The 409,146-nt window shown below is 49.7% G+C and overlaps 124 protein-coding genes and 1 non-coding gene across 125 annotated transcripts; 63 read left to right on the forward strand and 62 right to left on the reverse strand.

Moving 5' to 3' along the window:
* Positions 1-7,223: 7,223 nt before the first annotated feature.
* On the forward strand, positions 7,224-8,189 carry VFPPC_13414 (prenyltransferase-like domain-containing protein; the record flags this gene model as incomplete). The annotated part of the gene is made up of 1 exon (XM_018291191.1): positions 7,224-8,189. One exon carries the CDS (start codon positions 7,224-7,226, stop codon positions 8,187-8,189), a length of 966 nt encoding a protein of 321 aa, XP_018147308.1.
* Positions 8,190-8,450: 261 nt separating this feature from the next.
* VFPPC_13415 (ribosomal protein L1) lies at positions 8,451-9,332 on the reverse strand (the record flags this gene model as incomplete). The annotated part of the gene is made up of 1 exon (XM_018291192.1): positions 8,451-9,332. The coding sequence occupies one exon, from the start codon at positions 9,330-9,332 to the stop codon at positions 8,451-8,453; it is 882 nt and encodes a 293-aa protein (XP_018147309.1).
* Positions 9,333-9,654: 322 nt separating this feature from the next.
* Positions 9,655-11,427, reverse strand: VFPPC_03185 (dihydroxyacetone kinase; the record flags this gene model as incomplete). Its single annotated transcript, XM_018282715.1, has 1 exon — positions 9,655-11,427. One exon carries the CDS (start codon positions 11,425-11,427, stop codon positions 9,655-9,657), a length of 1,773 nt encoding a protein of 590 aa, XP_018147310.1.
* Positions 11,428-12,187: 760 nt separating this feature from the next.
* VFPPC_03186 (ribose 5-phosphate isomerase) lies at positions 12,188-12,719 on the forward strand (the record flags this gene model as incomplete). Its single annotated transcript, XM_018282716.1, has 2 exons — positions 12,188-12,218; positions 12,298-12,719. The coding sequence occupies 2 exons, from the start codon at positions 12,188-12,190 to the stop codon at positions 12,717-12,719; spliced, it is 453 nt and encodes a 150-aa protein (XP_018147311.1).
* A 623-nt stretch (positions 12,720-13,342) lies between these two features.
* Positions 13,343-14,116, forward strand: VFPPC_03187 (mitochondrial triosephosphate isomerase; the record flags this gene model as incomplete). Its single annotated transcript, XM_018282717.1, has 1 exon — positions 13,343-14,116. The coding sequence occupies one exon, from the start codon at positions 13,343-13,345 to the stop codon at positions 14,114-14,116; it is 774 nt and encodes a 257-aa protein (XP_018147312.1).
* A 1,166-nt stretch (positions 14,117-15,282) lies between these two features.
* On the forward strand, positions 15,283-16,314 carry VFPPC_03188 (thiazole biosynthetic enzyme, mitochondrial precursor; the record flags this gene model as incomplete). Its single annotated transcript, XM_018282718.1, has 2 exons — positions 15,283-16,162; positions 16,220-16,314. The coding sequence occupies 2 exons, from the start codon at positions 15,283-15,285 to the stop codon at positions 16,312-16,314; spliced, it is 975 nt and encodes a 324-aa protein (XP_018147313.1).
* A 2,388-nt stretch (positions 16,315-18,702) lies between these two features.
* VFPPC_03189 (fungal specific transcription factor domain-containing protein) lies at positions 18,703-21,389 on the forward strand (the record flags this gene model as incomplete). The annotated part of the gene is made up of 5 exons (XM_018282719.1): positions 18,703-18,997; positions 19,121-20,495; positions 20,568-20,722; positions 20,779-20,976; positions 21,064-21,389. The coding sequence occupies 5 exons, from the start codon at positions 18,703-18,705 to the stop codon at positions 21,387-21,389; spliced, it is 2,349 nt and encodes a 782-aa protein (XP_018147314.1).
* Positions 21,390-21,680: 291 nt separating this feature from the next.
* VFPPC_13416 (methyltransferase type 11) lies at positions 21,681-22,544 on the reverse strand (the record flags this gene model as incomplete). The annotated part of the gene is made up of 1 exon (XM_018291193.1): positions 21,681-22,544. One exon carries the CDS (start codon positions 22,542-22,544, stop codon positions 21,681-21,683), a length of 864 nt encoding a protein of 287 aa, XP_018147315.1.
* Positions 22,545-24,115: 1,571 nt separating this feature from the next.
* Positions 24,116-25,603, forward strand: VFPPC_03190 (mitochondrial-processing peptidase subunit alpha protein; the record flags this gene model as incomplete). The annotated part of the gene is made up of 4 exons (XM_018282720.1): positions 24,116-24,385; positions 24,485-24,703; positions 24,796-25,378; positions 25,443-25,603. 4 exons carry the CDS (start codon positions 24,116-24,118, stop codon positions 25,601-25,603), a joined length of 1,233 nt encoding a protein of 410 aa, XP_018147316.1.
* A 631-nt stretch (positions 25,604-26,234) lies between these two features.
* VFPPC_03191 (hypothetical protein) lies at positions 26,235-26,591 on the reverse strand (the record flags this gene model as incomplete). Its single annotated transcript, XM_018282721.1, has 1 exon — positions 26,235-26,591. One exon carries the CDS (start codon positions 26,589-26,591, stop codon positions 26,235-26,237), a length of 357 nt encoding a protein of 118 aa, XP_018147317.1.
* Positions 26,592-28,965: 2,374 nt separating this feature from the next.
* Positions 28,966-30,562, reverse strand: VFPPC_13417 (penicillopepsin; the record flags this gene model as incomplete). The annotated part of the gene is made up of 2 exons (XM_018291194.1): positions 28,966-29,093; positions 29,176-30,562. The coding sequence occupies 2 exons, from the start codon at positions 30,560-30,562 to the stop codon at positions 28,966-28,968; spliced, it is 1,515 nt and encodes a 504-aa protein (XP_018147318.1).
* A 2,057-nt stretch (positions 30,563-32,619) lies between these two features.
* Positions 32,620-34,073, reverse strand: VFPPC_03192 (cysteine desulfurylase; the record flags this gene model as incomplete). The annotated part of the gene is made up of 2 exons (XM_018282722.1): positions 32,620-33,869; positions 33,956-34,073. The coding sequence occupies 2 exons, from the start codon at positions 34,071-34,073 to the stop codon at positions 32,620-32,622; spliced, it is 1,368 nt and encodes a 455-aa protein (XP_018147319.1).
* An 844-nt stretch (positions 34,074-34,917) lies between these two features.
* VFPPC_03193 (Sir2 family protein) lies at positions 34,918-37,760 on the reverse strand (the record flags this gene model as incomplete). Its single annotated transcript, XM_018282723.1, has 2 exons — positions 34,918-37,557; positions 37,635-37,760. The coding sequence occupies 2 exons, from the start codon at positions 37,758-37,760 to the stop codon at positions 34,918-34,920; spliced, it is 2,766 nt and encodes a 921-aa protein (XP_018147320.1).
* Positions 37,761-39,109: 1,349 nt separating this feature from the next.
* VFPPC_03194 (alpha-L-fucosidase) lies at positions 39,110-41,449 on the forward strand (the record flags this gene model as incomplete). Its single annotated transcript, XM_018282724.1, has 1 exon — positions 39,110-41,449. One exon carries the CDS (start codon positions 39,110-39,112, stop codon positions 41,447-41,449), a length of 2,340 nt encoding a protein of 779 aa, XP_018147321.1.
* A 174-nt stretch (positions 41,450-41,623) lies between these two features.
* On the reverse strand, positions 41,624-43,511 carry VFPPC_03195 (glucose-methanol-choline (gmc) oxidoreductase; the record flags this gene model as incomplete). The annotated part of the gene is made up of 3 exons (XM_018282725.2): positions 41,624-41,704; positions 41,763-41,926; positions 41,975-43,511. 3 exons carry the CDS (start codon positions 43,509-43,511, stop codon positions 41,624-41,626), a joined length of 1,782 nt encoding a protein of 593 aa, XP_018147322.2.
* A 991-nt stretch (positions 43,512-44,502) lies between these two features.
* On the forward strand, positions 44,503-46,297 carry VFPPC_03196 (catalase; the record flags this gene model as incomplete). Its single annotated transcript, XM_018282726.1, has 7 exons — positions 44,503-44,533; positions 44,587-44,716; positions 44,777-45,014; positions 45,065-45,157; positions 45,206-45,625; positions 45,676-45,760; positions 45,819-46,297. 7 exons carry the CDS (start codon positions 44,503-44,505, stop codon positions 46,295-46,297), a joined length of 1,476 nt encoding a protein of 491 aa, XP_018147323.1.
* Positions 46,298-46,737: 440 nt separating this feature from the next.
* VFPPC_03197 (S8/S53 family peptidase) lies at positions 46,738-48,477 on the reverse strand (the record flags this gene model as incomplete). Its single annotated transcript, XM_018282727.1, has 1 exon — positions 46,738-48,477. The coding sequence occupies one exon, from the start codon at positions 48,475-48,477 to the stop codon at positions 46,738-46,740; it is 1,740 nt and encodes a 579-aa protein (XP_018147324.1).
* A 2,615-nt stretch (positions 48,478-51,092) lies between these two features.
* On the forward strand, positions 51,093-53,124 carry VFPPC_13418 (cysteine synthase B; the record flags this gene model as incomplete). The annotated part of the gene is made up of 7 exons (XM_018291195.1): positions 51,093-51,285; positions 51,345-51,537; positions 51,611-51,734; positions 51,798-51,888; positions 51,984-52,044; positions 52,102-52,462; positions 52,531-53,124. 7 exons carry the CDS (start codon positions 51,093-51,095, stop codon positions 53,122-53,124), a joined length of 1,617 nt encoding a protein of 538 aa, XP_018147326.1.
* Positions 53,125-56,596: 3,472 nt separating this feature from the next.
* VFPPC_13419 (hypothetical protein) lies at positions 56,597-57,442 on the forward strand (the record flags this gene model as incomplete). The annotated part of the gene is made up of 1 exon (XM_018291196.1): positions 56,597-57,442. The coding sequence occupies one exon, from the start codon at positions 56,597-56,599 to the stop codon at positions 57,440-57,442; it is 846 nt and encodes a 281-aa protein (XP_018147327.1).
* Positions 57,443-58,204: 762 nt separating this feature from the next.
* Positions 58,205-59,760, reverse strand: VFPPC_13420 (cyclin-dependent kinase; the record flags this gene model as incomplete). The annotated part of the gene is made up of 2 exons (XM_018291197.1): positions 58,205-59,218; positions 59,284-59,760. The coding sequence occupies 2 exons, from the start codon at positions 59,758-59,760 to the stop codon at positions 58,205-58,207; spliced, it is 1,491 nt and encodes a 496-aa protein (XP_018147328.1).
* A 1,853-nt stretch (positions 59,761-61,613) lies between these two features.
* On the reverse strand, positions 61,614-63,209 carry VFPPC_03199 (C2HC5 finger protein; the record flags this gene model as incomplete). Its single annotated transcript, XM_018282729.1, has 1 exon — positions 61,614-63,209. The coding sequence occupies one exon, from the start codon at positions 63,207-63,209 to the stop codon at positions 61,614-61,616; it is 1,596 nt and encodes a 531-aa protein (XP_018147329.1).
* A 910-nt stretch (positions 63,210-64,119) lies between these two features.
* Positions 64,120-65,358, forward strand: VFPPC_03200 (malate dehydrogenase, mitochondrial precursor; the record flags this gene model as incomplete). The annotated part of the gene is made up of 3 exons (XM_018282730.1): positions 64,120-64,170; positions 64,260-64,377; positions 64,520-65,358. The coding sequence occupies 3 exons, from the start codon at positions 64,120-64,122 to the stop codon at positions 65,356-65,358; spliced, it is 1,008 nt and encodes a 335-aa protein (XP_018147330.1).
* Positions 65,359-65,946: 588 nt separating this feature from the next.
* VFPPC_03201 (cation-transporting ATPase 4) lies at positions 65,947-70,043 on the reverse strand (the record flags this gene model as incomplete). Its single annotated transcript, XM_018282731.1, has 3 exons — positions 65,947-66,484; positions 66,541-69,590; positions 69,687-70,043. The coding sequence occupies 3 exons, from the start codon at positions 70,041-70,043 to the stop codon at positions 65,947-65,949; spliced, it is 3,945 nt and encodes a 1,314-aa protein (XP_018147331.1).
* A 974-nt stretch (positions 70,044-71,017) lies between these two features.
* On the reverse strand, positions 71,018-72,637 carry VFPPC_03202 (bicyclomycin resistance protein; the record flags this gene model as incomplete). Its single annotated transcript, XM_018282732.1, has 1 exon — positions 71,018-72,637. One exon carries the CDS (start codon positions 72,635-72,637, stop codon positions 71,018-71,020), a length of 1,620 nt encoding a protein of 539 aa, XP_018147332.1.
* Positions 72,638-73,121: 484 nt separating this feature from the next.
* Positions 73,122-73,271, forward strand: VFPPC_17528 (hypothetical protein; the record flags this gene model as incomplete). Its single annotated transcript, XM_022429228.1, has 1 exon — positions 73,122-73,271. The coding sequence occupies one exon, from the start codon at positions 73,122-73,124 to the stop codon at positions 73,269-73,271; it is 150 nt and encodes a 49-aa protein (XP_022285745.1).
* A 208-nt stretch (positions 73,272-73,479) lies between these two features.
* VFPPC_13421 (glycoside hydrolase family 79 protein) lies at positions 73,480-75,242 on the reverse strand (the record flags this gene model as incomplete). Its single annotated transcript, XM_018291198.1, has 4 exons — positions 73,480-74,001; positions 74,074-74,362; positions 74,417-75,038; positions 75,086-75,242. The coding sequence occupies 4 exons, from the start codon at positions 75,240-75,242 to the stop codon at positions 73,480-73,482; spliced, it is 1,590 nt and encodes a 529-aa protein (XP_018147334.1).
* An 827-nt stretch (positions 75,243-76,069) lies between these two features.
* VFPPC_03204 (gamma-glutamyltranspeptidase) lies at positions 76,070-77,851 on the reverse strand (the record flags this gene model as incomplete). The annotated part of the gene is made up of 2 exons (XM_018282734.1): positions 76,070-77,387; positions 77,466-77,851. The coding sequence occupies 2 exons, from the start codon at positions 77,849-77,851 to the stop codon at positions 76,070-76,072; spliced, it is 1,704 nt and encodes a 567-aa protein (XP_018147335.1).
* Positions 77,852-79,980: 2,129 nt separating this feature from the next.
* VFPPC_03205 (hypothetical protein) lies at positions 79,981-81,330 on the reverse strand (the record flags this gene model as incomplete). The annotated part of the gene is made up of 1 exon (XM_018282735.1): positions 79,981-81,330. One exon carries the CDS (start codon positions 81,328-81,330, stop codon positions 79,981-79,983), a length of 1,350 nt encoding a protein of 449 aa, XP_018147336.1.
* A 3,783-nt stretch (positions 81,331-85,113) lies between these two features.
* On the forward strand, positions 85,114-86,643 carry VFPPC_03206 (formamidase; the record flags this gene model as incomplete). Its single annotated transcript, XM_018282736.1, has 4 exons — positions 85,114-85,204; positions 85,287-86,017; positions 86,095-86,323; positions 86,453-86,643. The coding sequence occupies 4 exons, from the start codon at positions 85,114-85,116 to the stop codon at positions 86,641-86,643; spliced, it is 1,242 nt and encodes a 413-aa protein (XP_018147337.1).
* Positions 86,644-87,322: 679 nt separating this feature from the next.
* VFPPC_03207 (polysaccharide lyase family 8 protein) lies at positions 87,323-90,172 on the forward strand (the record flags this gene model as incomplete). Its single annotated transcript, XM_018282737.1, has 9 exons — positions 87,323-87,551; positions 87,653-87,848; positions 87,910-87,952; positions 88,015-88,188; positions 88,240-88,338; positions 88,389-88,484; positions 88,548-88,697; positions 88,762-88,962; positions 89,012-90,172. 9 exons carry the CDS (start codon positions 87,323-87,325, stop codon positions 90,170-90,172), a joined length of 2,349 nt encoding a protein of 782 aa, XP_018147338.1.
* Positions 90,173-93,018: 2,846 nt separating this feature from the next.
* Positions 93,019-95,025, forward strand: VFPPC_03209 (MFS multidrug transporter; the record flags this gene model as incomplete). Its single annotated transcript, XM_018282739.1, has 3 exons — positions 93,019-93,761; positions 93,837-94,795; positions 94,859-95,025. The coding sequence occupies 3 exons, from the start codon at positions 93,019-93,021 to the stop codon at positions 95,023-95,025; spliced, it is 1,869 nt and encodes a 622-aa protein (XP_018147340.1).
* Positions 95,026-95,684: 659 nt separating this feature from the next.
* VFPPC_03210 (nucleoside-diphosphate-sugar epimerase) lies at positions 95,685-96,682 on the forward strand (the record flags this gene model as incomplete). Its single annotated transcript, XM_018282740.1, has 2 exons — positions 95,685-96,029; positions 96,137-96,682. The coding sequence occupies 2 exons, from the start codon at positions 95,685-95,687 to the stop codon at positions 96,680-96,682; spliced, it is 891 nt and encodes a 296-aa protein (XP_018147341.1).
* Positions 96,683-97,162: 480 nt separating this feature from the next.
* Positions 97,163-98,211, forward strand: VFPPC_13422 (thioesterase superfamily protein; the record flags this gene model as incomplete). The annotated part of the gene is made up of 5 exons (XM_018291199.1): positions 97,163-97,495; positions 97,568-97,576; positions 97,633-97,651; positions 97,689-97,858; positions 97,909-98,211. The coding sequence occupies 5 exons, from the start codon at positions 97,163-97,165 to the stop codon at positions 98,209-98,211; spliced, it is 834 nt and encodes a 277-aa protein (XP_018147342.1).
* A 335-nt stretch (positions 98,212-98,546) lies between these two features.
* VFPPC_13423 (endo-1,3(4)-beta-glucanase) lies at positions 98,547-99,461 on the reverse strand (the record flags this gene model as incomplete). Its single annotated transcript, XM_018291200.1, has 2 exons — positions 98,547-98,627; positions 98,688-99,461. 2 exons carry the CDS (start codon positions 99,459-99,461, stop codon positions 98,547-98,549), a joined length of 855 nt encoding a protein of 284 aa, XP_018147343.1.
* An 879-nt stretch (positions 99,462-100,340) lies between these two features.
* On the reverse strand, positions 100,341-101,202 carry VFPPC_15622 (hypothetical protein; the record flags this gene model as incomplete). The annotated part of the gene is made up of 3 exons (XM_018293375.1): positions 100,341-100,595; positions 100,679-100,838; positions 100,886-101,202. The coding sequence occupies 3 exons, from the start codon at positions 101,200-101,202 to the stop codon at positions 100,341-100,343; spliced, it is 732 nt and encodes a 243-aa protein (XP_018147344.1).
* Positions 101,203-102,685: 1,483 nt separating this feature from the next.
* On the forward strand, positions 102,686-103,674 carry VFPPC_03212 (short chain dehydrogenase/reductase; the record flags this gene model as incomplete). The annotated part of the gene is made up of 3 exons (XM_018282741.1): positions 102,686-103,027; positions 103,080-103,337; positions 103,423-103,674. The coding sequence occupies 3 exons, from the start codon at positions 102,686-102,688 to the stop codon at positions 103,672-103,674; spliced, it is 852 nt and encodes a 283-aa protein (XP_018147345.1).
* Positions 103,675-103,889: 215 nt separating this feature from the next.
* Positions 103,890-105,755, reverse strand: VFPPC_13424 (siderophore iron transporter; the record flags this gene model as incomplete). The annotated part of the gene is made up of 3 exons (XM_018291201.1): positions 103,890-105,141; positions 105,198-105,485; positions 105,553-105,755. The coding sequence occupies 3 exons, from the start codon at positions 105,753-105,755 to the stop codon at positions 103,890-103,892; spliced, it is 1,743 nt and encodes a 580-aa protein (XP_018147346.1).
* A 553-nt stretch (positions 105,756-106,308) lies between these two features.
* VFPPC_15623 (hypothetical protein) lies at positions 106,309-106,470 on the forward strand (the record flags this gene model as incomplete). Its single annotated transcript, XM_022428975.1, has 1 exon — positions 106,309-106,470. One exon carries the CDS (start codon positions 106,309-106,311, stop codon positions 106,468-106,470), a length of 162 nt encoding a protein of 53 aa, XP_022284599.1.
* A 1,007-nt stretch (positions 106,471-107,477) lies between these two features.
* VFPPC_03213 (glutathione S-transferase II) lies at positions 107,478-108,402 on the reverse strand (the record flags this gene model as incomplete). Its single annotated transcript, XM_018282742.1, has 5 exons — positions 107,478-107,578; positions 107,650-107,817; positions 107,875-107,932; positions 107,997-108,221; positions 108,307-108,402. The coding sequence occupies 5 exons, from the start codon at positions 108,400-108,402 to the stop codon at positions 107,478-107,480; spliced, it is 648 nt and encodes a 215-aa protein (XP_018147348.1).
* Positions 108,403-108,807: 405 nt separating this feature from the next.
* VFPPC_17258 lies at positions 108,808-108,903 on the reverse strand. The gene has a single exon. It is a non-coding gene; the product is annotated as a tRNA-Ala (tRNA).
* Positions 108,904-109,263: 360 nt separating this feature from the next.
* On the forward strand, positions 109,264-112,475 carry VFPPC_17527 (Myb/SANT-like DNA-binding domain-containing protein; the record flags this gene model as incomplete). Its single annotated transcript, XM_022429227.1, has 5 exons — positions 109,264-109,638; positions 109,719-110,510; positions 111,776-111,797; positions 111,860-111,909; positions 112,011-112,475. The coding sequence occupies 5 exons, from the start codon at positions 109,264-109,266 to the stop codon at positions 112,473-112,475; spliced, it is 1,704 nt and encodes a 567-aa protein (XP_022285746.1).
* Positions 112,476-112,918: 443 nt separating this feature from the next.
* VFPPC_03214 (mitochondrial intermembrane space import and assembly protein) lies at positions 112,919-113,945 on the reverse strand (the record flags this gene model as incomplete). Its single annotated transcript, XM_018282743.1, has 3 exons — positions 112,919-113,234; positions 113,298-113,676; positions 113,735-113,945. The coding sequence occupies 3 exons, from the start codon at positions 113,943-113,945 to the stop codon at positions 112,919-112,921; spliced, it is 906 nt and encodes a 301-aa protein (XP_018147349.1).
* Positions 113,946-114,672: 727 nt separating this feature from the next.
* Positions 114,673-115,594, forward strand: VFPPC_13425 (thiamin pyrophosphokinase, eukaryotic; the record flags this gene model as incomplete). Its single annotated transcript, XM_018291202.1, has 3 exons — positions 114,673-114,805; positions 114,891-114,961; positions 115,013-115,594. 3 exons carry the CDS (start codon positions 114,673-114,675, stop codon positions 115,592-115,594), a joined length of 786 nt encoding a protein of 261 aa, XP_018147350.1.
* Positions 115,595-115,777: 183 nt separating this feature from the next.
* Positions 115,778-116,566, reverse strand: VFPPC_03215 (v-SNARE protein; the record flags this gene model as incomplete). Its single annotated transcript, XM_018282744.1, has 2 exons — positions 115,778-116,503; positions 116,564-116,566. 2 exons carry the CDS (start codon positions 116,564-116,566, stop codon positions 115,778-115,780), a joined length of 729 nt encoding a protein of 242 aa, XP_018147351.1.
* Positions 116,567-117,385: 819 nt separating this feature from the next.
* VFPPC_03216 (general substrate transporter) lies at positions 117,386-119,062 on the forward strand (the record flags this gene model as incomplete). Its single annotated transcript, XM_018282745.1, has 1 exon — positions 117,386-119,062. One exon carries the CDS (start codon positions 117,386-117,388, stop codon positions 119,060-119,062), a length of 1,677 nt encoding a protein of 558 aa, XP_018147352.1.
* Positions 119,063-119,934: 872 nt separating this feature from the next.
* On the reverse strand, positions 119,935-121,433 carry VFPPC_03217 (CAMK protein kinase; the record flags this gene model as incomplete). Its single annotated transcript, XM_018282746.1, has 2 exons — positions 119,935-120,925; positions 120,979-121,433. 2 exons carry the CDS (start codon positions 121,431-121,433, stop codon positions 119,935-119,937), a joined length of 1,446 nt encoding a protein of 481 aa, XP_018147353.1.
* Positions 121,434-128,860: 7,427 nt separating this feature from the next.
* VFPPC_03219 (cytochrome P450 family protein) lies at positions 128,861-130,434 on the forward strand (the record flags this gene model as incomplete). Its single annotated transcript, XM_018282748.1, has 4 exons — positions 128,861-128,966; positions 129,027-129,062; positions 129,115-129,599; positions 129,667-130,434. 4 exons carry the CDS (start codon positions 128,861-128,863, stop codon positions 130,432-130,434), a joined length of 1,395 nt encoding a protein of 464 aa, XP_018147355.1.
* Positions 130,435-135,468: 5,034 nt separating this feature from the next.
* VFPPC_03221 (oligopeptide transporter) lies at positions 135,469-137,367 on the forward strand (the record flags this gene model as incomplete). The annotated part of the gene is made up of 2 exons (XM_018282750.1): positions 135,469-135,920; positions 135,999-137,367. The coding sequence occupies 2 exons, from the start codon at positions 135,469-135,471 to the stop codon at positions 137,365-137,367; spliced, it is 1,821 nt and encodes a 606-aa protein (XP_018147357.1).
* Positions 137,368-137,544: 177 nt separating this feature from the next.
* VFPPC_03222 (major facilitator superfamily transporter) lies at positions 137,545-139,553 on the reverse strand (the record flags this gene model as incomplete). The annotated part of the gene is made up of 8 exons (XM_018282751.1): positions 137,545-137,793; positions 137,890-137,994; positions 138,054-138,806; positions 138,873-138,945; positions 139,009-139,164; positions 139,221-139,291; positions 139,352-139,419; positions 139,478-139,553. The coding sequence occupies 8 exons, from the start codon at positions 139,551-139,553 to the stop codon at positions 137,545-137,547; spliced, it is 1,551 nt and encodes a 516-aa protein (XP_018147358.1).
* Positions 139,554-141,037: 1,484 nt separating this feature from the next.
* Positions 141,038-142,660, forward strand: VFPPC_03223 (amidohydrolase family protein; the record flags this gene model as incomplete). The annotated part of the gene is made up of 1 exon (XM_018282752.1): positions 141,038-142,660. The coding sequence occupies one exon, from the start codon at positions 141,038-141,040 to the stop codon at positions 142,658-142,660; it is 1,623 nt and encodes a 540-aa protein (XP_018147359.1).
* Positions 142,661-146,270: 3,610 nt separating this feature from the next.
* VFPPC_13426 (hypothetical protein) lies at positions 146,271-146,791 on the forward strand (the record flags this gene model as incomplete). Its single annotated transcript, XM_018291203.1, has 2 exons — positions 146,271-146,556; positions 146,616-146,791. 2 exons carry the CDS (start codon positions 146,271-146,273, stop codon positions 146,789-146,791), a joined length of 462 nt encoding a protein of 153 aa, XP_018147361.1.
* Positions 146,792-147,135: 344 nt separating this feature from the next.
* VFPPC_13427 (membrane bound o-acyl transferase family domain-containing protein) lies at positions 147,136-148,296 on the forward strand (the record flags this gene model as incomplete). Its single annotated transcript, XM_018291204.1, has 1 exon — positions 147,136-148,296. One exon carries the CDS (start codon positions 147,136-147,138, stop codon positions 148,294-148,296), a length of 1,161 nt encoding a protein of 386 aa, XP_018147362.1.
* A 100-nt stretch (positions 148,297-148,396) lies between these two features.
* Positions 148,397-149,248, reverse strand: VFPPC_03225 (acetyltransferase, gnat family; the record flags this gene model as incomplete). Its single annotated transcript, XM_018282754.1, has 1 exon — positions 148,397-149,248. One exon carries the CDS (start codon positions 149,246-149,248, stop codon positions 148,397-148,399), a length of 852 nt encoding a protein of 283 aa, XP_018147363.1.
* A 719-nt stretch (positions 149,249-149,967) lies between these two features.
* VFPPC_03227 (glutathione S-transferase) lies at positions 149,968-150,636 on the forward strand (the record flags this gene model as incomplete). The annotated part of the gene is made up of 1 exon (XM_018282755.1): positions 149,968-150,636. The coding sequence occupies one exon, from the start codon at positions 149,968-149,970 to the stop codon at positions 150,634-150,636; it is 669 nt and encodes a 222-aa protein (XP_018147364.1).
* Positions 150,637-150,766: 130 nt separating this feature from the next.
* On the reverse strand, positions 150,767-152,106 carry VFPPC_03228 (fumarylacetoacetase; the record flags this gene model as incomplete). The annotated part of the gene is made up of 2 exons (XM_018282756.1): positions 150,767-151,110; positions 151,164-152,106. 2 exons carry the CDS (start codon positions 152,104-152,106, stop codon positions 150,767-150,769), a joined length of 1,287 nt encoding a protein of 428 aa, XP_018147365.1.
* A 679-nt stretch (positions 152,107-152,785) lies between these two features.
* VFPPC_17526 (hypothetical protein) lies at positions 152,786-153,151 on the forward strand (the record flags this gene model as incomplete). Its single annotated transcript, XM_022429226.1, has 2 exons — positions 152,786-152,917; positions 152,963-153,151. 2 exons carry the CDS (start codon positions 152,786-152,788, stop codon positions 153,149-153,151), a joined length of 321 nt encoding a protein of 106 aa, XP_022285747.1.
* Positions 153,152-154,279: 1,128 nt separating this feature from the next.
* On the forward strand, positions 154,280-156,000 carry VFPPC_03229 (cytochrome P450; the record flags this gene model as incomplete). Its single annotated transcript, XM_018282757.1, has 3 exons — positions 154,280-154,384; positions 154,459-155,571; positions 155,650-156,000. The coding sequence occupies 3 exons, from the start codon at positions 154,280-154,282 to the stop codon at positions 155,998-156,000; spliced, it is 1,569 nt and encodes a 522-aa protein (XP_018147367.1).
* A 205-nt stretch (positions 156,001-156,205) lies between these two features.
* Positions 156,206-156,835, reverse strand: VFPPC_13428 (hypothetical protein; the record flags this gene model as incomplete). Its single annotated transcript, XM_018291205.1, has 3 exons — positions 156,206-156,240; positions 156,296-156,442; positions 156,502-156,835. 3 exons carry the CDS (start codon positions 156,833-156,835, stop codon positions 156,206-156,208), a joined length of 516 nt encoding a protein of 171 aa, XP_018147368.1.
* Positions 156,836-158,698: 1,863 nt separating this feature from the next.
* On the forward strand, positions 158,699-160,519 carry VFPPC_03230 (AMP dependent CoA ligase; the record flags this gene model as incomplete). The annotated part of the gene is made up of 2 exons (XM_018282758.1): positions 158,699-160,119; positions 160,174-160,519. 2 exons carry the CDS (start codon positions 158,699-158,701, stop codon positions 160,517-160,519), a joined length of 1,767 nt encoding a protein of 588 aa, XP_018147369.1.
* Positions 160,520-162,265: 1,746 nt separating this feature from the next.
* VFPPC_03231 (hypothetical protein) lies at positions 162,266-163,192 on the forward strand (the record flags this gene model as incomplete). The annotated part of the gene is made up of 3 exons (XM_018282759.2): positions 162,266-162,496; positions 162,552-162,627; positions 162,687-163,192. 3 exons carry the CDS (start codon positions 162,266-162,268, stop codon positions 163,190-163,192), a joined length of 813 nt encoding a protein of 270 aa, XP_018147370.2.
* Positions 163,193-163,453: 261 nt separating this feature from the next.
* VFPPC_03232 (glutathione S-transferase) lies at positions 163,454-164,412 on the reverse strand (the record flags this gene model as incomplete). The annotated part of the gene is made up of 3 exons (XM_018282760.2): positions 163,454-164,012; positions 164,195-164,232; positions 164,284-164,412. 3 exons carry the CDS (start codon positions 164,410-164,412, stop codon positions 163,454-163,456), a joined length of 726 nt encoding a protein of 241 aa, XP_018147371.2.
* Positions 164,413-165,468: 1,056 nt separating this feature from the next.
* Positions 165,469-166,827, forward strand: VFPPC_03233 (aminotransferase; the record flags this gene model as incomplete). Its single annotated transcript, XM_018282761.1, has 1 exon — positions 165,469-166,827. One exon carries the CDS (start codon positions 165,469-165,471, stop codon positions 166,825-166,827), a length of 1,359 nt encoding a protein of 452 aa, XP_018147372.1.
* A 365-nt stretch (positions 166,828-167,192) lies between these two features.
* VFPPC_03234 (PFS domain-containing protein) lies at positions 167,193-168,709 on the reverse strand (the record flags this gene model as incomplete). The annotated part of the gene is made up of 2 exons (XM_018282762.1): positions 167,193-167,243; positions 167,309-168,709. 2 exons carry the CDS (start codon positions 168,707-168,709, stop codon positions 167,193-167,195), a joined length of 1,452 nt encoding a protein of 483 aa, XP_018147373.1.
* A 1,354-nt stretch (positions 168,710-170,063) lies between these two features.
* On the forward strand, positions 170,064-172,078 carry VFPPC_03235 (kinesin motor domain-containing protein; the record flags this gene model as incomplete). Its single annotated transcript, XM_018282763.1, has 4 exons — positions 170,064-170,318; positions 170,374-170,638; positions 170,695-171,362; positions 171,425-172,078. The coding sequence occupies 4 exons, from the start codon at positions 170,064-170,066 to the stop codon at positions 172,076-172,078; spliced, it is 1,842 nt and encodes a 613-aa protein (XP_018147374.1).
* Positions 172,079-172,887: 809 nt separating this feature from the next.
* Positions 172,888-174,684, forward strand: VFPPC_13429 (glycosyl hydrolase family 47 protein; the record flags this gene model as incomplete). The annotated part of the gene is made up of 1 exon (XM_018291206.1): positions 172,888-174,684. The coding sequence occupies one exon, from the start codon at positions 172,888-172,890 to the stop codon at positions 174,682-174,684; it is 1,797 nt and encodes a 598-aa protein (XP_018147375.1).
* Positions 174,685-174,826: 142 nt separating this feature from the next.
* Positions 174,827-177,129, reverse strand: VFPPC_13430 (hypothetical protein; the record flags this gene model as incomplete). Its single annotated transcript, XM_018291207.1, has 2 exons — positions 174,827-176,265; positions 176,322-177,129. 2 exons carry the CDS (start codon positions 177,127-177,129, stop codon positions 174,827-174,829), a joined length of 2,247 nt encoding a protein of 748 aa, XP_018147376.1.
* A 1,100-nt stretch (positions 177,130-178,229) lies between these two features.
* VFPPC_03236 (sulfate permease) lies at positions 178,230-180,845 on the reverse strand (the record flags this gene model as incomplete). The annotated part of the gene is made up of 5 exons (XM_018282764.1): positions 178,230-178,790; positions 178,857-179,722; positions 179,788-180,328; positions 180,392-180,537; positions 180,593-180,845. The coding sequence occupies 5 exons, from the start codon at positions 180,843-180,845 to the stop codon at positions 178,230-178,232; spliced, it is 2,367 nt and encodes a 788-aa protein (XP_018147377.1).
* Positions 180,846-185,703: 4,858 nt separating this feature from the next.
* On the forward strand, positions 185,704-186,915 carry VFPPC_03239 (glucan 1,3-beta-glucosidase; the record flags this gene model as incomplete). The annotated part of the gene is made up of 1 exon (XM_018282765.1): positions 185,704-186,915. One exon carries the CDS (start codon positions 185,704-185,706, stop codon positions 186,913-186,915), a length of 1,212 nt encoding a protein of 403 aa, XP_018147378.1.
* Positions 186,916-187,360: 445 nt separating this feature from the next.
* VFPPC_13431 (glutathione-dependent formaldehyde-activating gfa) lies at positions 187,361-188,356 on the reverse strand (the record flags this gene model as incomplete). Its single annotated transcript, XM_018291208.1, has 4 exons — positions 187,361-187,705; positions 187,753-187,930; positions 187,978-188,090; positions 188,144-188,356. 4 exons carry the CDS (start codon positions 188,354-188,356, stop codon positions 187,361-187,363), a joined length of 849 nt encoding a protein of 282 aa, XP_018147379.1.
* A 1,337-nt stretch (positions 188,357-189,693) lies between these two features.
* Positions 189,694-190,649, forward strand: VFPPC_13432 (N-acetyltransferase family protein; the record flags this gene model as incomplete). Its single annotated transcript, XM_018291209.1, has 2 exons — positions 189,694-190,022; positions 190,076-190,649. The coding sequence occupies 2 exons, from the start codon at positions 189,694-189,696 to the stop codon at positions 190,647-190,649; spliced, it is 903 nt and encodes a 300-aa protein (XP_018147380.1).
* A 36-nt stretch (positions 190,650-190,685) lies between these two features.
* Positions 190,686-191,471, reverse strand: VFPPC_13433 (sodium/nucleoside cotransporter; the record flags this gene model as incomplete). Its single annotated transcript, XM_018291210.1, has 2 exons — positions 190,686-191,224; positions 191,321-191,471. The coding sequence occupies 2 exons, from the start codon at positions 191,469-191,471 to the stop codon at positions 190,686-190,688; spliced, it is 690 nt and encodes a 229-aa protein (XP_018147381.1).
* A 721-nt stretch (positions 191,472-192,192) lies between these two features.
* On the reverse strand, positions 192,193-194,321 carry VFPPC_03240 (H+/nucleoside cotransporter; the record flags this gene model as incomplete). The annotated part of the gene is made up of 2 exons (XM_018282766.1): positions 192,193-192,483; positions 192,609-194,321. The coding sequence occupies 2 exons, from the start codon at positions 194,319-194,321 to the stop codon at positions 192,193-192,195; spliced, it is 2,004 nt and encodes a 667-aa protein (XP_018147382.1).
* Positions 194,322-200,011: 5,690 nt separating this feature from the next.
* Positions 200,012-209,696, reverse strand: VFPPC_03243 (vacuolar protein sorting-associated protein vps13; the record flags this gene model as incomplete). Its single annotated transcript, XM_018282768.1, has 2 exons — positions 200,012-203,162; positions 203,227-209,696. The coding sequence occupies 2 exons, from the start codon at positions 209,694-209,696 to the stop codon at positions 200,012-200,014; spliced, it is 9,621 nt and encodes a 3,206-aa protein (XP_018147384.1).
* Positions 209,697-211,626: 1,930 nt separating this feature from the next.
* On the reverse strand, positions 211,627-214,495 carry VFPPC_03244 (spindle pole body component; the record flags this gene model as incomplete). Its single annotated transcript, XM_018282769.1, has 4 exons — positions 211,627-211,653; positions 211,718-212,091; positions 212,156-214,355; positions 214,436-214,495. The coding sequence occupies 4 exons, from the start codon at positions 214,493-214,495 to the stop codon at positions 211,627-211,629; spliced, it is 2,661 nt and encodes an 886-aa protein (XP_018147385.1).
* Positions 214,496-217,973: 3,478 nt separating this feature from the next.
* VFPPC_03245 (G-patch domain-containing protein) lies at positions 217,974-220,334 on the forward strand (the record flags this gene model as incomplete). The annotated part of the gene is made up of 1 exon (XM_018282770.1): positions 217,974-220,334. One exon carries the CDS (start codon positions 217,974-217,976, stop codon positions 220,332-220,334), a length of 2,361 nt encoding a protein of 786 aa, XP_018147386.1.
* A 2,625-nt stretch (positions 220,335-222,959) lies between these two features.
* VFPPC_03247 (Sit4-associated protein) lies at positions 222,960-226,195 on the forward strand (the record flags this gene model as incomplete). The annotated part of the gene is made up of 3 exons (XM_018282772.1): positions 222,960-223,628; positions 223,726-225,180; positions 225,242-226,195. 3 exons carry the CDS (start codon positions 222,960-222,962, stop codon positions 226,193-226,195), a joined length of 3,078 nt encoding a protein of 1,025 aa, XP_018147388.1.
* A 658-nt stretch (positions 226,196-226,853) lies between these two features.
* VFPPC_15625 (SIT4 phosphatase-associated protein) lies at positions 226,854-227,408 on the forward strand (the record flags this gene model as incomplete). Its single annotated transcript, XM_018293378.1, has 1 exon — positions 226,854-227,408. One exon carries the CDS (start codon positions 226,854-226,856, stop codon positions 227,406-227,408), a length of 555 nt encoding a protein of 184 aa, XP_018147389.1.
* A 3,431-nt stretch (positions 227,409-230,839) lies between these two features.
* VFPPC_03249 (non-ribosomal peptide synthase) lies at positions 230,840-239,160 on the forward strand (the record flags this gene model as incomplete). Its single annotated transcript, XM_022428315.1, has 2 exons — positions 230,840-232,431; positions 232,500-239,160. 2 exons carry the CDS (start codon positions 230,840-230,842, stop codon positions 239,158-239,160), a joined length of 8,253 nt encoding a protein of 2,750 aa, XP_022284600.1.
* Positions 239,161-239,902: 742 nt separating this feature from the next.
* Positions 239,903-242,886, reverse strand: VFPPC_03250 (OPT oligopeptide transporter family; the record flags this gene model as incomplete). The annotated part of the gene is made up of 3 exons (XM_018282774.1): positions 239,903-240,106; positions 240,172-242,505; positions 242,782-242,886. The coding sequence occupies 3 exons, from the start codon at positions 242,884-242,886 to the stop codon at positions 239,903-239,905; spliced, it is 2,643 nt and encodes an 880-aa protein (XP_018147391.1).
* A 6,317-nt stretch (positions 242,887-249,203) lies between these two features.
* Positions 249,204-249,551, forward strand: VFPPC_17525 (hypothetical protein; the record flags this gene model as incomplete). Its single annotated transcript, XM_022429225.1, has 1 exon — positions 249,204-249,551. The coding sequence occupies one exon, from the start codon at positions 249,204-249,206 to the stop codon at positions 249,549-249,551; it is 348 nt and encodes a 115-aa protein (XP_022285748.1).
* A 70-nt stretch (positions 249,552-249,621) lies between these two features.
* Positions 249,622-250,146, forward strand: VFPPC_17524 (hypothetical protein; the record flags this gene model as incomplete). Its single annotated transcript, XM_022429224.1, has 3 exons — positions 249,622-249,897; positions 249,953-249,980; positions 250,064-250,146. 3 exons carry the CDS (start codon positions 249,622-249,624, stop codon positions 250,144-250,146), a joined length of 387 nt encoding a protein of 128 aa, XP_022285749.1.
* Positions 250,147-251,029: 883 nt separating this feature from the next.
* VFPPC_17523 (hypothetical protein) lies at positions 251,030-251,413 on the forward strand (the record flags this gene model as incomplete). Its single annotated transcript, XM_022429223.1, has 1 exon — positions 251,030-251,413. The coding sequence occupies one exon, from the start codon at positions 251,030-251,032 to the stop codon at positions 251,411-251,413; it is 384 nt and encodes a 127-aa protein (XP_022285750.1).
* Positions 251,414-252,788: 1,375 nt separating this feature from the next.
* VFPPC_03251 (hypothetical protein) lies at positions 252,789-254,080 on the reverse strand (the record flags this gene model as incomplete). The annotated part of the gene is made up of 3 exons (XM_022428316.1): positions 252,789-253,087; positions 253,136-253,335; positions 253,575-254,080. 3 exons carry the CDS (start codon positions 254,078-254,080, stop codon positions 252,789-252,791), a joined length of 1,005 nt encoding a protein of 334 aa, XP_022284601.1.
* Positions 254,081-260,638: 6,558 nt separating this feature from the next.
* On the reverse strand, positions 260,639-260,836 carry VFPPC_15627 (hypothetical protein; the record flags this gene model as incomplete). The annotated part of the gene is made up of 1 exon (XM_018293380.1): positions 260,639-260,836. One exon carries the CDS (start codon positions 260,834-260,836, stop codon positions 260,639-260,641), a length of 198 nt encoding a protein of 65 aa, XP_018147396.1.
* An 8,807-nt stretch (positions 260,837-269,643) lies between these two features.
* On the forward strand, positions 269,644-271,695 carry VFPPC_03258 (C2H2 finger domain-containing protein; the record flags this gene model as incomplete). The annotated part of the gene is made up of 2 exons (XM_018282779.1): positions 269,644-271,115; positions 271,227-271,695. 2 exons carry the CDS (start codon positions 269,644-269,646, stop codon positions 271,693-271,695), a joined length of 1,941 nt encoding a protein of 646 aa, XP_018147398.1.
* A 2,893-nt stretch (positions 271,696-274,588) lies between these two features.
* On the forward strand, positions 274,589-276,016 carry VFPPC_03260 (dual specificity phosphatase; the record flags this gene model as incomplete). Its single annotated transcript, XM_018282781.1, has 2 exons — positions 274,589-274,635; positions 274,705-276,016. 2 exons carry the CDS (start codon positions 274,589-274,591, stop codon positions 276,014-276,016), a joined length of 1,359 nt encoding a protein of 452 aa, XP_018147400.1.
* Positions 276,017-281,174: 5,158 nt separating this feature from the next.
* Positions 281,175-281,924, reverse strand: VFPPC_13434 (AAA-ATPase vps4-associated protein 1 domain-containing protein; the record flags this gene model as incomplete). The annotated part of the gene is made up of 4 exons (XM_018291211.1): positions 281,175-281,295; positions 281,344-281,402; positions 281,457-281,729; positions 281,808-281,924. The coding sequence occupies 4 exons, from the start codon at positions 281,922-281,924 to the stop codon at positions 281,175-281,177; spliced, it is 570 nt and encodes a 189-aa protein (XP_018147401.1).
* A 412-nt stretch (positions 281,925-282,336) lies between these two features.
* VFPPC_03261 (negative regulator of DNA transposition) lies at positions 282,337-283,971 on the forward strand (the record flags this gene model as incomplete). Its single annotated transcript, XM_018282782.1, has 3 exons — positions 282,337-282,421; positions 282,485-282,796; positions 282,866-283,971. 3 exons carry the CDS (start codon positions 282,337-282,339, stop codon positions 283,969-283,971), a joined length of 1,503 nt encoding a protein of 500 aa, XP_018147402.1.
* A 1,715-nt stretch (positions 283,972-285,686) lies between these two features.
* On the reverse strand, positions 285,687-289,245 carry VFPPC_13435 (hypothetical protein; the record flags this gene model as incomplete). The annotated part of the gene is made up of 4 exons (XM_018291212.1): positions 285,687-288,550; positions 288,605-288,954; positions 289,028-289,126; positions 289,193-289,245. 4 exons carry the CDS (start codon positions 289,243-289,245, stop codon positions 285,687-285,689), a joined length of 3,366 nt encoding a protein of 1,121 aa, XP_018147403.1.
* Positions 289,246-290,201: 956 nt separating this feature from the next.
* On the forward strand, positions 290,202-290,840 carry VFPPC_13436 (Snf7 protein; the record flags this gene model as incomplete). The annotated part of the gene is made up of 1 exon (XM_018291213.1): positions 290,202-290,840. One exon carries the CDS (start codon positions 290,202-290,204, stop codon positions 290,838-290,840), a length of 639 nt encoding a protein of 212 aa, XP_018147404.1.
* A 562-nt stretch (positions 290,841-291,402) lies between these two features.
* Positions 291,403-294,504, reverse strand: VFPPC_03262 (F-box and WD domain-containing protein; the record flags this gene model as incomplete). Its single annotated transcript, XM_018282783.1, has 2 exons — positions 291,403-294,242; positions 294,333-294,504. The coding sequence occupies 2 exons, from the start codon at positions 294,502-294,504 to the stop codon at positions 291,403-291,405; spliced, it is 3,012 nt and encodes a 1,003-aa protein (XP_018147405.1).
* Positions 294,505-297,010: 2,506 nt separating this feature from the next.
* Positions 297,011-297,190, reverse strand: VFPPC_15628 (hypothetical protein; the record flags this gene model as incomplete). Its single annotated transcript, XM_018293381.1, has 1 exon — positions 297,011-297,190. The coding sequence occupies one exon, from the start codon at positions 297,188-297,190 to the stop codon at positions 297,011-297,013; it is 180 nt and encodes a 59-aa protein (XP_018147406.1).
* A 1,023-nt stretch (positions 297,191-298,213) lies between these two features.
* On the forward strand, positions 298,214-298,396 carry VFPPC_03263 (hypothetical protein; the record flags this gene model as incomplete). The annotated part of the gene is made up of 1 exon (XM_022428317.1): positions 298,214-298,396. One exon carries the CDS (start codon positions 298,214-298,216, stop codon positions 298,394-298,396), a length of 183 nt encoding a protein of 60 aa, XP_022284602.1.
* Positions 298,397-300,593: 2,197 nt separating this feature from the next.
* Positions 300,594-303,748, forward strand: VFPPC_03265 (Rho guanyl nucleotide exchange factor; the record flags this gene model as incomplete). The annotated part of the gene is made up of 3 exons (XM_018282785.1): positions 300,594-301,964; positions 302,038-302,209; positions 302,274-303,748. 3 exons carry the CDS (start codon positions 300,594-300,596, stop codon positions 303,746-303,748), a joined length of 3,018 nt encoding a protein of 1,005 aa, XP_018147408.1.
* A 1,154-nt stretch (positions 303,749-304,902) lies between these two features.
* VFPPC_13437 (ribosomal protein MRP10, mitochondrial) lies at positions 304,903-305,240 on the reverse strand (the record flags this gene model as incomplete). Its single annotated transcript, XM_018291214.1, has 2 exons — positions 304,903-305,069; positions 305,129-305,240. The coding sequence occupies 2 exons, from the start codon at positions 305,238-305,240 to the stop codon at positions 304,903-304,905; spliced, it is 279 nt and encodes a 92-aa protein (XP_018147409.1).
* Positions 305,241-305,788: 548 nt separating this feature from the next.
* On the reverse strand, positions 305,789-306,212 carry VFPPC_13438 (transmembrane alpha-helix domain-containing protein; the record flags this gene model as incomplete). Its single annotated transcript, XM_018291215.1, has 2 exons — positions 305,789-306,139; positions 306,189-306,212. The coding sequence occupies 2 exons, from the start codon at positions 306,210-306,212 to the stop codon at positions 305,789-305,791; spliced, it is 375 nt and encodes a 124-aa protein (XP_018147410.1).
* A 1,172-nt stretch (positions 306,213-307,384) lies between these two features.
* On the reverse strand, positions 307,385-307,816 carry VFPPC_13439 (hypothetical protein; the record flags this gene model as incomplete). The annotated part of the gene is made up of 1 exon (XM_018291216.1): positions 307,385-307,816. The coding sequence occupies one exon, from the start codon at positions 307,814-307,816 to the stop codon at positions 307,385-307,387; it is 432 nt and encodes a 143-aa protein (XP_018147411.1).
* A 4,336-nt stretch (positions 307,817-312,152) lies between these two features.
* On the reverse strand, positions 312,153-312,634 carry VFPPC_17522 (hypothetical protein; the record flags this gene model as incomplete). Its single annotated transcript, XM_022429222.1, has 2 exons — positions 312,153-312,276; positions 312,348-312,634. The coding sequence occupies 2 exons, from the start codon at positions 312,632-312,634 to the stop codon at positions 312,153-312,155; spliced, it is 411 nt and encodes a 136-aa protein (XP_022285751.1).
* A 2,695-nt stretch (positions 312,635-315,329) lies between these two features.
* VFPPC_17521 (hypothetical protein) lies at positions 315,330-315,602 on the forward strand (the record flags this gene model as incomplete). The annotated part of the gene is made up of 1 exon (XM_018282787.2): positions 315,330-315,602. One exon carries the CDS (start codon positions 315,330-315,332, stop codon positions 315,600-315,602), a length of 273 nt encoding a protein of 90 aa, XP_018147413.2.
* Positions 315,603-317,739: 2,137 nt separating this feature from the next.
* VFPPC_03269 (hypothetical protein) lies at positions 317,740-318,078 on the forward strand (the record flags this gene model as incomplete). Its single annotated transcript, XM_018282789.1, has 1 exon — positions 317,740-318,078. The coding sequence occupies one exon, from the start codon at positions 317,740-317,742 to the stop codon at positions 318,076-318,078; it is 339 nt and encodes a 112-aa protein (XP_018147415.1).
* A 1,398-nt stretch (positions 318,079-319,476) lies between these two features.
* On the forward strand, positions 319,477-320,277 carry VFPPC_03270 (v-ATPase proteolipid subunit; the record flags this gene model as incomplete). Its single annotated transcript, XM_018282790.1, has 4 exons — positions 319,477-319,525; positions 319,591-319,717; positions 319,773-320,081; positions 320,166-320,277. The coding sequence occupies 4 exons, from the start codon at positions 319,477-319,479 to the stop codon at positions 320,275-320,277; spliced, it is 597 nt and encodes a 198-aa protein (XP_018147416.1).
* A 1,882-nt stretch (positions 320,278-322,159) lies between these two features.
* On the reverse strand, positions 322,160-324,639 carry VFPPC_03272 (fungal specific transcription factor domain-containing protein; the record flags this gene model as incomplete). The annotated part of the gene is made up of 6 exons (XM_018282792.1): positions 322,160-322,371; positions 322,435-322,635; positions 322,687-322,937; positions 322,985-323,371; positions 323,431-324,423; positions 324,479-324,639. 6 exons carry the CDS (start codon positions 324,637-324,639, stop codon positions 322,160-322,162), a joined length of 2,205 nt encoding a protein of 734 aa, XP_018147418.1.
* Positions 324,640-326,432: 1,793 nt separating this feature from the next.
* VFPPC_03273 (hypothetical protein) lies at positions 326,433-327,839 on the reverse strand (the record flags this gene model as incomplete). The annotated part of the gene is made up of 5 exons (XM_018282793.1): positions 326,433-326,779; positions 326,868-327,044; positions 327,101-327,189; positions 327,258-327,460; positions 327,564-327,839. The coding sequence occupies 5 exons, from the start codon at positions 327,837-327,839 to the stop codon at positions 326,433-326,435; spliced, it is 1,092 nt and encodes a 363-aa protein (XP_018147419.1).
* A 379-nt stretch (positions 327,840-328,218) lies between these two features.
* On the reverse strand, positions 328,219-328,461 carry VFPPC_03274 (hypothetical protein; the record flags this gene model as incomplete). The annotated part of the gene is made up of 1 exon (XM_018282794.2): positions 328,219-328,461. The coding sequence occupies one exon, from the start codon at positions 328,459-328,461 to the stop codon at positions 328,219-328,221; it is 243 nt and encodes an 80-aa protein (XP_018147420.2).
* Positions 328,462-329,684: 1,223 nt separating this feature from the next.
* On the forward strand, positions 329,685-330,923 carry VFPPC_03275 (hypothetical protein; the record flags this gene model as incomplete). The annotated part of the gene is made up of 1 exon (XM_018282795.1): positions 329,685-330,923. One exon carries the CDS (start codon positions 329,685-329,687, stop codon positions 330,921-330,923), a length of 1,239 nt encoding a protein of 412 aa, XP_018147421.1.
* An 856-nt stretch (positions 330,924-331,779) lies between these two features.
* Positions 331,780-332,054, reverse strand: VFPPC_13440 (hypothetical protein; the record flags this gene model as incomplete). The annotated part of the gene is made up of 2 exons (XM_018291217.1): positions 331,780-331,919; positions 331,976-332,054. The coding sequence occupies 2 exons, from the start codon at positions 332,052-332,054 to the stop codon at positions 331,780-331,782; spliced, it is 219 nt and encodes a 72-aa protein (XP_018147422.1).
* Positions 332,055-332,702: 648 nt separating this feature from the next.
* Positions 332,703-333,674, forward strand: VFPPC_03276 (hypothetical protein; the record flags this gene model as incomplete). Its single annotated transcript, XM_018282796.1, has 2 exons — positions 332,703-332,949; positions 333,007-333,674. 2 exons carry the CDS (start codon positions 332,703-332,705, stop codon positions 333,672-333,674), a joined length of 915 nt encoding a protein of 304 aa, XP_018147423.1.
* Positions 333,675-335,907: 2,233 nt separating this feature from the next.
* On the forward strand, positions 335,908-340,965 carry VFPPC_03277 (ABC multidrug transporter; the record flags this gene model as incomplete). Its single annotated transcript, XM_018282797.1, has 12 exons — positions 335,908-336,114; positions 336,185-336,707; positions 336,779-337,005; positions 337,058-337,337; positions 337,393-337,626; positions 337,689-338,431; positions 338,507-338,669; positions 338,718-339,189; positions 339,242-339,429; positions 339,486-340,104; positions 340,161-340,241; positions 340,305-340,965. The coding sequence occupies 12 exons, from the start codon at positions 335,908-335,910 to the stop codon at positions 340,963-340,965; spliced, it is 4,398 nt and encodes a 1,465-aa protein (XP_018147424.1).
* Positions 340,966-351,820: 10,855 nt separating this feature from the next.
* VFPPC_03280 (kinase domain-containing protein) lies at positions 351,821-353,155 on the forward strand (the record flags this gene model as incomplete). The annotated part of the gene is made up of 4 exons (XM_022428318.1): positions 351,821-352,318; positions 352,373-352,693; positions 352,758-352,780; positions 352,840-353,155. The coding sequence occupies 4 exons, from the start codon at positions 351,821-351,823 to the stop codon at positions 353,153-353,155; spliced, it is 1,158 nt and encodes a 385-aa protein (XP_022284603.1).
* A 907-nt stretch (positions 353,156-354,062) lies between these two features.
* VFPPC_03281 (acetyltransferase (GNAT) domain-containing protein) lies at positions 354,063-354,827 on the forward strand (the record flags this gene model as incomplete). Its single annotated transcript, XM_018282800.2, has 2 exons — positions 354,063-354,525; positions 354,583-354,827. The coding sequence occupies 2 exons, from the start codon at positions 354,063-354,065 to the stop codon at positions 354,825-354,827; spliced, it is 708 nt and encodes a 235-aa protein (XP_018147427.2).
* Positions 354,828-355,193: 366 nt separating this feature from the next.
* On the reverse strand, positions 355,194-356,750 carry VFPPC_13441 (hypothetical protein; the record flags this gene model as incomplete). The annotated part of the gene is made up of 2 exons (XM_018291218.1): positions 355,194-355,549; positions 355,664-356,750. 2 exons carry the CDS (start codon positions 356,748-356,750, stop codon positions 355,194-355,196), a joined length of 1,443 nt encoding a protein of 480 aa, XP_018147428.1.
* A 5,910-nt stretch (positions 356,751-362,660) lies between these two features.
* VFPPC_03283 (hypothetical protein) lies at positions 362,661-363,353 on the forward strand (the record flags this gene model as incomplete). Its single annotated transcript, XM_018282802.1, has 1 exon — positions 362,661-363,353. One exon carries the CDS (start codon positions 362,661-362,663, stop codon positions 363,351-363,353), a length of 693 nt encoding a protein of 230 aa, XP_018147430.1.
* Positions 363,354-363,940: 587 nt separating this feature from the next.
* Positions 363,941-365,150, reverse strand: VFPPC_03284 (F-box domain-containing protein; the record flags this gene model as incomplete). The annotated part of the gene is made up of 2 exons (XM_018282803.1): positions 363,941-364,693; positions 364,752-365,150. The coding sequence occupies 2 exons, from the start codon at positions 365,148-365,150 to the stop codon at positions 363,941-363,943; spliced, it is 1,152 nt and encodes a 383-aa protein (XP_018147431.1).
* Positions 365,151-365,762: 612 nt separating this feature from the next.
* On the reverse strand, positions 365,763-366,521 carry VFPPC_03285 (hypothetical protein; the record flags this gene model as incomplete). The annotated part of the gene is made up of 1 exon (XM_018282804.1): positions 365,763-366,521. The coding sequence occupies one exon, from the start codon at positions 366,519-366,521 to the stop codon at positions 365,763-365,765; it is 759 nt and encodes a 252-aa protein (XP_018147432.1).
* A 4,159-nt stretch (positions 366,522-370,680) lies between these two features.
* On the forward strand, positions 370,681-371,477 carry VFPPC_03286 (hypothetical protein; the record flags this gene model as incomplete). The annotated part of the gene is made up of 2 exons (XM_018282805.1): positions 370,681-370,993; positions 371,329-371,477. The coding sequence occupies 2 exons, from the start codon at positions 370,681-370,683 to the stop codon at positions 371,475-371,477; spliced, it is 462 nt and encodes a 153-aa protein (XP_018147433.1).
* A 574-nt stretch (positions 371,478-372,051) lies between these two features.
* On the reverse strand, positions 372,052-372,889 carry VFPPC_03287 (hypothetical protein; the record flags this gene model as incomplete). Its single annotated transcript, XM_018282806.1, has 3 exons — positions 372,052-372,354; positions 372,399-372,614; positions 372,785-372,889. The coding sequence occupies 3 exons, from the start codon at positions 372,887-372,889 to the stop codon at positions 372,052-372,054; spliced, it is 624 nt and encodes a 207-aa protein (XP_018147434.1).
* Positions 372,890-383,229: 10,340 nt separating this feature from the next.
* Positions 383,230-385,014, forward strand: VFPPC_03291 (hypothetical protein; the record flags this gene model as incomplete). Its single annotated transcript, XM_018282809.1, has 2 exons — positions 383,230-383,626; positions 383,690-385,014. 2 exons carry the CDS (start codon positions 383,230-383,232, stop codon positions 385,012-385,014), a joined length of 1,722 nt encoding a protein of 573 aa, XP_018147438.1.
* A 2,416-nt stretch (positions 385,015-387,430) lies between these two features.
* VFPPC_03292 (polysaccharide synthase) lies at positions 387,431-388,793 on the reverse strand (the record flags this gene model as incomplete). The annotated part of the gene is made up of 4 exons (XM_018282810.1): positions 387,431-387,448; positions 387,502-387,658; positions 387,715-388,710; positions 388,762-388,793. 4 exons carry the CDS (start codon positions 388,791-388,793, stop codon positions 387,431-387,433), a joined length of 1,203 nt encoding a protein of 400 aa, XP_018147439.1.
* Positions 388,794-389,168: 375 nt separating this feature from the next.
* VFPPC_03293 (efflux pump antibiotic resistance protein) lies at positions 389,169-390,735 on the reverse strand (the record flags this gene model as incomplete). The annotated part of the gene is made up of 2 exons (XM_018282811.1): positions 389,169-390,076; positions 390,132-390,735. 2 exons carry the CDS (start codon positions 390,733-390,735, stop codon positions 389,169-389,171), a joined length of 1,512 nt encoding a protein of 503 aa, XP_018147440.1.
* Positions 390,736-394,040: 3,305 nt separating this feature from the next.
* Positions 394,041-394,551, forward strand: VFPPC_03295 (hypothetical protein; the record flags this gene model as incomplete). The annotated part of the gene is made up of 2 exons (XM_018282812.1): positions 394,041-394,214; positions 394,285-394,551. 2 exons carry the CDS (start codon positions 394,041-394,043, stop codon positions 394,549-394,551), a joined length of 441 nt encoding a protein of 146 aa, XP_018147441.1.
* Positions 394,552-395,200: 649 nt separating this feature from the next.
* Positions 395,201-395,776, reverse strand: VFPPC_03296 (peptidoglycan-binding domain-containing protein; the record flags this gene model as incomplete). Its single annotated transcript, XM_018282813.1, has 3 exons — positions 395,201-395,245; positions 395,304-395,711; positions 395,771-395,776. 3 exons carry the CDS (start codon positions 395,774-395,776, stop codon positions 395,201-395,203), a joined length of 459 nt encoding a protein of 152 aa, XP_018147442.1.
* A 993-nt stretch (positions 395,777-396,769) lies between these two features.
* Positions 396,770-398,533, reverse strand: VFPPC_03297 (siderophore iron transporter; the record flags this gene model as incomplete). Its single annotated transcript, XM_018282814.1, has 1 exon — positions 396,770-398,533. The coding sequence occupies one exon, from the start codon at positions 398,531-398,533 to the stop codon at positions 396,770-396,772; it is 1,764 nt and encodes a 587-aa protein (XP_018147443.1).
* A 799-nt stretch (positions 398,534-399,332) lies between these two features.
* VFPPC_03298 (lipase) lies at positions 399,333-400,364 on the reverse strand (the record flags this gene model as incomplete). Its single annotated transcript, XM_018282815.1, has 1 exon — positions 399,333-400,364. One exon carries the CDS (start codon positions 400,362-400,364, stop codon positions 399,333-399,335), a length of 1,032 nt encoding a protein of 343 aa, XP_018147444.1.
* A 733-nt stretch (positions 400,365-401,097) lies between these two features.
* On the reverse strand, positions 401,098-402,616 carry VFPPC_13442 (alcohol acetyltransferase; the record flags this gene model as incomplete). Its single annotated transcript, XM_018291219.1, has 2 exons — positions 401,098-402,509; positions 402,577-402,616. The coding sequence occupies 2 exons, from the start codon at positions 402,614-402,616 to the stop codon at positions 401,098-401,100; spliced, it is 1,452 nt and encodes a 483-aa protein (XP_018147445.1).
* Positions 402,617-403,473: 857 nt separating this feature from the next.
* VFPPC_03299 (transferase family protein) lies at positions 403,474-408,695 on the forward strand (the record flags this gene model as incomplete). The annotated part of the gene is made up of 6 exons (XM_022428319.1): positions 403,474-403,894; positions 403,960-404,345; positions 404,401-405,157; positions 405,226-405,278; positions 405,375-405,797; positions 405,867-408,695. The coding sequence occupies 6 exons, from the start codon at positions 403,474-403,476 to the stop codon at positions 408,693-408,695; spliced, it is 4,869 nt and encodes a 1,622-aa protein (XP_022284604.1).
* Positions 408,696-409,146: the final 451 nt, after the last annotated feature.

Here is a 409,146-nt window from a genome sequence, read left to right on the forward strand (position 1 = left end):
CGGTCAAAGATAAGTTCCGTGACAACTGGTCAGTTGTGCAACATCACAAGGAAAGCCTGATTGGCCGAATTCGACATCGCTATGCTTCAAAGATCCTTGACAAGCTTGGAGAAAACAGAATTAAGTCGCTGAGCGGATAACAAGCGAATTTGAGGAGATCGCACCCTTACATGGTGATAGCCATCCCTTAGTTTTGTTGATCTCACAAAGGTAACAGCCAGTGACAGGGTCGTTGAGCTCTCAGACACATCGGGCATGAGATGTTGCTTCACCGCTTGCTAGACTCCGCGTTTGTTGAGGTTAGATGCACGACAGCGGAGAGAATGGAAACCTATGTCTGAAACTAAGCAAGACCTGCTACCGAGCTGTGAGACAAAGCGTCAATTCCTTGTCTATATCTGGGACTTACATCGCAGTATGAGATCCTGTACCTCGGATAAGACGAAGTTGTGGAACGTTAAACGCCTGGAGCTCCTCCGATACATCAATGGCCACAACAGGATCTGAATTGTCTGTTGAACAGCAGCGTTCAGTTTTACGGCTTGGGTGAATTTATCCGCATGATGACGGCACAACGTATCACTCACATATTGGTAGACTGAGCCCTGATCATGAACAGGCTAACAAGCCCGCATCCAGACACGAGGAAGAGACACAGAACAGTCCATCAAAAGTTTCAATTATGCCGCTGTCTATAAGAATTGACGTGGCAGAGCTCGTGGTAAAGTCTCAGACACATCGGGGCAGGGGTGTCAGATCTCCCAACAGACACTCCCTATTCACTACCTAATTCCCAAGAGTTGAATTGCCAATGCATACGTCACACCGAATCGTTTTAGTCGTGCAGCCGAGCTTCAGTTCAATTTGGGATGACTGAGCTTTATTCCAACATCCTAGTCGCCCTGTGCGCCTCCAAATAGCCGCCCTAAGGTCCAACGCAAAGCTCAAACCTCTACTTGCATTCTGCAAATCCCCCTCGCCATTTACATTTATGAAGTTCATTATCTTCGGCACACTAGCAAAATATAATAGTTAGCATTCTTTAACTTTAGAATATATAGTCTCTTATCTATTAACTTACAGGCGAATCTACACTACAACCGATTTCTTTTAGCTTCTTATCCGTATCATAAATAAGACAAGCACCATATGTGTGTGTGCCCCAAGGGCGACGGCATGACTAGCGAAGCACAATTTAGTTAGTTTACTGCTTAGCATTTTGTACTCCCTTCCTTGCCTGCTACGACGAACCCCATTGACGGTTACGGTTACAGGGCCATTTTCACGAAGCCCATTGGCCGGGTGCTTCCTAGACCGAGCGACCGACCCCTTCGGAGAGCCAGGGCTCCCCCCCTTCGCAGCGCCGGCAAACAGGACTGTAATAAGAATTGCGATTAACTTCATTTTTTTTGGTAAGAGAGACAAATATATATATAAGTTAATATTTAGTTCTTTAACTTTAATAGTTGCGTGGAGAACTGGGAGAGATAATAATATAGAAAGAGCAAAAAACTAGTCTATTATAGAGTTTTTAATATAATATTTTTACCTTTATAAATAGCGCTTAAAGCAAGAGTAGGCTATTATTTACATTATCTGCTGCGGCAGAGGTAGTAAGCAGAGCATTGCTTGTATTGTATTTATTGTATTTTTTGGGGTTTGCTTGTATTTTGTATTGTATTTTTTTTTTGTATTGTATTGTGTTTAATACAATACAAAATACAATATATAGAGAATTCTATGTATTATATTTAACAATATAATACAAAATACAATACATAGGGTAGGTAAAAAATACAAATACAATACAAAATACAATACAAAGTACAATCAATGCTCTATCACAGGCGGTGGTGCCAATCACCCAAAGTACCGCACCAAAGGCGGCCTTGAGAAAACAGCCAATATGCCTCTCACCGCCCTCTCCGGTGCATGTGACTTGGATGCATTTAATGCTCAAGTCGCGCTGCGCGTTTATGTGCTGTATTCTTAGACTGTAGAGTGGCTTGGTAAGATACAGTATCAATTGATGGTTTGTAAGTTTGCAGACACGTTCAATTAGGATTACTTGGACGGCGCAGGGAACAATAGCCATTATCAAGTTGGGCAGCACAGGCACTTCCGGAGAGGTGATTACCTACCTAGGTAGGTAGTTATCACAGTGTTTTCAATTTCAAGCTTATATCCAATCATCATGACAGCAACGTCTGGTCTTTCCACGTTAGGCCACCATCTAAGTTACTCCGTATCGTGGCACTTTGACTGATACTGATTTTGACAATCCAGTCATCCAGTCCTGACGCGAGGTAGTGCTCAATGTTCACAAGTCGGCGACTTCGCCGAGCTTACCTTTGCTGACTTGGATGCAATCAAGCCTCACAACATGCACCAAGTACTGTACTGTACTGTACTGTACTTCCGTATGCCAAGTTGAGTCTGTGGAATCATGTGGAGCGGCGCTTGTTCCCAAAGATCTCATCAATTGATCGACCGGGACAGGCCATCAACGCCATCAACCCTGGTAACCTCAATCTAGGCGCCGGTGTGGCTTTTGCCTCCAAGGCAGCAGTGCTTTTTTCGTGTGTGCATTGGCCTAATTGAAATTGAGAGCAGCAAAATACCAAATCTCCAATGCACCTCACCGGAGACACGGCCAGAGGTCCCTGTCCGCCTGAAGTTGAGACCCAAGACCCTCCCACATCTTTCTCAATTCTGTCAGTTTTTCAAGGTGTTTTCATCATGCTGGAAGGCACAAACAACGGAATAGAGGATTTCATCATCGTCCGTCGCCATCAACATCATCATCGTCATCATCGTCATCATCATCATCACACTGCTCTCCCCACATCAAGTTGTGCAGAGTGGTGGCCTCCCTTGCAATGTGACATTTCCGACCTGTCACAAAAGCAAGTTCGGATGCAGATTAGTTCCCCCCTTCAATGTTCCCTTTATCGCCGTTGTGGCGTGCGGGTTTGCTCTCTTCAGCTCCCATCCCATCGCAGCGCTCCATCACCGAATGCAAATGTGAATTTGAATGTGAATGAGCCAGACATGGACACTTTGACCTGGATAAGACGGAACATTGAAGCCCCAAGCACCACACTGCCACACCAGACTTGACCTTTGTCCGCTCCAGGGGCCGATTGCACCAACCCTAAGGCTGTCAGGGATGCATATGTCATGCACGCACGCACATTTGATACGACTTGCTAAGTCAATCCGTCAGTTTTCGGAGTCGGCTGTTGCCAAGTAAGTCAACTGCCGTCTGACCTAGCCCCGTTTGAGAACAGAATAGGAAAGAGAATACCAGATTGACAGAATGGCGATGCCCTCGTATTTTGGAGCCATTTGGCGCCTCGGAGAGAGTGTGTGGATGATATTTGACATGACGCTTTTACACTAGAGGTTATAAATCAATGATGAGCCAGCCCGGACGTTGAACTTGAGAAGAGCTTAACTTATTACCGCACGAAATGCTGGAAACAAACCTGACGAACTAAAGATGATGGGGGGGTTTTGAACGGCATGCGAATGATGGCGAAGGCAGCGTATACCGTGGGCTGTCTAACTGTGTGCTGATGTCTACAAACCAACCTGACCCTTGTCGCTGCTTTCCAAGTCCAACAAGCCCGCGATGCTTATTACATCTATATGTTATCACTCAGATTACTCCGTAGAGACAGCAGACTTGTTCAGTGTGCATCCAGATGTCCTCAGCCACGCTCATCGCCTAGGGTAGCAGCTGTGTGCAACACCAACTTGCACCCAGATTGAGCCGAGGGACCGCAAAACCGTGATCCAAGCATACTATATTGCTTTGTGGTACGGAGTATATCGGACACTGGCAGCATTAGAGCCTGACTTGACAGTCACGTCTAGTTGCAGTACGTGGCTGCTTTCGAGGGGTCCGGTCTGGTCTCTATACTCTACAAGGAATTCACCCGACTCTCAACGCCTATTTTTTCTGGACGAACCCCGACGCAAACCACATCCTGGGATAGTCCTTGATCTAGATGCACGGAGCAGACTGCATGGAGCAAGCATCATTGTGGGTACATCTCGAGAGTTCCTCCGCATCTTCGTGCTACCACCAGACTCTCCATCAAAAGGTGCCAAAAGACTGAACCGCCTGTTGGCTCCTGCTTGAGAAGTGGTCGTTGGAGAAGCCACTGCCCGTAAACAGCTCGAGCCCGTGGTCAAAAGAACCGACATGGAAAGAAATGCACTCCATGTCCCGAAAATGCCAACTGTGATACCCATCCTTTGGTTGGCGGCACACCATGTCCTTTGAAGGGCCTGAGGATATCCCAGCGTCACGCAGGATGACCAGGCTGGGCTGCCAAAAGAGGCTGCTGGTGCAGTCACAACCGGGCTGGACCGCTTCCCAATGTAGACAACATTCGGCGTCTTGGCGGCTGAGAAGTCGCAGCCTTTTGATGCATGGTCCTCCCAAACTGCTCTAGCCTGGGGTAGTACAGAGCAAAGATGACGAGGATTGGCGGCCGGTTGCTGGAACCGACCTTGGTACTTGGTAGTGATAGGACGGAGCGAGATGTCAAAGCAAAAAAAAACATGCACCAAAGTCCTCCTGCTTGACCGCGCCTCTCCGGGCTACCGAGGAAGGTTTATCCCTGTTGGCAGCATTTTGGTTTCGGCCCAGCAGGCTGAGAGCCTTGCACTTTGACAAGTAAATGAATGCCATGCCCTTGTCTCGGCCGAGCAGGATAGTGCTTCTCTGCTGGCGATGCTGGTTGGTTTGGGGCTAGGTTTTCTGTCGTCCGAGACGTAAACTTCGATTGTGGCTTTCGACCCAATACAGCACAGCTTCCTTTTGTAACGTCTTGGCTGTCACTGGTAAACAGGACGTCAGATTTGGGTCTGTCACACACTCGTCTTTCCCTTTTGTGGTTTTGCTTGCTGTCTATCAATACCAATGCCGGCAGACGCCGGTACAAAGGAAACCCGAAATGCCTTGGGTGGCACGTCAGCACTGACGATTGGATGTCAGCCGATGAAAAAGAATGAGGGATTTGTCATTCGGCCGCCCGCCTTGTTGACCTGTGATGATGGGGGGGAATGCAGATCCCGCATTTGGGGCTGGCTGGGCTGGGGTTGCTCCAGTGTCGACAAGGACTTCATGTTGACTCCATGAGCAGAGTCCGGAGTAAATGTCTTGTGGTGTTTGGGAAGAGGAGGCAGTACAGAGTGCAGACCCCAGACCCCGGACCCCAGACGAGTGAGTACCTGTTCATCTATTCCGTTCAAAGAGTCTGATTGATTGCATTGAGAATGATATGTATGATGTTCTCAACGTCACAGATCGGTCCCGTGTGCTTGGCCAAATGTCTGGCTGTCACAACAGGCGGCCCATTGGGACACTTGTTTCTCGGCTGGTTAACCGGTGGAGACGGATTTGATGTTTTGTACTCCGTATTCTTCATCATTTCCCGGCATTGCGGTTACTCCAGCCTCCTCATCTCACTCCTGCAAGGTCGATCCAGACTCGCTCAGTTGGGGCTGTTCGTTCCCACAACTCGTAAGTGGTACGGGGGGTGTAGTGAATGGTTGGACATTGAGAGTTTGAAGTCATGATGGATAGACTAATACGCTCGGGAACACATGCACACCCTTTTGTTTTGCACTTTTCATTCGCCAAGCCTTAGTTGAGCTGGCCTTGTGATTAGTGCCCGCCCGATATCACAATTTTTTTTTTCTGATTGGGAACGAGTCGGGATACTACTTTACACCTTGCTCTCTGGGACAGATGGCATGTATGGGTGGTGCAAGCGTCTGGCCTTTTCAAGATGGCACTTGTTGGTCGGTGACCTTGTCTCTGTCCCAAGCTTTCTGGTCCACCGGAAAGACGACCTCTTCGCGCTTAACCTCCCCAGGTTCCTTTTGCAACGAACATCCCTAAGACACTGTCCCTGCGGTCCCCTCTTTTGGAGAAGTTGAATGGAATGTATTGTCTTAGACAAAAGACCACATCACTCGAGGTTGAAAGGGACAAGGGGACAAAGACCAGTGAGTGGTTCATCCAAGTTTTCGCTAACCTGTCATCCCAAACTTTCCTCCCAGAATGGTCCTGGCACCCAACGGGGCGGACCGTGTAGCTGTCACACAAAGTTCCTCACTCCCCCATTCTGGGACGTCTGAGATGAGATGTGACTAAGACCTACGGGATGGCGTGCGTTGCTTGAATGGGACATTGTTGGTTGGCAAAGTACCCGCCTTCAAACTCTGTTCCCTGTCAGGGTGCCGTGAAAGGGATATTTGCGAGGACTGAAAGCAGAGTTGGGGGCGCAAACAAAAAGGCTTCTCGTGTTCTGTCTCAACAACACGGGGCGGTCAAACCTTTGGGGGCGTTTCCAGCTTTCCAGAAATGCCTTCCAGACCAGGATTCTGTTCACCTCAAGGCGGAGCCTGCTGTCTGTATCTGTCTGTATCTGCAACCAAGGCGACCGGGTCATACTGCCCAGTCAAGACCGGAAATTGAGAAATGAAGTGGCTGGCTGGCAAGACCGCAAAGGGACTCTGCCCGAGCGGTGATGAATGACGCTGCGAGGCTGAGCAGCAGATAATATCGCTAACAACGAAGCTGTGAGGCCGCCAAAGGACATTGACAACGAAATCGGAGACATGTGACCTCGTTGTCGTTCAGGCGTTTCAGCAGGTTTGTAGTGCAGATTGTCGTGAGGAATTACGTGTGACATTGTTGGAGATGAAAGATATCGCGTCCTTTCTATGTGTTTTGCAAGACTGGCAATTGCTCATCCACCAGAAACTTCCAACAAGACGCAGCAGAATATGAATAACAGCCTGGCGACATAGAGACGGGATAGGAGAAAAATTCATCATGATGTTTGAAGCAGTTCGAGCAATGGCAAAGGCAGTCGGAACTCAGCATCTCAAGAAAATAATCACTCGAGGACAACAACAAGCCTTCACTTGAGCCGCCAAAATAGGAAGGCTGTTTAACACACAACTTCAGGTTCGTTTGTAGCTGCCGACTAGCTCTCATTTTTGCATGTCGTCGTGTCGTGATCCTTTACCCCACGAAAGTCAGCCAAACTTCACGGTGGCTTACATGGCGTTCACAAGACGATGATCTTCAGCAACGGCTCTCATCACGATACAAATATAAACAGTGTAGAAGATAAAACTAAATCAGATACTATATGCACAGTAAACACGCTTTTTTTTTGCCTCCCAATCAATCAAACATGACTTCTGAAAACCCAACCATTGCCTGGCTCCTCAAGTCAGATGTCGCGATACAATGGCAAGTAATGCGAGACCTTCTCGATGCGCCTGAAGCAGAATGGTCCCCCGTGAGAAGCAGAGTCGAACACGAAGGATGGGGAAAAGAGCTTCTGTCTCACCAGGACGAAGACGGGCGATGGGCAGGCGGTTGCTTCGTCCCGCCAGATACAACCCGCGAGGAATGGCAGTCCGCGCAACCATGGACAGCGACATACCCATCTCTCAGCCAGCTTAGAGAGTTTGGGCTGGACCCAGAATCCGCGAGAACAAAAAAGACAGTACACTTAATTGGGAAAAGTGCGCAGTGGGATGAGGGCAACCAACCCTTCTGGGAGGGGGAAGTCGAAGAGTGTATCAACGGCCAGACAGTTGCGAATGGCGCATACTTCGGCGTCGATGTATCCGGTATTGTGAATCGTCTGCTGGGAGAGCGTCAAGAAGACGGCGGCTGGAACTGCGAGAGGGCAGAAGGCTCAGTTCGCTCATCCTTCGCAACGACAATCAACGTCCTGGAGGGGTTTCTCGAGTATGAAAGAACGACGGGGAACGCTGAAGTCAGGAAGGCTCGCAAGTCTGCGGAGGAATATCTCCTGAAGCGTCATTTGTTTAAGCGCCTCACGACGGGGGAGCCTGCTGATGAGCAGTTTTTGAAGTTGCTGTATCCGACGCGATGGCGGTATGATGTGCTGCGTGCGTTGGATTACTTCCGGGCTGCGTCTAGGGTTACTGGTGATACGCCTGATGGTCGTTTGAAGGAGGCGGTTGAGGTTGTTCGTTCGAAGAGGCGTGATGATGGAACTTGGGCGGCGGAGTGGGAAGTCAAGGGTAGAGTTTGGTTTAGGGTTGATGAAGGTGTGGGAACGGCGTCGCCTTGGATTACGCTTCGTGCGTTGAGGGTGTTGAAGTGGTGGGATGAGAATAACTAGTTGAGTGTTAGTATATTGCTTATGTTGGGATTGGTACTTTGCATACAATTTGATGTGATCTAGTTTCCCACATCTTCGTTTAGGTTTCGTTTGACAACTTTCAGCAATGTTAGATAACACTGATCCGGTTAACAAGTTACATACCATGATAACACTGATAAGATAACAAGATTCATACCATGATAGCACTAGTCCAGTCAGCAAGAAACATACCATGATCATTGTAAATGAGAAAACCTCCACCATCCTGTCTCGCTAGATCTAACCAGCTTTCTCCCGTATAATCTCCTCCAACAAGCGAGCCGCACCCATGAAATCTACCTTTGGTATATTCACCCTCACCCAATCAACAATCGAATCAATCGCAAAAGTCAGACATCTCCAATGCAAGGCTCTCACCAAAAGCTGGAGTCTGACGTCGTCCGTGCCATACAACTCCACAAGCTCTCTGCCCTGCTTATGCCAGGCCAAACCATCAGCAACCACTATTGCCTCGGCATAAGCAGCCGGCCGCCAGTAGAAGGTCATGTCAATGATACCAGGCAGCCCTCCATGCTCATCGTCAAAGAGAATATTTCCAGTGAGATCCCCGTGAATAGGTTGGCAAGGAATATCGGCGGGTAATGGCTTCGTTAACCTTTTGTACATTTCCAACGCCTCATGAAATATGTCGAGAACCTCGTTGTTAACGTTGGCGACGTCTGAGAGCTGCTTTTCACCCCATATGACTCGATCGGCTTCGGACCACCGATTATTTCGTGTATTCAAGAACGGTGGCTTTGTAAGGTTCAGTTTTGACAAGTCGTGGTGAAAAGCTTGGCTGACACGAAGTGTGTCTTGAAACCGAATAGGTGGTTCGTTTCGTCCTGGGAGTAGGGAAAAGGCGGTCCAACCATCAACAACATATGTAGTTGGATCCTGAATGCTGGGGATTGGCTTAGGGACGCGATATGCTGAAGATGGCTCTAAGTTTGAGAGCGATAATAGAGTGCTTCCAATCCACTGCGATTCTTCATCGTCGTCTGATGGCTTTAGGATACTGGTTCCATCTGAATAGCACACGAAACTTCCTCCAGTTAATGGCGTTAGTTGTGCTTTGATACCAAAGGCGGCAAAGACTTGTTCGGAGGGCGTAGGCGACATGGTAGTACGATTGTGTCCGCGGGATGGAGAGATAAATTCCCAGAGGAGAAATACCTGGATATATATACTATAAGTATGTCCAAGGTAGAATAAAAGTGAGGCGAGTTGCTGTCAGGTAGTTGCTCAACTTGACGGCAAAAGGGCGCAACCCCGCAGATTAGTCGATGTTAGTATTTGGCCACGAATACGACGAAACTGATCTCGAGATTTTACCAGGACATATATGTAAAGTAATAGCAAGGCACGGGAATCGAAAAGCAGGCGCAAAAGTTGAGAAAAGTATTAAGTAAACATGAACGCTAATTATTTATTCACGGGCCTGTCAACCTGAAGCAACCTTTAATCCCCGAATAGCAACCATGGCACCCCAAGCACCAGGATCAGGAGGCAATTCCTGGCCATCATCTGATCCCGCACCTACATACGTTGCTCTTCCCAATCTCGGCTTCATCTTCTTTGTTGCCTCTGCCCCGTCAACAGCAGCCTGAACACCATCATTGAAGCCAGACTTGCCCATAACTTCGGCAAATGGAATCAAAGTGTCCATAACGGTGCGATCACCAATCTTGGCTGGCGTGTATCGTCGAAGACTGGCGAGTGCGGTAGATAACGCCTTTGCCCAAAGAGCAACAGGTCCCTCCTTGCCGGCAATGTCAATGTTATTTTCCACTGCTGACCGCAGAGACACAAAGAAGATGCCCAGGATTCCTCCCAGTGTGCCTCCCATTTTGCTCTCGACAATCTCCTCAAGTTCAAGCAATACTTTCACTACGGATCCAGATTTTGCCAATCCGCTATCCAAGGCAGCAAGCAAGCTCGTAGCCCCCGTCTTGAGTGTTTCGCCACAGTCGCCATCACCCATCACGGTATCCCACTTTGTCAAGTCGGGTTCCGCGTCCACGAGCTGTGTGCATGCATTACGTAGCATATTTTCGAGCACAGCGGGGGCAATCTTCAAGTCGCGCTTTTCGTCAATGGTTTTGGGTGCTTCCATGGGAGCATGGACAAGCTGCTCCTTGCGGCTACGTCGTTTGGCCTGAGATCCAGCCATGGACTCCCAATGAGTGTTGGTTCTGACATCGAAAAAGCTCTTGATGTCTTCCATCGAATACTTGCAGTTCTTTGAAGCAGCAGTGACGTTGATGACGGAAACAGAAAACGCAGGGGCGTTGAGAGAGGTTTCGAGGAAGCCAGCACAGACTCGAGCCGGTTGGATCTTCCAGTCTTGCTCAAGCTGCTCTAGCAACTCGTCGACAAGAGCACCCATCTCCAGATGTGACATGCCTCCAAAGTTGCTGACCAGAAGCATTACCTCATCTCCCGAGGCGAACTTGACGTATCCTCGCTCAGGATCATTCTCGTCAAGACAGTGCGTCAAGACTTGCTTGATGAGCTCGGGAGGCGAAGGAGCCGGCGAAAGCTTCTTGTAGCCAGGCTCGTTGTGAGGGCCAGTTCCAATTTCGACCTCGTTCTCATTGAGCATACCGTGCTCCGTTCGACCGGGGACATGACAATGATCCAGAGTTGCCGCAATGGACACAATCTGCTGTGAAAATGCAACGCCCAAATCGTAAACATCGTCAAGAGAGCCGCCAGCTCCCGCAGCACCGCCCATGACCTTGAGCACGCCAATCTGGCCTGCCAGACCTCTGCGGCCGACCATGCTGCCTTTCTTTCCGACGGAGACATCGTCGCCACAAATAATCATGCGGCAGTTGTGTCCTCGCGCATTGGCTTTCTCGTTGGCCAGCCCAAAGTGCAGACAGTCACCGGTGTAATTGGTAATGACGAGAATCGTACCCTTGTCACTGGGAACAGCTTCCACGGCAGCTAGAATCTGTTTTGTGCTGGGACTGGCGAAGATGTCTCCCTGGACGGAAGCTGTGAGCATGTTGTTTCCCACGTAGCCAGTCCATGCTGGCTCATGGCCAGAGCCACCACCACTGATGATGCTGACTTTGGACTTGTCGTAAGAGGTATCGTACACGACTCGATTGGTTTCATCCAAGTTGAGACTGGGATTGTACGTAATAATACCCTTCAATGCCTTGTTGACAAGACCGTCAGGGGAATTGAAGAGATGACGTTTCGACATTGTTGGTAGCTTCTTTGGTCCAATTGATCACCAACTTCACAGCAAACGTATGTCTGACGAAACAGATTTCAGCAGGAACAAGCAGATTAAAAGTCTAGAGAGCTCTTCCGCTCCTCGGAGCTTGTTTGAATCAGGGCAACGCGACTTCCTGTCTCCTGGTGGCGTTGCCCAGGACGGGCTTCACACCGTTGCATCACAGTGACATGCATTCAGTCCATTACTATCAGTCTCGGATCCTGCAATCGTACAAAGCTCCCGCAAACAATCTTGAACTCCTGGTATGGCTCTACAAAGTCCCCGCATATTCTGCCCCTCATTGATGTTCTCATGACATCAAAACTCCTAGCTCCAGTGTCGAGTCTCCAGCTTTCAGGGCAACTAAAGTCGATCGGATTTCCAGATTCGGAAATCCGCATTCGCCACTCGTTGTCTCGACGGGCGACAGTCCACCACAACCACTGTGGTTTAGAGGGTATCGGGGGTCACTTTATTCACTGGGGCTCGGATTATATTGGTTCTGGCAGGGTCCATTGACGTTGTGGTGATGCCGTTCGAAGGGACGAGAAGCTTGCGAAGCCGGATGGTAGTGGGGAGTGTGTTTCGTGGCGGCCGAGGGACTGGAAGTGAAGGCGCATTTCTTTCCTTTGCCTGTTTAATTCTTGACGAACATTTCTTTTGACGCAAAATAATTGAATTCTCTTCATTTCAACCTCCTTTTGTTGTTACCATCACTTCCATACTAGACACAAACGAAAGCAAGATGTCACCATCATGGAGGATCGTCATGGGGTGCGATGTAAGTCCACCATTTTCACAAAACGCCCCAAATTGCAAAGAAGACACGCTGATGAAGAGGGTTACTACAGGAAGCCGGAGTTTCATACAAGGATGCCATCAAGCGTGATTTCGAGTCCGACAACCGAGTCACAGAAGTCATTGATGTCGGTTCCAAAGAATCCAGCGACAAGACAGCCTACCCGTTACGAGCTGCCGCCGCCGCCAGAATGGTTGCTGAAGGCAAAGCCGATCGTGCACTGCTCATCTGCGGAACTGGACTGGGAGTTGCGATTGCCGCAAACAAGGTCAAGGGAATCCGAGCCGTAACCGCACATGACAGCTTCAGCGTGGAGCGCAGCGTGCTCAGCAACAACGCCCAGGTGTTGTGTATGGGCGAGCGTGTGGTCGGGCTTGAACTAGCCCGAAGGCTGGCAAAGGAGTGGCTCGGGTATGAATTTGACACGAAGAGCGCGAGTGCGAAGAAGGTTGATGAAATTACGAACCTGGAGGCTTAAGGGTGAATGGATGAATGATGGAAGGGGTTTACATGGACATTTGGAGCGAAATTCTTGTCATTGAGTACGAGATGATTATTTCATAGAGAGCAATAATAGTGACCATGATTACGATATTAGTTTGCAACGTGATGCCGAACTTGTCTTTGTCATGGAGGATCAAGGATGGATGATGGATAATGGAGGGGGTCAAGCCAAGCTAGATGGCGACCGGGATGAAGTCCGCGACACACGGGAAGTAGCCGTAAGCGCGAAACAAGAAATGGTAATTTTGGCATTCCCATTCAACCATTCTGCGACTCCAGCGGCCGTTCCAGAATCGTCGGCTTCTTTGGTTTTGTTTTAGGGTCCGGTTGCCGGTTTTCCCAAAAGGGAAACGGAACCTCTGGATCTGTGGATGAAATTCCCCCGGCGCCGGAGCTTTCATTTCGGCCCGCAATGAGATGCGCCCAACTCCGGGGTTCCTCAGTCTCGTGAACAGCAAACTTTCATCATTGCACAAGACAACAGATACGCTTGCAGACGATTGGAATTTGCCTCGACTGCACCTTGCTCGTTTCTCATCTGCATGCCAACTCATTCGTAACGTCAACTCGCACCCAATTCCAAATAACCAAGTCGCAATGGCAACAACACCTCCCGCCCGCCGGCTCATCGGCCTCTCGACAAAAATGTACTTTTCACAATCACACAACCGCGAAGTCACACAAGGCTTCCTCACTCACCTCTCCAGCATCACCGCAGAGTCGCTCTCCGACGTCGACATCTTCATCATCCCCGACTTTGTGTCCCTCACCGAAACCATCAACCTCCTCAAGTCATCCCCCGTCCCGATCTGGCCCGGAGCCCAGGACTGCCACTGGGAAGACAGCGGCGCATTCACAGGCGAAGTGAGTCCCGCTGTGCTGAGCGAAGTTGGCGTCAAGATTGTGGAAGTTGGACACGCCGAGCGACGGAGGCTGTTTGGCGAAGATGACGCAACGGTGGCGAAGAAAGCTGCTGCGGTGAGCAGGAACGGCATGATTCCCCTGGTGTGTATCGGAGAGCAGACACGGGGGGATATTGGCGTTGCTGTTGATGAGTGTCAGACGCAGGTTGAGGCGGTGATGGGGGGTGTGCCGTCGACGGCGGAAGTGGCTTTGGCGTATGAGCCGGTTTGGGCGATTGGAGCGAGTGAACCTGCTGGGGAGGAACATGTCCTGCGGGTGGTTGAAGGGATTAGACGGCTTGATTGTGTGAAGTCGAGACGGGGAGTTACGAGGGTGGTTTACGGTGGGAGTGCGGGACCTGGGCTGTATGAACGGTTGAAGACTGGCCTTGATGGGTTGTTTTTGGGGAGGTTTGGTCATGATCCGGAGAGGTTTGTGAAGACGATTCGGGAAGTTGCAGAGGCTTAATCGAGTTGTGGTTGTAGGAAATTGAAGCGAGTGTTTAGACGGATAGTGCATATTGTGCGAGTTTATTATTGTTGGAACATATCAATATATCCGTCCAAATTCAACTTTTATTCTGTGTCAAGGTCTTGCTGTTCTTGCTGACAATTCATTGACAATAAACTACGAATATTGCTCTCACAATGCCATTTTTATGTTTTGATACACCAACTTAATGGGCTGCATTATCAGAGCTTCTCGATTCCCCACCATTCAGATCCACACCATCGAAAGTCCTCGCATCATCTAATACCACACTGATTCGCTCACTTTCATTCCGTACCCCTCACATGTTTCCGTAGCTGCTTGGCTACCTAGCCGTGAGCTCATTGAACTGTACCTGCAGTATCAATGCCAGCAGACAAGACGAGACCGGAACTGTGCTTTAATTGAAAGTGGAGAGAAGTGCTTCCATTGCGTCAAATTTACAACGTGAATACGGTAAGTACCGGGTAAAGGCGGACAGCCCCGCTTCGAATGGAGCCGGAGGTCGGCTCTTGGCCAACGGCATTGGTGATGATTGACTTTGGTGGTTTCCCACTGGATGTACATGTACGGAGCACATATAGATGAGCAACTTTATTCGACCCCGCCGAGAGGTTGAATCAGGAATGTGAGATATAAAACCCCTCATGCAACCCCTCTCTCGATGTCCAACAGAATCCTGTTTCTCCAACTTCGTATCACTTCGAAATCTATCGATTGTTAACCAACGTCAGATCTACCAGAAAGCACAACTTGTCTGTTGAGAAACATGCCCCATCTAGGAAATAGGTATACAGAACTGGATTCTAACACTTACAGGCGCAGATTTACTCAACCGGTACACCACACCCCGTGATTTAGCAGCAATCATGGCTTCCTTCCGTGGTAGAATATCCAATCATGATCATCCTTCTTCAGGTAATGTCTGTTGCATGAGCCGGTGCCCACTCCTCTGACTTTCCTTTCCAACCTGCCATCACATGCGACATCTCGATTGCATTCGATGAATGGTTGGGATTGGAAACACCCAGCGGAGTGTGGCTGAGAATATACGGCCCTGAACTTGATCTGGATAATACCAGCGAAAGGATCATGCTCCTCCCCCATAACCTCTTTGCAGTATCCCTAACTTGCGTAGCTTCATAATGTCTCCCCCGGCCGCCGTTTCTCCTCCCCAGCAGGTTGCTGAGCTCGTGACTCCAACCTCCAAGCTCGCCGTCAAGCCTGCTGCTGCCGTCAGCACTGGCGCCCAGTCGATTGAAGAGATGATGGGCCAGTGGGACAACTTCAAGTTTGCTCCCATTCGCGAGAGCCAGGTCTCTCGTGCCATGACGAGCCGATACTTCAAGGACCTTGATACCTATGCCGAGTCTGACATTGTTATCATCGGTGCTGGATCCTGCGGACTCAGCGCTGCCTACGTCCTGGGCAAGCAGCGTCCCGATCTGAAGATTGCCATTATTGAGGCTTCCGTCTCTCCTGGTGGTGGTGCCTGGCTTGGTGGACAGCTCTTCTCCGCCATGGTCATGAGAAAGCCAGCCGACGTGTTCCTCCGCGAGATCGGTGTCCCTTACGAAGATGAGGGTAACTACGTGGTTGTCAAGCACGCCGCTTTGTTCACCTCGACCATCATGTCCAAGGTTCTTTCTCTGCCCAACATCAAGATGTTCAACGCGACATGCGTGGAAGACCTCATCACTCGCCCCTCGGAAGAGGGTGTGAGAATCGCTGGTGTCGTCACCAACTGGACGCTGGTCTCCATGCACCACGATGACCAGTCCTGCATGGACCCCAACACCATCAACGCTCCTCTCATCATCTCTACCACCGGCCACGACGGCCCCATGGGTGCTTTCTGCGTCAAGCGTCTCGTCAGCATGCAGCGCATCGAGAAGCTCGGTGGCATGCGTGGTCTCGATATGAACTCGGCCGAAGACGCTATTGTCAAGAACACCCGTGAGATTGTTCCTGGTCTCATTGTTGGTGGTATGGAGCTTTCTGAGGTCGACGGCGCCAACCGCATGGGTAAGTTATGTGCTGATGGCATCTTGTCTTGGACATGGCTAATCTTTGACATTCTAGGCCCTACTTTTGGCGCTATGGCTCTCAGTGGCCTCAAGGCTGCTGAGGAAGCACTCAAGGTCTTTGACCTTCGTGCTAAGCAGAATGCCAACTAAAGGTTGAAAGAATGACTTGAGGAAACAAAAAACAAATGGTTTGCTTGGTTTTTGGAATCAATATGTTGCTGATAACGTCATTCATTTAATACGCCCGTCAGATATGTAGCTGGCATCAAAATTGAATCAAAATTGCCATCTCCTGAATGTCGTAAACTTGTTGACCTTGTGATCACACGTGTAGGATTAGAGTGTTGGTTTAGTTGTTGACGCCTGGGGACTGCCTCAACCAGAGTCTTAGGCACGAGTGCGTCAACAGGTTGATCCTGAGCAGCACTAACGGCCTTGCTTTTTTCATGTACACTTTCGGGCAGCAACATGGCAAAACGCCCTATTGTAATTCTCTTACGTTGTCGGCCAACTTCCAAATTGATGGTGCTGCAGGCGGGCCGTGTTGGCGTTATGCATAGAACTTTGACCCAAGCACGTGGTTTTCAGCTGCGTAAGGCGGCTAGGACGAATTGTAGGATCTCGAGTTGCCTTTTGCTGTCACAGTGCAGTGCAAAGTAGTGGTCATTGTCCAGGATTTTCATTGGCATTTGTTATTGTCGTTGTGCTCGGGCCCAGTGGTTGACTTTGTACCTGCCACCCATGCCATGTGTGCCATGATTCAGAACTGGGTTTCGAAGCAAAGCGCTGGCTCAGCTGCTTTGCCAATTCGATATTCAATACATATGGCAGAAACGATTCTTGACGTCCGATTGAGTGGGCGTATAAGCCCATTGACTTCAGGATGTCTTGTCTGGGATACCTAAATAGACCAACATAGTAGAAATAGATCAGTCAAGCCATACAGGATAAAATACGAGTTTCCCAGATTCAAGAGGGCGACTGGCTCTGGATAGTGCGTGGGCCGTTGCCCTTTGGATGTGATTGGGATGGACAGTAATGGTGACCTATAAGTTGGCCGACACAGTGGGATGTCTCATGGGGTTATGTTGGCGAGTATTGGGACTCACACGGGCCGCGCGCTATTTTGTGCACATAATGAAAGGCGTGCTGGAGTAGTTAGAGTTCCCCGAAGTTCGAGACTTATCTCTGTACCTTATTCAACGTGTCCACATGGCGACCATGCCAGCGGCTAATTGAGCAACGATTTACTCTCTAGAACCTGGCCGTCCCACAGAGAATGGTCTTCTTGTCGACTCGTGGACCACGGTGCCTCCAACCCATGGGAGGTGATGAAGCGCGATGCCCCCAGAAATGTCGCATGCAACACATCCCAGCGACATCGACCTTGGCCATAAGTGAATCAACGAAACTGCACCGGTTGAGCAGCTCCAATTGCCGGCTGGCTGATTGCTTCATTTTGGGCTTTCCTAGGTCCAAGCCAAAGAGCAAAGCTCAGTGACATACCCAGTAATTTATGCTGTACACGAGACCCACCTGGTGACATTTTATGCCTGCGATGCAACTTGATGCCAAGCAAGGAGAATGGCGCAATAATTTCGACGGCATTGGTCCCGACCCGAGAATCTGGAACAGCTTTAGGGAACGCCTTCACGCTGGGGGCATAAACTAGGCTGGATTTCTAACGAACCATATATCGTTACTTGGTTTTATCCGGCAATAAAAGATCGGCTGAGGAGGAAATGTAATGTGGCGTGGTTGCGGTTCTGCCATGGCCAGGTCTAAAGTAGCTTCGGCCAACTTTGTTGAGGGTCAAGTTTGAATTGGTGGTGGTCTGGCAGGGCTGGCCAGTCACATTTTGTCTTTTCATGTTTTGCTGGCCGGGTCGGCCCTTGCACGTGCCAGCTATGGCGTTGGAGGTCCCTGAAGGCGACCTTGGTGATCACTTGGTGATCAATTGAGATCTGACACGTTCAAGTATACGGAAGCTGATGGTGAATCCCGGGCACCGTTGTGTCTGTCAGAATAAAGGGACAGCAGATGCACACATACAAGACCAACAGCAGGTACAGACTCGATTATTGTCCTCGAGTCTTATTGTTTTTCCGACTCCGCGAGTGTTCAAAGGAAGGAACGCGGGAAGCAACAGCTCTGTTTGGCTATAAAGGTTTCTAGTGCTGCTTTTGGGTTCTCCGGGGATCAACCGTGATATTGCTGATTGAGCCCAACAAGGCGCAGGCCGTGGGTTACAAGGATCTAAAGCGGCGCTGCTGCACTTGCCAATCTAGGACGTACAGTGAATGGATGCAACTCAGTAGACCCTGGCCGTCTCCTCCCCGCCTCGCGCCACTCTACCCGCCCAACGGCCCACGGATCAATAGATCGGTCAACTCGTGACCCTCCTATTATTGTTCCCAGTTTTGCCGAGAATGTTCGCCGACACACTTCCAAGTCCACAGATCCAATCGATAGGCCGACGAGACGCCTTTGACGCCAAAGCATTGAACCACCACACGCCGATAGACTCAGGTCACGGCCATGGACGGTGACAGCTCCGGCTCCAGCATTCCGGGCCATGCGCCCGCTCATGCGGCTCATCCTCATTCTCATTCTCACGGCCACAGTCATGGTCATGGTCATGGCCAAGCCCATGGTCATTCCCCGGGAGAGCGGTCCGACGCCATCTCTGACGCGGGAGCCCAAAATCGTCCCCGCAAATTTGTGATACAAAGCACCTTTGGAGTCCCACGAGAGAGGAGGAGTCGCAAGAGTCGTCCATGTGATGCATGTCGCCGCCGGAAGACTGCATGTATCATCACTACGGAGCCCCCATGTAAGTAATACACTACTCCGTACGTCTTGACTCGTTTTTCGGTCAGGCCTGCGTCTTGATCGCATGTCATTGGTGCCCAAAACGGCCAGCCAAGTGTCGTCCCCAATCTAATATCATATCAAGGTGCCTTTTGTAAGAGTAGGGGGATAGTGTGTCAGTCTACATCGACGACGGACGGACCACCTGTGAGGCAACAGTCTGGTTCAGACCATGGTTCAACGCAACCTGCAAGCACAAACCACTCTCTCCAGGATTTCAGCCCCGGTGGCCCAGGAGAACGGGATTCGACAGATAATCTGGCCAGTCCGAACACTACAAAGTCCAGCCCTAGACCTGTCACTTCACCTTCCACTGTCTCAGTCTCAGCAGCCAGCGACTACTCATCCCGCCAAGGCTATGAGACCAATTATGCAGGATACTCGTCATCAACCTACCCTCGGGGTAGGCTGAAGTCCGATACGGACACCAGCACTACAAGCATGGATATTGTGCAACCAACCCTGAACTCCCCAGAGTCGTCGGGTACCAGTGGCTCGGTTCATACCTTGGAAGACAACCCGGGCAGGGCCACGTACTTCCTGGGGCGCACCGCCGAGCAAGATCCTTTCGTTCTTGATGCCTTTAGCTATGGCATTCTGAGCGAAACAGCAACCGTCGACGCCAATGTAGTCCAGCTGCACCGTGGGGGCTCAGATGTAGACGACCTTCCTCTGCATTTTCTGTTCCTATCCATGGGCCACCCCAAGCACACCAATGAAACCCGAGAGCAAGCTTCAGACGCCATCGAAACTAAGGTGTGGCCTCACGCAGACGTCCTCGTCTGGCTGTATTTTAAGCATGTACATCCAGTGCTGCCGATTGTCTCCAAGGTTCGCTTTCTTCGCCGCTACTCAACTAACAGAAAGTCGATACCGGGATGTCTACGAGGCGCGGTGTATGCTTTGGCATCCGTTTTCTGGGCGGAGGACCCAAACACTCGCCGTGGAGACCGGTTCCCATTGGAACAGCATGAGATCGTGGATCAGGCTCACAGGGCACTCCGCAGAGAGATCGAGAATCCCAACTTCTTTGTTTTACAGGCGTGCTTGCTCCTTATCCACATTCAACCTCCTTCTATAGATGCAATGGAAGCACCATCTACATTCACGTTGAGTGCACAGGCCACGGCTTGTGCTCAGTTGATCGGCCTGCACCAAGACCCGGGCGAGTGGAACTTGGAGATTATCGAAAAGAAGCTGAGGAAGAAACTCTGGTGGGCGACGTTTGTGACAGATTGCTGGGCAGCTGTTTCGCATGGCAACCCCCCGCATATCGGCGAGACTTCTTACAACACTACTATGCTGGATATCGATGACCTTCGGTGCGATGAAGATGTACCCGAGGACTTGCGTCATCTTGTGGACAGCACAAACTGGATGTTCGATGTTGCGTCGGGTGCTCGATTTTTGGAAACGATAAAGATTACTCGATCACTTCGTGGAGTCATAGACTCTAGCTTGTAAGTGCCGCCCGCTGTTATCATTCTACTTCCAGACGACATGGCGGTTGTGTGTTAATTCTATTCCAATAGCCAAGTCGACATGAAGTCACCAAACGTGGTTCAACGTCTAGCATCTCGAGACCAACTCGCCGAGATACAGGAGAAATTGAAGGACTGGCCAAGTCTAATTCCGTCATGTCTTGTTGTTCCTCGGAACAGAGACCCAACAGTCTCTTGCTTTAACTGTAAGTTGAGACAGTAAGCTCGCCAGTCATTGGCACTGGCTAACATTGTAAACCAGGCCCGCTTCATCTCACCTTCTATGCATCCAAGGTCCTCCTCTACCGCGCGTTGATGCACCCTGCGACTAAGGCTGCGAAGTCTGATCCCAACTCCAATCTAAGGCAATGGTTTCCCTATGCGATTGCTGACTTTGCCGGGTTCTCCGAATTTTTCGTCAGCATTAAGCCCGGTGATTTGAGAGGCTTCTGGGGTCGTCGTAAGTTACACCATCCATGGTTGCGGGCAAACCGCTCAATGCCGTGTGTCTAAGTTCCAGTTCCTTCTAACACATTTTTCTTGGTAGATGCTCGATGTCAGTTGATTCTCTGTGGAAACTTCTTGGTGTACCTGTTCCTCATGGCAGCGGAGAAGGAGCACATCGAGGCTGCGCACAGGATGCTGGAAAGCTTTCGAGTCAAAGTCAACAAGATAGCCGACACGGATCATATTCCAACGCGAGCCTTGATACGCGCCACGGCAATCCGCACAAATTCCTTCTTTGCACAGGCTGCAGCAGTTATGCGCCACGGTCCTGAAGCATCTATCACGGAACCCATCACGATCTGTGGAGTAGATGGGCCAATTACAGGACAAGTCAATGCGCAGATTCCTCAGAGTTTCACGTCCTGAATCATTGCCGAATGGCAGGCGGTGATAATACGCGGTCTATGCCGCTTTTACGACTTGATGATTAGCGACTATTTTTATTACTTGAGGGCTGGGTAGCCCTTTTGCTCTGGGTCTGGTGGCTTTTTGATCTTGGATACAAATTCTACATGTTGATTGACGCATCAGTAAGTACCAGGCTGAATAGAATCAGAGCACATATCGGTTTGTGTGACATGGCATGAATTGCTCTGCCATGCAAAGTAAATATATACTACCGTCGTTACGGCCCCCTGGGCAATCGTCTATGAGACACTATTTTTGACAAACGGCTACAATGGCCTTCATCCTGATGCCCAAGCCGGGCTCTCCACTTGGCTTGGTATATGGCTCAGCAACTGCTTCGAGACGCTTAGCCATGGCTGCTTTGAACGTTGTCTTTTCCTCGTCAGACCAATTGCTCCACAACTGCGTAAATATAGTGAGCAACATGTCCTGCAACTCAGCCAAGCTTGAAGCTCCATAGTGCGCAACAACTTCCTGAATTTCGACCTTCTTAAACCCGCCGTCCTCCTCCAACACTTTCTTCACATGGCTTGGCTTGAACCAATCTTGTGAAATGGGCAGAACAAACGGCACGTCATTCGGCCTCGCCTCCTTTTGAGCCGGCTGAATGACACCCTTCAAATACCCCAAATCAGACCAAGATGTAACGACAGCAACACTACCAGGCTTGAGCGTGCGATAGATCTCCTTGGCGCCAGCAGCCCCATCCTTGAAGAACAAAATCCCCATATTCGTAACACTATGCGTAAACGAACCATTTGGAAAGTCCAACTTTTCTCCCGGCATAGCCATCACTTTACATGTACCCCCCGCACCAAGCGTGGATATCTTTTGCTGCGCCATGGCAACCATATTTTCAGCCGGATCGACAGCCCGTATTTCAGGGACCGGTCTGCCTGACCTTTTGCATCGCAGGATGATTTCCTCAGCGACTATTGCCGTTCCGCATGCGTTGTCGAGGAGCACGGAGCCGGCGGGGAAGTCCTGCAGGATGGGCAGTTGGAGGAGCGACTTGGCTACGTCTCGGGTGCATGCGCCGGTTGAGTGTTCGTATTTGGCGGCGCCGGAGTCGAAGAATTCGACGGCGGATGTGGGCGTGGCATCTTTAGACATTGTAGATTTGTCGTCTGTTGTATTTGTTTATGGTAGTTGAGCGTGGGAATGTGTGTTTCTATACGTGTTCAATGTTGGAGCGTAAGATGACGTCGGATAGTTGGCCGTGGAACCGACGTTGCGGCATGGCGCTTATGTCGACCGAGCAGGTCGTTGAAGCGTGTCAGAAATTGAGCCGGTTCGTTCGGGAGGCGGTTGTGAACCTGGATAGCTCGTGGATTTTGGGTGCTTCAACCAGGTATGGTGAGTGCTTCGATTGGGCGCCTTTTGGTGTTGGTGTGACTGATGGGGGTCGGTAAGCTTGGCGGGTGGTGCGTCATTTTCGATGTTTTATTGATGGCTCGCGCGGATGTCAAGAAGAAATTGCAGTTGTAATTGTTTGAGTATTGTGTTGATGATTTCTAAAAAGGAGAGCCTCGTAGAGTACCTACCTAGGTAGTTAGTGTACTTGGATTTTGCTCGCGATGGTCACTGATGAGGGGTGGAACGACACATTTGGGGCGCCTGGTGTCTGGTTGCTTGCATGACATGCGGTTTTTAAAGAGTCAAGCTGCAGGAAGCTTAAATGCGCTTCATGCCGCTCATGCCAAGACGGTTGGCCACGTTTCAGGTGGTAGAAGTCGCTAGGAGCTTTAGAATGCAAGAGTCTCGATGTGTCTTGTACTTCTAGGAGAAGAGAGTGAAGTATTGGTTCATCGCATCTATGCTCAAGAGAGCTGAGCTGCATGAGGGTAGATGTTCTCTCCCCTCATTTTCAGCCAGTGACCTCCATGACGATAATATCTGTCATAAGGAGTCACACCCCACAGATCTTTCGTCTCGAATTTATCGTCTGTCACGTCGTTCAAGATGGGCTGTGCGGAGATATCCGTTTGATGATAATGTACTCCGTAGTGATCTAACTTCGTATTTCGGTGCGGAGTACGCAGATAAAATCACAGCCATGGATTTACGCCATATTTCAGAGTCCAGTCCCAGCAAAATCTGCCCAATGCGTGAGCAATTTCACCAAAGACTAGGGATGCGTCGCGTGCTAAAGGGTCTAGACGCCGACATCAGCCCCAGGCAATTTATCATCGCTCCCATATCTCACCTTGTACTCCATGGTCTCGGTCATGTTCCACCAGTCCCTTTGGCTGGTGAAACAGTCGCCGCCAGCATTCCCACTGCTCATTAAGGGCCACTAACCTGTTCAGATTTGGTTCGTCTTCCCTTTATGGCTGCGTGTATATTTATTCCCTCCCTGGTATTTTCGCATCCTCCTCAGCCAGCACGTGCTGCCAATAGGCGACGTCAAAGGTATTATAGCACAGGGATCTGCGGTCTGGTCCAGATTTCGCCCTCGGTGGCAGTGGCAGTGAAAAAAAGGGACGTGGAACATTGGACGAGATTAGATACAAACGACCGTAACCCTGGCTGTGCCGTAAAAGTAAACTCGGTTGCGCCAAGATAGGACTGCAACAAAGGCGCATTGAGATTGTGAGAAAATAAAACCAAATGCGTCCCTACCTTTCCCTCGTGCTCCTTCCTCCCCACGTTCCCCCGTCTGCTTTCTCTGCTTTGCAGGCGAAATGCCGCTCAATTTCCCCCTCGTGAGGCGGTGGCTCGTCGGAGCTGGCATCGTATTTGTGTCGCTCCTTCTTTTTCGAGAGCAATTATTCGATGCGACGGGGCTGCGAGCCCGTCACCACAAACACCTCGACCACGATGGCTTTGCCTCGCATCGCCAGATGTTGTCCGTTGTTCGGGAGTGGCAGAAGAAAGAGGGAATAAGAAAGATTGTTGGACTGGTTTTTTATGAGAAGCGCCAGGAGGCGTCGATACTGGACTGCTACCTCAAGGTGCGTTTCGTGTTTGGAATCGTCGATCTTCCCCAATGCCAAGACGAGCTAATCTCCAGCCATTATCTTTAATCGACACTAATTTGATTTGCCGAACAGCGCAACCTTGCTAAGAACGGCGGCGTCCTCGATGAAGTTATTTGGGTGCATCAAACGAGTGATGCGAAAGATTTGGCATTTTTGGATATATTGATTCAATCCGAGGTGCAGTACTCACGGTCGCCGGAGCGTGACGATGGGGGCGATGGTGGGACGAGCAACAGCGCTTACGATCACATTGAGGACGATTCATTATACATAAAACTCGATTCTGGTATTGTACGTTACAGGGACATGTTTTTCTATGATGCAAATGATGTTGCTCGCTTGGTTGACTGGGAATGAGGCCGGGACGCGCTGACCGTACGCAGGTTTACATTGAAGATGGGACCATCCTGTCCATGGCGCACACTCGAGCCAAGCGATCAGATTTCTACCTCGTTTCCGCGAACGTCGTCAACCAGCCACTCAGTAGCTGGCTTCATTTGAGTCTCGGGGCTGTGAAGCCTTATCTGCCTGACAACGGGACGTATACCATGCCTGAGGGGAAAGTGAACTGGCGCACGTCTCGACTACCTTCGTGGAAGGGGTCTCCTGAATTTGACGTCGACAAATGGATTCTCCCTAAAAATCGGCAACATAGATGGCTACCAGTCACCGGCAAGAAGGACCACATCCTTCACAATACTCCAATTGTCCACACCGTTTATGACGCCTACAAAGACCAGGGAAAGTGGAAATGGATGGCCGCCGCACAACAGCACTACAGTCTGCTGGAAAATTTGGAGAAGGGCGAGCTCTCGAGGTACAAGTTTCACCTGTGGAACTATCAAGAGCTAGGAATGGGCACGCAGTTCATAGCCATGACGGGGAAGGACATCAATGCTGCCAAACCGATTGACGTGGCAGACGACCGGCAATTGGCAGTGGCGATGCCACGAAAAATAGGTCGACGTGAGTTGACAGGCTTCCACTTAGCGTTGCCTTTCAGGATTTGCGAAACTAATGCTTTGTGTAGCTGCGGTGGCTGATGGAAGAGGTGTTGCTGCGTATTACAGCTCTAAAGACCAAACCGAGGGGCTGAAGCAGACGGATATTTTGGAACGGTATCGATCTTTTGCCCAGGAACACATCTGCAAACGGCGAATTTTATGGACTCCGGGTACCGATGATTCCTAGTTGGCAATGACTACGCTTCTGGATATTACACCTTGGCGCATGGAATATTTATCACTTGGGTGGGATAGCGATGTTTTCGTTGGGCATGGACATGGGACTGGCGTTGACCACAGTATATTTTCTCGCCGTTTGCTGCATTTAGGTATTAACCTTGGAGTTGAGGGGTGTCAAATGTGTATACTATACTTAATACCTGATAGTAATGTCATAGCATCCCGTCGAAGGGGGGTCATTGGCTTGGCTTAGTTTCAAGTTGCTTTGCCAAACTTGCAGCCTCAATTCATCACGCATGACAATCAAGCACCATCTCTGTGACCGTCACTGGTCCCATCACGGCCCGAACAGGTGCTGGATATATTGCCCCGTCGTTACACAACATGTGGTGATGGTGATTGAACTCCACAGCACTAATTCGTGAGTACACCATCCCATGCCGCGGTTTAGGCTCCAGCATTTCTCAAACACGAATGACCATTTCGGAAGCCAAGAAGAGACTGTACCAATGAAACACGATAAAATAAACTAGTGGTATCCGGTAAAATAACAAGACCAAAAATAATCCGCTCTCACACGCTCAATATCCCGTCCGTCTGCAACTGCTCCATAAGGGCACTCTCCCTTCATATCCAATCTACTCGTCCACAAGCTTAGGCTTCCCCTCCAGATCCTTTGGCGGAAACTTCATGCCCCGATTCGGGCCCTGAGGCTCAGCACTCGGTCCCCAACCTCCAAATCCTCCTGCGGCAGCTGCTCCTCCCAGGCCGCTGGCGTTGCCGATGGAGATTTTGCCAGCGAGCTGGTTCTTGCCCACGCCGGGCTGGGTGTCTGCCCAGTCGTTGATCTCGGCCCTCGTTTTGCCGGTGTACTTGAGGATGTCTTCGTCGCTGATGGGCTTGGGGCCCTTTTTCTCTTGGTATTTCTGATATAGAGACTTGGACTTGTTGGGCTCCTGGTCGGATTTGGTGGTGGACTGTGAGGAACCCATCATGATGTTGTGATTACTGACGTGTTTATGTTGTAATTGTAGTGTGGCAAGTGAGTAAAGTAAAGTAATGCTTGAGATTGTCCTTTTAACTCGACACAATTGACTAGGACAATCATGACATTTTATACACGGCGATATCTAACAGCAATCCAGACGAGGCGAGCGCATCCATCGAGCGGAATCAGTCCCGCCACTCGACTCAGAATACGCCACCTCGTCAGCGTAAGCATTCGGTTGGCTGTGCCGTCGAATCATGAACCCCACTCATGGCCGGATCGCGGCTATGTTACGCTTTTGTATGTTCTGGGGTGCGGAAAATGCTGTACAGTCGCTATATTGGATTAGGCAGACGTATTTTGCACCTTCAGCTGTTGGTTCGGGCCGGTGTGAGAATGACACCGGTTCCTGATAGGGGCGGTGTCGGTCCTTGTTGGATCATGTTTTTCTTGTTTTAGATGGGCTGGATGTGTTTGAGCGAATGGGGTGATGGGGGAGTGTTCTAGAATGTTGTTGCATTGCGATATCTGAGCTGTCTGTTCTGTCGTGCTAAAGTTGTTTGCCTAAATGCGGAATGCGTGATGCCGATGACTTGCATATTCGCTCTGGAGGGCTTCAATGACACTCAGGGGTGGAAGGTAATTTTGCGAGAATTTACACAGCTGTGGTTGTTAAGTCAATACCTCATGTCACGCCGCAATTTAGACCTTGTGGACATACTTGATGTGATGTGAAGCCGCGTGATCTGGATGGATGTCGGGTGGGTGAGGCGTGGTGTTGTCCCCAGGTGACAGCTTATCATGTCTAAAAGCGCAACTATGTCAGGTTCTCTTCCTATTTAATTAGCCTTGACATTTGGTGTTCTGGACTATTCACCAGATATTTGCCTTCCGTGTACTCTGTAGTCTTCTGCATTCTGTTGATAGCGCGAAAGGGCCATGTTGGATTCGAAGCATGGGACACTTGGCAACCTCCATCTACTCAAGCAATGGAGCTGGAGTCCCAAGACCCGAAAAGACTATCAATTGATGCTTATACCATTAAAATCAACCCGCTTTGGTCGATGTTCGTGTCCAATCACCGGACATCAACAAAAAAAAGCGGTTCTTGGTGTTTTTGCTTCCCTTTCGTTCCTCAATTTGATGTGAGGTCAAGCTTCCTTTGATCGCGGTCATCCTTTGGCATGACCAGTCGCAGTACTACACGACTCTCTGTCTAATGGATGCCAACCTAATTCGGTTCAGTACGCCGATTATCGCCATGCAGATCTTACCTCTTATTTTGTACCTTTGACCTGGGAATGATATTTGCCCGCTTAGCATTCTCCTAGCGCTTTGGACCATGAAACTCAACACTGCTCTCTAAACAAGTTTGATGTCCCATGATGTGTGGTACCCGGGCTGTGCAAGACTCAGGCTCCCAGTCTTGAACCGCGAAGTGGGGCGACCCAGTACGCACCCCATGCGCTTCAAGTGTGTTCATTGGCTCAAATTCCCCCATTGCCCCAGCAGGCGGAGCGCGGCAGGGACTTGGGAGGCACCTTCCCCCTGGCTCTTGTGGGTTGGCTGCATGCACTACCAAAGCCCAAAAGCTTAACTTTGGCGCACATGCACAATTCTAACTTACTCTCAGTCAGTCTCATATAAAACCTTCCCTTCTCTTCTATGTTTCTTTCCTCTTTCCTGTGCTAAAGCCCTGAAAGTCGCAACTGGTATTCATCATTGAGGGTCCTCACCTCAACGTAAAAGAGTGCCGGTAATGAAACATCACTCGTAGCAATGGGACGTCTGAGGCAGGAGACAGGTCAGCAAAGCTGATCGGGCTCTGTCTCCTTTGAGACCAAATTCTTCCTGGGCTAAAGCTCTGAAAGCCGTAACGGTGAATGTGTATTCATCATGGAAGGGTCCTCACATCAAAACCACAGAGTGCTAATGATGACAATCTTATCAGCGGCATCTGCGCTATTGCAGTCAAGATTGCCACAATGCCGCGACAAGTCTGAAGCACTATTTTATCAGGGGCAACGGCTGCGTTCATCTGGACATGGTCTTACATGCATTAATACCTGCAAGTCACGGACGGAGATCAAATAATTTAATCAAAACATCTCCGCTCTTTCGATTGTCTAGCAAACATGAAGAGCTCCGGCATGAATGCATATCCTCCCAAAGGCAGCCATGCAAAATGGTGAATTTCCCGCCTTATAGAATACACCCATTACCGGATATTCATGTCTCTGAAGCTTCTATGCAGTCCCAGTTGGCAATGTCACCGCCATTGTTGCAAGTCATTCCCGTTCTTAATTCTTCTTCTTGTCTCTTGAAAGTTTGAGATACCCGCTCGACAGCAAGTTCTCAAGTCTATTTCTTATATACACTGTTTATTTATGGGGAGCCATTCCCAAACTGTTGTTTCCGCCGTTAAAGGCCACAAACTGAGACTTGAAAAAGATGTCGCCATAGATGCCCAATTGCCCCTGAGGCGTCGCCTGGACGCCACCAAAGCACACTATTCGCCGCCGTGTCAGCATATTGCCACATGGTCATCTGTTCATTCTCATCTTGTTCAAGGAAAAAAGGTCAATACGTACTACCGTTACCAACTTGGGCAAAGTTGATATTGTCACCAGTAACTTTGGCCATGTACACGCCACCCACATCAACGGCCAAGTCAGGCAACTTGGTGTTGCAAGGGAACGTAAATCCGCCCACCTGCTGGTCATTCTTCGCACCCTGTACCTGAGCATAATACGCCGTGACAATCTTTGCATCAGCCAGCATGAGCGAAGTGCCAGTATCAGCAATAGCCTGGCCGCCGGACGTACCAGCCTGGGGCTTACCACCATTAACAGCAAACTTCTCGCTGCTGAATTGCCAGAACCCATTGGTGTTATTGACAGGAACCCATGCCAGCGCGCCCTGGAACTTAGATTGATCAATGGTGCCAAAGGTGTAGGCTCCCGCAGCGCCTTTGCGCAGGTCTGCTGTGAACACTGGCTGTGCAAGCGACGGCTTAATGTTGTCAAAGAAGGTCTGCTGCTTCTGCGGCTTAACGGTATTTATCTTGGAAAAGGCAAGACCCATAAGGCCATCGTTATTCTGGTCCTTGATGAACTCCTGCGAGACGGCTGTGGCCAACTCGACGGGTTGTGCTGGGAATGCCGCGCCTCCGACGTCGACGACATCGGTGCCAACGTTGCCTTTAGCTCCGGAACCGTCACCGTAGGATATTGTGAATTGAGAGCCGGCCATCATTTTAAAGGTTTTGCTTTTGGCAGGGTCGTACACTCGATGACCGTTTGTGACGGAGGCTGCGAGCTGCGTGTTGAATACCCAGAGGTCCGAAGAGCCGGTATCGAAGTCTAGGTTCACAGTCTGGCCACCGATCTTGACTGGGGAAATGTATTCCGCATCGTTCTTCTCAGGCTTGGCGGCAACTGTCCCCGTTTGATTCCGGGCTCCGGTTCCGGGTGCCGGTGCTGTGTTGTTCGCTTTAACGGGTGGAGGAGTAGAACCGTTGCCGTTTTTGTTGCCTTTATTTCCATTTCCATTCCCGTTTCCATTCGCGTTTTGGTTGCCATTGTTACTATTTTGATTCGCATTATTTCCATTCTGGTTCCCGTCCTGCTTGCCGTTCTGCTTCCCTCCACCAAGTCCAAGGTCTCCCAGCAACTCGCCTATCAGTCCCCGTCGATCCGCCTCGCTTCGGTCAAAGTACTGAAATGAGTTGGAGCCTCTTTTCGCCTGCGCCGCCGCCAGCTTCTTGTCCTGTGCCTCCATAGCAGCAACCAGACCCTCTGGCAAGGGCATCAGAAACTTCCTGTGCGCCTTCACCATCGCCCGAGGCCCATTGCGTCCAGTGAACTTTGGGTTCGGCACTCTCTCGACGAGAAATGAACGTTTCTGAATGTCTGCCACGGTAAGGGTTGCACAGGCAAACACCGCACAAAGGTAGACGAAGAAAGACAGGGTATGCATCTTGACAATACTACAACCAGTCAAGACAAAGGGCTGCCGTTTAGAAAAGAAGATTTTCACAGATCGACTATGGAGCACACGCCAGGTGGCCTATGTGAAATATTGTAAATATAAATAAAGAAAAGAATCAGAAAGAAAGAAATCGACGCTGTCGAAGCTTTCACTTGTCGAGAGCTTTGACCTGGAGAACTCTCAAACGACAGAAGAGAAAGGAATGATGAAAAATAATAAAGATAATACAATACAGTGACAGCTATGTAACAAAAAAGATTCGGTAAAACAGGATGTAACAAATCGTGTTCACAACCGGCTTCTTTATGTTTCTGCCGTTTCCATCTTGTTCAGTATCAGACTCGGTTAGACATCTGATGGAGGCCGTTCGGCCCTCTCACCCGATTTCGCTCCAAACATCGGGTGCTCATGGCCGATCAGGGGAAATAGTAAGTTACGTATTGGAGATCAGAGCAATGCGCCGTGCACACGACGGCTAGACCGGCACAAACAACACAGGTGAAGGATGTGACAGACACGACATTCGCAATGGAGTTTCAAACACGGCTCCTGCAGCTTAAAACAACGAAGTGCCCCAAACGGGTGGAGTTTTTAGTATCCGGCAGGGTTGGTTGGCTAAGACGGGCGCTGGTTGAAGATCGTGGCGGGATTGTGCGGATCAATCGGCAGAATGGCTGTGGCGGTTGGTGGCTTTGTTGGTGACCAGATCTTTGTTGCAATAACTAAAGACGGTGATCCGGCACAGCGGGAGCTTTAAAATGGCGCTGAAAGAAAATAGAGCGTGAGTGGACTTGCGCATGCAATCTTCAAACTACGCATGTCACGCTCTGAAGCATAATCCATCTTCAGAACTGGTTACCTGACGCGAATTATTTTGTGTTGACGTAGGCTCTTCTAGTAATGGGGAATTTGTGTCATCCTTGGCCGGAGATAAATGCCGTTTCCTTGGATATAAGTCGGGGAGTATCAACAATTGATCCTTTTTAACCGCGACCTTGCTAATAATAGCATCTTGGCTCAAGATTGTTTCCAGACCACTCGCACTTGTGATGCGGTCGTAATGAGATCGGCACAGTTAGGAGTTTTGGGGGCTAAATGTAGCATTTAAATCCTACTAAAGGCTAGCTTGGGTCTTACCTCTCCCAAACGCACAGAGTTATCGCACCATGGCTTAATTCCTTTGTCCATAACTAAGTTTACACTAACATATAGCGATGCATAATTCTGTATTACGCGTTACGTAGTTTCTATCTCACTCAGTTTGATGCTCTAACCTCAATCCATAGAGAACACAAAGTAACCAGCAGCTGGCTTGCGTGAGACTTGCTGTTGCCAACAACGTTTCACCAAGTCCCGCGCACAAGTCTAGCTAGCGCAACTTCGGTGATTTTGGGACAATAACGGAGGTCTTGCACAGTTGTAGGAGATTTTACTTTCCCCAAACGTCTGAAGACCGTGATTTAGGTGGCTATGACTGGAGGATTTACCACTGTTGCTGAAACTCGCTTGGCGCCACCAAACAAGGGTGAAACTGCACCAGGTTGCAACACTAAGAGCATTCACACAGATGCTATCTCATCTGGAACTAGCGGCTAAATTCTCTCTATTTCAGGCAGTAAAACAGTTGATTACACATTGGGGCGGCCACTCGGATCAATTCGATTTCATGGCGGGATGCATGTGTTGATCGAGTCTTGCGGTGCTTTGGAATCAGTTTGAGTGCAATACGAGGTCAGAGGCATTCCACCAACCAAAGACACTACACACGCTCAAAGATCGTATTTTGTAGTTAGTTGTGGGCAAGTATGTTTATATTTATCTGTGACTCACAGGGCAGTATACAAGAAATAACTTCTCGTCACTGTCAAGTCAGCCCTAAACAGCAATTGACGTTCCAATATCAGTAATAATGGTAGCAACAGCAAGATGCACACTTTAACTACCCAGTATGTGACTGGAAAGTTCTCTAGCAGTTCTATAAACCAACTATTCTTCAAGCACACCAGAGCTCATCATCCAAAGGCATTCACTCCCACATCACAACCTCACGCCTTCAAATACTCACTCTTGCCAATCCTCTCACACAACTCCTTCAAAATCTTACCCGCAGCCTCATAATCCTGCAAATCTAAATAAATCTGCGCACTAATCCGCACCCAAAACCTATCACCAATAAAAAACCTCGACAAAAACGTCTTGTAATCGCTCACCAACGTCTGCGCCATCCACTGAAACACCACGTCCTTATCCTCCCTCGCAACAACAACATCCGTCTCCTTGGCCCCTTCTCCCCGTTCGCCCACCCAAACCGGCAAGGCAACGTTCCCCATCGCGCAGTTCGTCATCGTTCCCTTACTATTATCAAGATACGTCGTACCCAGAGCATCAGCCACGAGCTTTATCCCCTTCTTGTTCAGATCCCACAGATACGAAATAATCTTGTCCTCGCCGCCGCAAACATCTCGTCGCCACGCAATGCTGTCCTTCACACAGAGATACGGCCCGTTGTCCCTCGTGCCCACAAACTCAAAACTATTGACGTAGGCGCTCTTCGCGCTCGGCGGCAACGGCGTAGTCCGCTGCACTAGTTTCGGAATGAAGCCATGGCTGGTGGCGAGCGTGGTGCGCAGAACGTGCTGATTCCTGACGGGCGTGTAGAAGACGGCGCAGCCTCGGGGAACGTGCAACCACTTGTGGCAGTTTGACACGAAGTAGTCTGGGTCGGCGGCCGTGAGATCAAGCGGCAGCATGCCGATTCCTTGTGCTCCGTCCACGAGGCTGGTTACCCCGAGCTCTTTGCACACTTTGATCATCTCGATCCAGGGGAAGACCACGCCGGGTCGGGAGGTGACAACATCGAAGATGCAGACTTTTGCGCGCTTGCCATCGGCTTGGACCTTGCTGACGGCTTTGCGAAACTTGTCGATAATTTCGGAGTCTTCGAGGGGATAGGTGAGCTCGATGCCTCGATGCTCTAGCTTTCCGTTGAAATACTCGACGAGGTAGTCGGCTGCCTTGCCGCATGCTTCGTATACTGTTGAAAAGCTGAGGATGACATCGTTGCCGTCCTCGGCCCAGGTCAGGTTGCGGAGGACGGTGTTGACACCATCTGTGGCGTTGCCGACAAAGACTACAGTGTCGAGGGGAGCATTGATCAGTTTGGCGACTTCTTCACGAGCCGCATCGAGAAGCTTAGGCTGATCGAATAGGATGAACTGATCTGGCCGGGACTCTGCCTGGTCTTGATATGCACGAAGCTTGTCACGGATGTGGTGGGGATATGTGCCGAATGATCCTGCATGTCAGAGTTAGAATGGGGTGCAAGATCCCACATGGAGGCTGAGTAAGTCTGGATGTCTTATGTAAGTGATATTTTCATACCGTGGTTCAAGTTGTGCCATGCTGGATCGAAAAGAAACTCTTTTTTCCATTCAGGTCCAAATGGCTTCGCCTCTCCATTTGTCTTGCCCCTCACTGCGAGTACGTCTTGGTGGCCCATGATGGTGGTGAGTGAGCTGTATGGCCAAGTGTATTGTTGGTGTAGTTGGACAAGTAAAGGGATGTCTTTTGTCCAAAAGACGGGCAATTAAATGAAGAAAAATGTCAATGACTCAATGCGACATGCATATGAATGATCCTAGAAGTGAAGTCAGTGAATACAAATGAAATATGTCGCCTGCAATTGCACAAGTGACTCAGTTGGTGTGAAATCTCCACCATCGGCGAGACAGAGACGGAGAATTAGTTGATCTATCCAAAGCTAGCCATGCGTGTCCAGTCCATTACTCCATCAAACCCCCACACATTCCCAACGCCTAGAACATTATATGGACCGTCAATTGCGCCCTTTCTATTCTCAGACCATGTACAGGATGACTGTCATTGGAGCTGTTATCTTCTTCACGCCGACATTGAAGCTGTCAATGGGGGATCCAATGCCACATCCCCAATGTAGAAACGCCGAGGCTAGCCGCAGTACCGAGCTGAGGTGACTATGTCTACCAGACTGTAGTAGTTCACAAGACAACATGAAATTTGGACGGACGCCGGCATCGGGTCAGAAGGCGGCAGCATGTCACAGGAGGTCTTCGACAATTATGGCAGATGTAATGACTCCGTGATGTCAATCCACTCGCTTCCTCATTGAAAATGAACACTTTGGGTGTTTTCCATATCTAATGGTTAAAATTGCATCTCAACACATTCCCCCTTCAAAGCAATGAGCCTGCCTCTCAGAATACAAACGCCCGCTGTCTGAAATGCATTCATGTCCCGCCACCCTACTCTAACCAATTGAGTGTATATCGTTGTGTACATTTATCGTTCATAACTTCCGCCTCATGTTATTGATTGCAACTCCAAGTAGACCCCCAGTTCTTCAATCGACCGTCCAAGCTTCCGTCTACGTGCTTTCGTGGCATTGACCTTGTCATTACTGGGCTCGTCCTCAGACCGGCTAATGCGAGGGCTGCATTCGCTTCTTCTTTCGTCCCGCTATGGTCCGGGCGCCAATTTTCGTTTTGTGTTGGAAGCCCCCTGCCAGGAAGTGGTGTATTGGGCAGCCCGGCAAGCATATCCTCTATAAAGAATGCATTATGTCTCTGAAAAGCTCGCGCACTTCGCAAGTTGGGTGACAAGGACATGAGAGGGCCGCTTGGCGGACTCTTTGGCTCCAGTGCTCGAGGTTTCCCGTATAGCGGAGTTGTCTGACTTGCCGTCATCTTTCGCAAAGGCGGCAATTTCAAGTCATCCTTCCGCGTTTTTTGTGACAAAGCCCCTCCTCGTCTTCGCCCGACTGCTGGCGATGGAACCTCTTCACCATCAATCATCTTTCTCTTCCTTACCCTGGCGTTTTCCTTGACCGAGCTCAAGATAGAGCTGGTGCTGCCAACCTCCCGAGGGCCGATTGCTTGAGGTGTCGCTGGCTCGACCACATCGCCAGATTCCTGGCCCGTTGAGGAAGCTTCGGTCTTCTTGCGCGACCTGCCGTGGTTGGGATTGAGAGTAGATGACCTCCTCTGCCCTTTTTCTAGAGCCCCAGGAGCCGATTTTCTTGGTCGTTTCTGCCTTGGCTTGGTCGCTTTTTGCTCATGTGTTGCCGCCGTTTGCGGTATAGACAGAGATGCTCGTCGAAGTGGTGGACTTTCAGTTGCTGCATTTGTGATCCGATGTAGCTCGCTGAGGACTTTGAATGTCCAGTAGGCGCCGGTGACCTTTGTGTCACGTAGCGCAACGGGATTCGCAACTGGGGGTTTCTTTTTCTCTTGTTTCGCGCCATCTTCTGAGGTTCCGCTAGATTCCCGTTTCCTTCTAAGTTTTGGAGGCTCGGGCTCTTGCCAGAGTTTTGGTACCCTGACTTGCAAATCGTCAACCCAGGCATCGCAATCCCACTGTACCCAGTAGTCGATGATGTCTCCCCAGATGCTGTCAGGCGGCTTGGTAAAGTTGACAAAGACGACTTTCCCGCCCTTGCTGTGGACTGCTTTTGCAAACTCTCTCACCATAACCTTCAGCCCATGAACCCTGAGGCTTGTACCCAAGATCAGAAGCATGTCAGGATACAAACCCAGGTCATGGGTCACAATTGGGCTGATTAGATGTGAATTGGGATGTTCTTCGCCATAAAGAACAATATCAGGGCGTAGCTTGCCAACACCTAAGGCGCGTTTCCCTCTCTCTTCCCGTGCCACTGTTGCTCCAACACAGTGAGGGCACTCAGGTTGCTGGCCCGAGAGGGTGTCTTGTTCTCGATCATCGTCGTCCCAAGAACAGACTTTGCCACAGAGGAAGCATCGGAGGAGGTCCAATGACCCATGGAGAAACACACATTCCACTCCAGACCGGGGCAATTCCTTCTTCCCAGTTTTCGGTAACGGCTTGGCCTGATCGGCCGAGGGTAGTTCCTTGTCAGTACAGTTCCCATCCGAGGACGAAGATTGTGACTGCTGATTAGACTCCGTAGAAGCACTAGGTTGGCTAGAAGGCTCAGATGGCTGTCTATCAAGGGGAGTTGAATTTGCTTCGTCAACCATTTTATTCAACTGCGACGTGTTTGCGGTGGATCGGCGCGAAAACCGACCACGACTGCCAGGTCCGTCTTGTAACCGCGTTGAAAGTCCAACTTTCTCTTCGATCTGATCAATATTCTGGGTATAGCATCTGACCAATTTTCCACGGTCCCGCAAATGGCTAATGAACCGATGCGACGTCGTTGGCTCGGCATCTTTAATCTTCTGCCGTAATGATGTTGCAAACGTGTAGAAAACTGATGTTCGTATCGGATCTGACCAAATATTGGCGTCGAAAAGATCCTTGCCTTTCATATTTGGTAACGTATTTTTGCCCCCAGTAGAACCTTGAGATGAAGCAAAGTTGTTTGCGGGAGAGTCAGTTTCGTCCACCTCGGATGGCGACGTACTGCTTCGTCTTTCAGAGCTCGCCTCGGATGGGGATATTGGTTCAAAAGGATCGAAAAGCACTGGCGGAGGGGATGAAAGCGGTGATGAGCTTAGTGGAAGAGCCACGTTCGCTATATACCGATGTGTGTGCGATCGAAAAGTTGATGGAGGGATGAGGAAGTCTTCAGCCGGGGGAGACGAGAGTGGCGATGTGTTGAGGTCCATAGCAGAAAACGTTGCCACTTTAGAGCGTGGTGTGGTGAACCTAGTCTCCACGATTATTTGTGTAGCCGTTGATGTTGCTGTAGTGGGAGTCTCCCCAGCGGGCTCTGGTAACTCTGCATTTACAAGCAAAGAAGGCTCTTCCTCACGCAAACCATTGCAGTTTTCCGTTTTGACGATTATAGAGTCAGCGTCCGTCTCTTCATCCACTGAGAGTTTCCTTCTCTTTACGGGACGTGATTCGTCACCATCTCCAATCTGTTCTTCATTGTCGTCTATCGTGTCGTCCTGACGCGCTTGCCGAGAAGCAGCATCAAATTGGGCCTGAATGAGCGAGTACAATCCGTTTTCTGATCGAAAGTCCTGGGAGGCGGTTAGCTACCGTTGCCCATTTTTGCGTTTCTAAGGAGCCGTCAGAGAGGGAGAAGAGGTTTCCATACCGGTATACCAGAGTTCGTGCTTATACCGGCGCCGGTGACAACAACCACTTTCCGGGCCTTCAGTACAGCTGTCGCAACATTCCGTAGATGCTCTTCACTTCCCGGTTCGACGTGCTGGGTTGGCATCGTCGCGGCTTTAGCTGGCTGCAAAACTTGCGCGTCATGTGAGGACTGGCTACCCTCCGTTTGCTGGTTCAACCCAGTACACGCGTTTGAATCGCTTCTGAGCGAGGCGGATTTGTTGCGAAGGACGTCCCAACTTAAACCGCAGACGTAGTAAGCTTGGTTTGGGTAGGAGACTGAGCCAGCATTGTATAGTTTTCGTGGACGACTCGTGTTTTCTGTCAAAACCGTGCAGTGTGGGGAATTTCGAGCTTGAATCCGAAGTGATCAAGAGGTGAAGTGAATCGAGCGCGCCAGGGTTCTGGTGCGGGAGCTTCAGTCCGTTTGGAGAGCCCAGCAGCAACGCGCGCCAACTAAATGAATTCCAACTATCCAAAAATAAAAGTCAAAGAGATATCGCAAATGCACAAAAAACAATTGGACACAGAATCAGTCAATCAGTCATCCAAGACAGCAAATGCTATGTCAGAGCACAGCATATGTCTTGAGTAAGGCTGAACTTGAACCAAACATCCGAAGTCGAGGTTGACGCGCTTTCATGGTGGCTGTTGTTGACGTCCATGGCGCGGCGGTTCTTTCCCTGTCAATCCCTCTAACCTTCTCTATCGGTGAAAATGCCCGTTCCTGCCCCAGTTATGTCCCATTCTGGTTCGACTAAGGACAGCTGTGGCCGGTTATTCGTCAAAGCTTGGCCACTGGTGGGTCTCTGCGGGCGCTAGGGAAGTCAACAACTGGAGGCAGGAACAAACAGAACTTGGAACCTTGTGTCAAAGGCATCGCCAGCTTGACGGCTTTCTCGTTGTTTTTGAAGCACTTCAGTTTTGGCCGTCGGCTAGGACGAAGGGAAAGCAACTAGGTCTCTCACACAAGATGTCCTCATTTATTACCCGATGGAGCTTTCCCACGAGGCGTTTGCCGATCAACGTGGGGAGTGGCTTGCCCAGTTGCACTAATCTGTCCCCCGCTTCAACGACTCCAGTTCAACAGATAACATCATCCCGAGAAGGTCGATGTTCCCCCACGTAAACACAATCTGTTTGAATGCGTCTACCGAAGCCCCCGGTCAGATTGTACTTCCATTGCAGAGCGTATTCGACTTTCGGGCACCTTTGTTCGCGATGGAGAGATATCCGACGGGTTTTTGGATCGACTGCTTCCACCCGGAGTTGCATGATAAGGCATTCCCCCACACTCCGGTAGGCACAACGGCGAGGGAACCTGTACGGTATTGTAGTTGAATGGTCAGATATAAAATGAGGCTGACAGCACCAAACTGTTACAAGACAGCAAGAATCCGCATGTCAATCTCATTCTGAATATCTGGTTGTTACCCAGGACTCGTATTGAACAACATGAGGGCATCAGTCTGGTGGCTTTCCCTGCTCCCGTTGGTCGTGAAGCCTTTGGCCGCCAAATCGGTTCCTATTCCGCTTCACGACTTCTACAATAACAGAGCTTTTGGTTCTTATCCGGGAGAGGCATCACTTGACGTCCTGGGCCAAGCATATCCGGCTGACCAGGTCGGAGAGAATGGAGTTTTTACATCAGCTTCCTCTGGTATCGAATACAACTTCACAGGGTACCAACCACATTCAGCAACAGGAGACAACGTAATTTGTTCTGGACAAACTATCCCAGTCCCACCATCGTCCAAGTACTTTTCGGTCTCCTTTCTCATGGTCTCCGATGTTCGGTCTTCAACTGTATCTGGTAATGTTACCTTATTGTACCACGATAATACAACCTCGACAGCTGAGGTTCGGGCACACGCCTTCTGGTGGTTCCTTGCTATCCGCCGCGGAGAAATCACCTACCCATATTTCTTCACCCACAATAGCACGAACCGCAATGCCTCTCATATATATGAGAGACATGCTTTGATTGAGGCCGACAAGACTCTGAAGGGTATCGTGTTGCCGAACACAACCAACTCCACGTCTGGCCGTCTCCATTTGTTCTCGCTGTCGCTATGGGAGTTGGAGTCCGGTCTTGAAGTGCAATCCGTCCGGCCAACGCAAAATCTAGACCCTCAAGGAAATCAGCTGATCGAAGTCCTCGTTAACCACGCAGGAAAGGACTGTGTTTCTCAGCTGAAAGTGTCAGTGGAGGCCAATGGTGTTCACACCCCACATCCAACTCTTGTCAAGCGACTATGCCCTGGTGACCAAAAGAAGATTCGTGTTGCTGTGATTGGGAGATCCCAGGGTAATGCCACGGTAGTACTAAATTCTAGACGCAATCGGCCTGTGAAAGCACCTTTCAGAAATGTGGCCATTGGCGTTAAGGACTGGAGCCCGGATGCAACAAGCCTTCGCCAGCACGAGGCGCCGTTGTGGTATGATGGAGCGAAGTTTGGTATCTTCATCCATTGGGGGCCCTATTCCGTGCCTTCCTGGGGTAACTCTACGCCATATGAAAGCTACGCTGAATGGTTTTGGTGGTATTCGACTCGCATTGATGAATCTGCCCCAGCGGACCGATCCGGATTCAATGCCTATCGTCTAAAAACATATGGCCCCAAATTAAGCTATGATGATTTCTTCAAGAACTATACAGCGTCCCTATACGATCCTAAGGAATGGGTAGACCTATTTGCCGACGCTGGGGCTCAATACTTTGTATTCACCACAAAGCATCATGATGGATTTGCCAACTTTGACACGGGCAAGACAACACACAGGTCATCGCTTCACTATGGACCTCGGCGCGACCTTCTTGGCGAACTTTTTGAAGCAGCTGCAAAATATCAGCCGCATTTGAAAAGGGGAACGTACTTTTCTCTTCCGGAGTGGTTTAACCCAGATTGGGGCAAATATGGATTCACCCAGTTCGACAAGGTCACTTCTACCTCACAGCCCGGTATCATTGCGCGAAATCCTTATACAAAGAAGAATGAGCCGTACACAGGCAGACTGCCCATCGGAGATTTTATTCAAGACCTCATGGTACCTCAAATGGAGACTTTGGCATACACCTACAAATCTGACATCATGTGGTGCGATGCCGGCGCGTCTAACGGCACTGATAAGTTTGCTGCTAAGTGGTTCAATTGGGCACGAAAAAACAATCGGGAAGTTGTTATAAATGATCGCTGCGGTAGTCCGTGGGCTGCTGATTTTGACACTCCCGAGTATGCGACATTTAGCATGCCTCAAGAACGAAAGTGGGAGAGTAACCAGGGCATGGATCCTTTCAGCTATGGTTTCAACCGTGCTACACAAGATGATGAGTATATGAATGCAACGACATTGGTGCATAACCTCGTGGATATCGCAAGCAAGAACGGAAACCTGCTTCTGAATATTGGGCCCAAGCACGATGGCACCATCCACCCCTCCATGATGAACAACTTACGGGAGGCAGGCACTTGGATCAAGGCACATGGTGAGGCCATGTTCAATACGACGTATTGGTTCATCACCCCAGAGGAAAATAACCTTCGCTTCACCCAGACCAACGACGCATTCTACCTGATTAACCTGGGCACCCCGTCAGTGGGACGGTTGCGGGTGGAAGCGCCAATCCCAGTCCTGCCCAGTGACCATGTGTATGCAGTGACTATGACTGGAGAGCGCAAGATTAATTGGGGCATCCAAAATAACCGGCTCTGGATTGATGTGACAGAGGATATTATTCAAGCGGACAAGTTTGCCTGGGTTTTCAAGATACAATACGGTTGCGCCAAAGGATGATTCATAAAGTCCGTTGGGTCATGTGATTAATTTCATGTCTTCTTTGGGGTCAGCTTACAAACTCTTGGAATAGAACGCACAGAAAAGTTTGCTAAAACATGTTTGCCGAGCAATGCGATGCCAAAAAAAAGTTTATTCATGGTCTATTCTAAGTACTAAAGGCATCAACTTCCTTTAAAGTCTGCTTTGAACAAAGTAGGGGATATGGTTCGCCTCATACAAGTCCTTGTGTGCGGCCTTAATCATATCAGCAGCCTGTAAGCTGTGTCAGTACGAAACAATATGTAAGGAAGCTAAGTTGCAAAGTACTAACCCTCTCGCCAATCATATAGACTGAGTTCTGAATACGACAGTCAGGAATTACCGGGATGACGGAAGCATCAGCGATGCGCAGGTTCTTGACTCCGTGAACACGGAGCTTTGGGTCTACGACGCCCTGATGGATACTCTTCGAAAGACGGGCAGTTCCGCAAGGATCTACTTCGGTCAGCGATTAGGACATCAATGATCACACGAGAGACTTACGGAAACCAGTCTGACTCCTATCCAAAACCGCCCTCTTCATCTCCTCGTCGGAATGCAGAGGCATCTTCCAAGGATATTCTGAAACGACAATATCTTTGAAGCCAGCGCCAGTAGTAAGGAGGTCATACGTCCACCGCACTCCTTCCGCCATAGCCAAGATATCCAAATCGTTGGCGAAGAAGTTGAGATTAATATTTGGCTGCACCAAGGGGCTGGCACTGTTTAAAGTGACCTCACCCTCAGAAAGAGGACGCAAGAGGTCAACAATAACAGTCATATAGCTTCCTTGCTCTGGGACGGGATAGTGCCACTGGAAGGCGGTACTGAACATGCCGACAAAGTCTAGCTCAAAATGAGGCTGACCAGAAGGTCCAAAGGGATCCAGACCGCCATTAGCAGCCTTGGCCTCGCGGTAGCTCTCATACTTGTTTAGTCGTTCGTCAATACGGGGAAATCCGACAAGTTCCAAGAGTCCGGAGCTGATCGGGCCCGTCTTGTCGCGCTTGTATGCTGCCAATGCCTTGTCATTTAGAGGTCCTTTTCGGAGAATGTGGTCGTCTAGGCCGTAGCCGTCCTTAATCTGTAGAACAAAAGGCACAATGGGGTGATCAAGAAGATGTTGACCAACATGAGGGGACTCGACCTTGGTGGTGATGCCATGGCGAGACAACTCTGCTGATGGACCGACGCCACTGAGCATGAGAAGCTTTGGGGTCTCAAATACACCTTGGGATACGATGACTTCTCGGCTGGCGTAGACGCTGAGCTCTGTATCGGTAGCATCGTTGACGATGGTCACTCCGACGCAAGTGTTCGTAGACAGGTCAATGATGAGCTCCTTGGATCGGACACCGTAAACAATGGTGACATTGGGCTTGTCCTTGAGATACAGGAAACTGCCCTGTCGTTGACCATTGTAAATCGTGTCGACACAGTGAGTCAGACCCCTCATCTCACCCTCATAGATGTCTTCAGTCAGACGCTCACCCTTGGAGACCCATGCTGTGGTTAGGGCATCACGGAAAGGCTGCATTTCGGGAACAAGGTCAGCATGGGCAATGTTGACAGGGCCGCCGTTGCCGATTTTCTTCAGCTCGGCTGGGTAGAGCTTCTCGTCATCGTGATAGGTGGCACATTTGCGCAAATAGTCGACACAGTTATCCCAATTCCACTCCTCGCCACCGAACTCCTGCCAATCGTCAAAGGTGGGCTTAGAGCCAGGAATCCAGGTGAAATAGTTGGCGCAGGAGCTTCCACCGAGCACCTTGCCACGGGTGTTGGGCTTTTCGACTCGTTCATAGTCATCTCGCTTGATCATGGTTGACTTATAGGCCCAGTCATGTTTGCTTCCTCGGAGGCCGAATGCTTGTGAGGGAGTGGTGATAGCCTCGACTTGGTCAGGGTTGGGAACACCTGCTTCAACCACCAGGATGCGAACCTTGGGGTTTTCAGCGAGGCGTCCGGCTACCGCATTGCCGGCGGTACCGCCACCGACAATGATAAAGTCGTACTCGTTGCCGTTTGAAACTGTAGCCATGACTTCTATATCAGTCTATGAGAATTTGAATGGGGAAGTGACTAAGACTCAAAGGTCTGATCTGTTGATATGGAGTTGGAGGCTTGAAGTTGTTGCTGGACATTTCAAGGAAAACATCGTAGCATGAAGTTGTATTTATATTGTTTCTTCTCTCAACAACACTTATCGTGTTCCTCAATGATATACCGAAAACCGACGATAGAATCGGCGTAGCCGGATGTCTCCATATGGAGCATTGCATGATGCCGTAACGTGAATCCGTGCTGTTGTTTTGCTAGAATCTGTGGCCGCCTACGTCACAAGCCGAATCGGGCAAGACATCAGATATCCGCAGCCACTGAGGATACATCGGAAACACGAAAACCCTGCGCCATTTAGACCCTGTCGGGAATTATGTTGTGATACAATGCAGTTGAGGCTCATCGAACAAAAACTTGTGGCCTTCGGAGACGGCCATCAGAAATGGAAACCGGTGCTTGCCGCCCTGTGGTTGGTGGAATTGAGGCGCGGACTAGTCTCGGCATCTTGTGCCTGCCTGGAGACCCAATCGAGCCATGCGGAAAGATCGGAGGAAATTTCATTGGTCAATTGGCTGCTGACGGACTCGGCTCGGCATCTCAAAAGTTGCTCAGAACTCTACAATTTTGTATCGAGGCGTGTAGATTGCGGCAGTGTAAGACTTCAAATCTTGTGTTACGGACTCATTTCGGAATGTTGGAGTTGTCGTGTTTCTCGCCTGTGGAGACGAATTGTTATCTCGGTGAGTGAAATGAAAATGATACGGAACTGGTATCACGAACACGACCGGAACGGGGCTTAGCAGTGGACTTGAGAATTTTGATGGAACAGCTCTTTTATTGGCTTGTTTATTTGTATTTGATATATCATGTTGGGTGATGATATAAATTCTGGTGAAGTAGTTCCTATCAACTATCTTTTCTTTCCCATAGTTGCACTGTTTACAACATAAAGCATACTTGCTATTCGAATCATGTCTAAACCAGTATTTACACTGGCCGAAGGTACGTGTAAATTCAATCATAGAACCATCTCAAGCCTCCCTAACAATATCCAGGTCAGCCCCTTTCAGACCCTTCCGTCAGTACGACACTACCCATCTTTGGCGGCGGGAGCTTGACGACCTTGGGCGATACTCTTCTTCTCGAGACTTTGGCTCATTTTAACCGAGAACGAATTCCAGAACGGTTCGTGACACTTTGCCAATGAACCACCAAATTCCATGCTCTAATATCAAATTGTTCAAGTGTTGTCCATGCTAAAGCAACCGGCGCATGGGGTGAATTCGAAGTAACCAACAAGAACATCTCTGCTTTAACCTCAGCCAAATTCCTCAGCCATCCCGGCAAAAAGACAAAGGTCCTCTTTCGCCTCAGCACAGTTGGTGGCGAGAAAGGAAGTGCAGATACAGTCCGTGATGTACGGGGCTTTGCGGTCAAGTTTTTTACCGAGGAAGGCAATTTTGATATTGTTGGCAACGACATTGTAAATCAGCCCCCTTCGAATTTGCACATTGTAGGTCTAACTGAGAGCAGCCTGTATTTTTTGTTCGCGATCCAGTGCGCTTTCCTTCTTTGAATAGGAGTCATAAGAAACATCCTGCTACTAACAGACCAGACTGGACCATGGTAAGTGTCAATATCTTCTCTGCTTATACACTCTTGCTAATTGTCTAGTTTTGGGATTTCCATGTCAACCAGCCGGAGAGTGTCCATGCTCTAATGCACCTCTTCGGTAAGCGTGGAATGCCAGACTCTATCCGTAGAGTCAACGGTTTTGGTGTTCATACATTCAAGATTATCGACGATAAGGGAGATTTTAAATATTGCAAGTTTCACTTCCGTCCTGTTCAAGGCATTGGGCATTTGTCCAACCAAGAAGCAGAGAGAATGGCCGGCGCGGACCCTGATTTTCATACCAAAGATCTGTGGGATGCGATATCACATGGAAAGTTCCCGGTGTGGAAGCTATACATGCAGGTGATGGAACCTAGTCAGTCCGAAAAGCTTGGCCGGATGGTGTTTGACATCACCAAAGTTTGGCCGCATAAGGAGTTTCCTCTGATTGAAGTTGGCCAAATGACACTTAATCAAAATGTAAGGAACATGTTATTCACAAGCACTTGACACCTATTAACTATCCACAGCCAAAGAACTTCTTTGCCGAAATTGAACAGGCTGCGTTCTCACCGTCCAATCTTGTTCCTGGCATTGCACCGACTCCAGACCCGAGTAAGTCGCTCTCTTCCCTGCGTGAAGCAACAGCTACTTACTGACACTCGAATTACAGTGTTCCAGGCTCGTATGTTTGCGTACCCTGATGCCCAGCGTTATCGTCTCGGTGTAAATTACGCACAATTACCCCCGAATCGGCCGATTGCTGCTGTCTACGCACCGTTCGAGCGTGATGGCAGAGCGACGACAACAAACTACGGAGGGGACCCAAACTATGTTCGTAGTACTCTGAGCCCAGGTGTAATTTCGAGATCTTCTACCACGCAAGTACGGCACCTGGAGCGAGTTCATCCTACTGCTACATTGGGATTGAACGAACTGCCAGTGACAGATGAGGACTTTGAACAGCCTAGAGTTTTGTGGCAGAAGGTTTTTGATGAGAAGGAAAGGGCGCTTTGGGTTTCAACTGTTAGTGAGACCTTGGAGAATGTGCCTGCTCCGTTGAGAGAGGCAGTTCGTGCCATGTTTAGCCAGGTAGATCCTGAGATTGGACAGCTTCTGTCCGTCAAAGACAGAGAGAACTCACACCTGTAATAGGGCAAGTAGACATAGTAGATATAGAACGACAAATTCCACTTAATATAATTTACCGATTTGCATAAATGGTTCGATCGCGGAGTAGTGCGTCTATGCACAGGCTAAAGGGAGGTGTAATTCCTCCAGTGCAGGAGGATGAGGAGGATGAGTTTGGACCCGTGAATGAATGAGCTGATTGGCGGACGAGACAGATTATTCTAGGCGAACTTGAACCACAGACAGGAGGTGGAAGAGCCATTACTTGCGTTGTCGTGTTGTTAAAACGTCGGCAGAAATAGAACTGCTTACAACGCTTGGATGATCACGGAGCAGTAAGACTCATATCTTTGGATTTACTGTTTTTGCCGCATTAAACTATTACGGGTTATTAACCGTGTTCCTACACTATCTATACAATGCGTCGAACAATCCAATTCTATCAATGCCTGGAACATCATTTACATGCCCACCAAAACCTCCATAAACTTGTTAAAGTCATTCGGCACACCAACACCAGTAATCGCATCATAGCCCTTCTTAGCAGGCCAACCTCCCGGCGTCTTGCCCTCAGCAAACACACACGACAAGCTCTCGCCCGTCGTGATATCCTGCAAAACGGCGCGAACCTCCTCAGAATACAGTTTCTTGTTCAGCCAGCCCAACACATTTTTGCCTTGACGAACGCGCGCATCATTGATCAGGGCAATCATGGCAGCGAAAACGGGGGTGCTGGCGCTTGTGCCCTGAAGCATGAGAGGACTTCCGTTGATGATGGTGTTGAATTGTGTGCCTATGGCAGATATGTCCGGCGTAGCACGCATCTTGGGGTCGTAATAGCCCTCCAAGTGGCCGTTTAGAGCGGCAACGTACTCTTCCACGGCTGAGTCTTGCCACTCCGGTCGGGAGAAGTAGTTGGAGAATCCGCCGGAGCTGAAGTCCGCGCCCGCTGGTGGTTCCTGGCCGTTGACCGTGGCACCAATGGAAGTTACCCATGGGCACGAGGCCGGGAAGGTCGAGATGGTCATTTCCTTGTTTGTGCCGTCGTTGGTTCGGCAAGTTGCGTTTCTGCCTCCCCTGGCGCCGCCGTCTCCCGAGCCGCTGATGACGGAAACACCACGACCGGAAAGCATACCAATCTCGTTGCAGACTCTCTCGGCGTAGGGTTTGGGCACGGACAGCTCATCGTCCGCGTAGGAGATGGACAGGACGTGCGGGAGGTCTTCATCCCGCTTCTCGGACAGATACTGGAAAAAATCAAGATAGGGCTCATTGTCGTCAAGTTCGCCGGTGATGGGCTTGCCGTCATCGCCAATCTTCTCACCACGACCACCGGTGGAATAGTACACCACGTTGGTAGGGAATCCGACGGCCATGCCAAACTGAATATCTAGGTTGGCTTCTGATCCGGCTTGTCCAGGGCCTTGGGGGTTCTGGCCGCCCTGAACGAGTTCCACGGTGAAATTGTATCCAGCCTTTACCAAGTCTGGCCGCGAGCGCTTAAAGTTTTGTTCCGTATCCGCGTAGCTGGCCCATTGCTCCAGGAATCCAGCAATGCCAAATCGGATAGGAGACTTCCCATCTGGGGTAGTATAGTTGATTCCGTACAGCTTGTTGATGCAGTCCGGGGTTGTCGTGGGCGAGCAGGCGATATCCCGGCGGTTCAAGCTGTGGTCCTTGGAGACTGGTGGTGCAACTGATACCTCGTGTTCCGGGGTCATAAAGTTGGCAATGGGATGTATGAAATCGATAGCATTGGAAAGGTCGTCGGGGATGTTATATTCGGTAGTTCGGAGAATCGGCTTCTTGCCGTCAAATGAGTACCGACGAAGCTGCATACCAAGCAGCTTATCAGCTTCGCCAACCGACGATGAGACATGAATCCAGTCCTGGTAAACTTTGGTGTTGGAAATGCCATTGCTCGCTAGCCATGCCATGACATCGTCGACGTCTTTTTGAGCCGGTGTTCTCAGAGCCTGGATGTCACTCGCACCCAACAAACTATCCCCGAGAATCCTGGAAGCAAGTCCGCTCATCTTAGGTTGTCGCAGAGCAATTGAGAATCGCATTGGCGTCGAAGCATCCGGCACTTCATTAACCATCTGCCATCCATCCGGAATCGTCGTCGTCTTCTCAAGACATATGGCACTGGCACCAAGGCCAGCAAAGGCCCACGCCGTCATTAACAAATTCAACGCCATCTTGAACTGATTTACACTTGCATGCACTCTGTGATGGATGAATGCACAAAGGTCTATGCTCTCGCGAATCTACGTGTATCGCGCCCGGGGCATTCGTACATTTTATTATCGACAGGATTAGCTACTCGTCTCCCTTGAGTAGCCAATAGGCACGGTGTTACCCCTTGTGTAACGGGCGAGGAAATGCGATTGAGACATGCATGGGCTAGATTGAATGGCCGTGCGCCTCAGTTTTCCCATCCATGGCCTAGATGGACCCCTTTCCTGCCAGGAATGACAGGCACTTAGGCCTCGATACGTAGCAGAAGATCACTGGGTCAGATCTACAGTGAACAAAGGGGCTGTGGGATATGGTTTCGCGTGCTCATCAACTCGTCAATGATGATGGCGACAAAGTGCATTTCATCAAGATCTCGTTTGCACGCTGGTCCCTGGACTAGCATCAGCCTCCACCCTATTAGTGGCTAGTCATGGCAAAAGGAAATGGAGAACGGCTTTATTATGGATCTACAGGCTAATAATCTTGATTAGCAGCCAAGGTTCCCCTGTGGCTGCTTGGAAGCCGGCAATTGCCTGCTCTACCTTTTTGTGCCGCTCCTGTATTGGACACCAAAACACGTAAGATGAGGTAGAGTGAGACAATTGTTTGTCTGGAGGTTAGGCAAGTGGTGAATCATAAGTTTGTTCCTCTCACAGGCATTCACAGTCAACAATTACGCCGAAATTCTGGGCCCTCGAGTGGAATAGTTCCCGCTATTCGGTGGAAATGGTGGAACTTGTGGTCATTCGTTCGCACGACGTAATGCTGGGAGGAATTCCAGTTTCAACTTGAGGGATGAGAAGTGCCCATTCCGCATGAAGGTCGGTGTTTTGCCAAGGCAATTTGTTCGCAATTATTCTCTCTGGCAAGATATTCTGCTTCTGAATCCTGGGCACTCTGGCTGAGGGCTGAGAGAAGGGAGGCGGTCGGCGTTGAACACTGACTTGGGGTAAATTCGTATCCAACGCACATAGAATTCCTTGCCTTTGCGATCGAGCATCTTGTAAATGTGGCGACTTAGTTTAGCGGGCGAAATGGTGGCTTCCGGGCGGAATCGTCCGTTGGGTCCAACAAGAAAGCCGAGGAGACAGAGTTAGCCAAGGTATCAACAGCTTTGGGAGGTGGCACTGTTTAATATTAGTACCCTCACTTTTCTGCTCATGTTCAAAATCTATCTTTAGTCCCCTCTCGATCCCTCTTAGCTCATGGCGTCCTCCAGTTTCATCGTTGCATGCAATGTTACGGCGGTGCTCTGGTCCAATGTCCAAGGCGGCTGAACGGCTGACACGGGGCGATCTGGCATTTGGAGGTAATTTATTTTTCCTGCTGTGTCACTCGATGCCTCGCAGCAACAGAGGAGCACCTGAGAAGCAGCCTAGGAGCAAACTCCGGGACCAAAAAAGGGCATCCGGGCGCAAACGAAGCCATGCCCACCAATGCGTATGCGCAAAACATCGTGTCACCGTGTTACTTGCTGGGACAGACACGTTCGAGTCTGATGGATTCTACTCAAATTCAACAAAATTGTGCGCCCTTTTCCCAGCAATAGCTTAATGAGTCTGGTCCCTGGAGTTATGTTCTGGATTCGGGGTTTACTGAGCCCTTAGCCCCGGGTTCACCGCCAAAAAGTAAACCAACCAACCATCCCAAAGGCCCTGGTTCATCGCAGAGAGTCTCGGTTGTAGATCCTTCTTTTGGCTGAAATAAAAATGTGATTCACGTCACCTGTACACGAGTTTCTGCCAGTCTCTCTTCCAATACAGCTCTCGAGTCCCGCTGAGACTCCGCCACAGTCTCCAATTCTGGAATGGCTTCCTTCAAAGATTTCCCCTCTTCCCGGCCGCTGCCCTATCGAAATTCTGAGTTTACTCACGATCTTGTGGTCCCCTCTGCCCTGCCCAACCATGAAACCATGACTTGCAGGCACTTTGCAGGCACTAGAGAGGCCGACTTCCAGCCCCATGGCCGAGGGACCGAAGGAATATCTCTCAAAGGTGGGATTACAGTGGATCTTGGAACTCGACGGCGCCGGGATACGCTTGCCTAACTCCATGTGTGATGCGTCTTTCGTCTTTTCTTCCTTCTCCCTGCCTGCTGGTTCGCCAATCCCATGGCCCATGGCCGGTTCATCGTGGACATCCGGACCCAAACGCATCACCCGTCCCCCGATGTATCCAATGACGACGTAGATGTCCTTTCGTACATGCATGTGGGCAACAGGCACAAGCATCATGATACTAGACAGCGGCTCGTGGCGTAGATTCTTCCTTGTCATGGGCCGAGACCAGTGGAGTATATTTCTTGGAATATGAACTTTCCTATTTGATGAAGGTGACTGACAACGCTGGTTTTCTGGGCGGGGGATGATGAACTAGTCTAGATGCCCCAGACATTTGCCTTCTCCGTTGTGAAGCTCGGACTGTCGGGACTTTTGCTATACCCAATTTCCCTTGGTATATATATACATGTGGTTGTTGCCGTCGTAGAGAGTTTTGCGCCTCCCATCGCGAACCATCCTTACTACGCACAATCCTTTGTTTGTTCAGCAGCGTCTATATTCGCAAAAGAAGTCATTATGACGGGAATCAGTCATCTGAATGTGTACTCGGGGCCGGACTCGGTGCGAAAGTACTTTGATCCAGAGTGCCAACCGCCGTTGCCCTTGGTCGAGATCCCAGAATGCCTTAATCCTTATAGAGCCGACGGGGTGCGTATCTACGCCAAGATGATGTCAATGCATCCCGCGACCAATGTCAAAGTCATGCCAGGTTAGATTTCTTAGTCCCAATTTAACGGTTTACAGGCAGAGGTGCTAAACATGAAATAGCCATGAATCTGTTGGAAAAGGGCATCGAGAAAGGCAAAACCACCACGGTCATGGAGAGCTCCTCAGGATCAACCGTCATCTCAATGGCAATGGTCGCACGAGCTTTCCATGGCATAAACGATGTGCATGCCTTTCTGAGCAACAAGACTAGCGAAACTAAGTTGCGTCTAATGCAATTTTTTGGACTGAACGTGTAAGCCTCAACATCCTGACCTGCCATCCCTTTGATCTGCACCATTCTGATCTCGTGCCAAACCACACAACAGAACGCTTTTTGGCGGACCAGCCCAGCCAACGCCCATTGATGAACGAGGCGGAATCCGTGCGGCTGCTCGCAAGGCAGCGGAGTCAGAATCTGTCTGCAGCCCCAATCAGTACCAGAACGATGACGTGAGTTTCGCGACTCCTGATAGGTGTGAATGAAGCCTGGATGTCGACTAACACACACGACAGAACTGGAAAGCCCATGTCCGCTGGACTGGACCACAGATCCATAGGCAGTTACCCGATATTGATGTTATTGTGGCTTCCATGGGGACATCCGGTAAGACTTTCCTTAACGGTTGACGGCACGACGAGTTTTCCAGCCCGTCCCAGTCACAGATGCAGTTGCAGTTCCAGACTGACCAAGATGGCAAGGTACCATGACTGGACTTGGCACATACTTCAAGGAAGCAAAACCTTCGGTTTACCGACTTGCGTAAGTCTGTCTCATCATCTTGTTGGTCTCCTCGTCTTGTTGACAGCTCTCGGTTAGCGTTTGTACTAATGCCGGAGAGCGAGTTCCCGGTCCCCGCGAGTACTCCTTGATGAACGAAGTCAAGTTCCCCTACAAGGCAGCCATTGACGCTCTAGAGGAAGTTGGGGCAAAGGAATCATACAGTCTTTCATTGGACCTTACCAGGCAGGGCATTGTATGCGGGCCATCCTCTGGCTTCACCCTGCAAGGCCTGTTCCAGCGACTGGAGAAGAAGAAGCAAGAAGGAACTCTTTCGCAATTGGCCGGTCCCAATGGCGAAATCAATTGCGTCTTCATTTGCTCGGACCTCCCGTATCAGTACTTGAACGAGTACTTCCAAAATCTCGGCCCAGAAAAGTTCAGTCCCGTGAAGAACGAGGTAAGACATACATTTGCGCAAATGGATCCCTTGGCGAGCAGTGCTTACCGTATGCTTCGCAACCACAGAGACTTCGAAACGTCGATCTTTACCGATACGATGATGCTTGGGAGAGGAAGGCCGTCGATGCGGTGTCCGACTTCTTCACCATCCAGCCAACAAGTGGCGTCTCTACTGTGCTGTCTCTTGCTGCTGGTGGTTCGGGGGAGCTGGAAAAGTATCTCGTCGCCAGGCAAAATACCCAGATCCTGGATTTCCGTCGTGCTGCCGATTTCGACGCCCTCCACTTGCCTAACTCCGTCAATATTCCTCTTGAAACTTTGAGAAATGGAGCGGCTTGTGGCAGTCCCTTCGCCAACCCTGTTGACGACTGTACGATGCTTGAGGCATTGTGGTTGGAACTCGACGGTCATTTCACCACAAAGGACAAGAATGGACAGAGGAACCCAAGTGCAGAGACATTGATGGCCATTTTGAAGAACAAGAAGGTTCTGACCGTTTGCTACGATGGCGACAGCGCCAGAGTCGCAAACAGCGTGCTTCGTCACAATGGAGTTCAAGCGGAAAGTATTTCGGGAGGTTTCGCGGCTCTGTCCAAAGTTGAGCTACCCAACGCTGGCGCCGCTCAGCAATCAAGTCACGTCGTATCCGTTGAAGCCTAACGGTTCAATGGTCTCATGGGTGCCATGGTTCAGTATTGACATGATCCAGGCTGACCAGAGCTTTGGTGACGATATGAAGTTGCCATTCCTTGCATGTTTTTTTTTCAACATCTATTCTTATTCTCATTTGATTATTCGACCTCGGTCGATGGGAGTTTGTTCAGAAGAGCAGTGGGCTTCTGGAACATTTTCGACTTTTTCAGTCCTTTTTCAGATCATCCAGCACAACTTTCCTTTCACCGGAGTAATCTAGATCGAGGCGAGCAGTGGGTGCCTGCGACTCTAGAAGATTCAAACTCGGCTATCCAGTGCGCGAAATACCGAGATGATAATGTTACGATGATTACTTACAAAGGAGTTTGCTTTGCTTTTTTGGGAACACACAAAATACCGAGGTTGGGGGAGATGGTGCCTGGAAGTGCAGTGGGTTTCCGAGGTTCCTTGAAATTTCAACAATGCAGAGATGCGAGTGGAGGATGATGGAGGTGGACCAATATTTTGGAGTGGCGGTTGGCAAGACTCGGCGTTCGGAGCCGGTTACGAATTCAACATCGCGTCGGGCAGACGAGCGGTGAAAGTCTTGTGTTTCCGAAACTCTGGGACGAGCAGTGGGCGTCTTGCAGAGTTATGAGCTGGGCTATGACGAAGGCGGATGGAGATGGAGACTGGCCCAGCGAAAACCAAACAAACGTTTTCTTCTTGTCATTCTTTCTAAATCTATCGTCAGTATACTAACGGGACGTGGATTAGATTATTGATATGAACGCCTTTTTGCTCAACTGGCAAAAGGGCTCGTTAGCACTTGGCCTGCCCCTTGATGGGTTTGCCTCGACTTAACAAAACTTGGCAGTTTTGGGGTTTTCTGTCTCTTTTGAGCCTTTCCCCCCAAACGAGTAATACTCTGTCCCAGTCCCCTGGTAAATTTGGCGTGGCGTTGCGCAAGCTTTCCGCTTCAAGATGACTCTGGCTTGTGTGGTTGTCGTTCCACATATCCAGATTCTGACATCGGTGTTGTCAATGTCCGTTTTGTGAATAGTCTCGGGCAGAGATTGTCAATACTTCTTCACCATGGTATGGTGGCTGTGGCGCCGGGCACCATTGAAGAAACGCCTCTTGAGGCACTAGATCATCAGCGACGCCAGCCATTATTCCCCTGATATCCGCAACTCATCCAATACCGTGTTTGTCGCGCCCAAAACACGTAATGCCTAATTTCCAGTTCCCATAGAAAAACTTGCATCTATAGGTCCCAGGCCTCAAAATATGGATTGCGGCGCATTGCATTTTCAGCTTGACTCAAAGCCGACCTGGATCGAACGCTAAGTAGAACCATCGAGACGTGATGAGCGGCTCCCACCCAGTCCCAGCTCCATGGTAGACTCAATAGTTGCCCTACGGCTCCAGGGCTATCCATCCATTGATTCATCACTGCCCAGCGACTAGTGTAGTGGCGCCGCTATTTCCGCAGACTACATGAAAGCCACAGTCCCTGTGGCAGCCACTGGCAATGCCTGGTCCCTGTTGCGGCCGTGAGGCGAATGTGTTGTCATTGTTGTAATATTTCATTGTTTCTGTTTCAAGCATTTCAGCTCGGCAGTTCGACTCAGCTGTGCTTGTTGTTTATGCTCACCTCATTATTGCCCGAGTATGGAGTACATTGTGGAGAGTATGGCGTCGACAAGGCTGGAAAGCTGCAATTTTAAATGAATGCAGAAGTCTCACCAATGGATACCACTAATACTCGGCAGCTTTTCACTAAATGAGTTAACTGCACAGCGCCTGTCATGAGAGCATTTTCTCCACGGAGACCCCGTACATGTCACGATGCTGACGACCTAAGCCAAACCATTCCCATCGGGGATCAGCAGCCAGCCTTATACCAACTAGTAACTTGCTGAACATGATGATGGATACAGCCCCAGTTGTAGCAGGCTATCAGCTTCAGCTGTAAGCGAGTTGTAGTAATACTCGACGCTTACAGAGCAGAGGATGTGCGTGGAAAGGATGAACCAGGTTCTGCATCTCCCGTCAGCCTTGTGTCGCCGCATTGTCATCACAGGCCACTTTCCCAGCAGCGTGGTTCCAATTCATGTTCAGGCTGTGGTGAAACACCGGGAACTCAACACGTCGATCCGTTCGAGACTCGATTGATAGCCGCAATAAATGGTGTGTCGCCCACTTCCATCCCGATGAGCCCAGATCGAAAACTAGCGACGGAGATGGGCCAAGGCAACGACCCTCGTCCCTGCTCCCATCGCTTCCCATAAACCTCTGTGCTGCAGTCAACTACCACATGGTAGAAACGGACCCAGAGCCATGGTCGGGACTACCGAGGATGACATGGACAAGGACGCTGGAGGCTCTGAAAGACACCAGACGCCACTGCCCTTGGGGAGAATGTGGCTTGCAACCTGTAAGACAGCCCTGGTCACTACGACCCAGCTGTCACATTTATTGGCCGTGTGTGCCCTTGATGAGAGAAAACAAGCGTAGGAGCAGAGGCTGGACATGCAGGCCTAGTGGGCAGACAAGCCTTTTTTTGGGTCCATGGTGTGTGGCATCGTCGTGCACATCCGCACCACGCTGCTCAATCTGACTCTGATGGCCAGGGCAGGGTAGCGAATGGGGGGAGGCGAACGGCATCGTGTGACGCGGCAAGAACGAGGCAATAAAGGGGACCTAAAAATGAACTTAGTTGGCTGCGGAACAAATGGTGGGCGAGTGGGTGTGGCTGACGAGTGCGAGCAAGTGTCTGATTAGTCTGGTGATGGATGTGATTGACACCTGGGGGGATGTGTGATGGAGGTTGTGCATGGATGGATGGAGATGGAGATGGATGGGCGATGCCCACTTGTGGAAACGGATATCATATTAATTACGAACAACGCCGGAATAGGAACTAGGTGTAAGCAGAAGTGGCCTGCTTTCTTCTCTTTAAAGGAGTCTGATGATCGTTTCTTCTTTTTATTCTTATTAAAGTGCTCTGACACCTTCATTGTTCCTGACGAAGCTGGACGTCTGTCTGGGTTTCGTGTTTTGATTCTTCTTTGCTCGTGCCATCTTCAGCTTGGCTACTTCACAAATTACCGTGTGACAAAAACGCTGCAGAAAGCAAGGCACGCTGCTCTTTTCCTTGGAGTCGGCTTCTGAAACAGGATTTTCTTGTGCCCATCATATCCTGCCGGGTATTTATGCAGTGAGCCTGCGATCCGAACCAAGATACGACAGGAAGAAGGCTGTCGTGGGGGCAATTTACCCTCATTGTCTGCCAACCTCGTCTTCTTTGGACTCGTTTATATCGACACCGAATCCCTTTCTTTCGCCAAACATCGACCCCAAATATCTACTTATTCTCTTTTCTTACCTTTGCTCATTACCAGTCTTGACGAGAAAACAGCCCGTTCTAGACTCGGCACTTGGCATCATGTCCAGATCGTGGAGTCAACGGCATGCGTCTGCAAGCCCAACCACGATGCCTCCAGCTACACCGCAACCACAACCGCATCAACATCAGCATCAGCCGCAGCAGCAACAGTCTGGGCAACTTCGCCGCATGACATCATTCACACAGCGTTTCCGAAGCAGCAAACCCGCGTCCACGGCAGCACACGTCGAGTCCGCGACGCAGGCACAGCAGGACCAAACTCGCCCACGAACATTCTACGTGCCCACCCACGCAGCATCCAGTTTCGCGAGAACCGTCTCCCCGCTGTCAAGGACTCGTATCGACGAGAGGGACGAGCTGGAGCATGCATGTGAGGAACCGAGCAGACCAGCAAGCGGACTCGGCACGCGCTCCACACCCAGGAAGAACCATGCTCATGCTCACGCTCGCACCAACAGCACTCCTTCAACCAACAGCATGAACCCTGTCGCCGTTAGAAATGACAGCTCTGATCCTGTGCCCTTGCAGCGGGCCAGTACCACCCGCAAAAGTGACCTGGATACATCGTCGTCAAACGACTACGCTACCTTTCTCGCACAGGCACAGGCGAATGACCGCGCTTTTCGCACGCGATGGGCTCAAAGGGAGAGGGAGCGCGAGCGCGAATGGGCATCGAGTCATCTGGCTGGACTGCCGCAGAGCTTCAAGGGCACGCAGCGTGACAGTGCATATTACTCGGTTGGATCGTTGTCGCGGAGCAGCATGAGTGGGAGTGGGCCGCAGAAGCAGCAGGTGGTTCATGAGCGCTTTTCTGCACCTATTCACGGTGACAGCACCCCGCGGACGCTGAATCAGAAACCGAGCAGGACGTTGGGGAGACGGATTTCTGAATATTTCAAACCTACTCCCGAGGGGGGTGTGACAGTCGCATGAATCGATTGTTTTTTGTTATTTGTTTGCGTCACAGCGGGCATTGAGGAAAACGCGTATTCTGGCGTATTGATTTCGTCATGTCACAGGGTATGATGGCGGATATACAGGTGGCTTGGGATATAAATTATGGTAATGATGCACGATATCACGAGTATGCGAGGGATACAAATACAGGGCATTGTGTGCAGCCGGGGTTTATATGATATTGAGAGTCAATAGAGTTTCTCGGTGGTTAAACAATTTTCTTCAGACACAATATGGACTTGTAATGTGTAACCCACATGCCTTTGTGGCTTGACTTGCCCAAACATTGATCCTCAGAAATATCCTTTCCATGCCCAATGTGTTCCATACAGATCCAGTAGTAATATCCGCCCGCATAATCTCCCCAACTGTCCAACGGATACAATGCCATATTCTGCACCATCTTCCACCTGGACTAAACCTAGTAAGGGTGCTAGAGTGCCATCCACTCAAAATGTCCAAGATATTAGATAAGAGCCACGGCAAAAGATGGTCAAAAATGGTCCACGTCAAAAAATGCAAAATACACATGCCATATAATATGTCATGAAGTTGAAGCAAAATAAAAAGAGGTATCCCAAGATAAATTAATGCAACCACTTCCCCATGCTGAATGTCGTTAAAATGTCGTTAAATGTCAAGAATGCTCACGATTCAAACATCTCCAAGAAAATCAAGGCATGTGTCCCCTTAGCGGATATCCGCTTGGTGGAATCGAGCCTTTCGCTGCATGTGGAATTAAACGCCCATAGCGCCAGCCAGTCGGTTACGACTCGGCGGCAGCTGAATCTCCTCATCAGAACTGTCCGCCAGCTCCGCCCCTGCATGATCAAGCATACGCTCAATGTCTTCATCTCGCAGAACTTTTCGGGCGGTTCCGTTCCCGAGGCCAAGACCGCTGGGCAATGATAATGTGGTCCTGTGACGGCTTGTCAAGCTCGTAGCCTGTCGTTTTGGAGTGGACCTATTGGGAGTGGTGTAGTGCTGGTGTTGCTGCTGTGGCGAATCCAAATCCATGGGTGAGTGTGGAGGAAGCATGGCCGGTGACTTGTCGAATCCAACCTTCTTGGCGGGAAGGGGTGGACGGTTCGCTGGCAAACCGCGTCTTGGGCCCGACGGGAGAGCATGCCGCTCACCAACACTTCGTGGCGGTGCACTTGAGTGTGGTCCAGGTGATCCTGAGGGCGAGAATGTATGTTTCAAGTTGGTCGAGTTCCCAGGGCTGCTCATAAATAAAAGAGTTTCGATGGCATCCTGCTCCCTGACATTTTTGTGCGGTGAGTACATAGTATGGTCCAGATGGCTTTGAGATCGTGCGAGTCCATTACTTATAGGCGTTGTCTGAGCAGATACGCGTGGAGACGCTGAATGTGAGTGAGAGAGCATGGTAGGCGTATATCGGGGGTTGGAGTTGCGTCGCGGATTCGACCTAGGGGCAGGCATCGATGAAGACGGCTGGATGGAAGCTGGCGGAGCCAAAGCTGGCTTATTGGACATGGCTGTTGGCGGAGAATTCGATTTCCTTCGAAAGTTGACAGGCTCGCGGGCGAACTGGACCTGAGAGGACGGTACACTCAACGTTAACCGTGGACTGGAAGAAGATCCGCTTCTTCGGTGCACGGTAGACGTGCTGGAGGTTGGAGAAGCAGCTTGTGAGGCCAGGCTCTCAACCTCATCCAGGTTTCTCGTCTGCCATCCATTATTCACTTTGACCATGGCGTAGGATAGCCGGGTCCTCAACTCCGCAGAAAGCTGTAATCAGATTAGCCTCGAATCACAAGCAGTGATGAAGTATATTTTGCTAGATTTGCACATACCTCGCCAATCGTGCTGCCAGTCGTCGAGGTGACGCTGACGGCACTTGTATTTCGCGAATGTCCTTTCACCGGACTCACGCTTCCGCCGCGAGCTTTGACCTCGCCGTCCGCCATTCTCTTTCTCGAATAACCGGGCGTCTCCAGTCCCAGTCTATCTTGGACGGCAGCTATGGCAGACAGTTGGTGCAGCTGACTATCCTGGCTGGATGCACCTGGTAATGCTTCTGGTCGAACGTTGGCATATCTGTTTTTCAACATGGCTGTTACCTCCGCGGCTGGAGGGCGTTCCATGCCGCCACTGGCATCACTACCAGGCGGCGTGACGACTTGATCGGTTGCAGAGGTCACATTGGAGGTCTGTGAATTAGTGATGGACTGTGTTTGGCTTTGCGACGAATTGGTGCCGCTATCAAGTCCCGGCTGTGTTGCCTGGCCGTGCCGTTGACCAGGCAGAGAAGGATGGGAATCAATATCCATGGCACTGTTCGCAGCCAGAGGTTGCTGGCTAATTTGCGAGTTCGTAGCCACGGTGAGTGTGAATCCAAGCAAGACTATGGAATCCTCGCGTGGTGATCAAGGTCAATTGTTTCAACAACCAATATCCTCGTGTCTCAAGGCTGCGACAGTCCGACTTCAGAGCGATACGGCGTATTGCATTGCCTGTTTGCAATGCAATACAGCGCGAAGCTCTCAGCACGGGCAGAAGTGATGTCTTGTGCGTCGTCGAGAATATCGCCGGAGCGTGCAAGTCGTGGCGCGAGCAATCGGTCTCTGTCGCCTCTTTATTTTCCCATCGGTGGCGCGACTAAAGTTTCGGTTTACAGCAAGGAAGCGACTCGAAGCAGCAACCTAACAATAATCAAATGAATATCGCGACGATAGATGACGCGGACGGCAGATCAGTCAGTGTTTGTTGGCTCTTACGACGGCGACGACAAGATGCAAAGTGGGAGCCTTCGCCAAGTGAGGGCAGCACCGGTCAGGATCAATCAAGTCGGGCCTGCTGACTCTTCAAGATCAAATGGGCCGCCTCTCTGGTTACGCGGTCCGGTCGCGACGGATGCGGGAGGACGAGGATTCGCTGGGTGGCGCCCGCGTCCGTGGGGTACAAACTCTCAGGGGTCTGAGTACATGGGGCTTTGGGGTTTCGACAGCAAGATTCGAGGTCAATCGTCTAGTACCCGAACGGGGCCAGCGGGGCAATGCGCTAGGACGTCCACTGAAGGCAACTTTCAGGCTGCACTCTACTGTGGTGCCAGCCGCTATTAGGCAGTGCTTAGGGTCAGGCTGCTTCTGAACCCTCCAGTCCACCAGATGTCCCAGCCTGCTTCAGTTAACTCAACTCAACTGTCTTGTGCCGTCAGATTCCATGTCTTGTTGCACCTCCGCCAACGGAGGCTACCAATGTTCCAAAGCTGACTTGATGCGGATTCATGTTCCGCATCGACAGCTAACTTGTGAAGGTCTTGCTAGGCGTGGCATCTCCATACGTCGCCCACCGATGGCGTGCTGTTCAGACCGCAAAGGAAGTGGCAGGAAAATTCAGAAAAGCCTCATTGCTGAGAAAGGTCAAGCCAGTGTAAACTAACCTCTGTTGGCGGCTGTTGGCTCGCTGCCACGCGAGTAATGGGCTTGGATGTTCGTGTTGCTACTGCGTGTTATTTCGTACAAAGAGGCAGCAGCTTTCGTCAAAAGACTTTCGCTTCTCCTACTCTACTGCATTCGCATGTCCCAACTTACTACAGTAGCGCACGCTATGTTGTAGAATGTTCTGAAATCTGAGACCTTTATTGTGTCTTTGTTTTCGCTGCTCCGCAATTCCGCGTGAAAACGCTGATGGTTTATCTTTGTGCTCATGACCCACTCGCCACGCAAACAATTCTCCATGTTCGTGTCAAACATGGCCTCTTCCACTCCACCCGTTGGCGATGAACAAGGTCCAAACCAAAGGTAAAACCCTCCACGCATAGAGAGTTCTTGACGGTGGTCCATTTACAATCAAGTCATTCAGGTATCGTCACCAATGGGGGGCCGCTGGAAGTTTATGCTCACTATGACGCTCGGACCAGGTCGAACTCATCACCAAAACGCGTGATCACGTGTCCGTGGTATTTGTCGTGCTGTGAGAGTGGAACGTGCAAGGGAACCCCTGGTTGTCAAAGCGCAGCATGAGAAACACTCTTGCTGGGTTGTTGGTGAATGTCACACAAGCTCCAGCAACAGTTCATCCCAAATTTGATGGCAGTCGTCATATGGTCACAGAGAATCATGCTAGGTTAATCGTTAATACTTCCCACCATAAGTAGAGGGTTGTTCTATTCATTGAATTCTCAGCCACAGGCTGGCTCATCGCCCCCGTCCCTGTAACCGTACGCACCGCCATCAAGAATAACATCTTCATTATCATCAAGATCGTCTTGTACCCTTCTCCAACCCTTCTTGCGCTCTTCTCGGCTTCTGGCTGCTCCCGAGTCCTTGTCTTTTCCTTTTGCTTCAAAAACAGGCCTCATGAGTGAGCCCAGCAGAGGGTTGCCACTAAAGGCTCCTCCTGCTGCTGTGCGGTTTGACCCTCTTGTATTACCAGATGTCTCTGCCAGTACTCCTTGATCGGGCTCGCTTTCGTCATCTTCATCGGGCGTTACTGGCCTTTCAACTGCCGCCATCTTCCGTACAACTTTACCGCCAACAAGGTCAATGCTGATAACTTGCCGGCGTTTATCGTAATCAGGCTGGGCATTCCATTCCATTTCTCGGAGCAGCTTTTGTTGTCGTTTCAGCTCCTTGGCTCGCTCTTCTGGACTGGCCCACATGCTTCCCGTACCATTCATTGCTCCAGAAACATCAAAATCTGCGGCTTCATCTCGTACCGTCGTTCGTTTTGCATTTTGTGCCTGGAAACCGAGCAGTTTATCACGATGTTCTCGAGCCTTGGCGGCTGCTTCAGCCAGTGAGCTGCCGGCACTGTCGTTGGCGGCTTCGCCGCGCGTCTGTGTGAATGGTGCCGGCTTTTTTGATACCTCAGCTCGTCTATGTGCTGACGCATTGACGGCCATTTTTTCTCGTCCACGCTCATCTTTGAGCTCTCTGACCATGGCTTGAACGTCGTCTGAGCTCAGCAACGGCGTGCCACAGAATGTACATGGCCCCAAACCTTCCCTCATGCAGATCACCTTACCGCAGGACAGACAGTTTGGTGCTGCGCCTTGGAGTGGGTGTCGAGTTGCCACGCAGTTACATTTCTTCCGTTTCCCATTCTCAAGCGTAGGATTCGTCGTGATCTCCAGGGCTCTGATAGCAGCATCCAGGTCTGCGAGGGCGGTAGATTGACCCGCCATGGGTGTGCCACCTGCAATTGATATTTTTGTTGAGTTTCCTGATGTCGGCTTTGGTGTCGATGTCCTTGAGCCGGGGTTAGACTTGGCTTTAGCTTTTGGAGGTCCATCCGATATCAGATACCCTAATGACGAGGCATGCTGCTTGGGTTGAGGTTGAACGGGGGGTGTCGCTGATCTAGACGCATGGTTGCTACTCGGAGCACTAGCGCGTTGAGGTATGTATTCGAAGTCTTGATCTTTTTTGTATGCCTTACTTGCCGGTCCAGCGTACCCATCCACCGTCCTTGCCTCTGGTACATGCAGCGCTGCTTTCTTCTTTTTTTGGAACCGCTTTGCCTTTGGTACTGCGTCTAGGGAGTCTGAGTTGGAGGCGACATTTTCTGACATGGAAGAAGAAGCGTGTATCGAAGATGGGTCCTTTCTATGAGAATTGAATGATGCAATGAAGTCCACGGCCAGAGGTGAATCGCCCAGCAGGTTGTTGAAGTGACTGGCCGCCTCGGATTTGGACAGAGTTGACGCATATTGTAGCACCTGCTGAAGATCTTCCTCAGGAAGAGGTAGTAGCTGCGAGAGCTGCGAGAGAGACATTGCGGAGAGGAGGCAAAATTAACCGCTATGTCGTCGCAATTGTGAGGTTTAATTTTTGAAGTTGAAGCTTGCACTGGTCTCTAAGAGTTCGCCAATGGAGGGGCAATTTGCGTTGTGAGCTTGGAGCTGTAATAGGAAACGTGCCTACCCTAGAGGCGTGAGTCAGACCGAACAGATTGATATCTACCTACCATGAATATTGTGACAACGGATGTTGAGTAGCCTGAAACCCGAAAGGTCGGAGGCTATCTATATTTGAACGTGGAATATTAAATTCGCCTTGTTACTTCTCATGGTATTCCTGTTCCACGTGAGTATCCAGAGGGGGTTTTCGTCAAGTCAGCCGCAAGATTGCCTTTCAAATTGATTTCAAACTGAATGCATGTCAAATGAAGCGGCCCACGTCCCGCAGTACTTGTTATCAGTTCTGTCCGAATCGACCGATTTATATTGACCTAATTTAACTCTTGTGCCACATGGCGATGCCAATTGCATCTCACTGCCGGGGTTGATAGGGTCTGTGTGTGTTCTTTTCCTTACGCCCCTCACTCATCTGCAGACTATGATCTCACTCGTCACATCTCCTTTTATGGCGACTTCTAATATGTAATCTACGACATACAACAAGCATCTTAAATTGTTCAATCTACTCTTTCAATCGTTGCGCAACCTCGTACTTGACACATGCTCGCCTTTCACCCGAAAAACGCCGAGCTATACCCGATTGGGGCCCAGCCACACCCTTGTTCCTGCTCCCGTGGCTCGGAAGGGCCACTTTTTCTCACCTCCGTCCTATTTTTTCCCCCCCGTCGTCGTCCTCGCAACCGAAACCACCTTGTCCACTTTCATCCCCCATTGCCTCTCTTTTTACATCTACACAACCTTCCGTTGATACACAATCCAATTCACCATGTTGGCCTCTAGAATCCAGCGCAGGGCTTTCTCTGCCTCTGCCCGCAACGTAAGTCACTTGCAGTCAATGGAAGCTCCAGTTCGGGGCATTGACTTCCTCAACATTCCGCAACGGCTAACAAGCGTCTTCGGTAATAGCTCTCCAAGGTTGCCGTCCTCGGTGCCGCCGGTGGCATTGGCCAGCCTCTTTCTCTGCTCCTCAAGCAGAACCCCAAGGTCACAGAGCTTGCTCTGTACGATATCCGTGGCGGACCCGGTACGTCTGAATCACCTTTGCCGGACGGAGCTGCCTGTTGCCGGCCGATGATCTCTGTGCGCCAATTTTATGCACCATCAAGCTCCGCTTGCGCCGGCAGTCATTGAAGATGTTCAATTCCACTAATCCATCTGCTTGACAGGTGTCGCTGCTGACCTTTCCCACATCAACACCAAGTCCACCGTCAAGGGCTATGAACCTACTGCTGCCGGCCTCGCTGAGTGCGTCAAGGACTCCGACATCGTTCTCATCCCCGCCGGTGTCCCCCGAAAGCCTGGCATGACCCGTGATGATCTCTTCAACACCAACGCCTCTATCGTTCGCGATCTCGCCAAGGCTGTTGCCGAGTCTGCCCCCAAGGCCAAGCTCCTCGTCATCGCCAACCCCGTCAACTCGACCGTCCCCATCTGCGCCGAAGTTTTCAAGGCCCGTGGTGTCTACAACCCCAAGACTCTCTTCGGTGTCACCACTCTGGACGTTGTCCGTGCCAGCCGCTTCGTCTCCGAGATCAAGGGCACTGACCCCAAGGACGAGAACATCACCGTCATCGGTGGCCACTCCGGTGTGACCATTGTCCCTCTTTTCAGCCAGAGCAACCACCCTGAGCTGAGCACCAACGCTGACCTTGTCAACCGTGTTCAGTTCGGTGGTGATGAGGTTGTCAAGGCCAAGGACGGTGCTGGCTCCGCCACTCTCTCCATGGCCATGGCCGGTGCTCGCATGGCTGACTCTCTCCTCCGCGCTTCCGCTGGCGAGAAGGGTGTCATTGAGCCCACTTTCGTTGACTCTCCTCTCTACAAGGATCAGGGCATCGACTTTTTCTCCAGCAAGGTCGAACTCGGTCCCGATGGTGTCAAGGAGATCCTGCCCGTTGGCAAGATCGATGCCGCTGAGGAGAAGCTCGTCGCTGCCTGCCTGGGTGACCTGAAGAAGAACATCGAGAAGGGTGTTGCTTTCGTTGCCCAGAACCCTGGCAAATAAATGCAGCCCATGAGCCACATGTCTTCTCTTCCATCTCTTTCAGGGTTTAATGATCTTGCCAGGGAAAATGGCCAACTTTGAACATTTCGTGCCAAATCGGACGGGTGGGTTGGATTGGAAGTGTGACAATGTACAAAAGTGATGAAAAGGGGTAATCATGATAGCGTGACTTGCTATTAATGTCTGTCTTGATGCAAGAATTGGCAAAAAATGGGACAATATTTTGCATGTTTCACGACTGCCATAGACTATTTAATTGAGTCTCTGTACCATAGTAACTGCTTGTCAAATGGGACCATTTTGACGCGGGTGACACGGACGTGAATACATGTGTGAAGGTCAATTATGCGAATAGCTATATGCCACCACTAGATTAAACGCCTCGTCATCTCCCACCAAATTTCTATAATGCTCTTGGCTATGGTACACGCCTCCATGTTCCACATCACGACACCGCCCTGTTTTTCACATTCATTCCCTTGCGTCTATTCATATGTCTTGTGTAAAATCCTGTCTAGAGTTCCCCATGACAGCAATACAAAGTGTACACATTGTATTCAGTATTCAACATCCCCCATCCTCAATACATTACTGAGCACGACGCCCGGTCCTCCACTCCTCCAGCTTTTGTCTCCTCTCAGCGACCTGTCTCTCAAACTCGGCCACTTTTTCCATCCTCTTTGCCTCTTCCTCAGCAGCCTTCTTCTCAAATTCAATCTTCTTGCGGGCATTTTCGCGCTCGAGCTGTTCGGGACGACGCTCAGCGATATCACGGGAGTGGTAGTCGCTGAATCCGGCCTTGAGACCCTTCTCGATGACGAAGCAGAGGACGTAGTCGAGAGCCATGACAACAGCCATTTTAATCTTGAATTCCTCGGTGAATTTGACAAGTTTCATCTGTTCGTTGATTTCGGGCATCAATTCGAGGGCGCAGACGAAGGCGAGGCCGGATACGCCCAGGATGCCGTAGAACATGGCTCTGTTCTCGGAGAGGGATTCGCGGAATGGGCGGCCCTGGTAGTTAATGGCAAAGGTTGAGACTTGCTGGATGAGCTGGAGGAGATAGATGGCAGAGTTGAGGAGAGATGGCTCGAATTCAGCTTCGAGATCGACGAGGCCAGAGCGTCTGATGATTTGTTAGTGGCGTTGAAGGACGTGGAAGGGAGCAAAAAGGAAACTTACGGCTCAATCTTTTCGCAGAGACGAGCGATGTAGATGAGAGTCACGATGTGAATGGCGAATTGGCCGAGGATGGAGCCGATGATGTAAATGTTGAAGATGTTGGGCTGAGGTCGCTCTTTGCTCAAGCCTTCGACGACCTTGGCGCGGGAAATGCTGAGGAAGCAGACGGACATGAGCATACCACTGATTGTGTACTGAGTATCGCCAAACTTGATACCCTCAAGGTACAGGACGGAGAGAGAGTAGGCACTAATGAGGCAGTTCAGAGCGAGGATCTTGTACATCTGGATTGTGGCAACGAGCGTGCATCGACCTTGGCGGATAATGTTGGGAATGGCAATAACATCTCGGAGCTTAGAAGTGAAGGGAGCGGCGACGGATGCATCACCGAGCTTCAGAGTTGGGGGTTCGTCGTCACCCAACTCGGCTTCCATCATTCCAGATGCAAGTTTGTCAGCTAGCCCAGCGGCCTTCTTCTGAACCTCGGCTTGGCGAGAATCTTGGGCGTTGACCAAGCTCTGCGCGCCAGGGGACACAATAGTTTCGGTTGGGTGGCCCTGTGCTCTGATGTAATCCTCGGTGGTCATGTTCTTGTTCTTGGCCTCGCGTTCGGCGGCCTTCATGTAGTTGGGGTTGCTGGGTCCAGGGGGGTACAGGTGGGCGATCATGACAGGAACAGGAGGAGTTGGCTGGTTGAAACGTTTCATCAAATCACACTGCTTCTGGTAAACTTCCTTCATCTTGGTGTTTCTCGAGTGTTCAGCGATGCGAGTCAAGTCCTCCTTTGTACCATTGAGCAGGGCAACACCAATGTGTGCCTGTTTGAGAGCGCCGACATCATTGGTGCCATCGCCAGCCATGAGAGTGTAGTAGCCCATATCCTTGAGACCAAGAAGAATGTCCTCCTTTTGCTTGGGCGAGACTCGAGCGTAGACCCAAGTGTGACGAAGCAGGGAGTTCCACCCGGCCTGATCCTTGAACTGCGCCAGAGCATATCCGGTAACGCAGAGGTCCTTTGTCTTGAGAATTTCGGCGTCAATGGGTTTGGTGGCATCAACAGGAATGCTGACCTTGTCGTCAACGCTCCTCCAGATCAGCTTGTTTCCGCTGGCATTGTCTTCAGGTGCATCTAAGATGAGAACGTCTCGATCAACAATTTCGACCTCGCGAGCGACGTGGACGGCAGTCAAGGGATTGTCTCCGGTAATCATGACAACGCGGTGGCTACTCTCATTAAGCATTTGAACAGCCTCCTTTGCGTCCTCCTTCAACGGGCAGTGCAGAACCAAGAAGCCAGCAAAATGGAGATCGGCTTCGACCTTTTCACGCTTCAAGTCATTAATCTTGCCAGAGCCAAGCTCAGAATCAACTGTGAGCTGCTTATAAGCCAGGGCCAAGACACGGGATCCCTTGCGAGTAAAGTACTTGAAAGTCTCCTCGTAATCCGCGGGAACGTCCACCAACATCTTCATGATGGTTTCCGGAGCACCTTTGACACCTACAAAAGTGCCCCTCACCTTCTTGCCAGACTTAGAAATACCGTTAACCATGGCGACTGAGCTCTGGCGCTTGAGAGCCGAAGAGAACTGGAATCGACGCTTGATCTGCACGGTGCCTTGTGTACCACTGTTCTTGTTCCTGCTTGCCAAGATGTCATTGCGGCCTAGAGCCCAGCCAAGGGAAGAAAGAGTAGCCTTCTCCATGGGGTCACCGACGATATCACCTTCGTCTAGTTTGACGAGGGCATGGGCGGTGGCGAGGACGAGTTGTGTTTCAATGCCGGCTTCAGTGACAGATACCATGGTTGAGTGAGCTCCGTCGGCTTCCTTTTTGTCGACGACATCGGAATCTGCCAGGCCAAGCCCGGCAATACCTTCGACAACCAAATCTTCACCAGTAAGAGTGCCCGTCTTGTCGAAGCAGGCAATATCGATACGACCGCCGTAGGGAATTCTGAAGGGCTCGGTGCAGAAAATAGCAAGTTTGGAAAGTGCAGCCAAACTAGTATTGACGGCTAGACTGAGTTCCATGGGGAGTTCTGGTGGAACGACACTGGTGACAATCAAGATGCAGTCAAGCAGAAGCTTGGATCGTTTCCTGTCCTTGCGAACGCCTTCATCCCAAACATACCAAGAAGCGGCGATTGCGAAAATAAGGAGGAACAGAATGAAGAGAAGGGCCTCAAAGTTGTTGGCTGAAACACGTTCGGTAGAGTAAATCATGGTGCGAACCAGGCTACCCTGTGACGTCTCGAATCCAGTCTTGGTCACGATGGCCATGGCACCATTGTCAGGAGGGGTGGGAACACCAGATGCGAGCTTGGGTTTCTCCTGTTCAGGGTTACCGTGCGTAACCTGAAGAACCTTGGTACCGCCCCAAAGGAAGGCATTCTTATCGAGACCTTCAGTATCGAGTACTGCATCGGAGGGACGCAGTTGGATAGAGTCCTTGAGAAGTGGTGTACTTTCTCCAGAAAGCATAGCTTCGTTGACAATTGCAGTTCCTTCAACCAACAGCATGTCACAGGCCACACCACTATCTTCCTTGGTTCGTCCGACGGAGACGAGGTCTCCAGGGAGAAGAGCGTCGGTTTGCACCTCGGTCCATTTTCCAAGACGGAATACCCAGATGTCGTAGGGCTTAATGCTCATGCCACGGAACTCATTCAGAGTGCGCTGACGCTGCCATACGACGGTGCTTTCGAAAGCGACAAGCATGAACAGGGTGAAGAGCGAGTAGTACCAATACTCATCGAGCAACCACAGGCCAACACAGAAAATCTGAAACACAAAGAATGGTGCCACGGCGTGTTCCTTGAAGAGCTCGGTGAAGGTGGGAACGGGAATATCGAAAGTGTTGGTTCCATAGTTCTGCTCGGCTCGGGTAAGATCAGACTGCTTCTCAAGACCCCTAAAGGTTTGGAAGTGACCGATGGCGGGCTTGGGTTCGGAGTCGATTTCGTATCGGATCGTAGAGAAGGACTTTGCCTCGGCATCGTAGATGAAACGGCGTTTCTGGAAGAGGAACGACGTATTGACCTTACCACCAACCTAGACACTGCGTGTTAGAAGAGAAGAGAGTCAAAGAGAACCGATGAATGTTACAATAAGAATGGAGATGGGGACACATAAATGCAAAGAGCGTACCTTTTCGCGCACAAGCTTGCAAATTTCGCCAGAACCAGCGTTGGCAATGGGCAGAACCTTGATCAATTGAGCCTCTTCGACAGTATTGACCTTGGTGGCCTTGAAGCGACCCTCCAGAGCTACGCTCCAGTGTGTGCTAAGCCAGACAAGAGACTGAAGAGTGATGATGGTACCACACCAAACAAACGTCCATTCTGGCGCACCAATGTAGGTCTCGTACAGGTCGGGAGTCAAGTAGTATCGGAGGAAGATGGGCCAGATGATGGCAAAGGGCCAAACATAGGCGTGCAAATGGAATGATAGCGGGCGCAGCAGCTCGGCCTGCTTGATCTGAGGATTGTCGACCAGCGGCGCCATGGTGAAGATGGCGACGTTGATGAATGCGTCGCAATCTCGGACGAGCCGGGGGTGGAGGGGTGAAGACGAGGTTTATCTGGAGTCAACCAGGCCAGATAATCAATGAACGTCCAGAAGGGGGGAAAAAAGAAGAAATGGGAAAATAGTAGCAGTAGCCAAAGGAAGGGTCTGGTGGACAGGCTACGCCGGCGCAAGCATGGGGGAAGGGGAAGAAAGACAAGGAGAGAAGCGATTCGAAGGACCCTCCTGATCTTGGATGGGTGGCGCTACAGAGTTGTTGGCCGATTTGGACCAGACCAGGCTTGACCAAAAAAAAGTCCCAAGTCCATGTCGCGATCTGTACTTTTCGTTTTTGCCCCATCAATTGCTGGGCGTGGCGTGGTGTGGCGTAATCGGGTTGTGCCTGGTCTGGTCTCTGGCTGTACTTGGGTTTAAGCCTGCATACTTTTCAACTGGAGTCAATCTATTTGGAGGATTACACTGGCTACAATGCAAATATGCAGAGTAGAGATTGATATTGCAGTTGCCAACTCCAAGTGATATGTGCGGTGGTCAAGTTGATGTGACATCAACCGAGCCTGGCACTCACTCAGAACATTGAAGTTGAGCCCGTCCTCGCCACAGCCAGACTCTGACCAAACCATTACAGAAGCTCCAGCGGGGAACTTCTGTAGTTGCAGGGCACCAACTACAGCCCGCTCACCAGTCACAGCCAATGAACGGCCCAGAAGCCACTGGCCTCTGGGAAGTGCTATCATTGATATTGATCCATTGATCAAATGAACTTGACTACTGACTCGATTCCAAAGTCCTTGCTTCTCTTAAACTACAACGTCAACATGAATGCATCTGCTGTTGACAAGTTGGCCGCTATCATGAATACTCATACCCTGGCCGACCCAGGTATTTCGATTTATCCCTCAAGAATATTTAGTTGCCGTCTAAAAATACAAGTCTGCATCTGACAACCAAGTCTATGTGCTCGTCTCGTACTTGCTCCGTCTTCTAATTTTCTCGCCAAACACCCAAAAACACCAAGGAATTGGCGCCATCGTGACGGTAATAAAACCCAGCAAACTCGTTGCCCACCCCACACCAAGAGCTTTATACATTTGCAACGCAAACAGAGGAAACGCAGTACTAAGCAGATAACGACTCATCATCATGGCCCCCGACGCAGACGCTGCATACATCGGCCCATAAGCGTCCAGCATGAACATGGTGGCGCTGGCATAAATCAGCAGAGAACTGAGCATCACGCAACCCTGAAAGATGATGGGCACGATCCAATGCACTCTATTCTGGGCTGTCCATGCGGTTATGAACAAACTGGTTGGTAAGAGGAGACTGCCAATCATGGCGCCGATGAGCCGGTGTTCTGAAGGCAGAGGCTCCTCCACACCATCGTCATCTGGGGGATGTGTAGCCCGCCATTGAGCCAATCGCTTCTGATAGTATTTCAGATCGATGAGAACCAGGGGCGTCGAAGCAAGCAGTGTGCCAATCATGAGGCCCAAGAACGACAACGACTCGCCCGTCTTGTCGAATCCATAATATTCGCGGAAGATCCAAGGCACGGCAATGACAAATGTATACAGCAAACCATACAAGAAGCCATTATACAAACTAATTGCCGTGACAATAGGCTCTGTGAAGAGCATGTGCAACGGGCGTTGAATCAGCACCGTGGCAAAATACCGAAACGCGCGACCAGGCGAAGTCCTCTGTGAAGACGTATCCAGACCAAGTCGAATAGCACGTCTTCTCAAGATGACCTTTTTATACGTCTCTGGCGTAAAGCACACGGGTATGTAAAATCCCACAGCCATAAACACCGCCGTCCACTGTGTCCATCGCCAACCACCAGCCTGAACGATAAACCCGCCCATGAGCGGCCCCAAGGCGGCGCCAAACGAGGGCAGTGTATAATAAATGCTCAAACTTACGCCGCGCAATTTCCCAGTGGCAGAATCCATGATTGTAGCGGGAGCATTGTTGATAAGCGACGAGGAGAACATGCCTGCGAAGAAACGGCACGCCGTAAGACTGGCCAGGGAGTTGCTGAACCCCGAACCGGTCATGAAGGCAGCAAAGATGGGCCCGGTGACGAGAAACACGGCTTTCCGGCCGTATGTCTCAGATAATGGAGCGCCGACCATGGGCCCGAATGCAAGGCCTAGGTTGTACATGGACAGAGGGAGAACAGCCAGCTCCGGGCTGCAGTTGAATTTGGCAGATACGTCTTCTTGGGCTGGTGCGTACATGGCTCCAGCGACGGTTGCGACGAAGGCGAGACCCGTGATGGCGATGGTGCTGAATAGGCGGATTGATAATGGGAAATTGCGTGGGTTGTCTGGGTCGTTGGGGCCTGTCCAGTCAAAGGCGGCGTTCATGGTTCGAATGGCGCGACGGACTTGGAAGTTGCCGTAGGGGTCATCTTGATTGTAGTCCGCTTGTGAATGATCTGATTGTTCTGATTCTTGTGCTGGTTGTCGGTCATGATGACGAGCAGTGTTGAATGTCGTCACTTGTGTCATTTCCGGCTCCGAGCGCCGTCGGCTGGAGGACAACGACGCTGGCGCTGAGTCCTCCATGTTTAAATGAGCGCAATGTACTGCCTAATTTTTATAGAAAAGGGCAGATTAAAATCAGAATAGAACATTGAAGCTTCAAGTGAGCATGGCAACTTTGTGAATTTAAGTGTCATGTAAAAGGCGGAGAATCCCAACCGGCACCGGGACAGAGTCGGCCGTGTGTGTCCGAGTTTCAATGGAAAAGGCCCGGATGTGACCCATTGCGGAAACTAAAGTTACACACAAAAGGCGGCCATTCCCCGCATTTCTCGCTTTAAATGGCTGTGCAACCTTGGGTAAGGTGTGTTGGCGGAGAAAGTCGGGACCTTGGCGGCTGTGGTTTGTTAGTTGGACTTGACGACCAATTGCGATTCAAATACAGAGTGAAACCGGTTCTGTTGGTGATGACTCTGCTGCGATATCGCTGGTGGAAGGAAGGATTGTGCTTTACGATGGCAATTGTTGCCGATCGTGTTTGCTTTAGGAGCCGTTTTCTGGCTAAAATATGTCTGGGGTTTCCGATTGCCGAGGGTTGCTGTGTTGGGAACTTGGGATGTGGAATTGGCATGGTGTAAGTCAATATGAACGTAGAAGTTACAGTCTGTACCAAAGTCTACCACTACCTAGAGCCAAATATTCGACTGCACTACAATAGCCAATTGAATGTTATTTGGTGAATAGTACCCTTAGTTAGGTAAATATTAAACCTCCTAGTGTAAACCAAGGCCTAGTAAGACAACACCTAGGTGATGTGGCTGACTTCCCTCTCGCTTGATAACTCTCAATTCCATCCAACGTAATTGCAATAAGTTAACAATTAAACCCTAGTCATAGTTTAATTCAAAATTGCTATCATCATCCACTCATTCTAGATGAAGAAGCGCTGCAGACGAATCAGGAACCTTCACCGTAACCACCCCATCCTTTGCCCTCACAACCTCCCCAACAGTCACATTATGCAACCGAACGGGCTTACCATTATCCAACTCCCAGTTATAGCTCCACCCATCAAATGTGACTCCCGTGATGGCATCACTCCCATTCGCCATAAGACGCTGCACGCGAACGGACACACCTTTCAAACTCTGCGCTACAAACGAAAACTCACGACTCACTCTCCTTGGAGGATTCGGCAACGGATCCGTGCCAGCTCCATCTTTGGTCGTATTATATCCATGCATATTGATGGCCATGAGCCGTTTCAGCTGCCCTTTTTCGTAGATGGCATACGCCGTCTCTTGATCTGACGATGTTGGGATGGAGGAAACGCTGACAGATGACCTGGTTAGATCACCAAGAGCGGCTGCGACGCCAATGTTTCCGTAGTAAGGGGCTTTTGTGCCCTTTGATGTCTTGTTTGTGTCGACGGGCTGGAATGCTTGATACTGTTGATTACGTGTCAGAGACAGGACCTATGTGCCGGAACATTGTGGATTATGTAAAAGGATGTCACTTACGCGATAATCTGTACCCTGGTGCATGTGTACACGTTTAAATCCAGCAGATGCGGAATACAGATTAAAGTCCACGCCCCATAGTGCCGCTCCAAATGAGTTGGATAGCCCAGGTTTACCTTGGAAATATAACGAGTTGGTCTCGCCGAATATTAGTGGTGCGTACCCCTTCTTGGTGGCCATGATTCGTTTATATTCTGCGACCTGCTCGTCTACGTCCCGAATTGTTCGACTGTGGTTCATCAACGTTCCCTGTAATGTGACGCCCGGGGAAGTCGCTCCGTCAATGTAACTAGCACTATGTTAGTCTTTCTATTTGAACCCCGTTCTGATACGAGGGACATACTTGTGAACAGAGTACCACTTGATATTTCGTCGTTTATCGAGTCCATAGCCCCAGACCTGGCTAGCATTCAAGTTACTGACACGGTCGTCGTACGACGGCGCCATGAATGCAGAACCCCTAAGCTTAGGGCAGTGGTCTTCGATTTGCTTGGTTATTTCTCTCGTGCCGTTCAACCATTCATTAGTGTAGTCCTTGGCGCTCCACGTCTTTGGACGTGTAGGGCCTTGCGCAGAAGTGGGAAAGTTGTTTGGCTCATTTCCATATTCCCAGACATCCAGATTATTATGGCTTAGGGCTTTGCAAGCCAAGGGTGCCGTTCGCACGAGCGTCTCCCAGCCTTCTGCACTTACTGCCCCCTTGGCAAGGTTGAATCCATGGGAAAATTTGACGCCCGGCCAGGTATTGTACGATTCAAAAAAGGAGTCCCCGATGTAAATGGTTGTTGGGTAGTCGTTCGACTTTTTCGGATCGTAGGTTCCGTTGATGGCTTCTTGGAGAGATGAGTTGTACAATGCGTAATCTTGTGTATTACCACCTACTCGCACGTAGGGCATGCTTCCCATGAGGTTTCCGAGGTTCTTAAGCAAGTTGTATGAGAAACTGTTTGGGTGGCTTAGGTTTCCTGCGAGTGTTTTAGTTATGGAGCGGTAGACGGGTTGGGCTACATACCGGCATAGTCTACAAACGAAGAGAATTCTATAGAAAAACTGACGAATGACTCCAGAGGACCAGACTCATGATTGGGGTTTGTCTTTATGTGGTATGTAGCTGCGCATGCTTTCCCAATTGGTAGCGCGAGGAGCGCGAGGGACTGGAGATTGACCATTGTAGTGTGTCTGCAGATTGCATGTGACGATATAAATGCTCAAGGAAGTGCCTGATAATGCCAGTAAGATAGTCGAGATAAAGATCCTGTGCGTAGCAGCCTACCATGAGACAGTTGAGAGCAAGACCAAGATGGCTCACCAGTCCATCAATTTATACATATCGAGCATGCCATTTGGACAGCGCACAAGATACCAAAGTCGGCAATTGAAGACATAGCCGATGTAAGAAGCCATAACCAGCAAGGAATATTGTCGCAGTGCATCATGGGATGCTCAATCGGCTTTCGATCTGACATGCGAACCTCATGTTGGATACCCCAGACAATGTCGATCCATCACCCTGCACATCGCAACAAATCGGAACTCCACGAAATGTTTCCCTCACAAACTAAACCACCCGACAGAATGCGGGTCAAAAGCCAGGCTCGTCCTATCGCGCACAGCAAATCGTGCCATTGATGTAAACCGTCGGTTGGGGAAACTACCTGCCCTGATGGGTAAGATCTCTCCGCATTAGGATACAACGTTGCAAACTGAATAGAACTAGATATGTGTAACTCGATAGACTCGGGAAGGCGATCAGTTATGGAAGCAGTATTTCATCCCTTGGTTCATTTTGCGGTACAGTTTTAGCCGTCGGGATATTAATACTAGTTATTTGGTCTAACCAGGCCCAAAAAGTTACGTCATGATAATCGTGCATTTATACAGAACAAAGTCAACCTAGCAGAAGGCAGGATTTAACATCAACCAGAAGGGTCAGTTGCTTTATTTCAATCATTCATATTTACTAATTCGTATATCTTGGCTATAAAATATATCGTCTCTACACCGCGAAACCACCAGAGTTCTTCTGTCTCGGCTCTCCACCAGCTTCAAACGTCCCGTTAGGCAATAACCGCAATCCCTGTGCGGTACTCTGCCCCGGAGCCACCCACGTGGCATTGTAGCCAAGCGACTTCATATACGCCACTGTCCCATTGTTGTACGCATATTCAAAGCTAACCTGGCTGGGCACAAGCTGATCGTGCAGTCTCGGTTGCTTCAGGGCATCTGGCACCGTCATATTACCGTCCAACAAGTGGATAGCGTTCTGGATATTCGCCGTGATGATGCGACTGCCGCCAGCTGAACCAATCGAGAAGAATAGCTTGCCACTTGCCGTCTCAGCGATAATGGGGGATATTGATGACAGAGGCCGCTTGCCGGGTTTGACGTAGTTTGCCTCGCTGGGGATGTATCCAAACGAGTTACTTTCCCCGGGGATACTGAAGTCGTTCATTTCGTTGTTCATAATGACGCCCGTTTCGGGGACCATGAGATTCGATCCGAACAGGAGGTTGACTGTGGTTGTCATGGACACGGACATGCCTTTCGAGTCTGCCGTGACGATATGCGATGTTCCCGGTGTTTCGAGAGACTCAAGGCCATCGGGGTCATAGTACGAGACGTTGAATGTCTTCTTGTCGGAAATCTTGGAGCGAACTTCAGCACCAGTCTTGGAGGAGAGCATATCCTTGGTGTACTGGTTTAAGCCGGAAACGAAGGAAGGGTCGCCAAGCTTGGCACGTTGGCCGTACGCGAACTTCATCGCCTCGTCCATATAATGAGTTGACAGATTGGATCGGCTTGGGTCTTGGAAATTATCGAATCCGCTCAGGATGTTCAGCGCACTGAGTGCCACCACACCACTCGACGGAGCGTTCGTGCTGACAAGTTTGAATCCTTTGTACTTGAGTTCTACTGGTTCTCGAAGAGCAACCGTGTAGTTTTTGAGGTCATCCAAGGTCATGGTTCCGTTGGCGGCCTTCAATGCCCGAATCGTTGCCTTTGCAATGGCACCCGTGTAAAAGGCGTCGGCGCCTTCGTTGGCAATAGTTTCCAAAGTATCCGCATATCGCTTTCGAGTCATCGTTTCACCTAATCCCACTCGATGTCCTCTCGGAGCAAAATCCATCGCCCATGCTGGGTCTTCTGTGAGGAAGGCGTTCGGCTTCGTCGCGTCCATGTACTTCACCAGGTCTTCGGTGACGGGGAACCCGAACCGCGCGAGCTTGATTGCAGGCGCAATAACATCCGCCCATTTTAAAGCGCCGTATTTTTTGTGGACGTATTCCGTGCCTCTCAGCTCGCCTGGTACTCCGCTATTTACATAGAGTCAGAAAAAAAATGAAAATGATCCTCGGCCAATTGAGGCCATTGTGACGCGCAGCTTAACGTACCTTGCGAGACCGCCGTAGATGCTTGCCTCGTCATTCCCCTTGTACATGTTCTCAAATGCCGCTGCTGGCGCGGATTCTCGAAAGTCAACAAACTCATAAGTTCCATTGGGAGCTCTCAGCAAGAGAAAGCCGCCGCCACCGATGCCGCTGTGGTACATGCTCGTCACGCCAACACAAAACACGGTACCGACAAGAGCATCAACGGCATTGCCGCCATCCTCTAGCAATCGCGTTCCAATTCTGCTACAAATGTTATTTTCTGACGCGACGGCACCGAGTTTAGGAGCATCATGGTCGGAAAATTGTGTCTCGGAACTGACGAGCTGTGTTAGACACGATGTCGCCAGAAGTAGTTGTGATATCAATGTGCTGCGTCCCAGAAACATGTCGGCGGTTCTGTCTAGGATTCTGGTCAACGATTGCGGCCGCGCAACTCAATTCCAGAATAGCAGCACCAGCAGAATTGGTTTTCCTGGGGTAGTCTCGCATTTTGAATCACTCAGACTGCTAGTGACTTCCTAATGGCACCGTTTCCCTGCCGGGCCGCACTGACACGATGCTAAAAACCCTCTATCCCCATGCCCAGTTCCCCCCATTCATCTTCACGTTAGCTTGCCTAATTTGGCATATCTGCACAGGAGTTGACTCGCGTTTTACCGGCCGAAGGATTTGAGAGTGCGGGGAAATTGGCTGCATTGTCTACTATCAGTGCCTTTGGTCTTTGGTGTGCAACGCCTCTGACGTAGAGTGGACAAAACATTACGGTGAGTCGGAGTAATCAATGGCAGGGTATCAAAAACAGGAAAATCGAACAGCAGGGATTGCGCCATGTTCCACGAGATTTACGGCAGCTTCAGAGATGCTCTGTCCTTGACCTGCATGTTGAGAGTCATGGTTTAGTAGTGGCTAACGCCAAGGAATACGTATCAGTAGTTGGCCCGTGATAGTGGTTTTTGGACGTTGAGTACTCCTAGTAGAGGAACAATAGATACTACTAGCCCTAAAACAGATTGCGCTTCGGTCTATCTCATAAGTCGCGAACAACCAGTGGGGGGTGTAAGGTATAGATCATATTCCAGAATCCGGTGATATGAGTGGTTCTGTATACGGTCGGCCCCAACAAATCCCCCCAGCTAATGCAAAGAGACATTCGGAAATGGCATTGATGTAACTGTGATAACTCCCGCCTCTGGAGCCGCTCTTCAATATTTGTCGCTCGGGTGGCATTGGCGCAATAACTCATCCTGGTTTTGCAGAGTTGCGAAAAACGGTGGCATGCAATAACATGTGGGTCATTTTGCCTTGACTATCTGTCTTTTCTGCAGCTATATGTGCTTTCTATCCCCGGAAGGGATAAGTTGAAGCCTCAAGTTGGCTTGGAGTCAAATGTTTTGTTTGTAGATCCAAAAATGTCGCCCTCGGGACAACCGTTGCCGATCAAGGTATGGAATTCTGCCATGGACACGGCTTTCACGGCAACTTTATCAACAAGCCTGTCCACAACATCACGCATACATGCAGATCCTAATGCATTTCGCGACAGGGATCATTAGTCAACAGATGGGGGTTTCTTTTCAGGAAGCTCCACGACAGGCGAAATGTACAACTATCAGCTACAGATACGATAGCATACGATAATGCGGACGCACAGCCTTAATTAACCGTGTCACACGCATACGGTCATATCCTATTAAAATGGGTTAAAATATGACAAGTGGTAAATATTCACAGACCTACTCAACGAGTAGTCAACTACTTTGGCCGCTTTCAACGTTTACTGCAGGGTAGGACTTCAAATGAGATTGATTTGTCATGACTGGGTTTCCAAGGGAACAACGGAGCTCTGCTCCTGTTTGTAGAGACAAGGGGTGGTCCAAGTAAGCTACCAATGCTATGTCCACTCGCTACAACCCTGAAGATGTAATTCCATATCGGAAGCCAAAGCATGCCCTCCTCCGCACCATCTTCTAAGAAATTGAGTTTACATACATTAAGCACTCGGCTGTTCCATTGGATGCCAACCAAACCCTCTCCGTGTAAGTGCTTTCCATTGTCTTGGAAAGTGCTCCAGCCCGTCTCAGATCGGAATGTGGATAGATCTTAACTTAGTAAACTTCTCCACCCGCATACTCAATAAAGTTTAATGTATTACGGCCCGGGACTATGTGAGACGAATATATAGTCTTGTCCCTGCAAGGGGCATCTGTTTTTGTGCCCAGAAACGGCTGAATTGGTCTAGAATGAGGTGTTCGGCGTTAAGTGCCAGGATCGGTATGGTACTCCCTGTCACGAGTACCTTTCCGTGAACACGCTGGCGAATGTGAGAAACCACCGCGTTGATTACTGTCACTTGAACACCAGAGGGTCGACAACTGAAGCGATAAAATATTAATAAAGCCAAGATGGGAGGCATGCCAGCCAAGTGTACCAAAACCGTGTCCCGAATGTCTTACAATGAACACATAATGACTCTCGATAGAGCCTGAAAAGAACCCCCCTGAACTATTCCCCAACATTAAAAGAATAGACAAAGGCCGGCAACTGCCGCCAAGTATGAAAGAACGATGGCTGTAGACTTTCTCGACGACGCATCGGCTGTGACTGGCAGACGACTAGACGTAGTGGCATTTCCTGAACCGTGTCCATGATGGCCAGAATGACCACCAGAATAACCTCTTCCAGGACCTTTTCCAGAACCATATCCAGAACCAGTCCCAGAGCTGCTTCCGTCTTCATTGGTCCCTTCGCCATCTCCAATGCCTGCGCCATTGTCGTCCCCGGATCCATTGCCTCCGTAGCCGTTTTCACCGCCAACTCCATCACCAGATCCTGAACCATCGCCAGAGTTGCTAGAGTCTGAACCATTACCGGATAGGTTGTCTTCTCCGTTTCCATTGTTACAGCCTCCCATGCCAGATCCTGAACTTGATCCAGAGTCGTTGGAAGCGGAACCGGACCCAGAGCCGTCCGAACCCGAACCACTGCCAGAGTTGCCTTCCCCGTTTCCATTGTTGTTGCCGCCCCTGTTAGACCCTGAAGCAGATCCAGAGTCCTTGGAGCCTGAACCACTGCCAGATACGTTGTCTCCTCCGTTTCCTTTGCGGGTTTTGCCCCCTCTGCCAGATCCTGAAGCAGACCCGGATCCTGAAGCAGAGTTGGAGTCGCCACCAGGACCATTTCCGTTGTTGGTGTCATTGCCACTCTCTCCATTGCCATTGCCATTGTCTCTGTTGCCATCTCCATCTCCGTTTTTATTTCCATTGCCGGTACCATCTCCGTTGTCTCCGTTGCCGACTCCATTGCCGGCGCCATTTCCATTCCCACTGCCATTTCCATTGGTGGTATCATATCCATCTCCATTGCCCTGGCCGTTTCCATTATCTCCTTTGCCGTTTCCGTTTCCATTGCCAGTGCCATTACCTCCGTTGCCATTGCCATTGCTATTCCCATTTTCATTCCCATTGCCATTTACATTGCCTCCACTGCCATTTCCATTGCCGGTATCATTTCCATTTCCACTGCCACTGCCATTGCTATTGCCAGTGCCATCTCCGTTGCCGGTACCATTTCCATCACCATTTCCGTTACCATTGCCATCACCGTTACCATTGCCATTGCCATCACCGTTGCCATTTCCGTTGCCATTGCCGTTGCCTCCATTGCCATCTCCTCCGGGATTAACTCCCGTGCTACTTGGTTTGGTAATGTCTCCAGTCCAAGTACTCGTAGGAGCAATGGTTATAGAAGTGCTCTCAGGCAAAGTTTTGGTGATTGTTGAAGGGCAGTCGTCATCTTGCGCGTTGACTGAGAGACCTGTACTCAAAATTAGTGGCAAAGCTGCCACAAGAAAATGTGTTTGCCTCATTATGAGAATTAAAAAATGCAGATGCAAAAAAGAGCCACTACTTGGTAGTGGAGGTATATGAAAAAAAGTATATGAAAGAATGGTTAGTCTGGATCCGTGGGTTGTGTGCGAATGTGACATTGAAGGATTGGGTGGGCTTTATACAATCAAATCAATATCCAGTTACTAGGCTGATTTGTTCTTGGCACCTTGATTTGTTTTTTGTTCGTCAAATTACCAAAATAAACGCGATCAGTACAAACCGGCCTATGATGTCACTCCTGGCTGCTCGTTCAAACGTAAGTTGTGTAACTGTTGTTTCAATTCAACTTGGCCTGGATCGCGTCAACGACTATTTGCGGAATTCCATTTTACCGGAAAAACAACGCAAGAAATGTAGCACATGTTGAGTATTAGAACTCTAAAATGAGCTGATAGAGGCGTCAGTTACGCGTTGGATGGAGTAGAATGATAATCTCACTTGACGAGAAACAATAACATCCGCTTTCAGCCGGTAGCCATGAACCTCACATACACATTAAACACTAGTGAAAGATTATACCTGGAATTACGAAGAACAAGTAATAGTATCAAATTTCCCCGATCTCAGCGTGCTTCCGTGCTCCGCGCTCACGGCATATCTTGGAATTTAGACTCCTACTTTGCCAAGAGGTGAGTTCTTTGAATTGAGGCCGCCTCAGTAAGAGAAATAAGACTTGAGGAATGTACGCATAAGTTCTCTGACAATTGGTGAAGCTGAATGAGGTAGTACGTGTGAGGGTGAGCGTTGGGGGATAGGGAGCTGTTGGAATGCTGGCAACAGTATTGGTCTAGAACAAACGAAAGAGAACAGTAATACTTCCTAATCAAGACCACTCGCACAGAACAACTCCGAAACCAACCAAAAAGAAATAGGAATAACAAAAAATACTTCGAAACAAAACAATTTCTGTTAAAATGCATTCGCTAAAGCTAATCATCGAGGGTTGGGCAGTCGAATGGATTGCACAGCTCCGGCGTCCTATCTTCCAACAAATCAGTAGACCGGTTATTTAAACTAACAGAGTTCTCCTTGTGACCGGATATATTTGGAATCAGATTGCTTCCCATGGCAGTTGACAATAACTGTTGATTTATACTTTCTTTTTTGGTGTTGTACCTTGACCCGAGTCGGTGAAGAAAACCATCTATTTGATACTATACGCCAGAGTCTCCGATAAAACCACAATGTTCTACCCCCATTGGATGGCTGCTGCCCTTGCGTTACAGCATGGCACAGCATATGCTAAGCCTATGATGTATCCAGACTACTGTCCCAACGGTGTAGCGACTTTGATCATTCAGCCTATCGAGGTCGTTACCAAGGTACCAGTCTTGGTGTCGAAACACTGTCCGTATAATGGCGACCTTGTGATTGACGATGCACACACCGTTCACTGCACAAGTGCTCCCACGGATATTGATACTGTCATCACGCCCACAAAGACTGGCAGTACTACTTTATCAAGGTATGGAATTTCCACCTAGGACCATTGGGGCACATTTCATCTAACGCTCTATGTCAGTCTTGCAACTGGATTCGCGAGAGAAGCCTCTGAAACCGGAGGACCACTACCAAGCTCGGATTCTACCTCGGCGACCACTGGTCAACCTTCTGGTTCCCCAGGCGAATCCACTATCACCACCTTTGCTGCTCCTTCTTCGTCCGTGGCGGGCAGTTCGCAGCCAGTGGCCTCCAGTGATGTCTCCAACTCAGCACAGACAACATCAGCAGCGGAAAGCACATCTGCTGCCGAGAGCACGTCTTCATCGAAAAGTATATCATCAACAGAGACAACATCAGCGGAGAGCACATCAAGAAGTCAAAGCACATCTACTACGACCTCAGCAGCTACTTCGTCTGCACCACCATCAAGCACTCCCGCATTGACAACCGCGCCCACCAGCACGCAGCCTTCTACTACCTGCACAACAGCTACTCCAACTCCAATCTGTCCTAAACTCCCCAAGGGATGTTTAGACATCGCGAACTTTAATAGTGTATTAATGATTCCCCAAGTTGTAGCTTGTGGTGCGGAACTTGGCCCCTTTGGCTCAACAGGTCCTATTCTTGAGTGTCTTGCCACCAACGGCATCGGCGTGTTTTCAAAAGGTACAGACGTGGTGAAGTGCCTACAAAAAGCAATTGGCAACACCTGTATCACGCAGCTCCCGCAGCCGTGCCTCAATCTCAGCGGTAAGAGTGGGCTGGAGTTGGGAGTCGAAGTGGCTGCCTGCACGATTGCTCTCGGACCATTCGCAATTGATGATGCAGTTAGTTGTCTCACCAAGGGTCTCTTAGAGGGCGACGACATCATCGGCTGCTTGCTCAAATCTCTCGGTTGGTCGAGTAGTACCAGCGGTGGAGGATCTTGTCCGGCACCTACGTCTACCTCTGGCTCCGGCAAGGCATGCGTAACAGCCCTGCCTGATGCTTGTTTGACTCTCGATGATCTGTCCCTGGGGAAGTTAGCTTCAAGGGTTGACATGTGTTCTTCAGCCCTTGGTGCATACGCGGTAGGAGCAGTCAAAGAATGTCTGAACATTCAGGAGATTATAAACAGCGTGTTACCAGGGGGGACGGGGGCCGTAGAATGTCTTCTCGATTCCCTCCGATCCGTTTGTATCAACGTTTTGCCAGCAGCATGCAGCAATCTTGTTAATGTCAGCAATGGCCAACTGACCACGCAGTTGCCACAGTGTATCGCTGCTTTGGGTCCATTCGCTGCTGGAGGAGTGTCTAATTGCCTGGCTAATCCAGTTTCTGGTCAGACTCTTGTTACTTGCATGACTAACATCCTGTTTCCGTCATGATGACTTCCTGAGGCGACGATGAAGATGAGTGTTGGCATAATTTGTTGGTTTACGTTCTTCTGTGGTTCGAGGGTATGCTGGGTCACGGCAAAGAGGCGGAAATTTACTCTTCGCATAACTGCTGTGTCGGAATTTCAGGGCTCAAGTTTGCAAGTCATAATAAGTGTTGGGTAGTAAGGTATATATTCATATCGATTCTTGTTTAATGTTTCCGTGTCGCGTGTGATGTCTATAGTGAGAGCAGGGGATTCCAGAATAAGATTGGCCAAGAAGCTTAATGATACTTATTTGTACCCATCATTGGAAGATGCTTCAGGTAATGTTTGGGAAGATATACGAATCGATTCAGAAGTACTGTGTTGGTCGCAGATAGTTGCCAGCTCTCAGTCTGTTCTTACAACCAAGTATGCACTAACATATCACGGTGTACAGTTGTATGCTTCGCGGTAAGAAATACAAGTTGACTTTTGTCACTGCGTCAAATTGTATGTGCATATCTGATAATTGTTGCTTATTGAATACTCTCGACTCCCACATATATGTCATGTCCGCACGGAACCTACCCGACTTACACATCTGATAACTAAAGCTGTGATGGATTCGTCGTCGTCACTTGAACAGCTACGCCCTCCCCATGCCGCCAAGTGGAAATCACCAATAAGAGAAGCTAAAGGACATCCCGAATACCGACAGTCAGCCCAAACTGGAAACTCAGATTGTAGGTTAATGGAACGCATGTCACTCAGTTTGCGGGGTAAGATGGCTTGGACCCCGCGAGTTCAGTCGCTTTGTGTATGATCTTATATGGTATGGTTCGTAATGTTTGTTAGGTCGACACGGTCGCACTCATAACAATAGAGTCTCGTCTTGTTTCTAAAATCACTTGAATAAACCAGCACTATCTCTGTGTGACCTTTACCCGTACTCATCATCATCCAAATCTTACCCATAATGCCCGGCAAGATCCGAACCGCGCAGACCGTGTCCTTTGATGTCCCTGCCGGAGACCAGCCCGGCTTACACAACCGATGGCACCCTGACAGTAAGGAGCAGCAGCAATAGAACCCCAAGATCTCTTGCATTATGATGGCAGATTAACACAAAGTCGTGTAACAAAAATATAGTCCCCTCCATTGGCACGATAAAACGCGGTGAAACCGTAAAGATTGAGTGTCTAGACTGGACGGGCGGTCAAATCGGAAACAATGACAGCGCCGACGATGTTCGCAACGTCGACCTCACCAAAATCCACTACCTGACTGGTCCATTTGACATTGAAGGCGCCGAGCCAGGCGATCTCCTCGTCGTCAACATCACTGACATCCAGCCATTTGACCACTCACCCTGGGGCTTCACCGGCATCTTTGACCGCAAAAATGGCGGAGGCTTCCTCGACAGACACTATCCTCGCGCGGCAAAGGCCATTTGGGACTTTGACGGGATATACTGCTCGAGTCGCCATATTCCGGGGGTGCGATTCGCGGGACTTATTCACCCCGGAATTCTTGGCTGTGCGCCTTCTGCACAAGTTTTGGCTGAATGGAACAGACGCGAGGCTGAACTGATTTCCGTCTGCGCGCAGTCCATGCCGGATCAGATTGTTGCCCAGCCGCCAAACGAGACGAATGCCCATGCGGGCAAGGCTGAGGAGAGCCTCAAGGCTAAGATTGCCCGGGAGGGAGCCCGGACAATTCCAGGTAGGCCGGAGCATGGCGGCAATGTGGACATTAACAACATCTCTAGAGGATCTACGACGTATCTTCCGGTTCATGTGCCCGGGGCCAAGTTTTCGGTGGGCGACCTTCACTTTAGCCAAGGAGATGGCGAAATTTCCTTTTGTGGTGCCATTGAAATGGTAAGTCTGGTAGATGCATCTTGTTGTTTTCCCCCTCGAGTCTATTACTCTCTTTGACACCCGTGGTTTTGGTCTAGGCGGGCATCATTACCATCAAGTTTGACCTCATCAAGAACGGTGTCAAGGAACGGGCAATCCCAAGTCCGGTGTTTAAGCCGGGCGATGTCCAGCAACTCTTTGGACCGTCTCGATACTTGACCTTTGAGGGCTTTTCAGTAGACGAGTCGGGTAAACAGCATTTTATGGACGCCACGGTTGCGTATCGGCAAGCCTGTCTCCGAGCTATCGACTATCTCAAGCAATTTGGTATGTCAAGACTCTTGGCCACGACGGCTATTGAAGAATTAAGAGAGAAGAGGGAAAGGGAAAGGACCCCCAAGTTTCAAAGTTTTCTTCGGAATGACACTAACAATTCCATGCCATTGTGGCGTCCAGGCTATTCCGGGGAACAGGCATACTTGTTGCTCTCGTGCGCACCAATCAAAGGCTCCATTGCTGGAATTGTAGATGTGCCCAACGCGTGTACAACTCTGGGTCTTCCGATGGATGTTTTTGATTTTGACATTTCTGTTGAGGCGGAGAGGGTGAAGAGGGATTTGGGGGCTTGTGCTGTGTCGACAGAGTAGTTGGCGTTTGTGCATGTATGAGAGTCTTGGGATACCAGACTCATGAATATGATGGATGTCATGATGATAGTTACCAAATTGAGCAAGTGGACGAGTAAATTGACATATGGACGTCGAGCTTGACAGCTTCTCCCTCCGGTTATTGAAGCAATTGCCAGAAAAACAATGGAATAAATTACCCGGCTACTGAATACGTGGCGTCAAGCGGCCACATGGCTCATTGTTAAGCAGGCAAGTTTTTGAATTCAAGTGACATGAAAGCGATGATGAATCAATCATTGAGACTTCAAATGACCCCAATTTCTGGATGCTGCGGCCTTTGGCGCTTGCGGGGAACCCGGTTAGCGGCTTCTTGGTGCCTCTTGGTGCCTCTTGGGCGCTGCATTCGCTAACAGGAACCACTATTGGCAGCTTCCCACCCCTGAGCTGCTGCCGGTCCCGCTGTAAAATTGTCCGCCAATCACTACATCCCGTCGCAGATTGTCCACCAATAGCATCAGACCATTCACAATAAATTAATAAATGCATTGAGATGCTTGACGGGTGTAGCGTTACATCGAGACCTGATAATAAGAGCTATCCCATGGCTCAGTCATAAATACTTCTCTTTTTTTTAGTATGATGCTTCAAGCGCGGGACAAGTTTTGTTGAAGCTTCATTTACGCGTGCCACTTACATGATGCGGACTCTCTTTGGACTCCTGGCCTTGGCTGGCTCCAATGTCTTCTTGACTGGTGTCAATGCCGCCGGCCAAGATGACGAGCTGAGCATCATCTCCAAGAAGCGAATTGCTGACTTGGCTCAGTTTCCTGATCCGACGTGGTTCAATTCCATATCCACGTGGTTGGCTAGCCAGAAGAGCGATGGAACTTGGTCCGATGTCAATTACTTGTCTGGATGTGCAGCTCGTAAGTGACATCCTTCATTGATCTTTCAGCCCCCTTGGTTCAAACTCCATACCACACGTTCCAGTAAACATGTGAACCTTCAACTGACAGAATTAATGTAGAACGCGCCAATTGGCCAATTCAAGTCCATTGGAATAGACTCATCACCTTTGCTGCTGCTTGGTCTGGCGCCAATCCAGCTGTTCCACAGAACTGGACGAAGAGCGATGACTTGATGAAGGCTATTTCCAAGGGATTGGACTACTGGTTTAGCAATGACTATACTCCTGCCGATTGTATGGGCAACGGCGGAATATCGTATGTTCATCCAACGAGGTCCATCGTCTCACCTCATTCATACACTGACCCTTTGTAATAGGACTGGAGGATGTCCATGTGGCACGCCAGGCTTGTGGAATCAGGTACGTGCCTGCTGCTTTATCATGACGCTCTCCGACGATCAATAGTAACTAACAAATTGTAGAACTGGTACGGCCAGGCTATTCTGATTCCGCAGCTATGCTCAACCACTTGCCTGCTCTTGAAGGATGCAAACTTGACCAAGGACCAGAGCGCAGGATGCGAGCGCATTCCTCGCAGGTCATACGACCTCAGAGATGGAGTTTATGGCACCGGCGGTCGCATGACAGGAGCCAATGTAAGATTTTGGATCTAGTCTTTCTCTCGTGAAAGCTAACTTGTGAAAAAGGCTGTCTTGGTCATGCAAAACTCGGCCAGTTTGGCATTGTACACCAACAACGCTACCATGCTCAAGGACGCATATACCCGGGCAATGTCAGTCATGACTGTGAGTTTGCCTCCAAATCGAAATCCATCTTCAGTTACTTACAGGATTAGTACGCCGACGCAACAATGGCAGACGGCATCCACAGAGACGGCACGTTCCTGCAGCACGCTGGCATCTTGTACAACGGAAACTACGGCAAAGACTTGGTATTTTACACTCATGATATAATCTCAACGTACAAGCACGACAACAGCTAACACTTGCATAAGTTCAATGCATTCATCCAACTTAACAGTGAAGCCGCCGGCACCTCATTCGCAGCTGGACCAGCTACGGAAGACGCCATCGCCACGCAAGTCAGGGGCAACGAGTGGATGATCTTTGTCGACGAGCAAACAAAACGGGAGCACTGGGACTTTGTACGCCCCCTTCACATGTCGACACAGAGTAGATCAAACCAGTCGAACTAACATCTCCTACTAGAATGCCATCGGTCGATTCGTCGCATTCCCAAGCCAAGACTTACAAGCCAACTCAGACATCAACTTCAACGTTTCCAAGCTCGCCCGCGCCGTTGCAGACTTCACTGGCGCAAACGACGTCAGCGACACGATCCGAAGATTGAAATCCAACGGCACTGAGAAACTCGTCGGCAACAAAGGCTTCTGGGCCAGCGATTACATGGTACGCTGAGAACCACTACGTGTACTTGCTCAACCTAACAACACCACAGGTCCACCGAACCAAGTCCTTCATCCTTGGTAACAAGATGCTGTCCACACGATCGCGCAACACCGAGGCCGTCAACTCTGCCAACCCATACGGATACCACCTGGGCCAGGGCACTCTCTTCTCCTACGTCGAGGGCAACGAGTACAAGGACATCATGGGCGCATGGGACTGGAATCTCATCCCCGGAACGACGACCCTCCTGAACCACCCGAAGCTGTCAGCTAGTGCGTCTGCAAATCTTGGAAAGAACGACTTTGTCGGTGTTGTCAGCGACGGCAAGGTTGGAACCGCGGTGGAAGATTACGTTGATCCCTTTGACGGCAGCATCTCTTACCGCAAAGCTTGGTTCTACCAGGATGACTTTGTCCTTGTCACCACACAAGACATCAAGAAGAATGTGTCTGATGCGTCTGTCATCACTGTCCTCGACAACCGTGCCTCTGCCCACGGAAATATCTGGGTCGATGGAAGAAACGTCAATGCCGATAAGGGAAAAACAACCAAGGGCAAGACCCTCTTCTACGGCGGGAATGGCTATCTCTCGTACGACAACTCCTTTGATCTCACTCTCTTTGAGGGCAAGCGCACGGGCAATTGGTCCGAGATCTCGACCTCAACCGCTGGCGTCACCACCGTCTCCATCTTCTCAGCGTACAACACCGTCAAGGGCAAGTCTAGCGCCTACGCGGTATTCCCTGCCTCCAGTCGCAACAGACTTGCCAAGGAGCTGGTGAAGCCGTCGTCCTCCCCCATCATCAAGAACGGCATCAGCGGAGCCGTTGGTTCGGATAAATTGAGTCTAGTCTTCTGGCCTGGCGGCAGCAAGAGCATTAAGCTGAGCCTCAAGGAGATCGGCTGGGCTAAATCAGGTTCCGTGACTATCACGTCTGCCCAGCCAGGTGCTTACCTCTTCTCTGGGAAGTGCAAGCGCGGCAAGGGCATGACTCTGTTGGCTACCTTGTCTGATCCAACCCAGAAGGCTACCAAGGCTACCTTTTCTCTCAAGTTTGAGGGTGCCAAGGCTAAATTGGCGGCTGCGGCCGTGGCGGCCAAGGATGGTAGATCTGGCGATGAGGTTGAGGTCAAGTATACTGTCAGTTTGCCGACTGCTGGACTGGCAGGGTCTTCGATATCACGCAAGATGTACTTGGAGTTTAAGTAAGTGGGCTTTTAGAGCTTGCGTCTTATATAATTTAGCCGTGTACTATGCTACTAATATGGAAAACCTGTTCGATGCACTGCGCATTTCGTTTGTTGCGTCTCTAAGTTGAAGCTTTGCAAAGCACCGTACAGATTTTTGTCTATGCGTCGGTATCTAGATATCTCAATTGCTCTAGCAAATTCACGATAGTCACTTACGGTTTCGTCACACCCAATGTTTCAAATAGTGCTAAAATTGGCATTTGTAGCCTGTTGGTCCGAGTAAAGTCACCAATCACCGGATCAGGCATGCAAAACAGAGTGTACGAAGTAACATTGGAATTGAACTTGCACGAGTCTGCTGCTATACGTACCTTACCAAATAAGAATAAACGCCACAGGATTGACGAAGTGTTCCATGGTGCATGCAGCAAGGTATAACAACACCAAGGAGAAAAGTTAGTATCCAATGACGTGGCAAATACATCTTGTGAATAGCTCCTTGCCCTGACTAGGATGTTCTACTTTAGAAAGGCAAACTCTAGACCTACTCGTCACGAAAGCCTGGGAATCCGTAGACAAAGCGTTGCTGACATCTACGATGCGACCCTGCTTCTTTCATAACTGCGTCATCGTGCTTCTTACAATGTGGATACCTCAACCAGCTCACGCGACAAACAGATATGACGCAATGCTCCTACAGGCAAGGACGGAGACTCTCACCTTCGATGAATGGAAGAAACGACGGAGCATTCGGGTAGAATGTATGACAGACCGCTATTAGGGTCTGGGGGCAAGTACAGCTAGGAAGCTGGCCGAGCGCGTCTCTAGCAGAGCCAAGAACTGCCCTCTGTCTTGTTACATGGATTCAAAGAAGGAAATAGCCAAGCAACACGTATTTGCGACTGATGACTGGCAAAGAGGCGCTTGGTAGTTTCATGGGCAATCTACAGTGGCTGAAGCATGCAGCACTTACTGGTCCGGACTAGTTCGGAAGCAAAGCCACTGAAGGTTTTGAAGATGATGCGCAACTGAACAAAGTTGGCCATGATGTTCCTTGAGAGTTCTTTGTAAATTGTTAACTCCGATTCAGTATTCGGTTGTGCGACACCCATCATCAAGTTCTACGCACAACCCCGGCAGCCCAGGAGGTTACAATTCGAAGCAACCGTCTGTACCAAAACCTAGTGCCGATCACGGCGGGATAAAAGACAGGGTAATGTCAATTAGAAAACTTTGTCGCGACACTATGACCGTTGAGATGCAAAGGCTGTAAAGAATCACAAGAACCCACAATAGTATACTCGCCTCGTGAGCGTCTTTGTCTTATTGTACTTTACTGCCCATGGGGAAGTCGAACCTAAACCCAGACAATTTGATACTAGAGATGGACAAAATTTTCACAAAGTTTTTGCTACAAAATCATCTTCATTGGTCGCATTGCGAGAAAGACGGACCAAAAGCTCAGTCAACCCATCCACGACAAGGAGACAATCATGGATGCATGGCTCCATAAGCTCCATAAGTGCGTCATGGAAGGTTCAAATGCTCCATCCACAGCAGGCAGAAGCATTTCCAACGGCTCTAGCAGGGAAACTTCCTTTCAACTACGGGGCTCAATGGATTGTGCTTCCTCAAAGTGGACTCTTGAGCCTTCGGGACTGGTGGAAACAAATGGACAACCAACACAACCAAGCTTTTCAAAGGAGATTTGTACCACGCCATTCAAGCCACTCCGCGAGGGCGAGAGAAAGCCGTGGCCCAGGTGGCGCGGACTTGGCGACCGATCGAAGACCAACCCTGCTAGCGTCCTTGTAAGTGCCGTGAGCCGGACAACGATGTCATAGTTGTTGGTTGTCGATGGCTCAAGGCCCTGGGATGTCTTGAGGCGAAGGAGGCAAAGGAGGCAAAGGATGAGGCTTTACGATCGCCAGGCCAAAGCACTCTACGGTTGATGACCGGACTTGCCGGCTGAGAGATCTCCCCCTCCATCTCGAGAAGTTTGTATTCCCATGTCGGCAAGTCGGTCAGGACGATTCGACCTCTGTTTCTGTGGTGGTCTGGGAGGGATATTGAGGCGCACTACCAACACAAGGGAGCGCAAAGGTTCATACCATTGTCCATCGGCTGAAGTTATCTTGGGCAGAGCAGACGGTCGCAGAATGCCAACCTTGTAAGACACTGACTTACATCCAGGCCGAAGGCGGGCAACATTGGAACAAAATTGCCGTCGTCGGCCAGGAACGCCCCGTCAAGTAGAGCATCGTGGTTAGTTATGTCTCAGACGAGAACAGGTCAACATGGCCGTTGACTTGCTACTCAAGTGTTGCCAGGGGTACTCTGATGCCAGAATTCCTGTCTTTCAAATCGTTTCGGCGTGTCTACGCCTCAATGGGGAAGTACTCAGCGCCGAGTGCGTCTTTGACAGTTTTACAACCCGTGCAACTTGATGCTCTAATTGAAGACGGCTAGACCAAATACAAATCATCTCCAGGTCATCAGCACACCCCCAGGTGAAAATCCTTCCACCACGTCAAACCATGTCATGTCAAAAACCTGGTGCGAACAGGAAACTGGGGCTATTGTGAACCATGCTTGGTGGATCCTCCGCGCTTTCAAGCGGAGAAAAGTAGTTTTTACTAGTTGGCAAGTCATAAGCTTATACAAACCTAGCATGACCAGCGGAAGGAGAGGTTTTGTTTTAAAAGCAACCCATTGCCCACCAAATGGGTGAACTTGACCTTGTTTCGCTTCGTCTCGTCCCTACTTCCTTCCTCTCCCCATCGCATCCCCTCTTTTCTATATTCGTGCCTTGAGTTGGCCAAGCACTTCTCAGTTAGCACCAGGGGCGAAGAAGTAGTCAACAAGATGCCTCAAACACATTTTTCAGAGGATCCTCCTCAGGTTATTAACCAGAAGGACCTCGAACTCGCCAATGAGAGACTCAAGCAGTCAGAGTCGAACAATGGTCTCGCCAACACCGGAGAGGGATCCGGCACCGCTGGCTCAGGCGATGATGCCAGTTCACCCATAGATCCTACTGGTAACGGATCCGGGCTCGAGAAGATGGGCACATACGACAAGTATGAAATTACGGAAGACGACTGCTACGATGAGCTGGGCTACACCTTTTCCAACTGGAAGAAGTGGTACATTTTGACCGTCATCTTCTGGGTCCAGGTGTCCATGAACTTCAACACATCTCTGTACTCGAATGCCATCCCTGGCATCTCCGAGGAGTTTGGCGTGAGCGCCCAGGCTGCTCGGTGTGGTGCCATGATTTTCCTGGTGCTCTACGCTTTTGGTTGTGAGCTGTGGGCGCCGTGGTCTGAGGAGTTTGGTCGGTGGCCTGTTCTTCAGCTCTCTCTGTTCCTGGTCAACATCTGGCAACTGCCCGTGGCGTTGGCTCCCAATTTCGCAACCATCTTGGTTGGTCGTGCCTTGGGTGGTCTGTCGTCTGCTGGTGGCTCGGTTACGCTGGGCATGATTGCGGATATGTGGGAGGCGGATAACCAGCAGTATGCTGTTGCTTATGTTGTCTTTTCATCCGTTGGTGGCTCTGTCTTGGGGCCGATTGTTGGTGGTTTCACCGAGGAGTATCTCGACTGGAGGTAAGTTTGACTCATCAATTTTCACCAAAGACCCCTGGCAAAAGAGATGTTGCTAACTGTGCTTTTCTTTTATAGATGGTCCATCTGGATCCAGCTCATTCTCGGTGGATTTGTCCAGCTCGTCCACTTCTTCACCGTGCCCGAAACCCGAACTACCATCATGATGAACCGAATTGCCAAGCGACGTAGAAAGGAGACTGGTCAGAATGTCTGGGGTCCTGATGAGCTTGTCCCATTCAGCGACCGCTTCTCTGCCAGGGAAATTCTCGTCACCTGGGTCCGACCTTTCCGCATGTTTGTCACGGAGCCCATCGTCCTGGTATTGTCATTGCTCTCAGGTTTCTCGGACGCTCTGATCTTCATGTTCATTCAGTCGTTCGCGCTTGTATATGGCCAGTGGCACTTCTCCACTGTCCAGATCGGCTTGACATTCATTCCCATTGGTATTGGGTATTTGCTCGCCTGGTTTCTTTTCATCCCCGCCATCCGCCGCAACATCAAAGAGCGCAAGGCCAAGCCCAATGACGAACGTGCTCAGTACGAATCGCGTCTTTGGTTCCTTCTTTACACGGCTCCTTGCCTGCCAATCGGTCTTATTGGCTTCGCCTGGACTATTCAAGGCCCTCCCCTTCACTGGATTGGATCTATGGTTTTTGTCGCCATCGTCGGTATCGCCAACTACGCCATTTACATGGCCACGATCGACTACATGATTTGCGCTTATGGACCGTACTCTGCATCTGCCACCGGAGGTAACGGTTGGGCCAGAGATTTCCTGGCAGGTGTGCTTACTCTCCCAGCTGTTCCATTCTTCGAGAACATTGGTGCCTCCAGCGGGAAGAACCTGGAGTACGCCAGTACTATTCTGTTCTGCATTTCTTTTGTCCTTGTTGTTGCTGTCTACATCATTTACTGGAAAGGCCCTGCTCTGCGACATCGCTCTCCCTTCGCTCAGAAGCTGGCGGATGCTCGTCAAATGCAAATCAACGAAGGCCGTCGCGGCAGTGTCCCCTACGATCCGGACGAGCGCCGAGGTAAGCTCTACTCACCCCATTCTACACCTATTGACCCCGTATGCTAATGGTGAATTGTACCAGGCTCTGCTGCTTCTGCCACTGCTCGACCCGGAAACGAACGTCGGTACAGTCAACAGCACCGATTCTTTGGTGAGAGCCGTGTCACCCCAAGAGGTACACCTCGCGGTACACCTTCTGCATCTCGCCGACCAAGTATGGCAAACATTGCCGCGAAGAAACAAGGGTAAATGCGAAGGTTTCTGGAGATGTGGATTTAAGCGTTTCTGCGTATCAGGTGTACAATGGTTTCAAACTATGTAACTTTTAGTTCAAGTTTTCGCAATGCAGAATGATACCACGTTTTGCGATGCTTTGTTAATTTCATTTTGGTTAAAAGCTTGTTATTGCTATGTAACTTAATCCTTTAACCTTTTGACAGTCATCTGACAGCATTTAGCGTCACGACAAAAAGTCAATTTTAAAGTTCAATTTTGCATGCCATTCAACCATTGCACACTACAAGAGACTCGAATGGGAGACTCTGGCCGAATTGGTAGCTGTGACGCAATAAAGACGACTGATGGATAAGATCTGCAGACCATTCAAAAAATCGATCAGGGATGTTATTTCTGGACCTTTAGACTCCTCGATTGGTGGCAGCATAACCAATGCCAAGTTTCCGTGGTTTAGGCGTTTAACTCCCGTTCACGAATTCAGCTTCAAATAAATCGCCACTCGTACTCGACGTGAATACGGTGTGAGGAATCGTAAATATTTAACAGCCGAAACATTGAATCCGAATTCACCAGTTAGTTACACATTCAATCTCACACTGCCGCCTTAGTTCCGTTGCCATAACCACACTGTTGATATATATAGTCTCATTCCAAACATTGCCTCTTTCGTCATGCTTGTCACCGTCGCCCCGGCAAGTACTAGAACAGGAACCGCTGTCATCCGGTCACTGCTAGCCGCTCCAAACTCGGATGTCAAAGTCCAAGGAATTTATCGAGACACGGCAAAGGCTCCCGCCGAATTCACTTCGTTGCCCAATTTTGAAGCCGTCAAGGGAGACATTGCAGATGAATCATCACTAAACTTTAACGGCTCAGATGCCGTGATTGCCATAACACCGCCAGTCTTTGAGAGCGGCGACATGGTGGCCATTACGAAACAGCGCTCCGAACATGTCAAGAATGCGATTGAAAAGTCGGGAACGGTGAAGAAGGTCATTCTTTTAAGCAGCGTAGGCGCCCAATATAGCAGCGGAGTGGTGCGTTTCCCTCCTTCCACGTGGTGTTTTGTTGTGTTGCTCCAGCAGCAAGTCAACTTACATGGCTAACACATATGTGCAAACAGGGTGAAATCAAGACGAATAACATTGCGGAAAGGGTGTTTGCAAAAACCGACGTGCCAGAACTTATTTTCGTCCGCTGTGCATACTTTATGGAGAATTGGACCGTGGCCCTTGACACTCTCCGCGGTCCAGAACCATTCTTCTTTTCAACGGTGACGCCTCTGGAATGGAAGATCCCCATGATTGCTGTGGAAGATATCGGCTCTACTCTTGCGGCTGAGACACTGAAACAGGAGCCGTCGCCTCACAAGCCGTATGTCTTTGAGCTGCATGGGCCGAGGATGTATAACTCGCTGGATGTGCAGTTGGCGTTTTCGGATGCCCTGGGTAAACAGGTGGGTGTTAAGCCTGTGGCCAAGGGAGAGTTGCATGACTTTTATAAGCAGGTGTTTCCGGAGGATATGGTTCCTGAGTGGGTGGAAATGGCTGTCAGTTTCTTGCCGGGGGGAATTATGAAACCTGGTGATGTGGAGGAGGGGACGAGTGTTGTGAATGCGAAGACGGAACTTGGAGATGCTATCAAGGTGGCTGTGGAGTCAATCCTTTAAATTGGGGTGTATACAAGACTTTTTCTTTTGCTGAGCTGAAATATGATGAAGAAAAGGGTGGACTTTTTGGTGTCTCATGATGCGATCACCACAGTAACACGCACTCACAGCCGAGTCAACATCTAAATTAGGTAACAAAACCACGAAATAAAAAACATGAGACTTTGGCGCTGCGAAACAGCCAAAAAAGTAATTCATCTCCATTAATACATTTTATCCATGATGTTTCATGGTAACAAATCCGTCTTATTCCCTTCACCACCTCGGGTATTCCCCTCCGGTTCCCCTCCGAAACACAAATCGTCTGTGACGTAAGCAGCTTCTTTGAACCGAAAAGCCGACCGCAACCGCTTCATCAGTCCTCCATGTCCCATTTAAAGTCAAGTCTATACAATGCATGACAATAACTGACGTCCCAATGCAACGGAACCCCCTTGTCAACCTATACAGCGCATAACCCAAATAGAGTCAATTGCAGACATGCGTGCCGTTCCGCGCATTACAACCCCATACTGCAGTAACGCCGTGCGACAATCACTACTGCTCCAAACTCGCCAGTTTAGCTTGAGCTGTGTCCACAGAAACGACAATGGCAGCAGCACGGCATTGAATCCGAGGTGGTTTGCCGATTTGCGGAGCCGTATCAAGGCTTGTCTTGCTGCCAATCCGCAAGGGGAAGACGGTGCGAAATTGAAGCAGTATCTTGAGTTTGTGGATAGCAATTGGTTGGAGTTGTCTGCTGGGAGGGAGGGATTCCTCACGGCGGAGAGATGGAGAGGATTGAATAAGTTTGCTGTGGCTTGGGGCGATATGGTAAGATTTACTGACTCTTGGACTTGCGATATGATGGCTGATTATTGACTTGTGTGGTTTGCGTGGAAACAGGATAGCATGGTAAGTCCTCCATCCCATCTTTACTGTCCATCTCGATCGCTGACTCTGTGCATTAGGGTACGCTGCCAATGTCTCGTATTATTCACAATGGCGAAGTACTAATAGCATAAAGGTCACGTCAATAACATCATGTATAATCGATACGCCGAGTCCGGCCGCGTAAACTGGATCACTTCGTTCGCAGCATTCGCGCCGCCAGACGAACGCCAGCAGTGGGTGGACATTATGAGCCCTCGGGGTATTGGTCTCATATTAAAGAGTATTAAAACAGATTACAAACTTGTGAGTACCCATACCCAATAAAAAGTCACATTCGGATACTGACCACTCAGCCCGTTGCCTACCCCGACAAAATTACAGTCATCCACAAGCTAGCCCAACGACCGACACACACTTCAGACAGCATCTTTCTCGCCGCAGTGATTTACTCAGAAGCACATAAGCGCGTTGCCGCACGATGTTTCGAAGACATCGCAATATACAATTATAGAGCAGGGAAACGAGCAACATTAAAGGGGTTCATGGTGGACGAATTACAAAAGATATACGACCTACAGGAGAAAAGCAGGCTAGAGGTTGACGAGAAAGTCAACGAGCTAGAGCAAGGTGTCAAGATGATAGAGGAGAAAGCGTGATCGACATCACGTGGATTATGCGACACACGTCAGTACATATAACACTTCATATTGTCCGTAGCCCACCAGATGGCTACAGACAAACACATTCATCACAGCGGTTACTTTTCTCCCAACTGTACTAGGTGCTCACGTTCGAATTAGGAAGCAGAACATGCAATCATGTAGCGAGTGTGTGCAGTTTTGATGTCTAGCGAATGTTATGTTTATGTACGAGTGGCCCAAGGAAGCGACTGATAACTATGTACAGGGAATCAGGTGGCCACACAACGCGACGGGATATAAAAAAGATGCTCATGACAACGTTCAACAGAAAGTTCTACAGACATATATACTTAAGAAGTATAGTGTGCGACGTACGCAATCTCCATCATACTGCCGTAGCCGTCTTGCGTACCACCATTTGGAGCACCGGGCTAGAGGAGGAATGTTAGTACAACAGTCGATATCAGAGAGGCTAAGAGGAGCAGACTTACCCAGTTGCCGCCGACAGCAACATTGAGAAGGAAGAACTGAGGCTTCTGGCAGAGAGCAACCCAGGTGTTGTAGTCATTGATGCGAGCACCGCTGATCTGGTGGAACTGACGGCCATCCAAGAACCATGTGATGGTTTGCGCTCTCCAGTCTCCGTTGCGCCGGTTATACTCGAGGCGCCAGTTGTGCCAGCCATTGTCGGGAATGCCAGTGCTGGCGCCAATACCGTTGGGCTCATTGCAAATACCACCGGATGCTCTATCGCAGTGAACAGTACCATACCCGGTCAAATGGCCGTTGACCTGCTCCATGACATCGAGTTCGCCGCCACCAGGCCACTGGGTTCCATAGCGGATGGACTCACCAAGTAGCCAGAATGCTGGCCAGATACCCTGTTTATTGGAGTTTCCGCCGAATCGAATGGTAGCTTCAACTCTTGTAACCTTGCCGGCCTCAGGGGTGAAGACGTATTTGCTCTCCAGACGACCAGAGGTCCATCCATACATGGCCGAGCCGTCTCGCCATGGGACAAGTTGAAGAGTCTGACCGCCGCTGATTTGGACGTTACGCGTGCTCGATGTGTATACCTCCCACTCGTTGTTGACGTTCAAGTATCCGGTGATGATGTTCCAGTTACCAGTGTTGGGGAGAGTGCCAGAATTTCCAGGGAAGGCATCCTGCCATCGAAGGTTGAAGCCGCTGTATGCTGGAGCTCCCCAGGCTTTGACGGAGCTGGCAAAAGCCGCTACACTGAGGAGGGCTCGGCAGTTGACCATTTTTATGTTAGTAGAAGTAGCTGAAAGAAAGGACAAATATGTACAGTAACAAGCAATATATACAATATGTACGTGGAACGGAGACGTCAAGCCTGTGTTTGGAAATCAAGGCAAACCTCTGCTTTCTTCATCCATCCAAGAGGATCACCACTGAGTGGGACATGCTTAAGTTAATATACTACATAGACAACGAGGGAAAATCACCCAAGGTTCCCATGAACGAGCCAAGAATTGAGGCGAGGGATCATATCAGACCAACAACACCAAGTGACCACAACGGCCCATCCCCGAAGACCCTTTAAGGTAGGTACTTTAACTTGCATGGGATTCATAACCAAACAACAACAGGAGAAACATTCTGCGAAAGAAAGGTTACTATCAAACTTGATTGGCCAGGTGTATACCTCACCTCATGATTTATGGGGTCATGATTATTGTGCTTGTGCTTGATCCGATAGTGCGCCATAGCAGAACTAGGACCCTCCCCCGAGAAGCCCTTGAAGCTTTGATCCTTCCAGCAGTTAATTCAGTTTTAGCCGGGACACTGTGGCAAGTAGTAGAGAGCTCTTAGGTTGAGACTTGAGAAGTCAGGCCCTGGTGGTGGAGTACAATTTATCCATTCTGGTGACAAGAAGTCTGAAGCAATGCAACCCTGCCGCAGGAACTCTGCGCCTCCTGACGAAAGGCCCGACTCAACGACATGGGACACGTGCGATGGCAGATCTAAAACCCTTCTTTTTGTGTTGTTTGTTTGCCTCCCCTAGCCCCTACCCACGCTTTCTGCCGGATCATCTGGGGGCAGAGGAGTAGGGACTAAAACGCATAGTCAGGGGGATTGTTAAGTGTCCGAAGGAATCAGAACCTCCTGCGGCAAAGGGTCTAGCGTACGGGGGTTGCAATGCTTGAGGAGATTTGGAAGACCTTGACTATTGCCTCCGGCTCTGAAAAGACGAGTCTTGATTCGATGTCTTTTCGGCCCGCCTGAATTCGCTTTACTTGAGGTCCCAATAGGTCTGGTGGCGTGCCTTGAGGGCTCCGAGTTGAGAGGCTTGGAAAAGAGGCTGACTTATGCTCAGTTGCGATGGCCAGGTTTGGAACACAAAGGGAAACTTTAACCGTTTTTGGCGCCGTTGGCTAAACCCGGCGACACAGTCACGGTATCACCAAAAGGAGCGACGTTTATCATGGCAGCGTACGTTATGACTTTACAAGTCAGCTAAACTGAGCCGGGTTGCAAGTTGCCGATGTGTAAAATCTTGGTTGCGGCACAGGCAGATGAGTGTGTCTTCTGAGTTAGTCTCCAGAGTTCGTTTGGACGAACTAGTCAAGTGGCATCCGGGTGACCAAGACTGGATGTTTGCTCCGGCGGTGACATGGCTTATCACATTTACCATCTTCATTTTACAAGTGAGATGCCAGTCCGCAGACCGCAATATGGCGACCAAAGATGACCATCAGCCATGTGTGTGTCACGCCCACGCTCGGCGGTTGGGCTAAACGTCAAGCTCTTGGCAAGCAGGCTGAACGAAAGTGACAGGTTAGACATGGTCCATGTCACATTGAATGAATGGCGCGTGAATCCCACCAGCGAGGACCAAGTCACGATCATAGCTGATGATGAAACGTGTGACAAGGTCGACACACCCTTTAGATTTTTAGGCCCAAGACACATCACACACACGTCGATCCGCTCATGTACGTGCGCACATGGCGACCGACGCACTTGTCGCAGGAAGACCATGTCTTTTCGAACCTGCTTTTATTAGAGTTGATTCCGGTCGCATACACAGGCAAGCTCGCAAAAATGTGTATCCAAGTGATGCCAAGACGCGAAGTAGTCGGGACCTGCGCCGTGAAGAGCAGTTTGGTATTTTATTCACATTTTACGTTGTTTCTTTCGCCACGGATGGATACCATTGTTCGAAATGCAGGAACTGTATGGTGCGTCTGTGCTAATGCTGGGCTAACTTGAGCCGTTGGGGAGCTCCATGCTGGCTAAAACAAATGAGACCTGCCATCGAATCCTTACAAACGTCTTACAAAATCGACAATCCGGCCGTTGCCGGGATTAGCGACGGTCGGAGCACAGATGGGTCTTTTTCACTTGATGAAGTACAAGCACAGGGCGAGTGTTCCACGCCTGGAACTGTTGTAGTGTATCACAAGGCGAGCGCCGACATGGAACGGAAATGACCGATATCCGTGAAACCTGAGCTGATATCCGCAACGTTGAAAAGGTCATTAGAGAGAGAAAGACGGGGTTTATTACTGTAGTAAGAACAAAGCTTTGTTCCTTTATTGTGAAACTGGATCTAGAAAATGCCGACTTTGTTCAACAATGTTCTCACAAAGTTTCTCCACAGATTTGGGGGCAATCGAGCTAAAATCGGCCTTCAGCTGAACCCCTGTCCCCTAGACGAGAGCCTATAACACCAAATCTTTAGTTTGCCATACTCAATCTCCCTTCCATCCAATTAGGTGTTGTGCCAAGCTGACGCCTTGAGCTGGAGCCTGATGGTGGTTGACCTATTGGCTCTTAGTCGAGGCCAGGACCTCATGATCCCCTCATGTCGCTGGAAGTAATTTACAATACCGCTAATAGGATACCAGAGTTGAAATACATCTGAGATGCGACGAAACACGGATCCGTTATATATTTCGTCAGGGAGCAATTCAAATTCCTGGGTAAGTCCCTTCAGACGCTTCTGCACGATTCAGCAGACCTTTGGCACTCCCTACAAAAGCAAACACTTGTCGAGCACACATCCCACTCATCAATATCCAATTCTACCAAACCAGAAACACATGCACTATTGCTTAACCTCTATTAATACCGTTGCCAAATGCACTATTAGACAAGATGCAAGCACCATGAGCTTTGCCAAGTAATCAGTATTAGCTTACCGCCTTGCAGCCCATCGAGTGTGGTGCGTTCTAAAGGTCAAATCTTCACATCCCCAGAGTTCCAGGGGGAAGTAGGCGTCGTAGCCTCCATAAAACACCACTAACTACACGCTTAAACAAACCTGGGGATCCAAGGTGTGCTATGTGGACTTGACCAAGACGGCTTCGGATTTAAGAAAGCATCTCCATGCAGACCCCGCCATACGACGTCACGACTGCATCTCCAAAGACTGAGATTCACTTCCACCATATAAATAGTATTATTCTCATTCTATTCCTATATAGTTGATCTATAAGTGCTACATACATTGTAATCCAAAATGCCCGCCGCCGACGTATTTACATCCGGATCCTCCGCCCTCATCACCGGAGGTGCCTCTGGCGTCGGCCTGGCAATTGCAAAGCTATGCCGCAGCAAGGGCATGAAGGTTCTCCTAGTCGATGTTAATACCGATGCCCTTCAAAAAGCGAAAAAGGAGCTTGTTGGAGAAAACTGTGCTGAATCAGATGTTGTCACGACTGTGGTGGATGTCAGCCAGGTTGATGCCTGGGCGAGTTTGAAGAAGACCGCCATTTCTGCATTTGGTAGCATTGAACTTCTCGTTTTGAACGCTGGAATCGGAGCGAGGGGTACATGGGGAGACCAAGACTACTTCACCAAGGTATGCTTTTGATTTGAGACTGCCGTAGAAGTATATCTGACAAGTTGGATAGATCTTCCAAACCAACCTGTTTGGTGTTGTCAATGGAATCAATACGTTCCTACCAGTAGTCCAAGAAGCTGCAAAGTCAAAGCCGACTTCTATCGTCATCACAGGCAGTAAACAGGGCATCACAAATCCACCTGGAAACGCGGCATACAATGCGTCGAAATCTGCGGTGAAAACTCTCGCGGAACATCTTAGTTGGGACTTGAAGAATACCAACACTAGCGTGCATTTACTTGTGCCGGGGTGGACTTTTACCGGAATGGTAGGGCTGCTGCTTTTCTTTGTCTTTTTTCTGTTTTGTTCCTTTCAAATATTGCCAGTTTATGCTGACACATGTTCGCATCCAGACTCGGGGTGGAAATACTGAAAAGCCTGCTGGTGCGTGGGCTCCCGAACAAGTAGCTGACTTTTTATATCACAAGATGCAAAATGACAAGTTCTACATCATCTGCCCTGACAATGATGTTTCGGAGGAAACCGACAAGAAGAGAATGCTCTGGTCAGTGGGGGATATCGTGAAAGAGCGACCGCCCCTGACTCGATGGCGTGAAGAGTGGAAAAAGGAAGCGGAGGAAACAATGGCTCAAACTAAGGTGTAAGTCAAACAATAATAGAATCAATTGGCAGTTAAAAAGATGTTGTGGGACTTGAACGATTTGGCGAGATTGAGTATACCAACAAGAGGACTACTGCCCAAACTTTGTATTGTGTAAGGCTATATGTATAGAACTGCGCAAGTTCGCTGGTTCTCGCAAACCACAATTCAACTATTGCTGACCAAAAGTCACTTCATCCGCGCTCACATACCCTCGACTTAAACAACAGTACCAGAAACCTGCTTAATCTTGCTAAGCTTGATGTCCCTCCACATCCAGGTACATCCCCATCCGACCACGAGAAAGCAGACACTGGTGATGAGCATGTATCGCTGCGTCTGCGAGTAGGCCGCGGAGATTCCGTTCCTCATCTCAGACCCCACAGGATACGCCGTTTGTTCCAAGACCTGGCCGTAGATGGTGTCGATTGGTGACCCGGGAGGCAAATTATTGATCAACTCCTGTCTGAAAGTTCCGGTCCATATGGCCGACGATATGGTGCTGCCAACTGCAGATCCAATACTGCAGAAGAGATTAAGCATTGCCATGATGACAGCCACATGCTGGTGATCAGAAGGTGCCATCATGGCCATCTCACCAGCAACGACCATTGGCCCTCCTGCAAAAGCGATAAAAATCTGGGTCATGATAACATAGCCAATACTCTCTGAGGCCTGGCTGAACTTGATCATAAGGCCTACGCCCAGGATCGTAAGAGGCAGGGCGTAGTAAGTAGAAACCCACTTGAACCTGCCAATCTTGTGTACAAGAAGACCCATAATGACGGACGCAAAGCATGAACCAACGCGATAGATGTTATTGATATATGTTGCTTTTGTGACGCCTGTATCCCAAACAACAAGTAGCATGGAGTAGAAGTACCCTCCCCAGATGGAAGAGCCAGCAAAGATAAAAATAAAGCTCACACCAGCCGAGAATACTGTGCGGTCCAGGAGAAGGTTGTAGGGGATAAAGCTGACGGGTGCAAAGAATTTCTCCCAGAGAACAAAAACGATGAGAAGAACGGCTCCAAAGACGAGCATGCAAATGATCAATGGTGAGCGCCATTGTTCCGCCTGGTAAGACCAGATGCTGAAGGGTAGCAGAAAGAGTGCCATACCGCCTGCAAGCAAGATAATTCCGACCAAATCGACGGTGACGATGTAGTCCCAGACGTCCTTGGGAGTAATCCAGCCTGTGCGCTTTTCAATCAGACCAGCTTTTACAGCCTTTCTGTCATTGTAGAGGAATAGAATGGACAAAGGCAAGATGACCACAGGAGTAATGATGGTCCAGATACCAAAGCCCCATCGCCATCCCGGTCCTGAAAGGACACTCTCAGTGACCGGGCCACCCACCCAGGTCGTGACAATGTATGGGGAGGTAGCGAATGCCAGCATGAGCGGTCGATTCAGGAGAGAAGAGGTGTCGGCGACGAAGATGGTAACACAATAGGAGACGCCCTGTGACCTGTTTCCTTGTCAGTACTCAAGGTACGTCTTTGGTCGACGAGGAAAACCACTTACCCAACAGTATTGAACACTTTGGCAGCAGCAAAGGTTTCTACGTTGTTGCAGGCCGCCATCATGATTAAGCCCAAAACCCAAACAAGGACCATCAGAGCAAGGCCCTGAGGTCGGCCCCAAGTATCCAAAATCTTCGCCAGAGGAATGTAACTAAGGCCTCCGACAATGATGGCTACGACGTCGATGGCAGGAGTAATGGAGTGTTTGTTGAATGCGCTTGTAACGAATGGATCCATGCTGAACACGACGACCTCTTCGATAGACTTGACGAAGTAGAGAAACCAGATCCTATATTGGCCATTAGGTTCCAGTCTAAAACAGTGACACCAACTCGTAAGACTTAGCTAGTACTTACATCGCATAAGCAGTGATAAGATGCCACTTTGACCAAACGGCGGTCGTGGCCTCAATTCGAGCTACACCAGACTGAACTTTTCCATGATTGAGTCGGTTGCCAGTTGCGTCCATTGACGCAGAATCGCGAGAGTCAGACTGTGATTTTTCAGGATTTTCAGACACAGCGATTTCCGCCGGTTGCGCTTTAGAAAAGAAACCCATTTTGAGATGAATGCTGTTGTCACAGGCTCAACCCTCACTTTCAACCTCTGGAAACGGGTGCCCGTGCACCAGAAATGTAGATTTTGCAGCAAGAAACAAACAAGAGGAGAATAAGCTGACACCCTCCATTTAAAGCATGGCCAGGGCTTTATAATAATGAGAATACAACCCTACCGCCATCAATCTGGGCGGGGATTCACGGAATCACCTCGCCTTCAGTCGCGCCATGCAGCATCGGCCGATTTACCACAATCCGACGTGAGACGAACCCATTTTCCGCGGTTACAGTGCGTCCTAGACATGCATGTTGATTTTTCCTTCCGAAGTGGACATTGCCAAGACTGTCGCAGCGGAGACCATCATGGTTTCTCTTTTCCACTTTGCCTTGTTCAAGTTGGGTGGGTGTGGCTTACACCCAATCGAGACGTTATCTGATGATCAGATAAAAACTGGTTGTATCCACGGAACCCCCACAGGACCTTCTCTTCACAGAGGAGGACCCGAAGCAACAAGATTCCAATAGGTCAAATCCCCTGTAGGGTCCAGTCGCTTTATGCGGCAGCGTGCATCTCGACCGGTGATGTGGTGGAGAGGATTAAAAAGAAGCATGGGCATGGATGGCTTGCACGACCAACACGCTGAGCGAATTCTGTCGGGTCATCTGTTCGAATTAGCTGAACCACGCATGAGGAAAAATTTCTGCACTGCTCCCTAGCACGTCGAGGGTGATGATGTCCTTGGCGATGCATGGGTGGCTCTTCATTCGCCGTCCGGATATTATGCCACTTAATAAAAGCCGAGATGCCTTGGTTGAAGAGGGCAGTATGCTGCTCCCTTTACAAAGTGGTTGAATATGAAAATTGAATTGTAGCAGTACTGACGATTTCTGTACCGATGTTCAGAGCTTAAATGAATGGGTTGCACTCGCTAAACTTGTCGGATGATGCGACAGCCGAGTAAGTTACCAACACCAATATTGGATGATGATATTCCCGGTTGGTCTGCTTGCTGCAAGTTGCCTTGTTAGTCGATCAAGACATGAAAAGACACTTCCTTGCTTCTTGCTCCTCGGAGCACATCCTCGGTATTCGAGCAAGACTGCCAAGCCCCGAGACCGGAAAGCCAGCCGCAATACCGCCCCCAAACACAGGGTTCAATTTTGAACTAGTTTGGAAATTGTGTAAAGTAGTGATCAAATATCTAGTCATGCGTCGCATGGCCAACTTTGGAGGGAGACCTAGCTTTGCAAGGGTGCAAATGTGCCGTTACTAGTCTTGAGGACAACATGAGCTTCTTACTGAGCAGTCTTTATGGCTAGCCACAGCTTTGAGACGGTGAGGAGTTATTACCTTGTGATTCTAGGCAGAGGCATTGTGCTTTTTTATATGGCGAATGTGCGGGATAGAGTGTACCGCTCTCAAACATGGATTTGGAACGTTAGAGGAGGCTCTTCATCTTCAGTGAATAAAGCAACATGGAGATGCCAATCGCTTGCGGACTTTACGTGCTTTTCAAGACCACATTAGTAGCCCAAACGGCATGCTCATTGCTTCGGTCAGCGGCCGAAATTAGAAGACTAGACTAATCTGGTTGCAGCATTGCTTTTCTGGACAATTGAATAGGAGGTCTCCCACCCATCAAGCTGAGTTTAAGGAAGAAGTCCGGATACAAAAGTCTTATTCATGAACTGTCTCACAAGACACGAGGTGTTAGTGTTTCACATCACAGGACGTGACGCCCTTTCTCGAAGCCTGGGCGTGCCAGAAGCTTCTTCAGCCATTTGTCTAAGTTGGGGTATTCGTCGAAGGGAACACCGTCCAAGTCTAGAGGCGATTTGGTCCACAATTAGCTAAACAAGGCCGTATTGAGATAGATGGAAAGGGATTCGGCGCACCGTGATTAACAACCCAGCCAAAACAGGCTATATCGGCGACACTAACGCGGTCACCGACGAGAAATCCATGAGGTGACTTTGCTAGATGAGTTTCCATGGTCTGATAGAGCCGATGGGTCTCTTTATCGTAGCGATTGATACCATACTCAATCTTCTCCGCTGCGTATCCTGCAAGATTTCATTCAGCATTTAACCAGTCAAGTGATAGCTTTTGCGGCAACCAACTCCTAAAATGCTCCAGCTGTCCTTGCATAGGTCCCAGTCCGCCAATCTGCCATGAGAGCTAAACCACTGTATTAGTCCTTTTGAGCCCCAGATGTACAGCTTCGGGAGCTTCGTGAACATACCCAACTCTTCACCTCCCAGTATTCACGGGAATCCTTTGGATACGAAAACTTGTTGTCCTTGTCGTAGCGTTCGACGAGATACTCGAGGATAGTTCCGCTTTCAAAGACACGGATCTTCTCTCCATCGGCCCAAGTATCCGTCAGGGCCGGGATTCGGCCATTAGGGTTGATCTCCAGAAACCAAGGCTGTTTCTGCTCGTTCTCTCTCAGCTTGACGGGGTACAACTGCAGAAAAGAAAACACAATTGTAAGCTTCTGGTTCTGTTTCGCTCTCTGTTTCTATATTTCAAGCCATTGTGTCCCGTCGCACCTTATACTCAAGCCCAAGCTCCTCAAGCAGGATCGGAACCTTGATCCCATTTGGGGTTGATGCAGTGTAAAGCGTGATCTCAGTCTTGATACCCATGTTAACCGGTTGGGCTCGTCGCTGGGCAATGGAAAGCGTCCTCCTACTAAGAGTACCGAGAGCAAATCTGCGAGGCACAAATTGTGATTGATGTTGAATGAGGCTACGACTCAATATAGATTGCATTGTCTGCGGGGAATCGACGGGTATCTGAGGGAGAGCCGGAACGTAAGGCTTACGGTGGCGGGGAAGCTCAATGCGAATAATACGCGGGACTTGACGACTTGGTGGATTGCCTGAGGCGTCTGAATAAGAGTCTCACTCGCTCCCAGCACACTGTCAACCCCAGCAGTGAACAAACATACACAAATCCTCGAAGGTATGGCCAGCCGTGACAAAAGCAAAGTTGCAAAAAAAAAAAATGCAAAAAAGAAAGGTATAATGCTGGAATTAAACCAACTACTTTGGACGAACGGGGAATCGAACCCCGGACCACTCCCAGATCAGATCCAACAGGTGGAAACATGCTAAGGGAGTATTATACCACTAAACCATCCGCCCAGTGGATGTTGGCAAATTCCGTCGTAAAATTGTTCAAGAACCTGGTCTCGATGTGCGGTGGCTTTTGCGAATGCAACCCTCACGTTCCTCCAGATGTGGGTCACACACGTGATCGATTATTGCCCCACTATCCCGAATGAGGACCGTATTCGGCAGGTCGTTCATGTCGTCGCTTGATCCAAGGGTCCATTTAACCGTCGTTGCTGGGCTCTCTTGTCCTATTTGCACCAAAAGCTTGCAGGCCGCCGCCCGCGTTGATGCAGCGCTGTGGTTGCTGATCACTGGCGCCGTAGCCTGGACAAATAAGAGACTGGAGGATTGCCGGATCGAGATCCAAGCAATCTCAGACCTTTGCGCACCATGTCTGAGGACGACATCGACATGCTCGGCCCCGACGGGCAGGGATCTTCCAGAGTTGACCGTGACCGCCGCGCGCCGAGGTTCAGTTGGACGCCTGCATACGAGACAACATTCTTTCGCAGCCTTTGCGACAGCGTTCAGTTGGGTTTGCGCGAGAATAGCAGCTTCAAGGCCGAAGCGTGGGAGCGCGCGGCTCAAGCGCTGAAGAAGCTGCATGGCGCGCATCCAGCCAAGAGCCATCTAATCAACAAGAGCGACAATGCGCGGAAAAAATTTCGGTTATGGCGCGGGCTGCGCGAAGATCCCAAGTTCATTTATGATCCCGTCGCCAGGACGGTTACAGCTACTGAGGAGGCTTGGAAGACTCACGTAGAGGTGTGTTTTCTTCGGGGATGCGCCGAGATGCGCCTTCATGTTGGAACAGCGTCAAAGTACCCTACTAACTGGCAAGACAGAAAGAACCACTCTCAAAGGCACTGAGAGGTCGGCCGTTTGAACATGAGGAGTTTATGGAGATATTGTATCCGGATGTTATCGGATCTGGCGGTGCGCCGAAGAGAATCATGAAGCCTCGGCGGCGGACCGATGGACAACCCGGCGACGATTCAGACATGCCGGGAACAGGCGTTTTGAATCTTCAGTCAGAAAATTCGTCCGGGCAAAACTTGCTGGAGAGTCCAGGTCCGGCTCGCTCGTCTTTGAGTCAAACCCCCACAGGTTCAGCTGCTGGGTCGGCGGCGCAGTCAAAACCCAATTCCGCCACGATTCCCCCAAGAACTACACCAACACAGCCGTCCGCCTTGACTCCTCCAGATGAGTCGGCGAGTCACACTAAGAAACGAGTCTTGCCTGCTTCTGAAGCCGAAGGGGCATTTGGCACAACGCCGCCGCCTTCCACCGCAAAGTCCGGCAATGTTCCACTAGATGCGTCGTCGCCGGAGAAGAGACAACGGACTTCGATCCATGGCGACTCCGTCCCTATTGCTACCTCCTCTTTGAGCAACACTCTCCGTCCTCTATCGGCTTCAGACTCGCCAAGCGGTGCACAACTCCCGCCGCCGGTTACGCTGACGACTCCGCGAACATCGGCCACAGACTCTCGCCCAGATGATATATCGAGATGCTCCAGCAGCTCGAAGTGGTGCGAGCAGGCTTTGGATCAGTTCTTCAAAGATTTTGCAGATGAAGATATGGACCTTCAAATACGGATCGCCGAACATGTCTTGGTAAACGAAAGCAAAGCACTGGTATATTGCAAGATGCCATGGAGCGTAAAACAACACTGGATACGGAGGCTCGACGAAAATTTCCGGAAATTGCCATGATACCCCTATTTACGTGGAAATGGAGTTGGTGACAGATTCCATTTTCTGGATGCGGAAAGGATGATATGACGGTAATTAGCGAGGGATTGATACCCCGGGAAACGAGTGGTAGATGATGCCGTGCTTAGATAAGTGATACCCGTTGATGAGGCGTTTGAATTGGGAGTTAGGGTTGAATTCAGCGAGGGTTTTGTCCTCCCAGGTGCATATTTTAATATCTTTTCTTAGCATACATCAGGGGGCGAAAGGTGGTCAGTCGGATTTCGCGATTCGTGAAGATTCGATTATTGGTTCTAGTTTCTTAGTCAGGTTTGACAGGCATGACAGCCTTCGATTTGTGACCAAGACATTAATTCTACCCTGGCTCTTGTCAACCATCTTGTGCAGAAACTGCGGCATGTTTTAGAAGATTCCACCGTCTTTAGGGTAGCTCCACGGACGTGAATGTTGGATTTATTGCCGTTGATGTATTTGCTTGGATCATTATTTAAATGTCCGTGTGTAATAATGCAATCTCATATTGGAAGGAATGGCGTCATTGGGGATATTGCGACCAACGTGATGGAGACATCCTATCCCTGTGAGTCAACAAGATGTTGAGATGGAAACGCTTGGCATGGGTATCGAGTGGAGACAAGGCATCTGGTCATATTGGTCCTTGCGAAGGTGACGCGGGACGATGGGCAATTCGACTTGAGCTTGATCAACAATTGATGCTCGCAAAAGGCGAGTTGATGGCCATTCCGGCTCGAATCGATATTCTGCTTGAAAATGACAAGTTGAGTGATGGAAGCGTTTAGAATCCGACTTTGGTCTCAATGTTGGGACCGACACCTGGTCATTCCATGGCCTGATGCAAGTGCACTGCATGACAGCCGTTGGCGTTATTCGCGGCCAGTTGAACGTGCAAGTGGGCCAGACTAGTGGTGCCACTGCTGTAGCTCCTGAGGTACGTCATACATCGGCACTGAAGCGTCAACTGAAACTGGGCAGCGCTGGCCAAGCAGGCTTGATCCAGTCCAGTCTGGACAAGCACATGGAGCTCCTGACGTGACCAAACTACTTGCATCACATGAAGCCATTGATCTGCCCACCACCCTCCTCCCTTGGTACTTAGTTCCCCAACGAACCCGTCACTGTGACAAACCACCATTCTAATCAATCGCTCTACGAATCCCATCCCACAGCTCTTCCATCCATACACAAACAGTAAGTGCTCACGAACAAGTACATCATCAACACAGCTACAAAAGCTAACTGATCGTTTGCAGTGTCTTACGCCGACGTAGCTGCCAGCGGACCCAAGCAGTCCCCCGAGGACGTAAGTACCGCACTCTAGCATCAAGCTCCAAAACCTATGCGATCTCTCGGAATGGCCGCGACCAAAGAAGTCATTGAAATTCTAACACATCATGTCTGCAGGCTGCTGCCCCTCAACCCCCCGAGGTTGTCACCAATGAGTCTGCCTCCACAGCCTCCCTCATCGACGTCGATGTCCCGAGTGTGCGCACAGTGCCCTCCGACTTCAACGACCAGGAGATCCAGACAGAAACCCAGGCTGAGCGATTAGAACGCGATGCCGAAGCTGCCAAGGCCAAGGCAGACCGGGCCAAGAAGAACGCTGGCAGAAAGGTCCGCGACGCCGACTCGTGGCTCGTCAAGCAGTTCTCGAGCTTGTCTGATGGCAGCGCCGGAGCACTGGCGATCACGAATCTCGCTGCTATCATTGGTGTGAGTTCTTACCTGGGCTATCGTGCTTGGGGACTGTATGAGAAGGGTAATTTGACCTGGAAGAATGCTGGTGTTGGATTTGGAATCCTGGCTGGAGTTGGCGCCGTTGAGGCTGTTTTTGGGAGATATCTATACAAGGGGAAGAAGAACAACTAATATTAATTGGTGGCGGCGGCGATTCTGATGGCACTTGACACTTGTTTTGTGTCTCTTGGCGTTTTGGTTTTGTCGGTACGAAGTCCTAGTCTCTGCTCTAGTTTATCTCACCCCAAACCGTAAATGTTGTGTAACAATAGCACAATAGCATGTTATATTTCATGACTGCACAATATCTGTATCAGGTTCTCCGGCTGTCTGGTGAGAAACGGTTGATTCACGAATGGTGATGCGGTCAGACCCTCCAACAAAATGAAATTCGTATAGAGTGTAGATATGAGGCGTCTATATTCCATTGCCGTTTTATGCATCTCCCTCCTCTCGTACATGATATAATACAGACATGTGTTCATGCCAAATGATACATGGTATGCTGCCTGTAACCGCATACATCTTCTAATTCTTTTATGCCTTTTTCCTTTCCTTTGCCGCCTACGGTATCATTACTCTTTCTTTTCCTCCTCCTTCGCCTCGGTCTTTTCCTCTTCAGCTTTCACTCCGGGCTGGTCAGCCTTGGCATCCTTCTTGTCCGCCGCGGTGGCGTCTTCCCACTTCTTGGGAACACCGCTATCGTCTAGCGTCTTCACACCAGGTAGATTATCAGTCTCGAGACTGCTCTCCTTGGCAGCAACGGGAGCAGATGCCTCCTGTGGCTCCTCACGAGGAAGTTGATGCAAGTCGTCGGTAGCATCTTCGCCGTCATCGGAGAGTTCGGCGCCATAAATTTCCGGGTACTGCTTGAAGCAATCTTGCATTCCCCTGTTGGCGATACGTTAGTTTCATAAACCACTTTAATGACTCAAATCTCTAGAAAGCACATACTGGAATTTTTCGATGCAGTCCATTCCCTTAGGCTCTTCAGTTGAGTAGACAAAACAGCTGAAAGCCGTCTTGAATTCCTCGCCACAAGGGCCATGGGCCATTCCTCCTAGACATGGGCAATCCCAATTGATTTCGCCAGTCTCGGGATTAAATGCGCCCTCCTGGCCAGCTTCGTCCTCGAGAGTCTCTGGTGAATTGACCGCAACCGTGGTATGAGCCTCGGGCTTGGGTTGTGCTTCGGGGATCTGCTGCTTCTGCTCAACTGGCTTTGATTGCTGCTCGGTCTTGGGCTTGAGCTGTTTGCGCTTTTGTTCAATTACTGCGTCTACGGTTGGCACATCGGACTCGGCAAAAGCAGAGGGAGCGGCGGTTGCATGGGCTGGAACACCATTATTAGATCTTGCTTTAATGTGGTTATTGGCATCTTTTCAACGTACCGGTAGATTCATCGGCAAAAACAGAGCTGGTATTGTAGTAGTATACAGCACCGACTGCAAGACCCCATCTCAATGCAGAGCTCTTCCATGTCCGAGCTCCGTATGTGGGAGTCGCTGTCGATGCAAATCGGCGGGGAACAGACCGAAATGTCTGTGTATGAAGGCCGCCGAGAGCCTTTCGCGAGGCCGTTCGCACCGTTGTCCGATACATGATGTCGAATGCTTGCGACACAATTGTGATGCGTTTGATGGGAAAGGTGACGGAATGGATTGGAGGCAAATGTCGAAAAAGATGGCCATACCCTGGCTCGATTGGTCAGCGCTCCTTCCCCAATGAGATGGCCGTGTGGTCTCCGTGGAGCCAATTCTGCCATACGTTTGCACCCGAGTCCCCCGAGCAAACACCACACCAGACCCCGTCTCTGCCAAGAGCCACATGCATCGTTAAGACTGCCCACGCGAGCAGATGCACATGTAGCAAGCTGCCGATGTTTAGCCGCCCGCCTCTGACGACAAGCTGAGCTTCACCTGGCACAGGCAGTTTCCCACAGTATGCAGTAGCCACGTGTTTGGGCTGCAAGATACCGGGTGCCTTTACAGGTGTCAATACCGATATTTCTTTCTTCTTCTTGAAATTTACAGACCGACCTTTCAGTGACTGGATTTTGGTGAAACTACAGTGACATTCACGGACTCACCGCTAGGACAACACCAGCCAGCACATACAGCGGCAACTCAGTTCATACAGCTCCACCGCTACAAACTGGGAACACCAGCTGCCAGGCTTCACGCACCTGACCTGGGTTTCAGCTTCCCGCCACCAACCCGGCTGCCTACGAGAAACCTTCAATTGCATTGAATTCGTTGATGAACGGCTGCTTGGCCCTCTGGATTAAGGAAAGGATTACTATACCAAGCTTTTATCGTTACACTAAAGGATGTCGACTGCCAAGTTCGAATGGCACCCTGCCAAACTCCTAGAGGATCATGACAGTTTCCAAGACTTCGCTCTGTTGGTTCTGAACCAACCGTTGAAGAATGGTGCCATCCTTCGCAGACTATGGAAGAATTGTATGTGCTTCCCACGCTGAAAATCATAATATTTTACTCGGTTTTGACGGGATGATTACTCATTTCGCTGACACAATCATCACAGCAAAGCTCCGAGTCGCCGCAGATGGCGGTGCCAACCGCCTCCATCAGCTTTCATCTTTCCAGGGAAAATTCGTATGTAAATGCATAGCCAAACACGTCCTGCAATTCTTAACATGTTACTAGTCGAATCTGCAAGCTATAATTGGGGATCTCGACTCGTTATCCCCTTCAGTGCGAGACTTCTACTCGTCACAACCTACCCCTGCAGAGGTCATCCATGACACCGACCAGGAATCGGCTGATTTTGGAAAGGCCATCCGTTGGATCAGGAAAACACAACCCAATGCTCTGGACATTGTCACACTAGGTGGTATCGGCGGCCGTGTCGACCAGGGTCTTAGCCAACTTCACCACCTCTACTTGTTTCAGTCGGACCCTGAGTATGCCGCTGGCCGGATATACCTCCTATCTGGATCGAGTTTGACATTTCTGCTGAAATCCGGGACACATAGCATTTACGTTAAGGAAGATGGTGAGGATGTTGTCTTTGGAAAGTATGTTGGAATTATCCCCTTGCAGGAGCCTAGTCGGATTACCACCAAGGGATTGGAGTGGGATGTAACGGATTGGGAAACGAAGATTGGCGGAAACCTCAGCACTAGCAATCATGTACTGCCTCACACTAAGTGTGTCGAGATTGAAACCACGAAAGATGTGTTGTTCACCATATCACTTCGTCCCGTGGACGGGGAGGACGAATCGTAACGGCGCAGTCAAAGGAAAGGCAAAACAAAATGGAAAAGGATTGGTTGGAAACAAAATATTTAACATCAGAAAGTCAAGTCCCGAAAAAAAGACTGTAAATTATTCGCCAACCCAATGATCCCAGGACGCCGTGCTTATGTTCCGCTTTCGTTGCAATGTTCTTCTCTCCGACCGGATGGTACTTCACCGCAGGTAGTGCAACACCAACCAGCAGAACGTAAAGAATACAACGACGCCACCCAGGAATATCCACTTATCTTGCCGAGCCCGTCTTTCCACCATGCGGATGGTGTCACCGCTGATACCCAACGTGTTACCAACGCTGTATAATCGCTTCTGCGTGCTCTTGAGTCTCTCCCTCTGTTGGCCGAGGTCACCCAGGACGGCTTGGCCTCTAGCAATGTACTCGTCCAAGGCTGAGTGAGTCTGCGCAAAGAAGGCTTGTTCTCGGAAAGCATGCGACTCCCGCACTTCGTCTCCAGATCCCGTCGTCAGCGGCCCGGCTGTGTATGGTGTGTTCTGAGCATAGTATGATGAGTTGTTGTCTGTTGATGCGTTTGCGTATGGGTTCTCGGGCGTAGCGTTGTACGGTCGTCGACCTAGAAGCTCTGTTTTGTTGTTTTGGTATTGCGAATCTTCCCTGGCTCTCTTCAGGCCGTCGATTTGGGATCGAAAATCAGAGAGGTCATCGCGAAAGCGTTTCACGCGCTCGAAAGCCTCTTCTTGTTTCTTAGGAAAAATTTCTTGTCGTGCAAGGCGGTTGTATTCGTCGATGGTTTTGGTGAATGACGACACTGACGCTGATACATTGCCAATCTCGCCTGGTGTGGAGGATCCCTTGGAGTTGAGGGTGTCAAGCTCGTGGCGGATCGATTTACTCTGCCGTAGGGCAGAGTTGTATTGCACGTTCTGTAATTAACTAAAGTCAGAAGCGCACTGGAGGGACACACAGAGTGAAATATCGCTTACCATGGTACAATTATTGCAGTGATGTTATGCAATGGACAGCTTGCGCTTTCGCAACATATTTTGACCCTTCACATGGAAACCGTGTTCCTAACATAGAAACAAAGAATTGGCGGATCGGAACATCTAGCGCGCCGTCCGGGGTAGAAGCCACAGCACGGGGCAAGTGCCTGCCACGTTGATGCCCAGTGGCAAAGTCCATGTTAGCCCGAACATGTCTTGCAAACCAGTTTGACCTTCCAATTGAACTACAGCAATCTGCTCCAGTCTACCTTGTCGATGTCATGGTTTGTTTTACAAGAATATGTAACAATTAACTCAAGGACATGCCTGTCAGTACGGTACCGGCCCCAGGTCCCGACTCGGCATGCCGCTGAAGGACGGGACGACAGCCCCAGTCAGCCGGCAGCCACCACGGTGCATCGCAATCCCAAGACTCCAGATGTGAATTACAGTGGTCATCATCATAACAACCAGAGTCTAGGAGTTACCATAGCATGAAAGCGCATCAAAATCGAACAAAACAACTTATTGCTCTTGAATTCAGGCTTAAAAGAACTCATCGTATGCCGATTTAGATCCGCCGCAGCCATATTGCCTTTTGCCGAAGTCGGCACCGACCCGGCACCGACAGCCCCATTGTATTGTTCCGTATACGGCGTTGACAGGTTTTGCCTCACGGAAATCTACCGAGATGGATTTTATTCCCGTAAAAGGCGGCAAATCTTGTAATTCATTTTCTTTACAATTTTTTTTTAATGTATTCATTATATTTTGCAACTGGAACGCAGCCAACTGTGCGCTGCCTCTCATGCCACTTACAACATGAACGAACAAGACACAAGACCTCCAGAAACGTCACAAGAAAAAGAGACAGGGCCTTCTGCAGTTGGTAGTGCCAATGAAGATACGGAAAAACAAGTCCCTGCTGCCCAAGACAATGGTGACAGGCCGTATTCCATTTTCACACCATGGCAGAAACGAGCCATTGTTCTTGGTGCGGCTGGAACAGCATTCTTCTCTCCTCTCACTGCACAAATATATCTGCCGGCACTGACACAGCTTTCAAATGATCTGAATGTGACCAACACGCAGATCAATTTGACCATTACAACCTACATGATCTTTCAAGGCATAACTCCAATGTTTATTGGGTCGTTGGCTGATAGTGGTGGTCGACGGCCAGCGTACATTGTGTGCTTCGTTATTTACGTTGCCGCCAACATTGGCCTGGCTCTGGCGCCGGGATATAGTGCATTGCTAGGACTGAGATGCCTTCAGTCAGCCGGCTCGAGTAGCACCGTGGCCCTCTGTACAGCAGTAGTTGCCGATGTAGTTACGAGCGCCGAAAGAGGACAATATGTTGGGTTCACAGTCATCCCGGCAGTCCTCGCTCCGTCACTGGGTCCGGTAATTGGCGGCCTACTTTCTCAGTACCTTGGATGGAGAGCAATATTCTGGTTCTTGGCCATCTTTTCTGGTGTGGCAATGATTCTCATATTCCTCTTCTTCCCAGAGACCTGCCGTGGGATCGTGGACGACGGCTCCCTTACTCCGCCTCCATTGTACCGGTCCGTCTGGCAATCGATCCAGCTTCGACGGAGAAGAAAGGCACGGCGTCAAAACTCATTATCTAGGGTGACCACAAATGCAAGCAGCGCGAGCAAGGCCGAGAATAAGTTCAAATTTAAACCGCCAAACCTCCTGGGCTCGTTGTTTTTACTATTCGAAAAGGAAACTGGCTTGCTGCTTTGGACAAGTAGTCTTGTGTTTGCTGGTTTCTATTGCATTGCGACAGCAATGCCTAGTTTGTTTTCCAAGCGTTACGGATACAACGAGATACAAGTTGGGCTGATGTATCTTCCTCTGGCGGTTGGCTCAATTGGCGCGGCAACTATAGTTGGCCCGTCTATAAACAGGAATTACAAGCGCCACTGTATAAGGTCCGGCATCCCATATGATCGAAGCCGACAGCCCGACTTGTCCCAGTTTCCTATCGAGAAAGCCCGTCTGGAAATTGGCCTGCCTTTGCTGTGCCTGGGAGGAGCGTGCTTGATAGGATGGGGATGGGCAATGCACGCCGTCACTCACGTCGCTGTACCATGCGTTATCAGCTTCTTTCTGGGAATTGGCATGATTGGATACAATAACACGACAAATATCCTTCTCGTCGACGTCCACCCTGGCCGAGCTGGCACTGCGACGGCTGCTAATAACCTTACACGATGCTTGGTTGGCGCAGGAGCCAGCGCTGCAATTGTCCCCATGATTGATACCATGGGTGTCGGACCTGCTTTCACTCTTGTTGGTGGACTCTATTTCGTCTGCATTATTCCACTATTGCTGATTCTCAAGTTTGGCAAGAAATGGAGAGCGGAGGCAAAGGCAAAGGCGGAGGCGAAGAAGGTGAAGAAGCAGCAGAAACATGAAGAAGATTCGGCAACTGAAGACCTGCAACAAGATAGAGAGGTTGAAAGGTGTGATAAAGAGACGCACACTTAACGATGCATTTGAATTGGAGTATGTCAGGTTTGCATAGCAATGCTGGAGTTAGGTGCATTTTTGGTTCAAGCATAAAGCATACATATACATCCTGCCATCGCATGATGGTATTGTCACAAATACACGCATTTATATTGTCATGGCATTAATTTTTTTGTAATTTTGATTTTTTTTTTTTTTAAAAAAAAAAATGGTAAGCATGTCATCTTAATATTTGTGACCACCACTGGGTTCTACGTTTGTAGATAACCTGTGGCTGAGAACGCACTCGGTTTAGTGTCCTTGCCGCTCTTGCTCATAGTCGGCTCAGTCGCATGGCGATTAGGTTCCCCTGTAGCATAAAGAGCCTGGTTATGTACAGTATCTTGACGCCTACTAAAACAGAAAACGGTGAGAAAACGGTGAGCAGTCCACCAACAATCTGCAACTCCTCTTGTTGTCAGCGGCCAATCCCAAGGTGCTGTCAGAGGCTCTGTTGCAAGCGGGGTTGTGCAGTCAAGTTGACTCTGGTCAATAGGCGCCAGGCCATGTAGGTAGATACTGGGGGAATTGGGCATCAAATCGGCTGATACTGCTGCATCTTATTTGTTCCCTGGCTTCGTGGGCTACCCGGTACCCGCCGTGACAAATTGCTATTGTAAAATCTACTGCTGATTCGTTCAAAATGTTCTATAGACAACTTTTAACAAGAAACTCCTTCTAAGTAGTAAATAAGCTGAATAATCTCCACAAATCCCTTGGAAAATCCACCCGCAACTTTACCCGGCTCTGAGATTTTTTAGGTCACATTGAACCATCTCGTTCCAAGCTAATAGCCCTTCGGCCTTCGAAGTGAGTATTTATCGGCGAGGCTTAATCGAAAAAAATCGCAATCATGTTGACATCAGTGTTTGAAGCGCTTCACACACGTCCTCAGCTCCAATCCTATCCTTAGCAGTCAAATTGAGCATACGCGTCACAAGAACGTAGGCTTGCTTCCACTGCGATTTGTGGCACCGTGGCAAGCAAATCTCACCAAAGCATTTCATGAATGATTCGTACTCTAGAGCGATATTGCAGGACGCACGGCTCTTGGTATCCTGGAAGCTGCTCCACAGCTTTCTCACCGCTGGCGTCCCTCCAGAAGCAACAGCCAGAAGCATGGCAAAACAGCAGCCCAACTGCCAGATGTCAACCTTGAGCGTGCTCTCAAGCTCCTGAATCTGCTCTAGAGACAGAAACTGATATGAACCCTGTTTCGAGAAATCTGTGCTGGACCCGTGAGAGAAGATCTTACTTCGACCAACGTCGGTAAGAAGCGGAGTGACCTGGTCGGTTTCGGCATGTTGCAGTAGTATGTTCTCTGGCTTAATATCTTTGTGTTTGATTGACAGATGGTGTAGGTATGTGACAGCTTGGGCCATCTCGTTCATAACGCGGAATATGATGAGATCAGACTCATGGTTGTCGATATTGAACCACGGGCATTTGTTCCGGCGTGTGTTGTCTTGACCGTGAAGAAATTGTTGCAAGGTGAACGGAGCCCATGGGTACAGTATGATATATATCGCATCCGGTTCCTCTTCAATCTCGAAGGCGTCGATAAACTGGACAATGTTTCGATGGTGACATACTTCAAGTACACCTATTTCTCGCATGATATCGTCCCGCTCGGCCTTGCTAAATATATTCTGAATTGACTTTTCCGCGAACGAAGGATTCAACAATGTGTGCCTAACTTTACGGACTGTTCCAAAGCCACCACGGCTAGCGGGAGCTGTTGCATCGACAACATATGGACAGTGTCTCCGGCTTGTGTAGGAATGAATGTATCGAGGTGAAAAATACGCTCTGATTTGTTCTAACGCGTTCATGGGATCAATCCTGCGGATGTTTTAAGTCAGTCTCTATGTTGTTGGTGATAATTGGGAACTTACAAGCCGACGCTGAGCTGCGCGAGTAAACCAAACTCCCGTACATAGCGATGTACATAATTTGGTTCGGAAGCTGAGGCATTCATGCCTCCCAAGATGTTCTGCTTTGCATAAAGTGCGTCAAGGCTCTCCCAATCACCACCTCTATCAACACGACTAGCAAAACTGAGGAGAGTGAGGGCTTCGGTGATATGACTATGTACCAGTCTTACTGTCTGCGTATGTACAGAAGCTGCCTCGGTTGGGTAACGGTCAGAGCTATTACACTTCTCGTCGTGTATGTAGCGGACAAAGTTACGAACGGCAGCAACGCAACTTGCAACTCGGCCTCGGACAAGCTCGCTTATTGGAGACGAGTCTTGAGACTCCGTCCAAGTTGATAGGCGGGAGCATATTTCAAGGCATGAATGTAAAGTCGCTGCCGGATTGGCTGTCATAAAGCTTGAGTCTTGTCTCATACTGTGACAGCGGCCGGCGAAAGGGGAAGTGCATGGGATGGTGTCGTAAAGAAACTGTTCAGATGAGAGGAACTTGGGTATATTTTATATTCTTCGTTGTCGGCTGTTGGGTTGTAAGAGCGCAATCAAGGCTGGTGAAAGAAATTTTCTTAGCACGGGTCATGGACTGCCAAATATTTCCTTCCAGTCAGTACATGTACAGAATTGCAATTTTACAGTTCTCAAAACCATGGCTTATGCCCACACCGACAGAGGCATCCAGGTGTGGTGGATCAGGCATGGTGTGATGGGCTCTCATGCATGCACGTTTTCGTGGCAGGATCCTGTCACAATCCAATTTCCCGAATTGCCCGCTGCTCCCGAAAGAGCTTAACTTAAGTTTGAATGGATTGAGTCAGCGCCACAGGCCTTCTGCTGGTCGAATGTTGCATGTATGGGTGGCAGTGAAACAGAGTTGTGCAGTGGGATTGTGCAGTGGGTTTCTGTGGTGATGTCTCCGTCGTCGCGCTTACATCCGCATTCGGTCTGGTTTGGTTGCATAAGGCTGTCTGGTGGCTTAATGGCTGAGAGATCAACCTGAGATCCGGGGAAACAGGAACCGTTGACCTGTCAAAGGCCAACCTCCTCTGCTCACACCAGACACAAGGATTGCTCAGGGGCCGGCAGATTTTTACTTTGGGGCTGGGGGGTGCTCCTGATGTTCCCATTGCCATTTTAGGCGGGCATCTCCGCTACCATGCCATATGTCTTGGACTGCGTTGCACCTTGTGGGGAGCTCGCCGCCCCATAGAGCCCCCGGCAATTGACCTGAAAGCCTAGCACTGTACTTGTCTACAAGCAACACACGCACTAAAAAGAAGCATTTTTGCCACTATAATATATGGGTTACCAGTAGATTAGTGCAACAAATATAGTAGTATAGAGCTCTATTATGCTTTGTGAGATTTTCACTTAGCTTAGCTATTAGGTGGCATAGGTCTCTATGTAGTAGTATGTAATGTAGATGTTTGTTTCTCTTAAGATTCTAGTGACATAAATTGCCGCCTAAGATAGTTATGTGTAGATTTAAGTACTAATAATCTCATTGGATTATTACCCTTGACGGCCTGTCTTCACAAGGTGCCACGCAGTCCAAGAGATAGTATTTGATTCACATGCAATGTTGACCAGACATTTTCAGTGCAAATGCATTTGATGGGAGGGAGATTGCTCGGAGTGCTGTAAGTTTTGCTCCATGTCTGGTGCTTTTTACCCCCAGCCACTAAAGCAATGCAAGGTACCTGGCTACCAACCAGACTGCTTGTGCTGAGTCTGGCAGGACCTGACCAGGTGCCAGATTTGATGTCTGGTCTGGTGTTTCAGGATTGCTTTGGGGGGTGGGGGTGGGGAGGGCGGGGGGGGGGCGACTCATTTGTGCTTCGGGCGGCGTTTTGCCCCAGCCACCAACAGCTACTTCCAGATGCCAGACCGTTGACATGTAATCGCTACATGTCAAGCATCCATGAGTTTATCCTTGGAGAGCAATCGCCATGCTCGCTCGGACCAAGCCCCCACTTCCTAGGAAAATTTAGGGACTAACACCCTGTCCTTGCCTGCATGTGCAGTGCTGCAATTACCATTGCCAGTCCGGCAGCGCATCCGCTGTCCTGCTGGGCGAAGGAGACATGGATAGAGTCTATCACTGGTCTGGTTGGTAGCCAGGGACTTGGCACCAGACAGCTCTTCAAAAGGTGGCTGGACGTGGCGCTGGGTAGCTAGTGGGCCAACCCGCCCCCTGTCCATACTGAGCCTGGCCGCCCGGACAATCCTCAGATCAATTATTTACATATCTCGGCTACGCTGAAGATGAGATGTCTGGTTCTGTGGATGCAGGTCGACTGGCCTAAAATGGCAAAGAGGCGTGTATGTGCGTGCATGTGTGGTGGGACGCCTGCACTGCCCCCAAGCAAAAATCGACTGCCCACCAACTCCTTTCCAGCGGGAGCAAACGGCGTCAATGCCGCTTGTCACGCAACTTTCTTGATAAAACACAAACTAGTCCATTTCCAGTTGCGCAACAGTTGCATTTCATCCCAAGGCCGTTTGCTAGTCCCTACATCACTACTGCAGTACACATTTTCTGTGGCGTCTGTGATTAACCCAATGCGTCCTGGTGATAATGTTGGCACATACTTTTGCCGTTGGACAAGTATCCCGCCCGGCGGAAACTACATCCCACAATGAACAAGTATCTTAGAGTTGGCTGTATGTATGTTCCCTTGGGAACATTCGTCAGAATTCTTGTTCTTCTATTAGAAAATTGCTTCAAATAAGATGAATTTGCTGTACTTGGTAATATAATGCACCAAACATCCTATAGGCCTGTCCTAAGGCGGTGACGGATCCGAAAATCCGGTTCCGCCCAAACCAAGCAATATTGAATTGACACAGCAGTCATTCTGCCCAGAAGCAAGTACGAGCTTCCAGCTCCATATGACTATCATTTGAACGTGTGAGTGAGTGGCTTGGCTCAATGTTACCAGACTCTATCCCAATGCTGGTCTATGGTGCATACTTGTCATGCTCATCGGCAACCAATGAACCCACGTGTGCGGTGGATCTTTTGTGCATTCGTGGGCAACCAATAAACCGACATGATGATACGTGCTTTATATAGTAACATTGAACAGATCCACCGCACACGGAGCTTTATTGGTTGTGGCATGAGGACTAGCAATTGCGATATGCATGCAGTCTGGTCGCTTGTTGGTTCTAACTTGACGCTTTGTAGTTTTGATCCTTGTACCCCCAAACTCACAAAAGGACCACAAGCAAAATTTCCAAGGGCTTTCCAGTACAGCTCAACCCTGCCTATGACTGACTGCAGACCTGAAAAAAAGAAAACATTATTTACAGATGAGGCCAGCATCTGTCACCACGCTAAATCAACTTGCGCCATGACCCGTTAGGGGGGGACCATTGATCCTAAGGACGCGTCCAGACAGGACTATTGGTGCCTGATCCGCCCCTGTTACCATGTCCTTTCAAAATGAGCAGATGATCAGAATACCATTGTATCGGGGTTTCCGGTATAGGGACAATTCAATTTTGATAGACTCTCTTGAAAGGTCGTTCGTCGTAAGTAATACGGACAAAAGAGCGCCAAGCAGACATCCCACTAACACGGGTTGAATTGGCTCGGGAGGGGGCCCTTCATTTCATCTAATTTGACGAAAATTGCCAGCGTTTTAGTATTTTATACATTAATGGAACTAAATATTTACTTATCTAGTATTATGTAGCATACAGATTGCATGCCCAGTCCGAAATGCGCAATCTTCACGGAACCCCATGTATTTTATAGTAGTTGCCTTGGTACGGGTTGTTCTCACCAGGCGTACCGCATTACTTCTTTCAAAAAAGAAATGAATGGCTTGTGGTGGATGCCCATTATGCCACCAAACGAGCCCAGATTTTCTTTGGAGAATTCCAATGCCTTACACAAACACTGGGATATGATTGAAGCGAAAGTTTCAGACTGTTCGAGTACGTTCTCTTGCACTACCTCTCTGTGCCTATTGCAGAAAACAGTGCTAACGCTAAACGTGTTCAGGATGTCACTTGTTGACAAGTCTGGCAATACTAGTGAGCTAACACCTTTTGCTATTTGACTCGCTTGAATACTAAAGGATATTTTGGAGTTTCCAGACAAGGTTCAGCCGAAAGTTTGTACTCATGTAGCGATAAATTCGTAAGAAAATTACATAAAAGCAGCAACAATGGTGATGTATAATCCAATAGAAGCCAAATCATGTAAAGCCCCAATGCAGTGGTGTACATTGGTCTGGTTATTCGGCGCAGATGGGGAGTGTCCATGGCAAATATGCACGTCTGGCATTCCACATCTAGTGTCAGACACGGCGCTCTATCTGTGGCTACTTTAGTTGTCAATGCTGTGCTTCCTAAATATGTAATATAATATCACAACTATCCAGGCTGCAGCTAACTACGGGTCCATTGAACAGTGGATCCGTCCTTGTATGGAGATAACTAGCTGCTTCATTGAGGCCTAAGCAAGCTTCTTGCAGCGGCTGATTGAGGCATCCAGTGTTTGATAGCTACCGAGATTTTTTTTATAGCTCCAGCCATTGTATCATAGTTGCTGATATCATCATCGTTGAGAAGAGGCTTCACTGTCCGGGCCAACGCTTCACAAGAAAAATTCTGCTGGCTACAGCGGAGTGCTGACGCGCCCGGCGGACCCCAGAATGCCAAAATGCTACAAGCTCGGGAATATTTGGTAGACTCTCCCGGACGTGGGCTATATGGACTTCCTAGGAAGTCCAGTGGCAGTGGTGAGGGCCAGGCACCCCTTAGACGTCAGGATGGTTTGATGATGCAGCGCAGCCCAGTACCAATTGCGCACTATTTGGGTGATTAGTTTGGGCCCTCGCCTCGTGGGCAGATCATCCAAGTATAGTACTAATGCCTATGCCATATGGCCGAGTTGCTTGGTTCTACGTTTGTAGATAGCCCGTGGCTGAGACCGTACTAGGTTTGGTGGCCTCATGTGCTTCAATGTTGCTTGTTACGATACATTTTAGGGCTTCGGGTGCCTTTGCCACCTGCGCCAAAAGGTCAACTGGTCTAGCCACAACGTTGCACGTGGTTACTTGTGACTCCAGTCTGTAAATAGGTTCTATATACCATATTCTAGCACGTAACACTTAAGGCCGAAAACTTTACGCATACTTCTTCGGAATCCTGCCATATACATGGCTAACTCAGTAGATCTCTGCAGCCTTTGTATGCTTAATGTGGTGTTATATTTCATTGGACCAAAGGGCAGCTGTACTTCAGTTACTATCAATTTTTAAAGCCATTAGTAGAAACATAAAAAGAGGACAAATCTCGAACGCCATCTAAGCTCCGTAGGGCCTGGCACTTGCTTAAGCGTAACACTTGCTTGTGTACTACGTTATGTATTTAACGTCTCACTTCATCATCAGATGCTCAAGGTGACTATCCCATAAGTTCAAGCATTCCAAAAGCGCGGTTGCCATTCGAGGAGAGTCGCCGAACCAGGCACTTGACAACTTCATCCTTCCAGCATATGTCCCAATGTAACTGCTGTGCAATCATGTTACACCGGATGATTAGTTGCCAACAGTAGGTCAGGTACTGGATAAGTTCCTCCTTGTTATCATAGTGCAACGGATTGTCAAGCACATGCCCAAGCCTTCCATAAATGTCAATGTCGGCAAAGCTGAAAATTGCTTGTACTATATCGTCTGGGAGTCCTCTTGAGAGTAAATTGCGATGGATGGAAGAAAGGAGTCCAGAATTGAAGTATTGGTGCTTTTTTTCATCTTTTCTAGTTCTTGAAATGAATTCAGGAAAAGACACGAAGCCCCCAGTAGATGCACCAGTTGACGACGAATGGCTATTGTACCACTCCACCTGTTCGTCAGTCACACGGAAGAACTCTCGGTGTGGCAGCAGCGTTGAGTCAACGACAAATTCGTGCAAGGTACAATCCTGCAGCATGTCTTGGTATAACCGCGTGTTACGATAGTCCTGTACCGGCGTACGACCGGATTTTGTGTCCCATGCCTGTGGAAAGCTGTAGCAGATGTTGAGGCAGATGTATGCATCAATTGCGCGTTCCAATATCTTGGCCCACCCTCCATCGCTAGTTTGCTGAAATAGAGGAGGAAAATCTTAATGTTAGCCATTTGCCGCATTTAGTGAATATCATTATCCCAGACTGACAATCCTCCAACACCCATAGCTTGTAAAGGTAGAAAAGAGAGGGTAACCAAGACTTTCCGTCACCAAGTGAAGTCATATGCACAGACTACCTACCTCAAATATATCAGTAGCTGTCGCCCAGCTTAGTAAATTATTGTCTGGGATAGCACACGCCCGCAAAATGGGCGCCATCTCCCCGCGTAATATTAATACCTTGGCTAATTCCATATTAAAGTAGGCCCAAAAGGCAGGAGTGTCATTATCCAGCCAGTCGAGATACTCAAATGTCTGCGTAAATGCCGACGCTGTTCTTTGTGCTAATGGCATAAGGTTGGCTAGGCAAACAGTACTGGCGTTCAGATCGTGGCGTGCGGCTTGGGATTCACACGGCTCCAGATGGTAGTTGTCGAGGTGCTTACCGTGACCGACACGCTTTGTTTGCAGGCGATGGCGTATACGTGAAATTGTAGAACCAATTTTCCGGATGATTTCGTCACTGAGAAGCAGGTCGTCGGGCTCTGGCTCAGGCTCACCATAACTCTCGGTATACTTCTTGCGCTCAGATCTCGTGTGTTCGGCAACGTTTCTGGCAAATGCTTCGGCAAAGTACGCCAGCTCCTTTGCCTGGCGAGACTTGCCGCGCAGATAAAAGTTGGCTGGTTGCTCCCGTGGGAGATCTGGCGCAATAATAAGCTTGAGATTTGATGCTAGCACGTTCCATGGTATAGCATGCGCCTGATGCGCCATGCCGTTGAGTGTTGAGTGTTTAACTTTGAAATTGCAGGCCTAATGTATGTGTTGCAGTCAGTGAATCCGTGTTCTGATGACATAAGAATCGGTCAAGGCCCTCAGTGCTTGGATGCGCGGAACACTCCAGATGTTTTCAATGTTCCCCCATTTACTCGCCAGGATAGGTGGCAGGTACATGCAGGGACGCTATTACAGTGGGGGGTCAGAAGTATTTGCACAAGGAAAGGTATTGCATATCGCGTTGCGTGCTTAGGCATATTGAGCTGTGTTAGTGTATACTTGGATATGTCCAAACGCCTTTGACCACAGACTGTAAACATTGAAATCAGAAAACCAAATTGAATCCTGCAGAGTAATGTTTAGGCACTAGTTGGTTTAAATCCCGTGCCAACATATTCCAGTCACATTCCTGGTTCTCAAACTGGCAATCAATTTGAAGCCCCACCTCGAAACTACCCTGGACTCATGAAGCCGCTCTGATTTTTTCACCTTCCAACATTCGACTGTTCGGTCCATACCGCCAAAGGACTCGTCACATCAAGACTTGTGAATCACAATAGCAAGCCAATTTGCGTATTCCAAGACGGAATTATCTTATTGGTACTGGGATTGCATACGACACCAACAACTGGCCTGGCTGCAGCAGATAAACTGGCCCCCTTCCTATGGCTTCATAGCCGCAAATGCTGATGGAGAGTTTGGCTACAATGGCTTGAGGGCTCCCGCTGCATCGATTTATCATGGAACGTCAGTGGATAATGGACGGGCTGTCCCTTTCGGCCAGCATGGCCTGGCAAACTATATTGATTGCTTCGTTCGGCTTCATTGTCAGCGCGTTACTAGTAGCTATTTACCGCATCACTTTTCATCCTCTCGCCGGCGTTCCAGGCCCAAAATTGGCTGCCATTTCGAGCATATGGTACGCTCGACACATAGTAAGAGGGAAAATGGCTCAATTATCCCCGGAGTTACACAAGAAGTATGGTGACACCGTTCGTATCGGCCCCAATGAATTGTGGTTTAACACGACGGAAGCATTTGATAAGATCTACAGTATGTTACATAGTATCATATAAGTGCTGTGCACACAAACTGAGGTATTATTGCACACAGGCACCGGTAAAGGCTTCGAGAAATCCGACTTCTACTGTAAGTGTGCTTGCCTGTCGTGTCGCAGTCTGATATTGACTTCTAATCACAGTGGCAACGGCGTTGACCAGGCCGAGCATTGATTGGCGATTCAACGCAAATTTTGAGGATACTCTAGATCTCCTGTCCGAGAGAGAGATGAAGCGATATCGTTTGCAGAGACGCTTGATTGGTCGCGTATACAGCGTCGCAAATGTCGCGAAGTACGAAGACGCTATTGCGGCAACACTTGACAACGTGGTCAAGCGACTAACCGAGCTCGAGGGCCAAGAGCTTGATCTAAAAGAATGGATGCACATCATCACAGTCGAGTGTCTTGGAGCCGCCGTGCTATCATGGTCACCCGGTTTGCTTCGCGATGGTACGGATTGGGGGACACTATCACACAGCTTTCAAGGCTGGCGAAGAAAGTGCTTGTTTGGCGTGTTTCCAACGATGAAGAAGCTGGAACAGTTGTCACCAAACTTGGGCAAAGCATTTGCGTCCCTCTGGGGCGTAGCATACCGGACTCCAGCCAATTTCAAGTCCTTCTTCCCTGTGAGTGTGAAGTCTTATGTGAACATCGATTGCAAAATATGAGGAAGGCTAACAAGCTGATTGTTAGGCCGTTCTCCGGAATGTAGTTCGTCGACTGACAGCCTCTTTGAGGCCAAATCCGCCCAAGGACAAAAGAGTGGACTTGTTAAACGACCTAGTCCAGCTTCATAAGGACAAACCCGAGTTCAGCCAGCTTTACCTTCGGAAAATGGCCGTGACCAACTTCGGAGCAGGCCACGAAACCATGGCATCGACCCTTACAGCATCCGTGGCAATGATTGCCTCTCACATGGATGTTCAAAAACAAATTGCCTTGGAACTACGCACAGCTGAAGGAAAAGGCGCATTCGTATATGCCACGAGTAACCGATTCCCATACACAAAAGCTGCGATTCGCGAAGCCATGCGCCTGTACCCCGTGGTGCCTATGGCGCTTCCCCGCAACACACCACCTACAGGGCTGCATGTTCATGGATTGAGTGTGCCTCCAAATACCACCGTTGGCTGTAGTGCCGCAGCGTTGCACCGCAAGGAGGATATATTTGGCGCCGAACCTGAAGTATATAATCCCGAACGATGGATCTGCGCCGATATGGGTGTGGAGAACGCAGCAACAACGCTCCGCATGATGGAAAAGTATAGCTTAAACTGGGGAGGCGGTTCTCGAAGCTGTCCTGGGCGAAACTTGGCGGAGCTGGTGGTGTTCAAGGTGATTGCCACCCTCTTTGACAGGTTTGAGGTGGAGGTGGCAATCCCCCCAGATGCAGACAAGGAGGCTTACTTTCTTTTCGTCCTGTCGGGAGTCAAAGTGAAATTTAGTCCCAGAAAGGAGTAACCCATGCCATGGCTAAGACGGGAACGGTAGCCGACGGTTTGGAAAGCGGGATGTAATGGCATCAATGCGTTTCTTGCGTTTCTTGGGGCAGACCTGCATTTCTGGGCAGTGGCGTTGGCGCTGTGTCACGACGTCAAGGGTATTTGAGGCTTGGCATTCATATTTGATTATTATTTGATGCAAGAAGGCGTCAACTTTTGGCATTTAGACGTTTGAAATCCACAAGAGTCGGAGAAAAAGCTGGCTTGTATTGTATCGGGTCAAACTTCTTTGGGGAGTGGCAGTAGACCCGGTCGTTTAGGGAGCAAAGGCAATATCATAGGTGATAAGAATGACTACGTAAGAAGCTCAAAATTTGTCTCTGATACGATCTGTATCAGCCAAGTTCAATTCCCCTGTGATGGAAGGTCTCATCCTTGTACCTAAGATGGATTATCAGGCACAAAGAAAACCATTAAACCAGCGGACGCAGTCAACCACAAGAACCGGCCCCAGTGAACCAAACTTAGGTTCGGGAGGGGGACAAAAACGACCTAGTTCATGCCAAATTATTGGAAATGGTATGGACTGGTGTTTCCACTTGTGAGATAAGGCATGGTGGAGGACATTGCTTACTGCGGAGCCCGATACTCTGGGAACGATTTAACTAATAACTGACCAAGCAGTTGTCTTGGCTTTAAAGCAGTAATAAATGTGTCATGAAAACACCAGCCCGTCGAGAGGTAGCCAATATTAGCCAATTTGGCTCCCGTGATGCAATTAAACAAGCCAGCTACTGGAGGATAGTTTGCCGAAAATCTTGCTTTCACCACACATCCCCATGCCACACTGGAACGCAACCATTAGATGAAAAATCCACATGTAGTTATGGCACAGATTATTTTCACTTCGTTGATTTGAGCACTGGTGGCCAAATGCAGACTTTGTGGCAGCAAAATGTTCACTCCTGGCTGTGCCTCCACGCCCTGGTCCAGCCATCTTCGGGACCTTTGAGGAGGCGCCAGCCAGCCAAGCCCTGACGACGTAAACAAGCAAAACAAGTTACGAGGAGCAGAGGACAGAAACTTCCAACATCGTTCCATGCACAATGTGTTGGCTGGCTTCGGAGTGGGACTCGGGCTAAAGCCACAGGCGTCTTGGCAGATCACTCAGACAAGACCGAACCGACGGCACACACTTGATGAGGAAACTAACTTTACCCACCCTTCAAACTAAGTCGAGTCTGGTCAACTGGTCTGTGTGGCCTGGTCAAGTCAGGTAAGCTTGCGGAGAAGCTCATCGTACGCGCCGCCGCTGACACCAGACGGCATTGCCTGTTGAAACGTATGATCTGTAGTGCGTGCCATCTGACTGCTTCTGCGTTTCTTCGCTTGGGCCGACTGGTGGCAACACGAGATGAGCATCATCCGAGGGCAGAGTCGTCAGCATCTTCGCCTTCGTTCTTGACAGATGGCCGCCATATGGCTTGAGCGACCGGCTGGAGGAGAATTTCAGATTAATTGCGAAGCAGAGTCGTGTTGGGTCATGGATACAGAAGGCAAGCCAAGAGGAATAATACCGTGGGCGCAATTCCGTGATGGACTAACCCGCCATCAGCGTTCCCTGGTCGTGCCACGCGTGTCTCGAATTAGAAGCAATCAATTGATATGTTCCGCGTCTGGGCCTGCAGCATTCTTGCAGAATCAGACGGGCATGGCGGTGCCAAGAGCCCCCAACTTTTGACGGGCTGAAGCTGGTCAACTAAACCGGGCCTGGCTACCAGACCTGATGAGTTGATGGTTGGTCAAGGTGATGTATCAACCGCATCATCGTCCCAGCATCTCCCTTGCGAGCCACTCAGCACCATGCTACACCCTCCAACTTTACCACTGGTTTTTACCTGGAACAGGGTAAAAAGTTACAGCTGGCATGGATGATTTATTTCCTTCTTTATCCGATGCTGCCCGCACTTGTTTGGATGATCGTCAACGCCTTCATGGATGTGGCGTCGTGACAGTATCAAGCTTTGTCCACTGGTCAGAATGCTTCATTTTTGGGCAGCAGACTCGTAGAGGCAATTCGGTGATATTAAAAAACAAGTGAATAAACTCACCAGATGTTAACCTGTTGAAATACGGCACGTCTTGGACGCTGTCTAGCACTGCAGTGCATCAACTAGGGACCACGGCACCATGCAAGCAGGCCGCAGGTGATCGCCTCTGCAAGCTCTACTTACTGCTTAGCTTTGCGAAGCTCATGTGGTCCTCTTTGGGACGACAACACCTCCAGGTTTCTGCCCCCTCGCTTTCATTGATCCCCGCGGATCAGCCATGGTTTGGGGAGTTGAAGGCGTTACTATATTCCCCATAACACCTGTATCCCCAGAGCTAACCCCGGACATATCCCGCAAACTTTGACGTAAAAGTTTGAGCAGCACTTTGTCTACATTGTGATGGACAGTGGCCAAGGGGCGAATTTGGGCATATTGGCTTGTGGGTTGGACGCCGGTTGGGGGACTAGTCAGGCTTGGGGAACCCCTGTCCTCCATTTGCCTTTTACCACCCAACTTAGAAGTAATGAAGCAAACTTGAATACTAGTGCCACCAAGTGGTGTCAAGAATGAGCTTTGATGCTTGTTGGTGGATTGAGGAGTCTCCTTGGTGTTTGGCATGGCGCTTGGTGGGTTGGCATGGTATTGCTTGTGAGTCGGACAATGCCTGGTAAAAGAATCAAATGTCATTGACTGACAAGCAACCCACTGTGAGATACCTCGGAGAAGACCATTCACTAATTAGAAGATGAGCCAAGACGCCTGAGCTGTGGTATCATCCCGAAAGGTTACATTCCCTGATGATTCCCCACAGCATTAATATCTCGGATTGCTGAAACCTGTCAAAAACGGCCCAGAATCCGAGCGAGACAGCACGCCTCCATTATGTCAGGCATTGAACGAACTTTAAACGGCACATTGCGCATTCCGAGGCGTCTGTCGCACCAGCAAAAATACCTGGTATCTGGGGAAGTTGTCACGGTGACACCAGCGGTAAATTGAGTTAAGGGATACTCCGTAAAGACGTCCTCGGTCGATACTAACCCGCGCGTGGAACGAGGACTCGCTCCTCGTTCTTGGGCGGCGTTTCCCTCCACGCCCGCCCGTTATCACATCTCGGCGAATCTGGAAATTGTGCAGGGGGCGGTCCAAGCTGCTCGATACCCATGGCCTCCACGACCAGAAATCACAAGGGGCTGAGTGGTTCGTGGACTCCGTTCCCCACAAAGCCTGCAAGCCTCCCACCACCCATGCAAAGGTTGTTGGGTGAGGGAGAGGAGGGAGAGAGAGAGAGGGAATCGGGTTGGCTTGGTGCCATACGGCAGAAGGCTGATGGAAGAACAAGATTCTCTTGTCGGTGGCTGCTGAAGGCAAAACGAGGCGCCGACGACAGCCGGTTACACGATTCCAGGGCGAAAATTTTTTCCCCGTCGGTACAGCCACGAAATCTCAAAGCGTGTATTTTGCCGTTTGGCGCTCGTACTCTCGCAGTTTCATGCTTGGAACAAATCTGTGAGCATGGCGTGCTGGACAATGATGAGATTGCGACCGGTTGACCCGTTGGATCACGTGGGGCTTGTTGTTATCTTTCTGGAGCGCAATGCAATGGGGGCCAGGAAGGAAGAGGGAGCATTGAATCCGCATGTGGACATGGAAGCAGATATGATCCAGCGAACCGTGACAACCTCGACGCCCCCCATGACAGACGGACCAGACACCTCTGTTGGCCCCATTCCATGAGCTATTGTACAGACCCTTCTTTTTAAGCTTGCTTCTTGCATCTGGATCCGGCAAGACATGGGTCACCACACCAGATTGCCCACTGCCTTAGTCGCCGGCCCTAGGCCCAGGTTGTTCTGGCCTCCATGGTGCGCGGTGAGGGCAGCGCTCAGCCTGCCTCGCCACCAGTTCTTCTCAAACAAAGGAGAAATTGAGAAGAAAAAACTTCGCATTTGGGTAAGCTCACCGAGGCACAGAACACGAGTCTGGAATCGCCGGTAGGTGGCGCTGCTCCGCGGGTGCCTTGGCCAAGAGGATTCGGGAGCACCAACCGAGGACAGGCCAAGTTTAGAACAGGGCGGCCCTTGGCTTGTTGAACATCAACCCCCAATCTTGTTGGTTCTGGGCATGTTGTGATGTCAAACTCTCTGGTTGTCAGATTGACCTCGGGTCACCCGCCCACTGGCTGACTGATAGCTAGGCACAGACTCAACGATTCAACACCAATAGCTGGTCACGGCTTGTGGTCGATGCGCTACAGAAGATCCTTTGCAAGCCAGTGTGCATTTCCACAGTCTTGAAGTCTTGGCTGCGTGTTTCGAGGAGCGGCTAGGAACAGGTTCAGGGAGACATACTACCAATCACTTTGTGAGCAACTGAGAGATCCTGTCAGCCACCCATCGACGACAAAGCGACTGGTGGGCGTCCATGCTTTCCTTCGTATGCCTCTCTCTTCTGCAAGCCTTGGCACTCCCTCTACCTTCTGGTTCCAGCCCAAGAGCGCCATCGACTGTCCGGCTTTGGTCTTGAGACCATTGGTTGCATCCTGTTTGTGGAACCACCAAGTCTCGGCCTGTTCCCCACCACTTTGGTAAGGTTACCGGCCCCGGTACTCTTGGCTGGGATCTTTTGAATGCCATGGCCTGCTAGACTGGATCGGGAATCGCTCTCCGGGGTCGTCGAGTCGTGGCTGGTGGCAACTACCACCAGACGTCGGAGAAGCTGATAACGAAAAGAATGAGATTGTTGGTACAAGTCGAGACTCATGGGGTCCCCGGATATCTGTCAAAACGTATGATGGGCGGGTGGATGGATGGAGGGATGGGGTGAAAGTTTTGAAAGCTCCCTCGCTGCATGATATATAATCTCGCTGCACCCCACGACTTTTACCACGTTTTGATTTTCTGGGTGTCCCATCTTACTCGTCTTCGGCAACCAGTCCTTAGACTTGTCTGTTAGTCCTTGTGTCGTCTTGCATTTACAGATCAAGAGACATCACCTTCACAATGACGACCACCATCAACCTTGACAATGATGCCATTGCCCAGTCGGGCTTGGTTGATCCTGAGAACAAAGGTCACCCTTACAACCCGGCCCACGGCTCAATGGACGCACAAGCCCGCAAGGCCTCATTGCAGCACCACGACGTGATGCTTGACGATGAAGACTATGAGGGCAAGCCCACCGATGAGGAGATGCAGACTCTCCGTCGTGTCTCTGGTAAGATCATGTGGAGCATGTGGACGATCGCCTTCGTCGAACTTTGCGAACGTTTCTCTTACTACGGTTCGGCTGTCTTGTACACCAACTTTGTCAACAAGCCTTTGCCTGAAGGCTCAACTACCGGAGCTCCTGCAGGCGGCCATGGCCAGCCTGGTGCTTTGGGCATGGGCACCAAGGCTGCCCAGGGTATCAGTCTTTTCAACCAGTTCTTCGCCTACCTGATGCCTCTTCTTGGGTAAGAATAGCCCTTCCCGTCTTTCTCACCATTTTTCTGTCGTTCCAAGCAGAATTGTAACTAACACAACTTGGATAGTGCCTGGATCGCCGATGCTCGCATGGGTCGTTTCTGGACGTTGCATCTCGCCATCGGTATCTCTACCATTGCTCACGCCATCTTGGTTGCCTCCTCCGCCCCCACCGTCATTGTCAACAACAAGTCCTCCTTTGCCGCTTTCATCATCGGCTTGATCTGCCTCTGCGTTGGTACCGGATTTTTCAAGGCCAACGTTTCTCCTCTGCTTGCTGAGCAGAACGAAGATGTCCGACCCCGAATTGAGGTTCGCAAGGGCGAGCGTGTCATCGTTGACCCCGCTGTCACCAACACCAGAATCTTCCTGTACTTCTACCTCTGCATCAACATTGGCTCTCTTGCCGGCCAAATTGGCATGGTCTATGTTGAGAAGTACGTTGGCTTCTGGCTTGCTTTCCTCATTCCCACTGGCCTGTTCTTGCTTGCTCCTCTCGTCCTCTGGTCGCAGAAGAAGAGCTACAAGCTCAAGCCCCCCACTGGTTCATTGCTCTCCAAGTTCATCAAGATGGCCAATTTTGCCCGCAAGCGCTCTGGCTGGAAGAACTTCACCTGGGAGGTTGCCAAGCCTTCGCGTGTGCCCATTGATGAGCGACCCAGCTGGATGACCTACGATGATGCCTGGGTCGACGAGGTTCGCCGTGGTCTCATGGCTTGCAAGGTCTTCCTCTTCTTGCCCATCTTCTTCCTTTCTTACAACCAGATGACGGCCAACCTTACCACCCAGGCCAGTACCATGGAGCGACACGGTGTTCCCAACGACATTATTCAGAATCTGAACCCAATCTCCATCGTTATCATGATTCCCCTCATTGACCACCTCCTGTACCCTGGTCTCCGCAAGATGGGTTTCGCCTTCACTCCCATCAAGCGTATGACGACTGGTTTCCTCATTGCCGCTTTGTCCATGGTTGCCTCTGCTGTCATGCAGTATTACATCTATGAGAAGAGCCCTTGCGGCTGGCACGCAAACACCGAGGGTTGCGAGCCCGCTCCCATCAACGTTTGGGCCCAGAGTTTGCCTTACATCCTCATTGGTATTGCCGAAATTTTCGCCAATGTCACCTCCTACGAGTATGCCTTCTCCAAGGCCCCCGAGAACATGAAGTCCCTCGTCATGAGCATCAACTTGTTCATGAGCGCCGTGTCTGCCGCCATTGGCCAGGCTTTCGTTCCTCTTTCTGGAGACCCTCTTCTGGTCTGGAACTACACCGTCATTGCTGTCATCGCTGTCGTTGGTGGTGTCGTCTTCTGGTTCTGCTTCCGCCACCTCGACTCCGAGGAAGACAAGTGGAACATGCTCAAGAAGTCCGAGTTCATTGGCAAGCAGCAGCCTGGTGTTGGCAAGGCCCACGAAGCCGGAGAAAATGCTTAGGATGATAATGATGATGGTTTTTAGTAGTTATATGTGTCAAAAGTGTCATGATACCAGCTTAGTGTAGCAAATTATTGATATCCAATACACTGTATATTCAGTCAAATATCTCCTTTTCTTATTGCGAACTGTAATGTGATCATGTCTTGCGTATATAGAGACGCTTAGACCGCTGAACTACCCCAGGTTATTTTCAGATATCTCTTTACAAAGCCGATAGTACCTCGGTGCTAAAGCAATTCGAATCTTCTTTCCCCAAAAGATCATTGGAATTGCGAGACCGTTGAAAAACAAGCCAAGGAATCCACATAAAAGAAACATGTTTGTGATGCCCATTTTATCAAGCCATGGCGTGATGGTGAATGAACCAACAATGCTCAACGCGTTTCTGAAGAATGTAATTGCCACAAACGTTTGGCCCACAAGCTACGAACGAAGTCAGCATACCCAGGCCATAATTATAAGTCCGCTTGGCAAACGCAACAGCTGTGAATGAGCCTGGAAAGGGAAATGGAGACTTACATGCGGAAGAGCATCCAGCACCATTGTAAGTGAAATATCACAAACTGATCCGACACCAAAAGAGAACATTGCGCCACCAATGCTAGGATAGACGTAATGCATGCCCTACACAATCGCAAATCTTAGTCCCGGTACCAGAATCGGAAGACGCCAACACTTCTTACCCTATCAATAGTGACGCCAAAGAGAATCAAGCCGCCTGCCCCAATAAGAGCTGGAACGACCATGGGGTAAAGTCTCATCTCTGGCTCAAAGATTCCGCCATTCCTCCTAGCAAGCCTGACGGTTGCCCAATCGACAAATATACCACCATACAAGAAGCCAAAGACGGCCCCTATTGTTGGCCCTGTGTACATGAACCCAACTTGAGCTGGGTTGAAGTTGTATGGCGGAGCGGAAAGTGCAATTGTCATTATGGAGCTCATGGCAACTAGCCAGGTGAGCCCCGAGGCAAGTTGGAGCCAGCCGAACACGACGTGCGGGATCCACGAGGTATAGACTGGATACATGAAGAGTTTGGTTAGAGATTCGTCTGTGGGGGTTGAGAAGCGCATGCTGTGCCTGTATGTCTGCCATTTGGACATTGAAGGGGGTGGTGGTATGTTGGAAGCGGATGCGGCAAGTTCCAGGTCAATTTGGTCTTTGTTATCAGGGTCGACTTCGTGCTCGAGAATGTCGCGGTCGACGTCTGACGAAGCTTGTGCGGGTGGCACATATTTCGTTTCTTCAAAGGCGAAGACGAAGATAACTGAAATGACAGTCATGAATCCGGCGAGGGTCGTGTATGACATTCGCCAACCTTGCGCCTCGGCTTGGACACCAGCTACCATTGGGGTGAGAAAGCTCCCGGCCATGACGGCACCGAAGTAGACTCCATTTGCCCTGGCTCTTTGATGGACGAAGAATATGTCTTTGATCTAAGCCGGCCGGTTAATCATGCACGGAACGGGGATTGATACAGTAGGGGCTGGTGGTGAACTAACTGTCATTTCCACGGCTACTTCGTTAGTAGCACCTGCAAGTCCGAAGAGCAAATTGGTCAAATACACTTCCACCCTGGTGTTCATGTTGGCTGTCCACCAAGACGCAGCTGCTACTAATGCTGTCGATATAACGTACGTTGAGCGTCGCCCGTACTTTTTAGTGAAGGGAATGACAAAGATACAACTGCATGCTAGGCCGACAAGCTGGATGGCTTGACCATTAGCCAGGTGTTGGTAGGTGACGTTGAGGTCCTCTGTCATGGGGAACCAGAACACTTGTTGAATGGAGAGACTATGTGCAAGCTGTAAGAACCGGAATATTGAGTAGACAAGCAATGATGGACTTACGCTGTGAACACGGCTAGTGTCATGACCGTGAGAAGACCATGATTGAGGAATTTGCGCCATCTTGGCCAGTTCTGGGTACTGATAGTGAGAAAATTGGACTTCGTTGATAGCTAGTAGGCTGTAGGACATACCAATGGGTCGTTGGGGTCATTTGACGGAGTTGGAATCAGAATGATTTCGCTTCCTCCTCCATTATGAGCTGAGGAGTCGAGGTTAGATGGGCATACGAATTCTGGATTGTAGAGGGTGTTTCGTACTGGTGACTAGAGTGACAGTCCCTGGCGGATCTAGCGCCTGCACACCCGCGGACGCGAAGTCTCCGTGGCTACTCATCTGGAGGGTGCAGACTGTAGATGGATTGAGAATTTGGGTTCATTCGCAATAGACTTGAGAAACCGAGAAAGGTGACTCAAGGGCGGGATAGTTGGTCTTGGCAGCTGAAAGACCACTCAATAAAGGCAAATAACGACGTGATATATCACGAGGCAATCGTTGATTAAAAGATGAAAACTCTAAGCACTTTCAAGTTTCTTCACAAAAGAACGCGGGGTGGGCGGCATTTATCGAAGCCATGAAGCAGTGATACTGGAAGGCTTGCTTCTCACCTCCAAGATACGTGTTACACAACCATTCATGACCTAACAGTCTCGACTAGAGTATATTGGCGGCTGAGATTCTCAGGAGACGTACTAGTTCCAGCCACAAAGATAGACAAAACGATGTTACGAGATGATTCGCAACGTTCCATTGGTCATCGGATCAGATTTACATGGGAATAAGGCTTCGGAAGTTGGAAATAATTTAATGGGGAATTTGTGGCTCCGATTTACCCCGGATTCAGCCCTTCGCTTAGATAAAATGTGAGGGGACCCCCTTGTTTCCGATAAGACAAAGATAGTAATACATGAAGGACGGCAATTGTTATTGTTGTGAAGATGGTTTAGTGTCAAAGCTCTTGCGGATATCTTTGCCCTGGCTGACCGGAAGGTTTGTGGGTCAACCCTCCGGAGGCTTATGCACGGCGCTAAGGGCGGGATTTGTTTGGGAGAGTTGTTGATATGAAGATACAGAAAGATAGAGGAATCACAAAGAAAGCGAGGTTTATTTGGGAGAAATGGTGGTTGATGAACTTGTATCTATTGTTCGAGGAGCAACTTGGGGATTGGACATCAGCGAAATTGTTTTCAAGATACAATGAGTGATGGTCAGTAATGAGTCCTGTTTATATCTAAACTATATAGGCGTTTGCTGTATGAAACTATCTTGTGGCCCTTGTCATTGGCAGGACTGAGGCTTACAAGGTGTCTCACCTCCTTGATGGACTATCACTGACTCTGATAACGCTCGAAAAAATGTCGTCATATCCATTGTATCAGCATTTATCCATCGTATGGACAGAGGCGAAGCGACCCCAGATTATTGGGGCAGTGACAAGCGCGCTGGTGGCTGAGATTTAGCTCAACCTTGTTTGTAATGTGTCAATGCCAGTCGCCCAACATGGCTTATTTTAATATATAGCGACCAAGCATTCCAGTGGCCGCGGAATCCGAAAAACACACATAAATGATAACCTTCGCGGAGTCCGAGGCCCCGATTTTGTTCACATGGTAAGGTTGAGTTGGCAATCGGATCACAGGAAGGCCATAACCGGGCACGACAACCGCGAACTGATAGAAAGTTATCAGTTATTTTAATAGCCACTATTCCCTTTGGGCGAATCGATTGCACATGGCGTAGATTATTTGACACCACACCATCTTCACGTCTTACCAACCAATCATATAACACGCATCGAGAACAAGAGCAACATCGCAGCCATGGCCAAGGTCCTTCGCAATGGACGTTTCCTGCGCCCCTCGGGCCACAATCCAAAGGACGCTCAATTCTCAGATTGTCTTGTACTGGAAGAAGCTTCAGGCAACATTCTCCATGTCGGGTCCGACAGCGACGGCGCAGTTCAGAGCGCGATTTCTTCAGGTGCACAGGTTCTCGACATGGAGAACCGAGTAATTATCCCAGGCTTCATCGATAGCCATATGCATCTTCTGTTGACGGGAGAAACTTTAAACAAGTTGGACATCAGTGGGTGCGATACCCTTGAAGAAATTCGGACAGCTATTCGCACCTACGCAAAGGAACACCCTGACCTTGATCGGATCTCGTGCTGCAACTGGTTTCAGACGTCTACCAACGGAGAAGCCTTTGCAAGTCAGCTTGATGATCTTGACCCACGACCTATTTACATTTCAGCGTATGATATGCATTCCAGGTGGTGCAATACGGCGGCGCTGAACGAACTCCAAGTTGCTGACCTGGAAGATCCGCCTGGTGGCACAATTCACAGAGATGGAACTGGAAAACCAAGTGGTCTCCTATCGGAATCTGCTGCCCTGACAATTGTAGATCCGTTTCTGAGTAAACAGCTCTCGTTGACACAAAAGATGGATTTCATTGACGATGCCATCAAGGCGTACATCGCTAGTGGATATACCGGTCTCATTGACATGGCCATGGACGAAGTGACTTGGGGTATCATTCTGGACTACCGCAAGAGGTGCGGCGGACGTCTTCCTGTATGGCTCGCAACACACTGGTTTGTCTTACCTCAGAAGACTCCGGAGGAGAATCTTGCGCTGGTAGACAAGGCAATTGAGATGAAGAAGCAGTACAACGAGACGACTTCACCGGATTGCCGCATCACGGGTATCAAAGTCATGTGTGACGGCGTTGTCGATGCCTGCACAGCAAGCCTTATGGAACCCTACTCTCATAACGGGGGGAATGAACCGGCCGTATGGACTGTGGAGGAGCTTGTTCCAATTTTGAAGAAAGCCGACGATGCTGGCTTACAGATTGCCATACACGCCATTGGCGATGCTGCCATCCGAGTAGCCATTGACTCTCTAGAAAGAGTTGGAAACCCAGCAGGACGACATCGAATCGAACACTTGGAAACCTGTTCGCCAGACGACGTCGCACGCCTAGGAAAGCTCGGCATCACTGCCTCCGTCCAGCCAGTTCACAGTGATCCGTCCATCTTGCAAGCCTGGCCGAAACTACTTGGCCCCAAGAGATGCGAGCACGTCTTCCCCTACAACGGCTTCGCTGAGCACGGAGCCACTGTTGCGATAGGAACTGATGCTCCGACCGCATCACACCTTGTTTTCCCGAATCTCTACACTGCGACGACTCGGCGGTCAGGGAGAAAACCAGAGCTAGAGAAGCAGACGGCTCCCAAGTTTGCACTTAGTCTTGCAGCTGCTATGGCGGCTGCGACACAGGGTGCTGCCTACAGTTGCTTTGCCGATAGTCGCGTGGGTAGATTGGAAGAGGGGAAGGTTGCAAATCTTGCCGTGATTGATATGGTTTGGGATCCTACGAAGTTGTTGGAAGCTAAAGTGGTGGAAACGTGGTATCAAGGACGCAAGATTTTCGGGTGACATTGTTTCTCAAATTGATAACGTGGTATTATGTTTACGAGTTCTAGATATAAGCGAATACAACAGCAAAAGCTATCACGACAGTTGTGCTAACAAGTTGTGGAGTGAGGGCGTGTCCAGCATTATCTCCATCTGCAGTAATTTCTTCCTCGTCCACTCCAGATACGGTGGGGAAGTCTTTCCCAGCCTTCAAGTCGACAATGTTAGATTTCGTTGAGCCAGTGTTTGCTTGTGCGATGGCCACTTGCTTATTAGTCGCGTCGTATACGACGTATGCACTTCGCAGGACGTTGCTTCCCACGATGCCAAAATTGTTGTTTGTGATGTTGCTGGTGGATGTACCCTGAAGCCCGAATATACAAGGCGTTTCCAATTGAAGGCCAAGTAGTTTGAGTAGTTCCGGCTTACCTGTGTCGACGACTAATTCTCGTAGCGGCACATTGATCGTTTTATTAGGAAACGAGACGTCGACTGTGACATTTTCCCCGTCATCACCTGCGTACTTGCAGTCGATGAATGCCCTCTTCTGCGCGAACTCAACGTCGAGATCGCTCCATATAGTTTTTAAATACTCATCAGGCAGAAAAGTCAAGTCTGTTCCAGAGTCCAGAACAGTTGTCACGTTGATGTCTTTGCCATCATTTACGTCTAGGCGGACGCCGTTTCCCTTGTTGAGCCCCAATCCTGACATATGCACTGCATATGCTACGATACCAGATCCAGGCTTGAAGCCAGGGACTAGAGGTAGCGTGGTGAGGTTCCCGATATATTTTTCGGTATCGATACCGCCAAACAGAAGTGTTCCTGTTACATTAGGACCACTTAAGCTGCTGTTCTGTAAACGTATTAGCAACTGGGATGCTGTCAAGACTCGGATTGCTATACCCTTACCAAGTACAGACTGAAAGCCGCCCTTTCAATATGTCCTGCCGATACAAGATTGTCCACCACTGTCGGATACTGTTCAGCTGCCGCAAAGCCTTCACTTAAACCGAGACCGAGCAATCCCGAGCCTGGTGTAGGGTTTCTGGCAAGCCCAAGCATTTGGTTCTTGATTGCCTGGCCATTGATTGTGACAGTCTCGTTGACGAAATCGCCTTGAACATTTCTCTGGTCAAGATACGATGCGTTAAAGTTTCCTTTTCCGATGACTTTGAGTGATGTACTTTTGTTTGGGTTGACTAAATCTCCTGCGATTAGCACCCAGAGCGAACGATGAAGTATCTGGTATAAGGAAAATACAGCAGTAAAGTCACTTACAAAGGTCGTTGCAGCCCACAAACTCTCCGCTGTCACATAGTCCAGTTCCGACAGTATTCACCCAGGTGTCACTACTGCCTGTGTCAAGATACACCTTGACTTTCTGCCCAGGAGTTCCAACTTCAATATCCCCAAAATATTGGCCACCAGGTGCCGCTGGAGCAGTATCAAGGGGGATACTTGATCTTTTCGTTAGACCTTTCGTGTCCCTTAGAGTGTCTTTCTGTAGGTTTATCGTGATGCTGGCTGATACAGCGGTAGATAGTAGTAGTGTCGTCGTTAGTTTCATCCTGTACAGCATGACAATAAACGACTTGGGAACAAATCTAATCTATTAGCAAATGAATGGGTTGGACTAGTACCCTGTCATATGCTTAAAAAATGACAATGTGTTAAAAGAAGGCAAACTATTCTCAGCTTTAGAGATGCAGTCCATGACCCCAGAACACAAATACATCCATCCCCGTGTAAACGACGCAATATTTGCTCATTCCATCTTGCCATGTTTTCTCCTTGGTGCACTACGTATGCCGAGAAACGAGTCTCAGTCTCCTACAACGCAACACCCGCGTGCCAATGCGAAGCTAAGTGGGACGCCCAGGCGACCAAGGCCAAACTTGTCAGCAAACGCGCGGTGACGAGCGCATCCGTCTGCGGAGACTAAACAGAATTGTCCTCGGTATTCCTTCTTATGCCGATCCGGAGGCAGAGGAGCCGTAACGAGATCACGATGCGAGATTCCGGCTTTCCCTGCTTGTCTCCTCTGACACTCATATGCTTGGCAGTCTACTACTAAACACAATAACACTGCATCCTCGCATTAATCTGAGTCAGATATGGTTGGAGAAACTCTTGGCGAGAATGGTAGACAATATCTTCTCGTAGTGCCTTCCTGTAGATCTCGAATTTTTGACTTGATCGACACGATTGCATCGACGGGTTGTGGAGAACCGGCAACAAGCGCCCTTAGGTTGCGGCATGTACGCATATCCGTTCTGTTAGTTAGCTGCCGCTCGGGGAATTCTCCGCCTAGTTTCATAAGATGCGGCCTGTGATACTTGCCAAGTTTGTAGCTCGCCTCGAGGGATCATTGGCCCACCGACTCGGTCCTCTTGGCGAGAGTTTGCATCTGTAGTTTGACGTCATAGAAAGGGAACATTAGAAAACAATAGCTAAGACCTCTAGCAATAGACTATGAAGTTTACGGCTAGTCTTTAAAGGAGGTGGTTCATAATTATCTTTGTTTGTCAGCCTGGGAGACTGTTCACTAATCCCACTTAGTCGAAGCTACCAATCGCTTCCGCCGGACGATGTAGAAATGCGCAGTGAACTTCCGGCTTTGGACGATACTAGGCCGTAAAGTTAATTTTCTCAAGCCAAGAGAAGGATGCTATGAGATAGCCTAGATTTCGCTCATCATCTTGCAACTGTTTAGCCATCACCGCTGTAGTTTGGAGGCATGTAATTCTGCCTCCCAAGTGGTAGTCAAGCAGATACAGCGAAATACAACGTTTGTTTAACTAATAATGTTGCTTAGTAGAGGAGCACAAAAATGGCGCTTGGTTCCAAGCACCGAATAAACTTTGTTGATCTTCAGGCACGAATCTCTTACACCTTACTTGCCGCAAGCCCTCCTGTCGATCCACCGCAACTATAGAACTGTATGCGGACTTTGGAACTATGGAAGCTCGGCGCTTACTGGTAAGTTTTAGTTTCTTATAGTACGGTACATGGTGAATTTCAACAAGACCGGATGTCGACTGTTCGACTGATCTACCGGTCAGACCGGTTTGGAGGCTCTTTCCAACGGTCTTTCACAGTCAGTGGACGTAAATTGACCTTGGATTTATACCACGAGAAACTTTGCTACGGTATCTTGTGGTTAAGAAGCATCAAGATCAAATAACAAAATGCAAGCAGCAAGATGTATATATGTCAGAACGGAAGTCGAAGAAAATAGGCGGCCAAGGGGTAAATGCTACAGCACCTCTCATACACCACTTCTAATGCAAATACAACATCTTATCTAGCACTACTCCACATCACGCATAATGACTAGAGAAAGGGCCAAGCAGGCTTCACGATCCATCCTAGTCTCGTAGTAGGTTGGTTCGAGTTGTGATATCATCTCACAGCAACGATCGAGTGGCAAGTTGTGATGCTCCTATCAATGTCTAATGGGTAAAGTACCTCGAACTGCAAGAGTTTCAAGAGCTCAATCTATCCCCATTCAGCCAGTTGAACAACTATATAAGTCAAGGCATCTTCCATATTTCCCAACCTCATCAGCATCTCAATCACACCATTCAACTCTACACTTCAAATTCATTACACCAACAACGCCGCAACAATGCAAATCAAGAACTTCGGTCTCGCCCTCGGCCTCGCTGCCACCATGGCCCAGCCCGGCCACGCCAACATCGGCAAGGCCGCCGACCTTCTCTGCCAGTTCTTCTGCCAGGGCATCGCCGACCTCTTCGTCAACATCTTCAGCAAGCGCGATATTGATCCCGCCTTCTTTGAGTCTCGTGCCATCATGGGCCGTGCTCCCCCTGGAGTTCCTCAGCAGGAGTTTGACCGCTGCTACGACCAGATGAACGGTGTTACTGTCACTGCTGAGAGCACCGGCCCCGGTGGTGAGAACCCTTTCCAACTTCCGAGATGACAATGCTTCAACTACTTACATTGGACACAGAAATCCGCTTCATGGGCGTTCCCCCTGCTTGCATGAACCTTGCCAACGTGCTGGTTGGCGACCCAGTGAACGGCCCTTATGCCCTTCCCTGCGGCTCTGACTGCCTGCACTACACTGACCTCAGCGAGGCTCAGTTCAATGAACTTACCGACAAGCTTCACGCTGCTGCTTCCTAAGCAGCTTAGAAACGTTTCATGAGTGGCTCTGTACGCTGGATGATAAACTCTTTATAAATACGGACACTGTGTGTTTGTTGGATTCCGCCAGCTGGACATTGTGAAGTTCTTGGGGCGATTATAACCGGCTTGTTGCGTGTGGAGTTGGTACATATCTAGCTCAGGTAGCGCCGCTTGGCTCGGTGACAATGGAACACTGTTGATGTTACTACCCGTAAGCACTTGGCTCCGAACTAGTGACATATACTCTATGTAAGAAAACGTATAAGATTTCATGATGTCCATATTCCATCCTGGAACCAATTTACCACGAGTACTCCAAGCTTCTTTCAATCAGTCTTACAATGTTACGCATTTCAGAAGCCCTCTCCACGCTGGAGCCAATTGCTTGGTTTCTCTCAACGGCCCCCATCTTCATATACACTCTTAAGCAGAATCCAAAGTCGAGATGGTGGTTGCTTCCATTGAACGTCCTACCCTCAATTCAGAGCTACCGCACCGTCAACCAAGTAGCAACTAGATTCCCCGGGCTTGACTGGCTTCTGGCATTCACGAACCTCATATTCATCATCCACGCAACCTCTGCACTCTATCTTGAAGGCTTGGTTGTCCCGACTCCACCAAAAGGAGCACCGCAAAGATGGAACACCATCATTTCCTTCAAAGCGTGGATGAACCCACGAAGGTTACCTCTTAAAAGCACATACGACCCCAATCGTAAGCCTGTGACAACCACACAACGACTCTTTTTCGTCGCCAAGCGTCTCATTACTCTGGCCATCCTAGCAGCTCTATACCTTGGAATCGAGCTAGGCATCCTCTTCTACCTCAAGCCTGGGCCCCGGGACTTTGGAGCTTCTCACCAGAAGTACATACACCTAGAGTGTGACCGCGCGGCCCTCTTTCGCCTGGTTTTCGCATTCCACTGGGCCTGGTTGACGTATCTCATTCTCACGGCAGCCAACTCCGTCCTCGCAGTCGTCTTTGTGGGCTTGCTCCAGATAGATGATCCTGACGAATGGCCGGTTTTGTATGGGAATCCATTCCAGGCATATTCTATCCAGCGCTTCTGGGGCAGTTTCTGGCACCACATCGGAACGCCATCGCAGCTGTGTTACGGCCGACTCATCACACGCAGAGTGCTGCGGGTTGAACCGGGCAGCACTGTTGAGAAGGTATTCCTTGCTCTTTGGGTGTTCACGGTTTCTGGGGTAGTTCATGGGCTAGTCACTTGGAAGACAGATCCGGAAGCAGATCCGTTCAGTGACTTCTGGTTTTTGATGCTCAACTTTCTGGCTGGGTTGGTTGAAATGAGTATCAGACATGTAAGCTTATTTGGGGGGAAGGGCAAATCACCAACAGTTTTGAGTCGGCTGATGGGTTACTTGCTCATATTGGCGTTCTTTTACTGCATCGTGCCGCCATACCAATTTCCTATCCTCTACAGGGCGGCGGTTTGCAGGATGCCTTTCAAAGTCAACATGAAGATGAACCGAAGATCATAGATTAGCAAAAAAGTAGTATCGCAAAATTGTGCGTTCAGTATTTCTCTAAAATGACCTCCATTTGCGCATCAGCACCTCTGTTCCATGCAATGCTTCATAATCACAGTTTAATCTCCAGTTGATACTGCGTAAGATGCGTCTCCTCGAGTCTCAGCTTCGCCGCCAACCCATCCCCATACTCCTTGGGGAAAATCGGCGTGGCCATCCACTTCTTCCCCGGAAACTGTGCCATCATTGCCTTCACAAGCCTCGTCGCCTCCCCCTTCCTCCTCGACTGCGGATCAACAATCAAGCAACTCAGCTTGACGGTATCCTTGTCCTTATCCTCGGGATCAGTCACAACACAATAGGCATCACCTAGTCTAAACGCCTTGTGTGTATCAGGCGATTTGCTGAATCCCCATGCCTGCCAGGGTAAATCCGCTGCACCGTGCGTCTTCACCAACACATCTACCTCGTCAAACGAACAAGTCTTTAATTCTGGGTCTGTTGCAAATTCTCCATCCTTGGGAGTATACTGCCACCCGAAGAGCTCTCGTTTTATGACACATCCGGCGTTGGTGTACAACTTGACCGCAGGAGTGTTCTGCTTTATACACTCAAATCCGACGATTTCCGTCCCGCGCGCCTTTTCGGCGTCGAAAACTATTTTCAGGGCCTTGGCTCCTACGCCTTTGCCCCTGGCAGCCTTGAAGATTCCCATGGCGCCGAGGCGGCTCTCGGTGGGTTTGTCAGGTCTGATGGCTATGATGGCAAATCCGATGGGTTCATTTGGGTTGTCCGAGCTGTAGAACGCATGGCTGTGTGCCAGGGAAAGGTAGTTTTGGGGTATGTACTCTGCCACTGCCTCGGCGGTGAGGTTGACTGGGTTGCCGATGTAGTCCTCGAAGCCCTTGTTGAACAGGTCAGCTATTTGGGCGAATGAAAATCCCGATAAAGATCGAGATTCCATGTTGATAGAGTGTTTCCGTCTGTTTTGGTTCAATTGCTCAAGTTGGACCGTCAAATGTGAAGCAAAGCTAAAAAGATTGAGTGGAAGGTCGATTTGACACTCTCACGGCATTCTCTGGAGGGCATGACGATTCATGGCTCGGTATTTGCCTGATGAATTGGATCGGGTACGGGGACCGAGTGGAGCTCCGGTGACTGACTGGGTTCGTCAGCTCCGGCCGGATCATGCGTCCGTCTGGGGGTAAGCATAATCACACGTGTCAGCTTAAGTCGTGCTGTTTTCGGATGTCAGTGTGCTCTGTCCCAATGTTTCTAATCGCTCGGTGTGATAATGGTTCAAGCCCTCAATGACGTGCATTGCTCTGTGGTGCGAAGACAGCATCACCATGTCTGGCCTGGTCCACTTCCCCAGCACAGCAATTCAGGTCCCAGAGCCGGAACTGTTCCGCCTTTTCCGACTGTCCAATCACAAACGCCCATCCTTGACCCATGTTGAAGCTCAAGGTTAGAATCGGGCGTCTCAGTGAAGCTCCCATACGTTAAGCTACATGTATGAATGCCGCGGGGCAATTTCAGTGAAGGGCGTCAGGTCATAACCACAGAACGACAGTAAAACTTCAACAACTCGTGCTCGAAGTTTCCTATTTTTCATCTCTCAATTCATTCTCGCAAGCCATAGTCAACTCCAACAAACCGGCTGCAGTCCACCAAATTTCCAAAATGACTGACTACATTCTCTACGCCTACTTCCGCTCCTCATGCTCCGCCCGCCTACGCATCATCCTCAACCTCAAAAACATTTCCTACGACCACATCCCCATCAATCTCCTCAAAGACGAACAGCTCTCCGCCGAACACAAAGCCCTCAATCCATCTGCTTCGGTTCCCCTCCTCGTATCCAAACGCTCTCCCGACGAAGGCTTTAAAATCGGACAGTCTGTAGCAGCTCTAGAATATCTGGAAGAAGTACACCCAGAGGTGCCCACTCTCCCAGCAAAGAGCGATGCCAAGAGCCGCGCCACCGTCCGTGTACTATGCGAGATTATTGCGGCAGATACGCAGCCCGTTACGAACTTGAGAATCATGCGCCGAGTCAGAGCGCTGGGTGGGAGTGCAGAGGAATGGAATAAGGAGTTGATGGGTGAAGGGTTGAAGGCGTATGAGGCGGTTGTCAAGGATTCTGCAGGGAAGTACTCTGTTGGTGATACTGTTACCATGGCAGATGCGTGCTTGATGCCGGCTGTTTGGAATGCACAGCGGTTCGGGGTCGATTTGGCCGAGTTTCCGACAATTTCCAAGGTTGTCAAGAATCTGAGTGAGCATCCCGCAGTGTTGAAGGCGGATTACTTTAGCCAGCCTGATTGCCCTGAGGAATTGCGCAAGAAATAAATGGGAAACAACACGATATGATAAAACAACACAAAATGAAGAAACTAGTGTGATCCTTGGCAATTTTGGGTCTATTTTTGAGCATAGGTAACTAAATATTTCACAATTTTTCATAACTTCGTGTCAACAATTAGAACAGCGGCAGAGCTGGCTGGATTGTACCAGACACCTCACCGAACCCAATCAAAGCGCCTTCTTGCCCAGCCCAGCCGCGAATAGTCAAAGTGTCTCCGTCCTGGAGGAACTTGCGCTCCTCTCCACCTTGCAGCTTGATGGGAACCTTGCCACCCTGAGTCTGTTCCAAAATACTGCCTTCGCTGCCGGGTGTGTCACCTGTGATGGTTCCAGAGCCCAACAGATCGCCAGGGCGCAGGTTGCAGCCAGTGATTGTGTGGTGTGCAATCATTTGGGGCCACGTCCACAGGAGGTTCTTGGAGTTGGACTTGGAAATGGTTGTCTTGTTGCCGTTGGCAGCTATCATGGGTTAGCAGCGTGAGTGGTGAGCGGCAAACAAGGCGTTCACTTACTAATGACATCAACTTCCAGCTGAATGTTGAGGCAGTTATCCTTCTTCTTTTCTTGAAGATAGGGCAACAGGGGAGTATCATTGGCAATACCAGCAGTTTTGGAGTCGTTGAGGGCGTCAGCCAAAACAACCCAGGCGCTAATTGTGGTACCCAGGTTCTTGGCAGTGAAAGGACCTAGGGGAACGTATTCCCAAGCTTGGATATCTCTAGCGCTCCAGTCGTTCATCAGTACGTAACCGAAAATGTAGTCCTCAGCCTCATTTACGGGAATGGGGCTTCCGAGCTTGTTCTCGCGGCAGATGAACATGCCCATTTCCAGTTCAAGATCTAGCTTCTCGCAAGGCGTCAGGGTGGGAATCTTGGGCTCAGCCTTGGGGTCCTTGAGAATCTGTCCCCACGGTCGACGGATGGGAGTGCCAGAAACAACGACACTACTGGCGCGTCCGTGGTAGGCAACAGGGAGATGAGTGTAGTTGGGCTGCAGCGCATTGGCAGGACCGCGGAACAGCACGCCAACATTGTACGCGTGGTTCTTGCCGGCGTAGAAATCGGTATAGTCTCCAACGTTGAGGGGAAGATGGTTCTGAACATCAGCACGCTTCAAAAGAGCCGACTTTTTCAGTTCTTCGTTGTCCTTCAGAACCTGGGGGTTCTTGGTGTCTGCGCTGAAAATAGACTGGAGATACTCGCGAACCGCGCGGTGGAATGATCGACCAAGAGCAGCAAAATCGTTCAGAGACTGGGCCGAGAAGACATCTTGGTGCTTCTGAATTTCGGAGGAAGCAGAGAAACCACCAGCGCCGGCAAATGCCTTGAGGTCTAGAGCATAGTCGCCGATGGCAATGGCTGGCCGCTTCGTTGAATCAGCGGACGTGGAGATAATTCCAAAAGGAATATTCGCAATAGAGAAGTGCGAGTCTGGTGAGATGGTGAGCCAAGACATTTTGAGATGTTTGATCGCAATCGCAGGATCGGGCGTAATTCGGTAGAGACGAGTGAGCTGCAATTGAACTGAGATGAATGAGAAAGGGTCGTCTGCTCAATTAGAAGGAGAAAAAAAAATATTTTAGCCAGAGAATTACGTCTTTAGCTGATTCGAGCTTGTCACAGCTCCCGGAAGCTCTTTCCTCTGTTCCGTCTCTTGCCCCGCCATAGTTGCCGCCGCAAGCCGATTTCGATGGCGGGGTTGAGGGGCAAAGCCGGTGTGCGGAAATGTGCCGGTATGGGTCGCGCCTTCTTCCGCTTGAACCCGTCAATCTGCTTTGATCAATGGGAGAGGCAAGTTTTCTGACTGAGCAAAGACCAGATGGAGTTGCTCGCGATAATGAAGCAAGTTCTGTGACGAAGGGACCTATATCACTACCTAGTATCAACTGTCACTCGTGCAGTGGCGGACTTCTTCTTCTTCTTCTTCCTCTTGTATCAATTGACAGCACAACCGTCGTCGTGCTGCTACATATGTCTGCCATGCAGCATTGGCTTTGTCGGCCTGGCGAGTTCCGATTCCGAGGCTGATCAGTTCGAGACGAGAATCCACGAGTCCCGAATAATATTTCAAAAGGGTCCCGACATATTCCATGCTTAGAAAGATTCAAGATTCGCCAAGGCTTTGGCTGGTGTGAATGGCATGTCGATTTATCATCCCAATGCTGTTCATCACCAACATGAATCAGGCCCCCACAACAGAGAGATCTCACTATGGCACATGTGATGTATCGCAGTTACTCACACTCACCAGCGCATTCCCTGTACCAGCGAATTAGAAAACACCCTGGAATTTTGGCGCGTCAACGACTGAGCATGTCGATTTAATTCCAAAATTGGTCTGGCCCGGGTCCGAAGTTCTACTACTTCATGGTTCCAGAGACACGACACCAGAAGCCGAACGCAGCTGGGAGATTTGGCAAACATTTGTCTCAGCATTGATACCACCCTTCTACAACAGCAATGGCGTGATACTGCATGTTACCTCTATGGCACCGTTCTGAGTATTACGTTGTCGTACTTGTCTCTGATCGCCTTGTTTCACGCTTAGGTGAGCCCGTCCTCGGAGTGGCACAATCTAGTACCAAAATTGATGAGGCAGAAATCATCTCTCAACATTCACTTTGTCCATGTAACTGTATATTATATTATATCAACATCAATTGCCATTAGTGCCTTGTAGGTCATCCGTTTTGGCGTGTCATACTCGGAGCCCCCCGACCACGCCAGGGTCAGTCAACGTCATCGGAGCCGAATACCCATATTCTGGGCCGAAACCCCACGGAGTACGGAGTCTGGCCTGTCGATGCTGAATCCGGCGTTTGTGAGCTGTCATTGTGTCACAATACAGCATCGACAATGGGATTTAATGGTACTCCGGCCAACAAAACAGTTCTTGCATGTGCGGCAATGCATAAAATTCTTAGTTCAGCCAATAACTAGGTGGTACATCTACTCCGCCGCAACCTGCCAAGACCTACACCGATTCTCGTGAGAAATGCTGGGGAAAGGGGCAAGTTGGCTTGTCTACGGAGAAATTCCCAATCCTGGACTCCCCGATCCTTGAACTGTCTGAGACAGGCATACCTGCATGGCCAAAGCCACGAAATATCTTTATGTTCTCAGAATGTATCTTGTTGACACCATCACAAGATTGCTTCACGGCCCCTTCTGTGCTCCCAGCTCGCACATATCCAACCTCACGTTGCAGATGGCGCGAGCTATTAAGATTTTGCTACTACGGGTTTCGGCAAAATCATGCTTTCCACTTCCATTCACGGTTGCCTTAGAAATGGCATCCACAAGTTCTCCCGCAACAGATACAGGCGTTGAATCGGGGTATCGGTCTTGCACCAACCGCCGGATGCCACCCTGTGTGTCACATCACCTGCATCGACCGCTTCAAACCCCAGGCTACAGACGCAATGCGGCCAATCTGAAGCCGGACTTTGGTATGAGATGCCATGGACATGATGAGTTGCACCCCATGAGACTGATCAAGTACAGTACGGATGCTGTAGGGCCATTTTGCGAAATATAAATGTAAACTTCTGTAGCCTCAAGCTTAAAAGCTCCGACTTCCCACCAATCTGCAGGGTTCCCCAGACGAACATGAAACTACGCTTCCCAAAATGTCATTGAGGAACGTCTTTACGTTAAGTGGCCACTTGGCTGACCTCCACCTCGAATGGGGAAAAGGCCATTTGGGCTCCCTGCTTGGCCTTGTTGCCTCTTTGGTAGGTCTAATTTACACATAGTTGATTCAAGATTTGCGCCGAGTTCACATCTAACATGTGTATCCTTTTGCTAGTTCATTGCATTCAATGTCGCCAAAGCCACCTATCGTATTTGGTTTCATCCGTTGTCCAAATTTCCGGGTCCCGTACTCTATTCTGTTTTCTATCTCCCATATCTCTATCAGAGCTACATCAAAGGGTCGTGGATCTTTCGTGCCAGAAAATTACACCAGAAGTATGGCCCTGTTGTTCGAGTCGGCCCCAACCATTTGATGGTTGATGGCGAAGTTGGATGGCCACAGATATTCGGGCCCCGGAAAGCAGATCAATCCGAATATGAAAAGCAGCGTCCTGTCCAGGAAGCCAAAGCCTACAGCATTATTTTGGCCACCAGGGACATTCACCGGCGACAACGCAGGCAGTTGAACCACGCCTTTAGCGACTTCTCTCTTACGCAGCAAGAGGATGTTATCCAGGAATACATCACCTTACTCCTTAGTCGCCTCGAGGAGGGAGCCGACAGATCGGAAGCCGCCGTCGATGTGGTCAAGTGGTTAAATTGTATCACTTTTGATATTATCGGCCAACTTGCTTTCTCCGAGTCCTTTTTCAGCCTAGAGAACAACGCTGTACACCCTTGGATCAAAACCATCTTCGACGGCATCCAAACTATGTTATTCCGGCGATTCTTTGCTGAATTTCCCATGTTGAGACTGATTTTGTCAATGTTTAGTACCAAAGTTGGCACAAAGCGGCATCCTGCAAGGGCCCATGCGAGGGACAAGGCGTTCCGGAGAATGGTGCTTGGTGAAGAGTCTCCCAGTGGCCGCAAAGATTTCATGTCCTATATGCTACGTAGAAATAGGGACGGTGAGATTGGTATGACGGAAGACGAAATCCTTGAGACGTCGCCAACTCTAGTTCTCGCAGGTAGTGAGACAACAGCGTCTGCACTTTCTGGCTTCTGGTTCTATCTATATAAACACCCCCGGGTATATGCCCAGCTGACTCAAGAAATCCGAGAGGTATTTGACTCAGAAGACAAAATTACGATGCAGAAGGCTTCAAATATTGAGTATCTGCAAGCATGTGTTAACGAAATTCTTCGCATTTACCCGCCTGCGGCAGAGATACCTGCCCGCGTTTCACCAGGTGACTTTATTGAAGGAGCCTATATTCCCCCGGGTGTAAGTCATTCTTCTAATCTTGTTCCAGCTTGAAGAGCATAAGAGACCTTTCAATGAAGCGTGCTTACGAATCTCCAGACACTGGTTTCCGTCGTTCTATGGGCAACGTTCCGCAACCCTAAACACTTTAGAGATCCCGACTTGTTCATCCCCGAACGATGGCTGTCTCCTTCTCATCCCCTCTACGACGACCGTTTCAAGGACGACAACCACGCGATTTTTAAACCGTTTAGTTACGGATCGAGGGACTGCATCGGCAAAAATCTCGCGTTGAACGAATTGCGAGTCATCATCAGCCGCATGCTGTATCGCTTTGACTACAAGGTGCTCGATGGCCAGGACGATTGGCATTCAAAACAGAGGAATTTTATGATTTGGGATAAAGGTCCGCTGATTGTACAATTCAGTACGCGAGAGGAAGCTGGTTAGGTTGGGGATCATGGGAGTTGAATTGGCATGAGTATGAATGAGTCTTGGGCACCAACATGGGATCAAACAGTCACAATTGGCGTGGTACGGACCGCCGTTCACTCATTATGTTGTGTGAATTGAAGAACATATAATATTTCGTAGCGATAATGACACTCTATATGCTGGAACAAGGTAATTGACCATTTGCAAATCCTCCCCACTCTTAGTTGGAGTTTTTGATCGTCATGGCAGACGTGCCTGCAAATAATGTTAGGAATCTGCACAACTCTTAAACTCTGTACACAATACATACAGTGAATAATGCCAGCAACACTATCAGCAGAGAAAACATCAGGGCAATTCGCAATCTGAACAGGATCAGGGCGAGTACATGTACCAATCGACTTCATGTCGACGTCGTACAGGCCCCATCCGCCATTCTTGTCGTCCTTGTAGAGTGCTATGTCGAATTAGCACACATGTCATTCAGTAACATCACATGTGGTCTGTATAGCTTACTAAAATGAGGTTCACTGCCACCATTGTCAAAAGTGCCGGCTTTACGGTCGTGGACCTCGAAACGCTTCACGTCCCAATCCTGGGGAGCCTTGCTGCCGTCACAGCCGTCACACGCAATACCATCAAAGGAGGCATCGTTGTTGGGGCTGATGGTCCATTGGATGGCCTTGCTTGTGACGTCCTTGCAGCTAGGTGGGTTATTGAAGAAGAGTACGATGGTTGCCTGGGCAGGATCGGGGAACTGGTTCTCTGCGCCGGTAAAGATGAAGAAGTCGGCGAGAGCTGGTCGAATGGCCAGGAGGATGGTGGTGAGGGCAGTGGCTGTGAAGTGCATGTTGGTGTCGTGTAAGTGAGCTTGGTGGAGTGTATTGTTGTTGTTTGGTTACTCAATGGAGGTTACCATGAGCTCTATTTATGTTCTTTTTGAATTTCTTTAAGATCCTTTGCTTCTTCATCATTGAACCGAAAAGCCGAGTCTCTCATGAAGCTAATTGAAGTGTCCTGATTGCTACTACTTCGAGAGAATGGCGGCTTACAGTGGGGTACGACGATCTTGATGATGATCGAATCCTTCTGGAATCTAGCCCGCAATGGAAGGAACATGGAGGTAGCTTCTAATCATCTTCCGGTCGGTAAAGGGCGATCAATTTGGCTTGCTGGTGGATGTGACAATAACTAGGTACAGTTTACAAAAACAACTCGGACATACCATCAAAGCCAATTGAGTCGTGGTGACGCAAAGAGAATGCATGCTGCCTGCACCACGAAACTAAACTGCATTGGACAATGTATTGAAATGTAACAGCCCGATTGAAGACGCCATCAGAGCTGATAAGAGGCGTCTTAAACAAGCTTGAAGTCTCTCGCTGATGGTTCATGAACCATCCCACGATGATGCCTCCAACCCAATTGCAGAGTTGTCAACTAATTCATTTCCTAAGGTATACAGACAGATCTCTTATTAAATAATTGTAGGCAATTTCTGTCATTGCCCCATAGTTCTGTACCTGCAAGGCGTTCTCACCCTCCCATGACGTTTGGTACCCGATCCATGTACGATATACTCTACTCACCAAGAGGTGCAAGTATCTATGAGACACACATCTGCTACTTCTTAGAATCGCATCAACTAGGCTATTATCGTGGCCTTGTGAAATAGCCGCATCTTCACCAATCGGCAGTCGCTTACTCCCGTCTGACCACCACTTCCCGGCAATCCATAACGTCACGTTCTTCTAGAAGGAATCCTGAATGCAGCCGGCGCGTCACAGGAATGGCAATAAATATCCCTAGTCAGTTTGACAATTTCGCTGCCTGCCGATCGCTAATGCTTTGGGGCACTTGTTATGAAGAAGGATTCAAGATCTTGGACCGGTCGATCAGCGTCAAGGATGATTGCATGCGCAAAGAGCAAACTTAGTAATATTTCAACCTAGCAAGTGTAGCATTTCATCGAAGATGCATTACTCGGTCGCAAATAAGCCGATACCAGCTCAGTCCTTCGTGGTGCTCGACATGTTGCCTTGAGGTGACACGACAGATGATTTCTGGGCTCACAAAAATGGCGAAAAAATTGAAAGTAAACCTCGCTAGCAACGAATGCGAACGACAATCAATCAATCACCCCAAGTTGATCAAATTAATCACAGCCGTGTCTCAAATCGCATGTTCCGCTCCAAGTCATCAGAAACATTGCTCACCTTGCTGCGACTCGCCGGCAACCGAGATGAGCGGCAATTCTTGGCACATCCAGACCGTTCCCCGTTCAACACTTGAACAAGTGGATTCCAATTTCAATGTCCGGTCTCAATCGAGTTTCCCCGCAGCCAGCCATTGGTGTAACCATGAGAGGTTTGGTGGATGCATGAAGCCGTAGACCTCGGATATCTTGAACCTTCTCACGCAACGTGCCGAAAACCATAACGAATAGCATTATACCGTCTCAACAAGTGGCTGCATGATTTGTTCCTCCATCTAAATTGCTCGTCTCGCGGCAATATCGAGCCTTGCGGCGCATCAACCCAATTCAACACAACAAGTCAACCAAGCAGTTGAACACGTGAGCGCCACAACGCATCATCGCTTCGAAACACGCGAGCCAAGTCAAACACCCGAGAAACTCAATCTGTTCTATCCTGCTGCGGTCTGCATTGTAGAATCTCATCTTCAACCTCGCTCATCTCACATCGCGCCCACAATGCCTTTCTACCCGCCATCATGGGTCCCTCAGCTCCCTGAGATTCCCGACTCCATCTCCCTGGAGACATTCATGTTTGACGAGAAATATGGCCGGTATCCCATTCACAGCTCGCGGGCGCCATTCACAGACGGTCTTACCGGCAGGACTTACAGTATCTTGGAGGTCAAGCAACGTGTTGACTATCTCTCGCGCGCGCTCTCACAGGAGCTTGGCTTCAAGGCTCAAGAAGGCACTGAATGGGACAAGGTTGTCGCGTGCTTCAGTCTAAACACGATTGACTACCTCACCTTGGCGTGGGCTGTGCACAGACTTGGTGGTATTTTGTCATGCGTCAACGCTTCATACAATGCCAGCGAGCTTGAGTATCAGCTAAAAGACTCGGGGGCCAAGGCCATTTTCACCTGTCTTCCCCTACTTAAAACCACCATGGAAGGCATCAAGAAAGTTGGCATTCCCAAGCAGCGGGTTTTCCTTCACCAGCTGCCTCCGTTGATCACGGCTGGTCTCTCCAACCCTGGCCACAAAACAACAGAAGACTTGATTAAAGCCGGTTCCAGTTTGCCTTCCTTCAAACCTGCTGACTCGTACTGGAAGAAAGGCGATGGCGCAAAGAGGATAGCATTCTTGTGCTATAGTAGTGGAACTTCTGGGCTCCCCAAGGGCGTCATGATTGCGCACCGAAATGTCATTGCCAATACTGTGCAGTTCGTGGCATACGGGCAGCCTAACCGAGATGCGATCAAAAAAGAGCTGGGCGTGACTAACTACACAGAAAACTGCTTGGGTCTCTTGCCAATGTCCCACATTTACGGCCTAATCGTTATATGCCATGTTGGTCCATATCGTGGAGACGGTGTCGTCGTCCTACCGAAATACGACTTCAAGATGCTGCTCCAAGCTATCCAAGATTTCAAGATTGAGATGCTGTACCTCGTTCCGCCAATGATTATTCACCTATCCAAGCAGCCGGACATTGTCAAGCAGTTCGACATCTCGTCGGTTCGTGCTGTCTTCACAGGAGCCGCGCCGTTGAAGGAAGATACCGCAAGGGAACTTCTCAAAGCCCTGCCCAGTGTCGTACTCCTCCAGGGCTACGGACTGACGGAGACATCGACCGTCGTTTGCACCACTGTGCCACAGGATGTCTGGCTAGGAGGATCTGGATCGCTTCTGCCCGGCTTTGTGGCTCGTATTTTCACGCCAGAAGGTAAAGAAGTCAAGGAGTACAACCAGACTGGTGAGCTTTGGGTGCATTCTCCGTCAGTGGTTCCAGGCTATCTGAACAACAAAAAGGCCACTGATGAGACGTTTGTGACTGCTGACGATGGGCTGCGATATATGAGGACCGGGGATGAAGTTCTCATTGCGAAGAGTGAGAAGGGCAACGAGCACATCTTTATTACCGACAGAATCAAGGAGTAAGTGTATCATGCTGTCCGATGATTTGAAGTGACAAGTCTAACGTCTTGTAGGTTGATCAAAGTCAAGGGCCATCAGGTTGCTCCAGCTGAGCTAGAAGGCCACCTTCTCACACACCCGGCGGTGAATGACTGTGTCGTTATCGGAATCCCCGCGGAGCGGGAAGGAGAGGTTCCCAAAGCCTTTGTCGTCAAAACTCCTGGCGTTAAAGTCAGCGATGGTGATATCATTCAGAGTATTCTCAAGCATGTTGCCGACCATAAGAGTGACTACAAGCGCCTTCGGGGTGGCGTGGAGTTTATTGATGTGGTGCCGAAGAATCCAAGCGGCAAGATTTTGAGGCGTTTGATGAGAGATAAAGAGAAGGCTAAGTTGAAGAAGGAGGGTGCGAGGTTATAAGTGCACAAACGAACATCTGGCTTGTATTTACAGAGTAGTATTTGGACAAGCTCATCCAGCCGGGTTGTCGAAAGTATTGCGGCAAGCGAAGGATATTGTGCATCGCGTTGTGTACTAAGGCATATTGAGATGTATTATTGTATACTTGGATGTGGGCAGATACCTTTCTGTATGAACTGTAGTTGCACCTGTGTTGTCTTGTCCAAGCTATCATACGTGATTGACATATCAGTTGTTACGTCTATGCCAAATAGAATGTTGCAAAGTCTCTTCAAGCTCCTTACAGACCGCTTCCCATCGTAATCATCCGTGGTCAATCTATTGTACAGTATTGCAGCAAGTCAACATCCATGCCACATCTGCCAAATTTTGCTCAAGCAGCATGAAGTGACATCTCAAAGGTTTGCACTTTCCGTATCCGTGAACTGGCTCATCGCGAAACCTTTGTTGGCCAGTGTGAACGACCAAGGGTTGTCCCAGCTGCGGCCAAAGACCGATTTGGCTGTTTATTTTAGCATTCGTCTTTCCTGCGGTTAACCACATCATCTCGTTGGTTGATCCAACACGGATGGGGCCAGATTGTGGTGATTGTTCAATTCCGGCTTGTCAATTAAGCGCCTGCTCGCTCCCCTGATGCTGACACTCAACGCTCACTAAATCGCCGTGCTGAAACAGATAAAAGTAGAAAAACCACTTGAGACCAACACGATAAATCTTCCAGCGGCAACATTGCGTTTCAGGCATCAGCTACTCGGCCCTGCCTGTTTGTGTTGTTACATCATTGTTTCCACCACGAAGCATCAACTATCTGATCCCAAAGTCTTCCCATCTTGGTCAAAGTCTCAGTACATTTTATGTTCCTAACATTGCAAATCTAGCTCTTATATTCCCATTAAGCTAACATCTAACAAATTGTTGTTCTTTCTGCTCTTTTCATTGTTGCAGCAACTCTATCCTGTCACGAACATGGCCATCGCGTCCATACTCGGCTATAATAAACACTTCAGGCATTAGTGTAGTCGCCGGTTACATCAAGATGAAGAACTACCACAAATGGTGGGATATTGGCATCATCAGATTTCCTCTTCAACCAGCAAATTACACTGCATGCGCAATTTGCAAATCTCAGCCCGGACCATATCTGCAACCTTGAAATTAGTAGCCAGGCGCAAGGATAAAACCGTTGTTCTTTAGCCATCAAGTCACATCGTGTAAGCGCCGGACTCCGCCTCAGTGGCAGAGGAACGGCCATGCAAACATGAAACAGGCATGTCCAAGACCTTGACGGCAACCAACATGACTTCGACCGTGGTGGTGCAATGATAAATTTAGACAGCGAGACGTCTCACATTTCGTCTCTTCCTTCCGGACGGCACATCGGAACGGCAGTGGTTGCGGATGTAGGTTTATCACGAAGTGAGCAACTCGTGTAACGCTGCATATTCACCTCTGACCAATCTCTCGCTACCACCATTTGATGATCATCCTAATTCGTCTAGTACCTCCAAGACTTCAAGTGCAAGCCCTCTAGTGCTCACATCACCCCATTGCAGTACCATGGACGAGGCAACAGCACAATCCGACGGAAACGGGACACTACAGCCCGCGGAAACGAAACCAAGGTGGTTGTAATATCTCGAAACCGAGCTTTATGCCTATGAAGAGTTTGGAAGTGATATCTCCAGACTGATCCTGGATGTCTTGCGCCCTATGCTTGAATCTCCTCCCAAGGACACTGAAGTGGCCATGAGCGCTGCTGCCAAGATCACCAAGTATTATGTCGGCCCATACCTAGAGTCTCTTCATCCTCCGGGCTTAAAGCCCAACGAGGAGACCCTGATGCCATTCTTAAACGAAGTTGCTCGGCTTTGTTTTGAACTGGCCTTTGAGTTGTCATTTCCGTGCCTAGAGCTGGACAGGCTGGCACAGGTCCTCATCGAGCTCTTCAAACTTGGTCCACCCGCGTTTGGTATCGAAGTAGGTTTTTACATTGCGAAATTTCTAAACTGATAACCTGACTAGCTGATTGCAGGGAAATGACCCGGACTTCAACAGCTTTCACAAGGGTGTCGGCGTCGAAGTTTTTGACCACTGGGTCCATGACAGCGGTAACTTTATAGTTCTCAAATTAGATTGTTCTAATGAAATGTCACTAACTCCAATCCAGTACCGACCCTAGAACTGGGAAACTACAAGGACGACTGCAGAGCAGGTTTTTGCGCCGCCGTCATGTTTGCAAAACTCTACCAAGGTGGCGCATTACCTGAGGATGGGGCGAAATTCGCTGGAGTGGAAATTCCCACTGGGCTAGGGCTACGTAAATCAACCGCTGGGGGTCAATACTCAGAATACACTCTTTCTTTCGCGCAAGAGGTCGCTACGCAGTATATCCTCATCTCGGGGGAGGCCCTTGCGAAGGAGGTGCGGTATCCAACTGAGGGAAAGGACCGCGTTGTCAGTGAGAACGATTGGAAAGCTTGGGCGAATGGCTTCCGAAAACTTGCAGACGAGTCAGATGGTGAGTTGAAAGAACATGCGGAGGGAGCGTTTGCTTCCAGAATTGTTCGACGAGGGGAAGCACGACGCCGGGTGATTCCTTTCATACACAGACTGAAACTGGACTCTTTCAACTTGAATTCTTGCAGAGGTAACATGTTCGCATTATGTTCATAAGTAACTTACAGCCGGGGGATAAAAGTATTTAAACCCGTAAAAGGTATCGCGTATTGCAGCATATATTAACACGTACTGAGATATGTTACTGTATACTTGGATGTAGGCAAATACCTTTTACCGTAGACTGTAGATCATCTATTGAAGCAAATACTTGGAGTGAGCAACAAGTTATACATTTGCGTCATGCTTCCCAAAGATATGACTGAGACGACGGGACGCCCCTACTCTCGCCAACTAACACTCTCCAGCATACTTCAACTAGTAAGAATCCCTCTTCGACCAAGGTTCAACAGCCTCCAGCAACATCTTATAAGCGAGGCCCTCATCTCCACTCACCCTCAGCAACTCGGCAGACACATCCTCTCCCAACCCTTTGAGAAACAACAAAACCCCGGCACAGACAAAGTCTGCATAACTCACAGTCTTTCCCATAAAGAAGGGACCCTCATTTTCCCGTAGCAGTTCCGAAATGTTGGAGAATCCCTTCTCCGCCTTTTCCCACGCAGTCCCTGCACCTTCCTTGTGGAACTGCTCCAATGGCATACCTACATCTCTTGATCTTGCAGCAATGAAGAACGGAATGCTCTCTTCGTTGAGTATGCGGGTGGCAACAAGATAGCCATAGACAGGCTGAAGAGGAATAAGTGCAAGACGTAGATTCTGTATGAGGCGATCGATGTATGGGGAGTCGAGGTGCACTGATGGAGTAGGGTGGTCGGCTTCGAGTCGTGCAGCGATGTTGCGAGAATCCATAACGTAGGTTTCGCTTCCTTTTATGCGAATTGTCGGGATTGTAAATTCCGTCTCTCCTGGAAAGCTACAACGAGTGAGTTTCTAGGTAAATAGACATGTACAATCTCGGGCTTTTGGGTAAAAGTTTGCCCACATCTAAGTATGCACGAACACATCTCAATATGTGCTAGCATACACTGCGAGATGTGATGCCGTTCACGAGCTTAAATACTTTTTGACCCGGGATCATACGGCTGGTAAACTTACTGTTCCTCCAGTTTTGGCTTGATATCGGGATATTCAGTCTGTCTTACGCATCAGTGCTATTCCTACTCCGCTACAAGGATTCCTCTCACCCATTCCGTCACATAGTCAAGGCCCTTGAAATTGAGAAGGAATCGAGTTTTCCAGGCATTCCAAGACCAACAGTGTCTTGGTTCTCGACTCGGGATATCGTATAGAACAATTTGCGAGGCGCCTGACATGATTGTTGTGTTGACTGAATAGCCAGACATTACGTGTTCAATGCTGACAACTCCAAGTTGTCGGCGGGGTGAGGGACTAATTTAATACTCCAGATGTGGACTCATGTCATGCTTATAAGCACGGGTATGCAGGTTGTTGGACGTAGATGTCCAAAATCTGGCTCAAATAATGTTCATTTCAATTGCTTAGTTTACAAGAGTTTCCGATTCAAGTTTGGTCCAACTTGGAAGTCATTCCAGCCTTGCTGGAAATATTGGCCTGTCGGAAGCAGTTTCCCTTGGCGAACCCAGGCGCATTTGACTACGAATATTCATGTGACAAGAGTTCTCATACCCATCTCAATATGAACATGGTCTAGGAAATGCTACACAGAATGGCCATCGTCACTTTGTTGGCAAACAAGCTTAAATCCACAAGCACAGGCAGTATGAGTAGTATATTCTGTAAGTAGCAGGAAGTTTTGTTACGGAACCAAACAGAATTGCATTTGCAATTCCTCTTTCTGCGGCTCTCTACGTCAAAATGAGCAAAGGCTATATACCCAGTGCAGAACTAGCCACCAGTGTTCAGCAGCACACAACCTGAGCAATCATCTTTTGTTCGGTCAGCTTCCCCAGTTTCTACCCCAAACTCTTACCAAATTCCGGCTGACATGGTGACACCCGCTGTTCCACAACATAGTGCGGCCCGACACTAAACAAACAACCTTAAACTACCGTGATTCACCTTCCCATCGCCATATACAACTCCTCGTCATGTCAATCTAATTCTGTTGAATTGTATTGGCTCCTCGGTATCCATTCGGTCCGCATACCCGTCCGGTGTGACACAAATAAACCGATGTCGCAGGTTAGCGCCACGCAATGGCCCTTGGAAGAGGAGAACTGGGGCAGAGGGCGCAACTACATACATCCTTAGTTGCCATCGCTGGTGAAGTCAGCGTCACTATATAGTCGGTTTACCGTAACCTGAGAAGACATCTTGTTTATGGACAACCTCGTCCAAGCTTAGTTTAATATTAATCTGCATCAGAAGGCAAACTACAAGCAACAAACATGACCGCCCAAGCCACAGACTCCAAGATTCTCCATCGTTCCCTCATCACACATCCTGAAACCGTAGAATCCGCATCAGGAAGCTACTACACTCTTTCGAATGGACAAAAAATCCTCGATGGATGCACCGGCGCCGCCGTAGCGGTCATTGGGCACGGAGACCCAGATGTAAAAGCCGCCGTAATGGAACAAATGTCCCAAGTCTCCTACGCCCACACTCTCGCCTTTACGACAAACAGCGCCGAAGAGCTTGCCAGCACCTTACTAGAAGGCAACCCGTTTGGACTATGCAAGGCGTATTTCGTCGGGTCTGGCAGCGAAGCCATGGACGCGGCAATGAAACTCGCCAGACAATACTGGGTTGAAGCAGGGGAGCCGCAAAGAAGACGCTTCGTCGCCAGAAGACAGGCATATCATGGCAATACCATAGGTGCCATGAGCGTTGGGAGTAATGTTGCTAGAAAAGCTCCCTACGAAGGTGTCCTTCTGCTAGACAATGTGAGCTACGTCAGCCCGGCGTATGCATATCGTGTTCAGAAAGAGGGCGAGGCAGAAGAGGCATACTCACAGAGACTAGTGGATGAATTGGATGCCGAGTTTCAAACTGTCGGCCCAGAAACTATCATGGCATTCATAGCCGAGACGGTAGGTGGTGCAACAGCCGCTTGCATCACTCCTCCCAGGGGATACTTTGAAGGTGTTCGACGACTGTGCGACAAGTATGGCATTCTACTCATTCTAGATGAAGTCATGTGTGGTTCAGGCCGGACAGGAACATATTTTGCCTTTGCGCAAGAAGGAGACGTCCGCCCTGATCTCGTAACGCTAGGGAAGGGTCTGGGAGGAGGATATACACCGATTGCAGGCGTTCTCGCTCACCGGAAGGTGATTGACGTTCTTGCCAAGGGATCGGGCGTATTTGTCCACGGACATACATATCAAGCCCATCCGCTTTGCTGCGCCGCCGCTCTCGCCGTACAAAAGGTTCTAGAGAGGGACAACCTGGTGGCTAACTGTGCCGAGAAGGGCAAATGGCTTGAAGAACAGCTCCGTAAGAAGTTGGGGCCACGGAAATACGTGGGCAATATCCGCGGAAGAGGTTTATTCTGGGGCTTGGAATTCGTCAAGGATAAAAAGACCAAGGAGCCGTTTTCGCCGGATGTTCATTTTTCGAGGGAGATGAGGAATGAGGCGCAGAGGCTGGGACTGGCGATTTACCCGGGCACAGGGACAGCAGATGGGTATGTTGGGGATCATGTTATTCTGGCGCCGCCATTGAATGTGAGTCAGGAGGATTTGGATATCTTGATGGATTTGTTGATGAAGACGTATGATGTTGTGGAGAAGCGTGTTTCTTGATGAAGCGGGCTGTGGACAATGATTTGTGTTTGAGATGGATAAATATTACAGCATGGAAATGTCATAGTCACTGCGCAACTAAGAAGGTGTTTGTTATACTTTAACAGAATATTGAGTAAAAGAGCGCGAGACTCTCCTGCCTGATTACTGCCTTTGACCCGAGATTCCAATAAACACCTAATTACACCCAGGGTGCCGCAGATTAATATGAGGATACCGGGCACACCAAAAGAAAATAAAGCTTCTATCATAGTTAAATTGTCATCTCTGGCAAAACATAACCCTGCTCGTATAGCCCAACACAAACGCACACGCAACTCCCTAACCCATAATACGCCAGTCCAGCACTAAACAAGGCCTTGTATTTAGTACCAGTCCATGTTATCTGATATCCTTTCAAGCTCCATGGCTTCTTCCTATTCTGGCAATTAGCACTACTCGTCTCAAATGCCTTCCGTTAGGATCGGACTCATGTACTCACAGGTGAAAGAGATCTATTAATCAAAAAGGACTCCCTCGTCTCTTCATAAGAGTATCCGACCAAGTCGATTGCCTCATGACAAATCCTGAACTCGTCCTTTCGGATCTCAGTCCGACCTTCTTCCGCTCTGGGAGAGGGTCGAAGCTGGTCCCCGCGAGTTCTTATAGGAATAACCTGGCTACCAACTCCCCGGTCAGCTATCGGAACGGCCAATGGAAACCTGCTGCGAGATCTTGACTGGCTAGCACTCGTAGATGCAGTGGCTGGATAGTCGAAAGAGATGGTGGCACCCGAGCTGCCCCTTTGTTGGTAGTTGGATGGACCAGATTGCGCGTACGAGCTGCCGCCAGCTCCGTTAGAGGAAGCATAGTTAGTTCCCCAGTGCGGTTCTATTTCCGGCACATAGTACCCAGGAGAGAAACCCTGAAGCTGAAGACCGTGGCTAGTATTAGTCGTGTGGTTCTCCGGAGCGACATATTCTAATAATTCTTTCACCGACGCCGCGGCGGTTGCAGCCGCATAATGCTGCCAGGCATCATTTTTGTGTGAGTCTGCATAGTCCGAAATGCCGCGGATCACAACACAAGGGAATCCCGTCATCACCCCGGCGGCTTCCATCTCAAAGCAGAGAATATCACCAACCCTCCGAACCAGGCTCTCCTTCACTTGACCACTCTTGATGACACTATCCCCAGAGGCAATAAGACCATAATGTATCCGCGGGGAAGAAGGCGATCGGGGATTTCGCTCTATAGTACGAGATGGATTACACCTTCGACACGAGGACTCTCCATGTTTATGTCGGTAGTCGCTCTCAAATAATTTATCTGACCTCGTTGGGCGTGCGTAGTTTGAAAGGCCCGGGAACTTTCTTATCATCTGTGAGAGGAATCCCTCAATCTTATTTTCGCTGATGGAGTGTGCGGACTTCATCCTAGTAATGGCATTTATCAACAGTGGCGGAGGCGGAGTCAAGTATCCTTTGATCTCGAAGCCATCATCAGTATCCCTGCCAAGGTCATACTGCACCACGCCAGCATGTGCATCCATTGGCATACTGATGACCACATCGCCGAGCCGTATGTCATTCCTCTCCGTTGGAACACCTCCTGCTATCCCCACCATCAATCGCAATTCAATAGAGGGAAACGTACGTGACAGATTGGTGGCGACGATGGCAGCCGCACTTTTTCCCGTCTTGCCAGGAGGACATGCGACAACGACATCGTGATGGCTAAGCTCGCCAAAGTAATATAGAGTCGTATCATTTTTGTTCGTACGCAGTTGTGGATGCTCTCGGTCGAGCATGTAGCGAACTGCATTCAGCTCGAAGTCAAGAGAACAGATGATAGCAATCTTGTAATCATCATGTGTTTTGGAGCTTTGATGACGGTTTTGCATCGCGATTCTTGGCCCACGGTTGGGCTACGGTTAGTTAGAAGATTACCGGCCAGTCGTATGGTCAGACAAGAACAGCATATACAGCCAAACTGGACTGTACGCACCAACTGTTGGAGCCAGTTTGTTGACCAAGTGAGAGCTTGAATGGCTTCAGTTTAACGACCAGCATTGGGCAAGATTCGGGCTGAAATTGACCACTGTTTGCGGCCACGTGAGGACATGCAGCTGGGACATCAACAAGGTAAGGCATCGTAAGCCTTGCGAGCCATGGAGGTGAGGTGCCATCCGCCGATTGGATACATATGTTTCACAAGGCGGAAGCAGCGAACGGTCTGAACAGGGGACTACTCCTTGATATCCCCTCTATGGAGTGAGATATCTAAAGCTAGTTACGGTGGTCCGCAAAGCTTTCCCTAGCCATGGGGCTTGGGCTAGCCCAGCCTTTCGCCAGGTTGAATGTCATGGAGTGGCAGCTATAGATGAATTGAAGAGGGTGCTGGTCCTTGTATTGAGACCGACTAGTGGGTAGATTAGCTGCTGGTTATAGATGGTCCGGATAGACATTAGTTTGTTGAGAGTTGCTGTTGGAGGAATTAGCGCTCAGTCTCATCTGGCATGACAGTTGCCATGAAACTTCATGTATCGTGACACAAGGTAATCTGGCATGAAATATGTCCATTGTAGGCTTGCTTTAGTACATAACTGAACTTGAGTGTGACCAAAACAAATACCAAACTCCAATTAGGTTAGGTCTTAGGTTAGACATGGATTTAATTTATCTAAGTTCATGAAACACATTTGAGCGTATAAGAACACATTTTAATACGCCTCAATACACTATACTATATGCCATACCTCTGAATTGTTCAAATACTTTGACCCCCATTGTATGAGCATTTGTCCAAAGTCGCCTTTTCGGAATTTACCCAAAAAAAACCTTGTTAGACGGGAATTGCAAGGCTAGTTATTTCCTGCTGCCTAGCCTCAATACCAGTTAGGATCAAAACACTTCCCCTGGCAAATCCAGGCACCGAAATAATCCAAATCTAAACCCAACCCTTGCAGTTGGTTTCTCATTTCCAGGCATCAGCATAAGCAAACGTTGCTCAGCAACAATCCACAAACTACCCAATTCCATCTCACAATGCATCTCAAATAGGAAAGTCGCGACTCGATTCCTTGACGCCGGGAGCAATATCTAAGTCATACAAGTGTCATCGCATAGCTTCATGTGAATCAATTGAATAGGCAGCCGTGTTTTTAAATACAAATAGTTCTAATTTCCAACTGTTCAATACATCATCAACACGCTCATTTCTACTCAATTGCACGTCACAACTGCACAACTATAACAATGGAAGAATTCATCAGAAGCAACTTGGATCGCTATCAATGGCTCATTGAACGAGTCAAGCCGGCAGCAAAGCCCAAACAACCACCCAATTCGAGCACATCCATTGATAACATTGTCTGCGCTCGTGTACGGCCCTTGTCTGATGAAGAAACGGCTGAAGGCTTGCCATCATCAATCTTTACGAGGGTGCATGAGCCGGGGACATTTGATGCACACGAATTGAGGCATCCCGTAAGGGGAAAGCCAGTTCTTCGAGTATGCAATAGACACAATGGCACTTGAGGATGAGTTGCTAATTTCGAAAATAAAGTCCTCCAACTACACGGTAGATCGGTCGTATGGCCCCGACGCCTCAACCGAAGCAATATACAACGACTCTGTGAAGCACCTCGTCTCCTGGGTATGGGGCGGCGGCATCGGAACATTATTTGCCTATGGACAAACGGGTTCCGGTAAAACATTCACAGTTAGTGGCATCGAAAAGCTGGTTGTGAAAGACCTCTTGGAAAGCAATCTAGAAGGAGACCGTAAAATTTACATCTCCGTAACAGAATTCGCAGGCAATTCGGCATTCGGTAACCCAAGATCCGTCACAGACTCCCCAATTACAATGACTAATGCTCATCGACAGACCTTCTTAATAGTCGACGGCCCATTTCCGTGCTTGAAGACTCATTCGGCAACACACAACTCGCAGGTGCCCTTGAACACCAAGTACAGAGCACATCCGACGTCCTCGCGCACATTGAATATGCGACCAAGTTCCGTCGCACAGAGGCAACCCAGAAGAACGACACTTCCTCTCGCTCCCACGCGATTTGCCGCATACGCGTAGAAATTCAGGACATTCCCAGTGCGGAAGATGGTATCCTGTACCTTGTTGACCTGGCGGGCTCGGAAGCCGCGCGCGATAGAGAGACTCACAGCGCTGAGCGAATGAAGGAGGCAAAGGAGATTAACATTAGTTTATCAGTGCTGAAGGACTGTATTCGGGGCAAGATTGAAGCAGATGCACCTGTTGGCACGCAGACGAAGAGGAAGCCGTATGTCCCGTTTCGACAGAGTGCGTTGACAAAGGTTCTCAAGCATGTGTTTGATCCGGCGGGGACAAGAAGCTGCAAGAATGTCGTCATGGCTTGTGTGAACCCGTGCCTGTTGGACATCTCGGCGAGTCGAAATACATTGAGGTATGCCGAGATGCTGCGAGTTTTTGTGCCACAAGTCAAGGAGGTTAAATACAGGGAGAGTGTGCCAGCAACGTGGAATAACGAGCAGTTGCGGGAGTGGATTGCAGCAAATGTGAGTGAAGAAGCATCTACCAGTTTTAAGAGTTCTTTACTAAGAAGCTTTCGTTTTGTCAGTCTGGTTCACCAGCGATTGATGCCGCGATATTGGCTCCGATAGAGACTGGCGCACAACTTGTGCGTCTCCCTGCCCCAGAGTTTGAAAGTCGATGCCTCAAGACCCCGGGTGTTATTCACGAGCAAGCTTTTGCATTTCGATCCAAGCTATGGCAACTTCATGTCGATTCTCGTCGCCCCAAGGAGAAAGCCCAAGGCAAGGAGGACGAGGATGATGGCCCGGATTCAGTGCTAGGACACTTCAAGCGCTTCGACAGATCAAGCAGTCGTGACCTCGACGGCTCTGCTGAGTCTACTCCATTCAAAGACCGTATTCGCCCTGGAATGGCCGTTTCCTGGACGCAAAAGAAGAATAGCTACGTCGGCGGTTTCTGGACAGATCTCAATATTGCGTTGATTCTGTGCCCAGCAGCGGCGGTTGGGCCAACGACTCAAGATACGCAGGGCCGCAGAGTGGATGCGCAATTTGAGGGAAACAAGACGGCAGATGGCAAGGCCAAGCGGTATTTGTGCGCCATGGTGTTGCCGGCTGTGTTTCCTGGTGCTTTTGAAGTGAGCGTGTGGCGGTATGTGGTGGTGGATGTGGATGATATGGAAAAAGAGGTGATTTTGGAGTATGATTCTGCGACGAGGTTCTACCACCTGGCTGTATGAGGTGCTGCTGGGTAGGGAGGTTCAATGTTAGATTTTGGTCAATATTTCATGGCGAATAACCGTGGCTTGTATTGGGCCATATTGACACGAGACAATTTTGTCGAGCATGTGTTGGACTATTGGTGACTGTTTTGTGTGCAAGGGAGAGCACTTGAGAGCTCCCATCACAACAACTCTTGTGCAGTTTCACAAGTTGGTGTTGAGGCTCATCAAATACTTGTACTTATACTGCAATAGAAAAATGGTGCCTAGTAGCACAGGTGCTCTGTCGCAGCGCAAAGATAATTCCGAACGCGATGGAGTATCGTAATTGTGTTAAATGAAATGAATAGATTGTCACAATGACGAGATGAATCAATTGAGACTGGTCGAATTGACCTGGACCAACACAGACCAGTTGACCCATTCATTCCTGACGTCAGTTTGGCATGCAGCTGTCAACCCCTGGAGTGAACCCCTGAAGCTTGCAGCCGCGGGCCCATCTTCGCCGCTAATCCACCCCCAGCTCCTCTGAAGCTCATCAGTCCACCTCCAAAATGCAGCACCTGATTGAACTCCGGCATGCAAATGCCGCCAATGTTCCATTCTGGTTCTCTTCTCCCCCAATCATGATCCGTCGCCCAACCACAATGCAGCTCTTAGCCCTTGAAACAATCATATGCCTGGCCGATCGTCATGGCAATGTGTCGTGATCCAGATTTCACCCACTCTGCCCATTTCACTTCTCCTGTATTATTTTCTTCATCTTCATCTTCTTCTTTCGCGTAGTTTATCCATCTCATCTCATGTAACGTCATTCAATAGTCATCATGTTCACCCTCGGCCGGCGGAGGATTCTCTTTGCCTTCCTCGCCGCCTTCATCATCCTCACAGTCTGGCGAGCATGGGAGCTCAGCGCGTCCACCGGCGGCGCAATGCCCGAGAAGCCCATGACGGGATACACCAAATACGAGCCCGATAAGGATTACTTCTGGAGGAACATTAAGCACAACTTTCCCATTGACTCGTTCCGACCTGTGCCGACATCAGCAGCTGCCTCGTTACCACCCGTTCAGGCCACTTTCGCAGCTGAATCGGCAGAGGACAAGAAGATCCGCCTAGGTCGCCAAAACGACATCAAGGAATCGTTTCTCAAAGCATGGAAATCATACAAAAAGTACGCCTGGTTGCGAGATGAGGTAACTCCCGTGTCGGGCAGTTACAAAGATACCTTTGGCGGATGGGGAGCCACGCTCATCGATTCTCTCGACACGCTGTGGATAATGGGGCTCAAGGACGAATTCGACGAGGCAGTATACGATGTCGCTGAGAATGCGCTCTTCCTCTCCACGTCCGACAGAGAAATTAATGTATTTGAAACGACCATCCGGTTTCTCGGTGGGTTGTTGTCCGCGTATGACTTAAGTGGCGATAAGCGGCTACTTACGAAAGCACACAACGTCGGCGACATGCTCTACAAGGCATTCGACACGCCAAACCACCTACCCATTACGCGGTGGAATCTCCACGACGCAGCCTACGGATACAAGCAAGAAGCGCAAAGCACCACTCTCCTCGCTGAAATCGGCTCACTATGCATGGAATTCACGCGCCTCAGCATCATCACCAAGGACCCCAAGTACTACGACGCGGTCCAGAAAATCAGCGAACTCCTCGCGGACTCGCAAACCAAGACCAAACTCCCCGGCATGTGGCCGCACGTAGTCGACGCCCAAAAGGAGTACTTTGACGCCGGCACCACATACACCCTCGGCGGCATGGCCGACAGCACCTACGAATACTTCCCCAAGATGATGGCGCTCCTCGGCCAAAAGGACGGCATATACAACGACATGTACACACGCAGCATGGAAGCCGCCAACACCAACCTCTTCTACCGGCCCATGTCGCCCACCAGCCAAGACATCCTCTTCCCCGGCTTCGTCGACATCAAGGACGACGACCCCTCCCGCAAGAAGGACCTCATGCCCGCGTCCGGCCACCTCACCTGCTTCACGGGCGGGATGCTCGCCCTCGGCGGCAAACTCACCTCCAACAACGACCACCTCTCATGGGGGGAAAAGCTCACCAACGGCTGCGTATGGGCCTACAAGTCCTTCACCACGGGCGTCATGCCCGAAACGTTCTACCTCACTCCCTGCGCGGACAGAGAATCCTGCCCCTGGAACGAGGCAACCTGGCACGCAGACGTCATGAAGGTGCACGAAGCGGGCGGTGGCACCAAAGAAGCCGCCGATATCATCAAAAAGGAGCGTCTGCCAGAAGGCTTCGCCAAGGTCATGGACTCGCGGTACATTCTGCGGCCCGAAGCCATAGAGAGCGTCTTCATCATGTACCGCATCACGGGGGACAAGCAGTGGCAGGAGAAGGCGTGGGAGATGTGGAAGGCCATTGATAACATGACGTCGACGAAGCTGGCCAACAGTGCGGTCGACAGCATGAATCCCCCGGAAGGAGAGGACGTGAAGATGAGTGACTCGATGGAAAGCTTTTGGCTGGGCGAGACGCTCAAGTATTTTTATTTGATATTTGCGGAGCCGGAGTTGGTTAGTTTGGATGAGTGGGTGTTTAATACGGAGGCTCATCCGTTTAGAAGGCTGCGGTAGCGGGAATTCAGGAGTGAAGTCGGGTTTGGAGAGGTTTTCCGTATTTTTGATCACAGGCTGCCGTGCCATGAAATGAATGAAATGAAATGTAATAAAGTTTGAAAATTGATTCCATAAACACCTATATGTGACCTCACACGCCCTATGCAGCCCTCTCACTCGGAACTTCAACCTCAATCTCCTTATCCTTGCGCTTCTCACCATCATCCTCCTTTTCATTATCCCCACTCCCCTTATTAGATCCCTCCCCATTCTCCCTCTCCGCCTCCTTCCCCCTCTTCCTCTCCAACTTCTTAATCGCATCCCCCGTAAGAGCCTGCCTATTCAACAACTCCACCACATCCTTCTTCCTTGTCTTCCTATCCCCAAACATAATCACCAGCCCCGCCGTCAAATTACACGTAATGCTCACGCACAGAATCACCGTCGTAAGGGCAAACGGGCGGTGGTGATAGTCTATGCCCCACGTACACGCGCCCAGCGAGATCTGCAGACAGGAATGACAATCCAGCAGGATGATAATAGCCATGAGGTGGCCCAGCGGGAAGGCGTGGTGCGTAAACGTCTCGTGGGGCTTGTAGAAACTGTGCGACTTGGACAGTTTCTTCTGGTGGTGCTCCAGGGACTTGCGCTGCTTGGGGGTGAGGTAGTCGAATTCGAGGGAGTAGGATTCGGATTTGGCGTCTTCGAGGTCGATTTCCGGGTTGTTGTCGCCGTCGAGGGTGATGGGCGGTATGCCGGTGAAGTCTGAGGTGGGAGTTTGGCGTGGTGATGGAGATTCCTCTACGGTGGGTGGATGATGTGCTTGGGGGGGAGGCGGCGGCGGGTTTGTCTGCTTTTCTTCGGAGGTGTCCGTGTTGGGAACCTCGGGCGTGGAATCGGTTCGTTCGAGTTCCTTGGCAGCTTTCTTCTTTGCTTTCTCAATGATGCGTGAGTAGCGGGCGATGAAAATCATGTGGTAGGTGTCGACGGCGCGGAAAGGGGCGAGACCGTCGCCCATGATGGCAAACAGCGCGACGAGGACACTGTCGATGATGTGAATGGCATAGACTTGCTGGTCGCCGACGTAGATCCATCCGATGAGGAACAGCACCCACGCGAGACCAAATAATGTAATGAGCGTCGCGTAGAGGGTGACGAAGAATCCCAACGGCCGACGAACGTACTGCCCGAATCCCTTCATCTGGCGCTTGAACCTGGACCGTCGCGAATGCAGCATGTGACGGACATGGTCGTCTAGTTCCCACTTCTCGGCTGCTGACCACCCTTCTAGCCTTCTGCCGTGAGGCAGCGCCGCATAGTGCGAGTCTGATAGTCGCGAGGTGATTGTATCCGTGCGTCGGATGTACGGTGTCTGCTCTGGTTCTTCCTCTTCTGGTCGTGGCCCTTCTTCCTGTTCTTCTGGGATAGTTGGTTCCTCGGGAGGCGGAATGGGTTCTCTCGGTGGAACAGGTCGTGCCGGGAGTGCTTCCGGTTGTGATAGCACATATGTTGGTCGTCGATTCACCCAGCTTCCCAGGTCAGGGATAAAGAGCGAGTTTTGAACATTTGTCAGTGTAGAAAGCGTCTGGACCTCGGGATCTACATCATCGTTAGCCACGCTTCAAAAGGTTGAATGCAGATAGTGGAAGACGTACCAATGATATCCAGCCAGTCAACAAGCTCCTCGTTATACTCATCCGTATCTCTAGGGTCAACGGCTTCTACCGGCGGAGCAACAGACGACCTCCTAAAACTCGGGCGAAGTATCCTCCCTACAAAACTCCTCCTATGCTGCTTACTCGCCTCCTCATCAACATCCACCTCACCGGCGCTATGGCTCCTCTCCAGAGCAGGAGCCGGAGCAGGAGGCATCGAGGCACTCGGCGACAAAGGCGACGTCCCTCCCAATCCCAACTCCGCCATAGTCGGCCGTGATCCTTCTTCCGTCAGTCTAGGCAGCGCAATCTGCGGCTGCGCCCGCCGTGAATTCCTCGCTCTCCCAGCACCAGCATCTCCCCCAATAGGCGGCACCGGCCCAGGTTGCGAAACGCTCCGCGGTCGATTTCCCCGAAGTCGTCCTTCATTCCGACCGCCATCGATCTGTTGCTGCTGTTGTGAGGCATCATGCTCTGTGCCGTGTGTAGACTGCCCCGTTAAGCCAACAGAGCTCCTGCGTATCCTAATACTCGGTCGTCGAGGTCGTTCCCCAGGATTTGTATCGGACGCGCCAACACTACCCGGTCGACCATGAGATACCACTGAAAGTCGTGATCTTCTCGAGGCCGCTGAGCTGAGTGGTTCAAAGTACTCGTCGGCCGGTGCATCCGATGCGGCTGGAGTAGCAGGTCCAGGATGGCTGGTCGAGAAGGTCGACAGTGAGGAAGCTCGGTTGCGCTCAGATGGGGCTTGAAGCGAACGCTGGGACCGCGATCGCGACGGACCAGCGTTCGGATCCGAATCCATCAGGATTGATGTGTTTGAAGCAGCGGCACGATACACCAAGAAAGATGCATATGAGAAGAGGAAAAGAAAAAGACAAAATACAGGGGAGGAAATCGAGATAACGGGTTTACGTTTACGTCAGGAACGGGCAGCAGGCGAATGAGTTTACAAATACTGCCGTCACTTCCACCACCAGACATCATGGTTGCATGGCTAGCGCTGTTGCAATTTCATGTCACGGTGGACCCCCGGCATCCAGTCTAGCACCACATGCATGTAATAAATTCATCAATCGTTAAAAAAGTCGAATCAATAAATGTTAGCGCCAGTCCGGCCCAATCTCAGTGTCTCTGGACTGACGGCAATCCGTCATTGCAATCGCCAAGCCAGACGGGTTCGCCGGGGATAAATTGCGCCCTTGTCTGCTCTGCTCTGGTTCAATCAATTGATGTTTGCTCTCGTTTGGCCCAAACTCCCATGTCGTTCTCCACATGGCAGAATCAAGACTCCTCCTTCAACGTCACTCAACCAGTCAATCTGTGCCCACAAGCCAAGCCGGCTTCTTCGGTCAGGTTTCGGCCGCCACCGTTTGACTGTCAACTCAGTTTGTGGAATCTGACAAACTTGAGCCGCGTCTTTGTCATACTGTCAACCGCACCAGCGATGCATACCTAAGTATATTACCAACGCAAGTGTTCCGTAAGTCGGTGAATGATGTAGTAGTACTGGGCACACAGTTAGATAGCGACGGGATTAAACCTCACCCATCCCAGCAATTGATTGCTGCCCACAAACGCAAATCTACGAAGTACTTGTCAACAAAATTGGTACTTCCATACTTCCATATTCAATGCAAATGCACGATTGCGTCACTAGCCACTCAAAATTCACTCCAAATCTGATTGATAACCCCAACAATCCAATGTATATTATCAAGTACAGCATATGGTACTTAGCAAGTTTATACTCGCTGGTATCTTCCTCCAATTCAAATCTCAGCAAATCATGATATATGCTGGCTAAATAAAATGCATGTTTGCGCTCTAACAAATAAACCCAAAAAGTGTAGCTCCAAATGTCAAAAGCAAATCGCCATGTTGACTGCAATGGCTGGGTATGGTTTATCCCTTCTGCTCCGAGTTCGCAATCGCCGACTCTACCGCTTCTTGTAAATCAAAATGGAAATACGGCCTGTTCAGTCCCTGAATTGCCACCAACTGTGCACTACCAGGGTTTCTAGGCACGTCCTTGTCTGACAATCGTGATGAATCCGATCCAGCTTGTTCAATGTCGTACTCTCGCACAGACTTCTTATCCCCAATCTCAGCCGCCTCAGCCGCCTTGGCAGCGCTGTCTGAACCACCAAGATCTGCAATGCTGAAGATGGTCTTCCAATGTCCTGGTCCTTCGCCAGGCCCGGGCTTTGGTGACCGGTATCCGAAACCTGCTGCTGCAAGTGCCCGCTTTGTCCAGCGGTTCTCAATGTTAGCAAAGTGCCAGTCGACAGTGCCGGGTGCAGCATAGCGATCCAGTTGGTTTCGCACGTCGATCAAGGACTGCGCAGCAGTGACATCAATGTTGTTGACCGAGGAAAAGTCGAGGATGATGGCTTTCAACGTCGGCCGGGTGTCAGCCTTCGTAGTGTCCAGGTTTCGTGGCGTCCTGTCATTCCAGGCTCGGTCCTAAGCAGATTATGTTAGCAATGACGTCCAAATACATGATGAGACTTTTGTAAACATGTTACTAACCCCTAGTTTACCCAGAAGACCGGGATCTGTTCGCCTGGTTTCCGCAAAGATAACTTCGGTAAGATGATTGAGGTACCGACTCGCGTTGGGATAGTTGAAGCCTTCCGCAAATCTGTAGATATAGACGCCAGGGTAAGGGCTCTGAACAACCACCCTCGGATTAGATCCGTCCTCATGGTCAAGAGGCAAGAATCCTTTCCGCAGAGACTCGTTGGATTCCTCTGCAACCGTTGAATCACCAGCTTGCTTCTCTCCAAGTTTCTGGTTGGCTCTCGCAGTGCGGATACGAGCCACTCCAAGCATCCTGCCCCTGCTCAAAAACAGGCGCCACACCAGGACAGCAGCAGAGACGCCCATTGTAGTATAAATACCATTTTCAATGGTGCTGAACACCGTCACCAAGACACCCGCCAGAAAAATGGGCACCTCCAACGGCGCGACTCTCCAAAATTGAAAGATGACTTTTGGGGGTGTGATGACATCACCCACAGCGTGGATGATGACAGCAGCCAAAGCAGCGTTAGGGATGTAATAGAACACAGCAGGCAAAGCATACAGAGCCAGCAAAACGACAATCGCAGTAATAACACCGGCGAAAGGAGTTCGAACACCAGCTTTGGACTTGATAGCGGTTCTAGAGAAAGATCCGGTAGCAGGATACGCTCCAAGGAATGGGGCAAGGACATTGGTAACGCCGATGGCGACAAGCTCCTGAGACGGGTCAATGACGTAGTTGTTGATTCGGCCAAAAGACTTGGAGATAGAGATGTGTTCAATGAGCATGACGATGACAGCGGCCGGAATCTCAGAGGCGAAGGCTTTGATGATTGACGTGTTCACTTCCGGAACAGCAGCATGTTGAAAACCTGGAGTAAATGTTAGCGTACATACTTTGCAACAATATCGAACCGATGGCTTGGTGCGCGTATACCTCGAGGCACATCCTTGATAAGACTAAAACTCGGCTTCTTCTTATGGCTGACATTGACACCAGCACTGATCGCGGTGTACAACAGAATAACAAAGACGGTGCGGAGTGTCGAGAGAAAAAAGTATGTCTTTGCACGATGAGGTTGCTTCTTGGACATGAAGGAGCAGAATCCCCGAATGAGGTACAACATGAGAAGGGCAGTCAGGCCAAGAGCCGCGTCCAATTGGGTCTTGGGCAAGGCCTTCAAGGTATTGATAATGACCATATATGGTGCATCACGGGTATTGACGCCACTGATTCCCATCAGTTTAGGCACCTGCCCGGAGATGATGTTGATAGCAGATCCAGTCATGAATGCGCAAATAGCTGGGAGCGAGATGAACTCGACAAGCCAGCCCAGGCGGGCCAGTCCGAGGAACAGAATAATAGCACCGGTGATAATAGCGAGGGCAGATGCCACAACGTGGCCAGGAACGTCGGGCAGTTCATCTTTGGCTTTGAGAACAATGTTTCCTGTAACCTGAGACATAACCGCGACAGGCTGTGATCACTAGTCAGCAATCGAAAGTCCCAATCCATGCGGCTCTGTAAAATGATGACTTACACCAATGGTAATATCCTTGGAAGTAGCAAAGAACCAATAGATCAAAACACCCATGAATGACGTGTACAACCCATATTCGACATCAAGCTGGGCGAGCTGGGCGTATGCCATTCCTTGCGGAACGACAACAGCGCCAACCGTAATACCTAAAGAAGTGTCAAACCAGGATACAACCTCTCCAGGGACAGGAAGCCGTCTCACCTGCAACAAGATCCCCAATCAACCAAGTCAGATTGTACTTGCCGATCCAATGAACAAACGGAAACAGGTTGGCCACATAATTCACAACGCCTTTGAACGTTGGCGTGATTTCGGCAAGGAACTCGCCGACAGTTGGTTCATGCTCGATAAAGAGGTCGGCATTGGAAATTGAAGGAACATCGTCGTCTCGATCGTCCGAGTCGTAGCCGACAGCCTTGGCCAGGCGGTCCTTGATTGTTGGTGTGGGCGTCATCACGGCCCTAGTCGTTGCGTTGGCGCAACGATTTCCAAACGGTGCACAAGAAGGTATCAACGTCCTGGTTCTAGACAAATAAAGGGCTTTGGCCAAGGAATGCCTCTTTCTTGGCAGTGGAAAATATTGTGACTGCCGTAATTTGAAAGATGATGAATTCCTGTATGACTTGAGTGTGTGGTGGACAGGTCTACATCTTATTATGCGAGCTGTATGCAGGCGGATGCGTTGGCTATCTTCTCTCTGCTCTCATCAGACCAACGCCACTAATGTCACCGAGCCCAGAACCAGAATGGGTGGACTTGTCAGCACATTTTTTTTGTGCCCTGGACGAAGGGGTCTCTGCGTTGGTCCGTACCCAAGTCCCCAATACAATACGCCTGCATCGCGTCACCGAAGGCTAATCGATTTCGGACAACGTCGATGGCTTTCTTTTAGCCACGGATTGCGTGCTGGTCTTGGGGCCCATTTTGGGTCTGGTAATATGGAGAAGCTGGAATCGCGTGCTGACAAGGAAGAGTCGATGAGCCAATTATGGGGACAAGCTGGACCACAACTTGTCCACAGATTGCCCACTCTATGAAGCCATAGCTCGATCTGCCAAGCATAGTGTCAGCCACTGCCGCGCATACATCTAACTTTGTCCAGTCTCAAGTCTGGAGCTGCACGTGGAGCTGTTGCAAAGACAGTTGCCTGTGCTGTCTTGTCTTGCATCGTATTGTATTTCTGTCATCTCGTTCCGGAGCTCGATGCATCTCTCCGCATCTCGTCGTAACCCTGTGCCTATGAAGGCATCGGATCATGGTCCGTCGGCTGTCAGGATGAGCGATGAACCGAGAGGTAGTAATACTGGGCCGTTTGTTCCTGACGAGCCTTCGTCGATTAGAAAGATCCGTCGATATTTGGGCGTCTAATTTTTGAATTTTTCCTGCCATGCGCCGTTCCACCGCACCTAGACGTTCTCACATGTCTCAACACAGCATTTTCAGGAACAAGCGTACCGTCAAGCCACTGAAATCCATACCGAGATTGTGGTCCATCGGCCGCCCCATTGTTCCTTAGACAGCATCTCAACTGCTACCCGTAAAGCCACACTGAGTTTTCTGTCTATTGTTTTGACTCTTGCATCTTGCGGGATGGACCTTCCAATAACGTGTAGGTCATTTCATCTCGTCTCAACCCGTCTGAGTGGGTCAGATCCCGTCTTGGGTTTCGACATGTTTGGACGGTGATGACGCCATCTCCCAGCTCACCACAGCGCTCGATATGAATGGCCTGGCTAACGAAGGGGCGCATGTCGTGATTCTATATTCCTCAAGCATCGTGACAGTAGACAGCGCCCGAAAATGCAATCCCGCCCATTCTTCAAGCCTTCCCTGCCCGCCCGGGACTTGCCCAGATGGTTGCTTTGGGCTTGGATTGGGGGGAAGGTACAAGCTGTTTCAGTTGGGCAGACAGGCTTGCCTGTGTTGAGGCTGAGGAAGATCAGCAGTTATTGGCGCATCCCTGATGCTATCTCTTCTGTGTGATCTTAGAGCTGAATTTAATGAGTTCGATAGTTGCTTGAACGCAATTCTTTTTCAAAATCACGCCAGCGCACTTGTTGGTCGTGCTCTGCTTCGAAAGTGTGATTCTACCACGACACAGCCATCAGAGGCATACCTGATTGGTCAAGTTTCTCCATTTCTGCCGCTCTGAGGCTACGAGATGTGATATCTTCTCGTTGACACGTTATTTGCTTTGCTGATGGCTTTTGGGGGCCGGAAATCTTTGTCGTGTGCTCATACCCTGCCAAAGGACGACGACCCGTTCCGAACCATACCGCGGACACTCGCTCCAAAAGAGTATACCGATACTCCGTCGGACCCACGAGAACCCTGATTATGCAGAAGATCCGTGGTGATCATGTACTTTTATTCGTTTGACCTCTTGCCGCGTCTTTGAAGGGAACCAGCGCAACGGCCAAGCAACGAACCTTAGGGCCACAAAGTACCCAAATAGGTACCTAGGTAGATGGGCATACAAGAAGTAGCTTGTTAGACACTGCTAGTGTCGAGCTGGAGAACCAAAGGCTGGGATACACCTTTTTTGATAGACATGAGATCCCGTATGGGCGTATAGTACTGCCAGTGCAGGTGGTTGATCTTGGCGAAACCGAGGCCGGATGAGGCGGGATCTGGTCGTTGAGCAAGTCTCTAGGGGAAAGAAAAGCTGTTGCGTCTGGTGGATATGCACATGCATGCGCTTCAGATCAGGCAAATATGGAAGGTTCGGCCAACGCATCTAGTAACATCAGCTGGATGTGGTTTGCCTCTGTTGGGCACAGAGCAGAGTGCAGTGTGACTTCGTCGGCCTCATGTCTCAAGTCCCTGGTGGCCCGAACACAACACACCAAGGAAATGCGGAGAAATCACAAATATCACTTGCAAGGGAAATCAAATCTGAATAAAAGCAGAGCGGTGGGTTGAGATGCAGGAGGAGGCAGCATTTGCTGACCTTAGATGTGTCGCCAGGGTCGTAATTGCCACCACTCGTATTTGTGCCAGCTGGCAGCAGCTGGCAAGCCGTGGCAGATAATTTTTGGTAACTTTCACTTACCCTGGACTGGTTTCAAATTCATCACGCCTAAATGACATCGCCTATAATATGATCACAACTGTCGCATTCGCACTTTGTACATAAGCAGTAAGTCACACTCTGGTATTGCAGCTCAGTTCATCCTCTCTCTGTTGTTTCCAGGCGGAGATGCCGCACATAGCAATCCAACGAACATGAGGCAGTCGGAACAAAGCTTGAGACAAACCAACCGAATCTCGGAACGGGCCAAAAGCCAGTTGCCAGTTCCGTGCCTAATGACCTGAACCTGGCATTTGTTCGCCGGTTTTCATGAACCACAGCTCACTCTCTCCCCGGAAAAGGCTGTATTTGTTTTGATAGTTTTTACTGCCTTGCGCATGGTCTTGAAGCCGGAGGCACAAGCTGGCAAATGCATGGAACACTAGCGACAGCTGTCGTATCATGCATGGATCCGTGATCTTGGCGGATTCTCAACGTCCTCCCAGCATAGACGTTGTATCACAACGAAACCGGCGGTGATGTGTGAGACATCGCCCTATGAACGAACTGAAATCACAAAACAATCGGTCTGTCACTTTGGCATGCCATCGAGTTTGGTAGGCCCGATTTAGGGTTGGATGAAACGATCCGACCAGGCCATGTCCTTCCATTTGGTGAACATGAGCATCAGCCCTTATGCAATACGAGCAGAAGGGGCTGATGGATGCTGCCCTGGAGATGCAAAACGGCGAGTTCCAGAAGAACGACTCGTTGTTTTACTGATTCGATCAGTTTGCACTCGAATGCGTCATACTCCTGGCTGGTGACGTCCCAGCTTCATCGCGAGATCACGGGTTCCCGGTTGAGTTGTAGAGTGACTCTATTTACCCGGTCCTGAGCAATCAAAGGCTTGATGCTCTGGCGAAGATGATGGGAAGTTTCCTCCTCACATTGATGAATGGTGCGGCAAATGACGCCTGGGCGAGACACTGTTTCTGATGGCTGGGAAAAACAAGGCATTTGTGTCTTGGAAACGGCTGGCCGGGACAGCTAAAGCCTCAAGAAACAAGCAATTTTTAGAAGCTCAAGTCATGGCAATGCCGCTGTGACTGGCCACGACTCGGAATGTTCTCCATCTTTGTTCTCCAGAACTGTGACATCCTCCACATTATGGATTCACGGAGTACTCCATCAATCCATCCTGACTTTGTTTGTCCTTGCAGCAAAGGGCACCGTTGGCACTCGACGGGAAGTACCATTCATTACTCACCATCTATAACCGCGCATTAATCGCCAAATTGGGCCAGACACTAGGTGCTCCGCCAGGTCGCACGTAAATATTCAGACAGTGGTGGTGGTGTGATTTCATTGGAAGGCCTGTCGGGACTTCCGAAGGCTGTCGTGAAATTGTTGCCGTGAAAGTGTACCTTGAACCCAGAATTGCAACAGATAAAGACTCTTCCACGCTACCAATGCGTACCGTACTTCGTACGGCTAATGAGGGCGACGAGGATTTAAATAGAAATTCCAATAAATCTATGTAGCAATTTCGCATACCTCTCAGCCATCGCCACGAAATCTCCTCCCCGAGTGCCACATTGAGCTTCATGTTTCCCAAGTGCCATTGATGAGATTGGAGGATCTGGCCAAATTGTATTTCGGAGCGTCAGGTACCATGCTGGCTGCAGGTCGGCTGCTCGGAAGCAGCCAATGAAGAGCCAAGGACGCCACTCTTCTTGGCCGCCAAGACCCACTTCGGCAGGGGCAGGTGAAGCTCCGTGTTCTCGTATCTCCACATGCCCATGGCACCAGACTGGACTACAGCAGCATTGTTTGTGTGTGTGTCCCTGGAAAACCCCCCAAAACTCACCCACTGCTCAGGGTGTCAGCGCGTCGACACATCAAATCCTCAGCCCGGCCTGGCAATTAGTGGGACGAGGCAGTGCATCTGGCTCATCATAAGAAAACAAGGCACCAGGGGTAATTCACGGGCCTGTGGTCTCCCTATTCATTGCAGATCACTTCACGCGTTCGACCGGACTGCCTTCTCTCTCTTCTTCTCTCTTCATTCATCCTCATCATCAAGAGCTACAGCGCATTTTCTTCTTTGTTGCTGTGAACTCTTTGTTTTTCATCACAATCCTTCGTTCTTTGTTTTTTCTCGGCATTTCACATATTAATTTTTTTTTTTGCTATACACTTTAGACTCGACACTCTCTTGAACAAACTCGATCTGCCGAAACCGCTCATTTAACCTCAATTCTTTCACCCAAAGTCAACACCCGAATCCAAACTACCGAAAATGCACATTTCATCGACTATTCTCGCCAGCGCCCTGGCCATGGGTGTCTCGGCAGAGAACTACCTCGGCTTCAATTCCGGTGCCACCCTCGCCGACCGATCTGCCAAGTTCAAGAAGGACTTTGTTGCTGAGATGAAGACCGCTCAGGGACTTGTTGGCGCTCCTGGAACCTTCAACGCCATCCGTCTGTACACCAACATTCAGGCTTACTCCAAGGACAAGCCTATCGAGGCTTTCGAGGCTGCCATTGAGACCAAGACCAAGGTCCTCTTGGGAATGTGGACCTCGGGCACTGACACCATCCAGAATGAGATTGATGTCTTGGGTGCCGCTGTCAAGCAGTACGGCACCAAGTTCACCGACCTGGTCATTGGTATTTCCATTGGTTCAGAGGATCTCTACAGAGACTCTGTTACCGGTGTGAAGAACAAGGCCGGCGTTGGCAACTCCCCTGACAACATTGTCAAGTTCATCGGGGACTACAAGAAGGCCTTCAAGGACACTCCCCTGGCCAAGGTCCCCATCGGCCACGTCGACACTTGGGATGCCTGGACTAACTCGTCTGTCAAGTCCGTCATTGACGCCGTTGACTGGGTTGGTGTCGACGAATACCCCTTCTATGAGTCTGGCAAGGGCAACAAGATTGACAACGCCGGTACCCTGTTCGACCGCGCCTACGGAGCTACCATTGGTGCTGTTGGCGGAAAGCCCGTGTGGGTGACCGAGACTGGCTGGCCCGTCACCGGAAAGACCTGGGATGAGGCTGTTCCCTCTATCGAGAACGCCAAGACCTACTGGGACGAAGTTGGTTGCCGCCAGCTCTTCAACAAGGTTCCTACGTTCTGGTACACCCTCCGGGACTCCAACCCCGACAACGATGTCAAGTTTGCCATCACCAAGGACCTGTCCACCAAGCCTCTCTTTGACCTCACTTGCCCCAAGACCTTCAAGACCAAGCCTCAGACTTCCAGCGGCTCCTCTAGCCCCACTGCTACCGGCACTGGTGCCTCCAAGCCCACCGGCAGCGGCGGCTCTGGCACCAACGGCGGCAGCGGTGGTTCCAACACCAATGGTGATTCTGGTTCAAGCACCACGACTCCTGCCGGTGCTACCACCACTGCCCCCAAGAACGGTGCTTCTTCCGTCCACAAGGTTTCCGGTGCTGCTTACTTTGCCCTGGCTGTCCTTGCTGGTGCCGCCACCCTGCTGTAAGTGCCGCATCGTGCGGGTACTTACTAAACTCATCGCGCCGGTCTCTTTATTTTTTGCAGTGTCATAGATCAAACTGGGATAAACGGATGGATTAGTTATGGTAGCCATGGCTAGGAAATAATCCAGGTGTTCACTTTCATATATTTTGTTGCGGTGTAGTCCTTGGCTCGTGTGCAGGTTAATACGACAATCACCGGGAAATACAATTTGTACTATAACATCATTATCCTCCGATTGTGCTAGACCCAGTGCTATGCGTGACCGCACGATGCCAAATTCTGTGTCCAAACTTGCCTACCTAGGCACCTAGGTAGGTAGGTAGTTTCAAAGCATGCCACTGAGCAACGTAACCCACGAAAGTGGAGGAAACCTACAAATATACCTGGTTATGTAACTTTATAAACTGCCCCGACTGGTATCCTAGTGCTACGCAATCTTATGGTTCCTATTGTTTATTCATCTCTTCTTCGGGCAGCTCATAATCCTCCTCCCCATAATCAACCTTCTCAATCCTCAAGCTAGAAACATCCAATCCCTCCATACACCGCACATTCAACGGCAACATGCTCATATTCTTATGATACACCGCCATGACACGTTCCTTCCTCTCAGGCGGCACATTGTCAAACACACTCAGCGGCGGGCCCAGCACCGTCGCAAACGTAAATACACCGCACTTACTGCAATGGTGATCGATGCCGTACTTTTTGCCGTATACGTACGACGTGGTGTGTTCTTTGCCGTGGATACGGACCTGGTCTTTGGTGGGGTATACGCCTATGTAGGCCTTCTGTTTATGCTGTTAGTATGTCTTGTTCTGGGGATGGTATTACGTACCCTTATGCAGGAGCTGCAGTTGTCTTGTTTGACGTCTTGTTCGGAGATGGGCGTCAGGAGCTCGAATTGCACTTGGCCGCAGTGGCAGGAGAAGATGTGGTGTGGTTCTGGGGCAGAAGGGAAGAGAGGCGTGAGAGTTCGTTGTGGTTCGTCTACGTGGATGGTGGTTGTGTTTGACCTGCGTGAGTGAGTTTGACGTGCGAATTGGGGCTAGGGATGACGCACTCTAGTTGAAAAGGGTTGATCTCTCGGACGGCAAGTAGATTCACTACCGTTTGACCCGTCATTGGCCCGGTGAGATGTTCACCCGTGATACCGGTTGAGCATTTTGAGCAGAACTGTCTACAAGTCAGTTTGTGTTCTGTTTAAATGGTCATGATTTGGGGCGTACCTTGTGTCTTAGAGAATCAGACTCGTACGTCTCCAATAGACCATCGTCCCGAGTCACTTTGTATGATCCAGCGGGGGGAACAATCCACATATATCCCTTCTTTCGGCACAGGCTGCAATCGCATGCGATGGCCGACTTGATTTCTGGGACGGTCAGATCGAATCGTAGGGCCCCGCAATGGCAGTACCCGTGATACTTTGTTTGAGCCTCCATGGTTTAATGACGCCGTCGGAAGGGCTTCGAGATATGGCGTTGAGATGATGGGATAGTTAAGAAAGGCGGGGTATGTTTGTGATTTCGGGATTCGGATATAACATGAATAAAAGTGTTGGTTTGAAGTGAATCCGTTTGTGAAGGAGACGTGGGAAGGGTTGTGTTAGTGCTTATTGGGTTCTGTACAAGGCAGGTTGTCAGCCACAACTAGACACTGGGTTGCCATTTGAGATGCTGTGTTAGAGTCTTGGTGATGCTGGATTTGGACAACTCTGTGGCAGAGTGGTGTAGTAGAGTCAAGCATGTGTTTGCCCATCATCATGTAAGGCTATTCGTAGACATATGTGGTATTCTTGCTGCGTGTCTTGTCGTGGTACTGGGGCCAATAGAAACGGGAATTATTGCCTTAACTGTAGTTTACACAATATCAGACAATATCAGAATAATACTCGACTGGCATATTTTTCTAACATTGAAGTTTAATTGTTCTGCCGCCGCTGCATATTACCCTATGAGCATGGAGTTGGTTCATTGAGGCGCTCATACCACGCTTCTCAAGAAGTCGACAGGAATAGGTGAGGTGAGCAGGAAGCCAAATACCGACCATGATTCATTTTCATCTAGAACCTGCTATGCCGCATCAATTCCCACGATGACTTACAAACCAACTTTGTCATTGAACAACCACACAAATACCATTCAAATGGCATGCAACTCGAGTTACACCATCCACCCAGAATGCACCAAGCAACCAGCACATGCGATTTGGAAACATGCATCACAACCCATTATACGACACATGCATGTACAAACTCAAATCATCAGTTGCGCTCAAATCCAAATCATCCATTGGCCACCCGCCACGTGCAAGCAACTGCAACCTTTCTACCCGTCCTAAAGCCAATGTATCCAAATAACTTTCAAACCACCGTTCGAGCCGCAGCGCCACACCAAAATACGCCAAATACGGCACAAGTTTCCAAATACCCAGCTGAGTAATTCAACAGCCACCTCCTCCAACCCGATTAGCCTATACGATGTGTCATCCAATATCGCGAACCACACAAAGCAACAAAGGAAAGGAACAAGCCTCGGTCGCCGTTGGAAACCGACCTACCTACCTAGTACCTAGGTATGCAGAAGGCGTCAATTGCAGCTCATCCATCTTCCACATCGTTATGCTGCATCTGGATAATGTAGCAATTCCTGCTTCGAAATCAAGGCACCTGAAAATCGTGGACCACATCTCAAATGACATATAAATCTCCACCCTATCCCACCGTGAATTCCTTACCACAACATCCAATTCCTCAGAAATTTCACCAGAAGCCCTCAAAATGGCATACACGCAAGACCAACTAGACCGGTACCTCCAACACATCAACTACCCTCGCTCCCAACACCCCCACGATGCCCTCCAACGCCTCAAGCAGCTCACAGCCCGCCAAATCTCCGCCGTGCCCTTCGAGTCCTTCGCCCTACACTACTCGCAGCACAAGCTCCTCTCTCTCGACCCCGAGGCCCTGTATGAAAAGATTGTTGTCCACGGCAAGGGCGGCTACTGCATGGAGCTGAATGCCTTTTTTGGAGGCATCCTCCGCGCATTGGGGTATCAACTCGTGAATGCGGGCGGTAGGGTAAAAACACCCGCCGGATGGACAGGATGGTGAGCTTTTCACTCCATTCCTTCTTCTACTTACCATGTGCTAACCACCGTAGGAGCCACATGGTCAACATCGTCACCATAGACAACGTCAAATACAACGTAGACGTCGGCTTCGGCACCTGGGAGCCCATGCAGCCCATCCCCCTACAGGACAACCACACATTCACCCAGATAGCCCCACGGCTCGGCAAGCTCGAATACAGAAGCATATCGCAGCACAGCGACCCCTCGCAGCGAGTGTGGGTGTATTCCACGCAGGAGGACCCCTCTGCGCCGTGGGAAGAGCGCAACATGTTTGTGGAGACGGAGTTCTTCCAGGCCGACTACGAGGCCATGAACCTGAGCACCATGTCTGCGCCGACGAGTTTCTTCGTCCAGAATGTGATTGGCATGAGGGGGATTTTGGACGAGGACGCGGGTACGGTGGATGGGGTGTATACCTTGTTTGGGAATAAGGTCAAGCGGCATATGAGGAATGCGGAGGCGGAGGTTGTTGCTGAGTTGGAGACTGAGGACGAGAGGGTGCGCGCGATTGAGGAGTATTTCGGCGTCAGGTTGAGTGCCTTGGAGAGGCGGGGGATAAGGGGGTTGGCGACTGAGTTGAAGCCCAAGCCTAACATGGGGTAGGTGTATGAGGTGTGACGGTTTATAGACTATGCTATGTCATGCTACTTCGACTACTGTCCATTTCTTGGAGCCTATAGTGACTTCTTCGCCGAGTCTGTATACCCTAGTTAAGGATTCGCCGCATGGTAACTCCTCTGAGCCGATTCTTACGGTTCGCGCGGCACGCGAGTCCTGCCATTCCCACCTCTCCAGGGACATGTTGGAGCTGGTTTTCAAAAAACCCTGACAATATCGTCCCAGTCTTACCGCCATGCCCCTCTCTTTACCATCTTCATACTTGAGCACCGCGCAAACTTGTTCAGAAGTAGTTGGCTGTGGGTCTTCATCATCCCAGATCTCTTCGTAGGGTGTGTCTCGTCCCGTGTCGGGATTCACCATGCTCCCTATTTCAAGGGTACTCCCGTCGGGCTGCGGATACATGTCACCTTCATCGGAGGCCTTGTCAGGCTGATCTGTACGCGAACTGACCCAGTGGTCCCATCGTGAGTGGCATACTTGCTCGCCGTTGATGGTGCGGGTGCTAGAAGAGGATGTTCCTGCGATGGCCCAGTCGAGTCTTGATAGGGGGAGTTGGTCTACAGGGAATCAGTTACTGCTCATTACATATGACATGCTAAGATGGAGACTTGAGAGGACTTTGTGAAGGTTTTCTTGGATTGTAGTTATCGTACCTTGTAAACTTTGGATTGTGTCACCGTCTTTGAGGATTCGTAAATCTACAAACTGACGTTGTGGAGATGTCAACACAATGGTTGATGTAGGTTCGCTTGCATCCCCAGGGAGCCATCGGATGGATCTACGAATGGAAATACTTCCGGCCATTGTAGTAATTGGGGTCTTTTATCCGTCAGAAGTTCAAATGTTGTCTGATGGAGGTTGAAACAAGAGGAAAGAGGATGGCTATCATGTTTAATGATGATGAGCTGCCCCGCTACCCCGCGGACGCCGTATTCATGACTAGGAGGAAGAAGTGGATTGATGGTTTTTATTACTTGGCTGGGCCTTCTCATATGGGATGAGAAATTCCCTTCATTTTAATTTTAAACTCAACGATATGGTCAAGTGTTACTGATAGATGACACAATCTACGGGTGGTCTACGGGTGGACGCGAACTATGAGCATGCACAATGAACATCTTACACGACAGAAAACACAGCACTACCAACAGTCTCATCCACGATACACTGTTGACAGTCTGCAACACACCACATCGACAGTTGTCGCACCGAAACGGCCAAACACAGCCAATAGTGAAACCTCAAAGTCTCGTAACTGCACACAAGTGCCTTGTCTCTTTGTCTTCTCTCGACACAAAAGTCGAGGCAATAGGTGGTTGCCCGCAGACCGACGGCGCAACCAAGGATAGTAGGGTATCTCTCTCGTCATCATATAAAAGACCAAGAATACAACGGCCATAGCATGCTCAAATCAATACTTTGTACAAATATAGCAAATTAATGTTTTTGGCATGAATCTCTTTTTGTTCCACGAAATGCACCTTTGATGCCGCATTTCAGCTTGCAACCAAACATGATCCCCGCTTTAAGTCTGAGGTGCGCTCGAGAAGTTGGTAATCTGGGTGGTGATAACCAGACCGGCAACGGTGGCTGATGTCAAAGTAGCAACAACACCTGAGATGAGAGCCGAGACTGCCAGCTTGGAGACTTCGCCGCCACGAGACGGAGCAAGCTGTCCAAGGATACCAATCTGAATACCCAGGGAACCAATGTTACCAAAGCCGCAAAGCGCGTATGTAGCAATGAGTCGGGAGCGAGGAGAGAGACCAGCGTAGGTCTTGTCGGTGGTGAGATCGTGGAAGCCGTTGTATTCGTTCTATGAATTTCCATTAGCAGCCGCAATAAGAGTATGAAGCCATTTCAACGGGTTATATTGGTCAAGAATCGAAACGACCACAGATAGCGGGTGTAACCATCTGTGCGACGAGGATTACCACTTACGGTGATGACTTTTTGAGCAATCAAGCGGGCAACCAAGAGAATGTCGTTGTTGTCTCGAGGGACACCCAAAAGGAAGGCCACAGGGTACAGTGCATAACCAAGAATTGTCTGCAAGGTCAAGGTGGGATCATTGATGTTGAGGTAACGTCCCCACCAGGTCATGAGAGCGTTGATGAGACCAACAAAGGCAATGATGCACAGAAGTGATGCAATAATGGTACCTCCGATCTTGATACCGAGCCAGGCACCGTTGGCAAAAGCGTGCAGGGCATTCTCAGCCTTGTGCTCATCGTCGTCAGGAATCACGACACGTCCAGCGGTCAGGGTCTCCTCGGTCTCAGGATATCGCATCTTGGAAATGGCCAGTGAGGCAGGAATAGACATGATGCAAGAGGAAACCAGAGCCTCAGGGTTCAAACCCAGCTGAATGTAACCAACCAAAACGGAACCAGAAATGGTAGCAAAACCACAAGTCATGATCTGATGGAGCTCAGCCTTGGTCATGTGAGGTACGAAAGGTCGGACAAGCATGGCAGACTCTCCCTGGCCGATGAAGGGAGTAGCAGCAGCGACAACAGCCTCTGCGCCAGAGACACCAAGAGCCCAGAACACAAAGGTGGCAAACTTCTTGATGAACCACTGGAGGAAGCCAATGTAGTAGAGAACCTGTACCAGGGAGATGAAGAAGATGATGGCAGGAATGACACCGAAGAAGAACCAGGGAGTCTCCGAAGTCTCAGGAGAGGTGAGGAAGGCAACACCTTGACGAGCAAAACCCAAGAGATCGCCGGCACGATCAGCGATGAACTTGAAGATGTCATAACCGACGCCAGTTCGCAGCACGAAAAGACCAATGATATACTGGGATAACATGCCGACAATGACAGTCCTCCAGTTGATGCGGCTGCGGTGCTTGCTGGTGGCCCAGAAGACGAAGATCATGACAATCAAACCAAACAGACTGACAGCTCGGTTGGCACGATTGTTGTCAGCAACTTCCTCCGAGGCGAAACTGCCCACGATGATGACACACAAGGCACCGAAAGCGCCCAGAGGGACACGGAAAGCTGGAGGGATCAACTCATAAACCACCAAGGCAGTGTGACCCCATACCCAACGAAGAGCAGTAGAAACATAGCGACTTGGGACGTAGTAGAACATCAATCGCAGCGATATGGCGAGCCACAACAGGAACGGAACCACCCAATTCTTGTCATCTCTGTGCAGGATGAGAGATGCGATCCACCAGCCGGTAAAGAACAGGAAGTAGATGAGGTGAAAGACGGGACGAAAGCGTCTGTACAAAGCCTTGACTCGGTCTCCAACCCCGCCGTGTTCATGGTCGGTCGAGCCAGAGCCTCGCCCGGTGCTGACCACGCCAGGCTCGGCCTTTTCGTTATCGCTGTACTCGGGAGGGGTCAGAGAACCTTTCTTGTCGACACCGTGAGCGTGGTGGTGGTCGTGGTGGTGCTGTTGAGCAGGGATCGCAGAAGGGTCCACGGTGGTTCCTGAAGTGTAAACAGCATCATCGTGGCCGCCGGCAGCGTCAATACGGGGTGAATGGTGATGATGCGCGTGAGTATGTTGGTTGGCAGGGTTCAGCGCTGGATCGGGATTATAGTCCATGCCGGCAATTGGCGTGTGGTGTTGTCCCTCTTGAGGCGCCGCCACCTTGGTTTCGGTGTTGGCTGGTTTCTGGTCTTCCACAGCCATGATTTCTCAAGTGGAGGGAGAAAAAAAAGTTTCAAGTGATGCTTGCTGTACAGCTGTTGAAGCGCCGTGCAGTAGAATAACAAGCTACTTAGTCCTCGTGACGTTGGCTATGGTTTCGACTTCCTTGCAATTGGAAGTAAAGCAAAAAGAAAGTAGTTCCTGGGGTGCTGAGAACGGAAATTGGGTTGACCAATGTTGTCTCGTGCCTTTTTTTTCTGTCTCTTGCTCCCGAGGCGCCACAAAACGTTTTGCGACACAAAGGTGAGCAGGTACGGCGAGTGCACTCTGGCTCGAGTACTCTCGTGAAGACAAGAGAAAAATAAATAAAAAACAGATCCGGTCTGGAGGACCTAACGTACCTAAGGCAAACACAGATGAAGAAGAAGGAAAAGAGAGAAGCGCATCGCAGGATGGGCGCGACAAGAGGAACTTTTTGTACCCGCACGGCGATCCCGCAAAAGCACACGCTTCATAGAGCCAGAACAACAGCCTGGGCCAAGCCTACAATTCTTTGGTGTGGAGAAGACGAATGGACCCTAACGAAAAGATGCACATCCTCCGGAACTAGCTCTGCATCTGGAGAAGGACCTATTGTCCGGAGAACACGGACAAGGTGTATGGATTGATGGGCGTCTGGCCTGAATCCAGTTACGTCCCGTCGACGGACAATGGGACCAATTGCGCTCACGAGACCACCGCCCTGACAAGCCAACAGCGGAGACGATGTGAGGGGACTTTGGAGCCTTTGGCCTTTGGGGGAGACTAAAAGAGCCACCCAACACCAGGTTTCCTAGCTGCTCTGCTGTCGAACAACAAGTTGGTGGGCCGTCGAAGAAAGGAAGACTCGAAATCTGAGGCAGCATCGACCTCGATGGCCATTCCATTCGTGCAAGGATTGGCTCGAGGCTTGAACCCCGGACGATGCTAATCCATCGACATGCATGACGCCGGGGTTGCCCCAATCCACCAAGCCAAGCTACCCGCGCTTCTGTTTGACTTGACTTGTTCTCGGTGGCCCGATTCAGCCTGCAAGGGTCTGACAACCACAGAACGTCTTGTCACAATGCCCCTGCGGTTAGGCAAAAGTCTTGTGCAACTATCAGGAAGTGAGAGAATGCCCGAAAGATTGGGGACGACTCGCACAGTGTGTCCCGTTTCTTGACCAGCCTGGGGCTTGGGGTTGTCTTTGCTTCGATTTTCTGGTCTTGGAGGCAATGTAATATGCCTGATGTTGGTCATTGATGACAACCAGTTCACATTGTTGTTACTTGATCTGCGCAGCTGGCTTATAAAAAACTCATTCAACGAGCTCGGCCAGTATTACCTCCATACAATTGTGCGGAGTAATTTTGACCAAACAAAGTTGGCACAGCAAAACACAAAGGCAAAGACATGCCTTGATTACCTGGGGACCTAGCCGAACTCAATTTGGCCCCCCAAAAGGGAGGGACAGCCATGAAAAAGTGCCAAAAGATCCCCCGGCTTATCTGGAGGTGGCGCCTTCTGGTGCGGTTCGTCGCTGATCCAGGCATCGAGCAATCTGCATTCGGCACCAAGTGTCTCGGTGGTGGCGGAGGCGTTCGACCTTACTGCCCTGTTGGTCCTACACCCTCTCCCTGTCCTGTCCTGTTCATGTTCTGCTCCGTGTTGCACGCCATCGACAAGAGTTGTGGCCACCTCGGCGTAAGAAATGTATGACACGGTGTCGTCCGCTGTGCCATGGGCCTCAGAGATTCTGCAAGGCGTTGAGGGGCGCTGAATTACCCCTATGCCACTGTCATTTGCGGTCAAACAGTGAAATTGCTGTCACCACCCAAAAACGCCATGTTGTGGTTTTTGCCAGGGCCAAGCCAAAGCAGCTCACGCCACCATTGCGCCCAGACAAGCTTTCTTTGCAAGACATGGCGATCGTCTTTCGGTGGGCGGCTACGTTGCTGCTTCTGGAAGGTTAAAGGCTGAGGCGTTCTGTTTACACCCTCGAGGTTAGCTGCCCTTCAAATATTGTTTCGACTAGTGCCGGCGTTCGCAATTGATAAAATTATTGAGGTGGAAGTTGAAATCGACAGTCGTCAGCTTTGTCAACTGTCAACTGCTGTGATATTCTTATTTTGCTGGCAGGATTGGCAGAGAGGCAGTTTGGCGGTCCGCCATTGGCTTTTTCCATAGGCCAATCTGGACTGCTCCTTCTGACTCGTGCTTATTAGACGGGACAGTGCAGAGAGCACGATGTTTGCTCCTTCCTCAGCTTGAAGATTTTATCTCTGCCAATCTGTACTTGCTCAATGCTGTGAAGCAAAGACTCAGTGATGACCGCTTAGGAAAGTGCAATCGACACTGATAAGCGTATCTGAAAACATTAAACCAACCAGACACTTCACCTCGTCCTCGCTATCGCGGTATCAAAAGAGTCCAAAACCCATGCCAAAAAATCAGGCTCGGGAGATAGCCAATTGCTCCACTCGGTCCACCGATTTTGCCTTCAGTCTGATAAGCAGCAACCATGTGTTGTTACCAGAATGCGCACTGCTATTTGATCAGTGGCGTTTGGTCTGATGCGCGAAGGGCGACTGCCAAGCAACTTGCTGCCTCTCAGCACACAACAGTTCCGCAGTTCAACATCCCAAGCCAACAAGTCAGCAAGCACAGCAATCCACACACCCAAATCGCAGTGACAGTCCTCGAAGTCTTGTCTGTTACTACCCCAACAAGGCTCCTTGTTAGTCAAAGTTGCTGTTGTCCCTCAGCTGTCCAGCCATCACTGCATGCACAACTATCCCGAAATCTCACACCAGGCGGGATTGAGACAAGAGATGAACGAGCTTGAATGTAATACCAGGGTCTGGACTGGACTGGCTCGTTGGACCAAGCGATAGCGTCGGTCGGCTCCGAGCTTATGGCTGCCACTTCTGCAGACTGGTGCTGATCCTGGCATGGGTTGCAGCGAAGCATGTCAGCTCTTGATGACCATTTCGTTCTCATTTGTGGGAAGCAAGTAACAAATTGCCACCTTGGCCCTGGTGTTTCGAAATGACAAGGCAGAGCAACCAACCACACGTCGAGTTTCTTTTATGGGAACCTTTGCTTGGAGGCCAGGGCTGCGGGGTGTATTCTTCGTTCGTGGGCTTGTACTCCGGACTGATTGCTGCCAACGGCAAAGCACGGCTTACTTTATGTTGCTGAGCTGATTGGGTCACAGTTTCGACGAGCTCGAGTCTGTATCATCGAATACCTCAGCCATTTGGCCAGTGGTGGTTCTGTTGCAGCTATCTACCAGGCTGGTATCTTGACAGCAAGCATCGAAATCTACGCGAAGAAGTTGGTTGAAAATTTCAACCTACCTACCTACCTTAGGTAGGTATCTAGGTTACATTCTGTGACAGAGTCAATTGAATACGGACGGGTACCTCAGCATGTGGCCTGTGGAGACAATTGATGCACGCGACCTCCTCAAAGGAAAGTATTCAGGTTGCAGGAAAATTTCTCCACCACCTCGGCCTCCAATACCAATGAGATTTTGGCTGGGACAAGGAATTTTTCTGGATTCGCACAGCAAGCAGAACGAGGCAACTCCTCGAACCATTCACAGCCCGGCGCCTGCAGACACGATCGGGACACCGGCAACAACGTTGGACGCTGGAAGGCCAATATGTATAAACGCCTTGTATGGCAATGCGGAATACATTCCACGTCTACCCTTTTGGTGTTTGGGGCTTTGTTTGTTCACATGCCAGCCCTGTGCACTCCCCGGATTTCTCTTTGTGTGCTCCCATGAGGTTGTGAGGGCTAGACCTGTGGGGTGCAGAAACGGTTCAATGTTTGATACATGGGACAGACTAACTACAGTGTCACGGCTATGGCAGTTTGCACAGTAAGTTTACCATATGAGTTGGTAGCTGAGTCTCATAAAACCGGCGAGTCGCATCTCTTGATATTCTTCACCAAGTGGTTTACAAGAGGACAATCCCCAACCGAAGCTGAATCTCTTGTGGCCAACAACTTCTTCATGGCAGCTGAGCCGGGACAATCTTTCCCTTGTCCTCATCCCCGCAACCGAGCGGCTGTAGTGTGGGTCAACAATGCTTCAAATGTACTCCTCTGCCCAACAGACAGACGCAACACATGAGCCATCGGTCAACTCCGGGCTTTCGTTGAAAGCTTCCCCAGACAACCTCAGAGTCTCTCTCTGTCTGGGAACTAGCTCAAAAGCTCAAGTGACATTCACCTTTGTTGACCAAGTGCAAAGCGACCTGCCCACACCGAAGCCACGAATCAAGTCCCGTTCCTGCTTCCCAGTATATCCTCGATATCACTCCCAAATGACACCAACCTGGCAATGCCTCCATCGCAGACGCAATATTGAGTGCCCTTACTCGCGCCTCGACAAATATGACGGGCGGAGGTGGCCGTCAAGCTTCCCCATACCCCAGACTATTTGCACATGAACGAAACTATATCCGCACGAGCCAACACGTCGTTGTCGTTTGACACTGCAAGGCAAACATTTACGTATTTGGGTCGGCTCCCGCAATATTGGAATGGGCTGATACATGTCTCATGGACGAGGTGGATAATCGACATCCGTTACAAGGATCGATAAGACCATACATCCAAAGCATTTCCAAATGCCACTTGTGCATTGACATCCGAGGATTCCTAGCGCCGATCGCTTGTCTGTCTTGCTTCATCCGATATCCAGAGCCTCCACGCGGCGAACATCATCTCCATCTTGACAAGGCACTAGGCTATTTCCCCTGACATACAAGACATTCATTCACACGATGATCCAAGTCCCCATTATTCTAAAACCGTCTATCCGTCAAGCCATGCATCGTTCCGAGAACTCCATCCCAAAATGGATGTGGTATCCTCAGTATCCCCAGATTTGGTGTCTCTCCATTTCCCCATACCCCCAGCACACATCCCCGCAACCCCAACACAACTTGAAAATATCTAAACAATGATGCAAAGCAACATCATACCATACCATAACCGATTATACCATACAACTTGTCATCTTCATTTCATCAGACCAGCATCCATTCCGCAGCACAAATCAGAACCAATATCCCCAAACCCTGCCACACCAACACCAATACCAACATCTGACATTCTTCCATCTCATTCCCCAGACACCCCTGCAAACGTTCTAACATCCAGAACCGTCCCCCGTAGCCTACATATCCTAATCTGTCTGGTCCATCCCTCCACAAGGTTCCTAGCCGCCCTCGCTACCAGGGTTATCAAATAGCTCCTGCGATCAAATTGCTTGGAGCCAGACTACGCTAGCTATCCCGTCCTGGTCGTTTAACCTTCCCCATGAAAGGGGAGAGCGGGTACAGCTTGCGGGGACGTTCGATAGAAAACTCCTATTGCAATCATATCATGGCGTCACAGAGTATCAATGGCTAGAATCCCAAAACTAGCGAGAATTGTATTTGTTGTGGCTATATTGTCAAAAAGGGATCATCCTTGTTTCGTAATACACATTGTCTTCGGAGACCGGCGTCATCTAGTCTACTCGTCGCAAACATCCGATGCAATCGAAACAAAACTCCATTCATGTTCTTCTTAATGATTACATAGGAAAAGGGAGGACGACATATTTCTACGCCCGAGCATATGTACCTTCATTGCATGTTTTCCTTCCTACCCGCATAAGAATAAGAGATAAACTTCATAGGACATTGGGTTTACTCTCCTCCTCGGAACCTGCGATTGAACTCTTCCACCGCAATACCAATCATCTTGTACAAGAACGCTCTCTCGCTGCCTCCTCCGACCGGAACAAACGGGCCATTTGCTCCCCCTCTCAACACAAGACTCACGCCAGTTCGCTCCTTGGCTATTGTCTGAATATCCTTTAGAGGCACGTCCCACTCACTAGTTAGTCGTTTAGACCTAATAAGCAGTATTCGAGAAAACGTGACCATGACGACCATATCTTCCTTGGGCAGCTCCAGATGTCCAATATATTGCTCGTCAAAGTATCGTCCATTGTCGACTTGCTTCAGCCAGTACTGTCCCATTGCCTCGCGGCTGTTGTATGGTCTCACGATGCCGTCATTGGGGATAAACCGTGGGAATCGTGTGCGGTCAAGCTCCTGACCATCAAAAACTGTGGTAGTATTGCGAATGCCCTCGCTCACATTGCTCGCCATGTCCAAAACACCAACAGCAGGCTTGGTTGCCAGACCAAGTACTCCCTTTCCGACTCCCTTGAAAAAACCGAGCGCTCCTTCTTGTTCTGCGCCTTCAAGAGGCTTTCTCGCTAGACCGCCCACTCCTGACGCAACACTTGTAAACAAAGAATTTGCGCCCGCTGTGACACCAGTAAGTGCATGCTTCGGCCGGTTCCTTGCTTTCGTAATGCGTCTCCGATCCTGGAATTGCTTGTCTAGCGATGCTGCTGCAAGACCTTTGCTCAAACTGCCAGTGAACTTGGAGAAGCTGTCACTGAAGCCAAACACTGTCTTCTTTGCGAATGAAGCAGCACCCTTTGCTATACCAATGCCAAATTCCTCTGGCTTGTCTGAGAGAATAAGGCCTTGGTACGGTTCGTAAAAGATATCAGTGACACCAGAAGAGATGTTGTTGAAAAGTCCCACGGGGTTGCCGAGGAAGTCGGCAGACCCGAGAATCTTGTGAATCTGATACATAACCTCTTGGCTGTAGTGGTTTGAAATGTTTTGTATAAGCACCGGTGTTGAGACTCGTACATTATCCAGCATGAGGGCGTTGAATCGAATTGGCGCATCGTTGACGTTTCCAATGGCCATCGTCATGACGTTGAGGAAGAACATGATGGGATTCCGTGATGACGTCTTGTCTTCCGCATTGATGCGTTCAGTTCGCATGAAGCTCAGGTCAATCTGCATGGGCTGGATGTTGAGCACCTCAAAGTACATGTCTTGTCCACCCTGTTGTTGCGAGGGTTCTGGGATGTCCAAATCCTCGTCGCACAGCTTGCCTTCCTCCTCCACCATTGTCCAGCTAGCGCCAGGCACGTTGGAGAAATCCAGCAGCGCAAATACAAAGTCCTCATCCATTTCTACCGTCATTTGTTGGAGGAGAATGGTGGCATATTTGATATAGGTCACGCCATATGAATCGTCCTTCACGCGGCTGACCATTGCATGTAGTGAGGGATGGGCGTCCACTTCATTTGCCTTCTTCGGCACCACACTGGGGTACAGGACCATAGGGAAGATGCCACCGTACAATTGATTGTCAATCTGCATCCATTTCACAGCAAGCGATACTGTTTGAATTAGTGGCGAATCGCTAAATCGCAATTGAACATCTCTGAACGTGATGTAAGCAAGCTCCTTCAGTTGAGCATTGACCAAGGAAATGCCAATGCCCGACAGCTTGAGCTGGGCTCGGAATGTTGCACCTGTATCTTGGTCCTTGACTTCGAATGCTTCTGGGCCCGTGTTGGTTCTCGAAAGAGCCTTGGGCTTGTACATGCTTCTGCTTTGTCGAAAATTGCTCAGAATCAGTGTCTGGGTCGGCCCATCGGCCGCGACATTGATGTCGATAATTTTCTGCTGGCCAGACGTCGCAATGAACTTCATGGGTATCTGGTTACCAATCTCAGCCAACTTGACATGACGCTCCTTATTGCCTGTCGCGATGACCACTTCGCGGAATTTGGCCGCTGGAAAATCCCACGCATACGGCATGATGCTTCTAGGAGGCAACCTATACCGGATCGGCCGCCAACCGCTTCGGTCCTCAACATCGTCCTCGTCAACATTCGGGTTGGCCTGGTAGAAGGTGAACTCTGTGTCACTTTCATTGCGCATAGAGAACGGCCAGTTCTTGGTTTCCATGCTCAGGTGAAGGAAGATGGTTGAATCCTCTAGGAGAATTTCAACTCGGACCAATCTCTGGCGTTGACCAGTCTTTGCTATTTTGACATGCGTCGTACCAATGTCGGCGATGTTGAACGGAGACGACCAGTGGTTATCTACGCCGGCGTAACAAAGGCAGAGCTGCTTGACTGGCGACTTTTGCATAAAGTGCAAGGGTTGCAACGCACCAGGCTCAAGTGTCATGTAGCCGGATGAACTTGATTCCCGAACCAATATTTCCTCGCCAAGTTTGTTTTCCAGCACGAATCGAGGGGCCAGAGTAACAACCTTTGTCATTTTGTACTTTCCTTCGCCGGATTTGACCGTGATACCAACATGGATTTCCTTGTTTTTGGAGCCGGAGTTTAGGACAACTTCAGACGTGCTTCCAATGGCATCGAAACTTTGAGGTTTGCTCCATTCAGACTCGTCAACCTTGAGTAACGCTCGGTTACGGTTGTCGTCATTTCCATACGAGAACATGAAAGGCAACGCTTTTGGTCGCTCGCGGTCTGAGGTGTCAACAAGTGGGAACTGACCCGCCGCCGGCTTCGCTTGTTGCAAGAAACTCTTCATACGAATTCGCAGGTCGAGTCCGGTCTTGTTGAGAACGACATAAGGACTGTAGACGGTAACCTTGAATGCGCCTCCACTATTGGGGATTTTGAAATAATGCAACGCAAGATTCAAAGGTAGCCCCTGGTCATCTTTCACAACTAGCCGGCTCTCCTTTCGGAAATCCTCCACATTGCCAGAGTTGATGATGGAGAAATCACTCGGTTTGAAGACGGTGTCTTGCATGTCGATGCTCAACAATAGGAGGTGTGACAGTTCCACAACATGTACTGGGCTGACGCCGCCTTTGCGCAGGAAATTCGACCAGTCCTTTTTGGTGTTCTTGTCGTAAATTCTGTACTTGAAGTCATAGGGTAAAAGGTTCTCGAGGGTAACAGGGGCGGATAACTTGATCTTCATATGAGGGTATATCCTGCGACTTTGATTAGACATATTCGCTTCGTGGGGGTTAACCATAAGGTGGTTTTGTTACTCACTTCGTCATGGGATTAGATCTGTCAAACCGGGCATGAACCTGGAAGTAGAATGGGTCGCCATTTTCACCCTGACACACAATCTGCTTGGTCGGTCGCTGCAACAAATCTCTCCACCAGAGCTGATCACGGCTCCATTGGTAACCAAAGCCACCGTCAGGTCGGACCAAAGCACGTTTCTCAAATACGGCACCAACGGGCGCTGGACGAGAGTCGCCTGGCGCAATCTTTTCAATCTTGAGCAAATGGCCCTGCTGGGCATCGTAAACACCAAGTTCAACTGGTATCTCTGTTGCGTTCTCCACGACAAGTGGCGACCGCAACGTGACATTCTTCACATTGTCTGGTCCTAAACTGACCTCCACGCAAAGACGGTGTAGGATATTTTCGGTTTTAGGGCGCAGGCTATACAAGAATTCGCCTTCTCTGTTGAGTCTGACGTTCTTGACAGGATCAAATCCGCTCCCTTCAAGCTGAATGCCAACATCATTCTGACTAGATTCGGTCAAAAGATTTTCTCGCATCTTCTCCCAGTGTTCGAAACTCCATGGTTGCTCGGCACCATCTTCAAGTCGAAGGGTTATAGGCTCCTCACTGCTAGGGCTCTTGGAGTGCAGAACCACGTCGAAACCAGTATAATTCCTGATGCGATAAGGAGCTTCGACTCCTCTTGGCTTGTCTAGGACGTTTTGCTCCGTAGTCAGGAAGGTCAATGACTTGGAGGCCAGTGCGATGGAGGCTGTAGTAACGGTAATATCAAACGTTTTCTTCGATGCCACGTCCACAGATATCAGTCCGGAGGTTGGGTCCTTCGCCACACCAAGACCAACCTGCCAAGGCTCCAGGAGTGGTTCCCAACTAGACTTGGAAAAGTTGTAAACGCTCGAGTACATGTCGATCGCAGACTCTGCCTTGAGATTCGACGACCAATTTTCGGCAGTGGCTGTAAACTCTTTTACGCCGATATCCAGAATGGGTAGTTCGTGCAAATCGCCGATCAGTACAATGCGCACGCCTTCAATGGTGGCGGAGAGCTCCTCGTGATTCGGTGCGGCTGCAGGCTGTGGCTTCGCCGGCTGCTGGATAGTCCGACCAGCAATGGTCTTTGTGCCTCTGGTCTTGGCAATTGTTGACCGACCTCGGCCGCTGGCCGACTTGTACTTCAATCCAGCATTCCGTAATTGCCTTGCTTTCTGTTCCGCCGAGGTCTCTGCTGGATCCTTAGTCTCTGATCCAGACAGTTCACCTGCCCTGCTGACAATCTGCAGAATCAGAAGAATATCACGAAGTGATAGGCGCAAAATCAATGGCTCCACGTCAATATGAATGCTGCTAACCCCAACTTGAGAGCTGTCCATGTTCAATTGAATGGAGAAATCGTCAATGATACGAAGTCGAGAGTCGTCAAATCTGTCCATACGGCACAAAAACATGCCAACTTCTGAGATTTGGAACGTGAGCGCGTGTTGTTTAGAAAGTAGCATCTGTCTAATGCTCAAAACTATAGCCTCCGAGTTTGATGCGAGTGGGTTGGCAATGAGGATAATTTGAGCATCAACAAGATTGATGCGGAACGCCATAGACATTGTTGACTCCTCTTTTGGCTTTTGAGATTTGGTTGGGGCCATCTCGCTGCGTTGCCGTGAGAGTTGGGACTGTGATCGCTCAGTGCCAGGGGCGTTGTATGTGACTTGCATCGAATCGGTGTCGGACTCGTCGATAGTTTCCCCAATACTTTCGTCGTCCATCGGGCTAGTGTCATCCACAGCTAATCCCTCGGATACGTATCTCTGTATTGCGAACAAATAGTCAAGGGCGAAAATGACTCGTGGACTGTCAATGGTAGCCATGGCAATCAGGTTCCTTTCCTTTCCTCCAGACATCGTCACACTAGCCATGAGCTGCTTCGCTTCCTTGTTTGAAGAAGTCATGATCCGTCGGTATTTGGTCTCTTGTCGGCGGCTGTCGTAGATGGTGAAAGACCGAATGACTAGTTCTGCTTCAAGTGAACCATCCGAAAGCATCCTTGTTTTGAACTTTGTCTCATCCAGCGAGAAACGGGACAGCCCTGACTTGCCTAGATCGCCAACCGGCTCATCTTCCTCTGCCATGATGAGTTCAAGACCAACAGTGTTGACGCGGAAAACAAGATCAAGCTTCGTCCAGGCGTTTTGCAACGAACTGAGCTCCGGTGAAAGGTCGATCAGGTTCTTATCAGCATCATTTTCGCCGCCACCAGGTGAGGCTCTAGCGCGCTGGAGGGTGCTTTCATCGACCATTCGCGCGGCTTCTTCATCAGAATCATCTCCTTCACCAGCAAAAGCAGCCGGAACCGACTTGGAGATCTCCATGAGAGCCTTGAGTTGATACTGCGTCAACCGAAGCTTGATATCTGAAAGTGTCCCCTCTACTTCAGTATCCGGTCGCTTCACACCTTCTCTATGTTCCGCGTAGGTAATATTGAAGCCAAGATCCACGCCGTCAATCATTTCGAGTTCTTCCGATCGGTCCTCCGAGTAGTGAAAGTCAGAAGTGAGGCGGACGTTGCGTATGCCGGCTGAGATTTTCATGGCAATGACAGCTTGTTCACTATCGTCTAGCGGAACAAACTTATTCTGAGCATAAATCTCTCCCAAGTATGCGGTGATGGCATCTCCTTTCTCTTGATCAGGCATATATAGACGCGGAAATACAACGATTGGCGTCTTCACAACAACGTCAAACTTAATCTTGCTCGGACTCTGCTGAATCTGATTCGCCCTACTCATTGCAGCTTGGCGAGCAGCATTATACAAGGCTTGCATCTTGCCAAACTTGACAAGGAAGTCGATAATCTTGCGGAATGGCTCTTCGACAAAGTTGACTTTGACAGATCCAGCTCGAAGAAAGATCGAGCTATCGTATCCGGGGTATGCCTTCTTGTTTTCGGAATCAAAAGTTTCGTACCTGAAGTCTGCAAGGTCATCGCCTTGAATGGTAACCAACCTCCGGAGATTTGAATCCGCTGACACCCCAAGATTGACATCATCAACTAGTGACAAATCGCCCAGTTTAGCAGAGATGCGCATCGTCTTCCCACTAACATAGATGCCCGCGTCGCCATGGTTGAAAGATAGTGTTGCCAACCTGATGCCATCATTATTCAGTATGAGACGAATGGCTTTCAAATCAACCTTGACACGTATTGACCCGGAGTTCTCACTAGGCTTTGCGGTTTCAACAACACTCTCATCCAATTGTGGCGTGTCATTTTCTTCCGCAGCTTCAACTGCAGGTACTGGAGCAGCTTGTTGCTCATTGTTGCCACCCGTAAAGGTCATGAGAATGAAGTCTAAAAGCGTCAGAAGCGTCTTACGAGTGACAACTATGTTGATGGTTGATACAACAGCGGTGATGTTGGTTTCCACCCCTTCATATACTGGCATGAACTCGGGTGACTGTCTATTAATCTTCATGAACTTCACATGAACGAGGCTTCGTCCTGCTTTCAAATCTTCGCTGTCGCCCGAAGACACAATAGACTTGAACTCTCCAGAGGGATTTTCGACAAAGTCCTCCACAACAACGGATCCTAAGGACACTTCGGCAGCCATATCATACGTTCGCGTATAGAAGGCGAGGTCGAATCGTTCAGCCACAAGCTCTACTAGAAGCGTGTCTGGTTTGACTCGGTCTGGGTCACTTCTATAAAGCGAGCCTTTGAGTGTATCAACTTTGAAGTTGAATTCGAAGCTCCTTTGTTGGATTTTAAGCCGCTCCCCTGTTACTCCATCTGTCGCGTCCTCGAAGTCATCTTCATCGTCATCGATGTCGTCGAGTATCACAGCCGTCTGCGGTTGCAGAAATGGGAATGCTGAAGACTGCCGCCGTTCTCGCTGGGACTTTCTTCGTGACCGTGCTGAATTGGCACTGAGAAGTCGTGGTCGTTGTGGCGGTTTTTGGACATTCTCAGTTGAAGACTCTAATTGCTGCCTTTGTCCTAACTTTGGAATTGCCACGTCAATGATTCTCATGAGATTCTTGTACTTTGAGTCAGACACTGTCGCATGCAGCATGGGAAGATGACCAGAAACCCGTAGCTTCGTGAGATTTGGAGCTTTGGGTAGAATCGACGTTTCGACGACGAAATCGACGTTGATTTGCTCGACAACATGCAAATGCGAATCCTCACTCTTCTTGACCAGTTGCTTCTTGGTTTCTTCGATTGACGGACCGATGAGTACTTGAGTTGATGTGAGCTTGACAATGAATCTGTCGTACATTGCCGATTCGAGACGTTTAAAGTCAGCTTCGCTGTAGGATTGTCGCTGCTTGGACTGGATCTCCTTCATGGTCTTGTTATCAACCAATTCACTGTTGACGTGGATATGACCAGCATCGACAATCAAGCAGGTTGAGTTCGCTGTTGTAATGCTCACAGGCACGATAATGAGAGGTGCCTGCAGGTCCAGCTCGGCATTCACGGTTTTGTGTTCTTCAAGAGCAAATTCCAGCCCTGCACGAGTCTGCTCCCTGATGCCTTCGACAGTTGCGCCGGCTGTTTCCATCAAAGCTGTAATGGATTCCATGTGTCTTTCTGGAGGGCGGAAGAAATCCACAATACCGACAACAAAGTTTGGATTCCATACGACTTCGAGCGGTTTTAGTTTCCCGACAATCGCAAAGTCGCCCTCGCGCTCTATTGGGTTCTGCTCAATTTCGAACTGGAAAAACGGCTCTTCTTTGTCATTTTCCAGCTCCTTCAGCGACAGGCTCTTTCGTTTTCTCGTCTCAGGAGCATCCTTGACGCGGACGATTTCAGGGTACAAGCTATCCGGCGTTGTACCATCGTTAACTCGCAGTCCTCCAAGACTGACGTTGGCCAGAACGGAATCCTTGCGCTTGAGAGCCTTTGCCTTGAAAACATCGAAGTGAAGACTCAGCAGATCGGAGGGATCATCATGTGGGCTTTTCTTCAATGTAAAACTGCCAGTGCTGAGAGAGGCCTCAAGGCAAAGCTTGACAGCCTCCCTCGGGACATCTACCTCTTCAGCCAGTGCTTGTTTTTCGTCCCAATCAATCATATCATACAGCTCCTTTCGCTGTTCCTCGGTCATTTGGGTGTTCTCTTCATTTTGTTCTATTGTGCCTTGAGGCTTCGATCCCCACATCCAGGCCACCCAGCCTTGTTGCTGGGGTTGCTGTGGTTGCTTCCTTAAGGCTTCAGCGTTTTCTTTCTTGAGTTGATTTCGCGCCAACGATCTCCAGAACCGGAGGTCCTCATATGCCAATTTGCATTCAAGCTTGCCGAGATCCCCGCTCTCGGCTGCCGTGAGTTGCTGCTGCTGTTTCTTCTTCTTGAACAGTTCAATATACCGCAGTCGATCGTCGCGTCTCTCTTTGAAATAGTCCCATGACCACTTGCGGTTACGGTCGTGTATCTTATTCAGGACGGCGTTACCAGCAAAGAGAAGCCAGGCACGAGGATCCTCCTTGGGCCGCTTTCCTTTTGGTTTCAACGCCTTGTATTCCTGGTGACGAATGAAGTAATGGAACAAATCCACCATCATTAGGGCGTCGCGATATTGATCATCATCCAGAACAAGACCGATTTCCTCGAAAAGCAAATTGGCTTTGAACTTTGGCGCATGGGTGTCGCCAGACTTGTCCAGTTCAATCTTTGCTCGACCGTTGACGGGTCGCAAAATGAATTGATGGTCGGAGGCAAGAGCGTTAGCCTTACCAACCATACTCTTGAACTTTTCCACCATTTCGTCGTGCGACATGGGCTCCTTCAGCGGCGAGGACGCCTCGCGGCCAGTTCCGAACAGGTCTGAATCTGTGTTCCAATACACAGCCAATGCACCAAGGGTAGCCAACTTGTGGGTTGTCGTATCGGAGTCCTGAATGAAGGTCGGCTTCCACTGGCCATCGGTACTGACGGCACTAAACTCTTCCAATATCAAGCCCAGCGCGAAAGGATGTCCTGGCGCAGAAATGGAATCTTCGTATCGCACGTGGATGTTCTTGACGGTGACCTGCAGGTTATCAACAATCTTGGTGACCAAACTTTGGGTGAAGCTTTGTGTCTTCTTTTGCTCTTCTTGGCTCATGCCTTCTCGGTTTCGTTCCTTAAGCAATTCCGCGCTGTCCAGCTTCTCCATCTTGAGCCTCTGCCTCCGGCGCTCCTCCTCTTCCTCGTCATATTCGGCTTCCTCTTTTGGGCTCGCCAAAAGGAAAACATCTTCTATAAAAACCTTTACAGGTGCGCCACGGAGATTGGACCACGGAATGACCAGCGTCAGCTCTCCCAGATGGCCTTCCACAACGTTGATGGGCAGCTTCAACTGGTCGAGAGCCTCGCGGCGCAGCTGGAGGTTTCGGAGCTTGACATCACCAGACCAGATACCGACTTTGAGTTGTGTTGGGTCGAAGTTCTTGACATACATGCCCAAGAAGCGGTTCAGAAGGCCGGCGACGAGTCCTTCCAACATTGTAAAGGTAGTGTTGCCGTGACCCGGGCAGGGTATACCAGGCGGGTGTTGGAGGGTTCCGTAACTCTACAGTGGCAACATCTGTAGCTTGGGCTGTGCAGCACGAAGCATGTGCGTATCGCGGTGGTCTATTCGAAGACTCTCGGTCGACAGCGATCGTTGTATCGTTGTCAAGTCAAGCGTTGCTCAATGTCTGGTCGGATCCGAGGAGTCGTGGTGTGGTTCGGTTGTGGTTGTGAGGGGCTCTTAGTCGGGCAAGGCAAGACTAGGACGTCAAATGGAGCTTGAGGATGAGTGACGTGAACGCCTGACAAAGACCAAAGACCAAACTCAGGATCCGTACAAGTAATGCCCGAGAGTGTGGGTGTATGCAGAATGCAAATATGCGACTACGGCAAAGGGAAAAAAGAAATAAATCAATGAATTGATAATAGGATAGGAAATGGAGGCATGAGAAACAGGATGTTGGTAGTGCCGTGGACGAATGGGCTGGAGACACACCAGATCTGAACTTCAAATGTTGACAGTCATCGACAGACAAGTGCCAAATCACACTTGGCCAGACCAGACACATGTGCAGTCTTGGGGGAGGCGAAGATTGATGGATGCGCTGACCGTGACGTAGGGCAGGAAGGACCGCCTGCTTTGGTCAACTGGTAGGAGCTGCCCCTCCGGCACGCGGCACAAACAAGGAACCTGCTGGCCCGTCCGTTGCTCCTGCACCAAGTGGGCTCAAATTTTGAATGTTGCACATGAAATCAGGTACCAAGGTACCTAGCATAACTCAGTGGAAGCACTGGCGTGTCCTGAAATTCACCAGACGGCTTTGGCTGGCTACTCCCAGGTAGCGGGGTCGTCAAGCATGGTCTGGTAACATTGAAGAACTTGGCACTTGCTGAATTGCCAATCAACCTCAAATGATCCCCCAGTGCCAGCTGGTAGATGAGCCCCAGTCCAGCTGTGAATTCCAGTTGAGACCATCGGCCACTTGGTTCAACTCATATCGCCCCAGTGAACAGCCATAAGACAGCAGAACGCAGCACAGCATCAACATACAGCCCAATGCATCAACCCCTTTCACTCTCTCACGGCAACTATATCAACACGTCAACATAATTTGACACTTTTGCCAGCATTTTCTGGTTGTGCATCCATGCACCTGTGCCCAACTCTCAAAGTCGCATAGATTACGTCACCATCCGATGCGTGCCTGGCTGCTAATAAACTTGCTCCTGTTGCCAAAATCCGAGCCCCACAAAAACACCCGCTCGCTTTGGCGATCTGAATCAAAACATCTTGGCCCATCATACGGAGTACGGAGAAGGCAATAAGAGCTAGATATTTTTGCATCTGACCAGACTTGTAGCTTACATGCACCTCAATGCCGCACATGTGAAATGATTTTGTGACTTGGCATGTACTTCGGAACAGGATATGTATATGCATAGCCCGGTCACCTCGCCTTACTGTTTGATGGCCATACCTGAACACCCTACTGGCTCACAGTGGTAGAAACAGATGTCTTTTTCCTTCCTAGAGCTCTTGCAACGATCTTACCCATATTCGGGCGCCAACGCAGCATAATTATCTATGTAGTATACAATACCAGTGGTATCATCATTTGAAGAGCCGTCCCGTCGTAAAGTCATCGCCAAGAACAACCCCCCGTTGATACATCCATGTCCCCCATCGCAGCATTATAAATGAGTAAAGTAATCGCACAGTAGTATCTATCTCCACAACTGTCAACCGCACAAAAGACTAGGGTATGTCGTTTCAACGCCTTCGAAAATGCAGAACAAACTCAGTAGCCAAACAAAACGTTTAAGCGAGGCCAGATAACAACGGAGAGAAAATAGCCACGCCTTTGGCCCTCATACTCTGTTGTGCATCGCTTTTCACAACCTTCTCAGTTAGACACCACACGGAATCAAGGTCGAGAAAAGCCTTGCTTAGCCTGTGCAACTGTTAGCGAAGAGACATCACCTAAAACAAAACGATGGGAAAGGCACGTCACTAACCTTCATTTGTTCAATGCGAGCTTTGAGCTGACTCGTGACTTCGGCTGCACGTTTCCAACTCTCGACCCCGCCGCCATTTGTAGGCTGTGGTAAAGACGAAACGGGTCTCTCTCGGCTTGTCGGTGCGCTGGACTCGTGAGATTCATATGCAGCAGGTATGGCGCTCCTGAATCCTCTAGCAGGAGAGCCACGTCCAGAGGAAGCTCCGCTTCCACTATGGCGAAGTTCGGGGCTGAGCTTGCTCCTGGGATAAGACAATTCTCCATTCTCCTTCTCTTCCGACATGGTACTAGTGAAGCTCATTCTGTTTCGGTTTGAGGATGCGGCTCCTGAATCACGATAGATACCAACATCGTCATGTATCGGCGATGTTACTGTGCATTGGTTAGTGTTACGCCTTTGGGTTACTGCAGAATTAGAGGAAAACTAAATGCGTACCTGGACTTCCCATCCCAGTCTGCGCGCCTAGGCCCTCAGCCCGGCTCAGTGCTCTCTTCAAGCGCTCAAGCTCTCGTCGTAACCTCTCGTTGACCTGTTCGGTAGCCTCAGCATCGCTTCGGGCTCTTACAAGCTGTGTTTCTTTGGCTTTGATGCTGAGAACATCTCTGGTATGGTCCTCTATGAGCCCAGCATTCTGATTCTTCAGTTCTTGAATCTCAGACATGAACCTGTTCCGTTCTTGCCTCATGTCATCGACTTGGCGCGAAAGTCTTTCGTTGGCTGCTCGAAGCTCTTCTAATTCTGCACGTTCCACAGCAGAGAGGCCGCTGGCAGGTGGCGGAGAATCGGCGGCAGGCATTATTGGAGCTGCCGCAGGCTTTGCCAGCGAGCGGCCAGCGAGACCTCGAGACAACCCAGCTCGAGGCTGTGGTGGTGGAGCTGCAGGTTCATCATCCGAAGGCATGACCGGCGGGCCAGCAGCAGGACGTCGAGGGGATGCGGCCCCGGGGGCCCCTAGTGTACGTTTCTGAGGGGCCTTCAATCCAGCCAGGCCAGACGGCTTCAGGCCGCCGAGTTTGCTACCGGGAGCCGCAAGCTTGGGTGCTGCCGGGGCCGCCGTGGGAGTCTCTGCAGGCATCACAGGAGCTCCGGCCTTTTTCACAGCCGGCCTCTTTGCGCCGAGTGGTTTCTTTGCCGAAGGGGGAGGAGCCTTCGCTACCGGCACGGGCTTTGGCTTTTCCTTGGCTTTGACTTCGGCTGTCTCGAAGAACTCTTTGACCTTTGTCTTGCGAATGTCGTCGAGACCGTCCAAGTATGGGGTCATGGCCCGTTCACCAATGATTTTCATGACGGTTCCAAGGATCTCAGCGCCTCCATCACGGAGCGCCGGGCTAGACTCCGAGAGCAGCTTCTTACCCGCTTCACATATTGTGGCAATCTCAGGTTTGGCGGGAACCGTTCTAGTGGTGCGTAGGCAACGGATCAGGAATTTCATGGTGCCTTCTTTAACCTGAGGGTTCTTGTTGCTCAAGTACGCCGTGATATCTTCAAGACAGTCGGTCAAGCTAGTCGAGGTAAAGACGGCATCTAGGGCGGCGCCAAGAGCGTCCGAAACTGATGCCTTCTTCTCCTTTAATCGATCCATTATAGGTTGCATGACAACTGCTCGATATTTGCCGTAGCTCTGTCGCAGTCCCTTGGCAAGTTGTTCAATGCACTGCGCTGCTTGTGTAACAACAGCTACGTTGGCGTCCTTCATACATTTGGCGAGCCCTCGATTGACTTCGTTGAAATCGCTGTCCTTGATACGGGGGACATTTATCGCCTGATACAAGGCCTCGACGGCCTCCTTCCTATCCTTCCACTTCGAGGAGGCAAGCATATCGGTGAAGTTGGCTGGAATCTTTTTGGTAACATCTTCTGGCTCAGCCAGAGAAAACGCATCCATCTCAGCCGCCTCTTCCCCCTCATCATCTCCTCCAACATCGCCGTCATCTCCACCATTGATTGCAGAGTCTGCTGCTGCTTGTTGAGACCGAAGGAGTCGTTCCTGTTTTGGAGGCGGCTCTGCCTTGATTTTCTCAAACTGCGCTTCCAGGTCAGTCTGTTGGGTTGGTTTCAGTTCACCCCAGAACATAGGCTTCATGGCTTCGCGCAACCATCTGTACAATTCAACAGTGAGGTTGGTCGCCTCAGCACGAACGTTCTTGTCAGCCGCACCAAAGACCTTTGGCAAGGCTTTCAGTACTGGTTTTGGGTCGACTATTTTGCATCCATAGTTGTGGAATATAGCGGTCAACGCATTTAACGTAGCAGCTACATTCTTAGGGACTTTGTTGGTCAATCCTGGCAAGACATCTTCAATAACGGGCCCAGCAGTGTCGAGTTCAATGTAGAGAAGTAAAGCCTCTTGGGCGTTTTGCTTGGTGGCTGCTCTTGTCGAGGATAGACACTTTTCCACCATGGGAGTGATTGTCAATCCACGAGATCGCAAAGCACCATCTCGTCCGCCAAATTTCAGGAACGCGCACAGGGCGATGATGGCTTCTTGTTGGGCGGCGACATTGGAGTCGGTCACGGCAGATTTCCATAGATTCGGGTCGTTAATAAATGGCCGAAAGCATGGATCGGACTCGTCTGGGGAAACGGAGAACTGTTTTGCGGCATCTTCGTATGCTGCTTTCCTGACCTTCCAAATCTGTGTGGAAACAAAATAAGCCATGCGCCTTATGGCAATGACTAAACAGAAAAATCAAGGACAAACGCAGATAAACGAACCTTATGGGTGAACCGATCAGGGAGCGGCAAGGAGCTGTAGTCCTCCTCCTGGTCCGCCATTTCAGCGATGGGATGTATGAGGGATTCGGGACAGCGGCGCGGTCGTCGTCTTTGAGATTTCAGAACGCGGACTAGACTTTCGATTAGTACATGTATCCTTCTAAAGCGCTGATGCTTTTCCATAGCCTCTTTGCGACTCAAAATCTTCATATATGCTCTGGAAGGCCGAGTTGTGCATATCAAAGTGATGCAAAGGTTCGGAGTGGTAGCATCTACTTACGAGCAGGAGATGCGGTCGAAACGCCAGCGGAAGGCCAAGGCTACCAGAGTCTATGTCACTCGCCTCGCCAGAGAAACGAAGGTGTGCTGAACTAAGAGGTGAAGCAAGCAGGTGGGCCAGGTCCGTCCAGAAGCTCAAGTGCTCTCGTTTGTCGGAAACAAAGCAGAGACGGAAGGGGGTGTATAAATCGGTCGTGGTGTCCGTGGTGTCCCAGGCGGGGATTTTAAGGGTGCATGCAGCGCGAGGTGAAGTCAGGGCAAGCAGGAACTGTGGCCTCGTAGGTCGCAATGAAAAAAGATATTTTCATAAGAAGCAGTTGGAAATACTGAAGCAGAGTTTGTTCAGCAAATAGTCCCAAAAAAAAATATGCCACCGCGACGGAAGACTTATGGGAATAATGTTTTGCTAGGTTGAGAAAGGGACCAGCCAAGTGATGTGATTCAATGTTGCTTTGCTTTGGCGGGGCCGACCAAACACACCAAACACCAGACACCAGACTTCAATCTGCAGTCCTCACGTCAGGCCAAGTCAAGTCTGCTAAATGGATGGGCGGTGGAAGAAGACCCCTGGCCATCCAGGGGTGGAGGCACCAGACGATGATTGGGACTCCAAATGGGACTGGGGGCTTGGGACTGGGGCTTGGGACTGGGCTTGGGGGTAAACATGGAGATGGAGCCAGAATCAGACTTGACATGGACGGCTACCTACCAGAGGTCATCGTGGCGGCGCGCATTTGCTCCTATAATGTCAATACACAATCACGTCTACATGTGATTCTCCAAAGACAAAATAACAGCACCATGTGATGAGCGATTGATGGCCACGGAAAACATTGAACCAGCCACAACCGAAGGCACCTGCACTTCAGTCTGGTGCCAGGCGTCATGCCCAACGGGAGCATTTGAGGCGGTCTGGAGCCAATCAGAGCCCAACCGCCAAAGTGGAATGGCTTGTGGTGCCTGACCAGACACTTTCCTGGCAGGTGCGCTGCTGTTGTTGCTGCTACCCTATTATGCCCTCAAACATCAAATCTCAAGTCATCGCGTCCAAAGACATTCAGTAACCTGCTTTGAATATCAAAACAAAGGCCCGGAATATCTTCAGAAACCTCGCAACTATCTTGGAGCTCTCCAATAGAGTGAATTTCGGCGTGATGCCCTTGCATTTGGAGCTCGGATGTGGTGACGACTCTTTGTTGTCGCTTTGAAGTTCCTGCCAGTGAGCCCACTCCAGTCCCTCTTGTTGCCCAGCGACGGACAGGCATCACTATGCTGCCGGTTGCAATTGATGGCCCAACCAACTTGCTGCCCTGATAATAAGCTAACAACACGTCATGCAGATTAATGGCATGGCATCCAAGGATTTCGGCACTTCGGGTTACCCGTCCTCAACCCATGTTCCCGGCTACAGAGACCACACTCATTAGTTTGACGCGATGATATTGCAATCGCTCAACCGCGTCCAGTCGCGCTGGTGGCCCGACTGCTTCTTGAGCTGCTTCATGGTAAACCCCCGGAAAGCGTTTCATTCCGTGTTCAGGCAGATATCTTATAGTCTATGATGACATGAAATGGCTTTCATCCCTTCATCTCCAAACACTGAACTTGGTTCTTTACCATTACGATGCTCTGCGCAAATACCTATTTGCACATGCGAATGGCGCCATAGGATGGTCCTGGCCCTACAAACAAGCCGTGAATGCCTATTCTCAATGATTGGCGCGGCTTCAGTGCCAACATCATTCTCATGGAAGCTCTTTGTTCCTACCCGACGATTTCTCCATGTTGACATGTTCTATTCTGTCGATGAAATTCCAAGAGTTGTGTTCAAATTACTCACTATTCCCACAAGTGTGAAGACTGTAATCTAGGCAGGTTGGTTTAGTTATTTAAGGATGGTCCTGGGCTCATCTGGAGTCGGAAAGATATACTCGGTTATTGACAATGTTAACATTTTCTTGCTTATCGCTCTTCACATTTACTGCAATCTCGTATTAACAGCTTTAACTTCCTCTCATTTGATATAGTCAACCATCCTGCTGGCAGGGTATTTAGTTATCAGTGTGTCGGATCCTTCGAAATGTCCTCAGAAACGGGTTCACCCTCAAATCAAACCCAACAATGTTACCATGCATTGGATGAGTATCAAGTGCACGTCGAATATACAAACTGGGCTGAGCAATGCGACGAAATAGATAACTTATGCTTACGGTTTGGCAGAAAGCAGATAAGGGCCCGGGGAAGTCTCTGGGCGTTAGTTAAATGCCTGCCCGCAGACATGTAAGTATAGCATGAATCTGGAAGTCTTGGAGCAGCTCATTGACATGATCTATAGGGGAGGCAAAGCATTCCATAGAGGCGGAACAGACCCGAGTGAACCCGAACATGTCACCGTGAGCTTTTTTAGTGGTGCCTCAGAGAAAGATGGCGGTATGTTTGTGGGAACGCATCACATCCCTCGAAGATGGGATGGACGAAGAATTGTGAGAAAGCCAAGTCTGCTGAGACATATAACTAGTCGTCGCGTTTCTGTTTTTAACCCATGCCCGACTCCCACCACTGGTCGAGGCGTGCTTCCGCGAAGCGCTAGGCTTTCTACATATCTTGGTTCTGGAGTCTATTCTTTGCCATCGCCACGTTCACCTCACTCGCCCTATATGCGAGCTTTCTAGCTTATGTATGAGCTGGTTAGTAGGGCTTAGGTTGGTGTCCTGGTTTTGGGGATGAGGAAAATACGAAGTTGGACATGACATGCCTTCTGGTTGTTTAAAGACCAAAGTCCAGGTATACACTTGTATGGTAGCTCACACCATCTAAATAGAATGCATTTATAGAAGTGACATCGAGGTGACATTTGAGTCCCCCCGTTTCATGCACTCGTGCCACCATGTGATAGCGCCACAGTACCAACTCGACTCAACTGTACGATACATCAACTGAGTAGCTATGTTTTTCGGTCCCAAAAAACAGAGAAAAATTGAAACCGGTTTCATTAGTTTTCAGTACTATACTAGGAAAATAAAAATCTAACATTCATCTTTGTTTGCTCAATCGCCGCAGACACAAAGAAATTGGCGTTTTGGACATCAAAGAATCATCATCGGTCACGTGCTGATAAGGTGACATATCTGAAGCTCTTGCTGCCTGCGTGGGATGGATACCTACAACGCCAGTAACTTTTTCGTTTCAAACATTTGGCATGGAAAAATTTGCGACACCATTATAAGAAGCTCCGAGAGCTCTAAATCAACAAGCCGAAATGTCGAGCAACGGCAACTTTCAGTTCGACCCGTCGCGTCTCACGAAAGCTGCCGCCGCTGAATTCTCGTCTTCGGCATCAGAAGACGAGGATGACTACCGCATACCAGGCGTGGCAGCGGACGACGATGAGTTCGGCGACTTTAACCCCAGAAAAAAGCGGCGACTCGGCAAGAACAATAAGGAGAAGGCTGCACTTGGTATTTTTGGCTCCGACAGCGAGGATGATGGGCCAGGGTCGAGATGGAAACGAAAGTCTCTCCGAAATAAGGGCATGACCTTTGTTTCGACGAATTCCAAAGCAAACAAATCCGAGGACGAAATGGAATCAGAGGATAACAAGCCGGTGTTGGGCAGTTGGAATAATGACGAAGACGACGACGGTCAAGACGATGACGAAGAAGACGACGATGACAACACAACAAGTGGTATTGGGTTGGGCTTTGGGCGCGGCCTAGGCTCTACATTCCAGCGAGCCACCGAAGATGAAGAAGACGAGACCATAAAAGCCTCTCCTCCGAAGGTGAAGTCTAGATTCCAAGGGGGCGGCGTCCTTGGAAGGGGCTTCGTGCCATCATCCGCGAACGAGCCCGTTTTAAAAGAGACGGTGGCGAATAAAGAACCACCTCAAAACAAACCACAGCATAGCACTTTCACTAGCAAAGGAAAAATCAACGCCAAAGGCTTTGGAGCACGAATGATGGCTAAAATGGGCTACGTCCAAGGCACAGGTCTCGGTAAAGAAGGACAAGGAAGAAACTTAATCATTGAAGCGAATCTACGACCTCAAGGTGCTGGTTTGGGAGCCGTCAAGGAGAAATCCGAACATGAACGCCGGGAAGAGAAGCGCCAAGCGGAATTACGGGGCGAAAAGGTAATCGATTCTGATGAAGAGGAGAAGAAACGCAAGAGAGCCAAGAAGAAGGCTCTCGGAGGTGCAGCTGGCAGCGGTGCTAGTACTCCGCGAAGACAAAAGACGAAATACTTGACAGCTGAAGAATTGAAAGCCTCAGCTCCGGGCTTAAATATTCCAGAAGCTTTTACGCCCATTTTGGACATGACTGGACCTGGGAGCAAGATGCTCACATCAACAAGCGGAATCATGACGCCAACATCTGGTGTGCCTGAATCAACAGAACTGATTGAGGCAAGGAAATTGGTCAAACGAGCGCAAGCAGATCTCCAAGCTTTTTCTGAAGAGTGGAGAAGCCTTGAGGAACGCAAGACTTGGGTCAATGCTGAACTGGAGGAAAGGGAACGAGAAATGGAAGACCTGCGGTCCGACTTTGAGAGACTCCAAGCGTTTTCTAGCATGATTGCTGAACAGCTCACCGTGGATTCCGACTGGGATTTAGTTATCAACTGTTTGCAGAAAGCAGCTGAGCTTGGTACTGCCAACGCTGACACGGCAGACATTGCCGTCGCTGCGGTTCACCCTTTCTTCCGAGACACTGAATGGGATCCTCTCGCAGAACCGTCTAAGTTTACGCCGGAACTCAAGCGTTTAGCACCATTGCTCATGAAGTCGCAAAATGAAGGTCGCTCTGTTGACAAGTGGCACTCGAACAGTCTGCAGCAGGAAGGCATCTATCGGAGACACCAGAAAGCTACAACACCGTACGAAAGCATGATGTATAAAAACTGGCTGCCGCGTGTTGTCACAGCAATCCGCGAATGGGACCCGTTGACGCCGAGTCCAATGCTCGACGTGGTAGAGAGCTGGAACGACCTGCTCCCCCCTTTCATAAGAGCTCAGGTCATGGACCATGTAGCACGGAAGCTTGAGACTGCGGTTTCGGACTGGAATCCCAAAAAGAAGCGTCAAAGTCACCATCTGCCGCACACTTGGCTCTTCCCGTGGTTACAGCACCTGCCTCCGTACCACCTAGATCCAAAGGGCACCGGCCTAGTGGCAGACGTCAAGAGAAAGTTCCGACAGCTCATTGACGTCTGGGAGTTTGAGCGCGGAACAGTACCTGGCCTGAAGCAATGGGAGGACGTCTTGGGCAGTCAATGGCGACCACTTATCATGTCTCACGTACTTCCATCCATGGGTCGATACTTGAGAATGAATTTCCGTGTCGACCCTGCAGACCAAGAGCCTTACCTCCCTGTCCTCACAGGGGTGATGACGTGGAATCGCATGCTTGGTGACACCATTATTGCCGAGGTGCTTGTACAAGATGTCTTTCCAATGTGGTACGACAAACTGCGGGAGTGGTTGGCCCTTGGCGAAGCAGACCTTGAGGAAGTGGCAGAGTGGTACAGCTGGTGGCGTGGCGTGTTGTTGAAGGACATGGCTCACGTCAAGGGGGTCAGAAATGAATTGGATAAGGGACTGCAAATTATGAACATTGTGTAATGTGTATTTTATACTCCGTATAGACTCTGGGGTTGGGATAAAATGGAATCACATAGCCTTGCGCCATGGATGCTGCAAGGTCAACCCAACCATTTCTTGTTTTCGGCTCGCATCACACCGTGTTCTAGGATACGCCAATGATTTGAATATGCTAAGTACCCTGTATATGTTGGTAGCTATGGTTCTCAAGTGAGACAGACACTCGCGTGGCCGGTTTGCAAGGCCAATTGGAATAGCTTCCCGTGCAACCGTCTCAGGCCAGCGCAGCCTCGGCAACTAGACCCGACTGGTGTTGTTGGTTGCAAGGAAAGCGGACATTCGAGCAATGAAAGCATGACAGGCCAGGATTGAATACCAAAGAATTTCCATGATACCCCCTCGCGACTCGGCGTAGTACTATGGAAATGTTGAACGCACATATTGTGATGTTGCGCTGGAGGGGGAGACGGCGTGCACGGAGCTGTAGGAATTGGACTGCTGCTATTATCAGGGTACTACGTTACTACGGCGAGGAGAGCGTCTTTGACTCAAAGTCGGAACATGTGTATGGAAAAGTATTTGAAGCTGGCTCTAGAGATTGAAGGCGTTTAGCTTGATGTTCCCATTAGGAGGCATCAGAAGCATGTGGCCACTACCACAGCTCCCCTTGTCGCATAACAAACGCCAAATCACCACATCACAATAGGGCATCTAGAAAACACCCAAATTACGGCCTATTTGTAAAAGCCAGGCGCTTTGGCTACCACAGGAACAATGGCAGCCCACTCCCAGCAGGGGCAGGGCCTAGATGACGCCGCCCTGACATTTGGGTGCCGAACAGGACAAGCCACCCGGTTGGCAGACGGGACCATGATGGATGCCACGCGGGTTTTATTGTTGTCCGGGGGCTGGAATATGGATTTCCGTAAAGCTGGATGTTGCAGACGGAGATGTTTGGTTTGGCAGGGTAACATGCGGATGAATCAGGGAAGCGAAGAGAGGCTTGGGCCGTGCATTTTCGACTTGGGATGGCTGATGGTTTTTGGCCCGGCGGTTTTTGCTCCATCTGAAACGAGATTAGAGATTCGGTTCAAGGAGATGTTTCCGAATGTAGCGGCAGGGCTGCATTACATGCGGTGAGGGTGGTATTTGGTGACATGTTGTCTGGGGGCGGTTGTTCACGTGGGTTGATGTAGACTATTTTGCGGTTAGCACATGGTGATTTATGTGAATGGATGATGATGCCCACGGTAAGGTATTGAATGAAGGAGACAGTCGCCGATGAGTATTGAGGGAATGGGAATTTGCAGGGATGGGATGAAGAGGATTGGATTCTTGGAGGTTCCTGGCCACCATTGACGACATGGAGTTTGAATGGCCCCAAGCGTCCGTTGAAGCCCCCAAAGGTTATGTCCACATTGATGCGCCAGGCTGGCTGGACGATATGAGACCAGATTGGAGCAGATCAAATTGTGGATGGATTAAATGGATATGAATTGATGGTCCCCTGTCTGGTCTGCTGGGCGGCAACGGCCAGGCAGAATTGGAATACGCCTGCAAAGGGAAGAGGGAGAGCAGAATTAGACTTGACGACATGGAGGAACATGCAGAGAAGAGAACAGGCCATTCAGTAGACGGATGCACTGCGCAAGTGCTGTATTGTACCAGACAGCAGACGACACTGAAGAGTCATTCAGACCATGACAAGGACTTGAGATTGACCAGACCAGACTTGACCCCCTGGCTGACCATTGATCAGCTTCTGGGTCTAGTTGACAGCCATCAAACTTGGAATGATGGCCAAGTCATTGAATTGATGTCAGTCAATATTCCATGGCAACTTGTTAGCAAGGCAGGGCCCTACCAGCCAAGTGCACATCAATGATGCGTCTGGTGGTCAAGGTTATTCCCCCTGTCCCGTCAAAGTCTCTCCGTGCCAAGTCCAGCACTTCCCACATTGCCATCATCGCCATCTCCCATCAACCACATGCATTAGATTTAATCGGCCTCAACTCCCTTTTTGTCACGTCACCACTGTCAAACTTATTTTAATTGGGACCGCGCCTCATCGCGCCCACTGCATTGTCGTCTGGTGCCTTTGCCCACCTGCGCGCCGGTTGCTCGTTGTCGTGTGACGCCAGGCAGTTTGCCATCAATCTTATTATTCAGTCAAGTTTCTCCTATTATTTTTATCTGCGCTGGTCTGGTCTGGCCTGGCCCAGTGCCCTTTTTTTTAATTATTATTTTCTGCCACATGCGGTACGGAGTCAAGTCCAGGGCTCCTCCACTTTGCTTGCCCCCAACTTAAGCCCAAGTGGTCCACCGTCTGCCAACAGATTCGCTCCGACAGGCTCCAGCTCCAGTCCAGACTCCGATTATCTGCTTGTGCTCAAGCTGATTGCCCTCGAAGATTGAATGCCCCGAGCCGAATGCCCAACCGCTGGCCACTACGGCTACTGGGCTGCGACTACGACTAGGACTCCCAGGCCTCGACACTTCATTCTTGTCCTGCCAACACCAACCAACATCATCCCGGTTCTGCAGCGCAGTACATGATCCGGCTCATCGAGCCCATCTCCGTCCATTCCCTTGCCTTCCACCGCCGGTGCTGCCAGTCGCCCGGCGCTTTGACATAGAAACGTCGCCATGTTTTGGAGATTTGGCGGCTACGCCAACATCTCCACCATCGACACAATCCTCGACAAACCCGACTTCACCCTCGAGGAGCTGCTAGACGAGAGCGACCTCATTCAGGAGCTCAAGCAGCACAACTCTAAGCTCATCGAATATCTCCGCGAGGACAACATCCTCCAGAAGCTGCTGGAGTATGTAGTCGCCCCGAAACTCGAAGTCTTCGCAACCCCCGACGACCCCACCGACGATGAGTCCAAGGGCAAAACCCGTCTGCTACCCTTCTCACGGCCGCGTGCGTCTTCCCGCGCTACCGATGTCACCGAAAATGACGACGAGGAGCAGGAAAAGAGGCGCAATAGATATGCCCTCGTTGCTTCCGAAGTCTTGAGCTCCGACACGTGGTCCATCTACGAGGCCCTGACCGAGAACCGTGACCTGATTCGCAAGTTTTGGAAGTTTCTTGAGCGTCCTGCCCCCCTCGATCCGCTCCAGGCAAGCTACTTCACAAAGGTCAATGAGTCTCTGTTCGAAAAGAAGACCGACGACATGATGGAGCTGTTTCGGAGCATCCCCAATGTTGTCCCCGAGCTTCTGAGGCATGTCGAATGCCCCATGATTATGGATCTACTTCTCAAGATTATCGCCCTGGATCGGAACGAAGGAGGACAAGGCATTGTCGAGGTTCGTACAAAACAAAAATCAAAAGATATCTGATCTGCTTTCATTCTGCAATCTAGTCACCGCGCAAAACACTCCCCTGCTGACTGACCTAATCCAGTGGCTCTATTCAAAGGACATCATTCCCACACTACTCTCCTGCCTCGACCCGAAGCACAGCTGGGTTGTGCAGACGGCTGCGGGTGACTTTATCAAGGCTATTATTACCATCTCCGCCAACGCCTCACAAAACGAACAACAATGCATCGGCCCCAACGAGCTCACACGTCAGCTGGTATCGCAACCCTGTGTCGAACAGCTGATCGGCTATATGCTCGGAGGAGGAAACCCACTTACCGTAGGTGTCGGAATTGTCATCGAAGTCATCAGAAAGAACAACTCGGATTATGACCCCGACGTGGGCACAGAAGCCAACCAAGTTCCTTCCAGCCGAGATCCAATTTACCTTGGGAATCTGTTGCGGCTTTTCGCCCAGAATGTGCCCAAGTTCATGAGCCTTATCATGGACGGGCCTGCACGCAAAGCGGGCTCCGACTCTACCTTTGGGGAGAAGCTCGAGCCTCTCGGTTTCGATCGATTCAAGACTTGCGAATTGATGGCAGAGCTGTTACATTGCAGTAACATGGGGCTGCTCAATGAAGTTGGGTCCGAAGAATTGATCGCAACGCGAGATGCTGAACGTCAACGTCTGCGAGTCCAAGGAAAGCTGGGACCCTTGCGAGAAGATGACCAGTCTGCTGATGATCTCACCATGCGCATGGGCCATGGTGGCGTCCACGACGAAGGTCGACGTCTCGAGGTTACAAATGCTGACGAAGATGGCTTCGAGGAAGTTGAGCCTAGCAAAGAAATGAACGAAGACACGTCGCACGAATTTGTCAAGGCCGAAGACGACATTGCTGCCGCTGCACCCTCGTCATTCATCGAAAAGGACGAAGATGATTTTGTGGACGAGCCGCTCAGCTCTCCTCGTCTGGCTGTAGGTGCTGACAAGATCAATGAGCAGCGTTTCGAGGATCCTGATCTAGTTGTGGCGCCGCTTTCACCTTCAAAGGCGAAACCGGCTGAGGTATCGGAACCCGAGACAGTGGCCACGGCCAACAATGCCCGGTCCACGGAACTGGACTCGGCGGCTAGGGAGATCGACGAGCATCTCACCTCTACGCAGCAGCCTGCCAATTTATCTGTTTCTACTGACCCTCTTGCTCAGCCCACGACAGGCGGTGCGTCTTTGAATCCCAACGACTTGGGTGACCAGCACCGAGGCCTTTCTCCTCACCCCGAAGATACCCCGGCTCCGCTGTTCTCTGCTGCGAGTGCTGCCCAAACCGCCACTACAGAACACAACCCGGAGAGGTTGGAGACTGTTGCTGAAACTTCAGCTGAGTTGGACCTGCCAGAAAGAGTAGAAGCCTCAGAAGAGACTTCAAACGCAGGCGATTCATCCGTTGCTCAGGAACGGCAACAACCACAAGCAAATATACCCCTGGAGCCTGTTGTTGGAGATTATCTGAAGATGCAATTTGTCGAGCACCGTGTTGTACCTGCAATTTTGGTATGTGTCACAGCTCCTCCTCAGCTTTGGTGTTTTATGTTGCACAACTAACGCTATATAGTCCTTTTTCTTCTCATACCCCTGGAACAACTTTTTGCACAATGTTGTCTATGATATTGTACAGCAAGTCTTCAACGGTCCCATGGATCGTGGCTATAACCCTACTCTAGCAGTTTCCCTATTCGAAGCAGCTGATATTACAACAGCCATTATCAATGGACAACAGGCTAGCGATGAGTCCCAAGCCAAGACAAAAACCCGCATGGGATATATGGGCCACCTGACACTTATTGCTGAAGAAGTGGTCAAGTTCACCGAGAGACATCCACCGGAACTGCTTTCTGAGATGGTCTTGGACAAGGTTATGAGCCAAGAGTGGATCAACTACGTTGAAGGCGCCCTTGCGGAGACGCGTGAACGTGACAATGCCATCCTGGGCGGAGTTCGGCCTGAAGTTGCTCTTGGCCACCGCGCCAGCATAGGCGGTGGCAGCGGCTTGGGTGGTGTTGGACTGTCTGGTTTGGGTGGCGTTTCCGCAACCGGTTCCAATGCTTTGGCGGAAGCAGGCCTGAATGGCGGCATCGAACTTAGCGAAGGTGGTAACAATGGTATTGGGCCCTTTGCAATCAGCGCCGGGACCCTGATGTCGGGCTTTGGAAGTAGCAGCGATGAAGAGGACGATGATGGTGATGTTGAGGAGGAAGATGTTAACTCTGAGGTGAGTGGAGATTCTTTTGACGGTCGAAGCATTGGCTCTCCGGAGGTGGCTGCAAATGCAAACACGGATTCTCCGGTTGATGTGATCATGATGTCTCCGGAGCCTCTCAAAGCATCCTCGGGAGATTCCGCCGTGGAGATCCGTGCGACACTTGGTTCACCAGTGAGCTTTGCGGCGGCCCATCACAACGACGATGATGACGACGACGACGAGATCATGGCAGATGACTTGCAGCAAGAAGCAGCGGCACACAATGGTTATTCTGAAGGCTCGGCAGAACGATCAATATCATCATAGAATGTGGCATTAGACTTCTGTTTTAGAAACCTGGCAAGTGCCAGCTATCGCAGCAGGCTGGTTGACGCATCAGATACCGACGAACCAGACGTATCCGGTTTGGAAGAGTTCGACGATTATGACTTCAACGATCTTGTGCGCCTACTTGCCGAAGCAAAGATTTGATTAGTCATAGTATGGCACAATTTGGCATTAGCATAGAACAATGGTTGGGATCATCCGGGATATCCTTGTAGCGGCGGATGCAGATGCATTGGGATATATATGTGTGTACGATGGGCAGAGTTTGAAATGCATAATGAGGAAAAAGAAACAAGAAACAAATCAAGATACCAAGAGTCAGTGGTCGAGGAGCATCAGAGCAAATTGGAATTGTGTGTCAGGGGTGAAAATCGGGGGGAAAATGTCGTGATGGGAGTTTTGCAGTTACGGCCATCTCTACTCAGTGCGCCATGCTTCGATTCGTCTCTTGAAAATTACGGGCCGCGGAAATCGGGCGCTGATATCAATACTCTTTTAGTTTCGGTCTTATACAGACCCCCTTATCAATGCGGGCAACTCGTTGACTCCGCCGTCAATTCCTCCACCACCACCTCCTCCTCCACCGCTGAATGTCCCCCCTTCCAGAGCTAGACTTCAGTTAGCAGCTCGGTTGGCAATGCACCAGAAGAACAACCAAGCAGCTCAATCATCCTCAGCGACGTTTCACCATGACGGAGACGAAGACGACGACAATACAATGGACCCCTTTAGAGATGGCGATGATGACATTGACGACGATGACGACCTAGATGTAGACGACGTACAAGACGGCGGGCGTGGATCATGGTGGAGAAGCATGGTTGGCAGGAAGAGCAGCGCTGAAAACGGTGACTCTGACGAAGCTGATGAGGATGAAGATGAATTTGGAGACTTTGCCATGGCGGAAGACGACAAGGGCGGTGACTCGAATAGGGAGCAGTTGGTTCTCAGACCCCTGGCAGTAAACCCAGCCAAGGAGAGCAGCAGAGGTCTCAGCGGCCTATGGCCATTTGGTTCCAGAAACGACAGCAAGTCAAAACGCGAGGAAGACGCCCAAGACGCCCAAGACGAGGTTGTGGTATCCGGGGATGGGAAGCAGGCTGAGGATCATAAAGCCATTGAAGTCAAGGAGGCAGCAAGCAGGACTAGCATTGAAGAACCGGACGAGGAAGAAGTTGTCATTGGTAAATGAATCTCTTTGTGGGGTTGAGTAGTAGAACAGCTGAGGCAATGCCAGGCCAGGTTATACATCGCATGGATGGGCGCGGAAGAAGGCTTGAAACGAGGGAGCATTTTGTGGTGGATTTTGCGATGGGAAGAATGGGGGCAAGTGTAATTGTATGATGATGGGGGTTGATTACTTCTTTGTGCAACATTTTTTTATTCTTTTTGATTAGATCCCGCGGTTTGTGTGGGTTACCATATACGGCAATGGAGATTTGCTTATGCGTGATGTTATGTGATGTGACGGCTGATTTCTGTTCTTGGGTCTACGGTGTTGAGTTTGGGACTGCTCTACAGTCTGTGCTAAAGACTTTTGCCCATGCCCAAGTATACACTAACACAGTCCAATATGCCTTTGCACACGGCGTGATATGCCATACTTTTCCTTGTTGAATACCTTTGGCCCGCCACTCTAGTTGCTTGACACGGCGAGCCTTGTTCGATGGGAGGACAGTCAACACAGTTGCACTACACAAGGCCCGAAACCAGACGCAAGTTGTGTGACTTTGTATTGAAATGCAACTGCATAGGTATGCAGGACGTTTTGTGTACGGGCTACGATATGTTTGCCAACAAGTCGAGGCTGCGTTGGTTGGCGCTGTTGGCCGCCGTGTAGCGCCGGATCCGTCTTGAAGCGCAACGCAGAGAGATGAGAGCATTTTCACAAGTTTAGGCATTAGGGATTGTAGCTTGGCATACATAGCCTTGAGGGATATTTTGTGTTGGAGATTATACGGAAGTCATAGTTGGGTCGGCCAACAGCGTGCCAAGATGTATCGGGGGCGAAAACTGCTCTACTACGGAGTAGATGCTGCGAGAATTCTAGGCTTCGTACCGGAAATTTCTATGTCATTGCTTGGTCGGTAGACCTTTTGCGAACCAACATGTAGTTGGGTGAGTGGTCGAGCTAGTCGGCAAGAATTGATTGTCACTGTAGTATATTCTGACCTCAGAGGGAATGACGGAAACAGATTCAAGTTGACGACATATCGAATCCTTTGCCATCATCTTGGTCGTCATAGATTAATAAATGATCCCTCATTGATGACAGGATCATTAGAGTTGACGGCTTGACGGCACTTGTCGTCATGATAATCGTTTCGCTTCCCAAGCGCGGTATAAATCTCCAAGTGGTGAGATGTTCAACCAACACCAGTTACATCATATCAGCACTAGGCTCAGCAATCTCACGTCCCAACACCAACACCCAGTTGTAACACAAAGGAAGTGACTGCCTACTCGTTGGCTTTGGCCAAGGGAGTGCCGGGTTCTGAATCCCACAGCTCGAGCCATGGCTGCCTGGTTTCTGTGTTTCTGGAAGCAACTTTGACGAAAAATCCACTCTCTTTCCGCAGGACACCATGATGCTCCAAGTGCCTCTTTCATGTGTGTTCCATCATCAATTCATTATTTTGATTTCCTCCGAATTGATGCTAATTTTGTCACGGCTAAAATTTGCCCGCAAATATTCCCTGTTTAGCCCACTTAGCTGGACCGGAGATGGAGCTAGTTCGCAACATAACGGGCATCTCAATCGAGTGAAGGGCCAAGATCCATCCTGCAAACAGTTGACCTCTTTGGGACAATGCAAGCCCGTTCATTATCGCAGGCGGCGGACAGCGGCGCCCGGCCTCGGGAGGATTACTCTGCGTCCAGGCAAACCAGCCAGGCAAACCGGGGGGGACCAGGCAAGATGCACCAGTTTGACCTTGTGCGGGACAAAATAAGCCCTGCGTGTAATGGCTGCTGTAGGGATCGCCGGGGGTTCCTTCGTCCAATTGGCCCATGAGCTTGTCGATCGATGATTATTTTTGGATGCAAAGCTGGGTGGCTGACTTGACATCACGGCTGTGCTGACCTGGGCTAGGCTTGGCTATCCCGGCATTTTGGAGAACAAGCGCAGCCATTTGGGAAAGGACTGCGGCTTTGTGTTGTGAGGCTGCTAAGCTACTGCAGATATGTTTGCTGGTTTTCTTCAGGCACGGGGCTTTTTTTTTTTTAAATTTGGATGGATTGGCGTGGACATGGACCCTTGGTTTTGGCTGAAAGCTTGGCTTTGGGCTTTTTGGTAAATGTATTTTTGTATTTTTGTATTTTGTGCTGGGGCCGATTTGGACTTGGACTTGGATTTGGACTGTGATAGTTACATGCGGGCTTACGTGGGGATGAGAGAGTCAAGGCATGAGTGGCAGAGGAAGACTGTGCAGCCGAGACATACGGAGGATCAGACTGGACAGCGTCACATCAGGACACATGGTGCGCTGGGTCTGGTTGGTAAGAATGGGCAGAATGGTAAGAATGGCGGCTTGAGCGATCTGATCATGATTGATGATGGACCGGACCAGACGGGTAATCGACAGTTGTCATCATGGACATGGGCATGGACATGTGCGGTGGTCGAAATACATGGCGGCGAAACCGTGTCGATCCAGAACCAGAAACTAGAAACCCAGCAATCTGCATTTGAGGGTACATACAAATGATAGACGATGCAGTTGACAGTCGATGAAGAGGTGTCGAGCATTACTGTATTCACTCAAGTCAAGGGTCCAGCTGAGTAAACTGGGCCATCGAGAGAGACATGGGAGAGACATGGGGATGCGATGCCATGCGATGTGTGGACAAGACGACATGGGCAAGATGGGGTCCGTTTGCACCTCAAGACCTCAAGACCCCAAGTCTTACACACCAACATGGCGCATTTTAACCAGGGTGCCATGTTAGTTCCTCCGTCTTGGTGTCTGCTCATGGAGTAATGAGCCAGGCGAGATGCATCACAGCAATGCACTGCACTGCACTGCACAGCTCGGGCCAGGCGAGGCGATTTTCATTATTCACTTGACCATGAGCATGAGCATGGTTGGGCGGATATCAGATGTGACTGGAGCAGAAAGCGATTGTCGGGTTGAATTGGTCTGAATACCAGTTTAATAGGTCCAGATGTCATGCCCAGGGTCCGTCCGTTTGTGCATGACGGTTTTGTTTCGTTTGGTTTCCCATTTCTTTTAATCCTGGTGCCGACCATATCTGAGGCTTCTTTGTTCTCAAACTTCTTTTTGTCGTCTTTTTTTTTTTACTCCGTCTGGTCTAATTTGGATTTTGATACCCTTTTGCATCCACTGCCTACTACTATTCTCGCGCAACTCGGCCGAGGAGACAGACACACGCACACAAATATACACACACACACACACACGAGTCGACAGCCGCAAATAAATACGATATTAAAAGTAACAAGAGAAAGAAGAGGCAAAACTAACAAGACAAAATAAAACAAGACAAACCCCCCGCAACGGTTTCATGTTGGAGCACCCTTTGATGGCCTGTTTGTTGTTTCTTTAACTACCAGACCATTGCATTGCGTTGCGTTGCTTTGCGTTGCATTCGCCCGCCGACGCCATGGATATGCAAGGTCGAAGAGGGTCGCCGATTGATGAGGCGATGCTCGTTCAACCTCTGCTGACCACATCTCAACTTCGACTTCGCAACTCCAGCGCCGGAGTCCCAGCTTCACCTCAAGCTGCTGCACCCGTTTCACCCGTTTCACCCGCCAAAGTCGGCATTGCAAATGTCCCGGAGCTGCTGCGGCGGCAATCAGAGGTTTCTGATTTATTCGAGGACCTGAGCACAGCCCATCGCGAGCTCGAGGGATATCTCAACCGCCCCTCAGTCGAGCTCAACTTGGTGGACAAAGCCAGAGCCAAGGCCAGAGCCAGAGTCAAGGCCCACGAAGAGGCACAAGCACAAGCACAAGCACAAGCACAACTGCACACGGCATCACACCACCAACGCCTCGTGTTGGACCACCACTACGCCTTCGACAAAGCCGACTGCGATTACAATTTAGACGCGGCCTCGCAGTACGACGACGCCGCCTACTCTTCCTCCTCAACACCAATCTCTCCCGTCTCTCCCATCTCCGTCTCTGACGTGTCCGCCCTCGACAGCAGCTCGTCCTCACAGTCACCGTCACACTCACACTCGCCGCACTCGCAGGTCAGCAGCTATGACGACGAGGACATGTTCGCAGCCATCGACCTCGACACCGCAACAGCCCTCATGGAGACCCAACTCTTGCCCACGAGAACAATGTCTCATGCTTCGTCCTCCTCGCCCTCACCGTCTCCCGCACCGTCATCGTCTGCCTCTCCCTCATCCGTACCCTCGGCCAGCTCAAACGCCAACAATGCTGCTGCCACCGGCTCCAGGCTGCAACCAAACAACAATAAGAATGGCGGCGTCCAACAGCAGCAGCAGCTGGAAAACCTATTATTATCGACCCTGAGAGTGGCCAAGGTATGTCTCGTGCGTCCCCGCGCGGGGCCATTCGAGGGACAATTTGTCGCACTGATCACCACCACATCCGTGCACACGCCAAACAATGAGCTCATCACCTTGGTTCCGGAAAATGAACGCGAGGTCGCCCAAAAGCAGATTCACACCCTCAAGACGGCCGTCGCAGAATGGGGCTCCGATACGCGCCGCCCCGATGTTTGGGTGTTGCTGCAGTCCATGGCTATGAATGCCCATGGTGAGCCTGACGCCAGGAAATTGCAGACCTGGGTGCAGAATATTGGCGAGGAGGTTGAGGAGAAGATTATGGCCATGCAGATAATGAAGCATCGGAGGAGCGAGGGGAGACAACAGCAGACGAGGGAGTTTTCAACCTCAAAACAACAACACCGTAATTCTAGTTATCATCGTCATCATCGCCATCACCACGACCAACGCCTGGATCCCTTGCGGCCTGATTCCTGCGTGCGATCGGGTCTGGAAATTGGATACAATTACAATGATGCCGTCCAGATGGAGGAGCAGCGACCTGAGACATTGGTTCAGAACCAGGGAGAGGAGGAATACTTCCCCTTGGCGGTCATGCAGCAGCTCTTCTTTCGCTCATCTGTAAACAGAGGTGCGGGGGAATCTGTTGCCACCGGACCGGACTACCGCTTCAGCCAGAGTATACTTTTGAAGGTCAAGGGTGATGTCCCGTTAGGCGATATTGAGGCCGCCGTCAGCGTTTTGGTGTCTCGGCAATTATGCTGAGAGCTCGATTCAGATTGACCAACCAAGGATGGGCGCAGGTCATTGCGCCAGAATCAAATCGCGCCTACAGATTCGAGCACATTTTCGTAAACAGCGACGACGATTTACTGGCAGTCATTGACCAAGCCCAACAATCCTTGAATATTTTCAAGGGTCCTGTCTTTGCAGTCAAGCACATTAGAACTACAAAGAACAAGCAGCTGCTTTACCTTGCAGCTCACCACTTGGTAGTTGACTTGATTTCGTGGAAAATCTTGATGCATGACTTGGACGAGTTGCTTCGAGAGGGAACACTTGTTTCTGAGCCTTCAATGCCATTTACCTACTGGACCGACTATCAAAGCTACGAAAATAGCCAACGATTAATTGAGCCTAACCCTCCTTTTGACATTGCCGCGGCGGACCTCGGATACTGGGGACTGGAAGGCCACTCCAACTTGTATGGTGATACCACGCACCTAACCTTTGCGTTGCCTCGCGATGTGGCCTCTACTCTGAGAAAGACCTGCAACAATATCTTTCGAACGGAGTCTGCAGATGTATTTCTTGCTGCCTTGCTGCATTCTTTCCAGAGCACATTCTCTGACCGCCCAATCCCCACGGTCTGGAAGCAGGAGCATGGCCGCGATGCCCGAAACAGCGACTTCAATGTCGCCGAGACGGTTGGATGGTTTACCGCGCTCTGCCCAATCAATGTTCCTGTTCAACCCGGCTCAGACTTGATTCATCTGATCAAACTGCTCAAAGATGCCCGCAAAGCTGTACCGCAAAGCGCAACGCCATTTTTCCAGTCCAAATTTACAGCCGACGACACCGCCGGTACTTCGCTGCCCGTGGAAATCATGTTCAATTGCGTCGAGACCCTCAACCAACTTCAGAGGGAAAACGGCATTTTGGAACCTGTTGCCGCTCCTGATCGTGAAGTCCGTTCATTGTCCTCCGATGTTGGGCCCGCGGTTGGTCGCATAGCCCTGTTTGAGGTGTCTGTTGGCGTCGATGACTACGGCGCCAGAGTAGAGTTTTCTTTCAATGTGAACTCGAGGCATCAGGACCGCATTACCCAGTGGATGCACAACTTTGAGCTTTCCATCTTGGATGCCATCTCATGCCTGAGTGCGATGAAGCCCGAATTGACGCTTTCCGATGTTCCTCTGTTGGAAACATCCTATGAAGGACTGACCAAGCTGATGTCAAAGCGGCTCGTCGATGTTGGCATCACCGGGGTAGATAACATCGAGACCATCTGTCCCGTTGACCCCATTCAACAAGAGATTCTGATTGCCCAAAGTTGCGATCCCAATTGCTTCCACCTTAGTCGCACATACGAGCTCGCCACTGTGGATGGATCAGAGGTTTGTCGAGACACGCTCTGTGCTGCCTGGCAGACTCTTACCGCCACCCATAGTGTCTTGCGAAGCATTTTCATTGATAGTGTTTCGGAAAAGGGCCTGTTTGATCGAGTTGTTTTGAAGAAAGTCTCGCCTGATATGCTGTTTATGGACTCGAGTGATCCCATGGAAACCCTTTCATCGCTGCCACCGATGAAGTCGTCCAAGTCGTTGCCAAGACATAGGCTTTCGGTAAGCCGCTCACGCAACACGGCGTATCTGAGAGTCGATTGCAGCCAGGCTCTGTGCGATTTAACAGCCATTCACAACCTGATTGTTCAGCTCCGGGAGCTCTACATGGGCCGAAGATTGACCATCGCCGAACCTTTACCCCCTCGACATAACCGCCACATCGCTTCCCTCGATGCTCCCCGAAGTGTCGAGGTTTGGAGATCGCATCTCAATGGTGCTACGCCATGCACGTTTCCCAACCTCGCTATCCAAAAGCAAGGACGTCTTGAAACTCGGGGCATCGGTCTCGACATCAGCCGCCCCCAGCTGTCGCAGTTCTGCGCAGAGAGCCAGTTGGACTTGTCTACCGTCATTCAATTGGCCTGGGCATTTGTCCTGCGAACATATGTTGGCGAGGACCGCGTTATTTTCGGATACTCACATGCCGGCAGAGATGAAATTCTCATGCCTAACATGAAGCGCTATGTCGGCAGCTTGGCAACATTTGTGCCATGCTTGGTTGACTTTTCACCCATGTCGAGCATACTTGACATCTTGTGGCAGTTGGAGAGAATGGTCAAGGATTCTCGAACGACTGATGTTCCGACCTTGGCTGAGATCGAGCACTCGCTTGGTATTCAGGGACAGAGTCTCTTCAACACCTGTGTTACCTGCCAGGACGTTGACGACACCATTTTGAGCGATTCTGACTCGGACAGCGGCGTCTGGGAGCCCGTTTTACTTGCTAATACCATCGACGGGAATTGCGATGTCTCTCTTTGCGTCACCCTCCGCGACGACCGCATTCAAGCGGATGTCAGCTACACCTGCTTGTCCTCTAATCAGCTTCACAATGTGATGAACACGTTCCAGCGTGCTCTGCAAATCATTATCAGCACTCCCGCGCAGCTATGCTCACAAGTCGACCTTTTCACGGAGCACGACCACCAGCAAATTATGCACCCTGACTGGGAAGAGGAGCAAACTGACACAAAAATCTCCACCTGCCTGCACCAGCTCATCCTTAGACAGTGCAGAGCCCGTCCCAATTTCCCGGCTATTTATGCCTGGGATGGCGAGCTGTCGTACCAGCAAGTCCAGGCCAGCGTCACCGCGCTCGCAACTTACCTCACCAATATTGGTGTCGGCCCTGGTGTTCTCGTGCCCATTGTTTTGGAAAAGAGCCGGTGGTCCCCAATTATCATGCTTGCCGTGATGCAAGCTGGGGGCTGCTTTGTTTGCCTTGATGCTCAGGACATGCTCATGGTTGAAGCTATGATCAACCAGCTTGAGCCTCAGCTTGTGGTTGTTACCGAGGGAGCCTACAAGCATGTCAGCCAATTTATCCGATATTGTGTCAAGGTTAACGAGACCTTCCTCACGTCTCTGCCACCGCAAGTTTCTGTGTTTCCACAGGAACCTCTACCTCAGCAAGCAGCCTGTGCTTTCTTGGCTCCTGGTGCTGAGCGCCCAAAGGGTTGCTTCTTTACTCATGAATCGCTGTGCTCGATTCTCTCGGTTCAGGGGCAAGCGTTGAAGATTCATAATGCCAGCAGAGTCCTTCAAATTTCGGCTTACACAGTCGACGTTGCGCTTGTCGAGATCTTGGGAACTCTCCTCCACGGAGGCTGTGTTTGCATTCCCTCGGCATTGGAGCGAGTCAATGATTTGGAGGGTACCATTGCCCGCATGGACATTACTTGGACATATATGACGGCTGGCTTGTCGCGCAAGATCAACCCAGCAAATGTGACAAATCTGCAGACTATCTGCTTCCGCACAAGGACTCTTGATGAGGATACCTTCAAGCCATGGCTTGGCACCAGGGATGTTCTTCTTGCTTATGGCGCTCCAGATGTGTGCCCCCTCGCGATCTCAGTGTTCAATATCTCCGAGTCGAGCGACACAAACATTATTGCACCACCACTGCTAGGTCGATTCCTGATTTTGAATCCTGAAGACCCCAAGAAGTTCCTCCCCATCGGTGCTGTGGGAGAACTGGCCATTGACAGTCCCATCGTTACTCCTCACAGATATGTGCATGGTCGTCCTCTCATGGACCCCGCGGCATTCCAGCAGTTTCCAAGTGAACGAAAATGGCGATACATGAGAACAGGACATCGTGTGCGATACTTGGACCGGGGACACATTCGCTTCCTTGCGAGCATGCGTGATGAGGTACTGGTGAATGGGTCACCAGCTTTGATTGCTGTGTTGGAGAGACAAATTCGACAATGCCTCGGCGGAGATGTAGATGTGGCCGTGGAACCCATCACAACGAATGACACAATCAACTCACTAGCTGCATTCTTGGAGTTTGGCGATGGTGAGTTTGTGGGACCATCTGAACTGGACAAGTTGACAATGCAGATGAGATCCAAGCTTGCTGCTGTCAAATGGTTGGCGGAAACATCCATGGCTCAGGCGCCGAAAATTGGCCACTCCTCATGTGTTCCAACGCTGTTCATTCCCGTTCGTCGATTCCCGTTGTCGACGTCGCTCAAGATCAACAGACGGAAGCTCCAGAAGCTGGTTGCTCCGTTTTCTTATGCCGAGCTGCTGGAGCTGGCCAACGTTCCCTTCAGCACCCAACCCTACTTCACAGGCATCCAGAGCAAGCCGCTTCCACTCACGCAAACTGAGGAGTCAATGCGCCTCATCTGGGCCGCTGTTTTGCAAGTGATGGCCGCAGACATCAAAGCATCAGACAACTTCTTGGATGCTGGTGGTGACAAGCTCCAGGCCATGCGACTTGTTCTGTCATGCCGTCAGAACGGGTTCGATATCGCCATCAACAAACTCCTCGGCGGAACCACTCTCACGCAAATGTGTCAGTCACTTGAGATCAAAGAACACCAGCTTATCAAGCCGATGAAGGCCAAGGTTTCTCCCAAACCCAGCGTCGCCGTCCGCAAGTTACCCGAAGGAACAGACCACGGTTTCGTCAAGCTCATTGTCGCACCTCAGCTCGACATTCCCTGGAACGATGTCATTGACGTTGCTGAAGCATCATCACACCAGCTTCACTGCCTTGAACCTAGTCTATATGGACCTAGAAGCGATGTACGCTGCCTTGTCATCAACTTTAATGGTGCAATTCGGGCGCAGTGCGTTGAGGAGGCTTGTGATGCCCTCACACGCTTGCACACTTCTCTTCGCACAGCTTTTGCGGTGCACGATTGCAACCTGTTCCAAGTAGCCATCGACTCCTTTCAAGCAGAGTTTGAACAAAAGACTGTCCCAGTCTTGGCCTTAGAAAAGGAGATGCAGCAGGTCCTGAAGCGTTTCCAGAAGGAGGCACTGCAGCTGCGAAAGCCGGCCACCAAGTTTGCTTTGCTTGATGCTGGACAGCAGGGTGCCAAGCTGGTCATCCGATTCAGCTATGCGCAAGTAAGCGAGTCTGCTGTGCCAAGACTCGTACAGGATTTCGTCAAGTTGTACGAGCATCCCACAACCGAGCTTCGACGGACCTCGTTTTTCGACTACACTCGTGCTCTGCGGGGAGCTCGCTATGATGACAGCATGTACTACTGGCGACGAAGACTCGAGAAGTCCAAGGTCTCTCAAGTCGTTCCTCGATCTAAGCCGCTTCCTCCAGTTTCAGAAGTCAAATCTATACAGGAGCAAGTCAAGATTTCGCCACTCAACGAGTTTGGAATCACGTTCGACAGCGTTCTCAAGGCCGCGTGGGCCATGGTCATGGCTACGCTCTCTGGCAACCCAGACGTTGTCTTTGGAGAAATCGTCGAGGGCCGTCGTCTCAAGCTGGAGACAAGCGTAGATGTTTCATCCATCGCCGGTCCCATGGAGAACATCGTCCCCATCCGTGTGCGGTTCCCCATTGTCAATAGTTCGCCACTGCAAGTTCTCCAACTCATTCAGCGCGACAGCGCAACGTCACTTCCCTACGAAGCAATGGGCGCACAAAAGATTGTTCAAGAATGCACAGACTGGGCCAACTGGTCTCGATTCAGCACCGTCGTGCGACACAGATCCCAGGTCCCAGTCGACGGAACCACGACTCTCAACATTGACAACACAACATTTACCTACAATCTCCTCCAGCCACAGATTCGGGATGTCCCCGACCTCTTTGTCAGCTCAACAATGCTGTCACCAGACAAGGTCTCGCTCAACATTGAATTCTCCCCAGACCGAGTGCCAGAGCAATTCGCACAAGCAGCAATGGGCCTTCTCGTCGCATCTGTCGAAACCCTCGCCTGCTACGACACCATCAGCCAGCCCATCCTCCAGCCCTCAAGTGACTACGAGTCTCTCCAGCCGCGAGTCCTGCTCGAGAGGCCAGAGCCAGACGTCAACCAAGTCTCGTACTCGCACTGGCTCACCACCGAGCAGCGCGACCTCCTCCAGCAATTCCTCATGTCCAGCTGGAACGAGCTCCTCCACCCAGCAACACAAGGCATCTCCGAGCGAGACCTCATCCAGTCTCGCTTCTACGACATCTCCGGCTCCCTCCTCCCCGCATACCTCTTTGCCCAACGCCTCAACCAAGACCTGCGCAAGGTCGAAATCGAAGGCATCCACACCGTACACATCACAGCCGTAGAAGTCATCACCGCACCCACCATATCCAGCCAAATCGACCTCATCACCCGCAAGATGCAGGCCTCGGGCTTCCTCTCCAAACCGGGTCGCAAAAAGCCAGTCGTCAGCTTTCACGCCGGCTTCACGCCCACCAAGACATCCTCATCAAACTGGGCGCTTCTTAACAAGGGCAAAGGCCACCTCCGCCGGTTCCGCCACGGCGGCAGCCACGGTTCCGTGAAGGACTTTTCCTCAAAGGCAGGCGGCTGGGTCAAGTCGCGCGTCAATCTCAGCAAAGAGCGCAGCCCTATCATCGCCGAAGGCGCCATCAGCGAATCATCCAGCTGGGAAGCCATCAACCACGACAGCCTGGGCATCAAAGACGGCAGTGGCATGCAGACTGTGCCCGAGGCGGCTGTGGAAATCGGCACGAGCGCAGTCGTCCCTGACCAGCGCCATAATAACGGTGACGTGAGCCCCCTGAGCGGCGAGTCACCCCGTGCCAGTTGGAAGGAGGAGTTTAGAAACGCGAGCAGATCCATCTCTCCGCGATCATGGATGGGTCACTAAACCATCTTTTGTGTCTTGTATATCTTTTTTCTTTTTTTGTCTATTTATGTCTATAGTGGAGCGGTATAGCGCATTGCATTGCGGATGTTAGTTAGCCTGGCGTTTTGGATAAAGGCATCATGATCAATCGTCGTTTGTACATGATGTATAAGAATGATGAATACATTTAGAGTACCTTACTTCGTTTCCTGTGTTTCTGGTGACGTCACCTGTGCAACAAAATCTATCGAGAATGTATTTCAACAGTGATGTTCGACATGCACGCTTCCAGACAGAAATTTCTACGGCATACAATAGCAGTACATATTTCAGTGTTGCACATTCAACCTGATGCAGACGCCAAAATGTCTAATAAACATCGTATTTGACAAACATAGTTTACAGTCCCCGTCCTACATCTAAACTACCCTTTACTATACTCCGTACAGCTCCCTAATCCCATAAATCCCAACACACGCAAAATACAACCTAGGGTATAACTTTGTTCTTTCAAACACCTTCTTTCCCAGTGGGCCAACCATCTGCAATACATAATGCAAGACCCGATTCCAAAACAACCCATGAAATTGAAAAAAGCCCCGTCATCAAGTTTCCACATGGAGTGGACAAAAAAACACACAAAATCAAAGTACTCCAACTCCAGGACATGATCGCTTTACTGCATGTTGCGCCGGCTTTGTACCTATAATAAGATCCGGCTCGGGGATTAGAAAATCTTCCTCCATTACACTTTCGTTTCGCATCAGCTGAACTCGCCGACTCCGGGGCCGAAATAACCATTGGGAGCGAGGTTCTTGAGGGCACAGGCGCTGCCTTCGCATCCCATTTGGGAAACATTGTTGCCCCACCATTTGAAGTCGGTTTCAGTGTATTGTAAGCTGAAGAAGATGATGATGCCCGAGATGGCGATGCCACATGACCATGCTGCTGAGAGAACAAAGTTGTACTATTGTTTAGGTTAATAACTACCGTAGGATATGATGTGGGAGAACGCGTTGCGAAAGCACATACCTTGGACCAAAGACCAAGGAACCTGGTCTTAAGATAGATCCATGAAAAGTAGGCAATGGGCACGGATGGCCACACATATGACATGTTGTATGGTGCCCAGACAATACCTCCGTAGAGAATAACGACTGGGTGAAGTTGTCGAATCCAAGTCCACTTGGGAAACTTCTTGCCGAGAGCCCAGATCAAAACCACGACAACAACGCCAAGTGGGAAGCCGATCAAAGTCTGGCTGTATTGGCCACGATGCCCGAAAATCTTTTCAGGACCGACGGTTCCCCAGAGGACCGAGGCGGTGAAAAAGGTGTTGACACCAGGGCAGGTGAGTTTGTACTGGGCGCCTGGTGTGCACACGCCGTTGATGCTGCTCATCTGAAAGTTCAAAACACCAATGCAAACAATGGTGCTGAGGAATGTGGCAACCATCTGAGCAACGAAGGTCTGACGAGGCGGTATTTTGACATAGTGCGCAAGCTTCAAGTCATTGCAGAACCAAATGGCGTGCGCGCAGGTGACATATCCGAATGATTTGAAGTAGTTCATGGCAAGGGCGTTGCCGTCAACCCAAGAACCACCGACAAACTCGGCCAAAACGTTGAGGGTCACCTCAATGCCCGTCATAGCCTTGATGATACCAACAGGGATCACAAATACAACGCAAAGACCCAAACCCCAGAACACAACGCCAGGAGAGGTATGAGTATCCCATCCGACGATGCCTGAAATTCCGAAGGCAATAGCAATGGCAAGGCAAAGCATATACCACCACTCGGGCACCTCTGGATAGGCTCGCATCAATCTGTTGTGCACGTCCAACACCCGCTCCTCCTTGACGGGCTTCTTCTTGGGCCAAATGTTGTAAAACAGGGCCTTGAATCCCATGGCAATTTCATGCCAGTGATACAACGCGGCGTAGGTAAGTGTCGAAGTGTAAATGGCGAAAAAGAACATATAAATGACTACATTGCCAGCCCCCAAATAAGGAGGTGAGTATGAGGCGTATTTCTCAGCGTTGAACAGTCCGTGGTCGTCGGTTGCTTTCGTTATATTGTACAGTTGAGCAAAACGGTCGTAGACTCTGTTGGTGTTGATGGGGAGGTAGCCTGTGTTGTACACGTTCTTGTACCAGAAGATCAATACCACCCAGAAGGAAGCGAATACGCCAATGAAACGATTCACGGTACTGAAGAAAGGGACCATGAGGGGATCAGCCGAGTCCCACAAAAGTACGTTCCAGTCCCATGTAGGAAAAGGGTTGAGTCCGAGACCGTTGTTGATGCCGGTGATGATGTTTAGGTCTCGATGGCCGGGGGCTATCCAACTGATCCAGTTAAACTTGGACAAGCTGACCCAGATGTAGTTGGGGAACCAGAACCACACAAACATGGCCGCGAACATGAGGTAGAAGAACTTGATGCGTGAAATTCTCCAAATCGAGCGGAATGGACCGCCAACAGGCGGGTTCATTTCAGTGTGGAACGCCGAATTGAGAGCAATGGTAACCAGCGACGCCGGCCAGACGCAGTAAGACGGATAGACGAGAAATCTCCGGCAAATGCCCGCAATGCCGTAACCAATAAAGTTGGTGGCGAGAGCAATCAGTAGCTGGTATGCAAAATGCGACGCATATGGTTGGTCAAAGTACTGCGGAAGATACTGTACCCAAATGATATAGTTTGTGTATGGCGTGTTGTAGGCTACATTCGCCATGATGGTGATAAGCATGTGCTCCTTCTTCGAAAAAGGGCCCGGATTGAGGCTGTGTCTAACTCCAAATAATGTAAAACCTTTATCAGGAAGCCAGGACTCGGCAGCTTTGCCAATGGGATAAGCTAGTAGCTGGGCAACGTTTGCCATGACACGAATGGCAGGCTGGCGGATGTCAAAAAGCTGGTTGATGAAAGCAAGCAAAACGGAAAACAAAAGGCCGATGGTCCAACTGCGGATGGTCGAGCATGGCGTTTTTGGATCGTCCTTATTGCTAACTACCGCACGAACTTCGGAGTAGGGGCTGTTGCTGGTCACAAGAGCGGCCTCGAGCTTCATCTCTTGGATGAGATGTTGGTGTTGGTCGGGGTTTTCAAAGACAGTCTCGTTGTCAAGAAACGTCTTGATCTTTTCGATGACCGTGGTGGGGAAATTGGGATCCTTTTCGTGAATTCGCCGTACCCTGATCATAATGTCGCGAACTTCTTCCAGCGTGTACTGGGAGGCGAGCTCCTTGGCCTCGAGAAGGTCATCTTCCGTAACATTGAGGTCGTGCTCGATGGCGGTAGGCGTGCGCGGTTGCTCGCCTCGACGGGCAAAGGTGTCATCTTCGTCATATGAGAATGGTTCCTGTAAGCGATGCAATGATTCCAATTAGCGTTTCCATGTCCTAAAACGATTCGCAGCGTCCTGCTTGTTCCCAAGTTATCGCCAAAAGCCATCTCCACACTTTATGAATTCACAGAGAGGTCACACGCCCCTCCTCCATTTCATCGTAGGCGTATCGATCAAGGCATATCGAGCAAAAACGAGAGCCAAACTGGGCAGCAAATCCACTACATCATGGGTCCCAACCCGTTCGGAACAAGATGATGACCAGCCAGCGGGGAATGAGGTATGCCTTACCGAAGTTTGTTCGGATTTCTCGGTGAGTGTAGCAGACGGACGCCGTGATGCATCTTCAGCGGCCTCTGTCGCCTCTGTTGCTACTCGTTTCTCATCCTCGGCCATGGCGACGAACGAGTGGCGTGACTGCGTTTGCAGACAGAGGGGGTCGCTGAGGGAAGGCGAAGGCCCTCGCTGGGCTCGAAGATTGTCGCAATGGTGTCTCTAACCAAGGGCTTTCTCGAGAAAGTGACAGTGGGCGGACGGCGAGCGTCGTCACTCGAGCGATGGGATGGCGTCTGGCCGTGTTGGGAGATGGGATGCGAGGGCGAGAATTCGACGACGTTGATGAGGATGAACATGGGATGTCCAATGCAGGACAAACGAAAGGGAACGAACGAGATGCGCGGAGTTTGGTGGAGGGGGGCGGCCGGGTTCTGACTGGATCTGGGTCTTGGTCTGGGTCTGGGTCTGGGCCCGAGCCTTGGGGCAGATGCAGATGCTACAAGACGAGATGCGTGCTTCGAATCTTGGCTGGCAGGTGCGACTTGAAAGGGCAGGCAGATTGGCATTGAAGGCAAGAGGGACTCGCCGCAGCCAACGGGTAGCGGGTGACAGGCTGCGGGCCATGACCAGCCGACTCTGGGCAACTCGCTTTAGCCATGGAAAGATTTATTTCCAGCGGCCCCACACAGACAGTCCGATCCTTCACGCTGACTGGCTGAACGAGTGCTGTTGGCGGATTGTGACTGGCTGGAGCGGCCGATGAGCAGACATTCCAGCTGAGGTCGCTGATGCTGGGTTGGTGAGTGCACCGGTCAGAGGCCATGTGCACGAACATTGGAGCCAGGACCTCAGAGCCCTGAGCCCCTGAAGCGCCGGAAGAAGCCACCCACAGCGGCCATTGGATTCCTCCCAGGCACCTAGAAAAGACCCAGCACCACATGCAGTTGACCGCAGACAGTGACCTCATCTGTTGAGTAAGAGCCCACGAAGTCGCTCCTGCCCTTGGATCTGTCAAGCCCATGCCCAGACCTGTCGGACCAGAAAAGAGGGTCCAGCCTGTGCCGCTTTGCCGGCCTGCATCAATCAACTCTACCAGTTATCTCATCAGGGTCAGATCGTCAGTTCCTCAAAATATCCCGTATGGTGATCGTGTTTCTACAAAGACTTTTTAAGGAATTGATCCCAGCTGCAAATTCAATGCAGTTCCATTGAGTGGCACACACAAGCATATCCAACGGGGCAATTCAGCCGGCTCTGCCTCTGCAGTGCCATCCATTGATCCGATTGAGCCTTTTGGCACCCGTCGCTCAAACATGCCATTTTCTTCTTCCCCAAAGTCCTCAACCTCGTTACGGGACCCCGACGAATCATTTGCCCCTACCTTCTGCAAGAAGAAAGGCGCGATACCACCGTCTTTGGAACTTTGAGCCAAGCTCGAATGCGCATTGGGCACTGTTGCGTCCTTGACTCAAACTAATCGGCTCACGGCAACGGAGCACAAGTGGCCCCTCTATGGTCAAACCGTCTGTCATCCGCAGCACACAACTGTCCACACGATTGAAGTCCACGCAGATGGATTCGCCCAGGATTGGCCCAAGAAGAGGGGGTGGAGATGGAGCCATTGGCACAAGAAACGAACTTCACATCTCTTGGGCTGTGTTATTGCCACTCCTCATACGACACCAAACAGAAAGCATGGACACAGAATTGGTGGTCAAAGTTGCTTCTGGTCGGCATTTCGGCACGCTACACAGCCAACTGAGACACTTGAGTCGCTGATTGATACACAAGTGGATGATTGATACCGATGGGATCGCTTCATGCTGACATTTATCAATGCCTGTGAACATCTTGGCACCAGATTGTGCAGTGGTAGCCCTTACCAACAGGGCGAAACCTACTGCGCAGCATTCCTCACACGGGAATAACTCATCAAACACCTAATTGAAGATCATAAAGTGCCAGCGCTGCATCGACTTTTCGCATTATTATCAGCAGATACCCTGTGGTTCACAGACGACTGACTACGGTGACACTCCCACCGCCCTGGCATCAAGAATGAATGAGCATCTATTTCAGTATCAACTGGCGATGATACTCGTCTGGTCACGGGTTGGGTGTATATGAACATTCACAGCGGACACGAAAGCAGAAACAAAGTTTATGAACTTTGATCAGTGTTAAAATATCTGGCTTCAGTAGCTCTCTCATATCTGGCCATGCTGTTGAAGGTTTCGGAGCAAGCCATAGTCACACCCATCAATCCAGCCTGGCCAGTCGATAGTCATCACCCGCACAATGCCGCGAGGACTATTCAATGCGAATATTTTTTTTTTCGGACGTTACCAAGGCTATTACTTTACACGTCTAAGGATCCAATCGCATAGCGCCTTTCTTCCTGCTCGATAACGACGGGTCTGGGCTAATTCGAATATTCGAGGAATGTGAAACTTGTACTGTGAGACGGCATAATCGGCACGAGTATTTTTAGGCCAAGCCGAAACAGCCGTTTATTCAACGCCACAACAGCAGATATTTAGTACTCTCCCATTGCTTCGGCAGCACAATCCGTGCCGGCTATCCATGGAGTAAAGAAAGTGGTGCATGGCGGATATCCTAGAAGCATTTACAGTTCTCTATCAGCAACATCGGTACTCGATGACAAGGTGTTGATGTGGAAATTTTCTGAACTCGATCGCGCTTCGTCTAATGGTCGACACTCACTTGGTTATCGATATTGATAGGAAGTCACCGTCTTTACTTGCAGAAGGTGCAGGGTATTCAGGCATTTCAGCTCTGTTAGACCTTTTGTTTTCAGTACCTCGTCATTCATCATCATTTCCTCCAACAGAAGGACAGCAGCACACAGGATTTTTCTTGAACATTGAAGCAAGTTCAAAGACGTCAAATCTGCTAATCCCTCTCCACATATCAAGCAACATTCCTTCGTCATTCGGGCATGCATTCATTCATGGTTATTGTTTCGCAGGTGTGCAAGGTCTTCAACCAAGATTTGCACTGCCTCACTCAATGACGCTAAATCAAGCATTTGGGAGTGTCCCCGCCCATCAAAACTATGGTGTCAAGCGCCACGTTGCAATGCTCTCTACTGTCACTGGGCGGCCACACGGAGCACATAAGTGCAGGTAAAGCTTTCGCGTTACTGTACTGGCGTTAAGGCTGAAAAGAGAAGGTGATGGATACAGCTATTCCACCGTTTTCCGTACACCTTTTGGTAGTACGAGAACGAACAAGTGGTGCCAAGTCCAGCCCAACGCTGCCCAGATTTACCCCTGTTACAACTACTCAAGCTTAGGGGCGAATTTTCTGGAAGCCTTCCGGTCTGAGGAGACATACAAACGCCACCGAAATATTGCTTGGCAGGGTGGGATTCGCCGACTCAGTTCGAGGTGAGAGATTCCCTCGACTGCTCACAAGAGCCATGTCTTTGGATGTAGAAGACTCTAGCCGTGTATCTTTGCAAGTGCCCTGGGAACTCAGCGGGACAATTCCAGCGTAATGAACACTCGATGCTCCTTGGTGCTACGGGAAGCTGGCCTGGCCACTCTTGTACCATCCGCCCGGATCACCCAATAGCTCGTACAACTACAGGATATTTGCTCACAGTTGCCAAACACTTCCAGGAGACATAGCTTTGTCAATGACATGTCTCATCCTGCCCCAGAAGAGTCGTCGTCAGCGCCAAGACATCGCCGGCGGTATCATGTCTGGTAGCTACCCTGTAGCCAATTTCGACTCGGTACTTCCATCGATTTGATTCAAGTTTGCATTGGCCCAATGGTCAGCCCTCGCAGGCAGCCCGAAGTTTGAAGAATAAGTGTTCTATACGGAATACATTTCAGAGTTTTTCTAATATCATACCCTCTCTGTGTGCAGGCTTCCTGCTGTACTACTTGCAGCCCGGTGATTGAATAGCTGGTGTGGTGTTGGCCAAAGTTAAGATCAATTCGGCACCGTCCATGTGAAACTGCCTCCAGCGACAAAGATACTACCAGTCTTATGGAAATGTTGTTTTTATCCGAGTTATATCTAGTATGTCGGATCCTAATGCGAAACGGCTTCTGTGAAACACGTCAGGTCAATCCCAGCCATCCAAGTTGTTCGATTGACAAATACACTCAAGCCAAATTGGTATATCGAATACACAAGAGGGCATTGAGGAGTCGAGAAACTGATTCAAGCTGATTGACTTTTGCTTCCGAACTCCATTCCACTCAGATGAATACATACCTGAGAGTAGTGACGGTGTCGTCCATGAGTCAGCCACCAACATGTGAAACTAAACGCATCGCTACTGGCAGTATGATCGATAGAATATCTTTACTATTGAAACTTCACAGCGGGAGCAACACGGCTGAGAATGGAACGAGAATTACGCAATCTTGTAAACACGTCCCGTCGTTTGACGGTTTCTGCTGCTTTGCCATACAAAACGCCGCATCAGCTGGCTTGTGCTTTCAAATTTCGGCTATATTGTACGTGATATATAAAGCTGATATATCCATAAAACAGAAGAGACCTAGCGTCTGGACTGCAGGCCCGCCAGGCATGCTAAATGATATGCCGAGAACGGTTTGTGGGAGACACTCGACCTTATGACTACGGTTGTGATAACTATCATGGCAACCTCTTGCTGGTTTTCATCGGCTTAAGAAGAGGTGAAGTTGCTAGGTGAGCTACATTATCTTGTATTCATTTCCATACATGCTTTCCTGAAGCCATTTACAGCAAGGCTGCGTGACCTATATTGCCTCTGATTTGGTATGTTATCATGCTCACCACATGGACACTCCCACCAGCGTGATAACTCAGAAACTACTGACTCGTTCTTCTCAGAAATGATCATCAGCAGGAAACAGAGCCGTCATGCTCACTGGCAGCTCGACGACAGGGTCAATAGCTAAAGCTGCAGACTTTCCAGGCCCCGTTAACGACACGGCAAGGAAGGGATTCACACAGCAGGCAGAAAATGAAAACTCTGCACACGGCTTACAACTTTATCCAAACGACCTCAGCATACCGCCTTCAGCAAATTCCATGTAATATCAACGCCCCCAAACAGATGTATAACCAGCCCACACCCCATGTAACAAATCGCCGCCCACGTTCCATCCCAAATCTGGCCCAAAAATGTTCCCAGAATCCTGTTTCATATCCGTTGGAATACCTCCACATAGCGCAAGGATCAACCCGGTCTGAACTGTATCATCTCCATCGCCAAACGAACAGAGTCACCAACCGGAGTGGATCACTCAAAACAGACCAGAAGTGGGAACAAACTGGACGCGTGTTCCCGGCATACGAATCCCTCCATATTTCCGTGTAACGAAAGTGGTCCAATGGCGGAAATTTAAACACAGTACGGAGTAGAAACTACCTTTGTTCATGCGAATGTTTCCCCACTTGGAACGGTTCGGTCGAGGGCAAACGGGACTTGCACTGCAAGGGATACCTAACTGGATGGAATGGTTTGCTTGTTGGTGATGCGATTGAACATTTTGAGTTTCGCTTTTCCGTATGACCCAGTCAAAGATTACGGCATAGAAGCAAGGTGCCTGGGACTTACAAGGCAAATTATCCCTTGACTTTCGCTCTACGGATTCGTGACTACGAACCCGGTGATACTCGTCAATGCCGAAACATGAATCCCAGAGGATTCACACCCTCATGAATACGGATTGGCCGGCAGAAACCCGTCTCCCACGTGGAGTTTCATAGCCGTTACGGAACGTTCCGCTTCAGGGATCTACATGCAATGTCGACAAATCCTCACTTGAATCATTGAACACAAGTGGCCTGATTTGCTGCAAATTCCACCCAACAGTACTTTTCAGAAGCCAGATTCAGGAAAACCAACATGAAAGTTGTGGAACAGCATCAACATCGGAAAATTTTGACCCACGACCATGATTCATAGGGCTACAGGGCTGGAAGTGACCTCGGCTACCTTCATTTTGGGAATCTGAGAATGGGACCTCAGAAATGACGACGGAGGGCATTACTACATCAAATCAGCCTGGTCGCGTATCACTCTAAAGGGGCAGCCGGTTCCTCGTGAAAACCATTCGCGTGCAAACCGTGTTGAACATGTCGTCGGCCCGAATGGTACTTTGAGCCGTGGATCGCCAAAAGTGATAAATGATACGACGATATAAGTTCTTGCATTATGGGTTCTAAACTGAGTTTTTTTCTGTACTTTGCAGTCCCGCCATGCTTGCCTGGCATGTGAGGCCGATAAACCATCTTGCGTCGATTCTGGCAAACTAATATGAGCTCGGCTGTCTTACCAAGGCATCGCGAGTCGTCACCAAACACGGAACAAAGAAGCCGATTGCAGCACAGGAAACAGACTCATACTTCAAGCATCCGTCTCTCACTGAGTGTGCAGGAGGAGCTCGTTAGCCAATGATTCAGACATGAATTCTAATGTTGACGATTCATTGTGGAAATGCGAGGCTGCGCATCAAAGCTCCTCGAGTCAAGATACACATGGAGATTTACATGTCGTATCCCAACACGCCATAGGACATTCACAAACCAACAATATCCGAGTCATGAGGGTTGCTGATGCTAACCGCGCAGATACTGCAAATAAAGGACCAGGGCTCACAAAAGGAAATACCAAGAGTCGATGTAAACAGAGTTGCTTCTACGAGTATAGACAAGGACACCCCATTCAGATGATGAAGACATTTCGAGTCGGAACAAACTGTCTCCAAGCATGTGATTTCCGTCAAGGTCCCGCTGCTTGTTGTCGGATATAAGTTACATGAACGTGCTTCTGCATTGCTGTCCTTCATCAAAGGCTTGGCGCTGGAGGAGCCATTGCAGCTGATGAAGGTGGAATTGTTCATGATGCCAGAGGATATAATTCACACCTCAATATACGTCATATATCCGGTTGTCGATGTGAGTACTACCACATCCTTGCGTCCAGTATTAACCGCCATTCCGAGGCCGCATCAAGAAGGACCAGCCACCTGGTACAGGATGAGAGACGTATCATATCACGGAAGACTATACTTTAGTATGAAGGTAACTGCTACTTCAATGTACTCGTTTCGAAGTAACATAACCGCTTCATTATGGGCAAGACGCATTAAAGGTGAGGCTACCATTATCTTGTTCTAAGATACCTAATCCTAAGCCTATCCTGTTAAGGCAGCTTTGTCGTCAAGGTAAGGTAAGGTATGGCAATCTTCTCAGGAGTCGTCTTCTGTTGGTGCAAACTGCTTCACGCTTAATTCAAAAAGTTCGGCACCCTTACAAGCGCTAGAAATCACAGGCTATTCCACGATCTCGCCAAGACGTGCTACAGGGAAGAGGGTTAGTCCATTGATCGACTCTCTTAGAGGCTAGAGGCGTGAGCACTTTGGTATGTTTCTCGCAACAGACTACGGATTTGCGGTTAGCGGGCAAATTATGATCTGAATGTATAGCCTGGCAATTCTCCTCTTTCGAAAAAACACAGCAGAAACATAGCACGAGCCTCATTTGGCGAAGAACATCTTCCGCATTGATAGTGTACACACATGGCTGAACCTTGCCTTTTCCTACACCGGGGGTGTCCTTCTGTCTGAGCCAGGTCCACGAGCTTTGACGAGGTCTGACACGAAGGAGCGCCATGGAGGCATTTTATGCTAAATGGCAATCAATGCTATTTACTCACCTGGGGCCGAATATTTCGTTGCCTAGAACGAACGGACCATAATTATTATCATTTTGGGATACCCGCAACCTTCGGCCTTAGCCGAAAGGATTCGGGGGCAAGGGAAGGGGAGAGGAGAGGAGAGGAGAGGAGAGGAAGGATCTAACCAGACTGGATTTCTCTCACCTTGAATCCTTCAACTTCATTAATCCCCACCAAGCGCCAGGGAAAGGGCTTTCGGCAACGCCTAATTTACATCCGTGCGATATGCAAGACCTGCACCATGCTGGAACCAATTAGCTTCGCAATACGTCGGGATGCAGTTCAAAAAAAGACTGCTGCCGTGGTCGACATGCCGCCAGCCCTGCAAGGCTACACGCTACCGGTGCCTGTGGGAGGGTGTCAAGGTGTGCGTGGGTGAGCGAGTGATTGATACATGTAGATATGCTGCTTGTTTGTGTGTGTGTGTGGCTGCGTGTGGGAAGACGACGAAACCAAGATTGTTGTTTGGGCCAAAAAACTGAGGCTGTCTTGTGTATTTTGCTGTAGACAGCTTTGATTTGCATTATTCGCCCGGTCCGAATCCAACATGAAATGCCCTCGTCCAGTCCACATGAACGGCAACAGGATTGCCAAGTATTGTACTGTAGCAATGTTGCATTTTCTTTGCCGGCAATTGCGCCCTCTTCGTTGTCTGTCTGCGTCTCCTTATCCACCACTCAGACACCTTGTCCTGACGTGCCGTTCTTGTCTGCTGATGCAGGGAAAAAAGGACGGGTCATGTCACACGGGAGTGAACTACCGCCAGAGTCAGGCTGGCAAAGTCCATGTCCTTTCTCATCTCTTGGTTTACTGCACTCCGTACACCCGTGTGTGATAAGCTTCCAATGCACAGAGAAAAAGGTAACATCCACAGGGCAGAGGAAGCGGCTCGACGGCGGCGCGCCATTTGATATCGGGCTCGTGATATCAATATGATATTGTCTGTCATTGTATGTATGGTGTGCAGGTGTCGATGAGCTCATAAAAGCTGCATTTCAATCGCCCAGCAAGGCTTGGAGCTTAGGCCACCGGTTTATTGCGCCTGGTCCTGACCTGTCCTTTGATGCAATCACACCCGGAAGCTGTCCGACTGCGTGTGCCCTGTTGCATTTTGTTGCATTTTTGTGACGCTACTATTTTGCACAGCCCTGTGGTTATTTCTTGTGTTGTGTTGTGTTGTGTTGCAGTCTTGTGGTAGGCGGTGCCAAGTTTGCATTCTGCGTCGAGCCAATCTTGTTTGTTATTACCACTACACCTCGGCCACCAACAAGAACGGGGCTGAAGCCAGAAAGGATCCCAGCCAGACCTGACCATTTCGGTGATTGCAGAGAGTTTTATAAGGCACCAGGGATTCTGCACCAGAGGCACCGAGTGCACATTGCCTCATTGCCTCATTGCCTCATTGCCTCCCTCCCTGTCTGTCTGTCTGCCTGCCTGCCTGCCTGCCCATGAGGAAGAGCAGCAAGACACAGCCCAACAAGGCCACTGAGAGAGAGATTGTGCATGAGACCTCGTATCAAAAATCGAAACCACACTCCCCAGTCATGTCATTGCAATAAATTAAACGCCTTGGTGTGTTCCGTCGGCCGGCTCGGTCGGTCTGTTAGGATCAAATGAGCTACTCCATACTCCATACTCCGTACAGCTCACCGCAAACCCACAGGGTGCGTCGCATGTCTCCTTTTCCAGGCAAACCCACAAACATCCCAGGGCTGGGCTGGCTGGTGCATTTAGCCGGATACTTTGTGAACATGACGTAAAATAGAATGATTAAAAGAAGTGGCCGCGTTGGATTTCGTAACGAGAACAAGCAAAGACGATCAAGAGCCAACAACATGCAGCCAAAAAGGCGAACAGGGAAGACCGCCAATTCGAACCAACAATCAACGCATGCAACATGGTCTCATGTCGTACATATAAATAGCCAACATGGTGTCTCGATTGGCCCGGGATAGCTCAGACTAGCAAACTCACGTTGCGGGCTAACACGGTCAAGGATTGTGCCACGAACGGGTACTGCCTTGTGCCCTGCCATTTCGCCTTTCGCATTTCGCACGAATCGCCAGTGATTGCCATCTTGTTGCACTAAATCAGGCCATCTCGCTGGCCCCCATCTGTGGTATTAGATGGGAACCTGTCGTGCTCTGAGGGCTGGGGCAGCGTCATATGCTCGTCCCTCCACATAAAACAGAATGAAACACCACTGTTCCCTTTGCTCTTCGGTCTGTGCAGGGCTCCAGCAAGCACAAGCACACTTGACAATAAATCAACCAGACTCGTCGCCCAACAAGGTGGCAACTAATGGTTATGGTTACGCCCTCGGCGCCATCCAACCACTCTGTTCCACAAGCGAAAAGCTTGAAACAGGGCAGACATGTGAACTGGTGGAAGCAAGGGCCATCAGATACTTGGCCATTAGATTATAATGTCGGCCGGACTCCGATGCACTGACCAGCAAGAGCCATTTTGGAAATATTCTTGGCAGGAAAGGAGACGTGACATGGCAGCAGAGGGTTCTCCAAGGACGTTGCGCACTTGGCAGAACCCAAAAGTTTGCATGAGAAAATGAGAGGTAGTTGTTGACGATGCTGTTGTACATACTGCTCATGGCTTCCACCACCCATCAGCCAGCCCATGGCGGTCTGCGGGTAGCAATGCATGACTTCTCACCTACCCAGGTGTCGACTAGCATCGGACTTGCAATCTTTACGGCCGAGAGAAACTGAACCGCACCAGGACCGAGACGCCAGGAGGAGGGAGGGGGCTGATGCGGCGCAAAGTGAACAAGGCACCGGGGCACGAGGCACGAGGCACGAGGAGGCACAGGCCAGAGGCGCCCAACGAGTCCACGAGTTTTACTGCAGAAAGAACAGTCTGGTTAGTCCCAACACTCCATCCAGCACAGTACAATATCCAGGGTACGGAGTACAGAGTACAGAGTACAGATACAAGCAGTATGGGGTGTGGAGTACACAGAGTAATTTGGTACAACTCAGAAAAGGTCTCCGCACGGCCTCTGGAGCCAGCATCGAGCCAGCATCGAACCAGCGTCGTGGAAATATCGAGGTATCAAGCCAAGGCATTGCGTTGTCGAGGCATCGAGAGGTTCCAGGGGAGTAACCCGATCAAAGAATGGGGGTCAGGACTTGCAATCGACGTTCTTTTGATACGGACACGCCCTTTCAGGTCAGACTTTCGGGATCCACTCTGAGCAGATTTTGACGACTTCTTCCAGATTCCTTCTAGAAGCTTGCCTCTTTCGGTAGGAATATCTGACGCGTCCCTCCTCGGTTCCGAATCGGTTGCTTTCTTGCTGCTCCTCTGTCTTGCCCACAAAATTCGCCAAGACCCCCCTTTTGCTCGGGAATCATTCTGACCCAAATGGACATACATAGAGAGAGCTGACCAAATATAGTATGCTTGCGTGTTTTCGCCTCCATTCCCGTATTGTGTGGATGAATGGCGCAGTCCAGCCCACGTCACAAAGCTCCAAGCAGCCTGCTGCCACCATTGGTATAAGAATAGAAACGGTATGTAAATGAAAACAAAGTAAAAACCCTCAGCAGTGCTCAGTCGGGTTGCGATGGTACGTATCAATGTCATTCTTGATTGATCGGAGACAGTTGGGCTCTGTGGTTGCGTCGCAGGAACTGTTGGCTGCGTTTCAAAGCACCATCGGGTTAGGCCATGTAACCTGCTGCTAGTCGATCATGCATCGTAAAATCTAAACTGTTCCTCAAGTGTCAGCTTCGTGGAGATATCGACGACACCATATCACGGTATAGTTGCAGAGGACGATAGCACGATTCGTATCCAACATATCCGACCCGGACAAAGCAATGTTCACGGCACAACTTTAACATCCCATCAGCTTCCCTAGATCAGTGAATCGTCCCCTCCATGACTATGAGCAACCTACCCTGAGGGAGGAAGTGCCATATTATTGACATGACGTTCCTCATGGCGACTTAGTCAACGATGAGTAAGAAAAGTGCCGACGTAATCATCTTGATTGCGTCGCCTGGCTCGAGCTCAAGGCTCTCGAAACAGACGTTCATGCCGATGTGCAACTGGCATGGAGGCGCCCATGGACCAGCCCTTTGGCTAAACATGACACGCCCCCTCCCCCTCCCTGTCTGCTAGTTCTTGTTGTTCCCAGGCCCACCTTGTGAATGAGCGGGGTGGACTGCCAACATGTTTTGTCCAAAGACGGAATGATGCTTGTACGACATGTTGTGTCAAACTGACCGGCCAGCCCTGAGTCCGCCAGTGGCCCCAAAGCTGTAAAAGTCCCGAACTGAATACTTGACCCTGCCATGCTGTGCTGTGCTGTGCTGTTGGTGGCAGTAGTTTCCGACTTGCTGGAGTGAATCGTGAGCCTCTGACCAGAGCGTGACCCAACACCACTATTGGGACTTCGACATTGGGTCCCTTGATACATGTAGTGTCTGGTTGTCCACGGGAAGGCTAAGGCACGGCATATGGTTGCCCTGATAGAAGTGGATGCCGAATCCATTGAACAAGTCACCGCACTGGGGAAGTGTCCTGTCCGTCTTATCAGAGGACTTGACCATCTGGTCTGGTCAACTGGTAGCTTCAGCCCTCTGGGTCCCCTATCAACGCCAAACCGTAGGAGCTAATTCCGCCCTTTCCAGGGCCTGGTAGCTGCTGAGATGAAAAATGATTGTTTTGTGCCTCCCCCCACCAATTAGTTCCAACAGGGTTCTGGGCCGGGCCAATGGATGACCTCGGGAGGCCACCAGAATTGTTCTGTAACATTTCTGGCCCAGGATCTTCTCCAACAGCCAGCCAAGCCAGCCTACCTGGGCTGGAACGTGGTGTTGGCTTGGCGGAGAGTTCCGTTTGCCTCTTGTTGTTTGAGCCAAAAGAAGCACCGAAGAGACAACGACCTGCCCACTTCCACTAATTTCACCGGCCAGGGATGGTATACCCGCCTCAAGCCATCCAGTATTTCGTGGTGTATTGCCCAAAAGCAGGAGTATCTCCCGTAAGTCAGGAACGCCGCCACAAAAGGCCGCACATAATGTTGCCTCGCACATCCACCCAAACCACCCTTGGGGTTTTGGACAACAGAACAGGTATCTGGTAATAAATCCAGCCTTGCCAGACGGCATATGAAACTTCCGCATCTGTTGACTTACCAGCCCAGTCCCGCTCCCACCAACAATACCTCAATATGGCCAGTACGATACTGGCCGCCCAACGGCCACAAATCGGTTCGCCGTGATTGGAAACAGTGATGGCGAAGAGTTTTGGGATCCATGCATCACAAATCTGGTTGATCAGCAGTCAGCCACCGGCAATTGCTTGCGATGCCCTTCCACGGGGAAACTGATCAAAAGCAAGTTAAGAGCCGGGACTTTCCACCAAAAGGTTCTGATTTGGGGCGGAATAAACTGGATTTCCCAGTGTAATCATTACCCCTAGTTCCCTGTTAGAGGGATAGGGTGTGCCAGGGGCTAAGAACCCAAACCAAACAACAACGTCGGATAGCCACTTTTTTTGTCGATCGACGCTCGATCTGCGGTCCTGGGAGAACAGGTTAGACATGGTTTGGTTCACGACCTTTGCTTCAGCACCTTCTGAGCACGTCAGGGCGATGGACACTCACAAGATCCCTCAGCCGCAAAAGCCACAAGCGCCTCTGGTAGTTTCAGGGTGGTTCAGTCATGAGCAGCCGGGGATACAATTTCCACGTTTTGGCACCATTCCCGGGATGCGGTATTATTGGTTTGCCTCAAACGTCACTCTTCCTATCCATAGCCAAATACACTTTCGGTGAGATGGTTATCATCTAAATACTGTGTCAAAACAGTAGCTATTGGATTTGACCCACTTCTGTTGACGATAGAGTATAAAATTATGGCAGTTAGTAGTCGCCATACGATCTGGCCGTCGTCCCCAAAGCATTCCAAAGCATTGGTGGCTAATAACGATGTGACAACCGACCACTTCGGTCTCGTTGCTGAACTTGAGCAGAGGTCAATTGCCATCTGCCTGTGTGCAAGGCTTTTGCGAGTACTGCCTTGCCCCCTCCGCAGGCAACTGTCTTGTTTTTGGGATCCCGCAAATCATGAAGCCACTGACGTTTGTTTAGCATCAACTTTTGTGGCATGGTAGGCAGCTAGAAGGCCACAGTCTGTGTACCTGCATCAGTTTGCGCCTTCTCCTTCGGGCGATCGCACTCCGAAAACCACTAAAAGTGAAGCACAGGCGATATCTATCGTTGGTAGTGACCGCCAGTTAACTAGCGGTGGAATGGCACATGCCTGACACGTTGTCGGCATTATGGAGAGCAGGGAGTCACTCGCTGTGTTTGGAGTGAAGGAGGACTTCGGAAGCCGGCACACTATGATTCTCGCAGTGCTTTCTTAGTTTAGACAAGCTTGCTGACTCCAGTAGGCCTTACAAAGGTCCGTGGCGATTGCATCTACACCGTGGCCGTAAAAAAGGGCTCCAAGTCGACCTGGGACCAATTAGTCGACTCATCATACAGTAGTTAGCAGATTCTTCTCTTTTCGTCATCTCGTCTGCATCGGTGCCATCATCTCATCTCTTGTTTCCGAGGCCGATGAGGTAATCCCCGCGGACAATTAACCAGAGTCAATGGTCCCCGGGGGCCGAAAGTGGTCGCCGATTGACAACCACCAGCAGCTCAAACGTAGTCGCCATGTCGCCTCTCAGTTCCCGGTAGTTTGGGACGTCGGAGCCGGAGTGGATTCCTCCCGCCACGCCGCGCATTCCGCCTCCAGATGCATGTTGGTAGACGGTTCTCTGGCCGGGTTTCCGTCGCCTCATGCAGTCTTGAGTTCGACGCTTGTATTAATTGTGCCTCAGATCTGCTAAGAAAAGAGTATATCGGGAGGCTGACTTCGCCGTGGCGGAAACATGAGCAAGGAAGGGCACAAAGGGCACCTAGTCTCGGGGCCATTGGTATAGTCCAAGGGATGCCAACGCTTGAGAAGGTGGATTGCCCTTCACCAGCAACTAGCCATCAAGAAGGGGGAACTGAGCACCGACGCAGTGGGTACGGCTTCTGCACCGGGTGGTTGATTGTGAATCTTTTGTAATGGTTATCAGGCGGCCCGTAGAAACAGAACACCCACCAAAACCGCCACCTTGGATGGCTTCCAAATGCCTCCCCGCTCTGTGGAGGACTAGAAGAATGCAGCCTGAGATGAGTGATTTAGAACACGGCGAGACCACAGTACTTGATGTAGTCGTTCATCTGTTTGCATGTGGTTCTTACCCACACCTTCCACTGGGCTAATTCAGCTCAGTGGTTGACCATGACTCTATTGGTTTCGAACAGTGCCTTATTCGCTTTTTCTGACGGGAATCAAAAGAAGCCCGCGACACAGCAATACCTCGATATCGAAACAGATGTGCCAATCAAAAGAATTCTTGTTGTTATCCAGCTTGAATTGTATGGAGTAGTGGATTTACAAGCTCTTGCGCGTTGCAGATTGCTCAACCCACAACGCCACTGCGTCTCGAAATTAAACGATTTGGGGGTGGCTGCTTCCTTGTTGGACAAGATTTGCACCTTTCTCCCAACGCCGATCAATGCTAGGCGACTGTTCGACGGAGCCATATGTAAGCCACCATGCATTCACATATATTTGCACGGAGCTGTCTCCGTTGTATGTCAGAACCCTGCCTAACGGAGATTTATGGCTTACAACCGTGACCAACAGCCCTGGAAGCGGAAACCAAGGGCAAAGGATGTCCCCACAGGGCTCCTCAGGACCCGACCAGTGCGACTGATGAGAGAAGGAGACTTTGTAACATAGAAAACTCCAGAAAGCATCATATTTCGAGTGTTGCAGTTGTACTGTGTACATGTGAAGCAGGCATCGACCTAGTTGTTGTGGACTACGCCATGGCTTGCATCGTGGCATGTTCCGAAGAGGGAATGTCAAACTTCTTGGAGGAATTAGTGCCGCAGTCTTTGTTGCCGATTGTTGGGGGAATGTAAATGGAAAGGGCTGCGGGGTGACCGGTCCATTGTGAGAGAATTTGCCCTGGGGTGGTTGGCTTCAGCTCAGGGCTCCATGGAGAAACTACAAATTGGTGGTGAGTCAGCGGCACAGAAAAAGAAAAATCGAACGTTTGTGTCCAGGAAGTCCCTATTCTGCTGGTCCTGTCAACGCAGAGACAAAGTGTGTTAAGAATGAAGGATGAAAGCATGACCCATGAAACTATGCCAGGAAAGATGTGGTTATTTTCATCCATCTTTCTACGAGCTGAGACGCTTGAATCCATTGCGAGTTTTGTGCGTGGTTTGATGTGGCCAAATGTAGTAGACCATAGAGAGAGGCATCTTGGAACTTAAAAGTAGTCCACACGCTGCTCGCAAATCTGCATTGGTGTTAAAAGATAATGATATGGGCATCCTTCGTCATCCGCCCAGCCCGATCATCCGTGCAAATAGACACCGGCACACCTAAAACTCCAAGTGTGCATCACGCCTTTGTCGTTGGGTCTTGCTTCCATGGCCTTGGTACCAAAAACTGACTTGAGGTTGGCTAGCCTCTGTAGACTAGAAAGGCTGGTTCACACAAACGTTGTTGGCAGAACTGGTTTGCGCACGCGACTGCTTGAGGAGGCGCCATGGCACACGCCAAGCCAAGCCAAGTTTAGAATGGTTGCCGCTAAGTCAGGAAGTGTGTCTTCACTTAAGGCTGTAAGCTTGACAACAGCTTGAAGGCCGTTGTTCAAGCGTTGAATACAGTATGGAGCCAGCAAAGTAATTTGTGACATCTCCAAGGTGGTTTGGTGGCTGTCTCGCTGACGTCTGGTTTGCATTGGCTTGAACTGGCAAGTTAATTCCGAAACTGCACCCGACCATTCACAAGTGTCCAGTACGTCACTGAGAGCTCCAACATGGCTGACTTTGGTTCCCACGTTGGAAAAGGTTGATCCACAAAACCCCGACGCCTGACCTTGGAACTGACCGAAGGACGGAAGCTGTGGAGATTGTTCTCGTCAGGACGCTCTCCTGTCTCGTATCCAACTGTGTCTGAGGGGTGTGCAAGTTTGCCAGCACACTCTGCGGATTTCGTACGTTGCTTTGAAATGAAAACCGGACCGTGTTGCCTTGAAGGTTATTATCGTGGGGTTGCTGCTGGGCATGCGGAAGAGGAACAGCTCCGAGCTTCCCGAGAATGAGGTGGACACAGCCCGGTACCATATCCCCATGGACAGCAAGCATGTACTGGTTAGGTATTCCATATTTCAGCCGAATTGGGACATGAACGCCGTGGTCGTGGAAACTTGAAGCCGTCGTGAAGACAACCACAATGTTGGCACGAGAAACAGGGCTGTTCCTTTGGGTAAGTCTTGACCTTGCCCATCGTTGTCAATGCTTTAATTAGAAAGCTTCTTCGCATACAGCTGGACAACAATCTCCGGGAGTTGTTCTAAAGCACAAGACTGAATCAAGTGTAGCAAGATCTTCTGTCCAGAAGTGTGCCAACAGCATGAAAACTGTTTTGGGAAGCCGAATGTCGTGTGCACTGCCTACCAATAGTGCGGAAATGCTGGACCTAGACCGGCCAATTTTGGGGGCCATCGATGGCCACGGACAAGGGACCATTGGCCAGGGCTGCACGGATCTCGCAAAGCTCATCGACCTTGCTCTGAATGGAACCCAAAAGTAATCTCAATCGTTGCTCTGCCCCTACAAAGCCTGGTCTTCACATCTGACCCTCGGACGACTTGGTACATCAGATCGACGCAACCAGATTGCTCCAAGGCCCTGCGGTGGCTGGCAAGGCCCGACCGTGCCATGCGAGACTTTCTGCAGATGAGAGGCCGCCGCCGAGCTTCTCCACGCTTGCCCGACCAATGTTGGAATTCCATCTCTGTGGTTTGTTGTGGCAAGCTAACGAGTTGCAGAAGATTTCTCGCAGCATGCTGGCTGAGTGCATTGAACTTTATATTTCGTGTCTTTGACTTCAGAAGGCCACCAAACCCAACAAACTAGATTTACAATAGAGAGCGGTTTGTAAGATAATTGGTGTTTTGTTGTATATTCGGCTTGAGCGCTGCATTGACTCTGTGAAGAGTCGGTCTGGCTGTAAGTCTCCTCATTTTGAAAATTCCGCAAGCGTCATCCGGGAAGAACAAGAGAATATCTCAGATTGTGACTACAGCAGGCTGGAAATAGGATGAACTTTCTGTTGAGGGGTCGTCCAATCCTCCAACTGCTGTATCACAAAACCGCCGGGAGTCGTACGACAAAAATACTACCCCAAGAAAGATGCAAATGTGACAGGGGATCTGAGAATAACATACCTCTCTGAGGTAGATATGGTATATACGTGTTCTCAACATGATGACTGAATCGCTTTAACAACGGAGTACTGCGTATGCTTCTCGCGTACTGGCAGCTTGCCACAAGATCACAACACAACAAAGCTGCTTGGCGGATGCAGTTTTGGAGGGCCGGCTCCAACCAAGTGTGGTCAATTATTGCTTCTCGTCGTGGCACCAGAGAATGACTGTCTCAGGTGTATGCAGGTAGCTGAATCACTAAGGTTGCGAGGTCTGCAAAGCCTCAGTGGAGGCTGTTTGTGCAATTCCATTTTGGAGACCAGTCTTGTTTCCACTCACAAGACGGACATTATGCATTTGGCTGTGTTGGCAGTGGAGCTGCTCTGCAGGCCACACAAAGGGATAGTGTGTACAGCATGAGCAGTGCAATCGAGCGAACTGCTGAACGTGCCTCACTGAACTAATAACTAGGTGATTTAAAGCCTGAATTCAGGAGATGCCCATGACCAATGACGAAAAGCATCCTCAGGCGGGGAAAATACCCATAAAAGGCGCCCGTCAGCGTGTATGGCAATGCAGGGTTACCAAACGGCAAGAAAGGTCAGCGACTCACCGGTGCTGTCATTGGGAGGACATGGATTTGACCACAGTAGGCGCTTCCTGCTAATACGACAGTGATGGTCTTGCATTATCGGCTACGCAGCCGATACCCTCTCAACTTCCACTGGAACAGCTGAATAAACAACCCTCACAACCAAGGTGTCTTGTTGCCCCATCTCGCACGGATGAGACGGTGAGCTTTGAAAGTCGCTGAAGATACTTCTGGCTGATCCAACGCTGATGAAACATGCAAAAGAGGCATATTGACGCAAGCTATTGCCAGCTGCCAGGTCCTATTGAGATTCGACCTGTGGTCACTAGGAGGATAAATTGACCAAGACAGTCGAGAAGGTTTCGCAGCCGTAAGGCAATGGGAGATGTATGACACAGCGCAATGTGCATCATGTCTCAATATTAGCCGCATTCACAATGCAATAGCCTTAAAAAGCCGTTTGGCTGAATCACTACCATAAGGTGCCGAACTCTCTCCCACTGTTGGTGCGCCCAACGCCCGGGCAAACGGTCAAAGTGTCTGGTCTGTTGTCCCACCTTTTGGTGCTGGCTCTTTTGTGTGGCACAAGACGGGGTGATGGTGTTTGGAGCCTTTCCACAGGAAGCAGTTTTACCACACCCTCATCAAGGCACTGCCGTTTTCTTCTGGTTGGGTCATGCCATGCCGGCTGACTCAGGTGGATCTCGATTGGAGGCTGCTACCTAGTCAGGATGGTTAGATTCCAGTTACATTGAACAACAAAATTGGTTCTCACACAGACTGACAAAATCCTGCAGGAGGTGTTGGCCCTACCGGGCGGTGGCCCAGAATGCCGAAAGTGTGTTCTAGGCGCACACCAATAATAAGACAACTCGGGGTCCCTGTGCCAGAAATAGGCTACTTGGCAAAGAAGACTTGCCATCAGCGTGCATACGTAGAATGAGGGTTCTGGTTACAGCACTGGGAATGGTCTGTACGAGATTGACCAGTTCCAAGTGCTAGTGTCATGGGGATTGATCGAAAACTCCGCGCATTCTCAATATTGCTCAACCGCCAAGCGCAATTGCATCTGGCTGATTCGAAGCTCCTAGGTCTCTTTGGACTTGATGTTGCTGGTTAGGGCTTTGTCACATTGGTGAGCTGACTGAAGTATTACTGTAACTATAGGATTCCAAATCCAGATGGGTATCGAGGAGGACTAACAAGCTCCTGGAGATGTGAGCTTATTCATCAATTCAACGTTGGTTTCAAAGGATGTACTCCGTTCTGTACTGTAGATGTTGTCTAGTCGTGATTGGCAGAGAAACTGTTCGCTAGGTGGCCATTGCTAAGGAGCTAACCAAGTTGCAAAAGGGTCTGGTCAACTTGAAGTATGCTGGAGCCTGGAGCGGGACTACTCCACCCCGGAACCGCTGAAGTCCAGCCCTGTGATTTGACTTGATCGATGGGTAAGGTTGGCACGATCTATTTGATGACATTGCCCAGCGTTTGTGCCAATCATGAGCTTGACCCTTCTGATGAAGAGCTTCGTACCTGGATTTCAGTTGCCATTGTTTGCCTTGTGCTCGCTGAACATTCGAATTTGGTGGGACCAGCCAATAGAAAGGGCTTGCGGCTGGCTGGTGTAGTGAAGGTTCTCCGTCTTTGTTCCCCATGCCGGGTACGGTTGCGTAGAGCTGTTGACGGACATGGGCGGTGTCATGGACATGTTTGGAGAACAAGGAGAGGAATAAATACATGGGACGTCTGTACAAACAGAAGTCGACTAGACCGGGCCCTTTGGCCATATCTCGAGTGCCAGGGACTTTGGTTCGATTCTGAACGTCGACCGGCCACAAAAACATAAAACAGAAGTAGAAGCAAACATTCTTCCATGCAAACCATCTTGGACTGGTTCGAGTAAGCAGCTACGCGTCAGAGTTCGGAGGCAGGAAGGCACGCCTTGTCTGGTTGCACAAAATTTGTGCACTTGCCCGGCTGATTCAATAGCCTGCATAAGCCAGACACAAGTTTGCACGGAGTACGAGGCATGATGCCCCACCTTCTTACAATTGCACATTGACCCGAGTCCTAATCAGGCAGTGGGGTGCGAGTGGTGGGTGAAGGCAGGTTGAACGGATGGTAGGGCTGAAGTCGATTGCGGGTCTGGCATTGGCTTTTTGACAGGAGCAGGGCGAAGGTACGAATGAGAGGCAGTGAGTTGAAGCCTTCTGGTGAAGTCGCAATGGCGGCTTGAGACTGGCGGTTGAGGAAATCTCTTTGCTGACTCTGCTACCAATCAGAGCCTGATATCGCCGTCAGCCATCATCTTTCAGCTGCGACGCTGGCCCTGCAATCCAAAAGAAGCTTGACGAGAAGCCATTCAGGCGGCGGCTGCAGAGATTTGTGAAGCCGGGATGATGTCTGGTCCTTTTTTCCTCTTTCACGCTGGTACATGTTAATATGCACGGTCTGTCCACGAAGTCTTTTATGAGAGCCAGAACTCGAGATGTGGCACGGCCATGAGAGGCGTCAATAACGCGCGACATTTGACCCCTTTCGGATCGCCGTTTCCAGCCTCCAGTAAGATATCGTAATATTTCGCCCAAGCAGCCGCTCCCGTAAGCACTCACTTAGACTCCGCTTAGTAGAGGCGGAATATTGCGATGCTCAGCTGGTCGCGGTGGAGTGAAGCCAGCCAGGTCTAGTGGGAAGAGGCTGTCCAACCCTCAGACTATGTTTCGGCTCCGACAGAGCGACCCAATTTCCACCTCAGCCTTGGACTCAATTGTCTCAGAATCTCCAAGCCAGCAATCCGGGTTGCTGTTTCCTTTGAGCACAACAGAATCAAAATTACCTCATTGCGACATTCTGGGACATAGAGATCAGATCTTTATGGCAATATCCACAGCCAGTAGTTGCCAAACTGGACAACCACCATCTGGGCCAGCCTGCAGTAGAGTTGGTGGATGGCAGCTATCATGCCGCCGAAAAACCACTCCATTTGTGGAAGAGAAGTTGTGTGCTTCGGTCTGTCCTGTCACAGGCATCCCGCAAGCGCGTCTGGCGAAAACATGAACGGAATCGCCAATTTGACGAAAAGTTGCGTCTGCCGGCAGGCAACCTCACACATCCATTCTTGACGATATGCCTGAGACTCAATGGGGTGGGCATGTCAGAAGGCTGATTCAACCCTGTAGGTGACTTTCACTTGCCATGTAATAGTCTGTCAGTCCAAGGTCACCATGACTCAATTGGTTGCACCTCCGCCACCGCGCTTGTGTCAATGTTTCCGTTTTCTTGCTCAGCTTCGCGGAGAAATATCTCCTGCAAACTACTTTAGGGGCTTGTTTGCCGTCTCCCGCCTGGAGCGAGTACCGGGCATGACTTTTTTTTCTTTGCCGATACTCACGCATGACCCGACGAACCCGATCGGGTCAGCCAAGGGGCATCAAAACAGTCGTATACCTCGTAACCTTGGTTGGAAACCGTTAAGGCTGAATCGGAAATCATTCAGCCCGAGTGGAAATTATCCAACGATGCAAGGTTGAGGCACATGTCAAGCATCGTCTTGCCCACCCACCAGACCAGCGGGACATTCCAACTGCGGCGGACTGCCTCAGGCACCCGGAGCAACCACGAACTCTCAACCCAACGAATTGGCGGGGCTGTCAGTCAGTGAAAGTGGTTCGGCATCTCGTCAAGATCTCAGTGGCAACATATACCCTTCGCATTGCAGGGCAGGGCACCGTGTCTAGGCTATCGCTTTTTGAGTAGTAGCTTGAAGAGCCTGCTTCGCTGCCAGTGCCAAGGGAAAAACAAGTGTTGGAAAATTGCAGCTTCGGGTCGTTAGCCCTGAAGAGAAGCTTGACCTGCTGATCAGCATCAATCTGCAGTCCATCTTAAGAGTTTGGTGTGCAGCCGGTGATGAACTACTCACTCTTCATCCCCACAAGCTGAAGCCAAAAACTGCCTTGCAAGGCTGGGGTTCTATCTCGTACTCCGTACTTAATTTGCAATTCACCAACTTCCATATCAATGTAGAAATATTTCGGGCAAAGGATGTATTGATCCAGGAACATCGTATCGCGTATCAGTTATCACACAAGGCGGGATGGGGGAAGTGGCTTGCCTTTGAGCCTCGCCTGCTTGTTGGGCCAAGTTGGTGCTGGATCAAGGCGTCCATGACAGTCTCGCCTCGGTTTTCCATCGGACGGCCAAACCTTTGGAGCGCATATCGCCGTTGCCAGACCGGTTGTATGTTTATTGGCTTGTGCTAGTTGTTCGATCGTGGGGTTTCCAGAAACTCAGAGCCTTGGTGAACTAATGCAACAATGACACCTGACCACAAACCATTGACGTTGGTCGTTGACTATTTCGGAACTTCACGATTACTGCATTGCAGGCAAAACCTCAATCTTTGTCAGCCCCAGGCTCCTAGTAGGTAAGCTTTTGCTCAACTCACGGACAAATTGACTGGCCCAAGTCCACCACCACCACCACTCCAAGAGAGTCAAGCCCCATTGCGAACCAAGTGATGCTAAAGCCGCAAACCCACAACAGGCAAGCCAAATGACCAACGGGTCAGCCAAGGGATGCCCTGTCCATTGAAAAACATGGCTTGTCTTTTGCTGTGGGTTGAGTAAGGCGCGGGAGACCAGGGCTTAGAGGAGAGACGACGCTTGTTGTTCAAGGGCTGATGTGGATTTGCGCATGCATCCAATTCCTTACTGACATGGAAGTCTTCCGCCTGAGCGACTGCTGCGAAAGTCCCCGGAACGGAGGAAGCTCCATCTAAATGTGGCCGAAAAAACTTGCGCTTTGCGGTGCTGTGCAGTGCTGTGCCGTGCTTTTTGTCCAGGCGTTGCGTTCAATGTTGTGTTGCCCAGACCCGTTTTCCATGTTCCCACGCTTCTTGGCGGTTGAAATTGGGGCTCGGCGCCGACAAGGAGAGAGAGCCCACTTGAAGCTTCCAACCGTTCGGAGCATTTGAAGGCCAATTGCAAATGGGCCAGGAGGCGACCAAAGCATTGGATGCCAAATAGTAGGAGGTCTGGTGCTGACCATGCGTTTCAATACTGGTTAGTTAGGTCAAGTCCTTCATCAAGCCCTGTGTCAACATTGAATCCATTAGAACTGTTGGCCAGCTGCAGCTCCATCCTCGGGACTCCACAAACCGAGACACCAGGCTCGACTGACCACATGCAGTTGACAACAGAGTCAAGGTCGACTTAGCCACTTCAGACTTTGCGGTCTGGTCAACCATCCGAAAATGCCCCAGCCCAGATTCCCTCCCCTCCCACATGCACACCCCTGGACCTTGGATGCTCTCGGGAACAGTACCATGCCGCCAATTCCAGATATGTTCCAGGGTCTTCAGAGTTTACCGAGGACCTTCCCGCTGCTCGCTTCCTTGCCATTGCATTCGCGAGTTCCGGGGGTTCAGCTGGCCAGCCAGATTTCTCAAAACATCCCAGGATCCCAGTTTAGCCAACCCCCCTGGTCCTCTGGTTGGCTTTTGACCTCATGATTTGGCCCCTGGCGGCGGCATGGTCGTCAATCATGGCTTTGGCTTTGCGCGGAAGTCGAGTCGACCTCATTCCTGACCCTCCAGCTCCAGGAAGACGGTGCTGGTGACCAGGAGTCTGGTCTAGTTGCTATCACTGGGGAATTGACGGGTCATGACCGGCCATTTTGGATCAGCCTGGATTTTCTGACTCGGGTCAATGGAAGGAACAGAGCGGGCCAAACAAAGCTTGTCTGGTGGTTGATTCCCACACAGATTGCTGAATGACAGGAATAGCAGGACCGTGAATAAGAGGCAGACTCTCAACTGGCATTTGGACCAACTTTCTTGTGGGACAAGGGCTCCTAGTCGTATCATTCGCATGCAGGAAGGCCAAACTCCTGCCGGCATTGGTCCAGTCGCTGTTACACATAGATTGGGCCATATAGAACAAGTTCAAGTGCAATACTCCGTCTGGTAGGTTTCCCGCGATCCATTGAGGTTCTCGCTCCTCCCAAGATGCCCAGTATGTATCATGCAGATATATCTTGGCTGTGTGGCCATCTTCAGCCCTGAACGCCCTCTTCCCTCGGTCGTCACTTGTGCATGGCCCCGTTAGTGCCTTTTTGAGCAGCCAGTGGCCGCCATCAGTAACGCCATTTGTTACCCTCCTTCGTGTCATCCCTACCGTGCATCGCGAGATTTCGTTTGGGACAATGGCTTGACGACATTGCTGCTATCCCAAATTCACCGCAAATCTCGCAATGGGCGAAGACTACTGATCGTGTCATCTGGTGTTTGACAATAATCTGTGAGACGCGAAATGGTGCATTTTTGCACACCTTGATTCAGTGACACCAAGCATCATCATCAGCCCAGAAAGGTTGCTAAGTGCGCCTTCAATCGTTCTGGAGTACCATGGCAAAAATCTCCCCAAGATACCATTCGACTGGGGAAATCAAGCACCCTAGGCCTGGCTCGAAAAGACATTCAACTAAAGATGAATGTGTGGCAACAGTGCACAACTACTGCCTCCGCCGTCTAATCAACCCACATCGAACTGTTACATGTGCATTATTCATCTGTCGTTAACAACCCATCCACACTCTGTACTCGTCTTCTTTTCGATGCTTTGAAACGTAGACAGACAGTTCTGCATCTGCCAGCCATTTGCTACGCCGCGTGCAAGTCGCCTCTCGGCAGCTCAGATTCTTCTCGCCCTCGCCTGCACTGTCATGGAGTAGTATATGTATGTGTCGACAGCGTAGTCCATAACTGGCTTGATAGCCATAGCCCATGGTGGAAACCCGGTTGCCACATACGCGGCCATAGGGTCTCAGATTCGAGCAGTGATAGGTACCATTTGGCCGGAGCGTGTAGGATAGTCGGAAGGAAGGTCGAGTACCACTGGTGATCTGTCGTCGACAATCGATGCATACACGGCCCAGAATAACAAGTGCATGATACAAATCAACTGTCAGATCTAGGCCCAGATGAATCAGCAGAGAGACAAATCGGGAGAGGGTTGTCCAGCAATAAGAGAAGCAGAGTGCCCAAAGCAATCAGTGGCATGAAACGCTGCCAGTGGTCACTCCTTCATGGCAGCCAGATCTTGCTTGCACCTTGCCGTTTGCTTTCCCTAGCAGACCTCTGAAGCCCATGAATGAACAACGGACAACAATAGTATTCCGGGCGTTGGCAAGGAACGTCTGGTCTGTCTGTTGGGCTGGTTCAGTGTCGTCTTGTTCACCACACAAGAAAAGCTTGCACAAAGTACCAGAGACAGAGCTCCCTACCAACTGCACGGAGTACGGATAAGAGGGCACTGGGTCAACTGGTACTGTACATCGGTACCTTGGTATCTTGTACAGTACCAGACAGGCCTGGCTGCTCTTGCCTTGTTCTGCCCTGCCCTGCCCTGCCCCTTCCGCCCTGCACTGGCAATTTACACACCAGTTGACCACCTGTGTTGACCAGCCAAGTCGACCAGGTCCCCTCTCTTGTACTATTCACACACCCCATCCTGCAGGGTCTTGGGAACACGCCCCCAGACGCCTGGTCGTCGTCACCATCCATCGGACCCAGCGCAAAGCCTCCTCCGCTTTGCTCACCACGTACTCCGTCTTCTGGGACCAGACATGGATGGACATGGACTGGGAGGCAACAAAAGAGCGCCAGAGCCCGCGACTGCAGAGAGCCAGGGAAACCTTATTGTCCCTTCTTGTAAACTTATACCCGCCGCACCTTCACCAACCTACCTTTTACCTTCCTTGGGCTCACGTCCTACGTCCTCTCGAACCAACTCGCCCGGATTTTGGTTCGAACAGTTCAAAAACTTGTTTGCTTTCTCCATTCTTCTGTGCATACTATACCTTTCTTTGCTTTGGATTTTTGTTTTCTCTTTTATTCCATTAGTTTGTCCACTCCCAACACACTCCCCATGATCTCGCCGATGCTCAGTTGGTTCGCTCTCGTACGACAGCCCCGGTCCTCCGTCTGAGCCAAACAGACAACGCATCACTATCGCCACCCAGAATCCTCATATTTCACTCGAGTCATAAACTTGGCCTTCAACTTCCACAAACACACGACTCACGTAACGGCCCCTGGTGGGCATTTCCACTCATCAATGATAGTGCTTGCCTCGTCACTTGTTCCAGCAAAGCCTATTCGTCCACTGTCCAAGGCCTTCAGCCAGCCTCTTGGAAATCCGTCGACCGTACGATTAGGTACTACATAACCGAACACCGAGGCAAACTCTTTTTTTTTTAGTACTTGATTAAATTCAAAATGGCTTTCCCACCACAATACCGGGAGCCACCTCCCAGCTTGCCGAGTATCTTGTCCTCCGGCCCTGGGCGTTACAACCTCCACCACGACATGCAATTCACAAGTAGTCCTGCAATTTCTATACGTGGCATCGACTCGAAAGACGACGTCCCTCCTCCTTTGCCTCCGCCTCGCCATCTCCCATTCTCGGAGGGCGCACCACAAATGGAAGAATTGAAACAAGACCTGCGAGACTACGGCCGTTCTGGTTCCTCCATACAAAGCGGCTACGGCAGCATGCACTCCAACTCGTATATTGACGAGAGACCAAGTTATAAAAGAAGAGACACGGGAAGCAGCATCAATGGCGATGAGGGCTACGCAAGCTACAATGCGACTGAAAGGTTTGTAGCTGCCACGAGCCCTACGCATGACTTGGTCGAAAGAGACGGTTACAATGGCAACTTTGACACTGACTTCACCACCAGTTCCCGGGACTCTCGACCTGCAGAATTCTTGCACCGCAGCAAGTTTCACTTTCAGACCGCGGCTGACTGGCATGGTGACAGCATGAAGAAGATGTTGGACCCAATCCGCACGTTTGACCGGCCACCACGTTCTGTGGCATCATCGGCATTGAGCGAGCAAGTACGACGACAACCTGACCCTCGAGCCCCTACTCTGAGCATGCCTGTCCAACTCCCCATTCACACCAGATCGCCTCTTGATTCGCCTGGCAGAATGACGGACACTCCCATCTTCTCTGCTGGTTCTCCTCGATCTGCCCCGTTTCGACACTTCCCTGGAGAACACCGTATCCTCAAGGATGGACTAGAGTACGAACGCTCACCAAGAGGGCGGTCACGGCGGAACAATAGCGACGATGCGTCGTCCACCCATGGTGGCTATGATTTCACTGGCGCAGAGGACATGGAGATTGATGAAGCTTCGTCACCCAAGAGGCTGCACCCGGACGAAGCTTACGCAACCACTGGTCATAAGCGAAGAGCAGCTAGTCCTCCAGCGGGGGACCACTTGGTTCACGGCACTCCCAGTGATGTTCGCCGACGAGACCTTGGGTCACGCGGTTCTCCAACACCTCGACTCACTGTCATGCCACAGACCTCGTCTTTATCGTCCTTGTCATCTGCGGCTGTTTCCCGATCTAACTCGTACATTTCCACCATGTCCATGGCCCCGTCTAGTGCCACAACGACCACCTCATTTAGCCGTCGGTCCCCCGGTGCTGCCTCGCCAGGAGGCGTCTCACCTACGTCTTGCAACTCGCCTTACACAACTCCTGCTTCATTGAACCACAGTCCACGAAACTCAATATCCGGCCGGGGAAGTACGCATGGGCGCACTGTCTCTGCCACAAGCCCCAGAAAATTGGCGGATATTCAGAAACCTGCTGGCTCCAAGGTTCAGCGAGTTTTCATGTGTGAATGTTGTCCCAAGAAGCCGAAGAAATTCGAGACTCCCGAAGAGCTCAGGTAGGTCTTATGCGTCTCCTTGAAACTCCTCCTACGTAGACTTCATACCTTGAAATTATCATTTTTAGTCTGGTGATCCCATATACACAACTACTGACTTTGACTATGCAGTGCTCATGAAGCCGAGAAGCAGTATGAGTGTTCATTCTGCGGCAACCGTTTCAAAAACAAGAATGAAGCCGAGCGACACCAGAACTCACTTCACGTTCGTCGCCATTCATGGTCATGTTCAGCCCTCTCCTCATATGACCGGGCATTCCACGATTCGCCAAATCGGCCAGGAGAAGCAGATACGTGCGGATACTGCGGCGAGGAGTTTCCCCGATCAGGAAGAGGCCCTGGAAATGGATCTTTGACAGGAGGCATAACGCCAAAGATTGCTACCGAGCAAGACTGGGATGAACGAATTCGTCACCTTCAAGAATCCCACAAGTTCAGAGAATGCAACTCTTCCAAGAAATTTTATCGGGCAGATCATTTTCGGCAACACTTGAAGCACAGTCATGCTGGAACTAGCGGTAAATGGACAAACATGCTTGAAAATGCCTGCATGATGGATGAAGATCCTACGCCGCGATGAACGGTCAGCCGGGTCTTATGCTTTACGGAAGTCACATCGCCGCGGGCTGGTTTTTGTCATTGGCGCAGCAGTGAGACAGGAATGGAGCAACGCAATATGTATTGTGTTTGTATGCCTTGCACTATACATATCATACTACGACGTCACGATATTTGTTTGATTAGTTTTCATGGAGTTCCGGTGGGACAATGGATTGCAAGGGGCAATTGCGGTCAGGATGGAAAACAAACGTGCGACCAGACAAGATTTTTAGGACACTTCAGCTCTATCAGCGTCTGAAGGCTCAATATAGACCGGAAGTTTCTACCCAGCTACCTGGCGTTGTGTTAGCAGCAGCCTGTCCGAGCAATTTGGCGGTTTCCGACAAAGTCATGCGTGCGAGCATCGTATCATTTCGGCTCTTTCCGACGGGGCCAAATACTTTGTCGATCTTACTTAAGTAACGGGGCCTTCACAATCAATCCTTGATCAACTCTTCGGATATCCCCGTCTGTTGTTGTAGTCAGGAGAGCCTTGTGGCTTCACTAGGGTACAATGCCAACAAACAAAAAAACATGGGATTTGCACTTGGGTGGCAGCAAGACAGATTTTGCTTGTAGTTCCCCGGCATTTGCTCGTTGACAGCCAAGTTTTCTTCATCCGCAGCCGAACTGAGCGTATGTGGCTTGCGGTTTGGGTGGGCTGAAGCCGCTGATCCTTGTCTACGCATGGCACTGGGCCAACCGGTGCTGCTGACGCACGTTGAATGTGGAACAAGCCAGCGAGTAAGATGGTTCTCTGGCATGAACTGGTGGTGTCATTGGTTGGGATTTCGTTCTCCTATGTCACTTTATACCCAAGCGTGGGAAGTGGACCGAAAAGAGTCGCTTCAGCACAACTTGCGATGGCTTTTGGTTGAACTTGTATGGGCAACAGGAAGTGCGTGTGAGTCTCCATGCAAGTAGAGGGCGATTCACAGAGTGGCTTTTCTTTTTCTTGCAAAAGACGCTCCCCCGCTTCAAGACCATCGGGTTGGCTGATGACTACTTGGCAAAGACCTCGCTTGAAAAGCGACGCACTTTTGATTTGCATTTTGGGCGGCGACTTTGATAAAGTAGTTTAGGTTCGGCCACCTTTTGATTTTTTTGCTTGAGGAAATGGAATGAATGTAGTTAGGATAAAGCAGGGCCGGGGCTTTGGAGTGAACCTTTAGTGTTGGAACTGGAAAAGCCAAATATACATCGCTTCAATAGCGCAGAAGAAACTCGGGAATATTCAAGTAGCCTTACCTTCTTTGCTAGTGACACTTGACACTTGGTACTCATCTTGCCCCCTTCGTCATTTCTGGTTCGTGAAAGCTTGACAACAAGGAGACAGTGTGTCCATAACGAGACCAGCACGGCGTTTTCCCATGGATGCCGTCATTGCGTCTTCGCCCAAGTGAAGTTCAGCCACGCCGTTTGATATGCCGGACCAGGATTGCCAAAACACCAGTTGATCTCTCAGCGACAGCAACCATTCAAGGCATTTGGCAAAGGCGAACTTAGCGCAGACGAACCTAGCAAGCGCAGCACATACAGTAATACCGAACATAGCTCATTCAAAGCCAAATCTTGGATAGCCGAGAGATGTACGGAGCAGCACAATCGATAGTTCAGCTCAGATACCTAGGTTGGGTGGCCAAACCAGCCTGGCCATTCCACTCTTCAAGCTCTGCAAGAGGTAATTCGTATGTGGGGTGGGCACCACGCCGCCGATTCGTTTGCGAGGCAAAAATGGTGAAATTTCTACTGCATGTACCTCTTGTCTACTTGCTCACATCTCAGCGAGTGCAGCCCTCTGGGAAGGGGTTGTTCAGAGAGGGCGCCAACCATTCGCAAACAAGTTGCTCCGCCAGCGGGTGTGGGACAGAACAAGACGTCACTTCTTTGCTGGGGGTCGCTTCTCAAACAGGACGTATTCGCGCGCGAAAAATGTACTTAGATGAGCCTTGCAGGTTGTGTACTGGGCAACTTTTCAGCTTTGGTGAAAGTGGCGCCGGGGCTTTTCGTCTTTTGCGTAGGGGTTCCCTTTTTCGGTGTGGGTGTGAGGGGAGAGGGCAGCAAAGAAAAAATAAAACGTGTATTGTCCCGTTCGTCGGGCGAATTGGTGCGGGAAGAAGTGCTGTGACTGGATAAAATTGGTGGCATGGGGAGTCTCGTGGTGAGATTGGACGAAATGGCATGACGATGGCGATGAGATTGGCTTGATGGGGGGGAGGGGGGGCGAGGTGTGATGTTCAGATGTGAAGATGTCGTCACGTGGGGGGGAGATGAAACGCGCCCTGTAAGGCTGGAGAGGGGACCCGGGACCGACGGCGGCAGCTTGTGGCCGTGGGTGATGTGGCGGTGCGGTGAGCCACGCATGTTGTGGCGGTGCGGAATGGGATCAAAGGGCCGAGGTTTGCATCGGAATTTTGGTCAAGGTTCCGAGAGCAAATCGTGACAACAACTGATTTGGGTCTTTGGCTTGAGATCTGGGTGAATTCAGTGTGAAAGGGAACAGAAATCAACGGTTTTATATATTTCTTGTTTTTTTGGTGACGATACATTTCCAGGACATGAACCAATAGCTCGGCTCACTGGGTGACTCGCCGGTCCAAACCCCGCTGCTGGCAAATGAAAAATTTCAACACAGCATACTCTTCATATCGGAACTTGGGAACAACATATTCTGACCTGTATACCTCCTTATCAACAGAAATACAATAACAACCCACAGTATCCAGCAGTATCAGTCTCAACCACGAAGACAGCCACGAAACACCGACGACCTGGAGCCCCCAAACGACCGTGAACCCCTCCGCCAATGGGACAATTTCGGCCACCAACTTGATGACCAAGAACTGAGCAAGCTGAAGAATAGCATTGCCGAAATGGCGCTCAGTCCGATAGAAGGCCAAGATGGTCTCTACGTGGGCGGGTATGTACTTTTGTCTCTCGTATCCTGTGTCGTCATCACGTCACTAACAGGTTTTTTTATCTCATTCAGAATCTGGGCACTCCGCCGCTCAGATACACTCTCAGAAAAGGGCATAACCCATGTGTTATCAGTCGTGGGCTTCAGTCCAGATAGCCTGAAAAATTTCAAGGATGAGCCGTGGTCCGAGTACGGCAAACAGTTTCACCACTTGCTCATCGATATAGACGATGTAGATGAGTCAAATCTGCTCGCGGAGTTGCCGAGAGCAGTGAAATTCATCGACCAAGGGTTGAGGGGCTCACGGAACCAGACATCCACTCCAGTAAAGGCTGGGAGCCAAGATGGCACGGTCCGAGATGGGAGCGAGGAGAGCGGAATTGTGGAGGAAGGACTGGAGAGAATGAAAATATCCAGTGCCGACACCACCCCAATCGCAGGCACAAGGACAGGCAAAGGGACAGATGCAGTGTCACAACCAGGCGGCGTCTTTGTCCATTGCGCAGCGGGCAAGTCTCGCTCCGTGTCGATAGTGATAGCGTATCTGCTCTGGCGGTATCCGAACCGGTTTGATGCCAACCTGGTACCCGCCTCAGCATACACCAACAACAATATCAGCAGCAAGAAGAACTCGGCTGCTTCAGCGGCGCATTCATCTACCCAAACGGGGACAGGTGGAAACAGATCGCGCAAGGATACGGCAGAAGAAGCTGTTGAGTTAGCGCTGGGGCTGATCCGACGAACGCGACCGATGGCAGAGCCCAACGATGGCTTCATGCACCAGCTAGCACTCTGGTGGGAGATGGGCTGTCCGGACGATGTGGAGACACATCCTCTGTATCAGCGGTGGGCGTATAAGCGCGAGGTTGAAGAGCATGTTGCCGTTGGGCAGGCCCCCAGCCGACTGCGATTCGAGGATGAAGAGCCTTCAGCTGCTCCCGCAGCAGGAGGAGATTCACAGACAGAGCTCACGCTACGGTGCAAAAAGTGCAGAAGGATGCTTGCTACCGCGCCATTCATCAACGAACATGTCGCTTCTACTGCATCCAAGACATTTGACCCTCGACAGCCATGTCCTCACTACTTTATCGAGCCACTAAGCTGGATGCGTAGTGAGCTTGAAAAGGGCGAACTCAATGGCCGACTGAGCTGCCCTAACGAGAGGTGCGGTGCTGCCGTCGGACGCTACGATTGGAAGGGCATCCGGTGTGCCTGTGGCGGATGGGTCATTCCGGGGCTGTCGTTGCAAAGAGCGAGGGTAGACGAGGAAGTGAGGAGGAAACCTCGGGCCATGGGCCAAGGTCAAGGCCCAGGGTTGAGTGAAGTCGCGAGGAATATGGGCATTCGGATGCCTCCCGGTGGAGGAAGGGGAGGGAATTTGTAGAACAATAAACGTGGCATTAAGACTTTGTTTCGACTTGTTGTCTTTCCACCACAGTGCTTGCGAGAAAGAAAACAAAAAGAAAACAACATAAAGCCATCGTCGTACAACATGCTCGGCGTTTCGGAGGACGAGTCCAGGCCCAACACACGTCGTCTGTGTCATTGTTGTATGCAAGCCTCAACACCACAATTCCTATCAACCATGTGGTAGCTCTTTGGCACGAAGCGGCAGGCAGTGGTGAAGGGCCTTTTTTGGTGCTGTCAACATGACGTCTGAGGAAAGCGGACGCTTGAATCTATCCGAGCTGGGCTGGGAGTGCCAAGCGCCAAAACCAAAACCAAAAAGAAGGCTGAAGAGCCACAATTTCCGCTTCTACCCTGTTAATTCGCCTTTGCTCTCCAATAGTGCGGTGGATGAATATGCGCCCAATCACTGCTTTCTTTTATTCCGCATCTGAAGTATATTAGAGCTGAAATATCGACCCTCCTTCGCGTTTGTTGTTGTCTGGAAAACTATAGGCCAGGATGCTGCATTCCCATCTTGAGTAACGTGAGTGCATATTTGGGTCCAGGTTGATTTTCCCTTGCAATCTACCTTCCTCTCTGGGAATGTTGTGCCGTACCAAGATACACTGATTTATCTTGCAGTCTGATGCTTGAGCATGAATATGATTTCTTGGCATAGATTGATTCTGCCCCCGGATGATCTGCCAGGTAGGCGGGAGAGTATTATTTATTCACGTCGATGAGACGCTGATCACCCAGGCTCTTCGGTCCGAGTCACTGGTTGCCCGCTGTTTTGATTTGAATGTCACTGTGTCTGAGAACTTATTACTGAGTGCGCCAAGCTGAAGAAACTGACAGCTGTGGCTAGAAAGGAACAAGAGTTGGGATGTCTCGGTTTGTTCATTTGACTGGTGCTCTGACACAATGCAGTGTCCAAGTGCCCGTGGCGGATCAGGCTGGTTGTAGCTGTCAGAGTCACCAGTGTTACGATAATGATTTAAGAAGCATCTCAACCAAACTGATACATTTCTTGTCTCTCTTTGATTGGGAGCCAATAGCGATGCATGACGAAGCCTGCGTTCGCCGAGTGTGTCGGATGCTAAAATCTTGGGCATCATGTTGCAGCGAGCGGACTTGGGTGGTCTCTGTAGCAGTACTATTGCCAACAACGGCACAACGGCCCTGCAGCGAAGATAACCTGAGTCAACATTTATTCTCTTCACTTTTGAACATGTCTTAACACAAAACCAACAACTCGGTCCCGACCCGGTGCAGGATAGTTCCGTGAATTGACAATCTTTCGGCGCCGAATGCCCCACTTGAAATACCACCGATCGGCATGCCGATGCAACAACATGCTGCGACTCCCGATGCATTGAATGTAAATCTCAGTTGTCAGTTGGTCCGTGTGACGTAAGGATGTTTCATTCGGGCTAATTATGCAGCACGCTTTCTTTTTGCGCATTTGTTTCGTATGTCGCATCATGGTTGTGCCATGGTGGTGATGGTGCTATTTTCAGCCAGGCGGGTCAACGTCTGCCTTTCCGGAATTGCTTCACCCCCAACGGTCTTGCAGGATTGCACATATTGCTTTGAATGTCGAGCCTTGGCCGATGCCTTTTCCTCTTCGGGTCATAGCGCAGAGATGAAATGCAAAACAAATCATAACCGCCCTGCAAAGGGCGTGTGATGCGACGCACCTCACCTCACCGTTGTTCCGGCTAAGTTGACTTGATCGTGGCTGGTCAGCAAGTTCGGTGACGCCGGAAAGCGAGAATAAAGCTCTCTTGGCGTCGTTTCAAGGCCATCATGAACTTGAGTCCGGTCAAATACGATGGCTGTCGCGCGTTCAACGGCTGATACGACCGAATACTAGTTGCCAGCTAAAGGCAACGTTGGGCGGAAAACGTTATGCCAAGCAGGCATACTCCGCAATTGGGTAGCCCGTGCGACATTTGGCTCTCACTTTGTCACAATGTTAGCGTACCATGGTGCTACAGGGCAGTAATTCGGAGTACCGAAGGCATTCATGCCTTGGCGTGCCAAAGATGAATTATGCCCTACAAGGTTGGCGCTATGCCGTTCCCGAGTTAAACGAACCCGACAGGGACGATGAGTCTTGTCCATGGCCCCATTTATGACAATCTGATGTAAAAGGGCCTGGTGTCGTGTACCGTATTTGTGCCAATGGCTGACTTCAATAAAACGCATCAAATGCGAACTCCACCCTCCGAGAGCCGGATCTAGTCTTTGGTAGAGCAAAGAGTGCCGTCTAGAAACTTTCCATGGGCTTACGGTCCGTCAGCAGACACGGTTGGTTCCGTGATCCGTCACATTCAACCGCCGGAAGGGTCAAGCGTATCTTAAATCTCACTGCATATTAGCGAACGAGGAAGGCGGTGCTTCGGTTGACACGACGTGGAGCACCAGGTGATATCAGCCAACAAACCAACCTTCAGATTGCTCTTCTTGCTGCCATTCCCATAGTGCTCCCAGAAGAAGTATTCGCAAAGCCCGAACCTAGTCAGATGGTTCTCATCTCAGAATAAAGAGCTGAATGATTATGCATTGCTCGGAACATAAGCGCACGCTGATCCTTGAGATCCACTGCCGTAAGCAATGTGCCACATCCTTCCATACCCTTCCGGCTTGGGCTTGGATGAGCAAGTGGGAATGCTTCCGTCTTCAAAAGATACTGGAACTCCCCCCCACTTCTCTCCCATTGGCAAGGTAAGCATCGTCAACAACCATTGCCTATCCTGGCCTCTGCATGGTCAGGATGAGGATGAGTGATGTGATCCCTTGAACTTGCTGCACAATTTTGTCGATGAAGCTGGTTCATGTGCCCTTTTCCCCCGCTCGTCATGTTTCATGGATTCAGCTTTTTGGCCAACACCCTCCTCCTCCACCACCACCACTATTATCGCCGAAGCCAAAGAGTACTCCCTTCTGCAACAATGTCGGTCAGGTTGTGTTAACCCCCGCAACTTTTGCAGACGGTGCTGCTACCCATGACACCATCACGAAGGGTACATGAGGTCAAAGTACCTTCTGAATCAACTTCAACAAGTACACCCCCCCTCCAGAATAGTCCTAGCTTTTCTGTTTGATTTCACCTAGCATTGCATATTGCATTACACTCACCACAAGTCGACCTGGGCTAGAGACTAAGAATTGTGGGTTGTGCATTTGCTCAAACGGAAGATACTCCGAGCTTGTGGAAAGTAATCATCAGCAAATGACATCAGGACAGAAGATCGGAAATAGGAAGAGCGTATTCATTGATAAGGTACGATGAGTACCCGCGAGTTCGCATATTTGGAGGCCACTGCTCGAGCCCACGCGCCTGGCAAGAACCTGGCAAAGAACCACTCAAAGTAGGTTGTTTGAGGAGAAATGAGATTTTGAAGCGACCGCTGCGCCTCGTAAGAACCTCGATCCTATGAGAATCCAGTATCCTTGCAAAAACATGCATTGTTGGCGCGGAAATGGCTCAATTGTCAGGCTCAGGTTCATAAGTATGACATTTGTCTGGTCATCGGAACCATTATGCAGGCCAAAATGCACCATCCTAGTCTCGAAACCCCTTGCGTTGCCAGGCTCTTGACGCAGAATTCCATACTGGTCGCACCAACGGGTTGTTATTTGCCGCAATTTTGTTTGTGAGTACACAGCTCTTGCATCAGTTTTTTTGCTGAATGTACATCCAGGTGGGAAAGCCCTGCCAGAATTCCCCCTTGGTGGTGGCTTGCGGAAGCTGAACATGGCCTGTCATCACCCCCAAATTAAGCCGCCAAGCGCAATGAGCAACTTGTGTCCTGTGACAGCTTTCTGGACCCTGTAGGCAAATATCAAGATTGATTTTTCTCTCAAACTCAATAGAATGCAAAGGAAATATCAAACAATGCTCTCACACTCCCAGCATGTCTGGCTTGGAGTAGCTGCTGACAGCAACACAGGGACCAACCATGTTCTCACAGTCTGGGTCTCGGAAGCCTCGGAACTTTTGACATGACAATTTTTGGGAACTCTTTTCCTTAAGTAGGGAATTGTGGATGTCGTGATATTGGCGACATGACCACCATCCTGGCTGTGACTTATCCATATACTCACGCTGCTGTATACTTCACTTGATACCATCATGACGACTCCAAAAGAGGTGCCAGATATCTCAACGCCACACATATTTGGCGTACTGCTTCCGGATCCGAGTTGCTTACTTTCAATGGGCGCTGGCGAAGGGACGCCACACAGGTCACCTGTGATGGGAGAGTCAGCACTATCTCGTCTAGCTTTTCCTGAAAGAGTCCCTTGCTTGAAAACACCTGACATGGTAATGCTCCTCTGCAAATTGCGGGATCATTTGCCGGAATTAATTATTGACGCCCATATATTATTTCGGGGAGAATGCTGGATACCGATGCCGATGCCAATCGCGGGGAAGTTCAACCGAATTCTGTCTTTGCATCTACGATCCAAATAATGGGTGAGCAATATTGTAATTCTATATCAGAGTTCCCAGGGGCCGAGAACGAACACTGATTCAGATGCTGTATGATTGGCGAATACTGGGTCCATTTATAAGTCAATCAAGTGTACTTGACTTTCTCATTTGCCGCCCACACCATGCGACTCTGTCAAAAGCATAAGGACTCATGCCACAGAGTTTTGTTTACTCGGCCCGTCTCTGTAATTCCGCCAGTCTATTTCTCCTGCTGTGGGGAAGTCGGAAACATTGTTCAGGGTAACACCTCTCGGGTTGCGTGTCATAAATTGTGTTTGGAACTGGCGCAGAATTGAGAACATGAAACTTGGGTATCTGATCATCTAATTCCGAATGAAGACCTGGAGAACAACAGAATGGTCGCCTTAAAGATACAATAGGTGACGAGGTATTACCCCTTGTTGGCTTTCAACTTGAAGGTCCAGGTGAGGCCGCAGAATATGGAAATCGCAAGGACTTGCTAATTTGTGTATTTCATCATCCCGCATTGACTCCCGATGTCCAGTCATGTCGCTAATAAAGATTGTCAACGGATATAATTTGGACGATCTCTCTGTATCAGCGGAGTATTCCCTTTTGCCAGGCCAGATAACATAGCGGTTATTTTATTGAGATAAAGATTGCTGCATCCCCGGGGGCCCATTCGATATCATTTGGTAGGAGGGCCTGATGGTACACTCGGGAAATAACCTGGCTGGGAGACTCGTTCACGATCTCTTTTTGCCGCTTCCGCCTGCCGTTTTCGTTGAAGACGTTGCTGATAAAACGCACTGCAATTATTAGCAAGATGGATACTCAGTCAGGATCGTCAAGCAAACCTCTTCAGCTCAAAGACTCGTGGCTCTTCGGTTGGTGTGCTGGATTCCTTATCTTTGGCCTAGAAACGAGCAATTTAGCTTTCGAACGCACACCACCGAAAAAGAGGTCTCACATCATCAGTTGATGTACTCTCAGCCTTATCTTTATCATCCTTTTTGTCGCTCTCCTTCTCCTGATCCTTGTCCTTATCCTTGTCGTCTTTCTTATCTTTGTCCTTGGCTGCCTTTTCCTTTTTCTTGCGCTGGCGTTCCACGTACTCTTTCTTTAGTTTTTCAGTTTCTTCTGCCAGTTCCTTCTCGCGCTTAGCCTTGAGAGCTTCCTCATCAATCTTTGGTGTGCAAAAGTAGGTGTCTTTCAAATGCGCTGGACAAACATAGAAGAAGTCCTAAAAACGGCTTAGCTTCAACCATGGCAAGATCAAGTTTCCAATACCTCTGCGAAGGTAATATATAAGAATGTTTACCTTTTTATCCGGGGTAATGAGAACAGAAGTGCTGGGCTTGTAGCAGATATCACAAGCTTTGGAGGCACTCTCTGCCACCTTCCTATGTGTGTAAAGATTGGGAAATGGAGCCGACATGGCTCTAACCACGTATTATTCTGTTGATGATACTATTTTCCCTTTTCTGTTATGTTAGGTGGCATTTTTGGGTCATGGGAAATGGGAATAGCAATCCTGGCTGGCAAAATGCGAATGTTGAAGCTGTTGGACTTTGGAGATGTGTCAACCCCTCCGAGGGGCAGTTTAGGTAGGTGCATTGAGCTTGGAGCTCCTGTCTCTCATCATGGCAGGGACCAACGAAGCCCAAACAAAAAAGATTATGTAATCATCCCTACGTCGCGTCGACGTCAGTAGCTCTTCAATTGGTGCCGCGTTGGCTGTGCGCATGATTGATTGTAATGTTTTAATCCAAACGTCAGTCAATTGTTGTTCCGGTCGCATTTCTCCCCGCTTGTTCCAACGTAAATTGGCAAGCACGGCAGCATTTAACATGTCTACAGCGCTAGATTCACAGAGGCTGAGCCAAATATTCCAGTCTCGACCGGATATTATCGACGGCATCAAACGAGCAGCGGGTAGGCATAAACCTCTGTATCTATTGTTTTCCCATTCAATTGAGTTGCTGATTGTATCATTAGATTCACCGGGACGCATTACCCTCTTCAATGAAATCGCCAACCATGTCTACGACCAGATCCACAACCAGGCCGAGCCTGCCCTGAAGAGAAGAAAAGTTGAAGCTGGTACAGACGCGAACGGGACACATCAAGCATCTGGAGGCTCAGGAAACGCCGCAGACGAACCGGTGTTATTACATGTCAAAGAAATATCCGTCTCGGTCCCCCAAAGGAAGAAATTCGAGATATGCCTTACTCAAAGCTTTATCTATGCGAGGACTCCTGGAACCACAGCCCCTATTCCGGCTATAACCTATGCTTGGAAAGACATTGGTGCGTACCTTTGACAGCATACATGCTTGGATAGAACGATTGAAGTCCAAGGCTCTAACTATTAGGCAGAATATCTTTTCTACTTGCCTGTACCAGAAAAGGCACAGGTGCAGCACAACTACGTTCTCTTCCCGCGAGGGACATGTCTCCCGTCAAGGACCAATCCACCCACCATTGAGCCGTTGGTCTTCACAGTCCCTGCTACGGCGCCGAAAGAGGGCACTATTGGAGGCGCCGAAGTGTCGTCTGCGGCTGCTGTGTCGGACACGTACAAATCACTCTTTCACTGGGCATTTGACAGGCGGCTACGAGCAGCAGGCAACGCCATCGATCTTGTTTCTGCCGACCCCAACAGATTTTGCAGCGTCGTTCGTCAGCCCCATCGACCAAATGAAAAGGCAGTCCACGTGAGTGGTTTCAGGGGCTCAAAGGACGGTTATCTCTTCTTCCTCGATAACGGAATCCTGTGGGGTTTCAAGAAGCCGCTGATTTTCATTCCCCTGAATCGCATCGCGGCAATCAGTTACACGAATATCCTCCAAATCACGTTCAACATGGTTGTTGAAACCTTCTCCGGAGAAGGCGAACCAAATGAGGAACTCGAATTCGGCATGCTAGACCAGCAAGACTACGGAGGAATCGATGACTACGTGAAGCGCAACCGTCTTCAAGATCGAAGTATGGCGGAGCAAAGAAAGGCTAAACTACAACTTGCTGAAAACAGAGGCCCGAAGAAGGGCTCGGATGAAGCAGAAACTGGCAACGCTGAAGGTGGCACAGAGTTGGAGAAGGCCCAGTTAGAGGTGGAGCAGCAGTTGCAAGACGATGAGGACGAAGACGAAGAGGATTATGATCCGGGAAGCGATGGTGAGAGTGAGGGGTCCGGGGACTCTAGTGAAGGCGACGATGATGATGATGAGGAGGAGGACGGGGAAGGCGAAGAGTATGATGAGGCCGAGGAAGGAGAGGAAGGAGGTGACGGAGAGGAGGAGGATGAGGGGGAAGAAGAGGAAGAAACAGAGGCCAGGCCAGAGCCAGAGCCCGTCAAGCCCGTGAAGGCAGAACCAGTCAAGCAAAAGGTTGCTCAGGTCCCCGTCCGTCAAGGATGGGCAAGCATGGCCAGCTCACGGCCACGAGATGACGTGGACATGGAAGAAAAGTTTGATGTAGTATGATACCTGTGAATAGTATTATACGTTACGTTTATGTCTACATGAAACCTGAGCCTTGTCATCATAAACATTGGATTGTCTCCCCAATTTGCCTCATCCGCACAGTCATCCAGTCCACTTCCTTCCCCACGCCATTCAACCATGAATAAATATTGACCCTAGATTCCATACATTCATTGTTCCAGTACTTTAAAAAGGACACACCACGAAGCGGCACGTCGCGGGCGTGAATCTCTCGCAATTTTGGTTCGGGGCGCATCCGACAGATGGTCCTCCGTGGCAGCAGCAGCACTCTGCAAGGCTGGGGGGCTTATTGGCAGTTGGAGTCGCAACTGCAAGAGCAGCCATCATGAGAAGAGCAGCGATATTCATGCTGAATTAATGTTTAAGAGGCTTTCGAAACGTTTATGCTGGTAGCAGATTTGTTTGAGTCGACTGAGTAGAGTTGTAGAGGTGCAAGATGATGTGTCCTTTTATTGTCGTTGGTTCATGTCCTCATACTCAATCTGGCCCGTGTCTTACTTGCATGATCCTTCTTGACTCTCGAATACTACTTTGTTACGTTTACCTTAGGTCCTTTTGCAATTTTCAGCATCTTGGCATCGTCTCACTTGCTTACTCCAGACCATGCAATGCAGCAGGATTCAGCCAGATTTAACACTCTCACACGGACGATACAAGTCAACACCATCTTCGTGGGAACAACACAGTAAAGTCCAGTTCTCAGCTCTCCTTCTCAGCATCCCATCAGGAACTGTTCCAATAAACCATCCAGATATTCACGCGCATTAATATCTTCATTCTTCTTTCTTCTTCACCAAACATTCTTCCGAAGCACCATACTGCTCATGCACACAACACCTTCCAAAAACGAAAGTCCTGCTTACATAGTATGCATGCTCATCCTCACATCGCTCATCCAATTTTGCGCCACATGCACCGCATTCATACGCCTGTCATTCCTGATCCTTGGCATAAAATCTCCATTGTCAACCTAAAGCTCTTGGCACGGCTTGAGAGCATTTCTCGATTTGTCCGTCAAATGTGAGAATCTGCAGCATACAGATGAACCTTGCCGTCGGATAGTAAATGGCTTGAAGTTAATGTGCGATTCGATCGACACTTGTTTGGAGGCATCTGTCAGCATTCGTGACTCCTACTCCTTCTTGACATAGTAGTTTAGCTGCATCCTTGCGTTGGGATGCTTGAGTTTAGATCTACACATCTCATAGAATAGCCAACTATGGCCACGATCTAATGTCCATTCAAGTCTACATTGTGTAGTCGACCGTTTATGTATTGAAGACTTTAGGCTCCCATATCACCATGTCACTTGTCAAACAAAAGAATTACAGAGGGCAATTGCCTTGTATTGCCTATTCTAGGTCTTGATATTCTATGAAACGAGTGCTAGCCATTTCGCCATGCTTTCCAAAACAAAAAACCAATTGTGGTATCTTTTGCCAATCCAATTCAACAATGTAACAAATGCTCGGCTCTTTTTGGCCATGTACCCAAACTCCATCGCAATGCCTTTATGCAATTATAAACAATACCCAATAAGAGGCCAGTGGCTGTAATCCAAAACCAAAAACAAAACAAGAAAGATAAAAATGTCCATGAAAAAAAAACAAACCAACAAACCAAGACCAAACTCCTGAAAACCTCACAAGCCAAAACTCCTCATTTCTATCCGTCTCTCATTATGATGCATTTGCTCATGCTCGCACGCGAGCTGATGATCGTGTAACCCTGTTGGGTTTTGCTGGTGTTCCATTTTGGGACATTCCCATCGTTGCTGCGACCTTTGCGGTGCGCTGCTGTTTCTGTGTGGCGGCGGTGGTGTTTCGAGTAGGCTTTGCGATGCCACTGCTCTTCACCTTCCCAGCCGTCTTGGGTTTGATGGTGGCGATGCGTGACTTTTTGGCATCCTCACCTTGGTGTGCCTCCAGAGGAGTCTTCCAGCCAACAGACTTGCGGCCAATGGTCACCTTGGCTGGTGCCTCGGAGCTGCTGCTGCTGCTGCTCTCGCTGGAGTTCTCGCGAAGTCGCTCTTCCTGGTGTCTAGCCAAGACCTGGGCAGGATACTCTGCATTGCCCCTATTCTTGAGAGTGTTCCTGCGGGTCTTGTTGGACAAGTCTTTTTCTTCGTTGCGAGTGGCGGAGGTGAGGGCACTGCGGCCACCATTGGTGCGACCTCCGAGCTTGATGGAGGTTGGAATGGAGGACTTGGCAGTTGATCCGGGCATCTGGCTTCGCAATCTAGTAGATCTGCGAGAACCGGTAGCAGATGCTGCCTTTTCGTCATCGGTAGTTGTAGTCGACTCGGCTTTCGTAGCTGCACTGCTGACTTTGGTTCGGTCGACAGGCGCTTTGCCTTTGAGGGCGGCAGACGATGTCTTCCCCGGGCTAGGTACCTCAGCCCGGCGCGCTTTCTTAAGCTGAGGGCCAGCAGATGTCTTGAGCGGAGATTCGCTGTCATGCTCCTCGTTTTCGGCCTTGCGTTTGCCTTTCTGAGGGCTTTCGACATTGGGACTCTTGATCCCAAGTGGTGCTCTCTTCGCAGGTGGTGCAATGGGAGAGCCGGTTTCTGTGGCAGAGAGGCGTTTTCGATGAGTTCGTTTGATAAAGTCCCTCATGTAGTCGCGTCCCGGGCTGTCTTCGTAGTGTTTGGAGTGAACCGACTGCTTGTCTTGCTGAGTTGGGCGTCCATTTTCGTTGGAATTTTCTTCATCCGAAGATGAGGAAGATGAAGAGCCATTCACAGGAGTGAAAGATGTGTTGAGCTTCGCTGCAGGAGTCGGAGTCAATGCAGGTACCTGTGGAGAAGCATCGAAGCCTGATGCGATCGATGTGTTGTCGCTGTTGCTCTTCAGGGACGGCAATTCGGGCTCTTCAGGCGCTGGCGAGTTGTCAACCTTGGTCAAGGTAAGCTCGTGGCCCTTGAAGGTGATTCGTGGCGACGAAGAGACAGCCGAAGGTGAAGTGGTGAAATGAGATTCATCCAAGCCCTGGGTGTCAGGGAACAAGTATGCGAACTCGGTTGGCAACTTAAACCGAACGATGAGTCTGCCGTTTTCTTCGGTGACCTGGACCTTAGCCTGGCCATCGCAACGTTCCACAGCCATGTCGGCGAGGCGATTGATGGCATTGGGGCTTGGCACAGCAGACATGGCAGGAGCGCCGAAAATATCAGGATTCTGGCGCATGTCGATGTTGTGCACGCCATTCATGTGTATGTCGCGAGTGAGAGCTAGCGTGCTGAGAGCTCCGTCACTGGAAACGCGACCGGTCATTCTACCCCAGCAGATAGCAGGTGTGGCCATGCTCGAGGTAGGGTCTGAGAAAGCCCGCTGTTCGGGGGTGCCATTCATGTCGACATCAGCAGCAGCTTGATGTTTCTGTGCATGAGTGGATGTGTGAGAGGTGGCTGCATTGCAGGCTTCATCGCTTTGGAACACGACCTTGCGTGGCGAAAAGGTCTTCCGACGTGCAACCTGGTTTCTAATGCAGTTGCGCATCAGAGGCTCACTGTTGCGGCGACTGGTCTTCTTCACAGTCTGCTTGGCTCTGCTGGTAATGGTGCTGCTGAGCCAGCTAGGAGCTTTGAAAGAAGGAGAGACTGGCCCAAAGTTGAGCTGAGGATCAACAGCAAGACTTGGCTGAAGAGGAGAAGCCTCCATCTTGGGCGTCGACGCGGGCATGGCTGACACGAGGCCAAGATCCGAAGTGCGATGCTGCTGGTCGAGAGGAGCATGATGAGGAGTTGCAGGTTCTGTCTCGACCAAGGTGGTCTCTGCGGCAGGGCGGACGGCCTTGGTAGGCGAAATGTGTTCGGGAGGCGTCTGTTCGCAGGTCTCGTCAAGGCTCGTGGAGGTAGAAGAGTCGTACGACGGTGCAGTGAAGTGCTTGGTCGGACCAGGAGCGAGCGATGGGATATCGACGAGTGGCGAAGACGGCACAGCCCGAGCGGTAGCAGCAGCCATTGGTGAAGGGCTTTGAGTAGCCTTGACCGAAGAAGGTGAATCGACAAACGGTGTAGAAGGAGTACCGAAAGACTTGACAGGAGAAGACTCAGCCTGAGGGCTGGATCCGGGCAGCAGTTTGACGACTGTGTCGCTCAATCGACGAGGTGTATCCTTCAAGGATAGAACAGAGTGAGGTGATTTCTTGGTAGGCGATTTGCCTGACTCCTCCTCAAACTTGGCAAGGTCGAGAGCGCTGAGATAGGCGGTCTTATCGGCGATATCCTCAAGCTCGGTCATGCCAGCGAGTGCAAGTGGAATGCGAGGACTAGGTTTCATGCCCTTGAAGATTTGAGCGAGGTCAGCAATGGCTGCAGTCTGCAAAGAGATTTCCGAGTCACCCATTTTCGAAGCCTTGCGGCAGAGGTGGTTGAGGTCAATGTAGCTGAGAAGCTTGAATCCGCCCCATTTTCCATGAGTGTCGATGCAATCTTTCTTATCGATCCATCGTTTTGCAGGAACGGAATATCTTTTCTTGTTTTCCTTTGATTCGAGGAACTTGTAATCAGCCCGGAATTGGCTTCTGGGAATGCTCAAAAGTCCATTGACAATGTCAACTAAAGGTCGAGTTAGCCCAGAATGTCATTTCATAAGAATTGAGATATACTTACCTTTTGCGACCATGAACATATGAGTCATCTCAGCAATTGAGAGAGGTTCGCCACAAAATCCAGGGTGATTCTGATTGGACTTGGCAAATCGGATTCTTCGGCGGTGCTTCTTTGGAGGCATCAACATTGTAGTTGGTTCAGTCCAGCTCTCGATACGCTTGGCAGCAGCAGTTTCCGCGTGTGAAGACAAGTAGAAGACAAATTCGTTGCGACGTTTTTCAGGGTGGCCAATTCGAGTCATGATAGTACGAGTAGTATTGTTCTTGGAGACGAAATATTCAGTCGGGACGCGGTGCCATGCTGGTTCACGATGAACATGAACAGGAGCTCTCAAGAGGCCAACCCAAGATCTGTACAGCAACCAATATCAGCAATTTTCGTTCCCGAATTATAACATCGATAAGAGATTTCGAGGGCACAAACAGATTTGTGTAGCGAGAACCGGTATTGTTCTTTCCATGAGAAGAAGCTCCGTTGTCGCGTGCCGGGAAGAAGACGATGAAGGAAGGAGGCAGGTTTGAGCTGGAGCGCGATGTCAGTTTTCGTTCCAAATTCCCAGAAGTCGATTCATCTCGAGGATATACTTACCTTAACTTGGGCTTGAGCCCAAGTCCCCAAGGTTGGGGAGTAGGCGCGTCCATGAGGTCGGCCTACCAGATGATGATCTGGTTCGAACGCGGTTGCAGTGCTTGAACAGGTCCTGTCTGGACAGGGCAGGCGCGTTGCGAACGGTTGAACTTGTTTTGTAAAGAGCTTTGAAGTAGCAGTAGTACAGAATTTGAGCCGGGGGCATCAAAAGCTGTCAAAGAGCAGTTGAATGTTTGAAATTGCTTTGAAAGTGCTTTGAATTGCTTGTAGCGCGAGAATGTTTGAAGATGGGTACTTCCCAGATCTCGCGACTGAGAGACAGAAACATTGTTTACCTGGGCTCAGCATCGATGAGCTCTGAACGCGCTAGTCCTGAACAGGGTTAGTGGGACCGGTGCTGTGCACGATGAAATACAGGTGGGTTGGTCCCTGTGGCTCAAGAACGTCCCCCTGTGCACTGTTGTAGAAAGGCTCCAGTTGTCATCTCGGCGCATTCTCATTGGCCGACAACAGACGAAAGCTTAATTGTGTAAATGGCAGTTTTAGGCGAGCTGCGAGGCTGGGAAATCGAATCGTCACGTCGTATGACGCATGTTATCAATAATACCAGATTTAGAGTTTGTCTGTGCGTATTGATCTCCATTAAAAATATTATTGACAGCGCTCAGAAAATGGGAGATTTGCTGATGGAGAGCAAGTTGGATGTGTTGGTGTCTCCCATTGAACCCAGCTTGTCATTTGATATGCTGACTCATCCAACAACGTCAAGACAAGGTTGTGTGGGGTTCAGTTGGCTTGCCCCTCCAAAGAAAGGCACATGCACTCTGTCTCTCCACAGCCTCGTCACCAGGAACGTCATCCCTTGGACATCCCACCAGGCTGCCACTGCATTTTGTAGCAACCCAAAGCCGTCTAGAGCCTCCAAAAGAGTCAAATACCACAGCATCGCAGCTCCTCTAAGCTCTTCACTCCGCAAAACCCACATCGAGCCACTGCCTCTCCCGCCACCATGAACCGCCTCTTCGGTTCCAAAACCACCGGGCCAAAGCCCACCCTCTCGGGCGCCATTACCAACATCGACACCCGCATTGCCTCCATCGACACGAAACTAAAAGCCCTCAATGGCGAACTATCCGCCTACCAAGAAAAAATGTCCAAGATGCGCGAAGGGCCCGGCAAACAAGCCATCAAGCAAAAGGCCCTCAAGGTTCTCCAGCGCCGGAAAGCGTACGAGGCGGAAAAGGAAAAACTAGAGGGTCAAGTGTGGAACATGGAGCAAGCATCCAGCATGCAGGATAATTTGAAGAATGTCATGACGCAGGTCGATGCGATGAAGACGACTAAGAAAGAGCTGCAGAAGCAATATGGCAAGATTGACATTGATAAGATTGAGCAGTTGCAGGATGAGATGGCCGATTTGATGGATGTGGGTAATGAGATTCAGGATAGTCTGGCAAGGAGCTACGATATCCCAGATGAAGTGGATGAGGCGGAGCTGGATGCTGAGTTGGAGGCGCTGGGGATGGAACAGGAGCTGGAGATGGAGATGGGAGGAGCGGTGCCAGGGTTCTTGCAGGACGAGGTGGTGCCCGAGTTTGTGGATGAGCCTCCCCAGACGGAAGATAAAGTGAAGGAAGCTGCTGGTTAGATATATGAATGATACACTGAGGACCTAGATATCTTGTGGAGACTTTGGAGTTTGGAGAAGGGTCAGGAGTTTCATGATGTTGATCAAAAGTAGCATACTTAGCAAGTTATTCTGTTAGTTACTTCGCTCCGTGTAGCTGGAGCGTCGTTCTCCAAATATTTGGCATTTCGGCCCATCAAGCCAAATCGGCTATGAAGCGCAGATTCTTTTCCAGTATTCAATGCTTATTTCATAATTCTACATTTGCCTGTGCAAGATAGCACTTGATCTTTCCTTGGCTGACCATGATATCAACGTCAACACCACATGGAATGCCCTTGCGCAACCCACCAACCAACACCAATGACCCATATTGAACCATAGGTCGCCGCCAATGCGCCATCCAGATACACCGATTGCCTTCCCGAAAAAACGGACTGTAGCTCAACAGTCCCTACTACCTAGGTACCTAGAGCAAAACAAAGCAAAATAAAAACCTTCGATTGTGTCCCTTATCTCATATCTCGTCATAAGTTGAGCACTATGTGCCTCTGTTGTGCCATTTGGCATCAAAATAAAGCGTCTAATCTACAGTAGCGAAGTATCGAGCAGTCTCCTCAAGCTCAGGGTCTCCGTTGCAAAAGTCCCAGCCCACAATAACTGGCGCTTGACTACAGCACACGATCTTGCGAGCATCAAACTGAAGCTTGAAAACGCGGGCAGGTGCATTCTCTGCCGCGGCGATGTGAGGGTGGTGATGTGCTGGTGGCGGAGCGGTATGTGGTGTCGGCACTTGGGCTGGTTGCGCTGGCGCTGGCGTAGGAGTCGGTAGAGGAACCGGTAGGGGTGTTGCAGCAGTCGTCATGTTCACATCCGGTGCTATATAGATTGCAGATGCTGCTGATGGCCCAGGAACAGCTTGAGTCGCTCTGGGAGTGGACATGCTTGCGGGTTGAGACATGCCTGGTGTCGCAGGAGCGTTGCTCGGGCCAGCCACAGAGAAGCCGCCATCTGGCGCCTCTACCTGGCCAGTAGCGTTGTTCAACGCACTCACCGGTCGCTGTCTCGCGGGTTGTTGTCCCGTTTGGAAGGAGACCAACGCCGCTGTGATCGCCTGTCGAAGCTGCGTGCGGATCAACGGCGACGGCTCACGTTCAATGACGGACTGCAGGTAGTTGTGATGACTCAATACGGCTGGGTAGTTGGCTATTGCCTGCTCCAATGCTCGTGCACCCAGAGGCACGACCTGGTCAATCAAATTCATGTAGAGCCCGGAGGTTCCTTGACCGGTGCCACTGCCACTGCCACTGGATTCTCCATCCACCGGACCCATCTCGCCAGGAGGCTGAGGTCTGTTGCGAGAGCCAGATGCATGAAGGATCGTCGGGCGAACAGAGGGGTGCATTGGGAGGCTGCCCTGAGGGTGAGCACCCAACCCCGGTTGCTGGGTAGATTGCGGTGGTGCTGCCATCGCCATATGTTGCTGTGCGGCCGCTGCTGCCTCCTCCTGACGAAGATGATGTGCTGGTTTCCAGACACCTTCTTTGTCTCGTCTCCATATAATAATGCTCTGGTCGTAGGACCCAGAAACAATTCGCCCATACTTTCGACCGCCTCCTCCTCCAGGTGGCACCTTGGCTCCAAATGCCTGTACATCAGTTGGCCTAGAGCTTCCGGCATTCACTCTCCTCGTCCTTCGGTTCCGCCTTTCACCTTCGCGAGCAACCTCACCAGCTTCGACAGCCTTGAAGTACTCGGCATCGACATTCTTGGCTTCTAACTCGTCTTCGATCTTGCTGTAGGGCAGGTCGCCAAACCCGGCTTGTACAGTTCTCACAAGGTGTGCGTGGCCACGCAGTTGTGCAACCTTGAGACCCGTCGGGGCATCAAAAATACACACTTCATAATCGCTGCTGCCGCTCACAATTCGTCGTCCATCAAACTCGACACACGCAATGCCCTTATCGTGAGCGGGGATAGTTTGGGTACACACTTGATCTGGCCAATCCCAAACCTTGATATGCCTGTCTCCAGAGACGGAAACAATGGTACGATCTCTGACTTGGATGGCATTCACGGCGGCGCCGTGGCCCTCTAAGCGCCCAATCATGGTATACGGCTCCTTAAGAGGAAGTTCCTGTGCTAGATCTGGTTCATATCCGTAGCGTTTGACAGTCTTGCCTGCCGCACTGAAGGCTGCATCGGCCGAGCCATATCCCAGCTCTCCAAAGCGAAGAGGTCTTCTATTAAAAATTTTAATAGTTTTGTCTTTTGAAGACGTGACAAGAATCCGCTTATCAAAGCGAACATTAAGAACTGACTCGCGATGCGCCTTAGTAATTTTTTGAATCAGCTCGCCAGTCGAAAACTTCCAGATGAAGACATTGGAGTCACTGCTCCCGGAAACAATAATGTCCTCGGAGGGGTCGGCGTCAAACTGAAGACACAAGACTGAGCCAGCATGTCCAATCAGAGGTGGCCGAACCAAGCGACGGGTTCGAATATTCCATATGCGCATGGTTTGGTCCCTGCTACCGCTGACCAAATAATCGGCATCAAATTGTAATGTGTAGACACATTCCTGATGTCCTTCTTCGGGAAATTGTGGGTGCGGCAACTGAAATGTCGTGTATTTGCCAAGTTCCCAATTGGACTCGAGCCTTCGTCGCATGTTGTAGAGATACTTCCAGTTGATGCGATACCTCGAGCTGTTGACGTCCCAAGACCACAAAGTTGATCGCATCGAAGCACTCGGATGATCTGCTGGAAGAATCGGAGGCAAAGACGGCTCTGGTGTTCCCCCTGGTTCTTTCCGCTTAACACGAACGACATCTGACGAGGAGCTAAAACTTCTGTCAACGCTTTTGCCCTTGCACGTTGATGAATTTGAGGCATAGCTCGCATCCATGTCAACATCACCGCTCACAGGTGACATGACTGGCCGATGAGACGAGAATGATGAGCCGGGTGTCCCGAAAATGCTACCACCAATGCCTATGTTATCCGATCCGCTGTGTCGCCGATCGGTCCCGGTCATTTCCAAGTCTCCATCGTCATTTAGGATAGCTCGAATCTTGTTGGTTTGACCATCAGCATTTTGGATCCGATGCAAATGGCCGATGGAGCTGGTTAAGCCAGAGTTGATTTTGTTCTCTGCGGCTGCAATATCACTCGTAACAGCTTTCCATCCTTCAAGATAGTATAGTCTCTCCCAGAGTTTTCTATCCAGAGCCAACTCGTACCACGCTCGACATGTTTGGGCGACGCCAACTAATGATATAGGGTCAAGATAGCCCAGTACTTTGAGACAGATTTCGGCCGGAAGATATTGGACAAAATCGATGTATAATCGAGGGTTTAGACGCTGGACGATTTCAGCAATGGCGGAGGTAGGAAGATCATCGAGGAGTGCGAGTGTCAATTCTGTTTGTGACCTTGGTTAGCCATAGCATCCAGTTGATGGGTTACAAAGAGTAGAGTGCATTCTGAAACTCGGTAGGTTTCTGCAAATACCTTTCTTCACAGAGACAGGCAAGGTCGAGGCATTGCTTGCCAGCCATGATGGCAGCTCAGCTGGCGATCGCAGAGTGGCCAAGCTCGCAGGTAGGCTCTGATGAACAGTGGGATTCAAAGGATCCTCGGAGTAGCCCTCATCGGGTTGATGCGCTGGCGAGAAGGGGTCCATCGTTGGTAGAGGGCCTCGTTTCGCCATTGGGCTGGAAAGCCAGTGTGACGACGTCTAACAACGAACCCAGAAAACGGCCAAGCAAGGAAGCTAGTCGATGCGTATGGATTTTGTCGAAGCCACGCTTGATTCAGAAGATGATATATTATATTAGTTCGTTAGGAATTTGTTGGACAGGCAAGAGGTTGACGTAGTAGGTGATGGATCAAGGTCGGCGATTTGTTTGGAAATGGCCAGACGAGTAACCTTGTCACGGAGCACGCGCAGACACGATGCACACGATGAATGCAATGACGGAGCACAAGAGAAATGTCTAATGACTGTCATCTGTGGGCAATCAGCGCATGCACATGGCCGTGCTCTACGGCGAGATGAGGCCGTTTCGTGGAACGAGGTCAGCCAAGATGGCTTGGTGGTGTTTTGTTGTCAGAATGCCCAAGAGGACTGACCAGCTGGACTGGAGAGAACATGGGGCAAATCAAGGTATCAATGGCTGTCCCAGGATCATTGGCTGGTGGGATCTGGTGTGTCGGACAAGACATGACAACCCAGACATTGAACCCAGACGGCAGGCGAGACTTGACTGGGCCAAGGCGGGTTGCGTTGTGCTGGTTGGATAAAATTGATTGAGGGGACATGGGGCGCGGGTGGCGCTGGACTGGAGCGAATATTAGCGTCTGCTCGACGATGTGGTGGCAAGCATTAGGCCTAGAGCTGCCTGGAACTTGGAATGGGCCAGTGACTTGACTCTGCCGTGGCAAATGGCAACAGACAGACCAGACCAGACTTGCCCATGAGTTCTCCAACAATGCATATTGGATTAAATTGACAATTCATTCTCGTCAATGCTGCTGCCAGACCTTCTCACGATTGGAATGGCCAACCAGCAATACGGCCCAGCCCGTTGGCTTATACGTAGGTCTGGCCGTCTGCGCTAGGATATGCCAGACACTGACATGGAGAAGAGAGACCAGGGCAACATTCATTAACTGAGTGTTACACCCGATACTCTTGGTTTGGCAACAGCTCATCGATCGTTTCGGTTGGTACCTGAGTATTGGATCCAATCCACCCAGCAGGACCTGCATGCGTGTCGTAACCGGTCAACATGGAGCATCGCTTGGACTCTACATCAAGCGTTCACCGACCTTGGCCAACTACCCAAGTAGGTATTAAGGAGACAGCATATGCGGCAACGCGTGCTTCTTCGCCTTCTCAAACACCTTGGGACATATCATGATCCTTGGTACTCTGCTTTCGTCCGTGAGATGATACATCTTTCCACGTCCATCCCCCTCGGGTATACGTGCGTCAGGTGAGGCATTCGTTGCCCGATAGACAGTGCATTCACAATTTCCAAATACGAGGACCGTATTGTACAATAGTAGTTCCCTCGTCCTACCTGATTAATCTCTGGCTATTTCATCGTCAGACGGGTACTGTGCTGCAAGATTCCGTCTCCAACCTGAGGCCAGGTCGCATAGGTGCATGCTAGCGAGCGGATTCCCACTGCAGACTTTATCAAACCAACTCTTCGTCTAGTTGCGGGAGATTCCGAGTCGGCCACGCAGGTTACATTATGCAAGATTTGCCAAGTGTGACATGCTGGCTCGATCAATGTCCCCATCTGTACTCCGTACTGGGTAAACTCATCATCGTTTCCGCTGCCTCATGCGTCGTTTCACCAAAACAAATGGTGGCGGAAACAAACCGGCAACATCTCCTCCCGAGAAGCAAAGAAGTAAGATCGCAACCGCAAACAAACTCTGGGTAAGAAAATCCTGGGCTGTCAAGTTTGATCTTGATAGTGTTGGCCAATAGGAACGTCGCCTTTTTGTCCTGAAGCCGCCACAACATGTGTGCTTGGCAGGTTTGCAACCTTGTCAGTTTGTATGGAATTTATGGAGTAAGTGATGGCAGAAGCCGTGTCCGTTTCACCTGCCGCGGGGTGTTGTCATTGGCTATCTACTAGTTACCTACTTGAATCCTTTTCTATACACGACACTATTCAAAATTCTCAGGCAAATTATTGCGTGAATGATGTATTATCGTCAGGAGACACTGTGTGCAAAGCAGGATCAAGTTTCAGGGTGTTCCCATCTACGCTGTAGGGTAGATGTGTTTAGTTGGGGTTGCAGAGGGGCAAATGCATTGTTTGATATCAACACCAGTGCGCAGTACGGAGTGCGACGTATGGATTTCGAAATGGCTAATTTATCCTAGCTCTTCTTGACTCCCGGTGCATCATGCAGTTGCCGGACACCCTTGGGGTAAAGCATGTAAAGGAAATCATAAATGGTGGTTGCCTTGCATTGCACAGTTGCTTAGGATGTTACATATTGATCATTGTTGACCTGTAGCCTGCGCCAACACACCATGTACCAATATTGAATGAAATGCATCATGTTTCTGCATAGACGACGAGCACCGGTGCAATAAGTCTGCCTGCATTGACATTTCCCCGTCATAATGAATTGATGTAACTACCTAGGCAGCTAGTATTATATTAACGTTCATTGTTCATTTCGGTTTGGGGATGAAAGAAGGTGGCTGAAATTTGGGGATCAGGGATCAATGATTGAATCAAGGTTTCCGGCCGAGCAAACAGTGGACAGTGAACTGCACTTGCCTGTCTGGTGGAGCCCCGCCCGTTGTTGACCACTGGAAGGACATTGGAAGGAGCCATGGATCAAAGGCCAGGGCTTCCAGACCAAACCAGCCAATCTTCTATCATTCACTTCTTTGGCTTGGCGCTGTTTTGCGCTCGCAAGGTTGCTGATGCCATCTTCCCCTCTTTCATGCCTCAAAATGAGTGGTATCGAGCACACAACGCTGTGGGTTTGGACAGGTCAGGCGCCTTGATTCTTCAATACCCCTTTATCATATCTCCAATCATGATAGATAATCCCACAAAAATGCATCATGTCAAACGCTTCTTTCTTGCCAGAGTCAGCTGACAGTCATACAATGCGCAATTCCATTTGGCTGGTAACCACCCTGATCGAACCTTGCAAATAAATGTTGTACAGTACCAGACTCTTATTGCTGTAAAGCACCCACCAGTTCAGAGACACTGTGGAAAAAGAAAAGTTCTGGCCGAAAGAATGAAAGAAAGCCGAGCAAGCGTCCCGCACCGGATATCAAAACGGCGTGGTGTCATTCTGTGTCACTTTCAAGCATAGGATGGATAGGATTGGAATAGGTGACAGAAATATCAGGGCGTCTTGAAACAAAACCATCTCTGCCGATGAGAGCATCCAGCGGCATACATCCTCCACCACCATCCGTTTCTTTTTCTTGGTCAACGACCGTATGGTCACCAGGGAGGGAGGGACACACCATGACTGAGTGATGTTTGAGAAGTGATTTGATGGCTTGTGGTTGACTCGATGTTTGAACAACCCGCCGGCCAGCCCACCCACTCAGATGGAATTTGGCTGTGGGCGCTAGATTCGGCGCAAAGCGATCAAATGTGCTGCGACCACAACCTGGGCTAGTTTCAGAGCCACCCTGACAACTTTGGAGAAGTGAGGGGCATCTGTGGCATCTGCGGCATCAATCTGTGGAAGATACTAGGAGCAGGCTCCGTTTCTGAGGGGCAGATTGAGCGATCCGCGACCTTCTGCGACGGGAGCTTAGTGTTGTCTGCGGCAGACTATCCGTCTCTGGCTAGGTTGAAACGGGGATTTCGTCCATTCATCGACGAGCCATGTCCAGTTGGCTTGAAAGGGGACATGGAGGAGTGGCCGTTAAGCGTTGGGGTGATGTGATGTCTGGTGTTTCCATTGCCGCGATGTGGGAGTGGCCTGCTTGGACTTGGGCCATTCTTCTCCTGCTCAAGTGGGCAGCCAAGGCTAGAGGCCGCGCAGAAGATACTCCAGTCGGTACTTGACAGCATTTTCAGACTGGATGGCATCAACTCAACTCACTCCATCACTTGCCTCAGCCACTCAGGCAACAAGACCCCCGGCGCTTTGGGTTGTAAATCTGAGCACGAGACAAAAAAGAGTGTCTGCAAGATCAAACGAATGGAGTGTGTTTCCTTTTGATATTTCAAAAGGGTCTGGTGTGGGTGCATCGCTGCATCTTAGCGCAGCCCAACTCTCTTCGAACCCAACTTCGAACCAAAGGCTTCAACCTTCCCTTCCATTCATTGATTGTTGGCATTGACCCGAGAGCAGGTGCAGAACTCAGGGCAAGCGGACCAGACCTGACCAGACCAGACGCTTTCAGCCCTGGTGGCGAGCGGCAGTGAATCGGTTTTGCATTTGCATTGGAGACAGATGGTGGATGGTGGTTCGAAGAGCCGATGATGGCCTTCTCCTTTTTGCCTGCAGCACAACACGCAGGCCGGACTGTTTCTGGTTACGATGGCGATACATGACATCTCGACTGCCGGGCAAGTGATTAAACACAAATTCGCAGCCCAACTGTTTTTACCCGGCCAGACAGAATCTTGGCCTCCATCCAACCCATTCTAAGGTCAATTCTCTCCACCTGGTCTGGGAAGTTACAGAGGGTTCCCTGTGCGATAAACCACCAGACCAGACCAGACCAGACCAGACCAGACCACACATCCTGACATAGACCAGACCCCCTTGTCCACAGCCACCAGACCGCACATGCGCCCACTTTCCCATCCATCAATGGCATGGGCCGCCTGCAGTCGCCGTGCGCTGGTTCATGCGTCTCTGACTTGACTCTCTGCTCAAGTGGTTGACACCAGAATAGACTTGGGACTTGCGGCGTCCCCAAGTCGTGCTTCCCGAAGTATCGATGTCCTTTGTTTCCTTCTCCTGGCTTCTAGTTGCTGTTGTGCTCGTGCCTGGTGTGCCTGTAAAAATCTGCTGGCGTTCAATGTTGCTCGCCTGGTTTAGAAACCTGGAAGTTTCTAGACTTGGGCTGCCTCACTTTCAATGTTCCTCACATCGCCTCGTCTGTCCACAATACTTCTTCGTACTGCAAACACAAATCTTGCCTTGAATCGAAGCAGGAACAAAGAGAAAGCCTCTGCGAATTTGTGGGCTCATACTGTATGTACGCTATCTTCTAGGATGGGTGCATTGGGCTCTACCAGGACACCTCGACAAATCCTTGAAGAAGTAATACGGAATACCAGCGGTACCCAGTCCTTAGTCCCATTCTCCGTTTCGATTCCACCGACCCACGTGTTCCACTTCGAGCAAAGCTGGAAGTGAGCCACCCACCCACCACCAGAGCACACCGTCCTGCAACGAAACAGTGCGGACGAATGTGCTGGAACTAGGCTCGTCTCTCGCCCTCCAGTCTCCAGTCTCCAGTCTCGAGCAGTCAAGTCTGGTCCAGTCTGGTTGAGCATCTGTGCACTGATAGGGGAGAAAAGATCTGGCTCTACCAGCCTCGACCTCGATTCGATAGCCTTAACTGAGCTGTCTGTCCACCCCCAAACTAATAAGACTGTGTCTGCATCGTCGCCTGCAGCATTCTCAGCTCAGCCAGCCCTCGCCCTCACCCTCGACACGGAATTGAATTGGCCTTGTCTTTCGCCTGTTCCCGACAAAGCTGGCTCGATTTGTCTCGGCTCGTCTGTTGGACAATTTTTGCCACTTCGCTGCGTGCCGCGAGTCGTCCAACGACGGGAGCTGAGAGATAGGAGTCAACTTCCCCTCCATACGATAGCCAACCCCATCCGACATCACCACCAACACTTCCACCACCAGTGTTGGTCGATCTGGACACCCAAAGGGCCAAAAACGAAAAAGAAGACATAATAGTGCTTCGTGGCCAAGCAGACGACGGACGACTGCATTTCCCACCTTCTTTTGAACCGCCTCACCCGACCATTGTTTGTTGAATGACGCGACCGACAGCACAAGTCTGAGACCACTCCGTGCCAGAAGGGAGGGCCTGACAAACAAAGACAGACAACACCCCTCGTTGACGAACATACGATCATCCTCCACAAGCCCGCATTCCGCTGCGACTACGACTGCGACGCCCAACCCCTCCTCCCTCGATCGACGACAAACATTGTGGCCCTCCATTGTTCACTCCTTCGCTTTCCCTCCCCGGCGGCCTTTATCCCTCCTGAACGCATGGAGTAGCTGGACATGGCCCATGCCCCTCTCCTTCGAAACAACACCGCTCCGGTCTTCCACTCCAACCAGAGCGGCGTCAGCGTCCTTCAGCAAAACAACATGAGTAGCGCACCACGCGGTAGCCAGCTGTCAGGTTCGACGGCTTATGCTGGCTCATCCACGTCCTTGACTTCCCTGAGCAGCGCTGCAACCGCAGTGCCAGGCCAGAATGGCGCAAACGTCATGGCCACTGCCAACATCATCAACCAAAAAGCCGATGCCTCGAGATCTCTGTATCAAATTTGTGTATCACTCAAACAACGATTAAGTCAGGTACCCGACTTCGCACAATACTTGGATCAGCTTGATCCAACCGATCCCGTCGACCCTCTATGGAACTTGTTTCGCTCCGGGTATCCCCTCCTCACAATCTACAACTCGCTACAGCCCACGGAGCCTCTCAGGGTAGACGATCCAAATGCGTCAGAAGCCAAGAAGTCCAAGATTGCTATTTTCAAGTTTGTGCAAGCTTGCATGAAGGAACTGCAGGTCCCCCCAGCTCAAAGTTTTGTGATTACTGATTTGATGGGGAATGACACCAGTGGCTTCGTCAAGGTTACACAAGTCGTCAACTATGTGCTCGATCTAGCAGACCAACGTGGCCTGTTGCTTCAGCTTCAGCCTTACCCCGAGGACGAAGCTGTGATTTCAACAGGGGGCTCACAAATGACGTACAGGGATCATATCGTAAAAGAACTCGTTGATACTGAGCGAAAATATGTCCAAGACTTGGAAAACCTGCACGACCTGAAAAAGACATTGGAGCAAAAGGGTCTCATCCCTGGTGACGTTGTGCACCAAATTTTCCTCAACATTAACGCGATCCTCGATTTCCAGCGACGATTTCTTATTCGGGTTGAAACGACAAATTCCTTGCCCAAGGCCGTCCAGCGATGGGGTGCCCCGTTTTGTTTCTACGAGGATGCCTTCGATATCTACCAGCCATTTATTGCCAACCAGCGCAAGGCCGCCCAAATTGCCAATCAGGTCTTTGAGAAGATTCAACAGTCGGACCATCCCGTTGCCGCAGATTTCAATACTTTAGACGGCTTTCTACTGAAACCCATGCAGCGACTGGTGAAATACCCATTGCTACTGAAGGATTTGGCCAAAAAATCCGAAGATGTGGAGGTCAAAGATGACCTAAACACTGGATGTGATGCTGCAGAACGGGTCTTACAAAAGGCCAACGAAGCGGTGAACCGTGATCTCCTAGATGAGGCTCTAGAAGAACTGATTACCCGAGTAGATGACTGGAAGTCCCATAAGGTGGAATCATTCGGCAAGCTGCTCCTCCACGGTGTCTATGGTGTGATCACTGGCAAGAGTGAACAAGAGAAGGATGTACGTACCACGCTGCTTGCTAAAGCCGCAATATGTCTGTTTGATCCGGAAATACTGACCATGATTGATGCAGTACGAAATCTATCTTTTCGAGTGTATCTTACTATGCTGCAAGGAAGCATCTGGCAAGAAGGACAAGACACGATCAACAGGTCCCAGGATTAGGAACAGGAACGCAAAGCTCCAGCTGAAGGGCAGGATTTTCATGACTAACGTGACTGATATCGTGTCCCTTTCGAAGCCGGGTGAGTCTAGAAAATCCAGTCGATTATCGTTGCCTGATTGCGCTAACGTTGAATCACTCCATAGGCTCGCACAGCGTTCAGATCTGGTGGAAGGGTGACCCTGGCGTCGAGAATTTCACCATCAAGTTCCTTAATGAGGAGACAATGAGAAAGTGGGCTGTAGGACTAGAGACGCAAAGAAAGGAAAACGCACCGCGACTGTCCACCAGCCAGGAGTCTATCAATAATGACTTTGCATGGACAAGGGACCACGCAGGCGGCCTCGAAAATCCCTACCTACAACAGGACGAAGATGACGATGAAGATTATGGACCGGCAACAGCTCCAGCACAATTTCCGATGCCTGCATCAATGGGCGCCGCCGTACCTCGTACTTCGTCAAGTTCCAGTCTAAGACAACGTTCTGCCACAGGAGAGAGCACGCAATCCCTTGCAGGCATTGCCAGAGCTCCCCCTCCGCGTTTCCCGCTGCCTATGCCACCGGCCCCCCTCAGTCTACAAACACAAGGCAGTGGTGCCCCCTCTCCCGGCTCTAGAGGCGGAGACAGCTATTTCTCTCCGGTGGCCGAGTCTCCGGCATCTTCTCGTACCAGCACCACAAGCGGCATCTTCCCTGGCCCTGCCTATCAGTTCCCTCCCAAAGCTGGTACACCACAGGCCGTCTGGGACGACCCGCGTTATGCCCCTCCTAATATGCCGCGCGCCCCATCAAGGGACGGATCATCGCCAAATCCAATAGGTATGAGTGCCAGAAACGCGCGAGGGCCCTCTCTGCCGGCAATGGCCACTCACAGTCAGACCGCAGCTCAGCAGCAGCGAAGTAGATCTTACAGCACTCCAGATGTGAACGTTGGAGGTATTCCCCGGCAGCGCCAACCGAGTCAAGGCAACGTTCCGGCTGTGCCTGGCATCCCCCAGCATTTACATCCGGCCCACGATGGCAACATCCCGAGGTCGCAAACAGGCTCCCCTCGTAACGATTTGCCAATACGAACCAGCACACAGAGCCCTGGGTTGCAACGTGAACGAATGCATCAACACTCGGGAAGTCTTGGTGGTACTATGACGCATTTCCCTTCACAACCTACTTACCAGCGCGGGAACACACCTACGGGAGGCAACGGGCTGCGAGTCGACTCTGCCACAGCGAACTCGCGGAATGTGTCTCCATCTATTGGCACGGGAACGTTGCCTCCAACTAGCAACCCGATGGCTAGCCCAGATTTACCTATGCCGACACAATTGAAAGTCAGAGTGAACTGTGACAGCGGAAATTACGTGACGCTCGTTGTCGCATTCAACATTACCTACCAATCTCTGATCGACCGAATTGATGCTAAACTCGCGCGATTTATGACGAGCAGTATCGGCAAAGGTCTGCTGAAGCTACGGTACCGTGATGAAGACGGCGACTTCGTCACCATCCAAAGCGATGACGACATTCAAATTGCCTTTATGGAATGGCGTGAGGGTGTCCGAAACATGTATTCTGGCGGCGTAGGAGAGATAGAACTCTTCTGTGTTGGAGACGGTCAATAGGCTACTTTCTGAAGTGCCGTTTCCAAGCCTTGTGGCTCATTTACGAAGTTACCTACAGCATTTATCGCACAAGGCGTTTAGGCGCATGCTGGTTTTCGCATCATTCACGAATGGAACCCATCCGATTTCTTTGAACAATCAGCCGAACGCAGGGGTTGACTGCCCATTTCTTTTCCTCGTTTTTTTTTAACAGTAAATTCATCATATAGACACGGCATTGCAGCGACTTGTATGTCCACAGAGATTCGACCTGATGGGAGCTGTCAGCTTGATGAGGCATGATGTGTACCCTGGATCATTCATCCTGTCTCCCTTTGTTGTTCCCTCATTTTTACTGTACGGATTGCTGTAGGCCGTTGCTTATCAGCGACACATTCTCAACTTGGTTGTGAAGCGGACGAGGTGTCTGTCTCATGATGATGATGGCGTGTATTCGCATTTGTTGAACCCACGGCATTTGGCATTCTGTAGAGACAATACCGCAAGGCTGTAGCATGACACCATCTTTTCATCATTTTTGGCAATTTTACGAACATGATTTACAGGCGCTACTGGGAGGTTCGCGGAGCCAGGCAATTGGAGGCTGGCGCATCCTGGGTTTCACTCCTTTTCTTTCCGGTCAGAATGATATATGGCCACACACTCTTTTGGGATTGTGTATTTTCTTCTTATCTTGAAACTCTGTGGAAACTGAGTTGGATTTTATCGGCGGCTGCAAAGCTGGATAGACGATGGCAAGGAGGGACAGAAACAGTTGGGCCTTCTGTGCATAGTAGACTTGGAGGATGGGATCGAGGGAGAATTTTGGTCTCAACTTCAATAGATACTGACTTACTCACTGCTTGTTTCTGTCTGTGACAAAGAATTGTGGTCAATGAGCTGATCGTGAATGTATGTGAACCTGTTATGATCCATAATCTACATCTATCGGTTCCATAATCTTCATGGTGGCTGCTATACTCGTACAAAGGCCATCAAAGCCTTAATATCCCCTTTCCTAGCCATATACTACAAAAAAGCCAACTTGAAAACGCCAAACAATGCAAAAGTCCCACGTGGGACCAAGCACATACACAAAAGATTTTGTCGCTTAACTCTTTCATCCCCCGTAGGAAACCCCACTCACAACAAGCTCGTCACCTCCAGCCCTGCCATCACTTTTGCTTCCTCGGACTCGTCACATACTTCTGCATCCTCGAAAGGTGGTAATTGATCGTATTTGTAGGCGCAGGAGGCGGCGGCGGACCGTCCATACATTTGCGGAGTTGGGTCTCGATGGCAGCGCACCCGGCGGCGTTGTAACCCGCTGATGCCCAGCATGCTGTGACTAGTTAGATTGGTGCCGTGGAATTGGAATGGCGGGAAGAATTGAGGACGTACCGAGGACGCTGGACATTATTGCGATGCAGGGGTTTTCGGGCGTTCGCTTGGGGTTGTGGACGCGGAGGGTTTTGAGGGGCGGTAGGCGGATGGGTTTGTGGCCGCCGGACATGGTGACTGATTTTGGATGGCGGATGGGGTGGGATGGAGATTGTTGAGCGGTTGGCGTTGATAGTTGACTTTGGAGCTTTTGGTGTTGATGAGCTCTCAAGATTTGAGGATCGTGGTCACGTGGCTGCCTGGTAGAGGTGTCACGTGATGGGTCTTGGTGTTGGGATTGGAGGTCTGGGATTTGTTTTTGGAATGAGAATTCGAAATGAGGGATTTATTGGAAATTCTGGATGGTGTAGTTATTTGTCAAATGTTGCGGCTTTGTGGTTGTGATTTATTACTGTTGTATTGTGCTGTAAACTGCATTCTTGGCTGTGGTTGATGCTTGCCTTGGTTGAGGTCATTCACAGAATTGGAACCTGTAGACATCATCTGAGATGACTGGCAGGTGATTATCTTACTTCCACTATGTATACGTATCGCTAATTTCTATTAGAAGAACAACGCAAAAAAAGGACGCCAGTCTGTCAAGAAAATGTTACCCAGCCATCCCTGACCAGCTTCCTTGATAGCAAATTAGAAGTTCGTCACGAAATGCCCAAGTGAACCCTACAATGAACTCGGCAGCAGTTCTTTCTCACGCTTATACGCCGCCGGCGGCTCAGTAGGCCTCAACTTCCCAGACAACTTCCCGAAAAAACCACCCTCTTTATTCCTTCTCCCCCATGCGCTATTCTTGGATTTGGCGTTCTTATTCTTCCCACTCTTGCCAGCTTTCTTATTCTTGCGCCGCCGAAAGAAGAAGTAAAATCCGACAATGATGAGAGTACAGGGAATCGCGACGCAGAATCCAATGATGAACTTGGTGCTCTGGTCGGATCCGCCTGAGTTTTTGGCGGCAAGCCCCCCGGCGGCGATGCCTGAACCGGCGGTGCCAGCGGAGGCGCGGTCGAATATTGACTGGGTTTGTCAGGTGGCTGGATGTATTGAGGGGGGATGTGCGACGTACTCTTTCTGGGATTGGGATGATCATTGTTGGGATGTTGTGGCTGCGTTTGCGGTGCCGTATGGGGAGAAGTTGGAGTTGGTGAGTTTGCGCGTGGATATGGGATACAGCTGGGATGGAATGGACGGCATCTCCTTTGTATTTGGGAGTCAATGTGTAATGTATCACGATCCGGATGTTTACTAGGTGTGCCGAGACGCTGATGTGACTTGATGACGTCGAGGTCCACAAGATGTGAGGACTTGTTCTTGGCGTCATTAACTATTGTGTTTGACATGGTGATAACGCATGGTATGGAATTGGTAAACATGGGTAAATGATCAAAACTTGCTAGTAGATGTATGTGTATAATACCAAGCGATACACTGATGAAGAATCAAGGTGATTTCGCTGTAGATTGCTTGATCATCGTGGATCTAGATTGGGTTATTGTTGACAACGCCAAGACCGGCATGTAAGTAGATCTCGGCGCTAAATCTCAAACCTTATTAGTGGCTGAACGGGTACGAAGACCGAATTGGCTGGGCTAGCTCTGTTTATGCTTGTACATGCCGGAATGGCCTGTGAGATCTACTAATAGTAGGTCTCCGAGGCACTCGTGTATAAGTAGGGAATATCGTGAAGTTTAAATTCAGCTATGTGTGCAGAGAATGCGTCAAAATTTATGTCAAACTACGCGCTACTTTCAAGGGGAGCAGGATATCCATACACCAATGAGGAGTGGACGAGACTCTGGACAAGGCAGCGTCGTTGTTCGAACTTGTATTATGACCAACCTAGACAATATGAATGAGCAGCAAGGAGTACTCTATGTAAACAGTGGGTGATGTGGTCGAAACTAAATCCACTAGATGGCCTACCATAATTTCCAACGGCTATATTGGCTATACAAACACCACAATGTATGTACGCCAGAAGACAGGACCATCCAAGCACCCATACAAAGAACAACAGAGCAAACGACGCATGGCAACACGAATACCCCTCAAATATTCCATAGTTTCAGTTGTTCCTAAAGCATCAGTACGTTCGCCCACCCAGCCTTGAAATGTTGTCTTTCCATTCATGCGGAGGAAATTCGCCGCGACAGACGTCCCTACAGCAGGATCAACGAGAGATGCCTCGAACTCATCTACGTTCTTAGTTCCATAAGCCATATGACACTGTACCACGTCGATTCAAGTGCTGTTCTGGGGTTCTTAATTCATATTGTCACCACGCTCGGTCGACTCTTGCACAACGATGTTCTTCGCAGCCACCTTGGACGCAGAGCCGAGGGGTAACTGATCGGGTAGCCCCAGGGAACGGCCTTGGCGTTCACCCTTGCGCGGCTTTTTCGTAGCATCTGGTCGTGCGAACTCGTGGTCATCTTTTCCCCTTTTCTCGGGCTCGCCTTCGGGCTTGGGCTCAGACGTTGCTGTTGGAACGGCGGACTGGATAGTGTCCGGTTGTGCCCTTGTCTCGCTGAAGCTGTTCGCCTCGTGACGGGGTTCCTTCTGAGGGCGGCGCATATGGCTGCGGTCTGGCACGCCATGGGGAGGAATCTGAGGGGGACCGTTGTGGACCGAGATGGGACACGTGCTGCCGACGGCGATGAAGGCAGCCATGACGAGGGCGTTGTTGAATCGCATTTTGTGATATAAGTGTTAGTTTTTTTTTTGTTTTTGTGACAAGAGTAACTGTGTGTTCGTGGGAGTAGAAAGGGAGCAAAGTCAGGATAGAGGAAAGCGTGTCCCAGTTCGAGGGGATAGTTGGCGTTTATATCTGAACTGCAAGCATTGCTTGGTGACTGAGCTCGTAGGTTTGTGGCTGCATTATGGTGAAGTGTAATTATGTGGTTTATATCTAAGCTTGTTAAGTCTAATGCTTGCTGGGTGAAGCTTCACTGACTAAATTTGGTGGCTTTGAAGCGATGCACTCTTGCGCTTCATGGCGGCAAGAATGTTGCAACTAATGCAAGCTATGACTATAGTGTGATGGATGCCCAGGCTGTGTACTGTACACCTGAGGCTCGATATATTTCCTAGAGGGAGCATTTGGGACCAAGCGTTCACTAGTTGAGTTTGACTTCAGCCCGTCGAGCATCCGAGCCTGGTCAGATACCATGACAACGCGGAAGACCATTTGGTGGAAGCCTGGCCAAAAGGTGGCACGTGGAGGGGACTTGCAATGTTAATGACGAGTATGGGCTACTCGAAGAGTTTCTCAAGTAGGCACATCTCGTTGGCGCAATGGTGTGCCTCTCAATGCGTAGGATATGCGGGTTGGATCGGAAATTTTTCCATGAATGGAACTTCTTCTGCCCTGTAAATCTCATTTGCTCGGCCTTAAACTGCTCCGAATAGCAAAACTGGCATATAATGTCTATGCCAGATGGATTGTGCCGTTGTTACATCTATGAATAACATACAAAACTGAGTAAGCAGCAGCCGAACCGGAAGATCTAAAACCGAATTCTCGCCTGAAGGCTTGAGACTCGACTGAGGAACATGGGAAGCGAGTTTACACTGTTTCCATGTGAAACCAAATGCCAACTAGCTACCAAAATGCGATACTGCTGCAGAGGTCGATCACAGTGACAGACAACAGAGCCGGGTTTAATATCTCATGATTGGTCTCACGAAGCTATAGTGAGAACAGTCCCTGGCCTATTCTACCAGCAAACGGCACAACATGTACTCCGTACATTGTCAGTTTCTGGCCCTGGACTACGATATATTGAGTTTATATCCGCGTGGCACCAGCGTGTGCAGAGTTATTCATTTCAATCTTTCCCCACATCTTCCTCGAAGCCTTCCCTTTTGGTCGTTCATAGACAAACCCAATTGACGATGGTCTGACTAGGGTCCTTGCCATTATGCATGTGGGTTCGCTCGGCTTCAGGCTAAACTTAGCAAAATGTCTAAACTTAGACCGCCGATCATGATCAGATCGAGCAGTCAGCAGCCTGTCTAGTCCATATCCTACAACACACGTCATTCAGGAAGAATGTTGGGCCGCATCCACAGTCCGTCAGCTTCCACGCCGACGATGTCCCAATTGACTCCGTCAAAGTCTACATTGCGACTCTTGGCACACCCGTTATACTCGCATTCGGCGCATGAGACTTCGGCAACTGCCCGACAATTCATCAGTGACCAGCAGCATTCTAATTGCAGAGCTGTCATGCTCTTGGCCTTGACTGCCATAACCACCAGCGATGCCGGGGGTGCCAACTGGCCGGAGTTGTGACGTATGCCGGGCGCGCAAGAAAAAGGTATACATTTCCAAAATCAAAGAGTTTAATAGACTATCTAGTTAAAAGTAGTCGTAGCGCTGATACACTGGAATTGTAGTGCGACGAAAAGCAACCAAAGTGCTCTAGATGCGAAAGACTCGGACTTACATGCGTCGGCGCCGGCCAAAAGCGGTACAAGTTCCGCTACTCAACATCGTCAAACGCAACTGCCGGCCCATTCAAGCGCGATTCATGGAGTCCAGACGACAAGGCGATACGAGTATCACGACCGCCGAGCAATGACGTAACTCGTACGACGAGCTCGTTTGCGTCGATCCTCAAAGTTGCGGATGCGGGGCACAGTATCTTGTCGTTTGGGCAGTTCTTCGAGGAGATTCCGAAGAGGATGGGCAAGAATGAAGCGTTGATCGCGTCTACAAAGGTGTTGACGAGCAGTGCGAAGACTTTTTATACGGGGGCGCCGACGGTTCAGGCGTTTACGCATTATGGGAAGGCGTTACGGAGTTTGAGGAGCAGTGTTTCTTCTGCAGAGGATACGACGGACTGTATGGATGCTATTTTTTCTATTGGCATACTGTGTTTATCTCATGTGAGTGTCTTGTGCGCGTCTTGTGATGCTAATGCTGATATCGTGGTAGAATCTGCTGGGCAGTCAACGGGGCGAATATGAGATTCACATACGCGGACTGCTCTCTCTGTTGAGCAAGATGCCTGATAGACCGCTGAAAAGCGAATTCCACAAGCAAGGAGTCTCTGCGGCGTGGGCTCTCGTCGTACGTTTAGTCATTACACGCCATCACAGGCAAATACTAACACTTACAGATTGGCGAATGCATCATGGATCCCAGCATAAAGATACCCCAACAGCTAATAGACCGACGAAAACGCCGATTCGGCCCCATTGCAACCGACCCTGCAGGATTCACCACCGAATTCTACACCCTTCGCTGGGAGAATCTCATCCCACTGCCCTCACAACTACACGACCCAGAGCTCTACCACAAAGAAATAGCAACCACATACCAAGACATGCTTCTCGAGTCTCCGCGCCTCATAACCATTGCGAACCAACTATCCTGCGCAACGCAAGTAGTGCCCGACCAATCCCTAGCTCTGCAGTATATCCTCGCCGAGACAGGCAACTCGGAGCTCTTATCCATGTCCCTAGTCCTCAACAAGACGTTGCAGATTCTCGATCCCACGGATACTACGCTTGTGAAACAGGCGATGAGTTTAGTTTCAGAGATTATAAAGGCTACAGAGCGGTTGGACCATTTCAAACCCCTTGGTACGGCGCGATTACCACCCGCGCTGTGTCTCGCGTGGGTTGTGGCACCGACGGCAGAGCAAAAGACGAAGATGCGGGAGGTTTTGGAAGAGCATGTATATGATTTTAGGGGTGTTACGTGGGAGGATTTGGCGGGGAGGTATGAGAGGCGGTTTGGGGATATTCGGGATCGGGTTAGGATACGGAGGCTGGCGTTTCGTGTGTTGGAGTAGGATTTGATGGATTTGATGCTGTTGCGGTAAGTATATCCAGGTTTGTATTAATTTAGCACGGTACGGTTTGGGAAATGGGATATGGTACAATGGCGGGAATTGCCAAAAATAAGAAGTATCCTTGTGGTGATTATTTTGGCTGAGGCTGCACTTACATGAATGACACCTCAATACAGTTAAATAACGTCATCCAAAGCACCAACACCAACCCAAATATAGTCCATGCCCATTGACGCTCAGACACTCACAGACCACAGACCACAGACCACCATCCGACCACCGACACGATCCAAATGCATCCATCGCGTCACAAACCCCTTTCCACCGCCCATTCATCCGAAACAACCACGCGAGTAAGAATGTCCGGCAACCCCGAAAGCGGCCAGCCACCCAAATTTGTTCTGGAAGCAGTGGGGGTGGGCGGCGACGGAATCCCACTCGTCTTGTCTGCTGTTATGTGCTGTCAAGTAAAATCCCCCCGCAATATGCAAAACTCTATTGAGTAGTTGTGCAGTCGGGTGGTTTGACTCGGGAGTCGGCGATCGGGGGTGCTTGGCTTCGGGGTACGGGAGTCAGAGGAAATTTCCACGTGGCGGCTAGTGGATCGGTAAGTCATTCCTGGAGACGAAAGAAAAAAAGTGAAAAATGCTGGAATGATGGGAGAGGTTGGGAATGGTATGTGGTGGTTGATCTCGATGACATTCATGTTGTGATACCAATTGTTGGTGGATAGTCGGCGCTGATCTCGATGATGTGAGGAATGCGACGCAGATGGTTATCGGACGCGTTATACGGGTCAACAAGCGGTGACACGATGTTGTTGAAATTGCTCCGAGTGTGTATGTCGGTTACTTGCGCACTGCAGTTCGCAATCAGGGAAGCAAATTACGTGAGATGACAGTCACATTATGGGCGAGAGAAAAACGAGTAAAACGGTAATCTTATGGTATTCCTGCCATTCAGTGTCAGCTATCCTAGCCGACCAACAACATGCGATTGAAAAACCCTCCTTGACAAATTTGTATCCCAAACAGCCTCCCTAGCCAACAATGCAATATACAGTGCTAAAGTGAAAGTAATTTGAAGTTAAAGAAAAAAAGAAAAAAAAAAAGGGGGCCGCTAAAATGCCCAGTGAGTGCGCATGCTCCTTTCTCTATAAATGGGAGTCTCTTATGATTGTATTGGTGGATGGGTTCCTGTCATGAATTTGCGTAGTGGGTATCAGCAGTCTATCGTCTTTGTGCGGTGTTGCGATGATGTAGTTGTATAAGCGCGCCGGTCTTTGAGGCTGAGTAGTTGAGTTGTCGATGGTGTTGGTCGCTGGCACATGCCAGCAAGTGCGTGTTGCAACATCTGCCAGATCAAGCTCTCAGCTCAATGTAGGTGACGGAGAAGAAAAAGAGGCGTCCAATGTTGTGATTCACTTGCGGTGGCTCTTAGAGCTCTTGTGGTGTCTCCTGACGCGCTCTCGACCTCTTCGTTCTTCTTCTTGGCTGTGCTCGGTTCTTCCATCATCGCTCCCGCTGCTCAAACGTCGACGGTCCTCCTCATACCATGCACTCAGTGATTTCCCTCCAAACATTAAATCTTCATCTTCGATGACAATCGGTTGTACCCATGAGTGTGAGTTGAAGTCGGCCTCCCGCGCGGAAGGATCCAGACCAAGATGGTTGGGAACGAGGTAGTATGTTGATTCTTGTTTAGGCGTCATTGTGGACGAGGTTGTGTAAGATTGGGTTTTTGGTGGCGACGATGTATGCGCGACGTCTTGGTGCACCGCGTCTTTATGAGTCTTGTTGGTGCGCTTCTCTTCAATGGGGAGGGCCAGGGCGAAGGGCACAGGACAAAAATATCTTCTTTATCACAAAGAAGATATTTTTAGATGGTGAGGGGTGTGATGTATAGAAGAGTCAGAGCAAGTAGACGAAATGAGACGGGATGAGTCTTTGTTATATCAGGATCGGTGTTGGTTCGGACTGGTGGCGGGTCCAGAGTCCAAGACGTCTGGTGGAGCTGGAGGGGCCGAGGGGCAAAGACAAGGTTACCTTGGAGGTAAACAAGACAGATTGACAGACAGGACAGGCCAGACGGTGCGCGGCCCTCGTGTAGCTCTCAGCTAAGAAACGGAGCAGAGAGGAAATGTGGAGTCTCAGGTACTTAATAAGTAATTGACACTGGGCTGAGGAACGGAAGCGTGTGTTTTGAGACTCAGCTGAGCAAATAGACCGACAACAAATTGAGCTTAATTATTTTCAGCTGTGAGTCCCGACCGTGTGTCGATTTTGCAGGGAAGAGGTTAAGCGAAGAGGAGGAGGGATTGGAAAGCTGCAAAATTGAGGAAATTATAACAGATTAAAATAAAAAAAACTTGCGGTGCCGGCACCGGACGAGTCATAAAATTGTATGTGCGTCTTCTTTTGGTGACTGCACATGTGTCTCCAAGTGCGATCGTCGGTCAAGCGGTGCGCGCAACAAGTCAAGTCTGGTCTTGTCAAGTTGGTGCCACCGGAACCAGCCGGAAAAGGGAGATGCTGCGAACTTGTAGGGAAGGTGTCAGAGAAGTTGGTAGCAGGTCGATACAACTCCAGCGCCTCAACGGAGTCTGGTGTCTGAAGGACAGTCAATCCTCAAAAGACGGTTGGATCTCAAACGGAAGAATGGAGCGTAGTGGAGGTCTTGTGGCGGACGCCGTCTTTTGTGTTGGAGGGCCGGATGGTATTTGGGTGAGTAGATGGAGAAGATGTGAGTGGGAGCTCCGACTCATGCAGTTGCAGTTGCGCTGGTGCTCCGGAAAATGGCGAGTAATTCCGGCGCTGTGACTACAATACTCTATAGCCACCGTATCAGAAATGCTCGAGCGTGTTGTACTGGTGTGGTGTCGTGTCAGCTATGTAGTAATAGATGACATGAATGGATATGAATATCTTGTGGTGAAGCAGCTTAGTCGTGGAGCAAAGGATGCTGATGCAAAAATGCGAGAAGGAAGGAAAGACCAACCGAAAATGAAGCTCGACGGGGGGGCATTAATAGAATATAAACGAAGATGCCATGCGGCTTACAAGGCACCTGGCCTTGGGTTCGTTTCGTCACAAGGCGGCAACGATTACATGTTGATTCGCAAGTGGTTACTCGAATCTGTTCATGGGACAAGTTGGACAGATCGAATTGCCTTGCTCCAAGTTTCTTCGCGACATGGACTGGTTGACTGGCCTGGCGAATTTGGGCGGCGTCGATCCGGGGGCTTGGCGGGGGCGTTGCCTTGGGACCAGCAGGAAGGAGCCACCCAAGGGCCACAACGGAGCCACTTGAGGACGTCGACATGGGCGACATTGGCAGGCAGGTGGGGGGACACAGTGCTGAGTACGAAGGTACAACCAGGCCATGTATCTTTTCTCTCTTTTCCCAAACTTCGAACACAATGGGACTTGAGCCACAACACTGTGTGCGACGACTCGAATCCATCTCCGCGAACCACGGGTGTGCATACGATGCATACAGGCTGCCTCCAGGCAGACAGTGCAAATCAATATTTCCGATGCGCCGTCGCAGGGCTGAGTGGCATTACGACAGTTGCCTTGTCCTGATGTCGAATCTTGTCTCGGCATGTGTTATGTTGCCTTACGTCGCACAAGAACGACTCGTCAATGATAGCAAGCGGCCGAAGGGCAGTTATTCCATCTCTAAAGACCGATGATTGCTTAAGAGTACTTGAATAATTTCATGTCCATCTGTCTAGCTGCGAGCACCGTCGATGCAATCATCTCTGCGCATATAGCAACCTGCCCGAGTCAAACCCATCTCCGGTGTCTCCAAAAGGCATCAACATGTCTCGCAGGAGTCAGGCATCTGCATCAACGCCTCACTTTGTCCAGACGCCTTCGAAATGCGGCCACAACGGCGAGTTGTCATTTTTCAAGCAAAGCTATTAGGCTCTTGGCGTCAATATGGCACTGTGGCTCAGCTCAAAGCGGCAGCTGCCCAGTCGAGAACATTGAATCAGCCTCCCGTCTTTTACGGCCTACCGAGTCGGGCAGCCGTTTAAGCTCCCTGGAGCAAAAAGAACGTCTCCTTTCGGTAGTTGGTAGCATTGGCCCGATCAAGCTTCAAGCTGAGCTCTATTTCTCCGGGGCATTTTTCGAGATGCTCGGTGCCTCTTGTTCATGACTTTTTGGCTTTTCCTTTTGCGTTGTCTTTTCTTGTACCTATTGCTGTTCCTTTTGATTGCCACTCGACAACTTGTACTCTGCGGCTTCAACCGCACTGTCCGATTGATGCACATCGATACTTGATCATCATGTCTTGCCCGCAACTGACTTGATGTCTCGCTCACTATTTCCGGACTGGCCGACCAAATGAACACCTGCTTCACGCTTCAGCTATCAGCTTCGACGCCCGTGTCAACGCTCATGGCCAATAGAGGTCGACGCAGTAAGACGAGCATTCACAGCCGTGTCAGATGCTGTGCCACCAGACCTCTCCCGAGCCCAGCTTTGCCCACAAATTTAAAGGCCTACGAAGGAAGAAGCTACGCGGCTGCTGCCGTCAGCTCACTCATCAACCCTGGGCACACTCCATGTCAGATTTGCATGGTGGACACGCATGAGGTGTGCAGTTCATGCGTCCGCTTCGAAGACAGCACCGTGTTGTCTCGGTTAGTTTGCTGGGCTGGCTGGTTGTAATCGTGTCCATGTCATGACAGGATGGTTTCTCAGCCCTGTCGGCTGAAACCACTTTCTGAATACCCCGGAGCTGGAGCAATAAGATTCCATCGTACTGGTGAATATGCTGTTGGACTATTTTGGTCCATCGTCTTGGCAAACTCCTCACTCTTGCCCGCTATTGACTGCAAATGGCATCGACCCCGAAAATGTCAAGAATGAGACAACGAAAACACAGTGCATGAGCTGTTACCGCCACCTGCCACTTGGGCCGGTCGCTCTCTTGAGAAGGACATGAAGCTCAAGTACCTAGGTATTCGGTGATATTAAACAGGTTCTTTCTTTTTTCCCCATAAGCACTCATCACGACATCCCTCCTTCTCCGCCCTTGGGGGCTTCCTAATGTAGTTTAAAGACCCTGTGTCGCGCGGTTTAGCTTTACGGACCGAGCAGTTAGACGCCCGCTGCTCTTTCCCTTGGCAGAATCCTGGGCGCCCATCTTGCGGTGGAGCGGGAGATCATCACCATGTAATGTGAATCACTTGCCCGTGGTGGTTTGTATGGTTGCAAGTAGCCGACCATCTTATTGTTCCGAAGGTGCATGTGCTGCGAACTCATTGGACGGCAATGTGAAATCTGATGAATGGTGATGGCTGTTACACCCGTTGTGGGGTCACCCGATGAAGGATGGGGAGGATGGAGGATGGAGGATGGCGGATAGAGTAGGGACACTTGAGGAGGAGTGAGGAGTCATCAAGTCTGGTGAGGAGTCTGATGAGGAGGGGCAGCCGAAAGGGCGGCGATCTACGGAGTATGAATGGGCAAGACAGAGACTGGGAGAAAGCGCCGCAGCCGCCAGGGCGTTTTGAGGGAGTGATTTCGGCGATAATGTCAAGTCTGGTTGGATTTGGGGTTGAAGGTTCTCAAGCTCGTGTTGGGTTTGTGCAATGCTCTTTTGGTGGGAAGCAAAGCGGCAAGGATAACGATAACCTTTGTGCGGGTGATGCTTTATGCACCGAACATTGGAGACGAGCTAGAAGTCAGTTATTGACTAATTATGCTGCGACCAAATGTGATGTGATGTGACGGGACTCGATGCGATGCGCCGTGCTGTCGATATGTCGTGCGGCTCAATATCTGCAGTGACAGACGTGCAGCATCGATCGAGCCCCCAACCAGACAGACCAGTTGAGACCTTGAAAACTGACATGGACATGGACCACGGAGTATTTGACATTATGTCTCTAAGCCCGTGCCATTTTGAGCCTTTTGCCTGGACATACTCAGCAGTCCGAATCCTCACCAGACCAGATCCTACATCACCAGATGTTTCCCCAAATCTCGACGCCGCACAGATCTTCAATCTTCGCAATGCAACAAGGTCCAACACAGTTTGGTACTGTACATATATGCGCAGCGGAGTCCCCTCCGTGCAGATCCTCACCGTTTCGCTTGACCCGCCACTGTGCACACTGCACACAGCAAGCTGTCCTCAATAATAAACAAAGCTTGAAGCATAATGATCCCTCAGTCCTATCGCATCGACCCCCCAAAGTGCCGTGGCTTTCCCAGAACCGGTCCGGATGGCACACCGTTTGCCAAGCACAGTACGGGACACGCAAACGGGAACCCATCTGGCCGCCCTTTTCGCGCAGGAGGCTTTGGTCAAGAGGGCACCGGACCGTTTCACAAACCGACCGCTTCTTTGGGACGCGCTCGTGACGCGGTCTGATGCTGATGCTGATGCTGATGGCTTGGTAGAAAGACCGAATTTTGGCAAATGTCTGGTGGCAGAGGGAGGAACCTGTCATGTCTTATCGCAACATGTCACATGGTTACACTGGTTGTTGACATTGCAACCCTGTCTATATCAAGCTGGGGATTCCTGGTGTATGCACCGCTGTCTTGCATCAATGAGGGAATTCGCCAGGCCAGAAAGGACCAGACGAGTTGACGATTAAACACCTCCAAATGTCGGGAATATTATGCTTGCCGGCGGTGTAATCACCACAATGCCTTCACCAAAGGCTCCCATTCCACCGCCATGCAAAGAGATACATCCGCCTCGAGTATCTTCAGTATTTGCCCCTCCCCCGCCTTTTTCATCCTGCCCCATCTCAAGGACCTAAACCCATGTCCAAGATCCATCTTCCTTTCAATGCCCACCAAAGACCCTTGTCCTGTGCGTATTGTGTGCACGTATTGCACTTATGCGCCCGATACGGGCTACGGCCTTTCGGAGGCCCGGACGCAGGTCAAAGGGACATGGACATGGAGGGATTGGCATCAGCGAGTTGGGCTTGGCTTCCGTAATTCTCGGGGCTTTGGGGTCATAAGGCGGGTCAACACCGTTGGTGATGGTTTATGCGCAAACCCGAGTTCAAGATACAAGACTACAAGTCGTACCATCTCAAACATTCACTGTGTACAAGAGGCGGAAACGAACAATTCGAAGAAAACCCTCATCCGTAATGATGTCCCCATGACATGTCCATAAGACACGTCGAATAGCTAAAATCATCCATCAAGAATCCCATTTCGCCAATACCGGTTTTACTTTAAATGCCCACGCGCTCGAATGACGACAGCACTGCGTTGCACCCATTCTTCGCCATCGGCTTACCCAAACAAGGCAAACGAATCGTCCTTCACAGCCACGCTTTTTGGCACAATATGCGCATACATGTCTCTCTGTGCGTTTGATTCGCACATTAACCCCCACTGTTTTCTTTTACACGTTCCGCCTTTTGCCACGGTTTCATTTGGGGTCACAGTGTCGTCGGCCATGCAACAACGGTGATTGACGTCATCGGAGTTTTTGTGTTTTGGGACAATATGCACGATAGCCGCCACGGTTTGTGCTGCTTGGTCAATGGAAACTGGCTTGTGAGGCTTTACGGAGTCGGCGCCGTGACCAACGGGAGCTTTTGATGGTTTTGAATTTTCTGGTCGGCGATATTTGTGATCTGGCATGATTACCGCAGGAGTGGTAATCGGAGTGGAAGACCCTTGTTTTTGGGTGGTGATGCAATTGGCGTGTCATTTTGGGGGTGCTTTGCTTTGGAGACAATGACGACATTGGGTCGGTGTGGAATCTTGTAGGTCTGTAGATGGGTACTTGGCTTTTATTTCGCGTTTCGGGGTAATTGGTTCAGGGTGTTGATGACGAGATTGTTCAGCAACGATTGTTCAACAACCCCATATTTGCCGTCTCTGGTAGTCCATGTAAGACTAGTAGTAAGTGCTTGGGGGACAGGCAGTGAATGCTGGATGTAAATGGTATGCATGGAAGGATTTTGGCAATTCTCTCCAAAAACACCAATCGAGTTGAGACGAACGTGTAGTTTCGATATGGCTGTGGCAACTCATCAACGTTGCTGGCTGATATGGCAGTTCAAGACGCTCACAATGGCTTGGTTATTTACACTTGCAAAGCTCAGTGGCATCAGATTAAGCAAACTTGCTTGAATTGAATCTACACGAGTCTTGGTACAGTATTGTTTGTGAAATACTCATGGGTGATATATTGGGTGGTGAGAAGGGCCGAAATCTCAACTAAGTACCTCCTTGTTAACAATAAACCAAACAATTACGATCAAATAGCGCAATTTCGAGACGAAGAATCCGTCCACGTCTTATTTAATTCCCATAAATGCGTTTACTATTCAGATTTGGGTGCCCTCAAAAACAAACCACCCAGGTATAGGGTATTCAACATCTCCTCCACCAGCCAACCAATCACATCCCCACGCAACGGCCCGCCTATCATGCCTCGTCAACCACAACTCATCCTCACCCTCATCCAAGACATGAAAGCTCATCAAGCTCCATCCCGCATCGCATCCTCCATCAAAATTCCGACTCGAACGCGCAGGCGGCATCAACACAAGTCACCATGTACGCCACATACAGCATAACGTCGCTGCTGTTCGTCGTCGGGGCATGTACGTGAAACACAGACGCGTGGCTTCTCAACCTCAACCCCCCTTCCCGCTAACCCACGCTCTAGATATGCTCTTCACCGGCAGCGGCGAGTCCTTCAACGTCGGCGCCTTTTTAGAAGCCATTTCCCCATCCGCATGGGCTAATCTCGGCATCGCGCTGTGCATGGGCCTGTCTGTCGTTGGTGCAGCATGGTACGTATCACACTGCTGTCCTTCACAATCCACGACGCTGAGTTTTTGTATGCAGGGGCATCGCCATCACTGGCTCTTCTATCCTCGGTGCAGCGGTTAGAGCACCGCGAATCCGCACCAAGAATCTCATCTCCATCATCTTTTGTGAAGTCGTCGCCATTTACGGCATCATCATGTCCATTGTCTTTTCGTCAAAAGTTGGCTATGCTACCGGTGCGGCGGCTTTCTCTGCCGATGCGTATTACACGGGCTACTCGTTGTTCTGGTCGGGCCTCACGGTCGGCATGTGCAATTTGATTTGTGGCGTGGCTGTGGGCATCAACGGCAGTGGTGCTGCGCTTGCTGATGCTGCTGATCCGTCATTGTATGTTCTTCCCGCTGGCGCTTGGGTTTTTGTCTTCGTGAGCGTTTGGCGCTTGTTGATATTGTGTGCTGACTTTCGTGGTAGATTCGTCAAGATTTTGGTCATTGAGATTTTCAGCTCTGTCCTGGGCTTGTTTGGCCTTATTATTGGCTTGCTCGTTTCGAGCAAGGCTAACGCGATGGACAACAATGCATAAAGTCGGAGTCACTTGCGGGATGGCTCTGTGTATGATAGGGATACGACATATGGTCTGTTTGTGGAGCGGAATAGCATGTATCATGAACTACCCGTGTTCGGGCATGTAATAAAAAACTGTCAAAATAGGCTCACAACCAAGAAAGATATAATATCGCTGCCATCTTAGCCAGCACGCCCCGTCGCGCTCAAACGTTCCCTCCAGCCTTCTTCATCAATCTCACGAGTAGACTGTGCCCAAGGAGTGCTTATTCAACAACTTGAGCGAGTTTGCTCGTAACTTCTCCGGCGCAATCTCCTTTCCTCTCGCATTCTTCGCTACATATCCCTCGTATGCTTGGACAATTGCATCAATCCCAAACTGCGGCGCATACGGGAAATCCGACCCGAACAGAATATGGCTAGAATCAGTAAAGTCCAGCAATCCATCCAACTGTGCATCACTCGTGCTCAGCGCAATGTCATAGTAGAAACGAGCAAAATCCTCTGTCGCCTGAACAATGTTGACATTTGCGTGACTCCACATGTCGGGTATAGCTAGACTGTTAATCGCTCGCGTAGCAATAAAGGGGATAGTCCCGCCGGCATGAGATAGAATAATATCAACGTTGGGACAAGCACGAACCGTACCCGTCATGACGAGATCCACTGCTGCACGCGTCGTTGCTAGGGGATAATCTACAATAGGTTGTGGGATAGACGGACCGATGAAGAAGGGCGTGACGTCGAGGACAGAAGGGTGCAGGAACACGAGGGCCTTGTATTTCTGGAGTCGTGCCCATATGGGCTTGAAGTCAGGATGGCCGAGGAGTTTGCCCCCGTAGCTGGAGTAAATGGTGACTCCGGCGCAGAGCTTCTGCTGCTTGAAGAGGAAGTCAATCTCGGCGACAGTCCCGTTCACGTCTTGGAAGTCGGGAAGGGTGCCGAAGAAACCGAGTCTTTTTTTGCATTTGGAGCTGGTGGTGTAGTTGGCGAGCTGGGTGTTTAGCGTGCGAGCGAGCTTTCTGGCGGTGTCACCTGTCCCAGCGATGGGTACACCAGGAGATGATACAGACATGATGCCTGATGAATTAGAATACAGCCTACAGTAGGGGGAGGATGTTAACGTACCGAGACTGGTTCCAACCGCGTCCATGGATTTTATGGCAGCGTCGAGCGACCAGTCTGGGGTTTTGAAGCCGGACGGATCGCCTCCATTTTTGTTGAGGGCATCGATATACTGCGGTGGCAGGGCGTGGAAATGTGTGTCAATACGACCTGCTGCCATGATGCTAGTTGCGCAGAGGGCGAGAAGCCCTAGGATGAATTGGGGAGATGGCATGAGTGAAGTATTGTGAAAGCGATACCCGCTTAGAGGGAAATAGATGGGAACGATACAAGTTTAAATAGTTCGTACCGTCGAGGGAGCTGAAACTACTATCTACGAGTTGTATATGGAAAAAGGGGTTCCAAGGTGTTCTTCCCCATGGGGATGGGTGGTAGTGACGGGTAGTCGGCAACATCTGCCACCGACACGGAGTTGATACTAAATGACTTACATTGATAAACTGCAATGAGGAGAGCCTTACTTACAGTATGGGAAAGGAACTGCACATGGATGGCAGCCCGGACAGGTTATGAAGTCCGATCCTTGGTTCCAAGTGGGCGGAGTGTTCCGCACGCAGCATCTGGTGTCGGAGTCACTCCGATGTGGACGCCTGAGTGCCTGTGACGATGAATGGTGCATATAGACAGAAACGGTATATATAGTGCTGTCGTGGGATGTAGTGATATGTTGTAATTTACACGATTTGTGTCCTGCTTGCTACCAGACTTACAAACTTGAACGCTTCAATTGCAAATTCCAATGGCCAAATGCTGAATTGTTTGCTTAAGATCCATGCTCATAAACCTCCTCCATTTTCTACGTCAAGAGAAAAGCTATCCAATATGTCCCAGCTGTAAAAGAACGGACCGGCTACGTCTGTGCCATCCCATGGGGCCATACCGTAAAGATTTAAATTGTCATAGATGTGGGCGTTGTCTACACTCTGGCCCTCGACATCTGTACCCTCTGCCCCATCTCGAGGAACATCATCTTTGTTTCTCACATTATCTAGTTGGAGAGAGTTAGCGGATAAAACTTACGGCTACATGGTACCGAAGTATCAGCACGTACCTGCGTTTTGAGAGTGTATATAGGAATGAACTCTCGTCAAGAGCTCCAAAGAAGCTCGAGCTGATGCGCTCATCGTACCCAGGGCCTCGAGAATCTCACGACACCGGTTCCACGATTCATCAAACTCTCGTGGGCTGAGCGCGCATAGCGTCTCCGGACAGCTTCGTGACAAAATGAGAATAAGACCAGACGTACATGCATCTAACAGCCATTAGTTCGTATCTCACGGTGTATCGAATTCAGAAAACTTACACAGGCCATTCCACCACCATGCCCCAGTTTCTTTGGTCTTGTATGTGCAGTGTATGTGCTCAATCAGCTCAACAGAGGAATGGATGCAACGCTTTGCGCACTCTGTCTCAAATGACTGTTGTAGTATCACGTCCAGTGGCTGTTGAGCAGAAGACTTATCCGTTGATGGCGTATCCTGGGGCTTGTGAGTATTTGATGCTAATGCTCTTGTGAACAGTTGGCGATATAGTAATAGTCGAGCGTAAATGAACCTAAGTTACCGTTAGAGCAGTGGGACATGTTGGATCCTTGAACTCACCTCGCATGCAAGACGTTTCTTTGCATCTCAAGAACGCGATGCCCGCTGTCCCAGCCCTTTCCTTTGGCTTCACTCATTCTCCACGATAATGGTAATGGGAGACTATTCTCAAATATGTCCAATTGCTTTTCAAGATTGGCAATAGTGTCTCTACTAATGGGAGAATGTTGACTACCACTATTTCCGGTACGACGTGGTGACGAAAGATAGACCTGAGACAAGATCTGGTTCAAAACTAGGGATAGACGAGCGCAAGGAGCAAGAAACGCGACCTTTAGCTTTTCATAGTCATCCTTGAAAGACATGTCTAGTGTGGTGGTCTCTTGTACCTGTGAGGAAGACAGACCAGCCGTAATGTTTGGCCGACCGAACGTCATGCTCACAAGCCTAATTTTGTCAATACGCTAGTTCTTCTGTAAAAACTGTCTCTCATGGAAATGCCTTACATATCCAATATGATACACCCATGCCAAGTTCGCCGCCGAATCTCCTTGTCGTGAGATTCGCCCTCCGAGTAAGGCGGATCTGTATGAAGGCCAAGAGCAAGAGCGATACGGTAGGCGGCCCCAACGGCGTTCCAACATCTATTTGGGAATGACGTCCCTTGTAGAGCTTGTGCAACTAGAAGCAGAACCTGAACAACACCTATATTATGCAACTCGAGCAGATCAAAACTGAAGTGACTCTTGGACCGACTGAAGAAGACTTCGGCGGAGGTTACCTTTTCCGATGCTGGTAGATTCGAGAAGGGACAACCCAGAGCGAATATAGCGTTGAGAGCAGCATGAAATACCACTGTTTTTGAATCGCCAACAGTTGGACTACCAATGCCTACGTCTCGAAACGAATCTGGCGCGTTGGTTGCCACACTAGCTGGTTGCCATAAGGAGTTGTAGGCATGTTCAAAGGCTGGACGGTCGAAAAAGGGATACAGGTAGTAAACTCGCTCAAAATAACATTCAATCAAGTGGTCTGCCAGTGAACGAGGTGGAAGTTGGAACTTGGCCACGTTTGCGAATCGGAATTGAGTAGGCAGGACATCTCGGACTGCTCGTTTCGCAGGGACTCTTTGAATAGAACGTAAACTCATATTGCGACATGTTTCATGCAGAAACGAAGCAGCAGATGACCCGCCATAGAAATCCTGAGATATCTCAGACAGATTGGCGAGGCCGCTGTCGTCGGCAATCGTTCCCATTGCCGTCACACCAGCGGAGCTTGTCGCGGATGGAGTTGGATTCATCGGATTAGGTTCATTATGATAAGCGGGCGAATCTAAGTGAGTCAAAGGCCCGTGAGGAGACGATTCATCATTGGCAAGCAGTTGGGCTGTGTCTCTGCCATGCCATGATGACTTTCTCAAGGTGTGGGTGTCGATGCCATTCTCTACACAGGCTTGTTCAAGTTCACGGATGCGTTCGCGAAGAAACTTTTCATTACTGACAGATAGATGAGTAGATTGAATATGTGGATCAATGCGAGAATCTTGCTCACTCGTCGAATCCTTTGTACACGCATTGGTCTGGCTTCAACGACCGGCGCTGACATGTAGCACACATGGGTCGGCCGCCATCGCATCGGGCTTTGCGTTCTCTGCACGGCTCACAGGCTAGTGCAATCTTTCGGCGTTTGGTCCGCACGGGGTTATCAGGCATGGTAAGTTCGCGGAAGTATATAGGTAAATAATGTTTGCGGTAATTCGAAGAATTGGCGTTGGTCTTCCGACAATGGCTTGTATGCAGCCGGACTTGTCGGAACGATCCGACATTTGGGTCGCGAGTTTCGGAGCTCATTCCGACACATACACCCCTGGCTAATGGGCACAACAGGAGTGGCACTAAAAGTACGCTGGGGTCATGATATTCGGGCTGTCACATTTTTTCTCTGTTTTGGTGAAGATGATGATTGTTTCGATACGGATAGTACTGCCGGTACTTAACTATTACTCTGGTTATGCTTCCATCCGGGCCAATGGAGTGAGCTATGCCGGACAGTACTGCCATACTTCAAGCTCCCAAATCCAGTTAACGCAAAACATGAGAATTGATCTTTACTTTTAGAGTAGTGCTATGATACTGCCGCGGATCGGCGCTCAATGACGTTTCTTGCTAACGACAGAGCCGAAAGGCATCTGTGTTAGACAGCAACATACGGCGTAGTGCTTATAGAAATCCATAATAAAAACTCCAAGGTCAGCGTACACTTGACAGTTTTAATTCAAATCATGAATATGTTAGCAGCAATAAGTTGTGTGCTCATCGTGAGCTGTCCCTCCGAGTCGTCTCCGACGAGGCGAATCTCTGAAGCAAAATCCTCTGAGCGGGATAGGCACTCTCGATCCTGCATGGAAGTGTCTACAGTCCTATACGTCAAGTATACACTGTCTCATATGGACGCAGTACAATTGCCCATGTTGTTTTCCCACCGCCAAGGATGAACCAGCCGCTCGTGATGTTGATCGGTAGCATTATGGCGACAATGCCGACGCGCTTGATGGCAGTAAGTGTGTAGGCTACAGGAGACATGTTGTCACTTCGTTTTAATGGCATATATTTGCCCCTTTTGTGCTCATCTTTTTGATGTGGATAATAGTTCACCACTTTCACGCGGATGGACTGGTGCCGGACTGTCGTTCCTGTTCTCATTCATCCATACCTCCATATCAGGTCCCATGCCGTGTCTTCTACTGCCTACGCACGCGGTAACGACTGTGTAATAGTATTTTTCAGTTGGAACCGAATTGAAGTAAGATCCAAACGCGAAAAAAACACAGTCCTTCGCAACACGACACGTACTAGCCACTCCTTTTGTGGTGACATGCCAAAACCCCTTCACACACGCACGAATGCCCATGTTGCTTCCCTTACTACATTTCCTTTGAATTGGCCCACTATATATCCTTCGCCAATAGAGGCTAGCTTCGGGGTTTGTCATGAATATGCCTCATCGTCGCGTATCTGGCCAGTGGTCACCCCGAATCATGCACCCGTGTGGCGGCGGCCGAGGCGCCAAATCCAACGGCAAGAAATGGTTCTAGACGTTCTAGACAAGGGCAATGAAACTTTGGACTAAGATTCATTCGTTACCGAGTGACAGTCCCTCTGCACTGCCACATCTTGTATTTGGATCGGAACTTTAGGGGGAAAACCGTCCACCGTACTAGCAAGTGGCCATAACATTCAAGAAAATTCCGATGATGAAGTTAGAGATGACCAAACCGCTCAAATTGGCATGTGTTGGATGAGTACCAGCCATAGTCGCCTACCAAGATAGGCCAGGAATAACACAGCACAGGCAGATCCAGGCGGCGCAGTGAGCAAGTCACATCAGAATACGTGGTAGTCGGAGAAGCCGTTGAACGTCCTGTCTCAGAGCAGGCAAGGTCAAAGCTTGAACAGCACATTCTCTTTCACATTTGGCAACATACATTCGCCCAATGGCGGTTAGGTTAATTCGTCTGGCGTCCGGCATCGACTAGCTCAACGTCACTGCCTAAGCTCCTCCCGCTATTTGCCCTATTTGAGGGTTCAGTTCTGCTCATGTACTCATGATACCATTCCGCCTGCGCCTCTAAATCTAATGGGGTGAGACTTTTATTCGTTGCCTCGAACCCACCCTTGCTCCTAGGGAAGCGATCCTTCACCGACGGTCGGCTCTTCCGCACCGTGTGCTTGTTTAACTCCAACTCGGGGGTTTCCGAGCGCGAGCCGGACTGCATCATGCGTAGGTACGGCCGCAGAGATGGAAGGCATGCAATTATCAGGCCGACGTTTAAGTCGACATCAACCCAGAGAGCTGTGATCAGCAAGTTAATATACGTTTCCGACCAAACGTTTTCGACAGGTGGGACAGGGGCTAGATGTAGAAATGGATCAAGACGTACCCGAAAGTGTGAGGGAGCTGCTTTTTGTGCCCTTGACATAGTCGAGCTCTATCATTAAAAATCTTGATAGGCAGAAGGAGATGTTGACGACGCCGAGTGCGAAAATCAGATACACGCCAATCTTGACAAGGCGATCCATTTGAATGCCTCTATAGATAGATAACGGGAATATGAAGACTGCAAGTTCGGGTCAGTACCGAGTGCTAAGAGGAACCGGAGGAAAGGTCGCATACTGAAGATATCGCCCGCAAATTGTATAGCCCACCCGATCCGGAAGATATCCATGGCGCTGATCAAGACATTGCAGGTGTCATTGAAGGACCTTGGCGTTGTCAGCAACACTCCAATGTTAAATAAAGCCAACACAGACAAGATTGGGGGTCAACATACCAATTGCAGTGCACGGGAACCGTCCAAATCACATATATCAATATGGAGACGATGTAGCCAAGGACCGTAAAGGCGACAAGAGCCCAGAGAACCATTCTGTGAGTCGTCAAAACTGGCGGGACAAGTTGGAAGTAGAAGGACAAGATGGCCGCCTTGCAAAGATAGAAGGATGTCGCGATGATAAGGGTTGAAGCAAAATAAGTCTGCGACAGTTTGTTAGTTGGAAATTGCCTTGGATTCGAAGAGTTGGATCGTCTGAGTGGAAAGAAGCAACTAAATTGCGCAATGAAAGGCAGAAAATAATACCTTCATGGCTGCTTGCACTATTTCTGGACTAAATCCGCTGAGAGCCATATCGACGTCTGGATTCAGAACGCCCTGGCTGAGGTTGATGGTGTCGCATGATGAATAGGCCGCGGATGTACACCAGGCCAAGAGGACAAACACATCGCTGGTGGTAAGACTTTGTGAATTGATTTTAAGTCGCAAGTAGAGGCGGGCTGAAATTAGGACCGCAGCCGTGAGAACGAGAACCCATTCGACGATAATGACTGTAGCACCGGTTGGACGGTTTAATGCCATTGTTGATGCAGATCATTGAATGAATGCCTTGCCATCTGCGGCTCAACTGCTAAGAACAGTGGCAGGGATGGTAATTTAGAAATACATTAAGGATGTCAAAATATACAAGCACTCTAGATGGCGGGAATCGACATTGATGTATTACTCCGTAACAACTAACAACTCAGATGAAGAAGACCCTGATGGGACTGACTGGAGCTTTGGCGTCCTGTCCATAGTATAATCGTCCGTGGAGTGCCGAACTAGGAACGCCACTGTCCAAATAGTTGCTAGGGTGTTGCTCTCCCTTGTCGGTTTTTAGCTTTGGGCTTTGCTTCCGTTTGTCGCAATCGCGGAATTCGGGTGGTGGCTATCGACACCGTAGCAGGTGAGGCAACACCTAAAGCTCCGCCTCCACGAAAAATTGCCCATTTTCCCCCTGGTATGCGCGGCCGAAATGCACGGCGCCGATGTTGAGTTGAATGAAGCGTGCCATCGGCTCGGGTTTCTCGCCCTGCTTCCACTCAATCGACACTGCGGGTTGAGCTGATGCGCCACCCTGGGGACCGTGGACGTGAGCCGTGGCCTCGAACCGAACACATCTTGACAGTTTTACCAGACTGTTGGTAACGCCGACGGGCATTACTCGTGCCAGTTGAGGCTGGTCGTTCTGGCGTCTTCTATTCCGTATGGTTGACGGAGTATCGCTCTGCTTTTGAGTTTTTGCTTTTTCTGTTGAGTCAAAGGCTGAGGAGTGACAATCCGACGAGCAGCAATTGGACCAGAGACAAGTTATTTCATGCCCTGCTAAGTAGGGAGTACAGCGCTATCCATAGAAGTACGGAAGACCGGGCATCTGGACGGAGCGAGACATCTATCTGATGCGGCCGCAGGACAAAATGTATCAATATCAGGACGCATCATCGGACCCTGGTAACTAGCGTAGGCTAGAACTGAACTTTAACTGAACCCTAATTGAACATTGAACCCTCCATGTCCACAGCTACGCGAGGTGGAGCTCATCGCCAAGTCTGATGTTAATTAAACTGGTATGGACTCCGAGCCGGGCAACACGGCTTACGATACAGCGGTCAAAGCTGGGGGTCGTTTGGCTCCATAATTGGCAAGTCGCAAAGCACAAGCGTCTAAGATACTCTTCGAAAGTCTAACCTATAATGGGATAGTATTCAACGTTAGCTGGTAAACTGGAGTGTAGCTTTTGGTCTGGACTTGGTCAAAATGGCTGGGCATGAAGTGCTGTCCGTGTCCTCCATCTTCTTACCATCGCGGCAATCATCACGAAGCCAGCCTTGCAAAGGGAAATTGAGTGTGACCGTGCAGTAAGCTGGGGAGAGGAAGGACACTGACCTGTCATGTTTGACGCGTGTGCGTTTTGTGTGCTGTCTGGTATATTTGATGTTTCTCGGGCTTCGCATTTACGGCCGAGTGATGCCAAGATGAGATTAGCGGCAAGGTTCCCATGCGTCCCCATGAGTCCACTCGTTTCTCATCTCGAGGCAGGGGAATGTAACAGAAAGGATATGGCCGCCATCTGCAGAGATAAAGAGGTAATCGTAATCAATCAACGGCTTTCATCCCGATTGAATGCCGACAGGGCTGGTGACTTGACGCATGACCAAAGAACACTGAAAGCTGTCAAGTCACGCCCAATCAACATCTGGTTCGCTTCAATGTTATTGGTCAATTCCATCTTCAATTTTGTTTTGATGCGACGTCATCAAATCGCGTCTCGTCCACCAAACATGAGTTTCAAGTCGCGTTCACCCATGACAGACATCGCAACTCGCCGCTCTTCAACAATCTGATTCATCTTGTCCATCTCTCCAAACTTGCCCAAATCTCACCATGCCGCCCAAACGCAAGGCCCTCGAACCGGCCAACCCCAACGTCAAGGGACCCAGCAATCGGAAGAAGGCCAAGTCTGCCGCCGCTGAGGAAGATCCAGTTGAGCCTCAGCAACAGGAGCAGAACAGGCCGAGTGCGTCGCTGCAATTGGCTATCAAGCGCAGAGAACGTCGCTGGGCAAAGGTGTCGGGCTCTAAAAACCTCGACATAGAATACTTGACTTCCACCCAAGATCCCTCTCACGCGTACGAGTTCCTTTGCGTATGCAACCCGCTTCAGCGCCTCGACGACGCGTTAAATGCAAGGAACAAAGCAGAGGGCAATGGCCATGCGAATAGTAAAAACAAGAAGCCCAAAAGGAAAGCTTGTGACAAGGGCAAGACATGCCCATGCGGCAAATCGGCCACCGAGCTCCCCTCTCACCCATATACCATGACCAGGGCTGCTCTGGCGAGACACCACATGGCAGCCGACATGATGAACCTTCGCAATCCCGACGCCTTTTCCATGTACACATTCAATGACCATGTGGCATATGGAGCGCTCGAGGTCGTGCAGAATATGCTACTGGACTTTGACGAGGCGTTCAAGGCACAGAACTGGCACGAGGCCTGGGCAGTCGTAGAGGGCATGGCCCTATTTATGCTGGTGGGCGAGGGTGATGATATGTGCTTGGCCGATGACGGAGAGATGATCACGACGACGGTAACACAGATAACTCGGATGGTGCTCACAGCGGTGGCCTCCCTGGAAAGAAGGGGTCAGCTTGCGAATCACTCGGACACCAAGAATGTGGGCTGGGTAATGGCACTTTACCAGAGGCTTGCGCAGGCCATGTATGACCAAGGTACGCTGGAGGAAGCTCGGCCTTCGACTGCAAAGATGTTCAAGTTTCACGCGGGCAACTTGCAGCTCTACTTGCGGTCGTATGCCTCTCGGTATGGCATCACCATGCCCGGGGCCGTGGACATCTCTGGGGACGCCAATCTCACAATGCCAAAGGGGACGGTCAAAGACCCATGGAGTTGGGTAAGGTCCCTTTCGAACTATCGGCGCGAATGCGTCGCACCTTGGTATGCCTTCCGTGGGGGGTACAGGGATAACATTGGAGGTGATGGCTTGGACATCTCGACATGGGACAGCGAGGAGCGGAAGGAGCATAACTTCGATAAAGAGGACCCCCTTCCGAAAGACGCGATTGAGATGCTTGAAAAAGGCCTTGTCCTTACTCTTGCCTAATTCAACCGAACGCTGGCCGTACCTTGCTCCACAAGCTTCCCCAAAGCCTACATTGGGGGAGGAAACTTGTTATCATGGGGAACAAAAGGACCAGTCCGGAACTGACAAGATCAATGCCAACGTCCGATAGGCAAGATAAATGAAGCGATACCTATCACAGACGTCGCTTGATATCCCGCCTTCACGTCTGTGCAGATCTCTCCGACGGGTCCCTGATGTTGCACTTCGGCAACACCATACATAAGTCTTGCAGACCAACGAACTGGATCAACGTATCTCACCCAATTCCTCTGTCCATCTAGCATTGCCTAATACGCCAGAAACGGAATAATGCTTGTCAATCAAAGTCGTGTAACATTTTGTTTACAAAGGTTCCAACTTGCGTCATATAATTACCCCAGACTCTGTACACCCAAAATGCAAGTGGCCTGCCGAAATGGGAAGAAGATTAGAGTATTGAGGTTGCCATACGCGTGGCGACGCAGTTACATGTCAAGAAAATGTGTCAGTCTTTTGAGTTGGACCATCTGTTACTCGAGTATTGGAACAAGGACGCTTGGGACTTCTTGAAAATTGCTAGTAAGCAGCCGGTGGCGTACACCTTGAGCATTGCGGACTGCAGGAGTTTGGGCTGTCGGAAGGTTTTATCGGTGGGCACACATAACTGGTTTGGGTGGATTTGTAATAATAGTGAGCTTTTCGAAATTTAAGTCTCCTTCTGCCTAACCGCATAGTTTTGCTAGCATGTCATGTTTTGTCTATTTCTTTCGTTGCAGTCCACGTTGCTGCTGAGGACTGCCCTCTTTGTGTGTGACAATTTGTTCTAAATCTCAACGGACAAATCATCTATGACTTCTTACGCCTGCGAACGCTTTCCCCCAATATTAACCTCGGCGTCCGCAGCAATATAGCTGTAGAGAGATGTGGCACGCTTCTCGTTGGCCTCGGCATCCGCCGCGATATAGCTATACAGCGAAGTCGACCTCTTTCCCGATGCTAAACGTAAGTTAGCACTGATGTAATTAAACCAGAAAAATGGACGGCAGGATTACTGCGGGAAGCCTTCACTGGGGCTGCTATGGCGACTTCGAAGATGAGGCTACCGAGAGCTAGAACCGCCGAGAAGTGCATTGTCAGGGCTCAAAAGTTTGCTCAAGATAGAAAGGTTGTAGCATCAAATAGTGTTATCAAAATGAGGAAGAATGATGAGTGCATTCAACGCCTTGCAAGTTACAAGTCCAATCCAGAGCGCCTTGAGGCTTTATAATACTGTTTGAAACACTCAACTTGCAGTAAATCATTCTCACCGGTCTCATCTGAGATGTAAAATGCACCTGGATAGCTGAAAGAACAACCCTACAGGATGTTTTGTCTCTCTGGCCAATTGTGGGAGTGGACGTGGTTACCGCTCGACCAACAGTCCGAACTGCAGATGAGACAAACTTCGAACCAGCACATCTTTCCGCGTCGCGCATCTCCGAGCTGTTAGACGTGATAAGTCACAGTTTAGTAAGAGACTCAAACTTCTTGGGGAATGGCTCGTCTAATATTGGGCAGTGACGAAGCTGGATGCCTGACTCCAGAAAACTCGGGGTTAAGTCGATCCCCATTACTCTTTTGTGCTTGGTGTTGAGCCTCAATACTTATACAAACTCATGTTTCTGTATTATCTTGACTTAAGACGGTCTCGACTTAGATAGACAAAGCATTATCAGGCTGATTGCTCACCTTGTAGGGCAATATCCATAACTGTTTCCCCAATCTAACAATATTTAAGCCATGGACAGCGAAAATGCAAGATACGCTGACGACAAACTTCACCAATCTGATTTGGGAAGTCTTTTGCCTTTGAATGATGGCGACGCGCAACTGGCTCTCAACGCTTCCCGGAGAAAGTTGAAACTTCTCATTTCCGTCAATATCGTGCTATCTTTTATTTTACTGTGTGGAATATTTATTGGAACACTTCAGAGACTCATAGACTTGGGAGACAAGAATCTCTATCTCAAAAAGGTGACAGCAGATTGTAAGTCTCAAGACTGATAGTTCTGTACAAAATATTATCAGTTGCTAATCTCGACAGCACCTATGTTTGACAAGCTCGATGTGAGACTTGAAATCAAGCAAATGGAGGCAACACTCTTGACGCCAGAGCCGGCACCGATTTTCCGCCAACCCCCTAGTCCAGAGGTTGACGCCGCATGGGACAGACTCGCCAATGTTCGTCCAATTCCAATCACACGTAAAGACGTTATACTATTGGGGAAAGATCCAGATCAAGCTTCAAAGTTCCCCGAAAGCTTCGGCTTTGGACGTGATGCTTACATAGGTCGACTAGACGTTTTTCATGTCATACACTGTCTTGATCAAGTCAGAAGAGAGGCACATTTTGAGCATTACTACGGCAAACACTGGGGCAATTCTGGAAACGCGTCTGAGCTTCACAAGATACATCTGTCGCATTGCTTCCATATTCTTCTACAGAATTTGATGTGCGCACCCAACTTGGATATCTATACCCATTTCTGGGCTGATGCACAACTTAATGCGTTTCCTGATTTCAATGTCAATCACCAATGTATCGACTTTGAACAGTTGCTAAAGTGGCAGGAAGAACATTCAGTACCGGTTGATGACTTTGGGGCCATAAGACGGCCTGATGACTACAAACCGCACATCATGACACCGAAATTCAAGGAGCTTTTTGGGTATGAGGGACCAGGACGGTATGTCGGGGATGAGATTGCTTGATGAGATTAGGGAGTTATTGGTGATGGTTCAAGAGGCACAAAAGAAGCTAGAGCAGAGGGCGAACCACGGACACAATCTGGCAAAGGAGCTAGACTTCAGATAGGACAAGTGCTCGATGCTCTGCAAAAAGTGTCTACAGGATACTGGTCCTCACGGAGACACCATATGTCCCATAGAGATTAGGAATTAATGAACAAAAGTTGAATGGCATGACAGTTTGCGTAACTGCTCATGTCAACGGAATCACTTCAACCGTACTGGTGTAAAGATACCCAGCATCTCTGGTCCTCGCAGTCCCGCGATTGAAGTCTCAGTGGGAGTACAGACAAATGATTTTTATGCAGTATGAGGCCAGTCTACCACTTTCTTGCACCTGTGCTGGATGACTGAAAATGAAACCTGTCAACCTGTTGGTTGTATCCTGCAGATCCTCTTAGTCAAGCTTACCTGCGCCGGCAATTTATCTCAACGTTCATTACCAGATGAGAGATCCCGCTGTGATCAGGTTTCTCTGCATCTTACAAATGCTACACAAACTTCTCTCTGCGCTGTAACATATACAATTGCCGTGGTTGGCCTGGGAAGAAGTGTCTGCATGGGATGTGCCACCAACATGGAAGATGAGTGCGTATCAGTGACTGCATCAAAGAGAGTGAGCAGCGCTGCAGAAGTACACAATGCAACATGCTGGTCAAATACAACAAGCTGAGACAAGGAGTCAGCTGCTGACTTGAGTTAGCATGGGGATCATGGCAAAGACTTCGCAATCCGATGAGGATAGATTCGTCGAAGCCAAAATGCTTTCCAGTCATCAAAGATGAAGTTTGATCCCAAGCATGGTTTTGTTCGTACTCGAGCCACTTTACTCATAGGGGCCACAGCATGTCTAGCCGCACTTTTGGTATTGTCAGGGAGAGTCTGGCATTTGAGCATGGCGAGAGCCTGCGCTGGAACACCATCAAACCTTCCACTCACTGAACCGTGGGTGGCCCCGAGAATATTCCTCCCAATTTCCCAACCAAATGCTACTATGAATGACTTTTGGAGATCGATTGATCATGTTCCAAATGGCGGTCTTCTCTCAGTGGTGACGGATGACGGCTGCCATCAAGACTGGGGAGTCTCTGTATGGCATCAAATGCATTGTCTATCATTACTAAGGGAACTCTTAGTTGGAGGCAGTCATCACCGAATGGGACATCGTCGGGGATTCTTCAACGAGGATGAGCATGATATGGCATTTTCCGATCATCACTCGCCCTCACACTGGGTTCATTGCCTAGATTATCTTGCACAGGTAAGTTTTGATTTCAGTTCATCAGCAATTGCACACAACGATATCCCCTTCTTTGTAAATTTTGTCGTTCCCCTTGGATGCAGGCTAATGATCTGCGCTGAAGGCAATCTTATGCAGCGCAGACGATACACTGGAGCGCCCAAAAACGTACACAACCTCGACAGGAGAACTACAGGACGTCGTTGACGGCTTTGGTTCTGACGCTGTTCATCATTGCCGCTCGGTATGGCCTGCTTGGGAAGCAGTGAAGCAATCGAGAGAGCGGCCATGGAGAAGTTGGAATCACCAAGCCGGAGATACAGTAACAAGCGTGCGGCGGGAGATTGGCAGATAAGGCTAATTGGGTACTTAAAAAGGGAAAACTGATGCTATAAGAGCTCATCCATTATTTTCAGTACTACTGTATCGGTTAATTGTGTTTTGAGAGGGCAAGGCTCTTGAGATGGTGTCAACAAACCTTGGTGGTAGTAGATTGTTACGTTTGGTGAGAGATGGAATGCCCGTACTCGCAGGCATTACATGGCTTCCCATACGGAGGCTAAATAGTTCTTGCAAATGAATCGACATGATAGCCATGTCAACATTGCAAACTCATCTCTTTGGTCCGGACATCTATCTCCGCAACTCGGCATGAACTTGGCAGCGAAATTGCTCGCTTTTTACTAGACCAGCGCAAACGGAAAGTCACACTGTCAACTGTCGGGATCACAGTAAGCATAAAAAGTGACGAGTAATTCTCGCCCAGATGAATGACGTGCGATTGGAGGTGCCTAATGTCACCTGAGGGCATGGACCAACAATCCGAACGCGTCGTATGAGTTGGGAGTACAAGAAAAGGTCGCACCCCAAATCCCCCGCTACGACGAGACAAGTGTCGTGTTGTTATGTAATTTGTTCATCGAACGATCGCTCGCGATTGTTCCTGAAACGGCGGCGATGAACGGCACCAGCCAATGCTCAGACGACAACTTCGGACCGGCCTTCAGTTGCCCAAACAGTTTCGACTTTACGTTGGTGTTTGAACAGGGAGTCCTCTCCATTAGTGCTTCTGCCATCTTTCTGGTTTTGCTTCCGTTCGAGCTGTTGAAATCTTGGCGGTCGACCAAGAAGACGTTGCCAAGTAGAACGTTCATTGGGAAAGCTGTAAGAATTCGGGTCCGAAGTCAAGAAGGATGGTATCGCCTCGCAATTCTTACTAATGAGAATTTCGCAGCTCTTGAGCGCCAAATTGCTTGCTTTGCACCTGGCCCTCGTCATCCTATGGTCGAGAAATGACACTTTGCGCACAGCTATCCCGTACTCTGTACTCTCTCTGGTTGCCATTGCGGCATTGTCCATCTTGACATTGTTGGATCACCACCGGGCTGTAAAATCTTCATCACTGCTCATAGCATTTTTACTCATCTCCGTGCTATTTGATGCCGCTCAAGCAAGAAGCTTGTTTCTACGAGGAACCTCGACTGCTATTGCTGCTATACTTTCCACAGTGATAGCCCTCAAGGTGTTCTTGTTGGCAGTCGAGCTTAGAAACAAGCGCACATTTCTCAAGGAACCCTACAAGAACCTCCCCCCAGAGGCACTCAGTAACATCCTCAACCGCATTTTCTTCTGGTGGATTAATCCTACGTTTCGGCAGGGTTATGGGACAGGCTTGACATTGGAGTGGTTATGCGAAGTTGACATAACTTTACAAACCGGTTCTGTGCAGCAACGAATTCTCGATCAATGGAGACGATGTATGTATATAGAAGCCCTGTTGCAAAACTTTAACTCACAGGGAGACTGGACTGATCTTTTTGTGCTACAGGCTCTCATCAAGGCAGATACGCCTTAGTTCATGCGTTTGCAGGCGCACTTCGATGGCCAATGCTTGCGGTTGTCGCCCCTCGCCTGGCCTTGGTGGGTTTCAACTATGCCCAGCCGTTTCTGATTAACAGAGCAATTCGCCTTCTCGAAGAAAAATGGAACGACGAGACCAGGAATTACGGTTATGGACTTATTGCCGCCACAGGGATAATTTATCTCGGTATCGCGGTAAGCGACTACATATTCTCAATTAGCAGTTCGACTAGACTAACGGACCAAGATGTCGACGGCACTATATCAATACAAGCTTCGTAGATTTCTCACACTGGTTCGAACAGCCGGGATATCACTGATATACGTCACGTCGTTACATGCTTCTGCAGAAGATCAGGATGAAGCAACAACTGCTACTCTGATGAGTACGGATGTTGATCGAGTAGTTACCGGACTGGAGTTGGTACACGAAACGTGGGCTCGACTGCTTGAGATTGCAATTGGCGTGTGGCTACTCGCTAGGCAAATGGGAGCCATAGCTGTTGCGCCTGTTTTAGTAGTAATCCGTAAGTCCGATCATGGGCTAATGCAGGGCCTCTCGTGTTTCTGACTTTTTGATAGTTTGCTTTGCGTGGCAGACCTGGCTTGCTCGGTACATTGGGCCAAGGCAATTGCCATGGATTCAAGCCATCCAGACCAGGGTGGGCAAAACTTCTTCGGTTCTTCGCAACATGAAGGCAGTTCGGGTCATGGGACTGGCAGATGTCGTTGAGACTACATTACAAGGCCAGCGAATTAGGGAACTGCAGCTTTCCAAAGCATTCCGCTGGATGATTGTTTGGATCAACATGGTTGGTAAGTATACTTAGAAACGTCACCCGATGTCTTTTATGTAACAAACTCTGACTGTAGTATAGCATCCATCCCACAGACTCTAGCTCCGCTGGTTGTATTCGCGTCATATTCTATACGAACTGTTGTGACTGGCGGCGATCAACTCTCAGCCGTCAACGCCTTCACTTCTCTCGCTATCATATCCCTGGTTACTAGCCCAACGGTCAATTTGCTGGCCTCCATTCCTTCGCTGAGAGTGGCAGAGGGATGTTTAGACCGCATCCAAAAATATCTTCGTGCCTCATCCAGTGGCCACGAGCGGTCAACTCATCGTCAACAACCATCAACGCATAGCTTAGTCGAAGATCCCACCCAACATGAGATGCCTACGATTGACGCTGAAGCAAAATCTGATGGTTACTTAGTGAAGCTGAAAGACGTTACTTTAGGTCCTAACACTGATACAGAAGCTCTCCTCGACAATGTCAATCTCAACTTTCAGAAAGCTAGCTTCACCATAGTTACCGGTCCCGTGGGGTCTGGGAAGTCTCTTTTCTTGAAAACCCTTTTGGGAGAGACTATTCCTCGCAAGGGCTCCGTTTCGGTCTTCACGAAGTCCGTAGCTTATTGTTCGCAAACTCCATGGCTGCCAAATGGCTCGTTTCGTGACGTTTTGTGCGGGGCAGAAGAGTTTGCATCAGAATGGTACAATTCTGTTATTCACTCTTGCGATCTGAAACAGGACATAGATGAGTTTCCCCAGGGCGACTTGTCCATCATTGGCAGTCGTGGCTCGAACTTGAGTGGAGGACAAAGGCAAAGACTGGTACGCGACAATGTTCCCAACCCCCCCTTTCATTCTCACTATCAATGGTCCGTCCGGAATATCTAATGAGTACAGGCTTTGGCGCGAGCTATATACGCACGCAGGGAGCTGCTTCTCCTTGACGACGTTTTCAGCGGCGTTGACAAAGAAACAGAATACAGAATTTCGCAAAGACTCTTTGCGCAAGATGGTTTTCTTCGCAGGTCGAATTGCACCACCATCTTTGTCACGCACTCTGGTATGTTTCCAACTCGTATTCGTGGACTTGACACTAAAATTGAAGTAGTTCAGAGTTTGTCAATGGCTGATGCTGTGATCGTGCTTGACCCCGAAGCTAGAACTGCCCAGTCTTATATACCGAATGAACTTGAGACTCTGCCTACCTCAGCTAGCCATTCATCCACCACATCTCAACACTCATCGATTGAAGAGAAAAAGGCCAGTCCTATGGCAGGTATGCAGAATACCAGATCTGCTACAGCCACAAATGCTGTGAAGGGCTGCAGCATAGAAGATTTGGAAGATCTAGCCCGGCGCACTGGTGACACTTCATGTTATCTCTATTACTACAAGGCAATAGGTCTCACACGTACCGTGGTGGCTGTAGTGATCCTCGTCATATACACCTTTGCATCAAATTTCCCCAGATACTGGATCAAGTGGTATACTGACAATCCAACTCCGAGATTCCCGGTCTTCATCGGTGTCTACGTTTGGCTGGTAGCGATGGCCAGCTTAAGCCAAGGCGCGATGATCTGGTATGATTCCCGTGTAAGACAACCAAGTGCTCGGAAGGGCTGACCAGAGCAGGCAAATCATGATCAATATTGTCCCCAAATCTGGAGCCGAGCTGCATAGAATCCTGCTGCGCACGATAATGCATGCCCCGATGCGATTCTTCTGGACAACTGACTCCGGAGTCACCCTCAACCGGTTTAGCCAGGACATGACCTTAGTTGATGCCGTTCTTCCTACTGCTGCTTTTGGAACATTTCTTGGTACGTTTACGCGAGGTTTATAATGGATTTTATCAAAGACTAATATTCTCTCAAAGCGGTGTTTCAGTGCGCTGCCCAGCTTGCTTTTATCGCCATTGGATCTAGTTATATGGCAGTTTGTATCCCAGTAGCGGCGATCTCGCTCTTTTTTGTTCAAAAAGTCTACCTTCGTACTTCCAGACAACTGCGATTTCTCGACCTCGAGGCCAGGAGTCCCTTGTTCACGCACTTCGTCGAGACGACAGAGGGCCTTGCAAGCATTCGGGCATTCAACTGGCAAGAGTCCTTCATCGAGAGAAATATCAGATGTCTCAATCAGTCGCAAAAGCCATACTATCTCCTCCTCTGTATTCAGCAATGGCTAATTCTTGTCCTTGACTTGATGGTCGCTGCCATAGCTCTTATTTTAATGGCTCTAGCAATGACTCTTCGGAGTAGCACCAACGGTGGAGCGCTGGGAGTTGGTTTAACTGCCGTCTTGTCGTTTAACCAGGCTTTGCAGACCTTGATGATCAGTTGGACTCAAATGGAAACTTCTCTTGGAGCAATTGCGAGAACGAAGAATTTGGAAACTGCCCTCCCGCCTGAGGATACGAATGACGAGGACATCGAGCCACCGGCTGACTGGCCTCGTGATGGGTCAATTGAATTTCGCGATGTATCTTTATCTTACAAGTAAGTTATATTAAAGAAGTGTGCTTTTGGGGTATTCTTCTAATTTGATAATTCAGTGAGGAGACAATTGCTTTGGACCATGTTTCATTTCGCATTGAACCGCGTCAAAAGGTTGCAATCCTGGGCAGAACCGGAAGGTGAATGACATCCTATGATTATTTTGACTTTGAAGATTTGCTAACCGTCTTGCAACAATCTAGTGGCAAAAGTACGATTCTCGCCGCTTTACTTCGGCTTGTAGACATTTCGCCCACAGCGTCTCCGGGGCAGATTTTAATTGACAACACGCCTATCACCAGCATTAATCGCAGGGTGCTGCGATCTCGCATTTTATCAATCCCACAAGACCCGGTATATCTCCCAGGCTCTGTCCGCTATAATGCCTATCCGTTCAGTGAAGACGAGGTTCAGTCACACGACGAGTTGATTGTCGCCGCCTTGGAAAATGTGACTCTGTGGGAAGTCATAAAAGAACACGGAGGTCTAGACGGTGATATGGCCGCACTGTCATTGTCTCAGGGACAGGGACAACTATTTGCTATTGCAAGAGCTATCATCAGAAAGGATATTGGCGAAAAGAATGATGTTAGAAATGTGAAGAACGATCCTGAGCCAGCTGGAGACCACTTCAGGCACAGAATCTTGCTTATAGACGAGGCGACTAGTAACGTGGACGCTGACACCGACACCAAGATGCAAGCATTAATTGGGCAGGAATTCCGCCATTTCACGGTCATCACCATCGCGCATCGATTGGAGTCTATTAGGGGTTCAGATGTGGTGGGAGTCATGGACCAAGGCGAAATGGTGAAATTCGGTCCTGCAGCAGAGATCCTGGGCGATATTACGGAACAAGCATAGGGACTTGCTCTTGTTCAATTTGACTTTCATTTCTTTTAAGACACTAAACTAAAGAAGATGTCAAAGCGGCCTTATGGCTTTAGCCATGTATATTCTATTCTTCTATCTTCTTAGCCTCTATGACTTGTAAGGGCCGTATCCGGCGGATTTAGTACTGCTCTGCTCAACTGAGTGCTTCAACATTAGAGTATGGCTTATGAAGGTCGACGAAGTGAATTTGCAACCACAACTCCTTTTGACATGTAGCCATTTGGTGGAGAGTTCGAAACACGTCAACATTCACGGGCCCCATCTGTTTGAACTATGGGAGAATGCTGGGTAGACGGCAACCCTGTTTCCTTAGATACCGGGGGTTAGAAAAGGGGTGTGTAGGCTGCCCTTGGATTTGGATAAATGGTGAGGCGGGGGATATTGGAGCTGTAATTGGAAACACATAACAACTCTTGGTGGTGGCCATCTTGGCGCATGGAGACCAAGATGCTAACCAGGTTAAAGCAGCCACCACAAGTGAGACCAAGCCTGAATAGAGACGAGGCTTGCGGATCGCATCGCCGTCAGAATTTCTGTCTTTCTGATGTTACTACTTCGAGCACTTCCTTTTAGGTCTGGGTGGTTTATACACTATACCCAAGGGTGGACGGCAACCTGATGTGGTGAACCTTGGGCAATCCTAAGTTGGCCATGCTCAAGTTGGAAAGACTGCAACTAGGCCAATGATAACTGTCACAGCATTCAGTTTTTTATCAAAATACTTCCCCCTAGTCGCGTCGTCTAGCATGATCTCACTTTCCAAAGCTCTCTTGTGTTGCTGATCCAAACATCAGAATTACCTTGGCATATCATTTTATATGTCTGAAACAGTCTGGTGGTACTTGATTCCTTAGCCCACGAATCCGTTGGCTCGTTGATAAAACGCGTCGTTCGTCTGGGATCGACGTGGCTATGTACCAACCTTCCAATCATTTGCTTCCAAAGCCACTCTATATCTAACCGTGTGACCTACCAAGGAAGAGGAGTCTAGACGATTCTGACAATCAAACCGGGCTGACACGGGCGTAGTGGCTTCCTGTTTTGACAACCGCGGATTTCATGTGACCTGTGGCCGTAAACGCATGGGTTCGAGGGTGAGAACAAGGATCATGGCACTACGGACTCTGGTATATCTCTCATATAGATATGGACGAAGCACAGGGTGTGTGGATACTTCAACAAGAGTTGGGCTCGCTTCTCCATCTGAAACCATCAATGGAACAAGGATATGGAGATACTCCGGCGGAGAAAAACAGTCATGTCACGCCTTTGGCTGTATTCGAACTCCTCGGGGACGTGGCGGATGATGGCTGGGCTATCAAGAGACTAGGCGGTTTATACCAGCCTGTACCTGCACTTCATGGATGAAGCATGCACAGCATAACTGGTCAGAGGGACGATGGCAAGCGATGATGCAAGTTGCAGTCATTGGTGGCTATCTTGATACCAAGTCATGATGACGAAGTTAGAAATCACGATTGTCTAAATCTAGGAATTCAAGGCTTGAATAGACGTCGATCAAGGAAGATCTTGACTCCTCTTCCTGTCTTTATGACATCTGACAACTGGAGACTCTATCACGTACACCCACTACCGACTGAAACGATAGCACCCACTACCTGGCCAGCTCATTCTGGTAGAAGCTTTGTCCTAGCTGAAACTCCAATAGATGTTGCCGCGTCCGTCTTACTGTGGAATGGTTATAACTTGGTAGGATGACTTATGCAGGGCTTGGCTTTAGCACAACGGCACGGCTGAGAGCCGGTGAAGCCACTGCACATCACAGCCCTCTTGTTTCCTGTATTGGGGTTAAATCGTATGAACCTCTCCAGCTTCGTGCAATCCACTATAAAATGGGCCATAACTGCTGCCAGGTATTCGACAGCCTCATGGCAAGGCGCCTAAGCCTGTTAACGCCACTGTGGGTGGAAGCAAGCCTACAACGCCACAGAGTCGTGCCATACGCAGTGCCTATCAGAATACGCCGATTTATATGATTCAAGGCACGATAAAAAGAAAATTTTCCGTATTGTGTGGCCGCAGTTCGTAGAACTTCGAACACCAGTCGATTCAGGATGGCGTCAAGTTCAGCTATCTCGGAAAAGACATACGCCGCGCATCACGAAGAGGAGCTGGCTGATGAGGGAGGAACAAAAAAGATTGGTAGACCAAATCGATCACCCATTGCCGGTTAGCGCGCTGTAGCCCTATTGACAAACTTCAGATACGGATGTAGTGAGAATTGCTGGAAACCTAAGTCGTAGAAACCGGTGCGGTGGCAAGCCCCTGATACTTAAGATTGGACGTGTAGTATCAGTCATATAGATTTTCTATCTGTACTATAGGACACCTGATGCTAGAGAACATAGTTTATTCAAAACGCGTTTCGTTCGTTATCCCGCGGGGGAAAAAATTCAGACATTTACTGAACAGACGAATCATGGACCTGCCACCTCTGTAACCAGACATTAACCTTGCGGACGACAGACGAACCAGCATAGTGGCGGCCTTTGTTGCAACATGGGTTCTCGCAGTTCTTGCAATTGCTTTGCGTATTGTGAGTCGGAAATTATCAGTTGAAAAGCTGTGGCTGGAGGGTTGGTTCATTCTATAAGCTCTTGTAAGTAAGATCACTCTCCATGAACACATCCACCAAGTTCTCTGTAGCGCAGGTATTAATCACTGAGGCTTTCATTATGACGCTGACATCACGAGAGCCCCCTCAACTGCTCATGTGATTGGGATGGCTGGCTATGGATACTTTTTGTCGCACTCGCCTTCGTTCACTTCGTGCATGATCTCCTAGATATGTTCGTATTCTACTCAACATGCCTCTAACAGACGACTGTATTCCAATTTTAGCTGCTATTAGCCGTGGCTTAGGACGATATATCTGGCCAAACCTCCAGATTCTCTATACGCTTGGGCAACAGGTCTCGTTATTGCTGAATTAAGTTAAATCTTTGCGTTACTGATTGTGAAATTATCCATTTTGGCTTTTTATTGGCGCTCCTTTCACTTTGAGAAGTCTATCAAGATCTGCATTTGGTTTTTAGTAGTCATCGTATGGTTCTGGTTCACTGCAGTGGTATGGTTGTATGACAGTCGCCCCAAACACTGCATCTTGACACAGAATCAAAACTATGTATAATGTTGATTAAATCTCTTTTGTATTTCTCATATAATGAGTGTGACATACATCAGTTCTGACAGGTTATAGTGACACTTTGCCAGCAGTCTCTGCCAATACATGCCTTTTGGTCGCGGTTTAATCCTGATCGCTCACTTACCCCGTCCAGCTACAAATGCAGTATTGACGATGGAGAGTTTTTCTACGCCAGAGCAATTCCTGCAATCATTACGGATATTTTCCCTTTGATTCTCCCGGTTCCATATGTATGGAGGTTGCATCTACCAGAAAGCAGCACTGATGGGCTTTGTTTCTACTCGGGTTATTGTAAGATGTGCCGCTGCTCAATTATCTCCCTTCCTTCAATCCCAAACCCGGGGCTGAATAAGTTACACCTTACATGATACGGATCCAAACGATTAACATATTGGCAATATCCACCAAGATGGTGAGCCCGCATAGCTCAACAGATAAGCCGTCTAGATGGAACGAAAGAGGCAACGGTTCGCACTCTGTGTTTGCCAAGGTTACATCTGGTGATAGCACGAGCGATCGACATGTCATTATGTCTGGGATTGCTAGTCTGTCTGACGAGACAGCAAGTATCGGGGATAACCTGTCTCGTATGGAAAGATCTGGGAGTGTTGGTGGTGAGGGGGGTTCTTCGTGCCACATTGGGCTTGCTGCTGAGATTCAACTGCACCGCCGAACTCTGCTCGTGGATAAGAATCCATTCTGACGCTGCAATGGTTAAGTTAATGGCCATTAAGTTAAGTGTCATCTTGATTGGGCAATGATGGTTACGTACCAACAGTCCCGCTCTGCTCGTACTGTCAAACCAACACAACGACAGCTAGGCATGTGCCAATAAGTACCTGCCTTATGAATTTCAATTGAATATTGCTCGTTAAACTCCCAAATGTTGTAAATGATGCATAGACCGGGGTATGTGATGACACGCCGCCACAAGCGCATATGGCCGCCAGCACGGAATTCAGTTCAATGCAACTTTCCGAATAGTGTCTCATCACCAAAAAGCAATTATAAAACGGCTTATGGTCGACTGAATGGAAATTTATACAAACCAGACGTCTGCCGCCACGCTGTCCGTGCACGTACTTCCCGTGTCAAGGCAACCCCCTCCAGCATAAGGCCAAGCCGAAGGAACCATTCTTAACCTAGGTTGTTTAGATGGTCATTAGCAAAGTCCCTCGGTTCACTTCATTTCCAAACCTGTTCTCATTCCAAGATCCGCTGCACGGACCAACTGACTCGGTGGCTTGCGGTAGAAACGGCCTACCTCGACTCATATGACAAGCCTGTTGGTTCAGCCACAACTCTATCAAGAGGCATGATAGGCTACCAAGTGATCTCGAAACCTTTATTGGCTGCCAGCAATCGTGTGCTAAGATGGTGCTAGGATTGAATGAAGGGACATCTGGAGTACCAAGATTTCGAAGAGGAGATTCTTGGCTACCAAGGTGAGTGGCTTCCAGTGATGTTCCTTGTCAAGTGGCTGTCTGAATCCAATTACACCGTAATGCATGCCGATGGGTTTCCGGCAACCGCGGGTTTCCTTGTCAAAGCGAGACAAAATTGACGCGATTTATTTGGCCCTTTGGTTGGTGCCTTATTATGGGCATGCTGGGCCGGTGCACTCTCTCTGCCCGCCACCCATATATGATAGGCTACATCTCAAAGCCCCCCTGAGGTGTAAAAGAATTTCTGGAGGCATATTGAGATAGAAACATTCCATCGCGTATGGTATGGTGAGCGATGAATAACGTGTTACAAGGGTAGGCTCCAGAGACGCAAAGCAGCTGGCCACGATAGTTGCAACACGTCAACGGCATGTAACTTAAGCTATCACTTTGCATCCGCGGAGCGTTCCCTTTTGCCAAGCCAATTATCTAGCGGTAATTTCCTTCATACACCGGCTTCGCTTTTCGCCAGCGATACTTGCCTACGCGGCCCGAAGGAGAAAGCGGAGAGGCTTACGTGTATAGTAACAAGGACAGCTTCATTCTTACGGAGTAGACGTTGTGGAAATAGATTAGTCGCAGTTGTCGACCTTCGTTTGTAAGACACGGAACGAGTCATCCCCAGAGAGACCCGAACCAGCGCGCCGTGCGACCATAGCGGCGACTAGCTGTGAGACGTCGAGATACCTTCCATGGAAGGCCTTAATCACTCAATTACTATTAACAACTTAAACCCGTAAATCTGTTAGAGCCGGTCATTGCCCGGTATCAAACCCCTGTATCTGAGATGGGCGAGACATCTGGGCCACGACTCATATTGTCTAGTCAAAGGGGCCCTGTTTGATTTTGTACGTGTCTGACAGGGCACTGTTGCTCATACTTCTGTTTTTGAGATTTCAACACTTTGTCCACAGTCATGCTCTGGACATCGAGCAGGGGGCAGCTGAGTTTGTAGACAATTCTCCATGTTTCCACCCAGGTCTCCCCACAGCCGTCCACTCTGGGTGTAGATTCGTGCTTGGTAACGGATGGAGACGTTCTAAAAACAAGAAGAAACCATCCATGAAACCCCTTCCAGGGCATTCGATCAAGATACTTGACTCAAGTCATAACGGTGAACCCTGTACACCTGTCGCTCTTTGAGAATCATACGTGTTGTACAATGTTCTTGGGTCTCCGCTAAGCTGGCGTGATCTAAAATTGTGCCGTCTCTTCTTGATGGTTGTTTCAAATGCACTAAATGACACTTTTCTATTACAAACAGTCTCCTAAGCCAGACTTTGATTTCTCAGCTCGTGGATCGACCTGTTGGCACATTTAGCACGACGCTATTTACGCAGCAGTAACGCACCATCCAATACCATTGTGGCACCTTGAGGACGCGACGAAGACGAAACAAATGCAGAAACCTGCTCATTTTGATTTTACTCCCTTTGATGATCAGAAAATAACCCCCATCCCACGAGAGAACTCGAAAAAATTGCTCATGGTTGAAACTATTCCGGAGCGGCAGATGCGGAAGGCTTGCAATTTACCACTTTACAATATTATCTTCCAAGCCATATTGCTTTGATGTGTATGTCACACATGCGGGTGCGGCGGTTCCTCATGAAGTAGCCTCTGTGATTTTATAAAAGGATCAGCCTGTACCCATCGTGGCGTTGGAATGACTCTCAGCCTGGCCGCGTTTTCGGCTGGGCATCATGCATCCATCTGCAGATCGAACTGCAGCACAACTCAGGAACTGGCATAACTTTACGAGCCGGAGAGTAACAACGGCAAATGGGCTTGAACATCCCTAGTATAATACTTCGTTTTATGGTCTGTCACCAGTCTCACCACATTCTCGGCAGATGGAGGATGGCATTTCGGAAGCTAAGCACCATTCCCGCTATCTTGCAGAATACGCCATAGAGTAAGAGACCCCACTGTGAGAGCCGGAGAATCTTCCGTCTAGGGCTAACAGTGTTTAACTTGTACCCACGGTGGGAGATGTCGTACTTCTCTTTCACTTGTTGGAGACACCAGAGAAGACGTGGCAGCAAATGACCCACAGGTGAATCCATTCCCAGTCTAAGACGGAAAGGAAAGCCCTGACGTGTCAGAGAGCCATATCTCTCATAGTAAGAAGGGCTACCGTGATTACTTCAATATAATTTTGTTTTAAGGTTCTTTTGGGGGGTCAGCCGTTGGTAGAATCTTTCGTTTACATCTGACTGAAGTTTCAAGGAGACCGAGAGAATATAAGGATGATCCGTACACACGATAGCATACTTCAAGGAGAAGGGGGGTATTGAGAGCCCCAAGGGCAGTCATGGAACAGGGATGACACTGGGCCATAACAAATGCAGAACGAGTTTCACATTTTGCGCAGAAAACTCAAGCCTCCGTCTGACAGATGTCTGCGAAGGTCGTTGCCAAGAGGCTTCACTCCACGCATGGGCCTTCGTAAACAAGTCAAGCAGCTTGAAGTCTATTGGACACGTTAACCACGCTTTTTTAGTTCTTTCTAAGAGATTGAAGAGGCGCTGGATACGGATGAGGCTCCGAGGTTCTTGTGAGGCTGTCTTGCAACAGCCTGGCGTTATGGTGTTCGGGGCGTTTTTGCCATTGGGACAGCTGCAAGCCAGTTGAAGTTGGCTTACACTGATCGAATGGACCTATTGACTTCTGGAAGTGACATATTTCCATGTTTTTTGATAGAGTACACTCCGTGGATACGGAGAATTTACACAGAGAATTTGCATCATTTAACGTAATCCATACTGCGTCTCCATTTTTGGGATGCCCATCTTCTTGTATATAACCCACAAGGACACATATATTAAAACACAAATGTGAAAATAGAATTTAGGTACTACTTTATGCGGCGGAAGATTACCGAGTACAGTCCTGCCCGTCTCGCTTGGCGTAGAGCTGAGGCAATAGGCGCCTGCGACGTGAGGCACCGACGTCCGATAGCGCATATTCCTTTACTTCCCGTGTGCCATGGCGGCAGAGACGGTCTTACTAGTCTTGGTATGGAAGCACTAATGTGTCTGGCTATCCTCATGGAAGTCGGCACGGCTGGCAGTGTATGACCAGAGACTTCCGTAGCCCAAATCCCTGAGCGCAACCCTTGTAACCTTTGGTGTGCCGCCAGCCAACATTTCAGACCGGTGTTGGCTATGCCACTTTGACTTGAAATGACCTACCCCAGCACGGTAAAGCCTCATTCGAGAGTGGCAGGCCTGGGCTCGTCTACACTTCACGGCCATTCACGGATCTTCTGGCAAGACTTATAAGAGGGGTAGGAAGACAAAGCCCCGAGAGGAACCAAGAACCAAGAACCAAGAGTGAATTATCGAAAGTGAAATGCTCCCACCACTCCGGATGATGAATTCACAAGGAGTTCAAAAGCGAAGGAGTAAGTTTGGCCACCCATGCTGTTCTCAATATTACTTTTGCTTACAATCGGCCCTATCTCCACCATAGTCAGGAGAGCTGCATCCACCCTGAGCCCTGCACAGCTAGCACGAAAGCGAGCAAAGGACCGCGATTCTCAAAGAGCGGCTCGTGCTAGGAATAAGATCCATATCGCTGAGTTGGAACGCGAAATCTTGCTGCTCAGAGACGGTCCCGTGCGAGAAGTCGAGGAGCTGCTCTATCGGAACCAAATGCTGGAGAATGAAGTTCGATACTTACGACAGGCATACGAGGCTATCACCACAACATGCTCGATAGATTCTACGAGAATTTCGTTCGAAAGTAGTGATCTACTACCGAGACCGACACAGACCGCGATGAACCCAACGATGCACCACGCCCATCAAAATCTTGTTAGGAGAGAGTCTCCAGGCACAACGCAATACGCGATTCCAACTAGCAATGGACAGATGGAAGACCGGCAATACTATGGAATGGAGAGCTCCCAGTCTCCAAGGAGCTATGCTCCGGTTGTATTCCGCCCACTCTCCTCAAACTTCGTCGTCCCCTCCTCGACTGTGCCGATACACCAATATTCAAAGAGCAATGAGTTGGCTCCCCTGATGTCTTCACAGGGCCCTTCCACTAGTCAAATAGGGGGAACTGCTGAAGGTTTGCAGCCAGAAATAGAATTCACGCCTAGGTGGCCTGTCAAGCGCGACTGGGGAAGGTCAGGGGAGACCCCTATTACTGAACAATTTACGACAATGAGTTGTTGGACTACTTCAACTCCAGCAAAACATCGCTATGATCCATTGCTGAGAGATGAGTGAGGTTTGGAGAGTTTGAAGGGTTTGGGCACAAATTGAATCTGCGATATTGAAGGGACAGTTTAGTTATAGTCGATGAAACCGGGATGTTTCTACTTTCTATCTTGAACTATAGTTAAATTATACATAATAACCCAGACTTGATCCTCTAACCGTGCCATGTAGCGCTTGATATCTATCTACATGAATTGATAATGAGAGCGGTATTCTCAGAACGAAAGAATAATAAATACCGCAAGTATCAAAGAAAAAGTGACTGCTATGTCATTTGACAAGCAAACAGGAACGCTCCGTTGATACAGAGTTTCTAAGACATATTTTGTTGACAGCAAGCTTCGGACACAGAGGAACAGCCACCAAGAATATAGAGAATTATGCCTAGTTCATATATCAAGTAACAACTAATATGAGGTAGATCTTAGCATACTGCTGTCGTATAGAAGTTTGTTTCTTCTCTTGTAAGACAGCAATATTAGTAGAATAGTACATTGTGCGGTACTTATGCATCGACAGGGCAAAATCATCCGGCACGGTCACGTTTCTCAAAGCATCACACTGTAGAGTCATGCAGACGAGCGACAAAAGTTGACCCAGAACGACAGTACGGGCTCACGAAGAGTAACACGAAAGCAAAAAAACTTGGCACAAAAGCTACTGACATAGGTACCAAGGTACGGAAGAGACAATTTTGGATAATCGCGCTATTGGGACTGTATGAAATATTCTACTGCGTTCCTGTATCTGGGATACCGTTGGATGGATAACATCTCTTGTATATCCCATACGAGCGAAGTGAGAATTGAAATACAGTGACTATTACATCATAGCCCTAGTGCAGTTATGCACTGGTCTGTATAAGACGAGCGGGCTTCCAAAGTCGTTCGAGAAGAACCCCTACCTACTTGCATTTTGAGCCCAAATGTGTGTTTCAGTATCGACAGGTGATATCACTCGCCTTATCCAACATCATACTACTGTTAAAGAGCCTAAGGTCAATAGACTTGCGATACCGTGACTTCATCTCTGCCACGGAAAATCCGTCTCAGCTCGATACCGCGGATGGTAAGTTGCTGCTGGTAGTGTCCAACTCCACCCAACATGTTGGCTATCTGCGTTATCATTCGTGACGTTTTATTGGGATATGCGTCCTGTAGCCCACGCGACGCAAGCAGCAAGTTGCAACTGTAAAATTACGTCAGGCTCTGTCTCTGCTTCCAAGCAGACCGCTATCTTGTGGGTGGTGACGACAGGCAAAGCTTGTTAAAGAGAGGCACTGTTTGTCACTCGAATGAATATAGCTCTACCCAAACCCCGGATTTTGGGAACTGCCTTGGCGCCATTGGTATGCTGTTGAAGGAGGTTCTTTTGGTTTCAGGTCCATATCTCGTGCGGACATTATGAGAGACTCTCCGCCACTGGTATTTTCCCTGCCAATCTCCTGCTACTTCATGTGGCACGCTTACTTTCACTAGGACTATGTGCCGCGACTTTTTGGCGTGAAGTTGCACGGCGGTTCTTAGCGGTGGTACTCCGGAATTGCGGATGTTGACTTTTGGGTCCGGCGTCGGTATTTGACTCAGCCCGCTGTATTTCCCGCGGGGGTAACCGCGATGAGGTAGAATTTGTCTGTCTTGCGGGTTTGATTGTTTGGAGTGGCGTCTTTTTAGTACTATCGTCTTCAGCGGTCTGTGGCAAAGAGCCTGAGAGACGTTGGCTTTTCTGCCGGCGCATTTCCTGTTCAGGCACCAGGGCTCGTTTTCTCTTTCGTTTGGCAACAGTTGTGGCTGGTTGAGATACTGTCTCTTTCTCGTTTTGTATAATTTTGCGACCCAACTTGCGTGTATCAGCTGGTGAGGATACCGCTGCATCGTGTGAAGCGAGACTGACAAGGGCACTGGGAATGGACGTTTGTTTGAACTCATCTAATCAAGACTGGTCAGTATCAGATCTGCCACCTCGACATATTGACAGACCTCCTTATGCGGCCATTTCACACATTATCTCTTGATAGCGTGCCTAACGATGCCCGCGTTGTAGTGCCCCCGTCCACACATATAACTCCCACGAATTTCGAGGATGGCTCAAATGTAATGCATCTTGCATCCAAAGATTTGGTAGTCGTTCAACAGTCTTCGAAAGAAGCTTGGGTGAACGTTGGCGATGAGGCCATCATAGTCGTGTCTGTTGAGCCTGAAAGAGATCAGCATAACAGCGAGCCTACGAAAGTGAGACCATCTGGGATGACGGATATCACCCCTGGGCCGTGGAGAATAGCATCAGCAGAGGAAGTCCCGGAAATTTTGTTCGAATTTCTTTTATTGCGCCGACGCTACAACTTGACGAGGCAGCTTGAGGTCTCAGGACGGGCCGGCTCAAAGAGGAAAGACACTATGGCAAACGAAACTCTATCAAGCCGTGGCAAGAGTGCAAAAGTCGCCGATGATAGAAGAGTCTTCTTGCTCAATCAACCAACTCAGGTAAACTAAAGTGGTCCAATAGGTAGCTATTTGTTACTAACCGGCATTGAGCAGAACCGATTGACATCGGACAGCACGATGACTATAAACGCGGGCAACCCTCTCATTGAGCTGGAGCCTGGGGCAATACTTTCCGTCAAATCCGCCAACGAGACGAAATCCACAATTCAGGAAACAACGGAAAACTACTCAATTGTGAGCATGCGCAACATCGCTAAGAAGAAAGGACTTAGGTCGGTTTTCCGCGCAGAACACTCAATTTTCGGTGATATTGTGGTGAAAGTAGTAACGGAAAGGACTGGGCCAGCTACGTCGATACCAAGAATGGCACGAAACTGGCTGAATGAAGTCCGCAGCATGCGTGATCATGATCATGTACACTATTCTCCCTTGAACCTTATATACTTACTTTTCCAAGTGCTAATAAACGCTGCAATAGCCTGCCATCATTAAGTTTTATGGGTCGGATGCTCGACTGTATTCTATTTATATGGAGTATTTACCATACTCCGATCTTGCAGCTTGTCCGTGGACGGATGCAGCCAGTCGCTATTACTTCCCGGTGCCTTAGAAGATGCAGTCAGCGTCTTCAGTGGCAAGGCTTCCGCCCTCAAATATCTTCACGACAAAAGGATTATTCACAACGACATTAAACCGGCCAATGTTCTTTACGATCCCGCACGAGGGCCCGTGCTCATCGACTTTGGTCTTGTTACTACCTTTAGCGACCCGCCTGTGAAGGGAGGTACGCCATGGTACATTCCAAGAGAATTATTGTACACCAACTCCAGGGGCCCTGAGAGCGATGTGTTTGCGTTAGGCGTGGTAATGCTATAAGTGTTGAAAAAAATTCCCTTACCCGAATCAACCGGTCCTCAATGGCACATTGGTTCCATCGGGAAAGATCCAGCACCAATGACAAGGTGGCTTGATTAAATTGTTGCTCTTCGACGTGACCTGGGCGCGAAAGGGCTAGAAGGCTTAGTTAAGGATATGCTGATTGCTCTGCCGAACGAAAGGATATCAGCCGACGGTATTATGCGCAGACAGTCGCAGATAATCCAAAATGATTAGGTAATTCGGGCGACCTGACTCCGCGTTTGTGGTCTTTATATATGAGGGCATCGATGGAACAACGATCACGAATGGGCACCAGGGAGACCAGGGAGACCACACACGATGAGTTTTGGGATAGCGACTACAAACACGTACGTTCTCTGTTCATCCATTCTCTTCTTCGGTACTAAAGAGTTCTGTTAGAAAGTGACAATTTGCGGAACCCGCCATTCGAGAGTATTCTATCACGGAACCCGTGGAATCAGGTTTGGAAATAGCTTCTTAATTGGTATGGCTCTATCTGGAGGATTCATCGTAATCATGATACGGCTCAAGAACAGAGCACTTGCTACTGATCATCTCTACGTCAAAACCGTAAGTGATTCAAAGGCTAGAGATAGCATTGACTAAGTGAAGGAAATTTCAGAGGGAGTCTCTGCGGCCATCGATGCCTATTCAAAGGAGTCGATTGCTAAGATGTTTGGCCGGCCGTCCGGAGGTTGAACCGCCCTCCGTCCTGCTTTCATCACAGGATTTTCCCAGCGTCCTGATGCAAATGCAGACAGAGGGCTCTCACATTAAGTGTCTCGCTCAATGGATCTTCCCAAGCTAATTCGCTGGGAGATGCGCCAATCAGTGTCCAGCTGCGTAAGCGAACCGAGCCTTTAAGCCGGGAAATATTTCTTTCATGCTTTCCTCCTACGTGCATACTGCGAACCGCCTTGACGCTTTTCGCGGTTGCCTAAGAATGGAGACATTCGTTTCTGCTATCAATGTCCAAGATGCAGAGTATATTGTGCAACAGATCGACTTCCCATCAATGCGAGAAGGACCATTATATCGTCTAATGTTTCCCGCTTACCCGACTGAACCCCAACGATCTGAGATAATACAGTGGTACACCAGAGGGCTAGCCAACGCATTAAAATGCAAGACAAACAAGTTCCTCCAGATTTGTGCTACCGATGGCAGCCCGCTGGGGTTCTCTGGGTGGGCAATGGAACAACGTGGAGTAACGGACACAACCAGAATGCACAAAAGCTCGCAACATGATCTACTTCCCGAAAGCCTAGATCTGCGCGCCTGGCTTGGGATCTCAGGAGAATTAAGAAAAGAGCGGGAACGGGTTCTGGATGGAATAAATGAAGTTTGCCGTAAGTAGTCTTCAAATGCTTCCCCTCTCTACCGGGACTAAGCCAATCCACTAGGTTTGACATATATGTCTATTCATCCGGATCATCAATGGCAGGGCCTTGGTTCTACTCTACTACAAGAGGTTTGCGATGAAATTGATGAGTTAGGATGGCAAGCTTTTGTTATGGCTTCCCCAGCCGGTGTACGCCTATACGCCAAGTTTGGCTTTAAGGTGGTTGGAAAGGTGGAAACCTGCCAAGGTGCATTCACAAGCATGCTGCGAGAGGCTAGACCTCGCACGAAACATATCGATGTTTAAAAAACAAGGTACATGAACTACAATTGGTGGTTTCGCCTTTCCCTTATAGCTACTGTGAAAGGTGTTTGCAGAGAACAGAATGTCAGTTTAACAGGACCAACGCCATCACTTATATGCAACATGATATCGTCCAGCCATTACATCTACTGCTGCATACTGAGCGAACAATGTATTCGAACAGCCCAATGGACAATTTAACATTCCTCTCTCGGCTCTTTTGGTTTAATATCGATTTAATTCCCGCAACACTGTCTGAGCTGAAGATCCCAACATCAGCTTTCTTCGCCCAGCAGACCAGATGCAGTGCCTTAACGAGCGTTACATCAGCAATTTTCATATCTTTTTTGAACGACATAACTCTCCTTTCTATCCTTGGGGATTGAGTGCTAGACCAAGCTCATCCAATCGAACAATTACATGCTTTTGTTCCCGATAAGCGCATTCGCCCAAAACTTTGGGCACAAGGGTAACTCGAAGTCGCGAGGAATCATAGTCCCAAGAAGCAGATACCCAATTATACTGTCGATCCAGTGGAATACGACCTTTGCTATTCCTTCCTGGCTCTTCAGCCGCCGCCAGAGCACAAGTTCCCATGTATATAGCCTTCATATCCCAGCTTGATCCGGCACGCACCAAAAGTCGTCCGGTCTCTAACGCCATCGATCTTGTTTTCCAATCTCGACATTCGCGCGCTATTTGAATCATAGCAGTTGCCAATCCGTCTATTCCATACAAGTTAGTAACTGAACACATTGTAAGAGTTCACACAACAACCAACTTGAACCCAACAATGAAGGCGGTATATTGTCAACTAGAGAAAGGGTAGGCAAACTAACCATTTATCATTGACCCACTAGGAAGATCTCGAGAAGTGACAACCTCCCGCACATAAGTGACAATGTCTAGACATTCTTGGGCATTCTTTTCCCAAGTCGCCCCTGAAGGATCAACTCCACAACGTAATGAAATGCACACGATCCTTATTCCGCAGATGACGACTTTGATGAGATACCGTGCATCAGGGTCGCTCTCAGCTGCCAATCGCTCCTGCGCTGGCGCCAGCCAACAACTTGTTTTTGTGAGGAGGCTCTTATGCTGCTGCATTATTCTTGAATTCTCGTCGATTGAATACCCCCTTTTGACCAGTCCCAAGATGCGGTGGGACCAGACAACAGCCAACGTCATCATTCGCCACCACCCTGACCAAAAGCAGTCCAGACTTTGAGTAAGATCAATGGGATCAACTCCCGACATGCCATGCATGTTTAGGTATAGGAGCCGCTCTGTAGTTTCTGGATATAGTGGTGAAAAGATGGAGTTGAAGGCGGCGGTGCGTGTTAAGTAATACTCGGCATCGGAAACTCCCAAGTCGTCTAGGGGGGAAGCCAGAAGTGACTTGTCATCAGCGTTCGCGCGATGAAGCAGTTTATCATTGAGTATGAATAGCGTCGTTGCTGTTATTCTGTCACAGGCCTCCGTGTTGCCATGAATCAGCTCAAAGGTGGTGAAGAGGATGGCAGTGATGAGAATCAGCCGTGGTGGCACCGCCTTGTTTTGACTTGACAGCAGCTGACGGAATTTTCTCAGCGCAGTCATATAGTAGTTGATAGCTTTGCGGTAGTGAAAACTTAGGGGTGAACTGGACAGCGGTACTTGGAACAGCGGAAGATTGGACTGGTTATGTGACGCAGCTCGCATCAAGGCACTGATACCATTAATACAGTCGGCAATACACCCATCCTGGGCTGCCTCTCGTAACACCGTTTGCTGCCAGAACAACCCAGGTCTTTCATCACTCAGTATGTGTGCAACATGGTTCCGGAAGTGGTCGAAGTAGGCCACATCGCCTGGTTGCCGATTGGTGATGGATGGTGGAGGAACGAGAGAAGCTGTGCCGACAACATCGGAAGCGGGGAGAATCATTCGAGGTCCCCGAGGTTTCTCAATTGTCAGAGGCTCGTATACACAGTTGAAACCTAAACGGTCGCAGCGAACGCATGTTGGCTTCTACAGGGTTCAACTTTGGTTAGCGAAACTGGTTGGTTGGTTAGCCGATGGGATGTAAATGCTCACTTGCTCCCCGCATTTCACTTTTGCTTTCCTGCATGTTGTACACCCTGCAAGTTAAATTACAGTTAGTAACTAGTGTGACGAAAATATTTGACGTTTCTGCCCATCAGAATAGAGACATGATTTGAGATTCATCGCCAATGGTGGTTACCTGTACGTGTTCTTGGCTTCCAAGCCTTCTTCCGGGCAGTACCTAGCGCCATGGCAAGGGCATTACGGGCTGATGCCTTGGCGAGAACCGAAAATGCAGTGGGATCGAGCTAGGAGTGCCGGAGCTACTGTGCAGATTGCTGAGGCTCATTGTCTGCCGGAAGCCGAAGTCTTTAAGCCCGCTTTGATCGGCTGCATAGCGACGGGTCCGGTACGGAGGCCCCGACAGGCCGATCAACAGATCCGGTTTTGTGCAAGCCAGAGAGGCAGATATTGCCATGTTATTGGCAAGGGTTTTGCTAAAGGCTGACGTCTAGTGGTTGATCGTCGGCCCTGTCAGCCTTTCAGTTATGGATGTAGACGCCACAAAAGTCGCCCTGACAAGTAAATTTAACAAGCTGATAGGGCAGGCAGACGACGTGCATACGGCCCCGGTAGCTTTGTAAGGTTCATGTTTCATGATCATCTGGCAGGAGTTGCATCAACCGTAAGCAAGAGTTTAAAAAGGCGGAAATTGGGCTCAGATTGGTGCGATGTCAGGGGGCAAAAGGGCATAGCCTTCCGTAATCAAAGGCAGATTTCCGTAAAAATAGCAGCCCTACCGATATACCTTTTGTTTGGATTGATCAATTGATGCTAGTCTCTTCTACCTCGGTCCACGGGCAATGTTTTGGCCTCCTTTGACCAAAGACGAAATGTTTTCTTCTTTCTATTCCTCAACACACGACAGCTCGCCCGACGAATGATCACCGTCCATAATCTGCATTCTTCCGTGATGTTGCTCACACACACACTGCTACTTTTGCTGCTTGCCGTGGTGGCTGAGAGCAAGTGCTACTATCTCGACGGAAAGGAGGCAGACAATCAGGGGTACACGGCTTGCGGAGGTGTCAATACAACATTCTCGACGTGTTGTGCCCTGGGTAGAGGCGACATCTGTTTATCGAACGGACTCTGTTCATATCCGCAACATTATGACTACCGGGCAGCCTGTTCGAACTCTCAATGGGACGGATGTGCATCGGTCTGTCCAGGAAGTAAGTAGAAGAGGAATACATTTCTCTTTGCAAGAGAAATCTTTCTAACAGAAATTGTTCAATTAGAAAAGAACGACACTTGGTTGCAAGTCAAAGAATGCGCGTCGAACGAATACTGCTGCGTAGTCGACTCGACCAAGGATTGCTGCAAAAACGGAGCTCCTCGCTTCCCGTTACCGTCGCCACCAGTTAAATCTACGTCTCCGTCTTCCGACAAGTCATCCACCCCAGTGGGAGCCATTGCAGGAGGTGCGGTCGGTGGTGTTGCTGCTATCGCGGCCCTAGGTGGACTGGGATGGTGGCTCTTCAAACGCAAAAGCAATTCCAAGAGTGGTGAAACGGCTCCAGGCATAGACTTGGAGCATTCGCCGTCTATTAAAAAATCACTAGTGGATTCAAGTTCTACCCAGCCTGTGATCGTAGAGGCAGACGCTGGTTCGTCGACTGCGATATTTGAACCTGATTCCAGAGTGGTCCACGAAATGGAGGGCTAGGAATTGCGTTATACGGATAGGTCATTGGCGTTTCAGTGTAGCTTGGAACGTGCCTCATTTCCAAGCGAGTTCTTATTGATACACATCAGCGGGTAGATTGCATATGTCACCATAGCGTACGGTTCGAAGGCTGATTAGCCAGAGCACATTATTTATCTGTTAGACACATAACAAATTGTTGAAATATTTGCCGGAATTCTATCCTTAAGAGCATCAATGCTATTCTTCTGCTCACACCACTTGCAGATTGGGCTGCAGGTTCAGAATTCACAATATGAAACCTAGTATAGAACTCTAAATTGCTCGAAGGCGAGCTAAATCCTACGGCAGAATCCTTCCAGCCACACCGTCTATCTGTCCAAGCATCATTAGCAAAACGCTGACCAACATATGCACATAATACTTTCTAAGCCTCTTGCACTAGTTGATGTCCCGTTCTATTATTCTTCAGCAGGGCGACATATTGGCGTTGAGTGCAGGGATTCAGGGGAAGCTGATGAAAAAAGGTCCAGCCCGCAGTTGTATACGCATATAGCACAAGAGATATAATTGAGGCTAAATGTATGCAAGAGTTCCGGTAAATAGACCAAGTTTTATCTACGTCAGCGCTATTCCTCCAGGAAGAAGTACGCCGACTTCCGTATACTCATCAGGCTCGATGATCGTAACTGAAGCGTAGGCCATGTCATGAGTACGGTAAACCGATGGACCGATCACGGATCTCGGCCAATGTTATTCTTGTTCGGCATCAAAGTGTCAGCATATTGCTTATCCGTTCTTACATGTGCATCGTGACCGCCTGTGAATGTAACACTCTTCGTATACAGTCGGGGAATAGAGAACACGATGTGCCAATTAACAGAGGGTTGCTATCCACTGATTTTCCAAAGGATTTCGTAATGTTGGCTTTTGCAAAATGTCGCTGTCTCTTCTTCTATGAAGGCCAACAATACTCCATCAGCAGAACAAAGAAATATAAATATCCGTCATGTCGGGCTGTTTTTGCTAAACAAGCTCACACTCAACTCAAACACCTTTCTCTACTCTAACACAACACTTTTTGTAACAAGGGCCAAATTGCCATCAAAATGAAGCCTTTCTTCGCCATCATCACCCTCGTCGCCGGATTGGCTGTTGCTAATCCCGCTGCTGATAATAGCCAGGAGAGTGATGCCAGCAGGTGTCTTGTGAGTATATGCCCATTGTCCGACACTTAATCAGTCTTTATTTTATTTCAGCATGATTAATGGTCTTCAAGGCGATCGGAAAGGCATGCTTGCCAGATGGTACCCTTGTAAGTGATATCCTGGTCCTGAAAATGTGTGAGAGGCTCTCCTTCATTTGTTATATCTAACAACTTTTACCAACGTAGGGACACTGCTGCAGTAACTTTTGCCTCAAGCGCCCTGGCGAGAGACTTGGTCACTGCCGCCGTCACTAGATTGGATGTACGCGAAGATATTTAAGAACTTTGTTCTTGCAGTGTATATATATGGAGCGACGTATATCGTGGTGGAGAAAGCTACAGTCGTTGTATGGAGTTCTCTACAAGAGTTTAAGCTCGGCCGGCTGTTGGCGGGATTACTTGGCAAAAACATAGATCAGAGAGCTATCAATAGCCTTAGTGTAACTATACAGGATTTTTGTTTTCGTCATTTTCAGCTTTACTAAGCAAACAAACCACATCTCTGGCATGTGACGCACCATGGCTTTCCGTGCAGAGCTACCGAAGACTGTGGTTCTTGTGCTCCACGTGTTGAGGGCTAGCATGTACTGGATTGTTACACTTGAGTCCCGGAGCTTAAGTTTAGATCCGGTGGAAAGATCTCAATCGGAATGTGACCCTCCTCATGTCAAGCTGCCTCCGTTTGACGACATAGCTTTAAAAAGTGACCAACTGCCGCTGCACCAGGAGTTTGCCACCATCGTTACACCGCTCTTTAACACTTTATACAGCGAGGACAGTCCCATATGACGAGCTGGCGTGCTTCATGAAAGAGTTGTAGTCTTCAATATTTCTGACTTTGCCAAGACTTGCCAAGACTCGCTGTCGCCGTGCGCATCCCAAGCCACCTTTCGCCGATTTGGTGTGCTCGTGTCTCGATGTGATCGAATGAGGAAGGGCGCCGCCAGCCAAACTGGGAACCTCCGACAAAGCCTCTGGGCTCTTGAGATTTAGGCTCTTCGATCAGCTTTCTGTGACAGTTAGCTAGTTTCGGGACTTATTCCACGTGGCTATTCCTGGAGTTTGCCAGGATCTTGGCAGCAAGCCGTGAAATAATTCGCGATCTAGGCCACAAACCTCTAGATCATCGTCCCGCTGACGGAGTTCATTCCATTGACTGGTTTACTGGATATTCATGGAGACGTTTGCTGGTAATGTCGCCCTTGACTCGATGGGCTACCACTGACGGCGAGCTGACGACACCTATGCCTGGGTGACAATCTTTACCAACGAGCCTCATTCCGCTGGCGGAATCCCTCCCGCTGGTTTGCAGAACATTCAGGGAGCGCCTCTGGTCATCTCGTTCTTGAGGTGATGGGCCAATACTGATACTGATGGCGAGCTGACTAGACCTACGATTGTGGCACACATGCATTCTTCACCCACAGTCTTACCCGCCCGCACTTATTGTTTCTTTGGTGTCAAAAGTAATCAGTCTTGTTTTGAAGTCGTATAGACTACAGCCATAGAGTCGTATCGTATCATACTGTCTATTCGCGCGTAGGATAATTCCGTGTCCGTTATGGCACATGTTGCGCCCCAAGCAGCCTCACGATCTGGAAGGGAGCTGAACAGCCACAACAAATGACCTGATCATGGAGGCATGGTGGTTGCAAGCTCTTACTATCTTAACCAGTGGTCGTAGCCCAAGGCCTTGTCTGGCAGCCCTTACAGATATGGCATTTTCATTGCCAAGAGAAGAGCAGATCACAATCTCAAGTTCTCAGAGGGGAATCCGGGGAGGCCGCTAATGCCAAGAGCATTCAGCTCGGCCAGTAGTGCCGAAGAGGCGTTGAAGGCGGATTCAGCCAACGTCAACTGGTTTGGCGTTTCCGGGTGGGCGGGACCAAGTTGTCTATCAACAGAAAAGATTCAACTAAAAGAATTGTCCGTCGCAAAGTTGTTTTTATTAACCGTCGGGTTTGTAAACAGGAAGAATCTGGGCAAAATTGGGCATACAGATCTGGTGTTTCGGAGATTTTTTCTCAGGCCAAAGAGAGACAGAATATACTGTTTATATTTCTGGTTGATAGTGGGCAAACAGCAACAACGAATAGCGTCTCACTGTTGGAAAGCAAGTTTTAACAAGCAGTTGCGTCATCAGCCTTGACCTGTCCCTTGCCCCTTTGCCTCCTACACTCCTCAACTATAACAACATGTGCAACATGCACAACTCGAACAATCTGATGGCAAACCACAACATTTGCCAACCCCAGTCACACCGGAATAAACGATCTAACGCCAAGCCGCCTAATTTAGAAGAACTAGAAGCTATGGAGCTGACAAAACTTCTACTTTGGTGCCGGCCTTCTGACCGCAGGGGTGGCGCCGCAACCCCATACTCGGCCGCTAAACTCGGAGAGTAGTAGTGCATATGTCCCAAGCAACAGTGGAAGAGTCAAGGCGTTACAGGGCTGGAGTCATGAGCTGATGAGGCGTATGCCACGAGCTGACTTCACTTTGCAAGATATCATAAGCTGGTTGAATCCTCGTAAACACAAAATAATCAGTTGTGCCACGGTAAAAGAAGGATGCAACTAATTAACCATGGTGTCTTCTCTTTTCTTTGCTTTCCTTTTACTCCATATCGGCAGCTCCATTAGGGTAAAAAACTTCATATATAACATTGAACCCTCGATGACCATGCCAGACCCATCGGCTTGAAGGTGCAGTGGCAACGCCCACGAGTCCACAATCATCAACATTGAGTACGTCTCCACAGGGATGCAACAGAGATCAACCGCAACTGCCGGTGAATCTACACGCGGCAAACGTAGGCCGGAATTTGCTTCAAACCCCCTACTGAACCATCTGAAGCTAATACAGCGGGCAACTAGGACAAAGAAACATAAGTACTATGACTCCCGAGCAGCTTGCTAGGAAACGGGAAAACGACCGCAACGCTCAACGAGCCATACGGGCTAGAACAAAGGCACAAATCTCTCAACTTCAAGCAGAACTGGACGCGCTCAAAAGCACACCACACGCCTGCTGCAGGGCACTCCAGTTACGGAACCAAGAACTTGAGTGTGAAGTGGCACTGATGAAGCAGAGCCTGCAAGCCACATCCACACATAATGCCACGGTCCCAACTCAAGCAGCCTGGCACGGATGTGTCAACAACACTCCCAAAGTCACGGAGGAGATGAAAGTTCCCAACATGGGAAGTTTCAACAGCAACTTGGAGATGAAAAGCGGTGGGCCTGCAGGAATCTTGCCTTCGTCTTTGCCCGTTGGCTGTGGCGCATCTGGCGTGGATCTCACTGGAATGTCAATGCTTTGTCCAGAATGCGGACAGGTGAGCAAAAGTGCTGCTTTGCAAAACCACACGGTCACCCCTTACACTGAAGGTAGTACCGCCAGTGAAGTTAGCTATGGAACGGCGAGTGCGGAACCAATGTGTCCGCTAGCAAATACTTGGATGGGGAATTTGGAAGCAATGGAGACGGGTTATGGGAATGCTGGGCCGAATCTGGAAGAACCGATAACTTGGGAGATTGAAAACATGGCGTCTTTAAGTCATACACATAAACCCCCCTTTCAGCAATAACACGAAATGACAACACCAATATAAAGCAACCTTTGACAGCTCAACCCGTATCATATCACATCTATTACAATGTGCAAGTATCAAGAAAGTGACCTCGGCAAGACATGTTGGCAACTTCGAGAATTCTTCTGACCATGAAAAATTCACAACTTGGGGTCGCCAAAGTTATCCCATGTCGTCACGTTCTAGGCTGATTTGAGTACAGAACTCGAATGTCAGATAACAAAACAAACACCAACACCTTGGGAAATGGTCAGTGACGGGTCAAGATGTTCAATTCAGTTATAACCGGACCCGCCTGGAGCGCTTAGCATGAGATATATGTATATTGTAAATCGCTTTCCGCTACCGAGCTATAACGAGGCACGGCGAAAACTCAGCTGCCACCATCAACAAATCAGCTATTTTCTGCGCATTCCCGGCAGGACTGTCAGCGGCAAAACAAAATATTTAAAGACATGGAACAAATGTGGCTCCTTCGGCCACATCGACTTCATGAACGGCGGTTGTGAAGGACGGACGATCATCCCACACCTGATGTGTAGTGATAGTGATCTGCCGCCGTGGTATACCTTTTCCACTGCATTCTACCACACCCTTCTGTGCTCTCTGCACAGCTCCTCACGCCAGTCGGTTCCACAATTAGATTCATATATCTTAGCCATCTCCTGGGCAACCTCCTCGCTCGCATCGGTCCACTCTTCTCCATTGGCAGTTTTTTCCTGATGGCTGGCGAGGGTTGTAATGTCGAAACAATGACCTGCCCATACTCCTCTGCAGATATTCGTGGTATCCATCATGCTACAAGAGTCATCCGATGACCAGCAAATTCGCGACAGGAGTACTTCGCCGAATCCCAGCACGTCTATGTCCGGGCCGTGGATGAATTCCGGCTTCAAGGCGATGGCTTCTGCACGGACAAACTCCCGCGTGGTAAGGTTTCGCAGAATCCACGATTGATCAGTTTTGGGCCATGCTCGATACTGCCGCAGCCAATCGGGTAGTTTTTCTAGTATATAATTCAAAGCAGCCTTCTCGGGTTCCCGTAAGTGTAAGAAATAACACCTTAAATCTCGTACCTCATCGCCTAAATCGCAGTCTTTTGGAGAACGAGATACGTCAGGTAACGTGAAGTCATAAAGCGTGCAAAGTGATCTGACTTCGTATTCTTCTTCACCTTCATCATAAATTTCAAATTTTTCTTTGCCGAGGGCTTCCACCTCTGCCTTCGAGAAAAGCCCGGGGGGGGTAGTCGTTTTCTTTGATGTATTCTCCAACACAGACGATATTTTGACCAGCCCAAGGAGCTTGACGGTCCCGGATGTAAATAAGTACCTCTTCTACGGCAATATCACAAAAATACCGGTTGACCAGTCCAAGTGTAACAATATCTCTGACGGACTCCATATGGAAGAAAATATGCCGATGGAGCTCAGTTGGAAGGTCAGAAAAGGTGACTGGTCGAGATTTGAGAGGGTTATTTCCGTAACAAGCCTTTTTGGAGGCTTGAGTGTCGTTTTCCGGTGTTTCAGCGTCAGCTTTGCGTTTGACAGCGACATTGACGGCAATATTGACGGCTTTCGTCGCATCATGGCAGGTACTCTTGGCAGGGAGGTTATTTACGGTGACTCGAGGGTCGACAGTTGTTTGCTTTCGTGTAAACTCGTGTCGAGGGATGACGGTCAGTAATTCGATAAGCTCTTTGGCAGAGCCATCAAAAACCATCTCTCCAAGTTTGCCTCCCCAGCTCAAAGTGAGCCTTTGGCGAGGTGCCACAAACGTAAAGAGCTGTCCCATGTTGGAACCTGCAATGCCGGCTGTGGCAGGTATTCTTCCGTTGCTGAATATGCAATAACATCAAAGATTGTTCTGGGTGAACAGTCGAGCAGAAAGATTCACGCAATTTACAGTTCAGAGTTTTTCACTTGAGAAAAATAGTGCCGGAAGAAATTCATGGTGCACTTCACACAAGCAGCTGGCAAGTGCACCAGCACGTGATGGCAACTTGAGCAGTGAATTTCGTCAGTCACGCGTCAACTACTTGTTCGCACCCTAATGTAAAGTTTATTTCGGGTACCAAAGGAATATCTTTTTCGTACAAAGGCACAGATTCCGTCCAAGTCTAGGGTTCTCGTCCTCCGGGCAACATTTTGATACCCTGCTTGGTGTTAGCTCCTCCCACAGACTACCACCTCATCTCCTTTCTTAACACTTGGACTTCTGGTACCGTACTCCAAAGTCCGCCCTCAAATCAGCGGGAGACAAGCAACTTCTGTTTGTAGTCTGTGGTTTTGATAAAGCTAACACCTCTTAAGTCGAGCCTACTCCGAGATGTGGCCTTGCTGACTTGGTGATAAAGCGCAACGGCAGAGAGTATCACGTCACAGTGTCCCCCGCGTAACCTCTCTCCTATCCGTCAACCCGTTTCACGTCCCTGTCAAAATCCATACTACCAGGGAAAGGGGCGTATTTCGTCCAATCAATAGCAGATACATTCTTGTAACAGTCCACTCTCTGCACAAAGGCATGGTTGGCCATATCGTGATGGGAAACCGGCATGAGCGGCGTGCACTGAGGTATCAACCGAACAGGAACACACTCCTTGGGTATTTGCGTCTCGTCACGGTCAGTATTAGGGTCCTGGAACGACCTCATTATCATAGCATGCGCGAAGCCCCTGTGGCCAATCGGCTCCTTGCAGACGGCTAGCATTTCCAGCTGGAGCACAGCATACGGCGATGGAGCCCTGGAGATAGAAAGTCCAAGGTCGCCAATGCCAGGGTTCAATCTGAGGCTGTATTTGATATGCCTTGTTAGGATCTCACGACGCACCCACATGCCATACGGAACAACTGGCCACGCGCCGCCATCCGAGACTATCCCGACTTCGCCGTATTTGAGGTCCCTGTCAGTTCCGTTCTGGTAGAATATACGCGATAACCCTTTTTCGATGCCAAGTATATAATTTAACTGGCCGAGGAAGATGGCCTCGATAGGCTGCCCGTGAACCTTGTTGGCGAGATGGCGGGGGTACCAATCCGTAACGTTGGCGATAAGGTGGAAACCTCGGGAAGAGGACTTCTCAGGGTATTTAGGTGTATTGTGAGCGTCCATAGAAGAGGCGATGGAGAGGCCAAAAAGTGCCACAAGTGCTGCGATGAGACGCATGGTGGGGATGTTTTCAAGTTGTTTAGACTGACGACAGGCTGGAACGTAGGTCCATAAGCTGGTTACGAAGCACCCTTTATAGACCAGAGATGACACATACTTGAAAAAGGTTTGGGTTGGACAACAAAGTTCGTTCGATCTTCATAGTTGCAAGTAAGCGTGATGAAAATTGAGCGCTAAAATTCCAGCTCTGTGCTATATTAGAGCCAATTTGATGTCTAAAAGTGCCAACGGCTGCTGAAATCCCAAGATACTGCCTTAAAATTCCAATATAATAGTTTGCTTACAATCTAGCACTTTAAAACTTGTAATTGTGGTGGTATAGTAGTAATATAGATGCACGTAAAAGCATGTAGATGTGTAGTGCCTGTCTAATTCCCCTGCTAATTTTACATTCGTTTGAGAATTTGAGTTGAAGATGCCCTCTATGGCAAAGGATAGAAGTCTGCAGTATTGTGTCAAATCTTTTTTCGCGGCGCCTAGTTGCTTTTGGCACCACTTTAGCACCAGACCTTCTGGCACCAGACTCCAGATGGCCATCAGCAACGTGGCACCATTGAAACATCACCCGCAGTGCAGGGTTCAATTCTTTCCAATGGTATACTTGGAGTGATATTTCCGTCTGGGCTAGGAGCATATCATTCTTACGTCGGCACAAGGTGTATAAGTGCTGATTCGGTACAACTTGTACGTCGCAACGCCTCACAATAAGGATCACGATGATCAACCGCCAACAGGCTCATCTATAAATGGTGTCTCCATTTCGTGAAAAAACATGTAGTCTTGTAACTACTCGCTAAGGGTGACCATATCATTTGCTCTTCATCTTTCAGGGGATAAAGTGGCCGCCAGTCAGCATTCGACAGCAACTTGGGTCTCACTAATCTCATGTGATAACACGGCACCCCGGGTTTAAACTCAGCAGAGTAGACATATACAGAATAACCATGTTGAAATCTCATAGGTCCGTCCTTTTCCAGCTTGAAACACGCTATATCAGCCCCAGTGCCTGATTAATCCTGCACATTCTGAGGTCGCACTCTACAACCCCATACGTTTGCTCAACACAGACTGTGCAAGCTGCCGGATGCAACATATCGTCGTATACTCCATAAAAATCGGAAAATTTGAAGCTTCTGCAACTATATATAAACTCAGGTGGGTATAGTTCAAGCTATTAAATTTAGACTAGCTTCTTCCATGTGTAACTTCAGCCACAACTCTGTCGACGGAGTACCTACCGTGTCGCGGTAACAACCCTCGCATCCGCACCCAATTAATCTGTTCATGATGGAGAATTTGCACACGACAAATTTCCCATTAAGCCGATGTAAATACATTGTATCCGACGAAAGTTTTAGCTGAAGTTGCACTGCCAAAGTGTCGCTCCCACGGTATCATCGTGCGTTTCACGGGTGTGTGTAAGGAGTTGATGGCGGACCTTTGTGCGCAGTGTTCATCATCCACAGCCAGGGAAAAAATGGAATTTCAAGCTAGGTAGCCAACTGTTGAGCTTCTCTCTAGCCATCGCGGCCCTTTTCACAGTTTTCTACATTTACGAGTTGTGGATCTTGTCTTAACCTTCATAAATTAAAGTTTGTTGCTAAGGAGCACACAAAACTGGCTCTGGACTCCTAGATATCCGGGGTATGAAGAAAACTGGGTAATACTCAAGAATTACTAATACTTAACATTGAAGTAAACTTGGCATGTTTCTCGATCGGATTACCGACCGTGCGTACAAAGCACGAGTTTAACGCATCGCGGCAAAAGCGCCAGCAGGGCTACAGACTGGCCACGACTGGGCCAGACTAGCCTCTCACCGACGGACCTGCTGCCAGTAATTCACCTACACTCAGAAACTAATCGTCTGCATCACAGGAATGCGGCCACCTTGGAGGGACGGAGACCATCCGATGAGTTTGCAAAAACCCCTCAGCCAAGCACATTTTGGGCTATAGCCCCAGGGGCCAGGAAAGCCTGTAATCGAGAATAAAAGCTCCCAACAAAGTATATCACGAACATCATTCCTGGATCAGCCAATGAGCTGTCTGGTCCTCGATGTCAGATCGTGGCGGCAGCGCCACAAGCAGCCAAGTGTTGCACTCGAAGTGAGTTGTGTGTGAACGGTCGCAAGGCAGGGTCGCAGCACGAGGGCATTTGCGGTGCTATTTGGACGGACGCGGGCCATTTTGTGTGACAATTTAGGGGAAAGGAGTAGCAGTAAAGTTGCAATGGTTCATGCCGTCCCAATACATGAATCTACAACCTTGATGGTTGACGAGACTGGCAATCATGACCAAGGAGTACCATTGGCTAAAGGCACAGGTAGTGAGTGAAGCTGAAACGGCGAGCGGGCTCCTTGAATTGATACTACAGTACGGTCTGGGTACTTCTCAATAGCCACGCCATGTACGTGTACGAGGCTCACATTTTCATACTCCAATAACATTGAGGTCAATCAATCAGGGTATCCGGCTGGTCGTGGACTCGTGGGGGTTCACGCTGATCACTGGTAACATCGGCCGAGTGACTTTGGGCGACGGAGTTTCGAACGGCCCAGAACTGCGTTGGATTTGAGAAAACTGCCGCACAAAAATGCATCTCAGCTCACAGAATACGACGAAAACTGTCAATCTGTGAGCTTTCAAAAAAAAAAAAAAAAAAAAAAAAAAAAAGGCACGCAAACATCCCCTCATGAAATGAAGAAATGATGCTGGGCCGCGATGATTGATGCTGGTGGTCGTGCAATCAATGACATGATTCGATACATCAGCCCTACTTTACATGTACCTTGACTGCCTGATTCGGAAATACCGGCTCACACACCGGCATTTGCACGGATATCCAGCAAAAGGGTGTGATGCCTATCCATCCATCCGTTACCCTCATCCCGTCTCATTACGGCCTGCATCCCAATAACGGTGCTTAGAAATGCCGGGGGCACGAAAGCTTTTGCGCAACATCCCATCCAGTGCGATTCATCCAATCAATCAATGCACCGCTCTCCACCGCTCCCATCGGCGCACTGGGCCGCATCATGATCGCAATTTCACCAGACAGCCGCATTATCTCGGCGGAAAGAGTGGATGACTACCATGCCACCATCCAGGATGAGATGAGTCTTGCTTCTTGAATGTCTGGCATCTCCACCAGCAACCTTGGAAATAATTCACACTTGACGCCTTCCCCTCCCCTCCAATGTCACCCACCTCAACTTGGTTCGTAACCTTGCAGAAGGCTTGTCTCGGATGATAGGTGCTCTGACTCCGGGCCATAACTAGCAAATCTGCCAGGGCCATACCGTGTTTGTCTACTCCGTCATCAGTCTCGTGCGAGCTAGTTCAACAGTTGATTGCTCCTGTGGTTAGCGTGCGCAACCAAGAGGTGATAGCTCGGAATACACTCATACGACACGTACGCCGTTAGTCCGACAAAGCAACGACTTGGTGCTCGTATGCCAGGTGTCGCTTGGGCTGGCATTGGGCATTGGAATTAAAACGCTTGAAGGAGGTGGCAGGGCAGTACGAACCAGCAAATTTGTACTTGTAGCGTTCCACCAGACAGACCGAAAGCTTGACACCAAAGAGGCCAAAGATGGATAGGTAACCACACACGTTTTTTGAGTTTGTTCCCTTTCCACTCCAAAACTGTAGCTGCAACGCTGTGACCCCTACAATACATTTTTTGCCTAGTACTCACTCGTCATGGGCTGGTACTCTGGAACTACTTGCTTGTCTAAAAGCCGATGCCGTGATGGTCCCGGTTCCACTCCCGTCCCACACAGACATCGGATCGACAGCCAGTTGGCATCGGCAGCGCAGGCATGAGACCCTCGAGAGGATGAGGAAATCAAGGCGTGGGTGGTATGGATGGGTATGGCTAGTCATGGCGTGGGATGGGTAGGGAGAGACATTTAAAAGGAATCAAGGCCCGAATGGAGAATTCCTGACCCAAGATCCTTGTTCTGGCAGATTTAATTTTTTTTTTTTTTCTTTCCCTCTGCCTTATTACAGACCCTGGTCCTGGGCAAGTTCCTTTTCACGATACGTCGAACACGACTACGTGTGGACAGTAGTATAAATAATCCCGGTGTCCATCCTCGCAACTAGACTCTCATCTCAGACTCACCCGAGAATCATCAGAGCACATACTCACAATGGACTTCCAAGACACTCGTCGACCATCGTCGTCAACGTCCTCTATTACATCTACTTCAACGTGGGCTTCACACGACGATCCCTCACCCCTAGCAACCTCACGTCGCTCATCTCTACGATTTTTCACGTATCTGCGCCAACGACAACCAAGTACAACGTCGACATCAAGTCGCACCTGTGAGGGAATGAGCACCGAAGAGACGCGCGAGCTCTGGCGCTGCATGTTGGAGCTGCAGCAGCTATATGGATGTTACAACTCTACGAGAATAGACTTGGCGGTAAATGCGGGTGAAGCTGGAATCGACCTGATGCGTAAGTTAGCAAAGTGTTTTTGCTTTCGTGTTTCCATTTTATTCCCATTACGATTGATCAATCTCGGCTTCAATGTTTACATAGCTGGGCATTTGATGATGATCACTGCAACCTTCTGTGCGTCGAGTTGCGTCAGGGAGCATCATCAACTGCCAAAACAGCAACCGGGTGCTGAAGCGAGCCCAAGTGGGGGGATGTTCCAGTGGATACCTTCTGAGTGTGACCCACAGGCAGCCACCAACCGGCCAAATGCCGTCTGGTCAAGTCTGGTCATCAACAGAATGCAATCGACAGCCAAGTCCAAAGTCTCAGCTAACACGTCCATCTAAATACAGCCAATCCATTCATCATCGACACACTCAACGACTCTCTAGTTGACCTCCCCGAAGAAGGATGGGACATGCTGGACCGCTGTTTACAAACCGCGAGAAAACCATCACCGCGGCCAAAGTCCAAGTGCCAAAACAAGGTCTGGGGTGCCTAAGTCACGGCGACCCCTCGACTGCGACAACTTGAACAATTCGATTGTTTCGGAATTTTTCTTCAGGAGATTTTTATCATCTTTTCCTTTCTGTCTCAAGAGTAATGGTTATTGCGCTACGCAGCTAAAGTTGGAATGAACCGGTCTGTCTATGCATGGAGTTGGCATTGTGGCGGATCTCTGAATGGTTGAAGTCAACTCTATTCAACTTGTTTCTTCGATATGGATTTGTTGGCATGTTTGCTTGTTGGTTTAAAAGCACGGCGATACCCCTGTAACTGAGAATGCATCACTAGGTAACCATTTGACATTAATTAGACGTTAATTTGTTGAACACGAGTAACAATGAAAGTGACGAATTCCAAGTCCATAAGCCTTCACGCCACAATCTTATTAGTTATGAATATCGTATAAGATAATTGCATCTATTGTGTCCAAATCGCCAAAGCTCAATACCTTCAACCCCATTTCGCCATCCAAAACCTCAAATCTCCAAATAACATCACCACCATGTCAGCCTGACTTCATCACTCGGCCCACGCTCCCGCTCCAGATCACAGGCTAACAATTCTCACTCTCAGCGTCGCCACCCTCGGCAATCGGGGCCCGGTCCGATCCACAAACTCATGAAGCCGTTATCGGTCGCAAGTTTACCAGATATAGGAAATCGCCAACCCGCCTCAAAAAAAAAATCACGGGAAAACACCGTCACAATGGCGTTACCGGCGATTTTGCTGCAATTTCCATCATCATCGTAAATCCGAGACTTATCTACTGCGTTATGCTGGCCCAGTTTCCCATGGCTTACAAAATCACGGCGAGTGAGTAATCGGCTTGACGGGCCAGTAATTGAACTTGTCAAACCCCACGCCCTTTCTGCCTTTAAAACAGTCTGGGGAATGAATGCAGAGCCCTCACCAGTGCTTGCAAATACGCATCGCCATTTGTCAGCTCTGTGGTGGACGATATTCCCCGATGATCAATCACTCCAACTGTGTTATTGATGGAGTCATATGCGACGTCATGGTGCCATGCGCATTTCCCCCGCTTCACTAATGTCGCCTGAAACTCTGCGTTTGGCCCAATGGGGAAATGGGAAGCATATTGAGGCAGATGTAGATTATTTCCGAGGCCGCTCCGCTCTGAGTGCCGGTTTACAACTGTGTTTGGTTCGTAGTGTTGGTCATTTCGTCACTTGAAGTGTCGATTGCGAGGACCGGAGATTGGCCAGTGGTGCAGCGGTAGTTGAGATAGAGGTTCAAGTATTTTACAAGTACCTTTTGGTTTCATGTATTTCCCAATTCGGATGCTGTAAAAGTGACAGGATGCTGGTGGTCATGTCGTGATGGCTTCGTACGAGAGTGCCCGTTGGTCATCCGTCTAACAGTTGGATCTACGTCTCCTGGAAGCCGCATCAGCAACTAAGAGGCATCTTAGCCATTTACTACGCAATGAACTCATCGTCATTGTTTTATGTATATTGTAGCACAGCTAACTAGAAAGGTGAAACACATTGTGGGAGGTGGAACTGTCCCAATGTCGATGTAGCTTTGGGAAATGTTGAAGTTCGACCATCCCAAAGAGCCTTTTCGTTATATATCCTGTAGCGAGTAGAACACATCTCTCTATCTCCCCGCAAAAGTTCTCAAGAAAAACTCACCGGAAAATATGTGTCTAATTGTTGGCGGATTTCTTTGTGCCCATTTTGGCCTACCCTATACCAAACCCAAGTTTCAGAGCAAAATGTAGTTACATGTGGTATTGCCAAATTGCCAATGATACCTCATTCAAGAATTTATTCCACGTAAATCTGAGAGTCAAATACAATACCATGAAGGTATATAACCTGCTTGAAATAAAGACTGGTATTTTCAATGCTTCGGTACCTGAATTCTGGGCGAATGTGCTTGGGAAACGAGCCAGTGTAATCTCATCTGCCCTCATGATGGACAAACAAGCTACACACCGGCCGGATTTGCTTCTAAACCCATATGTTTGTTGTATCAATCTTGGCTCGCACGTTTATAGTTGGTGATTGCACGCTTACTAGCCTAGCTGAAGAACATATTGCCTCCATTCAAGGTGAATCAGCTCAGGAAAGCATCGAGATCTTACGACGAGCTGCACGATGTGGTCTCTTGCTATTATTATGATACCAGTTTGGTTACGTATTGGTGTATACTACCAGGGATATGTTACAAAGGGACCAAACGGCGACCAGCTGAAAACCCGCCTGATACTTCTTCGGTTCCCCAAGTTTTAACGGTATGGCTTCGAAGAACGTCGTATAAGACTTATATTGGGGGTGTCAGGATAACATTGTATCATCCTACAAAAGACTTCCAATCACTCCGGAAGTACTCTTCTCGGCAACCGAAAGCGTGTTCAATCAATAGCATCATATCGAGACAGAATGTGGCAAAATGGGCAGCCGGGTCCCTCGTCAAGTAGGCGGAATGACGCTTCGCAATGGCTTTACCTATTCCATTGGGCTGTTCAATATGGCATGAAATAGATGAACCTGGCAAGGACTTGCTCAAGAAAGTATTGTACTCGGGGCAAGCTATCTGTTTCAAAACCACCGTTTCAAAACCAACGAGCTGTAAGTGTGGGATCCTCCAGGTGAAAGCGGCCAAGTGTACTCCGTGCTGTGAAGCATTCTCAATATTCCAAGTCTTGAACCGCTTCTGTTGTATGCGAGACAGCGGATCCATCGTCCACGCCTACGTAAGTCTCTTCCCAAGGGGCAATCTCTTGATGTTCCTCGTTAAATATAATGACAACCATTAAGCCAGTAGCTTTGTTGGCAATTCCAAATTGCAACGCAAGGCTATTGGTTGCAGCCCCAAGTCCTGCAAGTCCTCATCTTTCGGGGTCTCGCAACTACAAAGATGGTATACCATTGTGCCAGACTCATACATCATCTGATTGCCCTCAATAGCCGAATGATAACCAGCCAAAGGGTAGTGGGCATAAGTCGCAAAGTTGTCCTTATTAATTTCCCAACTGCGGCCAGATCTCATCAACCACGTAGGTATGTTCCGCAATTCCTGACAGGTCCTCTTCACTGAGTGACAGCAAAGCATCAACCCTGGTAGTATCGTTTGCAAGCACCCAACCAACTGACAACACTTATATGACTCGTCTCACCTACCCTTCCCCAAAAGACAGTATCACCAGCTGGGGGTAAATCCTCCCAAACTACGGGCCCCATATTCAAGACAAGACAAAGCAAATAAGCACACCGCTATGGCAAATTCTCCCAAACCACAATCCACCACGTATTACAACGAAATACAGTGACTCAGCAAGGGAGATCACATCGTCACGACCCATTGTCCACCACTCACACTACAACACGTTCAGAACCTGCTCACGGGGTCGAAAACAACCCGGTTTTCTTACCCTATGGCCATTGAACAACTACACTTTGTTCCTCGATGAGTAAATGGCCAACGACCAGGATGAGCAGCACAAACCATTCTTTCACCGCCGCCGGAGTGTCCCGCCGTACCTTGCATAGGTTCCACCAAGGCCAGTATCCAAATTCCATGTTCCAGAGCGGACCTCAAGGGATCTTTGGGGAGCTTTCGGAATAGTACTGTGCCAAGAAACTCTATTAAAGACCCTGAGTAATACGCGCGTTTACACATTGCATCAGTAGCCGTCATGCCACCGAACTCCGAGTATCGGTGTCAGTGGGTCAGCGAATAGTGAGGCGCCACACCGCAACAGAACCAACCAGACCAGATACTACTGGGTACAGTGAGTCTGCTGCGTTCCGGCAGGATACGTCTCAAGTGCTGGTTGTCATTTGCAAGTGCAGTGCTGTACAGTACAGAGCTTAGGCAGAATGTTGGGCCTCGGGGCAATCCAGCTGATGTGAAGGTATCCACTGGTCTCTGCTGGCCGTGTTCGAGAGCTCAGTTCCTGTCATGTTAAGTGCCAGGCTGCACGATAATGCAGCGTGGCGTTACAGTTGGCCACTGTGATCAATTCGCAACAATGCACACTCAACGTTGGCCAGTTAGTCTGCTCCAGGATGTCGAGCCGAGAGCACGTTAGGCAGGTGCTTTGTATCGCTTCGATTGCCCCAGTGCCTCTTCTCAACGAATGAAGACCATGCGAACACAAAATCCAGCCGAGATTAAGGCTAGGTCAAGCCTCGTAAGCAATTTCTGCCGTCAAATGCATGCTCTTGGGCATAGAGCGTGGGTGTGCCCCCGTGTGGGATTCCAGAGTTTGGTTGTCTTGGTCCAGGGGTTTCGTGCTCTGATGCAGAATGGCTGAGCTGCCGGCACCGTCCAAACTGCACCTGGTCGTCCGTGGCTCACAGTCACTCACGCTCGTGCGTAGTGAGCGATTGTGGGTGATGACCAAGATGATGACAGGCGCTGGCGGCCTAAAAACATGGTGGGAGGAGTCTGGCTTGGTGGAACAACTGTCCGTGTCAAGTCGGCGGCGTCGGGGAACACATTCCACTTCTGGCTACCCTGAGTCTTCCCTGAATCAGGTGGAGCTAGGAACGGTCTCGAAGTGAAGAGTTTTTCACCTTTGTTCGCCTTTGGTGGACCGGAATAATTGATACTCCGCGCAAAAGACCGGACCCTGGTCGTCAGGCACGGTGGGGCGCTTACTGGCATTGGTCTCGTCTCTCCACCTCAGGAACATTCACATTGATCTCTGTCAGGGAAAAGTTGTCCCGATTGTGATGACATGACAATACATATGGCACCCTTTGTTACCCTGGATCACGATGGATTCGACTTGATCCACTGCGAGAATAACGCAACTGGCAGACAGAATATGGATCATGACCGGAACACATATGCCAAACCGGACGGCAAGTTCAAACGAGAGCATGTGAACCCGATTGTGTCTGCTGTGGCCCGTTCTTTGCGCTTCCCTATCGGTTTCTGGTGACAGGACGGGAAGTAGTCTGTAGGTGCGATCAAAACCAGCTTGCCGTCCGTGATATCCTGCATGCTCGGCCAATTCTTTGCTGTACTGCCCAGGGTTGAAGAGAAAATAGCCACCCATTCGGCATTCTCCATATTACTGATTTGACCCGTTGGAGATGTCTTGCACAGTACCAGTTGGAGCAGTGAAGGGTTCTGCAGTCCGCCTCCCAAAAAAGAAGAGGGTGGGCTGTGCAAACTGCAACTCTTGAAAGTCGATTGGCCAATTGTTTCGATACTTCTCCACGAAGCCAAACAATGACAAACGGTTTGGTGGGCTCTTGGACTTTTGGACAACGCCCTGGCAGGGGAGGCGTTCCGTTGGGCCTGGCTAATGCAAGGCACCCAAGCGGAAAATGCCTCGTTGGCTTGGAATGGATGTTCCTTCTCAGACACCCTCAGAGGCTTGTGAAAAGACCAGACGGGCTGTATAGTAGTAAATGTAAGGCTGAAACTGCATCAGCCAAAAAACGAAGCCGTTGACGAGTTTCATCAAGCATCAACCGGTTGCTCCAGCTTGATTCTGAGCCGTTCGTGGTTGAACGCAGCTTCAACAAGTCCAGCAGATGCTATGGTTCGCCAATTCGCAAGGCACAGCGGGAGTGCAGCTCCAATTTTCCTGATGCAATTCTGGTAAACAATTCGGAAGCAACGGGACAAAAGATGCCGCCGCTTGTCGGAAAAGATCCCAACGACAATGGAATAAGACTGGTGGCGGCCATGCAACAACCAAAGGAATCCGTTATGGCGCTCCTTGCAGACGGCTTGCATACAGACTAGCCATTTCTACGATCTTGCATCTAGCAAAGGTACACATTGATATCGAACAGGTACCACAGAGGTGAAGCATCCCACCTCTCATTGTTGGGTGGTTGCCTACATTCCGCATGTGATGGGGACAGAACTCCGTTGATCGAACACTAATGGCTGCTTATCTGTTAATCAGTCACATCCGTATGCTGAATTCTTCATCCTGTGATGTGTTGCAGCGATAAAGCTTAACTTCAAAGAGTCGATCATCACAGTCGCTGGGCTGTCGTCCAGCAACATCAATGCAGCCACACAACACAATGCGTCATGTGGGAGGCCAGAAGTATTTAGTATCACAGACCGCGCACTATGTAGTTGCCTTTTGTGCTATGTCAAGTGTATTTACTCTTGGGCAAATGCATTCTGACACGATCTGCAAAGGCTCTCTGAGGCGGATGTACATTGTGCCTGGCATTCATTGCGATTGCTTCAATGTAGGTGCAACTGGGTCGTCCAGAACTACAAGAGAGACAGTCTTGTCAAAGCCCATATCGAGTTTGTCTCGTCGACTGCTCCAAAGTAACATCTCGTCTCTGAGCAGCCGCAATAAATTCCGCAGCATTGAACAAATAAGCCATTCCAGGCAAGCCAGGGTAGCAATTTCTCGTGGTAGATCCACCAGATCCTGCAGGTGTCAGATCACAGGTGTGCACTCCTCAACCTAAACGGGTTATCAAAACCCGGGTTTCGGTAGGTTCGTTCAACGAGATCCGAAAGTGTGGTGCTATCCGGTAGTGCAGCAGTACAAGTCCACATCGCCATACAGTTGACCGTCAATTATGGTGATGGCGTAATCGTTGTTTACCCTTCAGCTGAGAGAAGTACACATGCTGCATGACATTCAAGTGCTACCTCGGGCTGGCCCAAATGCACAGCAAGAATGAGACTGGAAACTGCCTCGGAAATGAGATATTCTCGGTGGTCGTTGAGGTGAAAGATAAGCAGATATTTGGCGAATCGCAATGTAGCTCAACATTCGCTGAGCCCATTGACCCTGCGGGTTGTCCAACCTTGCTGCAACTTGATCGAAACTTCTTCTACGTGATGGTGCACAATCGATGGTCATGCAGACGGCGAAGCATACATAGAGCCAATGGGCTTATCTGTGTGCCGTTTGGGTGTTCGCATGTTTTCTTGGACATCCCCACAACGTATGCATACTTCGTCTCTTCATTCACTCGGACTGGTGTGATCTGTGTGTGTTTTTGATTCGTACCCTTTCGGACAACTCCAAGCTCAACGATCCGAGTTCAATGTTGGTTGTTGACGCTAATTTTGGACTCGTCATACCTGCATCATACCACGACTGTAACCATGTTTTAACACTGTGTGAATATACTGTCAGCAACCCAGCTCTGCTGCATGATAACTTCCGCCTCTGAATTTGATCGCTGACGGCCAGAGGGGGAACTCGCAAAAGTTGGCTGTCTCCGGAAGAGCCCAAAATGCCCTTCTTACCCATACGAAGGCGATGGATGCAGTGCACACGGGAATGGAGGCACCGGCCCGTATTAGTGCGAGGCGTCGAAGCCCATGAACTCAATTGCTGCCAAGCTCTATAACAGCGACTGGAAGGATACTAAGCGCTCAACAGGGACATTTGACTGCCATCGCTGACTGAATTAAAATTCCCTGATTTGAGCTACATCATACCCTCGATTTGCGAAAGCTGATGGGAGGCTATTGGAAACTCGAAGACGCTGGTACAATGTTGACTCTTGAGTGTTAGCATAACGCATCCGTGTTTTCAGTGTTTGTTCCCTGTAGCTCCGCGTTCGCACATAAAGGCGCTGTGTGAAATAAACAGCACTTGAGGTTCTCCAGGTTGAACCCGCCCAACAAGTCAAGCCACCTGAATTTCAGGTCTGTTGAAGGAGTGCAACATTCTCGGCCCAGAACTGCGTATTCTCTTACGAGCAACAGAGGCCCTCAATCAACTGAGGATTCCCCTCATGAACCTAAGACGTCGCAGTTCTTGCCTGCCAACCCCTTACTTAAGTACCTTAGTATCTGTGTGAACGCAACGCTCCGCGGTGAAACTGAAAGAAAGGAATTGGGTGTCCAGGGCTGGAAGAACCACCTGAACAATTTGAGTCTCCCCAAAATGCCTATGCTGAGTTTGTGCCGCTGTAGTGTCCGGGTACAGAAGCCTCTCACACCTTCCTTCAGACATCTGATGTGGACGGAGTGGGGAAGAGAGCGGATGATGCTAACCCAAGTTCTTGAGAACCGCAGGCCTGTCTGAGGCTGCTTTTGCAGTACAATGCTACCAGACACCAAGTCCAAAGTTCGATGAAAGCTGAGTCTTGCTCCGAATAGCCTCCAAGGACCTGCATACGCACACTTATGTTAACCCAATGGTATGCTACGTGGAATTTGGTGGTGATTGTGCCTTCTTTGGTAACGGAACGTCGGGTTTCTGAAAGGCGACTTGGGGGCTGGGCAACACCATGGCGGTGATTGCTGAGCGTGTATGGCTTGCCTTGGGTACGGAGTTTTGTGGCCCTTGCTTCGACGAATTGTTAGGGCTCTCTGTGCTCAACTCCATCTGTCGTAAGGTGGAGGCATGATGTGTCTCTGCGAAATGTCATACAATTCGACTACCCCTGCAGAATCTTGGTTCTCTTTGTCAGAAAATTTCACGCATTTTGAAAGCACAGGCACTCTGTAGACAGTGTGCAGACGGCCCAGAGTCGGAGGCCTAGTACTGGTGGTGGATGGTGTTGTGACTGCCGGAAAAGTGATATCATACATTGGAGCGACGGTGTGAACCGCACAGATCACCATGTCAAACAGCCCGTAAATGCGAAACTCCCTGTTTATTATTCATGGCAGCTTTGACTTGACTGAGTTCAGGCCAGGTCAGGGTCGCAAGTAGACTTGAACAATGGCTCTAGTGTCTGTCCGTGCACTGTGCTTCAAGTTGATCAAGGGGAGCGGGACTTTTGCTTTCTGGAAACTGGGCCAGGTTAGATTGCAGAGTTGAGAATTCTGCGAGTGCCTCGCACCCAGCGGAGCGGGGAGGAGAGGAGGCCAGAGGAGAACGACGAGTCTGGTTCAGTTCAGCAGGTGGGAGTTGAGGACGACTTGTCTGGTGGTATACCGTACATATTGAGTCCCCTGCATGGTCCCAGGACGTTGAAAAGAATGACTTGAGAGCTCGACACCAGAGTCGCCCTGGTGTTGGGACAGATAAGTATCAACCTCACCAACTGTCTTCATGTATTTCTTCCATCAAATGGGCCAAAATACAACGCCGGGCACTGTTGCCAAGCAGGGCGAGGTCCTGCATGGCGAACCGGGTTGGTGGGCTGGCTGTGGTGTGAGACAAGGATTAGAGCGTGCGTGGACGTCAGGATGAGAGAGCCATGAGGGTATTGATCAAGAAAGAAGAGGGAGGTGATGACGAGCTCATGAGCAACCAAGTCGACGATTAAGCCAAGGATCCCTGGTGGAGAATGAAGAGGGCAGGAGCTATCCAAGAGCGGGCAACGGACCTCTGGGGCTTTCCGCAATGGCGAAAGCTTGACCAGACTGGACATCTGGAGCTCAGAGCTCTCTTTCCCCGCTTGTTATCAAGCTGTTCATCGGGTCCATGCCACCAGATGCCACAGCTCCGGGTGCATCAGGCCTATCCTTGTCCATGTCAATAATGCCATTACTTACCAAGTGTTGAAGCATTGAAGGTCGATTTGAACAAGCGTCTGGTACACCAAGCTTACGCAGTCACATTAGGGCTGGTCGCCGCCAATGCTGGCTGTTTGTGTTTCTGTGTTTTTGTGTCAGAGATAATTTGTTTCAACGGAACGCACGGTCTCTGGAGGCATTGCATGTAGAGGATTTGAGGAAAAGATCTGATAACTCATATGAAATTCGTCATATCAATTGATTGCGTTTCATCTCAATTGGAGACTGACTCTGAGTAGTAATTCACTGCCCCTGGAGTCTTATTTACTCAGGGTGATGCATTTTTCCAGTTGACGGCAGCATTGAGCTGCAACGACACAAAACCTCCTTGGGGTGTAACACACCCTCCTCATTGCGCAATGCTGCATCAAGTGCCTCGCAATTGATGAACACGGCAGTGACCAAAGCGTTCTAATCCACGGCCAGATCTCTCTATTATGGTGGCGTTCTATCTGAGGTTCTGCTTGTCGTCCATCTTTGGCCATCTTGCTCAATCCCACCGCTTCCCCCCCAAGCTGGAGGCAGACCAAAAAAAAAAGAAAAAAAAAAGAGAGAGAGAACAATTCACAGCATACTGAAGCATTTGACACAAAGTAAGACATCAATTGCTGGCATTCTCATAAGCGCCTAAGCCAGGATCAGCTGGTTCCTTACGACACCGCTGGCAAAGTGCATATCACCACGTCCAACAGATAGAGGCAGCCTCGGCGTCAATTCTCACGTGTCCGGATCAGCATCGTCACATCCGCATGCCACAGCTTCACCTCTGGAGTCTGGCCAAATTGGGCGAGGTACCTATCCGCTGGCTGTGAAGGAAACGCAGAGACACACTCACTTGGACACGACTGGTTGATTCATATCTCCATCGGGCACACCTACACGGCTCAGACGACAAGCACGCAGACCAGACCAGACTGTTGTCCCATCTTGCTCCTCACTACCAAACTTGACGGGACGCAGGCTCAGACACCCGGTGGCCGCATTGGCAGACGCCAGCATTGCAACTTGACATCTGGATCGACTTTAGGACGCATTGGTTTTCGGCTTGTCCTGCCGCCGACTGCAACCACAAACAGGTGCTTCGATTTGGGGGAAGCAAAAGACCAGACATTTGATCAGAGACTGGAGAAATTCGACTTGACAGACAGCCCTGTCAACCACAAGTGACATTGAACAATCGGGCTGGGCTGGGAAGCTGGGGACACCAGGCCAGACATCAAGCTTTCTCCTTGTCCAACCGCCATCGCGCCAACACGTGGAACTGCGACACCCCCAGTCGGCTGCACGCGTTGGGCGTTTTGCTCTTCCCGCCTCATCTGTATTGAGCCGGATTACGAGACACACCAAAATTGACGTTGTCATTACTACTATATACAGAGCCCAGTTTCCGCCCCCAGAAAAAACAGGTTCTGGATACTTTTGTTTTTTTGTTGCTTCTGGACCTTCCGCATTATTGACCCTCTGCTTGCCTACTCCATCTCCGCAATCTATTCTCTCCCCCATTGTGTCCAAGGAAAAGACCCAACACCAGACACAAGACACCACGACACCAGACCCCATCGGGGAACCAACTACAGCACACAAATTCTTCAACCTGCACTAATCAGAGACACGCCCATTCTCGGCTTGTCTTAGACGGTGGCCAAAAAAAAAAAATCCACTTTTGTTGTTCCTTCCTCCCACCATTGCACCACAAGTCTAAGCTCAAGCTAAGTCCGTCATCCCAGCCGCCTCACGACTAAGCACCGGCTAAGACGCGTGCAAAGACCCGCCACCCGCGGAGCACAGCCATCGGCTACCACCCTGGCAAACTGAGTCGCCTGGGAACCTGGGAACTTGAACCAAGGACCCAGTCTTTGCCAGTGCCTCCAGTCTTCTTTCAAGTGAGTGGGGAGAAGTTTGCAAAGAAAGGCGTGGAACAAAGATACCCCACCGGAGCCCACCTCTGTCGGCTTCCACTCCTCAGTCAGTCAGTTAGTCAGTCAGTCAGTCAGTCATTCAGATTGATCGCTACGTCGGAGGCGCCCAGCAAACAATTCGTGCCAGGCGCTTGGTTGTCGGCGACCCATCCGTTTGGTGTGGACGCTGTGGGCTCCTCTCGTGCCCAAAGTTGTTGTTTATTGTGTGCGGTTGTGGGTGCTGAGCGGCGCCATCTTTTGTGACTTCTTCTGCCCTCCCAGAGTTACTTCCTTCCTCCAACCTCATCCTCTCACGACACAAACCTACACCGCACGATACTTCACCGGTTCGCAAAGCCGCCAGCCACCGCTGTGTTTTCACAGCCCTGACGCTGTGCAGGCATGACGCCTAAACTGAAGCCGCTGCTCTTGCCGCAGCTGCTTGAACAACGGTTCGAACAGCGGGCAGAGAAGCAACAAGTGAATGGACCGTCCGCCATGGCGAACCCCGACCACGGCGATTTATCTTATGTCTACTACACCACCAACTCCTCGGCATCCGACATAACCTCTCCTGTAACGCCGATTTTCTCACCCAAAGGCCACCAGAGATTCTCTAGCTCTACCTCGTCCTTGGAACTGCCTGTGCAGCCGCCAGCGGAATGCCCAGCCTCACCTTCACAGACCTCGAGCACTATGTCTAGTCTGCGACAATTACCAGATGTTGAGGAGGAGCCAGTCGATCGTGGCGAAGACACAGCTACCCTTTCTGACAGGTTTGGGCTTTACAGCTGTTTATGTATGTGCTGGGCCCCAGGACTGCTGTGCTGAAGGATTCTTTACTGACTCCCATATTCCGCAGGTGACCAACCTTGTGCCCACCGCAACAGCTCAGAAGCTCTTTTCCCTGGCGAGTTTGTCTCGGAATTTGATATCGACTATGATATGGGATTTCTCAGCGACACCGACTTCACTACTGACCCTCGCTACCCACGAAAGAAGCGCAGCACAGCCGAGTCGGCTTTCTCAGAGCTCACGTCACGGCTTGGATCTCGCATGCCTACCGTCAAACGATGGCGTTCGAGTAAGCGTGCGACTCTCAGAGCGTCCCCGCCCACAGGATTAAGTCTGGAGAATATCTTGGCTCGTGGACCGACAAGTAGCCGCTCGTCATCAATGTCTGCATCAGCGCAGCATCTCCCGGAACGTATAACAGAGCCGATGCCTCAACCACCATCAAACCCAACGACGTCTTGGTATAGTCTCAGTGACGATGCAGAGACTGGTCTGGGCATAGAGATTACTTCCGAAGACCACACGAATCTCGAACGTGACAGGGCTATGGCCACTACTCCTCTGCTCCCCCCTCTCCTCACCAGCCCCTTCGCTGGGCCTCCAAGAGAGTCACCTCTACAGTCACCAAAGGTGGAGTCGTGTCCAACACCCGATGCTCCGTTGTCCCCTGCATTTGCTGCGGCGTCTCAGTTCTCTCGACCACCATTAAGCAGTCGTCCATCCGTTGCATCTCTGCGCAACGTATCAAGCAGCACTGAGCTGCCTTTTGCGTTTCCGGCAATTTTGCCAGAGCAAGATGAGTGGTCTGATCGGCTTGGACACGCCAACTTTACGATTTCACCTCGCCCGTATGAAATAGAGGCTATCAACCCGGAGACAATCGCCAAATTTCGGAATGATTGGGATCTGGCTCGCATAAATTATACGAAACACTTAGTCAGAACTGGCGAGAATTACGGACAGACGAGCAAAATATATGCTCTTACAGAGGCAAAATGGGCTGAGGTTGAGCGACGATGGCAGACAACTTTTGAGGAGATTGTGAAAAATACCAACTATCCATCTGCCGGGTCGATCAACACATCTCGCAACCAGAGTCGGGGACGTGGACGTGGCCGGTCTAGCAGCTCCAATGCTGCGGCTCTTGCACGGCTCCCGGTACAAGACAACCTACTTGCTGAACTGGAATGGAGACGCCTTGAGGACTGTCTCCCGAGCGCTGTACCTCAAATGATGGAGTCACTTGATGCGGACGGAAAGTTTCCCGGTCGTGGCGACGAAGACATCGTTGGACCCATGCAGCGAGATGCAGTAATGGTGCGTGCCAGAAGCGAGGACGCCAAAGGGCGATTTTGGAAGACGCTGGCGGATCGAGTCGGCCTCCGCAAATAATGCCAATGCGCTCCGCCGCATATGCTGCCAAACCAAGGTTGGCATTCGCGATTGTGGTTGACGCTGCCACACCCAGGGGACGACAGGATGAATAAGCGAGTCTTTCCGCAGCTTTTGCTGCAACACAGATTTATTTCCTTTGTTTTATTGAGCGACATTAAGAGATACCCCGACTACAGTCATTCCTTTTTTATTTTATATTTTGCTCACTTATGAATTGTTTTGGCGACCTCACCGGCGCCGAAAATATCGGATTAGATGGAGAACCCCAACGGGCCGCCTTGTTTTACAATAATGATTTGGAAAATGTGTATATGGCAGAGTGGATGAACATAAAAGGGCGACACAGGGAGTCCCAAAAGTTTTAGACATTGACAATGGAGTTCTTGTACTGGTAGCATGATTTACCTCTTTGTTTTGGTTCTACTCGGAATGGCGGCAGGGTAAAATGGCAAGGAAGGAGGCGTGGAAGCAGGGTCCGGACAAGCACTCATGAGATGATGCGACTTCATTGATGGGCGGATGTTGGCATTGCTGTTAGCTAGGACAGGAATAACAATCTGGGCCAGCTGGTAGGCTTACTACTTACAATCTTACAAAAGATTACTTCATAATTTCTCTTAATTGGTAGTGCTGCATGTTCGTGAATTCTCGCGGCCTTGTGTAGAACGTCACTGATACTGGTCTTACCCAAGGTTGGATCAATGCTACGTAACCTCGGGAGACAGGGCTCGGTCTGGACTGCACTGCACTGAAGCATTTATTGCATTTGGATGACACGAAAAAGGCGGTACAATAGCCAAAGTGGCATCATTGACCAATATTTTGTCACATTGCATTTGGTGTCAAACGCCGCCGCCAGGTAGGTAGAACCCCAAACAGCATCAATGCCACCACAAATACCCTGACTGGTGAGCGAATCACCAGCCTTTGGCTCTTTCAGAGTGCGAAGCACAAACTATGCCTTTTTCTCCAGGGCAATCCTTCTTCTTTACCGCCTCTCTGACTCGAGCCAATACTCGACGAAGCCTACATCACCACGTGGCGGGGGACACGAAGCCAAAGCTGCCAAGCAGGGCAAAAAAGAAGGAGGGGGAAACATATAAAGGAGCCCCGGCGCGTTTCATCTGAAGCCGAGGAAACACAAGGTAATATTCGTTTGATCGAGAAACAAACGGGTACTAGTCAATGAAGTAGGCAGTGCAACCCAGCCATGGTACGGGAAGGACGGGATGCCAATGCCCTTGCTGTCCTACGCATCAACATTGAAGCGGGGAGAATGGTATATTTCTTGTTTCATCTAGCCGCTTCGATTCAACGAAAAATCTGTCCAATCTAATGTTGAACAGCAGAGAGCAAGCCTCGCAGTTGTACGAAATGATCCGTTGAAGATGGGCTTGTGAGACATGTTACCCCCCTTGTGCGGAAACACGCATAAACCAACGGGGTACCGGAAAGCCCTGCCGCGACAGATACGCGGGAGTGACGCATTAGCGAAGGGGGAGGGAAGAGAAGTATCTACCCGGGGTGACACAACTGGTGATACTGCATTGGGGGAGGGGAGGAAATGCACGTCGAATTGGCATATTGGAGAATGGGACTGTGATTGAGCATGGATCTAAGCCCCGAGTTTTCCAGCCCAAAATTAAGGAGGGTGGAAAGGGAGAATCGAGTGGTTGAATATGCCGGGAATACTTCCGTGAACGCGATTCATCTTGATTCATCAGGTAGACTGCTCTTTTTATTTTCTGGCACAAACTGGTTGATGAGTCGTGCGGGGTGGCCAATGACGTGTTGGCTTTGGTGTTTTGGTGGTGATGGTGAAACTCTAAAACTTTTTATGTGGATTGTTTGCACGTTGTTTTGCTGGTCGGCGCGGTCCGTGACTCGTGGGCTCTTTTTGGCTTTAGGGATCTGGGAGGTGGTGATGTGGTGAATGTGGTGAATGTGGTGAAGTGATGGTGTGGATGGTCCACTTGTCGCGTGGCAGCCAGGCTGGGTGGACGGCAATAGTAGCGGGAGAGGCTCATGTGCCGCTCCAGCTAAGGATTGGGATGGTGCAAATGAAGCAATTGCGGTGAGATGGCTCCTAGGCTAAAAATACCAGACCAAAATTGGCGACAAACGCGGTTGAGTATTTGCGGCTAATGTTGGTTGAGAACTTGTGATCCGTGGGTTGATATTGCTTAGGTACATGTCTGGTGGTATATATCCGGAACCTGCCTTGTTTGAGAGTCCTGGCACGATCTCGCATTGTAAATTCTTACTGGGTGAAGTAACTGGCATTCTAAATATGGCATGCCCAATAGTTGCCTGATTTATTTTGCTCTAGTCAGCAATTATCATATTTGACGATTTGCTTCAATGCCACAGTTCTGCTGAAATTCAGGACAACGAAACTCCTCTCGCTGCTCATCTATCGGCGCCAAGAAGTCTTGAAAGTACAAAGTTAGTAACATATGTCTACATTCTCCTCAACAAACTTACATCATTAAGAGTCAACCAGCTCCAAACATCCTGGATCACGTAGAAATAGTCAATCAGCACAGCAGCCCACAAATGGCGCCTCATATAAGGATATCGGCCAAGAAATGCACTGTAGCTCAAGCTTGAATCCCAACCATAATACAGCAGTAGCAAGGATCTGCTCAAGATATTAGCACTCGAACAGAAAAGTATGCGGAGCATGGTATCGCCTACGCTAGTGTCGGGTAAGTCATGAACGAGCGAATCCACGCATAAATATGTATACCGGTCAATAGGGGCCGACAAACTCGTTCGATTGTCTTACGGGCGACATATGGTTTCTTCCAAATCTGAGAAACGTCTCGTAACGTACGCAGATAGGACTGTATGGTACTTCGTTCCCATCGGAAGGCCTGCTCAAAAAACGCGGAACCAGTCTTGACCGTTGTTCTGTTAACTTCTGTCGCTGGCATGGACTGAATGGCAATCTTCCAATCGTGTTGCTGTAGCCAACGTGATGAGAAGGTATCGTCTCCTGTGTCAAGTTTATACCGGCCCAGCCAGTAGTCCTTTGTTAAGCCGTGCAGAAACCGGGGATCCTTGAGAATCTCAGCTCGGAAAACAACAGTCGACCCAGCCAGCACCCAGCACCAACCGTAGGCGGCGTAAACTGCTTCTAGTCCGTGATTTCTCTTCCAGAGAGCCCTCATCATGGCTGTCTCCCAGGGTGTAATGCTTTTGCTGTTGCGGCGATGTGGAGGGATGTGAATTGTAAGTGGTGTTCCGACGGCCCCGACAGACTTGTCTTGGAAACATGGTAGTGTATGTTGGAGGAACTCGTCCGACCAAATGATATGATCGTCTACATTGACAATAATACTGCCGGTGGACTCTTCAATGCCTAGTCTGAATTGATCCCTTTTGCTTGCCGCTGGTGCGTAGAGTATCTTGATTTTGGTAGCCAGATCTGGTGATAGGGCGGCACGCTGAACCAGGCTGGCTATATGATCGCGCTGCTTCTCTATTCCAATGATTATAATTTCTCCAGGGTTGTTGGCAACCCAGGTTTGAAGGCAGGTAGGAAACGATGCCTTGGTGTCGACTGTCGGCACAATGACACTGACGTCCGATGTGTCAATATTGAAAGAGGGATCATCATCCTGGCGCTCAACCGGTCTATATCTCTTAGATGCAGTCGCGAGAACTTTCCCGTCGATAAGCCCCCAGAGCCTACCAACATCAGTGGATTACTTGAGCAGGCATGGTGCGTGGAGGGCTTACCAAAATCCAGCAAGAGTCGTGATGGCTGCCATTTAAGTACCTGTCTTGGTTGGAGGAAATAACAACAATTGGCGTTTTCTAAGATATTCAAGAAGTAGGACCAGGCGTTTTAGCATTCGATGCGTAAGGGTGCTTAGTCGATGATGAAGATTGAGAATGACAGCTAGATCAATTCGCCGCCACGTGATGGTCACACCCTGGTGCAACAAGCAAATGTATTAATTCACCAATCATTAGACATTGTCATATCGACAGAAACTACGGGACGATCTGTTTAAAATTGACTGCTCATGATGCGAGAATGCAGCCTGCATGGATGTTGCGGGAGTGATTTCACTCATTTGACGCCACCTGACTGCGTTTATGATGACGTCTCTGCCGTGAAATTCCACAGAGGCAAGCTAACCTTAATAACTCGAAACAAGTTTCGCTCGGAATCTCTCTCCAAATTTCCAAATTATCAGTGGTGCCGGCACCCCGACACAGAATGCGACCAGCGCGATGATGCTGTTACCCCAACCATATCCAAGACCGGAATACATTGCCGGAGCAAAGAGTGGGAACAGGAATGCCGCCAAACTGCGAAGAAACTGCATTGCAGCGATGGCAGAACTCGTGTGCTCGGCGTAAACATCCATCACGTATGCTTGAAGAGGTAAACTCGCGATTTGCCCGGCGAACATGACGATGAATATGCCCACGTCGACAGCAACCCATGACAGACGGTATTCCGCTGTCCAGCCGTAGATTAGCAAGCCAACCGGTACGAGTGTGTAAGTCGCGAACATGATTGGAATGCGGGACTCGGGTTTAGGCACTCCATTAGCCTTCTCTGCAGCTCTTTTGTACGTATGGTCCATGATGTAACCGCCAAGTTGTGAGCCCAAGACTTCGCCTAATGCACAAGCTAAGTAATGTAGACCACTGAGCTCAACACGTTGCCCGTAATGCTCAATCCACAACTCGGCGAATGTTGCTAGGACAATGTAAAGTAAGCCGTAGCTGAAGCCGGAAATAACTGCAGTCGCCTGGATGATAGGGTGAGTCACCAAAAGCCGCATTGGTCGAGAAACTGCCCTTGCCAAAATGGTGGGCAATTTCTTTCCTTGTTCCAATTTCTCAAATGCTGCGTAGTAGCGTGTGTCGCCCGTTGATTTCCTTAATTTTTCGGCACGTTTCTTAAGGATGATAGGGGCAAAGGTTTCCTGGAATGTCAGGTATGAGGCGAGAATCATTACGCCTTGGAAGGCAGACGTTGCCCAGAACGACCATCGCCAGTCTGTATGAGCGGCAATGAAACCTCCAATTATGGGACCTAGAAGACTATTAGTTGGGAAGTTTGGAGGTAATGTAACATTACTAGATCTTACCAACGGCAGCGCCGAGCACCGGGATGAGCAGATACATGCCAAGAGACTTGCCTCGCTGTTCAGGCCTCCAGACATCTCCCAGAACTCCGCCAGATAGTGCGTAGATTGAACTGGCCCCAAGACCAGCCATGAATCGTGAAGCAATTAATGTGCCTTTGGTATTTGAGAAGCCGCAAGCAATATTCCAAGCAAGAAACCAGATGTTAGAGGCATGCAGAATCGGGGCGCGTCCGTAGACTTCTGACAATGGTCCCATGATCAACGGGCCAATCGCACTGGCTAACACGTAAATTGATAATGCCATGACGGCTTCCGCACTGTTCATATGGAATTGCTTGGCTATGGTGGGAAGAGATGGAGCCATGATGGTGGAAACCATTATGCGGTTGAAGCCAGTTGCGGACAGGACATCTGTTACCGCCCATTTCTTTCCGGTTGACCAATTGAGTGGATTGTCGGCATCATTTGCGCTGAAAGTTACAAGAAAGGGATCGTCTCCTTTGGAGTTAGAGACTGCTAACTGGGCCAATTCGACCTCTTCTGTTGGTCGCAGGACTGCGGGCTCAATTCTGTCTTCTTCGACTCTGGGTGTTGCTGTTGCCATCATTACGTATAGATATCGAGAAACTCACAGCACACGTGAAAGTTGTCGGAACATTAAATAGAAATGCTAGTAATTCACAACTATGGACTGTCGGTGTAACGCATTTTATAGTACCCCGTTTTTACAGAACGCCGGGCATCCGACGAGCTCCGATGTGGTCTCGGACGGCGAACCCCAGTTATCAGATCATCTTATCAGATCGACTACGAGGTGCTCATCCCGGAATTTACCCAACTTGGCCTCCGCCTCATAGCGGCCAGAGTTCATTGGTCAAGAAACTTGCGAAGGAACACTAGGGATTACGGTGGGGTCGAATGGCCGTCATAACTTGAGTCACCAGTAGTCCTAAACGCCGAATGGATTGATGATGCCTTCGGCCGTGATTTGGCGTATCGAGAAAAAGTTCATGACGCGTCTCACGGCGTGCTTGGAAGTACGTGTTGTGACTTCACACATCCAGATGAGACCTTAGCAGACATAAAATATTGAAGCTGTCTATTGTGGTGTTAGCCATGGGCTAGGACCATAACGGATCAAATTTTTGATCAGTCATGGTTAGAAATACGACCCTCTCCTCTTCCAAACGAGAGACAGTGGCATCTTCGTCAGTCGACGGGGCAGGAGTCAACAGAGTTTGACAAAAGAAACGCAGTGACCAATAATTGCCAATATTTGCAAATGCTGTACACAGGCGCGGGATCCGTTCACAAGAAATCAAGCACTGTTCTGGATGACTCTCTTTCATCGCTCTGGGGTCATAATTTGGCGTTCTCTTTGTGGCACTTGCCAGACCTGTCTCGTAGTTGGGCAAAACTTGCCGCTACTCTAGGAAGCACGAGACTCACGATGCCCCTTTGAGACAAGATGGAAGAACAGCGTTCCCAAATGTCTCAGTACTCACACGTGGGACACTCAGCCAACCCGAAGTGGCTAACACGAGTGTTTATTTCCCCGCGTTTGGCGAGTAACAATGTCTGACCTCACAAAGCAACTTTTTGGAAAGAACAAAGAGAATATCTTCCAGTGACATGTGCCCTGAGGCCAAAGTTTGTGTGTTCCGTACCTTGGTAGAGTTCAGTCTGTTTCTACTTTGCACAGAAAGAAATAAAGTCACAACTGTCCAGACAACAAAGAAACTTCGGGCTTTCATCTGGGGCCCTGCTGTTTGTTTTCTAGACATCCCCTTCCGATGTGGCGCTGCAGGCGTCCCCATGAGAAGTCTTCAGTGGTCAGGGTCTGACTCGAACAGCTTATGAAACCCCAGTCGTGGCGTCCAAGTTGGGGCTTGGGTATTATTCCAGAAGAGGGATACAACTCCGGAGGTCTGACAGACGGAGATGATTGCAAAAGGTAGTATCTGCAACTCGGTATTATCCTGCAGTGTGTAAAATGAGTTCCCCTCTAATGCAGCCCTGGTCAGACGCCGTTTGGAGTTGTTGGTTTGCTGTTGAGAAGCCGCAACAAACACACCAACTTTGGTTATGTGTGATGTGGTGTGTTGGCACCAGAACCGTCATCTCAGGAGCAAGGGATTTAACAGGTAGACTACCCAAATATCCACATGATCATCGAACGGGCAAAATTAATGACGGCACATCAGGATGAACAGCAATTTGAGCCTTCATCTCCAGAGGAATTGCTATGGTTGGCCTCTTTAGGCAGGGGCCTGGTGAAGTTCTGCACCATGTGCTATCAGACGCATTTGGGGTTTGTTGGCTGGAGACTGCTGCTGCCATGACGCTGCGGAATGATATTTACCGGCATACAAGCTCACACGATCAACACTGATCTGGCTATTATGCCTCAAGATTTTCAGGGCATTACCCAAGATCGTCTAACCTATTACTGCTCATGTTGCATTGAAACGATGGCCCAGACCTGCAACGAATGAACAACGGACGGTACCTGGCGCCTTTCACTACGGTTGTCTCCGTCATCCCATTTTCAGACGTTAGCTTCAGGAGCTGACATCACATGTTGTAGCGGTAACATCTTGCCAATATTTTCGGTAGTCTCTTAGTATGATTAACCCCATGGGCTGAACTTGGACCTGCAGTTGCTTCACTATTACCTAGCCACGATGATGAGGTATACTCTAACAACAATAGAGCCCTTAATGGTATACTGAATGATGCATGGTACTCTCAGCTTGTTAAACCTCCTGCCTTGCTTATGGGTCGCAACCAACAAGCTACACTCACTTTTCCAGCCTCAATACCAACAACTCCTTGATCCCGGATAAAAAGGCAGGCCATGTGGTCCATCATCATCTTGGAAGGCGGGGGCTTGGCGATCGCTGCCAAGTTGAGGCGCAAACCACAACCAAGAAGACCCATCTGGGGTTGCCAAGGTCGGGGTCAATGCGGCAGTTGTGTTGCCTCCCATTCGCATTTCTAGGATCATTCCCAAGTTGACAGTGCGGGCGTTGGGAAGAGGACGAACTGTCCCAGTTCTGGATACTGCGCCAACGACCGTGGAGGAGTTGCATCCAACCTTGGCCGCTTTCAGCTATTACACCGGGTACCTGAGCAAGGGTGTTTATCGTGCGTTAGTCTTCGAAGAGCCCCTAAGATTGTCAGCAAAGTTCTGCACGAAGAGCCAAGATTCAAGTTCACGTCGTGAGAGTTGAGCCTCTAACATGGTGGTACGAATCATAAATAAGGCAGGTTTTCACTGATTCAAACACAGTTCACAGTCACTTGAGAACAAGTTTGAGCCTCTGGAGTTGTGAATGGCGAGTTCCGTCAGGCACGGTTGCTGTTCACTGCCTTCAACGTCACCAAGAAACAACCATCCAACTCATCAAAATCTAGGAGAAATTTAGGAGTTTAGCTGGCCGACCACCCGTCCCCCTGCACCTCCGCATTTGGGCTTTGCGGGTCTTGTTCATAAAACGTTGTTGGTGTTGATCCATCTGAACCATGTTACACCAGTCGAGTGGCCAAAATTGCCCTTGGCTAAACATGAAGATTGGCAACGATCTCATTGACCAAAACACACCGCAATCGTCTGCCCCCCGTCGATCTCTGCAAAAGTTGACTGCTTTTGTATTCCACCCATTATGTCATTAAGGGGATAGAAGTTACCTCTTGCCAAGCATGGGTCACAGAGACTACCCGTCCCGTAGTATAAGTGCCCAGTTTCCCGTCTTCCAAGCACCCAATTCTCCTTCTTCTTTACAAACTACAGTCATTCCTTACCTAGTCACTCATTTAAGACACTTGCAAAGCATTCGCGCCATTTTCGCTTATTAAGCCATCCAAACTTTACTATTTGTGTAATAACAAAGCCTTAATCAAGTCAACATGAAGTTCATCTCCATCGTCGTTGCCGCCCTTGCTGGCACTGCTATTGCTGCTCCTTTCAAGCGATCTCTGATCGGTGAGGTCACCAGCGTTCTGGGAGGTGTTACCGGCAACACCGGTGCTGGTCAGCTTGAAGCCGAGCTTCAGGGTACTCTTGGCGGTGCCCTCGCCCAGGTGAGTCAACTATCCCCTACGCTCTGATATAAGTGAAGACTTCTTGAGTACATACTAAGACCTAAAATAGATTGAGCAGGCCCTCGGAGGTGTCCCTCTTGCCGACAAGCTCTTGGCTCTCATCCAGGGCGGACTTAAGCCTGCTGCTACCCAGGCCATTGGCCAGGCTCTTGTCATGGTTCAGTCCGGGCTCCCTATCAATGCCGTCAACGGCTACCTCGACCAGGCTACCGGTGGTGTTGTTACCAACCTTGAGGAGACCTTGGGTACCAGCGATCTCGTCACCACCTTGACCGGCGTCACTGGTTTGGCCAGCGGTCTTACCGAGGTCGTGTAAACGAGGAACGACAGTATCATGGATTGCAACGCCGGTAAAGTGTTGCAGCGTTATGATGGCCATTGCTTTCGATGTCAGATATTTAAGTTAGCCTGAGATTCTTTTGGGGACAATACATGCATATCTGCCGCCTCGACGGCGTTCTTTGTTGTACTACTATCTTTTGCCACCTTGCGGGGTGCCATTTTGACTGCTGTGTTGTGTTGTGATGTAACTCAGTCTGCGAAATTCTGCTTTCCGAACTTTTAGACGGTACATGCGGTGACTGTTCTTCACCTCGACGTATCGGATACCTCATGCAAGACACATGTGTGTAGCACAGCGGATATATGCTGGGGTGCATTATTACAAAAACGTATCAGAGCATGGTGCTTTCTTGAGACTAGCGATAACAGTGCAACTGGCTAACCTTTGACGCGATACAGCCGAGCAACAAAAGACGATGACAATGTGGGATCCGTATTCCTCCTAACTAGCAGCTAAATCTACATGCTTGCCCACAATCACATAATAAATACAAATTCGACTAACCCCTCATCCCAGACTACGGTGCTGTAAGCTGCATAAAGTTCTATGTACACTATCACCTACGCAAGGCGAGCTATTCTGAAGTTGCCGCGGAAGTGCTTTGAGGCCTCCAGCATGCAAACTAGCCAGAGGTGTAGTAAGTCACATCCCAATGGCTCCCCTCGTCCTATTCCAAACATTAGTGATCCAATCCGCAAGTTTGAAAGACAAATGGGTTGGCTTACACAATAGATGTTTCCAGACTTGGCCTTCCATTGAGGATACCCGTCCCCGCGATCCGCAATCTTGGTGAAGGCACTCTTGATGTAGTTGTCCAGACAAGATTGGTGCCTCAAGTCCACCTTGTACCCGTTGTAATGGGAGTACGTCCCAGATGCATGGCCAATCTCTGTGCCGCCGGTGATGATCAGCGACGAGCAACCCGACGCCTTTTTCAGAGTTATGACTCCATCGACAGTGGCAGAGTTGATCTGATCATAAGAAGTGCAGCTCTTGTTCTGCCGATTGGTGCAGCCGCCACTGGAAGAAGCGGTAATGCCGTTCGGCTTCAACTTGGCTTCGGCTTGAGACTGGGAAAGCTTGGCTGCAGTAGCAGTAGAGGCGGCCAAGACCGCGGCAGTAAAAGTAAACAGCTTCAATAGGGCAGAGTCAGCATTCAAGAGCTTGGATCATTAAATCGTCATTTACTAACCTTCATGGTGTGTATTTCGCCAACAAAGGAGAGCTTATCGATGACCACAATAGTTGTGGGGAAACAGAAACCGAAAGCAAGTATTTATAGCCGAGTGAGATCCTTAATATCTTATGCTTACTTTTTCCTTATGTCTCTTCGAAGTCAATTACTCCGCCTTCAAATGCCAATTCGCCGTGTAAAGTGGCGATAGAAGTCCATATTTGGAAGGCCAAAAATAACTCTGGGTCATCAATTGGTCCGGCTTGCGCTGGCAACTGAGATGTGGCTGCTGAATTACAACCTTCTAGGTGCTCGGTGTAACGTCATAAAAGCCTAAATCAAGGCATTCAGCAGATGGTGCATATAGCGGCTTGGGCAAGCCACGTTTTGAAGAATTGCCCTTGATTCGACAATACCTGCCTGATTGAGCAAATCCAGCGTCCAGCCTCACGCAAAGGAAGCTTAGCTATTGCAAAGTGCAGGTTACTATAGGCTGGTGTACCTGATGAAGGATTTAGGCTATGTGTATACTTTCACGAGAGCTGTGGAGTTGCCATGCGTAAGACTTGTCAGTTTCCAAATTCGGAATATTTCAAAGAAGGAATATCTCTTTCGCACCCAATAAAGCGACTGTTTTGTGAGGGAGAAATGTTAGTACTAATTAGGAGGTTGTAAGGTTTCCATGGTCTTGGGGTTTGTTGGCTGTTGGATGTAGACAGCTTGGCAAAACTGTAAGTAGTTGCTACTAAAGAGAGAACTCAGCCATGAACCTGAAACTCAAAATCCAGTCTCTATTAATGCGGTTATTAGATACGGAAGTACCGATGACTAAACTTGCCGTAACAGCTACATAGTGTTATGAATAGCAGAGTTCCCTTTGACCGAAACTCAACCTGCCAGTAGAGATATGCGCCGAGGTTTCCAACTTCATGTACTAGCACCTATTCCTTCTGGTGCTCACCCACGGACAGCATAGCAATCGCGCCCCCAACAAAAGTTTCCAAGTTTCACCGAAGCTCAAATAACCTGACCCTTCAGCTGTTTCAAGTTCTTAACATCAGTGTTTCTCCAGAAAGCAACGGCAACGAAGCCAATCGCCCACACAGCGGTGCCAGCCGCAAGCATCTTGGATTGGCCTTCAGCGTACGCTCGTTGAATGGCAATTCGAGCAGGACTTCCCACCGGATAACTAAGCTGGGCTTCAAGTGACGCGTAGATGGTGAGAAGATTGGCCTGTTCCTCGGGTGGAAGGAACTCGGCGAGCTTGATGGGAAAGATGGCCTGCCAGATTGCGCTTGCGACAGTAGAGCCTATCGCACCGCCAATGCTCGAGAACATGGATAAGACAGCCACAACAACCGCGATGCGCTGGTGATCGGCAGCAGACATGGCTGCAATAGGCGGAGTGATGATAATGACGCCAGCCGCAAAGGAGATGAAGATTTGGCACATGACAAGGTAGCCGATGTTCATATCCGGCTCCCGGAAGTAGATCATGAGGCCCATGAACAGAGTGTAAAGGGGTATACCACCGTACAGGGTGATGGCTTTGTATCGCCCGGTATAGCGGATGGCAAAACCTGTAGCAATGGTAAAGATGCTGCTGCCAATGCCATAAATCTGGTAAACGTAACTAGCATTGGTGACACTGAGGTTGTGGACGACCTGAAGATAGGAAGTAAACAGACTGCTCCAGCTGGTATAGCTGAAGAAGAGAACGGCACCGAGTACACAAGCGCCTACCATGTCTCGGTCGAGTAAAAGCGAGTATGGCATAAAAGTGATGGGTGCGAAAAATCTCTCCCACAGGGCAAAGAGAATCATAAGTACAACACCGAAAACGAGCAGGCAGATGATCAACGGCGATTGCCATCCAAGAGGCTGCAAAGCATAGATGTTGAAGGGCAAGAGGAAGAGAGCCAGCCCAGCCGTCAATAAGATGAGACCGACAGCATCAAACTCGCGTAAGTAGTACAGCAGTGATTGCCATGGTGTTCTCGTTTTCGCTTTTGGTTTGATAAGACCCTGTCTTTTTGCCTTGACGTAATTCAACATCAACACGCCAAATAATGGCAAGCACAGTACCGGCACAATAATTGAGAAGAGGCCGAAGCACCACCGCCAGCCAGGTCCTGTGAGGAACGCTTGCGAAATGGGACCGCTCAACCAAATTGTAATAATGTTAGGCGAAGCAGTAATGGCCGTCATGAGGCCACGATTCTGGAGTTCGGTCGTGTCTGCGACAAAGATGCCGACGCTGTAGAGCAAGGCGTTATTGCCCACGGTCCAGAAGACTTGAGCAGCAGCATACATCTCCACGCTATTAGTTGCGGCCATCATGATAATGCCAATGGTTGTGATGAAAAGAGCCATGGCGTAACCATGAGGTCGCCCAAATACGTCGAGTATCTTGGCGACAGTGAGGTTACAGACACCTCCAAATATGCTGCTCAGGACTAGCACGGTAGGCGTGAGCGAATGCTGCTGAAAGGCTGATGTGACGAAAGGATTCAGCGCGTTTCCAGAGCCTTGCTGCATCAGCATGATGAAGTAGACGATCCATATCAAGACATAGACCACAATCAGAGTGGTTTTCGACCAAACGGTGGCGATGGCTTCAACGCCGAGAACACCGGCTTGAAGCTCTTCATCTGCGCTTGTGTCTCCATCATGCGCCGGCGTGGACTTGTCGCTTATATCAAGGACGACTGCGCCTCGACCTTTTTCTGTGTATTGGTCGGTGGCGGCCGGTGCAGTTGAGGAATTTGTATCGTCGTTCATGTTGTAAGCGCGAACGAATTCAACGCGAACCAATGACACCAAGGTTATGTCGGAGACTGAGACGGGCAATATAGGATGGTAATAAACTAGAGCTGCAAAAAAGAATCCTAGAACATTCCCTTATGTACCCCCAATGCAACATCTGTAATATGTGTTGGTCGGTGCCATGTACTCGGTTGAGCAAGTAATCATCCAAACTCGAGCGTTCCACCATGCTGTACCCTTGGCAAATAAGACAGGCCAGGTAACTTGCTCAATTCATGGATCCTACGAATTGCTCCCGTGCGCGCCACGGTGAGGATGAAATAAAGTAAGACATTTTCCCCCGTTCTTTTGATCCACCCGCTGGAGGAATCTCTGCCAGCTATTAAGAGCTATGAGGTCGAATACAAATGCAAATACATGATTCAAAAAACAAAAAAAATTTCCGGAGAAGGAAAGCTTTGCACATGAAATGTAGCATCAAATCATACTCGTCTCCATGATACTGCGACAAAGTGCCGGACATCTGTTGTCAATGTAGGCTAAATGCGGAATATGGATCTCTTGGGCATGGGAAAGATCTCTCAGCCGCTCCCGGTCGATCCCACCGAATAGCAATTAGCTCAAACTAACTCACTCACTCTTGCAAGGGTATCGGAGAGTGGAGACGGCAGGCAGTTTGCTCAGACTTCAAAATTTTCCCAAACTAATGCTACTTAACCTGCGCCAAACACCAGACACCTTAAGAGTCAGCAACACGTCTGGTCTAAGATTTAAGAGTCTTGTCCTTGCCAATATCAATATCAACTCCTCATTCTCACGACTTTATAATTCTCATTAGCCAAGCTTGTTTAGCTACAATTGCTGTGCGAATAAGCGGCACATCTGGGTTATCCATCCCATCAAACAAATGGAAAGCTCCAGGCCAGACATGCAACTCGCAAGTTGATCCGCAGCGCCACATGTTCGTGGCGTATGTGACGGCTGGATCACGAAATACCTCGCATTCCGCGGCATCAATGTAGGTGGGCGGAAGGTTTGAGAGATCCTCTGCCCGAGCAGGCGACTGATACGGAGTAATATTGCTTGTGCCCCGTGCTTCACCGACGGCGTGAGACCAAGCCATGCGATTGGTGATGCCACACCACGGGCTTCCATACTCAAACTGTTGGTCAGAGACACTCTCGCATCGGTCATCAAGCATTGGGGATAGCAGCATTTGTGCTTTGAGGGGAATCGCCAGAGACTTCCTGTCACGAGCCATGAGGCAGACGGCCGCCGCGAGCGCCGCACCACCAGAGACACCCGAGACAATTATATTTCCTGGGTCAATACCAAGTCTGGCCGCGTTTTCGGATACCCAGACAAGCCCGGCATAACAATCCTCTGCCGGTCCTGGGGCGCGAGTCTCAGGCGCAAGGCGGTATTCAACTGACATGACGACGCACTCTATCCCCTTGAGAAGATCCCAGAACTCATTGACCCCAGCAAAGCGGTCACCGGAAACCATTCCTCCGCCATGCATGTAATACACAGCTGGTAGGGTAGTTGAAGTGGGTTCCTTGGGCGCAAACACGGACAAGGTGACGCTGTTGCCTTCAGGACCGGGGATAGAATGCTCCGTATGTTTGAGATGTGGCCTCGTGTTGATGATGCTGTCAGCAGTGTAAGACAACATGTCGCCATCCTCGCCCGCTGACATGCCGCGCATAAATGCGATGTCAAGTTCTTCTGGAAACAAATAAGAATCGACGATAGGTGCCAGCGCAGGATCAACAGTTGGACGAGGTAACTTGATCCTGGAATCCAACCCTGCGGCTTCGGAATAGGCAAAAGGGTATGAAGACATTTTCGACGATAATGACAACTGGTAAACGTTTTTTTGGAGGCCACGCGCGGCACGATTCAGGTTTTCGTTTTGTTTGCTTAGAGTAATACGCCCGCGAATTATTTGGTGCTGTGGAGGCACGGGATTACGGTACATGGGTTACTGGAGTCTCTTTTAAGTTATGTTGAGCAATTTTTGCGCCAATATCCCGGATCTTTTGAGACGAAACACGGGTAGATGTGGATACCGATGAACTTGACTGTGCCAGGGTACCTGGTATTGTAACATCGCGTAATAGTATACATGCTCTTCTCATGTATAAGCGATATCTGAGAGACCAGAAGTGTTGGGCATCTGCTTTGATACCCTTGTGCACAGCCCCGTGCTTATTATGGATTCAATTTTGGATCCATGCGTTTTTTTCTTTAACAGTACATGGATGTTTGACTCAAATAATCAGACGGCAATGTTGACATGCGTCCAAGAAGGGCTCCGAGCTGACCATCATGCATATTCTTTCCGAGATGCAGACGGAATTCTCCGGTAAACGTGCGCCCAACAAATTCGTAAAGCAAATCATCACTTCAGCTATGTGCTTGTGTAACTCCGGCACTCGGTCTCATCTAACAGAGGGCAATACAGAAATTAAGGCTTATGGGGACCCCATGATCTGGGATCGTCCCAGGTTGCACTCGTAACGTAAACCACTACAGGACGTAAAGCCAAGACTGTCTATAATCTATTTTTACGAAATTTATGCATCTTTGCCTTCCGTCCCCTGCTTATACTTCTCAAAGTATTGATTCACACCATTAATCACATTGTCCAGAATGCCATTCTCCAGCACACCCTCCTGCCAACTAAAGCCAATAGCCATGGAACCATTTCCACCAGTAGCAACACTAACGGTAATAGCAGCACCCGAAACAAGGGCACTTCGGCTGAGAAGAACTTTGCCTACCTGCCAAATATGGTCATCTCCTCCCTGGGGTGATGCCGGGGCAGGAATTTGTCCAACGTTTGTCACTTCAAAAGCTGCGTCACGGGGCTGTCCCAGCATGGCACCGCAGATGACGGAGAAGTCTGGAATGCCTTTGAGAACTGCGATTGCAGTGTAAGGCTCTCCGGATGGCGAGACGTTGCAAAGGTAGTCCTTCATTGCTTTGGAAACTTGACTAGCTCCGGGCCAGATATCCGTGGAACCAACGTCCTGAGTATTCTGGTCCGGCTTAGTGAGCTTCACCCTGGTAGCGTCGAAGTATGTTCCAATAGCAGCATTGGCAGCTTCACGAGGTGTGCTCAACCATGGTCGTAAACTAATGGGTATGATGCAGGTAAGCGCCTCCTCTGTTTGTGGGAGGGTTCGGAATAGAACCGAGGCGATGATGGATGACAATGCAGGTGTCACCGATAAGCCTTTCGCCTTACATTCCGCAAAGAAGGCTCTGGATGCATGTGCTGAGACGTACAACGACGTCCAGCGGGATCTGCAAGGGGTATGGATGGACTTCCCGGTCCACTCCTTCAAGTTTGCAGCCCCTGGGGCAGGGGGAGTTGGGATGACAGGCAGAGGATGCAATTCTTCGACTGGTGGAAGAACTTGAACGTTCTCATCTGGCATAACACGTTCCTCAATATTGTATTGCAGTGCAGAAGTGGAGCAGGCTGCATCCAGGGCTTTGCGGAACTCATCGTGGAAAACAACACCGGAAACGCCGTCTCCAATTGCGTGATGATAGACAAAGCAAGCGGTAAACTCTGTCTCCACCTCGGGCGTCTGCAAAATAATCAGGCGCCAGAAAGGCAAGGTCCCATAGTCAGACCGGAAGTTGGTATTATGCTGTTCCTGGAGGATTGTGTCGAGTTCCTCGTCCTTGTCTTCTCCATTCCGAGGTAAAGGCTGGGACCGTTTAGCGAAGTGGATGCTTCGGTCGAGATCAATGAACGGAAGGGAAGCAAAGTAAGTATCCGGCGAATCTTCATTGACTGGAATTGCAAAGAGAATCCGGTGTTTGCGTATCACATCCCTTATTGCGGCATAGATGACATGACGTAGGTTGAATCCAGCTGGAGATGAAGGCCCGGATAAGTTGTAATGAGCGGAGAGTCCAACATTGTTGAAGAAGCCTAGATGATGGCAACAAGCGGATACTTGTTCAAGTTTGCCTGTAAATTTGCATTAGGATGGGGGCTACCATTACACAAAGATGGAAGACGGTGGATTCTAACATACCCAACGGCCGCAATTTTTTCAGTTGTTGAAGATTTGCCATGGCTTCGATTTGAGATATTAACTTAGCAAAGATAGATTAATGTGACGGCAAATAAAGTCGACCTGCAAAAGCTGGGTCTTTAATAAATGGACACTACAATTACCCGTGAGGCGTCCATCAGATGCCGAGGATGAGTGAGCAAGGTCATGCCTTCTTCGTGAGATGCAGCAGCCTTATTCCGGCGAAAGACAAGAGTATTATTAGACCATACTACGGCATAAGACACAATAATTAATAATGCCAAGATTTATCTGTTGCCCAGCCGAAGGTGCCAAGTGGGCTAATATTCATTCTTAGAATCGTGGAAGCTTACGAGGTGCATATTCGTCCCATTTTGCATTGGGACTAGACATATGCCTCAAATATGCTCGAATCAAACATGCTCGATTGCGAGCACGCGGGGGCCAGATAACCCCGGCACCAGCTGACAACATGTCGTTTAGATTCTGCTATTCGGCTTTTTATGGCACTTAAGGCGGCGGAACGTCTCCATGTAGTAATATTCGCGTCCGCCCTGGTCGTCATCAATGGGGGGCGGCGTGTCCGGTTCGCTTCGAGCCTTCTTGCGTTCCTCTTCGTAAGCTTATGTTGCAAATGTATGGATCTGAAGAGGAATAACGTTCATCTTGGATTAGGTATATATCAAGCGCCGAACTCAGGTTCTCGAATAACACGAGCTGCACATCCATGATCATCCGTCTTAACCACGTACCAACCCGCTGCATGCACACATCACAGGCTAGGTTCCCAACCGTTTGCCAATCAGCAGTATTTTGAATACGACGAATACAACCTTGGCTACCTCATCACAGTGGAGTGTTGCATTCACTTGCGCTGTGATGTCTCGGTTGGCTAGCATGGAGTTGAAACCTGCCGGTGGCTCCTCTGTTGGGTCTCCTATTCTGGATGGGGAAGAATTGTCGGCCAAGACTGCGCAACCAACTAGGGAAGTCCAAGATATCTCTCGTCTTATACTGGATATCATCTTTGAGTATGCCCTCAACAAGTTCGATGACTCCAAAGATCGACTGGAGAATGGTGCAACTACCTTTCTGTCCGCCATTCGGCCGTATGTCGAGACGGGCAAGCGAGTTGAGGCATGCCTGCCGGCGTTTCCCTTCAAGTCAGCAAATAAGGTGTACAAGGTACTCGGTAACCTCCCCGATAAAGCTGAGGAGCTCGCGCTCGGCCGTTTGAACACCATGTGCGCCCGCATTCGTGATGTTTACCCTCCAGGTGCTCATGTCACCATCATTTCTGATGGCATCACATACAATGGTACGTTAGCTACACTATACCTCTATTAGAGCCATCACTAATGATGTAACTTTGCCTTCTTTCAGACTTGCTGTGTATATCAGATCAAGATACATGGGCCTACGGGGAGGCCCTACGTAAGATGGCAATCAAGAAGAAGTTCGATTCCATTGGCTTTTCTCGGATGAAAGATCTACTTGACTTCCCTCTTCCAGCAAAGATAAATGAGATCACCTACGTCGCAAATTGTACTACCTTTCGGCGATTACTCCTCAACAAGTACGGCAGGGCCGATCTAGACATCGATCATGAGATTGCCACGAATCCCGATACGAAGCTCACCTATCTCGGGTACAAGAGGTTCTTGGAGTCAGACTTGAAATACATCTTCCCCCGTGGAGAAGATCGAACAGCCAATGGGTATAGAAGAGATTGTAAATATCTGGCTAAGCAAATGTTGATCAGAGGATACGTCAGTGAAACAGAGAGTACCCTGCGTTGGCACGATACTAACATATTGTGAACAGGCTTTTGCGGGCGCAGTAAAAAACGCCTACCCAAATCATTTGCGACTTTCCATTCACGAGTCAGTGGGCGGCAACAAAGTGTCAGTATGCTTGCTCAACACCAAGACTGGGTTCACAACTCCATGGCACTGTACCGTCGCACAGCTAGCAGATGGAGAATGGGTCAGCGCCCCTATGGGTGAGTTCATCAAAGACAATCGGCTGGAGCTCATATATGAGGATGGTCAGCCAAGCTACTTCAAGGAAAAGCCTCGGGGCGTTGATGCCCTCGGTATCAGCGAGTCAGCCGCAAGTTACCTCCAGGAAGCCAGACCTCTAAACGCCAGCGGGTATCTCAGCGGAGCATCGACTCCTATGAAAGGGTCAGCAAACAGCCCTTCTGCTTTTACACCTCCAGGGACCGACAAAGGCAGTGGTGCTACTACACCTAAAACAGAATCTCCCGTTATTCTTCCTTCAAGCGGTGTGGAGGTTGTGGTGGAAGATGAATATAGCAAGACGTTGTTATTGGAGGGCAAGACCGACACCTCTCTCATTCCATACGGCAAAAGACTTATTCCTCAAATCATGGACAACCTGGCAGCTGCTGAGCCAGATCGCACTGTCTTCTCTCTGACCACGTTATCCGGCTCTTCGCCACAGTTTCGACAAATCTCTGCCCGCGACTTCACCAAGGCCGTAGACAAGACCGCTTGGTGGCTTCGAGGCCAAGTTGGCCAACCTGAATCTGTCCTACCTGTGGGCTACATTGGACCGCGTAAGTGATAAAGACATTCTGGTGTCTCGTGGGAAAGTTCTATGACCGCTAACTTGACATTTCTCAAGACGATTTAAGGCACATCCTGCTGACCTACGCCTGCGTGAAGGCAGGTTACGCTGTGAGTCAATTATAACTTCTTCCTCCCTAGATTCTTGCGAACAAAGAACAAACCAGCATGAATGTTTGCCATTTTCTAACCTACTATTCCCTCAAGGCCCTGTTTCTCTCACCCAAGAACAATACAGAAGGAGCACTTGCTGTGCTCGAAGCAACTAGATGTAATATTTGGGTTACTGCCAGCGAGGTGCCCCCAGTTTCTTTGGTGAGAGAAGTGCTACAGCAACGCACTATGCAGGTGTTACAACTTCCGTTGCTCGACGAGTTGCTTGACTCCAAGACTGTGGAGCCATTCCCTTACACCAAGACATTTGAAGAAGCTATTGATGACCCGTTCTGCTTTCTTCATACTTCTGGAACCACAGGAGTGCCTAAGCCCATCCCATGGTCTCATGGTCTTATCGGTACCATGGATGCCGTGCGACTGTTGCCACCAGTTGATGGCGACGATGGTTTGCTGCCGTGGACTTCAGACTGGAAAGCTGGAGATACGATTTACTCCTCATTCCCTATGAGCCATGTACGTATTTTCCCCTTTACAAAGAGTATTATACATCATGAGATAGATTGCTAACTATACTGGTTACAGGGCGCTGGCATCATAATGGATATTCTCATGCCTGCCTTATTCGACCTACATTGCATTTTGGGACCGGCTGGCGTCCTGCCTAATATCAACCTTGTGGAAACTCTGGCAGAGAATGCCAAGATTGACATCTGGAGCATGGTGCCTTCTCTCGTGGATGAGGTTGGCGAAACCCCAGAAGTACTTGCGAAGCTGAAGCCATCGAAGTTTATATGCGCCTCTGGAGGCCCGGTTAGCCCTGTTAGTGCTGCAAAGGTAAACGAGGTAATCAGAGTCCTCAATTTGACCGGCACAACGGAAGGTCTGTTCATTGGCAATCTCGTAACATCAAGAGAGGACTGGTTCTGGTTCTGTTTCCACCCTTACTCTGGGTTCGAATTCAAGGAATTGGAAGAAGGCACATATGAACACTGGGTACATCGCAACAGTCACTGGCCATTGTTTCAAGGCATCTTCCACACATTCCCCGACAAGCAATCAATCAACTTCAAAGACTTGTACACGAGGCATCCTACAAAGCCAAACCTATGGGCTTTCAAAGGCAGAAGCGACGACCTAGTTGTCCTATCTAATGGGTACAAGATTACACCTTTGGAAACAGAGGCGTTTGTAACTACCCATCCTGCGATCAATGGATGTCTTATTTTCGGAACTGGAAAACCACAAGCTGGTCTTCTGATTGAGTTGAAGGACCCATTATCCAAGCCGGAGGAGCTACTTGACAGTATATGGGAAACAGTGAAATCAGCCAACTCGATGTCCAGGCACAAGAATCAGCTGCTAAGAGATTTTGTCACCTTTTCAGACCCTGAGAAGCCATTTATTCGCACAGACAAAGGCACTGTCAAGCGTACCGCCACCTTAGCCCTGTACGCCGATTACATTGAGCGCTTCTATAGCTCCCGAAATGACGATAACTTCAGCAATATCGTTGTTGATACAAGCTCGCCCAAGTTAATTCAGAGTTGCCTCATTGACATCCTCGCATCTTCACTCCCCGATGTCCAAACTTCACCTCCAGACACTAATTTATTTGACCTTGGACTGGACTCTTTGGGTGTCTTTGCGGCCATAAAGACAATCAGGGCCGCCACCGGACTCGGTGAGCTTATTGCTCCTCGTCATATCTACGCCAATCCCACAATCGCAAGCCTATCTGCTACCATCGCTCGTCTGGCGGCCACAGCAAATACTGCGAATGCTTCGGCTTCATTGGAGAAGTCAATCGATCAGGACGATGTTTTCAAGATGAAGACCCTGGTTGCACAGCATAAAACAAGGCAATCGTTCCCCCTCAATGCATTCGATTATGTGAATCCTAATCACGGCATGGGTCTGGTTTTCTACTTTTCGTTGCGCGAGGACGCTTCTTACGAGCAAGTATTTGACAACTTGCAGCAAGGACTGAATCGCACATTCGACCTCATTCCTGCTCTCGGTGGTAAGATGATGAACCGCTCAGAGCAAGAAATTGGCTATACTCGAGGAGATCTCTGCGTCACAATCCCTTCTCTCGCTATGGCAGACTCTGTTCACAACCGACTTGTCTTCAAAGATCTCTCTGATGTTCTCCCCTCATTTGACGAGTTGAGAAATGGGGGCTTTGCGCCGTCTGCTTTCAAAGACAGCTTGGTTCTACGAGATGATCCATTCCCCAAGATGCCGGCGGATATCTTTGTCGGTCAAGCCAATTTTGTCCGAGGCGGCTGTATTGTAGCCGTGGATCTGAACCATTGTTGCCTTGATGGCCTTGGCGTCATGGTGGCCGTCAAAGCTTGGGCAGAAAACTGTCGATATCTGCAGGGAGATAAGTCCGCAACTTGCGACTGGTATGACCAGGAGAGCTTTAACCACAGCTTGCCCGAAATTATTCACGAGCAAGAGGGCTGGAATCGACCTCTTGAGGAGATTGACCCTGGTACCTGGGGCTTTCTGCCATTTTTTCCTCCAGAAACCGATCTCCCCAAAACATCTGCTGAAACGAAGCCGTGTTCTGAAGATCAGCCTCTGATTCCAACTGACCTGAGAAAGACATGGTCTCTCAATCCTAGACCTGATTTCCCTCTCCATACAGTGTGGCCTCTTCCTCGTGCTGAGCGATGTCTCAAGACGACACTCTTCGAGATCACTCCAGACAAATTGGAAAGCTTGAAGCAAGAAGTTCTGGCAGACCCTGAATCCAAAGGAGTCACATCCTTGAGCGATATTGCACAAGCCTTTTTCTGGCGGGCAGCTATCAGGGCACGATATCGTGTAGCCAAAGAAATCCGCAAGCAAACCTTTCAGCCTGACGAGATGTCCATTCTTGAGCTACCGACTGACGGACGTCCATACTTCTCCTCCCTGCTACCTTCGACGTACATGGGAAGTCTTCTCATCTTAAACCGATCAACTATGTCCATTGAGACGCTCTGTTCGTCGGAAACGAGCATAGGACGTGTTGCATATTTGCTCCGGCAGTCCGCTGCAAGCATCACCCCTTCGTTGGTACATGATGCATTCACAATTCTGCAGTCTCTCCCGGATCATAGCAGATTCTCGACCGCCAACATGGGTCTCGAGCACATGCATGCCATGATCTCCAATATGATGATGTTCCCAATGAACGAGATCTGTTTTGGAGACAAGTTCTTCAGCAATGCAGGTTCACCAGAGTCTATGCGGCCTCAGATTGAGCGTGGTAATGGCCGCTTCCGGTTTCTCGTAATCTTCCCAATGAAACCAGATGGGGGAATAGAACTCGTGTTGGGTACGCATCCTGAAGAATTGGAAATGTTCAATTCGGATGAGGAGTTCACAAAGTACGCGCATCTCGTTGACACGAGTTGCTGAGCTTCATCTACATGGTTATGGCGTTAAAAATGAGTTTCCTAGATTGTCAGACACAAGCCCTGTTTTAGATAGAATTATAGATCAGCATGTTGTGCATCTTATCAGTTAACAGCAAAAATATCATTATCTACGCAAGTATGCTTACCGTAGCTACATTCGCTTACTACGACGTCAAGGTCCGAATAGTGTGGAAATGGCTTCATTCGTCAGCTGTGCGTCTGATGCAAGCAGGCACCTATAACTCAACTCGTCTCATGTACATGTACGGATAATTCCGGTCGTACCTACCAGGGTCTCAGCTCCTGCATAATGAGCAAGTTATTCTTACATATTCGGATAAGACGTTGGGCTGACGAGGCCGCTGTGGGTAAGAAATAAATTGCATTTGAGCAGGTTTCCTCCGCCATCATTCTCCACTCAACACTCCGAGGCGTTTGTTTGTTTTCTCTTT

The sequence above is a fragment of the Pochonia chlamydosporia genome, chromosome 2, assembly GCF_001653235.2.
Source record: "Pochonia chlamydosporia 170 chromosome 2, whole genome shotgun sequence".
NCBI lineage: Eukaryota > Fungi > Ascomycota > Sordariomycetes > Hypocreales > Clavicipitaceae > Pochonia > Pochonia chlamydosporia.